Here is a 467,791-nt window from a genome sequence, read left to right on the forward strand (position 1 = left end):
ACTACTGTGCTCAACACAAGAACCGTGGCTGTTTTTCTTTGCTATGTTACCAGCTGCACAAGGAATTGAAGAACAGAAATGAAATGACATGAGGGGGGACAGAGGCTGATTCATGTCTGTATTTCTGGTGGTGCATGCCCCCTTCAGAACCAGTCTGACGATTTACTTTGCTGGGAAAATATCTTGTTTTGGTTTGATCCACTCCTCCCTAAGCAGCTTTTCTCCCAAAAGTCCTCCTCCAACCCTACCCTAGGGCAAAGCTCGTGTCCCCAAGAGTTTAGTCTTGTTCTTATTTCACGGAAAAGAGGGTTTTCTTTTAAGAAGCAAAGTGAAATTTTAGGAATGAAAACATGCACTAGCCTCCCGGAGGATACACCAGATCTGACACCCCCCAGCACCACAGGCACACACACCCCAGCTACCTCCGCTTGGTTGCGATTCTACCTGCAGAAGCAGCTGTTGCCTGTGTCCCCAGGTGTAAGTGGCACTTGTCACTATACGGCACTACAAGTGCAGGCAGCTCCCCCGGGACACCAAGTTTTACCAGAAACAAGAGCAGGCACCAGCCCCCCCAATGCCCCACTTGCCGCAGTCCTGTAATTCCCGGCAGATGGCACGGAAACCAGAAAAAGCAGCAAACAAAAAGTTATGAAAATTAGATATTTTTATTTATATTTTATCACAAGAACAATCCCTTTGCTCTTCCGCTGTAAATACATACTAGAATAAACTCTGTAAATTATACAAAAAAATACATACTTTCCATGAAATCTTTCTTTATAATAAATAAATGTGAACACGTGTGTGGCTGATCGCTGTAATGTTCCGTGTCTGTTTAGGTTTTCAGTCTGTTGATTTATTTTTAATCTCCTGAAAGAAGGGGGGAGTTCCCCGTCCCCTAAAGGTCGAAATAAATAATGCATGAGGAGGTCCTCCCTCCCGATTCCACCGCCCCCCCCGCGCCTTTCCTCTACATTTTTTTCTTTTGATAGAGAGTTCAGCCTAAATTTCCACGCTTGCATTCAGCCCTCACAAAGCCTACAAATTATACAATGACTTCTAACCTGGACCTCTAACAAAACAACTTTTTTTTCTTTCTTTCTTTCTCCCCCCCCCCCCACCCCTATAAATCATAAGAGACAGATGGCAAAACGGGGAGAGGAGGGGGACAAAAGGCCTGGTGACAGATCTGGGAAACTGGACAAAGTGCACATCGGAAAGAGAGAAAGTTTGGTTTGGCAGATGACATTCCCACAGCCCGCCCTGGGAAGCGGGGCAGATGCCGCCGCCCCGGGGGGACGGGCTGGGCGAAGCCTCGTCCCACGCACCGCGGCGGGACCGCCGGGCCGGGCTAGAGGCAGCGACGGGGCAGCGGCGGCGGCTGGGGCGGCGGCGGGGCGAAGCGGCCCCGCGGGGCCGGCCAGTGCTCGGCGTCCGAGGCGGAGCCGGCGGGGCTGGCGGGCGATAAAGTGCAGGCGTAGGGGGAGGCGGAGGGCGCGGGGCTGGCGGCGCCGCCGCTCCAGGAGGAGGCGGGCGAGGGGCTGCCGTCGGCGGTGCCCCCCGCCTCGGGGCCGAGCCGCGCCGCCCCGGCCAGCCGCAGGGTCTCGGTGAGCGCCCAGATGTAGTTGTGCGCGAAGCGGAGCGTCTCGATCTTGGTGAGCTTGGCGTCCTCGGGGAAGGTGGGCAGCACGTCGCGGAGCGCGTCCAGCGCCGCGTTCAGGTTGTGCATGCGGTTGCGCTCCCGGTTGTTGGCCTTCAGCCGCCGGCTCCGCTTGATGCGCTGCGCCGTCTCCGCCGTCCGCGCTGCCCGCGGAGCGCCGCGGGACCGGCCCGGCCGCCGCTTTCCCTCCAGCCGCCGCAGCCCCGAGGGCAACCGGGCGCCCGGCGCCTCGGCGGGCCGCGCCGGCGAGGGGGCCCGCAGCTGCTCTTCCTCCTCCTCCTCTTCTTCCTCCTCCTCCCCGGCGCTGGACGGCAGCGAGGGCGAGGGGGCGGGCGAGGCCAGGCCCAGCAGCAGCAGCTCGTCCTCGGCCGGCGGCGCCAGCCCCTCCGCCTTCACCAGCATCCTGCGGGACGGGACGGCCGCGCCGCGCTCCCCTCCGCTGGCCTGCCGGCGGAGCCGGGGCGACGTTTGGGCGGCGGTTTAACGGTTCGGCGGTTTGACGGGACGGGGGGGAGGGGGCGGGCAAAGTGGGGGGGGGACGCGGCGGTGGCACGCGCCCCGGGGCGGCAGCGGCGGAGCGGCCCGGGGCCCGACGGCTGCGTGTCTGGCACACGACCCTCCTTAACACCCCTTATATACCCCGCGGGGAACAATCAAACCTACCCCCGGGGCCCCCGCCGCCCCGCCCGCGCCTCGCGCTTTTCTTTTCACGGCGCCGCCGCCCCCCCGGGGCCGCGCCCGGGCCGGGGCCGCCGCCGCGCCATTGGTGCCTCGCGCTCGGCTGGAGCGTGCCGCTAATTTATTAATGAATGGAGGGTCGCGAGGCGCAGCTGGCCAATCAGGGCGCCCCGCGCGCCACGCGCGCCGGAGCCGGCTTCTTTTCAGCCGCTCATTAAGAGGCGGCTGCGACACCACCCCCCCACCCCCCACCCCCCTTCGCGGGGAGCAGCCCCGGGGGTGCGTCCCCTTCGCTCCCCCCCGCGCCTTTTGGGGGGCAATCAAGGGAATAACGCTTTCTGCTGGGAGCGCGTCTCCCGCGATCTGGGGGAAGGCGGAGGTGGGTGCCGGAGAGAGACCCCCAAGGGGACAGGGCGGGGGGGGGCAGAGCGGTGCACGGGAGAGGAGGGTCGATGGCTTTGGGTAGGACACACAGCTCGTACACAGCCTGGGGGGCAAAGCGGCCTTTTGTGGCCTCGAGAAGTGAAATGTGACATCAGGGTCCCCTGAAGGCAGCGTGTCCTGGGGATGCGTTTGCTCCCTACACCCCCGTGCTGCAGCACAGCAAGTCTGCCGGCACCCAGCCCAGCCTCGCCGTTTTCCTTGGGTTTTTCACAGAATCATAGAATGTCAGGGATTGGAAGGGACCTCGAGAGATTATCCAGTGCAATCCCCCTGCCGGAGCAGGAACACGCAGATGAGGTTACACAGGAAGGTGTCCAGGCGGGTTTTCAGTGTCTCCAGAGAAGAAGCAGGTTTTTCACGGAGCAGAGCAAGCCCCAGGAAGAACATGCGATGCGCCTTGGACATCTGTGTTTTGTCAGCCAGAAGAGCTGCAGTCCTGGCACACGGGCTGCGGTCCTCACTGAGCACTGGCAAGGGGAACTCTTGGATACAACGTATGCTTGAGAAGACACTAAAAAACCACAGAACATCAACACAAACCGCACAACTTGTCAGTCCACCAGGAAAGCCTCCACCCCTGCTTCTCTTCCAGACCACCCTCTCTGGCAGAAAGCCCGAGTGAATAGATAGGGCTTGTGACATGCCCCAGGGTCAACAGCCTTGCTCTGGCTGACAGACCAACGAGGAAGGAATGACAGTGAGAACATATAAAACGAAAACTGTAGTGCAATGTCCTCCCTGTGCAGAAACTCGGTCACCGAGGCTCTTCGAAGGAGGTGGGAATTGAAACAGAATTTTATTTGCAACTGCTGGAAAAAGCCCAAAATAGATGGAAGGGCTAAAAGCTCTGCGAGCACACTGCCAATACACGGTTCAGTCCCCCGGCTCTTGCTGCCCATTAAGTTTGTGTCCCCTTTCTCACTCCCTGCAAGAGCGATTGCAGTTGAGTCCCTGCATCAAAAGGTGTTTGGTACACTCGAGAATTAGGTTTCACAGTCCTGCTCTGTGTCCTCCCCTCTGCTGTTACACAGCCCAGGGCTGTGTCTGGATACATCCTGGAAGATCAGGGACTGCCAGCTCATTATGATTTAGCCAACCTGTTAGAAAATGTCTGTGATTCTACCAAGAGGTTTTAGCACTTTTTTCCTCCCTCTTTTGAAGAACGGGAAATCTGTAGGTCCCCTTGGCGTCCCAGGAGAGTGACAAGAAGGGACTTTCTTGTTTCTTTTTCAGTACCCTAAAGTGCACAGCAGAGTCACCTATGACTGGGCCAGCCCATCCCTCTGCCCTCACCCTGTTGACTGAGATTTATTTCCTTCCTCACTGATGGGAAAGCTACGGAGAGGTCAGACAGAGGCGGTGAAGCAGTGGGGAAGGTGCCTGCAGCGCTCGGGGGTGATAGCAGGGTGCAAGCCAGACCCAGGATGTGTAAACCATCCAGGCACTTTTTTGGGGCCTGGCCCAATTCCTGCCGATAGCCCCCCTGGTGCAGTGGTTTTCTCCGCAGGGTTGAGCACGGGACCGAGGACAAGTTAGCTGTCAAGTCCTCGCACTGTTCCAGCACAGCAGGTCCAAGAGGCACTTGTGTGGTCTGTGGCTGGTCCTGAGAGAGCGAGGGCTGAGCTGCTGCGCTGAGAGCGGCAGGGAGAGGAGGCGGCAGGGGCGAGGGAGCGCTGCTGCTGCCCACAGCCTGAACTGTCCTCCAAGGGTCAAACTGTTCAACTTCAGCCCCTTTGCCAGACTCAATCCTACTTTACGGGAACAAAAGCCCAAAGTAGGCGATGATCAAGAAATGGGAGCACAATGATTTAAGCTTATCACACAGCCCAGAAATAAAGGACACTGAGCTTGTGTGCAGGAGAGGGGGAGACCTTCAGAAAGGCTTTGTTTGCTGTAAGAAGATTGAACTCTGAAGTGACCCAATAGCCCTAAAAGTTTAGGGTCTGTGTTGCTGAGAGACCTTTGGATACAGCCCATCCACACTTCGACCTCACAAGTTGTGAGCCGGCATTAATGGCTCGCCTGCCCCAGGTGATTGGAGGCGCGACACCCCCCAGGGAAAGAGGGGGACAAAGCTGCAGGGACAGGACGAGCTGACCCCTCCCAGCTCTGCCCGTGGGTCTCTCGAAGGGTTTGTGGAACTAGGGATGGCCGCACCAGGGCACCCCCTGCACCCTGAATTCTGGAGTGCCCAGTGCTAGAGCAGCACCCCCAAACCCTGCGAAGGACCTGGCTGAGTGGGATGGTTCTACTCTTAAACTGGGGGTCAGAATATGGACCCTCCCCCAGCAAGGTGCCGGGAAGCTCTGGGCAGGGGAAAATCTGTTGCCGTTCTGCCCCTAGAGCCATGTCCTTCCCCAAACCCATGTGTATGCTGCAGCAAAAAGCACTACAGGGAGGGATGGGACAGGGACCAGCTCCCTGACTCCCAGGCCACGCTAGCAAGTTTGGGGTTCATTTCGGGATCAAGGTGTGGGGGGGTTCCTCCTCAGGCAGCGCTGCCCCAGCATCGTTCCCTGCACCCCCAGGCAGACGACCCCCTCGTCGGGGGCCGATTGTTCCCGGCAGATTTGCATGGCAGGTGCAGGCCTGCGGAGCGATTTTGCCATCCCGAGCCCCGCCTGGGCCCCCCCCAAGAGGGTTTGCCTCCCCCCCTCCTGCCCCCCTTGTGAAAAAAGGCCTTCCTTTCCCATGAAGAAGAGAAGAAGCTTGAGGATCGCGTGAACACGCTTCAGTTTTCTTATTCTTTTCTATAGATGTGGGGAAAAGAACAGCCGATTGTGTGAAAAACCCAGTGCCTGCAAAAAGGGACATTGGCCATCCAGGCGAAGGTGCGCGAGGGAGAGCACTAATCGCTGAACCAGGAGACAAATACGATTACCAGCTCCGAGCCTTGAGTCAGAAAGTCTCATAGACTTTAAGATGTTAATCCCCAACATAATCCTTCCTTTGGCGTGTAGGAATAGTGCAGCCACAAGAGTTGTTTTGTTATTTATATTGGCGTTTAATAAAACTCAGCCAGTGGTGAATGGGCTGCCCACTCTCCAATGGTAATTAATTCCCTATTTCAGTGACCCAATTGTGCTGGGATAGAGCAGTGGGACAGTCCCACTGCCCCAACCCGCCTTTGTGCGGCTACACGGCTCTCGTGCTTCAACAGCTATGGAAACTCATTCTTTTGATGTCATTCAATGAGTTTTCCTTGGGCATCTTCTAAACTTCAAGGACCCTTTTCTTTCTCGAACGCATGAAAAGCAGGACTAGCTTGACCACCTCTGTAGAATTTAATGATTTGGTGAAAGGGCCTTTTTGGGGGTTTGTGTAAGGAAAGAGAGAAAGAAAATTTGGCAGGCTGCTATCAAACAGGAGGCTATCCAAACTCGAGCGCACCGAACTCATTCAGCTTCTAATCTATACAGGTCCTAAAAGCCACCCTTCCTTACTGCAAAATACTTCAGGGCTTCTCTTAGCCAAGGCATTTCTAGAAGGGATTTGCTAGCAAGCAGATACTCCATTTCACACACCACAAATTCAAGCCAAGGATGAGTACAGGCAACCCAAACAAACAAAACAAATGATGTTTTAAGAAGGCTTTTCTGTCCACTAAAGGGAAAAATAACAAAATCCCTGGAATTGCTCGCGTTATTGTTAAAAAGTGTGTCCGGGGATTTATCTTTTGGCTCTTGCACTGAGCAGTAGCGGTGAAGTGGCTGCAGAAGGAGAGTGTGAAATGAACACGTGAAGAACATGTAGTAACCTTGCAAAGCCACCCCAGCCCAGGCAGCCCCTTCTATGTCTTTATACACACTTCCAAAAAAAAACCCCTTCGCGAGTCACAAACAATTCAGAATTCAACTAAGAAAACACAGAGTGAACCATATGGCCAGGGTGGCTCGAGTTGGCTGCATTTTTCCCCAGACAAAGAAGGGATTGAGAGTTGAAGGAAAGGAGAAAAAAACCAACTTTCCGGCTGATGAAGCTGTTGTCTGGAGGCAATGATCCCAAATCTCAAGGCTTTATTCCAGGCTCCGACTGAGACGTGATATGTCATATGATTAGCATCTTTCATATTTACAAGAGTAGTATGGGCTGCCAGTCTTTAGAGAAAGGCGAGAGAAAGAAGGGGCATATGCTGAAATGGATTTAGCATTTGAAAGAGAGAAAAGACAGCGGATAAATACACTTAAACGAGGATTTAGTTTTACTCCCGTTGAGTTCTAATGGATTGTTGATTGAGATTTTAGGGAGCTGTAACAGAGGTGTCAGCAGTAATTTAAAGGCGCTATTCACGCCTCCGCTGCTCCTTCTTTTTTTTTTCTTTCTTCTTATTTTTTGTTGGCTCCTTCGGTTACCGGAGCGGGGAGCGGACGGGCCCGGGGACCCTCCCGGTGCGGGGCCGCGGGCTCCGCCGGGCGGGCGGCGCCACCTACCGGTGTCGCCGCCCGCCCGGCGGAACCCGCGGCCCCGCGGTGGTGGAGACAAGGGTGGGTTGACCGGTCCCTGTACATAGAATAATTTCCCCGCGTTAAATAGAATCATGTCAGTTGGAAGAGACCCTCAGGATCATGGAGTCCAACTGTAACCTAACGTAACTGCAGCACTAAACGGTGTCCCTGAGAACCTCGTCTAAACCCCTCCAGGGATGGCGACTCCACCACTGCCCTGGGCAGCCTGTTCCAATGCCCGACAACCCTTCCCGTGAAGAATTTTTTCCTAATACCCAATCTGAACCTCCCCTGGCGCAACTTGAAGCCATTTCCTCTTGTCCTATCACTTGCTACTTGGGAGAAGAGACCAACCCCCTCCATGCTCCAACCTCCTTTCAGGCAGTTGCAGACAGTGATAAGGTCTCCCCTCAGCCTCCTTTTCTCCAGGCTGAACAGCCCCAGCTCCATCAACTGCTCCTCATCACACTTGTGCTCCAGCCCCTCACCAGCTCCAATCCGCTGACTGATCCTCTTTCAACCCACACACATTTACTTATGTAACAATGACCTCAACTAACTTCCTTAAAACAAGCTTTCCCTCTTTCCTCCTCATCCCCTCTCTTTCCATCACCCTGGGCTAACCCATGCCACCATCAGCTCGCGTGCTGTACATCTTATGACATTCAGCATTTCCCACACTTTCAGTTTCTTTCCAACTGCATCGCTGAAGGCAACAAGCTTGTCAGTAGGTGGTTCATTTTGAAGCTGCATAAAAAGGAAGTGGAAGATGACTTGGAATAAGTTCAGTGCCACTGGAATGCCTGTTCTGTGGCGCCTCCCGAGTGCCTCGGAGTCTTCTCTGGAAGAAACTTAACAGCATGGCAGCATCTTGAAATTTTACAATGTCTACACTTGGCCCACTTCTCCCCACCGTTCATACATTAAATGAATGAGCCTCCTTTATGCACCTTTGACGCAGCCTACGGACAAACTTTGGCTGTGGTAAAAATGATGAACTTTCTTCCTTGGCAGAGTTTCTGACACAACAGCACTTATTTCCAAAACAAAATCATTCCTCTTTTTTTGTAGTTTTGAAACACAGCTGAATGATCTTATCCTACAACCCATAAAAACATCTAAATACAGGTCAATCCGTTCTTGTTTAGTTTTGCTGACAACCAAAGATTTAACAGACCAAGGACACGTAATGCCTAATGACTCTGTTTTATTTTTCCTTTTAATTGTTTTAGTCATGCTCCTTCCTAGATTTCACAGATTTGCAAATATGCAAGATGGCAGAATTGTTCTAAGATAGGATGTCACGTGTATATCCAAGCTGAAGAATAATAAAACACTAATACAATGAGGTACTTTGTAAGCATAAAAAGGATTTCAGTTATCAAGCAAATAAAGTTACTTTATTCATTTTCAGTCATACAAACAAGGGGTCAAAACATTAGTACCAATGCACTGAGATACAAACAAAAATTTCCCACATTAAATATAAATATTAGATTTGCAATCATTCTGATAATTTTTATAGACACGCAATTAATATTTTCTTCATAAAATATGTGCAGATTTTATTTTTCCCTTTTCTTATTCTGTTCCTCTTCCTTCCGTTTCTCCAAATAACGCTTAAGAATGTCATTTAGCTGCTGCTCACACTGGCTCACGTGTTGTAATCCATTTTCCCATCCTAAAAGCAGCAAGAAACAAGATAATTACATCTCGCTTTACAGCATCCGTCATGTAATTAGCCTGTGTTGATGAGAACATCTTCTTCCCCAAACCTATCAAATGGCTGTAATATTTCTACTTTGAAAATTGTTCTTCAGAGTTCGGCGAGATGTTTCCTTTGATGGCAACCAAGTAAATAAAATAATTACTGTTTTGGCACCTATCCTGGTGGCTTTAGAGACTGAGCACTCCCTCTGCGAATCCCCAAAAGGGGATGTGCCCCTCCACAGGGAGCTGCAGTAGGTACTGGGGAGTTGGATTCAGCCAGAGTTTATTGAATGTATTTTACAGAGCTGGACACTATCCCACCTTCCACTTCTCTAGTTCAGAAAAAATCACCAAGCAAAAATTTATGATGAAATTTAACTAATGCTTTGAGGTACCATGAGGGGGTTTGTTTTGTTTTAAGCAGGATTAGCTTTCAAGTATATAAATATTCAATTACGGTAAATTTCACTGCAAATATGGAAACTATGTACAAAACTTATTTTCAAAAACTGTATTTCTTTCTGTGGTCCAAAAAACCAAATGTGTATTCACAACAGTGACCTGTAAACAGAGCAATCAGGAATTACTTGGTAGCATCAGCTGATCTCCAGTAGCATCGCTTTTTTTCCTGGCAGCTCAAAATGTATCTTCCAAAACCAATGAGCCTCTCCGTTGCAGAAAAACACTATGCATTTTTCTTTATTTAAATACTACCTATTCAGAAATATTACTGTATGGAAGAATTTGTCTATAACTTGTTTCTGCCTGGGTCTACTATGTAAAAGCAAACAGGGAAAGGACTAGAAATGCAGTAATGAGTTTCAGCTCTCCTCACCAGCCTGCTCTTTGCGTAGCATTTGGTGGCATCAAAAGAGGAAAGAGAAGTGCCATTACTGGATAGCAAATACTCTTCAAGTATAAAAACAGTTGGCAGATAAAACTACAAACATGCAATTTGCATGCTTGCAAATACGTGCATTTTCCTGCAATATACTATTTTTGTATGTAAAGAATATACTGTGTTTTATACAGCATGCACACTGTATTTATTATGTAGTATGTGTAGTGTATATGTATTATATAAAGTACATCATATATAATTTTAAAAGATGAGCTGCATAAGTTTGAAAAGAAAGGAAAATAATATATTACCTTTGCAGTGACAAATTACTCTTCCCCACAGTCTGTTCTTACTTAAACAGGCCAGATTTCCAACAATCAACAAATGCCTCTTTGCTCTCGTTAGTGCAACGTTCATTCTCTTTTCTGAGTCTATGAACCCGAATTGTCTTGTTCTTACACACGACAAAACAATTATCTCCTTCTCAGCTCCTTGGAAGGCATCTACAGTGGAGACCTGGACGGCTTTGGTTTCAAACGCCTCCGACTGTACACCAAGCAGATTCTGAATCTGTAGGCGAATGAATATGGATGGTGATGAGTTGTGCTATTCATAGTGTCACTTTTCTTGAGCAAAAAAACACTCAACAAGTCTGAGTTTACACAAGATGCGACCTAAGAAAGGACAGGGTGCAACCTCAATAGTAAAACCTCAGCTAATCACAGGAAAACACTGCGCAATGAACCTGTATTTGATGACATCTCAGTGCGTGCCTTGGTCTACTAATCACAGCAGCCCATGTCATGCTGTGGGTGACCAGGTGAGGTAAAACTCCAACCTTGCAAAGTAGATGCCTCCCCTGTCTGTCCTTATCACACATACCTATTTGTAACAGCTCCTAATTAATTTATGAAAATTATGCACTATTAAATTTGCCGATTTTCTGAGTGTTTATGTGGAAGGGGAAAAAATGGAAAGTTTATTTAATCATATGTTTGAATTAATAGATTTTGACTAATTTTATTGGAATTTTAAAAAAACAACTACAAAAACAACAAAACAACAACAAAAAAACAACCAAGAAAGAGAAACTATGGTAAACTCTAGTTTGTCTATCCAGCATTTGTTTCTCACTTCTAGCTGCCTCTCCCTAGTTGAAATGAAGCCAAGGTTTAGAATGAACAACCACGTTTAAGAAAACTCTTTCATTGATGCTACATTCTACAAACCTTACACATCTGTGATTTATAAAGAGTAATCACACCAATTGCAGATCCTTCTATTCCACTTGCAGTCAGAGCCTGGATGAGCTTGACTGTAAAATGAACTTCTGCCATGTTATAAAAGCTGTTGTCTCTCTCAATCTGGAAATAGGGAAGAAGATTTAGCTCTCACAAACAGCTGTTAAAATACACAGCTGCACAGTGAGAATGCAAACAGAAAAAAATTGAGGCAAAACTACAATATTGACTTTTTTATATAAGAAATGTTTAAAAACTTACTTGCTCTACCCCATTTACACTATAAAAACACAGTGTTGGAAGCCAATCCAATAAGGGACTTCTGTCATTCGCAGAAACACCATCTATCAGATTTCCTTCATAGAAGAGCTCGTTTGCTATGGCACTAATAGCAGGGTGACATCGGTACTGTGTCCGAAGAAGTATTGGTTTATGGCCCTAAGGAATGATGAAATATAGATAAAGCGTGACTAGGAAAAAGAAACACTAGATATTTTGCTATGTGAACTGGGTCAAACAACAAATAAGTGGAAACAATTCCTGCAGTAATCTGGGTTTACCTTTATTCACTTCAACAAAAATTAGAACAAATACTGTAGCCCCTGATTCTTCTACCTGGATTGAAAACTGTACATAAAGATCAGAAGGCACAGTCTGTCATTGTTTTTCAATCCATTCTTTGTTTACATTTGTTATGCTTACAAATTTCCATATACTGTGAAAATAAAGTTTACAGAGAAATGCACTATAAAGGAATCTGCTTAGTTAAAAAACAGGCTGAAAAACTGATCCTCTGACATCTAAATCAGAAGTCTTTTAGTGACTTCAGTGGACCTACTGTCTCACCTTACATCTTTTCTAAAGATGTGGTTAGTAGCACATACCATTAAGCAAAGCCGGTCAAAGAGCGTCTGCTCCAATCCCTTTTCATGAACACTCTCTGACCCTTGGATAGCTGGTGGTAGTTGCTTAGGGTCTCCAACAAGGACTAGCTTTTCACACCGAAACCTAAATGAGAACGTTAAAAGCAAGAAAATAAGTTCTAAAATGGATGTCAAACTATTCAGCACAAAAGTGAGTGCTGCATTTATATATCACGGATTGCATTCCATCAGGCTGCCGTCTCCATCGCCCTCTTTCCACAGTTAAAATTACATGATAGCTCAAGGAAGGCACCTAAGAGCAGGCTTCAATTTGAAATTATTCTTCTTGCTTTCTCAGGTGAGACCTCAGAGTTCATGTTGTTAAAAAGACATGCAAGTTTAGCAATTATTTGAGGTTGAGTCACTGCTAACAAAAAGTGATTCCTCTGCTGAAACACAAAAGGAAGGTTGTACCTTGCAATAGGAAGGAGAGAGGCAGGTTCAGTCATTTGACTGCACTCATCCAGCATCACTACAGGAAACTTCAGAGTATTCAGACATGGGAACGGGCAGGCAGCACAGGTCACTCCAACCACTTTTACCTTTGTTATTAGTGAGGGGAAAATGGGTAGACAAAAAGTTAAGATCATTTAATAGTTAATCTCTGAGCAGTACATAACTATAGCTTCAGCAGTAGAATACACCTAAATTAATTTTTAGCAGTTCCACTTCAAGCTATGTCATACTCGCTGGGTCTCAAAAAATAAATTCCAACTTCCAATAATTTACAGATTTATGTATTTTAGGACCAGCTCTGGTCTGGTACAGAGAGAGTTCAGCTTACACAATCCTCCAAAACCTTCAGAGCCCCAGCAGCCAAAGTGGCAGCAATGACCACTAGGAATAAGCACAAGAAACAAATTGCTTAGATCTGCCTTCTTATAATTGCTCTACAACAACCTGGGATTTTTTGAATCTGATACTGAGGAGAAAAGGCAAACAGCTCGTAAGATCAGAAATTTAGAAGCAGTAATTTTAAAAGGTAATACTTGGATCAAAACTTACTTAAAATATGTTTGGAATGTTTTGTCTTCTTGTCAATTGCTACTCAACTCTAGGGTAGATATAGTTCAGTCCTTTTCTTTTATCTTTATGACTCTATATATTGTAGTTTCATGGTGACAGTGCAGGCTAGCTGTGCTCAGAAATTTTTCTCTCCCCACCTTGTAAACTAGACTGGTAATGTTAAGTCATTGCAATAAAGTTCAGAAAGGGTTTCCGACTCACAATAAATCACTAAACAGGAACTGCAAGTACAACTCAGACAGGTCATACACAGGTAAGACACTAAGCTATACCTGTGGAATCAAACCTGTCCCAGTCTTCACATTCATTTTACTGTTCGAAACTTTGGCAGCTTGGCAGACATGAAAGGGGATTCCTAATTTCCGTGTGCTGGCCCTTGTGGATAAGGCCAAGTGAGTCCCCACTTTCCCATCCCGTCACTTTGACTGTACCTGTTGCAGTATAGTCTTATTGGTCCCCAGTTTATGTTGCTCAATACTCTTCTTTACATACATTCTTTCCACTGGAGTTAAATCTTCTTTCATGAGAGCAAGCAGTTCTTTTAACTGCTCATTTTCATTTCCTGAGCCAGCATGTAAACTTCAAAAAGATTTAATACCTTGCATTACAATGATTGAAAATAACTGTGCTTTCAGTGCTTAGTAAACACTCAATATATAAAAATAATCATACTTTATACATAACAGTATATCACAACAAGGTCCTAACTTAGCCCAAATCCAGCTAAGACAGACTGGTATAATATCTATTTTAAAACTGACCCTTTATCCCACCAGCTTCAACCCTGCCACCCCAATCAGAGCCATACATGTAGTAAATGACTTCTCTAACCATGCAGTTGATTTCAGACTGGAGTAGAACCAAGGAGAAGTTTTTCATTCCTATACCATTTTATACCCTTGGCATGCTACTGATACCAAGGAATGGAAATTTAATCTTTGTTCATCTTGAACTGTACTTCACGCTCTTGAATTGTGTTGAAAGTCCTATGTAGATTACTTTTAAACAGTTGAAGGACAAAGCCCAGAACACTTCAGATGTATATAGCAAAGATAACTTGGGTAAGAAGTACAGAATTCATGAGGTGTTACCATTAATTCTTTGAACATTACATTTATAATTACTTCCTCCTAGTTCTTATCACTACAGTAATACATATATATCTCAAGTCTGCCTGTTTTACTTTTCCTTCTTGTGTAAACTCCCAAATTTAAATTTGTAACTGCCATTATTTTGTTCTTCTCTACTACTTTCAATTTAAAGGCATTAGCGCTATTCAGCAACAAATGAAATTGCAAAATCAAGGTAAATTGCAAAATCAAGGACTGAAAAATAAAAAACTTGAGAGAGACATATTACATTCACATTTTGAATGACTTCAAAATAGTGATTTTACAGCATACATACTATCATGAATCTTAGAATTACTTCACATCCCTCAAAGATTACGATTCTTACCTATAGGGAAGAATTGCTTTGGTGATTTTCCTAATACTTCCCACTCTGATAAAATCCTCAAATCCAAGATCAAGCAGACTTCAAAGAAAAAGAGACGACACACAGAAGTGTAAAAATAAGTTCAGAAAAATTGTAAAGTTCTGAAAAGGCTATCAGACATATCAGAACACTGAAGAACACAAAGTTCTGCAGTTTATCAGATGACATAACTCAGGCCACTATTCAAGTAAACCAAAGTAAATTACCTCATTATGATTTGTCTCAAAAATGCTCAATACCTTTAAGAGTCTCCTTTCATTAACAGTCTTCCATTTGTACTTTCCCTTCCTCCATTTATCCTTCCAAACCATAAGTTTTATTCCATGTTAGCCTCTAACAATTTCTTTTTCTCCTCTTGGTATTTGCTGGAGCTTTCCCAGTTGGACTTTGTGCCTTTCCCTCTGCTTCCATCCCTCCTTCCTCTGCCCCTACTCCTACTCCCCAAAGCTTCCCAAGCAATCCTACTTTCTGTCATGATGGATTTTAACAGTAAATTTGATGAGAGTAGGGCCCAATTTTAGTCTCCTAGAAATTTGTGCAGCTAGCCTTACAGTCTTTTAGCATATGCATGCTGTGCAAAGGAGCAGGGTAAAATTAAAGCCCCCATGAGACACCTTCTAGGGAAAGAATCCAATATTTTTGAAGTGTTATCCTGGAAATATCAACACAATCATCTTTATCGTGTAAGTGCATTATTGTTTTTGGAAAAAAAGAGTCTCTAAAAATCTTAGTAACCTACCCCAGCAGAATCCTGTCAACGGCAACGTTAGTGGAAGAAGCAATCAGAAGTTTCCATGGAGCTGGCCTTGGACCCTCCGTAGCTTCGCTGCTTTCAAAGAGCTGTACTAGGAACAAGACTACAACAGACAGCAGATAGCTCTTTCCAGCTCCAAAAACACCTGGTATTTTGGAAGAAAAAGCCAAAGTTACAAGTGAAAATTTTCTAGGAAGTACAGTCTTAATCAATTATTACAACCTAAGTTTGTCATATGAAATATTATGCTGTGATTCCTGTAAAAACATTGCACACGCTTGCTCCAGCAGCTCTAAGTATTCAGGTGCAACCAGTTGGATTACACTTTGCATTTACTGCCTGCAAGAAGTTAACAAAAAAAGAAAGGAAAAGGGTAAGTTAAGGTATTTTTCCTAAATGTTCTGGTTTAATACATGCATTACTTGCTAAGGTACCACATCAATACATTAAAATAATACAAGTCCCTGCATGCACATCCCTCATACCATGTCCTTAGGTACAGAATAAAGAATTTGAGGGATTATTATTCTAACTAGATCGATATGCCTGGTAGCCTAACAAAAGCTCTGGCAATTTAAATCTAGTACTATCTGTAATAAGAGTGTTACTACTGTTAACATATTTACTTTGACAAGATCTGAAAATATGTTTATGGTAACTGCTTCCCAATACAGATTAAAAAAGAAAATCTTGGAACCAAGATGTTACTAGCCTTTTTGTGCATGTTGAAAAGGGGTAAAACAAAGAAGGAAGTATAAAACTGCAAGGAATCATCCATAAGAGAAAAAGTAATATAGGAAAGCTAACATGTGACAAAAAGAAATAAGCTGAAGACACTAAATAGCTCTTTGTGCATAGATCTTGCTGGGAAAGAACTCTATACTTATGTAAAATCCTGCAAAAAGGAGGATGCAAATGCAAGGATGAAAAGCTCTGTGCTGATAGAACAGATGTTATAATATGAACTCCATTATTGGAAGGGACTCATCCAGTAAATTGATTTTGAGAACATGCTTGAAGCAGGTGAGAACAGCGGTGTTACAAAAGTTTAAAAGGATACTCCATACATATAGGCAGTTTCTTCAAGCTCATCTTTTGTGCTGTATTTAAAATAAGGCAACATTTACCTAGACATAAGAATCTCCCTTCAAGTCTGCTTGGAATTGTAAATATATGATTAAGGGAACAAGTCTACAGTTTCATCACTGAGAGAAGCATAGGAGTATTTAACTAACACTGGCACTACATATAAATTAGAATTTTTGCAAAGATACAATAGCAGCAAATTTCACAATTATTTGCTATATACCACGTATGATTGTGATAGGGAAGATCTGATGTTCTTCCACTGGTTTGGTATTTTCACATGAGGTCATCATCTGAGCTATCTGCATCAGCGATGTAGCTTGATCTGGGTTCAACGAGAATGTTTGGATCATCTTGTCAGCTATTTCTGTTGCCACTTCAGTGCTGACAGGTCCATACATCATTGTGCGTTTCAAGCTGATGGCAGGTGGAATAAATTTTCTTCTGTTGACTTTATTAGTAGCATTTTCAGCAACAAAATTCCTAAGAAAATACAGATGTCAAAAGTTGCGGTATAGTACTGCATATGTATAATTTGTACCTCACGGTCCTGATATTGTTACTCACCTGACACTGAAATGCTGAGGCTTCATGATTAACACCTGACATAATTAAAAGTTGCTGCCCCCGATATACACTGCGCTATATATTCCTGCCTCTTATTACTTCCCTGGTTGAACAATGTGACTTATTCTAAGGCCGTGAGACTGACAGAATTAAGAGTGGTAGGAGAAGGTGGTCAGAGGTAGCAGGGGTTCATTTTTATACAACGAAGCATAAGCAGCCTTGGAAATATTCCTATATTGCTCCAGTTCGCCAAGAAAATACTTTTAGGTTTTGTCTCAAGAGACGCTAAAAATCAGGAAGGAAAAAGAGTTCCACTGAATCCCTGTGAAGCATATACATTGATTTAATAGAGATCAATCAGTGGCTGTACTATCAGTCTAATGATCATAATAATGCCCAATATTGGTCTTTAGGTAGCTTTTAAGAAAAAAACACGTAATCCCAGAGTTAGAGTTAAGCAGAAGATATATTTTCAGTTTCATATAAATGAAAATTGCACTGTCAGTAGTTCATTCCTTGAGCTTTTACACTTTTCCTCATCCACTTTTTCAACAGGGCGAACTCAATGGTATATTTGTTGTTTATTTTTCTGTATCTATTGACATATTGTACATTCCCAGTATCACTCAAACATTGACTTACATTTTTAGCAGGTATGGGATTAGTGGTAAAGTAGATGGATTGAAGTGCTCCTCCAGATTTCTTAAAGATGTAAGTTCACCACTAGCATTACAAACTAGTAAGGCATGAACAACCGCTGAAAAGGCCACAGAAAAATAAAATTAGGAAAAAATTAAATTAGCCAAAATTTCAAATCAGCTAGATAAATGAATTACAAAATGCCAAGAAAGTAATTAGCCCACTGTAACGGAAACCAAGTTAACCCAATTGCCATGTCTGACTGGATTTTACGGATGAGGAAGGAACTTTCAGCCATTCTTTTCAAGGTGTGTTGTTTTGAAGTATTTGTGATTCCAACATTAGGAACCATCTGAGAAAGAAGTTTAGATAAAAATCCTTATTCGTATTAAAAACAGTCAAGGTATTTAGAAGGCTTTGGAATTTAAGAGTTGAATTTCCTAAGTAAAATTTCTGTATCACAATAGCTAAGCAGATGTTTTCTTTAAAAAAAGACAAGACAGGACCGTAAGAACACCTACAATGGGCCAGACTCAAGTTCCATCTAGCCTGTTTCCAAAGTGTACAAAACAGAATGCCTGGGGGAGAACATAAAAACAGAACAAGCATTTAGTTATATTTTTCTGAATTCACTGCCAGTTTCCTAAAGTTCTAAGGATCAGGGACTGCCTAAGTAACAAGAGATTTCTAACATGTTTAATAACCCACATACCTCTATTTTGATGTTGTTTATAGCTGCCAACAACTATACATTACTTAAAGCTTTATATTCATAGAACTCAGACATTTGGTTTGGTAATGGTTATAGAATTATAAAATAACCTGTATTTAGGATCACAAAGAAAATTAAGAGCAAAAACTTCCCAAGAAAAATAAAATGTGAAACCACGTGATTCAATGGCATTAAGACTGAAAAGCTATATATGAACGCTTCCAGAACCTGACTGCTTATGAGATCCAGTCCTGCAATTCACACACAGGGAACAAATAAAACCAAACCTCCAATTGCATTAGAAGCCCGTGACTTTGATAGCAAGCGTGCCCACAAAGAACTTGTGTGCCATTGTATTTTTTTAGCCTTCTGAATTACATTCAGAACTGCAGTTTAACGTAGGCTCACTGAATTGTGTTTTGCGGGAATGATGACATGGAAAGCCTCAAAAGACTGATCTGTTGACTTCAAACGCTCAGTTTACCTGCTTAAGGTTAAGTGTCATGAATACAGCTTTTTGTGATCAAGCACACAATTTTCACATTGCATTAAATGAAATTAAGCAGAGGTAGATTATTACTAGCTCCAGAATCACTACATAACGGATTCTTCATCTCTTTTGTTTTAAAACAAACAAAACCCCCCAAAATTTTAGCTCAACTCAACAGCAAAGATAGGAAACTTTTGCATCAAGTTTGGCAGCATATTTGTCATTTTTCTGTGAGATAACAGCAGACCCACAGTTTCTCCCTGCACTTCAGGCCCACTAACCTTATTGTTTCCAAAACACTGATGACAAATTATTACAAAAATACCCCAAACAAAACCACCAAAAACCAAAAAGGATGGTTGCAACTTACTTAGTAACAGCTTGCTAAAGAATAAAAAGGTCAGTGGTTCATTAAAAAACTAGGTTTAGCAAAATTTTCTTTTTAAAATACAAAGATGAAGATAACTAAAACTAGACAGACTTGGGTTTTTTTCCTGAATTTTAAAACACTGATTTTTTCAGTCATTCTAGATTGTGGTAGCAAAGCCACAGAAATTAATATCAGGACAGCCACATCACAGATTTAATACATGGTTGGTTGTTTGCTTTTCAAGGACAGTAACAACATATTCCTTTTACCTACACTCTGGCAGTTAATTTGCATTCTATGATTTACTATTTTGGTTATACTATTCTCATTTCTTCGTCATCCATTTAAAATTCTTACCAGTTACTTTACAGGTTTAATTACATTAAGTACTATACTCAAATTGCATATTCAAAGATACAAGGAAAAAAATACCATTAATAAAATAATGTATTAGACTTCAGAAACACTAATCTCATTCTTCATTGCTGGCCATATTTTTCCCTCAATTGTCGTTTCCCACAATTCCTAATTATTTGGTGTACAACTTACTATTTGATCGCCAGTTTGAGGGGCAGTAGCCTTTCAGTGGTAGTAATTCTACTTCATTGTTGGAGGATGGTCCAAAAAAAGCACTACTTGCAATGAAAGTATCAAGAGTATCAAAGTTCAGAGTCTTCGAAACAACCCAAATATCATCTGTCAAAATAAAACAGAGTTCTCATAAGCTGCTTCTACTGTTGGCTTTTAAAGAAAACACAGCTGGACAAAACAGCCCAGCATTTACTATGCTGCAAATGAAACCATTGCTTATGTGAAAGTATGGGTATTAGAAAGTTCTAAATAAGTGTTAGTTCAGTTCTAAAAGAATGAGTAAATAATTAGCAATTCTTCCAGTACTTACTGTCTGAAATTGATGGTAACTGTAAAGTTATCTCCTGATGCACTAAGCATCGTTTGGCTTCTGACAAACCTGAAGTATTATCCATTTTGAGAGGATTTGAAACAAATCACTGGAGTATACTACAAATGTAGTTAACCACCCTTTTGCAAAGAACAGCGAGTACTGAAATAAACATACATTTTCCCTTTCCTTTCCAAACCAACACATATTGGAGCCTACAAATGTTCTATTTTATCTGGCACACCTGATGAGATTAAAGCTCATTACGCTATTCCTGTACTATATATTGCAGAGCACAGCAAGGGAGATTTCAAAGTTAGGAGCAATAATGGTACATCTACATTTGCCTGTGACAAAAATGATCAAAAAATTAGCCATATACAAGTAACCCAGCCTATGCAGAGCTTCAGAATTTAAAGTTTAAAAACCCTGTCAGAACGTTTCAGAGTCTGTGCATAAAGCGTACACAGGCAAACTTGTTTGTTTCCGCCTAATTTACATCACTTTCAACAACAAAGTGAAGAAACCGTGAAACCGATGAGTATCAATTAAAAAATTACTGAAGTGAAACAAACTATGGAGACTGTCTGGATCAAATCAATGAATGTCTTCCAACTTTGTGCCATACAATTATTTAGAAAAGATACACAATTACTGACACACCAACTCTTACACCAAGTTTTCCTTAAATCTGATCTATTTGAATAATGGATTTCCTGAAGCTTCACTATTCACGGATTTAATACACTCCAAACCCAAGGACATAGAATTTATATTTTTCTAAGGCAGCTGAACATTTACAAGAAAAGATGAAATAATAAGATACTTTGTTGTCCTTCTAGTATAAGAATTGAATTATCAGGGGTGTCAGGAGTTTGAAACTGGATTCAGTTTTTCTCTTTAGATTACAAATTAAAACTTTAAAAAGGCACAACATGTCACGGACAATTCTTCTGATGTTTAAGATTTGCTTACCTTTGCTATAGAGAGAATAATGCTCCTTTCTGCTTAGTTTGAGGTATAACTTGGTTTTGAAATCACCATCAAATCTGGCAGGGCTATTCATAAATTTCTTGAATTTACTACACCGCTGTGTTTGAATTTCAAAGGCTTTCCTGTTAAAATGTTATTTTAAGAAAAAGTATGTAAATAATTGGCACATTTTAGATTCACCATCAAAAATAAGAGAGCTCCAGAGACAGGACCAAGTTATACAGCACAGATCTTGGTGGTTGTTCATCATCTTACCTTGCCCAGTTTTAAATACATTTATCTCGACTGCAAAATACTTATCTCATATTCAAGCATAATTAAATTGTTTCCCCTACAGTTTAGCAGCACAGAACAGCCTTTGATACAACCTCTAACATTAAAACTAGAATCACTAGGAGAATAAATCATAGTCTGTCCCAAATTCTCTTATGAAAGATTAAATGAACAGCAATTCAAACGCAACAGTCGTAATAGATTGTGTTAAGCTATTGATCAAGTTGCTGTAAGCAGTTTTGATTCCTGCTGAAAAGAGTGATGACCTGAAATGCCATTGATGTTAATATTAATCCTTCACTAATTTGGCTTTTACATTTCTATATAGGACTGTAACCTGTTTAAATGTAGTTAGTCAGTGTTTCTGTTAAATGTTGCCAAAATCCAGAGTTATTGAAATATTTATAAACCCTGCAATTCAGAAAGCACTTGTGAAAGGTGCACAGCATTTCAGAATACCTCACCAAAAGCTGGCATTGCTCATAGAGGGAAATCTTTTGACTTCTGAGGTATGTCCCAACACTTTTTATATCATGAAGCACTACACTAGGTCTGAGTTGTATCTGTGCAGGGTTCACGTCTTCTAGCCACTTGAAAAATGAACACCGCTCAGCTTTTGGGGCATCACAGGCATAGAACAAACGTCCCTAGGAAAGAAAGGGGGGAAAAGGGCCATTAGTACATGAAAACAAACAGGCAAAAAAAAAAAGTAAAGCAATGGACCAGTACTTAGCTGCTATAGAAATAATCAGATAAACACCTGTGTTTTCACCATGTTTGGCTGAAAACACAAGCGTGTCCCAGAACTCTGTTTCTGAACCCAGTATGTGTAATCATACCTCACAGAAATACCATATAATCAGAAAATTATAAATTCAAGTCTTTATATATATAAAGCTGTTTCTGTATGGGAGAACTAGCACATCAACAATTCTGGACACCAGCAGATATTACAACTGATCTCAAAAGTGATCTCTACAACACATCACTTTGACTTGTAAGTCATACAGAATTGCCCTGTAGTTGTTCACAGAATATAAACCAAACACCCCAAACTGTAAACAAACAAGGAATAAACAGCACCTTGTTTTGACCTTCTTTTTTAACCATAACAAGCTTAGCAGGATGCATATGATTGCAGAGCGGAACGCAGCTTTCTTTGCTCTCACTTTGCCCATCTTGCAATGAAGTGTAAAATGACGTATCCACTTTTGAAAGAGCACGGTGTAATCTTTGTGACAACTCAAACAGTATTACGTTTAAATGCTCTTGATATAGAAAGGAGAATAAAAGAGTAATTAGTGAAGCCTTAAAATGGTTACACATGTATGCAACATTCAAACAAATACATTTTCATTTGAAACTTTTAATTCCAAATCTACATAAAAATATTTAATCTGAGTCCTAAAAGAAACCAGGTGACCTGCATAACTCGAATATTGGACATGCAGTTAATTTGTTCTAACTGCCTTACTTTCATTCAAATCCCATTGAAGTATATGACTCCAAACAATCCAAACACTAAACAACTGTATGTTTGGGGAAAAAAAAAAGGGGGGAATTTAGATAGGACTCTAATGACTGGTACACTCACACAAGGTGATATAGTTGAACAGAAGTGGACTGATGTTTTGGTTTTTCTTTGCTCTCGAGTTTGGATATATCTATACCCCAAACTGCAAACAGTTGTTCTAATAGATGATGTTGTTGGTGATCTCTCTCTCACCCTCTTCTTTGGGAAGCTTCAGAAATACACTGTTCAAAGATTCCAGCATTTTACATAGCATAGTGTTAGACGTACCTGTCAAAGCAGCTTTAAAAATCTGTTTGTAGTGAACATGAGACTGAAACACAGTTGGTATGGAAACCTTTCTTTTAGGAAGATTAGCATTTTTTACTTTATCCACATTAGGAAAAAACAACTCAGAAACTGTTATGTCCTAGAAAACAGAAAAACAAACCATTAAAACTTGCAAAACCCTGAATGAGACAAATTTTGATAACTGGCTACTGTACAGATGTCAAAATCTATCAATTTTCCTTCTCTCTTCTTTTTTTCTTTTATATATTGTGCTCTTGTTAATAAGTACAACTAAATAAAAAGAAAAAAGAACAAAACCAACACACACCACAGGGCCTCATTTTGCAAGCAGAAGTTTCAAGATGAAGACTGGCAATGAAGAATCCATTTTCTAAAAGCAAAATACAAACTCTTTTCTCCACAAATGTTTACAGACTTTTAAAGTACAAGAGCGTGTATTCAATAGGACTGCCAACAGCAATAAAATTAGGTACACCTGGAGCTACAGCACAGAGCGCTTGGACTGCCATTTAGAATAAACCATGAAGTTAAAATTTGCCCCTGGACAAACAGCCTGCATTTATAACAACACAGGTAATACTTTCAAAGGCCTTAAGAGTAAATTATGTCGTTCAGAATAATGTTTTTAGCCCTAGGCATGGCGAAGGAGCACACAAGCCACATTTTTAACACCATTTCTGCACAGAAATAAACCCATCTGATGAAACTATAGCAAAGGTACCACAGGCTAAAGAAGGAAGAAGCAGAATAGAGAGCTTTGGGAAAGAGTGGCACAGCACAAGTTATCCTGTGCCTGCCATCCCTGCCAGTCCTGACGAGCTTCTTCCACCTACCTACACTGCAGTGGCCATCATAATAACCCTCTTCATAAGCTTTTAAAAATCCAATATATGTGGATAATATAAATATATAAACACACACAAAGTGTATACCACTGTGTATAAGAAATATACTAGTTATTTCCACACCTCTATTTCACATTAATATTTTACCGTACAGTTTTAAAGAACTAGAAAACACAGCATACGAAGTTTGTGTCATCATTACGTCTCAAAACACACCCATTTGACAACTTTTACAACTTGACTTGTAGTTGTTTTGGGTGTTTTTGTTTTGTTTTCCTTTCCCCAATTTACTCCATCAGCTTAAGACAGTCTACTGGTCACAAACAGCTATGTGAATTTTCTAGATGCTTATTCAATGTCAGAACTTACTTTTCCATGACTGAAACTGAAATATTTTAAAAGCAAAGACTATGCTTTGAAGCAAGACATGGGTGTTCATCAAAACAATGCTGGCATCACAATTAAGAAAAACATCTCTCGAAAACAAGTTCTTACTAATTTTAGATAACTAAGCAGCCCAACAGCTTTTATTTCATCTTCCTGCCATCAACATCCAGATTAAAAAAAATCCAAACATGGCACTATATGTGCCAATGAATTACCTTTACAAAGTATTAGTCATGGCACTTAAAAAAATACATCAGCAGCTGCTGTTGTGTAGCTGAGATTCTTTTGTGTTACTACATATGTAGAAACATTTCTTCCAATCAGACTGATAATATCTTGCAGGAAAGCAGATAAATGCAGTTACTTTGTCCAGAAAAATGTGTTTCTGCCACTTATAACTGTATCTGCTTGAACAGTTACACACCTGGACGTCTCCTGTTACAGCGTGGCAGCTCAGATGACTTAAAACCTTTTGTGTTGCTTCAGCCAAAGGTGTCTGACTTAAGTGCGGAGAAAGTAACTTCCTCTCTGAAATCAAATCCTGGTTGCTGGCATTTGCACAGCATTTACCAAGCAGGCTCTTTGCTGTCAGCAGAGGTGCAGAGCCGGGAGCACTTCTATTCACAGCGCTGCTGTCTCCCGTGTCACCCTGCAGCATTCCAAGGACGCTCTGAGCACAGATGTCATCAGTCGCTTCCCCATCGTCGCTGTTTTGAGTTATCAAGTCACACTGAGAACTGTTTTGATATTTTAGCCACTTGCTTTGTCTATATTGTGAAGTCACATTAGGGACTACTGGTTGTACCGATTCCCTTTGTCTGTCTTCTGTGTACTCTCCAAATACAGAGGTTTCATAATTTCTGTCCTCCGGGCCAAAAGCACTAGTAGGAAATACCGCTGACTTGTTGCATAAATTGACTACTGAATAGCCAAAAGACTGCTGGACATCCTCACTGTCAGGTGGATAAACCGTGTCAGGAATCTTCTCAGTGGCAGGAACAGTGACAAGTGCAGTTCGTGTTTTAACAGTGGGTTTGAATCCTGAGAGGCTGCATTCCTCTGGAGAGCTGGATTTCTCCTGTGCTGTAGGGCAAACACATCTTACAAGCAACTTGTAGCACTTATGGACATCATATTAATTTCAGATGAATACAAAAACCAAGATAAGCAAAGAATTCTTAGTTCTTCCTTTTATACATCCTGTCTTCTAATTAGCAAGCTGTTTGTATTGTGCCTGTGCAGTAGCACACTGAATTTCCACATGAAATGAGTGATTTCAACTGTGATTCTTTTAATACTTAAATCTCTTTATTCAGAACACATTTCTGTAGGCACTCGATTTGGATAAAAGAAAATGTCTGATAGAAATTATTTAAATATTATTGTGCTTTGGAGGTCATTAATATGATTTTTTTGGTAGGTCAGTGACAGCTGCCAACTGGAAAATGAACAGCTTAACATTTGTTCCTTTTTCCAAAAAGATCACCCACAGAACTGTGTAAATTAATATTAATCAACATGGATAAATAGGCTCCTAGTACTACAAACATCCTTTTGACTAAATTCACTATCAAGAAGAAATGACGGTCATTGATGGGTGCCAACTGGAAATGGGTCAGAAAGAAAGCTGAATATGGAAGAAAACTAAAATCAGTTAAATAAATTAAAACATTAATATGAATTAGAAGCTTAGCTTACAGCTTATTTTCCCCCAAAAGTCGAAGCTAATTTTTCTTTCTACAATTAAATCACTCTACTGAAGTCTCTTTCAGGCAAATATATCTGGGGAGGGGGGCATGGAATTCCAGGCTAATTCAGCTAATTTGGAAAACACTGTTTAAAAACATGCTTAAAAGAAGTGACACGCCCCCCTATGAAAAATGTGTAACAAACACAAATCAAACTCTGTAGTTACCAAGACGCATCTCAGTGTATACCAGCACCCAGGGTAACCATCTTTTATAGTACAAGTCATTACACTTCAAAAATCCTCAAAGATTTTCTAGCGAAAAGATGGTAAATTGCAAATATAATTTCTTACTGAAAAACAATTCTGAAAGTTGTGGTTGACTTGGTAAGATCCTGTGTACCAGGGGCTCCTCAATGTCTCCAATAGTTTCCTCGGATCCTGAAGCTGGAGAGACTGTAGAGTCTGGATCAAGTGAGGAAGTCGGTTCTACTGATGAAATCAACTACAGATGGAGAATTAACATGTCAAGTGAATGACTGGAAAACAAACCCTTCATTATAGTTCTTCTGTCACTATTGTCTCATAGTTCTAAACAACTGAAATGTCTCTCAGAGTTGAGATGAAACAGTTTAAAAAATAAGAAACTGCTACCATGAGCACACATGAAATAAACCCCAAAAGATCTAGAAGAGACGGTCAATTCTCACCATGTCTGGTTCCCACAATGTCCACTGTGTTTGTCTCAAATCAGAACGTGAGGGTGAGCCCAACATTGCCCGTGGTGGAACTTCAGAATTCACGTTCCATGCCAGCGCTAGGAAGAACACACAAAGGACACAGGTCATGCAGAATAATTGTTCTGAGGTAAATCACTGCCATTCCACTTATGCTTTCACTTACAGGAGTGATCTATTATTGACTCTTTACTAATGTTAGACTTCTTTTGAAAATTCTCTTCTCTGATAAAGTCGATATCATCCTCATGAATACTTCTTGGACCTGGAGACTTGACCAAAAAAGTACAAGCAAAAACTTTTTAGAAATCAATCTATTTATCCTCTATATAAATATTATCCTTGTGTGAATCTTATTTCTAAATATTATTTCTAGATATTATTCTTCAGCATCTCTAGCCCATTCTGGAATTAAAATATGAAATATATACTTTTTGCCATTATTTTAAATACTGAAATATATACTGCATTGGAAAAAGAAAATCTTTTATTTAATATTGTATGTCATGTTTGTTTGCATCCAGGAGGAACAGAATCAATCTAAGAAAGTTAGTTTTAACCCTTGCTTTGGAACCCTAAAAATTATATATCAAATCTCAAATTCAGTTGAAGTGAATATTATACTGCTAACACCAGCAAACAATCATTACAAAAGCCCCTTGCCAGTTTTCTCTAGGAGAAATCTTTCTTGTTTGACATCACAGATTATGACCATGCAAATTTTTCAAAGTATAATAGAACTGACCAGAGGGAAAAAAACAAGTTACATCTTGCTAATGTATATTCCTATGACAAAGACGAGTAAAAATAATTGTCTAACTGCAAAGTTTTAACCGCACAGCACTACATTCGGTTCTTAGTGATTTTGATTTGACTGTAGTATTCTAAAAACGAACTCTCTTTTATCCTACATTTACAGAATACTTTTTGCACTAAGGTTAGTAAGAATAACTTTGAAAAATTGTTTTACCTGTCTGAAGTCAGAAAGAACATAATTGCTTGAAAACAAGGGTGACAAAAATCTCTCAGCTGCAAATTCCATATTATCTGGGTACTGCTGCCATCTTAGCTGTGAGCAGGGAGCTCTCAACATCACCTCACTAGCTGCTGATCCCTTTACTTGGTACCCTTGAAACGCAACAGGCTACACAATATATTGGAATTGTCATTAACTGAAAAGAATTACTGTTTTGGAACTATGCACAGTCAATAAAAGTACTTTCCATACATACAATTAAAAAAATCTGTTGGAAACTGCAGAAAAACAAAAAAAAAACCCTGTGCTTTTGAAACTCTCTCTTGCACTCTGCAACTCAGCAGCAATGCAGTTTTAGCACAAATCTCTGTCAACAGAAAACTGATATGCTGATATAGTATGTTTGGTCTTATTTTTGTAATGTAAAATTTGAGTTTAAAACTTCCCCCCCACAAATATACTAAAAAGTGATGAGAACCTTATTATGAGACTGGTTAAATATTTATTACAACTTATCGTAACATATTGCAAATAGTAAACCATTGAATTGAAATTTAAGAAACACTACTCATTATACTTCAGTTCCACTGCAATTGTACCTTTGGGTGACAGTCAGACATCCAGGGGTCTCTTTGGGCTGCAGCTATTGGTAGAATACATGCCTCTGTTTTCTGTAATGAATTGTCCACACAGTTGGACTGCATATAAAAGTATCAAAAACTAATTAGTCTAACAGTTTAATAACCATTTAAAGTGAGAAGTCAAGCTAAGAAATCTCAAGATTTTTTTCAAAGACCTGATGTGTTTATACAACAGAGAGTATTTTAAATTACAGCCTTTTTATTTGGAAGACATAACAATACATGATAGGATAAGAAACTGTGATTGCTGCTCAAATGGGACAGGAGAAAGAGAAGAATTTAATCTAAAATTTTTCCTCCACTTTGGACAGGTTGAATGACAATGACTGTTAATAGCCCTGGACAAAAATCAATGTGAAGCACCAAACACAAACAGATTTGCCCACGTATTTCAACCAAAGTGCCAAAATCCCTAGGAAGGCCATGTATTCAAAAAATGGTGAAAGAAAAAAAGAGTTGCTAAAAAAAAGATGTGGTAGGGAAGCAGAAGTACCAGACATACTGATGTTGTGATATTAAACATAGCTAGATATTATAATTTGCATTAAGTCTCTTGTCATACACTTAGCCTCCTGAACATTTATGGGCAACAGGGTCTGCAAGAGGGCATCTTTTGTTTATTACCAGCTTCTTAGTTGATATCTCTAAGCCATTTCTAGCTCAGCCTCCACAATTTCATAAACCAGGAACTGTATTCAAGAAGCCTGGTGGAAAATGAGTTTATTCTGTGAAGATAGATATACGTAGTCAAAAATTGGTTACCATAAGGCCAGAAGAATCAAAGTGTGAGCATGAAGATGCCTGTATACTTTCTGAGTAATGCATTTCTGTAAACTGTCTTATAGCTACAAGAGATAGAAAAGCATAATAAGTTACAGTTACATTATTCTTTTTACATGAAAGCATCTGAATATTTACTGGGCTTGCAAACCTTATCCGTGCAAATAATTGCACAGTTCAGATTTAACTGAACTAAAGCAAACAAAGACACAGACTTGGAGCCCACATTGTTGCTTTAAACACTAAAAACATAACACATCCCTCCAGAAGTATGATTTCTGAATATCAATTGTCCATCAGGAGATAACAGTAGAGAAGTCAAATAGGTACAGTTACATAGAATTCACTTGAAAATAGAAACTGACCTAACCTTCATCTTTCACAAGGGGTTCAAAGATCTCTTTAGAAGTCTCTGCTTCATATAATAGGCTATTATTTTCCTCCATCTTTTCTAAGCTTTCTAATGCTGTGCTATGTTGAGTCAAAGCTCTTAGGAGGGTGATATTATTTACCAAATCTGGAAGATTTGATGAGTTTTCAGCCATTGCCCTGCTTTTCAGGCAATCCATTCCTATTATTTCACCTTTGCTGGCTTCATGAAAAGCATTTATGCTCTCTACATTTTCAAACTCAGTTTCACTTATTGCTGTTTCGTCTGGAGATGAACGGCCTTCTCCTAAAGGATAAATAGAACTTCTGGAAATGAAAGTATTTTCTTTATGTGAAATGCCAAATACATTTTGATGGTATTCTCTAATATATTGGACTGAGCCACAGCTAGAATCAGATTTTTGTGACAAAGCCAGCAAAGGACTACCTGGTTTATTGTCATTAATCTTGGTATCCAAGAGGTGTTCTGAACCCACATCTGGGGACTTCACACATCCAAGCTGTATAACATCATCTTTGGTCCTTTTCTCCATTGCAGAAATTATTCTGCTGGTAGCAATACATGAAATATTTTCAGTTTTCTCAAACATACTGGTTTTAGGGTGACATTCATTAACATTTGTGTCACCAGGCAAAAGATCAGAGTGCTTGCTTTGCATCCATGGCACACCATTAGCGGCACGTGCTGCACAGCCATCAAGATCCTTCTTATTGTTTGTGGCTTCAGTACTTAATTGACTTTGATTAATCTCTTTTACATTGTATCTATCATCCAGAAGTCCCATTTCAAATCTGGTCTGGTTTGCAGAGTCTTCTGCAATTCTCCCTGGATCCCCAGCACTGTTGACACAAAGCTGAGATGGTATATCCCCAGTGCAGTGACTTCTGTCATTCTCTCCATCAAATGTTGGACATTTGACTTCTTCTTTTTTACTGTGTGTCATTACTTGAAGACTCAATGCAGCACTATGTGCTACATCTTCTGCCTTTAAGCAATCTTGACTTTGCGAAAGTATGTCTCCTTCAGTGAGCTTTTTCACATCTCTTCCAGACAGGTCTTCATAGTCTGTGGCATTAAAATCAAAAGCCTCCATTAGATTGAAGTTAACTTCCATTACCTGTTCATCTGAACCACAGTCTTTGCCACGCGGGCTTAATTCCTCTTTTACAAATCCAGTTTCTGTCAACAGTACATCCACAGAGAGCTCTGGGTCACTAGGCACTGTTTCTGAGTTTTGTGTTGGCTGAAGATCACTTTGCAACTTGACACATGAATTGTCCTTAAGACTGTTAGTCACTGAATGCTCCCTGGACCCAGAGAGAGTTTTTTCAAAGGTCATTGGACTTGCTGAACACGACATGTCTCCTGAGGATGGGACAAACTCACTGTCACTCATCCTACTTACAGTGGATTCAGGTAGGAAGCAACTATTTGTATTGCAGGGATCTTGTAAATCTTGACTTAAATTATTTGCCTTTTTGTCATGACTCTGCCCTGTGGTTCCTTTATCACAAGTTTGTTCAGCTGAATTTAGAAGCATTTCAGTATTCCATTCCTTTTTATCATTTACAGTTCCCTTCGTAAAAGGCGGGTGCTGAATATTTTGAATGAGTCTTTTGACAGGGTTGCCTGAAATAGCTGGTAGGATTGTGCTGGTTTGGTTATACAAACAATCTGCATTTTCTGATGCCTGAAACCTAGAAACACATTCTGTGACTTCAGACGTCGCTTGCTCTCTGCATGCTTGTGTTGGTTTAGACTTCAGAAGCGCTATTATCTGTGCCGTGCTCCTGATGTTCTGCGACACTGCCCTGTGACTGGCTGTCTGACTGCGAGATTTGCTGTGCCCAGTCATTAGAGGAGATTCTGGCTTCATGATGGACTGATCAGAGTTCCACTCCTCTGTTTCCTTATGTCTGTCAAGAAATGGAGCTGAAAGCAGTGAGGAGATAGACAGGTGTTCTCCATCATTACCCGTACACGCGTCATCATTAAAGTGTGCAGACAGATCTGTTTCTGTATCCTTCTTGCAAATCGTAGAAAATAAAGGAGAGGTAATATAAAACTTGGATGGAAAAGTACCCTGACACTGCTTAGATAAAGCCAATGTTGTTTTTTCTCCATCTTCCATTGTTGATATTTTCTTTTCAACTTGACGTGGCCCTTGGAAACCCTAGGAGAGACATTTTAAATTAATTCTACTCAGAAATCAACGTCACATTTTGCAATCAAATGTTGAAAATGGGGCACACTCCACAAAAAATATTCTGGCCAAGTGGCATATGATGATTCCACAGATGTTTAGAAATAATCTTAAGCCCCTGTGATTTTCACTGCACCCTTAGCAACAGCAATCTGATAAACCAAACAGATTTAGTAAACTTTGGGAAAAATAGCAACGGGTAACATGTTCTGGCTTACAATTCCAAAGAAGCAGGGAGACATTATCTGTATATTTACCATTCATTCAAAGATGTGCCATTTGTGTTTTAAAACGCATATTAGCATACGACATAACTTTTAAAACAAAGACATACTGTAAACTTCCTTTTCAAGCCAACTGACAGAGGTCTGGGAGGCAGAACACCGGGTTTGACACCATTTCTATCCACTGCTGGAGTTTCTGCTTTCCTTGGCTGATCTTCAGAAGGCTTTTCATTCACTTTTACTGCTTCAATTGTGATCAGATATCGTTCACCTTCTAAATTATCTCCAGCATTCACCTAGAAAAGAGAAAGCAGCAGTGTGTACATAACAGCGCTATATAAGAAAGAAGAAATCTTCTAAATGTTGTGATACTTATATGTAAAAATTTCAGAAATACACAGGTACCATATAAATACTTAATTAAAATATACAGATGTATAAAAATATACAGATACTAGAAAAGACTAGCACTTAGCTTCAAATCATGCTTCCTTAATATATCACTATAATACCCTGCTTTTATCCCAAAGGAATAAAATTCCATTAATCTTCTACACTAATTCTGGAAAAATAATAATAATAAGACTTATAAATAAACAGAAGCTGCTTTCCATTATTTTCATTGCAGCAGACTGTCATATCCACAATAAGAAAAATACTACCTTAATTACCAAGCAAGAGTTTGAAATGCTTCCTGAAACACAAGCCACAATCATAAGCATAAAAATAAAAAATAATACCTGAGATTTTATAAAAATACTCTCCAAACATTGTCCTTTATCATCAAACAAGACAGCCTGCAATGGAAAAAAACCCAGAATTTTAAATAACTAATTTTATTTCTCAGATCAACTAGATTGCCACTGACAGTCCAGCAGCAGCAGATGATATGAAATATGATGGTATTAAATCTGAGTTGTTCACCTTATTTCCACCAGTTCTAATCCTCAGAATTCCATCTTGCCACGTTTTTGATTTTTTCATTTTTTGGTGAGTGTATAATACCTGTTTCAAGTGTGTAAAATGTTGAAACAGTAAGTAAGAAATGAATACAGCAGCTATAGTGTCTGTTAATTTATTTCTACTTAATTGTACCCAGCATTAAAAATCACTTACAATGAATTCTTGAGAAGCCATTTCTCTGGCAATACAGTCGTCCAACAGCTTATTTCACAAATAGTCACATCTTCATACAGCCTGAGAGACAGGGAAATGTTCAGAATCCACCAGAGTTGTGAAGGAAATGTCCTGACAAAAAACAGATATCACTTCACTTTTTTGAAGGAAAGGCATTGACAAAAACCAGATACCACTTCATTTTTCTTCCTCAAAACAAGAGAGCTAAATGCAAGACAATATAGAAACAGCAGGGTATAGCTGATGTGGGCATTTTAAAGAGAAACCTTGAAAATTATCTAACACAAAGACTACTGGTAAAAAACAGCATTTTTACAGATGCCAACATATTTTTTATCTTTCAGGGGAATTCATTTCACCGAACTACTGGCAACTCTGAAAATTCCAGTGATCATACTGCTATTCAAAATTAACAAATTATCCTAAACGCATTTACTTGCGGCAAAAAAATACCACAGGAGCTGTTAACAGAATAACTTTGTCACAAGTTCATGACTCTGGACTTGGTCATGCATGCTTAACTCACATTGAAGATAACGGACTCTCAAAACCAGTTACCCGCGAAGTCAATCCTCTTTACATATCTGAAGTTAGGACACAATAACTTTTAAAATAGCCTGTGATAACAAAAACAAGAACAAACCATTGCAAAAGCAACTCACCTTCAGTTGCATGTACTGGCTTGTAACATCTGATCGGTACCGCAATTTGCATCAGTGTTTATTTAGAGACCTTCATTTGCAACCTTCCTGAGTTCAACCCATTAACAGCACTGCAATGGAAACGGTCACAAGAAATCATTTAAGGCTGTCAGCTACTCTGGCGTTACAGATCAGTGAGAAGCAGTTGGTATTAAGGCAGAGATATTCACACCGTTTCTTATGGCCGCCACCTTCTTGGCAGTCCCCAGGTGTGTAATAAGGTGGGACACCTAGAAGTGGATGTGCTTAAAGGACACAGAACTGCTCCTTTAGTTATTAGGAGCAGCTGGGTTAATGTAAACACTATAAATTAATAGTGACCCCTGTGGGAACAGGGGCGAGCAGGAATCCTGCCAGCCCATTCACACAGATTTGCTACTCCTGCTTTCCCCACGCAGCCAGGACGGGCCCGCTGGGCCCGACAGCGGCCGCTCAGCCCTGAGCACCAGGGGTGTGACCCAAAGCCGCCACCCCCAGTGACCCCGACCCCCGCCCGGGCCGCTCCCTCAGTGCTGCTGCTGTGGCGGCAGACACGACACGACACGACACGACACGACACGACACGACACGACACGACACGACACGACACGACACGACACGACACGACACGACACGACACGGCCCGGGGCGCTGTGGGACCCAACAGCGGCCCCATCCCGTCCCACCTGTTTCGGACACACGCACCGCCCGCCGCGCTCCCTCCCCGCGTTCGAAACTTCCCGCCGCAGCCGGCGTGACGTCACCACGCGTCGCCGGCCGGCGAGGAAAGCCCCCGCCGCGCGCGCCCCGCCCCGCCCCTCCGGCCGGGAGGAAATCACGTGCGCGGAGCGAGGCTCGGCCGCCGCTCCCTTGCGCGTGCGCGGGCGGCGCCGCGGGGCTTTTCTCCCCGCGGGAGCCGCGCGTCGCGCTGGGACTGACGGCGGAGCGGCCTGCGGAGGGGGCAGGGCAAGGCGGCGGGTGCTGCGGCCCCGGTGTCCCCGCGGTGACGTCGCCTGGCGAGCCCCTGCGGGCGCGGCGGCAGGTCAGTGGCGCGCGGCGGGGCGCAGCCGGGGCGGTGTGGGCAGGCAGGGGGCGCTGCCGCCCGCCTCGCCTCGGGCGCATGCGTAGGGGGCGCCTCGTGCGGCGGCGGTTGGGCTGGGGCGCTGCGCGCGGCGGGCGGTTGGTCGAGCTCCGTGAGGGCAGCGCCGCTTCGTGCCCGTCACCGCGACCCGGCCTCGACTGCAGCGGCCCCGGGCCCAGGCATCCCCTCCCTCCCAGTGCCCGCTCCTTCCCCAGGCTTCCGAACGGCACTGCCCCTCGGCCTCTCCCCCGGGGCTCTGCTGCCGCAGCCCTGGGAGCCCCACTGCTGACTTTGCCTTCAGGTGAAGCGGAGGTTGCGGTGCTGGGGGGAGCGCCTTCGCATAAGCTCAAGACCCGATACCTTGAGTTGAAAGAGGCAGTTCCATGTTGGGGGGATATGGGCAGTGGCTGGCTTTGGCCTGCCACTCGTATGCAGATTTTACTTTTTCTTATGCATACAAACTCCATGAGCAATCAAAGTGTTGAAACCTGCACAGTTGGCATCTATATGGTGGTTGCCCTCCTTGGCAGCCGGGATTTAGCTGGTTGCTGCACAGGCGAAGATAAAGTCGTGGCTAGAAAAATGTGTTTTGCTTTGTGTGTCTCCCCGTTGTTTGAAGAATAGAGAATATGAATGTGAGAAAAGAATATGAGGTCCTTCTACAGTTGTGTGTTGCTTCTAGGCCAGTCTGCATGTGGCCACTAACAGGACAGCAGAATTTCTTGCTTTTACACCTGCCTCTCTCCTGCTCCCAAGTGCTTATTCCTGATGCTTCTCTTCATCAGCTTTGCTGTTTGTTCAGCTCCTTAGTGAGTTTGTGTAACTTACTTATCCAGCAGGAAAGGACCAGAAAATAGTGACTTACTTCTCGGGTCACACAACTGAACTGGCTCACCAGAGGTCGAGATACCTGGAGGGATAACTGTGTAGCAAGTAGGATGAGAGAGCTGGGCTGCCCTTTTGGTGTCAGTGACCTGTTGGGTCATAAAATTGAATCCATCTAACCACAGTCTCATGTTGTGGGCCTGCATTTTATTCAAAATCCACTTTCCACCTCTTGTCATGACCAAGGAAAAGGTAACCATGGTAGGACTGACACAGTGGGGTCTGTCCGTGTCTGGAAACAACACCCATTGGTGTCATGTGGAAGCAAAGCCTTTTCTATTTGTGAGCACTCTGGTTTAATGACATCTCTTGCACGCCATAAACGTAGGCTTAAAATTATGTATCGGTTTCATTGGTTAGAATGGGGGAAAAAGCAGGAGGTCCTTTGGTTTTAAGTTATGAAGAAACTTGTGCTGGTCTCTGTGTAATAACTTCTGTCCCTTCTTAGCTCACTTGTCAAGTGAAGTCACAAGGCAGCGTAGGAACTTAAACTGCTGCAGCTCTGCCTATATGTGTGTTAGAGCAATAATACTCAAGTTCGATTATAGAATGCATCTTTGAAAGTAGTTTAAGGTTTGCTGAATACTTGCATTTATTTTGGAGTAAATGTCTGGAAGAAGTGTTGACTATACAGAGATAATTTCATAATATAGAAAGTATTTTGAATTATTATTTTTGCTCCCCTCCTTTGCCCTATTTTGCTATTTAAAATGGTCAAAGCAAGCAAGCAAGTATTTGCATTAATGCTTAATATAAAGGATAGCTGGAATTCTGTTTCTTCTAGACCCTGGATTACAGTTAAATGTGATTATTTTTTCTAGGTCTTTATAACAGTAAAAGTTAGGTTTGGAACGTGATTCTGTACAGGTTATCGCCAGCATATTTAATGTTTGGTTTTTAAAATGTATAGATAAATTACTATAGATTTCTGTGGATCTGTATTACTTCCATTAATATTATCTTTCACAGAATCATAGAATCACTTGAGTTGGAAGAGACCCTCAGGATCATCAAGTCCAACCATAACCTAACGTAACTCTAGTACTAAACCATGTCCCTGAGAACCTCGTCTAAACACCTTTTAAATCCCTCCAGGGATGGTGACTCCACCACTTCCTGGGCAGCCTGTTCAAATGCCTGACAACCCTTTCTGTGAATAAATTTTTTGTAATATCCAGCCTGAACCTTCCCTGGTGCAACTTGAGGCCATTTTCTCTTGTCCTATTACTTGCTACTTGGGAGAAGAGATGAACACCCTCCAGCCTCCTTTCAGGTAGTTGCAAACAGCAATAAGGTCTCCCCTCAGCCTTCTTTTCTCCAGGCTGAACAGTCCCAGTTCCCTCAGCCTCTCCTTAGAAGATTTCTGCTCCAGACCCCTCATGAGCTTTGTTGCCCATTTTGCTTTCTTAGAGTTCGCTCTCCTTCCTGAATTGTCTTTCCTTTTCCTGGTTTCACCGTCACACGTAGAGACACTGATTTTATTTCATTTGGGGAAAACTAAGAGGTGGCAGCTGTTTTAACAGAAAAATTTTGACCCAGCTTTTGCTTTCTTCTGGTTTTATTTGTTTATCAGAATAGTGCTTGCAACTGTGAGGCTGGCAGTGTAAGAGTTGGCAAGTCAACAAAAATGCAGACTGGCTTAGACCTTGGCATTGCAGCTTTCATTGATGAGCTGAGGTTTGCTGGAGTAATTGCAAAGGAGAATACCAACAAAAAACCAAGTGCTATGAGTTATTGACATGCTTTCAGTATTTTCTTATATCCTGAGCTTTAATGTAGTGATCTCCCAGGTATAAGTATTTCATTACTAAATGTAAGATTGTATACAGATTCTAATTATAGTCATAGCTGACACTTGCTCTGACTCTTTATTTCCAAGCTTCTCCAAAGTAATTTTCCCAAAGCTTCATTCCTAAGGCAGTAGGACAAGCTGGGGGGGGACGGGGTGCAGAATACAGCTTGCAGCTGGTTTTCTTTCCTTTAAGCTTGAATGAGAATTTCTCTCCTGGGGAGGAAGTCCCAAGGCTGAGTGATTCAAAGTGCATGAAACACTTAGATGGCTTTTTAAAATAAAGCTTGCTTATACATAAGCTACATTCATTATATGTCAGCATGATCATTTAATAATCTTCAGCCAATAAAGGTATCCGGTATTGGTGTTTTACCTTTAATGGCACAGCTCACTGTAGCCCTTAGCAAAGTAGTATATCGTTGTGCTGACGATTAGTATAAATATCTTGCTGAAATGCTTGAATAGAGCTTGAACTTCTGCTTCAGTGGGGAATTTTACCTGCCTTATCTTTTTAAGGTAATTGCTGACCTTTCACTGTCTTGAGTGGTCGGCTCACAGCAGGGAGAGAAACTGATATCCGCCTAACAAAGCCTGATTTGCACAATAATTTGAAGACCATTTCCATTTTTGTCATCCTGTTGTAGAGGTGGGCCTTCTCTCTGATGGCTATGCTCACCTTCTATGTTGCATTGACAGAGAGCTGGGAAATCTTTCCTGTGGTGATTGCTACATTAATTAAATTAATTTTTGTGTTAATTTCATTTCCAAAAAGCTGTCTGCTTTCGGCAGTGCCACTTTGTTTTGCTAATGTAAAATTAAGTTCTGTGGTGACTGACAAGCTACAGCAAATTGAAATGTGAACAGAAAAGGTGAATTAATGCATTAAAAAGGTTTTATATTCTTCAAGGGGAATCTGTGCATTCAAGACAGTTCCCTCTATTTATTCCCAAAGTTCTAGGGCCCTGATTGTGAGGTTCTGGTAGGAGTTGGTTTGCCATTAGAATAAAGGAAACTGTCTGTTTAAATGTAGCACATCCTGGTTGCCACATGGACTTAAAGGAAGGGTGGTAATTAATGAGTTCCAAAACGTTGTACCCTGCTTTTAGCGTTTTCACAGAGCAAGAAATGTAGTAAGAATGTGTTAGAACATATTCAAAGGCAGGACTGGAATATTTTTACTTGTTGGTCTTTGGTAGGGCCTTGGCAGTTGACAGAGTGGTTCACATTTTTGACATAACAAAACCAGCTTTTAGAAACAAACCTTACTATGACCAGGCCTGCCATGAATATCAACTATGTGTTTAAGTGTGTCTTTACATTGCATTTATTTATGAGGATTAACAGATACTTCTCATTTGGAGGTCATACTGTAAATTTTTGCAGCAAGGCCTTCAGCTGTTGTACGTGTCTCAGTGTAACCTGTTTGCAACTACAGAATTTACAGTTTAGGCCTGCTGAGCTTGGTCCTTTGGCCAGCCTTTTCAGAAGTCAGCTATATAATCCAGCTTTTTGGTTTTGTTTTTTTTTTTACCCTTTCAAGTCTAAGAAAATATGTTCATTGGAAGGGAAATTGCTTTTCAGGTTTAGTTTTTGTAAGCTCTCTTTAGCAAGTAAATTGCACTTCTGGTAACAGGGAAGTCATGTATTATTAAAACACTTGTGATCTTCACGAGTGATTTAAAGAATTAATGTATGTCTATATTTTTTTAATAGCACTGCTTGTCTGATAACTCATGAATACAATTGGAACTGTGAATCCCATGACTGCTGCTGAAATTCAAAAGCTGCTGTTAGAAATCTAATGGGGAGGGCAGACTGATCAACAGGGTATTCTGCCGTAGCACAGTAGTACAGATTTTAAATGAAATGCCTTCAGTTTGGTACCAGCTTGACTGACTTCAGTGAATATCTGTGGCTAATGGCCAGTACTAGGTGCCATGAGACAGGAGTTCTAGCTTAGTCTTCACTATGCAGTTATTGTAACCTAATTTTCATCAGCTTCTGTATGCGTTGTATTTTTCAACACTACCATAATGAATGGCACATAGTGTCACAGAGAATGCATGAAGTTTCTAATGTCAGATAAAACAAGTGTTTACTCCTTGAAGTAAGAATATTTGATTTTTTTTTCTCAAAGGTTATATTTAATTTTCAGTTGACAGAATGACAGGAATGGAGACTGAAACTGCAAGCGACAAAGCCATGGAAGAAGAAAGTACTGAACAGAAGAAGGAAAGAGAGAAAAAGAAGAGGTCAAGGGTTAAACAGGTGCTTGCAGATATAGCAAAACAAGTGGATTTCTGGTTTGGCGATGTTAATCTTCACAAAGATAGATTTCTCCGAGAACAAATAGAAAAGTCCAGAGATGGGTGTAAGTTTATATTAAGTATATTTCAGTTAACAGATATGTTTTTAACTTGTTCACTATGTTGCTAGTGACAGTTACTAGTTCTTTTGAGGTGCATGTCTACTGGGGAAGATAGTTTCATGCTGGAAACGAGCATTAGGAGGTGGGAGCTTGGTACTAGTTTTAGAAATTATATTTAGTGTTTTTCTTTTCCTTTACTACCAGCCATATGTGAGAGGCATCTGCAAGGGTAGAAATTACTGAGAGACCTGATAATTGTAAATTTTTTTTTAACTTTCTATAATTCAAGAATAAGCAACTGTGGCAGATACACACCAACCAAACAAGGGGTGTTCTGCCCTTGGATGTGCAGTACTTGACTTGTAGGTTAGATATATGCAGAAATTAAAATGTCGCTTGGATTTGCGGTTATGTGCATATATAGCTTTTTTGTATTTTCTGCCAGTTTGGTATGTGAGAAGTTGTGTATTTGCATATAGGGCTACTGTGGGTCTCTTAGACAATTTTTGACATGGTGGATACGACTTCAGAGTAGCAAACTGAGCTTGGTTCTGAAACTATTCTGAATAAATTGATTTCAACATGAGCTACAGTAACTACTCTGCTTTTCGTTTAAAAACAGTGCATGTGTGGTAAATACAGTCTATCAGTATAATTGTTCCTGTTTACTGTTATGCCAGGTGGACTAGAGCTGCCATGTGTCTCTAAAAAGAGGTGGTCCTTTTCTATCAAAACAACAACAAAAAAAAAGCAGTTTACACAAGTGTTTACTTATTTTTATTTTCCTAAAGAGTCCATATTTGAAGCGTAAATCATTAGTCCAGTTGCATTGTGTGAAAAGTCTAGTCTTCTAACTGCTTGGTATAGTCCTCAGTTCTATATAATTATATGTAAAACTCAGTTTGAGAAAATAGCCTTCAGAGGAATAAAATTTACCTGACTTTTTCTAGAGATATTAGGGCTTGCGTGTCTTTAACTTTCTTTATTAAGACTAATAGTGCATCACTTTCTGTCAAGGTTTTAGCAGCATGAGTCATTGCAACTGAGGTGCAAGCAGGGGCTCTTTTGTGTTGCAAAGGCTGGGTTAAATACTTAATTGAGTACTTGAAGGAGAGGCACGTTTTCAATGCAAATTGGTTTTGTATTGTAAAACTGCATCAGAAAGGGAGTTTTCTTCCTTTCTTTTCACAGACAGCAGTTATCAGTGAGGCGGTAAAAGAAAAAAATTCCTTTGATAAACTTTAGCACAAAAGAAAATTAAATGTGGGTTTACTTGAAACTTCAATTTTGATGGTAGAAATTTTGTGTAAATCCTTGGTAGTGTGCTGTGCATACTGCAGTTATGACTTGCAGATTGTTTTGCAAAAATATTAGCCGAGTCTTAATGTCAGATTAGAATATATAACTAATGCTTTCTAGATCAGCCTGATTGAATAATTTTCAACTTTTTTATATCTAGATGTCGACATATCACTTCTTGTTTCTTTCAACAAAATGAAGAAATTGACTACTGATGGAAAATTGATAGCTCGAGCAGTTAAAAGTTCATCTGTTGTAGAGGTATTTCATATTTCCCTTTTGTATTTCCTGATATTAGAGTAATAATGATAGTGACATTGAAGTAGACAATCTTATGGAAAACGCTTGTTCATTTCTTGTTACTTTCAGTTGGATTTAGAAGGAACTAGAATCAGAAGACGCCAGCCGCTGGGTGAGCAACCGAAGGATGTGGATAGTCGTACAGTCTACGTGGTAAGGTTGTGCTTGTATGTGCCTCGTGCGTGGCAGAGTGCTTTGGTATTTCTGACTATGGAAACCCTTTTAAACTTCCTTGTTGTTGTTTCAGAGTGCAAAACCCACAGTGCGTTGTCTATGACAATCTAATTGCCTAGCATTATTTACTGCATTAAGAACAATGAAAACAACATAAAGCAGCCACATAGTTTTACCAGAATTAGAATGTAGATTTTCTTTGAGAACATCATGGAATTATTACAAGAAACGTTTACATAAGGTATAAATGTTAATATAATTTGACTGTTCTGTTTGAGTTTGTTTGGGTTTTACTTTCCTCCAAAAGAAAAGGACAGTGTGAGGGAAAGAAATGCATTATAGATGTACTGGATTTGTAATGCTGAAGACCCACAGAGTGGGTTAATGTACATGTTTAATGCAGTAAATATTTTTGTAGCAGAAATATATCTCTGCATCAGTATTCTTGTTAACACAGGGAGGGGACTGGGCAGGTGTCTTGCTACTGTCACTTGTGCAGTGTACGTAAGGGAAATGATTTATGTGAAGGCAGGTGAGCACTGGTAGTGACCATGGCAAAAAAGGGATTAGTTTGGTGCTCTGATTTCTTCTGCCAGCTTCAATAATTATAAATGGTGAGCAAAGAGTGACTTTACATTCTAGTAAGAAAAGGTGCACTTTCATTTAGCTCTTACTGCTTTCACTGGGCTTTTCTAGTTAATGTCAGTAGAGGACCAACACTGGTATCAAGAAATATTTATCAATTATGTTAATGTAGTCAAAGCTTTAGAATAATAACTTTGTTTTGTCGAACAGGAACTGGCTGAGTTTGCAACATAATAAGCGGTACTTCATAAAGTACAATCTGTTTACAGAATCTGTTACTGCAAGTGCCTCTGGTTTTGTAACAAACATCATTCTTTTAAGGGCAGAATGTACCCAAATAGGAGATAGTCTTATGTTTAGGTGGCTTTATTCTTTTTTCCTTTTTAATCCTCATAGTAAGAAGAGGCCACAGATATCCTATTATGGCTACCTTGATACTGAAAAGTTTCATTAATTTAAATGAAAATAGCTTGTGCTCCTGGAAAAACTCTGCATCCCATCATGGTATTTCAGATGTATCAGAGTGGAACAGGTATTATATCGTTGAGCCACTTAAGTGGTAGTGTGGAAAGAGATCTGATGGTTGAACTGTCACTTATTTAAAATCCTGTGCAACTTTTTAATAGAATTGAAGCCAGTGTGGAATTCCCTTTGTCTCTAAAGAAGAGTTTTCATGGCTATTGTCAATTTAGACGTATAGTTGTAGCACTTCATACTGCAATTACAGTAATGTTAAGCCATGTTAAATGACTGGTGTGTATTATAGCAGTGGGAGGGAGCATTCTGGGCTAGGTGAAAGAAAGATTTCTTTGTTGGATTTAATACAAAGGTTACAATTAAAGCCTCCATTGTGAAGGATTGTCTTCAGCAGTAGTATGTTTTCTGAATTTATGCAGGATGTCAAAGCTTCATTTCTGAACTAAGAATGAATGTTTAAAGATGTGTTTCTTTAAGGAATATTAACTTCATTATGTTATATTTTTTTAAATCTTGTTTAGCTTAGGGGGAGTTTTCATTAACTTTCTCTGAAATAATCTTATGGTTAGTGACTTTTTTAATATACTTCAACATGAACTACACTTTGACCTATGTTGTTATTTTGTGCTCATCCCATAAGACTTTTAGAGCTGTAACTTTATATTAAAACCATTATGAAATGTTTTTCTCAGGCGGGCAAATTCATAGTGTTCTACCTGAATGTGATAAATAATGTTTTCCTACAAGAAAAACCTTTTAGTGTGGTACCATCCTATTAAAAAAATATGAAGTATTGCTGACTCTCCATTGTGGCTTAAGCCTGAAAGTAGGGTTTTTAATGGTGTTGGGTCTATTTAGAAATTGATACAACAGGATTTCTCTTTGATTCCTGAAGGGAAATGTTTAGGAACTGAGACATGATGTCTGCAACCTGCTAAAATGTGTTGCTATATTAAGGAGCTGAGAGAAATAAAAATCAGAGTGTTTCATCATCCAAGACTTAAAGTTTTTAATTCTCCTGCATCTCATCAACTAGACCATAAGTGCTAACTGCTAAGCTTTAAAATGTTAGCTACTGGCAGGAATTTATCAGTTTGAGTAACGACTCTACTAACGTGTAAGGACTCTTTCTGTGATACCTGCGTTACCAGCAATAAAAACAAAAAATCCTCGTGTTCTCCAGTGGATAGTTTGAGACAATGCAGAATTATATTTATTTGTTCAAAGGTCTTAAATTTATAAAGATATTTTATTTTGCAAAGATACAGCTGCAGATAAGGCCTTGGTATCTGCCACAGAAAGAAGAGAGGCATATTTAAATAAGGTATTTATTATAAGTATACCAATGATTAGAGAACCTTTTTCAGATTTTACTATTTGAACACTATGACTTCTTGACAAGAATACCTACTGAAATAAAAAAATGTTTCTCGATGTCATCATATCAACCTTAAATACACTTTGTTGTGACAATTTTTTAATTTGAATATGTAGTAAACCATTTAATGCAATGGTAATACATTAATGAGAACATGACATTTCTTCCTTTCTTTTTTTTAGGAGCTGCTTCCCAAAAATGTCAATCACAGTTGGATTGAGCGGGTGTTTGGGAAGTGTGGTAATGTAGTTTATGTCAGTATACCCCGGTATAAAAGTACTGGCCATCCAAAGGGATTTGCTTTTGTTGAATTTGAAACTAAAGAACAAGCAGAGAAAGCCATTGAGGTGAGTAATGGTGCTTCTGGTCTGTTAACATTCTTCCTGTTTGTCACTCTGTGGTATGGATGTCTTTGCTAATTCACCTACTGAATCTTAGAGAAATTCCTACAATATCATAATTTAGAAACTTAGCAGAAGTTATGTTTCTTTCTCATACCCCCACACCTCTGATCAATTCCACAATTCTTTAAAAGTGTAATTCTCTAATAACCTAGGGGCTTAGTAGAAGCATAACAGGCATTTGTTGAAATAATTTGGTTGTTCACTCGTAGCATCTTTTATGGAAATAAAGATCTCTGTGCAACAGTCCAGTGGCCTTGTAAATTTCGTCAGACAAGCACAGTTGTACCTAATTTTCTGTATTTAAATGTGATTTGAAGGTTTCAAAACATTTCTTTCAATATCATATTGGTAGCAGAGGCATAAAGGTATCACACTAGTAATGTGAAATCAAGCAAGCTCTGCCCTTAAAAAGCAAACCCCAACAGCAACAAAAATCCCACAAAAAGCCACCACAGCACTGAGAGTACTGAAATAACAATGTCTGCCTCCAGAGTCACAGGGAGACTGCATCATTCTTGAATAGCTCTGCTGAACCTCGATGAAGATTCTTTAAACAAGAAAACTTAATTTTTATGTTTTGTTTTATTTTGAAGTTTTTGAATAATCCACCAGAAGAAGCACCACGGAAACCTGGGATTTTCCCCAAAACAGTAAAGAATAAGCCTGTTCCTACACTGAATACAAGCAACAGCAATGTAGTAGGTAAGTGTTATTAAGTTATTGGGATCAAGAAACAAACTGGTTTGTGCCTCAACTTCTGAAGAGTTTTGAACTGCTGTGTTACTGCGGTCTAATGTCATGATCCTTAAAAGCCTTATAAAAATAAATAAATGTTGCTTTTTCTATTGTTGGCCAATGTAGGCTTAAGAATGAAATTGTAAAACTACAATGTAATAAACGTCTGCCTTCTCGTTTTCCTGCTTGATAAGGAACTTAATTTCTTTTTCCCTATGTTACCAGCTGTTACTGTTAGTCATTGTTATGCTGGCAGAGCAGCTTTCAGACTGTACATTAAATCATTATCTAAGCACATAGCATTAGCGAGAGACAATTTTGACACAGATTGTTTTAAAAATATTTAGTATTGAAAAGACAGATTTACAAACAAAATTGTACTTAAATGTTTTGTTCAGATGAGTTTGTGATCATCTGACATATTTCAGAGGAAACCTTATTTTCTGAAACTTTCTGTAAAACAGCTATGAAAACAGTGGATTTTTGCCTTTCTTCCTCTTTAAAAGTCTTGCTATTTGAGCAGAGCAGTCTAAAGCAGAATGAGTTTCCTACAGCATATTTACAATTCCACTTTCCAGGGTTCCTATTTACTCAAAAAACCTGGTGAATATTGCAGAGAAAATAATCCTGAATTCACAGTTGAGCCTATTTCCAATAGATACCATCTACTATAACTTACAAAGCAGCATCTCAGCATTATATTTCAACTTTGATCACTGAAATATTTTCCCTTGTTTCTGATGACATAATACAATTTCTCAGGCTTCAGACATCTTCCAGGTTTGTCAGTGTAATGATGAATCCTATCTTATATTCCTCACTTTTGTCACTAACTCTTTGTTATACCAGTAACTATTAGGGCTTTTAGGACAAAAAAAAAAAAAAAAAAAAAAACTGGAGAAAATACATGCTTTTAAAATTATGCTTTAAATGCACTCAGGGTACTCTCTACTGCTTCATAATGCGTCCTGCCTATGACAACTTTGAAAAAGGTAGATAGTATTGGAAATAAAATTGTTTTTTTCAGATTGGTTAAAATGCTTTAATAAGCAAGTAGTTGTTTGTTACATAAGTAGTTGTGATAGATTCATTGCCCTGAGTATCTCCTTTTCTTCTCAGCATATGAATTGGCAGTTCTTTTTTATTTTCTTGCGTTTGTTTGGCTGGGAAGGAGAAAGGTGTCTCTTCTCAAAGGCAAGTAAGGGATGACATAACAAAATGTGTGTTTATTAAGGAGAAGCAGAGAAGTTTAGCTTCTTTCTTTTTAATTGGAGAGTAAGTACTTCAGGTCAAGCTGAACTTGTTACCCAGGGGTCTTTCTCAATTTGAGACTTGAGAGTCCTTTCTGTGTTTTTTTTGTCTTCTGCTTGAAAAGCCTGGGAAGAACTTTGGGACAACATGTCATATCTCTCCTGTAGTTAGAAGTGGCAGAGACAGGCATTTCATTTAACATCCCAGATTATCATAATGTAGTATTGTGGCTATTACTTAGTTAAACCAATTTAGTTTTTAATCATTGGTAGTTTTAAATATTGTATTTTTAATACAGAAGAGAAGAAAAAGAAGAAAAAAAAGAAGTCCAAAATCAAGAAAGAGAACAATGTACAGGCAGCTGCAGAGACAAAGGAATCAAACACGGACGCTACAAGAGAGCAAGTACCCAAGTCAAAAAGACATCGGACTTCATCAGAGTGTTCGGAAATGGAGGGTACTGAGACTCACAGGCAGCCCTCAAAGAGAGAGAAAAGAAAATGGGACAGAACAGAAAGCTCAGAGGCACCTTGTGAAAGCAGACCAGGGAAGAGAAAAAGAACCAGCTCTGGAGATTGTGAAGCATCAACTCCAAAAGTCAAGAAGACTATTGAAAAGGATGAAGTTCATCCCGTAAAAGAGAAAACAGAAGCTCCAAAGGATTCCAATGGTAAAGTCTGCTCTATATGTTTTTAGCATTTTTATTATTTATATGTATGAATGAAACCAAATGGCAGATGTGCCTCTTATAGATAAGAAATGGTAGGCTTAGTAATGAGGGAAAAATCTAGATAAGGAGCAAAGCACAGTTAAAGATACTGTGTTATTTGCAGCTGAAATTGTGTTTGTAGTGGCCTAAGTAAATAGGAATTTTGATATGCACGTGGCTGGAAAGCAACAAGAAATGTAACAGTGTCATCTGTGTAATACAATTGCTTTAGTCAACTGACTTTTGGAGACTAATAGGTTTATTCCTTGAGTTAAGGATTATTGAGTAAATCTTTCAAGTGCTAGTGAAAGATTCGGACACTGAATTTCTGTCTTTGAAAGACTGAAAACTGGCAAAAGGTTGTTCTGCTTGGGTCAGTAGGTGAAAAATGATGATAGAGGCATAACAATGTCAGTTTAGGAATATGTGGAGTTCCCTGCAGTTAAATTTAAACCTGGTGATGAGTCATTCCAAGGAGATAAGCTATATGGAGAATAGGAAAGAACTTTAAACACTGAAGCAGGTAAATCTCATCAGAAGTAAAAATAGTTCAAAGAAGTTAATATCAATAGAACTTCACTGAAGTAAATCTGAATTAAATAGCCTAGGCAAATGGCAACAGTACAAAAACCTTGGTTAAGACAAAAATACAAAAGAAAATGCAGATGACCCCTGTTTCTTACATGAGATAAGAGGAAAAAAGCAACAGATGGGATTAACAGCTGCATTGAAATCGCATTTGGGTTGACAAGAATCCATGATTAGAAGCTAGACTTGGGTAGAACAAAGTAAAGAATATTACACCATTTTATGGAAATATTTATTCAGGCTGTATTATGTAATACCTGTATCTTTAGGTATATCCAATGTAATGTTAGAATTTAACATTTTTCTTTTGGCCTTTTTTAATGTAGAGGTTTCTGCAGAAGATGACAAAGATGGTGACAAAAAAGACACATCTCTTTCCAAATCTAAAAGAAAACATAAGAAAAAGCACAAAGAAAGACACAAAATGGGTGAAGAAGTCATTCCACTCAGAGTACTCTCAAAGTAGGTTAAGAAGTCTGTGTGAGTAGATTATGGTACCTGGTGGATGGGGAGGTGTATGTATATATTATATTTGTAGCATGACATCAGTTATTTTTCCATGGTTTCCACTAAGCTAAATAAGTGAGTTTTTGGGTGTGGTGTTTTTTTTGTGTGGGAGGGGGTTTCTCTGCTGAACTGGGTGATGTGTACTGAGTGATGTGGAACAATTTTACAAAACCTGTTGTTTTTTGGTTTTTGTTTTTTTTTTTAAGGGGTGCCCAAATTAAAAAACTTGTAATCGGGATGCAGCCCTTTTATACCTAGTCCATATTAAGTACTAGCTGGGCACAGCCTATATGCGTGAAGTTTATGGGTTTATGTACACTTTCCTGGCACTAAGTAATTTTTTTTTTTTTGCTATATAGTTTTAACTGCAGAACTTAGGCATGGGCATTTGAAAAATTTTTAAATGTTTTTATGGTTTTTCCTAGAATATGCAGGTCAGTTGTTGGCATGTGGCATCAGGCAGAGGAACATTTTTCAGTTTTACATATTTTATTGACTTTTATTGTTTAACGGGTTCATATACAGCAATTTCACAATGCTTCCAGCCTTTGGAATGTTTAATTCAAAAGTTAATACTTAAAACTTGATACTTACATATCTTTGCATGTCTGACAGTCCATCACCATTGCTAAAGTGCAATTCCAATTTTTATACAACAGAGTTGCATATTAGCAACAGTATTAGCCTGTAGCTGAAAGGTTCAAACAGAGTTTTTCATGACTCAATTCCTCTGTAGTGTATTTAAACCAAATGATGCAATTCCAGGATTTAAAAAAATAAAATTAAAGTGCTTAAAATTGTTGGGCTTTTAGGAGTCACCGCAACTAAAACATGGAAGCACTTACTTTTTTAGGCATCCAGCAAGTACCTCCCATGTTAAAGTAGAGGGGGTCCTCTCACCTCTTGTGCTTGTACGGTGATGCAAAATTGTGCTTTTTGTGCTTATGTTAACAAGGAAGCCACTTGCACTGTGCAAATACATAAAGCAGATGCTTAATATTGTGGGAGAAAAAACTCCCCTGCCCAAACAGAAGTCTGTAGTTGTTAGAATTCCATTTCATTGCTGTGCAGTAAAGAGATTTCCATGGCATGTTATATTTTGACAAATACTTTCAGTCCTTGATCTGTTTTTCCTGGGAAGAGGAAAGCATGTTCAGTTGAGGAAAAAAGGATTCACCATCACCAAAACATGGAAGCACTTACTTTTCAGGAACAAAGCAAGTACATCCACATTTAAGTTATGGGGGTCCTTAAGCAGATACATGCAGTTAACTGAACAAAAGAAACAAAATATAAAGACACGTACTGGGCTTCTCTGAGATGTAGTTCTAGAAATGCATTCAAGAATTAGGATCCACCGCCACTGAAACATGGAAGCACTTACTTTTCTAAGCAGCAGGTACCTCCATGTTAAAGCAAAGGGAGTCCCATTAAAATTCAAAAGTGTGTTGAATAAAATTACATCTTGTTCAGCAACACGTTATATACTTCTGTTCTTGTTGGGAAGTTATGCCTTCAGCTGTTTTGCTGCCGATTTTCATTCTTTTCCCGAATCAAAATACGTTTTACCTTGTGACTGAAGTGAAGACAAAAAAAAAAAAATCCTGGCGGGTATTTCAGTATTGTGATCAGGATTCACCTCTACTAAAACATGGAAGCACTTACTTCTTTTAAGTCACAGAAAGCACCTCCATGTTAAAGTAAAAGGGGTCCACAAAAAAAATTGTAGTTATAAAACGATGCATGTCCTCTTCTGCTGAGATTCTGAGACTCCTGCATCTAATACAGAAAAAGTTTTAAATTTTAGTTAACTAGAGCAAGAAAAAAAAATTAAAAGTTTTAAAGAGCACAATAGTTAACTAGAGCAAGAAAAAAAAAAATAAAGTTTTAAAAGAGCACAAGCATTGCATATACTTGCCTGACTCATTCCCTGTGGTCTTCTCTTCCTCCACTTAACAAGTAGCTCCTTGAGCCTGTATTTATACCATACCTTGCGATGGAATGGTGTTGCCTTTTTATCTCAGAGAATCATTACGTGGGTCTTTTGTTATTTTAATGTCTTTGCTCTGTTGAGAATGTATGATCCTGGGTGAGTCTGGATGCTTTTTTGAAGTATACAGTTGTCAATGTTAACAGCTAAAACCATTACCACAAGATATCCTCCTCTTTAAAAATCCTCTATCAGCTTGTTTGATAGCACAGATTAGGGTAACAATGAGTCGTTCTCACAGTGGCACTATAGGCATTGTGTTTCTGTGGAGCAAAGCTCTAGCTGTTTGCAGAAACATCACCATGTTAAATGTATGTAAATATATAAATTGCTTCCATGTGGTGGTATTTTTTAGCCAAAATGCATTTGAATGGTAAGGAATGTTCTTATCTCAGTAGGTTTTTAGTGAGTTTAACCAGTTGTTGATTTTCCATCAATGATTTTTCTAGAAAATAAAGGACTGATTCTTAATATAGTAACACAGGAGCGGGTTCACTGAACTAATTCAGTCAATTCAGAGTTCACTGTCTCTGAATTAACTCTGAGTTTAGTGCTTATGCTCTGTGTAGTTCCAGGAGAAAACACAGTTTACCAAGCTGTTCTCTGTTTTCTGCATATGTAAAACAAATCTGGGAGTCACTCTGTTTAAATGATAGGTTGATCTTGTTAGAACTTGACTGGAATATTAAAAACTACAGCAAAATAAACTTTGTCAATATCTGCATTTTTGTTAATATGCCCTAAGTGCAAGGAGAAATCTTATGGTAAGAAGGGTCTGCACTGCTCGCCAAGTTCAGCTTAAGCTATTTGTAAACTGTTTTGTCTTAAGTTGATTGTGAGTTTCCTTTTTTTGTTTTTATTTCCCCATTTGTTTGTTTTCCTATTTACGATTGACATCCTATTGCTGTGTCGTCACTTACAGGACCGAATGGATGGAATTGAAGCAAGAATATTTGGCCCTTCAAAAAGCCAGTATGGCCGCCTTAAAGAAAACAATGTCTCAAATCAAACCTGAACCTGTGGGAGAGATGGAAACAGACTCTTGTGCACGGAAGTCTCAATGTAAAAAACGATAAATGTAATCCTGTTTGTGATGGGTTTTTGACTTGTTTTCATGATTCTAGTACACAAATATAGAGTGATTTAAGACAATGATCTTCCAGAAACACTGCAAAATTATTTTCTCTAATGCTGGTGCTTTCTCTCAATGCTAAATATTATTAAAAGCACCCCACCCCGACCTGTTTAGATAGATTTGGGACTTAAGAATTATATAAGTAAAGAATAAAGAAGTAATTCCAACAGCATTCTTAAAGCTTAAGGATCTTCACAGGTAATTATCAAACCCTTGCAGAGGCGTAGTCGAGGATCAGCCTTTTTGGTGATGTAACTTGGCCTGATGTGCTTAGGCTTAACTATACCTGCAGGGATTTACCTAACTATTTCTCTAAGTACAGCATTCAAAAATGGCTTGCAATTGGGTTTTATCAGCTTTATGTTTAAAAGTAGCTTTCTATTTATGTTGCCTTAGTTCAATTTTTACATTTCTCAGAGATAGAATTGCTCTTTTTTCTGTGGATCCGCTATACATCACTGACTTCAATACCAATGTTGTAATGCTTATTTTTTAATCACTTGAAAACTGAGGGTTTGACTTAACTGTGATTGATAGAATAGAAAATATTCTTATAAGGAGTCCTTGTAGGCTGTAAAAACTTTTCTAAGACTTTTTTTAATTAACATTGACTAGTGAGAACAGTCATGATCCTAGATTTAAAAAAATACAACACAAAAGAAAACAACAAAAAAAACACCAAACAAAACCACACCTTAGCAATACTCGATGCTGCTCTGGTTTCATTTCTGCTGCTTTTGTAGCATCTTTAGCTTGTCAAACTAATAAATGTAATTTTCTTTTCTCTCCCCCCGCCTTTTTCACATTGACCAGCCACCAGTGAAGATTCTGCCCCTCCTGCCAAGGCCAACACAATGGGCCCCCAGTTTGTGAGTGGAGTAATTGTGAAGATCATTAGCACTGAGCCCCTGCCAGGCAGGAAGCAGATCAAGGTAATGCCTTTGTAACCTCAGGGTAGCTGTTAGCCTTTCCTCTTACAGTGTCCCCAACATGTTTGAATATGGAATGCCATTTAAACAAGTCTTACTGATTTTTGTTTGTTTGGCCAGTAGTTGTGTACAGATGCTTCTCTAGTAGCTGTTAATGGAAGATTTTACAACGGCAAAATATGGTAAAGAGGATGCTTCAAAGCAAAAAGTAGCCTTTAGGGTGCTTGAAGCAATGTCAAGTTCACAATGAAAATTATGACAAAAATAAATAATGTTCTGGAGGATGAGTAGTTTTCCATCTGCATCCCCTGTTACCATGTCTTTGCATTTTCTGTGTGAAAAACATGGTTGATTTGTATATTGTTAAAAGTAAATAACTGTTAAAATCAATCTTAGTTTAAAAAGAGAAGTTAAAAGCAAAGTGGATGTGATGTTTGTTATTTGTAATTGTACCAGTCATTCTGGCAAAATTCAGATCAAGACATCTGTAATAGTATATTGGGGTTTTTGCTATTAACAGGAATTTGGGAGTGAGAAGATGCTCTCTGCATGAGAAAACAATTGTGTTATTTTTTTTTTTAGTGAGAAATTGACCATTACAAACCCTCCAGTTCAGTGAGAATGGCAGCAATAGAACTTGTCCAGTGTGTTTTATTTTTTCCTATGACATTTACTTTTTTCCTCAATTTTAAAAGTGGTTAGAATAACCTAAATTTTGTGTTGTTGTGATATGAAAGTTACATGTTAAGTAGAATATTTTCTTTTAAGAAAAATAGCAGTTTTAAGCTGCATCCTTTTGAAATGGAAATACTAAACGTTTTCAAAGGAAATAATAGGCTTTTTCCCAATACTGAACTTTCTGTGAATGTGACACATTACTTTTTCTTTCACAAATTACACTTTTGGATGAATACTACTGGAAAGAATTTGAACAGCTTTAACTCATGCTAGAAGAAATATTTGGATGGCTTAGGAAAATGAGAGAATGGTTCAAAATGGAATTTCTGAGATGACTTCTCAGACTTCTCAGTATTTATAACTGAGTGGTCCATTTGAAGTCACTGACTGCTTGCAAGCATGTGAAGTTTAGTCTGTGCATAAATCTAAGGAAGATGAGAGATGTCTCTTTTACTGAAAACAAACTGGTGATATGGTTTCAGCTTAGTCCTGCCCGCCTAGGGGTATTTGTAGGCAGTTATCTGAGTGCTGGAGGCCCTGAGAGCAGGCTACAGTTGTCACTATCATGTTTGAGGGCCCCTTTGGATGTGGTTTTACGCTTCACTGTGTTAAGTTTGTGTCACAACTTAATATATGGTGGGCAGGGAGTAAGCTTACTGTTCCCACAGTAGCTGAAAACAAACTTAGTTTGGTATTTACAGGTACAAAAGTTACTCTTGTGGTTTAGTTTTAGGCAAGTATTTCAAGGAAAACTAATTCTTTATGGAAGTAAATAATAAATAGATAGGCATAATAATAAATAGGCAAAACGTTAGCAAACAAATACGGCAAACTTTTTAGGGAGAAATATAATTGCAGAATACAACTGTAGCTGGAAGAAGCAATAATCTTCAGGGCGCACCAGCCCTTTCTTGGGTCAGCAGTGGAAGCTGCAATCTGTACTTGATGCGTACTCATTTGTTGTTTGTTGGTTTTTTTCTGGCCCCAGTAGTTGCTTTCATTGAAAGTATTACTTTGACAAAACCCTGCCCATGTTGCTAGACTGTCATAGCTACAGCAGCACACCCTGCCATAAAGCAATGGAGTTTTTTCCTTAATGAACTTCCAGGTTTGATCTGTATTTCTGGTTGTGTGGCAGGCATACTTCCACACACTGGAAAGGTCTTTGCAGAGTAGTTTTAATTTTTTGCTTGGCTACTTCCACATTTTGCTCTTAAGGTGCTTCTCTGAGATGATACCATTTTCCAGATCCAGTACACTCTTTGGGTCGTTGTAGTTTCCCACTTTAGGATACGAGAATTAAGAGTGGAAAGTAGCTTTGGTTGGCTCTCTAGCAATCTCACAGTATAGGCACGTAATCTTTGTTTTAAGGCTGTCCTTGGTAGTGGAGGGTTAAAAGCAGTGTGTTCTTCTTGAATGGAAGCATCTTACTTGAGCTGCCTGCTGTGACCAAAATTGACTAGGAATGTGTGGTCTTAGTTAATTTCCCTAACAGCAGGTATTACAAGTGAAGTACTTCATCTGGAAGAGCATGTGTGGCTCTTCTTCCTTCAGCTGTTAGTGAAAATTTTCAGGCAGAGGTCACTTCATAAAGATAGGAAGGGTTGGTTTACTCATTTCTGAAATAACCTCCATGAATGAGCTTGCTTTTATATATTTCATGTGTAGAATGAAGTTAGATGCATGTCAGTCCAACAGAAAAGTATATATTTTTTTTTAATAGATCATAAGGATACAGTATTGAAATAAATGGGCAATTACTCATGCTTCATTAGTAAAATTATTGTTATGCAAATAATAACATATTCGAGAATTACTGCTTTAAATTGTTCTTGGAGGGTAGAATGAGAGATTAATGTATTTAGCTGTAGGCTCATAAATCAGAATTCAGTTACAACCTTTTTATGAAAATACATTCATTCAAAAGTAATTGACAAGAGATCAATTGATTAAATGAAAAAGTTCCGTTATTTCCTTCTACTATATGGCTTTCTTGAAAATGTCAAGTACTTACAAGTTGAATGGTCAAAAAGTTGCTTTTTTGTGTTCTTTTTTAAAGTCTGGTTTCTGGTCTGTGTTCTCTCTCATGCCTTGATAGGATGCTTTGACGGTGCTGGTTGATGTTGCTTATGTGGACATGCTGGAGGGAGACACAGAATGTCATGTGCGTTTTAAAACACCTGAGGATGCACAGGTTGTCATGAAATCATACAAAGAAATACAGATCAAAAACAACTGGAAATTTGAAATTCTCACTGGTAAGACATTTTTTAATGGTAGTACTGGAGAAGACTTAATTACTGTGAAAAGGGTTGTATTGCATGGTAGCTTTGCAGATATATTTAGATATCTTGGTAGCTGTGGAAAAGACTGCCTTTTTATTATTCCACCAGTCTTCTCATTTTGCTATTATAGTGAAATTGGTAAAATAGGAAGGGTTTTTCTGCCACAGTTCAGAGCAAAATAATTATTTTGCTTGCCTTTATCAACTTAATTCTGTTCTTTTGAGATTAATTTATTTACATCACATCTAGTGGCGATGGACTATAGACCTTAATTCACATTTTAGCTATATGAATATAACATTCTGATGATGCAAAATAATTTTAAATGAAGATTTTCTTAAATACTGAACTTCTGATGTGTGAAATAACAGGACAAAAGACTAACAGTATGGATATACTTACGGTGGTTTTAACACTTGCCTTCTAATTAACCTTTTTTTTTTAGACAGCTGAATAGCTTATGCCAGAGTAATGCCTTTTTTGTTAAATTGTATTTACACTAAAATTTGTACTAGCTTGCTTTGGAACTTCACCATAATGTGTGTTGTTATTTTTTCAGAGAATACTCTGGTGTTCTAAGTGTATATCTGGCATTAGATTAGACTAGTCTTCCAAGTGCAGAGAAACCTCTTTATGAAAATCAGGGAAGATAAGGGGAAAGGGGGCAATCTCTCAAACTTTGTTATGGTATTAATACAGCTTTTACGTTATACCCATGCACTAAAATCTAAATGTGAAGAGGGGAAAAACAAAACCAAAAAACAACAACAACAAAACCACAGCACCCACCACCACAGATAAAACAATCCAGATGGGATTCTCTCATCTACACATTTAAATGTTTTACCTCACTCCTGCACAGATCCTTATATAGGGCCAAGTTCTATGCGTGCAGGGATGTAAACCCACATAAATGTCAATTAAGGATTGCAGAGGGAAGAGTTATAATGGAAGCATTAACCTTCATAATAATATCAAAGTTAATTAAAGTTTGAGACTCACTGAATGCTGCTAACGTCATTTTGAGATAGATTTGTCTCCAGAGTGTTCTGTGTTCCAGAGATCCACAAACAGCTTGAAATACGGCATTTTACAGCTGTGTGCTCTGTGTGTATTTGTCACTGGTTTTGTATCCTTATATAAAAGAGTGTACTAGTAGATTGGGACTAAGTACTACACTGTAGGATTGTTCCTTTCATAGTCTTAATGGTGGGGTTTTTTTCAAACTGGTTCATTGAAATAAGAATGGAAGGCTTCTGAAGAACCCAGAAGTGACTCACAGTAAGGATTTCAGCTTTTCTTGGTTGCATAAGGTAAATACAGAGAACAAGAATAAGGAAAGAATCTTTAATGTTTCCCACTTCAGGGACTAAAGCTATCCCAGCGGTATCTTGCTTTTTAGGACTTGATTTTGACTAAATGTCTTCAGTTTTTCATCTAACAAGATATTAAACATCTATGGTAATGTTTAGATGTCACTGTGATTGAATGTGGAAATAAGGCTGTTGAAATAGATGCAAAATTGGTTCTCAGAATTATTAATTCCATAACTTTTGCAGGAATCTTTTCCAAGATGACTTGGAAAGTTTCTTGTAACTGAAGACTTCCCATGAGACTGTACAACATTATTTCACAAAATTCCCATCAGCAAAAATGAGGAAAAAGCAGAGGAAACAGTGGCAAACTGCTTCTTACTGCAAAACAGCTGCTGAAAAAAACCTGCAAAATTATTTCCTCTCATATTCATCCCCATGTTTTAAGAAACACACCCACAAAGTCCCCCGAGTTTGCTTCCAACAATGGTTTTGATGAATCAAGACAATCTCAGCCATTCTTACAGTATTTTTTTTTCTGTTTAAAATTAGTCAGAAGTTGAGTACATCAGTAAATCAAAGGGCCTCTGAGTGCTGTGGTGAAACTTTAGCTAAAACTGAGCTACTTCTGGTAATTACATGTAAAGAATGATGTTTGCATATTTCCAAGTTTCCTTTTTGTTGTTGTGTTTTTAAAACTACTTGCTCAGGAAAACTTAGATGCCTTGGCAATCCAGTCCTAAAGTTAATAAAATGCATAGGACGTTGATTCAGGTCTGCTCCAGCCTGTACAAGAGCAGAGACGTCAGTGTCAGCTTTAAGCTTCTTTGGACAGTGTTTTTTCCTTCGTTCACCTCCGTGTGTGTTGGTCAGATGTTGCAATGCTGTATAACTTCTCTGACTAGGAAATTTAAGACTAAATGGACTCGTTAGGTTTCCCTAACAGGTATTTTCACATATGTTTACCTTAGAAAGATTCTTCCTCATCACAGCTGAAAACACTGCATCTACTTGTATTGAATACTTTTGTTCATGCACTGTAATGTTAATTTGTTTTTCAAGGCGATCATGAACAACGTTACTGGCAGAAGATTTTGGTGGACAGACAAGCTAAACTTAACCAGCCTCGAGAAAAGAAGCGGGGTACTGAGAAGGTAACTTGCAAGTCAGGTTTTTCTTTTTCCTGTATGGCCACAGTTGAAAATAGGACTCTCTTTCTGCATAGGTCTACGTTTTGTGGTACTTTAACATTTGGTTCTGTATTTAATCCACTTAGACCACTTTCTACTGACTTCGCAGCAGGATTTTACAGCCACAAAATAGAGAATGTGTGGCTTTCCTGGTCCAATACCAAATGCAGGGCTTGTCTGTAGGGAGACAATCAGAGAAAGTTAAGGACATGACTGAAGGTATGAAGTTAGTTTGTAAGCTGGATTTCCTTTAAAACTCTGGGTGCACTCATTAAATTTTAGTCCTGATTTGCTCTTGGTTTGTTCTCTAGCGTGTTAAATAAGATGGTTTTCTTCAGAATGAATTAATTTTCTCACAATTTGCACATTTTTTAAAATGTACAGTTCCTAGTGCAGTCAAGAGCCTTTGCAACAGTGTGTGTATGTCCTGTTCCTGACAAATCTGAATGCTGCTACCAGCATCCGTAGCTGAGCAACTTCCAGACCAGAACTGCCTAACATCTAGTGAACTCAGAGCACACAGGAGCTTGAGTCTGCTTGCTCTTGCTCTGTCAAACCGCTGCCTTTACTACCTCTAGCACTGTGGTTCATCTGAAATAGCCTTCCAGCCTTGACCTTGGTGTGCTTCTCAGGCCGTGGTGTTGAGAATGTGTTGCAATGAACTTGCAGTCTGCAGTCTCCACTCCTGTCCCACAAGATCATTCCAGGCTTGAAGGGTTTTTGATTAGGACAGTGAGCTCCTTTACCCGACAGAGAGGAGCCAAAGAGCATTTCACAGACATTTTATTGCTATGTTTACTTCACACACATTGCAGATAAGGCTTCCGCGTTGGCTTTAAGCTGAATCTTTATGCTCTTGCTTGTAAAACTTCAAAATCATCTGACCTTAATTATTTTCTGGTGACTTTAGAGACTTGCTGTAACTTTCATTTACTAGATGTGCCCGTGATGCACACAATACCAAAAATTTCCTAGTTGTTCCATATATAGTATAAAATAAATACTACATTCACCTAAAAAAACAGCAGTTATACAGGTCAGAACCTTGTCTTGCACAAGGTGTATTTTGCATGTATTATCTTGTTTGTCTAAATGCTCTTTCAGAGATCAAACGAATCTAGTTCTTTTAAACAAAGATGTGCACAAAGAATTTCCCCAAATGACTGATTTAATTTTTTAAAAGCATAAAAATAGCATTGGCTCTAGCCGCTATTCTTTAATATAAGCAGTAACGTAATGTGAAAACTGTACACTTTAGAGCCTTTTACAGGGTGCTGCCAGTGGTTTTTATTCTTTTTTTTTTTTTTAATGTACTTTTACTTTTTTTTAAACAAAAGGTACCAGGCACCTTTGACTTGAATTTGGACTGTAGGTGTCCTGCTCTCAGGTTTCTGTTCTTCATCTTTGGAAGACTGGTACTTGTTGACCAAACTGGCGTAAATTAGCCAGTAATGTACCTCATTGAGGCTTGCAAGTCTGAACTGTCTCAGTTCTGCCTAACAAAAGGAGCAGCAAGGATGCAAACTCCTGCTCCTCCCCCTTACACATCACCTTGCAACACCAGGAGGTGTTAACTTCAAAGCTTAGTGAATACTATTTAAATGCTAACACTGTTAAGCAAAACATCAAGAAAAGAATGCCTCATTGTAGTCTTAACTGTTTCCTTACTTCCAGATAATTAGGAAAACATTGTTTCTTTCTCTGATCATTAATGTTAATTGTAATATTTTATTTGAAACTTCTCCCAAAGTACTCACAAGTTCACTTCTTTGAAGGTTCCAATAAAAGGAAGGAAAAAAATAGATTAATTCATAATTAAACATGTACAGCTGAATATTCCGTTAGTGTATCTTTCTTGTAAAGATCAATTCTGTTAAGGGCTTTAAAATCCCTTACAAGATCTCTCTTTGAAGATGAGCATTTGCCTATTAACTGTTTTATACTTGTAATAAAGACAGCGTTTCTGAGATCCTTTAATTAGTGTTTAAATGTAGGCTTAAAAGTTATATCCATAAAAGCTATGTAGCTGCAGTGATATCAATGTATTTATCATAATAATGATGGGAATAATACAGTCATTGTTGCATGGACTGTGTCACATTACAGGCAGTACACAGTAACAGAGCACAGAGTGGTGCTTCTGAGGGTAACTTATTTTCCGGGTGTTTTCCAAAGTCCAGGCTTACTCAGCTTTCCTGCAGTGGAGTCCTGTGGGATGCCAGGATAAAGGTTAATGGTCACTTCAGCAGAGGGTTTCTGGCGTAATGCCTGCCCCCAAAAAGCTGTGCTAGAGATTTTACTTTCTATGGCATAGTTCTTAAACTAAATGTCCAAAAGAGACCAGGTATCTAAAGGTTCCCCAAAACTTGGGACTAATGCCTCGCCGTCCTTTGGAGTTAAAACAATATTTATTGTCAAGGCTTTGCCCCCAAGCGTGGTCACTGGCTTTCTGTAACCTCTGTACTCCTCTCTGCTGCCCATTCCCGTGTTCTCTTTAGCCTGTTGTTCAACTGTGTGATAAAATAACCTTAGTGATTTAGTGATGCAGATTAAATCCTCCTTGCCAGAACTGCTTCTTTAGGGCTGTTGCCGTTTAGTTTATTCATACCTAAAGCAATTCATCAGTCTGTAGCCTTAAACTCTCTAAACTGATTGAAGTCTTCTGTTCTCAAAGCAAAGGCAGGAGTGCCTGCAAGCTTTCCACCTGGGTACTTGTCTGCTGGGGGAGGTGCTACTGAGCCCAGTTTACACCTTGTACACCCCCTTGCCTAGAAGGAAATGAAGTTTAAGAGGGTGGGAGTGGTGGTAGAAGTGAAAGGCATTCGGGGAGGAAGTGAGAATTGGGTATTTGAGAAGGGTGGAATAATTTGCAGAACATATGGGAAGGGAGGATAGTGGGAATGCCTGGGCACAGCCTACACTGGTCTCTTCTGATGATGCCTGGGGCTCCGGGGCTGTGTCCTTGCTAGACTGACCGGTTTCTTCTCTGTATACTAGTGGGGAGAGGTCGTACTCCAGGGCACAAATAAGCCCCCTTCCCTGGTTCTATGAAGTTGGTATCTCTGGAAAGGCTGGGTACTTGTTTGGAGACAGTAATAGTGGTGTACTTAGAAATATGTGGTGGCACTGCATTGATTAGCTGAAAATGAGAAGCCTTGAGGCCTCTTAAAAATTCTCTAGCTCTGAGGTGCTGGTATAGAAACACTCACTGATATGAACTAGGCAATTTATAACTTTTGGCTTTTCTTCCGGTGTTGGTGATTCTCCATGCCATACGTTGAACGAATGCGCTACTGTACTCCTCGCTTCTTTTTAGGGCTTAACTCTTTTTATCCTTTGCTTTCAGATACCAGAGAATAAAAGTAACCCTTAGTTACACCTTTAGATCAATTTATTTCTGGAGAATGCTTGAGAAATTCATCCGTCAGAAGTTATGGTCTGCTGCTGTTGAGAACATGTTAAGGATTCCAATCAAGTTAAATGCTAGGGGGTGTAGGGGGGAAGTAGCAGTACAACTGTGGTAGTGTAATTTACATTGCAGCACAGCAAACAATGCATCTGTGCAATGTCAGTGTAGGGTGTAATTCCTGAGTGTGGTCACCGATGCAGCAGCACAGCTTGCACTTTCATGCTGTGTACAACATGCAGTGTCTGCAGAACGTAGTGGTGACCACAGTCATATGGATAAATAGTAAATAATTTTATTTATATGTGAAACTTTTCAAACCTAGCAAACTGTACTGGATTGCCTAGTGAGCAAGTCTCCCTTTTGTCTCAGCACCAGCTAAATGTTTTAGTAGTCTCCATCAGATAGGTTAATGTGGATTTTACGCAGATGCATTACAGATGTGCCTGTGTTCATAGGAGTTTCCTGCTTTCTCACTTTTTAAATTCAGATTAGGCAGCCTGTCTTGTTCTTTACATTTTTATTTTATGTATTATCTTTTTTTTTTCCTATCTTATTCATGTAACAATTACCTCATGAGCTCTTGCCTATGGTTAAGGAATCTTATGGGGTATCACAGTAACAAAGCTTGTACCTTTGTTGGGTATTACCATGACTTTGTTGCAGTACTGTGAGTGTTCTAATATGGATGCTTTAAAGACAAGTATGTTTTTAAAATTGTTCTCTGCCTGAAGACACAGTACACAGAAGTTGAAAATTAGCAGGTTAGTTATATTCCACAAGAGCATTTGTTGTACCTCTGTACTGGGAGCAGCTTTCTCATCTGCTAAGAAATATGCAGTCACACTAGTGACTGCACATGTGTCCTCTGAAACAAATACATGAAACAGAAACAAACTGGAAAACTGGAGATAAACTTCGTATTATCCAAATTATGGCAGTAATGTTTTTCTTTCCAGTTACTTTGTGGTTTTAGCTCTTTGCAAGAAAGCAAAACAACAGTTTGGCCTGCAGTGGGTGGTATGGCATTCCTACTGAGATTGTTGGCCTGAAGTGTAAATATCCTAAAAGATCCCAGATACCCTAGTATCTCTATAGGAAACTGGATTTAGCTATGCACAAGTGTGGCTTTGGATTCCCTGTGTAAAGTGTGAAGCTGTGAGGGTGGAGAGGAATGTCCTGTTCCAGGGAGAAGGTAAACTGTGAGAGTCCCTGAACTGCCATGGAGCTCTGCATGTCGGGGGAGTGGTGGACTGAAGGTGTTCATAGTCTCCTGCAGGGCAAGCAAGGCTGCCTTAGCAGGAGGGAGACAGAACTACTGCCACAGTGAAAGGTTGTCTGGTCAAAGGTAGAAGCTGCAGGTACTTGTAATATTACAGGACTGAGACGTGTGGTTTCTGTTAATACTCACTGTTCAGCACTTACAGCTCCATTTTGTGTGGAAAAGTAAACCAGTCCCAGCTACCCTAGTAATATAGTCAATCTCACTAAAATGCAACTGAGAACAAACAAATACCTGGTCAGACGAGGTTTTGAGTTAGGAGTTCCTAGCATTGAAACTAAGAAATAACAGTATAATTGACTCTGCTGTTAAGTTTAAGCGGCATTCTTTATTTTATCAGTGCTGGGGAAACACTGGGGATTATCACAGAATCACAGAATCGACTGGGTTGGAAAAGACCTCAGAGATCATCAAGTCCAACCCTTGGTCCAACTCTAATCCGTTTACTAGATTGTGGCATTAAGTGCCATGTCCAATCTCAGTTTAAAAACCTCCAGGGACGGCGAGTCCACCACCTCCCTGGGCAGGCCATTCCAATGCCTGACCACTCTCTCTGTAAATAATTTCTTTCTAATATCCAACCTAAATTTCTCCTGGCAGAGTTTAAGCCCATGCCCCCTTGTCCTATTGGTAACTGCAATAATCCATAAGTGCTCCCGTCCATAAGTGCTCCAGTGACTTGGTGCTTTTGCATTGCTTCTATTCACATAATTATTACATATGCATTACAATTTTTGAAAATGTTGACATACAGTACATCTATACTAAGAAATGATCGATGATGTTAGGTATAATTGTTTAGTTTCTTACTTACAATACTTGTATTAATTATTAGTTAAATACAAACTAAGCACTCTACTTCTAAATAATATATCACCTAATCTTCTGTCCCCCTCTTGTCATGCAGAGGGATCTAAAGGTTGAAAAGTAGCCCCTCGTTTTGCAGGCGGTCAGAAAGCATTTATCTCATGTCAATTGGTTATGTGAGTTTGGCAGCTTCTCTTCAGCATCACTGTTCCTCTGAACCGCAAGGTTATTTCTCGAGATTAATTCTCAGCAGCGTTGTAATCTGTACTGTGCTGTTTGCCCAGCCTGAAGGATGGTCCCCATCTGGATTTCAGTGGTTTTTTTCTTTGCTGACTGTAGAAAATGAGACAATACTCCTAAGGCCTTGTTTTTCTTACATCAGTGACAGCATGAATCTGCTAAAAGGGTAGGCTTTTAAAACTTAGTGTATGAGACTGTGTTTTGAGATTTTTGAAGCTGTAATTTTGTTCTCTTCAACCATGTTGGGAGGAAGAAGGGATGCAATGAAAGGTGCTGCACTGTCCAGAGATTGAAAGAGATGTGCTATTTTATATCGTTCTGAGGCAATATTGAAATTATACCAGGGCTGCTTTACTTTTTTTTTTTGTCAGTACATGGTAACTTAGCTGTTCAAAGATGTAGTTTTTCTTATGAAGTTTGATAAATCAGTGAATAATATATTCATGACTGTGGGATAAAATCATAACTATCATTTTCCTCTAATATTTTCTACAATATTTTTCCTGTTTACAGCTGATTGCTAAAGCGGAAAGAATGAGACTTGAAAAGACTCAACAGACAAGTAAACATATTCGCTTCACCGAAGATTACTAATCAAGACTGATTGTGTGTCACTTGAAAGTGAACTAGGTGTTAAACTACCACAGATACCACCGCTTACAGCAAACGAAGTTTGTTTTTTTTTTTTTTAAAGGCATCAAAAACTGGTCCATTTGTTCCATAATTCTGCAGACTGCAAGTATAAAGACTGTTCTGAATCCTGTTTTTAAATAGGCTGAATGTTTACTGCTTCTGAGCCTTTAGGTAAAGCTTTCTGGAGAAAAAAATGTATTAAGAGATCTTGCTTTAGTTCACTTCTGATTTTTTTTTTTTTTGTATGTTGAAGTTTTATACACTAGGTTAAAAATAAAATGCTTGAGAAATTTTCAGTTGTTCGTCTCTAATTCTTCAGTCTGTTTTTGCCACTATAAATAATGAAACTGGTAAATGCTAAATAAACCTCTCTAGGCCTCTGTTTAGTCCATCAATCTGTTGCAAAAATACAATAGAATGACTATATAATCTTCCATGTATTGTAAAGTGGCCAGGACTGTCAGAAAATCTGTCATTGGGAAGTCTGGAAGAAAATTTACTTACATGAAGTGCACACTATAGTGAATTTAGACTTTTTAAAAAGAATTTTTGGGGAAAGACATAAGAAAACCTTTGTTACTTCTGATAACTCTTAACTCCAGAAATAATTCTTGCATACAGATGTGTTAAAGCTGTGTAGTTCTTGAGTTAGGATGGTGATCTTAATGTGGTTCTTTAAAGTATTACATTGTAGACTTGCAATATTAAAAACCAACCAAACAAAAAACACTCCACCAAACAGTAAAACTGAATTATATAGAAGGTTGAACTTAAGTATAACTAAATCTGCTGTTAAAGCTCTCTCAATTAATGTAAAGATAAATTCACATGTTTATCTGTGAGATTGTTTTAGTGAATCTTATTGTGGGAGAAATAAGAAAGACACCTTGATTTATAAAAAGTGTGAAAGTTCCATATAAATAGAAGGACAAGCAAGTTATTTTTGAACGTAGAAGTACATTCCTAAAATAGCATCACAGTTTCTTGAAGGAAATTGTGTCAATGACACCGTAGGTGGTTTTGTGGCTATAGATTTTGCTGGTAAGAGAACATTTTAAAATTCTATAACATTACTGAAGCAGGGTAGGTATTTTCATGATACATATTCTAGTAAAGCTATCTGAGGAATGAATCTGCAGAACTTCTGCTGAATTCTTGAAGGTAGTGTGGGTATAATAGCCACAGTGGCTTTGCAAGCAGGGAAAACAGGATGCCAAGGAGGGGAAAAAAAATGGAAAATACATTTTTTGGGAGACTATATCAAAGCATATTAACTGTAATTGAACTGTCTGAGATAACAATGTAGAGAAGCAGCACAGCAAGAGCAGAGTTTGTTTAAAGCAGTGGGTATGTGCTGCTACTTGTGTATCCTGATGCAGCAGCGATGGGAAGGATTGATGTGCACAGCCCGCAGGCCCAGGGCTCCATCCTTGGAGCACCAGAGCCACCAGCAGATGGGACCAGTCCCCTCTCCTCGGGGAGAACGAGGATTACCACACCTCAGTGGAGAGGGGACGGCAGCGATCAGACTAAAGATACCAAAAATGCAGAGGGGAAAAGTGCAAGATAAGAGACAAATGGGAGGGGAGGCGGCGGGGCTGGGAGCAGAGCACTTGCTAATGGTTCTTGGAAGTTGCATAAGGACAATTGCTCCCAGGGGTCTGCAGGGGCGAGGTGAGAATTAACCTGTCTTCCAGGCGCTCATGCGTGGACTTCAGCAATATTCAGATGTTTAGTCCAATTACAGGATTATTTATTATTTAGATTTCTGCTCCTGTCTTACACTGGGTGGGTGAGATATTTGATGACACGGCAGAGAGAACTGAGATAACCAGCTATGGAATGAATTGATCAATGAATGTCTTCTAGGCATCCTGCCTGAAAGACGGGATTGATTTCCCCCCCCGTTTCTGTGATGTTAAGGGGGAAAAAAAAAACCAAACCAAACACACACAACCGGCCTAGACTGGGTAAAATGTTTTGGATTTTTCTGCTGAAATTAAGTCAAAAATTCATTCATGTTATAAATAATTCAGATCATAAATGATTCAGACTTTTAATGTTTTGTGGAGAGTGGAGCAGAGTTGCAAAAGCCTTCGTTTTGGAGTGTTGCTCTTTTAATAATAGTTGCTGACTTGAACACGTATCAAGAGAAGTCACCCTCTGTTCCTGGCTGTATTTATGTAGGTTAAGTGTTTACAATTAAACATCAGTTTTCTCTTTCTCCTTTTTCAAACTAGTGCAGAAATCTGCTTCAGTATGGATGGGTGGTGTTTACGTCTTTTCTGAAGAAGTAAATACAATTTTTGCCGCTTATTTCAGAAGTCATGTATGCGGAGTATGGTCTACGTGTCTTTAGAAAAGCAGCTTGGATTCTTAAGCATGCCAGAATGGTTTCTATATTTATGGTGGGGTATTTTGTGGTGGGTTTTTTTGTCTTTAAATACACATGACAGTTAATATCTGCTGTTGTTATCCATCAACATATGCTAAGAAGAGGAGTCCATCTGTTGTGTTTTACCATCCCAATAGTTGCATCCCCAAAGGTACTTTGTATTTGACCTTACCAAAGAGGGTGCATTTCGTGAAGTCTGGCACGTTGTCATTGACCTGCGGTGGTTTGAGGTTTTGTTTAAATTTCCTGCTTTACTGCTTTTCTCTAGGTTCATGTACTGCTGGGAACTTCCAACACTGACTTTTTTCCTTCCCTCTCACCCCCCAGAAATACAGTGTTTTATTTAAAAAATCAGGATGATGCAGTGAAATGGTAGGAATTCATAACCTTGAACTGTTCGTTCGTTTTTGCTGATTTATCCATCTCCCCTGGCTGTAGAGTGTTTTGAAAGAACATTATTGCACATAAATCTGCCTGGAGCAAAAAACAACGCTGATTCTGCTCTTCATGACCCAGCATAGGGCTAAATCTGGACTGATTTTTTGCGCTCATTTTTACCTCTCTTCCACATGCAGACTCTGCATGGCAGCAGCAGGACTGTCACTCCGACCTGTGCGAGGCCTTTGGTGCCAGCAGAACATTCATCGCTTGAGCCTCCAATTAAAAAGACAGCTCTGTATTTTGGTTTGGGTTTGAACAAACAAAACCTAATGTAACAGGAGTGTTTAACTGTAGATCTTGTGGTCCATGCCTTGGAAGATTTGTTTCTCTAGGGACTGTTCACGGTGTTCTGATCCAACCAACCTGATCGTGGGTGCTCTGTTGGAAATGTGTTTTTCTCCCCCTTGCCTCCTCCTCCACCCCCCCAAAAAAAGCTTATTCGGCTTCTCCTCTGGTGCAACGTTTCCACATTTGGAGACCAGCCTCGTGAGTGCTGTTGTCTCCAAGCGCGGACTGTTGCGGTTACCTTAGTGATGCCAACTTGCTGGCTGGGACCAGGGCTCCTTTGTGTTGGGGTTTGCACAGAGCTCAGAAGTAAGAGGGACAGGAGGAGGAGGAGGATGGGAATGGAGGTGGGCACTGCCTGGTGTGATGGCAACAAAGAGCATGGGAGGGTTCGATTAGAGGTGGTCTGCTCGGTAGCAGACACCAACTAGCAAGGTGAGGGGATCCAAGCAGGTGAGAAGAAGGTTGGGTGAAAATCTGGGCTGGAGATGTTGGAGTGGGAACTTCTGTTGCAAATCTTGTCACCTGCAGGGAAGAGTCTCCAAACTACAGGAATACTGTGTGTGTTAGCTGGCTTGGATTCAGTCTGCTTTTGCAACTGCTCTTTTGGCATCACATTAGAGCAGGCATTGAAAGTCTCAAAGCCCCATTGAACACATATGTTTTCCACCAAAATAATTATCGATACACAGTAAGAAAGTTCAAGAGTCACTGTCTTGGATTGCAGGCTTGGGTTCTGGTGGGAGGGATTGTTTGGGTTGCAGTTGTCACCCTTGTATTTTGATCCCTTCTTATTTTGATCTCCATTTTCCAGATGGGATCCCATGTCCCTTCTGCTTCAGTCCTCTCAAAAGAGGCACATGCACAGACCCTCCTGCAGTGGAGCAGGGGAAGCACAGGCCTTCAGAGCAAATTGTTCACACTCTCCCACATCAGCTGGTGGTAACGAGATCATCCCCAAGATCCATTTTCCGTGGTCTGTGGTCAGTGCTGTATCCTACTCATGGCATGATGCTCATAGCCTGTGCCTTTTCTACCTGTCCTTGTAGTGTAGAAAAGCTTTACTTTTGATTTTTCACCTTGTGTTAATTTGCTTGTTTCTGGTTTGACCGTCCTCAATCTGACTGTCAGCTGGAGCAAGCAAAAAGTCTGGGAAAAAAAATCCTATAGCAAATTTCCACTGAATTACAGTTCCCATAGGAGACTCAAGTTATCATGAGATGCTGAAGTGCTGTTGTCTGGGCCATGGGTATCTGCAGTGAGAGAACATCCTAAATCTTTATCTGCCTCCTCTGCTGACATGCTGTATCCCCAAAGACTGTGTCCTTCTCTTTGTTATCTCTGATTCTTTCACTTTTTTACCATCTGACCAAGTGTGATCTAACATTGCCTGTCCTACCTGTTTAAACTTATACAGCTAATACTGCCATTCTGTGCATTTTTTTAAAAATTGTACTGTGTAGTCTAGTTTACATCAGACTTTCAGGCTGTCCTTGAAAGCCAGCAGGTAAGTAAATTATCTTTTTCTAGAGAGGCTCTAAATCAAATTAGAAAATTACCCTCTGATAGATGACAAAGGCACTTGCCTGCCTAGGTCCCCTAGAACATAGGTCAGTGTCGTAATCACTTACTCACAGTACCATAGTGTCTAATGATCTCAGACGGGATTAAATCATGAGAATAATGCTGCAAAAAATAATTAGATAAGGCATGCTTGGGTGACTTTGAAATGCAGAAGTAATATGGTTATCTTACCTACAAATGATTAAGTTTCTGTGGATCATGTTAAAGAAGTCACTCTGTAGTAGAATATTCTACCCAGCATTAAATACCTTTTATTCGTGTCAGTTGTGGCTCTGTAATGGAGGACTATGGCTTTCTTACCTGTGGTGCTCTAGATGTGAACTAGCTATATTCCTACCAGTGGTATTAAAGCATTATAATCTTAATGCTCTTCTTTCTCGTGTAGCAGGTTATCAGTTTAGTCCTGCAAGTATCAAAGAGCATTTATTTTAAATGCAAGTGCAAGTTTTGTTTTTTTTACTTTTATTTTTTAAATATGCCGTTTGTGTTCTGTCAGTGTGTTAAAAAAACGGCTGGGAGAACACACTTCATTGTTTTTTTACAAGCAAAAGATGTTACTAGCTGCTTTTCATTGCGTTGTGAAGATGGGATCATCAATATCTCTCTTTGGCAGCCCAGGATTTCCTCCCGTCTCTCACTGGGGCTGCTGGTGCCCCCGAGCCCACAGATCGTGCTGTGCAGCGTCTATGGGCGTCTGTGGTCAAGCACACAGCTCCAAGGATGTGAACTGGAAAGAAAATCCTCTCTACGAGGAGGAGCCAGAACATGCAGCTAGGCCAACCATGGTGGGAAATGTTAAGCTGACTTAATTGCTGAGGAAGACATCACATTTAAGTGCACCCAAAGTGTGTGTCTGATGTACCCACACTCGGTGTACCATGCCAGGCATTAACCAGAAGTGCTGCAAACGGGTAGATGCTACGTAGTGTAGTAATTTGGCTTCCGAGAAAACAGTAGGAAGTCACCGAGTCCCAAACACGATGATGTTCAGATACTGGTTGAATGTGTAATCAGACCAACCATACAGATCTTCTAATTGCATCTCCATCGTCAAAGGTCACTCTCTAATGGAGCTGTAAGTGACAGGGAGCTGCAAAGCTGAGGCTCTTGGACTAGCCTTCAAAGCCAGCGGTCGCTGTTGCAGTGGTAGGCGGATCCTTTGAACTCGGAGCTGTCGGTGCCGAGAGGCCGGCTGGGCAATTCTCCGGGGTGCTTGGCAGCCCACAGGTTTTTGTTAGTTTACAAGCAGAGCTGGGCCAGCTCTCCTATTCATGCCCCCATTTGCTGGAACTCAGTTGATGGCGTACTTAGCATGCGGACTGCTCTCCCAGTCAAGCCGATCCCTGCGCAACCAAGAGAAAATGAAGGCAGGAGAATATGGGAGAGCTTTGCTTGCCGTTGCTAAGGCAACTCCTTTTGAGCTCCATAAACACTCATCACTGCTGAGGTTTGATTGCCTTACAGCATTTTGAGTGGAACAAAACAAACAGACGATGGTGAAAAGAAGTGGGAGAAAGGTAAAGAGAAGGGGCAAACCAGCCCCTGGCGCCTGGAAGCACACGATGGTGGCGTGGGCAGCAGAGCTGGCTGTGCTTCTGCAGCGGGGTTTGTCACAGCGCCCTGGCTCTGCACACCTCTCTGGCTGCCGGTCACGCCGTTTTGAAATGTCTAATTATAGTGTTCAGCCCTAATGATTTGTGCTACACAAAGAGCCTGGAATAGTGAGGAGTGTGATGAGTTTGGTGGGAAAAGCCTTCCAGTATGGCGTGCTTTCCCTTAAGGTCGTTTGATCTACCCCATTGCTCTCTCACCTTTTGCAGGGTTAGGGCAGAGCAAGGCACAAGGGTTGTGGCCCCATAAAATGTAGAGGGTTTTTTTCTACTCTGTTTTTTCTAGACTCTTAGCTGCACTTTCAGTTCCCAGTGAGGGCCCACTAGCTCATGGCTTGCAAAATCTCTTGCAGTGTCTAATCCTTGCTCTGTGGGCCTGAGCCTGTGGCGGCTGAGGAAGACGGGGGGCAGGGGTGGCAGCCCTGGGGGTGCTCGGGGGACTCCTGCCCAGGGTCAGGCTGCAGGGACCCCGTGGGGCTGTGCCCAGCAGGGGGCAAAGCTGCCCCACGCTGTCCTGTCTGCAGGCGGGACGCAGAGCTCAGCACCGCTTCCCATCGAGCGGGTTTTGCTGTGTGTTACACCCTTGCTGATCACAAAGATGATACATAATTTTGGGGACAGAAAGTCCCCCGTGTACCCAGGTAAGGTACCCAGGGAGCATGCAAGGTGGTCAGGTGCTGGGACACTGGGTGCCCAGGCGCTCTCATCTGCTGCCTGGGATGCACCAGAAAGATACTCCTTTGGTACATTCAGGAGAGATTTTCATCAAGCTGGGAAAATCTCCAAGCGTAGCTAAAACTACTTGCGTCTGGTTTTAATACCCCTCCTGCCTCAGATAGCAGAGGTACCCAAAGAGAAATTTGGGTAGTTTGGCATTGAATTACTCTTTACAATCTATAACGGACTAGAAAAATGCAGAAGTTTCATACACACAGTGTGGGATTTCTGCTGAGCCAGTTGGGATGTGGTGAAAAAACACATCTCCAAGCTGTGACAAACACAGCTTGGCAGTGGCAGAACCCATGTTTGGGAAATGCTTGTTTACTAGGGATGGATGTACTCTGAGGACGGTCATCACTGGGAAGAATCTGGTCCACAACTGGGAAGGGAAGGGAAGGGAAGGGAAGGGAAGGGAAGGGAAGGGAAGGGAAGGGAAGGGAAGGGAAGGGAAGGAAAGGAAAGGAAAGGAAAGGAAAGGAGAGGAGAGGAGAGAGGAGAGGAGATGAAAGGAGAGGAGAAAGGAGAGGAGAAAGGAGAGGAGAAAGGAGAGGAGAAAGGAGAGGAAAGGAGAAAGGAGAGGAGAGGAAAGGAGAGAGGAGAGGAGAGGAGAGGAGAGGAGAGGAGAGGAGAGGAGAGGAGAGGAGAGGAGAGGAGAGGAGAGGAGAGAGGAGAAAGGAAAGGAGAGAGGGGAAAGGAGAGGGGAAAAGAGAGGAAAGGGGAGAGGAGAGGAGAGGAGAGGAGAGGAGAGGAGAGGAAAGGAAAGGAAAGGAAAGGAAAGGAAAGGAAAGGAAAGGAAAGGAAAGGAAAGGAAAGGAAAGGAAAGGAAAGGAAAGGAAAGGAAAGGAAAGGAAAGGAAAGGAAAGGAAAGGAGTGTTCTGCTACCTGGTGGTGGGAGCATACATCGTGATGTGCAGGACGCAGGTTACACACATCCTTCCTTGCTGCTAAAGGCAAAATAACATAATATAAAAGTAGGAAGCTCCCCAGCTCCTTGTCTCTGCAGAGGGAACGTGTTGTAGTTTTCCCACCCTCTGAATAATGTATGAAGAGGACATGTTTGAATGCTTTTTTGCCTTTGTGCTTTCTGCAGTTTTCTCCTTTGTTTTTGTTTTTTTTTTCTGCCATGGCTGGTACTACTGTTCACTTTCCCTTACCTGCTACATGCTGAAATTTAGTTTTGTTATGAAAAGTGGGTTTTTGTTACATAGCATTTCGTGTGGTATTTGTTTAGTGTGTATTTTGGGAATACAGCCCCTCCCTCAAATCTTTCCCATCGTATCTGGTGCCTCAGTAGATTACTTTTTGCATTTTTAGCTTAGAAGGCCTCTTCCACATGTACAAATGCAACGTGTACTTGACCTGATGCCTCAGTTGAGTCAGACTGATATAATTTAAAACCTTGGTTTAGAAACAGGTTATGCTGTCTAGTCCAAACTTCACACCAGCAACAAAGCCTCATTCTAAATCCCAAAGCCCTGAATTTGCTTCTGTATGGCAAGTAATACATATCCGTTTTTCTCACATAAAAATAAATTCAAACTTGTTGCAAGGTAACTTGCAGGGTGGGAATTTTACTGATTATAAGCTAAAGTCTGTCTTCACAGTAGCTTTTACCTGGCGTAGGCACAATAAAATGTGGCATTTTTTCGGTGAAGACAAGTTCTGATGCCCGGGGGCAGGCAGGGGTGAGCTCAGCCCCCCGGCGCTCTGGCTTTGGGGACATTTGCTGCTGTAAAACCAGCGTGATTCAATTATCAGGAATGATGGGCCTGTCCTTTCTCCTCTTCCCTGTCAGTGCAGAGCGTTAATGGGAGCCCACATTTGAGCGCAGCTCCAAAAGCAAAGTTAGGTCACTGTTAATGAAAAGGCAGAAGCCAGTTCTGTCTGGCTCCTTTCATGTTACATTTTTCTTTGTTATTCTCCATGTTGTAGCTGTAGACTTTCTTGCTTCTGGTGTCATACACTATGGTAGATACAGAAACATCTATCCATTAATTTGGCTGAAGTTTCAGGTATAATTAATCTTTTTCACACAATGCTGCTTTGATATTATAAACCCTTTTTTTATTTTAATTCTGGTATTTAACACTGTCAAAACTCAAATCTGAATCTTGAATCCACAGAAATTCCTTGACCTGCACTGAAACACCCACTGCAAAGCTTATTATTTGTGCCACCACAATTCGTCCTCAAACAACTTTCTCCATCTTCTCCCAGCAATAGCTCTGAGGTGTTTTCTGGCTTGTGTTGGGTTCACCTCTCCTGCCAGATGTGAAAAGGCAGATTAAACTCCACACGTAGAGCGATGGGGAAAGTATCAAACAACCGCTCCTCCTGGATTTTCTACTTGATGGCAGTTCATTTGGATCTGAGAAGAGCCAGGTGATTGACACGAGCAGATTTACTCAGTGTTTTATGCTTTTTGCTAAGAGTTGGTCTTCAAGATGGTGGGGTGAGGATCTTGGGCTGGCAGCTCCTGTCCATGTCCTGGTCCCACCCCTGTCCTGCCTGCAGCCGCCCAGCTGGGCATCCAACATCTGCGTTTACACAAGAACTGCTCTGATGCCAAAAATCACTGCAGAACAAACACAGTAAGTCTCTCGAAAGCTTTAAGCAGGAGGGAAATAATTTCCATTTTCCTTTCAGTTCATGAAACTTTTGTTTTTCTTTCCTGTCCCTTTTTTTGTTGTTGTGCCCGTTCCTTTTCCCTTTGTCACTGGTGTCCCAGATGCCAGGATTAAAGGTGAACTCCTTTCCCTCTAACACTCTCATCACCTCTGTACCACAAGCGTGCCTGGAACCTGCTGCTCCCCGCCAGGCCCATGCTGCGCTTTTACACTGATGGAAAAAACATTATACAACTTGAAACAAGGGCAAAATATTTAAAGTTATTTGGGTGCTGAAACATAGAGCTTAATTGGGTTTAGACTATATCTATAAATATCTGTAGCCATATCTCTCTATATGCAACTATATATAAATACAGCTGCAGTAGCAGAATAGTTCATCCGCAGCTTCCAGCAGGGAGAGACACACAAAAGAGTCATTTTGCAGTGTCTACGCATGAATTTGTCACCATCCCCTGTTTCAGATGCCCCGATTATAACTCCTTTGCTGTATTTTGCATCCTATTTCTTGTCAAATTATTTTACCGTGGCTGGGGACACGTTGCTTGCAGCTGGGTTGGACTCTTTGTTTTAGGGAAACCTGACAGCATAACTCATGCTTTTTAACTTGTACTTTCTTCCTGTGTTGGTCAGATACTCCACATTTATTTTGCCCTAAATTGTACATACTTGCCTTTTCAATGTGTGAAAGCAACAATTTTAAGGAAAGTTCAAATATGTTAAAGCAACTGGTAGGCATTGAACTGGTAGTCATGGAACAGTGAATGCAGAAGAGGGTCCTTCCTTGGGGAGCTTCCTCAAGTGCTCCCTGGGGAGTTTGCACCCGAAAGCAACAGCTGGAGCTTTCTCAGTGGGGAGTTACGGCTGTGTTGGATAATGCTGAGTGTGGTCACGTCATACATGGAGATGATAACTTGGCCTTGGGAAGTGAGGTGGCAATTTATGTGGGGAAATGGAGGTATTCCTGATGAAGCTGGTGGTAGGCAAGGCTGAGAAAAGGGTTAGACTTGCATCCTATATTAGAAAAAGATGTCTTGCCTGCCTGGGAAAATGTTATTTTTCTCTGCTAGTCCAATATGAAGGCTGCTTGATAGCAGACAATGTGTCCTGCTGTGTAGGCAGATGTTAATGAAACCATCTTGTGCCACTTGTTCTGTTATCAGCAATCACCACCTTTCCAAAACGGTGACGGCTGTCTCATCCCCCGCTTTGCCTCTTTGGAAAAGGCACGAACAGGCTCAGGGAGAGGTGCACAGATGCCACACTGCCTATGGTCAAATGGAGTCAAACAAGCCATGTCAAAAATTGAACTGAGAAGCAGAGAGTTTACAGTGAAAAGCTGGAGTACCTGGCTTTAAACACTTCCTAAATATAATGAATCACAGGCAGCAGTGCACACGGGTTGAACCTGGTGGTGGCAGAAGCACCAAGGACGAGGGGACAGGAGCTACTGGCCAGAGGGTGGAAGCTATTCTGGGGACACCACCAGGAGGTCCCAACCCAGGTTCAAAGGGTTAATGTATTTATCTATTTGTTTTCTGTGTCTCAGCACTGTCCGGTTTTAACCATGATGGGAATTAGAAGTGACAGCAAACTGCGAGGGAGCTGTTCTCATGCGGTTTGCATCACGCCTACAGCTGGGAGCACCAGAAACCTCCTGAGAGAGGGTGGTTTGCCAGACCCTCGCACAGTGTAGCCAACACCAGCAACATTTTTGGCAGAGCATCTCAGCTTCCAAAGTGAAAGAAGCTTTCAAGTTTTTTGGCATTGGCCCCTCCTAGCTTACTAAGTTGTCTGCTGAGCCTGATGTGATGGAGAGGGGTGAGCTGGTGAAATAGGCCCTGTTTTCCCCGAGCAGAGGCAGTGCAATCCCTCCCTCCCTTGCCATGATCCCCTTGGAGAAGGGTAGGGAAGACATAACTCCTGAGGAAGTCCTGGGACAGGCTTTCCTGGCCTCAGCAGCACCCCAGAGCCTACACGAAGGAGTGCCTGCAGATGAGGGTGATGACACACCACACAGCTAGAGAGGGCAGCACATGGCAATGCAAACAAACAAACAAACAAACCCAAAACAACAAAAAAAGTTACATGTATAGAATAGCAATAGCACCCAAAAAGCCCAACCCAAAAGAACATATTCTTCATGTCACTGTACCACCCTGTTGTTTCTGATATTCTCCTAGATCTACCCTGCAAAAGGGGTGCGAATATCGTTGCTGCTGTTAAGGCTGGTGAGGGATCTGGAGCACAAGGCTAAGGAGGAGCAGTTGAGGGAACTGGGGCTGTTGAACCTGAAGAACAGGAGCTGAGGGGAAACCTTATCACTGTCTACAACTGCCTGAAAGGAGGTTGGAGCATGGAGGGGTTGGTCTCTTCTCCCAAGTAACAAGTGACAGGACAAGAGGAAATGGCCTCAAGTGCACCAGGGGAGGTTCAGATTGGACCCATTCACAGAACAGGTTGTAAAGCACTGGAACAGGCTGCCCAGGGAAGTGGTTGAGTCACCATACCTGGAGGTGTTTAAAAGACATATAGATGAGGATCTTAGGGACATGGTTTAGTGCTGGGGTTAGGTTAGGTTATGGTTGGACTCGATGGTCTTAAGGGTCTCTTCCAACTAAAAGGAATCTGTGATTCTCTTAGGAGAGAGAGGTGACCTGGGATTCATGGCTGTGAGGTGCTGAGTGCTGGGAGCTGCTGCCAGACCCTCCACACCCGGCAGGACAGGCCCTTCTGTGGGAGGATGCACATGTGGCTGCAGGTCACACAGAAGCTGAACAATATTCTTGTTCTCAGCAAGCTGACTCAGCTGTGTGACTGCAGTGCTTCTTGGAAAACTCACGTGTCTGCTGTGGAAAAGGCAAGGAGTGATTTTGCTGGAATGTGAAGACATCATTTTTCAATGACATGGCTCTGCTGTAGATGCTCACAGAATAGCTTGCAGGGATCTCAGACTGAATGGAAATGTCAAATGCATTGCTATGGCCAAATACAAACAGATATTTCCAAAATAACATGGCTATTAAATAATTGTAAGTGAGATAACAGCAAACTAAGGATCACACACGACAAAAATCTAGTGAGACCAAATATTCATTTTGGTCAAAATTTTAGTGTTTTGGTCTGATTTTGAATGCAGCAATTCAAAAAGCCTTTTCATACAGAGGATAAGTCTCTCTTGCTATCTTGAAGCTTACTACAAAAAAACCCGAGAGACATAAAAATATAGGTGCAGCTTAAGTGTATCTTCTGCATAACATCAAAATCAAAATGAGGATTTTGAGATCAGGACAGGACAAGAGTAAAGACTAAATCTACGTGTCTTACAATATCAAAATACAAAGCCCAGCATTACATGACACTAATCTATGCAATACCATGAGCAGCCTGAGGCCCATCGGGTCCATCTAATGAGGTTCTGCCACTGTCCCATCTGTTTTGTATTCATCTGTCACTGAGACCTGGAGCCACCGGAGAGGAAAAAGAACTGGCAATGTCGTCCAGTGGCTTTTTGATATCCATACAAGCAGTGTGGGAATTGGTAGGGCTGGTTTCCTGGGACTTATCATGTGCATCAAAATGTCATGTGGGGGAAAACCCACAAGTTCTGTAAATACAACATCATCTCCTACTGATGAGTAAATACAACTGTTATTCTTCAACATGTCTATACCTAAAGCTGCAGTGTTGTGGTTACACCACCTTTCAGCTGCCTCTTAACAAAAGGAGACAATGTGTGTCATACTTGGCATGTCAGCTTCATGCTGGTATAATTCGAATCCTCCTGGATGTTCTGCTACATCCACTAGATAAAAAATGGTCCAGTACAGACTCTGTTGGCTGGAATGAGTTGATATCACTCCATACAGTTGTCTTAAAACAAATTAGATAATGATTTGGCTAACAGCAGATGTTAAAAGGAAGAAGTAAGAGCAGCCATACACCCAGAGGTTTCCTTTAGCTGGGTGCCCCGTCTCCAGCGGCACCAGCAATCAGCACCCAGGGAAGAGGGGAAAAAAAGGACAAACAGACACTGAAATTTCCCTGAAACAGCCCCTGAGCCTTTAGAGTGCAAAGTACTTCTTTTACCTCCTACTTTCTCCTCCCTTCCAGTAGGCTTTTTTTTCCCCAGTCCTCAGCTAAAGAGTAAATGTTCTCTCTCACTATTTCCCACGGGCTGCCCTACTTTACATCATCACCTTGGAGATAGAAAAAACAATTCTCTGCAAAATCAGTATCTGCTTGTCCTGATTCCTGATTCTTTTTCTTAATCAGAGGCGAGGAAGTGAAACCCTGACCCTGCTGAAACCCCCGGGCAGGGCACAGTTCAGTTCCATGCAGCAGGGGCTTCAGTTTTGGGAGGCGAACGCAAGCCAAAGAGCAGCGCTTTGGCCATGCCTCACAGGTTGTGGCACAGCACGGCGTTTGTTCCCTTTCTGCAGCACCTTTGTTCTCCAGCAGTTTCCATGGTGCCCCTGCTTTGTCTGCAGACTTGTCTGCAGGCAGCACTCTTCTTGAACATGCCACACAAGATTTTACGAGGCAGTGCATCTCATTGCGTGGCTGCACTGAAAAGCTGTAGCGCAGCCTGCTAGGCAGCAGCTGCCACTAATACCTTGCAGACTGTCTCTGGGGTGCATCTTTAGGTGCATCTATACATTGACGTTGCTTTATTGAAGGGGGCGATATAGATGATGCTGCCTGAGCATCCAGCTCAGCCTTTTGCTTGTCACGTTTGGCAAATTAAAATAACAAGAGGAGGGCTCTTGTCCAAAGGGATTGCTGCTGGCAATGTAGTGCTGCTGCTAAAAGAAAAAGAAAAAAAAGAGGACACAAGAAGAAAGAGCAGCCATGCTGATTGCTGCAGCACTGTGCAAATTTTACCTTCATCTGACATGGGTGTGAAAATAGAGCATCTGTATATCTAATGCTGCATCACCCCCCTCACAGAAAGATTGGCAAGGATAGGGTCAGGCTTATTTATCAGTTATCCAGCTGTTCATTCTCTGATAACTGTTCTGATACCAGAGCACTGCCTCCCTGAGCTGCTTTGGCAGGTGGCAGGGAGGACCTCGGTGTCCTCCTATCAGGTACAAAGTCAGAAGGGCTGAGTAACCTGGCCTCTGGTTCTTATGACCAGGAACAATATCCCCCAAGGAACCCTGAGCTTTGAAGGGCAGAGGCTTTTCATGGGAAAATGGCAGAATGCTTATGGCCTGATACTAGAAATATTTCAGCAAGAAAACTGGTTACGTGAATCTTACAGGCTGTTCATCCAAAAAGAAATGGAGTGTAAAATCACTGCCCAAGTGAAAAAGCAGGCAAAAGGGTAAGGCTGTACTAATGGGTAATTTTAACTCCCAGGCACAGCAGAGGGTACATAAAAAGATGGAAATAAGGCTGGAGGTCTGTTATCAGGGTGTATACAAGATTGTGATTTAATCTAGGACCTGCAGTAGGCAATAAAAAGTAGAACAATATTAGAGTTAATATCCAAGTATAGAGAGAACATAACTGAGGACACGAGGGCAGCTTAGAAATAGAGATGTGCTAGTCACAAAAATCCAATGCTTTGAGCAGAAAAGATGTTTTCCTCATTAAAGTGAAGCTTGTACTGTGTGTTGTGATACAACAGGCTGCTTCCCAAAGCTAGACATGAAAGTTAATAGTTTGTAAGTGTTGGCAGAGGTTTTCAAAGATGCCTAGAAAATTATAATGCCCAATTAAATTGGAGTTGGTCATCCAAGTCCCTTAGGCAGTCCTGAAAATCACAACCGCTCTGCACTGCATCTAATTTTGAGTCAGATTTTTCCCTTCTGCTTTTCTTTGCTCTCGTCTTCCACCACCCCCCTCAGGTCCCACTGGCACAGACCTCCAGGTGGAGCCTAAGCCAAATAGTGGAGCTTTGAAACAGCATTCAAGCAGCCTTGGGGGGACAAGAGAAAGGATCATCTATCCCTGCTGAGGCCATTCAGAGCCGAATCTGTGGGAGCTGTTACAGACCAGACAACCACTATTTTTCCACCAGACACCTCTGTCTCACGGTGTGGGGTTTGTTGTTGTTGTTGTTCGGTGGTGGTGGTTTTTGTTTGTTTGTTTGCTTGTTTGTTTGCTTGTTTGTTTGTTTTAAATTGGCTGATGTTAGAATCTCACATGCACGTACCATGCACTTGATATATTCAGGCTACAGCTTCTGGGCTACATGATGGATTTGTGTGGTCCCTGTGGCTGGTGGACGTGACCCGGGTGTGTGTCCTCCCAGCCAGAGGATGCTTTCTGAAGGAGCATAGTGTCATTTCCCGCACTGGCCTTTGTGTTAAGTGAAAGACAGGGCACGCTCAGTATGTCCTGCAGAGCGGGGCACGTGGTGTGCAAGGTGGGAATGTAGAGAGGCACGTCCCCAGCACACATGATCTTCTGCTGAGGCACAGTCCCCGAAGAGCTCTAATTGATGTAGATGAATGTTGTCCTTTCATGCTCTCCTCAATTATCCCAAGCTGCGCAGCGCTGAATCACTACCAGTATCGGTCCTCCTCTTCAAGCAGGGCACAGGCTGGCTGGGAAACCATGCCCAAGGCTCTGTTTCATCAAATGCTGTCACCATAAGAAAGGCAACAGAGGAATTGAGAAAATTAGATCATTATATATCTGCATTGTTTCAGCCTGTATGTCAGAGCTTTACGCTGGTCACCGGCAGGTCACAGGCCAGTCTCCTCCTCCCCTCCTGGCTGCCAGAAGGCACTAATAGGCTCCCAGGGATCTTTCTTTTTTGCCTCTGACTTAGAAGGTCATTGAAACCATAGAAATAAAAAATTGGACAGGGTGCCTTGGGGCTTGTCCCAGGTTAAATCTCTCTGGATTGTTTGGGTTCAGGAGAGAGATTTTTTCCACAATGAGCCACTGCTATGGGCCACATCAGTAAAAAAAACACAGGGAGCTTCTCCATCCCAGATTAATTTTCTAGGACACCCTAGGAATTTTACTACATCCTTGATTCTCCCTATCTGGCCCCAGCAACTCCACACCTGGAATGGACTGTAGCCAAGCAGAGAAGTGAGGGAAGTTCTCCACCTGGCAAAGAGAAAAAAGAAAGGAGAAATAAGATCCACCCTCATTATATTATTTTGGAGGTAAGTCATAAAATAGACTTGCAAGAAAGGAAGATGATAAACCAGTTCTGAATGTGAACAGGATCATTGGTTCTATCTAAGACAGGAATAGTGCCACAAGCTCCTCTCAGAGCCACCCTCCAGCAACACCTTTAAATATCATAAGTTCAGACTGAAACTTAGTCCTGGCCAGAACACTGCTGCCCTCCTGCCTGTCTTGCTTTTCCACTAGTTGCCTCCACTCCACCCTTCTCATCGATGAAGTATCAAATTCCCACCACCTGCTACCAGTTATTACTGCTTCTCAGCCTTCCTTATCCTCTGGATCCACCCAGCCTCCCTGTGGTCCTGGTGTTCCTGAGCTCCTCGGCTGTGCTGCCAGCCTGCAGCTTATTTTCCACTGAATATCCCAAGATTCTGACAAATCTCCCTTAAAATCTCTGTTCTGAGGTAATGCTCAAGCTTTGGTCAACGTTGGACAGCAGCTCCTCTTCCTCTTTCAGTTATGTTTGGCTTAAGTTTTAGGCTCCTTCAAGTCTGAACTTCCTTTTGTGTAGGTCTGTAAAAATGCAACATGCACCTGCAGTGTTCCACAAATTGGAAATAACAGCTTTGCCCATCAAAAAGCTGGTGTCTTAAGTGCCTTTCTTTTGTTCAGTAAAAAGCTGCAGTCCTCCTTTCTGATCGGCCTGAACAGTTTCTAGCCTGCTCTGAAACACAGAGACTCTTTCAGCTTTTCATTATTAGGCGCTATGTAACATATAACTGAAGATTACCACACAGAGTCACAGCCTATGAGCCAGGTAAAAATTACAAATGAGTGAAATAAATGGAATACATTTGCTGATTGTGGGAGAAATATTTGCAGGCATGTGACAACCCACATGGAGTGAGTGCCAGCTGTCCAAGCTGACTGGGAGACACGCAGTCATTTATTTGTGGTTCTGGCGAGAAAGGTCTGTGTTCTGCATCATTGCTTGTGCAGCACCTTCATACCTAGCAAGGTGCTATAATAACCTGAAATAAGTTTCAGGTCAAAGGGAGGTTTTATTCTCCCACCCTGGGCTGGCACCAGTGCGTGCTCCTGCAGTGTGGCCGCTGGCCAACAGCCCTCCAAGAAACATCAGCCCACAGCTGGATCCAGCTGCTCACCCAGCTGCCAAAGTGTCCCCAGGGAAAGGATGTAGGAATACAAAGCTAAAATGTTAGCAAAATCCAGGCAGAAACAAGACCAAGTCGTTTTCAAATGAATTAGATGGTAAGAGTAAATTTAGCATCTTCCTAATGCGATTAAAATAATGGTGATTTTTGAGTCTGTGCCTCCAAATCAATTTTACCTGGTAGCACCAGAAAGTAAGAAGGCTGACAAGATTTCCCAAACTGGGGCAGGAGCCTGAGTTTTGTAGAGGAATGCTTTTGATTAGCCGAATTCCTACATGTGGTGTTCAAGAACAAAATTATTTTGGGGAAGAAACTTGAGCGAAGCAGAGAATTTATTCTCAGCTGAACAAGGGGATAACTTTTTTCTGTACTCTAGTGGGCAGATCACTATATAACTATATAGGTACTTTGGTGAGGATTTGTGACATGGCACCACAGTTAAACGCAAGCAAGCGAAGGTTTCCTTGGCCACACAGGTGGGCAGGGGTGGAGCAAGCTCCAGTGGCTAAAAGCTGAGGTCTGGAGATGAGTGAATATAATTAAGTGCTGGAACCACTTGCCTTGGGATACAATGGATTCTTTAAAATTATCTTTCTGACATATATATTGTAGCTCCACCCTCTATTTGGGGTTTGCTATAGGAGCCACTGAGGGAAATGGTATTCCCAGAAATTCCTGTCTTACGCAGGAGATCAGACTCTCTGATTATAGGGTCCCTTGTGGCCTTAAAATATCTGAATGTAGGCGGCAAGGAATAATTCTTCTCCTTCATGTTCTGCCCAGATGAAGGCCAAAAGGCATTCAGCAATTCAAAACACTGCCTGTATCTCTGCTCATGCAGACAGTGGAGGATGATGATAATCACACCTGAAAATACCAGCATAAAACCCTAAGCCACAATTTTATTCCTGTATTTTGAACCTTGGAACTGAACTGGAAGGCGTAACGAGATGTCTTTTGCCAGAATTTAAAACAAAGCGCCAGTGGCACCAGCCCGCTGCTCTGGGATGTCCTGGCTGTGGCCACCCACTTGCTGGTGGCCTCTGGGGGCACAGCCTGGGCTGGGTCTGTGGGGAGAGCGTGGGTGCGTGTGTGGGAGCTTTTTCACGGAATCACAGAATGTCAGGGATTGGAAAGGACCTCGAAAGCTCATCCAGTCCAATCCCCCCTGCCGGAGCAGGAACACCCAGATGAGGTTACACAGGAAGGCGTCTAGGCGGGTTTTGAATGTTTTCAGAGAAGGAGACTCCACAAATTTGTTGGGGTGTATGGCGTGGGGGGGTGTGTGGAGAGCGGCTGTGTGAGGGTGTCTGATGTCTGCGTGCGATGTCTGTCTGTGTGTGATGGATGTCTGTGTGCCGGTAGGGGTGTGCATGCCCACGGAGGGGTGTGTGCGTGTGGATGCTGGTGTGGGTGTGCGAAGGGTGCGTGTGTCCGTGTGCATGCCCGAGGGTGTGTGCCGGTGGGGGTGAGGGGGCTGCGTGTGCGTGCCCTAGGCGTGTGTAAGGGAGGGTGGGTGTGAGCGCGGTGCGTGTGTGTGCGAGGACGAGGCGGGTCCTCCCGCCGCCGCCGCCCGCTCGCCGGCAGCCGCGGAGCTGTCCGTGATCTCATCGGCAGCCTCCGCCTCCGCGCCCCCCGCACCCGCCGCCGCCCGCGGGCACCGCGCCGGCTCCGCGCCCTCCCGCACACACGCACCCCCACCCGCGGAGGGGCCGGGCGTGCGGCCGCGCTGCAGCACCGCCGAGGCAGCGGCACCGCCGCCGGCCGGCTCGGGAAGGTCACCTCCGCTCGCCCCCCGCGGCGGCCAGCGGGGCCGGGGCGGGCGCGGGGCCGTGAGCCCCGGCATGGTGGCGGCCGCGGGGCGCCGCGGGCCGCGGGGCTGAGGAGAGGCGGGCGCCGGCGGGAAGGAGCCGCGGGGCGAGAAGATGGCTTCCCCCGCGCCCCCCGCGCCGGGAGGCGGGCCCTCGCCCCCCGCCGGCCCGCCGCGCCTTCGCCAGGTGGGTGCGCGCCGCGGCGGCGGCGACACGCGTGTCCGCGCCCCCGCTCCCCGCGTGGGGCCGCGCCTGCGCGGGCGGCAGGTGCGGCGGCGAGTGGGGGGGCGCGCGTGGCGAGGGGCGCGCGTGGCGGAGCCCGCGGGGAGCGGCTGCGGGACGGGGCCGGTGCGGCTGGTGGGGCGGGGGGCGCACGGCGGCTTCCCCGCCCGCCCCGACCTCCCGCCGCCCGGGGAGAGCGAGGCAGCGGGGAGGGGGAGCCGCAGCCCCCCTGGGCGGTGAGGATGGTGAGTGGGAACGGAAGTGTTGGGACCTGAGCGACCCGAAAGCAAACCGGCAGTGATGGACGGATGCTTTTCCATTCGCTGCTTGTCATTCAATTAAAACCAAATCCCCGTTAAATAACAAAAGCCCCCCCGGCCGCGCCGACACTGTTTGAGGCAGCGCACCTGCGCAGGTGTGCCTGTGCAGTCACACGCGCAGAGGAACGCGCACACATGCGTGTGTGTAACTTCATATGGCTGCAGCAGTGGTGGTGCACCGGGATGCTTTATGGTGCATTACTGCTGGAGCAGAGCGCTTCGAGACGCATGAATAAAATCTTAATTAACGTAATGCAGCAATTTTCAAGCGACTGTTCCCGCTCTTGCAACACTTCTCTGATTGCATCTATCCTCTTGCTAGAAGAGAGCTCTGGTTTGCGGTGGCTGCTGCATTAATTTACATTTTGAACGGTGAAGTTGGTCACAGAGGTTGTTTGACATTCTCTGCCTGGCTGGGTCAGCACCCACACCGGTGAGGGGCAAAACTGCTGAGCTGCTGGGGGTCCTGGAGTGTTCATGCTACGAGCATTTTGTGTCTCCTGAAAATGGGAGAAACAGAAACGGAGGGACAGCACTGGTGTGTTCAATTTGCTCTTTCCTGCTAAGGCTGTAATGTTACTGCAGTAAGATTAATAAATAAAAAGCTTTTGCAAAGGAGGATTCCTGATGAATAATCAGATTAGAATAGTATGTATTTACTCAAACATAAATCCAAATATAAATACCATCTTTTCATCTTTTTTTTTAATTTCTTTTTTTCATTTTCATTGAGAAGCCAGTGGTGTGGTTGACGAGGAAATATGAAGGGTTTGCAGTTTGGACTTGCGTCTGAAAGTTTGGATGCCTATCTAAACTTGTCAGCCCTGTTACGCACTTGAAGTCTGGGCTGGATAACTTAAGCAAAAAGGCCTTTGTGTGGGTTTGCTTCTGACCCCGGCTGGAAATAACCACAAGAACATCCTCCCCTCACCCCCAAGTAGTTTGGCACTTCCTGTTCCCTCCCCTGCTGGAAACTGGAGGGAAAAAGTGTAGCTAAATTTGTGTTTAGGAGAGAGGAGAGAGGAAAATGATTAGGGATCACTCAGATTCCTTGGCAATCTTTACTATGTGCAACTGGCAGAACCAGCAGGAGAGGAAGTCCAGGTAGACAGTAAAGGAAAGGCCAGGCCACAAAGACTCCCCAGACCAGGGATCCTAATGAAATCTGCATTTTGTTTGCATGTTATATATTCAGTGTGCTCACAGGAACCAGGTAGGCGGCATCCTTCCAAGCAGCGGATGAGACCCTCAGTGACAGTCCCTTCCCGGGATGATCCTGCTCATTTCAGACCTTTGGTTCGCTCCTCAGCAGCATGGGAAACACGAGGTTTCCAGTTATTTATAATAGCAAGCAGTTACCACTGTTAATAGTGCTTAATAACAAGTGGTTGCAACTGCTTGTGGAGACAAAGGGACGGGAAGCCCTGCTAGACCAACAAGCTGCTTTCAGCTCAGTAGTTTCAACCGTGGGGACAGTTTGCTTTATTGAGAAGGTGATGCAGAAGTCAGGCGGCCAGGAGGGCAAAGGCACGCCTTGGGTGCACTTCGTTGCTAGAGAAAAGCTGGACCTTTTTGAGAGGAGAAACTACTGTAGGTGGCTTCCTGTGCCACCACTCTTGTCCCTGGGTTTTTGTCTGATCGATGCCCGAAGCTGGAGAAAACAAGACAGGACTGACACAGCCCTGCTTAGCAGAGCAGGTCCTTGGAGCTGCTGTAACCAGGGGCAAAGCAGAGCAGCCCCCGCCCTGCGCTGAAATGCACCTCTGAGCAAGGATCCTGAAAATCCAGTGGCAAACCCAGGCTGCCGTGCTCTGTGTTTCTCGTTGCCATCTACTGCTGTGATGTACGATGTTGCCCAGCAGTGGCTGTGGTAGCTGCCAGAATTACACCCACCTGCAGACAGTTCGCATGGGATGATTTCTGCTTTCCAGTCCAGCGCTTTGCAGCAATCTGAATTGATTTCTCATAGGGTTATTCATTTTACATGAGAATGAAATGACAATGTAATATCCTGAATTAGTATGTGGAAATCACTCATGAAGAAAATTGACTACTACAGCTGTTTTACTGTCTTCCCATGCATTTTATCCATTCTATATTTAGAAATATTTTTAATTGCATTTAGGAAGAAATCCCTTGGCAGGCATATTTCTGCTCTATGGCTGTGGTAGGGTCTAGTATTTATTTGGATTTTTGCTGCTCTTCAGTAAGAAAGCACCCATACAGCTTATTGGGTGACCTTCACAGGAATTTAAAAGTGCGTGAATAAATGCACAGAGCCACTCGAGATCAAAGTGAAGAACACAACAATGGCCAAAGTCAAGCAATTTTCCTATAAATCACTACCAGCCTCCCACTTCACCAAACATCTCTTGCTTCCTTGGGAGGGAAGGAGAGTATCCTTGAGGGTAGAAAACAAAAGGGAAGCGAACATGTCTGCTTGAAACCATTGTACTGTTTTGTTGTCACAACACACTCATTGCAATAGCCCTTAATGAAAACTGAAATCAGCAACATGCTGAATTCCCGCTACACTGAGGCCTCTCAGAGGTCCTTGAAGCTACTCCTGTCCTTTGGCTTGATGGCAAAAGTCGCTGAAGAAGCTGTTTGAACCAAAGTTATATTTGTGGAGTTTTTACTATGTCTTTCAGTTAATTTAAGAGATCTGTCCTTAATATTAAATATATATTGGGGGGTGCTTGTGGAACTGAAGCTATGATTTGCATCTGTTACCTGTGAACCTGTTTTAGTAAGAACTGTATTTTACCTTAAACACCTGAGTTGTACCATTTAGGCTGTGCCTAAAGTATCCCTTGCTGAATCAAGTACTGCACTCAGATACCAGTTAAATTTGTTACATAAAGCCTAAGAATGTATCAAACAAAAAGCAAAGCTTTCGTAAATTTCCGAAATCACACCATTGGAGACCACAGTGTTTGGAATAGGATGGATGTTGTTTCTTTCATTAGTAGTCGTATGGGTTATTTTCACTGTTTTTCCTTCTAGTTATCAAGGCTTTACTTCTCTTGTTAAAAGAAAGTTTAACAGTTTATCCTCACATTAAATATACAACCATACTAATAAAATTTGCAAACCAAATACTAAGTGTCTTGTATCACAACCCTCAATCTGTAGAAGAAACAAAGCAACAAAAATAATATCGAAGGGAAATACTGGGATGCTGTGTTGATGTTGTGACATGGATCTGTGACCTAACTAATGGATTAGAAGTTGTTCAGACTAAGGAAGAAATGACTGCAGGTACTAAAGGATAATCAAGATCACAATATGGTTCAGTTCTGGTCCTTTAAATGACAAAAATATTTCAGTGAGGAATCCTATTTACTTTGGAGCTGTGATTTTATAAGAGCGTGTTTCTAGGAGTAAAATAAAGCAAAAATAAACCCTTATAACTAACTGTTCCCTAGGAAATATTTTTAGTCCACTGAAATTGCAAGCTGCCTAACTCATTAACAGGAAATATGTACAACAGTAATTATACTGTTTACAGGGCAACATAAAATTAGGGTGGTTTAGTACTTTGGATCTGAGCTGAGTGTTGAAGACAAACAGATCAGCAATGCTAAAGTTTGCGAATACTGTATTAAACAATGGCTTAGTGAAGAATTTAAAGAACACTTTTACCAGAAGAGATGGAATATTCTCTCACTATTGTAGATGCTTTGAAGGGCTGAATTGTATCTAGTGACTTCACTGCATTCTAAAGGGAAAAGTGAAAATTAAACTGACGTAGAGGTATCTAAATGTATTATACTGTGCAAGCAGTTCAGCGTATAGACAGCTTAGAAATGACATGTCAGCCATAGAAACAGAGTCAACGGTCAAGCTAGGCCAGAAATAGGTTTTCAGTTTTGTGAAGGTGTTAGGTGCTCCAGAGTTCTGCTGCACCGCATCAGGACAAACCTTTCAACATTCTTCATGAAATAAAGAGACAGATGCCTAAACATATGTTGTACATCTTGCCTGGATTGTGATACATGCAGCTGTAAACACCCTTTCTGTCTTGTCTGGAGTAAGAGGCTGAGATGGGGATTCCCATATCACTCAGACTGGGGACCTTGTTTGAAAACCAGTTCTCCCGTTGTGTCCCACTCAGCGTCATCTGTGATGGCACTTAGACACTGCTGTTCTGTGCCTCTGAGCACGCATGAATAAATTGATGATCTTAATCCATTGCCTGATGTGAAAAGAAGGTGTGCAGGAGTGTCTCACTGTGATTTAACTGATCTCAGTTGAAGTTGCTTATCATCGAGCAATGTACAGCGGCCACCTAGTCATTTTCCTGATGTCACGCCATTATTGATCCCCCTGAAATCCTTTCATTCCATATAATTCTCTTATGGTAAAAGACCTGTCTGTAAAATGATGCCTGGAACTAGAAGGCCTCTTTCTTCCTATATAACCTCTCTTTTTTTCCAAATGTGGCTGGATTTCCAAATATGTCCGAGAGGACATATAGGATTCTCGGGTGCCGAACTCATGGCTTGGAGTGAGAACCAAAACTGGAGACAGAGGACCCACCATGGTGTTCAGAAGAAGACTGCTGGTGTGGACATGGGAAGATGCAGAACAGAGCTCCCATCATTCTATTTCTCCAGGGGTGTTTCTGTAGCAAAATTGTCCTGCATTGCAAAACCATGAAAGCAAGACATTCACTTGAGTACTTAAGAGAGAAGAATGAGGGACATTCAGATTTTACCCAGTACCTCATTACTGGAAGAGCCAAAGTCACCACCAGCAGTTGAGATCACTGGAAACAAGGAGTCTGTCTGGCCTTGTGTATAGTGCCAACTGTGACTCTTGGATGCAATAGCAAATCACCTCTGTGGTCAAGTTATACAGTTTTTTTAGCCTGTCAGATTACATAAACTCAACAGATATGCTCTAATTGGTATCAGGTCTCCACCTAGGGGTTTGACAAGAATCTATTATTGGGAACACTTTGATTGGTGTGTGGGACTACAGGAACTAGTTTTATTGTTTTTGTTTTATTTTCTCAAGGAGTTTCCCCCCACAACTCTACAGGATTTTGTCCCTTTTTAAATTTTTCTCTTGTAAAAGAGGAGAATAATGCTCCTGAAAACCCATATGCCACTGCAATGTTAGAGATGATCTCTGGACCATTCATTCTACTGACTGTTCATATGCTACTTGGAGAGCCTTGGTGCTGCCTTTTCTAGCCCAGTGCTCTTTATGCCACAGTCCCAGGCTTTTCCTACTGCAGGACGTTCTTTGTCCCCTACTAACAGTGGGATTTGAGGATATTTGAGGCTTCTCTTCCCTGGGTGGTTTGGACTGATGTCCCTCCCAGCCCACCCTTGCAGTAGCTTTGCTTTGGACACTATGTTGTTTGCCTTCACTGCTTGGCTGGCATGGATTCTAGTTCCATAATTTCAAAAAATAGATTAGGTTGTATTCCCCATTTTCAAGGATTCTTTGAACTTTAATTTGATTCAAGCTTATTTTTAATCTTACTTTCTGCTACTATGAAGGATTAGAAGTCATTTGTTCCAAACTAGAATGACTTGAAAATCAGCATAGTGAAATACTTGCTTAGGCGTCACAGCACTGAGTAAAGAGAACATCTGTCAAAACACACATTTCTATTTCAGTGAACCCTGTGTGCCATATCAAAGGAAAAAAAGGAATATGTCTTCTCACTGATTTTAAATGATGAAACATAATGCATAATGAACCTGTTGCATAATAGACGTAGGGTAACATAGGAAAAAAGTAATTACAGTTAGTGCATAAATGACTACATGCATCTATATTACATATAAAAATTACTATGCTGCAGTGTTATTTAGGCTGCAAAGTCAAGCACTTAGTAGTTACAAACTAATAGAATTACGGACCGTGCAGTGTTAATTCTGTCCCCTTTGTGCCTGCCCTTTACACTGAATTGGGCTCTGGAAAAAAAGGCTTAAGTGATCATATAATTAGAAACTGAATCACAATATATGATAACACACTGTAGGGTAACAAACATACTTCTGCCACACTGCTGGTTTTGTTAGGCTCACAGTCAAGAAAAGGGAAATGGTAATTTTTGAAAGCTTGCTTCCCAGCCAATGTGAAGGGAATTTGTAAGCAGAGATTAAAGGTAAAGCTCTGGCTTCAGGTCTTTACCGCGGCAAAGTTATCCTATCACCTGGGGGCTGGGCCTTGGCATATGGTTGGACTGCATGGAAATTATCTAATCCCTGGAGGAGAAGTGTGTGTATATAAGGAAGGTGAAATCTTTTAAAGTGTATTTGTGTTTCAGTCACCTGAATACTCTAAACAATCCTGAGGCAAGCCATGGAGATACAGGAGCTTTCGAAAAAAACAGCAAAAATGCTCCATAAGAAAAATCTGGTAAATGCAAAATTACAGCCAATCCTTTATATTCGGTCCCATTTCCATGACACACAGTAACCAACATGTAAAGCCTACAAGACTGCATGACTGTGGATAGGTTACATTTAGTCAAAGGAGCGCTCTGAAATCCTGCAAATTAGTAGACCCTTTCAGTCATGTATGAGATTCTAAAATGAGGGAACTGTGGTGAATTGTCCTGATTCATGCAGAAAATGCATGCAAAAATTTGTCACTGTTATGAAAACTACTTTAGTCTGAGCTAGTGTTTTAGTTACAGAAAAGAGTGGGGAAAAGCAAAAAATAAAGGAAAAAAGTACACTGAGTACCAGGCAATAGGCATTAAACATCTTCCCAGACTGAGTTAATTTAGTAAATATTGTCAGGTGCCCTGGTGTATGTGTAATTTCAGGGTATCTAAACCAGGTGGAAAGGAATTGACAAGGTGGTGTGCAAATATTATGACTTACTCCCTGAGTAAATAAAAACAGAAGTTGATGAGTTTGTATGTTTCAAAGGGACAGAGCTTCCTTGGGGAGACCTTTACAGAGAGAGTGGTCAGGCATTGGAATGGCTGCCCAGGGAGGTGGTGGACTCACCATCCCTGGAGGTTTTTAAACTGAGATTGGACATGGCACTTAGTGCCACAATCTAGTAAATGGACTGGAGTTGCAACAAGGGTTGGACTCTGAGGTCTTTTCCAACCCAGTCAATTCTGTGATTCCCTGGGCAGCCTGGAACACCCCCAAAAATAAACCCAGCAGACTAGAGCAGGAGACCATTTGCTGCTGAGCTGTATTACAGTTTTGTGCTGAGGAGCAAAACCACTGAAACCCAACCAGGCTGCTGCTGGAACACAGGCTGAGGGGGTTTTGGGGGGACAGCATCCCTGGAGGGCTTGGGGAGCCCTGGCTGATGGCAGGCAGCCCTCAGGAACAGTTAAGTCTCACTGTGCTCCACCAAAGTCAATATATTGATAATATATATTATTCGCACATGCATACATGTGTTTACAGTTGGCTTGGTTCTTTAGGGACATGAGGAGAGGCTAGCTCAGCCACACAAGGGGACCGCAAACTGTGAGGGGCATCATCCCACTTAGAGTCCCAGAGAAAATATTCTTATTACTTTTTAGTTGGCCTGACCTCTTACCCCCTCACAGCTGCTGGCAGAGCTGAGGGGTTTGCTGTGTGGCAGCCTGCTCACAGCCCAGGAGCCTGCTTAAGGGCCGTGGTAATTACACCCAGCTGCTGCTAATTGTGAAGCAGCTTGTCACACTCGGGCCCTGTAACTCGTGCACCTGGTCACCTCACACGGCCGTTGCATAGAAGGTGCCAGAAGCAGCAGAAAGTGTTGCATTAGCAGAGCTGCTGCCTTCCTGTGTGCAGGGGAGAGGCTGTTCCAGGCTGGCTGCTCATGGGTGATCACAGAGGTAGAGCTTTATTTTCCTTTTAATATAAATGTTTAAGAAAAAGGGATTGAGTTAAGCATTTGAATTTGATGCTGATTTCTGTGTCAGGATTAGAACTACTATGTTTCTTCTGATACTATGTGGTTGCTATTGAGTTTTTCTGCGTTCTTTCTAATTCATATGTATATAAATAGATATATGTATATCTATATACAAATACATTTTATATATATATATATCTTAGGAAGAGTGGAGTGTTTGGGAGGGTCTTGCTTTGTTTGTGTGTATGGTGTGTGTGTGGGGGGTTCATTGTTTGTTTCTGGGGATTCCCTCCCTTACAAGATTTATGTGTGATGGGGTTACCCAAGTCTGTATTTTGGCTGTAGGTGTTAATTTGTGTGTATGTGTTTGAGGAGCCCTTGGGGATGCTTCTTGTCTCAGGGGCTGGGTGGGTGTGGGACACGGAACCTTCTGGGTTGTGGTGCTGTCCGCCATTTTGTGTGGCTGTGTGCTCTGGTTGGGGTGTGCTCGGACAAGAGTGGGAACAAATACCACAGCTTGCTTTGCAAAAAATAGCTACTGCATGCCTCGTGTCTAACCTAACTCGGCTGTTAAGTGGTGGAGAAATAGTGCTTCTTAACAGTAAGTAAAAAAACCCCACTGTCGAGGGTTAAGATTGTGGGGTGACAATAAAACCCTGGCAGATGTATTGTTAACCTCCTCTCCCCCCCCCACTCCCCCCCTTGTTGCCCCTCCCTCTCCCCCCTTCCCACTCAGGACAGGCGATCGGGAGGGAAAGGAGGACAGAGAGAAGAGAGTTGGAAAAATTAACAATGTTTTACTAATAAGAATAGAGAAAATAATACAAAATATACAAAACCAATCTTGAAAGTCTCAGCAACTGCAGAGCCGGCACCCGAAGTCCTGGACTGGACTCTGCAGCCAACCGGAGCTGGATTCAGTCTGTCACTGGCCTCAGTTCGCAGGGACAACCAGCAAGATCCTCTCCTAATGTCGGCCATAAGCAGAAGGGAAAAAGCAAAGGGACGAGATCCTTGTGATCTCCCACCTTTATATGAAGTATTCACGTGAATGGAATGTTATACACCGTTGGTCAGTTTCTTGGTCACCGGTTTCTCGTTGCCCCTCTCGCGAGATGTCCATCTGTGCTTATCAATAAGTTTGCATTGCATTGCTAGGTCTACCAAAACACGTGTCTGGTTCTCCAGGAAAATGCAGTTAATATGAAAGCTTTAGCTGACAGGCAAAATTTACTGAAAGAGAAACTTGTTTTTAACGAAACCAGGACACCCACAAATAACAAAAACAAAAAAACTCGAACAAACAAAACCTTCCAAACTCACCAAGATGAAAAACCTGGCCCTTCCACCCCTCCCACACCCCCCCCCCCCCAAAAAAAAAAAAAACAAAACAAAACACACCCTCAAAACAATCTCTGTGACCTTTCTTTGGGCTAAATACTGATCATTATGTATGTTTTCTGGAAACACAACTTGTCACTCTTAATATTTGTAGCTTTCTTGCTTCCCAAGGTTAGATCTTTATAAAGTGTGCATGTGATATCACTGGATGGTATGTATGAGGCTGATGTTATAGCAACAGAAAAGGAATTTTGACATCTGAGCTTATCCTTGGGTGTCTGTCTCAAACTACAGTCACTGAGAATATGCCCTATGCTCTGCTGGTGATCAGGGAACTTAGCTGGGCATCCTCTCCTTCTGCTGGTGTGTGTTTGGGTTGGGAGAAACCTCTTCTATGTTTATAAACAGTAACTGGTAAATGGGCTGTAGAAGTCTCCTAGTTAACTGTCAATAAAGGACTGACTAATGGAGCGGGGGGGAATAACCAACTAAACACAATATGTTCTCTTTTGATGTCTGCTGTCCTTTCTTTCTCTTTTTTCCTTAAGTGCCAGATTGTCCTTACTGGGACCGTGATTAAGCTGGGAACTGTTGTATTTAGCAGAGTGTAGACTTCAGGATGTAACCATATTCTGCACTCTTTATTCACATTCTTCAAAAAATGAAAATATTTAAGTAGGGATTTAGAAATTGCTCTTTTTTTACCCTGTGGAGGCTTATGAACTTGGGTGGGGAAAAAAAGCTATATTCAGAATGCACTGTTGATGCACAGAGATTTTTAGAACAATGCAAACGGGCATCTGGCTGAAATTATCTGACAAAGTTTCTGTCAGAAAGCTTTAGAGCTGAAAGCCAGGCCTTACTAACTAGAAGTGTCAGGAGTAATACTGTCCAGAAAATGGATTAAAAGAACAGTGCTGTGGATTTTCTGAACTGATACTGCATTAAGGTGGAACTTTTCTTTCAATTTAGCAAAAATTATTTCTTTTCTGATCATAATTTTAATGTATTATAATTAAGTAATGCAGAGCGCTTGACATCCTGACATTTTTCTGATAATTGGCTGAACATGCAAACTAGGCTTGTGGTTGCTAAATCCTCAATGGGCAGCCAGTAGCAGTAGCATGGTAGCTTTGCTAATGAGATTATGGCAGTAATGTTAGAGTCGTGCTTCAATCTCCCCCCGCCTCAGAACACAAAATTACACCTCAGAGAGCTGAAGGGTTTGCAGGAGTCGCTTTGGGGAATACTGTCTAAATATGTGCTTTCTGACAGTTGTTTAATAATATCCTAGAATAATATTTGCATCTGTTTTCCTTCATTCTGTGCCATAACTGCTGGTAACAATTATGTACAACTGCTCTGCATTTTTAGATTTAGTCAAGCTAAAGCTCTGGGCAAGTTGTATATGACATCTGAGATTCTCAACATGAAGAAAAATGGACTGTGTTGAGCTGTGGGACTGCACGGTACTCAAAGGACAATTATTTTTTTGTCTTTGAGCAGTTTTTGGATTGTGGTGGTTTGTTTCTGTCTGGCCCTAGAGTGTTTTGATTTATCTGCAGAACTAGATTGTTCCTGTGAAGTATTAAGAGTGCAGTATGTAATGAGGCAGTCGAGACTTCCTATATTGAAGGAATCTTTGTTTATGCAACAAGGATTCACTCATTGCCACCTCACATGCCCCTGCAAAGCATTTTAGAAAAGTGTTTGCCTTATCTTTTATTGGTGTGTACGAAATGGCAGCTACAGGTGATGAAGCTGCTGACCTCCACTTTCAGGAGTTCTCCTTCAATGGTGTTTTGACCATTGGTAATCAAGGCAAGTTTCCACAAGTTACATACTGTATTTAGAATTAAACTTGTCCTTGCTGAAAACTGGTAAGAAGCCTTATGAAATGCATCCCTTTCTTAATTTGAGCTTTATTTATATGTTGCTTTATTAATTAAGATAATCTGGGTGTTTTAAGATAACTTTGCAGTTAATTCTGAACTAAGGTGTTCTGTATCTGATCTAAGCTAGTAACTGGCTGTTAGATTATGTGACCAGAGCTCTTCGAAATGTCCTTTGTACTCTGTTTCAGTGTGCTTACAGCTATGTGAATCCTCCAAGACTTTTTTGTTTATTATTTTTATCTTTCTAAAATCCAGCTTTCCCTCCTCCTGGAGGGAAATGGAGTGTGTGGAATGGCTGCCAATACTCGGTCATCCATGACCCTCAGCCGCCGCTGCTCTGAGGAATGCGCGTTTGGTTCCAGCGGCGGATGGCGGGGGCCGCGGTCCCCTCTGATGTGCTCTGTGCACGGGCGTGTGGGCGGCGCAGGAGATGGCAGGGAAACGGGCAGGACTTTGTTGTGAGTAGAGCTCTCGTGACTCTGCAAGAGCTTTCTGGGAACTCGAACTTGCTCAGGCTGGTTGCTGGTATCCTGGCCTCGATTCAAGGCGGTATTTTAGCTCTTGCCGAGAGCAGCAGCTGGTCAGTGCACAGAAGCCAAAGGCAGCTGGTTCGCCTGGGATAGCAGACGGGGGCGTCACATGCTGCATTTACATCTCTTGTAATGCTGTAAGCTTTGAGAACTTTAGATCCAGATCCTGTCACTAATAATTTAGTCTTGGACTTCCTACAAATAGTTTCTTGTATCTGAACCTGCCCTTTAATGAGGGCATTTCTGAGAATTATGTCTGTAGCAGTTGGAGGTTTGTACTGGAAATGCTCTACCTTGAATCATTGCTGGGTTCATTGTTGTCTTTGTACGCACTCTGCTGTCTCCTGGCTGACTGGTACTTGATGAGGTAGATGTTCCAGGCAATTTTGGGACTCTATGATATGGATGATGTCAGAGCAAACCTAAAAAACCCCCAGAAAATAGGGCTGGCACCCCTCCTTTCTCCTGGTCTGAATTTTTCTGACTTTGTCCTTCATCAGGGATTAGGAGTATGCATGACAGTAATTGATGAAAATATGCCATTGCAATCCTATTTTTACACACCCACTCCATCCCCTCAAAAGCAAGTATGTCAGCACAACCTTATTCAGGCTTTACTGAGAGCAAGAAAGTGCTGTTCCTGAGGACCATAATATGCTGGAAGTAATGGGTAGGAGACTCTCTCCTTGCTGGGTCAAAACCTTCCATGAGTGAAGTGCAGTTCCAAGGCTGAACGTTGCAGAATGCCTCATTTGAGACACCAGATCGAATTTTCTTATGTAGCTGTTTGCAAACAGCCAAGTAATTTTAGGAAGGTCTTTAGAGCAAGAGCTCACATTCCTGCTATTTGAGCACTCATTTCTGTTATAGCAATAGTAAGCTGTTATATGTGTAATCTTGTATTAAAGGGGAAAACTTATCTTCAACAAGTCTTTGCTTTATAATAATCATCACAATGGATCAATTGCTGAAACAAAAACCAAAGCAACAGATGTGATTTCTAGTAATTCTTTTAGAGTAATTATGAAGTTCTAAGGATGCAATTGGAGAAAATTATTTACATGTAAAAAAAGGGGTCAAGAGCAACAGAGGATCTTAAGTTTCTGTGGCACTAAAAGGCAAAAAGGGCGCAGTCTTACGGGTCTCATAATGATGGTTGAGTAAGTCAGAGCAAGTAATGAGCAAGAAGAGTCGCATATAAACACCTGAAAGTAAAAGTACCTCTGCAAAACTCCTGTTGGCTCCAGTGACCGCTGGTTCCCCTTCAGTTTGCTCAGCTCTAAGAGGAGAATCTTTATTTAGTAAACCAAATGTGTATGAAATCTATATAAAAGCATTTTGTCTGGCACGTTTTGGGTGTGTTCTTAAGATTTGATAAGTTGATGGGCAGGGACCATAGAAAATCAATTGCTACTCCGTTTTTATAAGATTAAATTATTTAGCATTGGCTTATGGGTGATAACCTCTTATCACCCAGACTAATACTACTCCTGGCAGGTAATTTATTTGCTCCTGGTCTTGACATCTGTGTCTGAACTACACTATTGCAGCTCTGTTAAAGTTCTTAACTTTTCAGGCTGTTTGACCTTGGTCTTAGCATCTCTCTGCAGACTCTGTAAGAGCACTGCAACTTGGGATGCTGGGCAGCCCTTTATGGGGACTCTGGCTTTTACTGTGTGTTTCTGACAAGATCTCTGGACACTTTGGGTTGTCTGTGTATGGTAGAACATGCATCCAGCAAGGTCTGAGTGGACACATCCCACCAGACAACCTGAAGTGTTGCGTAGTGCCATATTCCCCCAAAAGTTGTTTGTGGCTCCACTGCTAAGGCCCTCTCACTGGCTGGGCTTGGCTCTGCAGCTTTCTAGTCGTCTTTTCAGGTGACAGCCAGATGTACCAGTGGATACAAAAGCATAAGAAACCCCTGTCAAGGTTTTACATTATTGGCTGCACTTGATTAAACTGGGGTCTCTTTTGTCTATAATTGTAATTTTAAGAAATAACCAAGCTGCCAGAAAGGCTACTGGTAATATGATACAGAGGTGAGGTGCAAACCTTTGCATCTACAAGTGTGATGGTGGGGGAGTAGAAAGCTCTGGTTATATGTAATGTGACCTGACACAACCTTCACTGCAACTAAACATAGTTTGGTATTCTCTGCACCTGTCAGCCTGCTTGTTACTCTGCCTGTTTTGGAGGGGTGAATATAAGCAGGGACCTTTACCTGATGTTAGCTTCCACAGATATGAAAGGTAGTTGATTTGCCTTTTTAAGTTTTGCTAATATAGAATTATTTAAATCTCTTGGATAATCTCTCCTTTGAGGCATTTGGAGGTTGAGGAGATGACCAGCCTCTGCTCCTTCTGTTGTCCCACTGAGCTTTGATTTGACTAGTGCCTGCAGTAGCTTGTGACATTGAGTGTAACTGGTGTATCACCAAATTCCAGCAGTAATACAGCTTAGACACCTCTTTCCCATAACAGTTTCTGCTGAAAGTATGGGTGTATTGCACCTGTGTGGGGTTTTTTTGTGTGTTGTTGTCTTTTTTCTTCTTCTTCTTCTTCTTCTTCTTCTTCTTCTTCTTCGAGGTTTTGTAGAGTTAGCGTAAAGATTCATTTCAGTCATAGAAAATTGCTGAGCAACAGTATCATGGGGTTTTTTTTGAGCTTAATGATAGAATGTCCTGATTACTCTGACACTAATGATCCATCCATTTGAAATACCAGAAATGTGAGGTACTGTAAAAACAAGCTCTAAGTCAGCTCTCTAGGTTGCTACAATACTATTGCTATGACAAACAAACCCAATTATCTATCCAGCCCTGCTTCTATTTAACAAGGAGCTGAGGAACTTGGTCACCTTGGTTTCAGCTACAGCTTAAAATTCATTATTGGTTTGTGTTGCTTCTGCAGAAGTGACGAAGTCAACATTCACTTAAGGACAGTGAATTTCAGGACTGCATAAAAAATGCATTATTAATCCTTTTTTAGTTCAGTTTTACTTGTGGAATACATTGTCAACGATTATTGAGAATAAGTGGCTCGAGTTTATGTTGTAAAATGCATCTCAGTGTAAACTGAATCTAAGTAAGAGGTTAGAGAGGTAGTAGTATATCAATACTCATTTTATCTTAACTTTAATACTGCTGGATTTCAAATAGAAGTTCTAAGACTTGCACATACAACCTGAGGAATTATTTTGCAGGTAGAAATGTGCGTGGATTGGTTCATTATTGCAGGATATGTGATGTCTTTGAACAATTCCCAAGAGAAATAATTTTATAATAATAAATGTTCTGAAGCTGGCTATTTATTATTAAACAGTGGCTCGGCTGTAGGATACACACTACTGTAAAAAAAGGGCATATCAATGCTTTTTGTTAACAGATAAATGAAGGTTCGCTTGATGTCTATTTTTTTGCTTTGGTTAAATGTATTTCTAAAGATCCAATAGGAAGCATAGGTACTGAAGACTTCACACTTAATGAAGAAATTGTAGTGAGCCCTTTAGATGTATTTTTCTGGTGAATTTGCTATAGTAGCACACAATGACACACTTATGTGGAAGGGATCTGAAGGGATCTTTTTCCTACTGTAGAAAACTGAAAGGATTAGAGCAGGAGAAGCAGTTCAGTATTGCAAAATCAAAGACAATAAAAACTTCTTACTATAATGGGTGGATTTTTGAATCTTTGTCTTAAACTATTAACTTCAGTATCTGTAGTTGTCATGATGACTGTAGTTGTCAGAAAATAATCCTGACCTAAATGCAATTGCAAAGATAGATGTGTTTTCAGATGCACACTTTGATACAGGAATAAAAAATTAAATCTTCTCGTTTAGAGATGACAAAAATATGTATTTTTGGTCCCTGTTTGTAGGAAGATGGTATTATGTATGTTAGAACGTTTACCATGGTAACGTAGATTATGATAGCTGAGCCTCTGGCTTTTTAAAAATATAATACTTAAGAACCAGTGGAAGCCAGGGAATAACTATGAAAGGTGATATTTCTATTGCATTTTAAATTATGTTAATTACTATATATTTCACTCAAATCCCATTTAATGTATAATTAAAACAATAATTTTATGCAATTTAAATATCAAATTTATAAGAACATAAATATGCATATAGAAATCAGTATGCATTTGGAGAAATCCTTCTAACATACAGGTACTGAATGATGGTTCACACGGGGCTTTTTGTGTCAGTTCTGTGTACCTACTGTAGAAGGAAAACCTGTACAAACCTAACTGGATATACAGTGTAGCTCTTTATTGTAGTTAAATGTCTCCACTGAGGATTGTATTCAGCCAAAAGTAAAAACAGTCTTGCGCCTAGATGTATATTACTTGTAGTAAAATGCTCCTTAAAGACTTCTTTCCCTTCCACTGTGGGGTTGTAAAACTGGTGTGAAAATTTTATGTTGATGACCATAATAGTTGTAAAGAAGGAATCAGGAAAGATGGGAATCTTCTCCCCTGTATTCTAAGCCTAAATGAAATGTTGCAGATTGTAGGTGAGGTTAATATTTTCCCTTGGTTTAGGCAGGTTGAATGTGTTAAGCTTTTTTTGTCAGTTTCATCCACAACAGAGGATGCAACAAGTGTAGTTTTTTAAAGGGTAGATCAACAGCTATGTTAATAATAAAAAAAGTCTGTTTCAATTTTTGTTTTTGAGATGAGGAGTCATCAGTCGTGATTCCCTGCCTGATGAGAACTCATGTCTTGCCTCCTTGAAGCAGGAACATTTGGTAATCCTATTTTACCTGACAACTGGCATCAGGTTGCTGCTCCAAGAAGTGTCAAAACCAGCTCTCAAGTGTGGTGGAGAGCAGCAGGTGCATCATCTGCTCCCTCAAATGCAAGCTCCACATAGGCTTGTGTTGTTTTTGTTCACTTCAAAGCAGAGTGATGGAAGACCATTTAGCGTTACTCTGAATACAGGAAAAAAATCTATTCTAAAAAAAGTAAATATTGGTGTTGGCTACCAGAACCCACTATTTGACCATGTTGGCAGGCAAGAACAGCATTGAAACCTGGTTACTGGTGTCCGTGATTTGACAAGACAAATACTTCACTTCTGATTCCAAATTTACGTTATTGGGATTACTGATGAGGAATTTGGACACCAGTAGACATGGGAAATGGTTGTGTTTACCCAGATGCCTGAACTTTAGGAGAAAAGTCATATAACTCAACTAGCCAAATATTTGACAGGGTGCACATTTCAGATGTCCCATGTATCAACGGGTTTGTGTATCATAGACCATGTTCTGTGTTTTCCTCAAGTTTTTTTACTGCCCCTGCAAAAGAAGGATTATAGTTAGATAAACAACTCTGTTGTATGAAGAACCTCTGCGCACATATGTAGTTCATGTAGTTGGGCAGTCTCGGAAGAGAAGACTTGAGGAAGAAAAATTCCACCATCTTTATCTACTGATGTACAGAATTATTACATTCAGCCTTAAGTGGCTTTTTTTTTTTACTTTTTGTATTTCCTAAAATTTTTCATATATTGGCATCCCTATGGATACCATAGCTTTGCCAGAGCCAGCAAAGAAGACCGATCAGATGAGATCTTAGAATTAGTGGCATATTCTTCATTATTGTTTCTTTTTTAATCTTATGGGAAGTTGAATTTACAGCTATTGGAGACCAGATCTTGATTTCACATCTCTCTGCAAAAACTTGTCAGATAGCCCGCTGTCTTCTCACACTGAGAAAAATTGCTGTAGCTGAGGTAAGAATGTGGCTTTTGCTTTCAAACATCTGCATCTTCCCTGTGCTGTTTCCCAAGCATGCCAATTTTGATCCTTTTCAGTATGTTATCAGCCATTTCCAGGCATTGTTGTACTGGAAGCGTGGTTAGCTGTCATGCTTCACTTTTGAGATGGAAGTGTGAAATTAAAGAAATTGAAGTTGCTTTTTATCCTGGTATTGTATGCATTAATGCCTAAATCACTGAGATACAGGATCAGTTTTAAACTAGTAATTTATAGTTTTATTATAAAACTGAGGGAAAACTAAATATGCAGCTTTCAAAAAGTCAGTAGCACCGTTTTCATATCAGTTGCACTGCTAGACCATTGTTTAATTTATAGCTTTTGTGTATTTCTAGACATAACTGTGCTATTTGCTGTATTGCTTGATGATTACAAAACCTTGAACATTTAACTAATCTTAAAAAAATAAAATTAGACAATGATTGAGAATTTGAGTGGTAAGTCCCAATCAATATTCTTTTGAATGACTGATCTTCCCCACAGAGGAAGAAACAAACAAAATGCTCGGCTGAATGGGCCTTAAAATCAAACCTGATTATGTCAGCTATTCTGGTTGATGTTCTGAGCAACTGTGCTTGTCTATGTTACCACATATGTTAGGACAGTGCTCGTAGTTGTTATGTAAATGTGTCCAGAGGATAAACTTTATTTAACTGAAGATACTTCCAGTAATAATCTTGTTTTCTTGGAAGTACTTTTCTGGTTGTTTTTTATAGGCTGGCTCTTAAGTGGCTTATCTGGTAAATCAAAACAATTTTTGGAAAATGCACTTGAACTGTAGGCCAGGCCACTGTACACGCTTCCCTTATTTCAGTCAGAGTGTGAGCAGAGAATCTGATCAAAGCACGTTCATCTTGAAATATTCGATATTCTGAAAGATTAAATATAAAATTTCCACATGGATTCTCTTAAGATTTGAGAGATGAACTCCTGTTGCAACTTGAATGTAATTCAATTAATTCAGTCAGTTCCTAGAGCAATTCTGGTGACTGCCAAATGGTGTATTTCTTCCTCTCATTTCCTTTTAGTGCTTTAGCAGTTTAGATTGTGAGGTGCTTTCTACTGGGGCACAGCTTCCTGAGTCCTGCCAGGCCAAGATGCTGATGGATTCAAACAGCCCAATTTGTAGTTCTTTTCAAGTGTTACAAAAACAAACCTGAATTTTGTGAGCATCAGTATAGGAAGCCCAAATTGGCAGATCGGAGATTTAGAAGATGTCAATGTGATTATGTTTTGCAGAAAGAATCTATTCCTAGTTAGAAAGCAGCACCTTTTGCTGTGCTGGTATCATGGTCAGGCAGGTGACTATTCTGCTGTGTCTGTGAAAGCATCCAAACTCTCATGCTCTCTTGTCTCTTTCTGGCATTGCCACAAGGAGGATGGAGAATTTATAATGTAGGAAATGTTTGATTATCATTGACCTCCAAAATGAGACTTCTGATGGGACAGCCTGTTCACTTGGTCACCAACATGAGATAGAAATCTAGGACTTGAAGTGCTTTGCAAATGGTTTTGGTGACATTTATCACGTCTTACACGAGCCCAAAACCTATGAAATTATTTTTCAAAATAAAAAGTAACTGATAGACTTTTTTTTCTAAAATGTTGTTTGTTTGGGTTTTTTGGTTTGTTTGTTTGGTTGTTTTTTTTTTTTTTTTTGCACAACCATGTATGTTAAGAGGTTCCTTATAAGCATTAATGAAGGCTGTGCTATCTATAGGGGAGCCATCTTTAAAATGTGTGTTTAACTTTGAGCAGTAGCAAAAGCAAGAGAACTTCTGTACAGGGAAGTTGAGGAACGCCCTTTGTGGGAAATGGAAGAAACATAAGGAGAAACAGAGAAGAAGAAAACAAAACTGATAGTGGGAAAGTAGAGGCAAGACAATGAAAGACTCGAAGTTGGAAATGAAAGTAGAGCACTCAGCTTTGGCCAACAGTTTCACAAATTGCAGCCCAAAATACGTTTCTCATATGTGAAAGCAAAAATGTTTAAACTATGCTGTTCTTTTGTATAATAACTCTGGAAATGATACAGTAAAAAATAACTCAACAATGTTGTTTCTCCGTAAGTATGATTCCAGAGTAGAACTATTTAAGGTCTGACTTTCTTGTTCAGTCTTTAAAGTCTGTACTCTCAATACATACTGTAGCGTGAACCTTGCAAATTAAAAAAAAAAAAAGCATAGATATTAGATTTGGTGGGAAATTTTTATTGTAAGCCTGTCCTACTATAGCTCCAAATGACAAATAGAGATGGTTCAGGAGAAAGTCAGAATTGTGAGGAAATTATGAATTGCTAGCCCTTGTTTATTTCCTCAATGTAAATAGCACATGTTTTCAATCATTGCTGTTGCTTAATATAGATTTTTCTGGCTGGGAACACCAAAGTAAAATAAATCAGATGTGTGAAATGTTTGCTGATACAGAAAACTTTTTCCCAGGGATATGCAAAGTTGGCTCTGTTTGAGTGCTTTGCCCTTCCTGCCAGGTTCCTGCATAGATGAGCTTTGAACAAATCCATGTCTGCAGCCACAGTGCTTCACCTTCCAGTGTGTGTGAATAGCAGGAACCTTCACTTGTGATGGTGGCCTTGGTTTGCCTTTAAGAGACACTTGAGCACGTTTGCTCCTGCAGTGCGCTGTGTGCCTTCTCACCACTTCGTTTCAGTCCCTTGAACAATTGGAGCCTAGCAGTGCATGCAATGGGAAGGGGAAAATCTGAGATTTATTGTGGAGACTGAGTTTCTGCTTTCACAAAAGAGGAGCTTTCTTTTAGTGGCATTCAGCAAGGTCCCTTTCTCACAGGAACTGTGCCAGAAGATGGCATTGCTGTACGCAGAGCACTCATCTCCATTGCAACAAGTCATTAAGAGGAGTGGAAAAACTGCAGCTTGAAAGTCCATTAGAGTGAGTCAGGCTGACAGGAAATGAATCTGCCTTCATATCGCACATCAAGGACTGTTCCATTAAAATATATAATGTGCTGAGAAGGGTTTTTTTTTTAATTGTTGTTTAACAAGAAGCTTGTGATTAAAAATACAGATTAATCTGTAGGCTGAGGAGTGTATCTCAATACTGAACTCTTTTTCAAATGGAAATAGAAGACAGTATGAAATCCACACCCCCTTGCTCACACCACCTCCTGCCAACAACTTACTCTTTGGTTTCGGGATCATTTTCCTCAAAATTCTTTCTCCCAACTGTTCCTTGGGTACAGTGGGAAAAGTATTCTCAATAAATTCTGGCAGTTTGGTTTTGCGAAGGTCTGTCTGCAAGGGCAAGTAGCACTTGGCATGCTCCAAAGGCTTCTGCAGTGAGTTTAATCCCAAAAGATAGTAAGCAGCCCTTTGATGTAGGTGAAAGCCTGAGGAAAAGCTGTACTAAATTAGCAGAAATGTGATTTTTTTTTTTTTCTAACTTTGTACTTTATAGTAGATTCTGTTATTTGCTAAAGCACTGTGGCCCTGATTTCCAGTCTGTAGGATGAACTGATGTGAAAACAGCATATAGCTTTTCTTGGCAAAAAGACAGAATCTGTGTTTGGCTGGGTATCGTAGAGTAGATCCAGTCTCTGTGGATCTGTGTGTTTGTAAGGGTTACAAGGTAGTAATCTCTGGGCGTACTGATGGAAGCTACCTGCTGTGGTTCTGGCTCCCCCAGGAATTGTTAGGTTGGTTTGTAAGGTGCTTGTTCCTGTCATGAGCTTTGGAAAAATTTTCAGGTTGGCTCAGGCTGGTTGGCTGAGCTGTAGGGACCACCTCCTTCAATTATGTCCCAAACACTAAACAGAGATGCACAGAAATGTAATTAGAAAGCCATAATGCTGGAAACTAACAAATACCAGAGACCTTCCTCTTGCCTATACTGTAAATGGAATTAAATTCCTTTACCAGTAAGGCTTTGAGGGGAAGGAAAGGGAAGACAAACAATAGTGGAAAAAAAGTGGAAAGAGTGTAGAACAATTATTTGAAGTTACACTTTCAACCAAAAAGGAAATGCCTAGAATCCTTCACTTGTTAATTTGACCATAGTCTGTTTCCTAATTCTCCTCTCTTCATAATCACCAGGTATTGAAGAGGAAGTCAAGGACGTAAGTGCCATGCTTTTTCTTTATGTTTCTCATTACCTGGTGAAAGTGGCTCTATGGGATCCACTTAGTGATGGATAGGTAAGGTAGGTGTAAAATTGGCACCAGGAAACAGATTTTTTTTGAGTGGACCAGGACCCAAATGTGTGGCTAGGTGGCATCTTGACCTTTCTACAGGTGGAGACTCCCCTGGAAAAAAACATGGATATGTTTCTCATCTAAAGGTTCTGATTGATCCATTTAGCAGCAGTTCCTTTGGTGAGGGACATCTGGGCTTGCTGTTGCTGTTAACTTCATGAAGATGGAACTTAAACCCCAAACCAACAAACTCGCCTTTGAGGCTCTGATCTACAGTAATTCAAAGCTGTTATGTAGACATAGGCTAATGTGCATTTGGCAAGTGCTTCTTGCAGTCTGCGGCTTTCTCTGCCAGGAAGGTGAAAATTGTCCCTTGTTTAGTGGTTTAGGTGATATTACATGAAGGGCTTTTCTCAGAGTTGTCCTTTATTAGCTTATTTCTGAAGGGGTTAGTGCTGTGGAGAAATATTTTACCTTACTATATCAGCCTGTTACTATGCAGAAGAAAACCTTACTTTGGGGTGAAACCCTCGAAGTATTCTCTAGCAGGAGAAAACTGCTCCTCATTCTGCTGATTAGTTGCAAGGTGTTTTGGCCACTTCTTTTTGTCAGTTATGCTGTAATGTAAGAAAGACTTTAACTCTATGGTGGAAAACACATTCAAAAGTCAGTGGATATGAGTGTCCTTGAACTGTATATTTGGGTAGGAACCCATTGCCTTGGGTGTGGTGTGTGATTATTTTGTTAGTGGGCTGAGTCACAAGCCTCAAAAGCACAACCTCTTGCTTGAGCTCAATGGCATGATCAGGTCTGCCTGTGGCAAGGGAACTGTGACTGAGGGAGACTGGACTGCTCGAGTGTCAGAAAATGAAGTGTGGAAGAACATCTTTAATTAGTGAAATGGCTTTTTTTTTTCTTCCTTCCAAGAGAGAAGGGTCTCCAACTCAAGCTCCTTTGACACCCAATGCAGTCCACTAAGAAGTGATAAAACATTGTAGTTTTCCTCATCCTTTTCAGACCCCAAATGTATGTGGGTGTATATATATTTACTCATTAAAAAAACCCTATATGGCTCTGCTGGGCCTGCTCCAGTGTTTCTTTTACGCTTGGGATTTGCTCCTGTTGAACTCTGGAAGGAGTTGGATATGAAAGGGGTGCAGCATTATGCTGAATGCTTTATGTACTCAGAGCTAAAAGCATTATTGATTTCATTTGCTATGAAAGAAACAATTTAGACGTATCTGGAAAATGAGGGAAGGAGGAATAAGGAAAAACAAATTAATGTTTCATGCCACATATTTCAATGCAGCAATTTCCTAGCTTGCTTTATTTCTGACTTCCTTTTTATTGTACTTGGTGCGTGTTTGGTGTTGCAGGATTCAAAATGCCCCTGCCTCATCAGGCTGCACAAGGAGTCCTGCTACTTGCGTTGGTCTCAGAATGAAATTGTGGGTCATTTTAGTCATTATATCAGTGATATGGAATCAGAATAGATTAATTTAAAGGGGGGAAAAGTTCAGAAAGAGGTCTAGTTTTGTGTGTGGTGTTTTGGTGGGATTTTTGGTGTGTTTTTGGTTTGTTTTTGTTTCTTAAGGTTCTGGCATAAATATCTTAACTTCACTCACAGTTTTAATTGGAGGAGTATTGAGAGCTGTTAAGCTTTCTCAGAAGCAGTTCCAGATAGTGCTGACCAGAATTAATGTATACAGCATCACAGAATAGTTTCTATTTTTGCATTTCTTTGTACTTCCTGTTCTCTTTAACCCTTGCTCCTATCTTACAATTTTAATAGCACATCAAAGCCTATCTTCTGTTACTTCTTGATGTGTGGGTTAATATTTTCTTACTAAAATTATCAAACTTTATGTGGCTGAAACATTTTAGGCTTCAAGATCCATGTGCTTGCACTACAAGATTTTGTATGCTTAATATAAAGGTTTTTTACTTAGTCATGAAATTGTACAGCCAGGGAAAATACCTCGTCCCTTTCACTCTTAGATCTTGTTATTGCACTGAGGAAGCTCTAAAACTGTAATGGCACTAAATTTTGTCCATTCTATGCTAGAGTGATAACATATTAGAAGAACGAGGTGTGTTACCTGTAATCTTTGAACCACATCGTAAATGTGGCATTTTTTGAAACCCCTTCAGAAAAATAAATCCTATTGTTTCTGACCTAGAATATTTCCTTCTGTTTTGCAGTGACCATTAAATTGCTGACCTGCTTTGTTCTCTACTGCAGTAATGTTCTGCTGATTTACTTTGTGCTCAAAAAGGAGACTTGCATCTGTGCTTGTAATATGAAGGATCAGACAGAGTAGGCAAATTTATCTGAAGAATCCTGTTGATTGTCATATGTGTGGTTATGAGAACGTGGCCCTCAGTTAAATCAGTAGTAAAACCAGTCGCTTACTTAGATGAGACATGGTTAGGTCTTGAACTGAAGTTGACCTAAATCCTTGTGGTCAAATTAGCTTCTGTATTGAACCTATTCCTTAAAGCTCTTAAAGTTTATTGGGGAAAAAAATAATAGGCAGCAAGGCATGGAGAGGAAAAAATTAAAAGCCACTTTAATGAAACATTTATATTAAGTGACCTTTTTGATACTTCGTAACATTAAACTCCCCTTTAATCTTGTAATAGTTACCTTTACAGAAACCAACCAAGCCCCCCATATGGTATTACTTTAACACTGCTGCATTCTGTGCTCTTCACAGTCAGTGCAGCTGAAGACTGCTCTTTAAACTGCTTGAATTGTCATGTGGAGGAATATGACGTGGAGCTGTTGAAGCAGGGGTCTCTGTGTTGTGTTTTGCTGTTGTGATGGTGACACGCCATTTGCTTTCTGCCAGTCCTGTCCTGTGACCTGCCTTCTATCTCTAGTTCTCCCAGCCTTTCCATTCCTGGGGGTTTGCCTCTGGATGCTACTTGAAGTACTGATTGACTTTCTCACTCTGGCTTTGTGCCTCAAGCATCGTTATTTTAGCAGAGCTGTAGTCGCAGAAATATATTATAATGCAGCAGTAAAGCAAACTTAGATGTCATTTTCAACAAAACTAGCTTCGTTTGTCAGCTGGCCTCTTAGGTGGCTCAGCAGAAGTGTTTTGAAGCAGCTGCTTTTGTCAGTTTCGCTCTTCTTCCCCCCTCCCAGCTCTGGCACTGCTTCTCCGTTTCTAATGGTTTTGTACCTCCTTAGTCCATTGCCTCAAATGACATTTTCTGAAATCGTGGTCATACCTGCTCCCCAGTTTGAGGGAAGCGGGAGAATAAAAAGCAGCCGTATGTGTCTGTGTGGTGTATAGCCTGTTGGACGCTGTTTCTTCCACATCGGTGTGGTTCCCCCCTCTCTTCCCCCGGCAAGACCTAGCACCCCAAGAGCCTCGCTGGGCAAAGCAGGAGCGCGGCAGGTACAGGGCCCGCCTGCCCGACTCTCCAGCCAGCCGAGGCTGGCGACAGCACCCGGGAGCGCCCGAGTCCCACGCGTGCTCGTGTGGGCCGGGGCAGCAGCTCTGCCAGGCGCGGTTTAAAGCCGGGGGGCGGTGCGGGGCTGGGGCTGCGTTCGCTGGTGTCAGCGCGGACGGGGAGCGGTGGCGGCGGAACAGGACAGGACGGTACGGGGAGGGACGGGACCCCCCGCCCTGGCCGCGGGCACCGAGGTGGCGGGACCCGGCTGTCCCCACCGCCCTGCGGCGGGCGCGGCTGAACGCGGGGGCAGGAGCGGGCTCGCTGCCCTCCTACGTGCTCGTGTTTCGGATTTGGCGTGCGGTGGCTCTGACATAGCGGGAGAGGGAGGGAGGAAGGCAGGGCTTCCCTGCGCGGCACTGTCACTTCCAAGGAGCGTTGGGAGGCGGCGGCTGCGCCCCCGGCGTGCGGCGGCCTGGCGTGTTCAGCTTTCTGCAGGGAGGCTTTCCAAAATGCGCCGCTGAGAAGGGAAATTCACCAGCGCGTAAGTTATCCGAGGTCCCTTTCCATCTAGAGCGGTCGTAAGGCTGTTTCGTTTGTTTGCTGTGGCTCAGTTTTTATTGGTATTTGCCGATGGCAACCGCGAGACTTGTACTGTTTTAGAAACTGTTGAAATAAATAGCTGGGAGGGATAATCAGAACTCTAATTTTTTCAGCAGAAACAGGAAGTCTGCTTTCTGGCAAAGTAATATGTCAGGCTGCCGGGGCATCCGATAGTAAGCCCCCATTTGAACTGCTAGATGCAGAGAGATTTTTCTGCGGCATCCTGGAGCAGCCTAGGGATGGCAGACACAGGTGCTCTTGCTGAATCTTCAGAAGAACAGTATGGCAGGGGGGTTTGTCTCAGCTGTGCCAGACTGCATTTCTGCAGTCCTTGGTTGAGAATGATTATTGGGAAGATGCAGACTGACATTTGTCAATAATTCCTGTATCCTCTGTAAAGAGTTGTCCAAAAGATTTTTCTGCTTGATGTGATGGGAAGGGGTTGCTAGAGGAGATTGTCGGGCTTTCTGATTATTCTGTTTAAATGAAGAAGGGTTTGAGGGAAGCAAAATGTCCTCAGTTCCGAAGGTTTTCTTCCTTTCCTGTCTTTCTCCTCAAAGAGCCTGAATAGTAGACAAGCATGTTAAGTGCCTTTCTTCCTATTTAATTTCCCTCATAATATAATCGAGCAGCACTAGTTAGTGTTTCTGATATTAAACAGCTCAATGTAGAGGCTGTTCATGTGCAGGTGCTTTACGAAATGATTTACAGGCTCAGGGCTTCGTTGGCAGCAGTGGTTGGATTCTGACTCTGCAGAAGCTGAGGATGGAGCATTGAACAAGGCTCTTGGGTGTGTCAGCTGTTCAAAACACAGGTGGTTTTAAGCTTTGCTTTTGCTTCTAGTTTCCTATCTTTTTGTACGGGTGGGGAAGAGAGGAAAAAATTACCAGTGATGTAATTTCATCTTTCTTAATTTAGTCTTGCTTATGTCTAACTAACCAGTTGATGTATTTTACTCTATTTTTTTATTGTGTTAGGGTGCTGGAGAGGGGAAACCACATTCTAAAAACATGCTTAAACTGCCATGAGTAACTTTACTTGTCTGTGAAATACTCCTGTTACCATTTGCATCTCTCTTTTTTCTGCAAAATGGGCTTGATCTTTGTCGAGGTGTTACTGGAAGCCAATAGCATGTAGTAGCTGCTGGAAAATGGGTTCTTGAGTCTATGTTGCACTTTTTGCTCAAAAACTCATCCACTTTTTTTGGTGGCACAAGGTGGAAGAGTGGGTTAGTATAGAACAGTGAAAAAACACATTTTAACAAGCTCTTTTGCCAAGCTATGTTCACAGTATCCTTTGCTACTTTTTTTTTTCTTTGTATATAATTTCTTCTTCTCTATATGTGCTTTTCAAAAGGGCAGAGCCACAGAAGGGTTGGCACTTGATCATAATTGTTGCTTGAGTTTAGAGCATAAGTCAGTGCTAGTCAGGTCAGCACTGGTATCCTATGGCTCAATGTGAAGCCCGCTAAAATTGATAAAAAGCATTCCGCTGACCTGGAGAGATTTTTGGATCTACTCCATAGCTGCCTGTGTGGGTAATTGGTGACTCTGGATTCCAGCAGTGTGTCTTGGTAATGATTCTTGAACTTGTTTCTAAACTTTAAAATACAAAAAAATCTTACCTTTCTCTTATTTCACTAAAAGCCAGTAAAAGGGAAGCATGGTTTTATTATAAGTCTTGCTTATGGTTTTGTCAGACTACTTCACTGGCTTGAAGTAATCTGCTCACCCTGGCAAGCTGTGGGTAATTTGGAGCTTGGATACAATCCTTGACTTGTCTTTTCAGTCTGTGCATTAAGCTACACTGATATGGTCAATAAATTATCACTTTCAATGCTGCTTGGGGGGTCTGCTTACACTCAGAAGACTCCTAGGCCTGCTACATTTGTAACCTGAAAGAAATGAGAAAAGCCTCTTGTTACTGAATGGCATACTCTCACTGAGTGATTTACTTCAGTACCTATATGGCCGCGTGGACATTGTAATGGATTTGAAAAGCTGAGAGAGCAGTATTTTTGGCGATTTTTCTTGTCTTGCTCCCTGGCAGTTTAAATCAAGGGTGGCTTTACTGTAATCTGCCATCGTATGGACGTGAGACTAGAGTCATGTTAATCCATTTCAGAAGCAGCAGGAGTGGACTCAGTTTCTAACACTTTGTGAATTGCCTTTTTTTTTTTTTCCCCTGAAGGTTTTGAATGTAAATCATAAGTCTATGACTGGAAGAAGATGACTCTCAGATCATAATGATTTGGAGGAATAAATACCAGCTTAAAGTTACTAAATTTTGTATTAGTGGGTAGCTTTAGTCTCATGCTGTAAACTGTTCTATAAGCTCTGTATTTGGGTCTCTTTAATTGGTATCACTTAGGCATAGAGCATAAGCAGATATCTCATATAATAAACAAAGCAGCAGATTTAAGTTAATGCTAATGTGTTTGCAGTCTGAGCCAAAAGCTTTTCAGGGTTATTATAACATGCTGGGCATACAGCCCATCTATCTAAGTGTCTGAAGGAGACAAAAGTTATGGATTGACTCATTGTACAAATCAGCTCATCTGAAAGTCAGATTCCGCTATTTGTTGCCATCAGTAATTTAGTTGTATTAAGTACGGCTGAGGACGGATGGCAGTGTGGCCAGAATATTGAGATGGGTTTTCTGAGATCCCAGGAGCATTCCCTGCATCCCCACAGATTTTCTGTGTGACCTGGGGCAAGTCATTGAATGTTTTGGTAAAACAGAGATGATGATGCCTCCTTCTCTTTCACAGTCTGCTGTGAAAATTAATGTGTTACAATCAATTATGAGAGGACTATATAAATATAATATTAAACAAAGTATTTGAAGAGTGCATGCTCCATACATAACTTGATAATATGTGCTTTGCAAACCTGTCCTGCAAATTTGGTTAATACTATAATATACTTGCATGTAAGCATGCACAGCTCAAGGGGTTAAGTTTTAATTTTGGCAATAAATCCTGAATATTGATTTGGGGTAAATATGAGAAGAGCCTTTGTTCATCCTAAATTCTGAACTGGTATTCAGAGACCATTCCAATTGTTAAATGTGACACTGAATTTTGTTGTGTCTTAACAATGACAAGATAATACAGACTTTGACAAGGACTTACATATGTAATTCCTATGTATTAGGGATAATGCCATGCAAACTTCTTCTCCTGTGACTGCTGCTATTGTAGTCTACAATTATTTAGGCATTTACATTTTGGAAGATTTCAATCTTTAAAATAGTTCAGTCCCATTCATTGGGAGTTTTCAACCAAGTGGAAAGAGTTTGGTTATTTTGAACTGTATAAACTCCTATATTCAAACTAATTCATATATATGAAGTTACATTTTAAGCTTCGTAACCTCAACTCTTCCTTAGGAGAATAAATTGGCAAGATAGTGAAGAACTGTGGGACGCCTGTCTGTTTGGAAGTAATATTTCTGTTTCCTTAGAACAAATATTTAAAGGCTGGTTAATTACCTGGAACAGAAAGTTCTTAATCTGTGCAGCAATTGTGATTATAATTTAGGCCTCCTAAGTGGGTTATGATGCAAAGCAATTAGTCATAGATTAAGGTTTAAAAAAAATATTTTTTTGTGTCTGAAGTCTTATTATAAATGGTGTTAGTCTTCTGATCATACGAGCTGTATACTGGTCATGTAAATGTGATTCTGTTGCTTTTTAAATCCACTGCTTTTGTCACAAAACTTGGCAGTATTGGCTGTGTGTTTGCGGCAGAGGGAAACCTCCCACTTTGAGTGTGAATGTGTACTGGGCATTTTGAGCAGGAGGTGGATGACTTGGTACAGTCTGTCTGAGCGACTGTTGCGCTCCCGAGCTGCGATTCCAGCCCAGCGGTGCATGGGGCACCGAGCCGTCCCTGCCTCCCTTTGGTGACTGGCAGGCATAAACTGTGCCTGCTCTCAACTGAGTCTCCTGTCATTGGCATCTGGAATTAAATTAAATGTTGATAGTTTCTATTAGAAAGAATATCAGTAGTTCGTACAAGATATTTAGAGCTCAAAGTTTTTGCATAGCCAGCTATGCCATTTTAGCTTTTCAGCAGAACACCTGTTCCACTTCCAGAGAAAGCCTTTCGCCTCCTGCCTCTGCAACATCTCTTCTCCATCCCATCCTCAACCTTTGCAGTGAAACTAGAAACTGAGACTTGTCACCCGACTGCCTTCCTGTGCTATTTCATTGACCTTCGTCTGGGCCTGTAGGTTACATTTCAGAGATATTTATAGAATTTGTTTTATTTTAGGTTGCAGAAGTATTTTCTTATTAAGATAATGGCCCTGAAAGTATTTTTCATGTTGTTTGTAAAGCTTCATTTCAACTTAATTTGAAATGACTTTGTCTTCTCCCATTTCCATTTTTCATGACAAAGGCTTTCACTTCACATGTTTTCACAACTTTGTAATGTGATTTTGGAGAGAAGAAGTGAATAAGTTTTAAAATGTATATTTATATATAATTTTAAAAATATAGACATGTAAAAATATATATGTTAAATAGAAAATTTTACTCACCGTTTCTTACTCTGAAAATTAATTTTTGTAAAGTAAGGGAGAGAGAACTTGCATTAAAACAAAGTATCTCCTTTTTAAAACAGTTTAATTTTGAAAATTTTCTACAAAATTTGCAAGTCTTGGAAGTGTTGGTTATCAAGGTGACTATTTTGAATCTAAAGCCATTTTTCACATATAAGAAGAGCATAAGGTGATGATTTCTTAGGCTTATTTTGATCTATAGTACACTAGCTCAACATAAACTGTTTAAAAATAGTTGAGCTCTATTATGATTTTTATTTAGTGGCTCAGCACCGGTTGTAGTAGTTCTATAGTCCTATTCAAGTTCTTGAGCTTCATTGAAACAGCTCCACTAGGTATTTTTCCATCTACTATTTGAAGTTTTGGCTGAAGAACCTAATGCTTTTTCTTTATGGTGATGGTGGGGTTGGTTTGCTTGTGTTTTTATGTTGGTTGTTTGGGGTGGGTTTGTTTTGTTTTGGTTTGTTATTTTGGAAAAGGCATAGGGCAGTGGTGAGATTTTAACACATGCAGATTATAATTGTGAACCATGACTGATTTTAAGTAATCTACCTAGAGGAAAACTACAAAATTAGCGGCAAAAGAATTTTATATATTGTACCTTATACAGAAAATGTAGTTTTTGGGATGTTTTTAATATTAAATAGAAAGGTGTTTCTATTTATTTATTGAACAGAAAATTGATGACTACAGAAATAAGGATTTATCAATTGTTAACAAGAATAGTTGATTCAAGAGTTGGTTTGTAAGCAGATAAATCAATGTTATGATTTGAGCTGAAGTAAACATGGCATTATGGGCTCTTTTCATTTCTCAGTCTTCTTAAATAGTGGCAGCGACTTAAAATCTTAATTGCCTGCAGTTAGAGCGAGCTCTTATTTATACATCTGCGCTCTGACCTGCAGAACAGCTGGGCTGTTTTCATACCACATTTTGCTTTGTGGTTCTGATGATTGAGACAACGAAACAGAACTGGTCCCACAGTGTGGCACTTGGCGCTCTGCACATCTGGTGTATCTGCGGTAAGATCCACAGTGCTGCTGGCTGTTCTGCAGGCTTCCCTGCTGTCACCCCTGGGGTGATGTGTGCTGCAAGGACTCTTACCGGTTGCACGCCTGGAAAGGAAGGTGTCGGTTCAGGTGTCTTTCAGGACACGCCTCAGCTTTTATAGATGTGCTGCTTTGATTCAGGGACAGTAGGAATATCTATAAATACAATTCCTAAATCAAAGTGCTTCTTGCATTGATGAGACTTGTTTCTGTAGGTCATCTTCACTGGCTCCCTCCTTTGCTCTTTCATTGCCCTGAGCGCTCACTGCTCCCAGGCATTTGCACGCTTCTCAGCTTCCTACAGTTAACCTATTAGGTTCTTTGCTATACTTGAGGAATATAAAGCATTTCAACTCTTTCTTTCTGTAAAATGGATTTTGAGTGATTGATTGAAAGGCAATAGATGGAGTGTCATGAGGATGGAGCCAGGCTCTTTTCGATGACAACCAGTGGTAAGACAAGGGGTAATGGGTTCAAACTGGAACACAAGAGGTTCCACTTAAATATGAGAAGAAACTTCTTCACAGTGTAGGTGACAGACACTGGAACAGGCTGCCCAGGGGGGTTGTGGAGTCTCCTTCTCTGGAGACATTCAAACCCGCCTGGACACCTTCCTGTGTAACCTCATCTGGGTGTTCCTGCTCCAGCAGGGGGATTGGACTGGATGAGCTTTTGAGGTCCCTTCCAATCCCTCACATTCTGTGATTCTGTGAGAGCACACAGTGATGAAACAAAATCATCATGTACTATGGAACAAATTATTACTTTAATTTTGAAAAAGAGATAAAGACTATGGGTTTCTTCTGGGTGGTGAGCAGTGTTCAGCTGTTAGTGTTCCATAATAACATTGGATAATGGTGTACAAGCACTTAAAAGAAGAAGGTTTCTATTTCTAGTCTTTGAAATGGCTCACTAATAATGTAGAGCTGCAGCTCCTGGAATTCCTATGCCATAGTGTATGCTGCTGCAGGAGATGTCTCCTCCTGTCCCAAGGGATACTGAAAGGTCCAGTCTTTTCTGCTGTGATTTCTATGCAGCTCTGTACCTTGAAGGAGTATAATGACTCATCCCCTCTTAAATTACCCCCAAGCCCCTCTGCTTTCAGTCCAGCATAAAATGCTAAGTGTATTTTGGATAATGGGGGCTGAGGGGTGCCCAGCAGTGAACAGTGTGCAGTGCAGGACTTCCAAGATCTAAAATATATTGAATTTCACAAACTTAATCTACTGTTTGTGGTTGTGAGTTGTGCTGTTGGTTGTTTTTCACTGGGGCCCAGATAGAGACAGATAGACCTGGTGCAGGGAATCCCATGTTTACAGTACAGTGTACACACAGGCTCACTGACGAGCTGGGTTTTAGCTTTTAAGTATCTGATTCTTTATCACCTCTGGCTAGTTTTGCTGGTTTTTAGACAAATGTTCTGTTATACACCAATGTTAATTGTCAATTTCTAAGAGTTGTATATGATCTTTGGTGGTTCTCTGAAAAGATCTTAGTGTTGTCCAAGGGTTTGATCTTATGTTGTCTCTTGGGTTTTTCCTTAATCAAAGATGGGAAAAATCATCAAGACTTTTGATATGTTGGGTCTTTTCCCAGCTTAATCCATATGAATTTACAGTGTGATAGGTGCATCCTATACTCACTCGATTTCTACATGTTTTTAACCTGGGTCTGAGTGTTGGCTGAAGGACTACAGACCAAATAGCTGCAGTTGTTTTGCTGAAACCACTTTTCAGCAATCTTGAGTTAAATGTGCTGCACTTTCAATTAACACAAACTATTATAGTGACTACAAAAAAAGAGGATAAAACAGTGAATAGATGATGTTCATTTGAGACCCTTCTGTCTGAAGGAAGAAGTGTGAAACATGTGGCAAAAATTCCAGTGCATTAGATTAGTGACTACAGCAACTGTCTTCTCTGATGTTGATCAGAACATTTTAGACTAAATGCATTTTCTTGAACACCTGCCATTTTCACTGCCTGTCTGAATTTAAAATGAAGGTTTTTGAAGTCCAGGATGTGCTGGTCTTGATGAAAGGTGGGGAAAAATCTCTCAGTTGTGATTCTATTCAAGATGTGTTTTTGATCATAAGATTGCGGTCACTTTGGCAGACAATACTAAAATGAAACCTCGGAGAATTTGGAAAATATTACGATTTAGGTCTTTGGGGAAAAGAGCAAAGGCCTATCTTAAAATGATTTAAAACCATTTCTGCTCAAAATTAAAATTGCTTCTGTAAAAACTGAATCTAGTATTCAGATTTAAATTGCTGTCTAGATTGGGTAATTCCATTTAATGTCTAATGCTAGCAGTACCGAGTAGAAGGTGAGTTTTAAATTATAGTTATGGTTTTTGTTCTCTTTTACTTGAGTTGATATCAAGGTAAAGCGCACTGCAACACAGTATTGGATGTTGTTTGCAATAAGCAGAATTTGCTTTTGCTGATTGAATGACTGTCAAATAACAGTAATTTCTTAGTGTTTCACAGCAGAATCTATTGTTTACCTAAATCCTGGTATTTCATGTGCTTGTTAATTCTAACAGGTGTGTTGGTAATGACTACTGTAGCACAGCATATTCAAACTCTTCCCCCCTTTTGATTTTCTGAAAAATTTGTTCTTATCTATGCTTATTTCCCCCAACTGTACATGAGCACTTTCTATTTGCTTTTTGAACCATTTGACTACAAAATATGAGAATATCCTTAAATATAGGAGACTCTTGAGAGCAAAGAAAATGCAAGCCATCTTTTATTCTGCATCAGTTAAAATATTTTTAGCTACTTTTTTGAATGAGGTGGAGCTGGTTTGACATTACAGTTTCAAAGCCAGTTGAGATGGTTGCGCTTCCTTCATCAAACTGCTCAATTCTATTGTCTCTGCAAATTACTGGCTTTAGGCTGGGTTGATGTGTTCTGCTTTAAACTATGACCCATAGACAGCTGAAATATAGAGAATGGAACTTAAATTGAATAAAGGGAAGAAATCCTGATGAGCTTACCCTGTTTGTAAAAGACTGATAGTGTTAGTACACTGACTCTCAGTTTTGTGAGAAGGGGCAATATTAGCAAGGCATTTTAAAAATTAATAATTTAGTTTCTAAATGTGTGAAGCTGCTATTACAGCTTTAACTTGCTCTTCCAGGCTGTTTTAGGCCTCCTTTTTGACTGTCAAGATGTATAATATGTAATGCCTCCAAACATGGCTTTAAGTACTGTGCAGTGACAATTATATTAACGTTATACATTTAGGCCTCATGAAATAACTTTAATTCTTTCCATGGGAAGGTGATCACTGGTTAAAGGATAACCTTGATGTTTTGGAAATGCTGACCACAGAATTTTTTTTCAACTAAAAATGTATTTTGGCATATATATATATAAAAAAATTTAGCATTTTCATTTTTTTTAAGTGCCTGTTCTCTGTTCGGCTCTCTATATATCTGTCTGCTGAAAAGAAGTATTTAGAACCATCTATGGCAATATGAAAAATGGTTTTAATACAAACATCAATCAAAAAAGGAGGGGTGACAAAGGAAAATAATTAGACTGTAGCTTCAATTGTGCATTCCCGTGCAAGGTGCCCTGACTTGCCGCAGCGATAGCAGTTGACTCCACTGGTCTTGCTGCAGTTGATGGCTACATGGCCAGTTTCACCACACCTATAGCACTTCACTTTGGTGCAGTCTTTTTGAATGCGTCCAAGCTCTCCACAAGAATAGCACTTCTGCTTGTCTGCGTGGTCACAGTCCCAAGCCAGGTGGATTATTTTTGTTCAAGATGCAGGGCTGTTTGTATGTGAACAACACTGGCTGCACCAATGTTTTTCACGTCACGGAAAGAACTTGCACCTGCTTCACGTTGCTGTCTCAGCTGTTCATGGACCCAATGTCCTTAAGTATCCATCAGAATGACAACCCTCCTACTATTCTGTTTCATCCTAATGGCTTTAAAAAAACCTTGAGGGTGATAGAGGGGAAGACCGAAAAAAATATTGGTCTCCGAATTGATTAGACCAAACATGCAGTTCAGAAATTTGCTTGTAATTTCCTTTATCTAGGCTGCACATCTTCTGTTTTGCACATGAAAGATGGTAAGCAGAAAGGGAAAACAAATAATTAAATGCTATAGCTTATGCGGAAATTTTGAATCTTATTCTGCTCATGTTTTTAGAGCTTTATTGCAAAAGCAAGCATACTATATGGGTAGGGTGTAGTGTTTTTTTTTTTTTGTGGGTAGGAAACAAAGGACAACTTTAGCATCTTTTAAAAAAATGCTCGTTTCTGCTTTGAGAAGTCTTTCCATTGTACATCAGGGATAATGTTATCAATTTATTACTCAAAACTTACTACTCTTAAACTGGGAAAATCTTTTCTAGAATAATGAAGCATTCAAAATTGCTGGAGAGATTCAGACATGCAATTTCTATTAATTTAAATGGGAGCTGTGTGGGCTCCATAATCATTTAAGTAGCTTTGAAAAAACTCATCCTTAATGTGTTATTTCCTTGCAGTAGTGAATGTTTATAGTCTGCTTTGTACAAGATTAAAAATTCCCTTTCATTCTACTGAGAGCACACCTGAGAGTGTAGAATTTATATTTAACAAGTGTTATGAAAAATTACCCTATTCTTTAAAATCAGTATGAAATATTAATCTAAAAATGTCAATTAATATTTAAAGGTGATGTGACATTTTCCTGCATTTTTAAAGAGTGAAAGTAATTAAAAGGCTGTAAGGACTAAACTATTTAGTTAATAGAAGAGTTGTACTGTGTCTGTGAAATTTGGATCGGATTTTTGGTTTCATTTGGTGAAAATGCAGAGAAATGTGGCGACTTCTTAACCCCTCAATTTCTGTAACCTGGAATTAGGTCACTAGTTTAAGGTGTGGGAGATTTCATTAAGACTTATTCTGGATGTGTACTTGAAAGATTTTTAAAGTTTCAAGTAAATAATGCATTTTGACTGGGGGGAATGGAGAAGGAAACACTTGCCCCAAGCAGGTTTGCAGGTGTGTGTGTTTGGCTCTTGAGGAAAGCTTGTGGTTCTCCTGTCACTGCGGTTGGGTGCAGCTGGAATTGCTCCTAGTTTTCATTTCTTGAAGGAAATAATACATTCCCAGCTTTATCCCTCCTTGTCTTTTTGGCCCAATACTGTTCTTCCTACTTAGCCTTCTTCTCTCCTTCATTGCCATCTCTTTGTGTTCAGTCTCCCTTCACATTGCTTATTCCGAGATTCCCCAGGATTCTGGCCACCCTTCTGAAATTCTGGTTCGAGTCTACAAAGCTCACCTGATTGGAAATATTTAAATTACTGAGAGAAGAAAAATAAAATGCATTTTGTATGCGAAGGAGAGATGTGCTTGTAGTAGTTGTTACCTTACTGCTGTTATTCTTGATCTCATTGTTTCTCCGATCCTGAGTCTCAATGTGTTGGCCTGTAAAGGTGTTTAAAGATAAGTCTGCCATGTTTTTTTGGGTATAAAAACATCTGGTATAAAACATCTGGAAGAAATTCAGCTTTCAGCTTTAGATATTTTCCCCACTAGGCTGGCTGCTATTGTCTTTTACAGAAAAGCTCACTTTTAGAAGCATAGAAGTTCATTAATAATTTAAGATCTTTATAAATGTTTATCAAGTTGAAAAAGAAGTAGATGCTTACAAACAAGTACCTTTTTATACTGCAGTGGAAGTGAAGTCTGCTGTTCAAATACCATTTCAGTTAACCAAGTTATGAAAACTAACATCAGTTTAAATGGTGTGGTTGAGTATTCTGTATTTGGTATGTCAACATTGACAGCATTCATTTTATTGGCTGCTTATTGGTTTTCTGTGCTTTAAAATGGAGATATAATAAATTGTCTTTATTCAAATACAGCATAACATTTTAACTTGTGGAACATCAATGCAAAACAACAATGAAACTACACGTCTTTCTTATAAATTGTAATTTATGAGCATAAAGGTATTGGAAGTGTAAAAGTCAATTAAACAGGGAAGTTAGATTGTTTTTCAATCTGAAGGCATTGGAATTAATTGGACTATGAGTTTTCATAGTTTGCCAAGTATCCTAAACTAATGTAGTAGATTGCATATTCTGCTAATTATTGTAGAATGCTGCTCAATTAAAACAGTACAACCAGAAACAGTGATGCAGGAGAGGATTCCTCTGTTGACAAGAGAATGCTTGCTGAACAGTGGTGAAAAATGTCACCTGCTTCAGCACACCAGGAAAGCCAGCAGGAAAACTCCACTGACCTTAGTGGCCAGAAGATCAGCCCCTTGGGCCTGTGCTCCTGATCTTCTGACTCACCTGCTGTGCAGCTGCAATCAGAGAGACATGTGGCACTGCAAAACCAGAAACACAGCAGGTGTTTCTCTTGGATGCAAATACAACACGTGGATACCGTGGTTATGGCATCACACAAGAATGCAGACATCGGATTTTCACATTTTCTAAGTGAATTTTAAAACCATCAGACTTTAGGTGGCTTTCTGGCCGTTCAAGATAAATTAAATGGCAAGGTATTTCTGAAGTGGTTCTGACATGTCTTCTAAAATTCAATTTCTTGAGGCTGAAATAAAGAATAAACCTATAGAAGTTGCTGAGCCTGTTGCAATGTGAATGTAAGCACCATTTTTGTGAGCCTGGATTCAGAAGCCAAATGGTCTGCAGGTGCAGTGAGGTCCAAACACTTAAAAGCTGTATTGAGGCTTTATAACAGGTTTTTAAATGCACGCTTTCTGCCAGTCACTTTGGAGGAGTTGCTTTGGGTATGGTGTTTTGCCTCAGTGTAGTTGAAGATGTGTCCATATGGAACGTATGCCAAGTTTTTCTAATGGAGTTGCCTTAAGTTAGGGCAGGATCTACAAAAGTGAGGACTCCAACAAACTGCACATTCATCAGCTCCTTTAACTGTTGTATCTCCTGGATTATGTCTAGATGGATGTTGGTGTCTGTAGGTGGTCAAGTCAGAAAAAGGTTGTAAATCTTATTTAACTGCAATAAATACTGTTCTGCATACACCCTGGTTCTTGGAGGTAAGGGTCATCTCTTGAGTGGATCAAAATGTCCTGTACCCTGACTTAGCAGAACTGGAGGACGCGCTGCACCTCTCAAAAGGCCGTGCTTTGTTCCAGTGGCTCTCTAATTAGCGGCAAAAAAGCAAATGGGAAATTTTGTTAGCACAGTTGGAGGGGATGTTGAAACACTTCATGCAGGGCTGAACTCCAGTTCATTACTGTACTGTAGGCAGCTTTCAATACAGTAATGCCAAAACTTGGGCTGTGTAGTGCCAAAGAACCAGCTATACCAGCAAGCTCTAAACAAAATGCAGGCGCCTATTTCTTTGGCCTTTGGCAGCCAGTTAATTAAACCTTGTGGAGTTTTAAACTGTCACTTTAAAACAATGCAAGAGAGTGCATCAAGGCAACATTGTCAGTGTCTACTCTTGCTAACTTAGAAACATTTGGTTTTCTGTTCTCACTCTGTGGATGTAAAACTCTGAATCTTTGTGTGAGAAGACTAGGTAATTTTCACATAGAATATTCTCAAATTTGGGTGCCTTGTGTTTCAGGTTTTGTCCCGTGGTCTAATTTTAAGAGAAGTTGTGTTTCTAGTCCTTCCCCTCATCCCAATTTGTGGTGGGTCAGAACCAAAATTTGACTTTGTAAATTATTTTAGTTGTGTGGCTCTTTCCTCTTGCACCAGCATCCCATTAACAAGGTAGGACTTCATGATGAGACTGTATTAGGCTGACGTAAATCAGCAAAGCTCTTAAGTTGGAGCTGTGCCTTTTTTTCCCTTGCTATTGGGGATTTGAAATGCTGCAAACCTCCAAGTTGATTTTTGTGTATATGGGTTTATTATTTTTCTTCTGAACCTGAGTTACCTGTGTAAATCATCTGGAATGACTGTATCATCCAAAAGGACACAAAGAGTAAGAAAGAATATCTCAGTGGGTCTGCAAAACGAAGACTTCTTGTATTTTAGTGGTGTGTAGTTTTGTTTTGTTTTATGTGGTGTCTGACGTATCAGCTGGAAGAAGCACAGCGTGTTATGACTTCTAAGGAATTTTGAGTTCCAATAGGATATTTTAGAGGATCATCTCTGCAGTTTGGATTCTCCCATCTATTCTGATTCATTTTTTGCAGCTTTGTTACAACATGTGACCAGATATCAGGTGATGCATATTCTTCTGGAAATAAAATTATGTTGCAGTAGAGCACAGAAGGTATCTTGCTCCATCTTAGTAACATTTGAAATAGGGACAAGAAGGTTGACTTCATGATATCAAAATTTTGATGGTATTACCGATTGGCAGGAGCATCCTTCTAGTCACTTAAGAACAGTTATTTCCAGGCTTAACTGGAATGAAAATATTATCTTGCGTTCATTTTCTTCTTCTCTCGAGATTCCGTCTTGTGTGTTCACAAAAATGCACTGCTGCTCCCTGCCCAGACTCCCAGAGAGATAAATCCAGCTTTTGTTCTACCAAATTCTTTCAGCCTGGCACTGACAACGCTAGTGGCCTCATCTGATTAAATCTACTTCACTGCCGTGCAACATGACAAATGCTTTTGGTTCAAGTTGAATGGTAAAGCTTTTGCAAACAAGAAAAACAGTTGTCAGCTGTCACTGTTGTGGTACCAAACACACATTGTGCTAGGACAAGCAGTCTATGAGGCGTAGAGGAGATCAAATAGAAAACCTACTTAGGGTACATCCAGTTCTATTAAGACTTGAGTGTATTTTTATCAAAACTTGTTTAACAACAGAGGGGAGAACATCTGTCAGTAATTCTTAATGTGGAAAAAGACTGTCTTTTGCTCTCAAGAAAGACAGCAAATTGCAAAATTAAATGATGCTGTATAATTTTCAAAATAGGAGGCTTTGAAATCTTAATTTGCTTTGCTTACAAATATAGCTTTTGACATTTTTTTTTCAAAAATTATAATAAAATGTTTAAAGGAAAAAAGCTGTGTCAGAACTCTAGAGGAAGCTATTTGGCTGCAGAGTGGTGGCTCTTCTTTGGAAATTAAGGTATGAGAGTGAAATGGGGTTAAAAGCAATAGCTGGGTGTTTGGAGTGACCCTGGTTATTGAGTTTCTTGTGCAAACATGCACACGTGTTTTAAGATAATAGGCTTATCTGAGCAGATATATATTTCTGGCTAATGTAAAATATCGATTTCTCCAGCGTAGCTAGTGCTTAGTCACGCATTATCACACACTTCTGAAGTTCTGCTATGGTAGTTGGTGGTACCATTGTCAAAGCAACTGTCTCTGGCAATATTTCTTACTGTTCCAGAACTCTGGATTAAGTCTTTCCAGGTTGTGTGTTCTTAATCTTTGTGCCATGTTCCTGCCCACCCTCCCTTCCTCTGCTGAAGAAAAAAAGTAGAGAAAGGTTGTTTATTACAGGACATAGGACAAATCAGGATATTTCTCTGTGTGTGTGTTCTCCACTCTGTTCCTTGTTTTCTTAGAATAGATTTAGAAAGGAGCAAATACTAGGTTTTTTGTTTTCCTTAGATGATTTGTATAACGATAGCTTTTGAACTAGAGCTTGTTTTGAACTCTTTAATCTGTAATATTATAGACCAGCCTCAATGCTACGCCGAATTTATGCTTAATCCCAAACCAGATGGAATTCAGTTGGGCATCGTGCAGGAAGTCTTGAGTGTGGTACAGTGCATGCTGACATTTTCTTTTGGGGCTGTTCTTCTCAGATACTATTCATTCCATCCGGTTGGTTTGTGTTGGGGGTTGGTTTGTGTTGGGGGTTGGTTTGTGTTGGGGGTTGGTTTGTGTTGGGGGTTGGTTTGTGTTGGGGGTTGGTTTGTGTTGGGGGTTGGTTTGTGTTGGGGGTTGGTTTGTGTTGGGGGTTGGTTTGTGTTGGGGGTTGGTTTGTGTTGGGGGTTGGTTTGTGTTGGGGGTTGGTTTGTGTTGGGGGTTGGTTTGTGTTGGGGGTTGGTTTGTGTTGGGGGTTGGTTTGTGTTGGGGGTTGGTTTGTGTTGGGGGTTGGTTTGTGTTGGGGGTTGGTTTGTGTTGGGGGTTGGTTTGTGTTGGGGGTTGGTTTGTGTTGGGGGTTGGTTTGTGTTGGGGGTTGGTTTGTTTTTTAAGTTAAATACAAAGTCCAAGTAGGTCAACTTCTATTGGAAGTTTTTTGTTTTAAAAACAAGTCACACAGAAAATACTTCCCTGTATGTGTTCTCTACCACATTCAGAGATCTCATGTATGGAAGGTGAGGGGAGCAGCAGCATCATCCTTGAATTATGGCCATCACTCTCAATTTGGCCTTCCAAATATAGACCCAGAAATTATCTGTGTACATTGCTGCACTAACCACTTTGTACAATCGGATTGCGGGCATGTCTGCCTTGCCATTTACAGGCAGACCTGCCCACTCACTCCATTTTCCAAGCTGGCTGGACACCAGCCAGTTCGGACCCACAGCTGTAATGTGCAAGCTAATATAATAAGCGTTGCAGAAAGCATGGGCTAACCTAATGAAACTGGCAGGGCTTTCAGAGCAGAGCCTGTTCCTGCTGCAGATGCGTCAAACCAAGGGGAGGCAGGCAGAGCGCAGCAGACACACGCACCTTCAGATATGACAGCTAAAGGGCATGCTGCCTAATGGTGACTGAGAGCTCCTTTTTCCAGAAGACCAAGTGTAAGAGGAAAACAGGTGGCCTTCGCTCAAGCAGATTGTTCCACTTTTTTTGTTCTAAGAGGTGGTTACAATTTTTTTTTCTGAAACTTTTTAGGGAAAATGAGGGAGATGTGTAACTGCTGCTTACTAATTCCTTCCACTTTTGTCCCTATTCTTCCTCCACACCTCTATCTTAGGGAAAGATTTAATCCTTTTGATGATCTAGGAGGAGTACAAAATAAAAGCTGTTGCGAGTTTTAATCGGAATTTCTTACACTTGTGTGTTGTGTTTTGTTTGTTTTTTTCCTCTTCTTATTACTGAAGGAAGAGCTTGTTTTTGTTGTTTTTTTTTTTTTTTAACTTACATAATAAAAATGATGCAATAAAATACATTGAAAAGTGACTGTGATAATTAAAAAAGAAAAGTAATTCTAGTCTTTGTTTCTGCCTTATGACACTTGCCATTTACACCTTCCCAGACAGTAAGGAAATTTTCCTTCACTAGGCTTTTCTTACTGAACAAAGAAGCGTTGACCTAAAGGTTGTAAGTGGCTTCGTCCTCAAACTGTGTTGTGTGAAGCCACCCTCATGGCTATATTTTTGTAATATGCTAATGGTGTAGTGATTAACGACAGGAGTGAAATACCTATGCCTGTCAGCTAAAAAGCACTGGAAGTTCTATTTGGACCTTAATATGTTATAGTAAAGTCACATCTTAATGACTGGCATTCCTTCCTCAGCTAGAGAGCTTTGTGACCTTCCATTCAAATTATCTTGTATTACACCTGTTCATGAATTTCTAGAACTATCAGCTTTGTGGGAATTGTATAATTGAAATAAAATAGTGATTTCTGCCATTGCCCTCTTTGCTTCGTGAGGTGCCCTTCCTCCCTGTTCCCCAATAATCTCTCATCATAGAGTAGGCAGTAATTTGCAAGTCTAGTAAGACTCAGTAAGGAAGATTTTCTTTTTTTCCCAAACTATATTCTGCTTCCTTTTTAAAAAATTAGACCAGCATCTTAATTTTAATGAAATAAGTCTGCTAGCTAAAGCCTGTTGAGCACATAGCATAATAGCATAAAAAGTAGGAAGGAAGCCAAACAGAAATGACTGCTGAGATAATTTCATCTTGCAAGTTGGGGCCATGACTGTGTGTCCTTCAATTTGGTTTCCTAAACCTGAAGTTCAAAGCTGCTTGGCACCCAGAGGATGTCACAGTGAGCTGCGCTGTCACCCTGGGGCTCAAGGGTCCCTTGTGATCCCATGAGCTTGATTGCCAGAGGACACCTGTCCTCAGAGACCCATTAAGAAAATCTTCTTGGGCTGCATAGCAAGAAAGCTACTGAGGTGTGTCAGTAAATGTGTCAAAATACATTAATGCTATGAAATAATTTCTCAGTGATTTGGAAGTTATTCCTGCTAAGAGCTTTTTAAATGTTCTCAGCATTAATTTCTGTGCTCTTAGTGAAAGCAACAGTGTATATTTATAGCGGACAATTATCTAATTACTGACTGTTAACGAGTATCTGTAGGCTATGACCCTGCTCAGTGACACCAGGAATGCCTGATTGTTCCCTCTATTGTTTCTCTCTCCTTTCTCCCTTGTACAATATGACAGGCCAAATTCTGCACTATATATTGTAGGCAAGGAAAAAAACACCTTTGCACTCACTGTTGCTAAAGACACAGAACAACTAAGAGAATCCTCCCTGTGTGGGATTTATTTTGTGATGCAAGTGCTCAGGTGATGAAGCTGGCCTTGTGCCAGCTGTTGCTTCTTTGTCAGGGATGGAACTCAGAGTGTTGGATCAGGACTCAAGCAGGAAGGGAAGACAGATGCCGTTTTTCACTACTGTGCCTCGGTACTGCCTCATCTTCCATGACCGGGTAGTTTTACAGCAATCCTTGTTTGGCTTCACATTCCAATAGTCATTAGCTTTGATGTAACGATGAATGAGAGCTCTCTGGAATGTCATTGGAGAGAAGATGTCAGGTTTAGGATTTTACCAGTTTAAAGGAAAAAGATCTGTCAGTCTGAGGAATAGCTGCTGGTTTTACATAGTCATCTTGCAAAACTGAGTACTGTGTAATGTGGAGACCCGAGAGATATAGAAGACATGGAGGTATTTACAATGTTGGCTCCCTAGTTCAAACTGAAATACATCCTAGCTACTTGGGGCACCTTGTCTGTGTTTGGACTGTCATATTGGCATGCCTACAGCACACAGCAGAGCTTTCTCTTCCCCTTCCTTTCCTCTTTAATGCCTCCACTCTCTTTCCTTCTCTCCTCCCCCAATAACTCAGTTATGCCTCTGATTTATGCCAGTAACTTAAGCACATGTTACACTGGTGGCAGTGGCGGGGTCTCTGTAGGTGTGCCTGTTCTAGTGTCAGCCTGAATTTAGATGGCTTTTACCCAGTTGTGTGAGTAGCAATTGAACCTTCTGGATTTTTCTTGCAGGGCATTTTTGGCATGTGCATTTCTTGATCATCCTTACAACTCTTGTTCAAGTTTTTAATTGTGGTGATGAGTGCAATGGTTTTCTTTGCCAAAATTAGGCTTTTGGCATGGTATGAAGGTGTTATTATGTACTGTTTTAACATCTACTGGCTCATTTTTTTTCCTCTAACATGTAAAATAACAGCAATTACTTTTCAGAGTTCTCCAGAGCTTCTTCCCTCCCTACTTCAAAACAACATGCTTTGTTTACTAACAGATTGTTGATGTCTATCCCTAATCAGATCATAATATGAACTTACAAAATTCATTGCCCTTCAAACAGAAGCTCACAAGTGTTTGCCTTCTGCTTTCCTTGTATGTAAACATGTGCAAAGCCTTTTTTTTTCCCTAGCATTCTTCTAATGGTGTTTTGCCGTGGTTTCTATAGAGCATGCTTCTCGCTGTGTTTTACTATACCATGTGTTCAACCCTATCCATTTGTTATGATGTTGAACGGTGCTTCCTCGCATTTCCTTGTATTTTGCTGTTGCTGTTCTGTTCCAGTTTAGAATCAGTTCTGGGTTGCAGCTTCTGGAGCACAGGGTCATTTTTTTGTTGTCTGTGTTGGGCATGATGCTGTGTTGGTCCCTAAATAAGTTCCTAGTGCAATGCTTGTAGAAATAGGATCAATTATAGCAACTCTTGTCTGTTGCATTAGAAAAAACCCAGGACCCAAACAAATTACAACAAAACAAACAAAACCAAAACCAACCAAACACCCCATCCTTCCCCCCCCAAATTCATGAAAGATGATGATGATGGGGTGATATGAGGACATCTTGCCCAATGATCTTCTCCTTGGGACTTGTAAAATAGTTCATTCTTGGGCAGAAAAAGTAAGAAGTGATTCAGAATGTTTTGCCCCCTTCCAAAAGAGAACTCTGGAGGTGAGATGTTTCAGAAGTACCCAGTAGCAAGTAAATGATTGTCAGCCAGCCTGAACAAAGTCAACTGGTACCATCTCTTCACTAATGAAAGGTTGAAGTGGAACTGCGTCGTGCAGTTGTATTGCTATTACACTACATCTACTGGCATCAAAATAAAAGTGTCATTAAAACAGACGTCTCATAATAGCTGACATCAGTGGAGCACCTAGTAAATGATTTCTGAGTTTTCCCATGAAATCTCGTTTCCTCAATATATAGATTTCATTAAGTAAAACTAGAATTTATTAAGTAGCATGTGAGGAGCAGATATTTCAAATGGGTTTTTCATATATCAGTAGCAAAAAAGATGGTATGGGAGGAGAATTCAGAGAGCTGTTGTGGAAGGAAAGACATCATGAACTCTTCTCTCGCTTATTATTTTTTATGTTGGAGAAGCAGAAGTATTTTATCTTCCTAAAGGATTAAATAGATTACTTTGCAACTAATGCCTAGATTTACTTCACTAGGTACCTTGGATCCAGATATTACTTTTGCACTTTAGTGCTTTTAAGAAGATTGATGTAATCACAGTAAATGAAACCAAATACAAAATACTGTACTAGAGCTTTATATATATATGTAGTGTGTGTATGTGTGTGTGTATATATATATATGTTGGGTTGCCACCTCATCTTCAAGATTTAATTGGAATTTGCAAGACCATTAATTTGCTGTTAATACAAAACTTAATGTCATGCTCTGAGATACACAGCTGTAGGTACACAGTGGATTTAAACTATTCAAAACCTATTAAAATATCTTTGGTGATGCTTAGGGTTAGGAGGAAGAGAGATTAAATTACCACTTTGTTGCAGTTGCTATTCTTATCAATAGTACCAGTGGCTTCAAAGAGTTTGCAGAACTAGATTCTGAAAGCTCCAGTTAGATGCAAGAGCTTTTTTTTTGTTTTTTGAGGATTCTTTTTAAACTGAAAATATCAAGAAAAACTTTGAAAGTGTGTGTCAAGGTGAAGGAGTTCATGCTATTGCTGCTTTGAATATTGGGCACATTGTGCAGCTGGCACTGTCCCTGACAGCGCTGTATCCGTGAGCTGAGCTCTCGCTGCCTTCCAAGGAACCTGCACAAAGGCGGCGTTTGTTCCCCTTCTCCGTGCCCCGGTCGGTGACTCAGTGCCCTGCCAGGCTGCTCAAACCATTTGCTACAGAAGAAAAGCAGCTGGCGATAGAGCTCTTGAAGAGGAGGATGCAGAAGCAGTTGGTTTGAAAGTGCTTAAGCAGAAAAATAGGCAAATTTCTTCTAATGCATCACTTTTAACATTTTGGCCAGTGCATAGTGGTCTCAAGGATCTAAATTAAGATTTGGTACTTGACGTTTACTGTGCTGTAGGATTTAATATTTCACTTTATATGTTAGAAATGATAACCAGGTGTGGATTTTAACTGCTATGAGTGGGTGAAGAGCTGTGCAACACTAAGTTAAAACTCACCAGCTATGTTTTTGTTTGCAAAATATGGAGCAAAGGATCTGACAGCTAGTGCACCCCTACTGCTATGTGTCTAATACCTACAAGAAAAGTCCCACACACCAGAAGTCCACCAAGGGCCATCCATTCAGTATCAGAATGCCATATACAAATTAAGATTACTCTGTCTTCTGACAGGCTGTCGTTTTGGCTTGCAATTTGCTCTGTGTAATGCCTCTTTGCAGTGAGGCAATTTTCCAATGTAAACCAATTTTTACCCACTTTATATAGGAGAAAAATTATTCAGGCAGATAATAGTGGTAAATATCTTCTTCCTCTTATTCTCTTTCCACACAGGAATGCTGAGGTGACTGTTACAGTTGTGCTAGGTGTGATATGTTTAATATTGGAGGAGTACGAAATCTGATTTACTATAGTTTTTTTTAGGCTACTTCCTTAGTGAGTTATAGGTATCCGGATAAACAAGTAAAGGTGCCAAGGAACAAAAGCAAAGACAAATAAATCATTGCAGAAAAGAGGGAGCAAAAAATAAGACTGAATTTCTTAAATTATTTCAAAATAACATGTAAGCACAAGATGTGTTATAGTGAAGTATAAAAGTTACTAGGTTAGAAGAATTTTTTAAAAATCACATTCTAATTTAAAAACCAAACCACAGTGTTTGCTTTGTGTGTAATGTGCTCTAAGCAGATGCAGGAACCTGGCATAATGAGAATGGGCATGGAAACCAGAGAATGGAGTTATTTGGTAGACACAGGATGAGCAAAAGCAGTGAAGAGGGGATCACTGTAAGACAGCTCTCCCCTACCTGCCGTGGCTGACTCTTGGAGTGAGCACTTGGAAGATAAGGCAGCTTCTTATTAATCTAATTGGGTGGACACAGATCCTGAAGGAAGGAAATTTGCCAGTGTTTCACAGAGTGGATGTCAGTATACAGATTTGGACTAAATTACTTCCATTTCGGGTCCCCTGCAGTAGCAGGAAAAACATGATTTCAGTCTCATAGCTATTTATGTCTATAATTGCTGGTTAATACAATTCCGGTCAGAGTTTTTGGAGGATCACTTCTAATTGTTAGGCAGACAAGAGCCAGCTTCATCCATTAGCTCTAATCCTATTTCACAAGAAGCTCAGTGTTTAAGCCGTTATACTGATTTCCTTCCTGATTCATAACTATTGCATCTCTGTCCTCATCTAAAACTGGAGGAAAGTGTAGCTTAGTCTCATGGATAAATGTGGTATCATGACACCTACTACCATTGTGGTCATTATTTCTTTCTCTACAGTATATGTAATTTTTTTTTCTTAATAATGGAGGAGAGGAAAGATATGCTTATTGTGTACAGTAGCATTTCTGACGTTCCTGTTGTTTATTACTGCTGGTATGGTATTGAGAAAAGAGGAGGAGGGAGTGTGAAAAGACATGATCATCTCTTCATACAAATGGTGGAGCCTAAATTTAGGTTAGTTATTTTAATGTCTTTTACCAGCATGGCTAGATTCACTTCAAATGCCTAAGGAAACAGTAATGTAGTTTTTAATGGCTTGTTAACTACTCTGATTTCTTCACTGCTTTATGACACATGTTATGCATCCTCTTGCCCCATCCCAGTAAATACTTAGCTGGACAAAGCAGAGCAGTTCCACAGAAGAAACTGAGATGCCTGTCCAGAATAACTCAGAACTCAGTGATCAGGAAGGATTCTCACGTGATGTCTTGGTATCTTAAGCTCAAATGCTTGTTTGACTTGATCCAGAGCAGGATCTTCAACATAGTCCCCTAACATTGAGCCTATAGCCTAATCCAAGTATGAAATCTGTATATGGCAAGTTTAGACATGGAAAGCTACCTAGTACAAAATAAATCTTTTTTCTTAATGTGGCTGGGAGGAAGGTGCTCTTCAGGACTTTGAGTGTTCTTGAAACCAAACTGTGGAGATGTATTGCATGCCTTGGCACCATCTGAGTTACTGAGAGGTAGTTCTTCTGCAGGGTAACGCACACAAGTTTTCAGAACTTTGACTGTTGATCAAGCACGTGCATAACTGCTTTCTTGAACAAGTAGAGATTTAAACCATGTCTATATCTCATTTAATCATGTTCTTAAGTGCGCAGAACTGTTTTACTTTCACAAGTCAAGCTCTTGAGCTATTGCCATCAGCCAGAAGTAGTGACAATTCCAAAACCTGGTAATGGCTGAGATACAAGAATCTAGGAGCAGCAAGCAACACTTGCCACCGAGCAGTTGTGCCTTCAGCTTGACTGTGGCTTGGTGTACCCTGAAGGATGCGGTTGAGATGCAAAATGAAGTCTAACAGCTTAAATCCTGTATCTGCACTAAACAACTCCTGAATGAGTACAGTCTTAGATGCCTTGGATTGTGAAGGTGCAAAATGAAGTACATTACATGAAAGAAATGGTATGGGATTCATTATCTGCATATGAGTCACCTCATTTAGCATCTGGCTGATCATTGTTTCCCACGTGACTACTTTTCACTGATGAAAGAGAAATGTACACCTCATTTGAGCGGAATGCTTGTGATCTGCAGCTAGAATGGGCAAAGGACAGCTCAAGTATGTGCGTTCTTCATCATTATTCTTAACGTGCAACAAGGGGCGCTTGTCTTGATTTCAACTCTTCTGGTATAAGCCTCAGGCAATTGAGTCAGAGTAATATTTCCAAATAGCAAAGGACAAAGATTTTTCCACAGCAATAAGCCTTAGCTATGATACTTGAAGTTTTAATATGTGTGTTTTGTATGAGGCACTCCCTATTTTCTAAAATGCAAAGAAAGCATTGCAAAAAAATAACTCAAACTTGTATTATCACTCAAAATTACATGCGGAATGGGTATGTGGGTCATCATTGCAAACAACTGTAGGAAAACTAGCAATGAGATAAACAGGATTAATTTGTTTTCTTGCTAACCTTGAGAATTATGCTTCTACTTAAAAGGGAAAGGGGAAAAAGAAATGAACCAAACCTAAAACATGGCACATTTCATCTGACAGTTCTAGTAAAATAGCAGTAATACATTGAGTTGTTATTTTAAGGGCAGAAGTACAAAGTGGTACACTTTAAATCCAACTAAGTACATCTTGTAGCTAAAGCACAATAGCGTTATAAATTCTGAAATGGGCTTATACCCTGAAAAAGTAGGATTGTAGCTGGAAGTTGCATTTCTCTTGAAAAAGGTTAAACATGTATACACATATGGGCTGGAGGACCAAAATTTTCTGCTTTGAAAGGGGGTGATAATATGAATTCTGACAAGAAAAAAAGAAGTGCTCATTTGGAGGTATCACAGAGTAGGCTGACAGGAGGTGGAAGCAGCAGAACTTGTGCAGTAGATGTCTGAATTTGGCAGTGATTTAAAATTCAATCTAAAATAGTTCAGTACAGGCAGAATTAATGTTGAGCCTGTACACTCTGTTCAGTGTGAGCACAATATGTGAAAAAGCGAAATTTCCATCTGAAATTTTTCAGAAAGCTTGGATGAGCGTAATGCTGGAAAGTACAGGGTTATGAATCGAAATTAAAATGGATTTTTGATCAAATATAAAAGTTACTCAGTTGTTTTGAGTTTCACCTATGTTTCTTATCATTCTCAATTTGTGGCATTGGTGAAGAAAACATCTGAAAAGCATATGGAAAAAAGTGGTGATATGATGCAATATGATTTTTTTGTTTGTTTGTTTAAGAATCAGTGATTGTAAGGATATATTTTAGGTAGCATAAGGATAATCTAAGACAATCGTACCTATTATGGCATGTATTGTAACCTTTATATTTAATTTGAGTTTAGAAAAGTAGTAATAATAAATGCAATTCAGTCATAGAAGAGTGATGGATGATATGTGAATGGGAGAATAGGAGTTGAGATTAATTGGATCTGTGGTTGTTGCCCAGTCTCCTCGTACGGGTTATGGAGAAAAGTAGGTGCCATCACCTCACCTTGAACAAAGATGCTTCTGCCTGTGTAGTTGTTCTGGGCACCTGCAGGCTGGTTCCAGGCTATGCTGGGGGCTTTTCCCATCTGGGTTTTTGCCCCCTGGGCAAGTGGTCCTGGGTGGGAAGGGGGGGATGGGACTTCTGTAAGGTTCTGAACTTGTACCCGCCTATTTAGCTGGGCTGGTTTGGAAAAGTCTTGTTGAAAACAGATGCAGTGTGTACTGAAAACCATGTTTCTGTGGAAGAGAACTGTGAGCTTGTCATGCATATGCGGTTCTTGCTGCTTCTGGATGGAAGGAATAGTTCTGTTAGTGGTTTGGGGGGCCTATATGTGCTGTTGTTCCGGTATCTTCAACATGAAACTTGAATTTAGTAGTGCCAATAGTCTTTGCTTTGCTGGGATTTCATCCAACACTTGATAAAACCATTAAAGCTCTTCTTCCCAGGAATATATTCTTACGTGCCTGTTTCAGGTTTTAGATGTGTTTTGAAAGACATGACCCTTATAAAGCAAAGAAGCAAAGAAAAACCTGAAATAAAGATATTTTGACTTTTTGGAGGCAGGAGCCCAGCAGGACTCCTGTTTGGCAAATAATGTGAGCTGATCAGTCTGTATTCTTTGTTTGTTGTTATATATTGCTTGCTAGTGCTTGCCAAGCACTTTTCAAAAGCTGTCTCTCTTGTCACAGAAGTTGTGCTTTAATTTGCAGTGATTTCTAAAAGTGCTTTAGTTAGTTTAAGTAACCAAAGCTGTTTCTATACAGCATAGAGAATAACAGGACTGCAGAATGGATTTATTTTATCATTTGGACAAACACAAAGTACAATTCCAATCCATTGGGATACCCTCAACTTAATCACTTAAGAATTGTGTTTCTTTACTATTTCTGAATGTTGATGAGAATTTAAAATTCGGCAGGGAAAAAAACCCCTTAACAACAATCATCCCTTTTTAAAGTGAAGTGTGGTAAAAGCAAGGGAAGAGCACCAGCCTCTGAAATGGTTTTGATGGCTTGGGAGGAAAAGGGAAGACCACTAAAGAGGATGAAATTGAGTAGTGATTGAGTGAAGAGACAAATGTTGTTGGCAGCAAGCTTTTTTTCTGCTTTCTCCTTAGTAGCTTGTTCCTCAGACAGGCTGTGGTACTTACTGTTATACACCATTGTTTAATCACCGAAGCCTCCAATAGCTGGAAAAGAGAATACCTTACCTTTGCAAAAGGAGAAGAGATTAAGTGGCTCGAGGTCACAGAAGAGACTGATGACAGGACTCAAAAGAAACTCAGTGATTAAAATATGGGTCCTATGGAGATTGGTGGGAAAAATGTACCCGAGTTCAGAGAACTAGTCTGTCAAGTGGAGTCTCATGGTGTTCTGTGCTCTGTCTGCTCAAAACATGTTTTCTTGCTAGCAGCTGTTAAGAAGTTGCACAGATGTCCGCACAAATTTCTGTACTGAAGACCACATTGGGGTACTTTTGCTGAATGTTTTATATTTCCATTACTGTGATTGCAATTAACACTTTGTTCCAGAGTAAATACACAGAATATGAAAATCAAATTAAGGGTATGAAGTAACTTTTATTTAGATATTATTTACTAGGGAGAAAAAATGTTCTTGTATGTAATTACTGAATACTTAGCTGAAGGAGAAGTTGAAACATGTAATCTAAAGTAATAATATAACCAAAACCCATTAATTTTATCTAATTTGTAACTACTGAAAATTTATTGGGCAGCAGTGGAGAGCAAGGTATGTGTTTATGATAGATTTGAGAACATGGAAAATGAATGTATTTTTCCTTTTTTCTAGGTAAGTAACTGAAGGGGACATGAAGAATTGACATTTAAATGGCCAGCATGTTGCAAAAGGTATTTCACTTTAAATTGAAGAGGAATGTGCAGATAATTTGAGTACATATTTAATTAATATTTGCCTTTTAAAAATTGATTAAACCTTCTTTTGTTCACTGAATGACTGAAAGAAGTAAAAAACAAGCTTGTGTTTGGTGTTCATGCTATCCTTAAGTGACTTCAGCATTTAATGGGAAATTGGATACTATTCTCTTAACTTCTTATGTATGTAACCCATGCTGATCAACCAAATGCCAACCTGTGTTAAGTCCTTCTACTTCTCTGGTTTGCAGTAACACCATGGAGCATGCAGGTGAAGTGTCTGTGATGCTCCCCTGGCATGTCATGGGTTATTTCAACACACACTGCACCATTCAGTAATGGGAAGAAGCTGTAGGCAGGGAGTTTTCTTGAACTCTGCTTGCTGTCTCTACAAAGGTGTTTAATCCTTCTTTGCTATCAAGTTACATCTAGACTGGGCCAGAAGTCCTCACTGTGCCACTGCAGAGAAAAGAACCCGTTTTTAGCCAGTTGTTTAAAATTATCCAATTTACTGTATGCTAAAAAAGCAACAGGAATAATAATATGGTAAATGGAATATACAAGTAGCATGCTTGAAATCTTTTTCTGTTCCAGAGACTTTGCCGGAGGGTCAGACTAGATATCGCTAATTTTGCTGTTGGTCACTGGAAGATGCTGATCATACAGTTGGCAGATATGTCATATCTGGTTTCTAAGAGATGATATCACTTTGAGAAAGCTAAACCAGTATCTCATTTCTAAACAGCCATGTCCTTGCCAGCCAGATGGTTGTGTAGGTATGCAAGGGTTTACCATGCATTGGGAAGTGGTATCTGTAAATATGCTGCTAACAAAATTCTTGAGCATCTGCTGATGACACCCACACATAAGCTTCAAAGCACACCCTACTGTGTTTTTTGTTTTCAATGGTTGTTCTACTGATATAGATATTTTTTTTTTTTAAATCACTGAATTGATTATAATTTTGTACACTGTTTGTTGTCAGATTTGTTGGTAGTCCGTGAAATCCTTTGGTAGGGTGTAGGTTGAGGTGAAAGCCATGGTTAATTAGAGCAATTCCAGTTAATACCTGTTAGGGATGGTAATGAAAAGTTATTTGGGAGAATCTTCAGGAAGACTAGCTAAAGAAAAAGAACTCTGTCTCATAAAAATGTCAGTGTTTCCTAATTATTTCCATTATAATGAAAGTTACACGAAGTATTTTTGACAGAAGAGTGGAAAGAGCGAGATGGGCCTTTTGATTAGGGAGTGTGTCTGGCATATGGAGCGTAGGCTCAATGTATGGTCTCAGTGAGGCATAACTGAGGTTTCACTCTGAATTACCCACTTCTGAAAAGATGATGGAAATCTCTGGGATTTTGGCTGTTCTCCTTCCCTAGATTTTGAGTTAAAAAAAAAAAAAAACAAAAGCAACACTGTATTGAACACAAAAATTAAGTGTTCTCTGGCAAGATTTTTCAGCTGAAAATTTCTGACCAGTTTTACTGAGAGTTTTACCTTTTATAGACTTTCTACTATTGACTATATGTAACTATTTATAATATTTTTCTGCTATTCTTCCTGATTTTCTGTTCTCTTGGCTGGGATTTTACTGACATAGAAATGTCATGGAGAAGCAAAACCTCACCTGAAGCCGATTTAGTGAATTGCAGTTACTTTGGGAATATTTCAGCTTAGAAATATCTGTCTATCTAAAACTTCATGCTTGATTATTCTGATTTGCGTTTTAAGCAGTAACTGTTCTGAAAGATGAGGTATAAATGTTTTGCAGCTAAGCAAGAAAATGAATCAACTTCTTTTGTCTCCTGAAGCTTGCTGTAGTTTTACTAGTTCAGAGGTTCTTCTGAACAGAGACAGACTATCAACATGTAGAAGGTGGTGATGGCAGAGTTCTGTGAACTAGCAGTGAATAAATGCCTTTGCAGGATCTGAAAGTTCTTTTAAGCACTCAGAATGGTAGAGCAATGTTTTAGACTTTTAAAAGAGAAATCACATGGCTTGCATTAAAACAAAGTGCCACAAATTGCAGCTACTTTAGATTTTTTTTTTTTCTTCAATTTGAATGACTAAACATTAAGAAAACCTTCAGTGATGAACCAAAGGGAAGAATTTCAGTACCTTGGAAATGATGGTGGACCCCACAGCACAGTATAATTGTTGCTTTCTGAAAGTGAGGTTCTGAGAAACCCTGATCACTCAATTGTTCTCGATATTTACCATTCCTAGTCTATGGAAGCTGAGTGCATGAACGGTACACTGTTGCTTAAGACTGGTTTCAGGCTTTGAAGAGCTGGGGTTTCCTGTTCAGAGTTGATCCTTTCAGTAGACTGAAATGCATGTTACTGAAGGGAGTGGATCCTCTTTAGTCCATGAAATGAGCTTTGGATTCTTAGTATAGCAGAGAGAACTGTGTGGAAAATACAGTACAGTACAACTCTTTCATAACTGGGATTTTTCTTAAGCAGTTGTTTGGAACTGATAAAATCTGTGTAAAAATCAGCGTAATCCATAGTGCACTACTTCTATATTCCGAGCAAAAATATTAGATTGATACAATGCTTAATGAATACATCAGGTATTTGGTAAGTGTAAAATTAATGCAAGTTTGTCCTGTATCGATCTGTGTTTTAATGGCTATATTAGGATACACCATGGGGAAACAGATATACTGATGTAAAAAGATGAAATTAGAGTGATTTGTTTCAGGCAATTTAGTTTATTACATTTGACATGTTATCAGGTCTCTGAAACGTAACTAGAATCTTCCTCTTGGAAACATGTCATGTCCTGTCTGTCTTAATGATCATCCGCAGCACGTTATTATTGCATCATTGTAGCTATGTGCTTTCTATCAGAAGCCAGCAGAGACTCTCCTGCTGATGAATACAAAATTCCTTTAATTTTTATGGGAAGGATAATCTAATTTTATATCACGCCTTTGAAAGTTTTCAGAGGTCACCTCAGGCATTGCTTTATGAGCTTGAATCACCACCATCATAAACAACCCACCGTGTTGGTTCTTGGAGTACAGATGCACTTTTTTTCCCCTCCTTCTTTTTTTCCTGTTATACTTTTGTCTATCAAACCACATGCATGCATGAGTATAAGCTCTCAATAAAGGACTTCAAACATTATGCCGAGATGGTACAGTTCATTTAGATAGATGCCAAACAATATGCTAAGCTCAGGGATTCTTGAAAGTAGGTCAAAATCCTCTAAGATTTCAGAGTGTCGCTGTTCTTGGGTAATTTTGCCTCGCCTTTTAGAAACACAAGTTACTAGTCTAATGATTGTAGAACTACCAGTGGTAGTTCTTTTTATATCACAGGACAAAATGTGTTTATTTGCTATTGGCAGGTAATAAGGTGGCTGATGTAGTGCTATGCAGCAAGGGAATGCTGCCCTGTCTTTCGTTCTTCGAGCTTTTGATAAAAGACACTGAGTTTGTGGCATGTTCTCTCCCCAGCTGTCCACGGAGCCAGGCACCAGAACAGGAGACACCCTTGCTTTCTTTTTTCCTGTCTCTGACACTAACAGCCACATTTTTTCTCCTTGGTGATCCTGAACTGGGGCAATTGCTACAGCACCTGATAAAATGCTGAGAGATGCAGTAATTTCTTTTTTTTTTTTGAAAACTGAGTCAATTAGTGGCGTGTTCAACATCCAGCTTTACAAGAGAATCTCTTAATGATCATCCTGGTGGTTTTTCAACATTAGAGAACCAAAAACCTCTGTGAATGGTAGCTGAAAGGGAAAATCTGTCACATCTCCTAAGTGGGAGACATTGATTATGTCTTATCATTTAGGTATGGTAAAATAATATCTTTGCAGTTAACTTGAAGCAGTTATCCTTTCTAAGTGATGCAGTTTTGTGTCTGATATATGTCCAAACAAAGACTTCTCTGAGTATCATACATTGTATTTCTAATGCCATATTTTTGGAAAAAGTAGGGATCATGGTTCTCTGTTCCCTCATTATTAAGCCTACACATGTGCATGAGAATGTAAAGGAGCTACTATGAGACCATGAAAAAATGCACAGCTGTAGAAGTGGTCAACAGGACAGTAGATGTCACTGGAGTGGCTTTCTGTCTACTCTACAGGCAAACAGAGAGCTCAAGATGCCAAGGAGGACTTGTAGTGTCTACTCTGACTTAAAAGTGAAGCAAAGACCATGTACTGTGTTAAACTGGATTCTAGTTGGGGTAAAGGAAAGAAAAGAAGGCTTTTTCTGGTAAGCAGGAAAATAAGAGTTTTTTTTTTTTTTTCTAAAAGGTGTGTCTTATACAAATCTGTTTAAGAGTGCTTCACTATAATTGTTTGCATTTTCAAATAATGTTCATAGAGCTTAAGTGGTTACACTGGAGGGCAGGTGAATCACTGAATAGGATTTACCCTTATTAGTTTTAAATTTTTGCAGATCCACAGCTAGGCAGTAGGAGTTTACCTGCTGAATGACTTACAAGATAGTAAAACATACCTTTTATATTTGTCTTTCAATTAAAACTACGTTCTTCCTGCCCAATCTTTTTTCTTGTTAGACTTTTTATGAGCATATGTATTCCTTTATGAACTATACATGCACTTTACACAATAGTGTGCAACTTCTGCATGCTAAGCTTATTCAGTTACTATGATTTCTCTTCCACACTATTATAAACTTTTCATCCACTGGAAAATATGGCATTAAAATCTGAGCAGTTGACACCTAACAGGCAAGTACAATCCTCTGTGCAGTTTGGTGCTGCAATAGAACAGTTCAGGTTTGATGGATCAGCAGTAGTGCAGAGTTCCAGTCACTGGAATTTATATGCTAAAGGATCCCTCTTGGATTCCTAAAAACACAAGTTACATCTGTTTGCTGTGTCTTTTTGGTTTTTGAAACATCTGACAAATTCTGTAGCTCAACAGTATACTGTTCATATTCATGCCAGTAAACTTTTAAGGAGTGATTTGGTGCTAGTAAAAGTCAGTGAGATATTGAGATCTTTGGCAATTTACTTTTCTGTTTAATGCAAAGAATACAAAAGAATATTAAGTTAGTAAAACAGCAGTCAGTATTGCTAACTGTAAGCAATGCAGCATAATTTTGGGGGGGAGAAAAGGTGCTTGTTAGATTCAGTTTCTGTGGAACTAAGAGTATAGTTCTACATGCTGAAGTCAACTAATGTCCGTGGAGAGGAGTCAAGTGTTGGAACTGTAGCAAAGGGGAGATTGTGGAAGATCACAGCTGTATATTTGTTTTCTGATATACATCTGCCTGACTTAGAGTTGGGAAGGAACTGCATAATGCCTAATTAGTTTAAAACTGACTTACTGGTTAGTCCTTATAACTAGACTTATAAGCACTGGGAAAGATTTGGTTTACCAAAATGAATACAGAATTGGATCCTACACTTTGTTTTGGAAAGTTGAAAATTTGCTGTGCTCTATAGCCTGGATACACCTGGAGAATTGTGTTGATTAACTGTAATCTATAATGGTGAGCTTCCATATTTTTATTTGTATATGGTTGAAGGTTTGATTCATAGATGCTCAGTAACAAATGCAATAATAATTTTTACTTCAAAAAGTAGTGAAGATCTTTGTTTTACACCACACAGTTGTTTACCAGGACTGGTATTCTATCAAGTAATGATGAGATTAAGGTAAATAACTTGTCTGAGGGAAAGAAACTTGTTTTTCCACATTGTGAACAACTGATTTTCTTACCAAGTATTTTCGAACCTGAGGTGGCCTCTAATCCAAGCTGATTCTGAGTACTTCAGTATCTGAGTGTGTCACACAGTCTATTGGTGATATTTTTGTTTAGGTAACATCATTGTCATATTGGTGAAAAAGGCTGTAAGCAGAGAACATATATGCTTGTATTGATATCTTTACAGTGAATCATGGAAGTTTTAAAACTGACAGAAGGATCTTATGTCTTCACCTTATCTTTATTTTTTTTTCCTCCATAAAAAGTGGATGTAGCACTTCAGGATTTCCTTTTTGTTAGTGTACATTGAAAGTTAAATTGAATTTTCTGAGGTCTCTCTGAAATGCATGTGTGCACAAACACAAAGCATGATGTTGCTGCCCATGGCAAGGACAGTGGACTAGATGACCTTTGAAAGTCTGTTCCAACCCAAACCGTTCTGTGATTCTATGATTCTGTGAGAAGTCATAGTTTTAACTATACTCTTTCCTTTCTTACAGTTGTGTTGCTGTAGCTTTATAATTTATTTTTATGCTGTTTGTAAATGGTACAAAATGGAGCAACTTAAATTCTGTCTAGATATACAGTGACTTTAATTTGGGAATATTATCTGCCTGTTCAAATTTTCCAAGGAACAGTTATCTATATCTAGAAAAAACCAGCACAGCATTTCATGCTAAATGGTGCTTTTGTTGGCAGCTTTAGGGGACATGAAGGTTTGAATGGGCATAATGAATAAATTACCCTTTGACTTTAAACTGTTCCTTCAAAACAGAACATAATGGTGTATGGTGAGTTTGCACCACTTTTTTTCTTGCCTTCTTGTACTTCTTTGTAGGTATGTAAGAGGTTCAGTTTCTTCATGATTAATTTAAACCATCATAATCTGGCCTGTGTTACAAAATGCAAGAAAAAACATTTTTATCGTAACCAAAATAAGCATAAAGAAGTCTTTTTTTTTTTTTCCTTTACATGGAAGGTTTTCAGATGCTGGGGCAATTAGCAGCTAAGCTAAATACAACCGAAGAGGTACTTCTCCATCAGAAATTGAAGCTAATGGGCTGTAAAGGCATAATGGGCTAATGGACTGTAAAGGATAATTCAAGTGTCCAGCACTAGGTTTGAACACAGATTGCTACCAGAAGGAGTGGGAAGCTGGATGTGTTGGCCAAGGGCTGAATGATGCGCTGTGAATGAGTACGAGCTGTTTTAAGATGTGTAGCCATGCTTGAAAATAGCTTTCAGTTTAGTAGCTGGGAAGAAAATGGATGTGGAAAGCATCTCTTGCTTGAAGCAGTCACTGAGAAGCAGATTGTATATGGCCCTTCTGTGGCTTGTTCTCTTCTGATTTGTTTTTTCCCTTTTTCCCAGGGTATAAAAATAGAAGGAAGAAGCCATTTCAGATAGGCTAAGGTCTCCCCAAGACATTTTATTTAAAAAAGAGCCCCAAGTATATAAATCCTAAGTAGGTGTCTGACATGGTCCTTAGCCTTTTCATGACTCACTTTCCAGACATAAGGTAAAACTTGACGTGCGAAGCATTGACTAAAGAGCAGCAGGTTGGCTGCCAATTTTTTTTTTTTATTCTGTTTTAGCCTTTCTGCCAAAATCTTATTTATTTTCTTTGACTACAAGCATGGCAGTCAAAAGGGCATTGTGTTTTTCCAGTGAGGGAATGGGTAGTTCTTATCAGCCAGACAAATTTATTATGTTCTGTTTATAAATATGTTGAGAAAACACTTTGTTCTAGTGCAGCTTTTACAATTTCCTTATTGTGCCAGAAGAGATGAAGACATAGGTCTGGCTGCTTTTCACAGCTAATTTTAAAGATACTCTTTTTGTTTTAGTGTTTCAGATAATTATTGGTTGCCTTCTCCCCCCTGCCCAATTTGCAAATTCTTTCATGTATGCCAGAGGGTGTTGCTATTTTTTTAAAATGTTTGTAAACGGGCAGTGTAAATGAATCTGTGTGTTAAGAGGTGAGTAACAATGGGAATCAAAACTTTCTCTAAATGCTCTGACAAATTAATTGGATACCAGTAGCTTTTTGGTATTCTGCATTTCCTTTGTGTTTAAACACCAGCAGAAAGCTACATGGACAATGAGTCCTGCAATCATATCGTAATGCTTATCCAGCAGCATTACAAGTTTTTATATACCTATAGCACGAAACAGATAAGCTCAGTAAATCAAGCAAGGATAATCCCTGGTGTCTTTTGGAAGCTGCAATTCAACTGATTTATGCTGTTCTTGTGTCCAATTGGTCTCTTCTTCAGCTAGACAAAACTATCTAGGAGGTAATGTTGTCTTCTGCCTGGTATATTAACTCTTGGCTGGGAGTAAAAACTGGAATGTAGGTAGTAATAATCCTAGATTAAATATAAGTGCAGAATATTGTTTCCTCTGCTTTTCTCTAGAAATGCTCCAGTGCTATTTCTGGTACAAGTAGAGGTTGAAGATGGGGCCAAGGTATAAAAATTTGCCAGGGTTTCAAATGCCACAAAAGATTTGGGGGTGTCCAAAGTCATCCTTTTAAGCTTGTGCCTATCTTTTAAGTGTATTTGTCCTGCAGAACTGTCACTTCTCAGTTCTTAAGTGCCACTTAAAAAATGCACGTCTAATCCTTTGTCAATCTGAGTGCTCCGTGCCTGTTCTCTTCTCTCTGAAGATTGTTATACTGGCTTTATTTCAAGAGTCAATGCAAAATCAGTTGGATGTGAGGTTTTTCTGTTGGATATAAATGTTAATGGTAGGAAGGTTTCCATTGACACGTTTGAGGGTGAACTAGGTCAGTCTCATCACTCTTGTTTCTGTAATGGATAGGGTAGGCTTTTTTCTTTCATAAAGTATCAGTGGTATGTAGTTATTCTCTCAATTGTTATGAATTATTGTTTTCCCTAGACTACTTTACAATGGTATGAAATAATAATTAAAAAAAAATATAATACCCCAACTTTTCATCTATTAAAAGTGAGCAAGTTGAGGTAATAAAATATTGCCCTCAATGTATATACCTCAGGCTAGGAACACAAAGCATTTAATGAGCTGTTATATAAGCAATCTGCTTACTCCCTCACAAAATCCATTCACCAGATTTACTTGGGTAGGGGGAAGGAGGGAAAGGGCTGACATATATTACATATATTTTAAAGTGACTATAAACCTGCTCTGTAATTTTTACGAGTACCTGAGTGTCTGTGGTTCAAAGGCCTGCAGAGGTGGCAATGCAAAGATAGAGGAAGTCATTTTTATTTCCTTTGTGTACTTGGAGCATCTTGGATAAAGAAGCTGATGAAAGCTGGGCTGCCTCATCATCTGCTTATGTTTTGCTCAGACTGTAATGTCACAGCAATTTGTCTCATTATAATTTGTAGCCATGAGAACAAATTATGTTCTGCTGTAACGTTAATTATATTAACTAAAAAGGTCATAAAAATGATAGGGAGGATGTTGTGTTTTCTAAATATCAGAGCTGTGGAATTAGTATTTTTCCTCAAACATTTTTAATTAAAAAATATGGAAGTGTGTCTACACATATATATGTATGTGTATACATATATGTGCATGCGAGTGGGTACAGAGTGTATAAGTATGTTAAATAAAACGAAGACCATATTCAAGGTTTGAGATTAGCAAACATTGTTGAGTCTCTATGAATTCTCAGAGGGGAGTTAGCTGGTGTAATTGAGTTAAAAACTCAAAGCACTTGGATAAAATCCTGCACAGTAGTAGGTAACAGACACCTTCTGCTACATTTCAGCTCTTTTCTTTAGCACTTAGAAATAAACTTCCATTTTTTAAGATGGAGAATAGGTACTTTTGAAAGTCTGTTTACAGTTTACTATAGAAGAGATTTTTAAGTGAATTCAAATAATGGAATAAAAAAACCCCACAAACCTGAGCAGTGCCTTTTGTTAGTGATACAAAACTTAGGTTGGTGGGCATGGAGTTGCTGAGAACCTACAGTTTCATCTTCTGACAGGAGAAATCACTTGTGGTTGAATGTGAGGTAACATGCAGTGGAAGAAGTTGCTGGAGTCCACATTTAGTAACTATTCAAGGACCACAGTTAATGATTTTTGGACTGAGCCATTAGTCTTTCAAAACTTTAAAATGGAATAGCAGCTGGAAAACCTGAATTTTGCCTTAAGAATTGCCCAAATACTGAAACAAGAGCCTGATATACAATCCTCTATAATGTTCAACTTTGGACACTCGTTCTAAAAAGCATCAGAAACAGAATAGCAGAAGCTGTCCAAGAAGGGCCAGTACCATCCAGGAGAGCACAGACAGTGCTTTTGGAGAAGGAAACAAAAATGATCCTCCCATTTAGGAAAAGGTTAACGTGAGAGTCCATGACAGTGTTAGCTGTACCTCCCACTTAGGAGGGTTAGCTGGGAGCTGCCATCTGCTCCATGTCTTCTCGTAACACTAGAACAGGAGTTTGTTTCTCTGCAGATTGTGATTTCTGTGGCCAAAAACTTACAAAACCATCTACTTTGTTCTCATTCCTCTTTCTATTTTAACTGGTGTTAGTAAAATCACTTTAGTGTGATGGACTGTTGCTTGCCTTGTTCTCCAGGCAGTCTGAAAGCATGCAGTGAAATAAACTTTCTCTGGGCTTTCAGATGCCAACAACATTTGTCATCTATAAAAGCTGCACTGCAAGATCAGACCTGAGGGTCTGTGTTTCTCAGTGTTTTCTCCTCAACAATAGCCACAGCCTGGTGCTTCAGGAATAATAAGAACAGGGCAAGCATATCTGATACTTCCCCTGAATAATCTTCCAGCCTCCAGCTGTTTTCTGCTCAGGGGATTTCCTGAGCTGGATATTGTCTCTGTGTATTTAATAACCCTCGACAGTTTTCTCTTTCACAAACTTGACCCTCCTTGAGCTGATGTAAACCCCTTCCCTCTTGCTAAATGAAGGGGAATTCCTGCGACCACCTCTGCTTCAGCTGCTGGGGTGGGAAATATGAAGCCTGCTGTCCTAGAAAGTTCGATGTGTTCTTAAATTCAAGGAGGGGAGGGGAAACAAGGTTTAAAAGGAAAATAATTATGTTAAAGAATATGGATAGTTATTGCTACAGTTGAAGTATTGTGTTGAACACTATCAAAACACCCAAAACATCAAAAAAAAATACCACATGCCAAAGACAGAATTCCTTATGCAAATAACTAGGCATTTGAGTCTTTGTAGTAGTGGAATATGTGTCCTGTCAGTTCCCTTGCTCTCATCAGTATGGCTTTATTTATAAAATATTATCTTTCAAAAGGAAGCCATCAGGAAATGAATAACTTTGTAGTCACAGCTGGGTTTAAATAGTGAAGAAAAACTAGCAAACTCCTACCAAGGAGCTTCATCCATTTTTGCATGCTGAATGATGCAGGAGTTTTGTGAAAAAGTGTGTATTGATTCTTTAGCTTAATAGAATTATGTCCTCTGCTTTCTTATTTTTAGCGGTTTATGTTGTTCCTGTCTTTCATTTCAAACATTGAAAAATCATTTTGTTGTTGTTGTTGTTGTAGCTTCCTGATTTTAAAATAACTTTGTTGAAGTGTAGAAACTTGGAAAATGCATCAAAAGGGGGGGAGGGATGGAACCTCATCCCATGGAGCCAAACCAGTTCCCTGTGGGCAGGTCCCTGGCAGAGCAGGACTCCTTGGCAGTCAGGGTAGCACAGCCCTCTCTGCAAGGGGCAATGGAGGTCAAGCACAGTTCAGCAGTCAACAGGGGTGGATGGGGACAGATGATGCTGGATACCAACTGAATCTTGCAGAAAATTGTTATTCACCTGTAAATTTCTGTTTAAAGAAGTGGCAAAATGATAGCCAAGTGCTCATTTCAAAATGCACTGAGAACTACTCATGAAAAGCACTTTACACAGGAGAAGGCACTGTAACAGTAAATGTAAGCTGCATTTTTAGAGCCTTGTGACTTGTTCAATTTTGGATGAATTTTCATGGGGATGTTAGAAAGCTTATCCTTGACATGGAAACCAGATTTTTAAGTCTGTGCTCTAAAGCTTGAATGTAGTAGAGATTTTTAGAATGGTAAAGCAGTAAGAATTTTCTTAAAATAATCTGTTCTCTGCACACATTTTCTTTTTCAAATGGTTAGACTGTCAGTCTGAGACTCTAAGCACTGGAAGTGTTTTAAGTTTGGTATAATAACAAGCAACTTGCCTTTATACTGTAAATTGTTAGACAATCTGCTAGCATAGCTCTTTGCATCACAGCAATAACATCTATTAGTGTAAGAATTTAGTCTAGTTTGTCTGCTTTCTGGTCAGGAACTTTTAAGATGTCATTGAAATGACTGTCACTTGTAAACTAAAAGCAGAGTGAAAATGCATCTCTTTGCCTTCCTTTCCTTTTTCCTTCCACTTGGTTTCGTTGGTTGTGTAAATCACAGGCATCATGAGGAACCCCCATCCAAACACCATATGCAATGTGATTGTTTAAATACTGGCATGTGACTGGGAGCTTGTGGCCCTATTCCACCAGGGAGACTGTCTTACTACTACTAGTATTTGTACTAATGGTCTGTAAGTAACTTGTGTGTGACTTGATAGAGACATACAGCTTCCAGTTAGCATTCAGGGTTTTTTTTCCCTAACAGCGTTTGAATAAAATAAAGTTAATGGTAATACATTTTCTAGAGCTCTAAACTGATCAGAACGTACTTTAATTCTATAGTTATTTCAGTGTTGTATGCAGTTTTTATGACTATGTAATATAGGGTGAATTTTAATGTTTGACAGGATCTTTGAAGTCTAGAGGTGTAAGAGAAACTCATGATAAAAAGCAGCAGCGAGAATTTAGACACTAGAAGAAGAGTGAAACGGCAATGGATTTAGATTATAGGCATCACACACAAGAAAAATTGGAAACTGCTACAATTGCAATTTCTGCGGTTCTTCCCGATTTTGAAGTGAATGGAACAACACAACTGAAATTGGTGGGATTGGTATTTCCCTAGTGGGAACCCTTTGTCAAGCTACTGACATGCAACTACATTGAAGGTCTTATGAAAATATTAAAAACAACAACAACAAAAAGGTTACGGACTAAACGTTACTCTTGTACATCACATGCCATGATTTCAAAAATATTGAGGCATTTTGGAAAGTAAGAAATACAGATGGATGTTGAACAAGGACCACGGAAGAAGTGAACTGGTGAATTTATGATTACAGCTGTACTACTCAGTACTCTTAAATCCTGCAAGATGTTAAGCAGAGTTGGAGCTGAATCTTGGCAACACTTAATGGGTGCATACATGGAAAGGTTTAGGTGGAGTTAATTGTTGAAAACTTGGAGATTCTAGAGTCAAAATGAAAACTAAACAAGCAAAAGATGCCATAGCCAGAGAGAATTTTCTCAATCAAGTTTATTTAGTGTTACTATTTAATTTTTTAAACAAATGTACATGTATCCTCAAAATACACTTTAAAATATGGCATACTATATGATAAAAGGAAAGTCTTTAAACAACAACAGCATGGTCTAAAAAAAATAATTATAATAATAATGAAAAAATTGTGGACTTGCTTGAACTCCAAATGCCAATAGCAGAGTATGGAATGTTGTATGTGCTGTGGTGTCTCCAAGGGAATGTACTGAAGCCTGTAAAGAAGTCGAAGTGTTTCCTATCTGAAACAGTGTTTTTTCTGAAGCACATACACTGGAGTTGGTCAAACGCTCTCCTGACAAAGTGCTATTAAAAATAGTGTGGAAAAAATATAAAGCAGATTTTCATGAAAGAAGTGCCTACAACTGAAAACAAGATTATTTTTATACTGTTTTATACTATTGAGATTCAATCACACAGTTCTACCCAGATGTTTATATATTTTTAAACAAAGGAGATAGTATTTTAATTATATGTAAAAAGCATCACATTTTGCTGCCTTTTAAACAATTTTGCTTTAATTGCAAGTGGGAGAAACTATGAAAATTCTAAGGGCTGGATCACTGTACTAAAATCATGGTGATTTTAGAAAGAAGCAAAGCACAACCCGTTAAGCCCCCATCTGGCCGCCTGGGCTGCAGCACGTCCTCAACAATAACAGTGCAAGTGCAGTAATATGACTTTTATCTGTGTGACATTTGGTATTTTCTAGCTCTCCTTGGCAGTGCTGTAGCAGCACTAGGAGTTGCTTGAATGCTGCTGCTCGTACACCTTGTGGAGTCATAACCTCATCCAGCAAAACCACTGGGACACTAGTGTCAGCAGGAAAAAAGGCTCTTTCAATAGTTTGGCACATCAAGGTGTCGGTGCTAAATTATTACTGTTAAAATAAAAATTGCCAAAAGGCAACTGTATAGTAACAGAATTGAATCTGAGTCATATGTGACAGTACCTTTCAAGGGCTGTAAATACAGTAAAACACAAGTCCATAGATTTACTTAAGTGCCATGTTGCTGTGAAAGTGTGCACTGAGCTAAAATGAAGTTTCATTTACTCTCACATGTACTGAGTACGTATGTTTCAAGAGTTCTTCCATTGCTTTTCCTTTAAAACTTGTGCTGTCAGTCTTTGGGATATGCTCTCAAAGGTGAGTTGTTCTCTCCAAACATATACATGAGTTTATTTTTTAAAATTACCTCATTGTTATAAAACCAACTTGAAAATTATGGCTTTCCAAGGTTTGAGGGGCAGGTGGTTGGTGATTACTAGGTTCATTTTTGGGTGCATGACAGTCTTTTCATGGCACAGAAGTTAATTTTAATGTACTGAAGAGATATGGAAACAGACAATTAAGAAAATCAATGTTTAGGAGTTATTGTTTTATTTTTTTTTTTTTAAAGAAAATGTCTTTTATACCTTTCTTACTGTTTTTAATTTTTTTTTTTTCTGTTTAATCTACTTTATAGCTACCCACCACCAAAGAACAAAGTGTATCTTACTCAAAATTCCACTTAAACTGGATTCCTATACTAAGGCAATTATAACATGTAACAAAAGTAGTTAATGCCTGAATTGTGTTCAAGACCATGTTTCAATGAGAAGCAAAGTTATTCATATGGGACTCAAGTGCAACATTTCTAACTGGTAATAATCTTGTGTTCTGGAGTGAAGGTTAAATGGGAAGGAGGGTCCCCTGCCAGCCTTGGGTTCATGTAATGCTGTCACTAAGCCAGACAACAAGCCAGGGCAAGAAATAGCTTCTGAATAACTTTCTTTATCTGTTAACCAGTCAGGAAGCTGTAGCTGTGAGAGTAGTGAAGCGAAGTTATTTAAAAACACTGGTAATTAAGAGATCAGTAAGTGTTGGTTGCTATACTATGTGGCTTGCCCTCTAACTATTTTTAAACAATATCCAATACTTAGTTAATAGTTTGTTTCCTAATTTACATTTTAGTTGCTTTGTTTAGCTCGGTAATAATAAGTTACTAATATTTAAGCAAATCAACTTAAAAATGTGCTTTAATGTATTTGGGTGCTCAGTGGTAACAGCTTAGCTTGGAATGGTGAGTGAGAGGAGTGTGTGGTGTGGCTGGGTCCCCGTGGGAGGAGGCTGACGTGTGCATGCCTGTGGATGTGTGTTCTTGGCTTAGTATCTGAGCAAACTGAAATTATAGCTGCTAACAGAAACATTTATTTAATATTTCAGAATATATGTACATGTGAGTACCTAACAATGGCTTTTATGTATGTTCATTTTCCTTCCAATGCTTGTTCTGCATGGTTTATTGTGGCATTTAAATGGTCAATTTATAAACACTGTATCAGTGTCAAAATGCTGTTTTAAAGGTTGTGTTCAGGTACATTAGGCAGCTAGACCACAATGCACATAAGATATTTAGTCATTTGAAATCTTAATAGAGGATCTTGTTGTCTTTGCACTTCAGTAACTTTTGCTAACATTGTGGTTTAATTCTGGTAGGCTTTTTAGGATGTTAGATATTTTCACTGTTTCCATGTGCTTCATTTTGTTTCTTTTTTCTTAAATCTGACCTTTTACAATGACACAGAGAAAACGATGTGTCTAGTGAAGGGCGTGCTCCTTAGATCCTTTCTGTGGTAGATGAGCAGTAGCCAAAGTTTGCTAAGGTATTTATAGTTTGGTATTCACACAAATCTCCATCTGGCAGTGCTGGGGTGCTGATATACTTGCAGACCATTGGAGTTGTTGCCAGAAATGTTTTCTTAGCACGTTTTAATCACTGTACAGACATGAAGGAAGACATCATTCCTGCCCACTGTGTATCAGTTTCCAGCCTCAGGTGGTTGATTGCAAGAACCAGGACCTGCCAGTCACCAGGCATGGCCACTGCTAATTGAGCCAGTGAGAATTTCACTCACGCTTGCCTCTCGGTTGAGGTGGGAAGTTCACCCTCTGCCCCTTTTTAATCAGGCTACTTTCTCATGCCCTCCTCATCTTCTGTCATACTGGCTTGTTGGCACGTAGTAACCGTGGCGTACATGCAAGGGGGAGTAAACGTGTGCAACTAAAATGCACGGCTTGGATTTCAGTTCCCGGTTTCTATAACCTTAGCGCTTAAACCTAAATTAACTGCTCGTAAGCACCGTTCTGCGGGACTTATTCTTGCGTGGTTTGCTGGAGCGGAGGCGGCTCGGGGAGGTGCTGCCCCCGCCCGGGCTCCGCCGGGAACGCGGGCACCGCTCCGGCCGCTGCTTGGTTGCCGTGTTTCTGCTAAGAAATATCTTTGTTTTGAGAGGTTTGAAGCAGAAAACCCATGCAAAGCTTCAAAACAATAATGTCCAATATGTTGTAACCTCAGAAAAGAAAACGTTTTCTGCAACGCATGAAGATGAGTGTTTAAAAAAGTGCTTATCTTTGCTGCAATATAGCATCTTGTATCTTTGAAATGTTGCACATGAGAAACTGGTTAAAATGAGGGGTTTTTTTTGTTTTTCTCCGTTGTTTAGTACTGTTGTATTTTTCTTCGTCAGAACCGTGAGGAAAAAAGCCACAAATGCTTGTTGCGTTTGAATCGTCATCTCTTTGAAGGCAGCGTTTGGTGGCCCTGCTTGCTTCACGTACCTTTGGCCGAAAGAGGGAGGTCTTGCCTCCCCTCCTGCCGCCCTCCCCCCGGCCGGGTCCGCGTTCTCAACCTGCTGATTCGTGGAGGCGACATCCTCCCTCCTCTCCAAAGAATAATAATAATGAAGTTATTCTGCATTTGGTTAAAGACTGTAATTTGGAACACGTTTCTAGTGAAAAAGAGCATTAAAGATAAAATGTATTTGAGATGACTCTGCAAAGCAGTATGCAATGACAGTTTTGGGTACTGATGGGCTGATCACAGAATTTTAGGGATTGGAAAGGACCTTGAAAGCTCATCCAGTCCAATTCCCCCGCCGGAGCAGGAACACCCAGATGAGGTTACACAGGAAGGTGTCCAGGCTGGTTTGAATGTCTCCAGAGAAGGAGACTCCACAACCTCCCTGGGCATCCTGGTCCAGTGTCTGTCACCCTCACTGTGAAGAAGTTTCTTCTCATATTTAAGTGGAACCTCCTGTGTTCCAGTTTGTACCCATTGCCTCTTGTCTTACCATTGGTTGTCACCGAGAAGAGCCTGGCTCCATCCTCCTGACACTCACCCTTTGCATATTTATAAACATTAATGAGGTCACCCCTCAGTCTCCTCTTCTCCAAGCTAAAGAAACCCAGCTCCCTCAGTCTTTCCTCACACGGGAGATGCTCCACTCCCTTCATCATCTTTGTTGCCCTGTGCTGGACCCTCTCCAGCAGTTCCCTGTCCTTCTTGAACTGAGGGGCCCAGAACTGGACACAATATTCCAGGTGTGGTGTCACCAGGGCAGAGTAGAGGGGCAGGAGAACCTCTCTGACCTACTGACCACACCCCTTCTGTGATGTTCACAATCTTAACTGCAAACTTCAGTTGAGCTTAATTTCTGTGTGGTTACCTGGTTGGCAGTTAAGTGTTGAAACAGAACATTTTTGATCTTGGAAAGAATAAAATGAAGTTTTCTGTATGCTCTCCACCAGTGCTCAAGAGATGACTTTTTAGAAATGAAGTGGAATGTTATTGTCTAGAATGTAATAACACTTTGCAACTGTAACTGTAAGGTAGGTACTTAAAATTTGGCTTTTCAGCTCGACATAGGTAGGCTTGTAATAACATTTCCTACTGAAAAACTGCACAAAAACACTTGTTTTAAGTATTTTTCTGATAGATATAGGGGACTGTGTAGGCAGCATACTGAAGCAGTTAGGAAAGTTGTAATTATGTCAGCTACCTGAGGAGAAAGGTATTATTTTTACATTTACCCAAGAGTAATGTAGCCGTAAGAAATCGTGTTGCCTTTTCAGTAGAGGTGTATGTCCCATGCATATGTGTGTGTTTTGTGGTGACAGCAAGCATCTAATTATGAATACAATTTATACAGATTTTGATTTGATGCTCTGTTGCCACCTTCTGCTCATACATCTTTCCACCACACACTTGTGGTGCAGTAATACGTTGCACTAGGGAACTTGCATTTGAGTTGACATTTGATTATACAGTGTTTTAAAGAAGCAGTGCCAAAAGGAAAAGTCATTTCCTCTTCTAATTTCATGAATGCAAAGCCTCGTTTAAATAATACAAGGAAAATGTATTCTGTAGGAAAATGAGCCATAGTTTTCATCATTTTGAAACGTAAGACATAAGCCATTTCTCTGACACTGAGTAGCTCAGTCTGACTTCAATTAGCTTAAAAGCCCAGGAATCAGAAACTGAAGCAGACGTTATTTGTGTTTTGCATTGTGAATCACAGAAGTTTTGAGACTAATTTAAACCTTTGAACATTTTAATAGGGAATAGAAGCAATTATTGAAGTAGTATTGACTACTTGGTGTACTGGTTTGTTCTGAAGTTTCTACTTGGTGTGCTGTGGAAGGCAGGCTCTGAATGTTTATCCCTGTCAGCATTTATGACTTACTACATGGCCCTAAACACTGTCTTTAGCTCTTCCTGCTCTATTTGGAACTCTGTTCAGGTAGAAGGATATAGAAAATATCGGCTACCTTGGGGATCCTACTAATAAAAATCTGTCCTTTTTAAAACATTGGAAATATGTGCAATTTAAATTACAGGTGAAAGGCATATGAATTGTCTAGTAAAATTCATGCTAGAGAGGGAACAGAGGAAATTTGCTGGTATTCCTAACAGGTACTTGTAACTGGGAGAAGAGAAGCAGCCTTGGAACTTCAGAGGTCCTCATATCCATAAGAGGACGTAAGTGTATCACTATATAACAGTTTTTACTTCTTCCCCTCTTTTGGCATAGCTTGGAAGATACACCAGTAGCAAATTCTTTTTGTCTGAACCTGATCAACACCTGCAGTTTGTGAGGATAAAGAATGTGAAGTCAGAGTTGTAGGAGAAATCAGTCTGGTTAGCTATCAATAAGCATACCATCGAGGATAGCGTGTCTTCAACCGGATCATGTTTTACCCATATTTATAAATAGTGCAAAATAGTTTCTTTGAACTTAGACAAATGGGATACATCTTGACATAGCTTAATGGTCATGATGTTAAAGAGATTTGACTCATCTGTTACTCAGTGGTAAAAATTGCTGTGCCCGCTGAAGGGAGCTGATTGGTGAACTCAGATACACAAATACCTACAGTAACTCAGGCAGTGATGTGTGAAACATGCAAGTTGGTCACTCGTTATTTCCTGACAACTTTTTGTTCAGTTTGCCCTCATCCTTTAATGAATCTTTCCGCATCCCCCTTGATGTTATTTTACCTAAATGAGTCTCTAAGCATGAAAGCTTCTGTGCAGAGCAGCAACTGGGCTAGGCATCACATCTAACTTGCCCTGGCTTTTTATTTCGAATAGGTTAGATTTTGAACATGTTGATAGTCTGAGGTTCTTTGCCCACTGAGGACCATGCTTGCTTTTGCCTGGACCTACAATCTTGTGGCCTATATACTGAAAGGGCTGTAATGTGAATAATGACAGTTACTGCTCAGTGGTACCTGACCAGGTACATGCACAGGTAGGAGTTTAGTTGTTTTGACTTGCTCATCACAGGCTATGAAAAGGATGCGCCTTGTAGATTATAACTTATCTCACCTCTGTTACAAAATGGATGCAAAGGAGTTTTAAATCTGTATGGTATCAATTTATTGTAATTTACTAATTTAAGTAAACTTAACCTGTTTAAAAATTGTTTACACAACTGCCCATACACATGATCCTGGCTTCTGCTTCACTCTAGTGAAGAGTGGACTCCTACAATTCCCATCTCTTATGTTGAGCACACGTATGTTTTGTACCAAATATATTAGTAGCAATTTAATCAAACAATGCATTTTTGTTCAAAGTTCCTACTAGGAAAGCCAAGCTTTTCTGTTGAAAGTTTTTACTCTATGTTTACACAAAAATTGAATTATGCTTTATAGGTGTGTGTTCACAATGGATGCTTGAAAGTGCTCCCACCAAGCATAAGTAACATAAAAACGTGTGTGAAATTGAGAAGCACGTGCCTGCTTTTTCAGTACAGGCGGGATTTTGAGGTTTAAGAACTAGTTTAAGAGCAAAATATACTATCGTATCAGTCTTGAGACAGATGAACCTGCTGTGCGGTTAAATAGTGTGTGTGTTGTGTATAGCTGCAGTTATTAATAATCAGACCTCTTGAGTCACCACAGTTCAACTCACTTCAGCCCCACTAGTGTCCAGCTGCTCTTATTGGAAGGGTGACACCTCAAAGAGGTGCAGTGAAATAAGAATATCCCAGCTATGTGAGTACACGTATTTTATTTTATTTGGGGATTTTTCTCCTTTTTTTTTTTTTTTTTTTCTGCCTGTTTTCACTAAGGAAAAGGTTATTTATTGAGAAGAAAATAAATAAGTAGTATCATATCAATAATAATCGCAGTAATATAAAACAAATAGTATTTGTTTTGCAAAGGTTATATGACTACTTTTCACTGAACATTCATCTCTTTGTTGAAAACGGTCTTCAGCTTGCCTATTTTTAGGAAATATTTGGGTTTATGTATTGGTTGTCAAAATATGACAGTAGCATTTTTTCAGGGGTTTCTATTTTAGCTTTTCTTGCTTGGGAATCTTAAGTTTGATATTTCTTGAGTTCTAACTTGTGTTGCTTTATTTTCGTGTATAGTTCACTAGAAAACAACCTCTAAGTATCTTGTCATTACTCGTAAATTTTATTTTGAAATGATGTTCTTAACATTTAAGAATTGAAAATTAGATAGAGGTTGTCACAAAATGTAAAATAACTTAGGGAATCACAAAAAGTCATTCCAATTTCTGTTAATCTGGACTTTAGTCACATCATGTTTGTTGTTTTGTTTTGTTTTTTTACTGGTTTTTATTGGGTATTAGTGTAGTAACAATAAATTTATTTAAAATTGGCTCTCACTTGCAGCTGATTTTCAGGATGCAGTTTCACAGTGTAATGAAATCTTGACATTTAGTCAAGCTTTGACATTTTCTGTTAGACCAGATTAAACCTTCTTTTGTGAAGGTGCATTTCAATAGACCAGAAAATGGCAGAGGGTCACCTTTACTTCTGATGTAACGTCTGACTTTTAGGCAAAAAAATGACATAAAGAGTGAACTTGTTCTCTATCTTGAGCTACAGGTTGTGTCTTCCATGGACTGAAACTCTAAAATGCCCTTTTACTTTTTGTTTTTTACACTTAGTGTAAAACTAAGCTCTGAGTCAATTCAATTAAATAGAAAGAGTAATTATTATATGTACCTAATGTTTCCATCAAGGCTATGGAGAAAATTCTTTCGGTGTAGATTATATTCTATTTGTGTTACTGAGTTAACTCTAGAAAAGGCCTGTCCTAGTAGAAAATATAAGCTGCTTGGAAAGAAAGTGGGAATTATGTCTGGGCAAATCTAAAACTATAACAACCTGAATCTTGGATCAACAACTTTTGGGGTTGCAAGCCATTCCGTTCCTGTATCCTACAAATCTCCACAATAGCTATGAATTTCCTTCCCAGGCTCCACATGTTTTAGCCTAGGATTAGGAGGAAGGTTTGAATTAGGAGCCGTTTAGGAAAAAAAAAAAACCAAACAACAAATATCTGAAAGGCTGTGTATCTAAGCACATTAATTTCTTTGAGAGGCTGTCGAGGGTTTATGATTGAGGGGTGACAATAAAACCCTGGCAGATGTATTGTTAGCCCGCCTTCCTCCTTTTGCCCCTCCCTCTCCCCCCTTCCCACTCAGGACAGGCGATCGTGAGGGAAAGAAGGACAGAGAGAAGAGAGTTGAAAAAATTAAATATGTTTTACTAATGTTACTAATAAGAATAGATAAAATAATACAAAATATACAAAACCAATCTTGAAAGTCCCAGCAACTGCAGAGCCAGCACCCGTAGTCCTGGACTGGACTCTGCAGCCAACCGGAGCTGGATTCAGTCTGTCGCTAAGCCTCAGTTTGCAGGGGTGACTAGCAAGGTCCTCTCCTAATGTCGGCCATAAGCAAAAGGGACGAGATCCTCGTGATCTCCCACTTTTATATGAAGTATTCACCTGAATGGAGTGTTATACACCGTTGGTCAGTTTCTTGGTCACCTGTTTCTTGTTGCCCCTCTCGCGAGATGTCCATCCGTGCCTATCAATAACTTTGCATTCCATTGCTATGTTTACCAAAACATGTATCTGGTTCTCCAGGAAAATGCAGCTAATATGAAGCTTTAGCTGACAGGCAAATTCACTAAAAGAGAAACTTGTTTTTTAACAAAACCAGGACACTTGGCCTCCCATTGAAACAGTCTCTATTTTTGACCAGGTTAGCTCAACCTTTGTGTGTACAGAAGTAGCATATTAATGTGAATTCATACACCATAGCATACTTTGTTCATCCATATATTTTTCTGGATTTGCTTTATCTTCTTGTATTCAGTTACCTTCTGCCTGGGTTGAGAAGAAACTTGAGTATTTTACCTCATAAAACATATGAAACATCAGACTGATGTCTGCTTCCATTCAGTATGTCGAAAAAAAGTTTTCATATCATTATCTGCTCAAGGCGTTGCAGTGATTTCTGTAGGCTTGTTGTCTTCTGTTGTGTTCCTGCAAGCACAGTGTTCATGTCAAATTGTTTCATCAAAGTTGTCGGAAAATTAGATGAGTCCTCCTGTCTTCAGTTGTCTGTTTGGGCATTTCCATCGGTCATTTCTGAGTGATTCTGGAAAGCCACCTTATGATTATCTAGGCAGAAGAAACAGGGATTTCAAGTTACAGAATCTCTGTGCGCCATAGAAAAAAACAATATTAATCCAGAAACAGTCTGTAGAATGTCATTTTAAGGTTTTGTTTAGGAAGTAAAGGAGGTAGGAAAAGCACTGATGAGCTTTCCATGCCCTGTCTCTGGGAATCTGAGTGCAAGCTGATTATAGAAAGTTTGTGTTTTAACTTTTTTTGTGTCTATGTGTACAACATTATTTTTGGTATTGTATTTGCTGCACAGATACACATCATTGGATTCTGCTATCTTGCTCCCATAAGGAACAGAAGGAGTTAAGTGCATCTGATGAGGATATTTTCACTCCTTCTTTATCACAGAGGCTGGATCACAGATGCATTTTTGTGCATATAAAATCGAAAGGTTGGAGGAGGGCAGGGTTTGTTTTTGTCCAGAAAGATCCTGTGATCTGCTGAACAAGATGGTTGCACACCTTTGGTGCGACCTGAACTAAGCAGCTGCGTTGTGAAGAAAGAGCTGGCTGTTTAATGTCCTGGTGCTTAACACTGAGGAGTCCAGATCTAAAAGAAGAAGCAGACATGTTGGGTGACACTTGCTGAGGCTCTTTGGGAAGGCAACAAAGAAAATGGCAGACAAGCAGGGGATTTGCCATGTTCAAGGACTGGACTTTCTTGCAGCTCTAGATCAAGTGTCTTAATCCAGTTGTTTCTCAAATCTCCAGTGATATAACTGAAGAAAGATGTCAAACTGCCTGCTAAGATTAAATTAATCAGTCTTGATGTTCAAATATATTTATTCTGCATGGGAAGTCTGCTTTGTGCCCTGTGTGTAGCTCTGTCTTCCCTCTGGTTTCCTTTTGGGCACCTTCTACCCCAGGCAGTGTAGCAGCCACATTCACTTTTGTTGCTTCCTACACTGATTTAACACTGGATGACTGCAGCTTCCAAAGAATGCATTGAAAAAGACTTTTAACTTTTTTTGTCTTTCGCTTTCACTGGTAGCATTACTTTTCAGTCTCTTTAACAGGAAAGAGAATGCCCCCAGGATACTGGTCAGGGATAGCATCCTATTGCATAAAACACTTGGGCTAAATCTAGGCCTAACTGAAGTGAGAGACAGAGCTCTTGGGTAGCAGCACTTTGTATCAGTTGCAAAGTGAAACATTTGTTTGGAGATTTGGATAAACCAGCACTAAAATAGAGCAAACTTTCACCATTTGCTCAGGTTTTATTTCAGTGAGCACTAGGCTAATGTTTTTGTTTAATGGAAATTGTGGACTATATTCTTGCTGCTGGTAAATGATACAAGAAATCTTTAAAGGACTGCTTGTATCTGATGTAGGAAGCTCTGCCAATGGATGGGTTTGAACTGCTGCTCATTTCTTATCTGTGTGCTGGATTGCTCATTAAGTCATTGCTGCTTCAGAAGGTAAATGGCCACTAATGCTTAGGCTGTATCCTTGAACATCACTCTGTGGTTAACTCTTACAGAGCTATTTGCAGGTGCATGAAGCAACAGGCTCATTTCAGTACAGCCTTGTCTTCTGGCCAAGCAAACTGTGACAAGTGGACAGCTACATTAGCCTTACAAACATGGAGCTGGGAAATGAGCTGATCAAGGACAAGAGAATAACACCAGAAATGGAGGGGAAAAAAGGTGGGACTGGGGTAGGGAAGATTGAGGACAAGATGGGAGAAAAAGGAAGAAGGAGTTGGGTGGAAGACAGAAAAATGTCGATCTAGGGTTTTCTTTCTGAAATTTTGTATAAGATGGACCAAGGTTTGTCCTGCTTATTGTTGTGTTACTTGAGGGGAGTTGAAAAGGAAGAGGGTCATAGAACCCTGGGCTAACTATTAATACATGCCTTATCCTTAAATCAGTGTCTAATTTATGCTTTGGAATCACTGAAATTTGCAGTGGTATCTTGATCTGCATTTATTAGAATGTTGGGTTTTTTTAAAGCTTTAACACTCTAATGTTTGCTTGAGTGTGGGTCAGGGCAGCCCAGTTAAGCCCATGTCTTCACTGCAGTAATAAATATTAAACTTCCAATCTATTATGCATCTTTGAGAAATGTGCACTATGGATAGTAAATGAAAGAAGTTCAGTGGGAAAGTGACCACAGCAAACACAGCTGCCATCAGCTATTAGAGTGCAAACCTGTTCCCTTATGTTTTAGAACAAACACTATTCCTGACCTTTGCTCACGCAGAAAGAAAATTGCTCCCTGTTTTCACAGATGTGACTCCTGGATTGATTGGCAGGGTTGAAAATCATGCTGTATGCTCTTCTGGGCAGTTACAAATATCCATTAGGAGGCCCTGTGTGTAATGGTGCTGTGTATGTGTCCTCTTGCTTTTTACAGTGTCCCAGTGGTCCTTCCACATCTATACCTCTGAACCTGGTATATTTTCCAGAGAACTGGATATTGCAGTTAATGTTAAGTCTTAGCATCTGTTTGAAATAAGGCAGTGTTTGCTGTTGTAGAGATCTAATGTCTCTTCAGCCACATGGGTGGGATTTTTCAGTGCAGTGTTTTGAGCTGTAGCTGGTTTCCTATGTTGTGCTGCAGCTGTCAAAAGTGATAGTAATGAGTCTGCAGTTAACTAAAGGAGCTGCAGACAGCAGAGGAAGAAAGGAGCTGTGTGATTTCCTTATACTTTTTACTTGTAGAGAGCAAATGCTTCATGACCTCCTCTCTTCATTGATACTAATGCCTCTGGAATCCCTTTATTACATTAAACCTCAGCCAGTTGAAGATACCCTTTTGAGGCTCTAGTCACTCAAATCTGAGCCTGGCACACATAATTTCAGGGGTCATAATCCTAACATATCTCTGCTTTTCAATTTCTGTTCAGTTCTGGTCTTTAATTGAAAAGGAAACATTTTACCCCTAATCATATGACTGATGCTATTTTTATCCTGTCCAAAGCAAGCGCATTTCTTTCTTAGCAGTCTCAGCTTTTTGAATTTAGAAATATTTGACTTCTCATTCCAGAAACTTTATTTTTAATGATTTTGAAGTTGTTTCTTGCATTATAACTTCAGCTGTGTAAGCCAAGAACATTGTTTTCTGGTAAATTGTTGGCTTTCCGTTCCTGCTAACTCTCTGCAACATCACTCAGAATTATCACAAGGGATCTGATGAAATGGTGGCTTTGTGTCCTATGGAGTAATTTCTGCAAGCAGTATGGGGTCCAGTCCCACTTTATTTAGGTTAGCAGTAAAATTCCTGGGAAATTCAACAGGGTCATCATGGGTTTGTTTCGTATTGTGTGGGTTGTGTGGTTTTGGGTTTTTTTGGTCTTTTTGTGTGGTGTGTTGAGTTGTGTGTAGGGTTTTTTCCAATCTTTTTTTCCGCTACTTTTTGTGTAATCTAGCCAATTCCGCAAGTGTCAATACGATATCCACACTAAGATCTGCAAATACTTATTTCAAGCACTTTGCATTTCATCTCTGACCATGGTTGATGGTAAATGTGACATCACTGTACCCAAACTTGTTTTTAGTGGCTAGCAATTGCTGTGCCAGACTTTTATGAATTTCCGAGTCAACCTTGTGATCAGGAGCTTGCTTGCTTTGTTCTCTTTATTAGAGAAAATTTACTTTAATAAAAGACTCCCCATTCCTGGTAGTGTCTCAAGTCCTTATGGGTAAGGAAATACCTGATTATTAGGGTTATTCAAGGGCAATGTAGACTTAATTTTTCTTGTTTTCTGGTTGGAAGCAGGGCATGACTTATACAGGGCGCCTCTTGAAAAATGATGAAGATTTGACTTTTCATGATGCTGTCAGCCACTTGATAAAAGGATTAGTTTACTCATAATATTTTCTGCTATTAAGGATCCTGACACATTTTAAACAAACTTCATCTTGATTTTGTTCTGTGCTATCTGCCACCTGGTGTCTCCAGTTAGTGAGTAAACAAAGAAGGTCGAGGAGATGTATCTGTGTAGAATGAGTATATTGGGCAAAAATACAAGAGCTTTATAATACAGAATTGGTTTCATCACAATGGTGATGCTAATCCTTTTTTCTTTGTATGCACACGCGCACACACAGTCTAAAATTTCAGTATGTGGTTTTCCCCCTAAGTAACGTATGACATGACTATGACTAAGTTGCAAGTTATAGATCTAGACCTCGTTGTCTTTGCATCCGGAAGTGTTTCACTTGTCAAGTTTTAGATTGGTAAGATCTGCACATAACGAAGAGGAACAAAGAGGGATGTCCTAAATGCAGATGTTGTTTTTCCTCTGGATGCATGTGGAAAGGCCCTCTGAAGATAAATTTTGTTCAAGGTACTAGAATTCATCAGTCCCACTCTCTGGTTTGTCAGGCGATTTCTGAGAATAATTTGAAGATGTGACCATAGGGATTATTTTTTTTTTTTCTTAAATGATATTTTTGAAAGGTGTAAGTATATCTCAAATAAATGAGAATGTTTCAGTTGTGTTCAGTGTGTGCCAGGAAGAAAAACAGATGCTATTTTTCTCTGTGGCAGCTGAGCTGAAGTCAGTGCTGACGTTCTTGTTTACAGCATATCATCCTAGAAACAGGCTATTCAGAAGGTTTCTTGTTTTTTTGACATCTAATATTTGAAGTCTTAATTGTCATATTCTCCTGGTTTTCTAGTCATGAGACAATGAAATTTAATACTGACATTGGGTGTTGGAGAATATGACCCTAAGATGCTAATGAAGTCACATACTAAAATTACTGGTTAGAAAATTATATGTAAAGTAATCACTGACCAGAAAAGTCCGATGTATCGATCATTTTAAAGAGGGGTTATTTTTGCTATTTTTCCTTTTGTTTTTTAATGAGCTTTAGACTTGTGTCTTTCAGTCCCCCTCAGTTTGAATGCAAGATGCCTGCTGTGGGAGGAGGTAATGGGAAGAGACGATGGCATCTGCGTTAGTTGCTAATTTTAACCTCTCGCTATCTTTTCTCTCAGGATGCTCTGTGCAGACAGAAAAGCTTGTAGGCGAATAGGGAGCAAATCATTTTCCCCATGTAAACTAATTACATGCCAGACAGAAATGGTTCTGCCAAAATGACTGATCTTCCTTCAGAATAATTCCAGAAGTTTTTTTGGCTTCCGAAAAGGAGTAGGAGTTTGGTAGTAGCTCTGCTTGTATCAGCTATGACTGAATCCAAATAAATATGATAGGCCTGAGCCTTTAGTGGGTGTATGTGATGTTAGACTGTACCAAAGCTGCTCTGAACACATCATCTTAGAGGAAGCTGAAGTTCTTTATTACTAGAGATTCCATGCTTTTTGGTACTAATTCCACATAAAACATCCTTAAATGAAATTTACGTTTTGTGACAAGGGGAAAAACAGGGAATTTGTGCTAGGGCTTGCTGAAGTCTCTTACCTTAGTTTCCAAGTGCCCTGGTTGTATGAGTGATTATAGCTAAGGAAGACAATCTTCAATAACAATTTGCTTGATGAATTAGCCTTCTTTCTTGATTGCAGATTGTCTGCAAACAGACTGCAATTTTAACAAACTTGTTTGCTGTTTGTAATCACTTTGCATAATATTTTTTTTCCTGAAAATTGCTGTTGGTAGTAAGATTTACTTTGCGGTCCTGAGAGAATACTGAGTGCAAACTCTTCCTGTAAACAAAATGTCCATGATAATCAAATAGAAAATGTGGGAACGTGGAGCAAAATCATATAGAAGTCACTGGGATGTTTGCATATCATTTTTCTCATTATTTGTTCAGTGATAACAGTGAGTGGAAAATGAAACCATCTGATAGCTGTTCAGTAGTCTGTGTAAAATGAGTTTGATGGGCTCAGGGGAGTTCTCGGCAGACGTATCCCTGTCCCTTGGATCACCTCCACAGTTCATATTACTTGAGAACCTTATTACTTCTAGCTGTAGAGAGACCAAGTAATGCCTGGCTCTGGACTCTGAACAATGTTTCCAGGCAGAATTCAGTTCTTCTTAGAACTCACTGGGGAAATGCTGCTGAAAAAGCACAGAAAGGTTTATGATACCACTTGTCCTACTATTCTGTCCCTAAAAATCTTCTGGTATTCAAGAATATGGGTATGATATCTTTCAATCATTCTTGGCCATTCCTCCACTTGCACTGTAATTTTATTTTGTAGCCAGAACCAAGCCACTATCTTCTCTGGGTTTGTTTGGTTGGGCTGGGGGAGGAAATACCTGTGATTAGAGTAAATTGAACAGCCATGAAGGTTTCTGTCCACTAAAACAGCAAATAGCACTGGTACCAACTTCCTAGCTAGTTTTGACTTGGCAAAGCTATTAAAGAAATGAACAGGCCATTCAGTTCTTGTCTGATCTTCCTGCTTAGGTTGCTGACAAAGACTGTGTTTTTAGTCTTATTTCTTATGACAGGGTTACTTGTCTTGGAGTAATTAGAAATAAATCACCAGCTTGTCACAGCATAATGACCCTGTCTCTGCATTGCTGAAGGAGCTTTGATCCAGCTACTCTTGTGTGTGGGGTCCTATAGCCAGTTACCAATTTATTGAGCTTTTGTGCCTCTTATTACAAAATAATAAGCAATGGTATTCACATGTAATATGTATGAGAGTTGGATCTGTCCACTAGAAAACATTTTATTTTACTTCCTTTATTCACAGTTTGAGTTGTCAATAATAGAAAACATGAAATCTAGACTGGAAAGAGGCCAGGAGACCCATCTGCTAAAAAACTGCTATCTTTCTAATTACAATCTAGTAGGCAGAGCCTGGGGATAATGACATACCTTTTCTCCTATGAATATTTTCATGAACTTTGCCAGTCTCAGGAGATTCCCTCTGTGCTGTGCTAAATTGGGTCATTCATCTGTATACAAAAGAAAAGGACAAAAGATGGATGAGTGTTCCACTATTACTGTAAAACTCTTTATCTTCTCATTAATTAAGTAGTAAAAGGATTCTGTTCCAATTTAGGGGCAAAACAGTTGCTGAAGTTCAGGGCATTTCCTTGCTCTAGGCAGGTACGTATCTTAAAACTCTGCAAATTGCATCTGAGAAGTGAAGTTTCTTTCTTTAGTTGCTGTTTTCAAGTGTTCAGTAACTATACAGAATCGAGAAGTGTATGAAAACATTCTTCCTGGTGTGACTACTATTGTGTCCATCCGCATGTTTATGCATTTCTAATGTGTCCAGCTCAGTATGATCTTTAGTTCTGATTTTTAGCTCCAAGCAGTTTCATGGTTAAAAAAGATATGCGCTTGAGTCTTCCTGCCTGTTGGAAAACCAGTCTGAATTGAGATAGGTGTTAAATGTAAATGGGCATTGCAGTGCATATATCAGGGTCACCACCAAACAAATTCATAACAATTTTTTTTTTAATTCAGGACAATAAAAATAGCCATGAAGATGCATGTATTGAAGAAAAAAGACAGAGAAAAACAAACAACAGCCAACCAAAAAAAAAAAATCTTCAAAATGTAACCTTGCAATGCTACTCTATGTGACCTCTCTTTGTTGTAATTCTGACTGCCCTGGTTCCCAGTGCTCATAAATATTCTACTACACCGGTGGCACAAAAGAAATTCCCTTGTAGCATTTCACATAAAGACCAAGTTGCTTATTAATTTGGCATAAATAATCTTTCTCCTGATGATAAAATCTAAATGCAATAACTCCTAGGCATTGTTGTTTTTTGATGGGCTTTGTTGATTTCTGTACTTTATAACAGAACTAATGAGTCTGTTAACTACAATGGTTCCTCCATATATTCCTGTATTATTAGCAGCAGTTCTCTTTTCACCGCTTTACATTGTTCACTTGCAGCTGATCACACAGGAAACAGTTAGAACTGAACCTGAAGTTTAAAAACAATAATTAAAAAAAAAAAGGGGATAGAGCCACAGCTGTAGCAAAGCAATTTCTAATTTTCATGTGCTAAGGGATCAGATTCTCTAGATATGGAATCAAAATAGCTAATCTGCCCTTGCAGCTTGTGTCCTGTTGACACTTGCTGTTTCATGGCTCTTTTATGTTCATATCTGCTGCTGCAAGATTGCTCATGAAAAGTGTTTTAACAGGTTTCTGCTTTTTCATTCTTAATATGGAGAACAATTATACCATAAGATAATGAATAAAGTAAAAAAGTGATTAAAAACACATTTCAGAGACCTACCCTGAACTTTTCATCATTTTAATGTTTGATAGAAGAACTGAAAGAATTTAAATTTCAATTCTAACTGTATGATTTTATTGTCATGTTTGTTCTTCTGTGTGATATAATGGTGTCATTTTATGTTCTTTTAACTAATGTTTGCTTGGGTATATCATAATACTGGATATTCTGTTCTCATATTTTTGTCTCATTTTGTCATTGTGTTGCAAATTGCTGTAGAAGAGAGGGGTCTGTTCAATAGGGGGAGTTCTACACTATTTCTAGTTCTTTTGTGTTTTGAGGAAGTAGCATTTATTTCAAACATTTTATTTGACTTTAAAGCTGTATTATATGTAGTTACATGTTTTCACTTGCAGAAATAATCAAAGCTGTTTTTTAAGTTACATGTAGGTGATGAATGCTAGTAAGATGCATAAATTAAGTAATTGCTTGGGGTAATATAATATAATTAACAGAAGACTTCACCCGCATGAAGCCAGTGGCCTAGAGAATTAGGGGTTTTAGCCATTCATATCCAATAATCTTTACACGAGTAAGTAATTCCATTGATACTTTTTTGTTTTTTTTACTAACAGTATTCAATGTTAATAAGATGTGCAGCACCAGACTCTCCACATTACAGAAACCACAACCATTTATTGTTTATAAAGAAAATTAAGACAATGATGACTGCTGTGAGTTTTGTGCTGCTTGGTTCCTTTGCCATCCTTATTGGAAACATGTTTTCCAGACTGCTTCAATTTTCACCATTAAAAGTAGCAAACCCTTTAGGGCAGGAAGCACATCTTTATGTTGTAAGGTGATGGGGGGAGCAGTTAAAGACCTTTATAGGCACACTTATTTGTATAGAAGACAAATTAGTAGAAATAACAACTTTGTGTGACTAATTCATTATGTATCACGGTTTCCCAACAGCTGTGGCAGGCAGAGCTTAAGCAGACTTTAAATGTGGTGTAGACTTGTCCTCATTCTTTAAGAGCAGTCAGCTCCTTTTCCTACTATCTCCTCTCTGTATCCTTAAAATAAAATAATTATCCACCCCCAAACAACAAAACCAAACCAAAGCCCAACCAAACCACCACAACCTCCAAACCAATCATCCTGCATCTATGACCGTTTTTGAAGAGCCCCCTGTACCCCTGCCAGGCAGCGTTTGGCGCAGAGGGGTATCAATGCCTGTCCAGCATCGACTCTATTCTCATGTGTTGTTGATGAGGAGGACGACATCTGGAGTTGCAGGCAGCCAAGCATTTCCTCCCTGAGCTCTGCCACTGGAGCAGAAATATTTCCTGAAGATGAAAATGCTGCATGGCAACCACTGCATCAGCCTCACTGTTGTTTCACAGCGAACTGTCTAAGGCCTGGCAGCTCTGCCCTGTGATGGCCGTAACGAGCTGGGTCAGCTCCTGTCCCTGTGTCCAGGTGGCCTGTTTACTGTAGCTGGAATGCCAGAAGTATTGCTGTGTAGTTAAAGGGGATATTGGGGTGTTAATAGTCATAATGCTTGACAAGCAAGTTATTAGTGAAGAGTCCAGGCCACTGCTGCACAGCAGTGTTTTTTCTCCTATTCTTTTGGATATTAATTTGGGGATTTAAGATGTCCCTCTTGTACCATAGACACCTGGAGATTTCTGCAATTCTGGACCACATCTTGACATCTGGCTCAATGACATTTCCATTGACAGAAACGAATGGTTATGCAATGCTGTCTTACTTTTTGAAACACCTGGAAGAGCACACCTCTCAGCTACTCCTAACTTGCTCTTCCCAGTTTTTATATCTGTTTCTTCAAACTTTTATCACTGGCCTTTTCAAAGAGTCTGGCTGCAGTTTAATGCTGCTGATGCAGTAAGAAGATACTTGTCCTGGAAAGAAATGAGTCCCTTTTCCTGTAGACCATCAGTGTCACTTCAAACTTATCTAGGGACCTAGTTGGAAGCCTTACTTGTGTTTTTTAGCCTCAGTTTAGATATTCTGCTGAAAACAGGATAAAGTAGAAGAAATAAAAACTGCATGTATTCCAATAACTCAGTCTCTTGCTAGTAGGAAACTCATTTATAAATTATTTAAAGATTTAGTGAAAGTCAGTATTGTAAGTTGATAACAATATTTTTTTTAAAGGTTGAATAGTATTTTTTTGCAGTTGAATTGGTGATGTGTGAGACTTTGAACTGTAAACGTATGTAGACTAATACATTTAAGGAAAAAGTATGGCATTGCCACTATTTAATGAGATTCTGTCTTGTGTTATAAATAGTCAAGTTGACAGCTGATTGTTCCAGTTCATAATCACAAAGGGAAGAGCCTATGACCACGGGTTAGCTTAATTTTGTGGTTTGCCAAGTTCAGTTTGTGGATGTGAGGAAAGCAAGGGGGGTTTGATCATATGAGTTTCTCTCTCCTGAGAGAGAGCTTTTCTCAACCAACTTCTCAGCTTTGTGGGGTTGTAAATGAACCTAGTCATAATTTTTTATTATTTTAAAGGACTGGGAATCTCTGATGAAATAACTCATTTGGCGTTTTCTGTAACCAGTACAGGAGGCCAGGTATATCAATTGTGTAAAGCAAACCAACAACCCCACTCAGCCCCCCTGGTAATTCTAATTCCAAGGAAGATGAATTCTAGCAGTTCATGTTGCTGAATTGCCAAAGAGTGACCTAAAGGATGAGTTACAATGAAGACGGCATTGGGTTCTCGATTCTCTGTTCTATCACTTTAGCAGAGTTGTGTTTGGCTTTTTTGTTTGTTTGTTTTTTAGACTGGCATACACAGTGACTAAGTGTATGTATTGAAGTGGAGAACAAACAGTTGCACATATGGGAGAACCTACTTATAACAATATGACTTACCCTTCCTGTTACAGAAGCCCACCTCTTGAGCTTTTCAGATGCTTTGAGAACAAAACCAGTCTGTACCTTTAAATGCTCAGTGTCAGTAGAAAAATGCAGCTTTGTTAAGCAATCTCTGTCAGCCCTGGGAAAAATTCACTCTGTTGAAAACACTTGGCTTTGCTCAATTTAATGTGAGCTTCTTTCTACTGCATACTTAGCTGTGTCATACGGTGATGAGAAGAAAACAAATATGAGGTCAGGGAGCTCTCCATTTGTTTTAATTTAGAACAGTAGCACAGTCTAATATGTGAAAATTGAGCCCAAGTTTGACAGCCAAGAGAACAAGATGTGTTAAAAGCAACATGGGAATAGCTAGATAAATTCTGACACCTCCACAACATACTCATGCTTTATGCTGAACATTTCTTTAATTAATACGTGACATAAAGTTTCAGTGTATGCTCCAATGCTAATGTATAAAGCAGACATAAAACTGCTTTTTGGCATTCTGTCTTTACACTTTTGTTAGAAAAATGAAGACTTTGAGAAGAAAATTTAATAAATGTGCCTTTCTACTAGACTTTTCAATATCAGTGTATCATAAAGCATCTCACTATGGCACATGAGTCAGTTTTTTGAAGTTATTTAAGCTCCTAACTGCCATTCATTTCAACTGTCAATACAGTATGTGCACTGGCACATATCCAATAAGTAGAAAGACAAGGCATTGAATTACAACCCAGTAGCTTCTAATAATTTTGTAGCTGAGTGCATCTACTCTGAGTGACTTACAACAGTGCATCACCTTAAACATTAGCTCTGACATTGCGGGGTACACTGAATATTAAGATTGCCTATTAATAATACAGATATCTTTGAATTCAAGTTGTGGCGTATTGTTTGATTAACATGGTTCAATGTTGTTGATATTAATTAAAAGGACAGAAAAAGCATATTTTGTCACATCTTATCTCATTGTTGGCCTTGCAAGGCCATTTTTCAACTCGCAGAAAACCCATGCATCAAGAATCTTTTTTACAGGAAATAATTCTTTTCTGTTTATTCAAAAACTCTGCTTGAAGCCTAAGGAGACCTCTCTGACATTCTGTCATCACACCAAACCAGTTTAGGTCACTCACTGTATCATGAAATGTGAAAAAGAATCATGATCTTGCTCATTAGCAGTCTCGCATCCACAAGCACTACTTCTAATAAAATAATAAGATTCAAAGCAACGATGAAGAGTGCTTTCCAAGCTCTGTGCAAAGCTATAATATACCAGTTTTCTTACCCACGAGGAAGTTAGAAGAAATTCTAGAAGCCTATCAGGAAATATCCACCTTAAAGATGTGTCCTACAGCTCATCTCAGTTACCAGCAGGCTGCACCAGGCCAGTTTCTGTTTATAGGTGCTTTGGTTTTCTCTCCCTGCAAGCATGATGTGAACTGAGAAAAGCTGAGCTGCACAAAGGGGACTGGAAGAAAGCTGAAGGGAAAAGTCACTTTGCAGGGAAGTGCAGGAGGCTTGCAGGAAAAGCAATGTGCTGCTTCCCTGCAAAAGGGAAGGCTTGCTCCTCCTGTCCATTAAGTTGTCCCACTTTTGGGCTTATACCTTACCATGTTGTTGATTCTGGTTGCGAAAAGGAGGGAGCAGCTAGCTGAGGAATCGCCAACCACTGTAGGTACTAATGGCTACCTTGATCGTTAAGGGGAATGTAGCCAAAGACCACGCACACGTACCTATTAAAGGTCTATGTCTTTCCGTCCAAGATACCAAAATACCAGGATTCGTCTCCTGAGCAGAATTTTAACTGAACATCCAGAGAGCACAAAGATGCAAACAAAACATGCAAAGCCAACAAAATGGGTATGGCTGAGTGCCATGAGCTCCTCTGTGGTGTTTGTATAGAAACGTCTTCCGCTTCCAAGCTAAAAGAACTGGTGTTGTAAGTGACTAGACATAGCTGGCTTGGAAGAAATGTAAAACATTTCAGAGGCACCAGGACAAATTATATTGATAAGTAATATTAGATAATATGTAGTGGCATTGCATTAAAAAGTTATTCTACTATTTTTTTTTTGTTGTTTGTTTGTTTGTTTTTTAGATTTGAAATATTGCTAATCTACTTACTTTTTCCTATGCTGTACCTTCTTATTTTGTTTGTTGCTATTTTATTGGTTTATTGTCATTACAAATGAGCCCGCTGTTGTTCTCTGTTGCAATAACATCTCTGCAAAATTAACTGGAACTTGCATGGTTTCTGACAAGCCTTTGAGTTTTGGCATTAACTATGTATTATTAATATTCTCAAGGCTTTTGTTGTTTTAGATTTTTTTTTTTTTTGAACGTTACCTTCTCATTTTACAGTGACGTTCATCACTTTTTTCCTTTTGAGAGTTCTTACAGTTGTGAACCTCTTAGAATAAAGACAGAGGAAGAGAAAGGTATCTTGCCGTACTTGCAGAATAGTTAAATTATTATTTTTATAGATACACTTAATATGTTATTCCAAAAGAAATACTAATTTCTGGGAAGCTTCAGCAAGCTAAAGTCATAACTACTCTTGGTTTACATAATTCTCTGGATAAAGAAGTCTATTTAACTCTGTTCTTTTTACTGTGCATCAGGGTGATATGCAAACACACTGGGACTCTTGCTATTTGGCTTTTTACATACTCGGGACTGAAGTTTTCCTATATACATCTTTTAATGGATTTTCATAGTATCTTCATTGTGATTTAGCTCCTCTCTGCCTTATCCAGTTTTGTTTTCCATTGCGTAGTGCCCAGAATGCTTCCCTGGGTCACCAGAAAGCTTTGACAAACTGCTGCATCCGCAAAGTATGACCTGGAAATAGGTTTGGCTCCAAAGAGCTCATTGTGAGCAGGTCACCAGTAAAGCACCACTGGTGCTTGGATAGAGATCTTTGTTTAATATGGATCCACATCATTAATATGGTGAGAGAATTCAGCTTTTTAGATGTGAATGTTTTTTAAGTAACATTTTATTACTTTGGCCGTGACAAGTACATGCTACTGGGGGTGTTAGTAGAAAGCCTGTCAGTCTCATTGAATCACTGTTATGTCAGTGGCCAGAGAAGCAGCAGGATGAGGTTTACTAAATATGAGGAATAAGTGGTAGGAATTTGTGCATTATTTACTCTACATCTTAGTGTCTAGTTTTCGAATGAATAAAATTTATCAGCAGCTTGCACTCAGCTACCTTCTTAAGGAGGAAAAAGCCATGGCAAAGCCTGTAGCATTCTGCAGTGCAGCCAGTTGGACAATGCTTTAATGTTTTAAAGTTGGAATAAGGAATTTATTTTCACTAGTTACTCATTTTGCCAGAAAATTTTTAATGTCAACTAAGTATTTCCTTGCATTGAACTACACTTATGCAGGTTTTTCCACTTCATTTACCAACCAGACTCTAGATTTTAATGAGGCCACTTGAGTTGAAGGGTGCTGCTCCAACTGAATTACAGAATCTTTCTTAAAAGCTATCAGAATTGAAAGGTAAAGCAATAGGTATTGATTATGGCATAGAGCCATAAGGCCATCAGTGGATAACAAAACCAAGAATGTTAAAGATGCTCTCTGTTTACAGAAAGGATCTTTCTGGCATAGCTGATCCGATGATCTCAGCTGCGTGCTTCTGATTTCTGAGCATCTTGGCTTTGGACTTGGAAGGAAATTTCAAAGTTAAATTGAGATAATACAAGTCTGGAATGACTGAAATAATATTATCTCTATAGACACTAACATGTTAAATAAAAAGTTTTGCATGAAGATTGTTTACCACTTTAATTAGAGTAATTATAAGTGCATAAATTATATCCTTGACATGTTTCTGTGAAGGAGCGCAAATTTCAGTTACGCAGTGCATAACATGCTGGCAAACTTTTGTTGAAATTTTAGCTGAAAATTGTTTGGCAAACTACAGCTAGATCAGTTTTCAGGTTATTTACATGTAACAAAAGAAGCTGCTCTCTGACAGCCGACATCACTAAGGATCAGTTTGAAATGAGGGATAATTCCTGCTTAGGAGTTTCTCCGTATTTTTGTGATTGCAAAATTTTGCCCTGTTTTTTAACAGCACTTTCTTCCCTGCATTCCCTGCAGCAACTCAGTAGAAAGAATACGTCAAAAATGAAAGGAATAACATTAATGTGAATCTTTGTCATCTTAAAGAACACCAGGAGGTCCCCAGTGGTATGTAGATGTCACTCTAAGGGAAATGAAAATTTACTGAAGAAATCTTTTGACCTAGAGTCAAATCTCATGTGAACCAAAACTGAATATACTATATCACCCACTCAACTGTATTTTCAACGAGCCTTTTCAATGTCTTCTGAGCAATTAGAGTGGGAACAGGAAACTGAGGGAAGGGAAATCAGGGTCCTACACACTTCCTGAATTTTGTTTTCTTTTTTCTGCACAGCTCCTTAAAAGAGCTGTAACCTTAGGGCAGTGTGGGGAGATGTTTCGTCCCTTGTGGCAGAGCTACGTTACCCCTAGCTGGAATTAATACCTTTATTGACATACTGTTATGAGTGATTAGAGTGAATGAGCCCCAAAAAGCCAACAGGTGGAGACTGGGTAGAGCCCTTGGCTTGTCAGTTTTGTATGGGTCCAGGAGCAAATGAGGTTTGAAGTGCTGGGGCAGGAGGTCCCAGATACTCCTTCCTTGCTCAGTGTCCTGGGGATGCAGCAGCCAGGCCCCTCCTGACCCATTCTGCGAGTTTCTGCTTCTGAAATAACCCTGCAACATGCTGGTGTCTCAGCAGGATGCGCCTGCAGGGCATCAAGCTAAATGAAGCACCAGTGTTAAGATAACATCAAGATTCACTGGCTTCGTGACAAATTTTATTCTTTCTTTCTACTTAAGTTCCAAGTAGAACAGCAGGCAGTTTCGTAGACACAGCAATATGATGTTTATATGATAGATGTGGCCACATGATTAGCTATATAATTTATTGTCTAATTTCCCTAAATATGGTTTTGTGAATAGTAACCGATTAAAATAATCAGAAACAGCAATCTAGCATGAAGAAAGAACAAATCCATCATGAGGTTTTAGTTGCCGTTAGGTTTTTAGGTCATCTGAGTTAGAACATGCTGACGTTAATAATACTACCCTTGAATATTCTCATTACAAAATATTTTATAGCATGGTATTGATGTGGCTTTTGTTTGCCCAGCAGGATTTTCCATATAAAGAAAACTAAAGGCAATATGCTCTTCTTCCCTTTAATGCATTTTCTTGAGAGTTGGAAGACTTAAAAATATAAGTGCTGAATTGTTGTTTGAATGTTTATATATAGTTAGACTTTAATAACAGTGTAGCCAGTATCCTGAGAATACTGTCTGCATTGTCATTTCATAACTGCTCTCTTCAGGATTAATCTTTAAACTTCTTTTTTGCTTTGCAAACATCTCGCTACTTCACCTGGATATTTTTATTGTATGATTTTCTTTGGTCTTCCAACAAGTCTTCCCACTCCTAACTCTTAGTTTTGTCCCTGCTCCTGATGTGGCACTTGACGCTTTGGTTAGTCCCTGGCTTACCTCGCAAACAGTCAGGAGAAAGATGCTATAAACCAGGATGTTTTAGTGTGTCCTGGTGTTTTAATTCATTTTACCTCACATCCCTATTATGGGGGAATTTTTAGAATAACTCAGCTAAATATATGTAAAATCTTGGCCTCTCTCAGATATACAGGGCGTATCCCAAAAGGGTTTTTATAATAATCTTTCTGTGTTTGTATATTTATTTATTTACTTGAGGGCCTTCCTGTGTAACCTCATCTGGGTGTTCCTGCTCCGGCAGGGGGATTGGACTGGATGAGCTTTCGAGGTCCCTTCCAATCCCTGACATTCTGTGATTCTGTGATACTTTGGCTTAGAGCTCAAGGAATAACAGTTACTGAAAAACTGACATCTTGAAAAATTAAAATGTGCAGAAAAAAACTTATTTAAAACCTAGGGAGACCCTTATCTATTCCCTTTAGCTCTTTGTTCACTGAGAGGGCAGCATATTCTGAGAATAGAGTATTAATCAGGGACTGCAGGGCAGGGTTGTGTGCTGCGTTGTTTGGGTGGTTGTTGTTTTGTGTTGTGTTTTTGGTGTGTTTTTTAAATCTTCCCCTAAACTCAACCACTCCAGGCTAATATCACTATCCTGTATTTGCTCCAAAAGATCCAGTAAGTGGGTCATTCTGTCTTTTTACAAACACGGAACTTCCAGAAAATGAGTCTTGGGCCTCTGTCCAGGTTAAAAATATTTTTGCGAAGTTGCAAGTCCATGGAGAAATTCACATGAGTTCTATCGCTTTTATTTTACTGCAGCCTAAGGTTTATGGTCCTAGGGGATAAGACTTACAAACTGGAATCTGTTTCTTTCCTACTAATTACAGATGAAGCTAAATTTGCAAATGCATCTTCAAAGATAAAAGCTCAAAGCTACGCAGGTTTGCAGGATAAAACTCTAGATATGCTTCTAGAATTAGGCAGTGAGTTTCAAGCGCAAAGTGAAATTATGTATTTTTCCATCCATAGTTCACAATACATTCTCAAAGCAAGAAGGAAAAATAATTCTTCATGCAAGTGTAAAAGATCGTTACGAGTTTCTGCTTGTGGCTATTGGTTTCAGAAAGATGCAGGTACCATGGCACTTGTGCTCTGCCACTGAAGAAGGGGATTTGCATCTGATTTAAAGTAATGCAGTACATGAAGGAATCTACGTGAATTTGGGGTGAAACTTCACTTAGTAACCACATCTTAACTGTCTGTATTTTTTAATGTATCTAGTAGACTTTGAGACTACAAGAAAGCACCGTGGAGCTGTAATCTGATCTAGTATGTAACACAGGCCACCGAGTGTAGTCGTGTGATGCTCCGCTGTGGGGCCAGTGACTTGTAATCGAGCAGGCGCATGTCCCTTATGTCATCTTCTCATCGCAGCGCTAGCTGGCTGTCTCTCTTACAATATTGTTTCAACTGCTAGTGACCTTTGCTGTTAACATAATTCCTGCCTGCATTTTTTTCCAGCAGTCATGTATGCTGTGCATGCCTTCAATGTTAAATTGCATAAGGAGCTGGGTTTGCTGGATTCTTACTCAGAAATTGCCAAATAGCCTTTAATAGGAACAGCATGCCTCACTGTATTATGCATGAATTGCTGAAGGTTTGAGAATCTTCCCTCACTAATTCATAGTAGTTCTTCTATTTCTGCATGAATAAAACAGGTTTTAAAAAGCCTTCAGTGGTATGCTTGATTTTGCCACCTATAAATGGGCACTCCTTTCAATGAAGCTCAAGGCAATGTCTGTCTAAGCAAACCTGACTGTGTGAGCCTTGTTTGTACAGTCAGGGGATTCCAGAAAATGTTTACATTTGGATCACATGACAGGCAGTGCCCTTAGTCTCTGTTTTTAAATGTGGAAACTTGTTAGTTACAGTGACTTAAAATTAAAGAAGCATTGCGAAGTCCTTATCTTTTATCTGTAAATAGTAACAAACATCATAGGTTACAAGGGTTAACTTTTTTCTTTGAGAGAGAATATGTCAAAATAACCATTCTACAGTTGGTGCAAGCATTTTGTAGCCAGTTAGCTTGTTCTATAGATTTCTTTATTATTTTTAACATAGTGCTCCATTCAAATTGGTAGAAAAATTCAATTTAGAAGAATGTGAAATGACTTAGCAACCTGCTGGCAAATAAACTGAGATTTTAAAAGCAAACAAAATCCAAGAAACTCCCCCCACCCCAAAACAAAAACAACAACAAAAGTCATAAACCACTTTCACTGTATTTTCTCTAGCAAACTGCACAGGGCTGTAGCATAGTGTTCTGAAATTCTTCCTTCTTGCCCCTTTCCCAGAAGCATGCAATGTATGCCAATTAGTTCTTTATTTCTGGTATTTTGCCACTTGTTTCTTGAAAGTCATCTTTGCCATTCACAGAGGAGAAAATTGCCAACATCTTAGTTTTAGGAAAAATATAAAGGAATAAACATTGTTCTTTATGTTCCTATAGAGAATCTTCAAGAAAGACAATGTATGTTTTTGATAAGCAGGTGTTTGTGTGACTTCTTAGAACTTTCTGAGAGGGTTTTTTGCTTTGTGTTTCATTTTGGTTTTTTGTAATTTGGCCTCAAAAAGGCTAAGGGGAGATTGTCTTACTGCCTTCAGCTATTTAGGGGGGAAGAGACAGAGCCAGCCTCTTCTCAGAGCTGCACAGTGCTAAGGGTGGGCATTGGGCAGAAGCTGCAACACAGCAAATCCTGGTTATGTATAGGGAGAAAAATTTTCCCTATGAGAGGTCAAGGATTTGGAATATTTTGCTTGGAGAGATTGTGGCATCTCTGTCTTTGGAGATACTCAGGATTTGACTGGATATGGTCCTGAACAGCCTGGTCAAATTGGATATGTGGTGGTGAGATGAGCCCCACGACTCCCATCCAAGTTGACTTATTCTACCACTCTGTGGTTCCTTTGACTTGGGACCAAGTTGTCCATGCTTTTTCTTAGGTTACAGGTTTAATTTGGGTTTACTTCAAATGAACTTGAAAATAATTAATTTTAACAAATCTAGAGTCTGGCTGGAGGTTTGGTTACATCAGATTAATACCAGTGAAACAAGGGTGGAGTTTCTGCTGCTGAGACAGTTGCTGTGGCTCATTTATGTTTAACACTGTACACTTTGCATCGCTTTAGCTACTGTATTTTCAACACAGTTTATTTCCACTGACCTCTTGCAGTTCAGATATTTGCAGATGTTTTGAAATTGCTGTACACAAGCTGCATTATCAGTTGTGATGGGTGAAAAAGCAATCCAGTTCCTGCTGTGGTGCTAATGATTTGTGGAATCTATCAAAGCTCTTATTGAAACGAGGGCTTTAGAGCTGCATGTGTGCAAATAGCTCTGGGAGCCATACTAATGAGCTCCACATTTGCTTGAGGAAATGCTCAAGAGCATCACACAGATTTAAACAGTGCAATTCTAACATTCCTACTGTTTGAGCTTTTGGGTTTGCAAGCATGATGTTCTTCTAGCACTGTTTCTTTACAGTGTGGCATAAGCACCAAATGCTGATAATGGAGAGCTTTTAACATTTTCTCACCTTGAAAAACAGAGATTTATATGGAGAGTACTGAAAGTGAGGATTAATTGTATTGAGTATTGCTTTTATTTTTATTACAAACGCTTTTAAAAGGTTGAAAAAGAAAAAAAAATTACAGTGTTTAATATAGAATCTTTAAAATGCATCTTTTCACCTATTTAGAATGACCTGAATAAATTATGTAAGGATTCCCAATGTGATGGGTCTGGCTCAGCAACATCAAAGTGACATAACGATGAAAGGTTGTCAATTGGCATTTCTTTGGTCATTAAAAATAAAAAAAAAGGTTGTGTGTATAAATCAGATACTGCAATACATGCAGAGTTTGCTTTGATTTTAGACTGGTATTATATTAAGGTTATTATGATATGCTATGTGGAATCTCTTGTTTATTTCTGGATTAAATTGCAAGCACAATAAGTTGGTAACTGATCTGAAGCACTGATATTTCCAGCATTTCCTGTATGTTATCTGTCCTTAATTTTGGAACAGAAAACAATGCATGGTAGGAGTCCAGTGTATGGTCAGAGCACCTACAACCCCAGGACTGTACTGCTTGTTGTTTAATGTGGGAGGAGATCTGCAACCAGTGCTTGCAGGCAACTGCTGAGAAGAAATCTGTGTCAGCTGTGATTTTCCTTTTCTAGGCTAAAAAGAAAAAATAATCAGCTATATTTAGCACACTTGAAAGAAACCACAAAATCTGTCGAAGTAAATACAATATAGCTGGATGCTTTGCAATGCCATGTCTTGCATCTTCTCAGGATCCCTCTGAAGAGAAATATGCAAGAAATGAAAAAATAAAGTACTAGCTGATATTTGGTGAATTGTCTGCATATTAGCTAAGCAACTGGCAGAATTCTGCTTAACTTCCACTTGGTAAAAAGCAATGAAGCTGAAATGTCAGGCCTAATAATCTTGACTTTATTTATGTATGTTGAGTTCCAGCTGGTGTGATTCTGAAAAGATGATGAAAGGTTCCTTTGGTGTATATTGGTATGGGGTCAAGACCAGGCTATTTGCCAAGCTGTTATCGTTCTCCTGCTACATTTCTTGCAAATTGCAAATTTCATGATGTTGAACCAGAGGTGCTTATTATTACATTTGGAGGTTTTGGTTTAGGAAGAGAGACAGGACTTTATCAGGAGTTTTCTTGTCTAGAAATACTGAGGTACCTCATTTAGCAACAGTCTCTTATTCTATACTTGTAGTGTGAATGCATTTTGGAGCCTGATCTTTGGCTTTTGGAAATAGTGCTAAGTAGGCTTTCTAAATTTTATTTCTTTGTACTGTGGTTCTTTTGTTTCAGAATGTACAGTTAGGTAATATTTTCTGTTTGCTTACATCTTGCAAACTTTATATTTGCCTTTGAAGAGACCCCCTTACAGGTCTGCTTTCATGTAGTTTATGCCTAGTAATGTATTATTTGTTTTGAGCAGCTACACAAAATGCAGAAATGCAGTGTGGTAGTTTTTTGGTGTCTTTTTTTTTTTTTTTTTCGTTACAGATCTTGTAAATTATGTATTTACTACCTATCTAGAGCAGCTGGTTCATCACGCTTTGTGGTGCAGCTGTCAGTCACGTCAAAGTTACTGCTCTTGGGACTATCTAATAGTAGTAGATACAGGTTTGGTAGTTGTAGCAGGTCCAAATCTGTTTTTAAGTAGTTGTCACCCTATCAATTTCATTTTCCTCCCCACCTCTCCTGTGAGTGCTATTCTCTACTATTCCCTTTTTTGTTCCCAGGTGAAGTCCATAAAGCGTCACCTCAGTGAGGAGTTATGAATCACTTGGTCATACATTGAATTAGCATGAAAACTCGGATGTTGTTTTTGGTCAGGGTCCTCACTTCAATTTTTTTATCATCGTTGTACTGAGTAAATTGTGGAGTGAAGCCCAGACGTAAGTAGCTTCACAGGAAGCTTCACCAGCTTCTGACAGGAATGGAAGGTGGTCACCACACACAGTGTAGCTGGAGTAACACAGGCGTTGTGGTTTGCTTAGCTCATGATTTATCTTGAGCTGGCTTAGAAGTATGCCTGTTGATACAGTTTACCTAGTTTTGTCTGAGAAAGTGTTAATACTTAACTGCTTCATTGCTGAATGGTATAAAACCCAAGATGGTGTCTTTCATGTGTCTTCTTGTGATTTCAGTGATGCAACTTTAAATTGACTTTACCTAGTGCTACTTTAGCACAGGGGAATGATAGTGAAAAAGATATGCATGTAAAAAAACAATAAAGTGGATTTTTGTGGTCTTGGAACCTCATAGACCCTCACTGATCTGCTGTGCATCCTCTATGGTTCTAGCTGTCCCATACAGCACTTTCCAGTTAGCCTGATCTAAAGAGCATCCTGTTGTTTCCCAAAGTGTTTTGTTTTAGAGAGGTATGGTAAATGCTGGGAGATTTTCTCCAGCCCTTTACAAGATATGAGTAATACAATCAAAGAGAAAGTTAAGAAAAAAATTTGTTATATCCCTATGAAGCTGGAAATGAATTTCCAGATTTCCAGACCCTACTGAAAAATAACGAACGTGTTGTGTCCATTCATCAACCTGGCCCTTCCCCCAGCGAATCAAAATGCTTAATGGGTAATAAATTCAGCCTGCAGTTTTACATGGGGATAATACACAGCATAGTTGACAGTGTTGAGATAGTTCACGTAAGAATTTGATGATCACATAAATAATATCTCTTTAAAGAGGCAATGAGATTAGTATCCAAGCTGGTGTGGTGTTTGGGGAGAAGGCACTTCAGTTCACGAGCTCAGGTTACTCTAATTGTTCTGGTGATCACTGGAATTTTGGAGACGAGGGTATGCAGCTTAGCTTTGGAGGAAACCGTGGGGTGCTGGGGGTGGAGAGTCAGGAGCGGTTGCTAAGAATATCCGATCAGCCGGGATCGCTATGGCAACGGTGTTGCCAGGATGGAAAACTTTCACTGCAATCAGTCTGAATTTGTAAGTGCGTTGTCTACCTATGTTGCATCAGAAAGTCAATCTACATTTTCCAATCCAAAGCAAGTCCTTTAATAAATCCTTAGGGTCCTTATTCTCTATTTGGTAAACAGTCTGGTGCAGAGGTGAAAGAAAGCATCTGTGTCAAGTCAGAGCTTAAGGGGACAGGTCAGAGAAAGACATTTACAGAGATAACCATATGAAAAATCAGATTGCATTTATGCTGTTTGTTGGTTTGTTGTTTACATTTTTCATTCTAGGTGATGAGATGAAAGGAAGCCTCTTTCAGTTTGGGATCAAGGCTTGTTTCTAACTGCAAATTCCTTCACGTCCATTTTATTTTCAGTCTCCCATATTATTATGGCATTGAGAGATTTGGATTGTGATCACTGGTGGGGATTATTTAATAAAAATAAACACACAAACTGTAAGAAGTCCTATTATTTCTACTTGAATGTTAGTGCTCCGCCTCAGTTAACTGTTTTAAATGCAATTTGATTTCACAGACAAAATACATTTAGGAATGTCTAATGCTGTGTCTGCCAAAGGTTGACTTGCTTTTTTTGAGATCTGATGTTCTACTTTCTAGGCTAAAGTTAGTAATGGCTGATATTTATTAGTGAGTGCCCTTCAGATGAAACAATTACATAACTGGCAAAGCATTTCACATCTTGTGGTCAATGCACTCTTCTGTTTTATGCCAGTGACCACAAACATACTGATGCTTCTGCAGCTCTCTTAAACACACTGGCATTAAAGGGATTCTCACATATCTTTAGTTCTGGAGGTGACTGGATATGCACAAACTGAAAACTTTTTTCAGCTCAGGTCCATCCACAGAAGGTGACTTGGCTTGTGATATACATCAAATGGATGATAGGATATCTTATTTTAAAATGATAAACACATTGATTTGCACGGAGCCTTAATGTTAAGCTACCCATGCATAGATCAAAGCCTATTCTTGGCTTCCAGCAGCAGCTCTGCTCTGAGCAACATTAAAGACCATCCTCACTTTGAAAAAAGACTCTCAGCTGGGTTAAAGCTTAAAATTTTCATTACCTGAAAAATTCTAACATATTGCCCTTTGTTATCATGAATTGAAACAAAATTGCTTTCAAACTTTAATGAAACAAAGTAAAATAACAGATCTGTTCTATTTTGCTGGAAAAATGGAAGCTTGATTCTGATTTGTATTCTTACTATATTGAGTAATAAACATTATATGTATAAACATATGTTATATAATACATGTGATTTTATATATATATATAAACAACTTAAGTTTGAAAGCTGTAAAAATTTAGCATGTTCTCTGCTGATATTATTATTTCGGAATACTGTTAGCGTTTAAATTCAATCACCAACAATTCCCAAACAAAGTTTTTGTTTCAACAGATTAGGATCTCAGATTTGTCGTTTTTGACCACTTATTTTCTGCCCGTGGTACTGTGTTTACCCATTGGAGGTAGCCACCTCTCCAACAAGGACAGGTCAGTCTGATCTGTGAAGGTCCAGTTGATCAGGTCTGTAGGACAGACCATGTTCTGACCTTAACAGCAGAGAACCATGAGCAAACCAGTGGATTGCACGTGATGTTGTGGTGATACCTTTCTGTGCCAGCTCTCATTTTTTGCCGTGAATCAATCTGTCATCTTGTGTCAACCACAAAGAATTGACACTTGTTTAGTCCAGAAGTGGTTCAGGATTTACGGTGGGTAATAGCGAAAGCTCTGTAGCAAACTGCACTTGTGTATGTTGCAACCTTTGGTAAGGAATTGCTTGCGGGCAGTTTCAGTGAATGTACAGGTCAAGACAAAGATTAACTGTGAGTTAAGTGCTCACTATAGCAAAGCCTTTCATGAAATTAGGTTATTTACAGGTGACAGATGAAAACAGTTGACTAGGGATGGTGAAAGATTGTCGTAATTCCCTATCAGGTTTCAGTACTTCAAACTATCTAACACAGCTTTTAGCCTGAAACTTAAAACTATTTTTGTTAGTTCTCCAAAGGCTCTGTGTTACTTGAAGTTTAAAAAATTAGTTTTTAGTACAAGTTGGTTTTCTTAGCCTGTTGACAGGAAAAGTGGGTGAAATACTGACTTTGCCTTCACTTAGTTCTGCTGTGTACATTTAGCTTATTTCAAGTGTCTTGAGTTTCAGGAAAAAGAGCTGGCACCTCACCTTTTAGTGAGGTGGTACTTTTTGATTGACATGTGTAGTTATAACACTAGGAATTAAAGGTAGAGATGACATAGGAAGTACTATAATAAAATATAACTTGTTTGAAAGAGCTGTGCATTTTTTGTAATGGGTTTTCATGTGTCTTCAGGTTTTTTTTCCTATTTCTGTCTTTTGGTACTTTTCTCATATAGGCACACACAACTATTTATTTTATACTTATAACAATTTACAAAAATTGGTTCAAAATAATTGCTTTAGCCATGTTTCGTTACCAAGTAGAGGAGTATTATATCAGAAAAGACCAACAAGAGAAATGCAAAAATTGCTGTTCTTTTCTATTGATCTTTATTGCAGCATCTACTGCCCTCAGGTTGTTTCCAAAACACTTTTGGCTGGCTTGTAATTTTTCGGAAGGCACTGCCAGCTCCTACAATGAGGAACAATCCTTTACTCTTACCCACAACCAGCTGAATTCCTGTCCTTGTTTCTTTTTTCTGTTATGTGCCCCAATTCTTTAGTTAAACAGAGGTGAATTTAACCCCCAGAAGGCAATTGCCCAGATCCTCATGCGTTGGCAAAACAGGTGAGATAAATTTTGCTCCAAGTATTTCTAGCTTAGTAGGCCTGGCTGTAGAAATAGTAAAACAAAGGTGGGAGGTCTTGAGGGAAGAATCACATTTAGAACCTTCGGTTTAAAAATCTCTAGCACAACTTGTTTGCAACAAAATACAAATATTTTCCTTAATTTGGAGCTTTCCTCAAAGTCCGCACTATAGGATTTCGCTGTCTAAGGTTAAATGTGCGCTCATGTTCTTAAGGCTGTTGTGTATTGTGGTTGTGTTATGTGTGTTTCTCAAAGCTAATGCACATACATGTGAAGTAAAAGAATCACAGGGATATGTATGGAGTTATCTTTGGAAACGAAGATATTATTTATATTATTTAAGTGTGGAGAAAAAATGGGACTAGTGCAACTGTGTGTTTTCCCTTATTAATTTCTGCAATGTACCTCTGTTAGAATTCACAAATTAGTCCTGTCTTCATATTGAAGGCATCCGTTAGACACAAACTTGGCGATAAAATGGTATTTTTATGTATAAGATGAAATGGTAGTGTTAAAATATTTTTTCTGTAATACATAAATCTTGTTACGGTTTTTCCCATGGAAGCCATGGGTCCGATTAGAGGCCAGGAAAGAGAGGTATGATGACTTGTTTGGTGGGGAGATGCCCAGGTTCATTGTAACATTAATACTGTAGGAGCGGGGAGGATTTCTGCTGTGTTTTTGGTTTTTTTGTGTTTTTTTTTCATTAGATGAGTCATTATTAGAAGGTACTGTAACAATCAATTAATAATGAAAGAGTGTAGCTTAATGCTCCCAGGAATTCTTAGTTAAGTCATTTGACCAACCCAATATAAAGCTTGTTTTCACTAAAATCCTGGAATTGAAGAAGCAATGATGTAAGCCCTTCAAAGGCTAGAGAATAAAAGGGGAATTTTTTTTTTTTTCCACCCTCTAATAAAAAGAAGCTTTTGTTAGCAAAGGCAGAATTCTGAGTGTCCTGCAGTGTCTGGGAGCAGGAACATGCCATTCTTTTATCACCACCCCTTCCCCAGGCTTTGGATTTCAGTAGTTCCTCCTCGTGCCCAAGGCCTCCGTTTTCCCCACAAACAGCATGTTGAATTGCTGTTGGTTTTAACAGGAGCTGCACGTGCGATCTAATGAAAGAGGTTACGTGTGGGCCCTGATCAGAGTGTGTGTGTCAATGTTGTAGATGATGCTCCGTGCGGTGAGTGTGCGGAACCTGGTTTGGTCGCTGCCGTGCTCCTCTCAGAACACGAGAACCTGCCTTGCAGCGCCATCAAAATTGGTTGTAATTAAGCCCGTGCAAACAGTATCTTTTTTTAATTAAAAAAAAAAAGGGCGGGGGGAAGTTTTTCTTAGTGTAAGCATATCATTCTGAGTGGGTGTGCTTTCAACTGCCAGAAATCACAGGGTAACATTTGGTAGTAGCTGATCTACAGCAGAGATTTTATACAGGGCTTCTATGTAAAACACAAAGCTCTGCTTTACCACGCATGCTGGTCAATGTATATTCAAAGGTGGTTGTAATTTTAATCATAAGGATTTGTTAGAGAAGTAAAGGCACACAAAGCAAGCATCCAACAATCCAGAAAATGAAAGCATTAATGAAGTTATAATAATTAAGAATGGAGCTCTATGTGCTAGGCACTGTACGAATTTAGAACAACAGGCAGTCCTTTTCCTGAAGAGTTTACTGCCTAAATGGATTATTCACACAGAGGGCACCAGAAGGCCTAGAACAAACAAGCTGCAGGAGGGTTGATAAACAGTCACAGTACGTTATTATTAAACACACACATACGTATATATATATATATTTGGGTTCAAATTAGCTAAAAGTGCAATTACGAAGTGGCAACACAAGAAAGTGGAATGAGGTAATTGTTTATAAGGGAAAAAGTATGACAGGAAAAAAATGTACATAGGACAAGAGGAGTTAAACAGAAGTCAAAACACTTTAAATGACAGACCTGGGGAAGCATTGTAGCAAACAAGGTACTTTATTTTGGGAAAGAAATGTCAAGACAGCTTTCTATGTTTTTGGCAGAGAGGATCGTGCTGGTTCACATATCTCCATGGAAGCCCCGGGAGCTGCCTCTGTGGTCCCTTCTGCTAAATGAATTTCTTTGACTTCAGCTGCTTGTTCTTTCCTGCAGTCCATGTTGTCAAAATTAATGTGGTAGGAGAACAACACTGGTTCTAGATTTGCCGAAGTCTCTGCGTATCGGTGTGAACCGTAGGCACCCCTGGCCTCAGCAGACCCTGGGTTTTCTCTTCTGTGTACAATAGAGCAATTGGCTGCTGAAAATGTACTTTCTTTCAAGATTTCCTGCGTCTACTGAATTTCTAAATCCCTGGATCCATTCTTCCTAAAATGCTTATCTTATGATCAGCTTGACCTTCGCAGCTGTGGGCAGTGAGAATATCTGGTTTGTATTCTGAAGTGCACTATTGATTGGAGAGAACAACAAAACCAAAAAGCATCTCCTGAGGGAAGAGGTCCTGTTTTAATATAAAGCTAGATCTGGGAGAACTGACACGTTCAGTGTTTTCTGTGTGAATTTGTTCCAGCCCTCTAATAAGATCAGTAATATCTCAGGCTTTGTGGTTAAACTACTGTGTATTAAGATGCTTAAATGAACAGATGTGACAGGAATATGTGATGTTAATATTATTGTCTGTATTTAAGGATCCTTCTCCTTAAGACATTCTTAATGAAAGGACTTGAAGCTTAATTTTCCTCTTGTATTGAACACTATTCCTTGACTTTGCTGAGATCATATGACTTATGAAATCATATACAACAGTATGAAAAATGCAGAGGCCTTTTTTATCTGTGATCCATTCAACAGGCTGCACTCAACCATAGGATTGCTAAAAAAAGTAGATAAAAGCCTTCCCCAAGGCAATATTTAGTGTTATTATGCCTTGAAATGAACTTAATATTTAAAGATATGCTTTCTAAAGTGATCGCTTGTACTTCTGTATAGATGAGATTATTGGTTTTTTGCTTGTTCATGTTAATGTACAACTGGACTAATGCAGCATTATGGGTTAAAACCCAAACTGGTTTCATGTTTTGTGTTTTAAAAGTGAAATAAGTTGAATTCTACGTTGAGAAATCAGGCTTTTACAATTTGTTCTTCACCATTTTTTCACCATAGCCTTTACTTCATTCAGATATGTTATCTAGGTTTCCTGTCAATGATAGCAGTGCAAACATTGGAATGAAACTAAGAAACACTCACAAAATTTACTTTCTGCATTTCTCAAAACACTGAATGCATTTCTGACATTGTATATACTGTAGGGAAGGAACAAAAAAATGCATTATCGAGTGAAAAATTAATGAAAGCATGTCTGCTGAAGCAAAATCTCTGTGTTTGACATTAACGTTTTTAATTTCTCTTCATCCTTCAGATGAAATTCTCTGTTTGTGTTTAGAATCTGAAAACAGTTGTCAGTATTGGCATCTCAATGTTTCTCTGCTCTGTTAGGAAGCGAATACGTCATTTGACAACCACTGAGGTTCATTAGCTGTGTGGGTTCCTGCATAAAATCAAAAGTCATTTTCTTGTACCAGATTTCGATTCTCATCCCATGTAGTAAAAACCACAAATGTCTTTGAACCACAGAGTGAAAAATCCGTGGAAGGTAATGTTCACATCTGCCGTAGCAAGAAATTAATCCTTCAGATAAACTGTTTCTGACTTATTGCTAGAAACAGAAGCAAGAAACCTGAAGATGTCTTGAGTGAGCATTGCACTTGTCAGACAAAACTGGTGCTACTTGATGGTTTTTTATGCTACCACATGAGTAATGATCCTTTTCATCCGTCGTATGGTGGTTTCCATAATGTGTTGACTATTGTGCTTTAAAGTGTGTTTTAGGCCCTTCAAATATGAATTTATGAAATTCTTAGTAGGTTCCAAAGTATGGCAAAAAGAAATACTGCTGACTTTTCTTTCTATGAAAGGCTTATCACAAAGGAAATGAAAACCTGTGACTGCTGAGATGTGCATTGATTTGCAAAACAACTACAAACCAGACTGCTGCTCCTGTAGCTAACTGTTCCCAGCTGTTGTTTCACATTCCAAATTTTATGAGTATTTTTATTGGCAACAGGAAATATTTTTAAGTCTTTGCAGGATAAGACATCGATTTATTTGTTTTACATAAAATGTTTTGTTTATCTTTTCTGATTATTCTGCATGTGGCAGATTTGTGTATGTTTCCAAAATGAAAATTTGCAATTACAGTTACAGACAGTTAAAAAGAACCATTTTCCTAACTGTTATATTAGCTCTGATGTTTAAATCAGATTGAATTTCAAAAAATGTCTTTAGCTGTTGTAGCTGGTTTTCCAGGAAAGAAATACTAAAGGCATCTTGTGTTCTTCCTGTTCTCATTAAGAATCCTGACTTTAGTGCAGAAGGAAAAAAAACCTCTTACTAGTAAATATGCCGTAAAAATGCAACAAGACATATACTAATTGTATATTATTTCAGTGGAAGTTACTTTTTGGTATCATAATTCAAATTTATTTGCTACCTGTTGTGCCCTTCTTTAGTTGTGTTCAAGTATTTCAGGCTTTTTCTCACCTAATGTGTGTGCTCATTGCTGATCCGCAGGCAAGCATCATATTTATAACCTGTATTTTATAGACAAAATGTCTGTCTTCAGAGTTTCCCAGATTCACTTCAACTCATTTCATTAACTTCATTGTGGTTTATCAATTATGTATGAGGGTAGGACTGTCTCTGGTTTTATTTCCTTTCTGTTTTTCTTCCTCTCTATTTCATCTGGTTTTTTTGCACCAGTAGAAAATGTCCTGTTGTGCTTGGACTGACCCCAGTATCTTCCATACTCTTGTCTCAAGGTCAAGTGTATCATATCCTTGTGGCGGCAGCGGAGCGGGCCCTGTGCTCTAAGGCCCTTCAGGTGGCCTTGTTCCCTCCAAGCCTTCAAAATTCAAACTCCACTTCTGGTGACTTTCCAAGTTAGACTTTTTACCATGTCTTATTGTAATTCCCATGCCAAATACCACCACAATTGCAGCAAAATGGTTGCTATCCCAAAGTCATTTTTAAAGAAAAGCAGCTAGTACTTTACCAAGATACAGTTGTGGTTTTTTTTTTTTTTTTTTTTATTGACTGAAATAGGGAACACTTATTATACCCAAATATTTTTGGTGAATAGTATATATTACCCAAAATGTTGTAGTTGTGTGTGGGTTTGTTTTGTTTTAACCTGAAAGCTATTCATAAATGTGTTGAGCTTAGCAAACAGTTTTGGAGGGAGAGAAAAAATTTGGAAGGTGATGCACAAAAATAGCTGGAGGGGACGTCTCTTTCCCTGCTCTTGAACTAATGTACATTTCAGCAGAAGTTTAGCTCTTGCTTCTAGGGGAAAATGTCCTCTTTTAGGATGAAGGGTGGGTTCAAGTATGGATTTAAACAGCAAACCAAGTTTTGTTTGGAAGAATACTCTGATAACATTTGTACCCAGTATGTTTTATTGCTGCTTCTGTGGAATGAAAGGGTTTCTACTGCACAACCAGTAATTTCTGAAAAGCTTCTCAAGCCTACTTTCTGAGAATCATCTGTGCGTTTGTGTTCTCCATTTCCCGCAGCAGGTGTCTCAGACCATGCAGATTTTGGACCTTCCATTTGGGCAAATTTCTCCTACATCTTGTTCACATCTGCAAGATGACCTTTGATTTCCAGAGCTTTGTCGGATTAACATTTCTCCACCACTGTGTGTCTTTTATTTTTCTTAATTTTTTTAGACTGGTGCGCTGCAGAGGAGTTTAACCTTCCCCTGGACCCTGTGCCTATTTTACAGAGTATGAAAGTATTTATGTTGATTGCTAAAATGATCAGATGCAGTGAGTCAGGTTTGCTGTGATACATCTGTCTTGAGTATCTGTGTGGGCAGCAATCACACCAACACAGCTTTTGAGGAGAGCCTTTTACTGAGGAAGATAAAGTAAAAACTGTGCCCAGCTGCTGTGAGTGGCCACTCAGGACACCAGTGTCCCCTCAATAGGCTGTTGGGACCCCGCGCCAGCCCGCAGGCTTCGCTCCAGAGTAAACAGCACTCTGGAGACTGTCCTCACTCTTCACTGCCAGAGTTTCCCTATTGAGACAGGGAGTTAAAAATAAATGCATTCATTTCTTTATATGCTTTGGCTTGAGATACTATAAACAGAAAAACTATTCTAAGTTCAAATGTATTTGGGCTGTTCACAGTACAGCATATGAGGGAAAGACCTATTTTAAAGCAAAAGAATATATGGTGTAGCCATTTTCCTTGTGGCTTTTTTTTTTTGGCTATTGCTAGAATGATTCATCCTGTTACTCACTGTGGGAGTGTTAATTACCACATTGTAAGAGAAGTGCCATCTCCTTAAGGTGAATCCAAGAGAGCAGGGCTGCTACACGCAGGGTGCTAGAAACTTCTTTAGACTGGGTATTCGGAAAAATTATTCCTGGAAAGGGTTGTCAGGCCTTGGAACAGGCTGCCCAGGGCAGTGGTGGAGTCACCATCCCTAGAGGGCTTTAAAAGGAGTTTAGAGAAGGTTCTTAGGGACATTGGTTAGTGCTGGAGTTAGGTTATGTTATGGTTGGTTATTTTATAATTACACCACTCCAGCATGCATCATCGCACTACAGAAAAGCACTTAAACGTGATTAAATGCTTCATTGAATTGAAACTTCATGAAACGCTGTACTCAGTTGTGGACAGAGCTGTAAAAGGGCCATCTGAAACTCAATTTCTTCTGTGCAATTTGCCACTGTATTTCAGAGGAGCCTCTGGGACCTATGGGGTCTTTTGTTGACTACAGGTGACCGAGGCACAGAGGGCACTGTCTGTATCAGTTTGCTTCAACAGCAGAAAACCCACCACATCCTGGACCTGAATTTGCCTTCTATGCACCAAATGTCTTATCTGAACATCAAGAGAACAACTTATAAGTCATATTTTTTTTCTAGTATAACTGGAGATTGTGAAAGTGATTCTTTTAAAAATATTTTTTTTAAGAAGTACAATGCCTGTGGGTGGGAAAAAAGGAAGTACTTCTGATTTTTTAAAATGTGTATTTCATTGAGTACATATTGGTACAGTTCCAAACAGAATATTTTCTAATAAGATAGATTTTCAGTGGAAGGATGTCAGACTGACATGCTGAAGTGTTCTTTCACATGAAGGGAAGAATAAATTCTTTGTTAAATGTTACTCCAGTTTTTGCTGCTAAATATAGAGACATGCAATTTTTCTCTGAAAATTGGAGGAAGTGTTTTTTCACTCAAGGCAACAAACTGTCCCAGATATTTGGCTAAAACACTTCAAAATGGAACATTGTGGCAGGAAAAAATGGAGTAAAGAAAGATGTCTGTATAGTCAGGTATAGAATGGGAAGCTTTTTACGGGAAAGCCATCAATCAGCGTCTCAATATTTTGTGATTCAGTGATTTAATTGGTTAAGGAAAGCACCAGAATTTTCTCCTGAAGCTGTTAGGCTTTGGACTTGTGGCTTGGAGGGGCCTCATGCAATGGGTGCTCAGATGCTTTCAGTCCCATCTACCACGGAGACTTGCATGGTATTACCTCCTTGCTCTTGGACCCAGAGAAACTGGACTCTGGAACAGCTTGAAGGAATCTATCAAATAATAGTAATAATCACTGAAAATAAAATCTCATGAAGAGCAGTAAAAATCTTACAAAAGATCAGCTGATTTAGCGGAATGTCTCCACTGCTGTGCAGAGCTCAGTACTGTAAGTGGCTGCCTTGTGTGTCTGAATCATTTCCTTCGGTCATGGGTGGACTCAAACTGCTGTTGTGTCTTATGCTAATAATTCTCTTTCGACTTCACAAAGGCAGTTAATAATAGGATGCATTTAGTTATATCCCTGTGACAGTGTGGTGTTTCATGGGGTTGTGGTATGGAGTTGAGCAATTGGATACAGCAGTTTCAGGGCCAGTTGGGAAGCTCCCAGGCTGTTGGGGATTTACACTAGTAATGATTAATAAAAGCCAAAGGAGCTAGTGTCAGTGTTGGGATTAAGTCGGAGGAGCTCATGATTCTTGATCTTGTATGTGGAATATATATATTTTCAATTAATTAACCTTTTTTTACCTTTCTGAAATAATTCTTGCTGGCCCTTTTGCAAAAGTTACTAATGCTAGATTTGAGATCATCAAGTATAAGCTAAACACCTAAGATCTGAGAGCACTGAAAATGGCAGTGACTGTCAAACCAGTGTCTCGCTCTCTGATCCTCTATTACATTGAGTTAATACTAATTTTTATGTAGTATACTTAAAAAGGACTTTACTAAGAGTGCAAGTTATAAGATGCCTTTGCAACCTTTGTTTGGCCCAGTCACGTGTATACATCATGATACACTCTTCAATTACACAGGCCCCTAATACTTTTTCCACCAACCCCTGCTGTATTCAGTGCTCAAAATAGACAATACTCATTTAATGAACAGCTATTCAATAGCTTGTTTCCTTCTTGTTGTTCGATTTGTGGCCCTAGGCCTTATTTACAACATGTTGTTCAAGCCCCCCCCCCTTGAAGACAGAATTATTATTCCCACAAGACCTCATCTATAGTGCTCATCAAAATAGTATCCAGAGTGTTGAGAAATAACTAATTTTCATTACATTTCTGTTAAGTGAAGAGGCACAATTATTCCTATTTAATAGACGGGATGCTGAAAGAGAGAGTTATAAGTGATATTCATAAGTTCTGACTATGTTTGGATCCTTAGTTCAGGAAAATGGGGACTTTTGTTTTTCAGTGGAAGTGTATTCTGTCTCACTGATTCCAATTATAAAGCGTTCTCTTGACTTTGATTATGGCTGGGAGTTATTACCCTTTGAAGAAAAGATCACAGGATCTCTGATAAGCATCCAGAAAAATATAAACTTTCCTGTGAACAGCTTGTTTTTAAGCACCTGTCTTGTATTAAGTATCATCTCAGGTGCAGATGCAGCAGCATATGAATCCTGTTGTCTGGGGTGAAGTTCAGTTGCCCCAGCTGTGAAGCTGCCATCCTATTCCTAGTCTTACAATGTCCTAGAACACACCTTCCAATTTCTCTAAAATATCTGCAAATCAGATGAAATGTGCCCTCACTTTGTATCTCATGTTGATTCCTTGGTGTAGCAATCTAAGCCGTGACAGAGCCAGGTGGTTCTACTGAAACAACAGATATGCTGTGATATGATTAGATCACATAACGCGTGAATACAGGTAGAATTAAGGTTACATCAGTACCATTGCTATTTATTTTTCCTTATTTCTGGAACAGTAGACAACCATCTGCTCCTTCTTAGTATTAACAGCAGTAGCTTCTTGTTCTGTATGTGAGCCCCTACACAGTTTGCCTGAGTTTCAAAACATTTGCTGATGGTAGATCTTGACTTCCCTATTCCACTTCCCCCTGCCCCAGTTCTGGGGGACACCAGGCTTTTAGGAAGCACTGATTCTTCTGTGCATTTCCCATTTTTCAACCTCACGGCATAATTTCTCTTCTCCTCCTGTGCTACTGATTCCATTCCCAGTTCAGGTCCTGGTTCTGCTCCTCAGGTGTTGGCAATCTTGTCACTCATTTTGTGCTTTCTGATCCAAAGCATGTGGATATAAAATAATCTTTAGTAGCTGAACTCTTTCAGATGAACATTTCAAGTTCCTCTTGAAACAGTCAGTATAAAAACAAACAAAAAAAAAACAACAAACAAAAACCCTGAACAAACTAAAACTCAAAACCAAACCCTTAAATCCAAGAGGTAGAAGTTTTAATATTTTACAAGAAAATGAAAACAGTACCTAGCAAAAGAAAGTTGTATGTAACTATTATAACTACCATCTATACCTATAATATAATAATTTCAACCTTAGAGGCTTGTTTGAGTACCTGGCAAGAAAAAAAACCCTTTTTTTTAAAAAAAATTTGTTATACTCTGCTGAAAACATGACACATTTTTATTGCAGCTTGTGCATGTTAAATGATACAAGATACTGTATTTTATAGGAGCCATGATACAAACATTTATCCTAATTTATCTTTGTGCTATAACTTATTTTTGGATTTAATTTCTAATAATCTTTGCTTTCCCCGATGAACACAAATATCTGAACTCCTTTACTGCAGAATAAAAAAATAATAACAATCACCCAAAAAATAAAAATTCAAGGCATAAGAGAGGAATGCTCCCAGCTAGAAAGTGTCCATGGAAAGTGTCTGGTTACTATAGCAATCACCATGGAGCATGTGACCAGCATGATAACTGCAAGGTACTTAAGAGCCTTTTCTCTTGCATAAGTTTGATGTCTTCCAAACAGAGGTGTTATGTGAGGTCAAATACACTCAATTGTAACCACCAGATGGATGGATAATGCAAACGATCAATTTGCAACTCCCACTGGGCAGAAAATGGTGCATTCAGTTCATAGATTTTAATTTGTTTGATCTACAGCACGCTACAAGTACAGAGAGGATTTTCTTCTCCCCAATCTAATATTTTTTTTTAATCTGTGTTTTGACTATCAGTTTGTATGTAAATCTTTGCTGTGTATGTGTTTTGTGGAACATTTCAAATTATGTGCACTCATACCAGTAAAACTTGGCTGACCATTGTTATGTCAATAATGCTAGAGATATTGTTTAATTCCATCAAATAGGAGTTGTTAATACTGAAGGACGAAGTGACTTAGTGTTTCATTAAAATAACCCATTGTTTTAAAGTTAATTCTCTCTTTAGACAATTACTTTGTCTAGTGAGTTTGGTGGCTTGGCATCGATAATGCACTGTTTCTACCAAAAAAAATTGTCAAATCTGTATGCTGCATTACTTACTTTTTAATGTGTATTTGAATAGATAATCTCGGGTTTATTCCAGCATATAGCATTGCTGATTTAATTTTCATTAGTGTTTAAAAGCTCTTAAGAATTCAATTTTAAAATCTTAAATATTGATAGTCCCTTGCCACTTCCATAGAATGACATTTTTCTAGAGGATAGAAGTAACAAGAAATAGAGTCAAGTGATTAAATATATCTACATTTTTTTTAAACACCTATACAAGTTGTTGACAATATTAAACTTGGATGTGAAATTTTCACGGTTTGGAAGTATTTACCTTTGAAAGAACCTTTTCTGTAATGCACATTTGCAGCATTATTGTGCATCATCAATGATGGAATATCTGACTGATAATAAGAGAGCACTTTGTATGGTTGGACACACAAAGAGGTACAGTCTTTGTTTTGAGATTGCTACTAACAACAGATACTCATCAACAGATACAATAGATACTCATCTGGGGAAATGAGCTACCCAAGTGTATTTGCCACAGAGATATTTGCTGTCTTTCTGTTGTGTGGAAACCAGCACTGACAGGTGTTTGTGCTGTGCCTGTGTTGGAGGCTCAAAAAAACAGTGTCAGGAAAGGAGCCTGGGTCATGCTGCTGTCCACACCGCGGGTGCTGAACTCTGAAACAACCGGTGAACTGTAAATGGGATATTTTTTTAAATTTTCTTTTCATTGGCTTTCCTTTTCGAACAAGATTTATTAGAAGAATGGAAGTACACATCAGGTTTACTTCTTGGAAGGTGGCTTTGTATTTCTTGGCTATCTTACTATCCTGAGAAGGTTCATTGCCAGGTCAATCATACCTGTGTAACATAAATCCAAATTAAAGAAAGATCACTTCTCACATGTTTTAGATGCAAACTGTGTAACATTCTAGTACTTCTTAAACACAACATAATAGGCCATTTTTAGGGGAAAAGTATGACATATGGTTGGAATAATGGATGGAGGAATATGCTTATTGGGAGATACAATCAGAATTAGTAGGAACAAACACTAGCCTACCTCTTTGGTCACCATGTGTTTTCATTTTTTATTAGTGCTACTGTATACAAAAATACTTGGGGTATTTTTGTGAGTTATAGTCTGGCCTAGAACCTCAACTTTTCTTGGTCTAAAGATTGTTCCACCTTTACCTTGGTCCCATCTTCAACCTAGGTATAAGAAAAAAGTAAGACTGTAGCCAGCATTTCAATTGAAGTAGCAAATATCTGGAATGACAGACCCTGCACAGGTCCCTCAGTGGAACTGTGTGGATTCTCAGCAGGTTGGGCACTTGGCTGCAGCACACCTCGGGCCTCTGTTTCAAGTCCTACTTGCACTGGCTATTGTTGTGTGTCCTCAGTCACAGCAGCCAAGGGTTTGTGTCCACATGGTTAATCTGCTCAGTAGCTGTGGTGATTGACAACTAAGTGGTTCAACCATTGGTCTTCCTTTGTAGTTCTTTTTCCATGCTGACAATTGGAAGATATGCTGGAGAAAATGAAATTAAATGGATATCAATTGATCAGTTAGATCTTTTCACAGTTTCACCCCTCTCTCTATCTGTCAAGAAATGAATCCATTCATACCAAGGAGCATGCAGAATTGAGTGAAGAAATTAGGTTGTATACACTCTGCATTAAAATAATAGACATTTTCTGTGGTCTCTGAGTCAAGTTTTATATATTAAAAGCCCTTCTTGTTCCTTGCATAAGGATGATAATTATATTAGTGGGACATATTTTTGTGTTTAAATGATTGGCTAGTATAGAAGTCAACAATGAGACTCCCCTCAGAACCAGTATTTCATGCAGAATTTTTACACAGAGAAAACTATAGGGAAAAGTATGTGCCTGCCAAGTTAAAAAGAAATAATTTGATCATTTGTTGAGCAGGGTAAAACTATTTCCTTGGTGGGTTTTTTCCTTTTTTTAAATTGCCTGTGCCTTTGTTTGTCTGCTACTGGTTCTGTTTGTGCTGTATTCATTGAGGAGGGAGCAGTTATGTAAACAGTGTGTAAAAATGCTCATTTCTATGATATGTTATTGAACTTCATTTCATCATCATAAAAATAATTTTTTAGACTTTCTGGTATAATTAAATAAATGCATACTTTAACTCTTTCCTGTTACAGTTTGGTTTAATGATTTCAGTAGTAAACCACAGAGATGGCTTTTTCATCCACCTCTGATTCACTCTATTGTTCTTCTCTTATCAGAGTGTGACAGATGGAAGCTGAGGGTTCAGCTCAAGTTAACCAGCAGAAACTCCTGTAGTGGCATGTAGATAAAATCCCAGATGATTGTCTGTGGTGTACTGCTCAAGAGATACAGAGCACTTACCATGCATGATATTTAATTTTTGGTTTGCTAAACATAGAAGCAACTGACAAAATATAAATATGTCACTGTTTTAAGAATTACACTATTTGCAATTACTCATGTGGAACACCTGAGTATTTTAATGCCTGTAACTACTACTAAAATCAATGCACTCTCAAACAGCTGCAAAATCAAGGGTCTGTATTTGTAGAATCACAGAACAGTTGAGGTGGGAAGGGGCCTCTGGAGATTGTCTAGTCCAGCTCCCATATTGAACCAGGGTCAGCTAGGGTGGGTTGCTCAGGGCCATGTCCAGTCGAGTGTTGAGTATTTCTAAGGGTGGAAAATTCATAGTCTGAGTAATCTCTTCCTTTACATATAATAGATTTTTTTTTTTTTCTTATATTTAAATGGAATTTCTTGTATTTCAGCTTGTGCCCATTGCCTCTTGTCTTGTCACTGGTTACCACTGGAGTCTGGCTTTGTCGTCTTTACTCCCTACCATTAGGTATTTGTACACATTGATAAAATTCCCGTGAGCCTTCAGTTTCCGAAGTGTGAAATGTGAGATATGGAAGCGTTCTGACTACGATTTTTTTTTTTTTTAAGTATAGATAGCACAGTTGCAGAATATAATAGTTATAAGCCTGATAGTGCACGCATCACGGAGCTGGTGCAGACTGGCATCATCTGCCAGCAGTTGTAAAAAGGATGTTCTTCCTTGACTTTGGTTTGCATACCAAAGTGAATGCATTGGCAATGAGGGTCTTAGGTTTGGAAAACACCCAAACAATATTCAGTAAGAAAACCTTTCCAACTGACTGCACTTATCAAATCAAAGGGATTCCTTTAATACTGCTACCATTACTGCTGATGTACTACAAGAAGCTGCTGGCAGTGCTTGCAGAAAGGCTTTCAGGGAGTTGCTTCACACTTATGGTGTATAATTTCTTTTCAGCTCCATAAAGTAAATTTAAGCTGGAGTGGAATGCCCTTCATCAAAGCTGTATGAAGGGAAGTACTTGTATGTTGTTAATCTGAATGGTTGCTCACTGGAATGTGATTCAGATGTTGGCTGGATTAAGGCACTTCAGCTAAGCACCTGGACTTGGGTGTCATGAATATGGGCCTTGAAACAACATAATGGACAGGATATACCCGTGGGAAGTTTCCACATGCTAATCTGTCTGATCATCTACACCCTCATTCGTGGGAACTTCCTGATCATAAATTACAAGCCATTGATCCTGCACTAGTTCTGTGGGGTGATAGATATGGGTTGGAGATACGATATCCACTTTATAAACTGCTAAAGAGTGATCATGTATGTGACAGCAGCCCTTTGTTTCAAGTAAGTTAAAAATTACTTCCTGTGCAATTCACTATATTAGAAGTTTGATTATGTGTAGTATTTTTTTTTCAGCTAATAAATTCTGCTTTGTGAAGGAAATGCAATCCATACGCTATAAGATTTTTTCTAACTGCCTTAAATTTGGAAGAATGCCTTCAGCAGTAATGATTATTTAGGGTTTGCTGGCGTGTTTGAGCACTTCTTTGAGACAGCTTGTATGATTATTAGACCTGAGCTTGTGTGGTTGAGTTATTGTCATTTCACACCTGCTGTGATTCCCCGGTTGTTTAGGTTTCATGCCGGGTTTCTGGGATTGTGGGAAGTAAAGAGGACTGATGTATTGTTACTGAGCAAAAGCATTTGTTTTCTTTGACTACATCTAAAACTGTATTGGCAAAGGTGAATGCCCAGGATTTGGGGGCATGACCTAATAGCTGTTAATGTTGTCCTTCAGTAAATTTGTACATGTGAGTTTGTGATGGTTTAGTAACTCTCATCAGTACAGATCTGATGTACTTGTCACAATAGGCTTTTCCAGTATTTTGTTTGTGGGTGCTGTCACACCATACACTTGATTTTACATGGAGTAGTGTGGTAGGGCAATTCTGGTGTACTGATAGAATAAAAGATCTATCTGGTGAGAAATGTGCAGCTTCAGTATGGACAATTAAAGGCTGATTTCTTAATGTAAGTGATTCTACTCCGCGGTCTAGTTTTGCAGCTAACCGCTGCTTAATTCCCTCTCTATTTTTATCCTGACATGGACTTATGTGATGAAGAAGTATGAAGAACTAGACAACTTACATAATGAAACTGAAAATCCTGAGGCTGTGCCTTTGTCTCTCACTTCTTCCTCACACCTTACAGGCTGCACTTAGCACTGGCTGCCTCCCATGGGTGCTGGCCTTTTGCTCTCACAGTGACTCCCAGCGACTTCTTCCTTTAACAAGGCATCAAGCCTTCAATCATAAAAGCCTCTCAGGAAAATCTGCTCCTTTTCCTGGCTGCCATGGAATTCTCCTGCAATCCTGTTTCCTTATTCTTTTCTGTCTTGAAGACCAAAATAAACATAGAATTAAAAGTGTAGTAGCAAGTTCCATTATTTCAGGACAGAGGGACAAGCAATGGATTTGGTTGAGAGGTACATTCTTTATCCCATTTATATCACTCCACCATCACCTCAGAGCTTTCAGGACCATCACATGTGATTCAACCTTTCTTTGTCTTTACATTCAGAAATACCAGTGATTTTTTTTTTTTTTTTTAATATTTATTTCGCAAGAAACGTTATTGTAAGAAGAAAACGCACAATACATCATGGCTACTTCAGCAATATGCCTTAACCCAAGGATGACTTCTTAGTGGGAATAAACAAATAACAAAGATTGTAAAAGGCTTAGCTTTGTATGAAAAAAAGGTTTGTGGAGAGGGGTTTGTGCAAAATTTGACTACAACGCAAAAGAGGAGAGAACCTCTGTCTTTAAAGACAGCCTTTGCATGCAGAGTCAGCTAGTTTGTAAATTAAGAGTATTCACATCCTCACAGGTTTCACAAATGATTTCCACGAATGTCTGACGCTGATAACAAATGACTGTTGTATGTCTTTCCCAAAATACTCGCTGTGACTGTGATTGCAGCTCTAATTATGGGATAACAGATGCAGTGTTCTATAGCAACCGCCTTCTTCAAGATTTGTCGCTCCCTTTACTTTTACATGTTATTTCTTCTTTTAGTGTAGAATTTACTACTGCGAGCAGTAACAAAGAAGTCACTCTTCAAGTAAAAAAAAAAAAAAAGTATTTTCAGATTGTTACACTGCTCACATTGTTTTTGTGCTGCAGATGTTCATTGTGTTACAGCCAGCGCAGTTATGGGTTAGCGTATTCATGCCTCATTGGGTCCTTTCCATGTTCTCAAACCTCTCCTTTGCTGAGTAAGCAGTTAAAGTGACTTTTTCTTTTGTTCCCCAGCCTTTGCCACTGTTTGAGAAGGGGAGCGAATTACTTGGCTGTTTTGTTCACTTCTAAGTGGAACAGTAGTTTTTTCCCCCCCTCCTCTTTAAAATGTATTCACCAGAAGAACTAGAATAATGCATCTTCAATTCTCACATACATTTACATGTGAATGTTGCTGTGTTGTTCTTTCAAAATAAGGAGGAGGTGATTTATTTCAGTAGTACAAACTATCGCCTTATGCCGTGCCAATCATGCTGCCATTGTCTGCTTTAATAGTGACAGTGAATCATCTCTTAGCTGTTCCAGTCGTAGCCAAATAACCGCCTCCCTCCCGTGTGTGTGTTTTGGACGAAGCAGGTGTGTGTGCGAGCGGCACCTCGGACCGTGGGATGCCCGGGAACCAGCGGCTCTTTCTTCCGTGGCCACGGGCGAGCGGGGAGCAGCACTGGTGCCTTCTGAGGGGCTGTTCTGTTATTTCTGAGGAAGGAGGACACAACCCTTTGTTTACGGAAATACCGTTTCTGAGCCACTTTCCTCCGCAAGTCGTTTCTTGGCTCCCCTGTTAAAGCAAAGAACAAACCTCTACTCAACAAGTGCATCGGGCCGGGAAAAGTCTTAACACGCGCTATTCATTCTTCCTGGCAGACGGAATGAAAAATGCATAACCAGACTTTCAGCTTCCAGAGCTCATGTTAAGGTGGGGGGGAGCAGCACCCCCGTCCACGGCAGCACAGGGTGTGGCCGTGGGGTGGGCGTGCCCTGGGAGAGGCCGTGCTGCCCCCGCCGTGCTGCGAGAGGGGCCCCGCCGAGCGTCCCCGGGGTTCCGTGCCCGGCCCCGGTGGGGGTTCGGGGCGCTGCCGGCCCCCGCCCCGCTGCCACGGCAACGCCGCTGCGCCCGCCCCCGGCCCGGCCCCCGGCGGGTGCCACCCTCGGCAGGGGCTGGGCGGCTGGAGGCTTTCATGGCACGGCTGGGCGCCGGCAAACCTGCTCGCTAGGATGAACGAGGAGGCAGCCCAGAAGAGCGACGGCGGGGAGAAGTGCAACGGCAGTAACCAGAGGAGAAAGAGACCCAAGAAGGTGGGGACGGCAGGCAGCGATGCGGGGTCGGGACGCGGCTCCAGCCTCCCGCGGTCTCCGCTCTGAGCAGTAAAGCGAGGGCAGGTAGCGCAGGCTGGGTAGGAGCGGTGGTTTGTGTCGGGAGGAGTGCGAGGTGGCGATGGGCGCGATGCAGGAGCTTGTAGGAAGCTGAGGTGTGCGGGGAGCGTAGGGCTTGGCTGCGGGTGCCAGCGGTGGCTCAGTAGCCAGCCTGCTCTTACGCCACAATCCAGGGGCTTCTCGTCTCGACAGGTGAATTGATAACATCGTGATAACTGAACCGGATGGTTAAGCAGAAGGTGTTCTTTTTTTCATTGCCCCCCCCACCCGCTTCTTTCTTAACAGCTGTTTTGTTCGATTGGAGTTGGCTTTATTAGCCATCATTAGTGGATGCCTCTCGGTGCAGATGTCTCTGTATCCTCCTTAAGAAAGACGCCTATTTGTTTTGATAGAAAAAACATAAAACCTGCACGTGATGGTATTGACTTAACTTGCGTGCTTCTGTTCCCCCTTCTTCAAAAGATAGAGATGCAGGTTTATAAACCTTCAATTTAGGTTTCAAGAGGTATTTCTTAGCTTGGTGTATGGACAAACATGGGGAGATACATTGCAGGCTTTTGTACGGTCTGTAGTAATTCAGTGATGCTAATGAAAAATAATTGGGCAAAAATGTGAATTGTCCAGCCACACCCAGTTTCCAGCGCACTTTCTATGTGTGTCCAGTCTCTCTTTCATAAATGGTTAATTTGCAAGGTATAATGTGTCCACTGCTTCAACCCTCTGCTTGAGGTAATTTCTTTGTAATGGTTTTAATTGTAGGCAAATAATTACTTCTGTTTGTTTTTTCTCCTTTAAGAGGAAAGACATCTGTGGTTCTGCATATTTATGATATAAACTCATTTATGGTTTTTCCCCACCCAGTTCTTTAATCTCAATTGGTATAACATGAGTTACCCTACTGAAATGAGTAGGGCTACTTGTGGGGTGAAGAATTACTCCAATATGAGGAAGAATTTAATCCATACAAAGTGTATTCACTGATGAATTCTTCAGTCCCTTGATTTGCATAGAATTTGCATTTTGACCAATCTTGTATGTGAGCAAGGCAAATTGCTACAAATAGAAATTATACCTAGAGCTGCAAACAGACACTTATTCAGGGACTTTTGCAAGGGTTTTGCACTGGTGAAGAAAAGCTGTTTTGCAATACGTGACACTGCTAGGCCCCATTTTATCACAGAAGGAAGATTCTATATGTATAACTATAAGGACACGAGACAATCTAATCTAAGCAAGAAATTGAACAAAAACATCCTCACCCCACCCCATTGTGCTTGGAATATTGCCTGGATCTCCACACAGTGGGGGATTTTATATAGCATGTTGGCTTTATATTAAGCACAACTGAGCAGCAGAGGGAATATCTGCTTCATCTTACCTCTGAATTTGAAAGGTTTATTTGTGCGGGTGTGTAAATTCATATAAGGAAGCAAAAATCAAATGATCAAGTATGTACCCAGTGTTTTCATTTGACTGTTAGATAACCTGGGAACAATCTCATGCTAGGGGAGAGGTTTTGAACATCTAAGGAGTCAAAGTGGGTATTTCCATCTCTTCTTTTTTGTCCATGCATATGTGGTTTCTTCTTTTGCCATTTTCTTCTAAGTAAAGTGGCCCAGAGCCTTTCAAGGTTGAAACACAAGTATATGTCACGCTACTGCCAAATGAATGCCTAGAAAGCATCTCTTATATGGAATCTCTATATCCAGAGTCTTCCAACACTTGATGCATCTTCATTTATGAAAAATGTAATAAATGTTTAAGTATCTTTTTGAAGTTATCATTTACAATTATAAAGTATTAATTGGGCAGTTTCATCTGACAAATTTAAAACATAAATTCTTTGTCACTCAGTTGACATGCAATAGATGTTGGTGCCTCAGGTCTGGTATTAGATTAGCTGTTCTGAAGCTTTACCCATAGTGACTTCGTGAAGACATAGAGCCACAGGCTTTAATATTCCTTTTTCAATTATAGGAATAATTGTTATAAAAGCTAAAAACAGATATTTTTTTTGATGAGCAAGAGACACCCTGGAATAGCCAGGAGTACAAGAATTCCAGATTGACTTTGAGTGAAAAATCCAGCACTTGATCTCAGCTCCTCTGCATTTTGACTTGGTAGGCACAATTTCTTTCAGGAACAAAGATGATAGTGCCATGTGCAAGAGCTCCAAAATCAAATGTGATGTAGCCTGTTTTCAGGCCTTGAACTACTTTTGCTGAACAAAGCTGCATTGCACCATCCAACATGCCCTCTATCTGTTCTGTGGAAGTTGATCCCCTTTGTGTGGATAATTAAATATTAATTGAGCCAGATGAGTTTGATCTATGTATTGGGAGAGACAGAAATGCTTCTCAGATACAGCATTCAGCCGGTTCTTCTATATTCCAGGAGGGTGTCCCAACTATGAAATTATGTAGGATTTTCTCTATTTTTTTATCAGTACCCCAGGGTTTTTTTAATGCACGTGCACTTTAAAGTGAAAAGGCATCGGTTTCATCTTAATAGAGAACAGAAAAAACTGACATTTTTGTAAAATGGAGGAAATTACTTCCCACCCCCAAATAAATGTAATCCTTTTGGTGAAGTTTGTGGCTTAGTGTGTTCCAGTGAGTCAGTAGGCTGCCTTAATGGGTTTGTGAATTCAGCTGTAGGGTTGTGTCCAGTTTTCCTGTGGTACTTCACCTCCACGAGATAAATGGGATATGGCAGAATTTGTGTTCCTGGTTAAAAACCATGCTAAATTTCTGTGTTCATCTAGTTCCAGTACCAAAGGGCATTGGGTGTTTTCTGCTGGAGGCAGAAGTGAACAGAATGGCTTTTTTTCTGTTGCTGGTGTAACTACATGGAAAGCCAGGGACAGCAGAGCATTGGTCCTGTTGTCTTGGTAGCTGATGTACCATTTGTGTTGAAGGATTAGTATAACAAATGGATTTATAATACGTTTAGTTTTTGAGGCCTCCTTCTGTATTTTGCCAAGTGCCTTGCGAAGTGTCCAAGTACCAAATTCCTAAAATTCTTCTCAAGCATGTTTTTTTCATTATAGGGTGTTTCAGAGGAAAACCAACCATTCTTGGTCATCATGTAGAAAATGAAGCATGTTGGTACATCTAGTACTAAAAGTACTGATGGCAAAGGGGTTTCCAGAAACCACAGGTTCCTACTCCACTGATCATAAAGCACCCACCATTGACTGATCAATGTAAAGATAACCCATCTGAGTTTATGAAAGAATTTTAGTCTTGTCATTTGTGTTGCTCATTCTTTAAGAGAAATTGAAAACTTGGAGTTAGGCTTGTACTATAAACAATATGGAGGAAGTTGTAATGCTGATTTTAAGGAAGATACCTGAGACTTCCTAACCTAGGTATAATCTCTTATTTTAAGTGTATCTACGGGAAAAATGAAATTGGATGTATTAGGTGAAGTAGAAGTTATATACTTGCTGATGGAACGTTACAGTGTACAAGGTAATGCTTTTAATTAATTTTAATTAGTTAAGACTATTCATCCTGTCCATAAGGTAATTGAGACCCATTTTGGAATATAAGCACAATTTTGGCCACTTATGTTCAAGAATAAGAATCGAAATGTAGACAAAACATGCGGAGAGGGATTGCTAGGAAGAGAGAGCTTGTCTTATGCAAAAACTAGAAGAGCTTGGCTTTAGTATGCTAAAGCAAAAAGGCTATCTGAGGGGAAAAGGAAATGAGGCTCTTCAGTAGCCATCTAATAGGTTTAATCAGGTAAAGAATTGAGATAAACTTGATTAATTATGAATGAGATGCGATTTCTCTAATGTTTCATTGGACTACATTCAGGTGAAGGAGGTCCCTTTCATTCCTGTGTTTTCACCTCTGGCATTTTCAGTGCCATAATAATATTCTACGACAGTTTAATTGATGGTAAATGTGGCTATATAAACCTTTCAAAATGTTTACCTGGTTGTTTCACTCTTCCAGCTACCAAATTTAGTGGAAAATTGAATGGCACCAGAAGAAAAATTTAAACCAATCCCTAAAATCAGTATGGGGACTTGTATAACAGTAGTTCTAATCTGCTGGGTGGTGTTTCCTCTAAATTGCCTTCATTTCACATTTGAAAGGTCCCACTTCACCTTCTCTAGTTGCTGTTATTTCCCTTGCTATTCCGTTGTTCCTGGTGACAGACAAATAGCCGTGACAACACTGCTTTTTGCTGTACTGTTTGATGATCCAACTGAGATGCAACCAGATCGTGCCTAAAGTTTTAAAAGAAATAAGGTTTTCCTTCAGGTGATACACAGTAAACTGAACATGCAGAAAGAGCTAATGAGGAAATCTACACTATTTTCTTTCTTTCAGGACTAAGATTTCTAAAATGCTTTATTGCAAAGCAAAAGTGGTAGTTATAAGTTAACCCAACTCATTGACATTCAGGATAGTTAATTGTACTCATAATGTAGCTTCTAAGTCTGGAAGGTTTTATTCTCCTTTCAGCTGAACCAGTTTTAGAGTTAATCTAATTTACATGAAAGTGAACAAGCAGAGAAATGGTGCTAGAATTCGGTCTTGAAAGAATAAAATAGGAGAAAAAACAAACTTATTTTTAGGTTATGGAATTAAGAGACAGGTTTGTAAAGAGACTGTTAAGGATCAAACCAGCTGAATTCCTAAATGTCTGCACTATGTTTCAATATGATTTGCACTATCGTAAATCTGATGCAACTCCACTGATATTCTTGCATTATTGAGATTAGATTTTTCTTGTTCCTGTTGCTTTTTCTTCCCATCAAAAGGTTTCCAGCACATTTTGTGCCAGGTATAAAACTACCATAATAGCTTACAAATGCTTTGATGATTTTTTTTTTCTCCCTTACTTGTCCGCTCTAGCTTTAGTTGCTGTGTAATGGTAACAAAACAAAAATGGTGTGTATTAACCCCACTGTGAGATAAAGCGCATCACCTCTATGTCACTAGTTGCCACAGAGTGAATGACTTTTGGTGATTGCATCAGCACAATGCCCTGTGCTTCTCTCCTGGCAGCCCCGTGGTGGTGGACACTCCGGAGATATAATAATTATTTATGTACAGCAATGAGACAGGGAAAATAGTAATGGGCAACACAGCTGGACATCTGGACTACAGCATTTTGTCTCATGGTTGTGGTTGTTTTTCTGTCATTGTAAAGTGTGTAAGATGGAGAGAGCATGTGATAACGGCCACACATCTTAGCCTGGCTGCTCTAGGTCTTTATGTTCTGATGTGGTAGGATCAGTTCAAGCATGTTATGCTCTGTTGTACTGATGGAATAAGCAATGAACGAGTCCTTGAATTGACACTCCTACTTATAAGGTTATGTTTATTCCTTGGGAGCTTTAATGTTAGTATATATATTGAAAAATGTCGGTTTGTTTTGGTTTTTTTTTGGCTGTTTTTAAATAGAGTAATAAGGAATGATGTTATTTTAGTGTATTAGCAGATTTGTGCAAGTGCTACATTTCGTAGATTAAGTACTGTGAAGATAAAAAGGAGGAAATCATCTGGATAAGAGTGGTGAATTTTATACAGAACCACAGGATGTGTTGAGCCTGCACCCGCCTGCCATGCGTTCTGGGCTCCTGATTTATCATTCACAGTTCTTGCTCATTTTCACAAATGTTTGGCAAACATCAATTGAGTCAGAGAAGCAAGTCCCTTGTTCCCCAGCCAGCTTGCCTTTCTCCCTGCAGGATGCCTGGGGCTGTCAGGCACATATTGCATTGTATTCACACATCTCGCAGCCATGTCACACATTCCTGCAGGCCAGCAGTGACATAGGCTGAGCTGGACTTTCAGACGGGAGCCTAAAGCTGCCTGTCGTGGCTCTCTGGGGACATTGGGGTCCATGCTGGAGGCAGCTTTGTGCGCTCTCTGCCTCCCCTCCTGCTGGTTATATTGCAGTGTGTGCATGATGGAGAGAAGGAACAAGATAAGTTAGTGAGAAAGCTTAGTACTTATAAATATGCCTGTAGTGAGCGTTTTGTTTGGTCTTCTGCAGGTTTTCTTTGTTTTGTGTTGCATTTTAAAAATCTTACTGAGGCAAGACTGGGCTGTTTCTCTCTCTAGGCTGTCTCCATTGGGCAAGGTGCATGCACAAGGTCTGGCTGCTCAGCTGGCTCAAGCAGCGCTCTGGGGAGGGATCAGCAGCCTCTCATGTTCTCTGCCTCTCTTACCTGCCTGTTCCTCTCAGATATGCCGTGTTTTGTGAGGCTCTGTGTCCCTGCCTCCATTGGATATGCTGTGATGATGCTTTAGATGGCATTTCTGGCTGGGAGAGTTTTTCTTCACTACAAATTGAGACTGACATATGCAGCATGTAGATATCTAGGCTAGGTACTGGGAGCCCTGGAGCTCTGAAATGCAAGGAACAGAGGGAGGCCAAGAAAATAATAAGATGGCTGGGGGCTTTTACATCCTAATTTATTTGCAGGAATTAATTATTTCAAAATCTTTCCTAGCTGATTAAGTGGGTTGCTTTTGTCTTGGTGACAGAAATTGCTGAGCTGGAAGTTTGAACTTACTGTTATTATTCCTACGCTGTATAGGAATAATTCAGTATTTTGGTACTTCATTTTCAGTAGAAATTTGCTGTACTATTATTCATTCAGTGTGATCCTAGTCCTAGATTGTTTGCGTTTTCTCACTTATTTCCACTTGATTTCATTTTGCTCTGGCATCAAATAGAAGGGGGCAAAAAAGAAAAGTAGGTAGAGATGGGCCAGTGTTTAATGCTCCTTTAGAGCAGTTTCTGAAATTGCATGAAAGAGGCAATGAACTGCTTCAGGTCACTTTTTTTTTTTTTATAAACAATCCATAGTTGAAAATACATGGATGGAAATATACTGTTACATCTTTGTCTTTTAAAGAAAAAGGCGGTGAAACATTATCAGCATTCCAAGTCGAATGTGCAGGCGTTGACTAGTGTTCCCCAAACCTTCTTGGAATAAAAATGCTCCTTGAGCACACAGCAGTTGAGGGAGTAAAGGCAGATACCTGCTCATATTATCTCACCTTTTCTGTTGCTGTTTCCAGCTAGCCTGCAGTTGGGTTATATGCAGGCAAACGTACTTATATTTTCTCTCAGTGTAGCTCACACACACACAAATTTCATCCATGAATCAAGTGTTCTCTGGAGAACAGGATCAGCTTCTAAGGAAATGGTAGAGTAAACATCAGTAATTGCAGTTTGAAATTATTTTCTAGGCTAAACAGCATAGAGGCTTCTGCCACAGGCCAAGTATTTCAGAAGTGATTGGTTGCTTTTATTTTTATTTCATCCAGTTTTGGATGGCATGCATTTATATTATGCTGTAATACTAGATCTAAGCAAACAGAGTGTATGGATTTAAAGTGGCACCTGGAATAGACAGATTCCTTCAACAATTTAGCTTCATGATCAATTAAATCTGCTAATTGTTCCACTTTCTAGGCTTTCTTTATAAGTTAGTGTTTGAAGTATGCGTTGAAATAGTTGAGGCAGTGAAGAACATGGGTGACAGTTTTGAAATACATAAATGAAAGTGTGAACTGGTGAATTTTATAGATAATTTATACTCTTCTGTAGAAGATATGATTCTGAACCTTGTTTGTCTCTTACTGTATTAAAAATTGTACAGCCTTCCTGTGCCCAAAATACCGTATTTTTAGTGTTTTAAATATCTAATATGTTTGGCAGCTTTCAATATCAGGGAGCAGATGCCATGTGTAAATGTCAAGAAACAGTGAGAGTTATTCATCATGCAAACAATTAGAAACCTAATCTGACTGTCCTGGCATGATCCAATCAAAAAATGAATGAGTAGGCATAAATATTGGGAGAAGCAGGGTATGGGTAGTATAAGTATGCATTTGTATATGTGGTGTTATGCTGTTTCTCAGCCTGTTTGTGTGTGTTTTTTTCCGGTGCATGGCAACTGAACACAGTGGGCCATGGTCTCTTCTGGATGTCAGCAAAGGTTTGTCACAGCCAGCGGGGCCCCTGCCAGCTTTCATCAGCTGGGGATCTGCTCTCTTGTTGCTCTGTACCTATGCAACAGAGCAGAGCATGGTGAATATCAGAAAACAGAAGTGCTGGAATGGGCACAGATTTTCCAATCAATCTATGATTCATGCTCATTAGCTTTGAAATGCTGAAGAAAGGCGCTTTATGAGCTGGCATTTCCATTTGCACTGTAACTGCTTTACTCACACTGAACACGAGAGTCATGACTGCAGCATTCGTGAAAACAAGTGAAAGATGGGAAATGAGTTCTGTGCCTTGTCTAAAGGTCACTTGCCCTACTAAAGGCTCACTGCTCCGGTTAGAGATCATGGCCTTCCGTTCAGCCATTGGCACTACTGATGCTGCATTATTTTGTATGAAATGCAAGCCAAACGGATCAAGTGAACTCTAGGTAAACCCGCTTCAGCAGGTGGGTTGGACTAGATGACCTCCAGAGGTCCCTTCCAACCCCAACCATTCTGTGATTCTGTGAAGAGTAGAGATACATGTTTCCTTTGGTGCACTTCAGAGGTGAGGAGGAAAGGTGTAACTGTCCTCCCCCTGTACCCTGTGCTCCCTGCCTGAAGAACAAACACAGCTTTTGGTGTTACATTTATTTTTTATTAACTGCTTCTAACAGTGAAGGTGTTTTCCACACAAGCCCTGGCAATTGCAGAGCTTGCTCTGACTGTGTTTGGAGGCATAAATGTGTGGGGGCTTATGGCTAATGATATTTGATGCTGTGTATTTATACACACCTCTCTGCCCACCAGGTAGTCAGCATAACTGTTTTTTTTCACAGCAACATCGCCAACAGAACCAGCGGGTGTTGGCTTTCTGTTGTAAAACAGCTGTCATGAACTCATTATGCACTAATATATACTTTAAAATGCAAGATTGTTCCTTTGCAGTGCACAAGCTGAGGAGTATGGCCCATTTGAAATACAGTCGACAGCAATTAGGGTGGTGATGTACAACATGTCTTTCCTAGAAGTCGTTGTTATGAAACAGTTGCTTCCTCTGAACAGAAATAATACAGTCTGGCTCGTATTTATACAGCAGTTACATGAATGGCATCCCAATTTTTTTTTAGTGAATGAACAAAAAAGTCCTGCTGGAAATCTCTTCTGCATAATTTAACTTCATCCAAATGGAAACCAGTTACATTTAATTAAAAAAAAAAAAAAAATCACTAAATGAAAGTGGTAAATACGTTCATGAAAGTCACCTTTTTGATTGCTGTAACTGAAGTGAAGGTTCCAAACCAGTCAAGTATGAGTTAGGAGTCAGTGAAGCTTTATGTGTTGGGTGTTGATGCTGGGGACCAGAGATAAAGGATTGTTCACATGGGTGAGTGATGTTTGGACTGGAACCTTTTTTTATGTTCTCCCATCCATCTTCTTGGGAGGATTAATGTGATAATGAGTTGTTATTTTTTTCTTTCTGGAAAAGGGAACAAATGTTTAACCTTTTGCCAAAACTTTCTGAGAAAATGGATTTAGTTGATCTCCTAGAAAGAGAAGCCCTAGTTAATACACAGGGAAACCAAACCCTTCAAACTGGGATGGTTTTGGGTCTCCAAGGTCTGTAACACCGATGTGGCATTTGTAATATTGTTTAGCATTAAGTTCTGAAACCAGTGGGATTATGGGTTTGTGTTTCTTTGTTCCAAGGCTGAGGCCACAGTTCAACAAGTGGTGTGAGACGGTGCTGTCACCAGTTGAATTTGGCACGGCTTGTCCTTTCTGGGAACCAGAGTAGGAAACTGATCTGGGTTTGAGCTCCCTTCTTCCTTTCTGCAGGCGAGGCAGGATGGGAGGAGGATGGAAACGAGCAACTGGGAGGGGCGAGAAGGTGCAGCTGTTTCAGTGCTTGACTAGAGCATCAGAGAGAAAATTCTGGATCTTTTTCACTATTATGTGTACTTACATAAACCTTTATTGAAACAGTGTGAAAGCATATAATCATTTGGTGTCTTTTTCTGTCTAAGATGTGATTTGTAGGAATACAAATGAAATGAGTGTGATTTATGTTACTGTAATGCACGGTTCAACCAACTGAGATTGGGCTGCCATTCTCATAATGGTGATATTAATATACAGTCATTTTCTCTAATAGCGTTTTTCATCGTCACAGCTAATGTGCTTTATAGAATAAAACTGGTATCACTGCCTTGTGCTGCAGTCAGTTACTTTGCTGTGGTTTGCCCAGTGCAAGTGCCAGAGCAAGGCTGAGAACCCAGTGATCCTCAGCACACAGATTGCTAAATAATCTCACTACCATGGAAATGTTTTATTATTTTTTCTTTTTTTTTTTTTTTTTTTAATAAGAAAGCGAAACAAAAAACCACCCCATCCAGGTCTAAGTGTGTGAAAATTAAGTGTGTTAGATTTTATTTGCTGCAGCATATAATTCAACATACTTTCTCTTTTGTATGTAAATGCATCACAAGTTTTCTTTTCTCTTAATCAGTTACTGGGGTCATATGGGATCTTGCAAGGGTGTTCACGGAGTGAGAGCTTCCTGCTGTCTCATACTGTTCATGCATTGAAGCAGAAGATGAGGGTGCAGCCCTGGACTTTGATACAGCCCTCTGCATCACCAGTTTCTATGGAGCTGCTGGTGTGTGTATGTGTGACTGGTTTTCAAAACAGATACAGGAACTCTTCATGCAGTTTGTTTCATGCTGGGATAAGAATTGTTGACATAGATCCATGGCAGTATGTTTTATTTTCTTTCATATTTTTTACAAGGTAAGGCGGCATCCTGCTTATTTGGAATGGCAATGTCTGGAGTTACACAAATGAACGCAGACCCCTCAAGCCTTTGGGATCAGTGGAAACTGGCTCTTAAAATGCTGCCTGAGCTTCAGCCTGGCAGTTAAATCTCTACCAGTCACACTAGTTCTCCTGTTTGTCTTCCACTGCTATGGACCAGCTTCAAGGGCCTTTATTCCCCACCCTCTCCCCCTTTTTAAAACCTCATCTCTTCTCTTTGCTCTCCATGCCCTGTACTTTTCACCTGAAGACCTTCTGAGTCCAAAGTCTTTTCTCAGAGGATATGCAAAGTATTGAAAGACTCATGTTGATTTTGAAATTAGTATCTTGAGATGTGCCCTGAAAAGCGGACTTTATCTTAGCTGCATTCAGACAACATGCACAAATCATTTTTGAAGCCTAAGTCAAGGCTTGCTGAAGTTGATGGAAGGATTTCTATTGACTTCAGTAATTTTACTGCCTTCAGTCATTTTGACTGCCTTTTAATGGCTTTGAGATTGAGCCCATCAGGAATGAGTTGACTATTTCCTTGTTTACCCTTGATGTTTATGGCATGTAGCTACATTAACAACTGAATTGGGGCTAATTTTCAGCATACTTAGAGCTTGGATTGATAAATTCTGGGGCCAAGTCTTTAATCCTTCTCTGGAAAATTTTTCCTTGTTACTTAGTAAAATTATCTAGATGGTTTTATTGCAGTAGTAATGAGGGCCATTAGTATATATTGATGTTTGTGGAAAACATAATACCATCAGTCCATTTTCCTGCTTGTACCATAAAATTCAGCAAACAGATACCTGTAGAAACATACGTAGATATCTTAATGAAGCATGTTGATTCAACTTTAAAACAGAAAAGCAGTGTTCAGCTGTGACCTACCTGAATCTCAGCAGTAACGATTGAGTAAGTCCATCACATATAGCCTTGAGGTGATGAAATATATGGATGGATTATTTATTCCGGATAACATTAAAACAATTTCTTCTGGGGACAGCTGATTTTTTTAAGAACAATACATCAAACAGCTTCTCTCACTTGTAACTGCCTGCCATAAATTATTCTGTATTTCATTTTATGTCATTTCCAAAACCCAGGGATATATTTTCCCCATATTAGTCCATAATGAAGCACGTCTCAGTGCTCTGTTAGATGCAGGGATGAAGGGTCTTGGTCCTTTTTGAAGACATTATTATATTTATAAGATATGGCAGTAGCAGAATTTCACTGAAAGTTGCCAGACCTCTGGTTAATGATCAGTAAGAAGAAAGTTGAAATTAGACACAAGCAAGCACGTTAATTAGCTGAGCCACTACTCTGCTGGAAATTCAGTTCAGTTGTTGCATAGCTTAGTATCATCATCCTAATTACTGGCATTGAGGCCAATATGTGAACAATTCCTTTTTCTGGCAGTAAGGAAAGCCTGTATAAATTTGTAACAAATATTCATCTTAACATTATGATTAGCATGACATGGTGACTTCAAGACTAGCATGAATGAAATATGAATGGAAATGTATAGGGATGGGGTACTAAACACCAGAAACAACGAGGACAATAAAATAAAGTTTCAAAGAGTAGCCTCCACTGATAATGCAGCAAAATGGAAAAGTATGCTATTTAAGTCCAGGCCAGAAGGACTGTACTATGAAAAGCTCACTGCAAAGATCACTTGACCCCAGAAGACCCTGTATCCATTGACCAGAGGATAGTGAAGAGTTGCTGCAAATCATATCTGCAGTTCCTTTTCCTGTTAGCCCACCAGGAAAATGGACCTACATTTTAGACAATTTTTCTTTTTAAAAAAGGAGAACCAGACAACAAGCAGCAATGCTTTGACTTAGATTTACGGAAGCTAAAGTGAGCAAGATTCTTACCACCATGTGACAAGTATTTGACATCAAATATGCATAGAAGAGTGTGTCAGTGGTAAAATCAGCTTTCTTTACAGGTCTTTAGTATAAAGAGCAGGTTTCCCCTTTGTAGACCACAGAGTTCTGTTTCACTGGTTTCTTATAAGCATCTCAGTGTTGCATCTTATAAGCATCTCAATAAATAAGGGTGGGTTTTAGGAAAATCAGGCTGCCTGATTTTGTTTCCAAAATATGAAATGAGGTGCCTATTTGTTGTGCCTGAATTTGAAAATTCTGATGCTTCCCTTTTAAGTTCCCAACCTATGAAATGTGTAGTGTGACTGGTTTGGGGAATTCGTTTCACACAGTCAGAAAGTGACTTCAGCCACATTTGTATTCCATTCTGCCCTGGTGAAAGCATTCATCAGAGCTTTTGGTGTGCAGATACTGCAGTCTTAAGGATGGTCTAAAATGTGATACGTAAATGTAGTGCTCCAAGGACAACAGAAAGGGCATGTTAATTGTGGGAAGTGTTTGAAACAACTTCACTTACGACATAGATTTCATTTCAAGAAAGACAATGAGCTTCTCTCATTACGGGAGTAATGTCAAGGGATATGGATGATGTCTTTAGATGGTTGTACTAACAGAGAACAGGACTTAACGTTTTATTGTAGCTCTGATGTGGTTTCCTGTGATCGGTGTCCAGAATTTCACTCTCATATTGGCTGTGGTTGAGAGCAGCAGGAAGGGCCAGTGCTGGGCGAAGGCAGCTGTCAGTGATAGTGAGTGTGGAGGGGACGAGCTCTGGAGCTGCCCCAGGGGCTGCATTTGCAAAACGAGGTTCTAGTGCAAAGCAACTACAAAGAAAATTCTAGGTGTGGAAAACCCTTACAAATAATGGCAGGGATTATTCGAGGACGGTGGTATTCAGTGTGATTATAAGGAATGAAAAGCTCTCTTAGGCAAATGAGTGAGTGTACCAATAACTTTACTTACAAATGAGTAAATTGTTATCCTGGAGAGGATGCTGCCATTTATGAATTTTGCTCGAATGCCTAAACTCAGTCTACAGTCTTTCAGAGTGGCAGAAAGAGTATACTTTTCAGTGTGTTTCAAAAAACTCTCAGACTGTATCAGGAAATGTCAAAGCATGATCCCTTCCCTCTTCCAAATTTCTTCTTAAAAGTATTGCTTCATTTTTGGTTTCATAAATACAACTATAAATATGGATATTTATTCTGTTACTCTTAGGGTATTGATGAAGAAAATTTTAAAATTGCATTTCAATTCAATTTTGTCTTACAAAACGTTTCAGAACAGAGGTGAAAGAAACATACTTTCTTTACATCGATCTCAGCGTCTGTTAAAGTTGACATAAATCTTCAGGTCTAGCCATAAACTAAGTTCAAATGATTGCTGAGGACCTTTGTCCACTCCAACCATGCAATGTGTCATTCCATGTAGTGCTCAGTGAATTCTTTTTCTTAGGTTGTTAAATGCCTTCAATGTATCTGTCTGCTTGAATAAAGAAATATTTCTTCAGCTATTCTAAATGAAGAAATGTTTCTGTAGCCTTTGGGAATTTACTGACTGCAGAGGTTTCACAATTGGATTGCTGGCACTTAGTGTAATTTCAGTGAAATAAAATGGAGACTCACAGAAGAAAAAAATATAGAAGGGTTTTTAGCAAAATAACTTGAAATCTAAAGAGGAACAAGTTTTGGAAGATAATACCTTTTGTTTCTAAAAAATGTGTTGGTTGTTTTGTTTTTTTTTTTTTTTTTTTTTTGTCAGCAACTCTGTTCAATTAGACATTATTTTCAAAGTAAGATTTATCTTCTCCTTCCTTCATGTCTTCTATTGGCATTTTGAAAGAATATGGCTAAAATGTCTGTCTTGTTTCAGAGTTTAGGTTCAGAATTTCTTCAAGCTTCTGTCCTTGTGCCAGCCGCTTTGTTACCCGGTGCAGGTGCCGGGCTCCTATGAGGGGGTGTTAACAGCAGGTGGTGCCGCTCTGGGCATCACAGGGACAAGATTAATGAGCAGCGACTCCACCACCCAGCAGCAGCTTCCCTGCTCTCCTGCTCCATCTTTAGTATAATAGAAGAGGGTTCTTTCCCCACCCATTCCTGGTCTCTTATAACATGACCTTCAGAACTGTGAGAGCTGTGCTAAGTTCTGTGTATTTAATGCATGTGTCGATCTATGAATTTTTATACAGATCGCAAAATCGTATGTCATTCATATAAAGCACTCCTAGTTGTGAAGAGTTCAGCATTAATTCTAAGAAACACAGACATAACCTTTAGACAGTATGCTTATTTGTTCTTCAGTGATATGTACAGAAACAACAGTAAAACCATTAGCAGTATTAAGTCATTCTGTTTGTATAATGGATGGGTCTCTGGCAACACTGTAACATTAAAGATTTCCTTTTAAAACAAAATGCAGGTGCTTTCCATTTTGCAATAGTTACATTAACAAGGGGGAAGTGCCAAGGAGGTAGAATAGGAGGATGCCTTTTGTTACTTAAAAGTTTCACTCCGTCTCTAAAATCAAGGATTGGTCTAATATGGTGCTGAGCACTTGCTTTCCTACTGAGAACACCAAGTTGTACATTGGTTTTCCAACATATTTTGGGGTAAGGGCTTAATTGCTTGTGTCCCTGTTGGCATGTGTATCAGTTGTTCATAGAAAGCAGTGAACTTCCAGAAGGGAATGAAAGAGTTCTTGGGTTTCAGGGACATGAGCAAATATGATATTAAAAATGTATGTGTGGTTTCCCTCACCTTTTCAAGACTCCAGAGTTAACCTTTTCTGCAGGACAAATTGCAGAGCTCTCACAGCTGCTATGGCAGGGCCTCCAGCTACATATATTTTGAAGAAATGTCTTTTATTATCCTGTACAGTTAGTGCAGAAGGAACAGAAAAAAGTTGCAGACTGTTACAGATGAGACCACTTCTCATTCAGTGCTGTGCTGTCACAGGGATAGCCTGTGAGTAATTTGACATCTCTAACATTCTGGCTAATTATCAGAATCTATGTTCTGTTGTGATTATATGTGTATTTTTAAAAAATTTCATCTGGTTTTAGAATATAAAGAAGAAATTTAAAAATGTTTATGTAGTAAATGTACAGAAAACTTAAATTGTGAGAACTCAAAGCTCTTTTTACCTTCTGGCAGTTAGTGACAAAAAGAGCAGGGACCGTGTTTGAGTTGATCTCTGGGTTTGGAAATCAGAATTCCCAGGACTCCAGGCAGCCAAAAGAGAGTAGCCTGAAGATAGGTGTCTGGGCTGAACAAAACCCATAGGAGATAGGTAGGAAACTAGCAAGATTTGCCATTATTTGAGTAGAAGTCAATATGAATGAGACTTCTTTGATGGGGAAATTCCCAACCATGACCATTTGTATATACACGTAAAACACTCAACCACCTGTGCTTTTGTGTTCAGTCTTAATGTTTTTGCTGAGTCTGGGTAGAAGTCACTTTCCATCTTGGCAATAAGGACTTGTCTGAAGCAGAGATGCTAGTGAGTTGCATTTGAAGCAGATTTGACAGATGAGGCTGAACCAGAAGACTGATGACCTCCCCAGACTTTGACTTTGGAAATAATTTCATTTTGACACTAGAAACAGGAACTTGCTGATGAAATCAGCAGGGCTGAGAAGGGTGCAACACAAGAAGAATATTCACTATTCCGTGTTCAAGCAAGGTTATAGAAAAGGGATGAAAGGTACTAGTACAAAATATCAGATAATGTAGTTCTGGCTTAATAAAATTTTCTGCTACGGTCTTGGATCTTAATGTTTTGGAAGTCAAAGGCAAGAAGGACCTTAATGATTGCAGGGTAAAAATGAGCCACAAATTTGGTATAGCCATAGAAAGGTAATTCTATGGTAATATCAAATATAGTCTTTTCTGTAGAGATGGTGAATTGTCAGTGCTGTTGTACAAGATGCTGATGACATCTCATCTGTAATAATATGCAAAATTTGATAACCCAGACTTTACAAAGATGACCTCAAATTGAAACAGGGCAGAAAAGGCCATTGAGGAGGCTTGGAGAAAGGACCCTCTTTCATAAGAGATTAAAACATTGACACAGATAATAAATGGATATATATTTTCTGTGATTCAATTTAGTCCAGAAGTTACACTGTTTGTAACCATTTGAGTAATGAGCTTTTGCATTAATTCTCTGCCAGGACAGTTGGCACAAGTAAGTTTACTGCTTCAGTGTGGAGTTAATGTTTGGCTATGAGTGGATGATGTGTTGCTTGCAATAGCAGGAGAGCAGGAGGCTGGACCTGAGGACCAGATATGCAGTGAGCATGAAGTCAGAAAACTTCTAGGAACAAATGGGTTAGAGCAGATCTCCCTGACTAGAAAACCTAAGATTCTTTTCATCGTGGCTGTGAGCAGCCATCCTAGGCAAGTGGTTGTGGTTGGGATTTTTGTTTGTTTTAATTCATTCATGTCTTTTGAGTCTGGATACCATCAAAAGGAAATATCCTTATAGGCCAACACTTGAGATAAAGGTCTTAATCCATGCTATAATCCAGTACAGCTGAGGTCTTCTTGCTTTCCTGCCTTTGCTAACATTTTTGCTTGACAGAATATACTTGTTGGTCTTTGTTTTCTTCAGTCTATCAGAAATTTTTTAGCAGGAGGGTCTTTTTTCCACTCTGAGTCAAAGTTGCCTGTACTTTTCCCCCCAGGGTTTTTTATTTTGAGATACACTAGTAGCATCGAAGTACATTGCTGTTACGTTGATCATTTTCAAGGCATAGCCTCTCCCTAACACTTAGTCCTGATTCTCTCTGCAGAAAGTCTGGTCAGATGTAGTTTAACAAAATACTTGCATTTCTGTCACAAATTTGCAAAACCCTATCTTTGCAGGTGTAAAAAGTTAAGTTTCAATTGCTGTACTTGTGTAAAATATTTTTAATTTTTTAAAAAATGATACAGGTGTTCAGTCTTTTCATTGAGTGCTTTACTTTGGATTTTGATATGCAGAAGGGAAAAACTGGGGTAAACAGAAAAACTAGATGAAGCCGGGTTCATTTGGGTAGAGTCCTAAAAACACGTACCTGCTGCGTGGCTGTTGCTCCATTCTCTGCTTCTCTGTGCCCACCGAGACCAGACCAGCTCCAGAAAATCTCCCCAGAAAACAGGGATTGTATCATCTATATTGATTCAAGTGCATGTTTTTCTACATTTGGTATTACATTTCAAGTTGTTTGGACTCACAATATTCAGAATAATATTGTTTGCAATTTTTAAAGTACCTTTCTCCTGTTGATAAGAGGTGGCCGTGTCTGAGGCAGGTTTAGAGTTTCAGCTCCTCCATAATGAGCGATATGATTTTAGTAGGGCTTAGTTAAGTCAGATGGTGTTTTACTTGATGACATGCCAAACAGAGCAAATAGCATTTGAATTAATTTAAACTGCCGTTTTTAAAAAAAGGGAGGCTATAAAACAGCATGATATTTTATTTCTTTTGGTATTTAATGATTTGAAATGTATCTAATTCTCTCTCAGGGTCACTAATTTTCCATATTTCGGTATTGCAGCTAGCAAGATGTTATTGTTCAGAGTAGTTTAGGTATGACTTTTCAGCTTCTTATATTCTACTTTGTATTTGTATTTGTGTATTTGAATTACTGTACATGTTTAATTCTCATGGTTTACATTAAAAAAAATAATAATAAAAATTCATATTTAAAAGCCCTGAGATTTCAGAAGGGTTTGTATCAGTTTAGCTACATTTATTTACATATTCCCTGGTTACTCAATTGGTATGCATTTTTATATGTATGTCACCTCAAAAATATATTGTCAAAGATGCTAAGAATATTAAGTAAGGGTAACCTTCTTATGACATCCTGTTTAAAGGATATTATGTCATTGAGACTTTTCTTAAATCCCAGGCTGGAATATTTTGATTCTCCTTTGTAAAATGATATTTAAGTGATTTTGTTATGCCATTTTAGCATGAGTAATTGTGTTTTTAAAGTGTATCTTGGAGATAAGCTCTCTTCTTCAATAATGGCTTTCATACTGAGGTGTAAACATGTTGATTTTGGTTGTTATTTTCAGACAAGAAGTGGGGGATTGACTTTGGATAGTTGTAATGAAAGTTACAAATAAGGAAGACCAAGAAATGCTGAGAAATAATTAACAGCATTCCTAAAATATGTGTGTGGTGGGGACGTGTGTGTTTTTTTCTTGTAGGAGATTTGGTTCAAGAGATTTGTGCAGCTCACCTGCTTTGGGATCTTGTGCCATTTAAAAGCCTCGTTTTAAAATATGTGCCCTGTACCTCTGCATAAATGTCCAAACTGTGTATCAGGCCCTCCAAAGGGTGTCAAGAAGGAAGCAGTATCTTTGTTTCCAAGGTGAAGAATTCAGTGACAGATCCTGCACCCATGGCTTAGCAAAATGTCTAGTTTTAGTCTCAGCTTGAAAACATATTGGGGCACACACCTGCCTAAATGCTGTGCTGAAGGACAGAGCAGCTCTGAGTTTGTTATAAATTGGCACAAGAGTTGTACAAGGAACTGGTAGCAGCTTTGGAAGTGGAATTCTAACCCTCTCAGTTCAATCAGTCTCATTGAATTGATGACCAAGTCCATTCTTCTTCAAAACTGTATGCTTCTCACAGGGTAGAAGATTTTTGGGTGTCTCATACAGTGAAAGTCACGCCCACGTGTCTGACTGTGTGACCAGCAGTGGAGAGGAATCTCGGATGGATGACCTGGGAGATGTTTATTGCCTTCTATCTGGTTTTGGTAGCTGTGATGACCAGGGTCAAATCTATTCACAACCTCATAGAATAGTTTATAGATGTAGGGTGTAAAAGCCCTTTCCCTCACAGCATCAAGTGGTACTGCCAGCAACAGCTCTCTGATGAAGCCTCAAGGTTCTTGTTTGCTCTTAGAACTTGCTGTGGGAATGGTGACATATGATGACATTATACTCAGTCTAATTTTGCATTCCCTGGACATTGCAAGACATATTTTTCTTGTTCCCCTGTGGCAACTCCTGAAGCATGGGCTGTTGCAGACAGGAAAATGTAGTATTTTTCTTTGAAGGCTTATTTTATTGCTTGTGAAAAATGACAAAGTTTAGGCTGATAAATATTCTATGTAAGGCTTTGTGTTTAGTAATTCCCAGGAAGAGAAGTAAATAAATCTCAGTGACAACTGTGAAAAATTGATATGGCCTGTGGGATGACTGTCCTTTGTCAAGAAAGACTGTCAGTGAACTCAATAAGAATTTTACCTAAATAAAAAAGAGTAAAGGATTAGATCAAAAATATCTAAGCATTAGCATGTCAACACAGATTTGAAATCCAGTCTTGACACTTTCGTAAAGCCACAAATCAGGTTCAGTGAACTTAAGACCATTGCTATACAGCAAAACTGGCTTCCTCCTTCAAACGTATTTTCAAATATGGTGGCCTCACAAACCTAATTTGCCAGGAGACTTTGGGAGCACTTAACTGGAGAAGCTAGAGAAACATAGAGAAAATAGGGCAAACAGAGCATCCAAAAGCGGACAGTTTAGAATATTTATATTGCAGAAATTAGTGAATAATTCACTAATACAAAACAGTTCATTTTGCTAAGAAGAGTAGTTGTGCAAAGGTTGACATCCAGAGCCAAATTTTCAAGTTCTGTCACAACCAGGTCTCAAAAAACGATATGGCAAAGTTAAGTCTCTTCTTTATGAACAGTAAGTTTCTTTTGCTTCCTCCATAGTACCCAGTTGCAAGTGGTTGTCATCAGTGGAGTTCTATAAAAACTGGCTGGTTTGAATGAGTGGCAACCACGTGGGCTCAAGACACTTACATGCGTGTATTTCATAGATGTGCACGTGTGTGTTTTTATCTTGAATTTTAACTTGGGAGCACAGTGAATATGGTGGAATATTGCTTGCCATAGACAAAAACGTTTATTACTGTGAATAAGGTGTTGTCTTCTTTCTGCATATGAAAAATAAGTGAATTAAAAACAGGAGGGAAAAAACAGCAGAAAAAGCTGCTCTGTGATTGGAATGGGCATCAGTGAGCTTTAAAATTCAAAACCTTTCTTCATGATATGGATAAATGCTACATGAGAAGGTGCAACTCCAGAGGAAAACAATATTAACTTGTCTTTCGGAGGGGTAGTTAAGATGATTAGAGAACAGTAATGAAGGAGAAATAGTTTGAGTGAGAGTTGGAAAACATTTCTGAGAAGAGCAGTGATTTCAAAGGCTGTGGTCTCCTAGAAAATTCATGCTCTAGTGTGAAGGATTTATAATGATGAACAAGAAAGATAAACAGTCTTATATGGTTGTTTAACTGGAAGTCCTAGTCTCAATACAGAGAAGGGTATTCAGTTCCAATATAACTTCATATAGCTCTGTCTGTGCAACTTAAGATTATTTTGGCTCTTGAGATTTATGTGCACTGTCGATATTGCATTCAGTACATCTGAACATTCACATTGTGGAGCCCTAATTTTTGAAGGAGTGGAAAACTGTCTGTCAAAAAGTGCAGTGGAGAGATTATAAAAACATGTACTAGTGTAAGCTACTTCTTACTGGGTTTTTGCATCTGATACATTTCTCCATTTTACAGCATGGAAGATGTACCAAGAAACCCTGTGTGTTGGTAGCAAGATTGAAATAGGGTTGAAGCATAAATCTGGATGTTGCTCCCTCTCTTAATAATATACCATTGTAATGTTAAAAGTATAGCTTTGTAGTGGAAGATTTTTGCATATAATCAGTCTTAGCTGCAAGTTCTTAAATCCATGAATTGGTTTCCCTGCAGTTTCGACTGGAGGAGACATTTCCATTTGCTCCACCTGTGGAGTACATTAATAGTTACCCATAGGTCCTATGGATGTTGGATGTCGGTCCTGGCCTCAGTGCTCTCAGGCAATTTAACACTGCTCACAACATCCTTAAAGTTATTACAAAAGTGTGTGTTTATATTTACTCAAATATTAGCCTTAAAAAGATAAAATCATAGCCATTAGTTAGCTGCTGGTACTGTGTGTACCCAGTTTAGCAATATAAAGAGACTTTGTCCCTATGCCTGTTGTCACTTGGTCACCAGTTCCAATCTCTTGACTGACTGTACACAACTTTGTTGCATATCAAGTCTCCTGTAAATTTACAGCCTGGCAGGCAAACCAGCTTGCAAATGAATTTAATTACTGGCCACAAACTACAATTTGCAGGGGTTTTATTGAACTCAGTTGGAGCTGAAGATGCTCTCCTTCAGTTAAGGAGCCAGTGCGTGCCCTGGCCAGGAGGAACTCTGATGTGCCAGGGCAGAGGCGTGTGTGGGGCCAGCTTGTTTCTTTGTTGTTTTGTTTGCGTTCCTTGGCATGAACATTGGCAAAACATCAAATGAACAGTGCCATCAAGCCTTTCATTCCTTCTCCTACAGATTCTGCCACAGCTATTTCTTTCCTGCTTCTCTGTGGCTGCTTCATGGGAAATGCTGGATCTGTGGGGCTGCTGCCCACTGCCTGGGGGCAGCTGGCTGGGGCATTTTATAATCACTTTTAAAGCATCATCTCTTTCTGCTGCAGTTTTTTGCATGAACATTAGGAGTATGAGCTATATGGCTTACTGAGATAAATCAGAAGGCATTTTAGAAACGTGAGCAGAATTCTGTGCTCAGTTGGCAAGAAACAAATGGTTTTGTATGATTTGACTCAAGAATTATTTAAACCTCGTTTTTTAGCATAGGAAGAATGACTATTTCATCAGGCTTTCTAAAACACTAACTTGTTTCAAACTAATGAACCTCTGCAGCTGACTTTGTTATGCCCTCTGTGTGTCAAGAAAGGAACCAGAGTATGTTAATAAAGTGATCATCAATTTTTATGCCGCAGGGCAAAAGCTGCTTTAGATGGTACCAAAATTTGCCTGACAGAAAATGATAGTTGGTTTATGAAAGAGACCAGCCCCCATTTTGCAATCCACGTGCCACAGAGCATTTAATATTCTGACTGGAAATAAAGGAGGAAAAATAAAGACAGAAATGTTAAAATTAATTTCATCCTTTGTCTTATCTATGATAATTTCTGTGTTGTATGTTAATTTTTTTGAAACAAGTGTCCAAATCAAAGGCAAATCTTCATAACTACGGCGTACACTCGAATTAGCTTATCTGCAGTAGGCTTAGAACTTGTTTTCCTCTGATTATTTTCAGAGGAAAGCTTTTTATGTAAAACTAGGCAATACTTTTGAAGAGACAAATGGGATAGGAAGATATGTACGTTCTGTGTTTGTGTTGGAAATAGCAATGAATAAAATTAATACATGACTGCATAAACACTACTAATTACAGCAGAAGAATATATGAAATCTGTATCATGGGAAAGACTGTTAGTGTAGAACCGTATTTCTGTATTGTCTGAAGAACTCCACGGAGATCAGCAGGAATATCAGTTGATGTGTCCTTGTTTTAAATAAACTTTTTTGTCTAATTTTGCCCAGTTCTGACTTTTGAAGTTTAAACCAGCAATGGAAAAATCGCTAAGGTGGACATGTAGAAACTCTTAAGAAATTACCTTATAGACTTGAATTTGTGCTCACAAATTATGTGGGGAATTCCCTGTCCAGTATTACGAAGTCATTTTCCAAGTAAGCACATGGTACAAAACGTGCTTTCTGAGTGTTATTTTCCATTGCTGCTGTTCAGTAATTCCAACAACTTTTGAAATATCTTCCTTCAACAGTGCACGATTTGAAGGCTGTTGCTTTTGCCCAGGAATAATAATCTCTTGCAGGTCTTCGTGTTCATTAAGAAGTCTTCAAGGTGTGCAAATGTCGCATCTCTGCTGGATGTATTAATCTTGTCCCTTTTGTTTTGTTTACTCTGTTTTGAAATGAAGTTTGGGCACTAATTGATGGGAACAATAACTAATTTTTACAAAACTCTCATTTTGAAATATTTTTAAGTTAGCAGGTTTGCTCTAAATCATATAGTTTTACTGAGCAGCTTAATCCACTAAAGAAGCACAGTTATTTTTCCTGTTTTGTTTTTAACTGGCATTTTGGACTTTGGTGTGACCAGATAAGCAGGACTTTCTGTAGATAATACAGGGTTATTACCTTTCAAATGATTTGGAGGAATAGTATAGCCTTGTGTTCTTCATATGCTAAAAAAAGCTTTGACTTAGTCTCTGAAGGTTCAGAATTTCCATAGGCAAGAGCTGCGTACAGGGCAGATGAAAGGTTTGTTCCCTCCACTGTCTCATCTCTAGCATTTGCAGGTCAGAAGCGCATTGCAAAGAACTGTTTACTAGCAAAAAACCTTGTTTTTTTTAATTGTGCCACCATCTATTCCACCTCAGTTTGCATCTGAAGGTCCATTTGAAAGTTCTTATTAAAATAAAAATGCAAAACAATTAATTTAGTTGACACGATTAGTTATTAACAAACTCATGTTGGCTGTTCCATATGATGATTTTTCCGTTTACGTCAGGGCTACTCATTAAAGTCCTCTGGGTAATTTTATGAAGGTTATCCAATTTTTACTGAGACCCAGTCAGCAGGAAGCTGTTTGCCAGTTCCAGTTCTGCTGAGCCACGCAGGTGTCATTAAAGCAGCTTTACAGCTGCCTGGGAGGTCAAGTGGACAATAAGCAGGTCTTGCAGAAGTGTGACAGTCACTACGTATTTGAAATTTCAAAGGGCAAAAATTCTTCATAGGTAGCATTGAGCCTTGCTCAAAATCCTCGTGATTTGACTGTTTAGTAGCGTTTTTTAGTATTATAAAAATTTTGGCTGACAGGTCAGGAACTCATCCTTCTCTGCTATTACCTGAACTTGGCGCTCAAGTCTTACTCTTCGTCTTCCAGTTGTCACAGTGCATAAAAATTGAGACGGCAATGGCTGTGGTTAATAAACTCTTCTGTCTTGCCTGGAGAAGGTCCCTCCACAGCATTTCCCTGGACAGCGAATTGCAGCCAACGCTGTGAGCGCTCCTGTCGAGCTCTGTGGGTCACCTTCCTCTGGGACTAAATGCTGGGCTATAGGCATCTGAATGTGAAGTAAACATTGCTGTCTTTTGAAAGGCTGCAAGTTCTTAAATGCAACTAATGTCTTTCCTGAGTGTGGGTAGAAATTCAGAACTGGGTCTTGGGTTGGTAATATAAAAATATTAGGGCTTACTTTCTGTGAAGAAAGAGTGCGCTAATATTGTAGAAAGGTGTTGTGTGCAGGAGCCCAAGAGCTGGAGCAGGTAATTTGTGAATTCAGGCTCATTGCTGGTGCTGGGAGGTTTTTTTTTTCCTTAGTTCTAGGACTGTGGTACCAATTGCAGATTACCAGATTGCTGATTTTCAAGTTTTGTTAAAGCAAAACTCACCCTTCAATATATTTTGGAGCTCTTGAGTGCAACTATGTTTTCCACAGCTTGGTTAGCGATTTCTTTGGTTGCTTCTGGTATTTATACTTTCTGAATATAAGAAAAATGTAGACAAAGGAAATAAACATTAGTTAGCTGCTGGTACTGTGCGTACCCAGTTTAGCAATATAAAGAGACTTTGTCCCTATGCCTGTTGTCACTTGGTCACCAGTTCCAGTCTCTTGAGATTTTGCCACATCAGTAGCATTGCAGGGATTATAGGAATTAGCCCAGTCTTTGAAAGAACACTCTTCAGCGTCCTAAACCAGCTTGAACAAATTTTGCTCAGTAATCTTACTAGCCCTGGATGGGTGAAAATTACTGAGATGGTATATCTGCATTTGTTTCTAAATGACCAAATGTATCTGACAGAGGATATAGAAAGGTACTGTCCTAATTACCACATTCCTCCTACCTTACTTTAAAGGACAGGTCCTCAGCAAGCTCTAATCAGCATGATTCCTCCGATTTCCCCAACAGATCCACCTCAGGTGATAACTGAGGGCTGGCTTTTTGTGAATGCCTGGTGCAGTGTAATTTTGATCTAAAGGAAAAAAACAAATGGAATACCAGTTACAGTAGCTCAGGCTGTAATGCTTAAAAAGTCGTGCCTACTTTGCGGCTACCTGAAGATGCATCTTCACCTTTGAATAATTTACCTGGTAATCTAAAAGAGCTTAATTTAAAAGGCCTTAATTCTTATTTAATGTGCTTTTAGTGGGAAAAAAAGAAAGAAGGGAAAAGAGTTTAGTAGTCATGACTTTGATCCTACAGTGGGCTCATCTCTCAGCATATGCACTTCTGTGTCTGTCACAGTCGGTGCCTGTGCAGCTGGGTACGGGGTTTTTATATGTGATATAAGAAATTTAATTGTACGTGAAAATATGGCAGGTTGTCCACAGACTGTTGCTATTTCATGTTCTATGAGCACCCTTCCTAGAGGTGTGATTCAGGCACCAAAATGCAGTCTGCTATCACATCTTGGATTTTACATTGTAGTTTAAAGCTGTTTGTTTCTGGAAGAAAATGAAATCCTTTAGTGTACATTTTGCCTTTATCTGAAACCTGGCACAGCAGAGCATGGTTCACCAGAGGTTTGCAAAGAGCACAGCCGTGTTCTGCATTTCTGCCCTTTTGAGATGTGATTTAGCCCAGTGTTGCGATGCAATTGGGATTTTTCAGACAAGAGCTTGGGCAGCAAACTATGGATGGAAAACTGAAGGGCTTCAAGAATCTGTCTGTCAGTAGGTGACATGTTCTCCCTTGGTAATGCACGCTGCTCTAGGACATTGCTCGTACGAGTGGTAAAGTGATGAACAAACCAATTCTGGCCACTTCTTGTAATCCAGAATTTTATGGGTCTTTGGCAGGAGCTGGAGATGTCTGGCTGGGGGCCAAACAGTTAATGATGCTAAAATAGATAGAGATCCATATTAATAATTATAGTCAAGTATTTGAAATGTTATATATATGTAAAGATCTTAATTGTGTGAGAAATAAAAAAAATAACTAAATTTTGTATCTTACATTTTGGGATGTCTTGGCACATTCATTGGTTTCTCTTGTGCTTGCTTGGCCACATGGATTGAAAACAGACAGATTTTCCTTTATCTTTTGCAGATGGGGATGCCAGTGGTGCAGCACTGAGCAACTGACTCTTTTGCTGTGCCTGATATTTAAGTATCTTGGCAATTAACAATGTAACACTGGCTTTGTAAGTTGTTCTCCCTGAAAATAAATTGACCAAACTCCTGCTTATTCAGCTTCATTAAAAGGAACAGGAAATCTGTTCCTACCAAGCAGTCTCTTGTTTGTACTGCACTGTGCAAACAAGCCTGCAATTGCCTTGCCCAAAAGGACCCCCCACTCCAATTCAGAAATCACCATATTGTGGTGGCGGGTAGTTTTGTTCTTTACTCTGGTATCTGTTTCGTAGCTCATTCTGTCATGTGGTATCTCTGCCTTGCACTTGCTGCAAACTGGAGAATGTGATGGGGAATAAGGCAGCACTGAGGGCTGCTTCTATGAAGTGTTTGCAGATGATGAGTATGTGTTGTTACCAGTGCTCTGCCTCAGTCCCTGAAATATATTCAGAGCAAAAGAGCTCAAGGTTTGGGTTTTTGTTGTTGTTTTGTTTGTTTGTTTGCTTGTTTTAAATAGAATTTATACCATCATTGGCTTCTGGCAAACATTGAAAAAAATATTATGACATATGCATTTTGAATTATTTTTTTCTAAGTTATTTGATCCAAAACCATCGTTGTCCATAATGCACATTCCTTGTGTGGTAATTCTGTGGAGAAGTACAGGAACAGTGCTTAGGCTTATTTATAAGGATACCCTGAGGCAAGTCAAGGTAAAACAACAGAAGAGTGATATTAAAACAGATAACTTAGAGCATGTTAAGCAACCCATAGATGAATAGACTCTCAAGTTGTGTGGGGCTTTTGCCTCAGTGAAGACTGCTCTGAGAAGTGCAGAATAGTTCTGGAGATTAGTATTCAAATACAGTTTTTGCTTGGGGAGATTTTTTTTCACCCCTAGATGACTCATTAATTTTGGGTCCTGAAGTGCAATGATTGCTGTTGTTGAAAACAGTTGTTTTCTCTGCAGAAATGTTTCAGCGAGGAGGAAGATATTTTTAGTGTGTGCACTCTTGCTCATGTGTGGGCCCTCTCTCTCTTTTCATATATAAGCAAGGACAACTTTTTCAGTGGAAAAATAAATATTTTTGTGATCAATGCTGAGATGCTTCATTAAGAGTGTTATATTGACAGGCCATTTTCCACCTGAAAATGTTTCAATAGGAATTTTTTATAACTGCAGAGAGATGTTTTAGATATGGAGACACTAAAAGTTATCTAAGAAAATCCTGAGTTTCTACGTGAAGTGATTTGGTAATCTGATTCCACTCAGTGTGCAAACCCCCATCCCAAGCACTGAACGCTTCTCCCCAGGCACCAAAAGCCTCCCAGCTCAGATTGCCTTTCTGCCTTTGTTAGAAGTGTCAGACTTGAGACAGGCTTGCAGAGCAGGATAGGAGCCAATTATTTCAGGTTCAGTTCTGAAAAGCTCTTATTTCTGTCTGTGTTTTGGATTTAGGGCTGTCAGTTTGTAGGGCTGCTGGTGCCTTTAGCAAGCAGTGAAAATGCTCAGATTAAAAATACTGATTTGTTGTAACCTGCCTCTCATAAAGTCTTGGTGCTGGGAAAACTGTGACTATTGTGTTACGAAAAGAGACCCCAGTAAAATGGATCGTAGTCGAGTGTAAATCGAGCATTTCTAGTGTCACAGTTATTTCATATCCACTGAAAACTCCTTTTATTTTCAACCCCTTTGGTCGCAGTCCGAGGGACCTCCCGAACACACAGCCCCCATTCAGCCGTGGCTGTGCGACTTGCAGCCGGTGTCACGTTCTGTGGGGCTTTCTGAGAAGTGCAGACCTTGGTCCCCACAGATGGGGATTTTGCCTGAAGTTCCTGGTGTTTACAGGATAGTTTATGTTTACAGAATAGTTGTCAGTCTGCTAATTTATGTACTTGCAAGAGACAGATTTGTTAAGAGACCATTAATATCTGGCTGACATATGATAATGGTAAAGATTACTGGAAAGAAACCCTTTATTTTAACACTGAAGAAGCACTCTTACAGTACTGAGAACAGCAAGTAGCCCTGGAATTATTCCGCTTTCTCTGCACATCAGCTTTTCTGCACCGAATCTGTCCCAGATCCTCCCATCTAGCTTCCCACTGCCACTTCACAGAGAGTACCCTTGCAGCAGGGATAAACTGAGCAAAGCCTCCATAAAAAACCCTCAAACCAACACAGCAGATTGCTTACTGCAACAAATTATTTGCATCTGTTATTTATATGACATCCTCATTATTGGGAATTAGTATAGTTAATTTTCACTAAATGTAATAAACAATTTGAGCACAATTCCAAGTAAAAGTCTGGACAAGGTCTAAGGATATCTGACTGCAAGGGCTCTCCCTTTCCACCAAGATAAGTTATTTGTGTAGGAGTTTCTAGAGCTTTTGACTACTGAAGAAAGAGCCTCAGACCAAGTAGCAAAGTTTGTCCCCACATATGGAGATATATTTTGAGCATCCCATAGTCTGTTCTCCACCTCCATGTGACTGATATGATACTGACTGCTACAGAATATCCCTCTGAAATGTTTTTTATAAATGAATTAACCAAAGTGCTATCACACCTGTTGCTATAGACAGAATACAAAATTCAGGTAGACTACTTCTATACTTACGGGGAGTGTCAGTTGTGTCTAGAACAATTATTTTTTTAAGGTGTCTTAAGGCTTTCAAAACAGCATAAGGTAAGAAGAACGCATGCATTTAATTTCTAGTTCTGTTTACATCATTGAATGTGTGTGTTTGAGGTTTTTTTTTAAATTTATAATTGACATAAAGACAAAACTAAAATGACTTGCATACGGTTACAACACAGAAATGCATAGAAATCCTAGAGGAACAGAACACTGATGCTGTTGCTAGAGCCTAATTAGCTATCACAATGCTGATGTGTAGTTCATTGCAGTTAGGAGAAATTGTTGCCATGGTAAAAATGATTAATTTAATTTGCAAAGCTATTTTAAGTCTTGCTGGTTTGGTCCTGAAGAATTAAGCCACGAGACACTAGCACTGAGGTGACTGAAGCACATGTAGGTGCACTTGCATTAGTGTTTAAGCTAAATAGGCTTAGGCAATATGTGTGTGTGTGTGTGTGTTTAGAAACATTTACCATAGGCCAACTATTCTGGGCAGATTGTGTATACCAGGTGAGTAATAAAGCTATGCAATGGTAGTACTTGACCTAGCTGCTTTCAGATCAGCTTTAATTAATCTATATGAACTCCTATGTCATTAATGACTGTGAAATAGATGTTTTTCTCACTTTTGGCTGCTTAGACTGACCTAGCTGTTTTCTACATGCTCTTCTGGTATCCACAATGATGTTCACAAAGACTTTCCCACACACGTTGTTCGTGTTCTGTGTGGATTCACATAATGCTTTTGCTCAAGCAGAAATGTTTTGTTCTGGGTTTGGAAGTTGTAAGCAACCATTCCCTTCATCTGTGATGGCTCAGAATTCTTCAGAGAAGTTCCTTGGTAGAAACAACCATTCAGTATAAAGCTATCTGCAGTAGTAAGTTTGCACCGTTGTGAGGTTTTTGCTCACACTAAGCTCTTCTAAAGGAAAATCCAGGAAATTTTCTCATTGGTATAAAATCAGCTTCTCATTTCTCCTTTACAAACACAGTTCCTATTCACATCAATGAAAATTATGGGGAGATTCTCCAAAAGCTTCTAATTCAATGGAGGACTTTCTTTGACTTAGCTATATTTTAATCAGTAAGCCTGTAAAAGGGATAAGAAATCCCTAATTATAATTCACTCTAATGCATTTTAAGAATCTTGTTACAGCAGACTTCTGTAGAAGTACAGTTTAATAAAGCTGGTAAAGCTGCAGTAACTCATTTTCTTCTGGATTGAGTGCTGACTGAATTAGAAGTGAGCTGACTTATCTGTTGTTGTACTTTGTGATAGCTCTGTACCCCAACTGTCATGTTGTTGAGACTCTTTCAAAACGTAACTCTTTGATGGATCTTCATCCATCAGAGATTTTGCAGAATTGAGTATTTCAGTCTTTGTTGAGCACATGACATGAGGGAGATTATCGAGCACCCTTCCCTGAACAGCTGTCTACAGCTTAAATCAGATAGGACATCATTCAGAGGTTCCTGCGTTGCTTTGCTGCCTTTTTATTATGGTCAGTGACTATTTAGCAGACACTTGTAAGAAAAGCAGCATCATTTTGAAAGAAATAAGGAAATTGCTATGCTTTCATGATCTTTTATGTAAAATCTAGGAGAGTGCTGGTGATAAATGATGTTACATTTTTGTGTAAAATGTGATGGGTTCATTTAGCAGGTTGCTAGCATGCATTTAATTTAATTACATGTAAAATAGTTTTCATTAATATTCTACAGCATACTATGTTAATTGGATTTATTTTCAGAGAATTGAGGTTGAAAGGGACCTCTGGAGATCACGTAGTTGACTACTTGCTCAAAGCAGAGCACGGTCCACAGAAAATGTTAACTTTTGACTTGATATATTTTGTGTGCATTATGTTGGTATGAGGACACGGAGGCTATTGACTTCTCCCTCCAACAGAGCATCCCCAGCAGTGCATCCATTAACCTCTGTGTGAAGTCTGAACTGTGGCTATACCCTTCAGCTCAAAAGGTGCCAGAGGGAGCAAAGCTGCCACAGTGATTCTCGGGTGGTGGTCCAGTACCTCCTTACTGCCTGCTGCTCAGGGGACCACTTGTCAGGTCTCTCTTGCCTAAAGAATCATCTTAGCCTTTTCTTTCACCCTGGAGTCTCCTTCTAAGCATGCATAGGTGTCTGGTGAGCTATGCAGCCTATTTAATGCAGATGAATAATTGATGCTCTTGCAACAGTGTCTTCCCAAATTTCTGTCCATTGTAGTTATTTATGTTTGTAGCACTACTGTGCTGTTATGTTTCTACCACATCTACTGCTATCCTGTGAATGCTGTTCTCTAATTCTTCCTGTCCTTGGACTCAGCTGTGCTTACGTTTTCAAAAAGGAATCCTTGGATTGAGCTTTTCTATGACATTTAATGCATTACTTGATGATACTATCTCCCACATCACAGTTCCAGTTGACGTCTAGGAAAATGCATCATCGGATATTATGATAGACCAGGTGGCTAGTACGTACAGCTTTTATATTCTGCAAAAATACCACTTCAATAGAAGCAGAAAGAGATTAGAGTCCCAGAACGCAGTGACAGCGTCAAACAATGCAAGTCCTGTCAAGGAAGCTAGCGAAGAGCAAACAAATCCAAGATTTCATCATGTTACACATACACAGCGCGCTGTGGAGCTTTTACCAGACCCATTGGCCCCTCAGGACACTCATTGCTCTGCAGACAACAGGAGGGTGAAAAGAATTGCATTTATTCTCTCATTGAACATCAAATTTAAGAAAGGTACCATAGGAGTATAGTGTCATTTGAATTAATCCATACCACAGGGAAAGGTGGGGCCAAAAGCATGACATTTGAATCTCATTTGGGGTCTAAGTAACTAGTGAAGAAGTTTGCCAAAATATTAGTAAAATGTGAGTAAAAGAGAAGGAAGTTGTCAGTATAATTGAATGTTATCTGCATGTTGATTAAACGCAGTAACTTGCTCTGTTTATTAAAAAAAAATGCCAAATTAAGATTAATACTTTAAATATAGATTAATTTACTGTATCACTTATTCTACATCCAGGAATATCTTCTTAACATAGAAATGACTGTACTTTTGATTAAACATTTCTTTGTGGACTATGTTGGAATAAATCTAAGGATTACATAGGACATGGTCAGGATTTTGGATGCTGTGTTAAAATCATGTCAGCAAAGTATTTATGCTTTTAAATTTTATAAAGTAACATACTTTACCTTTCAAAGCCTAACAAGTTATTGATGAATAGGGAGCTAAACCTCTCTAATAATGTTTCAGGTGGTCTATTGACTCAGGGTTACACTGCTCTGTTGTTTAGTCTGTTTTCATATCGACAAGGTTATTTTTTCAGCCAGGAGGGTTAAAATGACTTGAAAGCCTTAGTTCTTTCTAGAAAAGATGAATTTCACAAGTCTCCTGGCCAAAGGGCACACAGGGCCCCAATTATGATAAATGTCTTCCAGATAACTGGACTGGGTTTTCTTGTTTGTTTGTTTTTTCTTTGTTCTGGCTCCATATCCCACTCATCTCAAACTGCTTTACATCTCAGATTGGGTGGTGTTTTTTGCCCTTTTTCTAACAAGACTTACTGATAACTTACTTTGATAGAGTTGTATCCGTTCTTGTGGCTTTGTCATCTAACATCAGTCTTATAGCTGTTCAGGAGTATCTAAAATCTTATTCAGAACTTGAATTTAGGTCAACATGGTTTTGAGACGAGAGTTACAACTTTGCTGGTTTGAGTAATACCTAACAAACTGCCACTCCACAATAAATAATGAGTATTTTTTAAACAATTCTTGTAGATTGACCTTGCTTGATGGAGCTTATGAAATGTTTTGCTATCATTCACATGCCCAAGTGAACTGGAATAGAGCAGTTTTAAAACGTGTGGCGACTAGAGAGACTGTCGTACCTAAAACGGTTATTAGTTTTATTTTGCTGAGTTCATCTGGTTTTACATGCTACATGCTTAAGCAGTTATTTAGCTTGGCTATTTCATAGAAATCATTAAGACTATCATGGTTCTTAAGATTAAGTATTTGCCGATGTGCATTGCTGGATGAGGGACATCTTTGTATTCTTTATTTTCTGACAGTTGTTTTTGTTTTCTTTCATCTGCTGACCAGTAAGATGTGATATAATGTGATAGTTGACTGATTTATAATGTGAACATCTCCACTGATCCTTGATTAGGACCCGCTGCTTCTGGATTATCACAAGAGTTCTGTTAATGTGGCTACATAGTTACAGTGCTATTGGGGTTTTATATACATTTTTTTCCTCATCTATATACATACGTATATGGAGAGACTGAGAGACAGGAGTAGGTTTCTGTGGGTAAAGAAACAGAATAATTCACATAATATTTAAGGCAAGAGAATCTGGTCTGCAAGTACATTATAAATCGGTATCTGTGATAGAGGAAGTTTACCAGGACTTGCACAGGTCCTTCCAGGGGGGCCAGGGGGAGAGAGAGAAGAAAGTTCTGTTTTGTTATTTGTATCAATGAAACAATTTGTTTTACAATATTATAAATATTACAGTTAAACGGAAACTCAGACTCTTTATGAAAAAGTAGGCAAAGCAAAGGGAGAGGATAAATGTAGACGGTTTATTATACTGTTTATTTGCTATAGGAAGTACTGTAATATTCTGGATGTCATTGTACACACAGGAAAACACACTTTCTTCCCATGAGTTGCCAGAGAGGGAGGGAAAAAAACAGGATGCTGGGAAGTGGAGGTTTGTGCTAAAAAAATTAATCTGCATGGTGGTAGGTGTGTGGAATTTCAGTTTTTATTTTTATCTGTGTGCATTAATACAATAACACATCTGCTGTCAGATAACTGTTTCTTACTTTTGTAGACATGTTTATGTTCCAAAGTTATCAGAGTGCTTGTCGAAAGCATAGAGGATGTATCATTCTATGTGTTTTTTAGAATTTCAACGTGTTTTGCCTGAAGAAAATGAGCAGATGAGCCAGAAACACCCTGCCAGTGTCTGTTCCCTTTTCTGGACCACAGTCCCTCCACGTGGTGTTTATACTTCTTGCTATGCCAGTGTTTGCTGCCGGAGGCAGATCTGCAAAATTTGTAGGAGTGCTGTGTATTGATTGAGCAAAGCATTTGTTATGCAGATCTTTTCAGAGACTCAGTGTAGAAATCCTGCAAGCCACATTCAGCTCCTACTGTGCTGCTCCAGCACCGTGTATGAGGATGCATTTTGCCCAACTTCTGGGTTTCTGTGTGCAGAATTACAGGCTGTTGAGGGGAGCCAGGCGCTATGTTGCTATGGAGACCAGGGCTTGCTGCAGTAACGATCCCCGCTAACTGGTATTAATGATGCCGTGTAATCAGGGCTGGGCAATGGACACGGCAGCCAGAGCTGGGGCCCATCACTGATCTCTGCTGAACCCAGCTGCTGGTATCGACCGCAGCGAGCGAGGCGTGTCCTTGGCTCACACACTCCTGCCTCTTGTTGACATGTTTGCACGCTGTGGCAGCCGCTCTGTGAGTCCCCAGGTGCCCTAACGGGAAATCTTGTGTACGTTGTGCTACATGGTGTGCCGTGGTGTGTGCTGCTACCGGGAAGAGGGAAGGTGCTTGAGTTCGGGAAGGGTGTGAACCTATGCAGGCCTGCTGCCAAGCTCTCTACAAAATAACAAGTGCTGCCTGGAGGTGGATCCATCAAAAGCCCAATGCAGGGAACAGGATGGGTACGTGCTGGGTGGAAGGAGGCTAGAAGAAGGGATATGGGGAAACACTGCTGTGTGGCAAGAATAAGCACTGAGGAAGAGGTAGGATGAGACTGGCTGCCAAGAGGCATAAGGAGATACTAACAGATGATCTTTTAGTCTAGGAGCTTGTTTGGAAGGCAGGCAACACACTGGCATTACGTACAGTGCTTGCTGATGGGTGATTTTTCCTTGTGAGTTCAGAAATACTGAATGGCAGAGGAGCTTCAAGAGATTTGCTTTCTGCCAAACACAGGAATAAGGAAAGGCTTAAACTAAAGTCTGGGAGACTTACATAGGATGTGTGTCCCATCTCTAATGATGAGAATGATAAATTTTCCTGCTGTTTGGATCAAGAAAAGCCCTTTCTATGGATGTAACAAACTGTAAATTAGGGGACATTGTCTTCATCATTGTATGTCCTCTGCACATATATTGCAATGAGCAATGGGTTATCAGAGGAATAAAAAAATCTCACCTTTGTAATTTGACCACACTATTTGAATATACAAGGTTGAAGTCCTGCACAGTTCTGCAAAAATATAAGCCCACGCCATACAGATTTGTTATTCCTTTTCTGTAAGGTGCTTTGTTTGTTTGTTTTTGTTGTTATTCTGGTTTGGGTGTTTTGGTTTTGTTTGTTTGTTTAAACCACTTCATCAAAGGCGTGTTCTGTGTTTCAACAGTGTTTGTGTGCATTTGTATCCATGTACATCTACAAATCGTAACACTGCTAATGCTGGGTAATATTTCAGTAGTCTGACACTTTATATTTTCAGTTGTGACAGTGTTACTAAGCATTCAGACATTTTCAAGAGCAGGACTGAGGACAATTATTTGTAAAGAAGTGCCAGAAATAAGGTTCTCAGGTTGAGATTTCTGGTGATGGAGTTGAGCCCCGTTTTCCCATAATATCTTTGACTTACTTGGGGCACAGGCGGGACTTGATTGACATGTGACTTGGGGTTTAATAATCGGGGGGGGGCAGCATTGTTGCTTGAGCTGTGTTAGAAATTGTGTTTGTACCAGGATATGGGATCATGGGGAAGAGAGAAGAGATGGCCATTTAGGGAACTGAGCACCTCCCTGGGGACGCGGGTTCTAACTTTCTTCTCAGAGGTCCTGTGTGGTGCTGCTTACATCCGAAAACTCCTGTTTTCAAGCACTGCCAGGAGTTACGTGTTCTCCCCTTTTGTTTGACAGCTTGACTTCTGATTCATGGTCTACCTGCAGAAATACTGAGTGTCCATTACAGCATATTGAGCCAATGGAAATGTCACTTTAGAATTATAAATGCTATGTGTAATGTATATGCCCTGAAAAATAAGATCTGAAGTGTTTCTTGTTGGTGCAGCCGAAATTAGCGGATACATTTAGCCTTGTAAGTTGAAGATTAAACCCCTTTTATTTCACAAAGCTGTTATTGAAAATAAATGTGTTAATACTTATTATAGATATATGTATAACAGAGAGACCTACAGAAAGGCCTATGAGGAAATTAATACTTTCGTCTTAAGAAATCAAGCTTATCATGCAGAATAAAAGTCCTTCTGCCACCCGTTGAGCATCAAGGAGAAAAGAAGTGCTCAAAGAGCTGTTTCTCAAGTGCGTGCTGCGTGGGCCTGCCCTCTGAAAGAGGCAGAGGTCTCATGAATACATACCGTGTGATTATTAATTACAGACTGTCTCACAGTACATACACATAAGGGGATTGAATAAAGATTATGGTCTTAATTAGGAATTTTTTTAAGATTTACATGCTTGTCTTTGCAACCTATAGTATCTTCTAATTAATTGTTCTGCACTACACGCTGTTTCGTGCCCATTGGGCTAGAGAACGGGTGTTAAAACTGTCAGTTTGAACATTGTAACACATTCTCTACAAAATTTGGTAGCCTGGCTTTCAGAATTCCTGTTCTGTTAGTGCCTGAATTAGCCCAGAATAGGTGGAATACACAGCAAAATAAATTGTTATTAACAACAACCTCTTCTAGCAAAGCATTTCACAGTAAAAAAGCGTACACGGAATTTGGATCTGCAGTTCATGAGGACTTTTGTTGTGCAGTTGACTCTCTGCAGTCACTGAAAATCTCCCAATAGAGAACAGCAGAGAGCAACTCTAGGAGTCTTGTCAAGGAGACCCATCACTCTCATTTTTTGCAGTGAACAGCCAGTGTTCAGCCCCCAGAGCTCTGGGCTTATTTTCCAATTTGAGCCCGTAATGATGCAGAGATCACACAAGGAAAATGGCTGTGGGTGTCCCTCTTTATGCTGCTTAACATGGAACTTTTGAATTGTGCATCCTTTCCCATCTGATATCACTTTCTTCCACAGCTTCCTCATTCTCTTAAGCTACCATCTGCATCTTCCCTCACACGTCTCGCTTTTGTTGTGTTTCTATTGTGATGCTAGGTTAATTATATATAAGCAGCTTAAGATCTTGTAGGAGGTGAAGACTGTACGTGGAATACTGCTGAGCATATTTTTGTTTCTGTTGCAGAAATACCTGCTTTTTCCAGCTTAGGGGCAGGTTAAAACAGTAGCAATAAATGAATTGGGGAAAAAAAACCTAAAGGGCAAATGAGAATCATCAGGGTTTTTGTACTCACCTGTACAAAACAACAGCTGAAGTGACTGTTCCTGCATACATGTGCCGTTTAATGTGTGATTAATTCAGGAATAGTCTCTTTATATATGACTAAACAGCAGCAGCTAATCTAAGATTATACAAAGCAAAAGAAAACAGGAGTCTTTAAAAAGGTTACTGCAGTTTCTTCTCTATATCCTCACTGGGCACTGTTTTCTTTCTGACTCTGAGAGATGATTAGTCTATGGCAAACAGCATTTGCTGAGACACTTGTGTTGATGGCTAAAGAGAACATACTTTGCATTTGCAAGTGGAAATTTTGTCCTTGCTGTGTTAAAAGGCAGCACTAAATCCCAAATGCATTTCTGCTGATGGAAGGCAAAAAGCCCTGTGCTGTTCTCTCTCATGTGGAAACTCCTGAGTTTAATGCTTCTCTGAACGTTATGTGTGGAATTACACTGTAGATTGCATCATGTAATCTCCTTCATGTTCCGGTATTAAACCATGATACAGTAGCAAATTTGGAGAAATGAGAAAGGTACCGTAGTGCAAAAAAGCAGGAGGCACCCTGCTCCTTCCTGAGTGGTACAGAGGATGGTGAAAACAGAGTGGTTAGTCTTAAATGTGATGTAAAATCATATTTGTCAAGGTCACAGGCCTATTTATGTTTGTGAGCATCTGCTACGCTAAAATTAGCACTGGGTTAATTTAAGGGAAGGCTGTGACGAGCAGCACGCTGAGCTGTGCCACTTTGTGCTTGTTGCCGTGTAAAACTTTTGAAAGGGAAATACATTCAGGGAGCCCTGGGTGGCCCCTGCCTGGGAGAGCTCCAGACACCAGGTGGTGAGACCAGCACCATCCTGCTGCCAGGAGGTCAGGGCACTGCCCATGGGATTTCCGTAGATCTGAGTGTTTAAAATAACTTTGGTGTCAGCATCAAGCCCTCTCCTGAGTTTTACGGCAGGCTTTCTGCAAGGAGGAACTCAGAAAGGTTTGCTGTTTGGTTTTCCTCGTGCTGTTTGCTTTGAGGTGGGAGAAGGAGCACAGAGAGCCTTTGCTGAGAGTGCCAGTCTGCTGGCGCTGGTGGCTGGAGACTGACAGGGTCACAGCAGTTGTAGCAATTGCTGCAGGCATGCAGAACGGCCACTTTGCTGCCCTGGACCAGAAAATCTGGAGATCTTCCCCAAGAGGAGTTTAAAATTAGTGAAAAAGTAGTTTACTTTTTATTTCAAGCAGTAAAAATCAGTTGCTTAGCAGACAACTTTTTGCTCTTCTAAACCGCATTGAGCTATTAAATTGTACTAACAGTATAGAAGCCTGTTAATACAGTTCAAACAGGCTGAAATTACGGCATCCGGAGGTGAGAAGGTCCTTCTGCTTTCCCGTGCCGGCGCGGTGCGGCTGCTGGGGCCAGGCGGGCCGGGAGTGCCACCGTGCGGTCCAGCCTCAAAATGGTTGTACATGATCCTTTACATCAACCTTCAACAGAATGCGAAAGGAATGCAACGAAAGAAGGATGAGAAGAGCCCCAATAGTGCTGTAGGTCAGCATAAGAGTAAAGAAGCTATGCTGCTGTGGTGGGTTAACAGTGGCTAAGGGCCAAATACCTGCCCAGACACTCACTCATTCCCCCTCCTCAGTGAGATGGGGTGGGGGCAAATAAGAACAATAGGAGGAAGAAAGCTCCTGGGCTGAGAAAAAGACAGGGAGATCACTTACTAATTACCATAATTGACAGCACGCTCTACTTAAAAATTAATTTGATTTATTGCCAATTAAAATTGATTCAGGTAGTGGGAAACAAAAAGGCAAGCGTTAAAGCAAACCTTTCTTCCTCCTTCCCAGGCTCAACTTCACTCCTGACTCGCCTGCCCTCCCGGAGCAGTGCAGGGGATGGTGTGGTGTGACAGTACATAGAGGGTCCTCTCTGCCACTCCTTCCCTCTCTTATTTAAAAACATGTGACATACTGCTATATCGTATTAGATTGTAAAACCTTTTAAAAATCTAACTTTCCTTATTCTAAGACATGGACATGCATATGCAAAATGCAACAGTACAGCATTGCTGTATACAATGCTGTTCTCTGCCGCATTGCTATACCCCATCTGCATCTCTTTTTTAGTTTTTGTAATAATTCTACAAACTTATGTACATGTAGGGACGATGCAAATTATAAATCTTCCAATTTTTTTAAACCCAGCTTGGGGTATAAACTTCTAGAGGGAGGAACAGGGGACACCTGGGATATGCTTCTGCAATTTCAGATATGGTAGAAACTCTGTATACCCAGAATAAACTATTCCTCCTCACAAACCTCACCTCTTGAGGGTGCAAATTCGGTTTTAGCTGTGGAAAGATAGAGGTGAAGCTTGCTTTTCCAGGACCAAAGACCACTTGGAAACTATCCTTTAACTCAGTAGAGAAAAGTGTGGATCTGAGAGTAGAATTTTGCTTATCTAGTGCCCCCTTGTACCTGCTTGAGGTTCAGATGATTTCTTCTGCCCTTGTGGTCCTTTTGTCTTTATATGAATGGAACGCACCAAAGAGGGACTTGAATATTGTGATTTAGACAGGAAAAAAGTACAATGGCTCTGAAATCCATGAGAACAGAATTGCCTTTGTTTTTAGGTTCACATTAGTGTTTTTCACTGAATCCACAGTTGTTTTTTAACCTCCCTGAATTAAAAAGTATTTAGAATCTTCAGATCTTGTAGGATCTGAATCTACTACTGTTATGGAAACATAACACGGTACTACAGTGTAGGCTTCACTTGAGTGCTTGCTGTTGTTTTGAATATCTTTCACTTTAGCCAACAACAAATCTCAGGCTCAGCTGATGAATTAAGGTCTGGCTGATTAAGAAAGCACTTTGCTATGCATGGTTGCATTCTCCAAGAAAAGAGATGACAACTAAAGGAGTGGAGGGACTGCTAAATCCTCTTTGCTAGCTGGTTGCAGTTATGGACAGGTGAATCCTGCTGATTTTATTGTTCTGTTTAGCATTTTCGAAAAGTTTGCAAATGTTTCCTTCAATATAGAAAAGATGATGTCTCAGGATATTTCTGCATTGTACAATGGTGAACAATGCAGTGACCTTCAAGTCAGCACCAATAGAGACAAGATAAGCATGTCAATGCAAGGCTACAAATTAACCCGGCTAAAAGATGGGGCAAGACATGCTGATGTGCCTTTCCTGCTTCTACACCTGAGCAGCATGCTCTGCCATGCAGACATGTTGGCTGACTCAGTACTTTCACAGTGTGCTCCGTTGCACAGTGTCTGGTGTCCATTGAAAGGCTGCAGATAAGGCTTTATTTGGAAATGTTGGATTCAGAGAGGTTTCTGCCTGACTAGCCTGAGCATCCTTTTCCTTTTTTTTTTTTTTTTTTTTTTTCTGAGCTGTTCTACTTTACATAAATAATAGTATTTTAATTGGGCCATTCATTTGTTGAAGTGATAGGACACCTGGGATTTTGAATCTAGGTTTCTCATATCCCCAGTGATGCGCTAGATGTTAACTAGTGTTTGCCTTTGTTACCTCTCACTGGGAAGTCCTGCTTCTGCCTTTTTCATACAAGATAGTTAACTCTTGCTTTGAAACTCATCTTCTCTGATTGTTAGTATTATCAGAAGAACTTGCATGTCTTGGAAGGTATTCTCGTTCTGGCAGCTCTGTGAACAGGAAGAACAGCCTCCGTTCAGCATGCTTCTTGCAGGTGGTCTAGGAGTGCTAATGTGGCAGAGTGGAAATAAATGCTGCCTATAATCCAGTGCTGCAGTTTGTGGGAATCCAGGCTAATTTTGCAAGATCTTAAGTGATAGGTGATAAATTGACTTGTGAGGGAAAACTTGGATTTAGTAGGTATTTAGTATAGGCCAAGACACTTGCAATTCTTTTTGTCCTCCTTTTAAATTTGAAGTCTGTATTTCCTGCCTTTATTCCTTTCCAATGTAAAACATAGCCTTAACTTATGTGAATAAATCATCTGTCCTTTTGCTGCATATGCTCAAACTGATATGGCCAGCTCAAATTTGAACTGGTCTGGCAGCTGAGGGTCAGTTTTGCTTAGAATTTTGCAGAAATATTTCAAGTCCATTTCAAATCCAAGCACAGCCTATTATCAACTTAACTGCAATCAGACAGATGTCTGCTTTTCAAAGAATATTTTCTTAGGAGCGTCTCATTCTACACGTTTTAAACTTGAAAGGCTTCAATCAAAAGCATCCCATTTTTGACTTTCAGGGTAAGGTCAAGCAAATGGATAAATTACCATACTCTTTATTAATCCTTTTAAATTCTACAGTCTTGGTGAAATGTAAAATTGCTAATTATGTAGTGATAGTTAAGGGAGATCATTTGATGGATGAGTTACTGAGTTACAAGAAGGCCTCAAATTAAATTAAGCATGTTGAATTACAGTATACTTTTGCAAGGATACATTTTTTGGTAATGATCTCTGCAATGCATTTTCAAATCTATGTAACAGCAAGAGGTTGTTTGGGAAGGTGGTTCAGACAGCTCCATTTTTGTAAGGTCTTTATTCTCAAGGCTACCAAGAAGTCACAAATCTTTTCCAGAAATTTTTCCTTTTAGAAAGACCCTGCTTTTAAAGTGTAGATGGTGACTCATCTAGACAGAGTGCTGCCTTTGTTTTAGCTGTGAATTGGGACCCATTCTTCTCAGCTGTTTGAGAAGACAAACTCTTCATGCTCATCTTCCACAGGAATTAATGGAAATTGGAGGCTATTCAGGAACAAATTCATGGTAATGTATAACCTTTCTGTGAGTCAGATATTTCTCTTGATTCTGGGGAGTGCATTGTTTCACATAACTGAAGATGTTTTACCTGGTGGGACAGATTTCACAGTAAGTGAAGGGGCTGTGCATCCAATTTACATTCCTGTTTTTAGCTTGAGACAAATAGTTGCCTCTGCACATTACCTTTAGATCTAGAATGCTTTTGTCTTTAGTACAAATTCAGAATCAGAGCAGCCACTTTAGTTCAGTGTGAGCACAGTTCTAGCCTAGCACACTTACACAGATCAGTGATACAATTGCCCAAATAGTTTCAAACTGTTGTAAGAAAACAATTTACTGAGGGCCACATTTGTGCTTTTCAAGTGTGGGAGTGATATGAAAGTCCTTTTGACAGGAAGCCAGACCAATAAACTTCCTACAGCCAGAATCGGTCTCTTCAATGTCTGAATGCTGCAGAAGCATGAGCAATTAAAAATAAGTAGGATTTTTAATATAAAAATGTAAAGTAAATGTAAAAGTGAAAATGACATTCCATAGTTGTTGAAATGTCCTTAGATATTGGAAGCATATATGATAGCAGTGTTTTCATGTGCTTTTTGTGTCTACACATATAATTTTTCATTGTGCAGTCCCATAAACAGGGATCTGGAAGTAAAAAATTAAAAATCATAGTACAGTATTACATTTAGGAAAGATAAGGCAAAAGCTAGTGTTTTGAAAAACAGATCTGTTATGGTTTTAAGTCATAGGAGGACAATAAGCTACATCCTGTGTGATTTCTGAGTAATTTGTGTCCGTAGCTGACTCAAAAATTACCCTTTTAAAAACTGATATTATATATATATATAAGGTAGCTTTAATAGGTTATGATATGCTTTTAAAGGGTCACCTGGCAAGTGCTTACAGAAGAATGTAAACTACTAATCTAAGACCAGCTGAAGCGCATGAGGCAGGGCTCTTCAGCAATGGGTTACACCCTGGTCAGAGGCCTATTTCCTGTCACTGGGTTTGGTCTTTAGACCTTATTTTGTGGCTTTTATCTGTCATATAGGGAAAATGATTATTCATTTCTTCTTCCTCAGGGCCCTAAAATATTTCTGTATTTCTTCTACCTCAAGGGCCTTTGGATCTTGTCAGGTGCTTTCTGTAGAAATTCTCCAGTAGTCTGTATCTGTGGGCTGTCAAGGTTTTCATGGTGTAGGTGATACAGGGAACACCTCATTCAGTCTTAACCTTGTCTATCCCACCCTAGCTGTAGTATAACAGTGGAATGGAGGCTGTACCTGTACAGTTGGACCTTCCTCTCATGAAGTTAGTCCTTTACCTTCTCTTTGTAATCAATGTCAGTGCATTTCTCCTTGTTTTCAGCAGGATGTTACCCTAGGGGAATTTACAAGTGCATTAATTAAACCAGATCCAGCCATCCTGGGTTCAGAAAGTGATATGTAAAAATATGACTATGCGTAAAGATTACTATTAATGTTCTGAACAGACCTGGATGCTTATTGCAGTGTTTGCAGCTAGAGCAATGGTGTGTTTTAGTCATCCCAAAACTCTGTGCTAAGCCTGCTGTAATGCTGAAAGAACTATTTTGAAATGTGATTCTCTTGCTGCTGTAACAATATGTGACCAGGAGAGGGGGATCATTTGCCATTCATTTCCCCAGGCACTCGCGGTGGGAAGTACAACACTGAATGTTTGTGTGTTTATCTTGACTCCATGGTTTTAACAGAAATTAGTGTATGCCACAGTAATTAGATCTGGATTTCTTGAATTTTGAAACTTGGATTTTCAGCTGTTCTGGACGTAGGGTTTTAGTAGAAATTTGTTATTTATATTCAAGATCTATCATTCACCATTGATGAAATATTTGATTAGAAATGTGAAGGTTATTTGTGGCCTCTGTGTTTTTTGTGGCCCTTGCATCATCTGAACAGAGGATTTCCCAGATGCTCCAGGTGGTTAATCCTGAGCAGTTCTGCATGCCTTCCACACCACGTATTGCTCCCACCTGCCTCAGATCTGAAACGGTATGGTTGGGCAGCAGTTCTAAATGGACACAAATAGGCACATGCAAACAGGACCAGAATGTGTCCCCAGTGGTTTTCAGAGTCTTTGGTTTTGCGTTCTTGATGCTTTCCTACCCTCCTTGTTGCTTAACACAACGGGTTAACCTGCGGGTACCCATGGCCTTACAGGTGGGCAGGGAAAGGGCAGGTGCTCTCCATGGTGCTGACCAGGCGCTCTCCATGGTGCTGACCACCAGCCCACCGCGCTCATGGCTGCCTCCGCCCTGGCACACCATTCGAACACAAAAAGAGGCCTCCAGTGATGAACACTGCTGAAGATGCTCGGGAATAGGTCTGGGAGAGCAGAAAGCTCTCATCCTTGGGATTCGCTCTGTTGTAAAATCCTTCTGTCCTTGCCAAATAAATGTGTGCTAAAGGCAGAGCTTGGCTGTGTATGTGTAGGGCAGAGGAATTCAGCACACTGTAGGTAATATCACTATTCTCTATGTTGGTTTGATCAGACATTGGGACCTCTGAAGTTATTTGGGGGACTGGAACAAAAGTAAATGTGTCCAAGCATCCTTTGTGAGGAAGAGGTGAAAATGCTTAGAAGGTGGTTCAGGCGCTATTCTTACATATGTAAAAAATGTATACATTTATTTCTTTGGGACATGGTTTAGTGCCAGAGTTAGGTTATGGTTGGACTCAATGATCTTCAGGGTCTGTTGCAACCAAAAAGATTCTATGATTCTATAATTCTATAAATAATATGATTGTTAATTTGGGGAGTATCTAAAAAATGTCTTTGATAACTGTTTGAGGATTCTTAGTACAAATTTTTCTTCTGTGTTTTTATAAAAAAGTATCAGATATATCTGCTCTTATTATAAGCAGTGGAAAAATCTGCTTGAAAAACAGCTGAAATGATGAAGCAACGGACTATTTAACTCTTCTTTATGTTTTTACGACATCTCGCTTATAACAAGCACAAGAGAAAGGAAATAGCATTATTTGCTTTAGAGCAGTCATACTAGGTTTCTGTAGGTTGTTACTTAAGGCAAATTATTGCAACTGTATTTCGGAAATTGTGTAGTTAGAATCTTTCTTATGATTGGCTATGTGTGGTCACTTTGTTTTTGACATCCACTACTATTGTGAACCAAACATTCGGGTTCTGAGCTTGATTACAGGTGGGTAGGTCAAATCCAACCATATCAGTACTCCTGATGGTAGAAATGTGGTAGAAAAGACATTTTAGAAAGCATATGTATAGTAGACAGAAATATAAAGATGCATCACTAAGTCCTTTTCTTCTTCCATACTTTGCAAACTGAAACTGTGAAAAATAATTGTTTCTTTTGTCTAATCTTGGGTTTTGGAAGGCTTATTTTGTGGTCAGACTGCTACATATACAAATAAATATACACACATATACAACAATATTTGTATATGGTGCAGACACTTAGGCCTTTATTTTGATAGCTGTGGACATGTAAACTTTTAATTTGAGGTAGATAGGGCCCATTCAAATGTGAATGCATGTGATCTGGTCCAACACTAAAGTGCAGACACACTTTTATACATAACAGCAAGGATGCTCAAGCAGAGCTGATTATGTGCAGCATCTAGGTTGCAACTGAAAGGATTTAAAGTGGACGAGATCTGGGTCACATTGGCTTACAGGCTTCCAATGCAGTGGCCTGCAAAACAGTTTTCCTGTTATATGCTCTTGTTGCACAGGCATAATTGATTTTATATAATTATAATTTATATGGTTATTTTATTTACATTGCACTGAAGCATTTGGCTTTGAGATGACAGAATTCTGCTTTCAGATCAACAAGTGTTTCCTGTAAATTTGGTTATACTACATGCAACACATGTAGTCCAGCCAAGGTATGGTAACAGGATGGTTTCTGAATGTAATGAACTATTATATCAGGTAAGTCAGTAAGGTTATTTATAGAATATAGAGCTCTTCTTTTTGCTGTTCAGGCAGCTCAGTGGAGAGACTCTCCTGGCTTTTGGGAAAACAAGTAATAGGACTTTTTAATCACAAATGGTAGGATTGATCCATCAGGGACACAAGTAGAAATATATGCAAGTACCTTTCAGCATATAACTTGCTTTCTGTGGCTTCTCTGAGATAAATTACCCTTGAGCTTGAAATATGCCCTGTTTCTTAGAGCTAATGCAATTCAGAAGTATTTGGCTCTAATGCAAATACTCAGAAAAAAAGGTGGAAAAAAGCTTTCTGGGAATCGATCAGATCATTGTATGGGAAGGCATTCAAGCAACAAAAAAAAAAAAATTAAACAGTTGTTATTATAATAGAGATCAGAAGCTCTAAAGTCTTAGGCACTCCCTTCAACTTTTTTGTCTTCCAGATAGGGAGACTACATCTGGTTATACAGAGGAGGCAGGTATCTACCACACAGGATTAGAAAAGGGAGCATTTCCACAAGGTGTTGGGCCACTTGTCCGTGACACTCAATGGTAGTTCAGGAGCAGGCAGGATAAATACAGATCCCAACAAGCTTCCCTGCTCTTGGCTGTGAGTAGCCTCTCTTGTGTTGTCAGCAGAAGAGAGATCAGCAAGCTGCACCTGCAAAAGATGAAGTCCTGCGTGGGTGCGTGGCTGAGCCCCTCAGAGCAGATCCAGCAGATATAGGTGCAGTGATGAGGGAGTGTGAGGAGGGAGCTTGAGGAACACACTGCGCACTTTGGGACGAGACACAGCAGATCTGCAGCACCTGCAGGATGACCTCTTGGCTACTTCTTTGCATTAATAGCAGCTTCTGCCCCACAAGATCAAAACCAAACAAATAATCAAAGACAAAAGAAGGTAGGGCAGGATGTCCAGGACACAAAAGAAGATGAGAAGGCACATTGCAGTGTTGAATTAAGTGATTGCAGTCCTTATCTAAAGTCCATTTAAATCAATAAAATTTCTGCTGTTGCCCTTAGTGAGCTATTGGGCCAGGCCATGTTTAATTTAGTTAAAATAGAATGTGACGTAAATATTTTAAATCAATATGAAAACTAAAATAAGTGGAACGATATTTAGAATTAATGGAACTTAGCTGTCGTCAGAAAACTGCAAAATGGGCACTCTTGCCAGAAACGTCTATCTCTAGTTTATTTAGGATGCTTGAATTGCCAATTTTGACACAGCTGGAATGCCTTTACCTCATATTTGGGATATTTGTTTAAACTGGAGGCATCAGGCTTTGAAGGGCTTTTTAAAATCCTATTTTTGCTGTTCAGAAAGTTGGTGGTGTGTGCAAAGCATTGCTTTGTCATGGCACAGCTTGGACAGTAATAAAGGATGACTGCAAGGACTTTTTTGATTTGAGAATGGCTATTATTTTATCTCGCCTTCTTTGCTGGTCTGTAAGCACTTGCCTGTGACAATGGTACTTTGAATGTGCAGTTAAGCTGCAGAACTCTGCCTTAATATGTTGTTGATGCTGGAAATTCAGAAAGGTTTGGAGAGAGACTGAACAAGTTAATGGAAAAATGCCTGTGAGGATGACTAAGTAAAGTGAAGTTTCTAGCACGGATGTCCAACAGTCTGAAATGACCAGAATCTGGGAGAGTACTTGAAAATATAATATGTTTGCCTTTTTCTGCCCTTTGCTAGGTGTCTGATTTTTGGCCACTGTTGGAGACAGAAGACTTTGGTCTTATCCCACAGTGATTGCTCTTATGTTCTTAGTAGCAAACATGTGAGCATACCATCTCAGTTTCTTCATCCATAATATATGAAAAACTAATTTTATAAGAGTAGATGAATACTTTCAGTAACTCTTTCAAGATGAAGGTATCTAAGCAGTATATATATTTTTTCTGGTGTAATAATTAATTACATTTAAAGTTTGTCAGTATTAAACTGAACACCTTCAAGACAGAAATTTGGTATGCAAGGGAGGGTATGGTATTGTAAATATTACTGTGTCATCTGCAATATATTTATAGCACTGACCGCTAAACTTGTCAGTGCTGTGATCTATACCTGGGTTGTATAACAGAAAAGAATGGAAAGATAATAAGACTGATCTGATTTATGTCTATTAACATATGTGCCATAACTTGCCCTTTTTGATTTCTTGTTCTGTATTACCTCTTTTCATTTAATAAAACAGATGTAATCAAGGTATGGAAAAAGGCCAGAACATAGTTTTATATATCATCTTGTCAGTACCAGTTCGGTGATGCTAATTTCCAGCCTAGAGCTTTCTGGAACACATTGTCTTCACATATTCAGTAACCTGAGAATGAGTGTAGAGCCTTTTTTTAACCTTAATATTTTTTTCTTTCAGGATAATACAAAATGAAACCTATACAGTATGGATCTGTGATTGCTAACTCACTTCCAGGGTTGTTTTACCTTTAGAATTAGGACAAATACTGCTGTGTGTGAGTAATAAATAAGACAGTGGCTTAAACAGTAAGTGAGACAGAAGGCAATTTATAAATGTAGCATAAACTTCCATAGCTAGCTTTGTGCTTTTACTTACCATAAGGATTATTTAGTGGTAGTTTTGTTTGTTTGTTTGTTGCTGGTTTTCCTAGGAATGTGTAGTTCTGTAGATATTGAAATGGCTGAATATGCTAATGTGCACAATCCATCCAAATTGCTTTACATAGCTGAATTAAGTACATTGTTACTCTGCTCTGGCACTGCAGATATTGTTGTCCTTATCAAAAATATTCCATCATGTCCATCCTCATCCTTCAAGAGGAAGTGCTCACAGAAGAGGTTCCTGACCAGAGGGACAAGGGTGCCTACGTCTGACGTTTAACCCAGATAGAATAGCAGCAGAGAGGGTAGGCTGACATCTGTGCTTGTGGGTAGAGGTGAGCTAATTCTGCAAGTCAGCGATCTCTGGCTTCTAGGCCACTAACGGCTGTGCCTCGTCTAACACAATTCTGCCTTTCAGCAAGGAAGAGAATTTTGAATCACTGCACAATTTGTAAGGATGGGGGCAGTTGTTATATGGTTGCAGAATAACAGATGTAGATGTACTTGTTAGATATTACGTACAAGTTAAGTAGTGCATCACTTTGGAGGGAACTCAGTTCCCCTGAAGAATCACGATCTGCCTCATCTAGGAGGGTCTTCCACAATGCTAGACAAAATGTTGAATTTCCTAGCTTTCATCTCTACCAAACTGTTGCCTGGGACAGCCTTTTCGCGTTTTTAGCTCTTTGAAACAAATTTTGATTTCCAGCATGTATTCTGAATATGCTAGCAGCTTAGAACTGCAAAAAACAGTCTCCATTCTGGCTTTGAGGCATGAAAGGCTTTTCCCACTCTGTCACTGCCTCCCTTTTTTGTAGCTCTGGGAAGTGATGAGAACAGATTAGAATCACACTTTTTGGGTGTTATTATAGACTTAGTTTTAACTTTTTCACTGCCCACGTGATTTATGTGGAGGGAACCTCATCTTTATGAGATGGACCTCTGTTAGTGGATGTGCTTCGAGGAAGATAATCACTTGTTTACATCCTTTCCCCTAATACTCAGTTACTGTTGATTTTCATTGAGCAGGTTTCTATAGACAGAAAGTGTTGATTTGCTCAGCAAATCATGTCTCTCTACCTGAAAGCTGGCAGTTAAAACCAAGTGCTGATCAAAGCCATGGCTAATAAAGCACTGCAGTGCAGCAGCTTATTGTCTCAGCTGGTGGGTCAGGTTAAAACAACAAAACCTGGAGACTGTGAAATTAGGAGATCAGGTCAGGAAGTTAATGATTTATACCAATTTGTAAACCAGGCAAATAGGAGCTGTGACCTTAATTAAGTACCCGCACAGCTGTGGATCTCATGGTGAGGTGAGTCACTTGGAGCCTGTTCACAAATCATGCAGGATGTTGTACAGGTTGAAGTCCCACAAGCTTTACTGTCCCAAATGGGAGTTTGTTGAATCTCATAAGTTATGTATTTCTGCATTCAGAGCTAATGATGACAAATGCTTTTAACAGAAATACCACCCTTTTTCTGGTACTGTGTTCTTTTTATGTTGTTGTGCATCTGCCCACTCTCCCACTCCCCTCCTACATACCGTTTGTGGCAGTATCACTGTATATTCGTTTTTTCTTGTGTAGCAGCTTCACCATATGTTTTCTATGTTTAGGGGGAAAATTCTCGGTCTCCATTTTTACTGAACAGATCTTGAAATTTTAATCTTCAGACTGATGTCTGCAGAAGGATTTCTTTTTGTTAAGATCTGTATATGCAGGACAATGACTAGCCATTTTCTACTTCTGTTAGGGAAACCTTTCTCAAAACAGAACACTTCTTTCCCGCATGGACATTAGCTGTGTCAAGTATTAAGTGATACATACTTTATGTTCTTCTCCCCAGACTGGATATGTTCTTTCCAAAATAATCTATTGAAAGATACTTTCTTTCCCCATCCCCACCCCCAAGGTGATTAAATATTTTTATGTCTTTTTGAGGTTAGGGGGAAAATGTTTATGGGACATAATGGTGAACTCATAGAACTGATCTGAAGTTCTTCTTTGCCAATGATCTTCTAAAGAATATTTGCTATTTCATTTTGTCTTACTTGGCACCAGTTGTTCAAGTGTCTGATCTTTTTTCTTGTGTAGCATGGGTTACAAATTACATTAACTTTTAAGTGAATTTTCTGAAAGAATAATTATTCGAGACTGAGCTGATGAACCTGCACGTATGAATCATCAAAAGATGACAAATTGTTTAATAATCATGACTCCTATGAACCCTCCTGTGTATCAAACTCTATTGTGTATGCTACATATCAGGGTTTAAGCATTTATCAGCTTAAAGAAACCTTCAGCCGTGGTTGAGGGAAATCATAAGACCAAGATTTTTAAGTGTAGTGGCCCGTGATTTGATTATTTTCACATTTCCTGCTTATGATACCATGAAGAGGTTGAATGCTTTCACACTGTATCAGGAAGGTAGAGTTTTAGATTATCAGCTGTTCATTTCTGGTTTATGAGTGATGCTACCTGTGAGGTTCATCCAATGTTAAGAAGGGAATGCAAGCTACAGTCCCGTTAAAGAATCCAATTTTCTCTTTTATTTTATCCCTTTGGTTGCTCCCACCTGTCTTATTTTGCATGTGGCTGTTACCGCAGCTACTGCTTGTGATTTAGTCATTAGTTTGGCGCAGCCTGGTTTATTACGAATGGGAGTAACTGTGAGAAAATCAGTCTGTATGTGCAGAGGAGCTGGAAATAGGTTGGCTGGCACTGTGAACCCTGTTTCTGCTGATGTCTTCTTCCGCTACTGAAATATATTTTTGACTGAGTGCACAGATCACTGGTTCAAACATAAAATAGATGTTTTAAAGATGCCTTTATAGTGCTTCGTAATTTCCATATACCAATACTTGTGGAAATTTGTGAAATTCTCAAAGTGAAATCTTGCAGCAAAAGCATAAGCTATCGATAATGATTAGTTCCATGGTAATAATTAATGCTCTTGGTCTACGTGAATTGAAAATAACCAAGTTCTGTGGGTACAGAAATAACGCGAGATTGGGATTAGTCCTGGTCTGTGAGCTATTGTCGCATGAAGAGCTCGCAGGACATCTGTTACTGATTTTTTTGCGCTGTGTTATAGTGACATTCATGGTGCTCAACTTCAGTGCTGTTCAGTCAAGCTCAGTCTGAAGCCAAGGAATATATTGCAGGGGGAAATCTGGCTAAGAATATTGTTTCTTTGATTTGGTGATTTTTTTTAATGCTGCCATCAGCGAGCTCCCATACCCCTACCTTCTCTGGGCTGCCTAAGCTGGGCATGCAAACATCTCTGCTGCGTCAGAGTGTAGTATTCCTCCTCTCCCTCAGGACCTGCCTGAAAGAGACTGGATCTGTGTTGTTGGAAGGAGTTTAATGTGATCAGCTGTCTTCCAGGGACTAATGCAAATGATCTTTTTATCTACATGTGTCCTATTTTGGTGAATAAATGCCTGACGCTAATAGTGATAACAGTTACCCAGGGATGCAGGGGTAGAGCTTTAATATGCTGGTTTTAGCAGGGGGATAAGCAAAAAGGCCCATCTGTCTCTGATATTAACGCTATAAATTAATGTCCCAAATCCAAATGATATTGAGGGGGAGAGAAGGGGGACGCTAATCAAACAACATGTAGTCTCTTTCTTTTGGTATCTGTTGATCCACAGCTATAATCATTCTCCATCTTCAACACAAGGCTTCATAAGTTGCCTTAGGGAGCGTCTGAAAGCAGCTTTTGGCAGTGAATAGTAACGAACAGCACACTCGGTGGTATGGTATTATTTTTACCGCGGTGGAGTTGAGCTGAGCGGGGCCGGCTGAGCCCAGATTACGCTGTGTGCTTCCCCCAGCAGCGTCCCCCTCCTCGCTGCGTGTGGTTTGCTGCTTAACGCAGCTCTCCTGATGCAGCCTCACGTGGCTGCATAAAGGCACAATGAGGACTTGGGTATCGCAAGCCGTTTCCAGGCGGCTCTCCATGCCGTAGCAGGGCAGGCGCTGCCTGCAGGTGAGCAGGCTGAGGCTGGGCTCTCTGAGCCCGGCAGCTTTTGCTCCTGGTTTCTTATTGACTGACTCGGCAATAAGGGAAGATCGCCGCGGGAGAAGAGCAGGAAAGCATATGCTGGGCTCCAGTGCAGACAGTCGCCTCAGCAGCAAGTCAGTAAGTCAGACTGCACCATTTTCTTCTCACCCTGCATAAAGGCGATGTGAGAAGCTGAAGAGAGCTGCCCCCTCCCCCACCTGGTGGTGATGCTGAAGTGGAGCCTTCCTCCCAGTCAGAAGACACAGCCTATCTGGAGGAATCCCCAAAGACCTTTCCGATTTGGTGATGTGTGTTTAAAGGTCGATTTTTCCTTTTTATTTTTTTTTTCCTTCCTTTTTTTTCTACCAGCTAAGTCTGAATCTTGTCTTCACTTGCAGTCACAGCCAAGCTGAAGAGGTTTCAGCCTGCTAGCAGATATTTGCTGGCTGCTCTCTGGTTGTTGTGTGTGTGGCTGCAAGCACTTTCGTGCATTGCGTGTGTGGACGTGGCTCTCATGCTTCTGAGTTATGGGTGCTGCAGAGGCTGGGGCAAAGCTGTGACCTTTTCTGGAGTGCCGGACAAGGAAGAGTGGATTACGCCGTGAAGTTCCGGCTTGCAGCCAGTGCCCTTGCAGGAAAAATAAATCACCTGGATATCTGCGTGCGGTGAAAACGGCTTCCTTGGAGCTGGTGTTTTTCTCTCCAAAATGGCTCATGCAGCAGCTTCCATTAAAAAAGTTCGAGAGTCTGAACTCGAAGAGCGGGAGAGAAACCTCGAGAAGGAAAGGAAAAGGCAGCGGAAAATCTCTAGGGCAGATCGGAAACGCAAGGTATGAGGGGAAAAACAGCCCCCTTCTCCCTCTTTCCCCCCGCACCCTTCCTTCTCTCTGTGCAGCACTTTACAGATGGCAATGAACACCTGTGTTGCTCCATCCTTCATTTTCCTGATCTTTCATATCATATTTCCCGTTTGCATCCCTTCCAGTCCTCTCTGAACCTCACTGTGGGCTCAATCCCACTGCAGTGAGATTGAAGTGATACCAGTCATGGCAGTCCACAGCTACACAGGCAACGTATAAATAAAGATGGCCATGGGCACACCAGAACTTCCTTCCCTTCATCCCCAAAGGGGCTAGAGATGGGTTTCATCCTTCAGAAACCTGGTGTTCCATGGCTCCAGCTGATCCATAGAAGTTGTCAGAGAGGGAGGTGGCTGTTACTGCTTTGCAGCAATGAAGGTGCATTTTTATACTTTACGACAGCATTTTTCCTCCATTTCCCATTTTTAGGTCTAGTTCCTACCTCATTACCAAAAACATCAATGCTAATTGCTGCACATAAGACCTGTGTTGTGGTGCTAGGTGTGTCAGCTGAGTCGTTATGCAGTTAGGTACCAGTCATTGCTCCTGGGCTAGCAGCCGTGATTCAGTGTATTTACACTGTACACTGCAGGTGTATTTTTCTACCTAGGGCCTGAAACACAAGTCTGCAATCTGACAGTTTTTTGCATCTGTTGCTGGTGGCAATCTTTCATTCTGCTGAGGCATATCTGTTTAAATGTTTCAGTTTTGGGGGAGGTTTCTTCTAATTTCTAATTAACTATTGTTTTCCTCTGTGTTGGAAATGCGGAATGAATCTCTGCCTTGAAAAAAAAGATGAATTAAAAAATCAATATAGGTGATTTATTTGCCAGATCACTCTATAGTTTCCAAGGACATAAGTAATGTACAGCAGTGAAGGCAATATTTAAAAACATGAAGCTTCTGTTAAGAATAGCTTTAGGACTGGATTGCATTGGGAGCACCTGCATTAATGCCTCCTCATTACCATTTCTTTTCTCCCATCTCAGGAATCTCTAGATGGTAGTATGCATTAACTCATTCACTGACACCATGTTTTGATCCATTCTTTATAAATTTCTTGTGGAAGGGATAATATCAAGAGATATGATATGTCCTTTTTTCCTGCTACATTGCATATAAACACAGATCTCTCTGTAAAGGGAAAAAGAACAGAATCCAGCAATGGTAACATTTGAATTTACCAATCCTTTTGGCAGATCTCTAGGATTCGGAAACCATCTGCTCCCTTGGCATACCTGAAAAATTTTGAATTCGTTTTATATTCAGTCTTACAGATTTTCATGTTTTGAGCTGGATAACTTAAATTACTGAGGCTGTTTAATACCTTTGGGACCTTTAGGTATGACCTCCCTGACTTTTGAAAGACTTGCTTTGCAGAGTTCGTTAGGTTGCGTTAAAATTCTCTTTTTCAAAACAAGAATGTAATTTCTAATGTACGCAGTGCTTGGACGCTGGGACAGAGCTGCTTGGGGCAGATTGTGATTACTATCCTAATCCCCTAAATGGGGCACTGCAGCAGAAGGGAGTTTTTGTGATTACATTTTTGATTGCAGAATTCTCGTCAAAACAGCCTTTTAATTTATTTATTCAATGTGTGTACGTCCTTGCTGGAGGGTCTTTTTTTCATGTTTGCCCAGCACCCATCTCAGTTCTTGAATCATTGTGTGTATTTTTTTTCCTGATTTTCACATATCCTGTCTCATCAACGTGTTTGATTCAAACATGTATTCTCCTACTTTACTTAAAGCTGGGTAAAATCACCACTGCCCCTTCTGCTATCTCTTCCCAGTTTGCTGTGTACCCCTGACTGGCAGTAGACAGGTTCAGGCCGCATTCATGTTACTTATAATGTATGGTGATGCAGGCTGCTGTTTAGATTTTCAAATATAGGAAACACCAGTTGTCTTGCTTAGAAAATATGGAGAATACTTGAATGTTGTTTGCTTTTCTTCCTTTTTATTATTCGGTACTAGCCCTTACTCCTGTCTCCTTTTTTACCGCAGCCGTACCTTGCTGTTACATAAACCAGTGCTTGGCTGCACCCTGAACTTGCTGTCAGCTGGTAGGATTGTGGGTTAGGCCAGGCACCTTCCCTCTTGCTCTTTCTGCATGAGACACACAGCAACACACTGATGGGTTTGTTATGTTTGTATCTATACATGCACATACTGTGCAGAATGTGTCACGTAGAGCAGATGAGATAGACGATATGTATAAACACACACACTTACATGCACAAGATACGCAAAATATATAGTATATGTTATATACAATATAGAATATTTGTATTTCATCAGTTTAAGTGATATATTATCTGTGAGAGATATATATGTATTTATACACATGTCACTTAAATTGCTGAAGAAAAAGAAATTGTTCTACTGTGAAACATGACCATCTCCTGGTAGGTACAGAGCCCTCCCAATTTTTGTTGACTTCCTTGTAAAATGGAGGCCATGGATGAATTGTATGTGCAGGCCCATGAGAGACAAAATGTAAATGAATTTTGATTGCTTTTGGCACTTAGGCTCTTTTCTACATATGGGGAATATGGTCCCAGCTTTGTGATTTCTTTAAAAGCTATTGCTTTGCAGCGACCGGATTTTCAGTACAGCAGAGATCCATTTTACTTGTCAGAATGATAGTGAGAGGAGGAATATGCTAATGATAAGGTATTGTGAACTGTCTTTTCAAAATCCCATTTGGATATATGCCCTATACCGATATGTGCTGCATGCATGAAGCACTGATTTGGCCTTGGGATGGGAACTTTTTCTCCGACCTTGGAACATCCTGATTATGCAAAAGAGGGTAATGAGAGGCCATGACTTTAGCTCTTCCACTCTGCCAGCATACTGGGAATCTATTAGTACTGTCCCTTGCTTCCTCTGGCTTCCAGGGCTGCTGCAGGGTGAGACGTCTTTGTGGCTTTGCCTCTTGAATATTCTGCTTCATGCCGTTTTGCAGAGTGATCGTCTGCCTTGATGGCAGCATTACAAACCATGGCTGCAGCTTCTGTGCTTCTTGGGTAGGACCAGAGTCTTCTTAAATGCCATCATGTCTGCTACTTGACATAGCTTTGGACAATAACAACTCCCTGGCCATTAGTAGAACTGGGAAAATGGCCAGCATCAGCAGCATTCTTGCTCAGATCATGTCTTTGCAGTCCTGAGATATTTCTGGTGCTGGAAAGATTAACAGAATTATTCCCCACCCATCAAGGTGTTTGCAGCCTGAAGACAAATTTCAAGACCCTCTCCTGCATTCTTTCTGAGACTGAGTTGATTGATTTTTAAAGCCAGTTGACGAGAGTCAGCTCTGCTCATCTTGCATTCAAATGGGAATTATTCACTTTCATGTATACAATCTCTTCTTGCAATGTTGAGAAACACGTACTGTAGCAACTATATGTATGTAAACAAAAAACTCCTCTCAATAGTCTGAATAGCTGCATGGATACCAAATGTACAGAGAATATTACAAGCCAGGTACTAACAGAGGAAGTGAGTAGCTTAAAATATGTAGATTTTATTGAACTTTAGGCATGACTAATTCCATTATACCTAAATACAGGATATGTAAGGCCCAGTTCCACTTACCTCTTGGTGTCTTTGTGAGATAGCTGAAGGTGGCTTGTCTTCTGCAGAGTAAGGAAAGGGAAATGGTTGTGTTTACATGATGGTCACTCACTGAGTCAGCAGCAAAGCTGGAATTACAGCCTTGGAATCCAGCTTCCTAGCCTCTGGCAATATGCAACACATGCTTGCTTTTCTCTGTCTAAAATACGTTTTAAAGCAGACAGAGCTTCCTGTCTTTGCATGTGACAAGTGTTTAAAAGATTTTGGAAAACCCACCAAAAAATAAAACCCCTAACAAAAAAGGTATTATCAAAAATTGATTTTGCTGCCAAATGGAACTGATTTTTGAACATACAAGTATGGTAAACTGCTGTCTGTTACCCTTTTACCATCAATGTTGAGGACAGAGTTTGACTTCTGGGCCCTACTATGAGTAGAGTATTTAGTACTTAAATACACAGTTTAAAATAAAGGTTTTTAAACTTTTATATATTTTATAAAAGGCCAGCACCACAATTTCAGCATCCTTCAGCATAAATTGTCCCGCAGTATCTGGAATATTCACCATTGCTCACCAAAAGAGATTGAGAAACAATTGCACGTCAGTAAATTTTGTCCTTCACTTGACACCCTAACCACTGTCAAAGCTCACAGAGAGCTGCTGCTGCTAGGTGACATCTGCTAAAAAACAAGGATGGAGGGAAAAATAAAGAGCTGCTGCCATCAGCAGAATTCAGGTGTGTATGGGGGGCAGTCAGCCTTCAGTAAGTAGCTTCCATTACGTAGCTGCAGAAGACAGGGACTGAGATTTTTGTTTTCTTTCACTAGCAGATGTTTTTTCATATTACCATCTCCTTTTTAATACACTGAATATCAAAAAGAAATCTCATTCACATAGAAAATTATGTCATATTTGTCTCAGAACAGGGTGGAAAAGCCCAAGCATACCTTCGGCAGGGGAAGTGAGTATTTGTCATCTGGTACGTGGGCTCCGTACTGGGACTGGTAGGCACAAAGTTCATCCCTTGGAAAGGGCCAAAGCTTCAATGAGGAAGGGAGGACTTGGATGAGGGCTTGGACATGCTAGAAAAAGGTATCCCAAGGAGGAGGTGATGTGGAGGTACAGTTCTTTACTCTAGGTCAGTCCTACTTGTGTTCATGGATGCCAAACAGTATCTCACCTGGTGTGAACATGCTGCAGGATCATATAGAATTTGCGTTGGGGCTAAGGAAGAAAATGGAGGAGTCTCTCACTGTTTAACCCCTGGATACTTGAAGATTTCAAGGTTTATCGCAGCTTTAACCTGCTGTTTTTTTCTTTAGCGACAAATATGTTGTATCTGTTCAATGTTCCGTTCGTTGCCTTGGCAAACATCTCTGTGATTCACTAGAATTTCTAGATGTTTCAAATGCCTCTTCAGCCATGAAAAAAAAAAAATCTGATGTTTCATAACTGATTGTTTGCGTAGGTGGTGCCTATTCCTGATGCCCTTTGAGCATTTACCTTCTGTATCTCAAACTTCTGTTTTCATTATGTAGATGTTTCTTGACTTTAAAATAATACCCCACGGTTTGCTTCCTTTTTGTAAAATGGAGTTTCTTTCCATGTCACTGCATTTCATAATAGATTGGTATTTGCTGCTTCAGTTTCAAGGTGTCCTACCTGAGGGGTGATGTGCATGTAACACTGCTGAAGCTTGCAAACGCTCATCTGTGCAGGCACTCTCACTGCATTTAACACACACGTCCTGTTCAGTGTGTCTTTCTCAGCCGAGTTAGCTACTAAGTTCACTGTGGGTTTAATCTAAATGAGGAAAAACAAGTGGGGCTCTAAAGTAATGGCTGATTAAGCTCTATTCACCTTTCTGCAGATACAGAATGTTACTGTAGTGACAAGTGTCATTATTTCTCTACTTTTCTTTGAGACTTTTGCTCTGCTTGCCATGATTAAACTGGGAACAAATACAGAATATTCTGAAATAAAGTAGGCCAGGCTTTGTAGTAAAGACTGGTGGTCTCTAATTCCTTTATTTCTGATGGGAAAGGAGTAACCTCCACTACAAGTTTAAATTTGCTCACCTTAATGTTGGTTTGTTGTCTAACCATTCCATGATTTATCTGTGACTTTTAAATTTAATTTCTGTGATAATTTTGGAAAGACAAGATTTATTTGATCTTAATCATATGTAGACAGTATTTCAAAATGCAGATCATTTGCCTAAGTGTGGTTTGGTATCTTGGGTAAATATGCCTTTTCACAACTTTTAAATTAATGTGTATCTGGAATACTTGAGAAAAACACTGTCTCAATAGACAGGATTGTGGGGTAGGTTAGTATATAGGCATAATGAAGTAAAGATAGTGGTAAGAGTTGCCTGTTGTGTGGGTAGTGAAGAGAAGCATGCCTGGGCTTGGGTCCAGGTCTCGTGTAGCACACATGTTGAGCCCACTGGTACTTGTCCCCTATGGCGTGATGGGCACAGGAATGGTCTGAGTCTTAAATCCCCTCTCGCTCCCAGCTAGTTGTGCAGGGAGGCAGGGGGGGCATGTGGGAAATCAAGCTGTATTATAATATAATCCTTTCAGAAAGTTTGCAATGGTTTTCCCTATTATTTCCATCACAGTAAGATGGGGCAGGAGAAATACTTGTGTGGAGGACACCTGACTTACTGGGGACTCCGAAGCTGCTGCTTGGCTGGCAGCTTGTTTACTGCTTCTTGCTGGTAGAGCTGGGGCTACAGTTCTCATCTAACCATGAGAAGATGGAGCGATACAAATATGCTTATATATCTCTTCACTTCTTTCTCCCACCTTCCTTCTCCTGATGGAGAAAAACCATTGGGCTCACAGCTCCTTTGTGTTAGATACTGCAGGAGGAGGAAAATGTATTTCTAGCAGGCTCAGTCTACCCTTTTGCATTGTAAAGCTTGATGCAATCCAATTTAATGGCATACACTTTGGATTTTCTGGCTGGATTGATCCATAATGTGTTTGTTTCAAAAAAGTTATGAAAATGTCCAAAATGCCTAATTTTTCATCTCTCACTCCGTCTATTTCAGTAAAAAGAACTTTTGCTGAACTTTAAACAGAGCAACCAAGAGAGAGGGGAAATGCTAGTACCTGCCTACAGCAACTTGCCTATCCTGTTCTCTACAAATGTAACAAGTGTGGATTCTACCTATCAGGAGCTATGAGTGATTGGAAAAATTGAGAGAGTATTTACACACTGAAGGATATTATCCCTGATAAACTTTTGTGGCTTTTCATCTGGTTTTGTTTACCTTCTCATAAAATGTCTTGTTATGGCCTTTACATTGGTGACATTTTCTGCACACTGGAAGAATTATCACATTATGTTTGGGCAGTTTTGTGTTAGGCAATTAAAAAAGTGTTTTAAGGGAACTTTTACAAATGGAGGTCAAGAGCTAAAAGAGTAATGTAGATGTCAGATGTTAAACTGTGACATGTCAAGCTTTTAGGAATTTGGCTTCTGTAATTTTGTCCCTCAGGCTTTTCCATTGAACTCCTGGGGAAAGTTTGGCACCTGAAGTAGTAGTGGCGTATGAGCATTGAGCGATCATACTTTAATGGCAAGATTTGGAGCCATGCCCTGGTGTATATATTTGCCAACATATAGCGCGTCCAGAGCATGGAAACAGTGAGTATGTCCATAAGCAGTATAGTAGGATTATTGCCATTCAGACAACGGTACTTTCCCTAAGATGTTGCTCCCACCAGCAAAGACTTACATCCCAACTGGAACACATTTCTGGGGATCAGGAGTGTGGGAAGCATCACCGACTGCATCTGCCTGTAATAGTTATTTTCATCCATTTATTTGCAAACACATTAATATTGCTTCAGAATTGAAACAAATGTGTTTTTATAAATACATATTTCTTTATCAAGTATCTATTTGAATGTCTTCCTTAAGTGTTGTATAGTCAACATACTGAAGAAGCATTTGATGTACAATTTGTACACGTCTGATATTTAACTCCTCTATGATGACTTTAAAGCAGTTTTAAAACTACTGTAGTGTTGAGGCCTTATAAGTGAGTTATTGTATACACTGGGGGTTAATGAGGTGACAGGCAGTCATCCCTTCAGGTCCCGGTCATATTCAAATAAGAAAATACAAATTTAGGAAATAGTCTTCGTTTTTAAAGAACAGGACTAAACAAAGCATAGATCTTCTATCAGTAATTAAGGCTTTTTTTGACTAATATAACAGAAGAGTTTCCCCTTTAAATATTTTTCCATACTCATTTCCAGTCAAAATATGGAACACGTTCCAAAGTAGAGACCTGAACTCATCCTTATTTAGAAAAAGGTTCCCTGATGTCAGAGAGAGTTGTCAGTTGTAGGTCAACAATATCAGTCCTGTAGCGTTTTTTAGATGTGATGAAAAACGTTTGTTTCCTGTAGGATCTGTTCTTGTCCTAACAAAATGGTGTGTAAGTTCCTGAAGCCACTTTTAATTTTTAAGAAATATTTTGCATTTTTGTGAGCTTGTCATCAACTTTATCCAAAGTTAATTTTTTTTTTCTTTTCTTCCTCAGAATTTTAGCAAAATACTACAGCTGATAGTAAAACAGATTTCCATACTTTATGGAGTTGACTATGCTCACAGAATACTTTTCATGTTACTTTTTGAGAATGTAGTTGTTACTTGAAGCTTGTGCAGTCATTGTGACACTGGATAGTTTTGTTTGAACAGCTGACAAGCTTCTCTTCCCTGACTGGGAGCTTGTTCCTTAGGGGAAGATACACAGTTTGCAAGAACTGCTCTCCTATACTTAACTACATCTTGATGAATGCTCCTGCTAGCAACCTGATAGCAATCCTTTAGCCTTAGACACCTAAAATCAACAGTTTTTTCCTCACCAGTCCATGGAGTTGCCCAGGTGGAAGTAGGAGTAGATATTCCGCAGACTTTACGCAATTGTATGCAGTATTAGAACATATTATATGAATTACTGAAATCTGACTGTAATTAAGTGAATTTCAGATAGTTCACAGTGTTGGCACTGTTCAAGAGTTTTCTTTCGGTAATTATTTATAAAAGCTCCATATATTGCAAATAGATACAGTGTTTTGTTGACAGTTTTTCAGGGATTGCTTCAAGACCATGTTAACACTCATTCCTATACTAAGACTTTCCACATATGGATCAATATAGATTAATTGCTAGCTAACCTTTTACAAGTGACTGAAAACAAAGGCTGCAATTAAAACAAAAGTCTGCAATTACTGTCTGTTTGTTGATGCTAATGAAAATTTAGGACGTTAACCTCTTCAAAATATAGCATGTTTATTAGCTGCATAGGGCTTTGGAAAAGAGACAGTTTCAGGGAACGGAACCTAAATATGTTTTGTATCTGTACGTATTTGGGAACTATTCTATTTAAGGTCAGCTTCTCATCCTCCAGCAAAATCCTCACCATAGCTCATGGGAATTATATTGCGGACCATGTTCCCTTTCTGATGAAAACAGAATTTAAAAAAAATTTAAAAAAAGGGAAGAGAAGGAACATTACATTAAAAAGGTTATGCTGTTTGCATATGCACTGAAGAAGTCCATCGAGGCTGGATCAGATCATGACAGACTTGCTGTGTTTCATATTTAGAAAATATTAATGCGATGCTGTTATTCTACCCAACCTGAGGAAGGATGTGCGTTTTTCTTTCCTAATAATCTAGATCTGCGTTCTCTTTACTTCTCTATGCAGAACAAAGCTAGTGTTGAGAACCAGTGTTCACCTGAAATGGATGTAGCTGTTATTTCCCCAGACTGGTAGAAAATTATTTCAGCCTATAGAACCATAATTACAAACCTTTCTAGGCTGTTTTAGGTTTAATAATTTAGTCATGCTTTTAATTATTTACTAGTTCAGGCTTATGGCATGTCAAGATGTCTAACAAAGACATGTCACTACTCAAAACCAGTGAAGCTGACAATGCAACAGGAGACTTGAACAGATAAAAGCTGGTTAGTGCCTCACTGCTCAGGCCATGATTTAATCGGGAGCAGATAGACCTCCTTGAGCCTTCTTACTCCCCTGCTTCATATTTTTTAAAGGCACCAAAGCAGCCAAGAGGAAAGAAATTGCATGCTCCATATGGATAACACTGTCACTACTGTAGCGGTAAGAGGCAGTAACTAAGATTTAATAAACAACAGAACTTCAGACCCTGAGCAGCTAACAGAGAATAGTTTTACTCGGCAAGTATTTTTCATTTGTGCTGATGAATATGTTACTGGACATCAGAACAGCCTGGTGGCTGCTGCCCGAGTTTCCAGGTCAGGTACAATCAGTTGCACTCAGCTGAGTCAGGTAACAGTGTAAGTTATCTCTGTTTTAGCCTCTGTGCAGGGTCTCCACAGGTTTAATGTTAGCTCTGTTAGTCACTGTTGGAAAGAGATTATTGAAATAATACTGTTGGTGTGTCGCAGTATAAAGCTTACATTCTCGCACCAAATTAAAAAACAAAACAAAACACACGCAAAAAGAAACAAACAAACAAAACAACTCCTCCCCCCGCAAAAAAACAACTAAACAAAAAAACCAAAACCAAACCAAAACCAACCAACCAAGAAAAAAAACCCCCAAACCCCAAACTGTATGTAATAGCAAAATTTAAAACCCAGTAATTTTCCAAATGGTACCTATTTCTTTATATGTTGCTCATGGAAAAAAAGTAGGGATAGATGGATATATTTTGAAGGTATTTTTGTAGAATGACATGACTTTGCAGGAGGAATTCAACAAAATTCAAAATGCTGATTTGAGTCTTCGATTGATGTGCCAAGCTTCTGTGTCCAAAGCGGATGTGGCTTTAAGGATTATGGAATAATTTTGGTTATGGTATTCGATGGAGACAAAAAAGTGAATTTGATTTTAAGAAAAAGAAAAGTTATTTTGACTGGTCAGTGGCAATAGAAACTGATACAGAAACTGATGTATAGCAGCATTTATTTATTTATTTATGAAGAAAAGCATCAAGACTCAGTAGCAAATAGATAAAATACGTGCTGAATTCTTAATACTGTTGCTGTGTTTTCTGTGAAGAAGCCGCCATCACCCACTAACACTGCAGCCCTGCTGCCTGTGCTGCTCAACCTAATTGCATTTGACAAATGGCAACTTCAGCGAATGACCACTGCATCAGTGTTGTTCTGGGGATGCCAAGAAATTCCCCAAGTCGTGTTTTATTTCTTTTTCTTGATTATCACAAGGAAAACACAAAGCCTGCAGTGTTGTCTGAAAGGTAGATAAACCACTCCGTGACTTTTTTGGTAATTATTTATTTACTAACTTCTCTTTCCCCAGATACAGGCACTAGCAATATGTACTTGAATAGAGCGGTTTCCCTGAAGTAGGGCATGGTGTTAGCCTGGTGAATGATGAAGCCTTGAAAAAGGTTTCCCAAACAAGTGAAATCAGAAATAATTAATAGCCGTGCAGAGAGCTGGCTGTGTAGCGGAGCTCTGCATTGCAGCACGAGTTCTCACAGGCTTCAGGATGTACACGCTTGGCCATCTCCCCTGTATTTCTAAGGCAGCCTAGCCCTTAACACAGTTGTTTTCAGTATTAGCGTGTCCTCCCTGTGCCTGTGGTGTGGCATTGCTGATGAAAATGTGGTTATGGAAAGAACACAGGATACAGCTATTTGTGGCTGTACGGTGTGATACCGCTGGTGTGGGGCTGTAGGCTCCTGTGGATTTGTCCCTGCGGCATTTGTTTCTGGCTTTTGGTACAGTGCTCTGATGAAAACCCCAGCGCCTGTTTGCTCTGAGCAGTGCTTGGTAACTTCATTCAAAGGGAAGAACAAAAGGAAATTCTCTAAGGGCAGCTTAGGAGGAAACAAGGTATTGCTTTAGCTTATGAGTATGTAGGTAGTAGAAAAGGCTAATTAACACCAGTTTTCTGTTTATCTCAGGCATTTTGGAAGTCACCTGGGTGGGTTTAGTAGCACATATTCCTTTATTTCAAGCAATAAACCATAGTTATTTTGTAGCCTCTACATAGCTGTAGTAACAATAATTAATCCAGAAGCCTGAATACAGAAGGCGATATTTGTTCCTTTTTTACTGTACCAGGTCAAACCAAGCTTAATATACAAACTTGATGTTATGAAAACAGAACACTTGAGAAGAACCAGCCTCCTCCTGGAAAAGGTTTTTGAGATGGACAAGGATAATTGAGAGCTATGGAGCTGTAATTAAAGCTTATAAAAGAACACTTGGTTTGATTATAATAAAGAGTGTAATCTTAACTCACTGAAATCCCTGGAAGATTTGCTAATGATTTCAGGAGATTTGGGATTCTTTCCAGAAGATTTCAAACAGAAGATCATTCACCTCATATTACATAACTTAGTGCTTTGTGTTTTCTAATGTAATTTGTGAACATTTGTTCTGTTTCTATTAATATAGCTGCGTGGTGGAAAGAGAGATTATTTATAGTGGAAAATAATGCTCAGCAAATATACCTTGAGGACCAAAATGTTCTTTACACAAGTATCATGTTTTGTGACCTGTCCTGTTCAAATCACCATGTTGTTGGCACGAGGAGAGCTTTGGTGTTCTGAAACCATTTATAAACTTAATATTATTCCGAAGATAATGACTAAAGTAATTAACAGGGGCAGAAAGAGCAGGAAAATCACCAATATAATTGCAGAGAAGTTTGCAGAGGGTTAAAATGAAGGCAGTTTTTCTCAGCACCAGAACTCCAGGCATTCACATGCCATTGATTTAGTGTCATTTGAAGAATGGTTATGGTCGCTTCAGCCTTGCCAGGGGGCTCATGCACTTCTAACTTGTTTGAACATTAGTTTTAAATATTTTTCTCTGGTTTTACTTTTGCAAGTATTTTCTGGTAGTTGAGATCCTTCCAATCAATGGTCCTTCAAGTTGACTTAAATAATTCTATTAAGCAGTTCAGAAAGGGCTATCTGAAATATGGGTTGACTGTTTTAGCTTATAGTCTCCTGTTACTTCATAATAGTGTATGTGCAACTAGGAGTGATGCAGTGCCTGTAATGGCAAGATGCTTGTTGCAGTTGTATATGAGCTTTGGTGATATTAGTGCTTTATACAGAAAGATAAAAAGCAATATATGTTTTCATCCTTTTTTGTATATGCTGAGGTTATTTAAACTGTATTATAGATTCTTAATATGTATTCTTTGATATACTTGAATTTCTTGAGGTTATTAATGGAGAAACTTGGTGATTTCTCCTCAGGGTTCTGTAGGGGCAGGGGATACCAATTGTTGGAGAAATAGGATTGGAGAATCAACAAAAATCTTCATTTCTAAATACTGCTTTAGGGCATTTGTGGCTTTACCTAGGATATTTGCACAAGTGTTAAAAATAGGTACATCTTCACTGCACAAAGATAATGCAGCATCAGGTGTTGATCACTGTGGGAAGAAGGGCCAGAGTTTAGTTGTGTAGATAGTTTTTGCTTGGCACACATGCAGAATGTGTCTACAGAAAACATCTTGCAGTTGGCACACGGAGGAGTTATTCTAATAGATATAAAATACTTTAAGTATTTTTTAAATAATACCTGTAGTCTTCTTTTATAATGTATGTGAATATTCAAAGGAGCCATGGAATTATTGAAGTGTCCAGCTGAGGAATATTAGAAAAGCATCTGAGTCATTTCAAAAAAGCAATTAAGCAATTGTGCACAGGCTTCTGTCCCAGCAGTATAATGTTGAATATGTGCATCAGGATGTTGTTTAGCCCTTATATGAGCACATTTTTTCTGTGTACAGGGAAAGCTTGACTTTGCAGAGATTTGAAAAAAGTTACTAAGTGTTCATCTTTACAAAAGGTGAAATACATTCCTCATGATCCAAAGCAATTTAATAGTCCTGCAAAATTGGAGCTGCTGCCATTTGCTTTTGAGAGTTGGGGGAGGGAGTTTTGATTTTCTATTTGCAACATTTTCACTCCAAGAACAACCCCTCTCCTCACTCGCCCCCGCCCAATACTTAATAGTTGAACATTCAGTGGCAGGCTTACAGTTTCAATTTTTAATGATTTTAAACCTTTGCTTTCTTGCTTTTTCTTCTGTTCTTCCACCTAAAACATTTTGCATTAGAAGACTGAAGGTTTTTCTGATACTGTGCTGAAAGCTGTCACATTCTTCCTTGTGATGAATATAATTTTGTGCTATATAGGTTGCGGAGGGAGCTTAAGAAAAAGAGGGATAATTTTCTGATTTCTAATGTGCTTTTAGAATAATACATGTAATGTAAAAAAATAAATAAAAAAGAAAATAAACAAACACATATTTGAAGCAACACACATAGACAGAAATGTTTATGGCCTCACTGCTTCCAGGACTGAAGGTGCTTGACCATGGATTGAAGAGGCTGTGGGTTGTCAAAAAACTCGTTGACAGAAGTGCATGGTATTTTCTTTATTTTTTTGTCCCTGACAGTCCTTTACTGCAAGAGAGAGTTGGAGCAGTGACCGAGGGAGAACCGCCTGGCCAGAGAGAAACTGATCTATTGAAATCCAAAGTCAAAGATCATGTTGACTTCAGTGGGTGCTGGAGCAGGCTTATAGAGAAAGGATAAGAATAGATTATTCATTTAATCAGACAGCTGCTTCCCATGTATGTGGTGTTGATATCCTCCCATAAATGAGTCATCTTTGCAGTAATAAAAGAAGAATTTCATTTGTCACTTTGAATGCAGTAGAACTTATCAGAAATCTCGCATAGGATCTGAGGTCTTTCACTCAATATTCATTTTGCCTGGGAAATGCTAGCCTCCTGAAGTATTTTATTACATAAAATTAGTTTCTGGTTTAGAGTATTATTGCATAAGATTTGTACTTTTACTTATTTGGGTTTTTTTGGCTGCTGTTTAGCATGCCATATAATTCCTGCTCTCCCACCCCGCCCCCCTTTACTCATTCTGAAAGTAAGATGCAAATTCAAGTGGGAATTGGAGTGTAACTCTTAAGGCTTTGGATGAAGACCTGGGATGTGTGTCTTTGTCAGTGAGCTGAGGTCTGAACCTGGCTGAAGTTTGGCTTCCATGTATGTAAAATGGAAATAATTGTACTTATTCTACTTTGCAATACTATTAATACTACTAAAGAAAGTACTGTGATTATGTTAGAATGTTTATAAATATTATCGTTATTAAGTTCCATGAGACATTTTGCTTAGAAAATTAGCAACTTTACCAGAAATCTAGCAAACAGGAACATGTCAAACTGTATAGAAATGTTTGCATCTACTGTTTCACTTTATCAGTGCTGATATGAATTATTATACTGCTTATTTACAGTCATTTATATCACAAATATGGAACATAATGTGCTTTTTTTGTGAAAGATCATCTGCATGGAGTACCTGCAGGTACAAGGGAGGGAAAAGACTAAGTTCAGTGCAGTATTTCACAAAACAGGGAGTCGGTTCAAGTGAGATGGGAATCTTGGTACCTCTTCTCTATTTTAATTTTTAATTTATTGTAGTCTCAGGTAGCAGGGAACATTGTAAAGCACAATATCAACTTTTATTTAGCCATTTTAGTACGGTCTAAGGATGAGTTTAGCACTATTGTTTCTATTGATAAGCACTTAAAAAAACAAGTCCATAGGATTTCTCTGCTCAGGCTGATTGCATAGAGACATGCTACACTCTGAAAGGAAGGGTAACAGGAGTCAGGTCTGGATAAATTGGAATCTATTTCTGACCCTGCCTATTAACATCTGCACTTACCTAATTGGAAACACATTCATTTTCCATTGCATGTAATTGGAATTTTATGTGTCTGTGTCCCACTTGGAATTATAGAGATGCTGTCAGAGAGAAAAGCTGGAAACCCAGTGTTGAGAGAAGGTGTTGGAGAGAAGAGTGGTTTATGGGGGCTTGTGACCTATTTTCCATCTTGTAATTGCCTCTGGGCCAAATTTTGGTTCTCACCCATGAAGTCCAAATAAATGATCTGTAGTAGTGACAGAATGGGGCTGGTGAGAACTAATACAGATGTGAAAAGACACTCTGAAATGGAAGGGCGGTGGATGTCACGAGGGACACGTATCGCAGTTGCTTGACTGGAGTTACGCTGCCTGCCCGGACTCCATCCCTCTGCACAATGGAGTCACAGAATCACAGAATGTCAGGGATTGGAAGCGACCTCAAAAGCTCATCCAGTTCAATCCCCCTGCTGGAGCAGGAACACCCAGATGAGGTTACACAGGAAGGTGTCCAGGTGGGTTTGAATGTCTCCAGAGAAGGAGACTCCACAACCTCCCTGGGCAGCCTGTTCCAGTGTCTGTCACCCTCACTGAGAAGAAGTTTCTTCTCAAATTTAAGTGGAACCTTTTGTGTTCCAGTTTGTACCCATTACCCCTTGTCCTATCATTGGTTGTCACCGAGAAGAGCCTGGCTCCATCCTCGTAACACTCACCCTTTATATATTTGTAAACATTAATGAGTCGGGGGACTTTGGTGGGGCGGTTGGGCAGGTGTGAGAGTGGTCATTGCTAAGGATTTCTCTGATTCCTGGAGACACTGTAGGTTATATACAATGATTCAGATACATCATTTATTTGGTAATGATCAAATATTACCGTTATAATGCAACACAGAATTTAAAATGCTACTGGCAGTTTCCTTGCCATGAGAGATTTTCATTTTGAAAGAGAAGCACAGGCTTTGTGAAAGATCATTTTGTAAACTTTTCTGCTTCTTGCTGGCAGTAAATCTCAGCGGTTTTGTATGTCTGATTTTTTTTTTTTCATTTTGCATTTTAGTTGACATTAATAGAGTTTACTAGCATCTAATTTTGGTTCTGTCCTATTTGGTGAAACTATAAACCAGCCATAACCTCTCAAGGACTGTACTGTGAAGGTAGCACTGATTTTCTAAGTATTTATTTGAAGATCTGCAACCTCAGTTTGACCAAATGTAATGCCAATAAATCTGGAGGACAAAAATGTTGGCTTAAAAGTGGAATTATGCGTTTGCTAAAATTGCACTGTTGGGTTTTGAGAGACTCCAGTTCTTGTGTGGATCTTTTCAGGAAGAAGAGGCTACATGTTCTCTTGAGTAGCTAATGGCTTCCGAGCAAGCCAGATGAGAATTTTTCATGAGATATTAGGAACTCTAGAGATAAATCTGTTTTATAGTGTCCTTTTATAGAGGCTGCCACCACCGCTAAACAACAGGAGTCTGCTTAATGAATCTTCATAATATTAAATATAGTTTTGACATTTGGATTTTTGTAGCTCCATGAGGGCGCTTTTCCTGTGAATCATCAACTCATTGAATCCTATCTGCTAGGTGCTACTAATGAACTGCTGAGTACTTGTGAAGTTCCTCGTCTTCATTAGTTCAGAATTTTGCTCTGTCATCTTTTAGCAGGTTAGGTTGTGTTTTGTTTTGGTTTTTTTTTTATTATTATTATTATTTTTAATTTTATTTTTACATTTTTTTTTAATGGTGAAAGTTGTTGTCCTAAATCCATGCTTGCTTGAATTTGTTAATGCCATAACTCCAAAATGAACGCTTATTTTATTGTCTCTTTCTTATGTGCTTATTTCTCAGAAGAATGCAAAGTTGTTCTTAAAACATTGGATATTTTGCTTCACGTTTAATAGTCACAGTATACGCAGTGTTAACGTTGTGCTTATCACAGCATTGTGAATTATGAATGGCAACTGAAGAAAGTTCTATAGCATTCTTAGAAGTTGTCTGGAAAAAACTTCTCAGATTTGTCCTTGTGCCTTCTTTGGTTCTCTTTAATTTTTAGACACTACTGGTTTTAATCGTCCTGAGAGACAACAGTACACCAAGATTGGCTTTTTTGCCTTTGTCAGTTGTTCATGATCAGACTCACTCTCACAATGTTTCATTTATACATAGTTCAGAATTACCACAGAATTGATGAAGACAAACGACACACTTATCAATGTGTCCTTTGGTGTTTCTGTTAGTTGCATTGAGGTCTTGTTTTCTTCTGGGCGGCATGTCTAACTACCTGATAAATTATGTGGAGATGTGTTTTCAATCACAAAATCTCAAACTGTATATGTAGACTGTGCTCATGGTTGCAATAATGAAAATTTGTTCAGTTACGTAGCATACTTATTTGTTTTTCATGGTATTCTGTCCATCATTTGGATGATTTCTCCAACTTTAAGGCATAAATCGTTGTTTGCATACAGAAAACAAAATTCTTGATTATACTCTGTTAAAACACTTTTGATCATAGAGAATTGCTTTTGGAAGATTATGATCTTTTATTTATCATCCATCACAAACTACTTTAGTGTGGAGAAAGGATAGGAGTGACATAAACCCAAACTTTCAAATGCTGTTGTTTGACATGCGATGTGCATAGCATCTAACTTCTTAGTTGATGACTCACTCTTTCTTCAAAGATCAGAGAAATAAACCCTTTAGAGTTTGCTCCACAGCGGATGTCTTTTCATCTGCACAGAAGCCTTATTGACTTGTTAAAGCCCAAGACTTGGAGTCAGTAATGCTGGATTCTGGTTTTTTCCTTCAAGGAGCTAGTGAGTTAGTTGAGCACATACAACACTAGCTGTAATGTTACAGAACAGGAAATGACACTGGTTTATGGCTGTAGTTTGACTATGTGTAAATCAATTTTGCACAGGCAGGTTGTTTTCAACATTGCTACCTATGTGTGTATGTATGTGCATATGTGTATGTAACGGTGTGCATTGATTCATATTAGTGTGCGCATTTGGGGGGATTAGATATAGGTTTCTTTCAGTGGTACTAGATATTCTTTTTTGATTCTAAAGAGCAATTTACTAAAACAAATAGCTTAACATTGAAGATAAAAGTACTTTTAATGCAGATTAATAGAAATGCTTGTTATACCACCTGTATTTGATGGACCCTGAGATAGTAGGCAGGCACAGGATGTAAAATAAAAAAGAAACTGGGTAAATTAACTACTGGTATGTACTTAAGAACCTATGCAATTATGTACATCAGCAACCATTAATTCCTATGGGAGAGTACAAGCTAGATTCAGGGGTACAATGTTAATCATTCTTTGATCCTGAGAATATGATCTTTTTTCTCTAATTGACACAGAAATAGAACAAAAATATTGCACATACATGTGCTGGGAGGTGAGGCTGAAGCCCACGTTTCTGTGTTCTGTTGTCAGTTTCTCGGAGCATTTCTTAGATATCGAAAGCCTCAGTCTACTTCTTTCCATTAGCAGAATGTATGCCCAGATAGGAGCTGCCTTTGAGACAAGAGGATACTTCTCTACTCAGTGATTTCAAGTAGTATTTATAAAGCATAGTTTTACACAGGCGCCATTTCAAAACACATTTAATGTTAAAATAAAGTATGCTTTTTTTTTTTTTTAAAAAAAAGCATTTAAAAATAAACTGGTTTCCCTAGTTCCACCAAAGGTCTGATAAAACCATATAATGTTCAGTTACCAGCTATGACATTTGGCATATGTTAGACTATAAGTAGGTTTTATCATCCTGCCTAGGACAGAGCTCTAGGGAAGATAAGTTAATTACAGACCATTTTTCTCTTTAAAGTTTCAGTGCAAAATATTCAAAGCTTGTGATAATGCAACTTTTTAAGGGAAAAAAAAATCTATCTTAAACCAATGCTTTCGTTTTTGGAATAAAGCAATGTTTAATATGAGGAAATTTATCAGAACCTGTACTTCTTTGTGTTCCAGATATAATATTCTGAGCTATTTAATATACATGCAGGATTTCTTGAAGTATTTTCACTCTTTCTCTTCCTTGCTTGTTAATTAGCTTATTAACAAAATATTACATCTCAGAATAAAGCAGTTACCTTTTCTCTCTGTTTCATCTTGCTGTTTTACCCCATTTTATTACAATTTATTAACCTCTAACTTCCCATTAGTAGTATTGCAAATACTACTGCTGCACAAAGAAATAGAGGGACAGTTGACATTTAGACAGGAAAACATTTAGATTTCAATAAATGTTGGGTATTAGCCTAAGTAAAGTCCATTTTAGTGAATGTCACTGAATGATAAGATCTTTTGGAAAGGAAGAATTAGATATTTAATATTGTTACCTTTCATTCGTCATGAATCAATTGATTCTGTTAAACTACAGTAAAAGAAAGATGCATCACATGGAAGATTCTACTGTGTGTATAATATACACATGTATGTATATGAGACAAGCTATTTTATATCTGTTATATGGGAAATGTATTTTCCCCCAACAAACTAATTTTACGTGAAAATATGGAAGTTTTGTCCTTGAAAGTTGTATGAAATTTGTAAGAAATGAAACAGAAGTGAGAACTTTAGAAGCACGTAGGAAAAGAGTCAGAGTAATATTTCTCTTACAGCAGTGGAAGTAACTATATGGTGCTTTCAGGGGGAAGGCAACAGATTGGCACCATGGTCTATAGTGAGACTATTGCTCTTTATTCTGTATTTCATTAACAAAGGCTTTAGAGACTGGGATTTTTGGGCAGGCAGCAGTGATCTCCTGCTGATGTATTCAAAAGAGATGATAGGATGATTATCTTAGAGCAGAGGATTGAGGCCTTGCTGGATATTCCAAATTCTGAATGAGATAGCTTGACAAAATCCTACAAGATGGCTTAGAATTAGTATCCCATCTGTGTTAAGAAACAAAAATCAGAGCTAATCAAGGGGCAGATATTTGATTTAGATAACTGCCTGAGACAAATAGGTACCAATTATAGAATCATAGAATTAGAGTTCACTACCACAGAGAGATATAAGAACATGAAGTTCTCAAAAAACATTTTCCTTTTGTTGAGAAGAAAATAAAAAGGCAAGCTGTTTCAGGCACATGAAGTGATAATATACTTTATACTGGCATGGTGGGGGGGCTGAACTGCATTCTTAACCCTTTACCCTGAGGTTCATGTTTTGGTGCAGCAAAGCTTTGCTGCATCACTGCTCTTAGATCACTGCTTCCAGTAAGACCCATGGTGTTAATCAAAGTGAAGGTGGGCTCACACACTTAAATTGATCTAAAAACTCCTCTATGTTGGCCAAGTACTGTAAATGCATTCCATCATTTCCTGCATATAGCATGTTCATGCTAAATAGCATATGCAGGCATTTTTTTTAATTTAGTGAACACCTGTCATTTTATAACGCAAGTGCTTTTCTGTATATATCAGCAAATACAAACATTGCTATGCATTAAAAGTACTTTCTTCAATCTGCAAAACAAGATGCAAATCCACAAGAACAACACAGTTCTGTATTTGAGTTGAAATCAGGCAGGTATTAATTTTGTAATTCACAGTCATGCTTAGATTCCAGCTGAAGAACTGCCTTTATAGTCCTACAGACCTTCTTGCTGTTGCTTGAGAAAATTATCATCAACAATTTAAACAGATAAAGACCAGCTGATAAAATTATATTCAATACTTCTCCTTCCACTGGTTTGACCCAGACTATTAAGGTTAGTTCTGTGGTTAGTCAACAATCCCTGTAATACTTCCTGTGTGTTATTCAGTGTTTGATGTTAACACGTGTATTTCAATTTCAATGAGTATTTCTCTTTGGAAAGTGGCAGATTGAAGCAGGGATGAGAAAGAAAAGAAATACTGAGTGTAATTTTGATGAGAAAAATACGTACATGAGATGTAAAGTGCTATGCCTGTGAGGAGACCTCTGCTAAATAGACCATACATTTTTCTTTTTATCTTTTTTTGATCTTCATGTGTCGCACCCCTCACCTGAAAGTTCCTATAATTTTGCACATACTGAGAAATTGTCATAGTAACTCTGCAAAATAAGGATCTGCCACAGTTTTAACATATGGGTGGACCAAACCAAAAGGCGTAGAGAGCTGAGACCGTGCCACAGGTGCTGAGTCTGGCTGTGGAGCCCCATTAGGCACCTAGTGGAGAGTCCCAGGGTAATGTCCTCATAAACACTCTTGGTAGTGTTTTGCATTTTTCAAGCTGTAAAGTAGATTGTTACATACTAATAAGAAAGCCTTGGTTAGAAACTTGCGTACTGATTATTGGATAATCTGTAGAAGAGAAATGGGCTTCTTTTCTAATTAACTCAAAGTTCTTGTGAGACATTTTCCCCCTCTGTGAGTAGGTATGAAAATGAGTATTAAATAAACCAGTGTGTTCTCAATTACAAACCAAAATACTAATGGGCTAGGTAATACTGTATTTCTATAGATTACATATTCAAACACTATGAATACTGAAATAAAAAGGTTACCATTTGCACTTGCTTCCACTCTAAGCAGTATATGAAGGATATATGGGGCAGTACACTAGATGTCTGTATTTGAATAGTCCACACTTGGCTTTTTTTTTATGTTTCTAAATTTTTTGTACCATGTGTCTTATCTGTGGAATGCTGGAGGCATTTTGGAATAACAGAGACTGTATACCTGGTTTTCTTTTTTTAATTGTGTATATGATATACTTCTTTGTTTTAAACCTTCCTATCCATGAAATGATCTTTTCCCAATTCTGTCACACCTGTGCCCCTTCAGTACTGCAGGATCTGTAGCTGTGGTGATTAAAAAGCAAGTTATCTGTTTGCAGATTCTCACAGGGATACAAAGACATATGGTACTACTTGGATTAAGAGCTCTTTGTCACTGGCCAAAGAGGATCGTTATGCTTAATGTGTTGAATGATTCACAATGTAAAGCATAGAAAAATGATTTGTCCTCCTCAAAATGGCTCAGAATAGATTTTTGCAATTGATTGGACTCCGGTTATTTAAGCTGAAAAGGATTTGTGGCTGGGTCCTCTGTACTAGGCAACTACCTCTCTCTCTCTAGACTAATTGGGTTTCAGGAATTATTTCTTTTGGCCTGTGTGACTGACATAGTGTAGATACCACAAGAAAGAAAATGCTGAGTTTTGGGGAAATAATGATAGCATCAGTGTCATTATTGTAAAACAAAGAGGAGGCATAAATTTTATAAAGGCATAAATCATCAGTTTATAATCTGCATGATCTCAAGATCTGACCCAAAATGATTGCGAGAAACAAGTGAGCCATGTTATACTTGACCTTCCCATAGAAGAATCTCTAAGCGTGAAATACACTGTATTTATGAAACTTTTCAAAGTTCAAGAAATCTCCTAGAAATAACCAGGTCCCAGTGCAGGCTCTTTTATCTCTCTCTCTCTCTTTTTTTTTTTTTTTTTTTTTTAATTATTATGTTTAACCTTAAAAATTTAATAGGAAATATCTGTTTAGAGAAAGTTTTCATAATGATAGATTTGGGGTTTTATGTCACTAACAATATGTAGATTGTGATTTGTCTTAATACTTGGAACTCTCTTTTTCCCTTTTGTCTTTTATTTTGCAGCACTAAATGTTTTTATAGTACTTAAGGCTTTGTTATTTTAGCTACTGTGCTACATTAGGGCATAATTGAAACCTCTACTGACAAACTAAGCTTTATTAGTAACAGAAAAAAAGGAAAAAGAAGCATTCTTCATAGCAGCGGAGCAGTTTTGCTTTTGCTACTGCATACCTGGGTATGTATGATTGCCCTTAAATCCTCTTTCATCTTACAAGACACAAGCTTTGTCATTCCTGGATTGATGAACAGTATCTTACAAAATTAAGTATCCATCTGGAGATTAGATTACAGCTTTGTTTTCACTGCTTCTCACTTAGTAGTCTTTGAGCTCTTAGTTGAGATTCTGCAAGTAGCAGCAAATCAGTGGGTTTGTATTGCACCCTCTTTCTTGGTGTCCAGTAGTCGAACAGTCAAAGTGTTTAGCAGTGACTGCTACATGAATCTCTGGAAAAGTGGTGACAAAAGAGTGTTATTAGGAGAGTAAGTTCTTGTTGGTGATGACATCATATGCTTATTATTTTTTCTTGGTAGCATTAGAAACATAATATATGCATAAGTATGATATAAGTGCAATGCTATATGTGCAAAAATGTTACTTTCAATATTATTTTGTCTTTAACATCTTTTGGATGGTAAGGCTTCTTATGTTTTTCACTTAGTGTTTTATGTGGTCTCAGGCAATATCGTCTATGTTAACTTTTGGGGTTTGTTTTCAGTTTTTAATTTACAGGACTTTCCAAGTGTCTTACATTTATATTTCATTCTTTGACTAGGTTCAATATTTTTAGATACGGCAAACTGCAAGTAAACCAGACCGTAACAAGAATCACAAATACTTGCTGGCCAAAGGCAGTGGTAGTTGTTTTGTCAGAAGTTGTCTTACACTAACATTTAAACCAAGCCAGGTACATACCTGAGAAAAATATTGATTAAATGTCTAGCATGCAGAACAGGCATCATATAACACACTGGACCTCATTTCTGTAGAAAAAAATGTGGGGGTGTTCTGGTCAAGTTTAAAAATTAGTTTCTTTACTCAACCATATTTAATTTTATCCACAGCTGTATCTCTTCTGAATGTCATGAGTAGGAAAACTCTGTAAAGGAGTATGAAATATAACAAAATAAGACCCTTGCAAATGTACTTAATGGCTGATCCCATGAAACTTGAAGGTACATTTTCCTGCAGTTAATGGAAAAGATCTTGCAAGATGGAATTCCCAGAAGTCTGCTGAGGGCTTTGTCTGTTGTTTTGTTTACCGGCTTTGTGTCACTGAAAAGATGATAATCATAACTGCTGCAGGCTTAGAAAGAGTTTAAGTGGTGAAACCGGAATGTTTCCCAAAGCCTGTAGCATTATTTGAAATACAGCAGGCAGCTGGTAGGAGTCTCCATATGGCTCTATGGTTTTTTTGCAGACAGCCTGTTATACTACTAATGATCTTTACCAAGGATTTTGAGCTTGCTGATCTGCATTTTTTGGTGAATTCTGATCACATTGCATTATTTGGGTGGTACAAAAGTGCAAAAGTTGCCAGGAGAAGACTCCCCATAGGCATGGAATTCTCTACTAAGCAACAGCTAATGGGAGTGGTGTAATGAGCCACCACATTGTGTGAGAATGATGCCAGGAGAAAGAGGGGAGTATTCTGAAATTGTGGTGAAGCAGAGGGTATTCGTATGACAATTTTCAGCAAATGACATAGGGCAGTCCTTCGGTTGCTCTAAATAGCACCAATGTTCTTTGATTCCCCACCCCACATTTTCTCAGTATCTGTCAGAATTCAATGTGTGAAAACCCAAACATGGGTTAAGTTCATTGGCCAAGAACAAAGACAGTTGGATGTGGGAAGAATGGGGTTTCTGACAGAAGTGCATCACCAGAATTTTTCTCTTAAAAAATGAAAATGCTGACACAGTCAATGCTGCCACTTCACAAGGCTGACTTTGGGGAAAACCTGCCAAGATGAATGAACCAGTTTGCACGTCCACAAGTAACGTGGAAAATTTACAAGCTCAAAATGAAGCCCAGCATAATTTTTTTTTCCCCCAAGAAATTGTGAGAGTTGTATAAATTTTTAAAGCACAAGTGCTAAGCATAGAATGGAGCAAAAAGGTGGGTTTCTGAACTGTTGAAGTCTTCTCACGTTCTCCTACAGTATCAACGTTTCCGGGGACAAGAGGGATCCTGTCTAAGTCAGCTGCTTGCTATCCTAGCATCAACACTTCAGTATAGTATATGAGATACCCTGCTCTCTTTCTTACCAGACACTTTAAAGCATTTAGAAGGCTTTCTAATTAGGGCAGTAATTAAGGTTTGGAGTTAGCGTTGCAAAAAGCTGTGTTGCACTGCTGAGGAGTAAAGGGTATATTAAAGCGTGGGAAAACAAGCGGATTCAGTAAATCACCTATACGATGTTCTTTACAAAGTTCTGTTCCCCTGCAAAGAGACACAAGGTTGTGGGCTGCAGAGCAATTCTGGCAGTGTAACAAAGAGCAGGCTCTGACTTTTCTCTACAGAGGGGAGGAAGATGCTTTGGTATGATTTTCATGCTTGAAAATCATGCCTTGGTGTTTTTACTTCTTCTGCCTAATGTGATAGATTTGCAGCCCAGTCAACAACAGCAAAAAAGAACATGGGAACTTACAAAGATACTGCAGCATGTTCCTCCACAAAGGCTTTGAATCCTACATCATAAGACATACACTTTGTTCGAATATTATGTCCCAACTAAGTCTGGCAAAACATGAACATGTTTGCTTTCTGAATAATTTGCCCTAATGACTTTGAACCGTTCTGACAAACAACAGTAAGATTGTTAAAGGGCTCTGGCAGGAAGCTTATCCATTGCTCTCATCAGATGTCTACGCAGATTGTTGCTTTCTGCAAGCATTATTTTAAAGGAATGCATGGTACTTGGTTTTTGCTACCCTTTCCCCTTGAGCTAATGCCTTGTTTCACCCTCTTTGTTTCTAGTAAGTTCATTTCACATTAAACGGATTCCTCTATCGAAGGGTTTTTAGTTCTGATTTATGTTGGAACCTTTAGTTACAAGCGCTTTGGTCAAGTCAAGCACTTGGTGGGATTCCTTCTTGCATACTTTTACAACTACATGAAGAAGTTATGGCAGTGCATATATACCTTACTGTCATAGGGTAAGGCCTTGGATGAGTTGAAGAAATTCAGTGTAAGATAATTATGGGTAGGCTAGCCTCGTATGAAAAATTCTTTAATGTCATTGGTGTCAATTAAGAGCAGTGACTGCTTCCAGTGCTGTGGGAACTGAATGTCAAATGCAGTTGGCAATGCTTGGTACTATTTTCCTTCTTAGAATGGTCAGTTTGCATCTGAACCTGCCCATAGTAAGAAGTAATGTGTGTGAATATATTTTATTTTATAATGTATAATTTTAACATGAACTGAAGCCTTTACTTGCTCGTTAGTCGTTTTATATTTGAAGTTCAGACTGTTTGAATGTAAGATTAAGCATTCCATCTCTTGTATTTGCCAATTGCTGGCAAAAATGTTGTTGTCAGGGAGATTTTGTAGTGCAGGTTGCGCTGAGTTCTGTACAAGTATGTAATCACATCAACAAAAGTGACAATGAATTTAGCTATTTTGTACATGCATCTATCCAGCACGTACTCATACTCATTACACACCATAGCGCTTGAGGGTTTTTAAAGCAGCTGAGTGGTCCCATCCTGGAGCATTCATCAGGCAAGGAGAAATTATAGAGCCATTTTAAATCTACCTTATGGTAATTAACACAAAAGATAACCCTTAAGAGGGGCTGGGGAGAGCTCTCTTTCTCTGATTATAGTGGGTACTGCTGTCAAGGGTAACTGGATAGAAATGGATGGAATGCTATGGACACCTGCCTGCTGTGTATTGCAGTACCAGCAATAGTTTGAAACGCCAAAGAGAGAAATGTTGGCTAGAACACAGAATGTTAGGGATTGGAAGAGACCTCAAAAGATCATCTAGTCCAGTCCCCCTAGATATTAGAATGCTTTGAGGATTACTCTGTTTCTGAGGAATTTTTGCCTTAATTTTTCAAATACATGCTCATCTCTACTCATGGGTTACATGTGCATTGCTATATATTCAATGGGACTCTTACTTATAGACAGTCAGTCTGTCTTCGTTATCTCCATTACCTTAGCTGTTCCTGAAGCATTTGAAAACTGCTGCTTATTTCTCAGCTAACTTTGGGGGGGGGGGGGGGGGTTGTTGTGATCTTTATTTGTTTGTTTTATTTGGGCCTCATCTGGAATAATGGGTGGATTCCAAAACACAGTCTTCAAAATTATTTTTATCCTGCTGGCAATGATTGTAATAATCAACTCAAACTTAGAGGGAATGTCCTTATCTCAGTATTGGTGCTGGTGGTTTGATTGTTTTGTTTTTCTTAAATAATTAGTATTCTAGATTAAAAAAAGCATAACCCAAAACATCAACAAAAACCAGAACTATATCAGATATGACATAGGCAAGAGCTAAAGAGATCTAACATCAGGGGCTGTCCTTTTTGGTTACATTTGAGCTCCTCTGAAATCAAACCCAGGGGATGTATCTGCTCAAAATCAAACTCATCACAGTCAATATCTACATGAAATACCATATGAATCACTGGAATGAAATGGCCATGAAATCTGGACTCATACATTTTCTCTTGTTTTGTAAATATCAAGTAAAAGCAACTTGAATTCCTCCTCTTTTTGAGGTAGAAACTCAGAAGGCGTTAGCAACATTCTGAAATTTAGTGCTTTATGTAAACACCGAGACTGAGAGCAGTAGGAAAAAATCAAAACATTCAAAGGCATGCAACTGGGTAATTCAATAACCCTCACATGTAGAGGCATTTCACTCAGTGGGACTTTAACTCGCCGTGCTGGGCAGGCTGGCTGTTCACTGGGAAGAAAGCGGTTCCCCCCCACCCCACCCCAACGCCATTTACATGCATAGCTGGCCTGGTAGGTGTAAAAATAGACAGGCAGCGCCTGAATTGGAAATGGTCACCGACTGCTGCCTGCAGTTGCTGGGGTTTCGGGTTCTCCGTGACACAGGACGGCTCGGGGAAGGGAGCCTGGCGGGAGCGGCCGGGGAGCGGAGCAGCGTGATCCTCCTCCTGGATCATCAGCACTGGCTGTCCCTGGGGACCACTGGGCACCCTCGGTGGCACAAGGGCGATCCCACTTGTAGGAGTTAGCAGAAGAACTGATATGGGCAATGCACCAATTTGCCAGGCTTGTCATTCAGATAAGGGTTTAAGAACGCACGGGAACATACAGGACTTGGATAAAAACTCTGACTATTATGGATGCAACAGTGAAGAAAGTAAAGAACCTCAAGCCCTGGTAAGTCTCGGCTGGAGGAAATGGGAACTGAAGGGAAAAATAAGATCAGGGTTGTGTATGTTAGATTTGAAAAGGATTTATTTGCTGAGCCTGAATCTTACTTGACAGTCTGCAATATTAAGAGACCTGCTCAATGTATCCTTGTTCAAGCTTTACTTTTGTTGTTGTGACTGACTGTAATTTAAAAGATGCTGTCGCTAAGGTGTGCAGTCTTTTAAAAGTATTGTTAGCTACCAAAAGGTTTGGGTATAGGAGAACACCATCCATGAAAGAAGTCCTTCAGATAAATGGATGTAATCAATTATCCCACATAACATGATTGCTATAAATAAGCCTGCATCGATCATTCTCTAAACTGAACTATTTCTTCATTTAAACTGCTGTCTGTCCAGTACGTTACGTTGTTTTCTGTGTTTGCAGTAGAGACAGAGCCCCACAGATCATTATGCAGATGAAGGTTACAGTGAGTGGGACCAGGCACATGTAATGGGGTTACACTGGTGACTGCAGGACTTGAGAGTTAGGCATGCAGTAAGTCATTATAGAATAACAGTAATCTCAGTATTTGCTCTGCAAAATGCAAGAAAATAGAAAAGAATACTTGTATAATGTCTATAGAAAATTAAGTGCTTCAATTATATTTTTTTTTCTTTTTTTCTTCCACTGCTTGGGAAATTCACTTATAAAATGATTATTTCAATCAAAATCGGCAATGAAAGGGGGTAGTGTTAAAACAGCCGGGCAGAGCAGGAAGCTCAGAAAACTGTTAATGTTGATACAACCAAACTGTATGTTCGCCCATGTTGATCTGAAATAAAATTGCTCTCGAGTCAATATTATGGTTTGCACTTGCATGAATTACTGCAATGCATCATAGGAAGTGTAGCTGAGATGAGCTGCAGTGTTCGTGAGGAAAGACAAGACTGGAGGTGCTCACAGCAGCAGCTCACAGGAATCATAGCAGAACAAGAAGTTCTGCTTTCTCCTAGAAAACAAGTGGAATGCTCTCTGGGTTTTCTGCTAGGAAATTTTCTTGGCTGAAATTTTCTAAACAGTTCTACTGCTTATTTCAGTGACAACACAGTGGGAACAGTTCTTCAGAAATAAAACTTCCTTCGAGCTAAAACATGAAATTAAACTATTTATTCGAACTTGGAGACAATTTTTTTTTTTTTTCTTCAAACAAGCAGTTTTTGGTTGAATTAACAAAAAAGCTCTAGCATTTGTGATGGGAGACGTGCAGTTGGAGGGAGGGACAGTGCAAGCACAGGACTCCCCAGGGCAGTGGGCTGGGGGGAGGACAGGCCTGCTTCCATTGCTGAGTGTGTGGATTTTTCTTGTTTCAGACACACACTATATTTCCCTTAAGGTGGATGTTCTGAACTTGTTAGACAATGTGCCTGTGACACAAATAAGCAAATACAAATACAAAACAGTTCTCTCTGAAAGCACAGTCTCCAAGCTGCCCTTCTGCATAAGGTCAGCTCTTTGAAGAAGCAGGAGTGAGCCAAATCTAGCAGCATGTGATCTTTATTTATTTTTTTTCCTGGATACTTTTCAGCCAGCCTTCAGAGCTTTTCATAGCAGGCAGAGATCAATGCTAAAGGGAGAAATTGTACATGTTTTTTTCCCAAGCTGGAATATAGTATCCAGGACAATCCCATGTTACCTATACATTTTGTATGCTTTTACATAGTTGTAGCCATGTGTGCTTAGTTTATGATGCTTGAGAAACAATGCCACATCAAACTCAGTATGATGACTACATGACTCTCGTACAATATGCAAAATTCAGAATAATTCAGTTAGTATTCATCCAACTCAAATGGCAGAACTGGTTTGCATAATCTAATATTCTCTAAACTAAAATCAAATATAGCCTGCTGCTTCAGGCCCATCTTGCTGAAGAAATCATGAATGTTTTTGTTTGACCATCCTGAATTGTCTACATGATGCCAAATAACTTTCTCAGCTGAGGAGTCAAATTATGGTACTGAGTTCAATAACAGCAGTTACCGAGTTTGAAATAACAGCTGCATTACAAAACTCAAACTATTTAATAATCACACATCATAGATTTAATTACTTCTGGTTTTCGATGTGCTGAAACTAAGAGATCTCAGATGACAAAACACTGGGGTTTGTTGCATTCGTCATACATTATTCTCCCTCTTTGCTTAGATATTTTATCTTTGTATTTGCTCTTGAAAGTACCTGATCCAGTCTTGCTTCATAGTGCTGGAAATACGGCTGGATCACATTGTATTTCAGACTACCTATGGCTTTATGAGTTTCAGCGCAGGGTCATTCTCAATTCCTGCTGCATCAATCAGAGGAGGAGAGTTCTCTCTCTGCTCAGAGTGGTGGACTTGGCAATGTGGACTTTATGTCATTGTACGAGACAGCGGGAGAGTCAATGTGGGGAGCTGATGTGAAGCATCGATGATGAGAAGTGATAAACTGTGCTGATTGGGTAATAACTGTATTTGCAGAATGCGGGACTCATGGTCCAGTCGGTTCCTCTCACTCCTGTTACTACAGCAAATATGAGTGAGTGCCAGAAAGTTTTAAATATTTAAGTAGGCCAGAGCTATGCATTACAGTCTTCTAAAATGGAGGCCTGCAGACATGGAAAATGCAGCAAAAGAGCTATTAATTCTGCATATTTTAGACACCTTTAAATGGCATGTATCCATTATTATTATTCTTAGCCATAGGGAGCCTATGTGGTCTGCTTGAATTAGAAGTGTAGCTTCTATACAGGTGAAGTTAGATGAAACTGGTTCCTCTCCCTGCTGCCCAGAGCTGAATTATTTGAAATTTAGGCCCAGGATTACAGGAGTTTTGTTTTTACAGGTAGTGTTGAGCTGGGAATTAAAGGGAAACAATGACTGCTTAATATCATGACCAATATACAAGCAGCAAATGTCATGGTTAGTGAAGAGTAGGGTTTTGCCAGGTTTATATATGCTTCAAGTGTAACTCCCAGATGCTTGGGAATAAATTAATATGAAGAGAGAAAAGGAAATTATCTGTTCTAGGTACGAAGCTCTTTGCAGGATTCCTAAAACAATCTCATACGTGAAACCTCCTTTCTTTCCACAATGGAGAAAGGTAAAAACTCTTCATTTACTGCTTTAGTATCCATTTTAACTTCCTGTACAAGTAGGGTCTTTAGGATGAGTCTTGCTGGCAGAACAGGCATCAAATTAGAAACTGCTGCATTTTAATAACACCCATTTTGTTTGCACCTATTTTAATCCACCTCAAAGGAACGTGAAATATTTTTTTTTGCCTTATGGTATCAATAAATTTGAATCAATGGGCAATTGGTTAATTACGTTTAGGTAAGTAAAGCTGTTTGATTCTTTAGCACTGATAGTGTTAGAACGTTTCTTCTATTGGAAAATGTCCCTTTGATGGTAAGAGAAGTGATGGAAGATGATGAAGAATTAGTGAGAGAGGATGAATTCTCTGTCAACAGTCTGTCATAAACTTCAATTACAGGCTAGATTTTTGTTAAGCCTAGTTAAAACCAAATTCCTGTTAGATATGTTTGGAATGGCATCCTAATAATTCTTTCTAGAGGTGTTCTAGTATTATTACCTCTCTATTTAGGGACATTATTAGTAATGGAAACTTGCCACGGAAACCATTTGTATGCCTGCCAAGTTCTAAAAGCTGTTAGTCGCACCTCAAAATCTCAATATACGGAGTCCTCACTCAAATTTTAGCACAGGAAACTTTCCCACTAAGCAACAAGTTTATCCATTTCCATTTTTAGAGTAGTTTAAAGTCTTGGTAAAGACTTGAACATTTTTCTAGATTTTAGGATTACTATGGTAAAAGCTTTCATTCTTTAAACCCAAATTCTTCAGGTTTTGGTTTTGGGCTTTGGCGTGTGGTTGTGGAATTTGTTTTATTTTTTTCCTGTTTTTAAAATCCAGGGTATGTTTTCAAGATGCTTTTGAGATTGAATTTTTCTGATATTCACCCTGATGAGTGTAATTCAGATTTGTACACATTGTTTCCAAGCTGGGACTTATACCAAAATATTTGTTTGTTTTTGAGAATGTGAATCAGGGATTACACATGATGAAGTTCAGCTGGTATTGAAGTGTTGTTCTGGATTAGGACTCTGTTATTGATGCCACTTAATATTTTAAAATCAGTATGGATTAAAATAACTTCTGTGATTTCAAATACTGTATTTGGAAAGAACATGCAGCTGAGCAAAACACTTCCATTCTTTTTCATAGAAAACTATGCAGTTTTGCCTCAGTTCTCACAAATCCTTCATTGACATAGTAGAAGTCAGCTGGCAGCGAGTCCAGTATGTCAAATTAATGAACATAGTGGGAGGACTCCTACAGACGTCTGTGGCAGCTAAGTATCATAAAGGGCTTATAGAAGTAATTTACTCCTTGGCTCAAGTAAGGATTGATTTTTACATCAGTTTTTTCTTCCTCTTTTGCTGCTGCTGCATTTGCTAATATTGGCCCAACCTCAGGAACACAGTTATGCGTGTATTTAAACCTAGTCTTTAGTGAAGAACTTAAACATACTTAATTTGAAATCAGTTGGACTAAATAAGTGGCAAAAATTAATAATACGCTGAAGTGTTTTGCCAGATGTAGTTGTTTATTCCTCTTCTGGTTAAAAATAAGGCAGAACTGATGAAACATTGATGATACATTCCAGTGGAAAGAAAGAGGGGCTGGATGGCTGGTATCCTGCAAGCTCTGGAATTTCAAGGAGTTGTTTGCAAAAGAGTCAAAGGTGTCAAAGTACAACCACCATCATAAAATAGAAGTTGTCCCTTACGAATACTAGGAAATTTTCACATCCATATCAAAAGACAGAATAGTTGAAGCCTGGCTCTTCCATTAACTGTGCATTAGTAAAAATTAGAAGGGTCCAGAAGCAAGTAAAAACTTTCAGTTGTGTCCTTCTGGAGCAATCTTGTAGCAGGAACTGGTATTCAGATAAAGCTGTTAGCAAGGCATAGTTTTCTGCTCCTTATGTTACCTAAAAATATATGTTTGTTGGGGTGGGGTAACAGTAGAATCTTTCCAAATACCAAATGCAGCTTTCTGAGAACAGTCTTCATAGTAAGATGTGAAACTGTTCTGACCTGCTACAAAACTGTCACATGCAAATATTAAAATTACTGGAAGAAATATTTTAATTCATCAGTTACTAAAAATATGTTGGAATTATAACACATGTGTTATTTTATAATGTGCTTGTATCACAGTGCATTCATCAACCTAGTTTTATTATCTTAGCTTCTTTTTTTGCAATGGCTCTTTGCATCTCCAGTCATACCAATGAAATTAATTTCTCAAGGATGTTCTAAGTCTTGAGTATTGCTACACACTGTACTACTTTGGGCTGCAGCCTCTTTGTCTAACGTAATAAAGCTTTTGCCAGTATGTATAATAAACACGAGCAACATTCCCACCTACACTGGCCCTGTATAATCTTGGCTCCTACACATCCTTTAGCAGATCTAATGAGAAAGTATTAATTCTGAGGAACATGGGATGTAGTGAAGGGGTCACCTCTGAATTCAGTCACCTCTGTCACAGGCACCTGTGTTAGGCAGTCATTTTCTTTGTTTAAATATGCTCAAGCTAGTTTTGATTTGAAATCACTGCATGTTTTAATCCTGGGTCATATGTAGCATATAGCACAACAGCTTTTTCTTTTCTTATAGCTATTTCACTGGCTTGTTACTACACAATGCTTTTTGCTGTAAATAGCAATAATCTTTATTTCTAAGTTTGGACCCATGTCTGTACTGTATGTGACATTACGATAAGAACAACTCTGGCCAGAGTTCCAGCTCAGTGCTGGTGAAAGTGGTGCCAACTTCTCAGTCTCCTTCATGACATCCTGTGATTAATTGGCCAAAATACTCAAAGTGCCTTAAATTATTCGGATGCATAGAATGTACTTAAAAGAATATTTTTATTTTTCTGATTTTTTTAACCATCATCACCAACGTAGAGAGATAGACCCCTGAGATTAAAATAATGAAACACTAGATTTTATTAGCCACATCTTCACAGAGAGTATTTAACTTCCTAGTGATCGTTTGTCTTTTAAAACTTGTCTTCCTCTTCACACTTCACAGGTCCTGTGTTTCAGTTTCTCATTGCATTTTTTTTAGAGGTTAGTTTATTGTAAGGTCAGTAATGTTTTGGTTGTATTGTTGGTTTTGTTTTGGTTTGGGTTTTTTTTGTGGACAAGAAGATGCTTTTGATTATGAGAGAGAGGTGTTGTTTAGTTAAGGTTGCAGTTTTAGCATTGTGGGCTTTTTAGTTCAGCTGTTTACTAAAAATTCTATACAACCAAATGTGCATAGTAGGGTGAATTAAATCTGATATGCTTATATGTGTTTGAATGGGAAAACCTCTGTGAGGAAAATACTTTTTTTGAAATTGACATAAGAAAATTGGCATGTTGTTCCTCTAGGAATTTAGATACTGAAATTTCTTTAAGATCTGAGATTCAATCTGTCTTCCTTCATGTCTTCTAGTAAATTAATGGGAGGAAGACATATATGTTTATAAACAAAGGAAGTGGCTTTGAAAGTAAAGCACTATTGTATTTCTTTTCTCTCTGAAGATTAATGTTATTTCATTAGAGGCTGGGAAAATATGTTTCCATTATAGCTGTTATCATCCCATTTAACTCATTTACCAGTGTTATATTAGTAAGCCTGTGCCATTGCAAGTGCAAGATTTAGCTCATGTTCTGGCATGCACATCAGAACTGCAGGCTGAGACTCCACCGTGGTAGTTTAATTGAAAAAAAAAGGAGGCAAAAAAAGCATAAGCCTTCACCTTCTTGCAGTCATTGCTGCATTTTAGGTTTGCAGTTCACAGTATCACCATTGTGCTGTTTTGATGCCCTTTGGAGATCAGCAGCACTTTCAGCTCAATGTAAAGAAAAATAAAAATCATAGAATCATTTTGGTTGGAAGAGACCATAACCATAACCTAACTCCAGCACTAAACCATGTCCCTAAGAGCCTTGTCTAAGTGCCTTTTAAACTCCTCCAGGGATGGTGACTCCACCACTGCCCTGGGCAGCCTGTTCCAATGCCTAACAAGCCTTTCCATGAAGAATTTTTTCCCGATCTCCAATCTAAACCTCCTCTGGTGCAACTTGAGGCCATTTCCTCTCATCCTAGCACTTGCTACTTGGGAGAAGAGACCAACCCCTCCATGGTCCAGCCTCCCGTCAGGTAGTTGTAGACAGGGTACAAAAGATAAAATGTGAGTAACGGAGAAACTACCTGGTAAGCTCAAGAGAGAAACAGTTTCACAAGGAAAAAGAATTCCTTTTGAAGTCCCATCTTTTACATTTGACAAATGTGTTGGGTAATGGTAACACCTCATCTGTGCCGGTTTTAGAGTTACACCCAATTAAGGAACAGACGGTTTCAGAAATCAGAGATTAACCAAAGCAATTGGGACAAAATTTAGTGATTGTCCCAAGGGTATGAGCATAAATTTATACTCTAGAAGATACGGCATTATAAAAGAAATATGTTTACATATCTGTCATTTCCCCCCTGCTTCTTTTAAATACTGAATAACATCAAGAAGCCACAAAATACTGAGTGTATATTATGTAACTTTTTTACTGCAGTGAGCTGAATTCTCAATTTGAAGCATTACCTGAATAGATTAACGTGTTGAAACACAGGTCAATTAAGAGCCTTTAATGAAGAAAAAGAGTTAACAAGCCATCATCGTTTTACTAATTATCGAAACTGCTGTTGAACAAACACTCACAACTCTGAAGTTTGTAAATGGCATTAACACTGTCAGATAACCCTGAAGACTCCCACATTGACAAATTCTGTCTTAATGCTGATTTTATGTGAAATAATAATACAGGATTCAATTTAGCAAGAAAGTTTTTATAACTACTAGTGATTTTGAGTTTCTTGATTTATATAATGCCTACAAGTTAATAGCAGGTTTTGCTTACATACTGATCAGGGCCAACCTCTTAAAAACCTATATCTAAATAAATTTTTTCTATAAAAAGCACCATGTCCCAGAGTGGATGCTTGAAGGATAAGTTTAAAAGGGTTGTTACTATTCAGATACACACTTTAATACACATACAAACCAAAAATGTTAAGGTATAAAATTACTATTTGGCTGTTTGGCATCAGTTTTGAATTCTGGTTTTGCTGTCATTCAATTAATAAACTGTATTTAATAGATGAGAATTGTTAGTAGGTCTTGTTGCTAGACTCTGTTCTCCCACAGTGATATTTGTGATTATGGACAGGCTGGGGTCATTCACCTCATTTGGAGGGGGAGGGCCGAGGCGCCATCCTGCAGGAATAATTTTACTATAGACGTTACTTCAAGCAAGTATTTGGATGGTTTGGATAATGTTATTATATTAGACTTGTCCTTTAGCTCTTGAAAACTGAAGCTTCCTACTCCCTCAGTCTTTCCTTGTGCATGAAGCTGCTTTCACCAGCAAATTTGAATCACTGGAGAAATTCCTGTGAGTTTGGTACAGCATATGACTTCAACACTGCACATCGTGATTTATTTTGGCACATCTCTATAAAATGCGTTTCAGAAACAAGCACATGTTGTGCACGATAAGGGATGTGGGATGCTATGAGAAGGGAAAGGCAACTGGAGTGAGAACAGAGGACAGAAGGGGAGGTTTATGACTATTTGTATAAAATACTAGTTTCCATATATGATTTAATTACTGAGGCTCCCTGAGCTATATTTTTCAAATTTGGGCAAAATTCTGGCATTACAATTAGAAAGTTAGAAGTTGAATCCACAGCCTTGCATTCATTTATTGTTAAATCAGGGATGTCTTTATTTTCTTATGCAACATCTGACAACTGGGTACTTATAAAGAACACTTTTGCATTCTGCTGTGAGTGTACTGAAGGTTATAGTGTTTTTTTCACCTCAGAAGTTTATTCATAGTGCTCTGAAAAATTCTCATTTCTGGCTGAAATTGTTTTTCATCAGTTGAAAGTTAATAAAGAAAAGTTAAAAGATAGGTGTTGTTTATAAGGTTCGATAACACCAAATATTCCTCACAAATCTATAATGTGTATTAGAATTGCATTGTAAACAGATTTTAAAAAGAAGTTAAAAAACAAAGTAGTTATCAAATACTTGTACTCTCATTGCATAAGTATTGGAAGTTGTTTGTTGTTTTTTGTTTGTTTCTTTGTTTTTATGGTGACTGTTGTCCTTCTATGATCAATGTTTGGCTTCTGTAGAACTGCAAGTAATAGTCCAGAATTGATTATGGCTGCCGTAAAAAAAGTTCTCTATGGAGCAGTCAAATGTGAATGTTAACTACTGTTAGTAGTGCATTTTTGATAGAACAGCTTGGATTTCTCAATTTAGTACATTAGAAAAAGCTTGTTAATTCAACAGACTGTCAGTTTGTCCCATGCCATAAAAAATCAGCAAAGTATTCTTCAACCGTTCTTATCTTATTCTAACAGGATATTAATGACATATTGATTAGATAGCACAGTCTTAGTGGCCACACGTAAACAAAGTGATCCTTCATGACCTGAATTATTTGTGGTATGCAGAGATGCCAGCTGAGACTTTGCAAATTAACGTGTCATCACTGGAGTTTCCCAGATTGCTAGCCTCTCGTGTTCTTCTGGTTGCTAGTAGCTCAAGGCATGCTCTTCTGCAGTCCTTTCTCTTCCTTACTGGTAGAGTGCTTGGTTTTGAGTCTGATCTGCACACATGCATATAACTCCTAAAAATCTCAGAGGTGTGTGCATGGGAAGAGAATATGTGATAGAAATCATATGGTGCAATGGACTCTGGCTTCATGTTTTATCTTCTTTCTTGTAAAGAAAGTATGTTCAAATGGCAGTTTGTTGACAGATTTTCTTCACCAGTCGAGAAACTAGTGAAGACCGATACGCTGGCTTCTGTGCCACTGAAATGCGTCGTGAAGTCATGTAAATCGACGTGTAAGGAAACAAAATATTTCATGAGATTACTGAATCGATTGGAAAAGCCCACAGATCATAAATCATGGCTTCTTAGCATGTTAAGATTACAGAAAACCATGAGTGCTGGCTCCCGAGACAATTTTGTCAAAATGGATTTGAATTCCTAATGTGCCAAAGTGAGCAAATTGCTGAGACAGTAGTACTGACAAAAATGCTTTTTAAAGACCTTGAAAGAATGAGGAAAAGGAGAGCCTACTGATGACCTACTGAAAAATTATAGTTTACAAACCAAACCAGGATAGAAAATACAGATATGAGTACTCCTAACTTCTAGGACTTCAAAACACAGTGCTGAATCTTTTGTATATTTCACAAAAGCTCGCACTGGTACCTGTAAGTGAATTTGTATATGAAGGAGCTGAATTGCTGCTTCATGTCTTTTATCAGTGTGCTCAAGTTTGATTTAAATGAGAACATCATCCAAGTCTGTGAGAAACCATTTTGAAACAGGAGAGGCCAGACTATGAAAAGATGGGTACAATTATATTCATCTGAGATCAGTACATGATACAGTGAGAAAGTTCATAGAAAAACCAAAGATCACGTGGGCTGTGATTTTCAAAGGCACTTAAATGGAGCATCAAGGTCTCATTGTGTTTCACTGGGGTTTTAGCAGTTTTGTTACTCTTTTATTCATGGCCAAGCACTGGGATTTCAGAGTGAAAACACACATAGCAGGAGATGCTCCTGGGATAAAAGTGCCTGTACAGGGACCTTTTCATTAATTCATAATAACTCTTCATGTATACAAGAAGTCCATATTCTGCATTGTGATTGATATTCAGGTATACATAATATGTCTTGAAGTGAGATAACCTGACACTAATTTAATTTTGAGAAAACAAAAGCATGAATCAAGGAAATGAGAATCTATTTTGTAAGTGCTGCTTGCATCTTCTTAGCCAGAAACAAATGGAGTTTATTAGTATGGTCTTAGCTACAATCTGAGCTTCCAGCATTAATTGGAACTTTAACATTTTTAGCCTTTCATGTTACTCTGTGTGAAAGAAAAACAGGCAATGATTGCTTCAACCCTAATAAAACAGAACTTATAGTTGTTAAGTTGTTGCATCATTCTCTCTTAACCTTTTAAAAGTACAGATGATTTCAGTTTTGGCATGCGAAATTACTGTAGTAGTAGTAAAGCATGAAAAAAATGGGGGAAATGAAGGAAAAATGTGCGTTCTATTGAGTGCAAAGTTGCTTTTCCCATTAATTTCAAGAGTGTCTGGATTTAGCCCTGATGTGCTCAAATATTTGTTCTTGGTTAATGTTTTTACCAAGTCAGTTGATTTTTCAAGGGTATTTAAACATGAAAATATAATTTTGCTTCTTTATGTGCACAAACACATCATAGGAGAGGTTGCAGTGCTCATAGCTGTCCTTCAATCTTAAAAGGTATCTCTTTCAAGTACCTATGGAAATGTGCTCCCATGTCAAGCCTCATCTGAGTGCCTGACTCAAGCCTGAGGCTATAGAAGGGTTCTGTCAGTCTGAATTCCTGTGCTACCTTTCTCTTCACCCTGCTGTGCGTTGAGAAAGACAGTCTGTTTTCTTAACAGTAAAAGATGTGGAAAATGTGCTGAAGTTTGCTGAAAGGAATTTAAAAGGAAATATTTTTGTCTTGGCATGTAGCGCAGTTGTAAGAAGAATCATTCTGATGGCATCCATCTGTTGCAGATTAAAATAGGCTGGTATCGAGGATTGTGAAGAGAGTTAGTACAGCGTGATAAGTAGGGTGACCAAAATAAATGCATCGAAATGGATTGGGTGACTGAAATAAATGGCTTTGTCAATCTGTATTAATAAGCTGAAAGTGTGAGGCTTCTAGGATATTCTCAGGATGTGAAAGAGTGATTTTCACCTGGTGTTTCTGGCAAGGAGGTGAAATTATGAGAATCATGCTCAATCAGAGGTGTTTCAGTGGAACACCAAGTACTAGTCCAATAGTGTGCACACCCTTCTGTGCCTTGCTAATATGTCCCCAGAAAACAGGCTTTTACAGTTATTTATCTGCTTTTTGAAACATGCTCCTTCTCTATTTATTTAAGTATGAAAATTGTTACTCTGTGTGTGTTCTCAAATGCTTATTCTGTTTAATCATTACTTCTTTTGCACATGGTATTTTTCTCCTGGTATCACCAGTTGCATTAGCAGCCAGTTTACCTGTGTGTAGGTTCACATGTGGGTGAACATCAAAGTGTATGCTGGTTTCAAATAGCCAGTGTAATTTCATGCTATAACCGTAAATAAAGGCAAGACTGGCACATTCCTTGCTCCCTTGCCTAACAGTACTTCCCACAACCTAGCTGAAAAAATGAAAACATGATAGATTTTTTTTAACCTATAAATGCTAATGGAGCTTTAAATGCAAATGTATGAATGCAGGCAGGTTAGGAGTGAGCATACTTACAGCATTATCCTGGATTTAGATACTCAGGCTTGAGTACTTCATCCGCTTTGTTCTATGGTTAGCTACACTGGCAATGCTACCCAGGTTTGTGGGAAGTTTTTTCCTTTAGCATGCCCCATTTCTGTGTCACAGCTGATTAAATATATCCACAGGACTTTTTTGCTCTTGTATATTGTTTTTTCTCCAGTGTGTACCTCTCTGTTAAGCCAGTGTGTGTGCACAAATATGCATTGTAGTCATGTAACTTTTAATGACAAGTACAAATCCAAAACCAATATATGTTTTGTTAAGTAGCATAGCCAACAACACAATGGATTATTATTTTGTAGAGTTTTGAGCATATATATAAAAAACCCAAAAAACTGTGGCTAGTAAGTTGACACTTTTATTTTTCTTGTTGCTAGTATCAGTGACTATGTTTTCTGTTTTTTTCATTGGTTCTTCATAAATTCTGAACTTAAGCAATCATTGCACTATTTTGTTTGCTCTGACAGGTCTGCAGTTCTTTAGTGCCAGTATTACCTTGTTTAAGTATGTATATGCTAATTAATGCAGATACAATGCAAAGTCAGTTCTCTTCATAATTTTATACTTCTACAGCATAAAGTGTAACCTTCCACTGGTGATGAAGTTGTGCCCTCTTTTAAGCAGGAGCTAACTAGAGATTGTTTTCTTCTTTTCACAGTCTGACAGCAATGCAAGCTTCCTACGAGCTGCCAGAGCTGGCAATCTGGACAAAGTAGTGGAATATCTGAAAAGTGGAATAGACATTAACACATGTAATCAGGTAAGATATCTAAAAGACAGAAGTTGCAAGAGTGAGTTGCAAGAAACTCCCCTCAAAATCTATTTTGTTCAGGCTAGCTTACTTCATAAGGTTTTGATTCATCTCGAGCTTTGTCTTCAGTCTTGTTCTTCCGTGGTATCTTTCTACAGTAAACTAACAATGTCCATAAAATCGTGGTGCTTTTAGAAAAGCATTGCATTCGCATTTTCAGGCTTCTCTTTCCTACCAGTTTCCCACAGGTATGGATACGTGAGTTAGTGAAGTACCTATAATCAACACGTAAGGTGTGCTGTGGTAGTCAAACACTAATGGATCCGCTATTGTGATGTTCCAGTTCTAACTGAACCACTGAGCATATGTATATAGAGTTGCATTCCTCAAAATACTCAAGTTCTGCAAAAAAGCTCTAGTTGTGGAAGTTATTCTATTATGTAGTATTCCTTGGATACAGGTAAATACTATGATAAAATATGCCTGGATAGCAAGTTGAAGGTTCTCAGTAATTCCAGTTGGTTTCTTTGTAGAAAGCTACAGTTGAGATGTTTGGAAGCATCTGTGTTCTGCAAAACCCACCACCTCCCTGGTCTGCTTGGCTTTGTATTGCTGTAACAGAATGAGATTGATTGTCCTGAGACACACTAAGAGAGATGTTTCTGCTCCTAATGTAAATTGTGTCCAGGAGCTGAGCTGCTAGTTGCCCTGGATGAACCCATTACAAATAAATAAAACATTTAGGAAATAAGACTGTATTTAGCTTTGGAATTAGTAAAGAAATGATATTATGACTCCATTAAGCTGTGACAGCTAATAAACTGCTCTCCAGGGCAGCCAGAAGAAAAAAGGCTGTTGAAACAGCATTTCTAGTTTGTTTTTATTCATTTTTTTAACAACTGAGGTAAAAGGTACACATTTTCCAAGTCCATCATCAGGCTGAAAGCTTGAGTTGTTTCCTGCTCTGATATCTATGAATGTGGGCTTTAGAAGCCATGGGCTTCTAAGGCAGCAAATAAATGCTACTAAGGCATGGGTTTTCTTTGGTAGCAAGAGCAATAAGCTCACATGAAATTTGAAATCTTAGTTTTTCTCAAAGAATTTTAAGAAAGTCGTTGGGCAGTATGCTCTGGAATAGTACCCTGCCAGCGGTGCTGGTGGCAAATTCCCCAGTCTTTGGAATTTGGGTTGAAATTACTGTGTCTCTGAACCCTCCTTGAAGAAACCAATATTTTGTTTTCTTCTTTGATATCGGGAGGCCACTTCTATGAAAATTGTTGGGGAATTGATTTAGAAACCTTTAAGGAAATTGGTTTGGAAGGGCAGAAAGAGTTCTAATGAGTTTTTCAAAGACAGTATTTATGCATCATCTTCTTGCTTTTATTTACTTGTGGTAGACCTTCAACTTCTTATAAGAAAGACCTTTCTACTGTTTTGATCAGTCTCTTTTGCATTTCTGGTGCATCTTTAACTTCAGTGGTTCAGTTCTAATGATGATTTTCTTGGTTATTTAATGTCCAAACCCCTTCCTGGCCTTCATAACATTTTAGAAGGGATTTTTTGCAACTCTGTAGTTAGTGCATGACCTCAGATATCTTCAGTGGGTTCAAAAACACTTCTTCATTTTGAAGTTCAAAGGAAGCAGGAGGAGGTTTTGCACTCCACGGTGCCAGCCTCCTCCCTTAGGAGTGGTTGCTGGCACTGTAGAGGTAATTGCTGCACTAAGATCAGATCCAATTCCAAATGTGGACTCATGTAATAGAAAGAGCAGTATACTCTCTGGACATTATAGAAATATTCTAAACTACTTAATCACACTGAAAGCAGTATGGTCAGCCAATTGTTTCTCCTTAGCCACCCCACACAAAGCACCTGATCCCCTGTGACCTGAGATGCGGAAGTCTGAGGTTTCCCTTGCTATTTTTGGGAGATCTCAGCCTGTAAGTAAACATTCAGTGGGTGGTATTTTCAGCTGACTAGCTAACTTGTGTCCAAGCAGATTAAAATCTTATAGCTCACTTGCATTTGGAATGCAATTCTGATTACCCTCAGTTGGTTAGAGAGAGTAGCCATGGTTTTTAACCTTGTTTCACAAAACTACAAACTTAGATATGTTTTTATCGCTACTTAGATATGTTTTTGTCTCTGGTTAATCTTCTCTATAAAATAAATTGTTTTACATATTGTTATAAAAGGGTACTTAAACTTTCTGCTTAAAATACTACCTTTCAGGAAAGTTATTACTGCTATAAAAATATACTGTTAAAGTTTCACCGTTTATATGACTATAAGGTGATAGAATATTTTAGCTTGGCTCTTTTTTAAGTCTGTCATATAAATCCAATTACTTTTTCTTCATAGCATAGAGAACTGCATTTGCAATGCTTATTTAAGTGGCTAGTACCATCAAATTTAACAGGACTGTAACTGTGACTTAAAATAAGTATGCAAGTAAGTGTCTGCATCAGCCCTGAAAAACAGCTTGACATTCTAGTGAAATCAATGGCATTTCTTTGAAGGGACACTTGAAAGCTCCAGATGTATGGTGTCCAACTTTCCCCTAACTTTTAGCCAGATTTGATCAAAATTACCATTAACTGGACAATAGCTACCAATTTTGAAAGTAAAATTGCTTAAAGGATGTTTTTAAATAGCCTTAAAATCAGTAAATCATTCAATAGACATGTCACAGAAGCTGTTTTGTGACTCATGCGTCATGAGATGGACTAAAATTTTAGCACGCCATCTAAATAGAAACTTCAAAGATTACTCACCTTCATAGACTAAAGCATCGGGTTCAACTTCTTGGCAGCACAGATTATTCTGTTTGACTCCCACAATGGACGAGCTGTAAAGAACAAGAGATCCTCGTGAAAAGGTGCAGGTTTTCAGGGAAAGTTTGGGAGCAGAGAAGACTGTGAAGGTGCTGCCCCTGACATACATTTGACTGTACTATCTGTCTTGGGCAAGGGTTCTGTGAAGAACAACTGTTAATGAAAGGTGTCATTACTGTGGCATCCTTGGTTACACTCCCATATCCCTGCATGTAATGATTGTAAGAATAAACTCCTGTGCTTTGTCTGTGTCTGGGAACATAAGGAGTGTATCCACGCTGTTAAATGACCTGCCTCCCAAGTTTCAGCCTTGAGTCCTCGTTCCCTAATCATCCATGCTGTATTAGTTGGCTCTTGGGCTCCTTCTGCATAAAGCAGCTGGGGTTTTCTCTGAGTTGAGACCTGGGAGCAGTTCAGGGGGTGCTCAGTCCAGGGGCCGCTCTCATGAAGCAGGGGAAGCCTTTGCTGGGGGAACTGCTGCTCCTCATAGTTCCCCAGTGTATCTGAGCAAACCTTGGTTCCATAAGCCTTGTCTCAGACTGTGAGCCATGTTGTGCACAGCTTACTTAAAAAAAAAACCCTAAACCAACAATAAAAACACCTCACAACCCAAGAAAACCCAAACCTCCCTATGGACTGCCCAGGCTGCTGCGGGGACACCGAGCGCAGGCATGTGAGCTGCGCTGTGTCGTGCTGCGGGGGGCTGGGGCACAGAGAGAATTCACAGCATGGGGGACAGGTTTTTTGAAGTTCCTTCATATTCTCAAGTCCTTACTTCTGTGAAAAAAAAGTATGTGTTCAATTTTAAAACTACATTTAAGTCCTAGTTAATTTAGTTTAAGTATGGAGCTAAGTACTACTCTGAAGAAGGCTGTTTTCCTGAACTGGAGCTTTGTGCTATCCAAATGTTATCTGTACCACCAAGAAAGCCTCCACAGAATTCCTTGCTTCTTTTCAGATACTTACATGCTGACATTCAGACTGGAGAAATGTCAAAACTAATTAAAAAGCCCACAATTGTGGACACTATTTATTTTGGAAGGAGTAGATGGAAGAATAAGAAATGAAGTAATCTAAAATATTTTGAGACATTACCTTCCCTGCTGAAGAAAAGCTGCAGATGATTATAGTAGGCATGTGTCAAATGGAGTTTAGGATACAAAAGGGAGAGTAGTTCTGGTGTCTGTGCCAAGGAATTTGATGATGAGCAGGATAAGAACTCGGGCATTCCATGTGCTGCTTAATGAAAATACACAGTAAGATTCTTGTCTTACTGTCTAGGAGAAAGTTTCCATTAAAAGACCTACTGTCAAGAAAAAACTTGCTGAGTTATATGGGACACAACCTGGTCAACTTCAAGTTCTCTGGTTAGGAGAGAGTAAATTTATACTCAAGTTCTTATATTGAAATAGATCCAGCAAATGTTATGTGTCAGAATTATAGAATCACTTAGGTTGGAAAACACCTTTAAGATCGTTGAGTCCCACCAATATTAACAAAAAGGATCAGCCCCAGGACAGTACAGTTAATATGATAATTTCTTTGAAAGATGACATGTCTTTCTTGAAGTGTTCATAGTCTTTTGCTTGATGTGAGAGGAATAAGACTAGAGTTGCTGCAGATTTTTGTTGTGTTGGAAGTGCTTCCCTTCTGCAGCTGACTGGCAGAAGCACACAAACAGTATATTGCCAAGCAGGGCTTGTTATACATTGACACTCTATGGGTAAAATCAAAGCTGGACGAATGCAATGTCTCGGTTAATTTAGGAATTATTCTAAACTACATGAAGTGTTTTGAACTCTTGACAACCAGTACAAACCAGGAAATGCTAAAATAACCCCTTCGCATCTATGAATAAAATTAATGTCTAATTTAGAGTGTCTCAGCCCTGTTAGCTGGGAAAAACTTCTGTCTGTGCACTGGATAATCCGTTTTCCTGAAGACCCTGATGACTCTGTGGGGCTTCCCAAGTACAAAAAATGAACTGAGATGAGCATCCTACATCATCAGGACTAGCAAGCCCAATTTCTTATCCTGCACCATCCACTGAGCACATTCAAGTGCTTTAGCTTCTTGCAAACTCTGACTCTGGTACCATATAAAATTGCTGAAAAAGCTTTTTGATATCTGAGACCCTTAGCTTCTGTTGGTTAAGCATTACTGGTGTATTGTAAATTCTATTAGGAGTGGGAGCAGATTCTTCTTCTAGAGTTTGGATTCTTCTTCTAGAGGTTGGGGAACATGCAATGAGACACAACAGCTGCTACTGCAGCCTCAGAGTTGTTCCTCCTCCTCCAGGGGTTTGAATGGGGTGTCTACATGGTTGTTCCTGTTAAGGAGAGGAGCAAACACACTGTGCAAAATATAGGGGGTATATTTTATTTTAGGAGTGAGATAACTGAATACTCTTTCAAAAATGAAGCCTTGTATATGCAGGGAAGGTTTTTTTTTTTCTCAGTATAATGCTATTTTTAGACTAGTTCCCAACTAGGAAAACAGTGTATAATGCTGAGAATAAGCTTTCCTGAACAGAAATAACACAAGAAGATGCTTTCTTCAGCTTTAGCATTTATTTTTCAGATCCTAAGTTTTCATAGAGATCTGGTTTTGTAGATAATGAAAGTATTTCCCCAATTTAACTGTTTTAAAAATCTGATGTATCTTGATGGTTCTGGATATACTGAATACAGGGATTAGTTCCATTTATTAATATGGTTATATAGTTAATAATTAGTTATTACTTAATTGTGCTGCTTTGAATGCTACCTCCAGTTCATATCCTTTAATCTGAATTCAAGCAATGTAATCTATTCTGATAATAATAAATAATTTATATTTATTTCTGGAGAGAGTTAGAAATGTCAATGGACAAATTTCCCGTTTTAAAAGCAGTACCTTTAAAAAAATCACTTGTATTTTATAGGATGAAAAACTGATAGCCGTTGGAAATCTCTGATTCCTTTAAAGCTGTTTTCCTTATGTTACAGATGTAGTTATTTTAGGACATGGTTGCTATTTCTAGTTTATGTAGCAAGAGAAAACAACTTGCTTCTGAATCAATATTTAAAATGTTGACTAGCAAAATGAACTTTAATTTTACAGTAAGCATTTATGCAGCCCATAGTTGTAGCAGAAGTTAGACTCCAAAATCTGACAAATCTAAGGGTTCATCAACTGTATGCTGTGTTTTGAAACAGAATTGGTAATACAAAAGGCAACACACAGTAATGTTTTCCCCATATTGTCTTCAGAGGTTTGTCAGTTTTCATGGTGATAAAAGTTACTTTCTTGGAACGAAAAATTTATGATGGATTTTGGCATTTATTTTGATGAAGTCTTCTGTACTCACAAGGAATGTATGTGAAGTCAGATACCTTGAACAGAACAAGTTTCAACTATCAGGTAGTTTTCGGGGGCTGCCAGCTCAAAGGCTTTTTAAAACTTAGGTCTGTTTGGCTTTTGCTCTCATTTTGTTGGCTTCGTTATAATTTGAGTAGTGTCTTGATTGCTTCAGTTACAGTGAGACAAAGCACCAGCTATTAATTACTCCCTTATTTAGTCCAAATAGAAAGCGGCGAACGCTCCCTGTAGTGCTAACTATAGCCTGAAGTAGCACTGTAGTCATAATGAGGTCGACAGTATCACACATTGATGTCACTCAGTAGGTTAATTCATTTTCATGAATTCATCTTCTGTAAAGCAACATAAAGGGAGAATTTTCATAGTCTGAAATTATTTTTCCTTTTTCAACCATCCACTTTATTTCTTTGTGATATTTTTGGGAAAAACTTTAACTTTCAGACTTGAGAATGCCATGCCCAGCTCTCTAATGTGCCCTTTCCCAAATCCTTCTTGAAATGATGTTGGCCATGTGCACTTTTAACTTCCCCATGAGATTTATTCAGAGAAGAGAATTTGCAGCAACCTTAGACTGACATCTATTAGAGATATGGAGAAAAGTGTGTGACATTAACAAAGACTATGACATTGATTTTTAGTCTCAGCTTCTGCTGTTGAGCGCAGATGCCTTCTTAACTCTGTCAAAGCACATAAAGGAATTAGTATGATCATGCAGAATTACTCACAATAGCTTTGTAATTTTCTTTGTTTCCGTAATTTATGCTTTGCTTTTGGCCCATTAGTCTATATAGGCCTGTGAACACAGCATCAGTGGAAAGAACTTTGTAAAAGTACATTGCATTTGATGCTTCAAGAGAATGTCAATACATTACCAAAAAAAAAGAAATAAATTTTTTACTTGTTTTATTTTTGTTGACTGTCATGATGTTTTTTCTGACAGTTTCTTAAATGCCTTTCTAACCTTGTATAGCAAAGGCAAGAGTAATTAGAAACTCGAATGTTTGCAAACCTTCCTGGAAAGTGTTGTGACTCAACTTCCATCAGAGTCAATGGGAGTTATAAGGTGTCAACCTCTTAGCGTAAAGGAGAGGGTTAATTTTGTTAATATGCAATCTTGCATCCTAATATTCTTAAAGATCTTAAGTACTTAGTATCTTCAAACTGAAATAAACTTCAGGAAAGTAAGAATTATTATATTAACAAGGGTTGTTTTCTTTAGCGCAAAGACCATTACATACTGAAGTAACACAAGCCAATGTTCACTTTTTTCTCAATTCCTTCAAACACTTTCTTTCCCCCATCAATACATTTTCTGTTGGGCTTATACTTCTCACTAACTTTCACCAGCAGAAGGTGAGTAAAGCTTTCCAGGACTACCAGGTTACTGTCTGTATGTGTCACAGCTGAGCTTAGATGGGAGTGTCAGTGAAGCTGTAGTAATGTTAGACAACTGCTGGGGCTGTATTTGGTCTTTTTAAGCTGACCTAAGGCAATACCACTATAGATGAAACCTTGCCCTAGTGTTGTGATCATGCTTCCATGCCATGCTCTCCCTAGCACCGGCCAGAAGCATGTGTGCTGCCTCATACGGAACGACTGAGGGACCTGATCTGCAAAAAGGTGGCTGGAGATAGAAATGAGCAGAGGAGAGGACAGGAGAAGCAGAGGCACTTCTGGTAGCTGTGCTGACTTCACTGATTTAAGATGTTCTTTGAACTATGGATTGATCTGCTGCTCTGCCAAGAAGCCTCCTTTCTGTGGGGTTGGTTTGCTTTGGCGTAACAGGGCTCGGCAGGAATAGTATGAGCCATTATTGCTGTTGGATGTAACAGTGATCTGGGTGATGTGCCAGAAGGAGTAAATAGCACAACAGGATTAACACCACACTGGGTAGCAGCTGAAGAACTTCCATTCCATGTAAGGACCCTTCCATAAGACAAGTGGGTTCAAAGGCAGAAGTACCATGGCCTTCCTTGGGTGATTTTCAGACAATAGTAGTGAGACAGTCCTGCGGAAAAAAACATGGCAGATATTCAGTTAGCTTAGAAAATACTGGTGATTTCTAGGACTTTACAAGAAATCTGTGGGCTTTTCTGATGTGGTGAAAATGTGTAGGGTGACACTATAATAAGCGCTGTGAGCAGTAGTGGTGTGTGTGTGCATTGGTAACACTCTACGGGGTATGAACTGCTGATGCCTCTAGCTCAGTGGTAAAAGAGAAAAAGAACTGAGGGAATCACACTCTGCAGGAAAGCACTTGAAGAGCCAAGCTTGCAAAGCTTAGTATTGTGTTCTTTTATGAGACTTAGAATTACAAATAAGCCTCTAAAAGAAAGGTAGCTATGGTATACATATGCTTTGCGGGGAGTAGCAAGTCCCTATGCGGTACAGTTTTGCTTAGCAGACAACTAATTTCATCTCCCCCCACACACAACTTTTTGGTAGGCATGGCAGTGAAAAAGGGAAGTGTTAGAAACCTTTGTTGTTCTAAAATACAAGAATCCAGTTGACAAGAACGGAGGAGTTGCATTGATTAAATCTGAGCTTCCATAATCATAAGTAGCAGGGATCAGCAATGTGGGCTGGGAAATAATTACAGCATTGGTTCTGATTATGGAGGAACAAAGCTTGCTTTAAGGCTTCAGTCATGCTGGCCCTCAGCATTTAAAGTGTAGTGCTTGCTTTCTACTATTGCTTGCCCTGAACTACTTTATTTAAGCAATGACAGAATTTAAATATCTAAAGTAGGAACTGTATTTAGGCTATAGTTTCTTTCTGTACCCTTTTTACTGGACCTCACTGTATTAATTTTGCTTATGTTTTAATTGTTAATAAATAAAAAGATCATATGTTGCAAAGAAACATAATCTATGCAGCAATATTAGCTTTCAGCTGCTTAATGTGGTATCATTAGATATGTGTCTTAGGGTTACGAATACAGACATTTTAAGAGATTGTTACTGATTAAGAAGTGGGATGAGCCTTGCTTTCTCCATACTTTGGCACTCAGTAAACTAAAAAGCTTGCCATCAACTTTTTGCATTCCAAGGCATGTGTGTGCAAATAATTTGTGTAGGCCATGTAATATTGCTGTTTGTGGAGTTCAGTCTGCTCATCGAGAGTGAAAAAGGTTAATAACATATCATAGCAATACATCAGCTATGTACAAGCGCAAGAAATCAAAGTTACTGTTCATACTTTCTATGAAAGTGTTGATGACTGAATCTGTGAGATTAGATATGAGAACAGGTCTTTGTTCTTAAACAACAAGAAGACCGCTGTGTGTTTCCTCACAAAATACCATTTCAAAGCTTTAAACCACTGTAGGTAGTAATTATGGTTATTTAATACTCAGTTGAGCTTCAAAAACAAGAAAGATTAGAATTTTCTGAAATGTTTTCAGCCTGCAAAAACTTCACTGAGATGTACAGTGTTCCTCATCTTGATGATTGTGGTCAACCTCAACACATAATTTTGGCTAAAGATATATCCCTGTTCCAGGGCATGGCACTACTGCCACCCCTGGACTCTGCAGCTCAGCAGTAAGAGTGTTCCTCTGGAACAAAGATGATCTGGTTGCTGCTGCTTTACCCACGTAATGGGATTTGAAACCACACTTCTCATTAACGTTTCCTAACTACCAGGCTGCACAAGGATATTCTTCTTGTGGCAGCGTGTGAATGTATCTTTCCTTCAGTTCCTTTGCTTTTTTCATAGTTGCACTTCTGAATTTGACCACAAAATCTGCCTGTGCTGCTCATGTGAATGTAGAATTAGATGGAGTTACTCAGAAATGTATTTGGATTGCTGTGTCTGCAGCCATTGGACCCACTCCCATTAAATGCCTCCTGTGAAGTGCTAAGTGCTTTAAAATCCTACTAGGACTTACAGGCTTGAACTCCCTCTGTGGATGGACAAAGAAAAGACCAGAAAGCTGCTTGTTTATTTTGTAATCTAAATAACTGCTTAGAGGCAAATAAAGTCATAGGAATTACACAGTGCTAAACTTGCTGCAAGTTACTCAGATACCTGAGTATTGCTTATGATGCCTGCAATATGGAAAACAGCAGAATGCTTCAGGGCAATAGCAGTATCTGTTGCTGTCACCTGCCTGATGTACTGTGAAAGATACCATAGGATTCTGAAATATAGGTTGGCAATTCAGTTAAAATAGACTGTCATGTTATATTTTTCCCTTGGGTAGAACAGGGATACTAGGAAGAGGAAGATCCAGTTTCCATGGCCAGAATTAATGAGACAAAGTATTCTATTCCCATTTAATATGAAAGGGATTTAGATGTTCACCTTCTTAGGCTGCCTTTTTTGAAACTCCTAGCACTTCATTAAATTGCTTTTCCTTTTTGAATGAGGTTACAAAACCTTGAAGTTTAGCGAAGACTTGCTTGTCAGAAACCAGCAGATGTATTAAGTCAAGGATCAATGTAATTTGCAAACCATGTATAACCATATCTATATCTATAATCGTGTATGGTCTAGTTGTGTTTTTGGTCTTCTGTCTGATACCAGTTATCCCAGTGGAAGGGAGGAGAGCCCAGGGTTCAGGAAAGCTATATCAGCCTGGAATAATCCTGATTCAATAAACATATCCTGTGTAAATTTAGCTAACTCCTGTGATTTCTCTGTGATGATAATACCTCAGTGGGGCTAGATAAGGTTACAGTAAATAGAAGGCAGATATGCACTCAAATTTTGAAATAATGGGTTCCATGGAAATACCCAAAGTAGTAGTCTAGGGAAATGCGAAGCTATCAGAAAGGAAGGAATATTTTATGGTTACTTGCTAGCTGCAAAATACGGTTTGTTTGGATGTCTTTGTTGCTATGAGAAAAATGTTATTGGAGAAGTTTGTCACACAGTGCCTTGGCTTAACTAGCCAAGTCCAAAATATCTGACTTATGTAGACAGCCAGCTAAGAGATGTAATAGTATTCCAGCTAATAATCTTCTTCTTATAGCAGAGTAAGGTAGGAATGTGTATCTTCAGAACTGATATTTGTAATTGATATGGCCCTTGTGCTTACAGAATGGACTCAATGCTCTGCACCTGGCGGCTAAAGAAGGCCATGTGGGACTTGTACAAGAATTATTGGAAAGAGGGTCAGCTGTGGATTCTGCCACTAAGGTAATTCATGCATGCCTGTAAGTTTATTCACAAAAGGAAAAATCAAATACATGGGAGAAATTTAGAGAAAAAAACTAAAGTACAAAATAAGATAATATAACTACTTCACTGATACTGGAAATGTTTTCAGTTTTTCATTATTTCCAATGACAAGTCTCCATTACAGGGAGAGTGAATATAGTAGGTTTATAAAAAAATCTCTGAAAATTGGTAATTGCCTGTATCATATCCAGAGCCTTTTCACTCAAGGACACAATGGAAGAAAACACCTGTGTCATAATTTGTTTTGCCTTCAGCCTTTTCACAGACAAGCACCTGCATAAGTCAAAAACATTGAATCAATGTGTTATTTGTCTATGGATGGTACATTCCTTGTCGTCGGCCAGATTTGTTGCTTTGAACAACGGAATGTTTGACTCCTAGTGCCTAGGTTGGCTGACTGTGCTTAGCCTTGGATTCAGTTATGACCACTGTGTTCCTGCAGCTCATTTTTTATCTTTTATTATGATTTCTGATGGACATGTTCTCCACCAAGGTTCAAAACTTGATCCTCAGCTCAGAGAGCTTCTTGCTGAACTTGTGATTTCCATCATTGGTGGAAAGATGTTCCCTCTTTCAAAAATATCTCTAAGTCACCCCTCAGTGAAGCTGTTAGTAGAACCACCAGGTTCTAGATAGGATTTGGGGTTTTGTTCTGGATTTATGAACCTTGATTGTTTAATAGAGCCATTTAAATATCACTGCCAGGAAGAGTGATTGGCCTGGAAAAAATACAAAGCTCTTACAAAAGCAGTGGCCTACTGCACTGCTGCTGTTTTGTGAGAGATGATTTTTGTTGTGCAGTGCATCTCTTAAAGTTAATGCCTTTCAAAAATGCACATTTTAATTTTATGCCAGTGAGAGAAGAGGAAAAACATTTATCTTCTGTGTTTAGAAGGTTGATTTCTGTTACTTAACTGTCAGATCTTCCTTTTGGGTCTTGTACTGGGAAATCTCATTTTACGTGTGGTTCACAGATTGGATTTCAGGAGTCCTAGATTTCAGCTGCCTTCTACAGGGCATGATCTCTGGACCTGAATGCAAAAGACCTGTTGGTCCATACTAAACTTTACCTAGAACTTTGTCACATGCCCCAATCAGATTCCGTAATTTAACTCAAAAGTTATGTTACGCTGTTAGGGTTACACAACCACTCACATCTTTGTGGCTGCAGCTACCAATTGTATCCCCTGTGATGTTTTTGGGACATCATGGAACTGTAAGATAAAATTGTACTCAAAAAAAATGAAGGTTATAAAGAATTGCTGGTTGAAATTATTCCTAATGAAGTGTAATGTCTTTCGTTTTTTCCTCCATGCAACAGAAAGGGAACACAGCCCTGCACATCGCATCCTTAGCAGGACAAGCTGAAGTTGTCAAAGTTCTCATTAAGGAAGGAGCCAATATTAATGCACAATCTCAGGTATGATGCTGTTTTCCCTTCTCTCTTCTAAAAGTGAGTTCAATAAATTTGTAAGATAGATCTGAGATGTTAGGCAGTGATTCCAAACATCTAAGCCTTACAAATCAATCAAATTGAGGCTTACGTAGCATTCACTAGTAAGTAGAATAAAAGGAAGTAAAAAAAAAATTGTCAAATAAATTATTTGATTAATGTTTGTAAATGCTACCTTAACTATGGCAACTGTCTGTAGCTTTGAAGAACTGAACAGATGGTATAGATGAGGACTTTATATGATAAAGAAACTGCGTCTTTCTGAAGCATCTAGTCAGCTTGTGACATTCGCAGAAGTAAATCATCGAGCTAACTAACAGTGTTCAAATTGAGTCCTAGTGCGTCACTCAATGACCAAAAATACGATTTTCAAAGTAATTGTACAAGCTAAGATGATGAGAAAAATAAGTCAAGCTTCAGGGTTAGATAAATTTCAATTACATTTTCCTAGTGCTTAGTGTCTATAGGCAAGATAGTGGCCCTTAGCTTAATCTTGCTGAGTTATATGAGCAAAAGAGAGCAATCTGATTTAACAGTGCTGCTGGGAGCTACGTTGGTTCAAGAGAGTTTCAGGAAGCGTATCGGGGCCTCTGTTAAATGCTTTTCTCAATCCTGTTCTGTTGCGCATTCCCTGATCTTCAGGAACACAGACGAGTTTCTAAAAGGTTTTCATATGTCGGAGTCCATCCTAAGTCTGGCTCGCTCCACGTCTTGCTTGCCCAGACCTGACAGGGTTTTTTGCTGTTTGCCATTACAAATTTATGATGGACAGTGTAAAGTAAGTAGAAGGCAGATGAACTAAGAGGTTTCTAAAATAAATCATTTTTTTTCTGTACTTTCATTACATTTTAAGACGAGAGAGAATTTGAAAAGAACTTTAAGCTGCCTGACTCCAAGATTTTTTAAAATATTTTCTTTATTATGCATTTTTTCCTGAAACTGACTGCTAAAGAGCTGTCTCAGAACAACCGATGGTCTGTTACTCCCCATGCTCTATTTCCATTAAAGACAAGAATTGTCTTTAATGTCTTTAATTGTCAAACTCCTTTCATAATGACCTAACTGGATGATTTCTGCATACGTTTTTCAGCCTTTTCATGTGTATAAGAAGGAAAAGTGATGTTAGGACTTTGAGCATGGTAAGAGAAATAATTGTAAAAATGATACTTTCATGAAGCATTATCCCTCCAAAAAGTCTTGCCATAATTGGAAATTGTTTTCACAGGTATTATTTTATATACTCCTCTAGTTTTGAACACGTTTATTGCTAGCACTGGATGTTCTGTGTAACGTACACAGACCTGCTAACAGGCATTTGCTACTTGAATTAATTTAATGAATCTGATGAATGGCATTTTTTCCCCACTGCTGCTCACTGGTTGCCTCCAGACAGGACAAATTCAAACTGCTGTCATATCTATGCCATGGATTTGTGCCACGTTGTCTTAATTAAGTCCCATTGACTTGAACTGGAGAGCGAGTCCTTAACGCAGCGTGATCCAGCTGCAGGGGCCTTTTGGTTGCATCTTTCTGGTCTGTTGCACTTTCCCAGAAGAGGTGGATAAGAGCTGCTGGAGCAGCTGAGGTTTGGGTGGCCAGATTGCTCCTCGATCGGGCAGCAGCTGCTGCTGCTGCTGTGGAGGTTGCGAGGGGCCGGCATGGGGAGCAGCAGCTTGTGGAGCTCCTGGTTTCTGTGTTACGCCTTCCTGGCCTGGTGTTCCTGGCTCTGCTGGCTTCCAGAGCAGCCCAGCTTTCAGAGGCTCTTGCTGCCGCTGCTGAGGGGGAGGTTGCACTGGAAGGTGTCCCTTGGTAGGGGTTGCTCAGTCACACAGTTTCCAGGTCACAGCGCCGTCGGTAGCACAACAGTAAACATCTGCACGTAGAGGAAGAGGCGGATGACCTGGATCCATCTTCTTTTTGGTAGACATTGAATGCGCTTGGGTAACATCAACTGATATTTAGCATGTTGAATAGTATTTGTGTGTGGGCATTCGCACACACGTTGCTATGTAGCTAGTAGTTTGAATAAGAATGAACACGTTGCCTATATGATGGCTGAAAAGGATGTATTTTTTTTTAGTTGGAGCTCTGAGCAGACTCCTAAGCATTTGGGTCTAATACTGATTTGGCAGAGGCTTGAATGGAATGAGGGTAATGAATGCTGCCTTCCTACTCAAGATTGCCTTGACATACTCAAGAATCACGTGTCCTAGGCAACAAATAAGTTAGCAAAAAGAAAAAAGAGTAGAGAAATATCAACTTCAAAATTAATAAAGGATAGGTAGGTGATTGATTTATGATTAAAGGTCAAGAAGTATTCAAGCAAACCTAATGACGGCTGGTCAAAAAAGAAAAATATGAAGTTACATAGAAAAGGGAAAAGAGAATAAGCAGAATATGCTTGAATACTCAAATACTAAGGTTGTTTTCAGGGAATATGTCAGTGATGAAAAGATTAAGAGAAAAAAATCGTATCAGGAAACAGCTTAATTGAGAATGTCAGAAATGAACAAAAATACAAATTAAAGGTAAAAATTAATTAAAAAATGAGAAATTATTACTGAAATGGTCAGATTTTTTTTTCTTAGGTTTTCTCTCAATTCCATTTTTAAAAAATACATTATGCATTGTCACTGTTAAGTCTTTTAGGAACAGTTGTTGGTATTGAGGGTATATTACATCCTCTCCTTGATATCTCTGTTATTTCACACTTTATTTTTTTTTAGGCCCCTGCTAAATGCCATTTGGTGATAGAGATTTAATGCCACTGAAGTTGCTCGAGTTGCTCGAGTTGCGCCATAACTTCCTCTTTAAAGAACTCAGTATCTGTTAAGGTCATTGTCATTTCCAGTGATGACAATTTGCCATAGTGACAAAATTTCTTCACTGATGATAAACTGATAGATAAAAGACCATTTTCAACACCAACTTGTTACATTTACTATTTTTTCTTTCTTTTTCACCATTAAAGTGCATAAAACCACTGGTCTTTATCAAAACTTACCACAAGTGACGTCTGAAACACCACACTATTTCCCAGTTTCTTGCAACAAGAAAATAACAGAATAATCTTAGAAAATGCTATTAAAAACTTTGCAGCCACTGAGATTACAAACCTCATATGTGTTATCCAAGACAGTTATGCATTCAGGACTTTGATTTTATGGATTTTGTTTTTCTATTGTATTACTTTGCTTTGCCCTTCAGTTTCATGTTGGCCTTCAGAGCTGTTATTTTGCTCATCTTTCTCTTTTTAAAAGTCTATTCCTTTTGAGTTAATATGTCATCACTGCTATTTTTAGAAAAGTAATTTCTGTTTTGATAGAAAGCTTAATTGCACGGTGATTACTAATTGAATGACTCCACTTTCACCTGCATACATATCATTTGAGAGCTGACGTCTTCCTTGAGTATGTTTCAGGCAAATGCTGAAATGAGATCAAACCCAGAAATGGCCAGGGAGATCTGGAAGTTGCTGGTCCTTTTTGGCATACCTCCATCTAGAATTTGGCAAGTGTGCAATTATTTGCCTCAATTAGAATCGCCTTTTGCTACCAGTATTGCTGGAGAAAATGTATAGTGAATATCTATAAAACATTCACTTGGTTGACTCTGCTCATGGTTCAATGAGCCGATCTAGATATGCGTCATCAAGTCAAAATCAATTTCTGCGATTTCTCTTCTTGATTTGACCATGATTTTTGGCCACATATAGATCTGACTAAGCTGTACTCATTGATAATAGAAAAACTTGTCTGGGGACTGAATGACACAAACTATAATGTCAAGTGGGTAACAAATCTACTGGAGCTGGTCCAGGCTATTCCTTTGGGCTTTCATTGTATTTTTTTTGCAGAGGAAGGTCATCCCATGGAATGATGTGATCCTTTGCAATATGTGTTCACTTGTGTGGGTGATCCTCTAGGTACTTCTGAATTTCAGTGAGGAATTCAGAAAAAGTCCTCAGGAGCCATTGAAATGTTTCTTTATGCAGAACCATGGAAGTGGCATTGGCCACTTCTCTCTTTTCCCCTCTCCCCACCACTGTCCCTTTCTCCATCACATACTGTCACTGAGCCCAGTGATATCCTCCTTTCACAGCTGGATCATTTCGTTACCTCAAACTATTTTGAGTTGTTGCTTGTGTAGTAGAACATTATTAATTTTTTAATTCTTCCTCTCAATGAGTGTCTACTTTTGTGACATATTAGGAATTTTATGCCAGTTCTTGATCTTTTTTGCCAGGTGGCAGAGACATCACCAGATTTAGCCAGTCCAGCCCTTCCCTTCGATAAATGACCTTTTGTTTCTGTTGCTTTCTCTTAAAGTCAGATCATATCATCTGAATCCTGTGTAGGCATCAGAGATATCTAATAACTAGAATATTAGCTTGCCAAATGTGATGATACTCCTACTGCAGTAATCTTGATAACTGAGTCTACCTGTAGACTGTAACCTGCAGCAATTATGCTGAACTATTCTGACCACACATACCTCATGGAATGGATACATCCTGACTTTCGTCCATTCCAAACAAGGTCAAAAAAAGTTATCCTAGTGCAAAGAGTTGCACCTTACAGTATGAGGTGGTTTCACAAATGTCAAGTGATGGAGGTAAAGAGAGCCGAAAAGTAAGATACAAAATGTGGAACTATTCACTCTGTTCAGTAACTTCAAGGGAACTATCATATCCTAGAGTCACCTAAGAAAGAAATTATTCCCTTCAATTTTAAAGTTTCTGCAACTGAGTTTAGAACAGAATGTGTTCCCTATTAGCTGCTAAGGTGGTGCTTTGACCATTGCATCACTGAGGGGCCCTCACAAAAGGAGGAGCTACCTTTTAATCATCAGATTATTTAAAGTGACCCAGATACAGAAAGCAAGGATTAGATAAATCAGTCCTCCCCCAAGCTGATCTTGTTATTTAAAAGCCCTCTGGTTTCCTTTCCTCTATATCCTTCTCTAAGCTCATTGCAAATACATTAGCCAAGAAATATTTTTGTTTAAATTTGCCCCCATTATGGTTACCACTTCCTGCTTCAATGCGTAGGAGATGCTATTGTGATTGCTAGAGTATTCTTACCCAGACTATTCAACAGATTAAAGCAGTCCTTAGAGCAGCACAAAATTTCTGGCCTCAATATACTTACCCAAAAACGAGTGGTAAGAGAGCTTGTTGAATGTCTGTATTCTGTGTTACCACCAAAGCAAAGGGAGGATTTGGATGATTCGCAGAGAAGTGATCAGCTTGACTCTCTCAGGATGCCCTGGGATTTGCTTTACCAGAGATTGGTCTCCCTGTGGTTTGTAAAGATAATCTTACCTTCAGAATGGACCAGATTTTGCAGAGTATTTGCTACTCCATTATAACAAATGGTTTTAATTCCACCAACTGGGCTTCCTGAATTTATATCAGTATATTTAGAGAGACAGATTTTTAGCTCTTCTATATCAAGAGGAGTCATTTAGGTGCTGTTCATCATTGCTAATGTAATAAAGGATCAGGCCCATTATCTCTTCACTGGAGAGGGAAAAAAAAAAAAAGGAAGAAATGCCTTTTGGAAGATTATATGGATTTTGAGAGTTGTAAACAAAAGTAATACATTAAGAGCAATGAAAGAACAGATATACTTATCCTCCATTAAGCTAGTCCAAGGTTCAGCTGCCTGTCTCTTACAGTGATTATCAGTTGATGGCAAACAACCCTCATTCCTGATCTTGAAGGATGATCTCGGGCACCATGGAAGCAGAGTTGAGCAGGATGCCTGTGCATGAGACTGCAGTGGTGCTTACAGATGTACACAGAATTACAGGATAACAGAGAGAAAGAACATAATATAATGATTGTTGATATTAGAGCATTCATGTGGGGCTTTTCCATTTTGCCAAATAAGTAATATAGTTAAAGGAAAAATAACCCCATGAGGATGCCCAGAAGCAGCAGCATGGTGATCTGGAAGTAGGGTTGGCTTTCTCTCAAAAGCTGTTCTTGGGGATCAGGAGCTCTTAAAGAACAAAGGAGTGTACTTAGCCTGTTTAATATGTGTCTGTCAGATCCAAGCTGCAGCCATAAAATAACTGAAAGTGACAGGATCTCAACCGAGACTGAGGAGAAACTGAAAATATTTACAACAGACATCTTAGCCTATTTTGCTAACTTAGAATCTGTTAAAGTGCTTTGAAAGGATCTAATACCAGTGGTGGAGGTTAGAACTTGAAAAAGTATCATTTTAAAAAAGAATAGTGGGTTGTTTTTTTTTTTTTTTTCAGCTAATAATGTGATACAGAGGTGACCTATAATATTTATTCTTAAAATGCAGAAACTTTAGGAGCCTGTAATAAACTAACACACCAGCTGGAAGGTAAGGGTTCACCAGACCAACATGCCACATTTCACCCTGCTGTAAAGACACAGTCTACGGTGATAAGAACCAGGAGGTGGAAATGTTATCTGCATATGCTTATGAGAGCATAGGTAAAACTGAGTCACAGCCAAATAAATACAAATATTTTACTTATAACTTTAGTGCAATATTGTCCTCCTTCCAGCTCTGAACCATAAACATAAAATAAATTGCTGTTTTCAGTACTGCTTTTACTTTGCCATGTCTGGAAGGCAAACCTCAAATGCTGTTTTGGATGACTGCTCAGCATTCAAATGTGGGACTTCTGGCCCGGCTAAGCTTTTGGGCCCTAACCCATGCCCAGTATCAAGGTTATATTTTATTGTGCCTGACTAGGCTATTCTGTTCCCATTATTCTCCATCAGCTCAGTTTCTATTACAGGGTGTCTTTTTGTAAAAATGACATTTTCAAAGCACAGAATGTCTTGATTTCTGCCTGGCTTTGTTTCAGGCTGTGTTGTTGCTTTGGTGTTCTTGAGGAGAAAATGGTGATATTTGAAGCTGCTAAAATAGAATGTTTGTACTCTTTACATTTGGCGTATGAGCTAGAAGGTGACTTGCAGTAAAATACACTTCCCAGAAAAGGGATTCTTGTAATGATGAGGCAACAGGTGTGATATACCTAGTGATGCTGTTGTTCTGTGTGATCTCTCATGAATGAATTTACTGAATTCATCACAAACCCAGACAAAGTCATTTATCCATTGGCTTTATAATTATTGCAATGGTTTGAGTATAGAGCGGAAAACACTAGTATCTTACTAGCAAATTAATGAGACAGTTGAAAGGGTGATAGTATTTTCTGTGTAGACTTCTTTGTCACTACATTATTTTTATTTTATTTATGACATATTAGTTTTATGATCTGTCATCTCAAACAGGCAAATACTCTTTGATTGTGATTTTGTTTGTTTGTTTTGTTTAATTGTTTGACGCAATAAAGTAGAATCACCAGCCTCCCTAAATCCAGTAATTCCAGTCTTCTTCCTAAATGCTGTCCCAGCTTTAATCTTTTCAGTCTATGGGGCCCTGCAGGACTCAGCATCTGCTCTGTATAATGAATGTAAGGATTGTCACCTAAATGATTAGCTAACACTTATTGGGAATTCTACAGTAGGTCAGAATCCAGTAGCTCTTCTGTTCCCTTACAGATGTGCCACATCACATGGGATAATTTAATGCTCACAAATGGTTACATCTGATCTGTGTGTCATCCTTTTTACTAGCACTTGCTGCCATTGTTATAAAATGAGAAGATACTCCAAGAAAATGAATATATGCTAAAGTGTGTTCATTTTGAAACACGGAGGAAAGAGTCTAATCAGAAAATATAAGGTGCTCATATCAATACCAGAAGTCCCCAGGATTTACTTTATCTGGTTGTGGATGTATCCAAAAGATGTTTGCACTGAATGTCTCTTACTTATAATGTGGATTCAGGGCAGGAGAACAAGGGGGAGCAGAGCGTGCTTTCCTCCCGAGTCTCTCTTAGCTTCAGCCAGATGTGAAGCTGAAGGAAATAACTTCTCTCAGAACAAGGAAAGAACCTTAAATTGAATTACACTTATCAGAGGCATAATCTGTTTTTTGCACTGGGGTTGGTTCAGCCCTTCTCCTTATGCTTGAATGAGAATCAAACTCCCTGCTAGGGTCTCAAGGAGAACATATAGACAAATATTAGATTGTCTTCTGAGTATTGCAATGGTACATTTTACAGAAATAGATCTTCTTATGATAAATCATTTAAAGATACAATCAGGCAGTGTGCAGGCATTAACATGTCACATCTTGGCAGCATGGATCTGAATGCTTGATAGACATTCTAGGCTCACTGGAGAAAAACATGCAGTAGTTTTCTGGGCATTTTAATTGTTTTCAACTTGTGAAAGCCTGCTAAAATACATCAGTTTAAATATAGCTGTGGTTTTGGGAAAAACAAACAAACACCCCCCCTACACACACACACACTCAAAAACCTCACAAAAACCAAAACAAACACCACCCCATAAAAAACACCCAAAACACAGTAACAACAAAAAACCCCAGATCTCTTAAAAAAATATATATAGTATTATATGGTTAATCAATTTTTAGAGTTTCAATTCTGACAGCGAACATGTTATTTCTAATCCTCTTTAGTCACAGATGTAAGAAAGGGTAGTTTCCTTCCATCCACTTTTGCATTCTCAATTTCATGTTCCTTAAACTGTCAGCTGAGCAAGATGGGCTCTTGAATCAAACATTTTCAATCTTTCTTTGGAGTGACCTACTTTCCCTTGGCTGTATGGCAAAATGAGACTCCTTAGACACCTTAAATTTGGCAACTTGAAATTAAATGGTGTGAATTTCCCTTTAGCATATCTTCACAGATTTGACAATTGCGTATTTGCTTGAATATAAATATAGATGCACTAGTCCAAATATTTCTGAGATTTTTTTCTTGAAAAATAATATGGATTATGTGATTGATTTATGGAAAATGTATTTTAATGGAAAAGAAAAAGGAATGTGAATAATTGGTAAAGCTACCACTATATAAAACTTTCAGATTTTGGTATGAGCTAAAAAAAAATAGGGAGTTTTAGAAGTTAAAATAGATACCTCGATCTATCCTTAATTCACCCTTTTAGGCAGAGAATCTCTTCTGCTAAGATAAAATCCTCTTATGAAGAGTTTATTTTTAGACTGACTGAAAATAATGCTCTGAGCATAATGCACAACAAAGTTCCCAGAACTGTGATATTGTTGATTCTATCAAGCTGTGTGGTCTTAATTTAACTCATGGTGTTGCATTTGTTTGTAGCTCTTGCGTTTCATTGATTAAAATTAATTAATTGCTTGGATCGTTAGAGGATTTTTCACAGAATCAGAGAATGGTTGGAGTTGGAAGGGACCTCTGGAGGTCATCTTGTCTGACCCCTCTGCTCAAGTAGGGCCACCTAGAGCAGGCTGCCCAGGGCCATGTCCAGTTGACTTTTGAATGTCTCCAAGGGTGAGACTCCACAGCCTCCCTGGGCAACTTTTGTCAGTGCTCAGTCACCCTCACAGTAAAAAAAGGTGTTTCCTGATGTTCTGAGGGAACCTCCCATGTTTCAGTTTGTGCTCATTGCCTCTGGTCCTTTTTTTTTACCTGCATAACATTCTCCTATTTGAGAGAGAGTAGCCTTTGCTGGAGTGGTTATTTCCCCTCCTGTGGAGTTTACTGGAGACTGAGATAAAGGAAACAGTGAAGGTAGAGTTACCTTCTTGTAACTGCTAATGTGAGATGCAGATGTCTCTGATTTAGACTAGTATCTGTGGAAGAATGGGGAAAATGGGGAGATTATTGTATGTCACTGAATAAAGACTTAAGTCAGCAACTTACAATTTTTGTTGATGCTGAGCAGTATTCTGAACAGTAGAAAAATCCTGAAACAGTTATTGAATTTAAAGGCTCCAGAAATGATTGTAATCGTACTGTGTAAAATGCTATATTAACATGTGACCATAAATCAGAAGATTTAATAATCTATGTGAGCTTTTTAATGAGTAATCCAAGATTGTCTCATTCTTGTCTCATCCTTTGTACCAGTATCTGTTCCTTTTTGGGGCTGGTTTAAATTCTCGCAAGGGCAGAAAGAGAAGGAGGCACAGGAAGGGGTAGGTAGAGCGGTTTCACAAAGGCTTTTCTCACATTAGGTTACATGCTGGGTCCTATGAAGGAAACCCTATGGCAACCCAAAGGAAACGGAGCTTTTACACGGGCAATATTTTGTGCAAATAATCTTCTCTGACTGTTGCTTGAGAAGTGCAGTTGCAGAGTTGAAGGTTACAGAAAAAGCCAAACTAATTTGGTTTTCATTTGTGACCTTGAGTAAGTAAAATTTTCCTTTCCTTGATATGAAGCAAAATTGAGTGGAAAAACCCACCAAAATGCCAAACCAGAAACACAGGCAGTAAGGTGGAGAGACAAAGAAGGCAACTGGTCTGGGTCAGGCAATCTGCTGGTTGTGTTGACCTTCTCACTGGTAATTACATCTTGAAGAGTAAGTAGGAATGAGCATTTGCTGTATGTAAACAATTGCATTAGATATCAGCTGTCTCGTCTTCCCTGGTAATCTCAGTGATCTCCTAATACAGTCTTAAACAGTTCCTGGAGGCTGTTAAAATGAAATAGAAATGTTCATCTGGGTTTACATTAGTTATTTCATCACGAGACGTTGCTAAACTGTCACGCGTCGCTTCAAAAGAAGCAAACTGAGGGAAGAGATAACGTATCTCTGTTTTCTCTCTTTCTCTGATCTGTATGAATATAAATATATATATGGTATATAGGTACCATAGATATAGAGACTCACAAGGAAAAATCTTCATGGACAAGCATGGTTAGGCCAGTCATTCGCATGCCCTGGCTACTGATAAGAGCTTGGAAGGTGTGTTCTTCTGGTCAGTTTGTACTGCATGCAAAGAGTGTGGTTCCTCGAAAGCCTTCTATAAAATAAAGCTAAACCAACACTGTTTGTGTGATTTTCTGAATGGTCTAATAATCCCTCTGCTTCTTCAGACTGTGTTCTTCATTAGGGCTTGGGCAAAATTTAATGATACAAATTCTGAGTCATATAGAGACTCGCCAATTTGCATTAATAGCTTGAGGAATCATTGAGAGCTACTAATTTTCTCAAATTAGCAAGTAAATCAGTGAATGTAGTAGAAAGAATGCAGTATGAAATACACTCTATTTATTTAGCGTTAATTTCTCATTATAACTTTATATTATAGCAGTAAACATCTTGCAGTATACATTTTTGAAGATAATGAAATCTGAATACTCTGTCCTCACTATAAATGCTCTGATGAAATAATTGTTTGAAAGTGAATGTTATGTATTATTACAAAATTAATTTCTATTTTTCAGATGATGCACAAAATCTAAACATAAGTACACAGCTGGGCTTTCAGAAAAAGCAGAATAAAGTGTATTTCTCCTTTTCCAGGTCACATTTATGTGCCACAATCAGTATTTTTACTTTTATTCTGGACTGTGTTTATACAGTATGGGATCATAAACTGAAGGAAAAATTATTGAAATACAGATTACCCACCCCTGGTCCAATAAATCCTCTGTATCCCATTCTACAACTGAAAGGAGGAGGGGAGAAGTCAGTCTTCTTTGCAATATGTCCATGGAGAATCATTAACCACAATGTCTTTGATTCAGTAGAAAACACTTTGGGGTAGTGAAACAGAAGTTCAGGGAAAGCATGTGTTCTTCAGTTTGCAGAGATCTGGGATCTTGAGCATTGGAGTACCTCTACCAGCAGAAGGGAGACACTGAAGTATTGGCATATAGTTCTTTGAAACTAAAATGAGCAACTGGAAAGGGGATTTTAGGTTAAAAAAAATAAAGCAAACAAAGGGAAGGATATGCTTTTGTTGTGGGCATTTCCACTTAACTGCAGGACTGGCTGAGGAAGACCGAACCTTTCTGTATAGGAGACAGACAGACAGACACATCGTAGAAGCTGTGCAGGATGGGAGGAGGTGTGGAAGTCCTGGGGTCCAGTGGACAAACGCAAAAGAAGGGCCAGCAGGGCCAGCAGGTCATCCCAGTGGGCAGAGCTCTGCCAAGGAGAGCGGTAATACTGGGAATCCTAAAATAGGAGTTTTCTGGCCAAGAGCCAGAATTGTTGAGGTCAGGAATATTGCAATTAGAAGTTCTGAAACCAGCTCTTCACTGAGAAAGCAAACTTCACCCAGTGGAAAAAGTCAGGCTTGATCGTGCTGGGGGGAGAAATTAAAAATGCCTGGTCTAGGCAGTTTTGCACATAGACCTCAACATGCTGTTGGAATTTCCAAAATAAACCAGATTTTAAAGAAAACATATACCATAGTTTTAAACCATAAATAAAACCTGAAGAAAAAAAAAAGATTGTGATTTTATGTGCAAGAGTTTCCTTATCCCCGATTGCTGCAGTTTTAGGTATGATTATAGCACATGAGAAAGGTATCCTTGATAAAATGGGCACTCTTCTGGATCCTTGTGTGGGAAAGCATTTAGTACTTCTTGGTATGAAAGGGTCATGAAGTCATATATGTGTTGTTTATGGTCTCCTAATCCAGGATTTATTGTCCTCATCCTCTTCCAGAACTAGGCACAGGAGTTGATTTAAAAAAAATATCTTCAAAGCTTTTAAGCAAATTGATTTACTGTGGCTTGAAAATTCTTATATTCCCCAATTTTATATTAGTCTGTATGATCCTCGTGTTCAGCCATGAAATATTCAATGCTGGAATGATTTTACAAATGGCACGTATTGCCATTTAAAAAAATGCTACACTAGACTTTAATACTAAAATACTGATGAGGTGGGTGGAAAATCACTATTAGCTATACCTAACAGGCTGACATTTTGTTCCTTTCCAGAGTGGGAAGGAAAACTGAAATAGTGAGCCAGCTTTGTTACCTGCAGTTTTCTCTGTGCTGTTCCATCCAAGCGCAGTCAAAAACAAACCAATCTGTTCATAATTCCCACTGCCAGCTCAGTCCCTCTACTTGGCAATCCCCTGCCTATCTGCATCTTCCTAAGTTACACGCTGAACAGCGTTCCTTCATTTGACATGGTGTTGAGACCTCTGATCTGCCCCCTATTAAGGAGCTGCCCGAGGAGCAGCCGGGAGAGCAGCACACACCCCGACTCGCGGCCTCCTGGCCCCGACGTGGAAATGGAAGAGCCTGGCTTGTTTGCTTCATTTGTGCATCTAGTTTGCTGCCTGCTTTTAGCAGTGATTTATGTGGAGGGAGGCGGCTCATCAAAATGCAGTGCAGGCTGACCTTACTGTTAAAAAGCTTTCCTTGATGTCTAACATGGATTTTTTCCTGCAACCCTTGTAAACTGTGCACTTTCCTATTTGTTTAAGTCACTATGAACATGTAGAACAGGCCTTTCCCCTCTTCTTTGAAAACTGTTATCTTGTTTTCCTTCAGTTTTCCCTTTCTACATGGAACAACACCAATTACTAGTCTTTTCTCAAAGAAAAATAGCTTGCCTAGGGAGATATATTTTTGGTTTTATGCCAAATTGGTGCCTGTCTTTATTACTGAAGAATGCGCTCGTTGACCAGTGGCCCTCTGGTAGACCTCTGGGACCTTCAGGTCCTTTTCTGCATTCTTCTTTTCTAACTCATCATTCCCTGTTTGCACAGTTTTTTTTTTTTTCCTGCTATAGGGTATGTACTTGTATTTGTCCTTATTAAATAACGTTTCCAGCCCTTTCCTCCAGGGTGACAGAAACCTTTTACATCGTGGTCTGGTTGTGTGGTTGTCCTTGCAGATTATCGTGTTCATACTGTCTGTGACTGTAATAAGAGCACTCGGGTCCATCCTTCAAGTCATTACTGACAATATTGGATAATACCTGCCAAAGATAAGCCCCTGTGCAAAACCACTCAAAATATATCCCACAGTTTTGGCATGGAGCTGCTGTTAACTGTGTTCTGGGTGCAATTTTTTAATTATATGTCCCAAGATTGTTGATAGAAGTGCCAGAGTATTGTGCAAAGCAATATTAAAAGGCTACAACATATCTGACATACCCAGTATAGATGGCATGTGTTGTCTTGAGCAATCTTCCACATTTGTTAATGCAGAGGGGTGTTGTGAAGATATCAGTTCTACAATCAGGTTTGCTAGAAAGAATAATATTGGCTTCTCTGAAACAAGGTTCTTAGTTATCACAGTATTTGCTTTTTTTCTTATTGTGTCCGTAAATGCTTAAGCTTATAACTTATTGTCATGGCACGCAAGATTAAAAAAATTGCATGTTTGAAGTCTGGTTTATGGTTTACGTTCTAGCTAAAAGTGTCGTTCAAAGACAGAAGAATGTTTCCAGAAGTATAGGTCGTTATGTCCTCTGATGTTACATGGTAATCTACAGAATATTCAAGAATTTTCTAAGGTCTTTTTAACAATCCTAAGAACTTTCACAAGAATGTTATTAATCAGGCAGACAGTTCACTTCTATGCCTTTCTTTCATAAGGATTTTGTAGCTAAATAATTAAAGTTGTTTGCGTTAAAGTATTCTAATGAGAGAAAGGACTTATGTTTCTAATGAATTTGCCTGTAGTTTGTAGCTCTCCTTTGAGGACAGGCTAAGAGAGCTGGGGTTGTTCAGCCTGGAGGAGGCTCTGGGGAGACCTTGTTGTGGCCTTTCCATACTTAAAAGTAAGAAAGAGTGGGACAGACTTTTTAGTGGGGCCTGTAGTGATAGGCCAAGGAGTAATGGTTTTAAACTAAAAGAGGGGAGAATCAGACTAGATACAAGGAAGACATTGTTTACAATGATAGTGGTGGTGAAACACTGGAACAGGTTGCTCAGAGAGGTGGGGGATGCCCCATCCCTAGAAACATTCAATGTCAGGCTGGACGGGTCTCTGAGCAACCCGAAGTTGAAGATGTCCCTGCTCATGGCAGGGAGTTGGACTCGATGACCTTTGAAGGTCCCTTCCAACCCAAACCATACTATGATTCTGTGATTATCCAGAACAGATTCTTTTAAGGACTCTAGGACATTTACACTAATGTTTATGATTAAATGATAGATGAACTTACATTATAGTCAGAAATGCGGTTGTTACTTTGTAAGGTTGAATTCCTTTATGTTTGGTGATTTGCAATGTTTTATGTATTATAAAATTCTATGTAGTATGTTATGCCTTTGTCATCTCTGCTCAGCTTGTCATGAGGTATGGACTTCATGGTCTCCAGGGGATGATGCCTTTGGTTAAGTTAATGTAATAGATGGAGGAGACTCCTGCTTTCCTGTCAGCTTTCATAAAACTTTATTGCCAGCTTTATGGTCCCCAGGAATTATCAGCAAGGATAGGTGTATTAATAATGAGTGTGTCCATTGCTTCCCTAAAATGTGTGTCAGAAAAAAATGAGTGTGAAAGCACGTAGAGTTTTGTGAATTTAAGTGGCATTAAATGTTTCCATATTAAGTTAAAAATTACAAAGTTGTTCAACTTATATACTTAAAACCTTTCAGTTTAGAAAGCACAAATGCATTTTTATCTGTATATTTATTTAGGATTCATTATTGTTTGTATATTACATTTCCTCATTACAATATTTTTTTAATGTGTTTTTCACAGAATGGCTTTACTCCCTTATATATGGCAGCTCAAGAGAACCACATTGAAGTGGTGAAATATCTCCTGGAGAATGGAGCCAACCAAAGCACAGCTACTGAGGTGAGGTATATTGTTCCTTTTTTACATACACTCTTATTTTCTTTGCCTTTATATTCATATTGCTTAAAGTCTGAAGATTTTTCAAACAGAGTATTTTGGGAACTTTCACCTTTTCATTTCATTGACTTGCATGTATGAATCTTACCTTTTTTTTCTACACACACAGAAGACAAAGGTGAACTGCTCTGGAAATGGTGAAAAGTCAAGGGTTGAAATCCAGCCTGATTCATTTGACATCAAAATTTCTTCCACTGACCTTAGTGAACCCAGGATTTTCACCTTCAGTTTATGCCCATTTCTCCTATCAGCTTCCTGAAGAATTTTCTGAAAAATGAATGAGGCTTCTAAGAGAGGTCCCTAGAGCTGTAGAAATTATAGGAGGCCAAGGTGGTATTGTCAGGGGGATGGAGTGAATAGTAGATCAGTCATAGGCTAAGTGGAGAGGTACAACATTTAATTTGAATAGATCTGTGTCTCTGACAAAGCCCAGGAAAACTCAAGCATCTAAGAGTGTCATCACCCGAGTAAGAGTGCTATATTTGCACTGCTTTTCTATTTGCACTATTGAACCTGGGCAAAAATTGGTGAATAAAATATAATAGCATGTGTCTCCCACTGTGTAAGGGGTCTCCTGGGGAAGGTAGATTGTTGACTTGCTTCAGTTTCTTTCTCAGCCAGCTGAAAACCATGTGGAACAATGTGAATCCCATAATTAGGACTATGAGGACTCTGTCCAGAAGGGTGTCTCTGTATAGTATAAAATGGTATAAAAACAATTAGTATCAACAATTAGTTGCTGAAAAATGTCCTTTTAGATACGGACTTGAGATTTTAAATGAGTTCAGAGTATTTTCTGCATAGAGAGAAAGAGTGGGAAAGAGGCAAGTGCATGCACAAAAGTGATGAGATGAGCAGGCTCTCTGTGGTACTGGGTTCCCAGAACCATTCAGGTATCAAAGGTGCCTCAAGAGGTCACTTACTCCAGTCTCCTGCTCCAGTTCCTCTAAGTGAGGAGTGATGGCAGATGGGCCTCCTTGACCAGCTAAGATACTCTGATGCTGAGTCTTCTCTGCAACTTCAAGTGTAACCTATAAATATTCATTGTTGTCTGTTATTAACATAAACTGGAAATCAAATGAGTAACAAGGATCACTTCAATGAGTTCAGCAGGCAATGTGCTCTTTTCTTCTTGGATGGTTTGCTTCTCCTGCCAAACTATGTGGGTATAAATACGCAGAAGGATGGCATTCATTGCTAGGTTCTGGATTCAACTGCAGTTCTGTAAACCTGCGCTAACCTCATTGCAAGCAGGGCAGACACCAAAGTAAGAGAGATGAGACTCCATCTTAAGAGAAACTGAATCATAAGAACTTATTTTTTGCAGATGACAAGATTTCAGAACAATGGGGACAACTCCTAGGCAATGAGGACTATGCTCATTCTGTTTCCTCTTGTTCTGGGAGTAAAGGGATTCAGAGCAGCTCTGTGGGGAAAAACTTGGTGGCACTGGTGGATTATAAGCTGGACATGAGCCAGCAATGTGTGCTTGCAACCCAAAAAGCCAGCCGTATCCTGGGCTGCATCAAAAGTAGCATGGCCAGCAGGTCAAGGGGGATGATTCTGCCCCTCTGCTCCACTCTAGTAAGGTCCTACTTGGAGTACTGTGTCCAGCTCTGCAGTCCTTGGCACAGGAAGGATGTGGACATATTGGAGGGGGTCCAGAGGAGGGCCATGAAAATGATCAGAGGGAGGGCTGGAACACCTCTCCTGTGGGGACAGGCTCAGAGAGTTGGGGTTGTTCAGCCTCGAGAAGAGAAGGCTCTGAGGAGACCTTATGAGAAAGATGGGGACAGACTTTTTACTGGGGCCTGTAGTGATATGCCAAGGGGTAATGGTTTTAAACTAAAAGAGGGGCGATTCAAACTAGATATAAAGGAACATATATTCTATGATTAAGAGGTGAAATGCTGGAACAGGTTGTACAAATAGGTGGTAGATGCCCCATTGCTGAAAACATTTAAAGTCAGATTGGACAGAGCTCTGAGCAACCTGATCTATTTGAAGATGTCCCGGCTCATTGCAGGGAGGTTGGGCTAGCTGACCTTTAAAGGTCCCTTCCAACCCAAACTATTCTATGATTCTATGATTCTCTTTCTGCCAAATGTTCTTTTATTCCAGGCCAAGGGAAGGAGTGAGCAGGCTCTGTGCTGCTTCTGTTGGCTTGTGTTTGCTCTGTGGATGTGCCATGTGAAATAGTGATAGGAAAGTTCCTCCCTGTCAGAGCTTTTGCTCATGTTTATTACTTTTACCTAGTCTGTATAGAAGCTTACCCATTCTGGATTGCCTTCACAAATGGATGAATTTGAAATGATGGTGAATTTATGCTCACTCTCCTTTTCTTTAAACCGAACTGCTAGTGTTAACAGCTGCTTTACTGTCCCTCCTTTCAATGGATACTGTACCATTTGATGACAGCTCCTAAAATAATCCTCTTGTGGCCTGCACACATAGCGATCACGTTACATGGCAGCTTTCTGAAACATGAAATCCCGTGTGATTGCCAGGCAACGTGGCAGAAACACACTCCTTGCGAAGGAGCCGAGTGGAACCGTGGCTCTCCAGGAGCCCGGCCAGGCTGCAGCCCCAGTCACCTGCCTGCAGCCTTTCACCGAGTGACTTCTGGCTGTGATCAGGTGCACGGGGAATTCATTCATTAGTTATTGGAACTGTGAGGCTGAGATGGTTATAATTAACGTGACCTCTGCTTGAATGCAGACATCCAGGCATCACTGGAACTTGGTAGTATAGTCTGATTGGGTTTTTTTTTAAATAAGGCAGGGTGAGAGAAGAGCCAGCTGCCCACCGCTCTGAGTCCATGTCTGTCTTCTGCCATCAGAAATGTCAGTTCTCACTTTTGTAGCATCTAAAGTAAAGCCTCCCTATGCCCTTATCTAAGTTTTGGGTTGAGGTCTTGCTCAGGTGATGGTTTTAATGATTTGATGGATCCATCCACTGAAGGATGGATCTGAGCTGCTGTCTGCTTTCACACTGCCCAGATTTAGTAGCATGAACACGATGAAGAAGTGGTACATTAAATGAAGTGGGTTGACAGCCTGAACACAGGATGCTATGAAGATATACGGAGAAGGACCTTCTGTTTGGTGTCAAACAGATTGGCTGTTCTCATGTGGGGAGTTGGGAAAATGAGGTATTTTCTCCAGGCTCTGGTCAGCCATGCTTTCCACAAATAGGAAAGGGAATGCAGAAAGGGTTGTGTCCTTTTAGGGAAGGATGGAGGATAAAGTGGTGGAAATCAAATGGATGATCTTGCCTTTGAAGCTTTGAAACTTGCACTACCTTTGGATATATTTCGTTTCTTCTATTTTATGTTTCCTTTCACTTTCCTATACGTATATGTACAAAATGAGAAAAAGGATGAGCTCAGTTTCACAGGGCCTCTAATCCAGGATTTGCTCTCATGTTCCCAGAGGCGAAAGGCAAATACATTAAGCCATTTCAACACCTAATGTAGACCCAATCTCAGAATTATCTTTACAGTTCAGCTGTTTCATCAGCTGTTCACCCCTTTTTAATTCACTGTACACAATTTAATCTCTATTACAGAGAGAACCCATAGTAGTATCGCTGTTACAGTGCACCTTTCCACAGTTCTACGCAAAAGGGAGTGAACGTTATTAGATTACAAAGGGGAAAAATTGCTCTAGCAATTCTTCAGATGTTTCTTGCAGCATATGTTGACTCTAATTCCTTCCTAACTTGTCCTTTATTATTTAATCATTTTTCTATTTTCCTGTTCCGAATCAATTCTCTCTCATTCCTATGCCTTTTACAACATCTCTAAATCAGTTTTCTCACTTTCTGGCTATAGTTAACTCCTTAGTTGTTCCTTCCCAACTAGACACAGAAGACCTTGTATTGTTCCCTTCGTTGTTATTCGCCATGCCTCTGGTCACAGACTCTGTTAGAGAGCTTCTCTGTCCCCTGATAGTTTAGCTGCCCTCTGATCTTGCATGTGTTACAGCACATATGTGCTTGGGTAGCACACAAATTGTGGGCTAGATTCAGTTTTATAGTCAGAATAAAAGGTATGGGAGCAGGCAGTACTTCAGCTGAGATAGCAAGTTGTGAGTGTGTGACATTTTGAAGCACTGCCAATCCAGGGCACGTGTGAAGGAGCAAGAAAATTTGATAATAATTGTAAAACAAAGCTAAACATGTGAATAAGAAGAAGATAGATTTTTCTGACTTTGAAGTTCCAGAAAGTACAGATTATCTAATGTTTTCCTGCTTCAAATTAGAATAACATCCTGAATGGGATCTAGCTTTCTTGTGCCATAGTTCACATGTAACTTAGAATGAGAAACAACAGCAAATGTGAATGAAGGTGTGCTTTCTTTTCCCACAGATGTGAGATATTCAGAAACAAGTTCCCTGGATATTTTTTATATCTACCTTGTTCAGAGCTCACTGATCCTTACCAAAATGTTGCTGAAAATATGCTTTGTGATCCATTTTAAGATGAGAAGTAATTAAGAGAGATGCAGAAAAATGACCCTTTGCTTGTACTTTATTTAAAAAAGACTACTTTGAAGTGAAGAAGCATGCTTCTGTCATGTTTGAAGTAATATCTGGGTTAAAATATTGTGCTGGTAATGTACCTTTCAAATTTTGGTGTGTGAACAGGGCTGTGCAAATTACTGAAGCTCTGTATCCTTCAGTTTATTGAGCACATCTTTTCTGCTCTACCAGGATGGTTTCACTCCTCTAGCTGTCGCCCTGCAACAAGGACACAACCAGGCGGTGGCCATCCTCCTGGAGAATGACACCAAGGGGAAAGTGAGATTACCTGCTCTGCATATTGCTGCTAGAAAAGACGACACCAAATCAGCAGCGCTCCTACTGCAGAACGACCATAACGCTGACGTGCAGTCCAAGGTAACAAGATGCTGCCTGAGAGGTAACAGGGTGGCCACACGGCTGAGAGCCGAGGGGCAACAAACTTCACTTACTTAGTCTTAATGTCTAAAGGTAGGTTTTTTTTGTGGGGAAAGACAGGTTGCTTGACCAGTATCACCCGTAATATATCTACTTTTATAGTGTTTAGCTACTCAGTAATTGCAAGCTATGCATTTTTTTTTTTTGCTTTTTAGTTATACCTCCCATTTCTTTTGTAACCAGCTTTCTTTTCATTATTTGTAAACAAGAAGAGACCTGAGTGGAAGCAGAATCACTGCTTCCCTATTAAATAGGATACTGGTTTATTGCCCCCGGGAACATAGGTTGTATTTGAAGTTAATGCATGCTTGAATGGCTTTTCCCATAATTAACAGCATAACTCATTTCAAAAAACAACGTAGTTCTTCGTTTTGCGGCCACTCTTTAATATTTTTCCTCTTTTTCCCAAAACATGCTGCATCAGATGATGGTGAATAGGACGACTGAGGTACCGAGACAAAACATTTTTAATTACTCTTTCTGTTACTTATGATTATTTTCTCTGCTCTGTGGCAATATTTCTTTATTATTTAGCACTGAAAGTGAAGATATTACTCTTTTTTAATACACAGAAATTTGTGACTAAGGAAACCTATTTTTATTCATCCTTTATCTTAGAATTTCTTTTTATTTGTGTCACTATTGAAATAAACTTTTGAGAATTCACATTGGTTCAAAGAAGTCTGCAGTGAGTAATGGAGCTGAGAGGTTAAAGATGCTTTTCTAACTCAATTTCATTAATTATGAAAATGCACTCACTTGGCATAACTAAATTAAGGTGTCTGGCTCAGACAGAGTCATGGTAAAATACATTTTCCTTCTTTTACAATAATAAATACAATCAAATAAATCCTCTAAGGTAAAATCTCGTTCAGAGCATCTGCTTATTTTTACCATTGTTCTTGTTATGATCTTTTCAATAACGTTTTGAAAAGTCCTTGAGGGATAGCACATAATCAGAATTCACTTGCAGCAGATAATATTACATTTCTCATTCGAATTCTGGAAGTATCAGCTCGCCAGGCACTTCCACTAAAAATCACGTGTCTGATTGGCTAAAACTGTGTTTTCTCCCCTAAAAATTAGTGTAACATTTAAGAAAAAGAATTATTTCCAAGAATGCAGCCGTTATTTGAAGGCTTCCTTTTAAATCATAGAGTTTCTCTGTGGGATGAGGGAATGAACTCTGGATGCAGGGACACAGGTCGAAGAGCTCCCTGCTCGGGGGGCGCACACATGAGCAAGTTGTCCCCAGGCAGGGAACGATGCGAAGGGACAGGGTGACAGCTGCTCCCTGGCATCTGCCCATGGACCTGCTCTTCACCGTGGTAAACGTGAGGGGGTTTCTCTCTCCTTCTCTGGCCAACATATTACCTCTCAGTGCGTTTGTCACCAGGTAAACATGTGTCCGTGAGAAGTTAGTTGTTAACGCAATATACATTAAATTACCTCTCAGTGCGTTTGTCACCAGGTAAACATGTGTCCGTGAGAAGTTAGTTGTTAACGCAATATACATTAAATCTATAGCTTAACATGGTATCCTATTCATGTGCCTAATAACCTTAGTAGACATTTCCTTGGTAATTTACCACAGCAACAAGATGATGAGTTTAATGAGTGTTTGACTGTACTTTGACCAGGATCACCTGTGAGCCGACAAGGAAGTAAACGGAATTAGGGTAAAATAGTGGGCTGATTGGTGTTTCTTTTGGGAATATAGTTCATTTCAGAGTCCCACATCTGCCTACATTTCTTTATTCCACAAGCAGTTTAAAACCATGATTTTTACACTGAAAGAAATGAAACCTACTTGAAAAAACAGTATAGTCTAGAAGCCAAAAGTTATTTCTCTCTTTCCCTTAACGAACAGTAAGATCTGATCAAATCATTGTGAAGCTCTTCAGGGAAACCTCAAAAGCAATGTCCTTTCTACTTGAATTAATTATGAGACTAAAAGCTTGCTCTGTGGCCTAGTTTCTGAAAAATTAATCTTTTTTATGTTGTTGTCAAGAAACTCTATATCTCATAGCTAGAGCATGTTTCACCTTCTAGTGTTCAAGAGGCAATAAGTAAATTATATTTTCTCTGATGTTTAGATGGCAAGCTTTTTTCACATCCTTTGAAGTCAAAATTGTATCTAAATATAAGTAATTATGGTTCTTATGCTACTAAGTAGTTTCTCATGTACACCAAATTTTGGGGTTACATATTGAATAACCACTGCTTAAAAAAAAAAAAAAAAAGGAAATATATTGTCAAAATTTCTAATTGTAAGATCAGTAAAATAAGAGTGCAAAAACTTTTGTGGTCATTTAGACAAAACCAGTAAACAGATGCAGCCCCAAAGACCCATGTTGCTCCTGAATTATAACAAGGAAACTTCCTTTTTTTTTTTTTTTCCTTTAAGAATGGCTAATATATTTATATTTTCTGTGAGAAAAGCTACTCTTCTTACTGGTCACTGATTCAGAACACTGAATTGGAGAATGAAAGAATGAAGCACTTTTCATAACCTCCCTTATGAAAAATGCACACTCTGCCTGAAAGAATGTGCTATCTCATAGGTGAACTAGATAAAATCGACATGATACATTTGTTTGCCAGCAGCTTCTAAAACAAAGTTCTAGTTAAGCTGATTATCTTGTATAAATTGATTTCTGTAATAAGGTCTGTTTCCCTTTGTAGAGTGGCTTTACACCTTTGCATATAGCCGCGCACTATGGAAATGTCAATGTGGCAACGCTTCTGCTCAACCGAGGAGCTGCGGTCGATTTCACAGCAAGGGTACGGAGGAATTCTTTTTGCTTCTTAGTTGTAACGGCCTACGAAAGTGGAGTGTTTCTTTGTGTAAGCAAGGAGCAAAGTAACGCTGAAATTCCGTTGTGTTCAAAGATGCCTTTTTTGCAATAATTCAATGCAGCAGAGTCCCTGGGCGTTTAGTAGCGGCCTGTATTCCCAGCTGAAGGAAGCAGGCTCTTGCGTCTAGCTCCAGAAAGCTGATATTCTCATAATATGTCAACTCGCTTTAGCTTTCCTGTCAGTTACACATACTCCAGGAATATATGTAGGATTTATTGGCTTATTTAGCATGCAAGATTCAGTATATGCTATGCTACTGTAATTTGATATTTTCACATATAAACGTATTTTGAAAAAAGCTACACTGCCATTATAGAAATACAACAAAAAAACTACTAATTAATCATGACTGCTTTTTATGGTGAACAGCTGCAGAGATGGATAATATAGCGTACTTGCTGTTGTATGATGCGTAGTTTAAAGCACGGCATGTGGTGCCATGAAAACCCCTGGTAGTCTGTACATCAACATGGCTGCTGGATCATGAGATTTCTGTTTAATTTTGCATTGCCAGACACTCTTGGAATTATTTTAGGGCTCTGCCTTTCAGACTGGCTTCCTCCTATTGCTGATCTGGAATAACTGCTAATATTACCTCCTTCCCTCACCCAAAGCGTTTGCAAGGACTTTCAGCCTAAGCAGGACCTACTTCTTTATGCTATTGGCATCGCACTAAGAAGATTCCTTTGTGTCAGAGTGACGCATTTGTGTACTCTGTGTATGTTGCAATGATCTAAATGCATCAGTGTTTTGTGAATATTGACTCATTGGGACTCTGATATATGTTTGTTTATTTGTCTGACTCTGGGACCGTGATGTTTGCTGCTTTGGCAGATGCGCTTCTTTGTTTATTAAAAAATCCCAAATGATGAATAAAGATTTTTGCTTACAAAGGAATTACTAACTCTAGCATATATGGTGTGTGCCTAGCTCTGATGCTCAAGTACATTCTTGTTTATTCTCTACAATGTGATGGTCTCATTTTTGTGATCCAAACACAAATTCACCACCATTATACACCTGCAAATCCATCATGCTCATTGTTTGTTCTTTTCATGGTGTAGAATGGAATCACCCCACTGCATGTGGCTTCCAAAAGGGGAAACACAAACATGGTGAAGCTCTTGTTGGATCGTGGAGGGCAGATCGATGCCAAAACCAGGGTGAGTGTTTCTGTTCCCTGAATATGATGTTGTCCCTTCTTGAGAATGGATTGGGATTTTTTGATTGCTTGTTGTTTTTTTTTTTTTTTCCAAGTCAGAGACTGGGAACACCAAGATTCATAGCTAGGAATTCAACTTCAGTAATTGTGTCTTGTTCTCTGTTCTTAAAATGAGACATTAGATGCAGTTGTTGTAAATCACACACTCTCAAAAAAGGTTCAGCTGAACACAGCTCCAAAATGTTAAAACGTTGCCTCCTCACAAGTGTACTCTTTTTGAAACTTGGACTAAATTTAAATGGTGACTCCAAAAATAATTTGTAAAGAAACTTTTGTATCTTTTTTTTTTTTTTTCACTTCAAAATCCTACCTTTAGTTTTCTGATTATTTGTTTTATGTAGACTGCTTTCTATGGAATAAGACTAAAGAACGGCAGGTATTAGTGATAGCAGGAGGCAGAAATACTAGTTCCTTCTGTCTCCTGCATAATCTACCTACATCATGCAAGAAGAAGCTGATGAAACTCTGATCTTACTGAGGAAATAAGCCCATTAGTTGGTCCAACATTATGTGACAGAAGAACAAGCATCTTGCACAGCAGTGGAAAGTGGGGGATCTGGACTCAGCTAAGCCTTTCAGTCCCCTGAGTCCTGAATGTCTGTGCCCATCATAGCATGCCTAACAAAACCTGCCTTCGGGGCTGCCCGTCACTTTTTACTGGGCTCAATCCTGGGGACAAAGTAACCTCCTCTCTGCAGCAATGTCACACCAATACTTCGCTCTTTATTTTGCCAATCGATTTATATGGGCAGAGTTAATTATTTAAAATTGGATTTCGGAGTCATCCAGGAAAATGTGCAAATTGAACTCCACAGGACTCATTCTTGAAAGCTGCTGGTTATAAGCACTGGTCTGCAAAAATGTGTCACCAAGTAACAGAGGGTCTTTCAGACAACAAAGTTTAGAGCTGGACATAAGAGTTTCAAACTAAAACAATATAGTTTTTGTTTAATGAGGTAGAAAGATAAGGATACCCTATGCAACTGCCCTTGTGGTTGATCCAACCTCTACAGTTACTTTGCTATTAATTTCATCGACCATTTGTTGCTTCATAAGCTAGGAAGACAATTGTGATTATCATATAGCTCTATATGTGATTATGATTTTGATTTCTGATTATTTATGAAATTATGTCTCTTGCTTTTTTTTTTTTTTCCTTTTCCTAGTTGAGTTACTGATGATGGGAAATGCCACCTCCCATGAAGGTGTGCAGTAAATCATCCCTGGGCAAATTCTCCACAATAAGTGCCTAAAATCTCATAGTAAAGAGGCTTCTAAATAGTAATAGTCAGTATATTCCACATACTCATAAGCACAGTAGTCATACAGAAATGGTCCATTTGGCCTGTGAAATGACAATATCGAGTTCACCCATTTCCTGCTCAGTACTTGGGTGTTTATTTGGCTTGTGGGACAAGTGGGCCCAGGTGACTGTAAAGGACATCTTGGATTTTATGAGGTCAAGGTGTATTCTGTTCCCCAGTCACCCAGAAAGATTGATGTGCAGTTGTGAATGAAACTGAAAGAACAGGACTTTGCCCAGCGTAGGTGGAAGGTGCTAATTTTAGAGTCTTCTCATTGTCGTGGCTTCCTGCCCTTTGCCAGCTGCTACATTAACTCAAAAACTGTCAGCACGAAGATATCAGTGAAAACCCATAGAGGTATCCTGGAGCACATCTATCCCAGTTTGCACAGGCTCAGCAGCTTCCTCTTGCTTTCATCTCCTGCCTCCTCCCTGCTCAAAGGCCCACGGTGCTGGTCGGCTGCGTGTCCTTCACAGTGGGGGAGATTCCAGAGCTTTGGCTTTGCTGTCAGTCTCTCCGTGGCGTGATCTCGTCTTCATGCCAACTGTTTATATAGTCTCGGTGTCTTTTTCTTTCCCCTTTGCTTTGTCCGCATGCCTTGTGTGCTTTGCTATGGCCGTGAGTATGTAGGGTATGGAAGAGGTAGGTTGTGTGTTGCATGCCGTGCATACGTGTGTTTTGTACTGCAAAGGAAAGACTTGCGCCTCCCCCTCCTTGGTACTAACATGCTTGCCTTTCCATACGTGCCTCTTCATTCTCCTGAGGAACACCTGCATTCTTCCAGCAGGCCAGATTCACTGAAAAACAGTGGAATTAAGTGTACTAGGATATTTCACTGCCGGGCAGCTTGGGCTTTTCTTCTTGGTCTCAATACCATATTAAAAAAACCCACCCTCTTTTGTTAAAGAAGTACTCATTGCTTTCATTCAGTTTATTTTTATCTTGCTTTATTATCTGACATCTAATGATGCATAAATTAAGATACAAAAACTTCTTTTAGCAGATTTTCAGTGAGCCTCAGTACTTTAATTTTGCCTGGTTAATCTGTGAAATCTTTTTACGCTTGAAAATGTTCCACTGGAACAATCTATTAGGAGCCCCTGTATCGCCTAAAAGAAAAGAAACTTAAATGTACATTCTTCAAAGGGAGTAAATTATTGATGTGTCCTACTGTTCCATAGTTAATGTTGTATGTCAGAGGAAAGTCCTCCTTAGTGTAGGAATTAAATATTTTCATTTTCTATACTTTTCATAATGTATTTGCTGGATCTTTATGGCATTTCTGACTAGAGTATAAAGATGTAGAATTGCAACTAAATCTGCTTGCTACATTTATATATTTAAAAATAAAATTTTACTTAAATTTTGGGGGTTTTACCGTTTTTCTCAGCAAACTATTGAATAACTTTTTAAAAGGCAGAATCTTGTTTCTCTTTTATAATGTGTCTGAGGCAAAAATGTAAACTCCATTCACAATGATATTAATAGGGTACTTTTAGTACTATCTGTCATATCTGCTTTTGTGCTATTTGTATTTACATACCAGCCTCATCTGGAGTTGTGTTTGCTAGATGATTAATGAGTAAAATTTCTTATGCTAAAAACTTTTAATATTTAAAAGTTTACCTGAATAAGAACTTGAACTTTTTTTTACAAAATTAAGAATTTAGCTAAACTGCTGACCAGTAAAGTTTGGTTTCAGAAGCAATTGTGCAAACTGTAGCTAGGAATCAGTGCGCAGAAACTTAGTCTCTAAAAGATGGCTGAAAATTCAATTTATGATTAAATCGATGCCGTGTGGTCAAGAGTAACGTGGCACTTATCAGTTCTCACTTTGAGAGAAGGAAAGCATGTGTAGCCTTCCTGAAACATAGTAAGGGTTATTACAGGGAGAGTTATTTTAAGCATTTAAACCCAGAGCAATGTCAGCACAACCAAAATAGATGTATTTCTATTAAATATATGAATATTCTGATATAATGGAATAGTAACAGTCAGGATGTTCTGTCACTACTAAATGGCTTTAGCAGTATTCTTTACGAATGCAGTTTTTATAATATCTCTATTTGTATAATCTCTCTATAGAAAATGTATAGGGAAGAAGGGCAAGAATGTGAGGCTTTTTTAGAGTTTGTTTGCTTTTTTACTTTTAAAATACAGTGTTATTCACAGACCTTCGACAACTTACTAGTATTTGCATTGTTGTGTGACTATGCAAACAGCTCTAGGAGAGGTGGGGGCAACACATTCACCTGTCTCAGATGCTGAAGTTGTCACACATTGTGTTTTTTCTATTGAATCTCACCAAGATTGAAATTAAACTTTTCTTGCTCTGAGACTTTTCTTTAGAATCCTCTTGCAGGCTCTTGTCCAGAATATTTACAGTTGAAAAAAAAATTGCTGGAATGGAAGAGAGCATCTAGTCTTGGAATGGAAAGCTTATTGTGTGGGAAAGTAAACACGTTGTGTGCCTGGAGCGTGGCAGCTGGAGCTGGGGAGGGGAGTAGATGTGCTGATGGTGGGGAGAAAGTCTGGTGTGACATTTGGGTTGGAGAAGAGCCACAGAAAAGAAAGGAGGCCCAGCTGGAGCTGAAAGAAGTGGACGGTCGGTCCCAGAGATGTATGATGCCAATGGGAAAAGAAAAGGAAGGAAACCGTGGGAGGTGGAAGTTGCATGATTTATTTTTTGTGGTGAATGAGCTTCAACACCCCTTAATGCTCATTCTGGGAACCTATTGAGATTTATTTGTAATAGTGTCTCCTTTTATAAATATGCAGCCTGACAGAACAAGAATGGCTCTCTGCTGTTACCACATATAGTGGGTTTCCCACCATAAAGCCACTGTCCTAACACTGTCCTGGCAGTATGCTGTGTTTTCTCCTAGTCTTCACACATGCACAGAGCACTAATAATTCATTGGCAGTTTTTGCCATTCCTAAAGCAATGTCAGATTATAAATATCTGGTCACAATGCAGATACTGAGTATAAAAAAATGAGTGGATTCATACAATGTTTACAAGGGAGGGGCAAGGGATGCTGTGCAGATTATCTAAGCAAGCTATATAAATAGTGAGTGACTATTATTTAGAATTATTTAAGTTAACATCTTGAGCAAATACATGGGGTTTTTTTTTTCTGTATTTTAAAAATTTGTACTTTTAATGGCATATCTGGATGAATACTTTAGAGTGTGTTTAATTATGCCAAGGCTCTGAGAGCTTAGAGTCAAGGGAGACACTTGCCTTGTTCATTTTTAAAGAGATGAGGTTTAGCAGTAATGAAAAATGAAAAGGTCTTTATTTGTCAAGAAAAATTAGAAGATTTTGCATGTCTAACATACAGAATACTAAAATTTTACTTTATCCTTATAAAAATGAGAGTACGCAGCTGCAGTTTAGAAGAAATCTTTGGTAATCTCGCCTTTGATGCTCATGTGTTCTCATCAGTCTTCATTCGAATGAGCACTGAAAGTACACAATTGTCCTGTTAAGATACTACCCAAATAATTTCCGATTAAGAATTTCTGATAAGCACAGCTGTTTTTTATCTCAGTTGCTCTGGTAAGCTGAAGGTAAAGCATTTTAATCACTGTGAAATGACCCGATAATTTATCTTCCTGAGCCCTGTAGTTAGGAGTCATGCACAGAATTCAGAATTAATTTTGCAGGTTAAAAAATGACCAGTGATTGATTTTCAAGAAAAAAAGGCAAAAGTTTACCTTCTATTTGATGATCATCTAAGAGGAAATTAGGAGTGATGGAATTTCATGGTTTCCATGCATACAGAGAGGAGTGTAGTGTCATTTCTAACAGTGACCCACCTGTTCGTTACATTGCAAAGTGTGCGCTAGCAGAGTACCGCGTATGGGAAGAGCAGAATACTAGGTGCAGGATGTTATTTGGAAGATGAAAACATATAGCTCACCATTATGCATTATTTGGGATGAGGAGATAAATATTGGAATTCTCTAAAATATAAATATGTTGAATTTCCTGTCTCCCAGCATGGCAGCCTTTATGCTCATGGGAAATCCATTATCTGTGCTTCAAGTCTGTGTCTCTTCAACCCAGTGTTGTATGTCCTGTCAAATGACGTGTTTGATATTTTTGTCAGCCTGTGTTCTTCAATTTACACGGTGTATGAGTTAGCAATGGAATGATTTAAAAGATACGTAGGCAGAGTCCTGCAGTAGATTTCAGAGCGAATAGATAATGGTACAAAAGAGGATTGGTTTGCTACACCAGTGTGTCTCCTGTTGTTGGCTAATGTTAGTTTGGCCTCATTGTATTATGTACTAATTCTTTTACTGCAACAACTCTTCCTTTTCACTCTCCTTCATCTTTGAAGTAAACAAAAGCAAAAATAGAATCTACAGTATTAAATATACAATCATTTTAAAATATACATGCTGTTTTCCCCAGGGCAGAAAGAGGAAAGTGTTATATGGCAAGGCTGCAGAGATAGGAAATGGTGATGCATTTATAAAAACTGTGGCAGGATAGGATAGATATAAAATTTTGGTCTCTACTTTTATAGGGAATTATAGATAAGAACAGAGGAGAAATCGTGCTTTTAAACAATTTAGTTGCTATTATTATGAAAGCTAGCCTTTCTTGTGGAGTTGATATGTTTCTTAGCTTGTACTGTTCTTTTTTTTCTCCCTCTGGGGATTTGCCTTGTTTTTTTCAAGAGTTCACACAATTCTGCCTTTCTTTTGCTGTTCTGTTGAATAGAATAACATCATAGTCACTATGCAGATAAGGAAAGTGAACTTCCTACATTGATTAAAAATATGGAGCACAAAATGCCAGAAACCGGAAAGAAATACTAAAAACCTTTCCGAGAAATACGTTTGAGATACATTCTCACCTTGGGAAGTATGTGTATGAATCCCTTTGGCAGCGAGATGGACATAAACCTCTGTTGTGCATTTACAGTCTTGATTTAGGATACTCTGAAAAAAATAGATAAGCTAGCAGTACCCAATTCCTTTACATTGCCCTGATCTGCCAGTTGCTGGACAGCCTTGAATTCTGTTTGTGGGTTTGATCTTGCATCTGTTGAATTTCATTGCAAAGCTTCCATGGGATTTAGTGATGCCTCTGAGATAGTGAGTGTCAGGGCACACCTGACACCTTCACATGGTACTGAAAAATCTCTGGAAACAGTAGATATATGAGAAAAATTCCTCCCTGCAGACTTCAGTTCATCACTGAGGTGGAGCTTTGTGCTCTGCTAACTCAGGAAGGTGCTTTTGAAACTGAGGATGAGGGAGGATCTAGTTCTTGCAACTATCATATGTAAAGTATTAAAGGGCTATGTTTGTGTAGCCAAAACGATGTTGCAATTGCAATGGCATTGGGCAATCTAGAGCCACTTTTAATTGAACTGTTAGTAGTAGAAGTAAAAATACGGCACTATAGACTTCCCCCAAACTCCAGCAAGACAGTGCATCTGTGTATGAAGCAGGGTCACTAATTCATACTTAAGGCCATGCTATTGTATTTTTGCTACTTTTTTATCCTGTAAGTAATAGATCTATTTCATACCAGTATATTCATCTTTTAATCATGCTGTTACTAGATTCTTTCAGAAAGCCACATAGAATAATAGCATCTACCTCATCGAAGACAAGCAGTGTGTCTCAAACGGAGAAGGCTTTTCTTGTGATTAAAAGCTATTGCCATTTCACCTTTATAAACCTCTCTATTGAATGAGGATTGATGAATTGTCAGAGTGCATGCTTGAACAGCATCAAGGTCAAATGAGATGAAAACTTGGGTTTCTATATCTTATGATTTTTCTGTCATTCAGCACTAATATCCTTTTCCAACCATTTTTCTGGCTTCATATTTCCTGTGTTCTTATGCATAAAATCAAAGCTGTAGCAGAATTACCTAGAATGCATTCTCCTATCTAAATGTTTCATTGACACATCTTTTGCTACCACTTCTGTGACCATTACTGGGCAGCCTGAGCAAGTCTCTAGGTATAAGGTGGTGTTCTGCAATGGAAAAAATATTGTGAAGTTGGTGCTCCCACAGCAATTTTAGCAAAGAATTGTTCGCTTTCTGTTTGCCACTCAATCTCAGAAATGAAAGGTTTTGTTCTGTTTGTTTCTGTTTTAAAATCTTCTTTCTCCTGCTGCCTGTTTAAAAACAAAACAAACAAATAAACAAAAAACCCCCACAAATAAATTCTAGAGTAAATTTTCTAGCATGGACCTTTCTTATTTCATCCCTGCATCAAAAGAAATCCAAATGACCAGATGTGATTAACGGAGCAGCCTTGGCCCAGCACACATTATTCAGAGAGAGGCAATACAATATTAAAGCCGTGCAGAGGAGAAAGAGGGGAGGAGGCAATGCATGCTCATGTTATCCTCTTTGATAAAAGATTTCAACACACAGTGGGCTTCCTCTCTGAAAAGGTAACCTTAAAGTGTCCTTTACTGGTGCAAGTAAGAATAGGGATGAAACTTCATGTTGTAGCACCACCTGTAGTTAGGAGTCCCCAAAATAAACTTTTTTACATACTTGTGGGGCTGTGTTCCTGGAAGGGTGTTCCTCAGCATGCCAGGATGGACAGCTGGGGATGTGCTCATTTGTTTTCCCTCATTTTACTTCAAGGATGGACTTACTCCTCTCCACTGTGCTGCAAGAAGTGGACATGACCAAGTTGTGGAGCTGCTTCTGGAACGAGGTGCCCCACTGCTTGCAAGGACCAAGGTGTGTGTCTTGCTAGGATATGTTAACAGCTCTATGTAACTTGCCATAGAATTTTTAATGTCACTGAAAGGACAGAGAAGAAGACAGGAACACTTCCATTCTCCCAAAGGAAATGTATTAATGGCTAAATGATCCAAAAGTAAGGTTATGGTTATATAATTAGGGACCATCCTTTCCAAATATATATGAAACAGTATACACTTCTTTGCCCTTCTCTGTAATATCAGACTAAACATATGATATACCGTGCTACTGCAAGCACTTCACTTTTGTGGCTTCCTGAGACCATCGAGCACAGAGATGGGAAATCTGGGTCAGTGACTCCTAAGAGATGATTCCTGGTATGTATTTTCTGATTCTTCATATAAGCTAAATAGGACCTGTGACTTGGAGCTTCTCTATGGGGCTATTTCAGACTTGGAAAATCATTTCAGTGTGGCCTGACTGATTTCTCAAGAGTGTGCATCTTAGATGAATGCATTTCCTACGAATACTGTCACTTTTGTGAAACCAGTGAGATAAAGATACTTGCAGTATAATAGCAAACCCCACTGAGCAGCACTTTATATCACAAAGGTAGCTGATATCATGAGGGGGAAAACAGCAGTACAGAGTATTGCAAATATGCTTGAGGTCCCCTGCAAGATCAGGAGGGACAATTTAAATATTGATTTCAGCCCATTGTACTGTTTACTCAACCCTACTCCCTCAAACACAGCTCAAAACAAGGGCAATTAGCATATTCTGACCCATAGTTACCCTTATTGGAGGCTTGAGATTTTTTTCTCTTTATAGTCTTCGGGAGGTTTTCTCACTGGGTTGCATGCATATCAACCACATCAAATAAGGACGTGCTCAAGCTATGCATCCCTGATAGCACCAAGTAGTCCAGGTCCTCCGTTTTTTACAGGAGAGATCCACAGGGAGATCGGAAGTGTAAGGAAAAGATTCCTTGTAGCTTCACTGATTCCTTTGGTGGGAGAAGATGGTTAGGTGAACCCCATCTGACAACAGCCTCACTTCACTTAGAGAGGCTCAGAGGAACAGACCCTGCCACGTATACTGTGCACACTTCAGGCAGGATTCCCAGATGTTGTCATTCAAAGGCAGATGTTGCCAGTAAGGACAAAATATCAGCATTGCCATGGCAGCATCTGGGCGTCCCCTCTGTGTGGAGAATTGAGCAAAGCAGAACTGGCCAGTGTAAAATTCCGCCTTCCAGGTGACAAATAAAGAGTCAGTTTGACCACACCAACACAGTTACCTGTTCATGCCTATATGTTATAGCCTGTCTTTAAGAACACAATGTTTTTTAATTATCTCATTACATGTAAAATGAAACTAGATTTAAATGTAACTTCCTTTGCTAAGGGCTATAAAACTCCCACTTCCACTGCCCTTCAAGTGTTGTGGTTTGAACAAAAGGTCCAACCGTGCTGGAGGTTGAAAGAATCATTTCCCAAGAAGCTCAGGGGTCAGGTTTTACCAATATAGTTTGTTTTTCTGTTGAGCACTTAAAAAAATGCAAGTTCCTTAATAAACATGGTGATGGGTAAGTAGATGCTTTTCCTCTAATTAACACACAACCTATGTTTGTGTTATGATTTATGTCCTTAGAACTGTCTTTTAAGGTCAAGATATGTTTTATTAAATATTAAATCATGGGAAAGACTCTTAGATTCTTTTGCTTTGATTAATTTCTGATTTTAGTTATTTATATGATGTTTCTCTAGATTTCCCTACATTTGCTGGAACGCAAAGGGTGACTAAGGGTGTCTGTAGCTCAGATGCATCTCTGTTTCTGTGATGGGGGTACTCTGCAAATTCACGATGGCATCCTTCTGGTATGTGCCACTATCTAAGTGAGAGGTACTAGAAGTTACTGTTCTGTTTGCTTTTGCCACAGAACGGGCTCTCTCCACTTCACATGGCAGCCCAGGGGGACCACGTGGAATGCGTCAAACACCTACTGCAGCACAAAGCTCCCGTGGACGATGTCACGCTGGATTACCTGACCGCCCTCCACGTGGCCGCCCACTGCGGTCACTACCGTGTCACCAAACTTCTTCTGGACAAGAGAGCAAATCCCAATGCTCGTGCCCTGGTAAACCTGTCCCACCTGTGTCATGTAACAAAGGGCAGATGAGTAGCTTTTGCCAGCACAGCTAAGTGAAAACTCTCTCAACAAACTCCGGCAACCTTAAGTAGTTGCAGTCCCACCAGGGCTTGTCACACCTGCTGGTAACCAGTATTTTATCTCTCATCATTAGGCCTAGTCATGGACCATGTCCCGTGGCAAGTGGCTGTAGTATCAGGTCTGGAAGCTCTACACAGTTCCTAAAATCACAGCCAATTCTAGTTGATGCTAACTTACGCATTGGTATTTTATTGCATTAATAGTTTGTTTTCTATACTGTGTGATATGATACACAAATAATTTTTAAGCTTTCAGCTGAATCACTAAGCTAATTGGCATAGAGAAAAGATATGAAAAAGCTAGTATTTCTGCATTTATCATACTATGGCATTCCCTGCTATTAGGTGCCACTGTTCTTCTTTTTTAAAAAACAGTTCTGATGCTTAAAGGAAAACAGGTATGATTTCTTTCATTCATTGATCAGACCGTTATTTCCAAACTGAAGGAAAAGCATCACATTTGGCTTTGCTAGCGTATAAAGCTTTCAAGAGTCTTTAATTTATCCAAGCCCAAACAAGATTCCAATTTTCTCTAATAGGAAGTGTCCCCCATGAACTGTTAGCTGGATGGAAGTCAAAATACCAATATATTACACTCACTGTGGGAAAGAGGCTGTGCACACTTGAGATACTTGTGCATGGCAAGAAGTCTGCCGTCACCTCCTGTATTCAGTGCTTCCACAGAACTTTCCCACAGGCCACTCGGATGTCCTCTCCAGCTTCTTGCCTTCAAGATGATCCTTTGTTTTCCTGTGAAGTCTCTCCCTGTCCCTCTCTTCCCTTACTTCCTTGCAACGGACTTTTTATTGACCGATTTTCTTCTGCCCTCTCATTTTTCCTGGCCTTTCTATACACACACATCCCGTAATCCCTCTTGCTTCCTCTTCTTATGCTTTTGTTTTATCTTTCTCAGTATCATGTTCACTCGGTTGGTGTTTTCAATGCTGTTTTCACCCTTTCTTCTTTCCAGCCTCCTGATTATCTTTAGCTGTACTTTCCTCAGCTCCCACACATACACATTGTATGCTAGCCCCCACATCTTCCTTTTTTTCCCTCTATGACCAGAAATATACCTTCTGTTCCTCCCTTCCTCCCCTCCCTGCAAAACATCCATCCTGAAATGAAAGGAGAACACCCTCAGGCGCTTCTCTCCAAACTGTTTGTTTCTTTTTCCTCTCCCGTCAGGGATTTGTAGCTTCTGGATTGTTTATAGTATTTAATATATTATGCCTAGAATTTTTGTTAGTGATAGATTTTTTTCTGCCTTTTCCTCTCCCCCATCAAACTGTTCCTCACTTAAATAGAAGCAGCAAAATTAAATCAACTTAGGCAGTATATTTAAGTGAAAATATGAAAAGTTCTGATACAGTAAAACTCCCTATGAAATATATTTAGAGCTGTTGTATGGGAAGTAAAATATCTAATGGTTTTAATTCCTACTTTAGAAATTGCAGAAGGCTAACAATGGTAATAATATTCAGCAGAGTCCTATGGTGGAAAAAATATACAAATAATTCACTTTTAGCTAGACTTAAAAAATAATTGTTAATGTTTGCAAAATGATTTGGGGATACAAGCACTATATGAGTTCTCAGCTTTTTCAATTTGTATATGCTTTAAAGCACCTTCAAATCATCTAGTAATTAACATTTCCCTTAACAGAAGCTGACTGTAGAATAATCTGTTATATGTCTCTTCCCATGAGCTAAGATTTCACTAAGTTCTCTTTACTGCTAGTTGAGCATTTAGCAATACTGATCCTTCTCGTTAGAAAAAAAGCATTTTTTCAGCGTTATCTAAAAATGTTACCTGTGTTTTTCACTTAAATGTTCACATATGGTGAATAATTTGTTTGTTTAGCTTCAGACACACACTTAACCTGCATTAACTATGATAGTACATAAACCCAGCTTGAAGCCAAAAAATGTATTACAGCATATAGTATGAAGACATGCTTTGATATGCACCCCAATCTCACTGAATAAGTATTTTCAAAGAAATGAATATGTGCCGACGGCAAGCACAACGCTAAAAATATTCTCTCACAATACAAAAACGCTAGGTTGCAATCTTGATTTCAGATGTTCCTTTCCCCACCTCCCTTTTGTTCCTGTCCCTGCCCCATTTAATTTTAATCCAAATGAGGGCTGATACCTCTCTTACAAAGCAGAAATAAAAGAAGAGGGGCCACAATTGCTTCAAGAATGAACACTCCATATTGTGAAACTACAGCTGAAGCAGTGATTATTTAAGATACCTCACAGAATGCACACACACACACACACACACACACAAACATGAATACAGCATGCTGTAGATTGATGCATAAATATACAAATAAATAGACATAGATGCTTAGATTACAAGATATTCTATAAAAAACAAGAAGGCAGAATGTGGGAGAAGTACTCCATTCTGCTCTTTTCCTAGAGCGGTACAGAATATGCATTAAACATTTCAAAAGACACTAACTGATTTCAAACCAGTCAGTATAATTTCTTATGTTTTCCTTGGGTTAGGCAATATTTGGAACTGCTTTAAGTCATTCTTACACATACATGTGTGCAACCTTCGGCACCACATGCGTGTGTGCGCTCACACTTTGAAGTCCAAATGGACGTGTCTGTATTTGGCTTTTGGAGGCGGATGTTCAGTTTCTCCCCATGGCCTGAGAAGAAAGCAGCAGCACTGCTTTGTTCTGCCTCAGATTACTGGGAGATGTCTGTAATTCATAACCGTTTGTGCTTAAAGAAGCTTCTGGTACTCTAACACTTCTGCTCCCAGTGCGCCAGCATGGAGCCGTGTGGAAAGTGTAGCTGCATGTTTTTAACTAACATGACTGTCTTTTGCACAGAATGGTTTTACTCCACTGCACATTGCCTGCAAGAAAAATCGCATCAAAGTCATGGAACTCCTGGTGAAATATGGGGCTTCAATCCAGGCTATAACAGAGGTAGAAAAATGTTTAATGTCCTGAAGAAACACTCCTCCTCTCTCTACTTTTTTGCTTCTTTTTTTCCTCTTTCCTCTCATACCTCACTTTCACTTATGTTTTATTTAAACGAAGAAGCCCCTTCCCTATGCCGGTGCAGAGGAGTAAAACTGCTCTTGCTTTGTTTCGCAGTCGGGCCTCACACCAATACACGTGGCTGCATTTATGGGCCACTTGAACATAGTCCTCCTTCTGCTGCAGAACGGAGCCTCTCCCGATGTCACTAACATTGTGAGTATGGCTTTGACTAGAATCATCTCTGCAGTACCTCCTACAGAAAGGGTCTAGCCTACCATGCACTTCAACCAAAGGTCACATTTTAATGGTGCTTTATGAGTGTATTGCACTTTAGGACAAATTATACTAGCATCCCAAACAGTGAAGAGGGGAAAATGGCAGTTGTATGAGCATTATAAGGTATCTGTAGTTCATGTATTCCTGAGCAGTGCTTCAGTAGGTCAAGTTTCCCCTAAAAAGAAAGCTCGTGAAATTCATCCAAAACTGAATATAAGCCAAGTCATGGGAAAGACTGTTTTTGAATGATGAAATTTAAGTCCAAATGGCTCTAATTTCTGCTTGCATAGTTTCGCTGGCTGCCATGAAATTGTGTCATTTGTACCAGTGAAAGGGTATAAAATGCTTAAAACCTAACAAACAGAAAGTAAAAATGTTATAGTCAAGATGTTCCTCTTATACAGGAAATTCCGGGAACTGGTGCCTTTCACAGGAACATACTTAAATTTAGAAAATGTGACCTTTGGGAGATAACACAAAATGCAGAACATGACTTACCATAGAAATCAGTGTTTGTATACCTATAGCCTAGTTACCAGGAAGAATAACAAGAACATGGCAGTTTCCTCAGTTGTATTTTATAGATACCTTAGTGTTTGAATTTGTCAATATAAACATGTCAATATCAAATGTAAAATATTTAACTTTGGACCATCTTCATTTTGAAAGCAGCTCTTTACCAGTAAATAATATTATAAATTAAGCGTTTCCAACAACAAAACAAGAAAATTTGAGTAATCCAGGTGCACTGGACTCATCAGTTTTTCTCATTTAAAAAAATGTTATATGGAACCTAGTAAAACAATGTTGAGCACACTGGATTTTTTGCTTGAATTGTTAGAATAGACTCTTTTTGACAAAACCTCTTACTGTTTTCATACTTTTTAATGGAAGCAATCTTTATATAAAATCTTCATCAATGATATGACAGCCAATGAGAAATTATTGTGGAAGCAATTATTGTGGTGTAAATATTGTGGTGGTGTCACCAGACATTTGTGTGCAAAGTTTAACACTTTACAATTTATGCTACACTTGTGTCTCAGCATTTAATTGGTAAGCTGAAGTTCCCTGTTGAATTACTCACTGTTTCCAAAAGCTGAACTGCTTTGCTAATGCAAGTACAAAAGGGTCATTACAGAAATTTGATCTTTAGAGTGTGTGAAATGTAAAAGTTATTCACATTTTAAACAGCTCATTCTTCAGGTAATAAACTTTATAGAGATGAAATTCTGTATTAAGATTTGTAGCTAGGGCTTGTGGGATTTTGTTTGTTGCCTACTTACTAATCAGAGCTGGTAATACAATGTTAATTTTAAAATGAAAAGATAAATCAACTCCTGGTGAAGAGGGTTTGCTTTAATAAGAAGTTCATAATAGTAGGCAAGCTCAGGTTGCTGCTTTTGCTACATCTAAATGCAGGACGAGAAGATGTGATTCCTGATTCTGATGCAAAAGATCTTGACCAGAGTGTTCATTTTGGCAATTGCAGTTTAACTTGATAGTCCTGGGGGTAAAAGCCTTACAACAATATACTCCAGCTCTAGAGTTAGGGGAAGGAACAATTAGTACAAAGAAGCGATCAGTCCTGCTGTGTTGTCATAACAGATCAATACAGAGCTCTTGATTGTGGAACTGTCCCAGTACCTAATGTACCAGACACCGATGAGCTGCACAGGGACTGTTTCAGTCCACTTTATGACAGTGCACTCAGAGGATGTTGGACAGTGCAAAATTAAGCTAGAAATGCAGTCCTCAAGGCACACTCCCAGCGTTCCTTTGCAAACCCATGCAAAAAGTACATGCTTTGAATGCGTCATCCATACTTTATTATCCTGACTTGAAATTCCACATCACCCCAGTCAGCTTTCCAAAATTTAATATTTTCCTTCAGATTCTGTGGGCTACAAAAGGCTTGAAACAAGATTCATTCCATAGCCTGCAGACAGAGCCACACTGCTGAGCACAGATTTTACACATTTCATATGCTGGCTCAGCTGTGCACAGCCACTGCAAGGGCTTTGAAAGCTGCCAACTCCACACAGTCTGCAGGAAAAGACCATCTGGAAAGATATCCCCTTCCATCTTGAGGCTCATGTGCCTCACAATCCCTTGGGAGAGACAGGCTCAATACACTCTTCTCTCCGGTGCAGTGCTCAAGCTGATGCACCGTTATGTAGAAAGCTGAGGAGCATATGTGACCAGCGGAATCTATATGGCAGAATTTTCTGTGAATCAGGATTTTCATTCTGACCCTCTGTACTGAGATCATGCTTGTCTGGGATCACTGTGTTTGCAAATCGCAGTGTACCCAAGGCCCAGCAACATGTATATGAGCAGTGTAGGGGAAAGGGACCTGGGGGCCCTGGGGGACATCAGGATGACCATGAGCCAGCACTGTGCCCTTGTGGCCAGGAAGGCCAATGGTACCTGGGGTGTATTAGAAGGGGGTGGTTAGTAGGTCAGAGAGGTTCTCCTTCCCCTCTACTCTGCCATGGTGAGACCCCATCTGGAATATTGTGGGTGACCTCATTAATGTTTATAAATGTTTATAAATATATAATATAATATAATATATAATATATATAATATATATATAATATAATATATAATATATAATATAAATATATAATATAATATAAATATAATAATAAATATAAATATATAAATGTTTATAAAAAGGGATGAGTGCCACGAGGAGGGAGCCAGGCTCTTCTCTGTGACAACCAATGGTAAGACAAGGGCTAATGGGCTCAAACTGGAACACAGGAGGTTCCACTTAAATTTGAGAAGAAACTTCTTCTCAGTGAGGGTGACAGACACTGGAACAGGCTGCCCAGGGAGGTTGTGGAGTCTCCTTCTCTGGAGACATTCAAAACCCACCTGGACGCCTTCCTGTGTAACCTCATCTGGGTGTTCCTGCTCCAGTGGGGGGATTGGACTGGATGATCTTTCGAGGTCCCTTCTAATCCCTCACATTCTGTGATTCTGTGTATGCACACACTCTTCTGCACTGCCTGTTGCTGGGTCTGAAGCCAGATTCTCAGCTGGTGGAAATGTGGGTCTCTGCACAAGTTGACGTGGGTAGAGCTTACACCCTTTGAGCTTCTGTTTCTTCATGGAGTTTTAGAACACTGAGATACTTTTGCTTTTATGCAGCGTGGAGAAACTGCGCTGCACATGGCGGCACGTGCTGGGCAGGTGGAAGTAGTTCGCTGCCTCCTGAGAAACGGGGCCCTGGTTGATGCCCGAGCCAGGGTAGGTGTTCTGCTTAAAATTTTTTTGTTTTTCTTTCACTCAAAAATATGTGTAGATCTTCCAGAGAGAATGTGTGTGGTGGGCTGACCCCGGCCGGCAGCTCAGCTCTGCTCACTGTTTGCTTACTGCCCCTGTGCCGGGATGGGGGAGATAATCAGAAGGGTGAAAGTGAGAAAATCTCTTGGATTGAGATAAAGCCCATTTAATAGGTGAAGGAGAAAGAAAACAAAACAAAATAAAGCATAAACCCTCCCCCTCACAAGTGATGGGAGTGCAATCACTCCCCACCTCCCATAAGCAGGCTGATGGCCAGCCAGTTTCTGAGCAACGGCTCCTTTGCAAAAACTCTCTCCCTGGTTTTATTGCTGAGCATGATGCTCCACAGTCTGGATTATCACTGGGGGCAATTCAGGTCAGCTGTCCTTGATAAAAGGAAAGCAATGTTTTTCTTTGTAGTTATCTCTGTTCTAATAAGACTGCTGAAGCTCATCACAAAATTTAACTTGCAAGCACTCCTTTGCTGCCTTTTTTTGGGTACTATTACTTCCTATGATTTCTGCAAGACAAATGCATAGATAGGTCTGTTGGGATCAATGAGAAGATTGTGTTCAGGGTGGTTCTACCTGTGCTAATTATCTACTCGATTTGAGTTGTAGGAAGAACAGACTCCACTGCACATTGCCTCTCGCTTGGGTAAAACGGAGATCGTCCAGCTTCTGCTACAGCACATGGCCCACCCCGATGCTGCAACGACAAATGGATACACCCCGCTGCACATCTCTGCCAGAGAGGGACAGGTTGATGTTGCATCTGTTCTCCTAGAGGCAGGTGCCTCACACTCCATGTCCACCAAAGTAAGACAAAATGCTTTGTGTTTTATATTCTGGTAGCTCAGGCGGTGTGTGGTGGCCCATGGCCATTCAATGGAGAATGTACTTTCACACTAGGAAACTGAGCTAGTTTGGGTCTTTTGTTCTTATTCAATCTTAATCAACAGCAATCTGATAGACTGAAGTAATGTATCAGAAGTTAATCAAATTTTGACAGATTTTCTTGTCATCTAAACTTGGGAGTTTGCTTCCTGCTGGAGCCACATGCAGATCATGATAAATACATGGCCTCAACAGGTTTAAAATATACATTAGGTCCTTGCCTCTTACTTCGCCATTGTGTTATGAGTAGGTCTTTTTTGGCAAATATTTTCAAAGTAGAAAAGTGGGGGGATTTTTTAAATGAACAGGCCTATTTATTTTTTAGTACCTTGTTTATTTAAATAGTTAAATAATTCTGGTCTGTACTAGCTGAAAGGAATGTTCCTAAAACATACAATTCAGCATCTGTCAAGCCTCATTTAATGCTGAATCTATTTTCAGTGGTTCTATTTGTGAGGTGTCATACCACACAATAGGCCATTTTGTCTGGGTTTATAGAAGAAATAGTCTGCGGAATCATTATTTTGTTAGCCAAAAACGTTTACCAATAGAATCCTGACAGTGATGATCACATAAGAAAACAGCTAGCTGCGAACAGAATTTTGTGCCAAGGTATATTTTGCAAATTTATTACATGTGATTAAGGGATTCTTGCTATTGTTTTGGATCTGAAAAAGTGCTCCCGATTTTACAGTTGAAGCTTAAAACATATTTTTTGTATAATGGGGTGTCTTCCGGGGTTTAAAAGACTAAACCAGCAATTTTCAAATTATGATCCACAGATTACTGGAAATGCTTGATGTTCTCCTTTTATCCAGCTGTTAAATCACATTAAAATGGCTAAAAATACACTAAATACTTTCCTAATTTTCCATATCACTTTATGGCAATGGCTTTAGTACTGCAGGAACATTATATAATTATGACTAGGAGAAGCTGTAGTCCAGAAGATAATCTCTCTAAAAACCTGTGATTCATGAACTGGAAATGTTTGAGATTCACTGACGTAAACTCTTTTCGAGGTGGGATTATTGGAAGAAGATGATAATGATAATAAACATTACATATGACTTTTGTGTCAGGCAAATAGGTCATTGTAGCTCCCTCGAATTACCGTCTGGGCAGCGGTGCAGTCTGCCACCTGCTGTCCTGCATCCATGAGTGTTCCATGTCAACATGATTTTAAAAATTAACATAATAGGCAAAGGGCGTGTTCGTTTGATGCAGAACCTATGCCTGTGCTTTACTGACAAGCATTATTAGACCAAAAAGGGCTCTTTTTTTTAAAGGCAATATTTTTAGTCTTGTCACAATGCATTTCCACAAGCACTGCCAGTCAGGCATGACTTTTTTCAGCTGAAGCTCAGAGGCTGCAGCAGAACTTAGTGCCTGTATGGATACATGAGTTTAAATATAAATCATTCTTCAACAAACTCTCTAAAGGAAGCATACAAAGTTTGGAGCTTTTCTCACTGAATTTAGTTGGTGTTTCATTGTTACTGGCAACAATTGATACAGGAAATACTTCCACAGCTGTCAGCATGAAACTGAAAATGCAGCTTATTTGGAGTAGAAATTTTAACAAGTGCCTTCACTGCCCCCACACACAGTGCGTGATGCTGGTAGAGCATCTGATAAAATGTCTGCCAGCCTGACAGCATGTACGTAGGAAAGAATAGAAGGGAAAGTGTTTTCTTGTTTTTCATGTTTCTAGATGCTTTCAAGAGATGCTGCTGTTTCTAGGTATGGCTGTTGATTCTGCCAACGAGAATACAGGTTGAAGAATAAGTGTTTGTTAATACATAGTTATTAAAAGAGAGATGTCAGCATGACCTTTAACACAAACTCCTGCTTTTTGTATCCTGGAACTTTTCAGAAGGGATTCACACCTCTGCATGTGGCGGCCAAATATGGGAGCCTGGAAGTGGCGAAACTCCTGCTGCAGCGCCGTGCCTCTCCCGACTCAGCCGGCAAGGTAATGACGAGAAAGAAAAGTGTCAGGAGGATGGAGCCAGGCTCTTCTCGGTGACAACCAATGATAGGACAAGGGGCAACGGCTACAAACTGGAACACAGGAAGTTCCACTTAAATTTGAGAAGAAACTTCTCAGTGAGGGTGACAGACACTGGCCCAGGCTGCCCAGGGGGGTTGTGGAGTCTCCTTCTCTGCAGACATTCAAACCCGCCTGGACACCTTCCTGTGTAACCTCATCTGGGTGTTCCTGCTCCAGTGGGGGGATTGGACTGGATGAGCTTTCGAGGTCCCTTCCAATCCCTGACATTCTGTGATTCTGTGAAAATCCAGCAGCATTTTGGATTCTTGTTTGGGAAGGAACTGTGCGCAACATGCACGGGAAAGGCGGCTGTGGCTGCTTTCGTGCGGTTGTGTTGGCTTGTTAAGGTGTCAGTCCCCAAAGAGTGGTGGAGACAGTGCGGCTGAAGTGTTGTTACGGGTCCCTGGTGGGAGGGTGTGCCGCTCTGGAGACAGAAATGTTCCTGAGGTTGCACTGAGCTCTCCATACTGTAAAAATCTCAATTGTCAATTACGCGGCGCCTACCCCGTGCTGCGGGAATTGTGCATCCTGGGAGCTGGGGAGATGGAAACCAGGTCCGTGGCCTCAGGCAGCCGGTGCCCGAGAGCCCCCCGCGTTCCCCCTCCGCTGCTTCTCCCCCGGGCGCCCCCACTAACGGCTCCGTAACGCGGCGAGCGCAGCCTAACGCCCTAACCCCCCACAGAACGGCCTCACCCCCCTGCACGTGGCCGCACACTACGACAACCAGAAGGTGGCGCTGCTGCTGCTGGAGAAGGGCGCCTCGCCCCACGCGACCGCCAAGGTGAGCTCCGGCCCCGCCCCTCGCCTCTGGCCCCGCCCCTCGGCTCCGCCCCGCCCCTCGGCCCCGGCCGCCCGCCGGCACTGGGGAGCGGTGCGGTGCGGGAATGTCCGCTGGGTGTAAAGAAATAAAATAATCCCCGGGGTGTGGGCGGCCAGGGACGGGCTGAACGGGGGTTGTGAGAGCCGAGGGGGTGGTCAGAAGGTCACTGAGCGCAGAGCAACGAAGATGATGGAGTGGAGCATCATTCTCATGAGGAAAGGCTGAGGGAGCTGGGGCTCTAGTTTGGAGGAGACTGAGGGGTGACCTTATTAATGTTTATAAATACATAAAGGATGAGTGTCACAAGGATGGACCCAGGCTCTTCTCGATGACAACCAATGATAATGGTAATGGGTTCAAACTGTAACACAGGAGGATCCACTTAAATATGAGAAGAAACTTCTCAGTGATGGTGACAGACACTGGAACAGGCTGCCCAGGGAGGTTGTGGAGTCTCCTTCTCTGCAGACATTCAAACCCGCCTGGACACCTTCCTGTGTAACCTCATCTGGGTGTTCCTGCTCCGGCAGGGGGATTGGACTGGATGAGCTTTCGAGGCCCCTTCCAATCCCTGACATTCTGTGATTCTGTGAGCAAGTTGCTGAGCCATGGGAGGTTCACACAGCCTGGCTGGATGAGCCCCTGCCTAAATTGGCATATGGCTCTTGCACACCTTCATTGGAAAAGAAGAAATATAAATGTGTAGGTATATGTGCATGCAATTCTCTAAGCCCATTTTCATGCTTGTGAGTTTTAGTTGTAGCTGGAACTCACTTTAGTATTGTGTAATATTAGAAACTGCACGTATTCTGATCATGCATATGGAGAGTTCATTCTGGGATTGGGAACAGTATCATCATATCACCGTGTTAGGCAGAGGTGACCAAAAAGGAGAAAATAATGAGTGAATTGGTGCTGATTTCAGAATGTTCTGCCCCGTGTGAGACTGCTGTTGTGCACGCTGCCAAAAAACGCAGCCCGTCTGTTAAGTGATTATATCAGAGCTGTTGTTTCCATTGTGGTGCATGGAGAGCAGCAACAGCTACAGTTGCAGTAGAAGAGTTTGGTAGAGCTCTGTTTTAAAAACAGACCAACAGAACACTCCCAGACAGACTGTCTGCTGTAACCCAGAATTTTTCCCTGTGGTGCATTGTAAAGCTATTAAACATGGGAAGTAGCCTTGTTGCCAAAAAGTACCATCAATGCCTTTCTGCTTTGCTTAAATGATTAATTTGATCAAAAAAAACATTCCCCCCTTTTACTGTTCCCAGCCAGTGCCGTGAATGACACGCATATCAAAATTCCATAGGCAAACACACCTCTATCCACACACTCCAAAAAAGCACCATGCAATGAAGAGTGGGCACCCGTCACTCATCCCAGAGAATGTCACTCATCAGTCAGAAGTGAATATTTACAACATACGTTATTCAAAAGATAGGTGTCAAACTCAAGATAATTTGAGGGTATCAGATGAACAGTCTTACCCACCATGGCAAGGGCAGGCTTGGTTCTAGTTTGGATGGCAAAAACTACAGACAGACAAAACAATGGGACAGCAGGGCCATGTGGGACATGTCTGGCCTTGAAAATTTAATGAACTCTCATCTCTAGTGATAAGGGGTAACATGAAATAATACTGTTTTAGGGTGTCTGACTTCCTAGGCTTACATGGCTGTTTTGTTAACTTTATTCTCATTTTGTCTCCTGACTGATGTTAGAATGGATACACCCCTCTGCATATTGCTGCCAAGAAGAATCAGATGCAGATAGCTACCACTCTATTGAACTATGGGGCTGAGACAAACATTTTGACCAAGCAGGGAGTCACCCCACTTCATTTGGCCTCCCAAGAAGGTCACACTGACATGGTGACCTTGCTTTTGGAGAAAGGAGCCAATATCCACGTGGCAACAAAGGTAACTCACAACCGGAGACAAAATACTATGGGTAGCAGTATCCAGTAAGATGCAAAGTGCAGTGTGGGAATGATGTCACGTTGTCAGAAATTCTCTGCTTCACTTCCTTATGTACATATTTGTGGGTCTGCAGAAGTGATAACAGATGAGAGAACAGTAAAAGTGAGAAGTGGATATCTAGGACTGACAGATGGATTAACCAGTAAACTTATATCATGTAATGAATAGCTGTACTGAGTAACACACAGGAGAAGCTGCAGCTGTTTGCCATGACTGGAGGAGAATGATATAACATCTGGCTTGGGCAGAGAGGTTACAGGAGGAAAAGCAGACCAAGAGAAAATTGTTCCTGAGCATTCAACAAGGCAGGACTGTGGTGCTTTTGTCATGCTGCAACCTTGCCATCTCTTGGGTGTTTCACATGTGCTCCTGAAGTTTTACATTGGATGGTAAGGAAGAGGAGTGTAAAATTCTAGAGTTTGTGGGTCCAGGGGTAGATTTAGCAATATGTATCAGAAACCTGAGAGCTGCAGTCTAAAATAGTTTGGTACATTTGCCAGCAGAGGTGCTTTTTATCATATACTTACCCTTCAGCCTTCTTTGCAAATGGAAGACATTGGTGGTGTCTGGCAAATAACAAAACAATATTATTAACAGAGCGGTGAATGACAAAGATCCTGTGGAGGAGCTTTCCAAGATTTTATATTTTTTTATGATTGTACATGACAGATTTCTCATAGAATACAAGACGGTTCCTCAAAAAAACCCCCAACAGTATTGTAGTTCTCCATAGGTCACCAGATGTATCCAGGCATATACGTAAGTCTTATTTACTTAAAGTCAAAATAGAAGGCTCAAGTCTCTCATTGTCTGACATTGGTGTAATATACCATCTAACAAATGAGAAACAAAGTGATTTTCATTTCTCTTACAAAATTTATTCCCTTGCTCACAGGCAAGTACTGTGTGTGTGATTGCAGTGAGCTTGTAGTTAAAGGCTTCGTCAATTTCCTTGGCATCTTTGAACAAAATCTATTTCTGGAGTTGTTTTCTTCATTTTGACTCTTGCCTGCAGTTGTCAAGGTTCCCTTTGTTGTCTGAGGAAAGGGAAATACAGTGAATATGCTTCCCTAATTTATTAATGGCCCTCTCAGCTTCCCCAGTGACATTACTGTATAAAATCTGAGCATGATCATTGATGCCTGAAAGTTTTACTCCGTGATTATGGTGATGTAATTGCTTTGGAGCTGTTTGTCAGCCAGAACAGGGGAAACATCAACTCAACTTTGTTTAAAAAAGCCACCCATACTTAGAAGCTATAGTTAGGATCACTTTATGTTTTAAAGATGAGAAAGCGATAAAGTCTAGATTTCTTTCCCCATGTAAAGTAGTTTTCTTTTTTATCTTTATTTTTTTATTTTGTATATTCTGCCTCCAGACTGGACTGACATCCTTACACCTTGCAGCTCAAGAGGATAAAGTGAATGTAGCTGAAATACTCACCAAACATGGTGCAAACCAAGATGCTCAGACAAAGGTAAATTGTGGAGTGGCTACTGTCTCCAGTGTGCCAAAAGATGCTACTGTTGTAAAGGAGTGTTCCACTGAGCTTGCGGTTTCACTTATTTGTTCTTTTATTGTAGCTTGGTTATACACCTTTAATTGTGGCGTGTCACTATGGAAACATCAAAATGGTGAATTTTCTTCTCAAGCAGGGAGCAAATGTCAATGCTAAAACAAAGGTAAAGAATTTTTCATTGCTTGCTTTTGCTTTTTATTATGAACCTGGTAACCAAGCACTACAAACACATACGATAGGTGCCTTTTCACTAGGAAACTATATTTATTGCATAAGTGTCAACATATGGTGATTCGTGGCTGTAGTAGAATACCTCCTCTCTATAATATCTCATTGTGTAGTGTTCACAAAAGAAAAGTCAAGTAGCTCTTTGAGTGTATGAAAGAACGAGATAGAGAATCTATTTCATTTTATTTTTTCTTTTTACTTGCAAACTAACAAATGCGAGCTTATTTCTCGTCTCATTTGCACATGGTTTACAACCAGTGTCATACCAGTGTGCTGCCAAACTAGTAACTAAAAATGCAGATGCAGACACTTGGAGGGGGATGCCAGGTTCTCTCCAGTCTGCTGGGAGAAGAGTGGGAAGAATTTGCTGCTGATCGAAGCGTGGGTGGAACGACTTTGGGAGAGGAAGCAGCTGTGGTGGGGGAATGCAGTTTATTGAAGAGAGGTTTGGGGATTTTTTGAGGGGGATCGGGGTACAGTGTTACTGACTGGTTCTACTGAAATGGACCTGACTGCCTATAGCCAAAGCCAGAATGAAATCCACTGATTTCAGCAATTTCTTCTAGTGTAAACTGGTGTGCACAGCAGCTGAATGTTATACAACTTGTAGCAAGAATTGTGTATCTCCTGAGTATACACAGAGAGGTTCTGGTGGCTGCAACAGTGTATTGCATCCCAGATACCATCACATCGCCCTTAGCAGAAGGAGAGGCTAACTCAGGAGCTGCAAGGCTTCAGCTCAGTTAAAGCTGGCATCAGGCAATAGCTAGCTGCTAGCTTCACATTGGATGTCTTGGGGTCAATGTGAAAAAGTCCATTGATATTTCTAGTGACATACTTAGTATTTGTAAGATCTAGTCAAAATAACAGGCTCGTGGTCTGCTGCTCATTCTGGTCAGCTCTGTTGTCCCCAGCTGTGACCTATGGGATAGATTATTTTCTCAAATAGGGCTATTTCATCACAGTGGTCACAGCTTAACGTGGTAAAAAACAGTTAGCCAAGTAAATAAATATAAGATGCTGGCCCATCCCTTGTGAGATCACCCGAAATCAATAGGCAAAACCCAAGGATTCCAAAAGAACTGAGCAACACTACTAGAAAAACAGCTGATAAGAATTAATGAAGCAGACACTAGCAGGATCCAAATGGTAGCTGCCAAGTCATTCAGCTGAGGTATTTGGAGGTTAACTAAAGGGACAGACATGCTTGCATCTCTAGTATTAAATCTCACTCTATGTCTGAGAGGCCTCTGGACCAGGTTCTGATGACATTTCCCCAGGTATTTCACTTACTTAGAATAATTTCATTAAAGTCAGCAAGTTCGTATGAGAGTACGGGGCAGTGCTTCTCCAAAATTTCCTGCCTAAGGACTATTAAAAATACTGGCAGTCTGTCAGCTGGTACTGTGGACTCTGTTTAAAGAGTAAATCCATCCTGGATGGATTGAGGATAGGTGTGTTAAAGAATCAGTAACCTATATTGCTTCTTGGTCTTTAGCTGGAGAAAGCCTGCATGATGCTTTGTGCCATTTCCAGTGAAAAATAATATGGCTGATTTCTGCTTTTGAAGAACTGCACTGATGTTTAAGTAAAGACAGCAAATTTATTTGCACTAAAATCACAGTAAAATCCTCCTTTGATTTTTTAGCAGGCCATGCATGCAAACTGTAAATATAAGAATTGTAAAGTGCTGAACTATCACTATATAATTAGTACTACGAAGCATTACTTGGTTCTATTTGTTTGCAAAAGAGAGAACTCTAGGAGTGTGTCTTTCAGAGCCTGGCCCCGGGCTTTGCATAAGTGTACAGTGAATCAACTTGGTGTTTTCTTCCAGTATATTCTCTGCTTGCTTTCAAAGCCAATTGCAAATAATTTTGTAAATGAATTGCTTGACTGGACTTACACAATACCATCTCAGATCAACTAGCTGAAGTACACTTTGGCTATGTTTCTGTATTGTGTAACGTTAGAATGAATCACTGGAGCAGATAAGTATATGGAGTTGTGTTTGTTAATACAGACATTCTGTACATGTTTCTAAGTTTAATTACATCTTGCTCAGGCATTTTGAAGGCTAAAAAGCTAAAATTGATTGACACTTGTAATAGGTATATGTTTTTAGCCTTTTTAAAAGCAAATAGTCTTGAATCACCGCTGTTAAAAATGATATATTTTTAAAATTGGCTCAAATATTTTAAAGGCAAATCTTTGGGCTTCTACAGAAAACTGAGATGTGAGAGGAAGAAAAGTGTTATCTGTGATTCTTTGTCCCTACTGTGCCATTTTAGCTGTTCGTCGTTGTTCCCCTCTCTGACTTAGGAAATGGGGAATTATCCGTCTTTCCAGAGATTGCTAGTATTTTGAGATGTAATATGATTTGTGTATAAAAATATTATCATCTTTTATCTTCCCATCAATCTGGAGAAGTATTATTACTGAAGATCTGTTATCTCTTTGGGTCACTTGATGGCATAATTTCTTTTTAAAATATCTCAAAAAGAAACAGAAGGAAGCAAAGCAAAGTATCTAACCTCATTACTGGTGGTTGTTTTTCTTTCTTTGTTTGCTTTTATGGTAACCACCGTGGGCAACAGAATGGGTACACACCTCTCCACCAAGCTGCTCAGCAAGGCCACACTCACATCATTAACGTTCTTCTCCAACATGGAGCCAAGCCCAACGCCATCACCACTGTAAGTCTTTAAAGTGCCAGGGGGAACTTGTTTCCCTGGCCAGTTCTTTCTGTTGCTTTCTTCAGGCTTGAGAGCAAGCCCTTGTTTTGGTGAAAGTGTTCCACATACAGCTGGTTGTCAGATGTGTGAGTGTGACTTCTGATTTCCTTGTCGTCTTAAGGTAGTTCAGATCAGATCTGACTCACTGTGCATTAAGCTAAACATGAGATGGGGAAACTGATTTCTGAGCTGCAGCGTCAGGCTGGCCACAGCTGGCTGTGCTCTGCTTGTTCTCTTGCCTTCTGCCTCAACACTGCTGGCTGTGAACTGATATCCCGATAAGGATTTTTCCATAAAAATTACAGGAAATCAGAACCTGGGCTTCTTTTAAGATTTTGACCCAAATTTCTGTCACTTTATCCACTGGAACAGTTTCAGGTTCTTACTGAGTTCACTGATGTTAATGCCTCCTCCAAGACCATCAATAACCTCTGGCACAGTTCCTTCTCTGCAGTCAGCCAGGAATGCAACTGTCTTATTTCATGTTGATGTTGTTATTAGTCACCTCTAATTGGGTAATCTTTAAAATGCAGCCAGAATGTCCAAAACTCACGTGTCATTCCCCAGAGTGGATCAGGTTTCTGTGTACATACATTTTGCGTGCTTAAATCAGCACTGGGGCCCTGTTTGGTCCTGGAACGATCACGTTGAGTAATCTTCTGTGAAGTTGTCCAAGAGACCAGTTTATGCACCAGATCATCAAGCAAGAGACCATTGTAGTCAGCTTTTGGGACTGCAGGTTCTACTGGGCATATTCAATCCACGGTCTCTTTACTTGCTTTTAGTCCTCATGTTGGGGCTGTCATACCCAAATCTAACCCAAATGCAAGCAAGGTATCAAGGATGTGTCTTTACTGCCCAGTTTGCCTACTTTCTTGGGTATTAGCACTGTTCTTGTCCACTCATAGCAACCTCTAGCTTGAGATAAGAGAGAATTTCAACCTGAGATATCTGACAGGGGGGATATGGGAGTAGGTTATGGACAGTTAATGTGCAAGTGACAGTAACAGTCAAACTATTTGTGCTATGAAGATACTAATCTACTCATTTTGTGGTGCTAATCCACAAACCCTGTGTTGCTTCAGGGTTGCTGAGCTGGACTAATGCAGGAGAACTTAAATTATAGATAACTAAAGCCGATAGTGAAGTAGCCCTCAGGCTGCTATCCTGCACACACTGCAGTGGTGTCATGAGAGAAATCATTCCAGTGCAAAGCATGGAGTGCCTTTACATAATTCCCCCAGTAGGCCAGCATGGTGTCCTTTGGTTCAGTGCAAAACAACATACACCAGTTCTGTGTAGAGCTCTTTGCAAAGAACCATGCAATATGTCCCTTCCTCTGCTCCCCAAGCTGGGTGACACAGGGACTGTGACTGCCACATCACATAGAACCAAGGAACAGAGTGGCAGCAGCCTCTGTGGCCACTTAAGGGAACTGGCAGCCAGTCACCAGGGTCAGTTCTGCAGGGAAGATACACCCTCAAGAGAGTTGCGGGTGATTTGGCTCCTTTCTGATACTTAAAATAATTTTCTTCTGTACATGAAAAAGTTTATAAATTTGGCCACCTACTGTGGATGGCATTATGTTGCAATGGATGTTCTCCGTGAGATAAATGAGCATGGGCCCTATTTTGAGGCATTGTGAGTAGAATTTCAAATGCAGTGAGACAGATGGCAATCTTAAATACTGTTCATTTACAATGAAAAGTGACAGTCTAAGTTCATAAATTAGTAGTACTACTCTCCCAAGTTATTTTGATGTTCCAGGTAATGAAGTGGAGATAAACAGGCCTAAACACTAACTAAATTACCATTTAGTGTCCTTTTGATGAATGGTACATGTATATAGCACGGGCATTTAAACTGCACCCCAAGCCTTATATGGATTGTTTTTGTGTTTGCATCATTTTCTTTTGTGTACTTTTATTGTACATACATTTTTGTTGTAAGGAGGAATAGAAGTGTATGTGGACAATACAGCTGTAATCTTGTATTCCCCAAAAAGAGAATTATACATGATAAAGAATTAACAGTTTCAACTGAAATTGAAACTGTAACATTTTAAAGTACATTTTTAGAAGAGTATTTCTGATATGGAACAGCTTGTGCTAAACAAAACATTAACATCTGCAGACAATACACATTTTGTATAGTGAAATTTGACCACTGAAGGGTTAAACCATACAGCACTTTTCTAGTTGGAATAGCAGGCAGATGTAAGTGTGTTGTGTTACCATGGCAATCGGGGCTATAGTCTTAAAGAAGTTACAAAGACAGAGTCAGATGTAACGGTTAAAAAACCCAGTGATTTTCCTAGGCTGTGCCTTGTTTTGGATGGAAATGCTGGCTCATGCAGCGTTGAGAGTGATTTCATTGGTTCACACCACAATCCTCCCTCTCACTGCGCTCTCTCTCCCCTTCTCTCTTTCCTGCTCAGAATGGGAACACTGCCTTAGCTATCGCGAGGCGCCTGGGATACATCTCAGTGGTCGATACGCTGAAGGTTGTAACGGAGGAGATTACTACTACCACAACTGTGAGTTGCAGATGCATTAAAATGTCTCTCTTCTTTATTTAGAGTGTTGTCTTTCTCTTCTGCCCTCAGACTCTCCGTGTATCTCTTTCCTTTTTTAATTTTCTGTTTTTAGCCCCCCCCCTTTCTGTTGGATTTTGACAGAAGTGCTATAATGCTATCAGTATATCTTCTAAGCACGTAAAAGTGTGTGCAACACATCGGGCTTCATGGAGCTAGGTAACAAAATCTATGTACATACAGATGGAAAACAACTATTCAAAGGCAGAGTAAAACTTTTTTTGTAGATATGGGTCTGAGCTTCAAACCCAAACTTTCCAGAAGTTTGTGCATTGTTGTTTAGATCCTGTCCTGTTTCTCCATTTTCCTTTTCACCTCTCCTTACATTTCCACACTTTTGACACCTGCTGAGGCTCAACCATTGCAGCACAGCACAAGAAGCTGCTTAGCATTTGGACTGTACCAGCCCTGGACTGGTGCCAAGCTTAGTGATGCTCGCTAGATGGCTCTGAATCACATCCATCATCTTTCTGCTCCCTTTCAGTTCAGATGTATCTTGTTTTTCCAAAATACTAAAGGATGTCTCCTTATGTGCTCAGCCCTCCTCTCTCTTGGTAGTCTGTATTTTGATTTTGGGGAAGATTACCAGACTAGAAAACTTACAAGATATAGGTGTCATTTAGGAGCTCAGAGATGTAAAAATCTACACAGCACTTATAAGACGCTACTGCTCAGCCAGGGAGACAGTCAGAAAAAGGGAAGGGAAGAAATCCAGGGTCTTTTTTAAGGAAAAGAGAAAATAAATTTTATTTTGTTGCATGCTAACATCAAGTCCCACTGATATTAACTGAGGAAGATGGAATAAAAGTAACATGGCATAAGGTTGCAAATAGAGTGAGCCATAATTTATTAATGAACTGCAGCAATCAGACTGAGTCAGGTTTGGGCAAGGAATTCCAGTGTAATTTCAGAAGTCTCTTAAGACTGTATGGTTTTGTTGATACTTGTTTTGTGTTCTTGTTTAATCATATAGGACATCACACATGTGAATACATAAACACGTGTATCTATTTAGAGATTTAGAAAAATAAAACGTGGGTAAAATATTTTTAGAAACTTTAAATCTTTTTAAAAGTATATTTTTTAGCCTCAAATGACACCTTTATGTTCTCTGTGCTGTGTCCTGGCATGCTTTTTCCTTTCATGCCTGATATAAGTTGTAACTTCCTTTCTGTTGTACATTGTATTGCACTGTGGAGCCTTGTACTTGGTCCTATGTAGGTATTATAAATTTTGCAATAACAGGGATTACACTACGAAAAGACACCTGTGAGTTATTTACCTTGGATAAATGTTTCTTTAAACTTTGAGGGTAATGAACTTTACGACCAGATGCTTGAGGGTTTAGGGCTGAATCGAATACTGAACCTTACTTGCATAGTTGACCTCTAACGCTTGCATATAGGAGAAATCTGGAATCTCCAGGGGTGTCTGTGTACAAAATACTGCTTTTAAAAGTCAGGTGGGAACCCTCGATAAACTCAGCAGATTTTTCAGCTATGAACTTGTCTGAATCTTGTACCTTAGGGATATATAGAATGTAAACCTCTGGCATTGTTCACAGTGGGGAATGTCGTTTAAACATAGTTTAAAACAAGTCCTGAAAAGGTGGGATAAATAACAGGCACTCCCAGGCAGTCCCTGCAGTAAAGCTGTCCAGATGGTGAGGTTGGTGTTGCCAAACCAGAAAACAGCATTTAGCACTGAAAAAAGGTGCTGTCACCATAGCTACCTCATTCTCTAAGGTTGTAGCTGAGTGATGCCTGAAGGATGTTAGATAGGCTGACGCTTTATTAATATTCAAGTCACTGGCATTAGAGATGAGGAAGAGATCTCCAGTGCCAAGGCCTTTGGTCTAACTTAGAACAAACTTTCCTCTTACTTGCATTAGTGTTATTGTTAGGGGAGCCACATGAATATAAAGCAATAGAGAGAATAAAGTGCACTTATTTTACACACGGATTAAAGATGAAAAATCAATCAGAAGCAGCTAGACTTTCAAAGGTTTGCTATGCTACAAAGTTTTGGGGTATTTATAGAAATAGGCATAGTCTTCTTGTGGACAAATGAGAATATATGAGGAACTTTGACATTCTTTACAGTATACTGCTGTTGAGTAAGCAATTGCTAAACGTATGTATAGGATTATATACCTGAATTATATATCTGAATTTTTCTATGCCGCCAGATGGAAATCTAGCCTTTCAATGGAAATTCTAAATGCAGAAGCCTAAAGTACATAACTGAATTCTCAGAGGCACTACATGGTAGGGAGTTTGAGAAATATAGGTTGAGCAGTCTTCGAAGTGGGCCATTCATGGGGCTGGATATGGATTTTAAATTTTGAGAGTATTTCAGATTTTTAATGAGCCTATCAATTAGAAAAATCTAGCATTATATTAAAAATAATTTTAAAACATTAATTCATAACTTCTGTTGGAATTGATGTAGCAGTAATGATTCTTGCTGAGTTCAGTGTTCAGAGGTAACATTACAGATTTTTTGTTCTTCTGAAACACAGGCACATACACCATATTGATTCTGTTCTCCAAACGTTGTTTCAATAAATAAATTACATAATAATTTTCTCATACTAAGAGGAAAATCAGGAAGTAAATAAAGTATCATTACTCCTCTGTAGTTAAATAGTAATGTCTGAGAGCCTTAGTCAGAGATCAAATAGTTATTATATAGGGGCCTGTAGAAGTCTATTTACAAATAAAATGATGAAATGGTAAATGAACCTTAACTACTAGGGTCTGCAGATCTAAGTTAATACAAAGACAGAATACAATGGGTCTCTGTACCTGTAGCTGGTGGACAAGAGTACTGTAACATTCTTTCACTTCTTTGTTCTTCAAATCAAATGGATTTTTTACACAAGCTAAGGTTGGGAATCAAGTTTTCTGAAATCAATTTCGATCATACAGCAGACATAAAAAAACTAGCATTTGTGACTCCTAGGTAGACCCCTTCTTCCTCCTTTCTTCAGAGTTCGGTCATCTGCTCTGCCTTTGCTTTTTTTTTTCCTGACTTTTCAGTTGTTTTATATGGGGAACATAGGAACTGGCAATGGAGAATTTGCAGTACACTTTGTGTAGATACAGTTGCAATGACAATTCCAATTCCAATGCCAGTAAATTGATACTCATATACAGCACTTTCCACTTCCCTTGAAAAATATACAACCCGCTTCACCTGGATTTATTTATTTGGCCCAGTGTTAGTGATTATTTATTTTTAATTTAGGATGTATTTGTTAACTCACTGCTGTGTTGTTGAAGAGATGGGGTCAGCATCACCTGAGCGGTAGGATCCTCTCCATCTGTCACAGCTGGCTTTGTCACCCTGAGGAAAACCATGGGAACACTGGGGGGAAAAGTCAGACACACTGGTGGAGGCATTTGGTGAATATAAACTAATTCTCAACACAGAACATGTGTTATGAAGAACATTCCAACAGAAATAATTTATTGTCTTGAATCAGGGGTGAGATTGAATTTAGGCGGCCTACTTGAGATTGCTGTTTGAAGCAAAGGGCGTTGTTCTTTTCTTGTACCTCAGGAGGGTGAATTGAAAACTGAGGTCACGGTTAAATATATTTTTAAAACGCAAAGCAGACTTTAAAAACAAATTTCTGAAGTGATTACACTGTTGTTAAGTTTGTTATTTATGAAGTACAATATCTTACAACAATCAAGAATACTATCTTTGTCAGTTTGTTAGAAATCCAGAAGTATAAAGCAGAATTGGGAAATGCACAGTAAGTTTTGTGAAACAAAACTGCTGTTGACTTCACTGCTTGATATCAATGGGCACTTTCCCAAAAGCATATTGCAAAAGGGACTTGGGCTTTGGCTAACATTAATTATCCCTCAGATTGTATGCTCTTTCACTACTTCTGCACGTGATGTTAATTTATATGATAGATAGATACCATCCACAACAGGGAGTGAGGTACTACCTCAGTGAGAGTTTCACAAGACACGTGGCCTCCTGACATCCTCCTCTATGACAAGGGGCACATCTGCTCCTACATACCTTCCAGGGCGATGTGTTGACTCCCCTCCACAGCTCCCCAGTTCAGCTGCAGATCTGGGTGGAGCCAGCAAAATATTTGTTTTTCTGTTGTGACTAATGCTGTTCTGATCGCTGCTCTTTTTTAAGCCCTTGACATTTTGTCTCCTTGTGGGCAACTTTTCATACCTTGTGTGTCCTACAGTTTCTCATTCTGTTCTTTGTCTCCTTCTCCAGTATGTATCTTGATGCTAAAAGGATGTCCCCATTCTTGATTCAGCAGCCCTGAACATCTTCTGTTTCCTCCTGGAAGTCCTTTAAGAAGATAAAATCATATTACAAAAAAATCTTCCAATGTTCTCCTACTCTGTGTTCTCACACCTAAACAGTCCACCCATCAGTGCCCAGTCCATACTTGCATTGTATCACAATATTTGAAGTTTTTATGTGCGCAAAAACTATCAGAATCTTCAAGTAACTTCTTTTTTTTTTTTAATGTGATTTGAGGGAATACGCATTATTTATCAAAAAGATATTATTAATATGCAGTGTAGTCAATTTAGGTGGGGAGAAGAAATGCTTCAAGTGGTCTGTGTAAATCCTTCACATCTTTTTTTAGTGTAAAAATTTCACATCATTCATAACTTCATTTCCAAATGCTTTACGATTTAATAATTTCCATATGCCACGCAAACTTTCTGAAGCTCTTTTGTAGACATTACCTAATTCTTTTAAAAATCATCTTGGAAACACTGAGCTGAATTATTCTACATGCCCTATTTATAAATGAACTTGCTGAGGGCTTTCTTTGCTTTCCTTTATTATTGCTCTGACCAGCTCATTGTCTCTGTTTTTGTACTTTTCTGCCAGAGTAGATGTTACCATATACAGCACTGAGAACAGGAGCTTCTGGAGTAAAGATGAAAAATTAAGTTGGGGAAGGGGAAAGAACTTATAAAATGTCTCAGCAGATCCCATTGCTGCTGCTGTTGAAAATACCATTCTGTAAACTTTGTATCTCTTTTTGGTGTTTAATCTGGGGATTGATGATTCTGTCTTTGCAGACTGTAACAGAGAAGCACAAGCTAAATGTGCCTGAGACGATGACTGAGGTCCTGGATGTTTCGGATGAAGAAGGTGAGCAGCTCTGCTAAGTTCCTATTCCATATCACTTGTGCAACCTGTAGCTGCTTAAGTATTTTGACATCTTCATTTGACAGTGCTTGAAATGAAGTTCTGTGTAATGGACTTCTTTAATGACGTACACATAACATTTGTATAAGGATGCCAAAAGCTGACCCAACCCCAAATCTTAAACCCCTACTTCTTTTTCAGAAAAAAACTTAACTGAACCAACTCACCAAATGAGAACATTTCCCAACTTGAGATCTTGAAATTTAAATGTAGGGCTGTCCCAAAACTGGATTTGACCCTCCCATAAAAACGGATTTGAGCAGTAAATTTTTTGGATCAGTGCCATGTATTTCAGATACATATATCTAGGAGTTCTGCCTAATTGGAAACATTTGTGTAAGACGCGTCAGGTGGAAGTTGAGGAGACTGTTTCCTTGAGGGAGCTTTTGGCACACACAAATCACAGACACATGTGGCATGACATAAAACAACAACATGTTAATAAGTTTGGCACTTTGGTCTCAAAGTCTATTGTATGTACGGATGGGAGGCACGTGTTGTATCACTTAGCTAAGTCCCAAGGAAATTTCTGTGAAGTTCTGGAGGGAGTGATAAAGTACTGCAGTTTTATACATCACAGAATTAAGGAAATAGCTTAAAAACATCCCTTTCTAAAAGGTCACAAAGCACTTCTTACAAATTTTAATTAGCATGGCATCTGATAGATATACAGACATTTGCAAGAATGTTTGAAGTTCTTTTTTAGTTTTAGCAGTGTTAATTAAGTTTACAGTATCTTACATATGCCATATTAATAGTTATTATTATTTCATGCAAATATTTTTTAGAGAGGTTAATTTCAAAAAGTCCTAGGGATTTAGGAACACGGGTTACAGGGTTGGGTTTTTTTCTTTTACGAAGAACACAAATACAGTTGTGGTTCTAAATGGTACTGGAAGATAATGGCATTCATATTTCTAAAGTGCCTCTATTACTTTTTAAAATGAGATCTGTGGTGATAAATGTGTTACACTCTTGGGAAAATATTAAGTTTAGGCTGCAAATACTGTTTTTTTTAATGCTTGCAAAATTGCAAGTGAATGCGAACAAGTGTTATTCAAAAGAAATTCTATTCTGCTGCATCATGCTTAGTGAAATTATTTCAGGCATGCATTTCTGCATTTTCTCGGTTAGAAAAACATTCAACTGCTTGTGCAATTATGATAAATGGCCTTCAAATTGCTTATAGCCTTATGTTCACTTTGCTGAATTTTCTACCAGTCTTTTGTACTACCATTTAACCGTCTTTAAATTCCTAAAGCCTGGTGTGTCCATCTGCTTCTACAGGATAAGTTTCCAGGGTATTCCTTTTTCTCAAACCAATTTATATGTTGCACAGCCTTTAAACACTCTGATGATGAGCGCTTCAGTGATGGTGAAGCCTATAGTGGCACAGGTGCTGTTAGCAGAAGCTCATGGAGTAAGACTTGCAAAATTTCTCTTTTTCCTTAACTCCGATTGTTTATTTTATTGTTGTGTTGAAGCAACCAACATGGATTTGCTTAATCTGGGTGCCTAACACTGTTCCTTTTCTTTTGAAGTGTGACTGGGCATGTGTTTCCTGAAAGGTGGGAGGAGAAAGGGAAGCCAGAAAATCCAAGATTTATTACCCGTATCTTGAATATGCTGGCAGAACTTACTGTGGCCATCCAGCATGACTAATGCTCTCCAGTGCTTTGAATTAACATTCTCTGCTTTCTGTTTCCATCTGACACCTCCTGTTTGTCAATAGCCAGGCCATAGGACGCAGGTACTCTGGCTCATTGCTGCTCAAGACTCACTACTGAGCGCTCACACTGATGGTGCCTCTGTGATCCTGCTGCAGGTTGCTGAGCAGGCTGGTACCAGTTAAAGCACTTTACGCCACTGTCCTTGTAAAATCTGTTTCTACAGGCAAAACATTCAGCATGTTGCGAAAATTCCTGAGATGGAGGGTACTCAGCCCAGGAACTTAAAGTAGCTGGGGGCAGGAGGACCGCAAAACTTTTTAAATAAAGAGGATGACCCTTTAATGATGGTATAGTCTTTATAGGAGGCTAGTAATAACATTTCTGTAATGCTGTGTTCTAATCTGCCTTAAAGTGACATAATGTGTTCTGAAATAAATTAACATGACATGGTAAACCTGCCAGCTCTAATTATGTAATTATAAAGTTGAAAACAAGAAGAGTACTTGAGCAAATGAGTATTTCAGGTCTCATTCTGGAGTTTGTTCATCACTTGTGAAAAGTATTTTGCATTTTGCCTGGGAAGCAGTTATATTTCATAGTAGTATGCTGTTACATTAATAATATAGTATTCATATTCCTAAAACAAATTCAAGTGCAATATCCAATCCTAGCAGTATAAAATAAAGGATCACATAATCTGTCAAATGGTTTGACTTGGTATGTAAGGTCCTGCTCTGTGTTGCCCATGTTAAAATATTTTGAATGGACTGGGAGTCCCACTAAGTCTTCTTTAATTTTCATACAGCATTTTCTTGTTTAGCAATTGTATTAATATTTAGAATTCTTTACCTTTTACTGTAACTGGAAAAAAATATTTCCTTTGAACACAACTAGATTATATTTTTATTTAAACTTGCATTTAGATGATAAGTATCAGAATTAAGTACAGAAGCGCCTGTACATTTGTCAGAGAAAGAGAAACACCCAGGCCAATAACAGAATAGATGGAATTGGATTCATAAGCCTTGTGCAAGGAAGAAGTGGAAAAAAGGAAACTTCACAGACTAGCAAAAACATGATTACAGAGAAATCCTCCTTCATCTGCTGTAAGCCTGTTATGTGGTCCTACATGTATCAGATATTCTATGGCATTAAAAAGCCTTTCCTGCTTTGTGGCCACCAGGGCCAAAGATTTATCAGCACAGTTTTATTAAGCAGTTTATTCATACGCTGCAGAAATATGTACACACATGTGTGTGTTACTGCTGCTTTCTCTGTTTGTACCACAGTCTACCATGAAGAATGTTTAAGGATAATCATCCATTGGTATTTGCTCAGCACTGTGCACAGTGCAGATGTAACAGTCACTGTGCAGAAGGTGATGGCCTGATCTTGCAAAAAAGATTAAGAAGTGCTTCTCCTTGAGGATGGGAATTACACCACAGATTCCCACAGGCCTAGCTGTTAAGTGATGTGATTTCTGAAACACATCTCCATGCCAGCAGAAGTGCTTTATGTGAATAGAGTTGTACTAAAAGAACTGTGCATTTTTATCGTTGTATCTGGCTTAGCTGTTTGTATTGCTACAAAGGTTAGTTCCTGTTGCCACAAAAGAAGCAATTTGCCCCTGAAGTATCTTTACAGCAGTAAAGGGCAATTACTGCAAAGCATCTTGTGAAATGTGTTTTAGTGAAACCTACAGAATTAGTGAAACCTACAGAATTAGTGAAGTTAAGCACATGCAGATATTTCTGTTAGGGCTGAGTCAGTGTAAACACACTAGAAAATCTGGAAAAGGCAGGAACATTTTTTTCTTATTCTCCCATTTGTTAATATTGTATTGAGGAGCATGATGCTGTTCCTCCATATTCATTCCGTGTGTGGCAAAAGAGCTGTACAAACCGCTAGTGGTTTATCTTTGTGACTCCCATCTGAGACAGTACAGTAGGTGTAGTGCTGTATATAGATGATACAAGACCAACCAGTAATCAGGTTATTGAAGAGCTCTCATTTGTGTCTGTTTGGGCCTCCTCATCTCCTACTCTGTTTTCAGTGCAGTTAATTTTCTAAAGCTCTGATTTCCTGGTCTCTTTGAGACCAAGTTCTGGCTGCTGCAAGAAGTTGTCATAGCTCTAACTGCACTTTCCCACATCCTCCTTAAGTCAGCACAAACGTTTCGCCATGTGGTGAACCAACCCAGAGAACTGATCTGTCTGAAAATTAATCTCTTTGTTTATTCTAATAAGTTATTTTTAGGCCAGATTACTTTTGCAGGCAGAAGGGGATAGAAAGGCGGCAGTGGAAGGTGAGACACCATAGCATGGCCCTGAGCTGGCTGTCGTGAAGCTCACTCAGTTCACACCGCAGTAATTGATGCTGACATTTCAGTTGCCAAGAAGAGAGACAAATGTTGAGCAAACAGTCGTGCAAATAGTCAATGGAGTCTCAAAAATCAGATGGAATCGCAATATCCAAAGAACAAAAAAGCATGACTTTCATGAGGGATGCTTGTCTAAAGCTTGACCCTGTGCCTGGATGATACACAAGGTGGTGGGTTTTCTGTGTGTTTTGTTTACTTCATATTTCTTAAAAAACCCCAAACCACTAATAATAGAGTCATCTTAAAAAGAAGGTGATCAGGACATTGAATTTACTGAAGTGTTCCTAAAAATGGAAACAGTGTCATCACATCCTTAAATAATTTATAAAATAGAATATGCATTGATGCCTACAAATGATAATGACCCAGTGTTAGATTGTTACATTTTTCCTCTCACAGAGTTTTTTCTCCTTTTTAGTTTTAAATCTTACTCAAAATTATGATACTGCATCATCCAAACAGATTCTCAGTAATAGTATCTGTGTAAAAGTGGCATTTGCTGTCCCTTCATGGATGTGTATTGGTGACAGGAGAGGCAGATCTGTGAACTATTGCATTGCTTAAGGACAACAAAAATGTGATCTTAGATTCCAGAAAACAGTTCACAGCTAATCCATACCTGATTACATCAGACAAAGAGAACTTTCAAACTGCCTTGTAAGTCTGGTTCAGACATAGGCTCACAGAGGACCAAGAAGTTACTGCTTTACCAACAGACACTCATATAGGGTTCAGGAATTTATTTCTGGCACTGCTGATGGTTCCTAAATGTCTGTGTGGAAGTCACTCCAGTTTTCTCAGCCTTCCAGTTGCAGAATGGCATAATGACAAGCTGCTTTGCCTGGCGTGTTGGGAGCTGTGACGAAAATGCCATGTGTATCTGTCTACCTGTCTTTGTAACTGCTTGCCTGGAACTAACTGCCTACCTAGTTATTGTTGTGAATGTTGTTATGATTAAATGATAATGTGCTCTGGTACCAAAGAATGTTATTTTGTCCAAGTGTGTCACTTCTTATTTGTGGTAAATGCATCTTGCACTTCCATAACATCAAATTCTTGAATAGTGTCTGTAACTGCAGTAAACAGGGCTAAAATATGACAGTGAATTTCCTGAGAACCTCTGCATGTGGCCTTCGAGTATGCTGACAGTATGGCATATGTGTGAGAAATGAGCAGTTAAGTCTGGGAAGACTTCATTGCTGTTGTACATGCACGTAATTCCACTGAAGCAGTGGCTTAATTAGTGGAAGACTTAAAGAATAACTTTCCTAAATTAAAGCTGGGAGTTAAAGTTGCAGCTAGTAACTGTTCTTGGTTAGACTTAAGCTGCTGTTGCTGCACATTAAAACACAGTAAATTCAGAATAACACCACTGAATTAATTCACACTCTTAATTTAAACATCTTATAACCAGGAGTATAAAGTATAGCCAAAGATTATTGATTTATATGAGTAAATCTAAAGCTATGTTTTGAGAGTTTAACTGAAACTTTCTTCTATTAGTGGAAAGAAACTTGTGCTCATAAAGAAGTGGCTGGTGAATGAGAGATGATTCTAAAAACTTTACTTATGATAACCTGCACAGAAAATATGAGAATCTCTCTCTCTGTCTCATTTCCTAGCAATTTGTATATTTTAGATGCTCTGTAAGGTTTGTTATGTGAATAGTTTCTTGCTGGGACATTTTAACAAGGTAATGCAAGATGAAAGGAGATTCTTCTCTGGAAAGCTGCTTTTGTTTACATGGTATTGTTGAGATTACTTATATTTTCCTTTTTTCTTCCTTTCTTTCCCTGAGCAAAATGTGGATTTTTTTTTTCTTCAAAGTGCCAGATGTGCAAATGCAGCAAGAAATCTGAAAATTCATTGCCTTTTTTTTCATTCATGTGTTGTCAACACAAAAGGTTCTCAATATCATGGTTAACTGCTCAATTTTTCTCTGATGACTATTGACATTGTTGTTAGGAATGTAAAATAAAACAAAGTCTTACTTGGATTTTTCCATTGAAATCCTTCAGACAGACTGTAGCTGCTTTAAAAAAATCTGGTATTGTCATTAGAAATAAATTATTTTTTTTTTTTTTTATTTTGTTGGGGTAGAATCTGCTAAAAATTGCTCAGCACTTTAGTAATGAAAAATAGAAGGTTGTGGTTAGGCTGCAAAAATTTTGGTGAAAGTTTCAAAGAAACTCCTGGTTTTCATTTGCATCAGTGTTGACAAAAAATAGAATTGACCAGATTAACAATACTAAATGATGTCAGTGACATGTGTATGTATGACCCAAACTACAGACAGAACTTTGTTAGTACAAAGAAGGAATAATGTGTGGGTATAACCAAGAGACACCAGTGGTTTGACTTATACTTTATTTACTTATACATTATTTTCTAAATTGTTAATATTTTATTGCTTATTTTATGAGCAATGTTGAACACTGAATTATTTTCTTCAGAGACTGAAGTTGTGGGGGGACACCTACACTAGTTTCTTCATTGAGGTAAATCCTAACCAGCAAGTTAAAAAGGGAAAATGCATTTTTGACCAGCCTTAACCATCGGATCTAAATCTGGTTTAATGCTACTGGATATTATTCCCACTCGTGATTGATAAAAACTTGTTGCTTTTACTTTTACATTAACCTTAGATGAAGGTTTTATGGATGCTGGCAATATTTATAATTAGTAGTCAAAGTGAGCTCACCCAGCCAGAGGAGCGTTACCCATTCCATGGGCAGCAAATGTCTTGGGCTATTGTTCCCTGGAACAATGTGGCTGTGAAAGATGACTGGTGTGTCAGTACATAACATTTTACAAATATTTCTCAAAGTGCTACATAAAAGTACTTGCCATGTGAATTTCACAAAGGTACATTTAGTTAAGACTTTGTATACTTGGGAAGAAGGAAAAGACTTTTTTTCCTCAGTTTTCTTTTTAATGCATGCAGGATCTTCATCTGCAGGTTTGTTCTGAGTCACAGGTGTCTGTAGGAGACCAAATTTTCCTTCCTTAGTGCTCAATGAGTTTCATACTGTGAGGAAATCTCCTGTTTCATAGGAAATATTTGCCTGGTTTAGGGTGAATTTTCCTCTTCCATAAGAAGAAAGTTACATTCTGGTGGAACAAAAAGCTGTATCAGTTCTCCGTCACATACCCCAGTATGTTATTTTAATGTCACTTCCTGCCCAGAATTTTTGTGGGATCTGCTCTATTGCTCCTCTTGAAACTCCACAGGGGACTCGCTCACGTCCCAGTGTGACTGTGCATGGTGAAGCGGCCCCAGCACCTCAGACTGACCAGCATGCCGGGCACTATCGCCGGCCTTCCAAGGCTTCTGTGCCTTAGCAAGGCCTAGGGGGAGTTTGTCCTGGTTTTCCGGTTCTGAAAAGTCTGTGCTTTTATTCTTTGTTACCTGAATTCAACGTAACGCCTTTGTAAATGCCATAGTAGCCACCTGTGGAACACTGGAATTCATTTTTGCAGCCAATTAATTTGTGAGAAAACAAAATCAATGTGCCTTCCCCTCCCCACAGATCCCGGAGGGTAGGCATATAGGATTTCTTTTTCTTTTCATTCGCTTCATCTTCTTTCTGCAAGTGCTGCTTTGAGCTACGAATAGCTGACATGATGATTCATGTTAAGTCATGTATCGATGTATGAAGTCCTGTGTAAAACCAAGGGTGAAAACCTGCTTTCCTGACTGACAAAAAATAAATTAGCCAAGATGTAATTTAGGGAAACCTCTGGCGTGTGTGGACCATTAAATAGAGGGTTCACTTTAGGGAAGTGAAGGTGTCCAAGGAAAGTGTCAGAGAAACTCTGCATTATACATTCCTTTAAAGATGCTTCAGGGCTTACATATCTCATAAAGAACTGTGCTTGCCATAGCTGTCCCTTCTCCATCTGTTTCTTTTAAGAAGTTGCACTTAAGTGGGTAGCTGTAGACTTCTCTGCATGTTGCAGAGAAAACAGTAATTTTGGCAAACTCATAACTGTATCTGGCTTTAAAAGCATCTATTAAAAGCAATTTCTGGCAGTTTCTATCACGGCCTTCTTTGGTTTTTATTTATTTATTTTTTTTTTTTTTAACTTTTGCCTATGTTTTCTCTGTGTTTTCTGAGATAAAACTCCAGAGGAATTCTCATACACCAACTGTGTTTTGCAATTCACTTACATAGCAGGAGAGCTACAGGAATGGTAGGAACTGCCTTTGTTGGAACTTCCCTAAAGAAGTTGATTTTGTAGATGCATATCCAGAATGGTGTGGTGAACATTTTAAAACTGTTCACTTGATCAAATATTTGCATAGCTCCCTGATAACAGTAAGAAGGATTATTTCTGGGGGAAAAAAAAGAAGCTGGAAAAGATGGTCTGTTTAAGAAACATTTATGTATTAATAACAGTTCTCCTGTGAGCCAATACTGATTTGCTAAGCTGAGAATGGCATGTGGCTGGGTGCCTCAAAGCTACTGTCTCCTGAATGTTATTTTGCATTTAAAACACGTTTTTGATATCAATGTGGTTCATGATTCTTGCTTGATTTAATCAGCTATATAGGTAGGAAATACCACTCCCTTTTGTTGAATATAAGAAAACAGAAGTACAGGAATACCAGTGTGGGTCTCCAGTTTTGATGGTTTGATAAATTCATGTGTATTCAGCCAGAGTGTCACTGAAAGAACAGATACGTGGTCTCAGTGTGTGGCCTGTTTCTCTTAATAGCATATTCAGTGATTTATAATGCTCAAAAACTATGTTCAAACACATGGACTCATAGGTATCAAAATCAGCTGTTTCTTCTGTACTGCTGGGTGAGAGTAATGCAAATATTTACTGAGTGACCAGGCAGATCTGCCCTGGTCCTTTTCTTTCTGCTAACAGCTATCTTAGAAATTAGCAACTGAGATCCGTTGCTATATTTGGATATCATGGGTTCATGGTACACAGAATAATATGTCATCAGCATAAAATGTAAAAACTGAACCCCTGTGTCTGCACAGCTCTGCAATCTGGGATGGATGGATCCACCAGCCCAAGAACCTCTGTGCTGCTCTTCACCACTTCAAGTAGATACGCCTTTGGTTGGTTTGGTTGTGACAAAGATGTAAAACTTTGTGTAAGGTGTTACTAAGAACCATCAATGTAGTTTTCACTCACCTGTTATTAGTTTCTGTATCAGGCCTTCCTTGCCTTAAGCATGGTATTTAAATCCTAAAATTTACTTGATTTTCCCATTCTGATCTCAGGTTCACTGTCTCTCTTTTCCACCTCTTCATTCCATTTTAATTCTTTCTGTCTCTTTACTCATCTTGGATCCAATCCTGCAAAGTGCTGAGTGTCCAGTTTTGCAGAAGAGCCCACTTAATTTAATAGATTTTGAAGGTGACCAGCACCTCATAGAAATCTTTAGCACCTTGCTTAGCCGGTCCACATCTCCTCACTTATTTTTTGTAGTAACAGACCTGGAACCTGTTTCTGTGAAGCCTTCTCCCTGCAGCATGGACCTTGCCAGTCCCACCCTTTGTTTCCACATTCTTGCTTCAAGTGATCTCTCTCCTTTGATTTTTTTGATTCTATCCCTCTTCTGAGAAGAAAAGAAGTAACCCCAAGTGTTACAAACAAGCACAAAATGTATGTTGTTGGAGGGTCTTGTTCCAGGACATTAGTTTGGCCACTGGAAACAGGTTAATGGACTAACCAGGTAATTGTCGAGAGTGCAGTGGGACTGCGACACTTAGTGTGTTATATTCTGGAAAAGCTACTCATTGGCCACTTTAAAAAAAAATACGAATAGATCCTTAATTTCTTTTTTCTTCTCCTATTTTTTTTTTTTTTATTTCTTTCTGTCCTTACCAGTAACATGTCAAGTGTTTCTTTTAAGAAAGTTCGGGTACTTGATGCTTCCTTCTAGTGCATTTTATTTCCTTTCAAAGCTGCCCCAAAGAAGATGGTGTTACTCGGAAATCCAGATTTAGGTAGAACTTTGAGACATACTTGAGAGACGGGCAGTAGCAGTGATGAGGCCAAGGCTGAGCAGGAATGCTTTAATTAGGGCACAGCGCAAGGTCACCCAGTGTTTTGTAGTGTGTTTTCCCCTGTCAAGTAAACCTGTGAAAGTCTGTTGGTATCACGGAAGAAAGGAACATGTTCTTTCAAGTAAATTGAGGATAAAGTACTAAGTGGGTAACTCACTGAAATTCACCTGGAAGTTCCTAGATGGCCACTGCAACTCATGGAGCATCACTGTCAAGGGCTATATTTGTTGCAAACTCCTTAGTAAGTAGTGAAAACATTACTGTCTTTAATTTGATGAGGAACATGATGGCAGATGAATTGTTTCCAGCATGATTAAGAAGGATAATGTCTTGTACTGCCACAAAACTACCATCTGGTAAGATTTGCTGTGTAAAGAAGTTCATGGTCAGCTGAACATGTAATTTCTTCTCAGCAGATAAAATGTCTGTGTATGTTTTTGTACAGATTCCAGCACAATGAATTGACTGAGCCTCAGGAATATAGCCATGTAACATATTTTAATGACAACACAACATTACTGGCAGGAATGAGTGCTTATTATGCAGACTTCGAATAATTCCCTTTGTGTATGTGCTATTGCCTTGCAAAGCAGGAATTAAGGCACTGGGGTAGCCAGAGTTGTATTAAATATTATGTTGCTACACGGTCATTTAGACTTAAAGATGTATTTTTTTACCCTTCATGTACTAGGATTGTGCTACTTTTTGGGGAGTTTTGTTTTTGTTCATCTCATTAAGGAAAGATGAAAGGGCACAGGGGGTTGGTGGGGAGTGTCTTTAGCTTCTAGTTCACTCACTCAAAACTAGTATGCTAGCAAGTCAGCTGGGTTACCCACAGATAAATGTTCTGAAGACATTGTGAAATATTCATGGATAATCTTATTACTGTTTGCAGATGTTCACATCACATAAAAAAGCTTGTGTTACTTAGACCCATTATTGACAACTCTTAGATGAGAGGCCAAAGCTGAAATAAGAGTAGACCTTGGATTTTTTTTCTCAAAGGATGTGGGTGTGATAAAAGCAGTGAAGATTTTGCCTTTGTTTCTATTATAGATGGAATGTCTGGCATGATTATAAGTATCTAGTTTATTTGAAATATAACTTGAAAATCCTTTTATTGTTTGATTAACAGCATTGCCTTAATCTCTTCCAAGTTTTCTCTAAGCCCTGTGCTTTATAATGTGACATTCCCAGGCAACAGGAGGCATCATCTGTCAGAAGACAGGAAACATGCAATGATTAAATGCATTTTATTGTTTTCTGTGAAACTGTGCCCAGTTTCTCTGTCTTAATGTGGACAGATGGAATTTTCAAGAGCTTTTGTTCTTATACTGAAAAGATTTAGGCCTCATTTTTTACATATAATATTTGTGGATACAAAAAATATCTTAAAAACCTCAAATGTTACTTTGTTTTAGGTGACAAATTGTAAATTATGTATTTATTAACTGAAACATCAAGCTAGAAAAACTAGCTTGATTTGTTTCATGAAAACAAATACCAAGTACTCTTCCTTTAGGAGTGGGTGCCACTCCTGTAGCTGATAATGCTGGTAGCATTTTGCAGTGTGGGGGGAAAGATGCTGTACTAGAAATAGCAGCAGTAACAATAAATTTTTTTTTTTTTAAATTTTGCTGTGTTAGGACTTTAAATGCCCTGATGCACAAATGAATTCTTAACTAACTTTTACAATCCTTCATATTTCTTGGCATATCAGAGTGAATTGTTACAGGTGGAATGCGTTGCTCTGGTATGACGGTTCCAGTCTCCTTCGTGTAACTGAGGTTCAGGTTCTTGACATTTGCCCATGCAGCTTAGAAAACAAGAAACTTGACGGTATTGGTGGCCTAGGGTGATGTTGTGCAGTTCTGTGGGTCACACCAAGCCAGGTTCATACAGTAGTAATTAACCATTGGGAAAGTGGCTGAAATCTCCAGGAGAAAAAAACATGTTGCAAATAGGAATGAAAAGAAACATGTATGTCTTGGCAATGTAAGCTGTTTTGTTAGTCTGCTGGGGAAGAACAAACTGTGACTTTGTATAGACAGAATTTCCTGGGGAAAATAATTTTGTACCTAAAAAAAGAATAATGAAAAAAAAAAAATAAACCCAGTCATTCAGAGTATATGCAGAAACATTACTATGTCAGATAACCAATGTTCATTTAGGCTTTGATTCATTAAGAATTTCTTTTCCGAGTAATGAACATTACAATCTATGCATGAGAACTTTTTTTCCAGTTTCTGGATATTGCTGTGTTTTAGAAATAAGATTTTTTTTGCTGATCACAAAAGGATGTTTGAACATGGGTGAGACAGCCTCACATGATGTGGAATTTGGACAATGGAGAGTCTAAATCAGTGTTTGCAACTCTCAGGCTTAAGGCCACAGAAAACACATAACTTACATTCAAGCGAGTGGTTGTATTTAATCATAAACTGTCAGGCTGTGATACAATATAGCTATAGATATACCAGAGAGCTAAAATGGATAAAGGAAAAGAGAGACCACGCTTCAGAGTGCAGCAAAGGAATTTGCCCCTTACCAGTATGTGCAACAGCAAAAATTAGATTAAATCCAATTGATTAATCACCTTTATTTTGATATTTTTTTCATCTTGTTTGATGAGCCGGTTTCATGAAATACATAAATTGCTTGTGGTTTGCAGTGTTTCCTGAGTGGAAAATGCCTTCCTGTTGCTTGTACCATCCAGTTGTTAGATCCCAATGTGTAAATGATATCAAACCTGTGTGTGTACTTACCGTTGTCCCTTCTGTGATTGATTTAAAGGTGATGACACAATGACAGGAGATGGAGGAGAGTACCTTAGGCCAGAAGACCTCAAAGAACTAGGAGATGACTCTTTACCAAGCAGCCAGTTCTTGGATGGTATGAACTACTTAAGGTACAGCTTGGAAGGAGGACGATCTGACAGGTATTTGCCTGGACACGTATGTTTTCTTGTGATAATTCTGCACACATTGTGTTATAAATGTTTGAAATCTCTTTCTTGGGGCTTTTAATTCAAGGCAGACATGGGATGCACTTGCCAATGTTTCTTTATCACGTCAGGGTGCCAAGTTGCCACTTTGTAGGAGGAAGGTGTGGGCAGGAGGCGTAGTAGTTCCTGACCAGTCCAGAAATTAATACATTTGGCGTTAATATTGTACTCAAAGTCTAGTGAAGAATTTGTTTGTGGTATTTATTTGGTTCTTGAAAAGGCATGGCTTGCTTTATTGTCTTTGTGATCAGGCAAAGGCAGAAGAGTTTGCTTGTCTATGGAAAGGGGATGAATCACCCCCATCCCCTCCTGTCCTGAGATGGGGTGGGTGGTGCATAAGTGGACAAGGTGTTTCAGCATTAGGTGAGCTGACTTTTTAAAGCGGTTTGCTGGCTAGAGGTGTAAGGAAAGGAGTGATGGACTTGGCCGTTCTGCCTTGGATTGGCAGTGAGGGTATTGTCAGCAAGCGCATTGATTCTCTATTTCATTGTGGTTGAATTAGCAGGAAAGAGAATATTTTTCCTTCTACTGGCACAGCACAATATTTATGTTTTACATTAAAAAATTAGAAAAAAGGTGTATTCAGTCCAGAAAACCTACTGTTTTGTTTATATCTAATGCGTTGAACTTAAGGTTAAGATGTATTTGCAGAATAACAATGCCTTTAGATTTATTTTTTTGTTTGTTTGTTTGAATTTAGAGAATATTACTGTAGTCTAGAAAAAAATATGGAGTTCCCTTGTCAAAATGAGAGCCTTAAACTGGTAGATTAATACCCACAGTTCTACTTTATAATAGGCTACCCAGGTATTTCTGTTTGAAAATGACAATGTCTAATGTGAATCAGTAATGTCACCAGACTTATCGCCTCAAGAATTAGGGTTCACTAAAGAGGAAAGAAAAAAAAAAGAAGTTGAGATCTTGGCAACAGACAAATTTTTAACCTACCTCATTTTCCAGTCTCGATTGTTGTTCTGGTAGCGTTTCCAAAGCGCGGTCAAGTCAGTAGGATCCGTTCTGTTTACTTCATTAGGCTATGAATTGCTTCTGGAACAAAAGACATCAGGAAGCGGTTTGGTTTGCCTCACAGCATGTGTAAATCTCTCAGCATTCAGGCCTTATAAGCTTGGAGTCTTTGTTGGTTTTTAGACAGCTCCGGCGAATCCGCTGAAAACAAAGTGACTGTGTGGCTTTTAAGTCTCTGAGGATGTTTATGAGCTACACCAGAATGCTTAAAAATCGAAACCTTTTATCATGTGCTTTCAATGGTAACAAAGTGGTTTGTGTTTTTTAATTTTAAGATGATGTACAGAAATGATTGTGCAGGCAAATGTTAAGCCAGTTTCTGCTCCCATTTAGAATACTTTAGCTTTTAAATACTGTCAGTGGACGTCAGTAGATTTTTACTGGCATGTAATTGATGTGTTCTATTTTCTGTTGTATGAAAATTATTTCCCACCCTGTATCAAGCGTGATTATATTGAAATGAAGCAAAATGATACAGAGAGATAGAACGAAAGAAAAAAGTACATCTTTCTAACTCCATGGTCTCATTTTCTGTCACTGTCAGGTTACTGGTTGTAATAATTTTCACAGACACTGCTTAAACTATTTTGCTTTTGCTTTAATGTGATTTTCATTGTATTATATTGACTTTGGTTTTTCAAGAAATTCAGCAAAGCAAAATAGTATCAGCAGTCTAGACTCATGTAATCTTATGTATTAAACAATTTGATTTTAAAACATATCTTTTTCTTTTGTAACCATCTTCCCTATTTATTTTATTTCTCTCTCCCCTTCATTCTTTTTCATATGCTTTCATTAGCACCATGCCCAGGTAGGTATTACATAGCATGAAAACATGTCTCTGTATCCTTCTATGGCACCTGTCTCTGTTCATCCATTTTGGAGGGCTGCTGTTTGCTGGAAGGTTGATTTGGAGAACCATGTGAACGACACTGCTGTTGGAGATTGTTTTAGACTCAAATGAGTATGTAGTGGTGAATACTGATCCAACAGTACTCTCTGTGTAGAAAGATCACCATATGACGTAGCTACTGTCCCACAGAAACTTTGCTGATTCCTGTAAAGATGCTGGGAGCAGGGGAGTTGCACTAGGTCAGGACAGCTGGTAGCACCCTTCTGTCCCCGTGCTGCTGGGAAGGTTGGTCATTTTCCTCTCTACGTGGAGAAACTGGCAGAATAAAAAAATAAAGCGAATGCATACACTAGCTGGATTCTCCTTCTGGATATTGAGAGCCAGAACTGATTTGGGCTGTAATCAGATCACTGGTATTTGAAAAGACTGTTTCATTTTAAGTCCCTCCCACCTTTGTGGTCTATGGCAGGTGTGAGGAAGGCTTTCATTCTTTAAATGAATAAATGTTTTTGATGTGTTTCAATGATACCAGGTTCTTTTCCCAGCTTCTGAAACAACATATATTTCCCACAACATCAGATACACTGAGCGGGACTAGAGTTTGCTTGAGCTCTCTCTGGGCTGGCAAGTGGATGTGTACTGCAACATGGTCTCCCAGTCATCCCCATTAGAAACTTGGCTAGCGTATGCTGCTCTTATGTCTGGACACAACCTGAGCTTTATTCAGGGCTTAGAGAGGTGGACGCTACATGCCTGTGCACTATCTAATGCAGGCAAGACACACTCCAGGGTTCAGGAGCTTTGTCGTGTTCCTGGGTTCCACAGTTCGGTCAATGGGGCTGAATCAAGTGCTATTGACCCTGCAACCCCTGTGACTTAAGATTTGTCAACCAGATTTGGAAAGATTATGTATTTAGACATTAGTTTTGTCTCTGTGATTTATGGTTATTTTTTTTACAGGATTCCTGAAGACTTATTATAATAATAAACAATAAGTTCTGTCCAGTGCCACTGCGCTCTGTAACTCGGCTGTCGTTTCAGCCAGTACCTTTATTTCTGAGTTTCAGAAGCACAGACCTTAACTCCTGGTTTGCTCTTTGATTAGCTGGTACAGCACTCAAAAGAGGGGCAGTGCCATCTGAACACTAATTTTGAAATTAGTAGGAAATTTAAACATTTAATTTACTGAAGACCTTGGTCATGCTTTTGCATACCTTGGCTGTAGATAAGTCTGTACCCTCAGTGTATTGGATATTTACTGGAGCATACATCCATGTACTATATAGTGGATACGTACTTAGCTGCTTGTAGTGCTGGTAATAGCAGTGTCGGGTACTTGCAGGAGAATATGGACAAAATCACCCTACAGATTACTGGTCAAATGTAGTACATACTCCCTTTCATTTAGTAGCTCTCCAGGATGTGACATTAGCTGAATAGCAGAACCTACAATTTGGATGTTGAACCTCTTACAAGCATTGCATGGCACAGTAAAGCAGTTCTGAAAGTGTCAAACATTGAAATGGATAAAGGATAATGGCAAATGGGGTCTGCTATTGAGGATTATTTTTCAACCAAAGAACAGATGTTCACAGAAGTGCTCTCGTTAGAAACAAGCAAGGTGTACTCTGCCCACCCAGTTGGCACTAAAATATTTAACCAAAATACTCTTCAGTCAAGATTCCCTTTCATTTTTTTTTTTTTCCCGAAACATTACATGCACAGTTAGAATGAACCTCTGTCCCTATTGAAATTTATGGTTGTTTTAATGGAAACAGAGTTTTATTCCAGAAATGCATAATTCAAATAATACACTAAGTATCAGCCTTATATGTCTCACCTCTTTCACTTGTCTGGGTGAAAGACATTTCATGACAGGTAAGAGAGATTATTTATTATTGATTTTTTCTTTCCCTCAAGATTTTCCTAAGGCTGATACTTGTGTCATACTTATCTTTGCTTTAGTTTTGTACAATCCACCTAGCATGTGAAATAGCCCATTAGTCTAAGTCATTGTTCAATATCATTGATTATTCTTCAATGTTATATATTTCTAATAAAATAATAATTTGCTTCTAAAAATGGATCAAAAAATGTTGAGTAGCTATTGTTAAGAAAGGTTGACTGGTCTGAATCAGATGGTAAAATGTGATTTGCAACAAGATCTGCATTTAAAGCACTTGAATCTCGTGTCCGTAATGTACACATGACTTTCTTACTGCTAACTGCTGAAAATTAATTATCTTTTAAAAGTCTGTGTATCTAGATAGATGGTCTATTGTTCTGATCCAGTGCGTTAGTCATTATGAGTACTACTCATGGATGTGTAAGCCAGGAAAATGAAACTGCTTCCTGCAGTTATTTGTACTATATTCCTCAGCGTATAGAACAACATCACAGAGTACACGTACAACAGCTGAAGGTGGTTGATCTGTTTTTAAAAAAATAATTATTGTAATATTGCTGCTAGTAAATATTTAAAGGACAAAACTAGTGCTATTTGATAGCAGAAACCCCATTTACCTCAATATGTCCTTCTGTGGTGTCTTATTTGTCTATTTTGCTTTTTTGCTGGTGAATACTGCAGTTACATTCTGAGCCAGTGCTTGGAAGCAGCTTCTTTACTGCCTTGCCTCACTCATTGCTACAGCAACCAGTTTTCTGTAGAGCTGCGTGTACTGACACAGGAAACAGCGCTCACATTTGGGCTGCCTCTCTAAAGATGCTGTTGGCACACAGAGGAAGGATTTTGTTTTATACAGGAGCTTGCGGCTGGCCACAATTCACCTCGCTGTGTGTACCTTCCAGGGGACAATATCAAGCTTACTTATTTACAGTTTTAATGAGAGAGAATAGATCATAGCAAAGCTTCAGGAAGAGTCGTTTCAGCTTTAATTCAGATGTTAGCGTTATAGTTTTCCATAGTGGTTTGCTTGTGTGACGTAGCAGGAGAGAGAACTTCTCTCAAGAGCCTTACTTATAAAAAAAAAAATCAAGCTCTTTATTATAAGGAAACTGTCATGGCACAAAGCCAAGTATTTGTGAATATAAAATAAACTGTCATCTAGATTAGTCTCTAGGGTTCTGCATTTTGAAGCAAAGAAAGTCAGTCACTAGGGACAGAAGCACTTTGTGGCCCTTGGTCAGAAAGGCAGCATAACACAGATTTGTAAAGCTGTTTTTTTCCCCTTGACTATTACATACTCCCCCTGGAAGCTGCATCATATTGCTAATAGCACGCTTTTTTTTCATTCTCCCACTCGATCTCTCATCACACCTTTACAACATCATCTGTACTGCTGGTATATTGCTATGGCATCCCACCAACCTACCAGCCTGCGATCCTTCAGTTCAGACAGGTCCCACACTTTGAGCCATGCCTCCTACCTGAGGGACAGTGCCATGATCGACGACACGGTTGTAATCCCCAGCCAGCAGGTAAGCGCATTCTCTTATGGTCACTTATCAGTTGGGTAAATACAGAAATATAAAAAGATGACAGTTTAGATTTTGCTTATGTGGTGTTTGCTGCTTTATTTATTTTATCATAAATCTCTCTAATTTTCATTGATATTTAATGGCATATTATACTGTACAATATTAATCTCTATTCCAAAATAAATGGATAAGCTATGTGAATATAGTACAGGGACTCTCTTTATAATGTCCTCCATTTTAACTGATTTTTGAATGATACTAACAGCCGTTGAGCTAAATATTCTGGTGATCTAATGAACTCAAGGCCATTGTACTCAAAGATACTATTCTGAAGCATGCTTGCAGTTTAAAAAAATACTTAGGAAATGCCACCTTGGTAAATCACAGCATTCATTTCACTAGGACCATTAATGTATGATTACTTTGAGCAAGTGTAAAACATGACAATAAGGGGTTTCTAATATCTTAGTAGTATTATTATTCCTTTTGTTGTGTTTTGTTTTTAAGTTGAAATGCTTTAGGTACTACTATGCAAAATACATCTTCTTATTGTTTGGTTGATTCATTGATTTTATTATAGTAAAAAGGAGGGTTTTTTGCTTACCAAGGTAACAACTCTGGCCAAAGAAGCTGAAAGGAATTCATGTCGATTAAGCTGGGGCCCTGAAAACTTGGACAATGTGGCTCTTTCTTCCAGCCCTATTCACTCAGGGTGAGTGTATCAATTAGCATTATACTAAAAAGAAACAGAATACCTGCAGTGGCAGCTGCTTTGACTAATGCTTAACTAGGAGTTATATTTTAGTTCATTGCCTTCTAGAGCTGTCAATAAATTGTTATGATCTCTTAAGCTCTGAGAATTAATCCAGTCTGAGAACTAGGACTCTTCACTGAAATCACTGCAAGTCAGTGAATTGATGTCAGTGGCTTTCAGTCAAGTTCAAGAGGAGTGAAAAATTGACACATACAGACATGTATCTGTGTGAATTTTATGGAGAAATAAATACAGTGCCTTTTAAAAGTTAGTAATAATTGAGGCAAAAGGCCTAATCACTCCAGACGGTGAGTACTTCCTATGCTAGTGAAGTAGTTTATGTAAGGAGCAACTCTAGTGTTTGGCATGCTTACTGAAAAAAACCAAACCAATGATTTTAAACTATGTGAAGTCTGTAATAGAAAAGCAGCATAAACATCATGTGCTTTACATGTATTTGGCCACTTTGTACACGTGTTCTCACAACTGACTCTTTGTAAGCATTTGCAATTAGGCAAGCTCATTGAAATGGAGTAACACATGTCAAAATGCAGGCCCAGCCAAACTCATACTTACAAAACGTATCCTGGTTGTCCTCAAAATCTGTGAGTCCATTTGCTTTAAGTGCCCTTACTTTGTTCTAAGTAATTTTATTCTTTACACCAAGTTCTACACTTGTGTCCTGCCATGAGATTTGATGAGCCGCTTGCAGGTGAATTCATATGAAACTGATTTAATGCAAAAGCGTTTCATTTCTGTGGAGCTACGTTGTACACAGCATAGCTGGACATCTCAAGGAAGGAGATTTTTTTTTTTGTTAATCTCAAATGAGTTTGCAACAATCTTACAGTCTGTGTCTTTGGAAAAATAACACTGAAGTCCGGTTTGGAATGACACACAGTCCTGGTCTAAAAGAGAAACAACATTGTCACTATTGTGGTTGCAAATTGACTGATACGTGACATGAAAAGTTTGTTTATTAGCTGGTAGCAGGATATTTGGCTGTGGCCAGAGCTGTTTGGATTTGCCTTTCTTGAGCTCTAACTAACAAATTAAACTAAAATAGTTAATGTGTACAGTATGTGTATGTTTACATATATGTCACTATGTAAGCTTTAAAATTGTTTTAGTGGTTCATTCTAACCCTAAATAGTTTACAGACTTTTTCCAAAGGATGTATTACTTCCAGAAAGGTAGGTCTTTCCAACTAAATACTTTCTAGAAGAGTGGCATTTATTTCCTGGATGTGTAGTCATGTTGTGTTTTTATTTAAAAAAAAATATTAGTGATATTTAAATCTTTCTGGATGACCAGGATGCTAGTGGTAGGATAAGAATATCTGATTCTAATAGAAGCAACGGTCTCTGCAGCTTTGTATGAAATATTGACATTTAACATGGCACAAATTAAGTTCTTCTTTATATACATGCCAACTAACGTGCCACTAAATATTGTGATAAAGAAACCTATAATAATGATTACTCAGCCTTTGGAAAAGACTGTACAACACTTTGTATTTATCTTGCTTAGATTTGGCCGAGTCATTAAGTTATAAACTGTTGGGGCGCATTTTGTTTACATCTCTTTTTAGGCAAATACATTAACTACTAGAGTTGCGCTTGTAATATCTTATTTTAAAAGTGAAACAATTGTAGAAGTAGGATGTGCGTGATTGTTGCATTCAGTTAGCTGGTACAACAGATACGTTTGTCATTTATACCTTTTTCGTCACCTACACTCTTCCGCGTACACAGACATACACAATGACTAGATTTTTATGAGCTGGCAATGCTGGTGACATTTCAGGTGCACTCATTGAAGTAAGTATATATCTGACATGAAAGAAAACTCAGCATTTGAAAACAAATCCTCTATAAACAGTTAGAGGTTTTAAGCAAGGTTATGGCCCTTGTTTTGCCCAAGACGTTGGAAATGTATTGAATGTAGTCGGAGTTTTCATAAAGTAACACATCAGCAAATTATTGGACAGCAATTTATTGGCACAGATGATCTTCATTTTGTATTCTGCTCAATCTGAGAAAAAACTGATACTATTCTCTCCCTGCACTACTGCTCGACCCAGGTGGCTGTTGGGTTGTTACTGATCTCCCATTGTAGGGAAGTGTTTCTGTGGATCACACTGTAACACCCCCAAGCAAAAAGATAAATTTATAGAGAACTGTTTTCTTGGTGTGCAATTTCACAGCCGTATATTTCAGCCATTGCATAACCAACCAAAACTTGTCAAATGTCCGAAATTTCAGAAGGGGAAAATGTTTTAACCATCCATTTAAAATTTAAATGTAACTATTGCTTCAATATGTTGATAAGTTCATCAATATGACATAAGAAAGATCTTTGATCAGAGTCTTTGGCAGCCATTTCAAAATCTTAAGAGGTGATGCTGTTTTGGTGCTTACAATCTCAACATAAATAAACATCATCTGGTCGTTTTATGCAGCTAACAGTTTCTGAATAGTTTCATACTTTGGCTTTAGGAAATAAGTAGAAATTCCTGCATTTAAACTTCCTTTTGGCAAATCAGATTGGCTTCTCCTGATAAAACTATCTGATCTTGCATACTGAGCAAAGTTAAGGATCTCTGAATATGCCAGAAAGTTTGGGTGCTAAATATCCAATAAGAAAATAATTTTATTGCTTTGCTGGTAATATTAGGGAATATAATGGATAATTTCCTGCTGAAGAATTATAAGAGACAGAACTAATGCCTACATAAATGCAAATGTGTTTCACAGTTTTAATCTCATACCTCACAATATTCTATTGTGGAAGAACATGTAATATTTCCTTTAAGTTGGAACACAAAAAAGCACCGAACTGAAATATTTCTTTTCACTTGCAGCATGTAGGCATTGCTTGACAATATCCTATCCTTATGCCTCTATCACCCACAGTAGTTAAGTGTGAATGGTAAAGATAAGGCTGAATGTAAGATTTTAAAGTATGAAATATGTACAAAATTATGTCATTTTCATACCTGGGTTCTGGTGATACAGTGAAAAAAAATTCCCCATTTATTTGGGTAGATTTTATTTCTAAGAATTTTACTGACAAATACGTGAAAGTGTGGTAGATAAGAAGAGAGGTAGATCTTATTTGACATGTTGTCAGGAATATGACACTGACTGCAAGGAACTTTGAATTCATGCTTTGATATTAACTTGCCTTTGTGTTCTAGAGCAAGATATGTAGCAACTCTGCAGTTTTTCCAACTCTGATTTGTTCACAGTAAAACTATTTAATGAAATATATTGATTTCTTTTATTTACTGTGATGAAGTCCCTATTTGAGTAATAGATGATTGAGGGTATCAGTACTTGTATCTGACAAAATTAAACAACTTGAATATTATTATTGAATTTACCATTCTGGAAGTTGTTGCTTCCATCAATGAAAAAGGGAGACGGATGAGGGAGTGGGCAGCTTGAACTGTGACAAATAATGTGAATTATCATTCTTAGCTGCATGGCTGCAAAAAAGGAGGCTGGATCCTTGCTAACAAGGTAAACAAAATATATTTCAAGTGTTGTATTTTGACTTCATAATATTGTTTTCCCCAGTGTGAGATTAACTTCCTGGAAATAGTTATGGAAACAGGACCTGGCAGCGACCAGCTGATAGTCATTTCTAAAATCTGAAAGTCTAAATTATTTCAAATTATGCTGTAGCGTTTATGACCTTTATTCAGAAAGTTACAATAAGGAAAAATGGTGGGTTTCTTTTGTTAATAACAAATCTCAATTCATGTCAGTAGAAGAAAATGGCAATGGAGATGTACGTAATAAAAAGCGACATCAGAAGAGTAACTGGCTGTGTGATGCATCACTAGGAACCTAAACAGGTCAAACTGAAAGTTTGAAATTTGTCATTCGATAGTCCAGAACAAAAGGAGGACAAGAAACATGCTGAAATGGAAGAAACTGGAGAACAGAATGTATTGATAGGAAATTTGAAGAAAATAATGATTTCTTGTGTTATCAGAAACACTGGCTGGAATTACCTAAGATACCTTACCCTTTGATAGACTGTGGTCCAAATTTTGCGTGTGGATACCTAAACCAAGCAGCATTTCCCCAAGTCTGGTTCTGAAAGATTTACCAGAATCTAACTGTACATTTTAGGTGTCTTGACTTCCAGTTTGAGAAACCAGATCACTTTAGCTTTACTGCTGTAGTAGTAGTAACCATTTGTAACCAAGGATGTTTATGTAGGCTGATTTTTCCATACTCACTTCTACCTTCTCACATGTAATGAATATGCATATATATGTATATGTTCATGTGTTTAATTTAGAAATCTATTTCATTTTTTCAATATTTCAGTATTTCATTTAACTCATTCTTTTTCCCCCTTTCTTTTCCTTTTTGATGTTAAATCATCTATTCTATTGCAGATGCTCTTCTCCATGTCTTGATCATGACAACAGCAGGTGAACCTCTGCATAATTTATTTCTTTAATACATTGCACTTCTTACCTGCCCTATTTATCCTCCTCTCTTACCTCACTTCAGGATGCTTTAGTGTTTTGATAGTGTACGTTAGCCAAGAGAAAAAAATCTATTCTGACTAGTAGTAATAGTTACACATCACCCTATTTATCTTATACAATAAGTGTCCACTTCCTCCCATCTGCTGTGTCCTCTATAAGAAAGGAATATCGAACACATAGTAAGTAAGTCCACTGCAAAACATCTTAACAAACCTCTTTATGCATTCCTAGACAGTTTTAACCATTGATTTAATTAACAATACATTTTCTCTGCTGGAGACATGGTTTAATATTAAAAGGAAGGAAAAAACAAACCAACCAAACAAAAACCACACAGAAATCCAACACAAGCCACTACAGATACAGTTTTAACTGTTATTTTACAAAGTGGGCCTTTTATCTCACTTGTGTATGTAAAGAATATTACAGAGCCACTCCCTAGGCCATATTTTTCAAATTGTGCCACTATATTGGAACTAGAAGAATAACAGCACTGACCCCAGCGTGCTTAATTTGTCATGCTGTGTGCATTATCTGTGTGACCTCGGTTGATGAGTTGTTGAATCACTGGCACATTGCATCCTGCACAGAACACCTGAAGCGGTACCTTCCTAGAGGAGATTATCTTCACTTGGCAAACTGAGTGTTGATTGGCACAATCCCGCTTTATCTCCTTTAACGTAACTGTAGAAAGGTGAAAATCTTAAATATTCTGCTGTGAAAAATTATTAAATGACTAATTTAAAAAAAAAAAAAAAGCTATAAACTCTATTTTTAGGTTGTATCTCTCAATAGTGACTAATGCAGTGAAGAGAATGTCACCATAAGTTAATACTTTGGTGGTTTCCTGTGTAGGATCATGTTTTTTGTCCTCCTGGAATGTGTATTTTGTTTATGTATGGCATAGTTGCAGCCCAATCGAAAGCACAGTGAGGTAGTTGAATGACTCGCTGTTGACTTCAGTGGGAGCTAGATCAAGGTCTTTTTTCTTAATTTCAGACTCTCTATGAGTTTTCCTTCTCCAGCTGAACACTTTACAATGGCTGAAGCACCCTGATTGTTTGTTTCTGCTTCTTCACACTGCGACTAACACTGAATGCTGCTATCTCCTTGTTTCCCAGTTTCTTTTAAAAATGAAGATAATGTATGCAGAGAAGTTCTTAAACGTGTCTACAATGGTTGTGCTCTAGTTATAGCTTCTTATTGTTTCCTGCTACCTAATGAGAGCATGTGTGCCTGCCTGGCTAGTGGAAAAGAATATTCATACCTGAACTGACTGTATGGAAGTGATGCTGTATTGATTTGCCTATTCTGGCTTTGTGTGCTGAAAGAACTATTGCCTGTTGTAGAAGGACACTGGACGGCGCTAGGTTTGCATGGCTCTTAGGTGATTCTGCAGAATGAGAAGCGCGTTTGAGTGCCAACATGCTTGTCTTCGCAGCCACCTGACACTGTGACTCTTCTGCAAAGCTATTCACGTAGCCGTGATTCTTCACAAATCACACAAATATCTTCTTTCGCCCCCCAGTGTTGACACATCAGGTTTTTTACTTTATTTGTTCATCCTGCTATTATCTTTCTAATGAGCATAGATATAGAATAAAACCATGTTAATTCCATATGAATAAAATCAACAAAGGGAATAATTCAGGCTCAGACATGAAATACAGATATTTTATGAAAATACACCACATCTTTTTGACCTTGTAAGGTGGATAAATCCAGTGCATATTTATTGTCTCTGTTTTGCTCAAGTGGAGCCATTAGAAAACCCATTGCTGTTTGCTGTGCCCTCTGTAGAAGGCATGGAAACAGCCTGGAAGATATAGGGGCCATTTACATATGTCCCCAACCAGAAGGATGTTGTAGCCAATTTTATTTGATACCGTAACCTTTCATATGGCAAGTATGTAGATTTTAATAGCTCTGAAATTAAAGAGTGACATGATCTCTCTAATTTATGAGTAAGTATTGCTAAATTAGAGGAGAATGAATGATGCTTGATCTGACTGCTGTGTGCTTAATAGAAGCATGTACAGACTCCTCTGCAACCTATAATTTATTCCTAGAAAATAATTGCTTTTGTTCTTAATTTTTAATTTAAAAAATAATCCTGATTTCCCCTTCAATCTCTTTAAAAGAGAGAAGGCAATTTCCCACAACCTGATTTCTTTCATTGATTTGGCTGTTATATTGAACTGCCACCTTTCTAAATCTCAGGACAGCTCAGTATCGATCCAGTTTGCAAGGCTGTCAGGGTCGCATGTTTCTGTTGTGCATCATTTGTAACTGAACCTTTACAATTGGCAGAAAACGTAACTTGCTCAAAGGCTGCCTTAGTACTGAGAAAGATCATCCTAGTGTTGCCCTAATCACCTTTGACATACAAACTTTCATTTTCCTGCTTTAATCCATAGTCTACTTTGATTTTGAATCACTACTTAATTGAAATTTAAGTTCTTGCCATGGGTTGCTGAGATAAACCAAAGTCAGTGCTAAAGAAGGGTGCTTCCTCTGTGTATAGTTATTATTATAGGAAGAACGTTTAAAGCATGTTCTGAAATAGACTTTTGATGATGGAAAGCACGTTTTGATCCATTGCTTGATGAATCAGTTCACTTACTTTGGCCACCTTTGTTTTAAATGGCTCACAAGAATGTTTTCCTACTTGCCAGCTGTCCAAAAGTTTTCTCTTATTTATGTTGCTTTCCATCTCCTCAATTTTACCTGACTTCTCCTAAGCACAGTTAGTCCTTGCTAAAGTTTCCTTCCTCTATTACTCCATTTTTATCCCCTTCTGAAAACTGTAGCTATTTCATCTACATGGAGTTCCTGAAAGTGTTTTCGATTTCTTTTTTACATTTTCTTTAATTTTTCATATTATAATAAATTAGTGTAGACGCATGTAAGGAATGTTTACCAACCTCATTTTTTAGGATGCCTCCTTTCCTTGGGTGACCTGTAAGAACTTCCTGATTCCCTTTAATCCCTTTCATTAGCATTTTTTCTTTCTTTTTTTTTTTTCCTCTTGAACTATTCACAGCCATTTGTGTTTCTTTTTCATGAGCCCTCTCCTCTTCATTCTCTGTATGAGGACAGTTGGTAGTGCTTGTAGTAGCAGTTCCTGCAACTGGAACATGGAGTAAGCTCTTAGTTTCCTGCTTCACCAAAAATCACTTTTTGCAGTGTCCAGTTGGCATAAGCAGAAGGTGCTGAATGCCCTTTGCAGAGGGAGCATCTGAGAAAGTTTTAAGTCAGAGCAGGGAAGACAGATGCAAAGATTGAATAGGTACCTCTCAGGGGTGGCACCATAAAGCACTGTCACTGTCTCTCTGCATGCAGTAAGGGAAGCATCCCCGCGCTTCAGGAAGTATATATGATGTTAGGGATATTCATCTACCAGTATTATGTATTATTTTCTTTTTCACCATGGGAATTTATAAGATATAACTTCCTCCAGTGATGGCTTGATCTGTCAAATGCTCCTGCTAGTTTCGTTTGCTCATTTGAGTACAATCTCCTTCTATCTCAGTCTTGTCACTTAACAGCACCCGGTAAACGAAACATTAGAGAGAGGAAAAATCGTGGGAGGAGGGCAACAAAATAATTACTTTGCATTTTACATTTCCTTTATATTATTCATACATTTTTTTTTTCACTTTCCTAAATGCACATTTCAGAAAGCTTGTTTTATAATGTCATGCCTTAATTCTGTATGGATTAGTTTTATATTGATATAGACAGTCTTTCAAAAGGGCAAAGCTTCTCCAGTCCTGGAACAGTGATGTCACCATCCAGATGCTCTATTATGTAGCAAATAGGCAGAAAAAGAGGCTGCTGTGATTCAGAAGATGCTTTGTTATGAATTGCTTTATTGCATATCCAAAATTACATTAAATGTGCTAATTTAAGGAAAAAAGAGGTAAAGGAAATCAGATTAAATAAGTGGATGAAAAAAATGGATGTGGCAAAAGTTTGGTAAATAAACAAGAGTGGTATGGTGAAAAAGAATGTATTTTTACATTCTGTGTCAGCTCTACAAATCCTGCATCAGTGTACTGTCCTTTCAGACTTTTATGCCACAGCTCTGGAATGGAGAAATTTTCTCCTTCAGTGTCTTTCTTTTGCAGTATTTTATACAAGTTCTTCAAAATTTGTTTTCCTGAAATTTCATAGTAGTGTATAGCTGGTTCTGTGACAGGGCTCCTCCATAGGCAGGATGATAATTGGCACTCATCTTTCTGTGCAATCTTCATACTCTTTTCCTTTTGCCTGAATGTGGTATCCGGCCTTTTGAGGGTGCTTGCTGTAGTTTCCGACTCATCCAGAAGTCGCAGAACCCTTCAGGAATCTCCTATTTCATCTGGGAGTCTGTTTCAGTGGTATGGCACAAATACACGTTTTTTTAATTGATCTGTATTAGATCCGAAGTTGTGCAGGTGCGGGAACACAGGGCTACTGTTGTGAGATGAGATATTGTTTTGTTACAGATGCTCAAAATCAAAGACTACTCCTGCTTCTTCAGCTTTTCTATTTGTTCTACACCACAGGTTAGTTGTCTTAATTGTGAACATGTGCTTTATGAGAAGGCACTACTAGTTCAACACTCTGTTCATCTTTTAGTTAGTCTGAAAGGAATTACTATGCAGAGAAAGAGCACCATATTAAACACAAAAAATCCCCTGTTACTGTGGCCTGAAGGGAGATTATTTGATTTGGACCCTTATCTTTTATGCACATGTATTCTTCTAGCACTTAACAGTGTTTTGGGCATTGCTGAGACACATGGGGACATTAGGTAAGGAGAACATAAAACAGAGAGATGACCCAGCACTAATATTTCAATTGTGGACAGCAAAAAGGTGATCCTGTTGTTAAAGTACACAAACTTGAGTATTTCGTCAATAATGAAATAAATGAATCATAACAATTGTATTCGTGACAGCTTGCACAATGAGAAATGTGAATGCTAATTTAATTCAGTAAGTGCACTCATTAGCTTCTGGTAATTGTGGGGGTAGTATTTCTGTTGCTCACACTATTAGCATCAAAATGTGAAACTTTTCTTCCAGCACTCGGTGTTATTAACGACCTCTAACGGACCCGTTATAACAGAGACTTGGACCGATTCTCTGAAACATAATTCAGAATCATTTTGATAACACCACTTGGTACCGTTAAAAGGAAATTGCAACACCAGCCGTAGAACATTGTTGCAACAACTGAGCACTTCGTATCTCTTAAGCTCTTCTTTCATCTGTGCTTAAAATGTATAAAGTATGTATTTTATGAAGGAAGCTCCCATTTTTTCGAAATTAATCCCCAGAGAATCAAAGCTGTAAAATGTGTTCATTTTCTTTCTTTTCCCCCTTGTTAAAACCACAGAAACACCAACCTCTAAGGAATGAGATAATGGTTGTACTACCCAGACTTTTACACTAAACAAAACCTAGAGGTATATGAATGGCAGTAGAATAGGAGACTGCATGTGTGAGAAAGACTGGCATCCCTGGTGCATGGTGTGCTTCTGACTGGCGCTTGTGGCTCCTTCCCATCATCCATTCTTCTGACTTGCACGGTGTGTTGAGTGTTGTGTTTTTACAGCATGTGGACTTACTTGTAGCTGTGTGGACAATGGATGGATGCAATGTTTGTTGCACAGAACGGTCAGGGGGACAGTGGAAAAATACCTGTATTTGTTACTCTGTTATAAGGGCTTTTCTCTATTGCAGGTCCTTCAGTAGCATTTCTGCGACTCCCCATGTGATGATTCTATTTTAGTGGCTAGAAGTAGGCCTGATACCGTTCTGTCTCATCTATTCTTATTTTCACTTCCAGCAACCTGACATTCCCATCCTACATCGGGCATGATCCTAAGTCATAAACCAGTGAAAAAAAATGAAGTAGTTCTACACCTTTCCCAAGAATGTCCCTAATATTTGTAACTAATCTGTCAAAACCTACCAGTTTTTTATATACGGAACTATTAAAAGTTCAACGTAAAATAAATTCTATGAAATGTTTTTCTCCCTTTTAAAGAAATAAATAAGAGAATTTACCTTGTGCTAGAAGAGGGCTCCCTGTAGATGACTTTCTGCATCTCTAAGTTTTCCACTGGGACATTGTATTGCTGTGCAAAGTAGCAAAGAAAAACGAAGGTCCATAAGTAAACCTCTTAAACCACAACTGTAGCTATTGTCTTCAAACAATAATGACATGCTAGGTTTTTTTATATAAATGGGTGCTAGCTCCAGTGATGTATTACAAATTGTATCCACAAAATCCAGAATGAAATTGTTTTTTTTTAACCCAAACCCATTTTTTTTTTTTTTTAGAAATTATAGTTTAACAAAGAACAAGTAAATTATATAGATAACCTAAAAAAAGCCCAACAACCCCTCCAATCAGAATTGGCTTTATATTCTTCAGTAATAAATTGTTTTCTTTAATAAGATGTATTTGTTTTTTAAAGTATTTAAAGAGTGCCAACTTTACCATATAGATGCTCTCAGATAGAGAGTAGTGATATTTGCACTTGACTTTATCTAATAGCTATATACCATGGTCACATTTATTAGTGACTGCTGATATTTTTACCAACAGCAGCACTGTAAGACTGATTCTGTGAAGAATTCTTAGATAGCACTCATCAGTTTAATTAATAAATTATCTTAGCATGATTTGGTGCTTCACATGGGAGAAAGGCTTTTTCTATTTGTACATCTTGAGAAAGAGCGATATTTACATACGTAGCTTGACACGTATGTGGAACATAACCAAAGGAATTCTGGTAGGGTTTGCATCTAATTGATTTTTGTCCTGATTTTTCAGCTTCCTGGTTAGTTTTATGGTGGATGCCCGCGGGGGTGCCATGAGAGGCTGCAGGCACAACGGACTGCGGATCATTATCCCTCCGCGGAAATGCACGGCTCCAACTCGGGTGACTTGCCGGTTGGTGAAACGCCACAGGTTGGCCACCATGCCTCCCATGGTGGAAGGCGAAGGTCTGGCCAGCCGCCTCATCGAAGTTGGACCTTCTGGTGCTCAGTTTCTTGGGTAAGGGCAGCCATGTGGCCCAGCAGGAAATGTTCAGGGCATTTTCATCTCTTTGCACTGAAATGGTTCCTTTTTCAAGACTTGAACAGAAAAAAGATGTGTGTAACATATGGTAACAGACTGGCCATGTGAAATACAAATTGGTTGTTAGTTAGCAATTCACAATGCTTTAATGCCTTTTCCTTTGAAAACAGATACTTCAGCCACTATTGCTAAGGTTAATGTGCTTCGTTGATTATCATTATTGCTCAGTGTTGTGATATTAGAGTGGGAAAAAGAATCCCTTTGCAGCTCTAAAAGGCAGTTCATACTGTATTCAAATAATCTACATATAAGGCACGAATAGCACAGCACTGACCTAAAGCCCAAATATAAAGCCTGCTATGTATACAACACAAGTTACAGCCGCTTATTTTAGAGACCTGTGTTGTGTTATCTGCAATTTGGACTATCAGGGAAGCACAATGCCTTTGATTTTTCTGGGGTTGAAATTGCTAAATTAAGCAATAGGACAACCCTGGAATTTTCTAGCTATTTAGTTTGTCCTATGCTGAGAAAACCCTTAGAAAGATCAGATTTGTGTTTGCTGCCAAGCTCGTTTTAGCAATTTTCAGCTGAAAGCAGCAGTTATCCACACTTTCTTAAAATTTGTTTTACCAACTGTTGTCCATATCAACTGTGGCATCCAAAAGTGGATGATTGAAGGAACCTCTTCTGTTACAATAGATAGCTTCATTCAGAAACTGGAAACAAAAAAGTGACTCTGTAAGCTGCAATAGTTTAAATCAATTTAAAGACAAATCAGTTACTTTTAAATCCTATCATAACAGGCAGTCATCAGAGCCACTATCTTTGTTAGTACTTTCTCTAAAAGACGAAGCTTAGGGAGAGAAAAAAGTTGCTCTGTGGATTTTAACTGCCCACTGCCCACTGCTTATGGAGTGTGTAAGCAGAACATTCCCAGGACATGTTTTGATTATTTCCCTGTTGTTCTAATCTGGTGACAAAGCACGAGCAGTTCTGTATGACTGCCAATGTGACTCTGAGAGCAAACCGACCGTTCCTTTGGACAGACAGGATGCCTCTTGATATCACAGATAACAGCAAACAAGCTGGCTAATCAGATGCTTTGTACCACTTACTCTTTTCACACCTTGGTCACTTCTAAAGAGAAGCAGAAAGAAATCTAAAGACCCGAAGAAATATTGTGCTGCCACATTCAGCTGTTATCTTTGTCACACACAAACTGACCTGAAATATGTCTCTCGTTTTCTTTTAAATGGTTTCTCTATCTCATGAGAATGTCTCACTTGACAGACCAGGATACAGCATGGTTTTATTCATTCTCAGATCTTTCTGCCCTTCCTGCAAGTGTTTTTCTAGATGCTATACTGGCAGCGAAATCAGGCAATTACTGTACTGTTTGCAGAGATGCATTCTAAGGTCCAAATCTTGTTCTCATTGAGATCACTGCCAAAGCTCCCATTGTCTGCCCAGAAGCAAGACAGGTTCCTAAATTAACTACACTCATTTTGCTGAGTTAACCACCAAATTGTCATCGCTAGGACGGAACTTTATTCAGTGTACAGCCTAATTCCACTCTGTGGACCAGATAGTGGCACTGGCATTCTGGCAAAAAAAATACATAAAGTTTATTTATGTTCTTTCTTTCACTGCTGCTTTGGATGTACTCAGTAAACTTCATCTGCCTACGGCTCCTCCCCCACTTAATGAGGGAGAAAGCTTGGTCAGCCGAATCCTTCAGCTGGGGCCTCCTGGGACCAAATTCCTTGGGTAGGAGAGACTTGAAACAAATTGATGGATGCTGACCTCCCCATTCTTCTCCTCCTTCTGCAATATGATTTTTTTATGTCATTATGCCCATGACATAGTCCCTTTCTATAATTTGAAATTTTGTATACCTAACCCTTAGTGGACCATTTTTCAACCCTTGTGGTATGTGGTTTTGTTTTGGTGGTATGTTTGTATCTTTTTCTTGAAGTACTGTGGCCTTCATTTTTGTTTTGGCATGAAATCTTCCTAGTTATGTGCTTGATGTCTGTAGCAAAGCAACCTGGATTGGGACCAAAATAAAGGAATCTACTGTAAATTTAAAGATTTTTTTTGTATCAAGGACTAATTAATCAATAAGTTATATGTTGGATACCACCAGTGTAATAGAAGACATGACATTTACTATGTACATGGTAACCCGTGTGAGTACTCTAATTAGAGAAGTGTATATACAAATATATGTATAGTTTCTCTCTTATTTCTGAGAGTATGTATATATAAATATACATATGCTATATGTACACATATGTGTTGTATATGTGTGTGTGTATATATATGGACACATACATTGATACATATATTGGCATCTGCTTGTAAGGCAACAAGGCAAATTCTTATCTCCTATACTGAAATAGAAGCCCAGATGATCTCCTCACACCTCCTTTGTCTCTCCCGGAGTGTAAATCAGGAATAAATTCATTGCAATATATAGAGTTACAATGTAGTAAAATTGGCACAGGACGCAATTGCCTACTGATTGCAATGAAATTATTCTGATTTGCACTAGTATAAGTGAGATCAGAATTTGTCCCACTATTCGTATATGTTACAGTAGATTCTCTTTGAAATGAAGTTGCACAGGTTAACCCAGACAGTAGTGACAGCTAAAATGAGCATGAGTTTTTTATGAATTTCCAAAACAATTACCAAATTTCTAGCTAAGCACTATTATCTTACCCAATATCATTCACACTGTGGAAAGAGCTGAATGCACTTTTTAATCTGTCCTTTAGCATTTACTGGGTCCCTGTAAAAAAATCTGTGTTAGCGACCTACTAGTTTAGGATTATGCCAAAGTATTCCAGCAAAACAGGTAGAATTCCAGGTCACTTTGTAGCAGACTGAATAGAGTTGCTGTTAATCCAATTTCTTCCTCTCTCCTGTGTGCATTTAATGCGCTGTGCTGCTGTGCCAGGCCTGTGATTGTGGAGATTCCCCATTTTGCTGCTCTGCGTGGGAAAGAGAGGGAGCTGGTGATCCTGCGCAGTGAGAATGGGGACAGCTGGAAGGAGCATTTCTGTGAATACACTGAGGATGAACTGAATGAAATCCTGAATGGGATGGATGAAGGTATCCATTGTGACGTTATTTTTTTCTCTGCTCCTGCGTTACTTCTATAACTGGGGGTAATAGCATTTACCCTTTATTTAACACCTTATGTTTGGTCTGCCCTGAGACTTTCTGACACTACATTCTGCAGGTGCTTCATTTCAGTCGCACAAACAAATCCTACCATCACAAAGTTGAGAACAGATGCTGCTTAGGTTTTCTGCTGCTCCTTTTCATCATGTTGAACGAAAAGCTTCCATAGCAAACATCTTTCCAAAACAAGGCAATTATCATACTAATCCTTTCCAAGCAGCTACATGTGTGGGAGGAAATGTCACTCATGAGTACTTTTGTTTTCTGAGAGAACAGAATGGACTTGGGCTGTCTAGGATCTGCAGAATTTGTTATTAATTTTGATGGCTTTTTAAAAAACAACAAAAATAATAAACAAGTTAACTCACATACTTAAAGCTGAACTCATACTTTGATACTTTTTTCATTTGGAGTTTAGTTTCCTTGATGCTACTCCACGCCATAGTGTAAACATGCGAAGTAGAAAGGGGCTCTGACCAATCCTTTTGCTTGTTTGCTCATTTGGGGGATGTTGCCAACATGTTCTGAATTTGCTGTATTAAGCTCCCTTCAGTTAGTTGTCTGTCTGTCCGTCTATTCCTTTCTTGACTTCTCTGTTTTAGCTGAACTTAAAATACTGGGGTATGTTTCATTTCCCCCTTTGATTTCTAGATGAAATGCTTTTGTAAGTTGCAAGTTAAACTGTGAAAAGCTTGTGAATGCATTTGGAAGTTCACTGTGTTGTTTCTACAATGGTCTTCTGACCATCTTCTCTTTTGGCTTCAGTACTTGACGCTCCAGAGGAGCTGGAGAAGAAACGTATCTGCCGCATCATCACCCGAGATTTCCCTCAGTACTTTGCGGTGGTGTCCCGCATCAAACAGGACAGCAACCTTATCGGCCCCGAGGGAGGGGTGCTCAGCAGCACCGTTGTTCCACAAGTGCAGGCGGTCTTCCCAGAAGGCGCTCTAACCAAACGAATTCGCGTTGGCCTCCAGGTACAGTGAAGCAGTTACAAGACTTTTTTTTTTTTAATTTTTAAATTTAAAAAACCTTATTTGTACTGAAGAACCAGCATATTCAGCTTATCATGTTGTACGTTGCTGTGCAAACACCTTCTAGTAAAAATAATATTTTTTAAAAAATCCATGCAAAAGTCAAAGCAAGTGGTAAAGCTTTGGGTCTTCCAGTTAATTCAGATTTCTGTCTGTTAACTGTCTTTATGATCTTGGGAAAAGCACATAATTTTGGTGATGATGATGATCATGCTAGTGTAGGTCATAGAGCAAGTTCTTAAATGAAAGGCATTAAAGATGTACAAACTGCTGTAATTACTAGGTCAAATGTACAGATTCTCAGCATGAAATAAACCAGCCTAAGAGTTCACTACTGAAAGAGGGGGAAGCCTTCCCCCACCTCCATCCCCATCTCCTGCTGCATCCACAACTTACCTTTGCCAGAGACTGTGCTTGTTGAAATCCCCTGAGAACAGCTGAATATCTTACTAAAATAGTTCAGAACTTGTGCCAAAAGAACAATAACAACAACAAAAAGACAAGGGAATTTTGCTGCTGGTTAAATTAATTAAGTTAATGCTGTAAAGGCTCTGACAGGAACCAGGAAAATGGATGGGATGAGGAGGAGGGTATGGGAATGCTGAAAAAGGGAGGTCTCCCCTTCTTACTGGCAGGCAGTTCTGTCTGCAGATTTTCATGGGAAATTGTGCCATTTAGTGTAAAACCTGAAGGGTTTCAAGGCAATGTACAGACTCAGTTCTTTATATACTCGTTAAACTGTTTTCAAGTAACTATTCTATTATTGCTTTTGGAAAGGCTCAACCTATGCATACTGAACTGATAAAGAAGATTTTAGGCAACAAGGCTACCTTCAGTCCTATAGTCACACTGGAGCCCAGGAGAAGGAAGTTCCATAAACCCATCACGATGACGATTCCTGTCCCCAAGGCCTCCAGTGATGGGATCATGAATGGTTATGGAGGCGACACACCCACTTTAAGATTACTATGCAGCATAACAGGTAGGATGCAAATGCTAGAGCTTTCTTTGTGCATCTTAAAATTGTCATTCATTGTGGGCTGAATATGTTGAACTGACAATATATATGGAAATCTTGGTGAAAACATGACTGGGATGAGAGGCCATGGAAATAAACTACTTTCTAAACAATTTATAGCAGAAACAACATTTGTTGTTTGGACTAACAAGAGATGTGTAATATAATCATAGACTTTGGGGCTGGATTTGTTTGTTTTGTGTGGTGTGTTTTGTTTTGTTATGGTGGGTTTATTGTGGTGTTGTTTCTACTGCCTATAACTCCAAAGTTATTAGCCTCTCATTCAGTGTCACTTAGGAGGCAGAAAGAGCTCCATGCCTTTATTCTCTTTAGAAGTTAGCATCTTAATTTTCAAAGTGATTTCAAATACCAACCCAATGTAAGATGTGCTAATGGGTCATTCCAGAGGACAGGTGACCTTATAATTTCTTGCTGAAAAGTGTTAGTTAGCTGATGAAATAACAGAAACAGCTTCTGGTCAGCAAACAAGTATTTGCATTTTGAAGAAAACAAAACAATGCTTATTTAAATACAGAAGAATTGTCTCCTCTGTACAGAGGAATTTAAGTAGGCTTCTTGGAGGGACAGTAAATCTGCAAGGATCCTCTGGAAAACTGGAAAAGAATGCCTCACTAAAAGGAGAACGGAGGTGTTTCCTTTACAGGTGCTACTTGGTTTAAGGTTTGCATAAAGGCTGTTCCATGTGGTCAAATGCATATAAGAAGTCAGCTGTATATGCGAGGAGGGACAGACTCCCATTCTGATTTAGCCCTGGTTATGCCTAATTTTTCCTTTAGGTCTTCATAGTTGTTTTACAAACATTTGTAACTGCTCTTAAAAGCATTTCTATTTCTGTTTTCTGTCAGCGCAGTGTGATTTTAAGGTAACTGGAAACCAACTGGGTATTTTTCACCAAAAGGTGAGGCAGGGACCTCAGCTGCATGGGCCAAAAAGGAAGCTGGCAGCATCCATAAGAGAAGGGGCTGAAACATGTAATAGATGGATATGAAAGAAAAAAAACCAGTAGAGTCTAGAAATCATAAATTCTAGTTGTCACTATTACTAACATTATTGTTGTTTCCCAAGTGTAACAGTATTTGTTTAACTGTCCTATATATTTGGGCTAATTTTGCCTCACGTATGTGAATAGTCTAGAACAAACAAAAGTAAGTTCTAATAAATTACATCACTCCCCCTAAAATTCCAGCCTCTTAATATTTCTGGTGCCGTAATACAGGACTCATAATTTGAATATCATTTGTATTTGGGCACTTTGTTTTCTCAGGGGAAACCCATTCAATCCTATTAGCATTAGTGAAATAATGTGGACCTAAGGAGAAGGCATGTCTGGGATTATTACTGGTTTTCTAGCGATTGAAAACTATGTAAGAATATAAAATATTTCTTATAAGCAAGGAAACTGGAGACTTGCTTGGGTTTAATTTTTGTTTTAAATCTTTATCATTTCAGGAGGAACCACCCCTGCCCAATGGGAAGACATCACTGGAACAACCCCGCTGACATTCGTTAATGAATGTGTTTCCTTCACGACAAACGTGTCTGCCAGGTATCTGTGCAACAGGACATGAATTTTAGTGTTACTTTCAAGTGCATGTCTTTTTTTCAACAAATGTTTCCTTTAAACTATTTTAGTTTACATAGTAGAAGGAGCATAGATATTTTGTCTATGCTGTGAACCAATGGGGCAGGTATTGTGGAAGCCCTGAACCTCCTAACCCAGACAGATATGTACGAGAGCTGTAAGTACTACAGTCCTTACCAGATGCTGAAAGAAATTGATATTCCTGTTATTTTTACCTCAGCCATTAGTCCCTTACAGTCAGCACCTGCTATGATCCCAGAAATGAAGAAATGACACACTAATTTTTCTGAAATAGTAATCTGAAGGACAGTTCAATTTTCAGGTGGTTAGAAAAAAAATCTGATTCAATTTTGAATACTCCTTCTCCCCCAGAAGCAGAAATGTGAAAATTGCCATTGTAACAGAAATCCCTTATTTGGGTAGGTCATTGTACATCTTATAAAAGATGTTACTACCAGAATATCCAACAAATGAAGAAATCAAGCAGAAAGGTCTGTAGGTGTAACAAACCGTGACCTAGAAAAGTTTCTTCCAACCATCTTTTCTTGTGATGAGATTCAACTGCTGTCTTTCTGAAAACAGAATTTTGTATTAAAATAACACACATACATATATATATATATATATATGTGCATGTGTGTGTTTGTATGGATGGATTTTAGTTTGCATACTGTCCATGATTTGTATCACAGAAATGCTGAAAAATCTCCTTGTCTGTAACAGGTTATGCAGTCCATGACCTGGAAAGTTTTAAATTTAGGGCGTGTAGATTTGCAAAAAGCTACAAAAAAACCTCATATAACTTTAGAAGTGTGACTAGGCCTGTGAAAATTGATGAATTTCCTTCAGTGCAAATATTTAGTGTCTGGAGGAGATATTACTATGAGATCAGGTTTGCTATTTAATGAAATAACTTACTCAGTGTTAAAATTAGTTCAGCTCTTGCAGGCCAATCTACAGTATAACTTTAGGAGAAATAAGATATTATTTTTCTACACTTTCTCAGTTAAGAAATGGCTTTCTTCCTATTAAGTTGGATACTTTGCTTATATACATTTCTTGAACTTCTTTTCAGTTCCAACTAAACATTTTTCTTTAATAGCAGTGACCACAAGAGGGAGATCTGAAAGTGTGTTTTAGCTCTCCTCTGCCATCTTCAGTGTTCTGTTTAAAGGGATAAATTAAAGATTAATTTAAGAACCAGATGTGGAGACTAGATGCAAAGTTTGAGAGGTCAAAGTCCCTAAAATTGTGAAGCAGCAGGGCTAAGCATGAAATACAGCCAGGATGAGGGTGACAGTTTATGGAACAACTGCAATCAATATTAGTAGTGGATATTACCGAATCCCAATGATGAGATTAAAATTGATCACTATTGCTAATGTTTTGGGATATAGGCTGGGTCCCATGTAGAGATTTTAACGGGTTCCACCTTTTCTTTTTAATCTAAATGAATGTTCAGCAGACTACGCTAATCCAAACTTGATTTTCTCTGCAGTTAAAGTTAGAAAATGACAATTTGGATTTTTCGTATATTCACAGTCAGATGATTAATTACCTTATTTCCCCTTGGTCTAAAAGTGCATCTACCCTTTTACCTTAGAGCCCTGCTGAGAACCAGCTGATTCCTGACTGTTTGCTATTCACAATAACTTGCTATGTCTAGTTAAATCATTAACGATGGAAAACAATTTTCCCATTCATAGGATTGATTCTGTCCAAAATGAGCTTGGGAAAGAGTTACATTTGTCTAAAATACTTTCAGGCATAGCTGTTTTCCATTTTCTGAGCTGCAGCTTCTTAAATACTTTAGTATCTGTTTGGGCTTTTTTGCCCCTGGTGTATGATAGCAAATCATTTGAGCAGATGGTGGTTTCTCAGAGCATATACCCTCTCCAGTTTGAGTCCATCATAGCATAATTCTCCCACACATGAAAAGTAAAGTATCAGTATGCAGAGCCTTTATGTACCAAACATGCTTTCTCTTTTTCAAATGTCATCAGCATGTTTTTTAGCCAGTATGTTTGTTAAATGTTCTGAAGATAAGCAGAGCGTGAAATTCACTATTATTCAACTGCAGATGAGTAAGACCAGAGAAATCACACTTGAAATGTGTACTATGTGGGTTATAACACCACGTATTCTACAGTAAGTAATAAGCCCCCTGTAGATTATATCAGCTTTTGAGGTGTTTTTGACCTCTCATGACGTCCGTCTCTATACTACGGGTGTCAAACTCAAGCATGCTTTTCACCCACACACTGAATTTGATTCAAAAGAAATTGCATCAGCTCCACAGAGAAACTCACTGAAGTGATTTCTGAGAAAGAAGGCAATACACGTTACTTCTTGTAAAATGCTTGACGTGTTTCTGCTCTTATGTTTTGGGAGTAGAATTATTTTAAGTGAAAGCTGTAATCTTTGTAAAAGAGCAATTCAGTTGTCTTGACAAAGGTATAAGGAAGTTCTGTAGATTTTTTATTATTGGGGAATGTTGTCCTGGCCTGAATGGCCTAAAGAAGTGGTAAAGAACCTGTAGTTTTCAGTGGAGAGTCATTTTTGATACAAGGGGACTGTTCTGGAAGCTGAAGTTCTAGACATGTCTTAAGTAACTGTGTATGTTTGATAAGTTTTGAGGTAGGTTGTTCCAAGTAACATGTACTAGTAATAATTCGTAACAGACAGCTGTTATAGTAATAGTGTTAGTGAAATGAGACAAATTGTGACCTTACTCTGGAATCCTAAAGTATTTCTCTGGCATGGCGGTACCTGAATGAGAAAGCAGTGGCAGCTCCTGGCTTTGCACCATGCAGAGGAAGTAATTTATTCCCCTAGTATTTGCCTGTTGCTTTGAATGTGTTTATGTTTGACTTGTGGTACACGTGTTAGACTGGGAACCACTGGTGCAGGAGATTCAGCGCTGTATATTAGAAAGACGCTGTCAGTAAAATGGCACGTAAGAAACCACGATAAGAGCGTCAGTGGTGATCAAAGCTGCTGTGAGGCAAGGGTAGCAGGAATCTGATGTGGACACATCTGCTTTCAGGATCTTCAAAATATAATATGGCTCAAATGTAGAATTATATTTATCGCTATTCTTCAATATGCATGACAAAAACTTACCGCAAATATCAAAGTTAAAAGTCTTTGACTGAACTCACATAAGAATAATTTCTGATTTTGCATGCAGTGTTACACGGTGGACACAATAATTTACATTCACCTAAAGACCCTCAGTTTTTGATGTGGTATGTAAGGAATGTGCCACTAACCTTTAAGCTAGATTGTAGAAGAAAAACAAGTGTTTTGAGCAAGGAAGCTTTATATTTCACCTATTAGAGATAGAGGTCCGAGAACAGACCAAAGGATTAGCAACACATGACAAAAGCCATTTCAGTCTCCTGCTCCTCCCCAGTAAAATTCAGGAAACTTTCACAGCATCCCCGTCACGTCAGGAGTTTGTAAAGGATTCACAAACACCTAAGTGCAGTACGCTGATGTCTCCAGCACTTAACAAATGGGAAATTCTACGATGCCTAAGAAGATTTCAGGGAACTAAAGAAAACATGATGAAATTTCCCCCTCTGTAGTCTCACAATTTAGTCATAACCTGGAAGATATATGACAGGATCGGCATATGACTAGATACAAGCCATTTTAGTGAGATTTTTATGGGTCATTACTCTTCTGCGTCATCATACGTTTAGCAGCAACCAGCTGTCTAAAAGCACCTGTATTTCTCTAGATGAAAGGCACATATTGCAGAGTCACATTTAAGGGGAAATCTGAACTGTACACTTCCAGTACACCCTTCTTTACTAATAGTCTGCATAGAAATCAAATAATGATATGTGACAAACAAGAACAAATTCAGAGACTTTTTGGGTGGCTCTAGAAGAAAGCTGGTAAGTTCACAACTGAATTTATTCTAGAAGAGATTTTTTTAATTTGTAAAAGGCAGGAAACATTTGATCACATATATTCTCACTATAAGGAATCAATTCAGATGTACTCAACGTTTAGGCCAAAGCCAGCTTTTGAATAGAAAAAAAAACATTTTTTTGACACTATGATGAATTTCCAGAATTTCTTGATTTTGGTAAGCCATCGATAATTGTTTAAATATTATTTAAAATCTTTCTTATATATGTAATATATGTATTTCATAAACACAGAAATATGAAAAGTTTCATATATTTAAATTTTCAGAGAAGGTGTATGAGACTGCCACAGGACAAGTGACCTTCTTTAAAAGCCAGTCATGTACCTGGAAGCAAAAAAGGTTCTAGTTGAGTCAGATCTTATCAGAAAGGTAAACAATGGCCTGGAATTTGTGCAGCAGGAGACTCTGTGAAGGATTTGCATCTGCTATTTAGGAGAGTTAAGTTCTGATCCAAATGCTTTCCCTGTTGATTTTGCTTTGTGCTCCTAATACACGGAGGGTACCATGAGCACTCTTAGAATATTCTTACCAAATGGTAACTATTCTTTTTATTTTATTCCGACTTGTCATATACAGTTAGTCTGGTTACCAGCTCATGCTGCCAAGATGGAAAGAAAACTAAAAATATTTCCTTGCTTAAATCTTTTTGTGCTGATTACACAACTCTTCATCTTCTTTTACAGATTTTGGTTGATAGACTGTCGACAGACACAAGAATCTGTTACTTTTGCTTCCCAAGTGTACAGAGAGATTATCTGTGTCCCCTACATGGCCAAATTTGTCGTGTTTGCCAAATCACATGATCCCATTGAAGCACGGTTAAGATGTTTTTGCATGACAGATGACAAGGTGGATAAAACTCTAGAACAACAAGAAAACTTTTCTGAAGTTGCCAGAAGCAGAGATGTAGAGGTACTGTACAGTTTAATCCTTTTTTCTCATGTCTGATTTTAAGCTAATATTTTCTGCCTTCTGCCTGCCACAAGTACTAAAAGATAAGAGTGCCAACAAACAAATACTGTCAAGATGCAGCATCATGATAAGATGGAAACTTTGATTTTTGTCAGATGCAAGGGAAAACTAGCTGCTGGATATGAGTGATGAAATCCTATTCTTAGTGGGCAGTTCTCAATCTCTTAGTCCACAGGGCTGATGGAAAGGTTATCTATACTCAGCTGACTGCATTTGGGTCCTCTGGGTCAACCTGCTGAGGTGGAAGGTAATTGTGAGCTTCAGCCACAAGGGAATCCAATGAGCTGGTTATCAGAAGGTAGAAATGAACTCCCTGTCTGACTTTGGTAGTACCAGTTTTTTGCTTTCTCCATAGCATCATTGGCATTCAAACGGGAGCTCGCATGTGTTCTCAGGGGGAAGTCCTCAGCAATTAAAAAAGTAGGTCTCGGGAACCTTAAGCTGTGTTTAAGGAGATAGTATACAAACACCGCTGTGGGCTGGTTCAATCTGAGCTCTCTGTTATGGGACTAAGGCTTAGAAGAACCTATAAGATAAAACTGAACTGAAAGAATTTGGTTTCCTAAATTTGAAACTGGGTTTCCCAAAAGACCTGTTAAACACTTGTACTTAGAAACCGCACTGATTTTATGCTAGGAAATCAGGTAACAAAATGAAGTTGGGAGTTACCATTTTACTCCAGCAGTTTCAGGTTCCTTGTTCTCCTTTTGTCCGGTGTCAGAGTCAGCATTTCTTCATTCAGATTGAGAACTGGAGCAGCAATTGCCAACTAAGTATCATGAAATCTATTTGAGATGGGATAGTTATGCAAGCAGGAGATGTTTCGCATGGCTTTTATTAAACAAAATGCAATAATTTGTAAGAATTTTGGATAACTTGATGGGGGTTTCTGGTGCACAACAAGACCAAAGACATAAGTCAGTGAGCTGAAAGATAACAGATAGGTGTTGTAAACGGGCTTTTTCCTCAGCCTAAAACAAAGTTCTATGGATGCAGGCTAACCCTAAATTCAATACAGGTACCTCATAGTAATGTAGTCATTTCTGTGGTGGTCCACAGTGGTTCCTTTTTTTAATTAGCTCTGTAGCAAACTGCCAGGAGGCACCTTGAATTTTTTAGTTACTGACTTTTACTCTTAGACTAATGTCTGAGTAAAGAAGAGTTTTGAGGGTATTGTGTTTTGAACTGTTATGTTCCTCGGCCTGATACGAAGTGGGTATTGTGAGAAAAGGGGAGATAGTCATGGCCAAAAAGGGCAGGTGAATCTCAGCTTCCAGTAGCCCCATAAAATGCATATCACTGACCGACAAGGCAGTCAACAGTAGTCATGCTTTGTCGGCATTTTTGCATACCAAGGAGTTAAACTAGCAAGTTTGATTAATATTCTGCTCCACCAAAAACAAAAAAACAACCCAACCAAACAAAAGAAATCACATTGCTAAACAAACAAAAGCTTTCCATGTGGAATCCAACAAACTGCCTGCTAAATGCAGTTTTTCTGGCTCTGTCAGCTTCCTCATAAGGGATGACAAATTGCAAGTGTTTTAAACTACGTGCACGGTGTATTTGTCTGCTTAGTATGGTCTCTTTGGGTGAGAAACCCACCTTTAAAAACAAAATTTATGCTCACTGCTCCTGAAGCTCTGACAGGCATTTCTTGTGCAGAGCAGCTAGATAAAATATGGACTGATAAAATGGAATGCCAAGGCTGAATTTCTGGAAGGTAAGGATGAAACGTTAATATATTGGCGGTTTGAAGGTAACATCTCCAAAACTGGTAAGCTGAGAGGGGCCATAACAATAGCAATCCAAAGATGTAGGTAGTGTCATTATACAGGCATTTCAGAGGGGCATTTACCTAAGGCTTGACTTTCAAAAGCCCTAGGCCTTTATAAATCAAGCTGAAATAATACAATCTACTGATCTACACTGTTTTTGCCTGCTGCAGCAGATTGTTGCAAGTAGATTAAATGCATGGGTGATCTAATTTAGAAAGTTGTTGCGTTGGTAAAAAGGTCCTCTGCAACTTCATGATATTCCCAGACTGGTTTATTATCCTGCCAGTCAAAAGTAGGACTTTAGATCTGATTGCTCAAGAAGATGTTTCTTTAACTGTCATCATGAGCCCAGGTTAGCAAAGTATGCTAAAATTAGAGCCAATAAAAAATACAAATTATATAGATTATATAGATTGAGAATGTGCCCAGAGTCATGACACTGAATACTCATTTTGTCATTTATAACGTCATGCTATTGTTATTGAATTAACAATATATTACAAATGGAATTTAATAATCTGAAATGTTTCCACAGATTTTAGGTAACTGGACATAACAAGCCTTGTAAATGCTGACAGGTCCTAACAGTTTAAGAAATTGATCAAAACTACTGTAGAATTATGCTCGAGAAGAAGTCCTAACCACCTCACTGTGATTAATTGCTGCTTTGCTTCTTTTTAATTTCCAATAGGTATTAGAAGGAAAACCCATCTATGTTGACTGCTTTGGCAATTTGGTGCCACTAACAAAGAGTGGGCAACACCATATATTCAGTTTTTTTGCCTTCAAAGAAAACAGACTTCCTCTGTTTGTTAAGGTAATGTTATAATATGATCTATGAATTATATTCATATTTCTGTCTAATTCTTAATTTGCAATAAACTTAGCAGACTGAAGAACAGTTCCAAATTATTTTATGATAATGGGTTAAATGTTGACTTGAGTAGTCAAAATGACCAGATGTATGGAAGTGGCTACCAAAAATGTAGTAATTTTTTTCTTCAAATATATAATTACGTATGCCTGTGTTCTGTGTTGTGCTATATGTGCATGTGTCCAGACACCAAAATGGGACCTCCGGGAATCCTGTTCTCTACCTAATAATCTAAAAAGTTGATCAAGTTAGTCTTGTTTGCTTTTCTGTATCATGGTTTCATATATTGCAGAAAAAAATGCGGAAACTGCCAAAAGTGTCAGAAAGCATTGTAGAATTGGCAGAAATCTTTAAAAATATGATCGTTTTAACTTGTAAATATGTATATGGCTGTAAGAACAGATATAACTCTTCCTCAACCAATCTCCTTCTTTCAGTGGCAACGCAAAACTTCCTTGGTGCTACAGTAAGAAAAGTATGGGTCCGTTTTGTTGTATGTTGCTAGACAGCTTCTGAAGTCTCTTCCTCCTTTCCAGCAATATTTTGTAGGCTTGTTTTAATTTAGAACTTTATCTATGCCACCGCCTATCTTTGGCTTTGCATATTTTTCTCCATGATGGATTTTCCAAAGTATTTTCAAAACTGGGTATCCTAGCATCTAGAGTATTTTCAATCTGGTAAAGTTAATACATATGTATCTAATCGTATCATTTTATCAGTTCAGACTAAGGTAATGTTTTCAGTTGTATTTCTTCTGTGATATCTTATTTAATCCTCCTGACATTATTTACAAAAACTAAAACAAAATTTTTTCTAAGATTCAGCATGAAATCTTGAATTATGGCATGCCGTAGTACCTCTGGTAGATTGTAATGGTCATGCTGATAAATGTGTTTCAGAAAATGTCTTCATTCTAATCCTAGGATTATCGATACAATTGAGAGAACGTTTTGCAGGGGAAGAAATTTTAAGTGTATCTTTCACTGTTTTCAGCTACTCAGCCAAAAGAGCAGCCGAATGAACAAACACAATATTTAATACTATATTTTTCAGCAGGGAGTTATTTCTAACATCAACATAAATACGTATTCTTGCCATATGGGGGGGAAATTTTCTAGCTCATTTCGTCACCTAATTCAGAATGAGTCTCTGTTATTACCGTGAAGTTTGGGGACCATTTCAGTTAAAATTTGGTACTGTAAGTTATCATAGAAGCTTAATCACATTGGAATGTCTCTTTTCTTTTAAGATGGTGATTACAGTCTTAGGACTGCCTCCTGTAAATAAGGTTCTAACGTATAAGCGTGTACATGCTTGTGTCTTCTCTGGCTTTGACACACAAATCCATCCATATGTACGTTTATAAACAAGCAGGAAAAAAAAGAGAGAGCATGTTCTTTTTGTCTACATGGACTTCTCCTCCCACGTCTAGCCTCTTTCTGCTAAACAGTTTTGAGTGACACAAGTAGATCATACAGCAAAATAGCAAAGCAATAGATTAGACCTCTGTTTGTTTGCTCCACCAGGTGCGAGATACCACTCAAGAACCCTGTGGACGATTATCATTCATGAAGGAGCCAAAATCTACAAGAGGCCTCGTTCATCAAGCCATATGTAATTTAAACATCACTTTACCTGTTTACACAAAGGTACTGTGAAATTATACTGATCTATACTATTCAGGATTATAATACAAACAGGAAACAAGAAGGGCAAAATATTCTTAAAGCTTCATAGTGAAGTATTTTAAAGAAGTAAAAATACCACCCGAGGGCTTTCAGTTTCTTGGGTTTGGTACTCTTAATGTCAATGTTCAAAGATGTTATCAAATATTTTCTGAGGACTGAGAAATGATGACAGAAGGGACATGAAAATCCAATTTGCACTACATAGCTCCCATGGTTTCATTTGATATTGAACAAGACCTATGCTAATTTTATTTTGTGTAGAAATTTTACCCAGATTCTATTCAGGGATGAGACATATCAAGGACTCAATGAGTATCTTTAGATTCATTTTTTATTTTGCCAAAGACTTCTCACCTGTCTAACTATGTGTTGTGACACCTCTCTGGAGATGAAGTAACTATTAATTCTTGTTTCACAAAGTTTAAGGGAAATGTCTGTAGATCATATGATGTTCTTCAGGTATGAAGTACAAAAGGGCTGAAAACTATTTGTCATTTTTTTTCATTTGCCAATTTGAAAGTTAATGGGATTTGCAATAATAGCATTTTTAGCTAACCAAATTGTTTATCTGTGGTGAGAGTTGTAAAAATGTCACAGACTTGAGCTCTAGAATTTAGAAAATTTACAGCAGTGCCAAAAATATTTTCTTGGACTAGATTTTAATATTGCATTGACTTTTCTCACTGATTTTTCTTCCTATATCTGATAAATGCTTTCAGGAATCTATGAATATGTCACAGCGTGTAAATGTTCTTTCTTCAGAATATTTTTATAACAGTTATTAATATATCTGGGGAAGAAAATGGTCCAATATCAAGGACAGAAAAAGGAGAGGAAAAGTCTCATATAAGTTAATATTTTTAAACAAGAAGCTTGAGATCAATTAAATTCTCATAAATCATGGGACTGCACTTGTTTTCTGTTTGGGTGAGATTAGATATTACGAAGCACTTGTTTGCCTGTGAAGAGTCAAGTTATTGCTATTCTATGATGATGAGGATGTTTTATTCTCCTTGTCAGATTAGTAATGTATTAGTCTGACCAAAATCTTGCCTGTGGTGTTCAATTTGCCTCAGCATTTTTAGCATATATTTTTTTATTGCAGGGTTTTTGTATAATTTAAAAATAACACATCTCAACATATTTTCACTTTAAATAAGTAACTTTAATTAAGAAAGTATTTATTTGTGCTTACTTACGGGTGAAAAAGCATGTATATATTTTAAGTTTTGGTACAATTAAAGATCACTAAAATTCTAACACCCAGGAGCAACTTTGCTTGATTCTGTAGCCTTTTGTGTTTTAAACTGACAGTTTAGAGTTTTGCTGCTTTTTGAAATAAGAAATCAACTGCAGAAACTTACTGCATTTTCTTCTTTTCTGTTAAATGTTGTCAGAAAATATTTTTTCCTACACTATTCTGAAAAAAAAATTGCATTTTGCCTGCTCTGTTTTCCCTTTCTCTTTTTGCATGGCATTTTGGAACTGAAAGGAATCAGAATCAGATCAAGAACAAGAAGAAGAGGTAATGTTGCTCTAACAGCATGTTATTGCTTATGCACACTACTAAAATACAACTAACAGATATAGCTGTAGTCAAACAGGCAGATGAATCATTAGCTCAGTACTGCTAAAACAATGGAGAGGAGCGCATTTAAAAGGATCTTGCACAGGCTCACTTTTGGGATTTACTGAGTTTAACTTGCCCTACACTAAAGTTTTGCTGATTGAGGTGCACTGATTTTGGAGGTATATAATAGTTCATCTTGTTTTCAAAATAGTTTCTTAATAATTTTAAAATTATTTTTTTCCCAAGAATAAGCCATACAAGTGCCTTTCTTTAATTTGTGTTCTCTGCAGCACAAGAAAAGGGGGAATGGGATTGATTTTTCTGATTCTGAGAACCATCCTGCATCTTAAAAATAACTATTCAGAGCCAGTGGCTCATTGGCATAATGTACTTCTATTGACCCCTAAGAACAGTCTGAATACGCTTCCTCTAGTTAGTGGTGATGGGTGGGGGGTATGGAGGCAGAGAAACAGATCTAAATCCAACAATTACGTCCTATCAGCGAGTTCCCAGCTGCTGTGAGGAGTCCACAACCAGATTGCAGTTGAAAGCACTACCTGTCTATCTGAAAGAGCTGAAAATCTTGTCCATTTTTACACCCAGTGGACTGGCTCTTACAGATTTCTGGGTTGGATAATAACATCCAGTACAGAATCAGTGTTAATCCAGAAGTTACAAGAGAGTTTACCCGAAGTTAAAGGTGTAGAGTTTTCATCTTTAGCATAAACTAAATTGCATCTTAGTGGAGGAATGTGGCCAACTCCCCTTACATTCCCAGTCCCAATCTGGCAGTTGTAGATGTTTCTGAAGGTCTGACCTCTACATGAATGAGTAACATTAGAAAAGCACCCCCACATTTTGATGATGTTCAGCTGTTGGAAACAAGAGTGCCAGGCCAGTGAGAACAGCCTTCTCCCCAGTGATGGACTTCTTTTCCATGCACTGCAAAACAGAGGTCGGAAGTTTTGTTGCATGGATTGCAGCTTCCTATTATCATTGCAAAAATATTTACCTCTCCCATGCTGAAATATGGGCAGAGTCAAGTGAAAACATGACTAAAGTTTTTAAACTAATTCCCACTATATTCATTCAGAAGTTAACATTTCTTATCGGGTGATAACAACAAAAGTTGTTTCTAACAAATCTATGCTCTAGAAAAGCAATGTAAAGGATATCGGAAAATTATTTTTCCAGACATTGATGACTTCTTATGTTTTTATGTAAGAAACTAAAGCACAAAAAGATAGGGTCACTGATGGCTAAGAATACTGTCCATTTAAAATTATTTTTTTGTTTACTTCATTTTTATGTTAATAATATTAATTAGTGTGCTGACATAATTCCAGACTGATTTTGAGGAACTTAAAGTAAAAGGAATTAGAGTATCCCAGGGATCCTGGGTTACCATGCAGAGCCATCTGTGAATTAGACGAATTCACACCATACTGCATCTGTAATACACACTGCTAAGTGTGAGATTTAAAAATGTCACCCTAAAGGATTGCAAGGCACGTATGAACACATAGGTGATCTACTTGTATGCATTTTGAGTTTATGGAAAAGCAAGAATTAGTAGCATCTTAAATGAGATAATACGTTGCATTTATCTTTATAAATAATACTTCTGAACAAGTAAAACTTTTTCAACACTCACTAAAAACTATCTTGAGGGCTTTAACACACACAGTATATTGAATCAACGCTGCTGCATAGCAGATTTTCATTCCTCAGCATCATCCTACCACCACAAGTTTGTATAGGAAATTAAATGTTTACTGCTAATTCTATCTTTGCATAATTTTGCATATCGAAGTTTACACAACAAATATATTTTTTTGCTTGTGGGGACAAACAATTGTGCCAGCAGAACTGAAAAAAAGCCAAACTACAAGGCAACTTCCAGCATTTGCTTCTTGAATTGTCATAGTCTGCCATTGCTTTTTTTCTTTGATACAGCTTTTTCAGTCTATACCCAAATACGCTCTGAAAAAGCCCAGAAGTTGGCCCCTGAGGGCTGTCACTGCTTCCATTTAGAGGTATCAGGAGCTATTAGGAGCATCAAGTCTGGCCTTGGGCAGTAAGAAGTCTATAGCAATCTCTGCACCTGATTTTCATCATCACAAAGCACAAAGGCAAAAATGTAAAACATGATCTCAGAATGAATATGTACAATGAAACTCTGTACAAAGCATACTCGTTGCCTTCCAGATGGGACATGTGCCTTCAGATGACAATATTGGACTTTTTTGCTTTAGATAAGAAGAAAAAAATTAAGAACAATGCAACAACATACCCAGTAATGCAAAAGTCTGGGTCCTCCATACCGCTAGCTACATTTAAAGAAAATACATTGCAACATTTAGCATCTACTATTTACTATAACTATAGCAAAGTAACTGTTTTCCTTTTATTAGCGACACTATATAAATTAAGCCATGCTTTTACCACTATTTTAAATACATTCTTGGTTCCCTCTAAGTCAATGAATCTCTGTGTCTCCATACATCTAGTGCATTTGACTCAACCTGTAGTAGTTCACTAGCGACTTTATATGTACTGCTTATATTGGAACTTTTAAATTTTCCCCTTTTTTCTCTTCCAGGTTGATATGACTTCAGAAAAAAGTAAGATTTTTTTTTTCTTAACATGGTATAATGCAGTTTGTATGAAAGATTGTTAAGACTAAGATAAGCATGAAAGAGAGCTAAGCTTTAACTGCTGTTGCTAATAACATCAATATTTTAAAAATGTAACAGAAACCAATTTAATACCAAAGCAGTTTTTCAATTAAATGCATTTTAATGTATAATTTAACAAGTAATACAGTTTAAAACAGTTCATCTAAGCATTTACTTTCCTTTGACATCTCTAGTGATTGATCCCGCTATTGCTATTTTGCTTGTATGAATGCTCATACCTCCATTTTTTGTTTTGTCCATTTGTTGATACATATTGTTGCCTCATATTTAGAGATAAATGACAGTATCATTTTTAATGAAAATGTAATTAATGCTGCAATGTATTTCATTGAACTCATGAAATAACAAGCATGCAAAAAAGTGATACTGTCCAAAGTAATCAGGCTGTTTAACCCTCCTTCCCTCCCCTCCCTTTACTGTGGTGAAATATGACTGGAAATATGACTGTTAAGCTTGGTACAGCATAGATGATACCCTTTGTATACAGAATCAATGCATTATTAGAAACTGAGAGTGAGTGGTTCACAAGGCCAAAGATCTCCTTTAATGAAGATGCTAATCAAACAAATCTATATTCAGTCTGAAGAGTATATCATTTAGTAAGAACTGCTTTCAAATGCAGTGATTTCTTAAATCCATTTAGGAAAAGAATGACTTCTGTCTTGTTTCCAGTTTAAAGTGCAATGCCTTGCCTTTTTTCTACATTTCATTTTGAATGTTATTTATTCTTGATGTACTATGTACATGTTTTAATTGAAAAGACAACCATGATCCTGAAGATCAAAAGGATGATCATTCCCCTGTAACCTTTGTCTAAAGCAGAAATGCTTCATCAAGAGAATAAAAGACATCAGGGTTCCAAAATCATGGATAACATGGTGGGAAATAGTATTCACCATGTTAAACAACATTATTAGTAACAGATTTTTGCTCTAATTCATGATTTTGGTCATCCTGATATAAATAATAAAGATGGAAAAAAACCCCATAGTATAGCCAGGAGAATGGAATTTCTCCTGCCCCATGACTCACCTTGGCCATGGGAAATTGGAAGTGAATTCAGTGGAACAGTAAAACATACAAGTGAAAAAGGGCTTGAATGCTCCCTCTGCCAGATAATTATTTCCTCAATGCAGTACACCTACCCTATAGAAGGTGGATAAGATGCAGGTTTGGTGAGGTTGCTCAGCTGTGGCTGTCACAGACTCATCTAAATTCAACATAGTGTAGAGCTGGAATTTTTAGTGATTCTTACACTGGATGAATTAAAATACCAGTCACATAGCAATTTAGTTTTGCTACTTCTTCGCTGGGCTTAATGGTGAATTAGATTGAGAATTGGGTAGAACCAGTGCAAGGAGAGTAAGAGAGAGATGCTGTTCCCAAGAATCGTTTAATATATAATTAACAAACAGGAACAAGACCAACAAGTCCCTCCTTAAAGACCCCTGAGATGGCTCAGATATCCAAATTGCTGGAAAATATATTTACAACCAAGCAACTTATTTTCAGGCAGTTAGTTCAGTACCCTTACACTTCTGCTAATGGTCTCCTTTAGTCTAAGTAACTTTTAAGTGCAATAAGGTAAAATACAAGTGACCGATTTTTTGGCCCAGTAGTGGTACTGTTAAGAATTAGGACTCACATGTATATGTCCTTGGTTTGGGAATAATTATTTACATAAAAGGAAATGGATCTGTGGGACAATGCAGAAAATCTCACCCATGTCAAAATACTGCGCTAGACAGCTCACGCTAAAACCTGCAGAACCATAGGAACCAACTTTACAGGACCAAAATCACCTCCAGCCTTCTGGTTATAACTAATGTACAGCACAAACATTCAGCATTCATTACATACAAGAGAATAGCATAGCAAGAGGATATTTTTACAAAGAAATACAGATAATTAAATATTGAGTAGCTTCTCCTTATTTGCATTACTACTTGGACTTTTAGACTGGAGTGCAGAAATGTGTCAAGTTTTGTGTGATGTGCTACCTTTAAAAGCAAAATGTACAGTTATAATTTCTAAGCATTGCATTCTGTTCATAACTTGCTTCAGTCCTCCCATGTTTCATTCTGTTCAATATACATTTTCTAGTAGTCCTCCCTGAAATTAAATATTCCCAGCAGGCAGTTATGGCATGATGGGAATTCAACTTACTATATATTGATTGCACAGATCAGAAAAATATTTCACCACAGTATGTTTTACAATATTTTCATGTATCTTTAATTTATATGATTAATTTTAAAGCTATTGTTTTTAACCGAAGCTACATACCCAGCAGCATTTGCAACACCTTTGCTTTGCATGGAAATAACTTGCCTTACATAAATTGTATGTATGTGTCTAGTGTGACTGTCTCTGATTTTTGGTTGCCATACATCACATTTTTTAAACTTCGAAATCACTTCTAAGTTCATTCACAGTTTTTCTTATTACCTCTCTTTTCCCCTCTGTCTTCTCTTCCCTCAGTCGAATCATTAGTTGTCAATGAGGATGTTCCAAGGAAAGGACCATGCCTCTTAAAACAAAAGAATGTTTGTTTCATTGTTTAGGTGTGAAATCCCCTTAGATGAAATGCCGGTTTGCAGCTGATTCAGATCTCTACATATTTGATCATATTTTAGATTACTGCAGAATTACTTTTAACTTTTTATTTTGGTCATTAAGAAAAAAAACTAATGTTTACCCAACGTTATTCTGACAGTTTGCTAACACTGGCTTTCTCTTAGAGGAAATCGACTTTCAATCAGTTCTAATGCTTTCCCCCTTTTTTCTTGTTTATTTTTATTTGAACATTGATCTGTAACATCTGAACAATCTTGAGATGCCTTTGTGTAACTTCACTGTGTTTCTTCTGTTTTTAATTTTAAATTTTGTTGTTTGGTTTGTTTTATTTTTCCTATTTTTTTTTTTCAGTGGTGTCCTGATTTGGTTTGTTACAGCTTTGATAATGTATGTGTGGTTGTGCTATATTGATACAGTTAAGCAAGTTATTTCCTGCCATTTTCCTTTTCAGTTTTGGTTTGGTTTTTTTCCCTGTTAGCTTTGCTTTGCTCTTGTACCCTCAGATTTTGTGGATCCACCATTCCCGGCCCATTTTGTTGACCTTCCTACCACTGCAACCAAAGACTGTCATTTTCAGTCCTGATTACATTTTCCAATCTCTATTTTTGATTTCCATTTTACTTTCAATGTTTTTCATTCGCATCAAAGATGACGAGACAGAGTCTACAGAAACATCTATCCTGAAAAGCCATCTGGTTAATGAAGTCCCTGTGCTAGCCAGTCCAGACCTGTTGTCTGAAGTTTCTGAGATGAAACAAGATTTGATCAAAATGACTGCCATCTTGACAACTGACCCTTCTGATAAATCAGGCTCCATTAAAGTGAAAGATCTTGGTAAACCCACTGAAGAAGAGCCAGGAGAGCCTTTTGAAATAGTTGAAAGAGTGAAAGAAGACTTAGAAAAAGTAAATGAAATTCTAAGAGGTGGTTCCTACACCAGAGAAGAACATGTTTTGCAGAAGTCCCTTTCCAGACAAGAATTTGTAGAGGAAGAATGGGTCATTGTCAGTGATGATGAAATTGAAGAGGCCAGAAGAAATGCTCCTTTAGAAGTCACTGAACCTACCGGTGTAGAAGTCAGGGTAGATGAAGGGACAACGAAAATGGAGAAGCCAGACATGACAGGAGCGGTAGATTACCTTACAGAGGATTTAAAAACATATGTCTCTCTTCATGAGGTACAGCCACAAGGCTTACAAGAAGACTTAGTAGAAGAGAGATTTGAAGCTGTAGTAATAAGCAGGGATTCTGAGAAAGAAGGACAAAAATCAACAACTGAAACAAGTCCACAGGAGGAACACAAGCCAGCCTTAGAATTGAAAAAGCCGGTCAGGACAAAATTAAGAGACAAGCCAAAACAAAAGGAAGGCAAGATGCACATGAGTGAAGAAAAACCAAGACTAGCAAAGCCCACTTCAGATGTGTCACTAGGTGGAGAACCTGGCTTAACACCAACAGCTGCTCCTGAGGCTAAAGCTGTATCCCCTGTTATAGAGGAAACTCCTATTGGCTCAATAAAAGATAAAGTTAAAGCTCTTCAGAAACGAGTGGAAGATGAACAAAAAATACGGTCAAAACTACCTGTCAGAGTTCAAACAAGAGAAGGCACTGCTGAAAAGGCTTCTAAAAAGCCAGTACAAGTCAAAAAACCAGTAGCACACAAAGCACAACCACCTGTTTCACCTTCTTCTAAGACAGAAAGACTTGAAGAGACCATGTCAGTTCGTGAACTGATGAAAGCCTTCCAGTCAGGTCAAGACCCATCCAAGAATATATCTGGACTGTTCGAGCACAAATCTGTCAAACAGAAGCAACAGCCCCCTGAGAAGGAAACAACCCGGAGAAAAACCATTACTTCACAAAGTGAAACGAGGCAAGTAGCAAGCCACAAGACAGACAAACAGAAGGACAAACAAAGCACGATATTAAAAGCAGAGAAAGAGCCACAATCAAAAAAAGGAAAGATGCAAATTTCTGCTGTCAAAATTACCAAAAAAACTGTGGGTAAAGACCAGGTAAAGGAACAGAGTAGCAAAAAACCAGCTGAACCTCTTCCTCCAGTATTTGATGATGAAAGAGCCAAAGATAGAGCAGTTGTGAAGGGCAGGACTTCTGATGACCAAGTTGATACTGACTTCCAAATCAGCCCTGACAGAAAAACCTCAACAGACTTTTCAGATGTAATTAAAGAAGAACTGGAGGACAATGACAAATATCAACAGTTCCGACACCTTTCAGTGACAGAGGAGGGAGAGCTTAACCTGGAGCAAGTACTGACTAGTCCTTTCAGTGTTGCTTTCCCCACAGAGTACGTGAAAGACGGATTCCTTCCTGCTCTTTCTCTGCAGAGTGCTGCTTTTGAGGGGAGCTCAGAGAGCCTTAAACACGAAGGTGTGGCTGATTCTCCAGGTAGCCTACTTGACGGAACCCCTCAGATCAGCTCTGAGGACAGTTATAAGCATGAGGGTCTGGCAGAGACTCCAGAAACAAGCCCTGAAAGCCTTTCGTTCTCACCAAAGAAAACCGATGTGCAAATTGAAGAAGCTAAAGGAGCAGCTAAAGCACACACAACAGCAGAAACATGTTCTCGGAAGGAACTCTCTCCAAAGGAAGATAAAAAAGGTATTACTGAAAAACAGCTAGATGCTGTTTCTGAGACTAGCACGTCTCATTCTGAGCATGTGTCAGAAGAGCTTGTACCTACAGCCTCTGAAGAAGAGGCTGATAAACCTAAAGAAAGTAGCTCAGCTTCCATTATGAAAGATATTAGCAGGGATAAAGAATCCAAAACCACTGCACATTTAACTAAGTCTTCTGAAACACATGACACAGCTTTAGAGAAAGAAAAAGATATAACCTGTGAACGCCGTGTTGTTGTTAGAAGTCCCCAGAAATTGGAACTTTCACTTGCTAGCCATGATAGTGAAAGCTTTAGCCCAGTTGCAGATGACTCTTTGGCTATAAGTCATAAAGACTCACTGGAAGCAAGCCCAGTGCTAGAAGATAACTCATCACACAAAACGCCTGATTCTTTGGAGCCCAGTCCTATGAAAGAGTCTCCCTGCCGCGATTCTCTTGAAAGTAGCCCTGTAGAACAAACAGTGAAGGCTGGTATTTTGGGGCAGGGTCCTCTTCAGCCCGTTCTTAGCAAAGGAGAAACCTACCCAGAGCTGGCATCGGTGCGTTCCAGGATTCGCCGTGACCCTGAGGGAAGTGCTGATGATGACAGTCTAGAGCAAACATCCCTCATGGAGAGTTCAGGGAAAAGTCCTCTTTCACCTGAAACTCCTAGTTCTGAAGAAATTAGCTATGAAATTACACCTAAGACAGCAGACTCACAGGCACTGTCAAACATACCAAAGTCGGCCATGATCCCTGAAGTCAATGAAGAAGCAGAGGATGATTCAGAAGGTGAACCAAAGAAGAGGTTTACCCCAGAAGAGGAGATGTTTAAAATGGTGACCAAAATTAAAACATTTGATGAATTAGAACAAGAAGCAAAGCAGAAAAGAGACTACAAAAAGGATTGTAAGCAAGATGAATCTTCTGTAGATGCTGATTCAGAAGCTGCTTGTGAAGCTGAAGAATCAGAGTCAACAGCTGTAAAAGAAACAGATATACCTACAGTGGTGACATCTGCTGCTGAATCTAGAAAAAGTTCTTCCTCTTCAGAAAGCGAGCCGGAATTGACTCAGCTGAAAAAAGAAGCCGACTCAGGCCTCTTAATGGAGCCTGTGATCCGAGTGCAGCCACCCTCACCATTACCATCCAGTATCGACTCCAGTTCTAGCCCCGATGAAGGTTTTCAACCCATTGATTCAAAACAGTGCTCTTCCAGGGTAGGTGCAGTTAAAGCAGAACAGGATGAGCCAACAGAAGATGACAAAAAGGAACCATGTACCCTTAGGGGCAGCTGTAAGGCTTCCACAAGAGAATCAGGCACTTGTCATTCTGATGGTTGTGTATCAGCAGAAACCGGTGAATCAAAATGTGACAGTACAGATGACAGTGAGACACTTAGTCCCAATGCCCCAGTGACACAATTTGGTGGTATCCTGTATCATTCCACTGGTGACAGTTCTCAAAAAGAAGTTCATGCTGAGTCTTCACAAACTCTACCACAATGCGATACTACTGAAAAAGATGTCAAAACCACTGCACTGTTACCACACACAGATCTCATTGCTACGGGAGCTGTGTCTGACAAAGTAGGTGATCGTTCTTGTGGACACGGTACCACTGAGTACTGTGTACCACAAGATTGCACACTGGCTGAAGATGATACCGCTGACTGTTCTGCTTTGGGAAAAGCAGCTACAGGTTTTGAAACATCTCAAAGAGGTATTTGTGCAGAGGAACCCTTAACAGAGTATTCATCCCTTACCACTGAAACAGTGGAACTTGAAAGTTGTGTAGCAGATGCTGCTGAAAGTAGTGCTCCTTACATAGTAAGCCCTTATGAAAATGTGTCCTCTGAACATTTCTTTACTGACTCTGAAAGTAATGTAGGAGCTGGCAGAAGTCCGCTACCTGGGGAAGACTATTCTGTTGAAGAAGGAAGAGGTCAGACTAGTGAAGCTTTACTTAGCAGAGACCCAGGTAGTGAATATCACTCTTCAGAGGAAGTAGATAAGGAAACAGAGCCAAAACCAGAGGATGCATTTCAGAAAACGTCACAAGGGTCTTCAGCATCAGATTCCACAAAATTTGCTGAATCTGCCTTTGAGGATATAAGAGATGAAACAGAGAAATTGATCAGTCAAGTTGTCATCACTAAAACTGATGTGGATTCTGACATGTGGAGTGAAATACGTGAAGATGATGAAGCTTTTGAAGCTCGGGTGAAAGAGGAAGAACAAAAGATATTTGGGTTGATGGTAGACAGGCGATCACAAGGCACAACACCTGATACAACACCAGCTAGAACACCCACCGAAGAAGGGACGCCGCTTAGTGAACAAAATCCTTTTCTTTTCCAGGAAGGAAAGTTGTTTGAAATGACTAGAAGTGGAGCCATTGATATGACCAAAAGGAACTATCCAGATGAAAGTTTTCACTTCTTCCAAATGGGGCAGCAGCCTCAGGAAGAAGTTTCTTTGTCTGAAGAAATGAAAGAAGCAGCAGAGGTGGTATCTTCTGAGCTGAAAAGCTCACCAGATCCATTTTCACCTTCAGGATTGGAGGACTCAGATGTACAAGAAAAAGAAACATTGAAATACTCACCCCCAGCATCTGAGCCTAGTGATAAATCAGAAGAAATGACAGTTGAAGGTGTCAGCATAGGCACCACGAAAGCAGATCTTAAATCCAGAATTCCAATTAAAATGGGTATTTCAGCTTCTTCAAAATCACCAAAGAAAGAAACTGCTGCCTCTGAAGCTGAGCCCTTCTGCAGAACAGAGACCGACACGGTCGATAGCAGTCAGGTGCCTTGCCCTATCTCTCCTGAGCAGTCTGTAGTAGAAGATGAATTAGATTTTTCCAAAGTCACTAGATTTGTTTCTTCTGAACGGGGTGATGAGTCCCCAGACTCTTCACCAGAAGAACAGAGATCTGTGATTGAAATCCCTACTGCTCTAATGGAGACAGTGCCTTCTTGTGAAAGCAAATCCAAAATTCCTGTCCGAACGGCTGCTGCTGCATTGCAATCATTGCAACAATGGGAAAACGAGGGTCTTCCTATAGACGGCTTCCTAGACAGTTCGCAGTTTGAAGGAAAAGATGACCAAGCAAAACCAAAGTCTAAAATTCCCGTCAAAACAGCTTCGCAAAAAGCTGAACAACAATACACACACACAGACACATCTGTCCGCAAGCTAGAGTCACCCAAAGCTCTCGACATGACAAGCAAACTACCTATGAAACAAGATAACCGAAGTAAATCTGAATCTGATAGCAGCATTCCCATGGACCCAAAGACTAAACGTTCAATCAAAGCTAGGAGTTACGCAGAGGCAGAAGCAGAGACCAGGGAGAGGGAGAGAGAGATGAAGCTTGAGCTAGACTCAGATGAGGCAACAACAGCAAGACCCAAGGTATTTTCATCACGGTTGCCAGTTAAAAGCAGAAGCACTACAGCCTCCCGCAGTGCTTACAGTCCCACAAAAGAAAGTAAGGATCATTTTTTTGACCTTTACAAAAACTCCATAGAGTTCTTTGAAGAAATTAGTGATGAAGCTTCTAAATTAGTGGAAAGACTCACGCAGTCAGAGAGAGAACAAGAATTAGTTTCAGATGATGAAAGCAGTAGCGCCCTAGAAGTTTCAGTAATTGAAAATGTGCCATCCAGTGAGACCCAGCAGTCAGTTCCTGAAGACATCTTTGACACCAGACCCATTTGGGATGAGTCTGTAGAGACTCAGATTGAACGTATCCCTGATGAAAATGTCCATGACCATACTGAAGGTATTTGACAACAACTGGGATTCCCTGTGCGACGCATGTCATGAATTAAACTTTTTGTTGTTTTAATTTTGTTCGTTTGATTTCTTTGGGGTGTGTGTGTATGTATGTATACACGTGTACTGCGTGTGGTGTTTTCTTTTAAGCTTTTGGTGGTTGTTGTGCATTTTTTTCCCCTGTGAGTTGTGTTTGTTTTTTGTGTTGTGTCTGTGTTTTTCTTGTCTATAAAAAAATCTCAAGATTGCAAACCATGAATGCTTATGGGAAGTGTTACCTTAAGAAACTAAAACGCTTCTAAAACTATGTATTGTCTTACCATCAAACTATCACTCAGGTCATGTACATTTTGGCTTTTGGCTTTCCCTGGCCCTATTCTTAGCTATTAATTTTTACTAAAAATCAAATATTTGGGCACTGATTGAAACTGAGACAGGCAAATCCATTTTCTTCTGAGTTGTTACACAAAGAAATCTGCAGTGTTTGGTTTGGTTTCTGGTGTTTGGTTTTCCTCTCACCTACTTGTTTACTACTTCTGAGTAGCCATGATGGAAATCCAATAGCTAAAATGAAACATGCAAATATCATTAACCTTAAGCAGTTTTCTGAATCTCAGATATTGCAATCCATGTGTGTATTCAGGGAAAACCAAAACTCAAATTCTGCCATCCTCAGATCAGCTTTGGGGATGGGAGGAACAGTCAGTCTCACTGTTACTGATGTAAGTGAAGACTGGTGAGTGAACATCTGATTTTCCCTTGCCTTCATTGTAAGTATTTTATATCACTCCCTAGTTGAAATAGTCAAAGGCACTTAAATTAGCAATATCTCAAATAGAAACAATAATACGAAGCGCAGTATAGACTGTTTGAACAAACTTTCCCTGCTACAGAAAGAACTTAATTACAAGCACCAGTCTAGATGAATTTTTCAACCTTGGCATTGACTAAGGAGGCGTGGAAAACTATGGCTCTTCACTTAAACTCTTCAATTTAATATTAGAATGAAGTTTTACAATAAAATTCTTGGCCCAAATAGGCACAGTGGGCACTTCAGTTCTTGTTTAGCTTTTCACATGAACACCTGATTTTTCAAATGGAAAAGGCAAATAGTCCTGTGCTTTTTGGAAAAACAAGCAAGTGAGCTAGCTTTTTTTTTCTTAACGTGGTGATTTACAATCCTCACTTTATTTGTAACAGCCTCTCTACATTTAGATTACAGCAGTTAGAAAAAAAAGCACTTTCCCTTCTTGGCCTATATCACCTGTGAAAATGGTTCTTAAGTTGTAAAAGGCAACTTGTGGCTCTCTTTGACCTTTAGATCAACAGGATGATCAGGAAAGGACAGAGGAAAGGCTGGCCCATATTGCTGATCATCTTGGATTCAGCTGGACAGGTAAAATGCATGTTATCTACTCCAGAGAGAAAGGAGGGGAACATTCCTCACTGTTTTCTTGTTTCTTTCAAATGATTTCTTGACTATCTGAAGATGTTTTATAGAAATATTTCAGTAGCTGTCTTCTGGTATCTATCCCTAGAGCAGTACCATACTCCTGAAAGACTCTAGGAGTTAAAGAAGAGTTGTATTTCAGAGAAAAAAATGTTAACTCCTTGATAGTGAAGATTGTGCTCTATACTGTTTTTATAAGCATCTTCAGAGTATATACAAAATATCACTGATACTTTTGCTTAATGTTACTCACCTCTTCCTTTCCTGTCCTCTATTTCAACCTACAGAGAAGACTGGGAGCATATATCACTCATTCCAACATGGATTATCTTGAAATCAGTAGAACTTGGGCGTGTGCAATATAACAGATTAGGAATCTGCTGAAAATTTTATATAAAGAAATAGACAGTTCAGAACACAAAACTAGAAATAAATGGATGCTCAACAAAGTAGCGTTTTAGAGAGGGTGGGCTACTGCACCTGCATAAATATTCCTGTCTTAGATTATAGTAAAGATTACTGTGTCAAATGTTACTTTGGGGGATAAACTAGTAGTTGTTTTTTGTTCAAACTTATTTGTCTACATAAGATTTTAATCTATATTTGTTGAAATTTACAGTTGCACCGGTTCACAAGCCAGCCTGGAAATAAGTTTATCTTGGGCTTTGGGGTTAGGGTTCCCTCTGCCTTGTTAAAACACGACACCCTTGACACCCTCCAAAGTCATGTTCATGCCATTGTAGTGATAATGACAGTGGAACAGAGTAAGAATCCTTCCTTGTGAAAGAAGCAGAAATCTGGACACCAGCAATGCCAGTAGGAGTCTCATATTTTCTCTATGGCTTTATCTGATTTGATGACCTGCTTCAAGAGCTGCATCCTAGTTAGTGATGGCAAGAAAGCTGCTCCTCGTTCTGGGCACAATAAAGATGTTACAGCCTATTAAACCATTTCTCTTTTCTGGACTGCAGTCTATGCTGTATCAGAAAGACATCAGTTATTCTTAGTTTCACATCTTTGGTTCTCAACTGTGATTCATGAACATTTACTTTTCTGTAAATGAAAAAAGTCCAGGGGAGTGGTAGTATTGTGCTTTAATCTAGCCCTATGAAATGCCATTACTTAAATGAATTCCTTTACTAGTTTGTAATCCACTTTGCTGAAGGGAAGAAGAAAAAAAAGACATCTTTACAGACATGGATTTCTTTTTCAGAGCTCGCAAGAGAACTGGATTTCACAGAAGAGCAAATTCACCAGATCCGAATTGAAAATCCTAATTCACTTCAAGACCAGAGCCATGCACTTCTCAAATACTGGCTTGAAAGGGATGGGAAACATGCAACAGGTTTGTTTCCAGTTATAGTACTTATAACTGTCTCCAATTTACTAGTTAAGGCAACAGATGTATGTTATAATCACAAAAAGAAAACTAAGGTCAAAATTAGGCTATAGTAAGAATGTCTATAGGTTGTACTTCAATTTTTTTTTAAGCTTCTCTGTATAACATGGCATATCATAGAATCCTCAGAGAAAATAGTTTAATCTTGTTCATTCAGAGGGCAAGACAGAACATCTTACAGCAAAGTAAGGGTGGAAGAACACTGAGGCCTCTTTTTCCTAAACTGAAAAATATTTGGGAAAACAAACTGGTTAAATGAAAAAAACAAAAGTAGTGGTAAATTCATAGGCAGCCCTTCAGTTAATTTTAGATTTTACATAGCAGTGCATCTAAATGCATCTGTATTTTACTCAGGATATTTTATTGCTCATTACCCTATATATGTCACCATCATATGGAAAACAGAAGGGAGAGGGCATGTGAAATCATTAACTCAGCTACATGGTGTTGTTCTAATGCCACAGATACAAATCTTACCCAATGTCTTACAAAAATCAACCGAATGGATATTGTTCACCTAATGGAGACCAGTGGCATAGACTCCATGCAGGTCCACGGCACTCGCACGTACGCAGAAATTGAACAAACAATAGGACTGGACCACAGTGAAGGTAAATGGCTCCTGATCCAGATTTCCTCCTCCAAGCGCTAGCTTCTGTTCTGAAATGTTTGAGTACAATAATCTATTAGCTCTTATGACTGAGCACTAGAATCTAATTTTGAAGACATGGACAATACGGATGAACGCAAGCGTGACATCGCATGAGTCGCTACTTCACCAGGTACAAGGTCTCTGCATTAGCTGATTCTTGTAAACCAAATGAAGGAAAGTTCATTTGGAAAAGGAAATTTGCAGGAAGGAAATTTGCAGAAACTACTGCAAATACTTACACCCAGTTTATTGGGGGTTTTTTGCTTATACAAGTACTCCCATAACAGTTAAGAAGGTCGCATTAGGATTTCACCACAATTTGTAGAAGGAAAACTACTTCTTTGGAAAAACTTTTGGATTCAAGTATCCAGGATATTTATAATTCTGCTATGCTACCATTGGATTTTTTAAGTTTGAAAGTCCAGTAGATTAGGTCAATGCTTGTAAACTAAAGAAACACCTCCAAATTATATTAAATAAAATTATCTTTTCGGGAAGTGATACTTTTACATCCTTAACTAAGTATTGAACTAGTAGCTTGATAAAATGTCCTGGCTTTAAGATAATGTAGAAATAGAAGGTTATTTGCTATAGTTAGCATTTTAATATCACAGCTGATTAGTTTAAGAATGTTAACCTCAATGTTCAGCACAAGTAGTTATGTTTTCCTCCAAGCTATTCTTCAGAGCTCCATAGGTTCCTAGTGAATGTGGTCAGTAAGGAAAACAAAAGCTCAAGCTTGTGACTTTGGAGCCTGTGCAACAGAAATGCATATGTTATTTTACATTTTTTGCAGAATGAGAACACTCATTTTGAGATTAGGGGTAGGGGGTGGGTAGCTTTGTTTATATGCTTCGAAACACTTAAATTAACTAGTTCTTTCCTAGCCCTGTATTAATTTCTCCGTCCATACTTGTGTAGTTATTTTTCCCATAAGCAGATGGATGCGATGCGGGGGGGAAGTAACTAAAACCTGTCCTAGTCTGCTGGAAAAAACTGTTGTGAAACTTCTTTCATACTTCGAAGGTTTCAAGATTAATTACTGTAGGTAAATTTCTGAGTAAATTTTATTTTGCCGCTTACTGTCAAGATTGATTTTTTTAGTGTCCTCTCCCACTCAAGATGTCTAAAAGTTTCAGGTACTATGTTCCATCCAGGATTTTTAAGTGCACATGGAGAATGAAAAGGATTTCCTGCATTCTAGAAAGATTTGTAATGACATTTCTCATCTCTCTGTTTTTTAAAGGGTTTTCTGCACTGCCAGAAGAACTGTACAGTTCAAGACATAAGCAAGAAGAACACCACAGAATATCTAAAGACAGTGACCCAACTGAACACCCTCCTATTGTCTCTGAGGAAGACGTGTCTGTCAGTTATTCTCCTTTTCAGGACAGTACTCCCAGGAGCGAGGCAGAGCTGTCAATGCCTGAGCTCCTGAGACAAGCACATAAGGAACAAGTAGAAGCTGAATTCTCAGGGAAACCCCAAGATGTGCCAGAAAAAACATCTGCTTCACAACATGAATATTTGTGAGTGTCAAAAGACCTGAACAAAACCTATACGGAACAGATTATCTCTTTGTGTAATAAGAGGATTTTACAGTTTTCTTTTAAACATTTGAACTCACTAGAATTTTCCTCCAGTTGTCCACACCAGTTCATTAGCTGCTACTGCAGGTGATGAAAACTTTTTAATCCATGCGGAGGAGCCTTCAGGATTGGGAGAGAAACTTCGTTTCTCACTGTGACCCTAAAGCAATCATCTGGTCTAGTACACATGAAAGATAAAGGATAATGTAAAGATGGGATTTCTTTTTCAAACTGTGTACATTTTTCATATATTAGATGGCAAGTAATGTTAAACTTAATGGAATTAACACTAGAGGGACCTTTCTTCAACTTCAGGATAGCTTTTTCAATTGAGGCAAAAATTTTCCAACTTAATCATTACTTACAAAACTCATAACCACACATTAGCAACTAGATCTTAAAGTAAATTTCATACGATCAAAAAACAGAAACAGGGTTTTATACAGACATGACGAAGTACTTCAGGGAACAACACATGATATGTCTAGATTCAGAAGACCTGCATTAGCCAAGCTTTGAATTCTGATTTGGTGCTGTCAGTGGGGTTGGTTTCATTTATTTGCAAAGGAGCTTGAAAAGAGTCAAGTTTCTTTCTTCCCGCCATCCCTAATGATGTGCCCACACCAAGAACTGAATGCAGAGTTGATTCAGGTATTCATAGGCTGGCAAAATATCAAGGATCCCCTTCCTAAGGAGTGATCTTCCTGAGCGCAATTAGCTTTGAGGCAAAAATACCTATACTTCCTAAGGATTTGCATGAGAAAAATGAATGTTTTTGAGGAATAGAGAATACATTTGAGACAATATTGCCAATACTTAAATAAAAGAGTAGTGATGACAGGGGAATATCACTATACTTCATATATCTAGTTTGAACTAGGAGGAAAGTTGGGCTGGATTTACATAGCTGATAAGGAACAGATACTAAAAGGAATTATACAATAATAAGTATGGCCTGCTGAATGGGGAAAAAAATGCTGGATCAATACTGTTTAACTTTTATACTACAATGAAATGTTTTCTTACTTTGGAACACAGTTGTATGAAGGGCAGTAGCTATGGGGGAGCACAACAAATTGTCAAACCCTGAGTTGTGCCAGGAAAAAACCAAACATATACAGGCAAGTTAATGTACTCATGTTGCTATTACTGTTATCTCCTCAGGGGACTGGTTATGGAAAAGAGAATCTGGACTCCTATTATTAAAATTTAATTATGTCCCCAGTTAATTTTTAGGATGAGGGAGGAAAAAAAAAAAATCAGGTCTGTAGATGCCAGCTCTCAAGCATCTCAGAAATTTCAGAAGTGAAAGATTTCATTTTTGCAAGCTCACTATTTTTCAGGCTGTAATTCCACCAGTTTTGATATAGTTGATTTTTGATTCTCTTTACTGATATACATGAAAAGAGAAAAGTCAGCCTCAGAAAAAGATTCCAGGCAGCGAAGTGGGTAATGTTTTCACAATTAGTATAAATCAGAAGTGACCTTTTTTAAGCTATTTACGTGATAAAACTCAGATGAAAGTTGGCTTAATAGCTGAAGTCACTATTATTCACCCACATGTAAGAAAACAATATTGCATGTATATGTGCTTTAATATATGTATTACTTTATGTAACATAAGTAATAATACATTTAAATAACTTGGAGCAGCAACTAAATCATAACAATGCTCAACAGTGAAAATAACTTTATAAACAAAGTAAGATTCCCTACTAAATTTCTGCTTGGTAAGGCTCCAACATTTGATGTAAATGTTGGTCTCTCCTCACCTGCATACCATGCAATTAATGTAAGATGTGCCTGACATCCATCTGCAGTGATCCAGTCTCTGTCCACCCACCCCCCAGAAAAACCAAACCAAAACAAAGGTAGTATGTACATTGGTGTGGGCACAGCTGACAGCCAAGCTCACACAAATCCTTTACAAAGACCAAGTTTTGCAGAATTGGGTGTAATGTCTGGACATCCATTTGAAGACTTTCTTAGTCTCTGGAGTTATTGTCAAGGACTATCAGTTATTTCTAGACTTTGCTAAACAACAGATTGATAACAATATTTCATCAGCACATAATGTTCTATTTATGGAAGCTGGAAAGGATTGTATGGTAGTAACTTTCCTTGAACCTGTAATTCACAGTCTCACAACTCCGGGAACAGAGCAGTCCACAGCACCAGTAACTGGAAAAGCAGCAAGCGAAAAATCTGCGCACTTCCATGTGGCAAAGGAAGAGAAAGAAAAAACATCCCCACAGCCCCCATCATCTGTTCAGAGAGGTGACTCTCCCATCATCCAAGAGCCTGAGGACCCCCAGCTCCACCAGGATGACCTCTCTCCAAAGAGAACTAGTCTAGTGATAGTGGAGTCAACTGATGAGCAGACAGAAAAGTTTGGAAGAGGCTACGAAGAGGAATCCATAGAAAAGGTAAATATCAACTTTGCCTCAAAGTTTTATGTCTCATTCTTTAAGAAAGGAATATTTTTAATGAGCCTAATTAGTCCCCATCTGCAACAGAGTCTGTCTCCTTTGTCTGTGGTTACAAGGCTAGCTATAGTTATTTGTATAGAGGTTTTGAAAGCTTAAGCAAAACCCAGATCCTGAAGTCTAGACTGTAATTCTGGTTCTGCTACCCTTATTGGTCCTATGTGCAAATGAGACCTGAAAAACAGAAGTAATGAAAACCAAAGAAATAATGATAAAAGCTTGTGAAGAAACGCAAGAGTAGCCCAGAGCAGCATGAAGAATGACATGAAAAATACCGTGAAATTAGTGAGATGGAAAAGAGACAGCAGGATGTACGTTGCAGAGCACTACGATGTACTAGAAGAAAATGACTTGAGAATGGTGTTTATGTAGCATGCAGGTAGTAAAGAGAAATGGAGACAGGAGATGGAAGACACTTAGTTGTGTAAGACAAAGGAACCTTATTGCAATGTTTGGAGAAGGGAAGATGTCAAGAGGCAATAAAAGAAAACAACTATACGGCTTTCAGTGGGGAATTTAAATTACTTCAAGAACGTTCAAGAATAAACAGCATTCTTTGCCCATCCTAAGTAGGAGAAAAGGAGAAGGCATAATTGGGCAGAAAAATAGTCTGACCAGTGAAGTTGGAGCAGAAAAAGCAAAGTTCTATTCAAGCAGGAATAATTTCCTGTTTTGACATTCACCTAGAAACAGGTTCTTCTTTCTTTGCTGTTTATGTTGCTAAATGTACCACCTCTGGAATTAAAAGTTTCAGGGCTCTGCCTCTGGGATCTCAGAAAAAGGTTGACTATGAAGTGTGTAGGATGATGCAAATGTTGAAAGATCAGCTACAATAGGGTCAATACAATGGCTGCTGTAGAAAAGGCTGCCCCCAAAGATAACATACTCTTTTTTTCCCCAGCAGTTCTTTTATTAAACTAAAACAGCACTGCTAAAAAGAAACAACCTCCTTCCTCATTTATTTTCCCCTTTATGCTTTTATACTGCTGACATTTCACAAGTATTATTTTCAGCCTCTCTTTGCCTTCTGAACTCTTCATGTAAACATTTAATTCTTCCCAATGCAGGAGCAAGAAGAGCTTCAACACTTACAACTAGTTTTCTTGCTCTTTCCAGTGCAAGGCTATTGATACATTGTTCTCTAGTTAAAACTGTTTACTCATTGTCTATATGCTGCACTGTGCACTTACCGCTATGGGGGATTAAAAGGCTTTAATCTAATCTTCTGTGCAATCAATACTGAAACCATAGGCGATACGTATGAATTCCAGAGATGGTGTTAGTAATACCTTCTAGACCACCTGCAGCCATGGCTGCCACAAACTTCAGGCTTGTCACTGGCAACCTTAAGAGCACTAAGATCACCAAAAGCATCCTATAGGATTAGTACCACAAAGATTCATCCTCCTTTTTTCAATATGCTAATGAACAGCTAATGTATAGTCAAGTGGCCAAAGCCTCCAGCCCCGCATCAGTGTTCAGCAGACTGAAGTCAGGTAAGAGGCCAAAATCCTAAAAGCAGAACTTTTCAGAAGTGAAGGTGTTTTTAGATAAAGACAGAACCTGTAAGTACTACTAGTACCCTGTACAACAGAGCACTGGTTCCATGCTTCCTCTAGGAAGTAGCAGAGGAGTTAGGTGGGCTGGAGACCAGCTCGGAGGACGAGGAGATGGTAACCACCAGGGTCATTCGTCGCCGGGTGATTATTCAGGTACCGAGTGTTGAAGGATGGCACGAGCCGGGGGTGACTGGGCCTGGTGGTGCCTTGAGGCATGCTGCTGGGACCCCGCTTGGCTGGGCTTGCACCTGAAGCTGGAATGCCCCTCATAAGCCATTCTAACACCTTTTCTTGAAGGGAGGCTTGTGGTACTACTGCTAACCCAACTCTAAACTCCATGAGATGCCTCAGTAGGAGGAGGACAAAGACTTCTCACCCCCATGAATGACACAGTCAGCTAACAAATATTTGCCCGTCCATTGTGGCATTAGTTTTTTGTGTGTGTCTAAGTATTTATTTGCAGAATTTTCTAACCTTTTGTTGTTGTTTTTGTTCTTTAACCAATTAACCAATTTTAAAACTAAAGTTCCCTATGTGAAGGATTTGCTTCATAAAACTTCATTCTTTGTCATACAGGCTGATAGTATGCCTGAAATGCCACCAGAAACAGTCACAGAAGAGCAATATACAGATGAACATGGCCACACAGTGGTAAAGAAGGTATTGTCAGTTATGCCCCTTGCTACCTTCTTACTGTCCTATAAGGTGAAGAATAAATACAGCCACATACACGCCTATTTTTTTTTTGTGAAGGGGCAGGACTTTTAAGAGTAGAGCATGGAAGGAACCAGAATTTCTGTTAATGAGAAATTCCAAGATGTGAAGGTTTGTTGTGATTTGCAAGATCATTCCATTTCAGAGTTTATAACCTAACATGACATTTTGTTAATTTTTCCACTTACAACCCATGAAAATTCTGCATAGATCCACATTTCTGAGAAAAAGTTAAAAAAAACCCCAACCAACCAACGCCCCCAATAAATGTAACACACCAAGACAATTTTATCTAAGATCATGTTTGCTCATGTTAATTAAAGTAATAGGCAGGTTTGCAAGAGCCAGATAAATCCAGACTTCAGATCTTCAAAATCCCCACTCAGCTTTGCCTGAACAGGTTCCTGAATTTCCATATCTGTACATAGAGTTCAATTTTTACAGCACAAAAAATATGGGGCGTACTTACTATGTGATGGCTTCATAAAATAAACATTTTTAGACCACGCTTACAAAGTGAATTCTGCACAGCACAAAGGTGGAAGAGGAACTTCTATGCTCCTTGCTTCATCTGACAATTCAGTGCTTAGGGAATTGGTCTAGGACTTGGCTGAATTCTGCTGTCTCCCAAGAGAACTTCACAGCCGCTCAGCTGGATAGCGTGTCTCTGGAAGCTGCTTGAATTCAAGTAACGCCAGCCAAATATTCCTGGGCACATTGCGCAAGAGTGAGCATGACTGTATTCTTCTGGGTAGGTCCATGCCTGGAGGGCACTACCCCCTCCTCTGTGACTCTTAAATATAAGTGACACAGTCTGAATGACCATCACAGCAAATAAGCTTTTGGACAAAGCAGGTGGTGACTGTCAAAAAAGGCTGGGAAGGTTGTATGAAAATGTAGAGTTCCGGGTCACACACAGACGGATGTGTACGTGTCATCCTGAGAAATTTATCCTGAACCCTATAATTCTTTGCTGCCCCTCTTTCTTTGGCTTTCTTTGCCTAGAAAGCTTAAGCACCCGTTTAGTCTCTTAGGTTGGTTAATTCTAGCTCACTAGTTCAGCAGTGGTTAGTACCATCAGTGTTACAATGTGATGTCCAAGTCCCTCTGTGAACCTAGTTCTAAGCATTTGGTAGCCAAACTGATAACCTCAATACTTTCAGAAGCCTTTGGGAAATGCCACTCTGAAAACGTTTTCTAGCAGTTGTGCATTTGTAAAGTATGTCTGCTCTCTAAAATATTATACATCTTTTCCTAATAATAACTACTACTTTAGAGAATCATTCCAATATCTATATTGTGTCTACTTGTGAAGTCAGTTTATGGAAGCTTTGCTGTGTGGTAACCTAAGTAGGGTGAACACATCAACTGACAGCTTTACTACAGGTGTACATGTTAAAGACTAAAACACTGAACCATCTAGGTAGGTTCGTGTAGAAAAAAAAATGCTGTTTGAGTAGAAAATACTATATGGAGAATAAGAAGGAATATGTCATTGTTAATTCTTTCAGGACAAAGTTCTATTTAATTCCTTCAGGTCACTAGAAAGATCATCCGGCGCTATGTTTCTCCAGATGGCACAGAAAAAGAGGAAATCCTAATGCAAGGAGCACCACAAACACCCGTCACAGTCGAAGAGGGAGATGGCTACTCCAAAGTTGTAAAACGGGTTGTGCTGAAGAGCGAGAGTGAACAGTCTGAGGTCAGATAATCTACTTCGCAATCATACAAAGCAGCAATACACCAACAGCGTACTTAGTAACTACATCTTACTCATGCCAACAACATTCAGTTTTGAATTATACTTTTAGAAGTTTTATTGTAGATGGAAAGGCTGGGGGTGGGAAGGCTGTCAGGGAAAATGGGAAGTTTTCTCTGAAAATAGGTCAGGATACAGATTCTGTGATTTATGAGAAGTACCAAATTCATAAAGAAAGTAGGTTTGTACTAAAATGACATATAGATGAATGGCAGATCTGTATTTGTTAGTATACCTCTTACTCTGATAAGAAAATTAGTGAACATTGTAATGAGGTTCTCTCATGCTCTCCAGGTTTCTACAACTAAATCCTTCTAAAACTATACAGTTATATTAGGTTTAAATTAGCAGAGTGTTCTTTTCTTTGAAGGGAGTAAAAAAAAAAAATGTATTACTTCCATGCAGACTGTAGAGCCAGGTAATTAAAAAGAAAAGAACAACCTGAAAAAGTAAGTGCTTTTCAGTTTATCTTTTCCTGCCTTAGGACATTTGTGTCAGCACAACTAAGGTCAGAAGCCAGTAACAGAGGTCGCTTTCAGCAGTACTGCAGTTGAAAGCGACATTTAACAACCAATCATTAGAAATGCTAAGACAACAATTGCTGCTCTCTCTTTGCAGAATTAATCATCAGAATTAGTTCTCTAGGAATAACAAGGAAACAAATTCTTTTTAGTTAGCTGACCACACCAGAGCTACTCTGTATCATACGGAACCCACCATATACATTAAATAAGTATTTTGCCAAATATCACGATTGTCACTTTCACAAGGCTTTCTAAAATTCTAGTCTGTTGCTCCTGTAAGAGTTCCTTGGTTTTACAAGTGTGACTCATCTCTCAAAAGACTATCTTAAAATTAAGATATGACCGATACCACTAATTGGTACTACCTGTGTGAACACAGCGAGGATTCACAGCAAGAGGTCCACTTGTCACTTGGTGTAACAACTTGGTGCCAGTACGGCAGCCCGTGGTATGGTGGAGGGTGCCAAAATCTCTGCTACCCTCAGGCAAGTTCAGGTTCCAGAAGCAGTTTTTGCCCTGCCAGCATAAAGCTGCTCAGTGGAATAAATTATCCAGGGGCGTTCCTGCTGTCTGAACTAGCACGTGTCTTACAACGTCTTGTTCTGGAGCTGTAAAGCAGGTAATAAAATGTGCACTCAGTATTTTGATGTGTACACATAGAAAGTGAGACACTTCTTATATGCTTGTTCTCTATGGCAATGATTAAGAAAGGGTGATGGAGTAACTAAAAGCTCCATTATGTAAATCATATCCAATATACTTCTGCTTTCTAACCTTCCAGGTGACCTTGTCTGAACCCGCTGTTGTGCCCGGTGCCTCCAAATTCCAGTCTGAACCAGTGGAAGGCCGGAAGGTCAGCAAAGTCATCAAGACCACTGTAGTGCAAGGAGAGAGAACGGAGAAACATCTGGGGGATGCTAGCTTAGCTACTGATCTTCCGTCAGCCAAAGAGGACTTTGAAGAGGTAAAAATGCCTTTTAACTATAAATACTACACAGGTGTCACAACATACATTGATAAAAATTCTACTCTACTGGGAGTTTTTTTGGTGGAGGATCATACTCAGCTACTGAGTATAAACTTCAGTTGTTACAGTCAGTCCTAAAAAGATTAGTATGTAAAGCATGTGTGTGGGAAGCTAACATTACAGAATTAGCTCTGAAACATTTTAAGATTCAAAAACCTATGGAGTCTTTAAGTGAAATTGTTAGAAATCATATGTGTGGTTAGTATTAAAAAAATCATGCATTCATATGTTACCACATATGAAGCTAATTTTAAAAATGGATACAGTTAAGTCTTATCTCTGAGTAGCTGATGTATTTGTCCTCAAAAGGAAAAAATAGCTACCAAGCTAATGAAGCACCATTCTTGGTTTTATGCTTTTTGTGATCAGTGTAGACATTGCAGTAATAGAAAAGTGATATTGCATTAATACAGCTTTTTCTATGAGGGACTGATAGCACTTCACTCTTACTCTATTTTATTGTCCCTTTGAATAACATGTGTAAAACACATCTTAAAGATTCATGTGGATAAAAGTTTTGCATCATTAGGTGCAACATAAGTACTTTTTTTAAAATTTGACAAAATATCATATAAAAGCATAGATGCAACAATGTCATGGCCCGGATGTTTTCTGCTGTCCAATGGTATTACATCTCGCAGGAAGACAAGCAGCACTAAGCTTTTAGATTGAAATGCCATATTTCCCCTTATGAATACAGGCCCAGCAGCCAGATCCTTCTGCCATCACAACAACAAAACAAAGCAAAACCAGGTTCAAATGGGTTCATGTATGGGTTCAAAGAAATGGCTTGGGAAATAACACGCTTTTGTCAAGAAGCCCATGGAAGATAACACAGACACATCCAGCCAAAATGAAAATGTAGCCTTTTTCATCTATTTTTCTGTTGTATACCTGTATTTTCTATGTATACCCATCTATGTACTGCTGGCAGTAAGAACAGGCAGCACAAGGTGACAGGTGGAACAGCTATCACAGTATTTTCTGTCACCGTAGCAGCTGTCATCAATAGATACAAAGGACGAGTTCTGCAGTGCGGTACTCTAAGGCCTCAAGTTGAGCAGCTTCAAAGTTGGAGAGAAAGTACCAAAACATACTTCAGTACAATTATTAGTAAAATGAAACTATCCTATACAAGAAACTAACTGATCTGCACGTTTGAGGAATGTTTGAAAGGATGCAAATGGCAGGCAGATGCTTCTCTTATTTCTCTATTCATAATTTTCTCAGTATTCGACTTCATTCATTATAGTGCTAAAGTATGAAGAGCAATTATTCTCTAAGTTTTTGTTTTAATTTGAAGTTTATGTTTTCATTTGAGGCTTTGAGCTATACAGGTAACAAAATGAAAGTCCAACTTCCCACCTTAGTAGAGAAAGAAATAATGAAAGAGGACGGATCGATTATTAAAAGGTTTGGCTTGGCATGTCAATGAACTGTTACTAGAAAAGGATTAACAAACTCATTATAAATAAGGAGATTTAAGTGAGTGTCTGAAGTGAAACCACTGGCAGCATCTAAGGCTTTATTTCCAAAAGTACTAAAGACTCCTACTAACATTATCTTACAGGAAGGGATAGATCTGCATTCACTTTAAAAGACCACTGGGGGCGTGGTGGGTCCAGCCTGGCCAGCAGCCAAGCACCACACAGCTGCTCCCTCACCTCCTCCTGCCCCACTGTGGAGCAGGGGAGAGATGGAAGAGCAAAAGTGAGAAAACTCATGAGTTGGGGAAAGACAGGTTAATAAGTGAAAGAACGAGAGAACAACCAAATAAGTGATGGAAATGCAATCACTCACCACCTCCCATGAGCAGACTGCTCAGAGACTGGCTAGGTATCAATGGTCACCTTGGAAGACATAACCCCCTGCATACCCCCATCTTCTTCCTCTGCCCTGTTTTTTACTGCCAAGCATGATGCTTTGTATTACAGAATATCCCTTTGGCCAGTTTGGGACAGCTGTCCTGGCTGTTTACCCTCCAGCTTCTCAACAGCCCCCTGCTAGGCCTACTCACCAAGCGGGGCAGTGGGGGGAAAAAAGATAAAGTCTTGATGCTGTGTAAGTGCAGTTGGGCAATAGCCAAAGCAGTGGTCTGTTATTGCCACTGTTTCAGACACAAACAGAAAACAGCACAGCAGGCAGGCTGCTGTGAAGGGAGGCAACTGCACCCTGGCTAGAATAAGTACTAAGGTGGGGGGGGGCGGAATCACTGCCTGGATGGTTTCCATAGGAGGCCATACAAGAATAATGGTGTGATTCACAGATAACATGAATCAAGGTTACATCAAAAATAGTTTTTCATACCAGTTGACTGTGTTATCATTTGACAATTTGAACATTATCAAAATAGAGATTATATCAAAATAATATATATCCGATATATGGAGATGGATAGATATATATAGATACATGCATGTGACAGTTGAGCCTTATGAAGAATGAGGCAGGGCAGATAGGAAAGTATTTTGCTGTACAGAAGTACAGCAAGTGTATTAATTTCTACCACACACAACTTGAGCCAAGGCTGCTACAAGCCTTTTCTTTCAGACCATTTGTATTGACAGTGGCCATCAAGATAGTAAAGCCAATGTTAGTATTTGAAATAACATCCTGACCAAACTGTGTATGTAATTGTAACAAGCTGTAATTGGTATCCCAGTTCACTGGGATGGAAGCCCCTATGAGCTGCAAACACATACCAGATCAGAGTTAGCAGGATGGCATCACAACAACACACTGAGAGCCCAGAGACCTGCTGCATCTGCTTTTGGATGAAGAACACACATTCCTGTCTGAGTGCTCCATCCAACAGAGGGACCTTTTGGTCATTCAGGTCAAATTAAGAAGTGTCAATTGGCTGATAGAAATCAGTCTATTCCTGGCTGAGCACTCAGGAATTTCCACGTGTTCTTGGCTTCCCATGGTCCTCTCTCAAGGACACTGACCAAAAATTTGGCTTCCGGGTAAAGTTAAGCAAGAGCCACCCAGCTGTCCTGTGACAACTACATTTATTTGCCTAGATCTGGAATGGAGGTAGTGAGGTTTAAGATTTTGACCTAGTAGAGTGAGACAGTTCCAGCGAGGTAAGAAAGTAATTAACAGAACAGTCTAGGGCACTAGATTGCCATGAATGTAGCTTTAATGGTTGGCAGAAGTGAGACTTGTTCACAAGTAAGTGTTTGAGAACTTAATCAGCTTAAAAGACTGCTGTACAGGATAACTCTGCATGTTCAAACTAAATATAGCAAATAGAAGGTCTTGTGTGAATTTCAACATACGCTGCATGTCTGTGTGATAGCATGTTTTTGCTGGGCATCTAAAACATATAGCATATAGAGATGACTTGCTATTACTTTACATTATGAAAGCCAGTTAAAGCAGTAGTGTGTTGTATTCAGAATGTATAGAGATTATCTTACCTAAGTAGCTGGCTTAAACTGCCAGCTACAGTTCTTCTCGTGTTATTTTAAAAGAAAGAGCCTTAAAACGGCAGCAAAAAGGGAACATTTTTAGAACCTCTCAGGGACTGTGGGCTTTTAACAAAAGTTCTCTCCTTCTTTTAGGACAATGCTGAGTAAAGCCAACACACAGAAGAGGACTGTGATGAAGGATCGGTATGGGAAACATGTTCACATAGAAGAGGTGGAAGACACACCAGAAGCGCTACCACAGGATGACCTCCAACACGACCTCCAGCAGCTCCTTAGACACTTCTGCAAAGAGGACTGGGAACAGGAGGCAAAGTGAGAAGCTGCTACCCCTCAACATCACCACATAACCATCCATCCAGTGTGCAGCATTCATCTTGTCTAGGTGTAGACATTATTACCTACATAATCACTGGAAGACACTGCCATTTCTACTTGTGCAGATGCAGTGAATTCATTTCTTCCCCCCGTATCTGATTTTGGGTTTTTGTTATTTTTTTACCCTGTAAGCTAATTTGTGACCAAAGATAGCATCCTTCATTCAGGATGATTTATCCACCGAATCGTCGTCTTTGTGCTGTACTGGGAATTTGTCAGCATCGCCACTTCTTGCCCTTCCTTTGCTTCTGCACTAGCTTCATGAAATCACGTTTGTCAAGCCAACTTCATCTACAGGCCTCTTCAAGTGACTATGTATATGCATCATAAGAAAAAGGGAGTTAACATGTAAACTGTATATAGTAAGAGTATTTGGACTTACAAGACTGCAGAAAACACACTGCCTATGACTACAATTAGCTTCATGGATTACAAGGTCTATTGACACTGCTGAACAGTGATTAATAAATAATGTTAACACAATCAACTGCAAACACAGACTGACTGAGGAGGAAGCACTGCAGATCTACTGCATCCTTAAGACTTCCAGTTTAGGGATCTATTATAGTTAAAGGCTCTAAGAGTCAGGCTAAAAACCTGGAAATTCAGCTGTTCTCATAGAGTAATAGCTGACAGTGGCCATTAATACTTCTAAGACCTTTGGACAGCCACTTAAAGATTCCAGAAAAACAAAATAAAATAAAAGAATACCCAATTAGGTAACCAACTTGCTAGCAGCTATATCTATGGCACATTTGCATACGGTATTAAAATCTTTTAGATCTGGACATGTGGCAGGGTGTATTAAACAATTATAACTACGGTAGTTTCCTGTTTTCATCACCGCTTAGCAAACCACACTGTCTAATTGGTGGTACTTCCCGCTGGCCACTGCACTGTAGATAACTATGAAGAAAGACTTACCCACTATACAAGGAGAATAATTAATTCACCGTGTTTTATCAAGATTGCCTCTTATCTGATACATGCATGTGGCATTTGAAGGTCAAAACCAAACCCTCCTATAATCATGTCAGCTTGTTAGCCCTCTTAGCACTGAGCGAGCAGTTTTTATCTTCCAATCAAGTGTTTTCTAAAGAGAAACTGCTCACAATCCTTGAAAAGCCAGTTTCTGTTAATATTTTGTTATCTATATATAATATATATATTTCTAAACCAACCCTCTGAAAACCACGATAGCATGTCTGCACTTTTATTTTCAAAAAAAAAGGGAACACAGAATCTGACATTTTGGGTGTTCTATACCTTAATATTTAATGGAGGGAGCTCTGAAGTGTTTTAGCATATAATACACACACAAACACACTAAATGTTTTTAAACAGCTATTTGAGTTTTTTAATAGTATGCTTGAAACCAGAGTAAAACAAATCCTCTCCTCTAGGAGTAATACTTTTTCCAAGCTTATCTGGCCTTCTACAATTAAAGGTTTGGTTTTCTTTTTAATGACTCACTCAGTGCTCAGAACAAGGGCACTTCCTCATTAAGGTAACGATGCCAAAAGCATGAAAACATCTTGGGAGTTCTGGCTTCCTGCAGGAAAACAACCCCAGGTGCCATGCTAACACTTTTTGGGCAGCAGAAAAAGTGTTTTGGTAGCCAAAACCAATGAGATCCGTGATGAAACATTTCACAACACGTCACGGTTTATGGTCAGAGACAGCACAGGTTGATCTTCAAGAACGGGGCTCTAAAGAAATGCATTTCTGTTGTGTTATTTGCGGTGCAGATGATGTTCTGTGTAACAGCATAATGGTTATTCACCTCTTATTTTGATTTTTTGCTGTGTTATCAAAGAACTTGAATACTGTGAGAAGAAGTGAATTTTAAGTTGACGAATCAGCATCTTGTTCCCATGGTGATAACACTAATTGAATATATCTATGAGGGCATGTATTAGTTAAAAATTAAAAAAAAATACAACACTAACAATACATAGCTGCAATGTGTACAATGGCTGATTTAACTAAATAAAAATGTACAAGTGTTAAATGTAGAAATAATGGCTCAGTCTCTTTTACTGCCAATGCAGCATAAAAAGGGACAGCATCCATTTGGGTACCTTAACTGAACTATCATAATTCCTCTGTACCCAGCTCCCTAAGATTTTTCTTTATTATTATATTTTTTGTTATCATTCTGCTATTCAGCACTCATTGGTGTCAGCCCTTATAGCAAACAGATACAGGGTCTTTTTAACAACCATTGATAATAGTTTCTCAAAGGGTAGCTAGCTATGCTTGCTAGTTATTTTATTGGGCCTGAAACTGCAGATTTTTGTCTTCAAATATGGCCCAAATGGCTTTTACAGTCAATTACTTTTTCAGCACCCAGAAATACTAATACTGAGAGTTTCTCAGCCACAGGAAAGATAAAATATAGGGTGAATTGCTGTAATGTCTTACATCCTTGTAATGCACAGAAAATCTGGGGAAGAGTCTGTTTTGCTTCTGGTTGATGTTTATTCAGTTTAAATCTGTACCAATTCTATTACTGCAGTTGGATCTCGGGCTAGTGGAACAGTTCCCACTGCTGCAGCATCCTGGCTCTTTGCTATTCACAGGCAAAAGGGTCCTACCTACATCTCCCATAGCAGAGAAACCAGTTTCTGTATTTGCCAAAATTCAGAGTCATTGAACCTCCTAGATTAAGGGACAAAAAGGGCACAAGAAAGGCACACCTGAGCTCCCCAGCAGGACCAGAACGATGCCCACAGGCCAGAAGAGTGCTTGCACCCAGACCACAGGAGCTGTGGGATCACATCACAAGTTAGGCACTTCTGACAGACTTAGCAAGACCATATCAAGACTTACACATTTGAGGTAAGTACCTAAGCCAAAGACTTTTTCCTCTCTTCCCCCTGCCCCAATGAGACAACTATATTTAAAAAGTGAACAAGCCAACCAAAACAACAACAGCCCCAGAAACTCAAAACAACAATCAAAACCCAAAACCAACTCAAAACCCCACACAACAAGCAAACCAACCCACCCCAAAAGCAGCCCTCCACCACACCCCCCGTGACAAAAAGGAAATAATTGCAGAACCTAGCATTTGCAGAACATGAAAATAAGGCAGATCTACAAAATATACTAATTAACCTAGAGCAGATCAAATGGCTTGCTTTCTTCCAGCCTATGTGTATCAGGACAGGTGTCAGTTGTAGAGCAACAGTGGTGTCTGTAACACCACCATGGCAGCCATGTGCTCTTTCACTCCAACTTATTTGAGAAGCTTTGCTTGAAAGAGGAAGGACAGGTAAAGCACAAGCAGTACAGAGGTGGCCACCACACTTAGGCGTGGACCCCAGGGTGGGCATCAGCCTGGACTGCGAGCGTCCCCAGCTCTGCCCTCACGGGTCACCCAGGCTGCAGGGCTTCTGTCCTGCATCATTCAGTCACGACTGAGCCACATGGGTTGGGGTGGGGAAATAGGCCATCTCAGATGTAGGCTATTAGCATTGACAGGGTTTTAAATTGATTTAAACCCTAGCCTGACTAGTTTCAACCTCGCTATCAGCACTTCCCAATAGAAACATTATTTTGCTGAAAGACTTCAGCCAGTTCGGCTAAATATCTGAAAGTCAACACCTTCTACAAAGTCACATTAATCATCTTTTTTTTTTTAATGCAAACATAAGTTGTCAAATCCAAGGACTAACCTTGTGGTTGTCACAGCCTGGCAAGTGGTAGCAACAATGTAGATACTGATTCACTCTTCCCTCCCACCTTGAAAAATGCTTTATTTCTATACAAGATCAAAAACCCCAAAACAGCTAACATGCATAAGCAATGAATTTTGCAAGTACAAGATACATACTCCACACAGCATAGCCTATAATTTCAGGTATTTGATACTAAGCAATTTAAAAGAATGACATATTTCCCTGAGGAAATAAATGCAAATGGCTTCACCTACATCACCACCTTAAAACCTGTTCCACAGTATCCCGACTATGAAATTCGCACTTGCTTCAGACATTTTGGCATAGAAAGCAGCATTTCAGAAAAGTCCAAAGCTAGAACATTTGTCAAGTCTCAAAACATCCTGTAAAGAGGACACCATTCATTGCAACTTTTGTCAGGAAGAATCAACACCAGAAACAAAACAAAACATCTGTGTCTTCAATCATTGCCACTGTTTTTCAGTCCGCTGCATAGATTTGTTTTGTCTTCTGTGCTCTAAATCTCTTTTTTCTGTCCACATCAGCTTTTCTGTCAGGTCTGCTCCTGCTCCCACTGGCAAGAGAGCAATTAAGACTCTCTAGGAGATTGTGAAATGCAGTTTGCTTTATTGCAGTTTCTGCAAAAATGGAAGTAAGGTGTCTATTTTAGAATGTATGCCATAGGGCTATTAAGACACAGGGCTGCACCCAGAACTGAAACCTGTTTACCTGTGAAAAAACCAAAACCACAAAACCCAGGGAAACAAGGACATGCACCCACACAATAATCACCAAACAGAAAACCCACTCGCACAACAGCAATAACCCTGGACCGGACTATTTTTTTTTTCCCCCACCCATTGAAGTTAATACAAGGTTGGGAGATCACTGGATGTCCAATGAGGTCACCAGATTTTTTTTCATTTCATTGAGGAACTCCTTTTTCCATTTGAATGCTTTTCAAATCCACTCCATCAACTCAATGCCCTTGTTGGTCAAACTTAAGCTCTTTTTCATGAATATGACACCAGCTTTCTCTATTTACTAAATCAATACCTGAGCAATCATTACATGAGCCCAAACATCCCTGTTGCCAAGATCAGGGCTAAAACAGAGCACACCTGTCAACCTACATCCCTGTAATCACGGGGTATGAATCTAAAGCTGGCACACCATTTAAACACACATCACTGAAGCACCAGCATCTACTCCCAGCTGCAACGTGTTGGAACACAAGACGTGCTCAAAACCAGCCAGATTTGCAGTGTGACACGATGGCTTTTACTGAACTAATACAGCTGTAGCAGTGAATACAGACCTCACAGGGAACACAAGTGGAAAACACTAAGTTTGGTTGGGTGATGCTCAACTTCTATACATCTAAAGGGTAAGAATCCAACAAGGATTCTCCCCTACACAAAAAAAAGGGTTTTAAAAGAGCAAAGAAAAACACTTAGAAATATGTCGATCCAATTCATTAACGTGTGTTTGTGCTTTGCTCTTCATGTTTCAGTGGGTGACCGACCATGAGTATCTCTTCCCCTTTGTAATGCTACAGTTTCACCTTCACATTCTTATGTCAACGTGACTTCATAGCAGGAGCTGTCAGAATAACAACATTAAAAAATATTTAAAAAGAGACAACTGTAAAAGGCTCCAGCAGTGCCGAAGATCAAGAATTCCTCTTGTGTCCAGCTCTGGAGCCCCCAGTACAGGAAAGACATGGAGCTGTTAGAGAGGGGCCAGAGGAGGCCACCAAGATAATCAGAGGGATGGAACAGCTCTTCCATGAGGACAGGTTGAGAGTTGGGGTTGTTCAGCCTGGAGAAGAGAATGCTCCAGGGAGACCTTATTGCAGCCTTTCAGTACTTAGAAGGGACCTATAAGAAAGATGGGAACAGACTTCTAAGCAGGAGCTGTTGCGACAGGACAAGGGGTGATGGTTTTAGGCTAAAGGAGGGGAGATTCAGGCTAGTCATGATGAAGAAAGTTTTTACAATGAGTGTGGTAAAATACTGGGACAGGTTGCCCAGAGAGGTGGTTGATGCCCCATCCCTGGAAACATTCAAGGCCAGTCTGGACATGGCTCTGAGCAGCCTGATCTAGTTGAAGATGTCCCTGCTCATGGCAGGGGGGGTTAGACTAGATGACCTTTGAATGTCCCTTCCAAGCCAAACTATTCTATGATTCCCTTAAGTGCCTTAGAACTTCCCTTTGCATCTTTGAGAAATGAGATTTTTGACTAGTTGGTTGAACAGTAGAAGACAACATCCATAAATCACCCCACAAGCCACCACATCATTCTGTTGTTTCTGATCAGAGAAACAGGCAACTGAGCAGCAGAAACAAATCCTTCCACTTGGCTTTAGTATTGCAGGAGGGACCATAATTCCACATAAAATATATGGAAATGGGATAAAAGGCGCTAAGGACCCCTTTCTAGTACTCCATTTGTGCCAAGTGATAAACCACAACCCTTTCACTAGGGGAGAAATGACGCCCACACCTGCCAAACAGCCCACTCCCACCTGCTCATTCCTGCAGACTGGAGCAGAGATACCTCAAGGCTGTACAACATCATGCTATCAGATGAGCAATGATGCTTCACATCAGTGACGGCCAAGGAAAGAGTTTAGTCTTAGCTCAGACAAGACAAAGAACACAAGAGAGAAGTTATTTTTCCCCTCCTAGTTTTTAGAAAGACCAAAAAAAAAAAAAAAGTCAGTATAATATCACTGACTTCAACAGTAGCAGAATTTTTGGAGAAGACACAGAAGAGTGTTATCTTGAAGTCAACCAATCAACACAGGAAGGGAGAAGAAAGCATGGAAGCTCTGATCCGAGTGATTAAGAGAACAAGAGAAGGTGTTCAGGGGAAGAACATGCCACTGCAGCCCTTGTGCCATCTCAGGGTGTCACCCCCTTCTCTCATCTGTTGTGTTCAAACAGCACATTCCCCCAACAGCCAGAAGAGAGACAGCCTATTTGTATTTGAGGCATATCTAAAAATGCTATAGAAGTAATGTCATAACTGTAGAGCCTGTCTAGCTTTACTGAACATAGTTATTTGTTGACAAGGCAGGATGTAAAGATGAAGGCTGCACCCAGTCCTCCCTGCTCTACAGGGAATATCAATGTGAAGGAAAAGAGGGACAGAGAAATATATGGATACAAGACATTTTAAGGGTTATTCCTGGAAATATTGCAAATAAAGGGAGTCAGTTCCAGCCTTTTTCTCATTCACCAACAATCTATGTTTTGAGGTAACAATAAAAAACGTGCTAATCAGCAGGTTTGAGCAAATAATAATAGACACACAAAAAAATAAACTCTCTGCCCCCAGTCGAACTAAACAGACAGAGGAGAGCACGAGAAGCACCCAGAGGAACATGCCGTCCCCTCACCCCTGTCCCAGCAGGGCAGTCACTACAGGAGCGGCTCTGGCCACAGCACCTCAGGGCTCCCGTCCTGCAATTTCAATGCAACAAGATCTCCAGACTCATCTCTGATGGCTTCTTGGCACACTTGTCTTTATAGCTGTTATTGCAAGCAGAAAAAGGCACTATATTACTGCCTCCAGTGCTACATGCAAAAAATGGGGGCAACTGAAACAAAATAAAATTTATAAAATCTGGTTGAACCTTTCTGAGGCTGGATGTAACTAACTGAAAAATAGCTGGCATTGCACAAGAATTTTATTCAATAGCCACTAGAGTGCAGCAAATCATCAGTGTTTAATAGAAAAACACTACAAACCCCCAAGTATTTTTGAAGTCAAATACTGCAGTAATAGCAAGAGACTCCTCACTCGTTATTCCAAATTTTAGAACTTAAAGTATACGTGTATTCTATTACATGCACATACACACGGAGTTCTCCCTTGTGACAGCAACAGTAAGAGCCAGGCAAGAGTTTTCAATAAGGATATCAGAATACTTTGTGAATATTTAAATTTATTTGCTTAAACTGCATTTGCATCCCTTCATTGTTTACTTTCCGTAGGCACTGAAGCAGATGGCTCCTTGTCAGCACCCGGAACACGCACATTTCACCAGGGAGCATATTAAGCAAGTTTTGTACTTGCGCATGCAACTATTCCCATCACACACCTAATTCTAAGAATAGCAGCCACGGGACATAAACACGCTGTGCAGCCAGTGCTTCCAGACAGGCCAGAGCAAAACATCTGTGTACTTCTGTTGTGTGGTTTTGTTTGCTTGGTTTTGTTGTTGTTTGTGGTTTTTGGTTTGTTTTTAAATTCCAAATACTTTCTTTCTGATCTGTAAAACATGTTTCTTTTCTCTGATTTAAATAATTTATAGCCATGACTTTTTTTTTCCCCCTGGTTAAGCAAGATAATTGAAAGAAAAAAAAAGAAAAGTCAAATATATTTATCCTACTATTTAGAGCTTAGATGATTAAGGCCAGAGAAGATTTAAAGGTAAGAGACATGGGTGTACCCCACATGGGGGCTTTGCCAAAGCCCACTGAATCCAACCCTCCACTTCAGAAGGCTTCCTATCAGGCCAAAGTTGTTGCAGTTAGTGAAACACTGAACATTTTTAACCATGTTGGGAAATCAAATTTATAGTCACATTCTACCATATCTGTATTCAAAGCCTTTCAGCGGTTCTAAAGTTGAAACATCTGACAATTTTATCAAAAGTGATATCCAGATCCAGAATAATCCTGTCACCTTCTTATTGCTACATTTGACATGTTTATTTCTCCTCTGAGCATGCAGATTTGCCTTCATCGAGGCTGCTCTTCCATCCTCCTTACGGGGGTGCAGCAGCTCCTTTGGGCTCCCCTCCCTATTAGCCAGTCCTGCATCTGCAAGGGCCTGGGGAAGCAGCATCTGCATCGTGAAGCAATAAACGAGGCAATCGAAAACACATTTTCAGAGTGGGATACATTGCTGTAGGCTTAAGAACAGATATTCTTTATGTTAACTTTCAAAATAACATTTCTGCTATGCAAGTGCTGTGAAATTCTGCATTCATACACCCATACCAGCTCTAAGATAATCCCTTCTCAGAGCATTTTACCGTGGATCTTTACCCAGGGTGATTCTTGGTGACTGAGGATAGATTCTTTTCATTCCAGGCCTGCTTTAAATTACATCAATATCATAGCAATGCAGGTGTTTATCCACGGTTCTGGCTTAAAAAATCTGACTGCCTGTGCATTATATTACCCTCTCATCCCTACGCAGAAGTCATTACAAACTAATGAAGTCACTGGAGCATTCAGGATTCAACATAGATGGTACTCAGTACACAATTATTCTTTTCAGACTTGTTTCCTTAGGAAACAAGGTAGTGAACAGATATAATAAATCCATAATCATACTTTCAACCAGGAATTGAAAGACTCAAATACTGCAAAGATTTTTGTTGTTGCTTTTTCTATAGCTTTCTACAATGATAACTAAGTTCTTCACAAAGACACATACAATAAGAAATACACATTTTCCACATTTCCATCTTCGATGGAAATACATAAATAAAAATCAAGCATTACAAGACTGCATCCTTTGCTGGTACAAATTGAATTGATACAACAGACTGACTTCCATCAGCTGCTGAACTGGTACATATGGATATGCAGAATGCATTTACTAAGCTCATTCACTGCAAGGCTGTAAAGTTTCATGCTTCAACTTAAACTCTGAAATTCTCCTTTTTCCTCAGATGCTTCTGCTGTACATAGATACATCAGATCCTAAGTACCATGAGATTACCCAATGATTTTACCAAGTATTTTTAGTTTCTTTGAGGTTTGTTAGGTGAACAGGAGAGTGAAGTAACCAAGAAGACTACAAAAAAGGTAACACATTTTGTTCAGCTGGTATTTAAGAACTCTCTTTATCGAATAAGTCACTCGAGAATACAGCTGGCAAAGGGAAGGGACACAAGTTCACTCTTCTCCTCCTCCCTCTGCCCCATTCCCAGCTTGCCATCATGGAAAAGCCATTGATCCTGCACTTCTCCCTGATTCCAAGGCCTGCAATGGAAAGCTGCGGCTTTTTTCAAAGGAAAAGAAAATTTGTAGCTTCAGGAAGGAAAGCAAACTTCAGGAAGGCCCCAGAATGTAGTACATAACACCAAAAAGTCACTATTCCTTCTCACAGGTGAAAAGCATTTGCCTGTACTTGATGATAGTGCTGGTAGAAAAGCCCAATTAAAGTTCCAGAAAGGTTGAACTACACCTGGCATAGAGTATAGTTTAAGGACACAGTAAGTAAGCTACTACAAAAATGCTTATTAGATTCAGAAAGGATTTTGCATTGCCATCCTGAATTCTTAAAGTATCCATAAGAGAAGAAAAGTATTTGTCCACAGACAATTTTCATGGGGAACATCAAAGTGCAAATCAGGCATTGCTCCCCTGATAACCCCATACACAGACATACACACACAGAATGAGACTTCTCCCATCTCCCCAAACTCCAAAATTAAAGCTTCAAGGCACCCAGTTCTAATAAATATTATTTTTCAACCTTTATTCCTTGCAGTCTATAAATCATCGAACAAAGTCAGATTCTTCTCAGTTACAATGCTGAAATTAGTTTGATGTAATTCAGACTATGACACATCATTTTTGCTTACTTACTATAGAAGTCATACTTATCCCTATGTATAGAATCTAAATGGTGGAAATTGTGTTATATGTTTCATCTGCTTAATGCACACAGGAACTGACTTAAACAGGGCCTAAGCCTGCACTATCAGAGTGTGACCTCTACATGATCCTGGAGGGAAAGGTTTTGCCTCTCTCCTCAGAACAGACCCCGAACCTGGATGCTGAACAACCTGTGTCAAGGCCTGAACACTCGTGCTTGACTTCTCCATTATTAACACTTTCCACTCCAGGACAGATATACCAGATAGTGCCTCTCAAGTTTTGGTTCAGGCTTCAGTAACTTATTTTTCACATACATAAAACTGTGTGTGTTTTCTGCAGATTTCCATAAGGCTTGTTTTACTATCTCTACCTTGCCAGCACTATTTCTGGATTGCTTTCAAGAACTAATGCCAAATTCTTCTCACAATAACTTAGAAATAGGAGAGCAGGCTTTATGTTACCACATTGACTCAATCCCATTACCCAGCAGCACCCTAAGTCAGCATTTCAAGAATATTTGCACAAGCAATTACCATTCCAAGAATGAAATCCGGACAAGTGCATCTCAATCACATGTACACCAGGGAAGGCTAAAGACATTCAGAGATATTTTTGTTGTTAAAAACGAAGCTAAACTGTGGTTCTAGGTCTCCACAGTGGTACCAAATCAATAGTGACTGACAACCCATAGCACGATATTTATTGCCAGTAGAGAAGTGTGTTAAGGAAACATCACATAATGGGCACACAATCTGAAATTTATTCCAATACAGCATGTAAATTATCTCAGCATTTATCAATCCATGAAAAAAATGTGGGGAAAAAAATTAATCTAGTAAATTGTTTTCCATAAAGAATGCGCCAATGTTTATCCAAGAGTCCAACGACACAGGAAGAAAGATTTTCAGGCTCTTGCTCCCCATGTAGTCGGATCAGTATGAAGAAAAGCACGTGTAACATATGAGAATAATCACCAGCAGACAGAACATTTACATAACTCTGAGCTGCATGAACACTTACTCCAATCAGCACCTCATAAGAATCACACAGCTAACTGCTGAGTATTTATTTCGTTTTGTTAAGGTGTGAGCAATACTGAAGACCCTGGAAAACCCAGACATTACAGTCCTGGCACATATCCAGGAGAAATCTCAGTAATAAAGAGAATTATGCTTATAAACAGCGTTTTCATAAAGAAGAAATATGAGCAGCAGTACATTTGTCATGAAAGGGCACCTTTGAAAACAAATCAGTACATTTAGATAAACTGCTCTCATACTGCGGCTTGTATATGCTTGAACATTTTCAAAAAATGAAACACATTATTTAAACAAAGCTTTGCGTACACCAGTTGAATATCAAGTGCAGATGTTGGCTGGCACAAGAGGAAGCTCGCCTGGCAAACAGATGCACCATTTTCTGTGTTTAAAAGACACTTTTAAAATGAAAGCCTTTTACTCGCAGCACAATAGGTAAAACAAACCAACCTAAACAAACCACACCTGCTGATATATCAATTTCCAATTGTTTTCTTTGCTCTATAAGGTTTAAGATCACTACCCTATAAGGGCACATACAGTCTTTTATTTAAGTTTTTACAGCAAAGTAACTTCTGCAGCAAGACCAGGTCACCACTTTCCTAGCAAAAGTCCAGACTAGTGCATTAACATCTCCCAACAACACCTCCACAGATCTTCACCTACATCTGGCAGTCTCCTCTCCACTCCTAAATCACACACTGCCTACAGAAAATATACTATTTTCCAGTCAACAGCTACTGTATCTCAGCTGTGCACAAAAGGGCTTCTCCAGCCAGTACTCACCATTTGTAAGCAGCTCACAGGAAAATCTGCTCATGAACCTGAAGGCTGGAACACATCAACTCCTCTTCTGAATTGCTGAAGATCTCCACGTAGCTCACTGGGATGCTTCTAAGAGAAGAACTTGCTACCTAAGAAGCTCTCTAACTTTTTAGTGAGGAGCCCAGCTTCAGCTACACTTTGAGACAGGTGCAGGGCAGTTACCCCAACTGGCAATGAGGAACAGCTGGCCCCATGTCCACGCCTCTCCCATCCAGGTGCAGGCAGTCACCAAAACTTAGCAGAAGGTGCAGTTACACCTGCTCTTTGAAATGGTGAAGAAAAACAATTAAGAAAACCCCACCAACCGAATGCACATATATATGAAAACATTGCAGCTAATGAAGCCTTAAAACATAGCTGAGTAGAGGCAGATTTGAAAGTGTCATTGTCTTTTCTTCTTGACTAGCACTATATTCTTCATGAGTCATTTCTAACAGGTGCCGCAGGACATATTTTCTCCATCTTTGTGTTTTGCTTTCAGGAGCTCTGGGTGATTCACTCCAGCCTTTAGCAAGTTAACCCATCTCAGACAGAAGGTTTGTGCTCCTGCTGCTCGACATGCATGGCTGTGAGCACTGTGCCACGGGTTTGCCAGCAAAGAAGTCACTAATCCTTAATTAGGTTCCCCACCCCTTCACAAGTCACTAATCCTTAACTAGGCTCCCCACCACTTCACACACACTTTTGTTACGTTCTCAGGCACATGACTCGGGCATTGACTCAGTCCTGCCACCAGGACATGCCAACTGAACATCATGAGAAATTCATGGGTAAGGCAGGTAAGCGAGTGAGGAGCTGACAAAAGCTGCAAACAGTGCCAGGAGATATGCCTGCCCTTCACGTGAGCTTATGGGGGAATTAGGACATCACACGTAACTGCAGGGGAGTACTGGGGACCCCATGGAAAGCAGATGCTTGTGAGGTAACTGTATCTGTAAGGCCCACTAAGGGAATAATAATAAACCCATTATTATACCATAATAATAACAACATAATTATTGTTGTTACTCCTGTTATTATTATTCCCTCTAGGTAATGGTAACAGAAATACGCAGTGTGGGTATGGATCTAGTAAAACTGGGACCTTCCTGCTCATAGAGGAAATGTTTCATCCATGCAAAACAGAGCATTTTATCTTAGCTGTGCATAGTGATGCTGCTTCTCTGTTTACACCATCTCCAGTAGCATATTATCTAAAGCTTCTTGATAATCGGAAATGGGTTTAGGAAACTGTCAAGTACCTGAGGAGATAAAGTTTCCTGGGATGACAGTGATGAGGAAGCTTTGTCTTCTCAGGTACTTGACAGTTTCCTAAACCCATTTCCGATTATCAAGAAGGTTTTGAGTGCCTCCTTAGCTGCAGACCAATGACTCTATTTAATAGTGCTTTTAATGATAGCCATTGGCAGGCAGGCATGATTTTCCTCGCTCCCATCTCACCAAAAGCCAGACAGTCTAGAAATATGAGTCTAAACAAATGAGCCATTAGTGCCAGCTGGCTATTTCCAATTGAGTTATATCTTTTCTGTATTATATTACATTGCTGCCTAGAGGTCTTTGCTTCTGCTCCTAATTTCTCTGGCCCGCTTATTTTATTATCTGTCACAGCTGAATAGCATACAGCAATAGGTTTTGCACATTTACTCCAAACATGCTGAAAAAAGAAAGGCACTGAAAATCTCCGAGCCGTTTATCCGAGGTTTTTGCACCAGAGAGTCTGAAAAGCACATTTGAGAGGGGTGGCAGTTACAGGGCTTTCCTGACAGTTCAAAGACACCAGAAAAGCTGTTGCAGATTCTGCACATAAAGTCACTCGGATATTGAAGAGTGTCCAGGTTCTCTGGCTAGTCTCCCAGGAGGACAGTATTTCAGTGTGGAAGAGAGTCCTGTGCAGGGACAACACTTACAAATATATATGTTACAGAGACAGGAAAATGATGGATCTCGTGGGATGTGGAAATACGTAGGAGGAGATAGGTAAAACTGCAGATGGGAATTCAGACCCAGTTTGATAGTGACAGGACCTCTAAATTTTTAAGCTCTTAGCCCAAGACTGCAAGCATCTTCAGCATCATCTTGCTATTAGACTTGAACTAACATTCAACGGAAATTTTTGTGCAGTATAAATCACTGAATATAGAACTAAATTGGTACCAGGGACTGGATCAGAGCAGAGTCCAAGTCTCTTACTGTACTAAGTCTTTACACAATTCATTCTCAGTTCTTCTCTAACCTCCCCTTGCCATTAGTTACAGTATTTTATTTATTTGTTAAGGTTTCTGATACCGCCTCAACTTTTACATCCACCATTAAGAGAATTTTTCACCTGTAGGTTGCCATTTGCCTGTATGTGATGTATTCATACACATACCTTGAGGCATTAAAAAAAGTCCTCTTTCCAGAAGCTACTGAAATCACGATCATGGTATACTCAGATGTTACTGATTCAAATCACCTTAGGCAGTTTTGGATGGGCTCCAAAATAAAACTGCTCCCTCTTTCTATCAGAGGTAACCAATTTCTGCCCCCAGTTATCACTTAGTTGTTTGTTAAGCTGATTTTTTTTTTTTCCATTTACAATTCTTGTATATTCGTAGTGTTATTCTGGAGCTTTCCTCTGCTCACCAGTATCTATGATACCTCAAAATGTACAGTTCAAAGAAGATATGTGTTATAGAAGTGGATGAGAAAGCCTCCACTATGGCTGTATTATCTCTATATTGTCAGCTGCCACTAAATTCACACTTTATTATTTGACTGCAAAGGAGGAAGAAGGGGAAAATTACAGTCTAAAGAGAAAATGGAAGATGTGAACACAGTATTTTTCTCCCTTGCACTTCCATTATATCTCTCCATAACCACTGTTTCATTCCCTGAAACCAAACTCTTATAAGAAGCTGCAGCTCAGCTATAAAAAGTATTCCTAGCTAGAAACTTTTCAAATGTTATCCTGAGTTACGAATCAAAAGCATCTCATTTCTCACTCCTCTGACCTAAGCTGACTCCTGAGAGGAGACAGACTGGCTGGCAGCAGCAAAGCAAAATGAGTGTTTCCCATAGATATAAATATGCATTTATGTAGGTTGTGCTCAGATTCTTCATCATCATAATCACAGCTGTCACTGCTGACAACAATAAAAAGCAGGTACTCTAATAAATTGTCTCAGAATTGATGAATGCCTCCTCTGAGGTTATTTCCATGTGGTGGGACAGCTAATCCCACCCGACTCTGGCCACAGAGCATAACATAAAGTATTTATTATTTTATGAAAATCAGCAGTTCTGGTCAAACCCATTTGCGTATCGATAAAATGACTTGACTGCAGCCATACAAGCTGCACATGGAGCCCCTTCTACTTGGACAACTGAAACTGTGAATTATCCCAAAGGGACTTAGACCCCCAACATGCTCTGGATTGCACACCTAAACTTGGTTTAATTTACTCTTCATGCGTACCTTTTAATTTTCTTTGTGGGCAAAGAAATAGGAATAAAGCAGGCCTAGATATTTTTCATAGCTCCCACAAAGACACACGCTCCCTCAAATTAGATGGAAGTTGTAAACGGAAGAAATTTATTTCATGTCACACATACATAAATTCTACCTCTTGTCTCAGAAGCTCCTGGAAGACGGATGAAAGTGTAGCAAATGGAAGGAACTGACTCCTGATAATAAAAATATATTTAAGCTGTTATCTAGCTTACTTTTCTGAAAATCAATAAAAAAGTCAACATTAAGTTTTGCAAGCAGATGCTAATGAAACGATGAATGATAGAAGTTTTTACTGCCCCTAACTCCCCCCTTCAATCACACTTAATTACAGACTGAGGACACCAATTACTTGGCTGGTCACCCTTTGACTTCTGAAAGTGTCAAGGATGCCTCTTCACAGTACAACTTGTGATGCTGTTCTGTATAGCAAATACACAGACAGATTTAGGACCACAAAACTTGATCTGAAACATGCTCTCAAATGCTTCTTTCACAATGAGAACTTTTGCGGCCACTTCTTAGGGAGGATTTTGACCCTGTACTAGTGTCTGAACTGCATCAAGCCAGCAGAAAGGAACTGGTCTCTTTGAACAAGAGCCAAATAACAGAATTGCACAGCCATGACCTGGGTAGCAATGCATATTTTTTCTGCTCAGGTACCTGGAGCACGACCCAGAAAATTCGGTAGCATGTTACTGTACAGGTAGTGCGGCTATCTTGGGCTGGTCATTAAACTCCTCTTATGCCTTTGGCAGCCCTTATCTGCAATCAGATTTCTGCAGTTATCTGGTTTCCTTGGTCTTGCCTCTTCACAGAAGAATGTTTTTTTCATATCAGGGGATCCAATGACAAGGATGATCCTTCACTGTATGAGCTCACTTCAAACTGAAGTATTTTTTTTTTACTGAAAATTATCAGTGTATTCATTTCAGTGGAAACAAAGAAAGCTCCTTTATATGAGGAGCTTGGAAATCTCCAATTATTGAAGAACTTTTAAAAAGTCACTTCTGCAAAAATATGTAACAGACAACCTTTTGTTCTGCTTCAGACTCTGCATGCGTGAGTGTGCACTGTAGCATTACATTTTAACCAAGTCACTGTAAAACTGAAACCCTGTAATTATGTCTTTTCCATCAATCATCACTATCTCAATTCTTCTCCATTTGTCTAACTGCCAGCTCAGAAAGATTCAACCGGCATCTAAACATGCAATCAGGTTCTTCTTGCTTTAGCAGGTCAGTATCAGTGGCAAAAAAATAAAAGTAACTTGGGTTTCGGGTTTTTTTGGGAGAGATTTTTGGTGTGTGTTTTGTTTTCTTTCTCCCCACCATGTGTGTCCGTCCCCCCCGTCCCCCATCATAGTTGTTATTTTGTTTGGTTGTTTTGTTTTGTTTTTCAGGATGTACAAAGAAAATATACTGCTAATGTTTTACAGATGTATTGGCTTTGAACTGCTGACGGATGCAGGAAGTTGGTTTTAGCTAATATAACTAACTAGTGTGACCTTCAAAACTCACAGGGTATTAGCACATGCTCTGTTGAGAACAGCAGTACATTGCTGCCACACTTGATTCAAATATTGCCCTTAGAATGTTCTGATGCAGCTTTTCTCAAGATTTGGGAATGACTGTGTAATTTCAGTGGCTAGGATAAACATGAACCTTGCTTTTCAGAGGGAACTTACTTGGGACACTGCCTCTTCCCCACTAACTTGGAAAGCAGAATGGTTCCTGTCACAGGGACTTCAGAAATGAGTAAACGCCGCAAACCACGATGTGCTGTATGGCATGCAGTGAGGAGTGTGAGCTCCCAAAGCTCTCCTTGTAATTCTGGCCGTAAATCCTTCATTCTCAGACTGTAATCACTGTCATTCAGGGAATGAAACTCACCCTTCTTCCTAGAAACCCCTGCCATCCATCAACTTCGTGGCCTTGAGCAAATTATATACTGTCAGTTTTTTAGCCATAAAACTAGGTAGGCAACATAGTAAGGATTAATTACCTAATGTCTTTAAAAGCCTCTCCATCAGGCACCAGAGCATGGCAACACTACACTCAGTAATGCTGCCTATTGTTCCACCTGCTGACTGTGCCCCAGGAATGCTCTCACACAAAAGAAAGAGACAAAAAGGTAAGTGGAAAAAAATAAGGAGAATGGAGGGAGTAGAGTTTCAGACATAAAAGTAAATGATTCATTTTGAGAAGTGGCACAGGTTGTCACGATGTTTTTAACATGATAAATGCCACGTGGTAATAACCCCAGGGTTTCTTGTGGAGGGAGGATTAGTTTGGGAAGGGGAGGAAGGCAGGGTATGAGCACTAGGCAGCAGAAGAGGTGAGCATCCGAGCGGAGGGGCAGGGAGCAGCAGCGGGGTGTTTTGACAGCAAGGTGAAAGGATCTCATGATGGAGAAACCTTCCGACTGCTTTGTCCTCTTGCCATCAAAATGCTTAGATCTTCATGCCAGCTATTCCTCCTCAGAAATGAGTACTGTGAGCTGCTAAGGCCTTTTAATGAAAACAGTATACTCTTCATCCCCCAGCTCTTCCACTCTCTCAGATATCCCCCTTACATCTTTTTGGCAGACAGCGTAGGACTTGTGGGATCTAAAGCAGCTCTGCTTTGTCATGTGTGAAAAGCTAGTCTTATGCACCAAAGAGCTGGGAAACAGCGATTACAGAAAGGTGTGAATTTGTTAAGACTCAAACACCAAGACCTACGTAACTATGGAGGAGACAGTGACTATTCTCCCATGTTGGGAGGTACACCTCTTGGTGTACCTCAGGGTCCTGATCTTAAGAAATCCATAACAAAGACCAGATCAGTGAAGCAGTGAGGATTTTTAAGCCTTTGTTATTTGTATCTGTTCACATATTGAAATAAAGAAATGCATCAATTTATTTAAGTAAAGAGACTTGCAATGTTTCCTGCTCTGAGCTTTGTGTTAATTCTCATTGCATTTTTCAGCCTTTGTGGCACCTTTAGCTGACAGGTGCTCAGGGAAAGAGAACCTTTCTGCTATTGTCAGTAGGGAGATTTCAGCAACTGTTTTGAGCTGCATTGAAACAAAATCTACATGCTTCCTTATTTTTCAGTGAAAAAGAACAGACAAAAGCTGTCTCAAATATTCGCTTAGTGGTTTTGGCACTGACATTGTACAAGGGACACTTATGCTCATATTCCTGGCCTGAATGAAAAAGAGCAAAAACTCCTACTTGTGTCTTCCAGATCCCTATCAAAGTGCACCACATCAGGGCCTGAAATCACCATGCTGCTGCTGTGCTTGTCTGTCTCAATCACAGAGTATTTAACTATTTACACAAAGTGGTTTGGTCCCAACAGGAGACTGAAACAGGGCCTCCAAAACCAGATCAGACTGATGTGCCAAGACTGATATGTTTCCAATCGTGTGCACACAAAATTCATGTTTGATGAAACATGATTTTCATACCAAATGAACTGCGTTTCTGAACTCACAGATCTATTTCAAACTGCAGTGACAGCTTTGAAAGAAATTTCACTTTGGTTTTTTGACTGGAATGTGGTCACGGATGGCTATGTCATCCTCAGGAAAGACAGGCCAGCCAGGCATGGTGGTGGAGTTGCTCTTTACGTGAGAGAGCAACTACAATGTATTGAGTTCTGTCCAGGCACTGATGAGGAGTGAGTTGAGAGTCTATGGGTGAGAGTTAAGGGGCAGGCTGGCAGGGGTGACACTGTTGTGGGTGTCTGTTACAGGCCACCAGATCGGGGTGAGGAAGTTGATGAAGCCTCTACAGGCAGCTGAGAGCAGCCTCACAGTCACAGGCCCTGGTTGTGGTGGGGGATTTTAACTTTCCTGATGTTTGCTGGAAGGACTACTCGGCCAGCCACAGTCCAGGTGGTTCCTCCAGTGCCTTGATGATAACTTTCAGATGCAAATGGTGGAGGA

General features: G+C 39.4%; 4 protein-coding genes and 2 long non-coding RNA genes across 58 annotated transcripts; 2 read left to right on the plus strand and 4 right to left on the minus strand.

Moving 5' to 3' along the window:
* Positions 1-1,351: 1,351 nt before the first annotated feature.
* On the minus strand, positions 1,352-2,062 carry NEUROG2 (neurogenin 2; the record flags this gene model as incomplete). Its single annotated transcript, XM_082050786.1, has 1 exon — positions 1,352-2,062. One exon carries the CDS (start codon positions 2,060-2,062, stop codon positions 1,352-1,354), a length of 711 nt encoding a protein of 236 aa, XP_081906912.1.
* A 6,543-nt stretch (positions 2,063-8,605) lies between these two features.
* On the minus strand, positions 8,606-33,187 carry ZGRF1 (zinc finger GRF-type containing 1). 7 transcript variants are annotated; one of them, XM_082050572.1, is made up of 28 exons: positions 33,060-33,187; positions 32,868-32,948; positions 32,684-32,740; positions 32,054-32,239; positions 29,943-31,689; positions 29,108-29,190; positions 28,304-28,402; positions 27,699-27,872; positions 26,895-27,000; positions 26,702-26,808; positions 26,346-26,496; positions 24,729-25,387; positions 23,052-23,190; positions 22,334-22,518; positions 21,710-21,897; positions 20,960-21,099; positions 19,633-19,779; positions 17,515-17,629; positions 16,529-16,788; positions 15,205-15,364; positions 14,427-14,504; positions 13,400-13,547; positions 12,357-12,484; positions 11,904-12,027; positions 11,281-11,457; positions 11,008-11,142; positions 10,090-10,348; positions 8,606-8,908 (listed from the first exon to the last, which is right to left on the minus strand). In XM_082050572.1, exons 1-28 carry the CDS (start codon positions 33,078-33,080, stop codon positions 8,793-8,795), a joined length of 5,970 nt encoding a protein of 1,989 aa, XP_081906698.1. In that variant the 5' UTR covers positions 33,081-33,187; the 3' UTR covers positions 8,606-8,792. The 7 variants fall into 7 exon arrangements, with proteins under 7 accessions (XP_081906698.1, XP_081906695.1, XP_081906694.1 ...); XM_082050569.1 differs by having other exon boundaries at positions 28,304-28,375; positions 29,496-31,689; XM_082050568.1 differs by having other exon boundaries at positions 29,496-31,689.
* Positions 33,188-34,583: 1,396 nt separating this feature from the next.
* On the plus strand, positions 34,584-64,477 carry LARP7 (La ribonucleoprotein 7, transcriptional regulator). The gene is made up of 13 exons (XM_082050926.1): positions 34,584-34,802; positions 39,674-39,889; positions 41,346-41,446; positions 41,555-41,638; positions 44,282-44,446; positions 45,097-45,205; positions 46,788-47,159; positions 48,113-48,248; positions 51,206-51,345; positions 52,232-52,350; positions 55,124-55,283; positions 57,686-57,777; positions 64,062-64,477. The coding sequence occupies exons 2-13, from the start codon at positions 39,682-39,684 to the stop codon at positions 64,140-64,142; spliced, it is 1,767 nt and encodes a 588-aa protein (XP_081907052.1). The 5' UTR covers positions 34,584-34,802; positions 39,674-39,681; the 3' UTR covers positions 64,143-64,477.
* Positions 64,478-83,924: 19,447 nt separating this feature from the next.
* On the plus strand, positions 83,925-450,201 carry ANK2 (ankyrin 2; the record flags this gene model as incomplete). Of its 47 annotated transcripts, XM_082051531.1 has the most annotated exons (50): positions 285,347-285,488; positions 298,638-298,739; positions 309,968-310,066; positions 311,430-311,528; positions 327,096-327,194; positions 331,965-332,150; positions 332,635-332,658; positions 334,896-334,994; positions 336,134-336,232; positions 344,227-344,325; positions 346,232-346,429; positions 349,376-349,474; positions 349,646-349,744; positions 352,967-353,065; positions 353,722-353,919; positions 355,874-355,972; positions 356,733-356,831; positions 358,592-358,789; positions 360,228-360,326; positions 360,433-360,531; positions 363,194-363,292; positions 365,769-365,867; positions 371,006-371,078; positions 372,475-372,555; positions 384,011-384,155; positions 389,436-389,538; positions 390,147-390,250; positions 393,775-393,816; positions 394,707-394,742; positions 401,634-401,858; positions 404,848-405,002; positions 405,840-406,051; positions 406,886-407,090; positions 408,597-408,693; positions 413,356-413,584; positions 416,114-416,239; positions 417,823-417,945; positions 419,477-419,509; positions 422,157-422,178; positions 432,550-432,624; positions 433,892-434,023; positions 434,542-434,688; positions 435,976-436,258; positions 438,459-438,744; positions 440,424-440,516; positions 440,940-441,023; positions 442,615-442,779; positions 444,142-444,324; positions 445,709-445,800; positions 447,954-450,201. In XM_082051531.1, the coding sequence occupies 50 exons, from the start codon at positions 285,354-285,356 to the stop codon at positions 448,135-448,137; spliced, it is 6,261 nt and encodes a 2,086-aa protein (XP_081907657.1). In that variant the 3' UTR covers positions 448,138-450,201. The 47 variants fall into 47 exon arrangements, with proteins under 47 accessions (XP_081907670.1, XP_081907681.1, XP_081907652.1 ...); XM_082051535.1 differs by lacking the exon at positions 440,424-440,516; XM_082051532.1 differs by lacking the exon at positions 419,477-419,509.
* Positions 382,912-397,921, minus strand: LOC309439249. Its single transcript, XR_014183948.1, has 3 exons — positions 397,727-397,921; positions 385,170-385,268; positions 382,912-383,295 (listed from the first exon to the last, which is right to left on the minus strand). It is a non-coding gene; the product is annotated as an uncharacterized lncRNA (long non-coding RNA).
* LOC309439250 lies at positions 398,728-401,688 on the minus strand. The gene is made up of 3 exons (XR_014183949.1): positions 401,552-401,688; positions 400,862-400,932; positions 398,728-399,260 (listed from the first exon to the last, which is right to left on the minus strand). It is a non-coding gene; the product is annotated as an uncharacterized lncRNA (long non-coding RNA).
* Positions 450,202-467,791: the final 17,590 nt, after the last annotated feature.

This window comes from Streptopelia decaocto (assembly GCF_964273445.1).
Source record: "Streptopelia decaocto genome assembly, chromosome: 4".
Taxonomy (NCBI): domain Eukaryota; kingdom Metazoa; phylum Chordata; class Aves; order Columbiformes; family Columbidae; genus Streptopelia; species Streptopelia decaocto.

Excerpts from the sequence above, each read along its gene's own strand:
- LARP7 (XM_082050926.1), top strand. The coding sequence starts at position 39,682 with ATGACAGGAATGGAGACTGAAACTGCAAGCGACAAAGCCATGGAAGAA. Across the intron at positions 41,639-44,281 it reads ATAGTCGTACAGTCTACGTG|GAGCTGCTTCCCAAAAATGT; the intron begins GTAAGGTTGTGC and ends TCTTTTTTTTAG. Across the intron at positions 52,351-55,123 it reads CAGGCAGGAAGCAGATCAAG|GATGCTTTGACGGTGCTGGT; the intron begins GTAATGCCTTTG and ends ATGCCTTGATAG.
- ZGRF1 (XM_082050568.1), bottom strand. The coding sequence starts at position 33,080 with ATGGCTTCTCAAGAATTCATT. Across the intron at positions 28,403-29,107 it reads TTGATTCTTCTGGCCTTATG|TCCAACTGTGTGGACAATTC; the intron begins GTAACCAATTTT and ends TTTTATATGCAG. Across the intron at positions 23,191-24,728 it reads CTGTAACAGGAGACGTCCAG|GACATAACAGTTTCTGAGTT; the intron begins GTGTGTAACTGT and ends TCTGTTTTCTAG.